Raw genomic sequence first — 520,530 nt, forward strand, 5'->3', positions numbered from 1 at the left:
GTACAGACAGCGGGTGGCAAGCACTCTGTGGGATCCAGCCCTCATTTCCAGTGCAGCTTTTTGCCTGAACACTTCTTTGTAAAGCACCTGAGTTCAGTGTGACTGAGTCATACTGAGTTGAATGCAAACTTGGCTCTGTAAGAGTTAAAAAAAAAAAAAAAAAAATCCACGTGTTTCTACAAAGGTACTAAAAGTACCCTGTTGAGTAACCCAGTGTGTTCCTTGCTGCCCTGGATATCTTGCTGCTGTGGCTGCCAGAGAGGGAAAGAATCCTGATCTGTCCCACAGCCAAACCCCAAAGAATTAAACCCTTTGTCTTGGGAGCCTTTCACCTTCTCAGGGTGCTCTGAAAAATCTGGAGACAAATCAGAAATCGCCTTAAAAGAAATTTCCTGATGGTGTGTTACCTCTCCTGAAGATGCTCCTGTAATCCTTTGCAGCTCACAAAGGGAAAACACTGGAAGACAGTACTGTGCTGAGAGCTTTTAATCTCAGTCGTGGGATGTAGGTTCGACTTGGTCTCCAACCCCAGCAATAACAACTCTCGGGAGAGAGCGCTGCTCTTCTGAAAAACGGCAATCGGTCTCACATGTTAACAATGGGTTATGCTGCCATTAAGGCTATAAAGGACATGAAATTTTGTGCTCCAGGGCATAAACCAGCCTCTCTGGCAGCCTTGGCAGCAGTGGAAACTTAGCAAACAAGATGATTATAACATGATTGTCCACTGTGGGAGTCTGTGTGTCCTTCTCTGAAGCATTTGATGCTGGCCACTGCTGGAGACAGGATATCACATTGGCTGGACTACTAATCTGATTTAGTATAACAGACCTTTTATTCCTATTAAGCATGTCTCAGTACAGAGTCAGCTTTCAACTAGTACTGATGGCCATGAAACGCTTAATCCGCAGCCCAGTCTACTTGTGGATACCTGGCACAATTCCTCTCTAAGGGAATACAGAACAGCCAAATTCTACTTGTGCCATGGCATATTTTTCAAATGAGGAATGAAATATCAGTTGTATACCTCATCAATCTCCCCCATAAATTGTTAAAGTAATGATGATGAATTATTTTGTACCCAGATGTCTAAATTCAAATGACAGTTCTGCAAAGGAAACTTAATGGAAAAAAGATTTGTGCATCTGAGTACAGGATTAGGCCCCAAAAACAAAATAGCCTTTTAAGCTTTCTATGTTGCTAGCGTTCCTCTTGAACGGCATTTCCCCTTTTTTTCCTTGATCTTTGGATGTGGAAAAGATTCGTTTTCAGATGTATATGCCTGTAGCACTTGCTTGGGATTTGTCTGCAAGCTGATCCCAGACTCAGCCTGTGGTTATGCTTTTGCAGGGTCCCTTGTTCCAGACAACTACTGCTGACCACAACTCTCATTTCCTCTCTCTGCAAATGTGAAATGAATACTATCATAACAGCATTTCTTAATACATCCCAAAGAGAAAAGATTGGTTTTCTGTTTTATATTTGACCACCCTGCATTTCAAATACATGACCTCACCTCTACAAAACTGGTAGGTTCTACCCCTGTCATCATATGTAGTGCAACTTCTACCAGGCTCATCATTCAGCACCTCTTTTTAGTTATTTGGCCATCACAAAATCACCCTGATATGTTCTCCAGCATGTGCCAGTTGTATCAGATCCTCCATTCATTTGTGTTTGGTCATCACAGAAGAAAGCCAGGGGAAAAAATAATCATTCGAATGTGATATAAATATCAGCTGTTGGGTAAACCCAGCACTATGAACCTTTCAGGACAGGACAAGATATGTACTTACACTGTGCTGTGCCTAATACTGGAGCATTCTGGCAGCAGTCATAATTGTAGATTCAAATAGATGGTAATCATAATAATCATTAAAAAGGTAATTGACATCTCTTGATCAGTACAGCTGCATATCAGAGAGGAGCCGATCCTCATTTATACAACATTTGTCAGAAAAGCTGACCAAGTCAACTGCAAACACAAAGCACCAAGAACTCAGAGTATTCAGGACTCCTGACTCCTCCTGTACCCCACTGCTTCACCAACACATGATCCTTCCTCTTAATGTACTGCTAAAAGAGAGGAAAAAAAGCAAAACCCATAGAATCATGCTGGTTTCTTTCCTGTGGTTATGTCCTATGGATGTGTTTATCACTATGTACCACAGAAGAGTTCCTCCATCTGAATATTAAAAAGGGCCATCTCCAGTGCAGTGGATGTGCCCTGCTGCTTGCCTGCTTGCCTTGCTGACCCCTTGTCCAGTTTGCCTGTGCTTGTTGCTGTCTTTACTTGCCTGACTTGCTTGGGCACATGGACTTCTTGATGTTCAGAGGAAGGGTATTTCCACATAATCGTTGGCAATCCACCCTGTGAGCTGCAAAGGATTACAAAGCCCCGCTATCTGTGTTGCCAGCTTGTAGCAGAGGAGATGGGAAGGACCATGCACCTCAGCAGTCACAGAGTGGCCAAGGACATAATTGTGCTGCCACCAATTTCAGCTTACATCGGGAGACAGCTGAGATGTGCAGTGCCTGTAAAGCAGTTGTGCTGCCTGTTCTCTTGCCCCTACTATCCGAGTGCTGGCAGGAAAGGTATGGGCAGGGCACCTCCTAAATTACCTGGATCACCTCGAAGCACCTATACAGGGCTGCTGTCTGAGAGGAGTGAAGGGCTGCAGGATGGCCTTGGAGCAGATATTAAGAGGCTGATTAAATTTAAACTGTTGTATATAAGTTTCTTGGGGTTTGTTTGTTTGTTTGTTTGATTGATTGATTGTTTTTCAGGGAAAAGCCTACATTAGTAAGGTTCTAAGTATAAACTCTACTAAGCAAGATCTTGTAATTTCTTAGTCTGTCACTGATTTAATCAGAAAATCACAGATACCTGAGAATGCATAATGTTTGAAATGGAGACCCATCTTTCAAGTCCCATCTCTTTAACTCTCCTCTTGTACTTTCTCTGTTCCTCAAGGATATCCAGTCAGAGAAAGAGTAAGCGGTGCTTCAACAATGTGCTATTACTCCCACAAACACAAGACCTTTTATCCTGTTGGTGTCTAGAAGGACTGACTGAGGTTGGGGCTGCCACTGACTCCCAAAAATGTACCATCCAAGTAAATTAGGCTGACAAGAGAGGGAGTGACGTGCCTAAAGTCACACAATGTGACAGTATAGAATCCTCACGGAGGTCACACATGTAGAGCCACATCTGTTGGCCCCCAACTTTTTTTCCCTGGCATCAAACAGGGCTGCTTGCTGTCAGATCTATCTTCTGAAGTCAGTAGTTTTGTACTATTTTGGGGCAGAGTACAAAATAAAGAATTATAACCCCTGCAAGGGACAGTGTCTTGTCAGGGGTTGCCTTTGCAGTATGAAGTCCTAAAACAGGAAAGGCAGACTCGAAGTTTTAGAATTAAAGGGAACAACTCTGTCTTAATTTCCTGTGGTTTTACATGAGATTTGTCCACAAAGGAACCATCTGTCACCATCTGCTTGATTTTCTTGATTTATTTTTTTTTCTTGGACAGTTTCACAGTACTGGTATGTGAATGTGCCTATCCACACCCCTCTTAAAAGCCCAACTCATTTCTTCATTAGACATGTGCCTTGTGTGGATTTTTTTGCGTGTATTTGAGCTGCAGTGCACTTTTCATCAGGCACTGCCTTTCTTTGTTGAATGCTGATCTCCAGGAGCCACCTGGAATAAGGGATAAAACACCCATTGCACACACAGTTTCTGATAACTTGGATCCATAACAAAATGCAGAGCTCTTCAGGAAGCAAGGTGGCTTTTGAAGTGGCATTTGACATGATGAGGGAGTGCCCTTTCTCCAGGTGCTTCGAAGGTGGCAGTCATTGTTTGCACTGTGAATCTCACAGGAGCTTTTTTTCCCTATTAAAATGACACAGTTTGGGAAACAAAGAAACAAATAATTATAAAAACCCAACAACCCTTAAGAAAAACCTAAAGAATAATGTGAGAATAAGAAATACAAAAACGTGATGTACAGGCCCAGACTTGAAGATCTGGGGTGCAAAACAATTAAAACAGTTAACATGAAAATGTAGCCTATCTACAGGGAATCTGTACAGGAACTCTTGTCAGGAACTGCAATGATAGAACAAGGGGTAATAGGACAAGGAGTAACGCATACAAATATAAAGAGGGGAAATAGAGATATTACGAAGAAACTCTACTCAGAGGGCTGTGGAGCACTGGAAAAGGTTGCTCCCAGACGTTGTGGATACCCCAATCCTGGCAGTGTTCGAGTCCAGGTTGGATAAGGCCTTGAGCAACCTGGTCTAGTGGCTGGATGGGTTAGGACTACATGATCTTTAAGGTTCATTCCAAACCCTAAACATTCTATGGCAATTACTTTTTTTTTTTTTTTTTTTTTGGAAGCCGTCCAAGGGGACAGCGCGGGCCGACACGCCAGGAACGGCACCCGCTGTGGGAGGCAGGGGCTGTGAGGGGAGCGCCCGACGCCCCTGAGGGAGCTGCAGCGCCCGTAGGGGGAAAGCGCCCATTCACGTGACGGTCCCGGCGTCTCTGCTGCCCGGAGGGGGAGCGGCACCGCCGGTGCCGCGGAGCCCCCTCGGTGCCGCCCCGGCCGAGCTGCGGGAGCGCGGAAGGGTCGAGAGGCTCCGGCCGCGGGGCGGGACGGGACGGGACGGGACGGGACGGGGGCCTGCGGAGGGCGGGTGGCCCCGCCCCGGCGGCGGTCGGCCCTGGCCGCCTACAAGCCCCATGGTGCCGCGCGGGGCGGCGGCGTGTGACGCGGCGGGAGCGGGGGTGGCGGAGGCGGCGGCGGAGGGTCCGTGTCTCCCCTGCCGCGTCCCCTCGCTCGGCTCGGCAGGCGCCATGTTGGCTTGAGCCGAAGATGACAGGGGGCGGCTGCGGGCGAGGATCGCGCTGAAGGAGCGGCACCTCCGGCTCGCAGCGCGGCTCTCGGGGGGCGGCCGGAGCCGCCGGCGGACGAGGCGGGGGAGGGAGGGAGGGAGGGCGGGCTGAGGAGGCGGCGGCGGCGATGCGAGCGGAGAGCTGAGGCTGCGGGAGGCGGCCGCCGTCGAACGCCCCCCGGCCCCCGCCGAGCGCCGCGGGGGAGGGCTCTCCCCTCCGGCCGCCCGCCCTCCCTCCCGCCCCGGCCCGCGTCCCCGCCGGGCGCTGTTGGATGCCGCACACCGCCTAGAGGGGGCCGCAGCCCGGCGTCCTCCCCAGCGGCCCCGGGCCCACCCCGGCCCTCCCGCCTCCCTGCCCCGCCGCCCGGGGCAGGAGCCAGGTCCTGCCTGCGCGCCCGGGTCGCCTGCGCCGACTGAGGAGGTGACTTGGACGCACTATTATCCCGTGTGAATCATCCCGTCGTCATTTGTCGAGGCTGGGAGAGAAGGCAGAGGGAGTAAGGGGGGAAAAAGCCCGCACGCAGCTCATGTGGCGGTGTAGTCCTGCTGCCTGGTCTACCTGGCACCGCTGGTGCTGCTGCTGCCGCCGCTGACAGAGATCTGCTGCCATCTCTGGTCTCCCGCTGGCTCCTCCGGTCCAGCCCGGCACCGCTGCCCCTGGATATTCCTGCTCCTCAGCCGGCCGCCTTCCCCGCTGCTTATCGGGCACCTCTTCTCTTTCGCGCAGGGGACGTGGAAGCTGCTGCCTCCGATATTGACACCGGTTTTGCATCTTGAAGATCTCCGGCAGGCTGCTCTTGGTGCTGCTGCTCTGTTTTTTTTTTTTTCCCTTTTTTTTCTTTTTTTTTTTTTAAAGTTGATTTTAAGCCATTTAGGGTAACATCAAAATGTCCAGCAGCGTTCCAGCTGATATGGTGAGTCTTGTACTGTTTATTTAATAGTTTTATTATACAATAACGTTTATTTCAGCCTGGTTTTGACAGAGAGCATGGAAAGAAGAGGGGCGTGGGAAGAAAAAAAAGGTCTTGGTTGCATATTTGAGGAACATAAAGTTCCCAGTTAATTACCTTCTCCCTCCCGCCCCTGATGCTGGTTCTGCTTCGCTTTTTGATGGTGGATTGGGAGATCTGCAGCGTCGCCTCCCGTGTAGCAAGGGAAGGGGGATGCCAGGCTCCCTTACCTATGGCAGTCAGTACCTGAGTGCTCACGCTTGGGTCGTGTAGCACGGCTCTTCAGCTCAGTCGAGCATTTTTTTGTGGGGGAGACAAATACGAAGCAGAGCATTCGGGATGAATTGCTCGACCCATTTCTTTTTTAATTTTTTTTCCTTTCTTTCTTTCTAAACCTCTTAAACTTGGCTTGTGTCTTGCCAACGCTTTGTCTTCCGATGTTGGTGGGAAGTTAATCTCTTCACTTGCTGCCGGCTCAACAGCGAGAGAGAAATCTTCATGCGCTTTATTTTCATGGCGAGGTCCTTTGTGCACTAGCTGCAATCTGGACATTTTTCAAGGGCACTCCTAGTACTTCTTATGGCGGACTGTACTTCAGCTTGTATTGGATACTCGGCTCGATGCATTTAAAATAGGAAGGTATAACAGAATGTGAAGAGGTAGGGTGAATCAGGTCTGCTAGGTAATCTTCCGTTCAGCACGACTTTCTCCATTTGTATGCATTTCCATAAATCAGGATATATTTTCATAAGTCACTTAATTGGAAAAAAAACACCCACGAACTTGTAGCTGCAGTTTGGTATGTTAATTCTTTATTCTCACAGCAGAATATTTTCACGTATCTCCACACAGCTGTTCACATTTAAAGGTACTTTTTTCCCTCCCCAAACGCAGAGGACTTGTCTATGCTTTTTTTTTTTAAATTTCAGGATGAAGTTCTGTTTTGCGGGTAAAACCTGCCCCGGTAGTGATAACAATGAAAACGAGTAGCCCTTGTCTAAGTGATTGATGTACAGTTAATTGGGATATGTCTGGCAAGGGGGCTATTGAAATAATGGTATCTTTTTAGTTGCTTGCTTTCAGTGTTTCCTTCACAGCTTCTGTACAGCAGTCACAATGAGTGAATTTTGACCAAAAAAAGCAGAAACAGTAAGATACAGAGGATGATCAAACAGCAGTTATAAGCTTACAGGTTTTTTTCTTTTTTTTCTTCCCCCTGCCTTTCTCAAATACTGTAAATAAATTTTACCTCCCCTGGATGAAAAGAGCGATGAAAGGATTTAAACTCAAAGGCAATAAGCTCTTTAGCTATCAGTTTTCACGTATTTCTTCTTAGTGTCTCTCAGACTGTTAGAGCTTTTTGAACCCCCTTCTCTCCTGCACGTGTCTGTCTAGCGTTATATCACAGAAATCCTCGCCTGGGCTGTGGAGGATTAGGTGCAAATCTCAGTGCTGCTTTTTAAGTTGCCTGGAGGAGTCCCTCGACTGTGACATGAAGCACACTCCTCTTTCCTGTCACCCTGGGCTGAGCTGCCACCTCCGTGCTCCTCCTAGGGCCTGCCTGCCTGGGAGTCCCGGTGCTGCCACTAGGCTTGTAATGCTTGACATTTTCTACAAAGTACACAGATTTTAAGATAGGCAAAATACAATTTTTTCCATGGAAACTATTTCCTTCTGTTGCTGCAGTGTAATGAGAATACCACTGCTCGGGATAGCTGGGCCTAGTGCTACTCTGTTTATTCAAATCAGGAAGAAGCTTGTTATGCATAGTGATGTTTAAATACTGAGTCATTACAAAAACATTTGAATGAAGATGTTACCAATGTCGGTAGAATTTAACTAAATAAATAGATATTTTCTGGCCTGTCATGGGATCATTTTTCTCTTAGTTTCTGCATTATTAGATGCAGTTTCTCTTTGAAAGTTTGAAGTGTATTGTAGAAATTCCAGTTATTAATTACAACTAATAAATATTACTTTATGAAAAGATTACTTGAAAACTCATTTTTGGTCTCCTTTTGTCACCATCCTCCATATTTGAAAGGAACTCGTTCAGGAAGGAAAATGGGATTGCCATTCGTTAGCTATTTGAAGAGGAGCTCTTACCAGGCTGTCACCATGTTTATATATGTTTTTATTTAGTGTAGGATTTTGCAGTTTGCATTTCTCTTACCCACCCACTGTGTAATTTGCATTTGCAAAAAATTGATTTCCCATTTCTGTAGGAGCTGGCATGAGTGTGATGGAGTGTCATTTTATGAAGACTCCATTTACTTAGTAAATCTGCTATGAATTACATAAGTATTATAATAATAATTTTTGAAACTGTTTATGTCAGATTCATGAATTTACCTGCTCATAATAATAATAATATTATAATTGCTGCTTCTTAAAAGTATGTTAATTTGTCTTCCTGTCCCACCTTTGAGAATGATCTGCTATACATAAATTCATAGTAAATGATCTGGTTTTCAGTAAGCTTTGTATTTCTAAGTAGACATAATTTGACTCAGTCTCCTGTTCTCTGACATTGAGTTGACTTGTTTCCAGAACTACAGCAGTTTTTAGCACCTAACCATTTCAACATCACTTCTTAAATAATTAACACAGTACTTTATAATTTGCATTCCACTAATAAATTGGATAGTGACACACCACATTCCGGGTATTGTAAGTTTGTCGTGCATTATTCCTTAGCAATGTGTGCTACTTACAGCTTAAAACTCCACTCCTGGAATGAAACCTGCTAATATTGACCTCTCTACCCGAGTAGTTTCATTAACTTCATTAGGACTAGACATGTCTGGGGCAGTTCTTGAAGACTAAACTGCATATCTAGAGCCTAATTTTGCTCAATTTTTCACATAAGCACTGATGACTGTAGTGGCAGCAGGGCACCTCTGATTATGTTCAGTAATTTAATCAGGTAATTTATCAGTTTTACCATTTGGTAGCAGTTAGAGTTTGACTGTGAATAACAGCAGGGCTGTTTGCAAGTTCTATTTCTTTTGTAGTGATAAATAGACATGCAGTGGTTTATGGACTTGTGAAATTAATCACACTGGCTTTTTGAGTGGACCAAATGAAAATGGTTTGATATTTGTTTAAACACTGTAGCTGACAATTTTAAAGCAATCTATGAAAAACTTATGCTCAGTCAAGAAGTTATTACTCAATTAAATAATCCCCTTTATTTTAGTGGAGTTATCACCAGAATCTGGGAAGCTTCCTCTCTGTATTCTGTGTGCCTGTGATATTTCTCCTTATAGTTAGAATTCTTCAGGGATTTTAGGAGTCCACAGAAAGCCGTCTGCATGACTAAAAAGTACTAACGGTGTCCACCGTTTCCTGTAGTCAGTGTGTTTTATGTAGGTATGAAAAGGCTCTGCCAGCACTTTCTTTCTGGGCAGTTCTTTGCATGACCTCTAGGAGATCCAATTCTTTTCCTGTCTGAGTAGTAACAGAGGGTGATGCTTTTGGCTCATGGTGGGGTTTTTATTGTTGGTTTGTTTTCTTGTTGGTTTGTTGGGTTTTTTCTGCATTTGGTAAACAGCAAAATGCTGGAATCTACCAAACAATTAAAGGTTTTAATTTTTAATGTGCACACCTCTTCAATCCATATGCTGTACTTAAGAGATGTAGGTGGTATGGGAGAGATTACTTTTAAGAAAACTGAATGTTTGGTGTGCGACATTTGCAGACATAAAAGAGCGTGGAGTATATGGTCTAAAATGCTTGTATGTGGCCAGTGTTAAAAGGGGGCAGTAGGTGGAAGAAGAATAACAAATAGAAACCCTGCTCAGTTCACTCCTTGTTAGTGTCAGCATCTTTAGTGGAAATATGTATGTGCATCTTCTTTTTTAAGAAATTTAATATAGAATGTTGATTAATAGTTGAACATATATAGGGACTTCCTTTTTAATACATATTAATGGCGGCTAGCAGTGGAAAAGGATGGACATGAAACTGATGCTACATCAGTAAGGGAATTTTGGCATCAAAGAATAAGGTTCAGATGCGAGAGACTTAAAGGAGTAGCTGGTTGTATGGCAGCTGAGTTTTGTTGTCCATCATTCAATCTAAACGATTTCATTTAAGAATAATAGGTGCATTAGTGTTATAATACAATCAGAACATAGAAAATAATTTGTTCACCATAGCATTTTAATGTATCAGAACAAAATATGAGAAGTCCTGCATCTCTGTTCTTCTGTTTTAAGTGCTTTTACTTTTGCCTTCAGTAGATCCTTCTCGTGGTTTTGAAAATTACTCTATTCCTAGTAGCCTTTGTCTATAATAGTCTTCAGTTCATCCCTTACATTTTTTTAGCAATAAAAGTATGATTATTTCTCTGTATTTTTGTATCCCCCACATGTTGAAAGTTCTAATTCATTACATTTTGTTATAAAAATAGCTAACTGAGTTTTTCTGTATGGATATTTTTTCCTTCCTTTTTTTCCACAATTCTTTGCTGATTGTAACAAAAATGAGTAGCTTATCTTTTGCCATTATCAGTGTTTGTTTTGGGTTTGTTTTTCTCCTCTTGAAGAAGGAATTGGTGGGATCTATGTTAGAAAGAAGAGCTTGAGGAAGTTTCTTTCTGACTCCTTATATATTGAGCCAATATATAAGCCAGTTGAGCCCTTGTAGCATATTGCAGTGCTTCTTGTAATGAAATGAAATGAACTTTCTCTGTTTTCTGAAGCAGTGGCCAGGGATAAACCTACCAAAGCTCATCTTCAGTGTGTATACATTTGGGTATATTCCAAAATGATTTGTATTTATCATTTCCCCCATCCACCTTTTTTTTTGTTTCACAGATTAAAAAATGGTTTACCTATTTGTCTAACAACCAAAAAAAACCATCTTAGCAACAACTGACATTTTTAGGTATGGCACTGTAGCAGAAACTTTGTAACTTACTAATATATCTGACATATTCTGAAACAATGTTTGCATGACCTTAATCTCATTTTCTTTGGGGATGAGTAGCTGTAGCCTGTGGGTGGATTGATCCTCACTCTGGGCCCTGGTGCAGCTCTATACTTTAGATGGAAGTGTAGGCTGATGGTATAAACTGTTTCTTCCTTCCTGCCACTCACCCTTGTTGTTGTTGTTACCTGAACTGATTTCTTTCTGCTTTTGTTGTCTAACTTCATGAAATACTGGAGGGGATGTATACTGAAGGAGATTTAACTCCTCCCATGTTGGGAATGCTGGGAAGTAGCTGCTGGCAGGTTCCAGCAGGATTGAGAGGCAAGAAACAAATGCTGAGTTTACGCAAGTGTAGGAAAACGATCATATCTACATCAGGAATGCTCAATTCTGCATGTTAAAAAATTGGCAGACATCATCTGGTAACTGGACAGGTCAGTCAGGGCTTGAAAGGGGAAAAGTTGCACCTCTCAGATGTGGAACTGGGGACAATGTCAGGTTTCACCGTGGAGCTTGTGACTGCTTTCTGCATATCTAAACCTAAATTTTCGATCAGTCGAAGCCCATATCTCACTTCCTTGATTTGGCTTAAGGCTGCAGTAGGAACTTAGCCTGTCTGAATGTGTTCCTTGCAGTGGACTTGGTAAGCAATACTTTCATGATACTGTGAACAAAATTACTACAGGCATGCTTTACTATTTTTTTTAGTTGAGAGTTCCTCCTAGGTATAACTTCTGTGAATGTTGAAAGCCATGGTCACAGTAACTGTCAGTGGGATTTACTTGTTTTATACTTCTGGTCAGTGAGCTTAGTTACTCAGTAAAACTCAGAATGTAAACTTTTGGAGATGTCTCTATATCTGCTTATGCAATAGTGGGCAGAATGGAGACCTCAGTTCTGACTGAGCCTGTGAGTCTACACCAGCTTGCAGGAATCCAGAAATATCTGGAATGTGACTAATCATTCTTGTGGTTTTATGTAAAAGAGATAATTCAGCTTATTTTCAGTCTCTTCTGAGTACAGTATTGGATCCACTTGGTTGGTTATTTCTTATTCTGAATATGGTGAAAGACGTTGCTGCTGATCAGTATTCTTTTTCACATTGTCTGTTTTTACAGCAATTAATTGAGCCTACTAAAGTAGTAAGCCTTTCCTGCCACAATTTTGCATGGGTAAACTTTAGCTCATCATAATTATTAAAGGGATATGACTGAGTGTGCTGTTTTCATTTTAGAAGCGTGGGAAAATGAGCAGCATGTCAATGAGAAATTTTAATGTCATTATGCTAATATCAAATATAAACTTCAAGACTCCTGCTCCTCACAAGTTTTCACATAATTTAGAGATCTGTCTTTTGGAATTCAATTATTGTTAAAAATTATTCTGTAAATTCTTCTAGAAGGACAGTCTTTAATTTTTGACAGCTTCAGTTATACATATGTTGCAGAACATCTTAAAGCAATGGCTGAAACATTTTCATTTGGTATACCTCCAGACAAATATAAGTCACAGATGTACTACTAAGTGTTGAAAGCGCTGATTGTAAGGAAGGACTGAGGAAAAAATGCATGAATAATCAAGACTTTCCAAGGGTTGGTAAAAGAAAGGTTTCTGAGACATCAGCTGAGGTTCTGCAAATAGCATTGTGCACTTCCATATCTAAAAAGAAATTTGAAGTAGGAGAAAAGTTGCTATAAAAGCTTTCTAACAATGAAGATAAATTATTTAGGAGGTCTGTTTGGTTTTGAGAGCAATGCTTAAAGAAAAAATTAAGACCTTCTTATTTGTAGGTCTGCTGAACCTGAAAAGTGTAGTTCTGCAGAAATACTTAAATGTTGCAGCTGACAACTCTTACATGTTTTTGGAAATTTGGTGTATTTTGTGGTCGCTAACTGGGATTGTGTTTAGCTCCTTGACAGAGGAGAAATTTATTGCTGCTTGTATACCATCCACAGTGAAGACCTGCTCTCAGTTTGTAGTAAGACTCTGCACGTATGGTAGAATGTGATTTAAAAAAATAGTGTACATTTTCCACAGATAGAAACTTTGTGTAAAATGAAGATTTGGCAGAATGCACAACTCCGACACTGCCATCAGTGTCTTGGAGTTTTTTTCTTACTTTCGGTAAAGAAATTTGAAAATAGCTTGCCAGTGACAGGATTACATTTGTGGGTTTGTTTTGGTTTGGCTGCTTACTTAAAATTATTTGGGAGATTCAGTTCAGCATTAAATGGAAGGCTTGTGGCAGAGTTTAGCTGAGAGTTTATTCCATGACACTGTCGTTATGGAGACAGAAGCGAGCAAGAAACTCCTTGAGTTTTATGTATCCCATAGAAATTAACCAAGTAAAACCAGAGATTCAGTCTAGGAGTTTGGTAGGTTTGTTTTACTACTGCTTGACAAGGAATCTGTGCCTCAGTGGGATGGAGGTATCAAAATGATACTTGATGTTCACACAAGGGATGCAAGCTGGAAGTGTTTGTGTTGGTGTCTACCTGCTGTGATGGTTTTGGTCTCTCTGAGAGCTGGTCTAATTTATGTCAAGGGCTTGGACCACTGCTGAGGAACAAAGGTGGGCTTATCCTGGGGTGCTTTTTAGCTGCAGCTGAGGATCTGGATTTTAGTCTGTGAATCTATTGACAATTTGGATGGAAAGGAAAGCTAAGCTCCCTTTTTATTTTTTTTTTTAAAGGTAGTCCTGAGCTCTTCTGTAAGCTCTTTTGTGGTCTTCATTATGCAATATTAACTGTTTCATGTTGCATAAGAAATTATCTCAAGCACTTGATAAAAGGGGGGTACCAGTTTCAAAATAAACAGAAGGAAGCTTTATGTGTTCTTCTTTGAGACCGAGAAGAACAGTGTGTTTCATCTCAAAAAGAACAGTACTTCAAAGCCATATACTGTAGCATTGGTTGGTATCTCCTCAGCAAAGTTGTGATGTTGTAATGCTTTGTGGTCTGGCCGAGATCCACATCACCATAATCTGTTTCTGATACTTCATATATACTCTAGATGGTACCACCTAATCTGACATACGTTTTTAATATAGAGAAATAATGGAATAGTGATAAAACAGTGAAGTGCAGTGCTAGTTAAAAATCTTTCATAGCTGAAGTTGTAAATTCAGGATTCTCTTATTAAAAGTACATTAGTGCCAATCTACATGTGAATATATGTGGCATATACTACTAAGTCTCAAGAAGCTTATTATTAATTACATTACTATAAAATAGTTCTTCTAAAATAGCATTTCTTTTCAGTATTTCTGTGAAGATTAAATAGTACCCAAGATTTTTTAGGCATGCTTACCTTTTATATACTATAAGAGTGTAACTAGAAGCCTTTGTGTGCTTTTAAACTCCGAAATACCTAGTTGCAGTATTTTCTTTTATTTATAGAATTTATATTTGTATGAGCAGTAACATCAAAATAAAACTAGTTCTTGGAATAGTGCTCAGTGGTTGTATTTGATGCACAACACATTACTTAGGGCATATTAAATTGAATATTTACATCATTTGGCCTGTGAATTTATATGCTTTTAATCTGTGCATCGTAACAGTTGTGTGGTGTGACAGTGAAAGCTTAGCTCTCACTTCTGAATCTGGGTTATTGATCTGTGATGCAAACAAACTTTATTGGACTTGCAAGTTTTAGTGATTTATACTTTGCATACTTATATAGGTATTTTTTTGGCAATAAACCCCAAACTTGCAAAAAGCTTTATTAAAATATTTTAGGTATGGGGAATAAATCCACATTTGCTGCATCGATATGATTCAGTGGTAATGAAGTTAACATCAAGTCCAACACAAAATGAGTAACTTCCACTACCCATATTACAACACATAAGTGGAATAATGTTTGACATGAATATTCAAAGATTTTGTACCAAAATGTGCCGTAATGTGTATTCTTCATGCTGTGGATTTCCAAGAAAAGGTGTTTTAAAGACCACCTGTATAATCTAAAGATATGTTAAGTATTTTATGTAAGCTCAGCTCTATGCTAGTTCATTTCAATCTCAAGAAAGTAGGAAGGAAAGCTTTTATGTCAAAAAAATGATTATGCTAGTGGGTATTTCTAGTTGTCTAGACATAAGACTGGGGTTTTTGGGTGCAATATGCTAGGTCTGGCACCAAGAGAACAGCTTGTTACTGAGCTATTTGACTTTGTTTTGAGGATCTCATTTTCATAACTAATGGCAAGATAGCTAGGAGCTCTTAATAAAGAGAAACTGCAACTGGGTTTGATTCCTGTCTGCTTACTGCATCTGGCCAGTATATTTCTATACAAATCAGGATTTCATGTAAGTCTGCAAATGGATTTTTTTTTTCCAAATGATATATGTTTGAAATTATTTGGAGGTTCAAAATAGCCATCGTAGTGGGTGGAATGCTTCGTAAACTGTGAGCAAAGTTGTGATGAGGGCTCTGGTGCAAGTGGCAGCAGGTATTTGCAAAATTGTTTTAATTTGGAGAGGGTCACCTTTGTATTGTTTCTTTTTATTAGGAAGGGAGAAGGTGGTTCAAGGGATAGCCAGGGAAATCCCTAGGGAGGGCTGCAGTGCAGTTGCACAATACTTCTTGTTCCAGCATTCCCATGCAGGCACTTGATGATCCCAGCATATGTGCTCCTTGCACCTAACTGCTGGAGTAAGGAGTGGAAAGTTTTTAAGGGCGAAGTTTTGGTGGGGGTGGACTCCAGAAGCGGAGCTGTAACTTTCCCTGAGTTAACTATGAAGGCTGAAATATCTCTCTACAAAGAGCCTGGCATTTTTAAGTTGAGATTGTCTTTCAGTACAGATTTTGTGGCTTTCAATTTTATCTTTTATGTTTTGCTGCTGTGAGTGTAGTATATGTACCATAGCACAGTCTGTGGCATACATGGAAAACCCATATCGAGGGAACTCCCTTGACTTGTTAAATGAAGTGCAACCGGTCCTAGATACCTGACTGTTCAACAGTATTTATCCATTCTGTGGTGTAAATGCATAATTGTCTCTTCTTCCAGAACCATTTGCTTTTACCCCTCCCCTTATTCAGCGCTTTCTCATTGTTCAGAGACTGGATTGGTGTCTTATCTTCCTGTACTGTTCAAACTCTTTTAGAAGATAAGTCTTAATCTTCAGCCTTCCTGTGATACTAGTCTTCTTAACAAGTACTTAAAAAAAAAAATCCATTTATTTTTATAAAGAAGGTTATTATTTATCAAAAATGGTGGATGTTGTAGTAATGTAGTTTCACTCAAATATGCTCTTATGCTAGATAACTCTGCAGCAGAGCTACAGGGAATAAAATCTTACAGTTTGAATTGTGGTGAGTCAAAATTCAAACAAGGCCAAGATTTTCTTGTGGTGTTTTGTGGTTTGTTTTTTTAAATGACATTTCATATTTTAGTCAAATTCTGTTGAAATTTCTCAGGCCAGCTCTGCTCTGGTGCATCTTCTGTGCCTGTCAGTCTCATTTGTTCAGAACATGACTGTACCAGCATTTCAGTTAAACCAGCATGCTCTTTGCTGATGTGAAGAGTTTATTTCAAAAGACTTATTGTGGACAGAGAATTAATTAAAATCGGGCAAAAGACAACAAAATATTTATACATTGAGAGATGCTCCCAAGAACATTTGGAGAAAGGTTGTAACTGTATTTGTTAAGGAGTTGTAAAAAGCAAGTTTTGAGGCTAATGCATATGGGGAAGCTGTTTTTTAGGGTTATGTTAGTATTTCTTTCCACTCTTATTAGTTGAGAATCACATGGTTTTGTTGATGTGGTTTTGATGATTTTTCAATAAAGCAGTAATTCTGAGCACTTTATTGTCAAATATTGACTTAATATATCTGTCAGTTTTCATCTTCATACTTTTTAAATAGCATTCCCTCAGTTTAAATCTGAAACAATCTCAGGAGAAGAAGACAAATCCAGAGTAGTTTCCAGTGTTCAAGGACATGGGGATTTAGTTTTATTTTTAAATTATCTCCTTTAAATTCTATATTAATTTTTTTTCCAGGAAATGAAATGTAGGAAAGACAGTTTGCCCTAAGCATAGAGCATAGAATGATTATCAGTCAGTGGCTTTATCTGCAAATATGCTGCTTGGTGAAATTCAAAGTCAGCTTTAAAAAAGCCCACAACCAACAGACAGGCACCAAAGTGAATAATTGAGTGTGCTGAGTAGTGCCAGATAAGGCAGAGTGTAGGTAAATAGTTTGCTGCCTTTCATACTTGATTCTGCTCCTGCATGTCAGTCCTGACTTTGATGCTTAAATAAGTGTCCTAGGTTATGAATTTTATTTATAATGAACTTGTGGTTTGGAGGTGATTTTGTTCCCCTTTATTGTTCTCTTCAGGAAAGAAAAAAAAAAAGAAACTTCTTGTTCTATCTTGTAATTCTTAGCATATAGAAATGAAGACCAGAGGGAAGGAAAATTGGTGTAGTTGGTGCAGTACAGTTTTGAAGCTGTTTTTTCTTTTCTTTGACTAGTTGTTATTTTGCAGGAAATGAAAGATAGAGAATTATACTTGAATGAACACAGCATTTTCTGCTGTCTTTTGTATCACATCATAGATTCCCTTGTAAAATTGGATTGTAACATGTTCCAAAAAATGGGATACAGTTTTTAGGAAGACCCATAGCTCTTTGTCTTGGCAATTTGAAATTTTCTATGCAAAAATCATTTATTCAAAATCCAAAAATATAGTAGTCTTGTATTTTTGTCCTATCTTTAACTTTTGGATAAAGCCAGCAGTTGTTTTGTGGTGCTCTGCTGGAAGCTGTATTGGCAAACCCCAGTCCCTGCAGCCATTGGGACAGGGAAGAGAAGTCTCTTGAATCGTTTCAAAGTAGTTCTTGCTGGGTTGCTGGATAAGATGGCATTCACTTGTCAATGCAGGCATTTTGGAGTACTGTACCAGTTTGTAGGATGGGTGGTGGTAGCAGCTGAAAGGAGTAAAAGGGAAAGACAAATTGTGATTACACAATCATGTAGTGATAAAGGTACAGACACTGAACATAACAGTGTCAAAGCCATCAGGCTTATTTATGGACAGTAATCTGCTGTACAAGCACAATGGGCTGCAAGAAACAGTCAAGGAATCATAACAAATTTCTCTTACCATGCATAGGTTGTGCTTGGAGTGATTAAATTCCATTTAATTAATCTTTTAGTCTGTCAAATGATAACAGATTTCTGATGAAGGACACCCTCACTCTTCCTCTGCCTTCCAGACACAAACATATCCATATCCATCATTTAATATTTATATTTCCAGTATTGCTGCTGAGTGGAGATAGAGAAGCAGTGTGTGTTACTTTGCTGGGTGGAAAAACTGTTGAGAAGTGTCCATGTAAACATTATCTCACCTTTTGGCAAAAGTAAATCTTACCTTACCAAATACAGGCTTTAAAGCAATAGTGCTTCAAGCACATGATTCACTTGCCTAAACATGGCATCCAGTGCCAGTGTGCACATGCCAGCATTCTCAGGATGGCCAGAAAGGGCAGGCAGCAATGACACATGAGCTGCAGGAGACCCATGCCCTGCAGGAGATGCAGCTGCTCTGTATGAAGGGAATATTTTACAACATCTGGAAATAGCACTAGATGTGTATATTTAGGTAATTCCTTTGAGCTGTTGGGGCTTTGTAAAACCTCATTTCCAATCCTTTCACACTGATTTTTTGGTAGGTTGTCTTTTCCTAGCTTAAATTCATTAAGTAGTGTTTCAAGATCATTAAATGTTTCAATTTACAGGTAATCACAGTTCTACCAGCTTTGTTATTTCCAACAGAAAACTCTCACACCTACAGATGTGAACACTGCAAAAGAAAGAAAATTTTCTGGGATTCAAAATACATTTCTGCTGTTTGAATGGAGCAGATCTGCTCCTAACTACAACTATATGGAAATAGTGTGCAGCTGCTTGTGGTGGTGAAATAGGTACGGTGTGGTTGCAGATCTTTGCTAAGTGTGATCCCATCTAAGCTGTTGCACACAGCCTGTTAAAAAGAAGAAAATGGAAATTTATACACATTAGCACAGTAAATTTAGAAGTAATGTAAGTTATCAAGCAAATGAAAATTGAACAATTTAATTTGGGGTAATTCTGAAAAATTTTAAAGTGCATTATCTATTCTCATCATAATCTGTTGTATAAAATTGGACTTGAATGAACTGTTCTAAAAATCACAGCAGAAATGTGGTGTGTATTTGCATAGGTGTGTAATCACAGCTGTGGAGCCAGGAGAGAAAGAACACTGCCTATACCAATGCTACATTGTTTTAATAACTGAATTTTTTATAATGGAATCTTGCAAAAAAAGTCAGATATGGATTAGTTTGGGGTTTTTTATATTAGATTACATGAAAGAAGCTTACTGCTTGAAGCTTGACAGGTCTCTTTTGACATTTGGCCTGAAATGTTTGCAAGATACTTCATATCCTCAGAGCAGAAATTAATATGAGTGGGTTGAAAAATTATGCTTACATAATTAAATAATGAGGATTCTTTGGCATTATATAAGATATAAATGCAGGGAAGCTTGTTATCATTGCTCTCGTAATTCAATACAATTTCTCCAGTTGGATACTGGAGTAAATTTCATACTTATATTTTGATAAATACATTTTCCATTTATATTTTGGAGGGCAGCTTTTGATACTTAAGTACTGCTGAAGGTTGAGTTACAGATTGAGTGAAGTCTTTATGCTGTGTTTCATATTAGCACTTCTGTCTGAATTTAGAAAATGTTTGAAACATTAGTTTTGTGTGTGTGGTGTTTTTTTGTTGTGTTTTTGTTGCTGGTTATGGTTTGGTTTTTTTAAGTTGAAGTAGAAATCTAATGGTCATAAATGGAACCTTTCCAGCATAAATTATCAAGAAAGTTACTTTGCTTATACACCACTTCATGTTTTGAGGAACTTACTGTAGAGGAATTTGCACATGGTAACTGTGTAAGTAGATATATATCCAAATATAGTCTTCATTCCTTTGACAAAACTAAACTTTGCAGTTTTGTTTCTAGCAGACTTCTTTTGTATGGCCAGATTCTGTTGTGGGGTCAATGAAAAATGGACAAAGAATTTGATAGATCAGGAACCCTGGAAATAACACGTGACCTGAAGATCAGATTTTTTAAAAATAATTTTGAATTTTAAAGGAGCAAAAAATTATCAGCCCACAAGTATATTTGTTCATCTTCATCCCTTTATCTGTTATGATACATGTGCTGTTATACTTTATAATACAGCCTATATTTGAGGATGAGTGTATCATAATTGTTGAATGCAGGCAGATTTGTTTAAATGACTTTTTTATTTTTCAAACTAAGCTGAAAATTACCAGCAAGATAAAGCTGTGACATAGTTCTGGATTTCCATGCTTTGGAAAGCATTATATTGCTAAATCTGTGCATTGTATGTCTTCGTTTAATTTTAATTCCTTCTCTTTGAAGATTGATGATGAATAAATTATTTTATGTTTAAGAGTTACATGTCTGTTAATAGAATGTGCACAGTGTTTTATTAAATGTTAAATTCTAGGGTTTAATTTTAATGTGAAAAGAATGTTTCACCCAATGTAATGTATTGGAGAGGTCAGCCTAGGTAATTGATGCAGGCTCTGGAGTACGTAGCTTGTCCATTTGTAGCATCAGCATACTACATATTTAGGGAGAATTGACTGCCCAACCTGTAGTGATAGATATTTGAATGTTGGAAGTCTAATAATTATAGAATCATGGAATGCATTAAGTTGAGAAAGACCTGTAAGATCAAGTCCAGCTGTTAGCCCAACACTGCCAAGTTCTTCACTAAACCATGTCCCCAAGCACCACATCTACACATCTTTTAAATACCTCCGGGGATGCTGACTCCAACACTTCTCTGGGCAGCCTGTTCCAGTGCTTGACAACCCTTTCAGTGAAGAATTTTTTCCTGAAACCCAATCTAAACCTCCCTTAGTGTGTATTCACATTTCTTTTTCAGGGATGGTCAAGTCACTGTAAATGAACAAATTTATTACTTAGACATGTTCAAACAGAGTTTTTAAACATTAGAATAAAGAATTGCAGTTAAGTAGTTATGTTCCGTGTTTTGCTTTCCTTTTAAATTGATGAAATATGGGGCTGTGCTACCTCAGCTTGAGCCCAAATTGAGCTTGTTTTTTGTGGCATTAAATTTGCTGGTTAAGAGTTCTCAGGATTGACAGACGTCAATTTGCAAGTTTAAGAAAAACGCCTAATTTAAACCAATTCTTTTTGAGAGGACACCTTCATTTTTTTCCTGTACCATGTGACAAGGTTAAGACTGATTTATGTAGGAGTAGAAGGGAATGATCTTTGTTATTGATAAAAAACAAATCTCCTTCCCCCTCCCAAATCTTGTGATATAAAACAAAGATTAACAGCATTACTATTTTCTTTGTGAAAATTGCATGTGGTTGCATGGCATTACATTCCAGAACATTTTTGTAGAAGACAACTTGGTAGCTATATGAATGAGGGGAAAATTTTAATTGTTTGTAATTCTTTTTCTTAAGCAATATGATATTTAGGTACAATAAAGTAACCCTAAAACTCCTCACTTTTGTGAGCACAGATTTTATTCTCAGATAACAGAAATGTGGAATAGGATAGAATCTATATACATACATGCACTCCAGTAAGTGCTTAGGTTTGTTTCATCTGAGAATTATTCTAAGGGTGTTTAAATATTATATCTCAATTATGTTAAAAATAATATTTGGAGACTGAGGCAAAGACCAATTTCATAACCCATGTCACCATCTGTTAAATACACCAGAAGCTTATTTTTTTTCTGGATGGGTTTAACCAGCTGTCCATTTTGTGCTGTTGCCTGGATGGAGGCGTGCATTTAAGAATAACACAGTAGGCTTTCTGTGAGTTGACAAAAAGCTTTTTTATTTTGATCTGAAACTCCAATAGCTTGTCTGACACTTCCTTATATTTAGTCTCTGGCTGAGGAATGTATTTGAAACCTTTCCCCTGTTGCACTCCTCTGGTTTGGCTTTCATCTCCTCCCACTGAGGTCTGGAGCTGCCCCACAGGACGAGCCATGTGCCTTCGCAGCGACCCCTTTGCGAGGCATGTGGAGTCTTTGCTCACGGCAACCAAAGTCCACTCTAATCCTATTGACATCCAGCCTACGTGGCGTTCACTTAATCTGTCGGGCGCTCTCCTTGCTTTATCTGACCCTGTGAGATGGTACAGCTTTTTGGAACTCTCTTTTCCTTTACATGAGTGTCTTGGGATGGTCATTAAGACCAGTAGAGTTTGCTAAAATCATTCTCTGTTTTTGAGTGTTGTCTTCACAATAAAAAAGATCTATTCTGTAATGGTGTCAGGGTGACCTGGCAGATTTTAGTGTTATGTTGTTTGTGTGCTTGATTATAATTTATATAAGGGATGATGAGACAAGGAAAGAAGTTGGTATTTACAAAAGCCTGGAAAGAAGGTTATTGCAGGTCAGGTAATCGTTCTATTCTGCTGCTCAGTTTGCAGCAAAACAATCTGTATTCAGGAAAAAAAAATGAATTGCAGAAAATGGTTTAGAATTAGAAACCAGCTCTTTGCTGACTGCAATTTAGAGCTGGCTTCAAAACAGTTTTAGAAGTTAATATTCTGACTTCCACAGGAATTCTGCTTTTTTTTTAAATTGCAAAATAATGCCTTAATAAAATTGAGCCAAAGTCAGTTGAAGAAGCTACCTGAGGCAATGCGCTGTATTTTCTGATTTGGATTTCCATGAAATACATTGTGTGCTGTGTCTGATCACTCAGAGTGGCAAAGCTCCTTTCATTGGCTCTCTCTGTTCAGTCAGGATTAGACTGTTGTGCCGGGAAAGGCAGAAGTCCTTATTTGTTTATTCTTCATCGCTGTGTTAGCTACACGTTTGCACCACTTAAAAGCATGAAACCTCTCCATTCAATGTTGTGTATGAATATTCCAATATATTCTTTCCCTGTCCAGCTTCATTTTCCGATCTTCCCAGAACAGCAGCACTGTTTTTGTACAGCTTGATACAGTAGCATCAAGAATTTTGCTTGATAGAGTAGCATTTGTTTCTCCAAAGTATAGATATGCATGTGAAATGGAAACAAGAATTTGTTGCTATTGTATGGAGTACATCTGGGCTACTAATCAAGCTGTGGTATCAAAATACTTTAAATGCTTGCTTTGCTTTTATGTGTATGTGAATTGGATAAACTGAATTTGAGAATTAATTGCATCCAGTCTCCGCTGTTTGCTTTGGCTTAACTTTATTGGCCCAGCTCATTGGAGGCTTATTCTAGGAAGATCAAGGACCTCAAATCTATGCTTTTAAAATCTCCTTTGCCCCAGTCCTTGTCTTCAAAATCTCACTGGAAGCTTTGTAGCTAAAGCCAGGGTATATAAGATGATTGCAAGACAGTCCATTTATCTGTGTTCCTGGCAAGTGGACAGTCAAACCAAGCACTTCTGGAGATCATCTAGTCCAACCCCCCAGCCAAAGCAGGGTCACCTAGTGCAGGTTATACAGGAACATATCCAGGTGGGTTTTGAACGTCTCCACACGAACCACTAGACAAAATCTATTTCTCCCTTTACCTTCCCATCTAGTTATCATGTCTGTACATGATTAACCATGTAATACTTGCCTTCCGTTGGCCATGTTTCCTCCATGTCCTTATAGCAGGATTTAGTTAGTGGTCCTTCTGCCTGCAGAGGAATTAGCCACTGAGTGATTTGAGGGAACAGTAATCTACCAGAAATTCCCCCAAAGCTTTTCCGTATGTCCAGCTTAAACCCAGTCATCTGATGATAGGAGGTCACTAGATCTGACCCCAGAAAAGGGGAGAGAGTGGGAGCATCCCTTTTATCGATAGCCTGTGTTCACACAAGTCCAGAGGTAACAGAAAATGCACGCTCCTAATGAAAAGACCAGCAGGCTGAATGTTAGAGATCCAAGCCTGCTTACATTTATGTAACCACCAATGTACTGAGACAATGCCAATCTCCAAGTCGGATCATAGCGGTGAATGTAGCTTAAAGGATTAGTTGCTTGTCAGGCAAAACAGAAGCACTCTTCTAATTTTTTTTATCTAGTGAACTGAATATATTAATAATGAAAGGCACATGAATTCCTAAATAGTCTTCATTTTAGGTAGTTATTGCTATTGTAGACTTCTGATGGAATTGAATAACCAAGAAGACAGTTTAGGAAATAAATTTCTTTCATTTTCATACCTTTCTGATACAATATATACTTTCTCTCTTCTCATATTCCTGGTGCCATATTTGTCAGACATTCATCTCCCAACAGGTTCTGTTTTGGGAGAAGGGGGAGCAAGTAAGTCAGAGAAACAGTGTTTCTGTAGCAATAAAAATCTGTTGGTCTGAGAGAGGACATGAGTTTTAATAAAACTGTAATTGCATGTGTGTGGGAGGCACTGGGGGTGTTCACCTATTCCTGTAAAATGTTTTTTTGTTTGTTTAGCCCTTCAGCTATCAGCTGTAGTAGTGAAGTAATAGTATAAAGTGCTAAGGTAGAATAAAAGATTTTTTTTCTTTTTAACTCTTGGAGTCCCATAGAAAACTTGTAAGTCAGAATTTGTTATACAGAGATACAGTTCTAGACCCATAATAAATCATTTTTCCAGAACTTACTAGCTGGGCTTAAAACTGTTGATGAGGCTGCCAAACATGAACTTTGAAGCTCTATTCAGTTTACCAGTGCTGTGATACATGCAATGCATTTAATACAAATGATAAATAAAAGTAAGAAAATCCATATTTATAGATTTTGAATCTTAAGATTAGAAGAGACCTCTGAAGGTGTGTAGCCCAAAGCAGAGCTAGCTGTGATGGTGGTTCAGAGCAGGGCTAACCTCTTGAGCCTTGTGCATTTGAGTTCTGGCCCTGTCCAAAGATGCTGATTCTGCAGCCTCTTAGGACCAGAGCTTAACCTACCTTCACTGGGAAGGTTGTATCTGCACAGGCAGCGAGAATTTCCCTTGCTGCAGCTTGCCACCATCAAAAGGCAAAAATGCTGTTAGATACTTTAGCTCTTGGAAACCAAACTACATCAGAATTCCTTGTATTTTAAAGCCCATACATGACTGATTTGGCATCTGTGGTGGATAGGGAGTTTCCCTATACATAGGAGCTTGAAGAGATACCTCTGAAGTTTTACCAAAATAGGCTATCATTCTGCATTTCTGACTTCATTTAAATGTTTGCCCTCATCTGAAGATGGAATGGTTGTGTTTGTATAGATTTGTATTGAAAATCAGGCTTACCTGAAATACCAACAAAAATGGCCATCTCAGTAACTTGGGTGGAAGTAGGAAAGTAATTTTTTTTTTGGGTTAAGAGGGACTTAAAAATAGCAAGACACTTCAACTGAAATGAGATTGCTAAATAGGAACAAAGAAAAGAATTCTTCCCAAATGCTAAACGGGCTATTGTGTGTGTGAAACTTTGGAGAGGAGCAGTTGATCAGATTTTTGTAAGGCAAAAAACAATAAACAAGGAAAGGTTTATTCTGTTTTTGCTGTTTGTAACAGGGAAAAGTGCTTTAAAAGTGTATGCGCAATGTTATGTTCTCCCATCCAACTTTCTCGGTCACAAGTTAACCTTTTGTTCCTTACATGTATAGTAACCTGTATTTTGTTCACTTAAATACTTCATTTAATGTGTTAGGTTGGGTTGTTTTTTTTTGTTTTTGTTTTTTGGTTGGTTGGCTGCTTGCTTTTGGTTTTGTTTTACACTTTATTTTAAACATTCAGGCTACTGAAAGAAACAAACAGAAAAAGGGGAAAAAGAAACCAGCAAATACCTTATTTAATCTAAACGGTGTCAGTGATACTGAAAGATGTGGAAATTGTGTTTTAAGTTGTTCTCTAAATGCTTTATTGCATGTGTTTCATAAATTTTTGAGAACAGATATTGTAAGAGAAGTTGTCATCTCTGAAATATGCATCCTGGTGGAATTTGGTACTACTACTTACTGGAAAAGAGGGAGATCTGGAGCAGAATATTGCTCTTTGCTTTTGTTATCAGCTAAGAAAGGGGCCTCAGTTAGTGATCTTGTCCCTGTCTGGTCAAACATGTGATGTGTGTTTCACTGTCTTGTGCTTCACTCGAATGTCCACACTGTTGCTGTACCTTGTTATTTGTATATAACAAACTTTTTCATTTGAGTGTCTATTCCCCTGGCTTTATTTCTGAAAAGCCCTTCCGTTTTCTGAAGTGATAAAACACAACAGTTTAATCCTGCAGGGCCACAGGATAATGTCACATTAGATTACAGTACCTTCATCTGACTGCTATCAAGCGGTGTCAGCCTTGCAGCAGGTTGTGTAGTACTTTAGGTGGTGTGACTGTATATTGGGTACTGTTTTTCACTCTCTGACTGCTCGTGTGTGTCCGTGTTGCTCTCTCATTCCAATACCAGGTGTGAACAGGCAATGGCTCAGTGAAGAAAAGCATGTTTATAGTATTTGCATATCAAGCAAGTGACTGCTTATACCTGGTGATTGTTTTGATCCTTTCACATACAGGAAAAAAAATCCATGCCTGTCACGCAAAGAAAGAATTTCAATACTGGAAATAAAATTATGATCTAAGAAAAGGCCCAAATCACCCATAAAGCTTTGTAAAGGATTTGGGTAGTATTCTAGGAAAGTGATGCTTCTGAACATCTTAATTTTAATGAAAATGACACTATGGGATTTTTTTTTCCTCTCTTCAGATATGGGCCATGATATGTTTTATGCTGTTTTAATGAATTAAAAAATGAACTTTTCATAGTCATAGTAGTTAGAGGAAGAAATCATAAAAAAGCACAAAAAATACCTTCAAATCCCAAATCACTTTTTGAACAGATATTTATTCCCTGCAATATTTTTGTCTTTCCTAAGAGATCCAAGGATTGGTATATTAAATGCACATTTAATTCTCAGTGCCAAGGAAGGATTATGACTAAAATGAGAATAATTTTTAAGTAGGTTTATATACTAACAATTGAAAATACTCTGATAAGACATGCCTTTCTTCCCTGGACTTTTGCCTGACCTGGAAGCCCTAACATCCCTGGTATGGTTGTGGGGAAAACAATGTTAATTCAGGTATTCTGTAGACAGACATATGGTAGGAGAAGAAACAGAAGGATTTTTTTTTTTTTTTTTTTAATTAGATAGTGGTGGAGATCCTGTAGACTGCAGCATCCTACAGTGAGTGCCAGCTGGAAGCTGTGCCATGCCCCTTGCCAAGCTGCTGAAGCTTCCCTTGTCTGAGCTTTCTTCATCAGGGCTTTTTACAGATTCCAGTTCCTCTAAGCACAGAGATAGTCCATCTCAGGAATGGGGAAAACGAACAGATGAGCCTGTAGGCTGGTTGGTTAAACAGGGAACTTGTGGTTGGATCATTAAACTTGAGAGGTCGTGCCTAATGGTTGGTTTCCAACTGGCAGGTTGGGTACAAGCAGACCTGCAGGGCTCTGTTGTTGGACCAGATTGTTTAATATCTTTTATCAGTGACCTGGAAGAGGAGACACTCCTGCCTTGTGAACTCTTGTGAACACCAAACTGCAGGTGCAGTTGACCTGCTTGAGGGCAGGGCTGCCATGCAGAGGTACCCAGTCAGCCAAGGGAATGAACCAGCAGGAGCTTCAGAAAATTCAGCAAGAACAGATGTCTTGCATGTGGGGTGGACTAACTTCCAGAAGTGATGTATGTTGGGTGCTGACTGTCTGGGAGCCACACATGAGCTGCCAGAGTGTCTCGGCAGGAGTGGAGGCTGACAGCACCCAGGTGATAGCAGGAGGAGCATAAACCAGGGCATTAGAGGAAGTGAATGTTCACCTCTATTTGGCATTCAGTAGACTGCATCAGGAGTACAGTGTCCAGCTTTGAACAGTGTTTCCTGTACTGCACTGAAAGAGGAAATGTGTTGACCAGCTGCAGCATGTTCAGCAGAGACCACTGAGGTGGAGCACTTCTATGAGGAGGGGCTGAGGGAACAGGACTTCAGCCTGGAGAAAAGCTGGCTTTGGGGAGACCTTACACCAGCCTCCTAGTATCTACAAGGAGATTGTCTAAAAGCTGAATCCAGGCTCTTTACTGAATTAAAAGGGTGAGAGAATGAATGACAGTTCACAGTCATAAATGGGAACAAGAGAAGTTTTGAGTTAGGGGACGGGGTGGGGAATACTGATGGCATTATGGTTTCTTTTACATTCATCTATATGAAACTTTTTTGACTCATTCATAAGCTTTCTTCATGTCCCTAGTGTTCAGGTTTACTTTGAAATTATTTTTACTTAAATCTAGGTTTAGATAAAATTTAACCCCACTACCATATTTATAATATTTCAAATAGAAAACATAAATGATGTAAAGAACACAACTACAGAAATGGAAGAGAGGGTTACAGTAAACTGATCTACATTAAGATTCAATCTGGAATACCTCCCTCTTGTATCCAGATGGTTTGCCATACTTTATTTCTTGAAACCCATCTTGACAGGAATGCTGTCTTTTTGTCTTATGTTCCCTATGTAGTTGCTTCTCCTGGAGCCTCTTTAATTTTTTTATTTTGTAATTTTTTTTAAAATCTCTGGGTTTTAAGTCCTGAAGGGCTGTGAACATTTTTAATCACTTCCTTGGAACATCTTAATATATACTTCAGAGAATGTCTTCTGTTGTGTTAATACAAGTACTGTATTACTTTCCTGAAGATTGAATTGCATTTTATGTGGTGTAATTCTCAGTTGTTTTTGTCCTACTAGGAACAACTCGAAAAGGCTCAAAACTTCTTGTTCCAACTCGAAAAGGCTCAAAACTTCTTGTTCCAACTTCTGTGCCCACTCTAGTGCCTATAAATCCTTGAGAGAAATGTTGTCTTCAGCTACATTATATGTCTGTGTCCAATATTAATTAAATAATACACTTGTTACTAACATCTAAATGAGCTGTATGTATATATCTCACTATTGCCAATAAATTACAGCCTTGGGGTTATAATGGATTTGAGGAAGTCTGTCCCTCAGGGATACTGTAACATTCTTTTCTTTTTTTTTTCTGCAGTATCTTTATTGCTTTAGATGGCTCAAACTCCTTCACTCCAGGCTTTCTTGTAGAGGTTTCAGAACACTCTGTCCTTGGTACTTTGCTCAGTTGTGTTTTGTGTACCCATCTTTGCTTTGTCTCTCCTTGCTGCGACTTTCCCAAGTGCTTCGTTGTTCACAGAGAACCATCTGCCGCTGGGTTTGTGTAAAAGCCTCTAGTCCAGGCTTGTCTTTGTCCAGGCCAAAACCTCTGCTCCTCTGACACATCTTTTATTAGCTTGAGCAGAACTGGGCCTAAAGCTGTTTGCTCTTTACCTTTGTTCTGGTTACATGAGCAGTATCAGCTTTCTGATCATCACTTGGGCCTGTAAAATCTGGGTGACATTTTTGAATGGGTGTGATTGAGAGGGCTTAATAAGATCTTCATCTAAAGCTTTCAGATTCTTCTTTCATAGGAACTCAAAGTAAATTACATTTTCTTGTCCCTATAGCTCGTACTGTCCAGGTTCTCCTCATTGTTTTTTTTTTTCAGTTGCTGCAGTATTCTTTTCTCTGACTCATTTTATGAGCTTTCAGAATGATCTGCAAAGATAATACACGTAATGTTTGCATTCTTAATATGTCCATTCACTGTCTCTTTCTTCCCTAGTTCATGAAAAATAGATTGCTTATCTTTGTATTATACACTCCTGTTTACTGCTGGATTGTTTGTCTCTCACTGGCAGCTGCACGTGCACTTACTGATCCAGTGAGTACATCTTGACCTTTATCCCATACTGGTCATTCTGTTCAGAAAGAGTATTGTATATGTTTATTGCAAAATTAATATTTTCCTTTCTTTTAACCTGTTGAATATCTTTTGCAAATTTCTGCAAGGATTTTGACAACACACAGGTGTTATTCTAAGACCACTGAGCATAATAATAGTGAGCCGTACTGTCTTTGTGGTTTGTCTGTAGGGGTTTTGTATTTTCTTGTCAACCGTGAATTATAAGGGGCAGCTTGTTTATTCTGGTAACAGTTAAGTGTGCTAGAGTTTGATTTCTAGGCAATATTGTGATACAGATAAGTAAGGAAAAGGTGGACAGTGTCTGTCCATGTTCATAAGGGGCAAATATAATATTTGAGGCAAACTGAAAATTGTGAGGTGCTCCTGAGTGAGTCCTGGCTGGCAGTTACTCACAGAAGTCAGAAAAATGGGACAACAGTAGTAAGTGCAAGTAGGAGTAGGTACATAGGAAAAAGTTTGAAAGCAAAATACAAGCTTACTTTGGCTTGTGCTGAGACTGAGCTACTTGCAGATGAAATGAATTGTCACATGTGTAAGAGACTAAATTGAGGGAAAGTGCTTCAATGTATAGTGTCAAATAAATGTGTAAACACAAATGAGTCACCTTGGACTGGGTGCAGCTAATGAGAAGAAAACAGTGCTGGAAGGGGGAAAAGTTAGGAAAATAAGTAAGAAAATTCATAGGAACCTGAAGTATAGTAAGAGGTGGAGAGAGCAAAGAGTATCCAGGATCACAGCAGATTACTAGGGATTAAACAGTCATCAGAGTGGTTTTTTGCTGGTTTTGTTCACCTTCTGGGAATAAACTGGTTTTTGGCTTCTTGACAAGTTCCAGTCAAACAGGAAAGGTGATGTAATATGTGTTTTCTAGTGATTTGTACTGTTTTTCCCAAGGAGCAAGAACTCACCCACCTAGAAAAAGTAAAGTTAATTGTATAGGATGATTCATGAGAGAAACTGAATATAATATGTAATGCTTATAGAAAGATTTCCTCAGTGTTGTATACTTACCTGTATTGTTGTGGATGGTTGGTCTCTTGAATAGTATTTACTTCTTCATCTAGTTGCATCTAGTTCACTGTGAACTAGGAAATAAACCTAAGCTACAGACAGCAATGTGGGCCAATGAATTAATTACCAGAAAGCTGTCAGCTAAAATGACTTCTGCAAAGGATGACTTGTTGCAAAGCTTCCCTTTAAAATGTATTTCTTTCAGGAAAGACTAAATGTTGTGTTCTCATACAGTTTCCAAGATAACTGTAAACAGGTTAATTTTCTTTGCTTGAGTTTGAAGGTAGCTCTGTTAGATAATCATAAACATTAAGGGCTTGGAATGGGCCTTAAAGATGATCCAGTTCCATCTCCCCTGTCATGGGCAGGGACACCTCCCACCAGACCAGGTTGCTCAAGGCCTTATCCAACCTGGCCTTGAACACTGCCAGGGTTGGGATGCTCACAGCTTCTCTGGGCAACCTGTTCCAGTGCCTCATCGCCCTCACAGTGAAAAATTTTTTCATAATCTCCAACTTAAGTTTCTGCTCTTTCAGTTTGCACCCATCACTCCTTGTTCTATCAGTTCCCGATGAAGAGTTCCTCTCCAGCTTCCCTGTAGGCCTCCTTCAAGTACTGGAAGGTTACTGTGCGATTTCTACACAGCCTCCTCTTTTCCAGGCAGAACAGCCCCAACTTTCTCAGCCTGTCTTCATAAGGGAGCTGCTCTAAGCTTCTTACCAACTTTGTGGCTCTCCTCTGGACATGCTCCAAACAGCTCCATGTCCTTCTGTTGGAGACACCAGAACTGTAGGCAGTACTCCATGTGGGGTCTCACAAGAGCAGATGGTCATCACTCAAACATTACCACTGGACCTTTAGGTTCCTTTCCATTTGTATTAATACAGTTGTTTCAAACTTTAATTTAAATTTAAAAAGTTGCTTTTTAAAAGTAAGTGGAAGTTCTTCTCCTTGTTTCTTTACTTTTTTCAGAAGCAGTTACTTCATTCCAGCCCTCCTTTTGGACATACAGAGCAAACCCTATCTTAAGTGAAAACTAGAGTTGAAAATCTCAGTGTCACAGATGTAGGTCTCAGAATATTGTGATCTGTGCAGAAGGTTTCAATGGAAAATCTCAGTCAGTGTTAACTATCTTTACAGATATCTGTATGTGTTAGTAATGCAGTGAATGTGGGTCTGTTTTTCTCTAAAAATGTTTTCTGGAAAGATTGGAGTATGTACAACGTGCAGTTTTATACAACAAAAATGTAATTGTGTTGTTTCTGAAGCAATTAAAATAATTGTGGCCATTTAAAAACCCAAACAACTCTAACCCTTTATTTTACATAGAAATATCTAATCCCTTAAAAGATATGTATTTAGAGTTCACAAGCACTTAATGCTTTTCTGGAAAGGGAAACAATCAGTGTTATTTCAAGAAATTAAATATTTGTTCTGTGTTTTGTACTGCTTTCATACTTGAACCATGTGCAAAGCGGAAAACATTTTGGTTAGTAATAGAGTTTCTATGCTAGAGCACACTTTCTAAGTGTTACAAAAAAAAGAAAAAGAAGCTACCATAAAAATATACTGAAGTTCTTGAAGTACTGTTGGAATAACTACAAATTGTTCTTCTTACTAAGCACTCTGGATCAGAAGTCATAAGGTCTTTAAAATCTGTTAATTTTGGAAGCTGGTTGTTCAGTTCGGTTCTCTGCACATTGAACCACGGCTTGTGGAAGACTGGTAAAAAATATATGTTGTTCTTTCTCTTAAGCTCAAACTAAGAGCATGTACTGAGAGTGGTACTTTTACACCCCTTTCTGGGGACATTATGTCTAACTAAAACTATTTCAAGTGTGCACAGGTACGGCACAGTTTTCAAAATTCTCAATTTGAGGCTTACACTTTTGGTCTGTTGTCATGAACTTATGCTTCCAACTGTTCATCTTGCTGCTTTGCCTATAGGATAATTTTTCCCCATATGTATTTCCTAGTGTTTCTGTCTGCACTCGTTTATATGCAGGAGACAAATCATATGACAGCCTGTGTGTGATTTTGGAGAGACAGAAGGGAATGGAAGGGGGTCCATTTAGCAGCTTGTCATCTTCAATATTTCTCTTTGGTTTTCTTCTTAATGCCTTTCTACAGAGCAGTAACAGCTCTGTAGGAGAATCTGTTTGGCTTCAGCCTGTTATTAGGAGGCAGCAGAAGCAGCAGTCTGGGGAGCTGCAAGTCAAACTTCAGATCACCCCCACCTACAAGCACATGGGAATGATGTAGAGGCCTCACTTGTAACTTCTCCTGTTGAATCAGTGGTGGACACTCAGCATCCATTCAGAGCTTAGTTTGTTGAGAGAGGGGAAAAAATAATAACTAAGAGTCATAATGACTTCGTCTCTTGTGGTTTTAATGTCAGTTACACTTCCTTCCTTGAGGAAACAAACAGTATAATAACAAGGAAGTATTATTTACCATTGTATTTTCCTCTGGAAACTTTGGAAGTCTTTAACTGATGAGTGTCTGTGAATGTAGCTTGTGAAGCAGAGTAGGGTAAAATACTATTTTGATTTATGTCCCTGTAGTAATTTAGCTTATTGCAAGTACCTTCCCTCTGTGCAAGTTCCCTCTGTTACCAAACCACAAAAGAATTAATTAGTAGGCAAGAAACATTTGGGTTTATGTTGCAATTTGCAGAGTTCTGAAGAAATGTGTTTTCTCTGTAATGTATGGTTTTTTGGTAATGATTATCGCTATTTAAAGAAAGATCAAAGTCAATGTTTTTTCAAACCTCCCAGTGTGCACCTTAGTGCACTTGTATTTGACTTCAACTTTATCTGTACGTGGAAATACCATATTATGAATCATGTTTACAATTAAACATTAACTGAGACAATAATGGAGTCTGAGTAGCTGTGAATTGTTATTAACCCTTAAATTTGAAGAGAAGTGAGAACTTCGTGTATATGCAAGGATAAAAATGCTGTTTTGGGGATGAAAGGTTACTTTTTCTTGACTAAATACAATGTTTCAAAATAGACCAAAATTGGGTATGCCGTGTGCTGAATTACTTCCTTTTCCAACATGAAAAACATGCTTAATCCTTCTTTTGAGGTAAAAGGATGGGGAAATGCTGTAGGAATTCATAACCATACAAATTGCCTTTGGACAGTGAGGCAGATTAATGGTCAGATTTCAAGAACACAGAGGATGTGTGAGGTAAGTATTCAGTGGAATTTACTACTTTGTTTTAATGAGACAAAAGATGTAATTTAGTAAGAATCTTTGTGAAAATGATTGTCATGATTTATGTCAAACAGAGCTGTTAATTTTCAAGAGCCAAAACCAGTCATTGAAGGCAGGAAAACATTCTTCAGTTATGGCACTGTGGAAATGAGACTCTCCATAAAAATTTTACTCCTTTCTCTGAGATATCCAGAATACGTTTGTGATAAAATAAGGCTCCATCTGCAAGTTTATATTCTCCATAGGTTGAATTAATACTGAGAAGTAATACTATAATTAATAATTATGGAAGTACTTGCTGGTATATGGACTGTAGTCTTTTGTTTATTTAGCAGCATTTTTAATGGGGAAAGATAGAGGTGCCTTTTGTAAAAATGCCAATAATATTTGAGTTGCAAAGGAAGTATCTCAGAAGTTTATGAGAAGTTTAAACTTGTGACCTGACAAGCATTCTAGAATGTAGGATTGAAATACTGTCTCAATTTTCTTTTATCTTTGTGAAAGCACCAATTATTAGTATTGTATGTATTACTAATATTCTCACTATTCGTGAAACTGAACTCTATGGGTAATTTGTCTTAATTTTTCACAGTGGCATTGCATATGAATTATTTTTTCTTATAATGCAACCAGATTGACTCAGTATATGTATAATGCTTAAAAAACTAGTGGTTTTTAGCAACAATAGTAACTTTTTTATTACTTAATTTATTTTCTTATGTGCACTTCTGTTTGTTCACTATTTTGAAGTTTCAGATCATATCTTTATGGAGACTTATCTCTTATGAAAACTTATTCTTGTTTTGATGCTTAGTGTGTTGAAGATTGGTTCTGTTTTGTTGATCTATTATATTTCCTGGTATAATGTACATAAATGTGTGTAGTGTAAGTAAGATCACATTTATTAATGTAAGGATTTTAGTTTATTATGGAGGAAGTCCATTTTCTTCACATTTAAAGAAAAGAAGATGAATTATGGAGAACAGGTGTGTTCTCAGTTCCAGAGTGTGGATGGGTACAAGAGTGCAAGGTCTATGCTGTATAACATAGAGCATTCATGCGATCTTTCCTACGTTGTTTTGAGAAGACGACGCCAAGGGGTTTGAGATTTGACTGTTAGCAGGTAATCATGATAATGGTCTCTTCTTCAAGAGAGCAAATAGTACCCTGATGACTTTACTGACGCACTTGGGGAGGAAGGTGAACATGATCAGCTGGTTCAGTACTTGCATAAAAAGCTAATTAAACTTTTTAATCCTACCTTTGAGGCATGTATTGGAAAGGTCTAAAATACCGTGGGTTTTGAAGAGAGGAGTTTTGCTTATGGTCTGTTACAGTTCTCTGTGCTGCAGTCATTAAAATGTGAAACATGTTTTTGCCAGGATAGAATGCAACTTTGATACTTTATTAAATAAAGTTTCTTAACATTTGCCTCAGAGGTTCTTTGGCCAAGCTTTTATTTGGGGCATATCATGTTAGGTGTATTTAACAGCTCTTTCTTGGAAAGGTTTGCAACTCAGGAGACTCAATTGATTATTACCTTGGTTTTACTTATTTTTAATTGCTTGGCCATGAATATTTGCGGCCAGTTACTTTTCATCGCTTAGAGCCTCATAGGCTTCACGTAGCTTTACAAAGTTGTAGCCGGTGGCCATCAGTCTCATTCCACATTCATCACCACTGTTCTTGATTTTCATCCTTTTGCTGCTGTTCTGTTTCCCTTGCCGATGTTATTCCTGTGTTCTTTACAGTCTGGAATTGAGTTGGGTTTGGGGTTTTGTGGGTTTTTTGTTTGTAGTTATCTTCTGTTTGTGTTTTGCTTTGGATTTGTTTGTTTGGTTTCTTCCCAAGGAAACAGTTTCCAGGTTCTACAAGTTTTTGTAGCTGTCATCTTGTTCCACTTCTACATTTCCTTTGTTCTTCCTCTTTGCACTGCCTTGTCTAGTTGCTTTATAGTGGTTTCAAGCTTTATTAAAAAATCTTGAATTAAAAAAAAATTTTTTTGAGCATCACTTACAGTACAGATTAAAAGGGAACTGAACTGTCCCACATGGTACTCACCTGTCAGACAGACTAACAAATGCGTTCCTGAGATGACAAGATTGAATGTGAATGTTTGTGTAATGTGGTGATGTTTAGCTCTTAGACAGTGTCCTGTAATGTATGCTTATCCAGCTTTTCAGATCCTTGATATGTTGTGTAAATACTGCATAGTATTCATACAACACTTATTTTGTATGATTTGATGGGCTGTTTGTTACAAGTCTTGCTTGTTGAAGTAATCAATGAAATAGTTATATGCACATGAGAATTCATTATGTTTGCTGAAAAGTAATTTCTGAATGAGAATGTGAATGTGAAAAGCAGATGATGCCATAGCTGTGTCTGGCACCAGTAAGGGACAGTATTACTTGTCACAGGTTGATGCTGATTGACTCTCTGCTGAATAGTTGCCCAAGCCATGCACAACTTAACACAATAGTTTTCTTGATAGCTGTTTTGTATGACAAATACACTTTCCTTTCTAAATGCCAGATCTTCCTTTCAGCTTTGTGTAATTATTTGTCTTCCCAAAGTGATGGGGAAGAATGGAATAGAACTGACTATGTGGACTTTCATTCTCTTCCTATAGAGCAGCTGTGTTTCTCTAGGCTGTCTTGTGTGTATGTGCTAGACCCTTTGTAAGAAGTGGTTATATCTACAATTCTACTACTGTGCTGTAATTTTGACTTGGTAATTAGCTAGGAAATCCTTGCCTGATAACTGGGAACTTTTAAACCATAACACTGTTAGCATCAGGTTGTATGCACAAAATTCACATTCAGCCAATATATATATACATACCTATTTCCCTGAAAAAAGATTAATACTAACAGATGTTGTGTCTCCTGACAGAGAGCTTGCTAAATTCTATTCTTATCTTCTTCTCTCCAAAAGCATGGTCCCATTAACTTTATTATGTCATGACAAGAAATGCAAAACTATAGCATCTTTCTTCCCTCTAATGAAATAATGTCTTTATATATATATGTATATATATATAGCTCATCGTAGCTGACATGGATGTCTGTCCACAGTTCTTGAGTTGAACGTGTTGAACCCCAATAAGAAAGACAGCCTTCTGTTCTGTTAGTTTTTGCGAGAGTTTATTCTGTTTCTTGTAACATCAAAGTAAGGCTTCAATTGAGATAATTACAAAAGTTTGGTAATTGTCTGGGGAATCATTCTCCTCTAACTATAGCTAGTTATATACCAGTTAGATTTTTCATAACGTGGTCAGTTGATGCTAGACTGTCACACCTTTTCCTTAATTAAAATAGAGGGTTAGAGGGTCTTTAAAATCTATTATAGCATTTGTGGAACTATAAATAAAATACTCTTAATTTTAAATCAGCATCTGCCCTGTATCCTGGAAGTAATATTATATGTCAAGCATAACAAATAGCTATCCTAAAAACCTTAACAGTCTGAGTACACAAGAAAGAAAAACAAGAAGAGTCAGGTCATCTCCAGTTCTTGGAGGACTTGGACATGCGGAGGTGGCGAGTACTGTGTACTAGCTGTATTGAGCACGTGTGAAAAACCTAAGGACAGGAAAATTTAGGATTTGGAATACGACTTAAGTCTAAAATTATTCTAGCAAAACTCACAACGTATGAGAAGAAAACATATTAAATTATGTATTCTCCTGTTGCCTATGTATGTAGATTGAAAGAAATAAGTTCAGGGACATATTACTAATTCTTTTTTGCTTTAAAGGTAAGAATCATAGCTACTTGGGGAGCTGTCAATGACATACCTCTGTGGTTGTCCATACGCAGCGTTTTGCAAACCATAATTAAGATGCAAGCTAGAACACATGTTGCCCCAGATTCACAGAAGCCAACCTTACTCACTGCTTTGACACAGAGCAGATGGCTTGTTATAATGTAGTTGTTGATACAGTAAGAACTGAGAGCCGTGACTGGTGTTGCTTATAATCACTACTGATTAAAAGACTGTATTGCCTTCAAGAAGGCATCACTATTCTTATAGTGCCACCACCACTATTGTGGTAAGGATTTAGTGAGAGCCTAGACCAAGAGGATATTTATGCATAGAAGATGCCTGAATATCAGTTGGGTCTTAAATTTGTGCTATTTGTATGAAGATAGATTTTCCTGAAGGGCTGGAATGAAGCATTTTTATGTAATTTGATGCTTTTTGTGTAGGCTCTGGACATATAAGACAAATGAAAATAGAAGACAGCTCTGAAAAGCTTTTCTTATAGATGATTTTTTTTCCCCATCTTCACTAAAATCTGATTTTCTTTGAAGAAAACTCTTGTGTGCATGAAAAAGGGTAAGGTACCTTGCCAGGCAGACACAGTCTGCTTTGGAAGGACTTGCCTACTGTGGTGGCAAGTTGTTGGGGCCCTCCCCCCTGCCATGTAGCCCTGGGAGAGGGGCCCTGGGGGGGAGGCACGGGGTTTCCCGAGCCCCTGGTCAGCCTCATTCCCCATTGGTTGTTTTGTGTTCCCCTGCCTGGGCAAGGATCCTCAGGTCCCGTGATTGAGAGTTCCTCGGCAGAGCCCCAGCCATGCTCTGAAACATCTATCAGGAATTGGTCCATGTATATTTCCTTTCCACGGGCCTCATTGTCTGATACAGCGTGTTGCAGTACCCAAACTGTAACAAATGGTGGAGAAAAATGCAGGCAGAACGATCCCCCATCCCTAAACGACTGATTTGTGAGAAAACTCTGGAAACTCTGGATTTCTCTTCTTGTTTTTGTTTTGCTATTCCATATCTAAACTATGGAGGAACCGTGGAAAGACTCTTGGCTCTCAGAGCCGCATATGGACATTTATCTTAAGCTTGAAAAGATTCTTGAACAATGATTTGTAAATTTTAGCTTAATTCAAGCTCAAAAGGAACTGAAACATTTCCTGGCATGGTTGTTTAAGAACTTTTTCTATGTTTCTTGGGATTTAATTCTTACCAAAGACTTTCAGAATATGTTTGGACACAGTTAATTTCTGAGTCAAAATATATGCCGATGGAAGAATATTTTCGTGAATATTATTTAATTACTGAGATTGTTGAGCAATGCCAGCTGTGTCCTGGCGAATGGAAGCCTGGCTCAGGGACTGTGCGACCCCGGCCACGTGCACCGAGCGCTCTGCGAGCAGCAGCGAGGCAGTTCCCGCGTGCAGGCGGAGTGACGCGAGCTGCAGTGTCGGCAGCAGAGCGAGGCGCAGTGGTGCCCGCCCGGCCCCATGCAGCGAGCCCCGTGAATGCCCGAGCAAGAGGGGCGGCGCGCGGGCAGCGGCTGGTGGTGGTGGCGGTGGCGGCGGTGGAGCGGAGCCGTGCCCAGCCCAAACGCGCACTGGAGCAGGGCGCAGGGGGGTCATCGCTCAGGGGCCTGGCCGAGACAGGGGCGCAGCGCCAGGCAGTGGCAGCGCAGCTGAGAGTAGAGGAGACAGCGCACAGGGAGCTGAGCAGTGCGGCCCGGCCTGGCCCGTGCAGCCCCAAATGCGACCCCGGGAAGAGCGCACAGGCATGAGCAGCCCCAACAATTCCAACACGGGAGCAAGCAAAAACGCAGTGAGACAGAAAACAGCAGCCACTCGGAAAAAGGAAAAATGACTGTAGCTACAGTTTTAGGAATATTAAAATGGTATAAGGTTAAACAAAATTATGGTTTTATAACAAGATGTGACAACCAAGAAGACATATTCGTTCATAGAACTGCTATTAAAAAGAATAACCCTGAAAAATACATCCCAAGGTTAGGAGATGGAGAAATGATAGAGTTCAAAATTGTGCAAGGTAGAAAAGGGTTACAAGCAGCAGAGGTCACTGGGCCTGATGGTGTTTCTGTAAAAGGCAGTATATATGCTAAAAATCGTAGTCAAGTAAGACAGTATCTCCATTATAAGCCCCTCCTACAGTCTCCCTTTCCTAATCCCACTTTTCCCTTTTACCCTATATCCTATTATCCCCAGTGTATTCCAAGTCCATTTTTCACCCCATGGCTTCCCTATACCATTCCCTTTCCCTACAACTCCTCTCCGATGCTGAGGGGGGGATAAAAAGGGGGAGGGAAGAAATTAAACCCTCTCCTGCCTCAGTTTCCCCACAAAGCATGCGCAGAGAGTCCTGTCTCCCTTCTGTCAGCCTTAAGATGTTCCAGAGAATCTGTTTGGACATTTAAAGACTCAGGAGGGTGGCTTGTTTTGTTTTGAAACCATTCTTCTTATGTTTATCCAGTTGTTTTCAATGGTAAATTTTAAATCTCTTTTTGTTTAAAATAAACGGGTGAAATGTTGGGGTCCCTTCCCCCCTGCTGTGGGGTCCTGGGAGAGGGGCCCTGGGGGGGAGACACAGGGTTTCCCAAGCCCCTGGTCAGCCTCGTTCCCCATTGGTTGGTTTGTGTTCCCCTGCACGGGCAAGGACCCTCGGGTCCTGACTGTAGCAGTTCCTCGGCAGAGCCCGGCCATGCGGCTGGGGAAATAAACATCTCTGAAATATCTAGCAAGAATCTGTCCATATGTATTTCTTTTCCATGGGCCTCGTTGTCTGATATGCATTCTGCAGTAATCCCCGCACTGTAACAGCAAGTACTTCACAAAGCCATGGGGTAGTCATAAAGGGATACTGCATCAGGAACTAGATCATCCAAGGAAGTTGAGTGGTAAGTTAACAGCTGGTAAATTGTATGTTTCTGACTCTAGAAGGCTTAACAATTCTGGAAAAGGATGAGACCAAAATGAAAGGGCAACTTTAACTCTTTTAGTCATTAATAGACAGTCTGGATGTGCTAGTGCTCATCATGATGGAAACAGGGTAAGAACCACTCTTAGACTGCCAGCTGGTTGGAAGAACACAAGCACTTGACTGGCTTCAGAAAGAAAGGTGAATAAGCTGTGCCTTTTAGTGTTCCAACAGCGAATGCAGAGCACAGTAAATAACTGGATCAGACCTTACTTGTGATGTTATTCCATTAACTTCAGTGAGTTAACTTCAACAAGCTTAGCTTGGGGATGCATTAGTACCATAATGTTTAAATAGAAGAAAGACATGTAAACTTTCTATAAAAATGGCTTAAATTTTTGTTGAACATTAAGGGTAAGTCATTGAGGAAGGAAAGAATGGAAAGAAAGAGTGTTCATTATTCAGTTCTGAGAAGCACAGGCAGAGGTCAAAGTCAAGTTGTTTGCTCTTGAAGCGTTGCATTCTGAATAAATTGGCATCAGCATGAAAATCCTTGGTTTTTATCACATAATTCAGTGTTTACTCTGGGCTATTTTAGGGGGAAAACAATTAGAAAAGGTTGTGTTCTCATTCATATCTGAATTGCTTGGTTTTGATAGAGTAAATGAGCTCTCTGGTCACTGAGATACCCACTTTGATTAAAATGTGAATGATATTTTGCATCAGAGACAAAAATATATAATGCCCTGTCTCTTGCCTTTAATTATCACAGCTCAGTGATTTATATAGTGCTTTGGAACGGCAAAACTTTGGCTGACTGCCATGATACACAGTAAGCCCAGAGAAGCTAGGAATTGGTAGCTATTAATAAAAATTTAATTTTATGGTATTCCCACCCAAGTGAACTGAAATACATCTGTAAGTCAAGGTGCAGCTCTTTTCCTCTTTCATGTTTTAAAAGATATTTAAGATTTCTTTCCATTTTCTTTTCAACATGGACTCTCAAGTCCTGAAAAATTTAATACTTTGGTACTGACCAAGTTAAAAGACCTGTCAGCAGAGTTCCAATGTGACTCTGAAGTGAGAAGCTGCAAACTTAACCTCCTATTGCTGGTATTTCCATTGGGATGTAGGTCCTGAAAAACCTTGGGGAAGTTGTTTTTTTTTTTTCACTCAGTGTACTTATTGCTCAGAGTTGATATGAGGGGACTTTCTGAGGACCATGTCACTATTTATCTTTATGGAGGGACTTTTTTTCCTTATATTGTTTTCAAGCTGTGTTTAGTTTAAATGGCAAATAGTATTTATTTTAGCTATAATCTCCTACTTAGTCACAGTGTGGTGTTTTCTGTACTGTACAGTAAACTGTATTAAAAAACATATAATGCAACAGTTAGTGCAAGAGAAAAGAGAAGATAAGATTGGATCCAGAAGGTTGGGTTGTTTCCCTTTTCTTGTATTATTTTTCTTCTGCTCCAAATCAGGCTATTTTTGTACTTGGTTGTCATTGTCCCTTTTTGGGGGCGTGAAGAGTAGCACATTTTAAAAATAGGCTTTGCTTTGGAGATCAATTTGCTTCTGAGGAAAAGTATAATCTCATGCTGTAATCTTCATGAGTAAGATCTCATGAATCTTTATGCTCTCATATGTAAGGAATAGACCATTCATTTCCAGGATAGTGGGGTGATTTCTTGCGGGTTTGTATGTTTTTGTTTGGTTTATGTTTGGAGTTTTTTTAGTTTTTTAAATAAATGGGGTTTTCCCCCCTTATTTAAAGATTTCCCAAGAGGTTTTCTGAATTGGCTAGTTACTTGTGTCTTTACATGTATATGTTCATGTACATGAATGTATACACTGAAGTGATCCTTAGTTGCTGTTCCTGTCTCACATGGTAGAAAGCAGAAGCAGAGGGAGAAGCAGTTGGACTTCTGCAATAAAGTCTAGATCAGGAATGCAGAGAGCCCAGTGCATCTTTATTATGTTTAGGTTATGTAATATGAAAAATCATCTTTTAAAGCTTTGTTTAAAAACAAAGAAAAAACATTAAAAAAATCCCAAAACTTTTCTCCTGAAAATTAGGATGTGGAACTAGATGATATCCATGAATATATGCTGCTTGCAATTATAGTTGTTTGGATTACTTTTTAAGTATCAGATTCCTTGAAATGTCCATTTTTGCATATATTTTTAATGTTTTCTTTATGTTCCCTTTTTTTCCCCCTCAATGAGCTTCAGTTTTGGTCAAATTGAAGCTGATGTTTGTTTTCATCCAGGCTATAACTGGATGAAAACTACTTTCACTTTTGTCTATGGTATGACCTATGTGAGTTATAAAATTGTAATACCTTCCAATCTAGATAATCTTCTAGATACATGGTTAAATCAAATTGAGCCCTACAAAGTTGGTTAAAGGTAAGAAAAAATAATTGATTGGGGATTATGAAGGGATAGAGAGTATCTGTCTGCCACTTCCACTTGGAAAAAGTACCTATGTATGGAACTGGTTCCTTGGAATCGTATGTTCTCCTTTGTTAGCAGCAGCAGTAGTGTTCACTTTCAAATTGGAGATGTTAGGCATTTCACAATGCAAGTGTTCACAGACTTGGTGATCTTGCATCAGTCTTTTAAAAGATGACATTGAACTGTCCTAAATAATATTTTAAAATAATGCATAGATATTCTCTCTACAGAGCACATTAGAACAATTATTGAGTTATATCAGAATTAAATCCAAATTTAAGTGACTAGAATTATCATTAATCATATTTGTGTGGTGGACTTCTAAGCTTAGAACATCAGCTTGATAGGAGAAGGTGAAAACAAGGTGTTGGTCTTATCCAGGGGCAGCTCTTAGGAAGAGATGGCAGAATGGTAACACAGATGGTACACGCTGATTTCACTTTTAAATTCTGAAGTCAAACACTGGGATGTGTGTCATTAAAAGATATTTTAGGGAGACAGAGATTGAAATATAGAAACAGACACCTTCTTCTCTTTTTCTCTCCTACTCACACTCTTTTCCCACTTCAGAAAGAAACCCTGGAATGACCTTCTCTGCTATTATTATATGTAGGTTGTGAAGAAGTCATACAAACGCCTGTGTTAAGAGTCTCAGCTCTAACTCCATGTACTACAGGCCAGGGACCCCCAGGATATGTCACAGCAGGATGACGTGGTTCCTGTTTTACAAGTCTCTCCTGCGAACAGAGGCTGTGAGGGCACACTAGCCAGGAAAAAAGACGCCCGGAGGTCTGGCTGCACCCTCTGGTTCCAGCGGCTTCACACACAAAAGGGGTAGAGAGTGAGCTCCTCACCCAACAGAGCTACTCCTGGGCTAGTTGTCAGGCATGCAGGCAGAGGCAAAGAAGGAGAGAGAGGACTCCTCGTATAGCTTCCACATGAAGAGACTAGGGACGAAGAGCCAAAAATATCACAGGGTCCAGGGAGTTTGTACTGAGGGATGGAAAGGCGGGGATAAGGGATACAGCCAATGGGACAAAGGGAAGGAGGTGGGGTTGAAGCTGAGGGAGCCAATGGGAACAGCACATAGGAGGGAACAAGGGAAGTAACCAATGGGATGTCGAGGAGTACAAACCATTGTAGAACTAATACATCGTTAACTAAGAGACATGAATATTTACAACTTCATACATAAAAGAGGGAGGGGAAAACATAACCAATCATTTTGAAATACACAAATCACTAAACTGGGGGATTATGGGTTCTCACCCTAACCAAGAGGTGTGTTGTGCGACATCAGTGTCTGACCACCATGTGTTGGCTTCTATGGTACTTTCAGGGGGCGAGGTAGTTATAGCTACTTACAGCACCACAAGGCTATAAACTACCATCGCTATCAAACCACCTCACTGTGGTTGTGCTGAGCAGAGCTAACTGGTTCAGCTTATAAGCACGAACTTCTCTTGTGGGCATTAACATTTAATGCAATTTTACTGGTTTTCCACTCTTGTGTGTGGAATTGACTGGTTTAGTGTGGGATACCAATTGTTGAAACGGTTTCTGCCTAAATTTGATCTTAATCTGAGTGTGTCAATTTCTCTGCTTTGTATTTTAGTCACTTTATTCCTCACTAAAAATACCCTTCTTGTAAGACTGAGTTGAAAGGATGAACTTTGAAAATAGCAAACTTGAATGCCACATGGCTTACTTTCTGCATTTTTTACTATCTATTTGTATTAAGTCTCCTGGTCTTCTGACATGTGTTAAAGACAAGTTAAAGGTCTTCTGTGTTGTGTAATTTGCACATTATAATCATGATGGACTAAGACAATTACAACATGTGCAGGGTGAAACTGCCCTGACTATGGCTAATGAATAACCAGAGTAGGTCTTTGAGTCTTCCCTGTCAGAGTGAATTCTCTTGAGGGGGCAGCAGGAGATGGTTTATGACTAAAGTATGTACTTGGGATATAGTAGCCAAAATTCTGTTTGAGCTGAGAAGACCAGGTACTTGATCACTTGCCTTATTTCAGGTAAGGGACTGCCTCAGTTTTCTTGTACTTCTGGGAGAGAAATTATTCCATGGTGTAGTCTTACTTCATTAAATCATGAAAAAATCCTTTGCTAATAGAACCAGTATGTTGTAAGAAAAAGTTATTCTTTGGGTTTTACTGTCTTATTAGACTTGATTTTCAGTGAAAATTCTTAGTTCTTAATTAGCTCCAGCAGACACATTGGTGTGTTGTGTTCACTCATCCCTCTCCACAAAAACCCAAAAAACCAAACCAACCCAGAACTGTTTCAGGAATGCAAATAGGATAGTAAAGGAAACACTATGTAAACTTGACTGAAATCCATTGTATTTTACTGGTTATTTATCACAGTGGCTGTATTAATTTATTTTGAAGGACAGTGTTTCCTAGATATTTCTTCTGAAAATGTAACCCTGGAACTCCGAGGAGGATATTGCCATTGTTTCTGTGTTACTTGAATTGAAGTGAGGAAATGGATGAAGTGTGACCAAGCACTAGGATTTTAAGTTCAAGAGTGTCATGGTTTCCATAGAAACAGCTAGTTCTATCATAGCTACTGAGTTAAATGCTTATAGGATTTTGCTTTTTTCCCCCCTTTAAATAAAATTTGTTTATGCTCTTTTTTGGTTTTCTCTTTCTTTTCACTTCAAGTTTCTGAAATCTGCTAACTAAATTTTTAGCAGTGGAAAGCTGCCTTAGCCATTCCTTGTTTGAGCAAGCATTGCACATAAAACCATATTTGTTTCACTCTGTAGTAATCTAAAGGTGAGCATGTCATAGGAACTGGTATGAAGTTCACCTTAGCCTTGAATAGAGTGACGCAGGGTGCTGTCACATTTACCTGGTGTCATGTTGGGATTGCCCTACTTTCACAAGCGGTGTGGCTCTGAATGAGTGACGCAGCTGGCAGTGACACTTCAGAGCTTTGTTCATTCACATGGACAATTTATGTTTCTTCTTATGTTCCATGTCAGTCTTTTTTTCCTGATACAAAGTAAATTTATTATAGGTACTGCAAGGTGCTGTAGCTAAATGCAGGGGTTCTGAGTGTTGCCAAGTGTAAATTTTAGGTGTTCAATTGGGGAAGTATGGTTAAGTTGCCTGTATTTTCTATGAAGTATCTGGTGAAAATAGGTGTCTAGAAGTGTGATTCATGAGAACTGTAGTTTTATTTATTTTACCAAATTACTCTTGAAGAAGAGTCCAGGATCAAGGATCTCTTCTCTCTCATTGAGAATGCTTGCACTGTTGGGCTACAGAGTTATACTTCTGCTCTATTACTTTCTTACCCTATGCACCTCAGTCCCTCTACCAGCTAGTTTCTTGGCTGAGAAGGAGCTAATATTATTATTCTGGATGTGTCTCAAATTCCCAGAACATTCTGGAAGTCTTCAGAAGGCTGCTTGGGGAAATGACTTAGATTCAATGACCATGAGCTGATACAGTTAAAATCAAATGGAAGAATAAACAAAGCAGGAGTATATGTAAAGGCTTTGGATTTCAAGGAGGCAGATGCTGATTAAACTAAATGTACTGGATTAGTAATAAGGAGTGTATCTGAGGAATTCGCATGCTTGGTATTTCTTCAGGTTGAAGATGTTAAGTTACAAAATATCTGCATGCTAGATGAGTGAAAAGATGTGAAGAGAGACTATGAACTTGACAGATGAGTAACCATCTCGAGAACGATGCTGAGAAGGAGCAGAGAAGAAATAATGGAATAAAATTCATGGTTTCTATTTATCCAGATTAGGTCATGACAGATTCATCAGCCAATTTTCTTTGGAAGGAGAGTGGTTTTCACATGAGGGAAATGCAGAAGAGGTGTAATCTGTCTGGACTTCAGTGAGTAGTTGATATTGCGTAGGAAGAGATCGGTTGTGGAAGGCAGGGTTTGATAGAGTGTGTGACTTGGGTGGAGAAAATGGTAAGGTGCAGTGTTCAGGATGTCAGTGTCAGGCTGTCAGTCATGCTCGGTGGAATTTCTTGAAGATAATTTTGGGACCAGCTGTCTTTGTAATGTTTTCATTTATGCCACTAGGACAAGGAAAATCAGTATGCTGATGAAATTTGTTGATGATGAGTAGTGTAGAAGATGATTGTGGTGTTGTGTGGAGATGGGATTATCCCAAAGACTGAATTAATAGGTACAGAATTAATTGAATTAAAATAAAAATATCCTGTACATCATGGGTGGTTAAAAGCTGTATTTTGAAATGCAAGCTTGAAAGCTTATGTCATAGAAACAGCTGGGCTAGAGAAGAGCATTGCAAGACTACTGCATTAGAAATGTAAGACAGTTGTGGTATTTGTATTGAAAATGGAGAGGCTTTTGCAGTTGATTTAAGGAGGTTCTAGTAGCATTTTATAAATTCCTGAAATACTGTGTATCATTCTAATTATGCATACTTAAGAAAGTTTAAACAAAACTAAAGCAGATACGGATTAAAGTGGGTTGTGGAATCATTCACTTTGGAAATGACCTTGAGCAATTTTCTAGCCCAAGCTCTTATTGGAAGCAGGGTCACCATTGAATTCAGATGGGATTGCTTGGGGCTTTGTTGGTTGGACCTTGAAAATCCACAAGGCCAGAGCTTCCAGAGTATCTCTGAGTGACCACTGTTTTGAGATTCTCAGGGTGAAAACTTTTTACCCTATCACAGTTCACAGTCTCTTGTTTCCATTTATGACCATTGTCCACTGGTCTTCTGTCTTGGACCTCAGTAAAGAGGTCCTCATTTTGGTAATTCAGGTGTGGGAAGGCTGCTAATAGGTCCCCTCCAGGCCTACCCAAGCCCAGTTACCTTAATCTCTATTGATATGCTTCAGAACTTTGAAGACAGTGTTCCCACCAAGGGCCAGCCCTTTAATGAGGAAAACCTTTGCTTGTTAATTTTAGCGAAGTGTGTCCTTGTCTGCAGATGCAAAAGAAAGCTGTCAAAACCCCAAGGTTTTTTTGGCTAAAGCGTGATGTAGGTGGGGCATCAGTGAATGTAACCTATTCAAGAATAAATTTAAGCTGGGAATGAGAAGAAGCCACTCAGTGAAGCAGCTCAGAGTCTACAACAGCCTTCCAGGTCATGTAAAAACTGAAGTTCTTAATTATATTCAGGTGGATGCATTTCCAGGAGTGACCTGGTGTCTAGAACCTGCAGGTCCCTGCTGACTTGGCTTGTGTGATGCTGCTGTGATGCTTAGACTGTTATTTGGGCTTAGTTCAACTTCGTATGTAAATCTGGTGGAATTCAGTCACAAAAGTGGAGCTGGGAGGTTTCTCTTTGGCCTAGAGCCATTAGGAAACCTTAATGTGTCTTTAGAGAACCAACTTATTTCTTACAATAATGAACTTCAATTAGAAAGTAAGTGTATTGGATGTTGAGGAAAAAAATGTTTTGTATATGTATTTCAATCTTAAAACAGCTAAAGAAAAGCACTTAGGGGAAGTACTTGGGGCTGCATAGCATGTGCTGATATGACACCTTTCCTTCTCTGCATTTTAATTGTAAAATGGGGAGCAATCTTAAGCTGCTACTGGATGGAGCATAGAATTGATAACAAAGTAACTTGTTTAACTGAATAGACGGAAAGTCACTGAAACATTAAGAAACGAGATTTACACCCTACACAATGTTTATTGATGTTAAAGTGACTTCCCAGTTATTTAACATTAGCTGTGAAATTAGAAGCACTTGTGGCACTGTTTTGTAGGTATGCCTTTAAGAATGAACAAACTTTGCATGCCTAGAACAAAGAAAAAACAATTTATTCTACGTCAGCATATATGTGACCCAAATTTCTCTTCCAAAAATTGTGGTCACAGTTGTTACTATAATCTTTTCATAAATATAATATTTTTTTCGGGGTGGTTTTCTGTTTGGTGGTGGGTTGTTGTTTTTTGCAGAATATAATCTACACTGAAAATTTTTATTGTGTATGCAGTGCAGCTGATGGGGTAGTTACTGGAGCTGTGATTATGAGATTGGGGTGGGAGGGAGAGGGTGAGGTTTGCATGCTCGAGATCACAAACAGAATGTGCTGTTACATAACTGTGCAGAGGGGATGTAGTCCACAAATTGTATTTAATCCTTCTTCTGATACTCTGGCTGCCCTTGACTGCTTTCAGCAGTAATGTTGCAGTTGGTACTACAATGTGGAAGTGTGAGGATGTGATCCGTATCACTTTGCTGTAGCAAAAGGCTGGAACTCCTTTTGGTACCCTGACAAAAAGAAAAACCATAATCAGGACAGTTGTTGTAACATCCCCAGTTGAAGAACGAACTTCTCAAGGCCCTGAGAATTGCAGAAGTCTTTTGAGACCAAGACACTTGACAAGAATAGGTGGAGGGATTTTAAGGTTACAATGGGTACAGATACAACCTCCTTGGTGGCTTTTAATGTAGGAAATAGGATACAGGATAGCTAATACTAAGACTCCTTTCTTAACTTGAAAAATTATAATTTGATGCTTTTGTGTCAAAATTCCTCTACCTAACCAAGACTTTTTTCTACACTTTGAGTAAATGTATATACACATATGCTCTTTTTTTTTTCTTTCTTCTTTTAGTTCTGAGCTTTCTGGAATTTTGCCAGAAATATTTTTTTCAGATACCCTATAGTTTGTTTACAAAATTAAGTAGTACAGCAGTTGCAAGTTGTTAAATTTTCCCAATATTTTTGAGGGAAATGAGATTAAATTTGAAGGCAAGTTGTGGGATTATTTGCTTCAAACTCTTTGGGGTGATGTGATGCACAACTCAAGACTAAGATTCCTTCAAGTCAAGATTAAGAAACATAAATATATATACACATACAGAGAGAGAGAGAGAAAAACATGCAAACTAAATATGTCAGTGGCATGCTGTACTATAAATAAGAAAATACTTGAACCTTTCATTAGAACAGCTGTTTCTTTGCACTTGATGTAACACCTGCTTGATTGACTTAAAAATTCATTTTGGGCTTCTGCTGATATGTGGCAATTTTTTTTTTAAATGAAAATATATATCCTGCATTTTACACATACTTTGTAATATACCCTGTAAAATTATTATCTTATCTCACTGTGCCTTGTATATTTCACAGTAAGACTATAAGAAATGCTCTTCAGCAATGAGAACCCTACCCATCTTGGAGAGGTAGGGGGAAAGAAGGATCTAACATTTTTCACTCTTTTTTCCCCCCCCACCATGTTGCTTATATTGATTTTTTTGGTGTATATTAACTGCAGAGATATGACTTAATCAAATTTTCCAGGAAGCCAAGTTAGTTTTGGTTATTTTTCAGTGATATTCATCTCCTTTTTGTATTCACTTTAGTGTGGCTGGTAATCTCAAAAGTCAGTAATGAGACTAAAAAGAAATGTGTCTCCCTAATGTTATGGTAGAAGAACTTCACTTCTATGGTAATGCAGTGCCGTAATCATGCTTTTAAGTGCTGAGCAGGGCTAATCTTTTGGGGTTTTTTTTAGTCATCTCCTTGTGGGATCCAAATCAGGTAGTTCTAGAGAGTGCATGGTTTGGTATTATGTCTCCTGCCTGGAAAGTGCTATGGTCTTCAAACCAGGCAACCCCCAACACAGGTAAACTACACACAGATGAAGCAAAATAAATCCTTAGATAAACAGTATAAATTCAGAGTTTGGGAACTGCTTAGCCAGAGGGAGCAAGCTAAGGGGGTTAGGGTATAGGAAATGGATATGGGGAATTGGAGTGAGAGGCACATGGGCTGCTGGTGAAGAGCCTACAGTAGGCACTGGTGCTGAAAATTTGAGGTTGATTTGTTTGTTCTTTTGAACAGGCAGCTCATTCCAAGTACAAGTAACAGTTAGTGCTGCAGTCTGAATTTCCTAAATTTTTGGCAGTATTTTGGTATTGTAATAAGGTGCATTAATGCTTAAAAATAATTAAAGATAATGAAGTATAGAGAGAGTGGAATCAAATGCAGTACACAGCACTTCCAAAAGCCAGATGAAAAGAACTTACTTTCTACATGCACATTTTTATAGTGTCATCTGAATATGTACTTAGTAACTGATGTGGTGCTGTTTTGCAAACTGTTGGTTAAATAGGAGAAATTAAAATGTATTAGAAAAACTGTGTGTCTGTGAGCCTACTATAAAGGACCAAGCTGAGAGGGGGGGAGGCAGCTCAGAGAGAGCTTCTTATTAGATTCATTATGAAGCAACTGTCAGATGAATTTTGATGTTTCCTGAGTCATTTAAAGACAAAGGTAAGTGTAAAGACATCTTGCTGCTAGAATTCATTGATGACATGAAGTTTGAAAAGTGCTCATAATGTAGAGAGGAAGAACTTTGGGGGGGGGGGATTTCTTAGGTCTGGTCCCCAGACATGGGGGAAATCTGAAACATCTTTATGATGCAGAATACTTCTTCACACCTAGCCTCCTTTCTCTCTGAGGAATGGAGTAATAGGAGTGGGATGAAATTTGGACCTGTGTGCTTGAGGGTGATACAGGCAAGATAAAAGCTTGGAGGCTGAATAATTGAAAGGATCAAAGTAGAAAAGGGTACAAAAAAGTACTGAGCAAACAGTGTGGTGCAGTTATGAAGAAGGTATATGTGCTCTTGGGACACAGTCACAGAAGATGTTTTCAGTAGACAGAGGAAATTACTGGTGGTGTTACAGAAGCATCTGACGAGATATCATTTAATATGCTTCAGAAATAGTAATTTGTTTGAGGAGAAAATATAAGAAATTGTGCAGAGACAGGCTCCTAGGATGAGAGGGGGAATAGGTGTCTCACTAGAGAAAGCTTGAAGAGCTTATCTAGGGTAGTCCAGCTAAAGGAACTATATATGTAAGTGTTGTCTATACATACACAAATGGAGACAGTGAAGGGAGGGGAAGTACTGAATCTGAAAATATAAGCAAAACAACACCTGAACATAGTCCAACTTTTTGTAGCTGTAGTTCATCACAGTAGTCAGGTTTTTGGAGTAAACAGGAGCTGTAGAACTTGATCTGCTTTTTCTGCTAAATATTGTTGAGATTTGAAAATAATTCCTTAATCATTGTGGAAATTTCAAAGAAAACAAAACTTTAATGTGTATAGCCAAATATATTCTGAATTTTATGAAGAATTGTCTTTGACTATACAGCATTTCTTCAGTTTCTCTCCTTCAAGTTTTTTTTGTGATTTCCTGGTATGCAGTGATACTCTTGGAGTGGCCATGGTGCTTTCTCAGAGACAGCTGCCACTTGGCTGCTTTCCTGGGCTAATGGGAGAACTTGTTTTTTCCAAAGGGTGTTAGTAGGAGGACAGGGAGGAGAACCTAGCCTTTTATGCTCACTCTTTTTATACTTGCTACACTTTGAAATAGAGACTGAAATGCTTTTAGGAGGGGTCATTTCCTTCATTGACCTTGAAGTGTGCTGGATGATAGAGATACTTCCATTAGGTGCTTAAAGATAGGTAGGATGAATCCAAGGCAAAGCATTCAAGAGGGAATAGACGAGCTGCCTAAAGACCTTCTGAAATAAGTGGAGAGTAGGTAGCTGAGGCAGAGCTGTCATGTTTGGTGGATATGATGCACTGAGATCTTTTCAAGAAGTCTAGAAAACTTGGTCATTGCTGTACATTTTTCACTTGGTATTGATGTAGAAAACAGTTTACTGAATTCCAACAAAGAAAGCTTTGTTGCAGGCTTGCCTTAAAGTGAGAGCCACAGCTTGAGAGCGTGACTTGGAAAAAAGTATCCAAGCACTTAGTCTGCTGAAGTCTCACTGCAAGTTGATGAAATGTGGGCTTGTAGGTCGAAGTACAACAGCAGCTAGACTCCTGCTTGCCATGGGCATTGCTAAGTGCTAGCTACCCAAACATATTTTGTGACCTTGCTAACAGTCGCTTGAGGAGCCAAAATTTAATCTCTTTTGCATTGTAAATAATGTCATACTGAGCTCTTTATGTGTGTTATTTTAATGCTATATGGAAAAGAAATTATATTCAGTAATTTGCAAATAGAAGAGAGGAAGATTATGGCTGGAGGTGCCGGTGGTTACATGGAGGAAATTAACCAAAGAAAAATTATGGTGGGGTGTTATTTACTGTGCTGCATGTGGACCTCACTTTGCTTGTAGTGAAAGACAAGTGGTGGGATGAAGTTTTGGATTTAGAAGACTGGCAGAGGGATTCAAACTTTGTGGCAGCAGGGAGCAAGGAAGGATGCTGTCTGACCCCCTGGTGTTTTGTAGATGCACTGGCTGAGATCAGGAGGGAGTGTTCTAGGGCTTTTATTTAGGCTCGCAGGCTATTCAGGAGCAGATTTTGATATTTTAATGCTCTCCATTTAAGTTAATTTTTCAGGTTTATATTTTTCCTCTTCATTCAGGAGTTGCTTATGTGTCCTTGCTAGAATATGTTTCTACCCTATTGAAAGCTATTTTTTACTGGCACAGTTGATTCAATCACTAACAGAATCTTCTGGTGTTTATAATCAAAAATGCCAGCTGTTAGAATTTAATCTTCCTAGATTATGGGTATGTGAACAACATTTTACTGACCTCTTTGACCCTCTTTTTAACATATATTAACACGTTAAACTGTTTTCTCAAATCATTTGGATCAGTCTTCCAAAACCAACAACAATTTTTTAGTACCTGTAAAAAAATAAATAATTTAAGTCTTCTCTGTAAACTTTCCTAATACTGATGTTTTGGGGTTTTTTTACCAGATAAATTTGCGCCTCATCTTGGTAAGCGGGAAAACAAAAGAGTTCCTGTTTTCACCGAATGACTCTGCTGCAGATATTGCAAAACATGTGTATGACAACTGGCCAATGGGTGAGTAGCTGAGTGGCTTTGGCTTTTTACCTGGTGAGCAAGGAGCTTCACTGTATATTCTGACTAAAGGGTCAATAAACTGATCTCCGTGCTCAACATTCAAATTAAGTGTGTTTATTCACTATCTGGACAAAGATTTTTGCAGAAATACAGTTGTGTTGCCTTCTTTTTCACAGTTCCTTCATTTGGGCAGATTTTTAGACGTCAGGACTGTTTCCTACTTTATTTCTAAAATTTGCTTCCCCAAATTGAAGTACTTCTTTCCCCCTATCTTTCAACACTTTTCTTGATGTTAGAGGATCTAGTAAGTGTGAGGAAATGTTGGAGATATAAAACCTCTTACGTGAGGACAGCCTAAAATAAAACACGGGAAGTCACAGGAATGCATTAGTGAAATTGAGTCTGAAGTACTTTTTCCTTACTGCCTTATCTTGGAAAGGATCTGTAATACTGATATTTTTCCAGGAAAAAAACAAATATAAAAGCCCATTTTAAGAGACATTAAAAGACTGGATGTTGTTTATGTGAATGTATTTGGTGTCGTGCAGGAATACTGGCTTTGGAAAATGGGCTTGAGAACTTAGGATGTGTATTCACATATGTGAATAGTTCCCCAAAACAAAGTGGTTCTGTTCTCCCCGACTATGATTTCATGGGAAAATAGCCAAAACACAGACATAGCATTACATACGATGAAAGAAAATGCTTCTTTTGGTACAGGACTTCATTTGGGTTACTGTTTTGATGTTAAAAAGACTACTATTTAGACAAACTAAAACATTGCACTATCTGTTTCTGTGGTGCTTTTGTCAAAGACATATGGTGGATGATCGTTTATGCCAAAAAGTTAATGTTGATAATCAGTATTTTAGGCCTTAAACTGTTCTTTGAGGTCAGGAACAGAGTTCAGTTTGCTGGGATGCAGTATTATGTATTTAGTAAAATATGTAATGAAAGAGGAGGTTTTAAGTCCTCTGAAGTATTAGATACAGATGTAAAACACTTCAAAAAATAGGTTAACATAGCATCTGTGCTGTACATTTTTTAATGTGTGCCTATAACATAGTTGTCATAACCAAATGTTCTTTGTGTACATTTATCTGGATTAGTAAAGGCAGAACTGGATTGTTTTTTTCTTACTCAAGTTTATGCCTGAGCACGTGATGTCATGTTCAGAGTCTTGTGAAGAGCTTGAAAGTTGCAGATTCTGAGTTTAGAGTTGGGAAGAAACCCAGACTTTAAAGTCTCTTCCTTAAAAAAAAAGTAGAACCAGACATGGAAACCTCGGTTCAAATACTTGCTGTCCTGAGGGAGTGCTCTAAATTTTGATGAATATTTAATTTGCAAAGAAGAATAGTCTCAATTTAAAAGACAGAAAAAAAAAAAACCCCTCACTTCAGAATAGCATATAGATTTTCACAAGCATTAGCCCATTAGCTGTTTTTAGACTGAGCATGCTCCTCTTTGCCACAGGACTGAGAAATCTTGATGAGGACTAAAGTATCCTTGAAACACAAGTGATGCAATTGTTTTTACCACCATTTTGACTTGTCATGATCTTGTGGGGGGAAAAAGGGATGAAATAACCTCAGTCACATACTGGCAGGATTAAGGCAAACTTCTCCCCACCTCTTTTGGCAATACAGTTTTTGATTAAGGATCTCTTGATTTGCAGTAGAAAACGCCAAATTTATTTTAATGCATATCATCTAGATAGTTACCTGTTCTCTTCTTCCCCTCCCCATTTTTTTCTAAATAATATTAACATCTTTCTTGCGGACCAATTATCTGAACTTAAAAAAAAAAAAAAGATTCAGTGTTTCCTTGGCCCATTTAGTCATCGGTGGAAATTAAAATTTGAATTCATGTCAGAAAGAAATGTTTCAGACTTCCAGCCAAGAAGCAGAAATTAAAAGGATGGGTAACTTGGCAGCTTAACAGTGAGAAAATACCTGTGCCAAAATCTAGTCTGTCTTCTTTTGGTTGTGGTTTTACATCATTATGGCACTGTCAATTGGCTGGATTTCTGCTCTTTACAGCCACAGTATAGTGGAGTTCAGACTGTACGGAGTAAAAAAAAAACAAATCAAAATTGTTATGGTAGCAGTGTGATAATTCAGATCCTTGATGTAGCCCACTTCACAGCATAGCAGAATGCGCATGTGCTTGAATTGCAAGACAATTGAATCAGACCCTAAGTGGAAATACTTGAAATTCAAATAGCTTTGGTTGCCTAATTTAATCTAATCTTATAAACTAGGCACGTGGGAGCACCTGGGAGTGTTGCAGCTTCTGCTGTTGGTGCCTTGCCCCCGCTGTGGTCTGGGGCTGAGATGGCTCCTGCTGCCCGCGTCTCTGCCTGCTTGCTTTTTGCACCAGATGCCTCTCTGTACACTCTGCAGCCATGGCTTTTGTTTCAAATGCTTCCCCTTCTATCCTTTTCAGTTCCTCTCCTTTTGTGGTGCCAGTTGCTGCTGCCTGTATGTTAATTGTATGTTCCCAGTGAACAGGTTGGTTTCTGTGGCTTGTCCTGATCCCTTGCTGAATATTGATTTTGCTGTATAAACACTACAAGCAGAAAGAGAGAACATTTGTGAACAACTGTTGCCAGATATTTGGTCATCTAAGAAACAGAAGACACTGTATTCCCAGAGGGACCATTTAAATTCAACATTTCAAGGCTTTATGATACTTGTTCTGAAAGCAAAGTACATATTTAGTTGTTCTTCACATTGTGACAGGGAATGGGAAAAGAGTAGGAAAAGACCATTTAAGCTTATCATTTATTTATGATGGCTTAAGCATTATAGGAAAATGCATGCTTGCTTTTTTTCAAACCATTGCTTGCCATATAAAAACATCCATGGATCAGCCTTGGGGAAGCTCCTTAAAATGTGTTGGTGGGTGTCTGCTCTGAGAGAGCCTCTGTTCTGGCTCTGTGGTGGCAGTCGGGGGCTGCTCAGGTCACTGCCCCCTCCAGCCATGGAACTGGTTGGATCTGGCCATCATCGAACGGCGCTGAGCTGCCTCCGGAGCTTTTTTCAGGGCTGTGATCTCAGAGTCCTGTTTCAAGTGACCCATCACATGTGTGCTTGCTCCGTGTGCGGCAGCTTCCCATGGCTGGAGAGCAGCTCCCGTTGGTCAGTTAGCTGGTGACGGGGAGCATGGCTTGGGAAACTTCAGAATGGCCTGGGTATCAAGAACCAGGAAGCAATTTGCATGTATGAAATATTTTCTTTAGGACTTGTGTATGTGCTAAATATATCCTGCAGTCTGTGACATCAGTAATATTTATACTTGCAGACATAAAATTACGTGTTTGAATGCCCAGTGTCAAATAATAAATTCAAGAACAGACTTCAAGAGTGCTGGCCTTGAATTATCTTCCTGTACCTTCAGCCTGTGATCCCTCTTTAGTGTTTTATGCAAAAGAGTCCTGTTCCAAATTTTCTTCCTGGGTAAAGGTGAGAGAAATAACAAAAGATGTTTTTATTACAATGTAACTGTGGAAATTCTCTCTCTCTTCAGATTGGGAAGAAGAACAAGTCAGCAGTCCAAATATCTTGCGGCTTATTTATCAAGGGAGGTTTCTTCATGGCAATGTGACATTAGGAGGTATGAAAATAATTTTTATTATACATGTTACAGTTAGGCAAAGGGGATATTTATTTACGGTTCAGTGAATACTACTTTACTGTTCAAGATCACAGTATGGCTTGCTTTATACTGTTTTTCTTGTGCATAGGGTGACATTGTACCTTATTGCATATTTTTCCATCTTGTTACCATGAGTTGTTAAACTTTGCGAGGTACCACCTGCTAAGTCAAGCCTCCTCTCACACAAAGAAACTGTAGTGCTGCTTTTATTTGTTGTCATTCTAAATGGAATATTTTGTTCCACCTCTCTTACACTGCATTTGCAGGACACACTACTTAATAAATATCTGAAGTATTTTAAAATGCTTGATAAACTTTATGAGAATTGGTCAAACAATACTTTAAATCTTAGTGCAATGCAGGAAGACACCCTATGAATGAGAATGAGGGGAAGCATTCTTGCTGTCCAGTGCTCTCCCAGGGATACAATTGCATAGTTATGTGAAAACAACAGTAAATGGCTTCACTGCGTTTGCTAAGGAAATGTAATTCAACTGTGCCCTCTCGTGGCAACTGTTTCCCCACAATTACGCATTTTGGTGGGAACCCTGGATAGAGGTGTGACACACATTTGTTAAGTCATCTTTCCTTTTGTAGGTAGCATTTGCCAATGGGAATATCAGCTGTGTCAATGACTAAACATTATGAGCCTCTCTATTCTGTGCCAGTTTAAAAACAAATTAATGTTCCTACTTTGTATGTTCAGATTATTCATGGTTTGGTACCTGGATGCAATACAGAAAGGACAATATAATATAATACAAAATCACCAATGAAATGGTTTTGAAATTAAGAGGAATCTGAAAATAGTATTTCTGGACTGCTTATGGTGATGTTCCATGAAGAATTGACTGGGGTGATACAGCTATTGATTCACTTTCTACCATTCCCAGTGTTGCCTAGTGATGTACTTATAGAATAGATTTACTCTCCACATATATAAATTTTTAATGCTTCTATATATACAAACAAGATCATTGTCAGCTCAGCTGGAAGAACTCTGAAATTTTTATTCACTCTTTAATTTGTATTTTCACCAGGTGACAGTGAGTGCAGCTAGTAGCAGTTGGAGTAGAGTTGAAAGACAAATGTTAAGTCTTGGATCATCTCTGCAATTAAAGATGCTAGTCTTACCCTACATTTCCAGGCAAGGATAGTTAAATGGGATTTACTTCGCCATTCATCTGAGTGCTGCTCTTCACCACCAGTATTTTTTCCCTTTAATGACATTTGTCTAAACCTGAGAAAATGTTGAATATTTGTTTAATATATTTAATATATTATTTAATGAGTTAAGCTGAAAAATAATAGCTGCATGCTGCTGACTCTTGCATTAACTTAGATCTATGAATTTTGAACACTTGCTTGGGTTCAGGGCATTTTAGTTCGTTCTTAATCGTTCATGCGTTGCGATTTAATCATCGTGTTTTTACCCCAGGGATCTTACATGTATATTAGTGTTTTTCAAAAATATTTTTGTTGCTGTATTGTTTTAAGAAAAAGAATCCCTAAAACATTGGCTTAACTTCAGTACTAATTAAGTTATCAGGAGTAAGATTACACAGCTGAAAGGGGAACAGGAATTCATGAAACAGCCTGAAAAGACTCTTACTTCAGTTTGTGGTGTTCATTAGAGGTAGCCCTAAGTGAACTAGTTACCTTTAAAAGGGAGGTGGAGGAGGGAGGAAATTTCTTGCTAAACACAATATTTAGTTTCTTATACTGTTATAATACACTTTCTTTAAGCTTTTCTAGCTGTAGCTCTCTTTGAGTTGTAGCACTTAGTGTTATATTTGCTTTAGGTGATTAGGAAATATTGACTGGAATTTTGACCTACTGAAAATCACTTTATCAGCCAGTGATACAAAAGTTTCCAAGGGAACAATTTGGTGTTTTCTTTTTGAACTGGAGTGCATTTTTGTTCACTTTTACCTTACATGTCTGTGTAGTGGCTTCTGAATTTGAGACTCCTATAAATTAAGATGGCTCCAAAATGAGAAATTGATAGGAGAAAGTGTTTTTGAGTGAAAAATTTTATTTTCAAGAAAGTATCCCTTTTGATAGCTTCTCTGAATGGGCTGTCACTACAAGAACAGCAGAGCTAATGGCACTGGAAGCAGGGTAGAACAGACCCCTCTGTAAAGCTGTGCTGCTCTTGCCTGCAGGGCTTGAGCCACACTGTTTTGTTGTGTCCTGCCTGTGCAAAGTGCTGGGGAGTTGCCTAGCAAGGCAGAGTCTGTTGTTCAGCTTCCAACAGGAAATTTAATCCTTTAGCTAAATATTTGTTTTGCAGTTTGCATTTCAAATAATATTAATTAGGGAAGTAATACATAATCAACAGTTCTCCATTTCTTGGTAGATAATGGTAATCAGCAGCATTTGCTTCCTCATTTATTGGTGAAGGGAAGTCAACCTGCCATGTGCCATCCACATTCCAAAAGGGGGTGAAGAGTAAGTTCTGACAATAGAAAATACAGAAAAACAATGGAATTGAGTAGTTGGGAAAGGAATTAAATACAATTTTGCTTTTAGTGAGAGAAAGGGGTGAAAGCACAAAGAGAAGAGCAAGAAAGGATTACTGAGCATAGGTTAGGCTGCTCAGATGGTGTCATGGTGCTCCAAACAAGAAGCTGGAAATTTCTAGGAAGAACTTGTGTAAACTGTGCAAACTAGTAGCTGAAAGTAGTTGATGTAAATATTAGCATAGTTCTACTTGATTACTGTAAATAGTTAATCTCCACAACTCACTAATCAAGTCTCCTGAAATGTGTTGATATTATGAAAGATGTTCTTAATGTGATTATTTTGTAATTCAAGAGTGTATGTTATGAAGACAATCCTTTTCCATGGAGTTTGCAAAGAGCATATTAACAGTCTGTTAGACTTTTCAGTTGTGTCATGGTATCAAGTACCCAAAATACATCATCTTTGTCAGACTTCAAGCTATCAATAGCTTCTAGTTGCAGGCACAGGAAGTGCTTCAAGTAAACTAAGAAACTTTCAGATTTGCCTTTCCATAGAGATCACTATTCCCAAAGTACAGCTGCTTCAAAGAATCTTGTGGAGTTCTGTATCACTTTGTGTGCTTACACCTGTGTTTGGACCTGTGTTTTAATCATAATTTGCATTTCTTCAAATAAATATGTAGGCAACAAACATCATTTTACTAGCAGTCTTGTAGCGAGGCTTGTATTGAATACACCTAATTACTAAATACTGGGTTTATGTTTTTATTAGTGAATCTTTAATCTGTGCTGTAGTGTAAAACAGAAAGACATTTTTCACTTCAGTTACCTTCAGGTTTATTGGCCATTCATTATTCATCTGTTCACTTAAAATGCCATTTCACTGTATGTGAAAACAAAAGCTGTAACTTGAGTTTGATAGGACAAATTCTACTCAAATCAGAATTATTTTTGTATTAAGGATTAAATTCTTGTTAAATTTATCACTGACTTTTTTTCCACTGTAAGGTGGGAAAGACAAAACTTAGAGCATCCTTGCCTTGTATTTCTCAGAAAAACAATCAAGGAAGATACTCTAAGTATACAATGTATTTGTATACTTAAATTGGAATGTAAAAATTATCATTTTAGTTTCAGACACAAGCAGAAGGAATTGTGGAAAGGACCATTTTTTAAAATTTTGTGTTGCTAAAGCTCACAAAGGCAGCACTGTGAGAACTACAGTATCTAATTTAAAAAGCTTTAAATTTGATATTTTTCACATGCAGCTGATGTTACAGATTAGTATTAAAAGGCAAGATGCAGACATTTTGTATTTCAAAGAATCTGTGTCATAGATCAAAATATGTTTTAGGAAAATCTGTTCTGCAGTAGAGGTTCAGTGTTTTGATATCTCAGGAATAACAATTTGGTGGCTGAACTAGCAACTTTTTTGCATCCTTATTATTAAAGAATGCTTAACACCTGAGTCTTGGCATGAATGCCCACCTCACTTTTTACTCAAAAGAGGAAGGCTAAGTTTCCTAACAGGAATATCATGTCTCTAAGAATGCAGTGTTTTAAGTGATTATTTTCATGCCCTGAGTCCCTGATTTACTGAACTTCAACCAGTAAGCAGTTCAAACCCAACAGTATGAACTTTTGAACAGGTGCTAATCCAATTACAGTTAGTTTCAATTGGGTATTTTGGAGAAAAAAAGACTGATGTAATGTGTTAATTATTCTCCCTTTCTCCTTTTGCAGCATTAAAACTCCCTTTTGGCAAAACAACAGTGATGCATTTGGTGGCTAGAGAGACACTGCCAGAACCAAACTCTCAAGGTAGGGCATTAGAGGAATTTCTTACTCAAGTACATGGCAAAGTGGTCAGGTCTCTTACAGGCTTTCTGAGTATTTCATAATAGAGAAAAGTCAAGTCCTTGTGCTCTTTTGTGAAGAAGGCAATGGAATGCTCTTGTACATGTTTATAGAAAACTAAGAAATTCACTTTCTGGTTTAGCATTTTTATGTTAGTGCAGAAACTTACTCAGACCTTAGAAGCTCTTGTTTTTATTGTGAAAATCTAGTCCTGATTTATTTTTCAGTTACGTATGCATGTGTATAACAATAAATATTTTTTACTGAAAATAGTAAAGAACAGACTTGTATTAAGTATACTCTCACACAGAACAGCCTCATTGCTTTGGAAATGGCATGTAAGTAAAACTTCCTTCTTCTTTGCAGGTCAAAGGAACCGTGAAAAAACTGGAGAAAGCAATTGCTGTGTAATCCTGTAAACCCTGTTAGCTTTACCTGCTAAGTGTGATGTAATATAGTCTTTGTCTTTCATGCTGCTGGAATAGAAGAGGCCCTACCTTGCTTCAAACACCTGTAGGAAGAGCCTGTCTGTAAATCCATGGAACTGAAATAATACACGAACACTGTCTCATTAGTCTTTTTTTTAAAAAAAAAAAAACAGTGAAAGATCTATGAACACTTTAATTGTTTATTTTTTTCAATTCCTCCTTTTTGCTTGTTGAATAATCTTAGAGTACATCACTTTTTGAAAGAATTCAATCTCCAGAAAGGTTTGTTTTCTTTTCCATAGGAGGAATCCTTTTGCTACCACAAAAATCTGCATTAACCGGATCTAACCAGTCAAGCTTTCTAGATGCAATTTGCACTAAATATGGTTGACAGTATATTTCTCATCAACAATCTCTAACAATATTTGAGACATCTAGTAATAACCCACAATGTATAATGCAACACTGGAAAATAGTATATTAATAATTAAAACAAATCTCACTTATGGCCAAATCAAAGGAAAAACTGTTAAGTCAATTCTACCTAAGTCAACCTCGGTGGCCAAACTGGCACAGAATACTAACTAAACCAAGTCTAACTATATATATTTTCACTGCAACAAAGAAAAAATACTATGTGCCTGTAATTTAAAAGCACTCTGTAGAGGGCTGATGAAACTGATTTTTTTGTTACTGTGTGCACTCCGATCTCGTGTGTTAGTTGAGTGCTTTTTCAGACAGCACAAACAAGTGCAGAGAGTGCATTTCCTAGCCTTAATATGGGAGGGGTAGTTTCCTGTAGTTCATAGGCTTTTATTATTGTGCATAAATGTTAGAAAACATCATTTACTAATCAATTTTATGTATTTGAATATTGGCAGTTGGTGTTTTTCAGTCATTTTTCTCATCTGTACCTTAGACTCCAGTGTCATGCTTACTCATTAGAGATTTCAAGAGAATTATTAAAATTTAAAAAGCAAAAATAAAAACTTCTGCCATAGTACTAGTTTTGTTTCTTTACGTAATCTGCATTTGTTATTAGTGCTTGCAATGGTATTAAAATCAGAAGCTGATTTTTGAAGGCCTACATAATTGAAAAGGATGCCATTCTTTTATTTCATATCAATAATTTAAATGTTGATATGCTAAAGAAATTTGCACAGCACTAAAGCATGAGCTAGTTTCATCTAAACCTGTAAAAAATAAAAATAAATAAAAATTAAAAAATATAAAAGATTTTATATTTTTTCACTGGGGAGGAATTCTTCCTGGGTGAAATTACAAATATGTGTAGAATATATTTAATAAAGATCTTATAAAATACATAACTATAGAGGTTAAATATAGATTGGCGTGTAGTATAATAGAACAATATTCCATATAAATAGCTTTAGCCTTTAAAAAACTGAGTCACAGGTTGACATTGTGTTCTGTACCTAAGTGTCCACAACTCTTACAGATGTTCTGTGTAATCGTTTTTCCGAATGATTGGCATCATTCAAATGTAAACAGGTTATTTTATTCATTGTTACTGCTTTGATGAAATGCTTTATATGCAGTAGATTTACAAAAATATTGTTCATACTGATCAGAATTAAATTTGTATAGAGCAGAGTTTTAAAACAAATTGTAAATAGCACTAAACATTTTCTTTCTGCAACCTGTACTGATAGACTCTTCTGTAAACTAAATAAAAGAATATTGTAGTGCATTTCAGTGGTGTTTCAAGGGTTGTAATTGGGTCTGTAACTGCTTTTAATAGTACTTCTTAATCTGGAAATTAAGTAAGGACTCCATTTTATTTATTAAAAAAAAAAAAAAAGGAGGGGCACAAAACCTGCTGAAAAATGCTAAGGGAATTTATCACTTCAATTTTTGTTTTCCTTTCACTTCATAAGTGGCCTGGAAGCCTTTTTTCTGTTGAAGAGGAATGTGAGCATGAGCAGTTGCAAATATGCAGCTGTGTCACACCCTTGTGTGCCTCACAGGAGCTGTGTGCTTGTACTGTGAGTTTTTGAACCTTCATTTACTGATAGCAAAGAGCACACACATACCCCTTGAGGTGCTGGGAACTGAGATGACACCATTACATGCTCATTACCAAAGTGAATCTGGGGGGGGCGGGGGCATTTCTGCTCTGCAGTGTGGTTGCTAAATAAGAAACTGTAGGGACACAAACCTTCTTCTTTAAAAAGAAAAAAGTCTGATAGTCTTCCCTTTTCCAAAATGCTGACCACCCAAGTAACACAGACTTAGATGGGAAATGGCTATGACAGCACAAGAAAAAGAAATGGTCTGAGACTGGACATACTTGGCTAGTTAAACAAGTCTTTCAAATTGATTTTGAAAAACGAATGCATGAGATGTAATCCTGGTTTGAAAAAATAGTCAGGTACTTAGAACAGAATAAATACGTGAAAATCCAGTAGCTTCTAGTTAAAGTATTCGGTGAGGTTCTGTAGCAAAGTATGTGGAGTTGCCTTTTGTTAAGATGAATAAGATCCATATATGCACATGTCCAGGCAAATCCTTAAATACTGCCTGGCATTTAAAGCATGCCAAAATAACTCCTGCAGAAAGTGGATAGAAGAGTTTGCCTGAATTTTCCCACCAATTGTCAGAGTTCTGCCCCGGAAGAGCATTTCTGTTGTGGTGTGAGGCGGGCAGAAAACTGGGGCAGGGGGATTGCTAAAAGATGTGTGCTTTTTTCCTTGTATGCTTTGTATTGTGGTTTGTGTATTTGCTGAAACAAAAGCAGTAGCTCTTAATCCCACATTTCCCAGCCTTGCTAAAGGTCACACATATGCTTCTCTTCTACTTAGATTGGAGTCAAGTGGATACAAGCAGCGCAAAAAGATTAAAGCTAAGTCTTTTCAGGGTCAGGCTGTTGGATGGTCTGATAATACACTGAAGAGTTTGACATTTGATTTTCACTGCTAGATAGAAATTATCTTCTCCCTATGGATGAGTTAATAGATGTCATGAAGGAAGGGAAGGAGAGGATGATCTGGAGCCCTTCTTATTCTGAAATACTGTGAAGGGAGTACATCTGTCTCCTGTACCACTGTGTGTGCATTATCAATCATAAACAATCACACGTGTGAGGAGTAATATTGTGGCCAATTGCCCAGAGTGCTGTGCAGCCCTTCAGAAGGACCTTGACGGGGTAGAGGGATGGGCAGAGAGGAACTGTCTGAAATTCTACAAAGGCATATGCAGAGTTCTTCCCCTTGCACCAGCACAGGCTGAGGGAAAAAGTTCTGTGGAGGTCCTGGTGGACAACAAGCTGTCCTTGAGCCAGCAGTGCCCTTGTAGCCAAGAAGGCCATTGGTGCCCTGGGGTGGATTAGGATTGAAGAGCAGTGCCAGCAGGTCACGGGAAGTGATCCTGCCTCTCTACTCAGTCCTAGTGAGGCACTTCTGGGGTGCTGTGTCCAGTTCTGGGCTCCTCAGGACAAGAGAGACATGGAGCTCCTGGAGCTGATCCAACAAAGAAGAACAAGGATGGCTGGATGCATCTCTCTTACGAAGAAAGGCTGAGGGAGCTGGGCCTGTTAAGTGTCAAGAAGAAATGACTGAGAGGGGACCTCATCAGTGTCTGTAAGTATCCAGAGGGAGGTGTCAGAGAATGGATCCAGGCTCTGCTCAGCAGTGCCAAGCAATAGGACAGAAGGCAACGGGCAGAAAGTGATGCACAGGCAGTTTCACCTGACCATGAGGAAGAACTTTTTCACTGTGCAGTGACCACACACTGGAACAGGCTGTCCAGAGAGGTTGTGGAGCCTCACTGACCAGAAACATTCAAGCACTACGTGGTTGCAATCCTGTGCTGTGTGCTCTGGTGACCCTGCTTGAGCAGGGAGGTTTAACCACATGACCCCCTGTGGTCCCTTCTGACCTGACCCATTCTGAGAGTCTGTAATACCTGGTACCAATGAAAGTACTCTACAACTTCTGTTCTCTTAAAGGATAGCAAAATTATGACTGTGGAAACAGTCATGGGGATTAGCTCCGCTGCTGGAGGAGGAAAGTGTGGCTACTGTAATGTTAGAGGCTTTGCTAAGGTGCTGCATCAAGATTAATTCAATGCTAATCTCTGTAGTTTCTGGATACCATTTCTTAGTACACTGCATTTGCAACAGAAGGAACAATGATTTAATTTAGTAGAGAAACATACCGCACTTCGTAAAAACTTCCTTCCTCTCTCACAGGTAAGAAGGCAGGCAGGTGTTTCTGGGCTAGCCAGAAATCAGGAGTGGCTGCTGCTGCTTTCCAGGGAAGTAAAGCTTATGTATTTTGTAGTTCTGTATGTGCTCTGATAAGATTTCTTACACAAAACTCGTTTCCAAAAGCAAATAGAGGGATGGATATACCTCTCTATCTAAAACACTCTTGCTAAATTTATGCTGAGTGGGTAAGCTTAAGCAGATTTTGAGTTGCATGTCCTGTGTAAATTGGCATTTAGACAATTAACAGCAGTTACACTATTGAAACCAAGGAGAATTCTGTGCCTAAATCAGAGAAAATGCCAAAATCTGTTAAGACTCTTAAAGGAGAGTTCCTACCCCCTTTATTTCTGCTGAAGTACTGAGGTTCTTCCTAGATACCCTGTCTTGGCCGTAGCTTCTGGGTTTCAAGCTTATTTTCAGAGCACAATGAAAGGTTTGTTGTTACTCAAGAGGCTGATGGTAATATATGGCTCATGATAATAAGCTGTTAACAATCCTCATAAAGTAAGATAATAAAGGCATATTTGTCCTTCTGTGCCACATGTACATACCTGTGAAGAGATTTAAAATGTGAGAGCCAATTTATTACACTAGACTGTATAATTGCAATGTTATGTATAAATGCAATTGTTATGCTCTGGGTTTTTCCAATAGTTTATTATTGACTTCTGCTGGGCTTTTTTTTTTTAATTGATAAGGGTCTGGGTTTGGGTATTTTAATTAATCTGGAAAAAGAATGACCAGTGAAATAGAAAATAATGAAGGTTATGAAAGTCAAGCTCACAAAAAAAATTAGACTGTAATGATACCGTATCAAGCTCACAGAGAGGATCACAGTGACAATGAAGTTGCAGTTTGGAATGTGAAGGACAGCATAGGTAGAGAAAGCAAAGTACTCTTACAACTCTTACTTTTGAAATTACCTGCGTCCGTCCACGTCTGAGTTCTGGGCATCAAGGGCAGACACTTTGTATTGCAAGTTCCTTAGGATTTTGAAAATGCTAACAAAAATAGTGAGACAGCAGAAATATTACAGAGAGATTGAAGAGAATGAGAGGTTAAAATAGCTACAGTCATGCTTAACATGGAGAAAATGGATGGAGAACTTCTATTTTTGTCTTTTAGCTTTATAGGCCCAGTTTTTACATTTTTCTGTAAAGCAGAGGTGACAAATTCAGATTTGATAGAAACATTTTTTCATTAAATGAATGGCACTCACTGCCACCAGAAGGAATTTGAGGAGAACAGCTGAACTAGATATAAAAGTAAATTGGATTATTTTATCAATGAAAATTGATAGAATTTCCAGAATTAGCAACATTAGTATGCCAAACTCTTTCCCAACAAGGTAGTATTTTTGTCCTTCAGACATTATGTTACCTTTCAGTGAAGAGCCCAGCTTTTAGGGGAAAAATACTTCTGGCATGTTACCACTTCCATTATGTACAAGCAAGTGCATAATGTGAGCCCCAGGGCCAGCATATCGTGTACTCCAGCAGGAGTTTATCTCTACAAACGTCCTGCTTCCCGAGAAGAGATTTGGTCAGACTCAGGGGGATGTTTGTGCTTTCCTGAAGCAGGCTTGAGGGAATAATTTACTGTGTTTTAGCTGGTGGAGAATGTGAACTACAGTTCCTTGGGGCAGAAGTTGATGCCTCTTGAGTGGTGCCAGATGCAGGCACCCTGCTTTTATCAATTCCAAGGATGCTGAATTTATAGGTAGTAAATGTTTTGACTCTTCTAACAGAAAATACTCTTCAACTACTATTTTGTTTGGATAGAGGCAAGGTAGTGGGATGAAACAACAATTTTCCTTTTTTACTTTCATCTACTCTTTGAACTGAAAATCAGGAAGAAACAATGGGAGAAGTTTTAGGTGCCTACCATAGGATCAACTATTAAATGTCTGGTCAAAATAAACTGACCAGCAGCTAGCCATGCAAGAAAGAGCAACTGTGGGAAAGAGGTGACCACTGCCCACAGTCAGCAAGTGACTGCCAGGGTGAAGTAGCTCAGGTTGTGAATGAGAGGCAGAAGGGGGTGACAAGTTGTCACTTCATGAGACTTTCAGCTGTTGCCTGGCAAAAAAGGGGAATAGAATCTTGCACCGATCATTGGGGAGCAGAGTAACAGAGTGGAACTGCCTGTAGGGGGTAGATTGGAAAATTAATGTTTTAAAAAATCCATGGTGCTGGAAGCCAACTCTATATTGGATGGATGATATTGGACTTCCAGAATGAGGGAAATACATACTGGTGTGTATACCTTCATCTGTCTGTTACCTGTGCTGGCTAAATTAAAGAAAGATTTGATTTCAGTTATTTAATTTGTGCAGCTCACGTGTCCCTCAATAAGGCTCATTAATCCTCAGTGCTGCCAAGATTACAGCTCTGCTGGAGTTGGCAGGGAGCTCCAGGGTGCCCTGCAGCCTCACCAGGTGAAAAGACATCACCACAACTGTGCCCACCATGTGAGAGGAAAAGCACAAAGGTCTTGAGTGGGATGAAATGTCAGTGTGGTGAGTCCAGAATGGGAGACTCCGCCAAGTCCATGGGGCTGTACCAGCTGAGTTGTGTTTCAGTGAATTTGATGGGTACTCTGGAAAGCAAATAGGCAAGAGTCTTCTCTTGCACTCTTGCATTAATTAATCAATGCCAGCCAAATCTTTTAGTTCCTGTCACCCTGATTGACAGCATCCCAAGGAAGGGTCTGCTCTCAACAAACAGATACGAAGGCTGCCTCAGGCTCTATTTTTCTTGTGCCCCGAGCAGTGACTCTCTCTGGCTTCATCACCAAGGTCTTTGAGCATCACATCATTGATTTTCTCCCAGCCTAGTGCTTCTGGCTGCAGAGGACAGGGATCACCACCGGACACCTGCTCCACTGAGCTGAGTCCACGGTAAGGACTGGAAAAAACATTGCCAGTGTGGATGCAGCATCCCGCTGCAGCCATCTCCTCTGGCCTGCAGACAGGACTCCTCCATGGCTCTGGTTGTTGATGGGTAGTCTGAACTATGCTGAGAGGAGAGGAACATGCTTTGAGCTTCCAAGCAAAGTGCAGACCTGCCATTCATGACACTGGCCACCCCCAGCTCCAGCCGCTTCTGCCTCTTTCATTTGGGTAAGGCTGTGTTGCAGCAGAGAACCTCAGTGGTGATCAAATTGGTGAGAGCTACTGGCCCTCCTGCAGCAGGGAGGCTGTAACCCCTGGAGTGCTTTTCCAGGTCTAATAATGGGAGTAGGTGTGGGTCAAGAGCACCTTAAGCTCTGCCCCTACTGCAGAGGTGAGTGCTGTGCTGGCTACCCTGGGGACTATGGCAAACAGGCAGGGGAAGAGAGCTTGGGGGGATGGTTTGGGACCTGGCTCTGTTCCTTTCTCTCTGCTGCTGGAACTCCTTGTCACAGGGGACCAGAGCTGGGATCACAGGCCCTGGCTTCAGCACCCTGAGCTGCCCTGGGAGGAGCTCGCCTGGGGGCTGCTCAGCTGCCAGTGCATTTTACCATCTCAAGGTTTGCAATGATTAGAATAATCCTGAGCTCACGGCTGGGAAGCTGGGATGTGCCTGCAGGGCTGGGACAGCCTGAGGCAGCCCTGTCCTCAGAGAGCTGCTGGGGAGGTGCAGTCAGTGTAGATCACTTCTGCCAGCTGCCTGTGGCTGCACAACTGCTCATCTGTGCTTCCAGCCCCCTTCGAGAAGTCACCTTGATTACCATGGTGCTGCATGGCTCAACCTGACTACCAGGGAACAGTCTTGCTGCCCCCTGTTATTCCCAAATCCAGCACCCATGCCTGAGCTGGTGACTCCTCAGGAATCCAATGCTCCCATGAGCTCCCTGGAGGTGTGCGGCCACCAGCGGGATGGGGGAACCTGGGTTTCCAGAAGGCCTTGCAGGGTACCAGGCCTGGGCCTGTTGGGTTCCTCTGCCTCGTTGGGCCTGCAGCTGCTGCCTCCCCCTGGGCTTCAGGGATGTGGGGATGTCATCTTCAAAGACACAGTTTCTTCTGCCTGGTGGTTAAAAGGCTGAGAAGCTTTTGTTCCAGTTAGATACTGTATGTGTGCCTGTCGGTTCTTTTTCACCTAAAAGTTAAGGGTTAACCCCTGGAGACTGCAGCCAGGCACTGAGAAGCCTCTTGTTACCTCTGCAAATTAAGGCAGCTTGAAGGTGTGGTGGTTTGTTGCCTGTGTAAGTGCCAAACTCCCACCCTGCCTTTGAGGAGGGCTGGGTTATCAGTGATGCAGGGTTGTGCATGGATGGGAGAATCCATCTGTGGCAAGGCTTGCATGCACAAGTTCATGGGCTGCTTGAAGGAGCCCGGTCTTAAATATGTTGGGTTGGTGTTGTGGTATCTAAATCTTTAACTCAGCTCCCCTTTGATTTAGTAAAGAACTTTCATTCGGTTTCCTGGAAAGGGGAACCAGTGTGCAGAAGTTAGTCAGCTCTGGTAACAGTTCTGCTGGAAATAGCTGCCTGGAGGGCAGGTGCAAGTATTCCCCTGTGCTCCAAGAGAGAAGAGTTGGCCACAGACAGCAAACACGGAGATTCCTAGCATCCTCCTTAGAGTGAAATATCGGTGCTGCCAGGGAAAGCCTGACTGGTTCCTCTGGTCCCTGCAGGCTGATTCCAAAACCTGGAGAGACACCTCTCCTTTCTCAGGAGAAAAAATGAAAAATGGAGAGAAAAGACATTTTCATGTTGGTGGATTAGGACAAACACGAGAGCCTGGAGATAATGAAGCTTCTGAGAGCATGACATAATTGGCATTCAACAACTCACCTTTTCAGACACTGAGAGGTATTTAAATGTGAGTGGTTCAGTCCCTACCCCCTGGGATGAATACTCCCTGACTCACCAGATGTTTCTTTGAAGATAGCCAATGGGATTTGCAAAATCCCAGACTGAAGCTTATTATCTGCTGAGTGAGAAGACAATGGAATTTGATAGCCCTCAAGAGCTCCTGGCCCTGTGTGGGGCCAGAGAGACTCGGGGAGCCCTAGCCCCACTGGCACCGGTGTGGGAGGAGGGAGCAGGGGCTCAGCAGCTGCGTGGTGGAGCTGCCTCAGCCCTGCTCACCTGTATAAGGAGGGTTAAATTAGGAATGTGGGCATCCCTAATTGCACTGTCAGGCCAAATAAGTCAAAAGGGTTGTGAGCCAAAGCTGAAACGAAGTATTTGTGGAACGAGAAAGAGATCATACGTTCAACTCCCCTGAAGCAGCATTGCTGTCAGGGATGCCATTTTCCAAGGTGAAAGGCAGCACGGTAATGGAAGAGGAGGAAAAAGGCTGAGTGCCACTCAGCTGGGAAAGCAAGCAGGCTACCACAGTGTCTCAGCATCAGCCATGAAAGGCTGCTTGTAAACAATGCTGCCTCCAGCACTTTGGGATTTTGCAGACTGTCATATTGAGGCTATATCGATCCCTGGATACAGGTGCTGAATTTCGACATCTGATAGCCCATTACAGCTGCAGTTCTTGAGCTTGTTTCTTTACAGAAGTACAGTTTCTACTGGTGAAAAGAGCTTTGTGTTAAGAAATGCTCCAAGGGAGATGAGCTGGTTTTATAAGGAAGCACAGAAGTGACTGGTGAGGGGAGCTGAGGCTGTGGCTTTTATTTCTGACGTTCGTCACAGGTCCTGACAAGGGACTCACAGCGCCTGCAGGTCAGGACTTTCCCTCCTGTACCTGCTGCCATTCCTGCACCAGGGTATTTGTGCTTACTGGTTATTTTCTTAAGGATGAAAATAAGGTCTCACAAATGATAATTACCAGAGCAGGCCCTTTTAGTCACCTTTACAGTACTGCAAAAGTAGCTTGACTTTTGGTCCTAGTTTTGTAATGAAAACAGCATTTTTCTACTGAAAACTGGAAAAGATTGTGTATGACACACTAAAGATGCAGAAGCTTGTAATAGATGCTATTATTCATTTCTAGACTGAAAATCCAGCCACAATGTTGGAATCTGATTCAACAAAAATTTCTTCTTTTCCTGTGTGATGTCCCTTCTTTGCACCTCTTTTGAGCACTGAATTCACTTGATCAACATGACAAATCACCTTTCTGTGTGGCGTGACATCTTGGCAACACTGGACCATCAGTCCTGCTGTGGTGAGAAGAAGTATTTCCTTCTTATGGCTACTCCATCACTGCTCCCTTTTGGGACTGTTGGCCTGAGCATGGACACAGGCAGAGGTCACCAGCTCTGGCTCTCAATCACACCCTGGATGAGGCTGCCAGGTTTTCAGGTGCTAACAAGAAACTACGAATGGGCAGGTCTTTGAATTTCTTTAGGAAAACTCTGTGATAATTCCCTCATTTTGTGTCTCTGCATAGATCCTGTACCAGTGGTCTGTGTACTTACATATTCTTTGTAATTTTTAAAGTGGCAACTACAGGATTTGGTTGGCCAAGCTGCAGCAGCAGAAATCAATCTCCTTTCCTCCTACAAGGTAGGCATCTTTATGATGCAGTTGTGTGCACAGCAATAGCTGCTCTGCTGGTGCATTACTAAGCAATTGCTGGGAAGGTTCAGCAAAACCAGCTGAGAGCTGCATCACACACATCACGCGGGGAGGGAGGAAATGAGGCTCCTGCTGTACTCTGAGATCATATATCAAAGGCTTTAGACTATAGTTGGGAAGGTGGGCTGGTGTGCAGGTGCATCACGTAATGACTGAGTTTGGGCTGGTGTAAATTACCCTACTGGTACACTGGGGACCAAACCAGAGGGCTGCCTGCTCTCACCAGAGGTGGTTTCACAGCCAGGCTCTTAGATTCCTCTTCCAGCGCATCCTCTCTTTTGGGCTTTTTGCATCTGGCTTATGCCAAGCTGCAGGATTGCATTCACCATGTGTTGAGAAGGAGGGAAGAGAGATTTTTCTGTGAGCATGTGAATACAACTCTAAGTTGACATAATATCCCTGTTAGGGAAAGGGCAGATGGGAAAGGAGCTTGTACCGACTTTACCCTATTTAGCTTTACTCCTTTGTTGGTCCCTCAGTGCTTTTATGCATCTGTCTGAAAACCTGAGGATCCACCTTATATGAATATTTGCAGCTCATGTGTTACATGATGCTGCTGTGCAAACTGGTCTGTTAAATCTGTCAAGCCTAACTGGCCTGTTGGACTGTTTGAGCGCTACAGCTGCCAGATAGATTTTGCTCAGTCCTCCTCTGCCCAGACTACCCTGGGATTTATCAGCAAACTGAAAATTGCTGCACAGTTTCTTTTCCTTCCCTTCAAAGGCTCCAAGTTGTGACTGGGCTGCCTTGGTCAACCCTTGGGAGCTGTTTGGCAATTGTGTGTTGTTTTTTCAAGCAGGCACCTGTTCTGCTGAAAACATTTTGGAAATCAGAAAAGCTGATTCTCATTTACATGAAGGACTGCATGTGCCATGAGGGAGGTTTCAGCATTAACAGATGGGAAATTTGCATGTGGATGCAGCCTTCCGTGCCTTTGTGTCAACAGTGATGCAAAGGGCTCACATCCCATTGAACCTGACACTTGTATCCTTAAAATCAAAGCAATTCCTAATGGCTGGGGAACAGAGTCCTACCTGAACACCACACAGTAGCAACTGCATAAGGACTCATGAAGAAGCCAAGATCTCTTGGAGTTTCCTCCAGAAGAAATAGTTCAAAATGGCTTACAGAGTGCTGGAGACCCAGTTGTCAACACAACTGTTTTACCATCTTTAATTAGCTGAGACTTCATTTTGTCAAGCTATCCTTGTTGCAGGAAATGATAATGCACTAACAGAAGCAGCCAGTGCAAGGCTATTGATTTTTAGGTGTATGCTGAAAAATGAGGAGCACAGGAAACAGACCTGGCTGGACTCCAAGGACTGCCAATAGAGAGGAGAAGCAAAAAGAAAAAGGTACTGAGAAATGTGGCCTTGTCTTGTTCCCATAGTAGCTCACAGAAAGCTTTCTGTTGACTCCAGCCATTACTTTTTTTGCATTTGGCCCGTGTACCAAACATGGTGAGAGCTCTGATGGAAGTTTCCCCGTGAAAAAGTTTGTCCCTTTTCTGAATGCAGAATAACTCTGTTCTTTTCAAGACCAGAGTCAAATCCCTCAGGGAGGAAGATCCCCCTGGATATCTGAGTAAGTCAGCAGGCTGGGTCAGTCTTCCCCTCCCTGAGTTTTCCTTTGAGGACTTCCTGCAAGGGGCTAGAAGGAGAGAGCAGTCTTTCTCTTGGTGGCTTGTTGTTTTCCTCTGCCATGGTGCAGATGCAGCCATGGATGGGACCTGAGGACACTTTTATCTGTCCAGATGATTATAGTAACACTTCACAGGTTCTGTTTTATTCCTCCTAAAGCTTTGTCATGTCCACTCTCTTCAGGAGCAAGCTACTGATCTCACAAAGACTACTGTTAGCATGCTTTTAAATAATTACTGAGAAGAGGACAAAAGTTGTGGAGAGGGGAAATCAGTAGTCCCAGCAGAGACCAGCTTTTCAGATTTACCATCCTCTTCCTACTCTCTGCTGTGTTAGAGTAAAAGCAAAAACCTGTCTGGATGATCAGAGGTTAATGGGTTTTTCTCTACCCACAGCCTAGTAAGTGGGGTACCAGGGGCCATCGTGGGACCTGTCCTGCTAAACATTGGCGACCAATTACCTGGAGGAGGCAACAGAAGGCACTTGCCACACTATAATGACTGATCTGTTATTATAGTGTGGCCAGCAGGACCAGGGCAGTGATTGTCCCCCTGTGTATGGCACTGGTGAGGCCACACTTTGAATCCTGTGCCCAGTTTTGGGTGCTGGAACAAGTCCAGAGAAAGGCACCAGAGCTGAGAAATGTTCTAGAGAGTGAGTCCTATGAGGAGGGGCTGAGGGAGCTGGGTGTGTTTATCCTGGAGAAAAGGAGGCTCAGGGGGACCTTATTGCTCTCTAAAACTGCCTGAAAGGAGGCTGTAGCCAGGTGGGGGTCAACCTCTTCTCCCAGGCAACTAGCAACAGGGTGAGAAGAAATGGCCTCAAACTGCACCAGGGGAAGTTCAATTTGGACATCAGGAAGAATTTTTTCACTGAAAGGATTATCAAACATTGGAACAGACTGCCCAGAGAACTGGTGGAGTAATCATCCCTGAAGGTCTTCAGGAAACGGCTGGACATGACACTCAGTGTTATGGTTGAGTTCACACAGGGGTGTTTGGTCACAGGCTGGGCTTGATGATCTTGGAGGTATTTTCCAACCTTAATGGTTCTATGATTCTAAGACTATGCTGCCATTCAGAGAGATCTAGGCATCCTGGAGGAATGGGTCAGCAGGAACATCAGGAAATTCAGTAGGGACAAAAACCTAGGAAAACCCTGTCCCTTTGCAATGACACAGACCAGGGGGCTACCTGCCTGGGGGCAGTCAGGCTGAAAATACCCTTTTGCCACAGAACTGAATGTCCAGTGTGAGAGTGGCCAGGCCTTGGAGTGGGCTGTCCAGGGAGGGTGCCCTATTTCTTTGTCCCCAGAAGTTTACAGGACACATTGGGATCCTGAGTGTCCTGGCCAGATCTCAAAGCTGACCTTGCTCTGGGCAGCAGGTTGGACTGAAGACCTCCTGAGGCCCCTGCCAGAAGTATCCAAGGGTCCTAAGATTAACAAAATGCTGAACCATTGTTGGAGCTACAAACTATAGCCTGGTGCATTACTTACCCTCTCACACATGCAGCAGCCCCAGACTTGTTTGGTGTGTATCTATCTCCAAATGGTTTCCTGACAATTACAAAAAACCCCAGGGATACTTCAATTAAAAATGGCCCCAGTGTGAGCAGTGATATCAAATGATGTGGCTGACTGCTAGGTCCAAAAGCTATTTACTCATAATTTTTTTCCAGAAACCTTCTTGCTTAAAACCAGGGAGAAGTACAAAACGGGTTGTCACTACGGAAAAGGCAGTCCTGCTCTTTGAAGTGGCCCTGGGGAGGATGGGAGGAGCAGGATAGCTGCAGCATCCTCTGGGAAGGCTCTGCTGGGACAGAGGAGGAAAACAGTGATGTGCATGCAGTGGGCAAGAGGAGGAGAAAGCCTCTTTCTGGCCCTGCCTGGAATGATGGTGGCTCTGTGCGGCAGGTGGTGAGGACCCTGCATGCTTAAAAGCTTTTGCCTTCTCGACTGGAGTGAGGCAGGCAATCCACATTAAGGTAAATGTAAGAAAGGTCAGTCTGAAAAGGGTAATTTATTTTCTCTCTTACATTTAACAGGGTCTCCAATTCAGGTGATTCTGCCAAAAAACACATGGGTAATGAGACAGAAGTAGGAGGCAGTTTGTTTCCTGTCCAGGCCATTTTTTCCTCTGGCAGATATCTCATACCTTAAAAAAAAAAAAAAAAAACCACCAAAACCTGTACAGCTTCTGCTAAACAGCCCTGGCTTTCCTGTGCATCCTCTGCATGAAAGTGGTCTCCAAGCCCCTAAATCAATACATTCCTTCCTGTCCTTCTGAGATCACTCATCTGCAGAGACTTCACTGCTCTTGCTGCAGGCTGCTGAGCTCGTTGCTTTGCCGGTTGAGCTGGGTGCACTGAAAGAAACCTTTGAATTCCCATGCTCTAGCTCAGTTTGCTGGTTCAAAGGCATTTTCCTGCTTTGTCTCAGCAAAGCCCAGTCCCTGGAAGCTGCAATTCATGCTGCCACTCCAGCCCCTGCCACATCACCATTTGCCATTGGTGGCATAACAAGAATGCAATTGCTGATGAACAAAAAAGACCTTCTTTCCATTTGACCCAAAGTGCTCCTAGCCTTCACTACAAGCCCATGCAGTGGAAATCAGTGTTTATTTTGGAAGGTACAGGTGGGAGCAGTGCTGGATCCCCCTCCTGTCCCTGGCTCTGCTGTACTCCCAGTTACTCCTGCACCATCCTGCAGTAGGCAGCAGAGGTGACTGAAGACACTCACTCCCTTTAACACGTTTTGGCTACTGCTTAGCTGGATTTTGAGGTTTTGGATTTTGGAGTCAGATGACTTTAGATTATACTTTGATATAATGTTCATGGAATGCCGGGGGAAAACCCTCCGGAGCTCCATCCAGTTCCCCCTGGGTGTGCTCCATGCCAGGGCTGCTGCCTCCCCCTCAGCTCTCTGCCCTTGCCAGTCCCTGCAGTGCTGCTCCCAGGCTCCGCAGCAGGGACACGGACTGGGGCATGTGGCACACACCACAGCTTTCACAGGGTCAAATGGTTTGCTTGTCTGCTTGTAAGGAAAGGGCAAAATAGAAATGGATCTATTTCACAGCAGTTTATGCAGCAGAGCCACACAACGGTGGAGTTCCAGGGACAGAGACAGCAGCTTCCCACCACTGCAGCCCTGAGCCTCAGTGGGCTCAGACAGACCCAGAGGCACCTCCAAACCAGGCAGCAGGGGATGAGTGGGTGATAGCTCAGCCCTGGCCCTTCCCCAGCCACAGACCATGTGTGCTCACATAGATTTGTTCTGGCACATCTCTCCTGGGGTGAATTTCATCCTTGATGCAGAAGGCTTCTCAAGCCACAGGCATTGGCTGTGTGGTGAGATGTTGGCTCCAGGAAGCTGTACTAGCACCTACAAGCTTGAAAATTTTCCCTCACCTTCATAATTGACATAATTATCCAATTACAGGAATGAGATTCATGTCAAAGGGGGAGCCAGGAGGATGGCTGCTGTCAGGTGAAATTCTGGCTGAAAAGCAAAATCCCTCAGCTGGGGCTTCTGCTTGAACACCAGGAAATCTCCCCCTGTCCCTGCCACTTAACTGAGCCACTTCCATTTTCTGATGTCCTTGATTTTCAACAGAAGCCAACTGGGACTCCTGACAGAGGACATGTGTTCTTTTGTGACTTCAGGAACACAGAAAGCCTGTTAGTGTGCCCTTGTCTGGCCCTGATAGATGGGCATACCCCTGCCATGGGAGAGCATCCTGAAGGCAGCACAGGAGTGTCAGGGTGCAGCATGTGCTTCACCTCCTATAAACCACGAAGAAGAGGGATAAAATGGGAGGAAATTCATCCTGGCAGGTATTTTGCTCATATGCAAACCTTTATTTTACTGGCTCTTTCCTGATGGCAGAGACGGCTCCAGATCAGAAAGGCAGCCTGGCTGCTGACGCTCTGCCGGCAGAGAAGGGCACGGCCGGCTGTGGTGGCTGCAGGTAATTGTTCCCTGTCTCTGTGCGCGGTGTTGCTGCCTCCTCGGCACCAGCAGGCTGCAGAGAGACACAAAGGGGTGGCCACGCACGCCCCCGGCAGCGCTGAGCACGCCGGCTGCAGTAAAGCGAAGGAGCCATGAACAGTGGCCCCTTCCCTGCCTGAGAACCGCCCCTGGGTTTTGCCCATCTATTTTTAAAGTACACTTTGTTGAGACTGATCTCTGTGCAGTGGTGCAGAGCCATGGCTGAGCTCTGAAGAAAAGAAGGCATTTGGGCTCCTGAACGGGCTTCACTGAAGTGAAGTTGCCCCGAGCAAGTTTCAGAAGGGCTTCTGGTCCCTTTCCTGCCTGCTGCCATGGCCCCAGCATCCTTCTTCCTGCACTGGACTATTGACCCTGTGTCTGGACACAGGAGATGCTGGTCTTATTCATGTCTCTTAACGGTATTTTTTAATTTACATTTCGATCTCTTTTACTGCCATAGATCTAAAAGTCTGTCATCACCTTGTAGGGCAAAGCCTCCTGTGCCTTCCTCCAAGGAAAAAAGGGAGAGTTGGCGTAATTTATCCTTGGGGTAGAGGGGATGGGTTGGGCCCCTGCTCATCATTGCTGTGTGGTGCTGTAGGTGTGCTCTTTAGGGAGCACCTTGGGTGTCCTTTCTGGCAAGGGGGATGAGAGGAGGAAAGCAGAAAGCTGCAGCTTAGGGGGAATCTGGGCTGGGGACCACCCGCATGTTGTGTTGTTTTGCTGTGACCACTGCCAGATGAAGCAGAAGGAAACACAGCAAGAGAATGATTGTTTTGCTCTTCTCCCGAAGTCAGAAACAGCCCACAGATAATGCCTGGCGTGAGCCTGGCAGGCAGCAGTGCTGTCCCTTAGAAAGGGATGGACGAGTCCTGCACCCCAGCCTTACTGCTCCAGGCCTCTTTGCCTCCTCTCCCAAATAAGATGGATAAAAATGGCAGAGCAGGCTTTGTCCTGGACTCAGATGGTGCACAGCTTTTCCTGCAAGGGAGGAGCAGCTAAACGAGGCTTAACCGACTCTTTTCAAGGGAGCTGAGCAAGCATGGGCAGTAGGTGAGCTGGGACCCAGTGCTGTAATGAGTGAAGGGCCTGCTGGCCATGAGGATGTCTCTGGAAGGCCCCCCAAGCCAGCAGAAGTGTGGAAGGAGTGTGGATGCATAGTCACTGGGCAGCAGTCAGACACCCCCACTCTGGGGCTGGGGGCAGTGGGTGCCAGCTGAGGAACACAAGGCTGAATTCATATTTAAAGGCTTTTCCATCCTTATTTTCTGTGACTCTGCTTCTGTGCTCAGGGATGGATTTCTTTGTCAGCCATAGAAAGAAGAAAGTCTGCATTAACAGGAGATCTTTATTGCTGGATATATGTATTATTTGACCTTTTGCTCTCAGTTGCCCAGGACGTGCAGTGAGGCCAGAGCAACCTTTTCACATCATCATAGAAACCACTGCTGTCACAGCACAAACACTTAGCTTAGCTTAGATTTCTGAGGAAATGAGGTCCATGAACTCACACAAGGCATCTGTCTCACCAGCCAGGCACCCAAGCTGGGTCTGCTTGCTTTCTGCTTGCAGCTTCTGATGATGCCATTGCTCAATCTGGCAGGCAGGTGTTGGTCCCAGCAGGGAGAAGATCATACAGGTGATGAGAGGAGTAATGGATGGATGGCTGGGTGAGAGGTCTGGAGAGACCCAGAGCAGGAGGGCAGGAGTGTGAACTGAGTTAATCATTACTAGTGTGATCCACTGACAGCCACACAAGGAGCTGGGGGCATGACACCAGCATGTGGAGATGGCCCGCCTCCCACTGGAGTCGCTGGGTAGATGGATGCCAGCTGGGGACAGAGGTGGGAAATAGGACATGAGTTCTGCTGTGATAAGATTTTGGACCCAGTTCTGGAGGAAATCTGTCTTTCCTTCCTCTGCCATCTGCAGCAAAACCATCGCCTGCAAAGTGGAGCTTGAGCTAGATAGCCGGGAAAGGCAGAGGTGGGGGAGAAGCTGCCTGGGGCTGGCCTGAGGGGCACCATTATTTCCCCCTATTTCCCTGTGGTCAAATCTGGGCAATGCATTTGCATTTTGTGTGAGGTCAGAGGAGCCGGGCCCTTCACCTCCCTCCCTGCCTGCCCCTGCCTCGGGGCTCTGCCTGCCTTTAGGCAGCCACATGCTCAGTATTTCAACTCCTACTGCATAGGCTGTGACCACAGCTTGGGAAATCCTGATTTATATTGCCAGTGAGTCCAAAGCATGGAAGACAGAGGCCAGGGCACCACTTGGCACAGAACAAGGAGACAAATGCTCCTTTTTCCCCCCCTGGATGTGCTCTCTGAAATCAGGGCACCCTGGGTTCATTGACTCCATGCTGCAGGAGGATGGAGTGCAGCGAGGAAGAGTTTTCCTGTTTTCAATTCAATATTTTGAACAACTAAGAGCAACTCCTGCCTCATTTATCCTCTTTTCTGTTCTTCTGACTCTTCAAACATGTATGCTTGTTTAAAAAAAAAATCTTTGTGAGATTTTACCCTGAAATAACTCCAAATCTTATAAATTCAAACACACTACTATGCTGCCAAGCATCATAAGCCTCACGGTGAGATTGCAGGGGGAAGCACACTCAGATATTACCAGGGCTTGCTTTGCCACATCACTGGTTTTATGGGAATAAAGCTGTGTTGCAGACTGAGCTCCAAGAGCTGGTGGCTTAATAACCTTAACTTTCTCTAGACTGTTATAATAACATTTTTAACACATCCCAGGTGAAAAGTAACCTATTCTGACTTATAGATGCCATTTTGCTGTATCCTAACATCTAGCCAATATTTAGAGACTTGAAAGCTATTTTCATCTGGAGAGAAAACAGCCCCAGGATGGTATTCAGCATATTTAAAGTATTTTTTTCTGCTGTTGCTTAGCATTTGTGTTTGTTCCCATTGGTCTTTTTACTTCCCTTTTTAGAGCTATGCCTGTTCCAATTTGTGAATAGCCAGGCAAACAGTTTGTTGTCTGCAATGATGTAGAAGCTGCATATAGCTTACATTTGTCTGGAGTGGTAGCTTTTGTGCCAGCCGACACTGATGGGAACTCCAGGCTCCCATGTGACAATGAAGCTTTTCCACAGTGACAGTGAAGTTTTCAAGGGCAAAAAAAGGACCAGGTTTTGACTGGTGACCTCCTGTGAACCAGATGAGGATATGCCAGAAAACACAGGTTTGAAACCCTGAAAGTCCTTTTGACCCCAGCTGATGGAGTCAACTGTGCATACATCTGTTTGCATGATGTGACTGTGCTTCCTTCAGACCCCTCAGAGGAGCAGCCTTCCTTTGCCAGGACTTGCTCTTTCAGGAGCCTTTTTCCCTTCCTGAGCTTTTCCAAATCAGTGAGCTGTGAAGCAGACCCCTGGGGTAAACCCTACCACATCCAGGGGGTTTATATTCCCAGCTGCATCCCCCTCCCAGGGCCTGCACAGCCTCTTCCAGGGGCGTTCATCACTACGATGATTTTGGAAAGTAACGTGGGGTGACTGTACGTACCCACAGTTTCAATGGAAACAATGTCATGGTATGCTGGGGCAAAAGCATGGGGCAGTGGGGATGCAAAGGTGGGGGGATCTGAACCATCCTCCACTTCCCACCTTCCCAACCAAAGTTGTTTCCAAGCTGCAGCAGCATTGCAGACCAGCTCTAGGGAAATCATCTCTCACTGGACCATGGGAGGAAGGCTGCAGAAAAATCAATGGGCAGCATCCATTTACTGTAATGGGCTTTTGTTTGGGTCAATGGGCTTCTTCCTCCTATTAATCACCGCTGCAGCCCACTGTGCAAAGGCAGCACTTGAAGCTAAAAGGGAATAAAATCCCATCCCTGCAGGGAATGAAGACAACCCATTAGCTACACATGCGACTCTCTCGCTTGCATACGTTGTCTGTCTGTCTGTCAGTCTGTTGTGACCGCGGTTACAAGGGGAGGAAGGGCTGGGCTCAGCTTATATATCCATTTTTCATTGCAAGGATTACTCAGAAAGAAGTGGCCAGCACACAGGCTTCCCTGAATAATCCTTGGCATTTCTGAGAGTCAGACACCTCCCTGTGCTATTCAGCTTCCTGACAACCTTTTCTTCTGACTTAACCGGTGATGAAATTAGATTTTAAAATTACCTGATAGCCCATGCAGCTCCTTATGGAGAAGTCTCTATCAGGAGTTTGTCCCATGATGGGAGCTGGGTGAGGCTCCCAGCTGCACGTCATGAACAGCCCCTTGGCCCCACGTTCTCTCAAAATCCCTCTGGGAGCCAGCTGCCACACATGCTTGCCCAGACCAGCCACGCTGCTGTTCATGTGTTCAGTGATGAGGAATGGCCATGCTGCCTCCACAGGTGTGTGGGAACCAGATTTTCCACCCCTAGGGGAAACTCTCAACTGTCTCTTCCAGTGGAAGGCATCAGCAGCAAGGCATCTATAGAGGGAAAATTGCTCAGCCACCAGTGCTGGACCCGGGTGCAAGACCCAGCTGCTGGTGGTACTTGGTGACAGCCAAGGCTTGGCTTTCCCCAGGCTGATGAGCCTGTGAGTGTGTAATAAAACTGTTGGTGATTAACAGACTTTTCTAAATGGGGTTAGGATTTGGAAGCAGTCCAGGGAAACACAAGCTGCTCACAGCTATGCCATGGCACACAAAGGAGCTATACCCGTCAGATAAATTATTCATTGCCCCTTTCCCAGCTCAGCTCTCTTGGTGACCTGGTACCACTGATGAAAAAAGGTCTGCAGGGAATAACTGACAAGGTGGGACCGAAAGATCAGAAAGTTTGGACAGAGGCTCAGCATGCAGGTGAAAATCATGTCAAATGAAACCAACAGGAAGAGGCAAAGATTGAATTGGGAGGTGGAAAGGGAGGACAAGCTGAAAAACCTGGTGGAGAACTATTGGAAGTGATTAGACCTGTGAAACTGGCACCAGAAGAGGAACAATTCTAGAAACTGCAAGGACTGCAGTGCACTCCCAACATTGTGCCAAAGTCAGGAATGAGTGCGTTTAAGACGGCTTTGCTGAATGGGTCAGGATGTGGAGCATGAGAACGGCAGCAACTCAGGAATGGGGACCACAGAGAGAAGCCAGCTGGGCTAGAGCTGCAGAAAATAAAAGATGATGTGATGAGGGAAACAGCTAATAGAAGCTGCCCTGTTACTGAAGTGTTGGGAAAGACAGCTGAGATGACTTGGATGCATGTCAGGAATGTCGCCCAAAAGATACCTTACATGGCAATGCACATGGGAGTGCTAGGAATAGAAGAATGCTGAGCATGGGGCAAGCAGTGAAGAGCAGAACTCAGATATATGGGTTTAAGACAAGGGAGGCTTCTTCAAGACCAACAGGGTAGAAAGAAACTTCTATTGAGCTGATGGTCTAGGAAAATAGAAAGCCATCATCATTTTCTTGGTTCAACTAATTCACAGAAGGGTTTAAAACTCGACTTGACCCATCCAAAGAGAACCTCTTGCCCAGGTGTTGGAGGTGCTGCTGGTCCCTGGGACAGCTGGTAAGGGGCTGGAAGCAGTTGTCACATCCTGGGGAGAGGATTAAGATCCAGCTCTACTCACAGCCAAGACACCAGAGTGCACTCATGGTCCCTTGTGTGTTTGGTGGACACTGTTCATGGACAGGCTTGAATATTTCACTGAAACCTGTGAAATAACAGTCTTCAGACTGTCTAGGCACCTATATCCCACTGTAATCCTTGGAGTAGGGGCTGATACTGGAAGAGCACCATTCTCCCAAAGTTTTTTTGCTACCAGGGAGGAACCATGGAGCATCACAGCTGCCTGCTGTGAGTGGGGATAGTTTAGGAATATTTTCCTTGCAGCTCTTTTATGGCTTTCTGAGATTCATCTTTGCTTTATGTTGAAATGTATATGCACCTAGCTCATGTTTTGGAGCTTTAAAGTGTACTTCAGGTAGCTGCAAAGGGGCAGTGGCTATTAAATGAATAATTAAAATGAAGAAAAGCAGTTAGTACAAACACAAAGGCACCTATACAAAGAAATTATCCCATCGCTTTTCCTATAAAGATTTAAAAAGTGCCTTATGTAGGTCAGGATATTTGGCTTTCAGGAATTCAGATGGGAATGACTTAGTTGAAGTAATAAATATGGCCAAGAAAAAAAAGCAAGAACTTTGATTTACATTGTTGAAGGAGTGCTCCTCCTCCAACAGGATGGCTCACACTGCAGTGGTTCTTGTGCCCACCAAAACCAGAGGGGGACCATGCCTTTGTGCATGCCTACCAGGGAGAACTGGGGTGGGAATCAGTGCATCAAGTGAGAACATGGTTATTTAAAATTCATTAAATGAAAGCAGCACCTCACAAGCCGACGCAGGCTGTGCATCTCAATCTACCAATTGCCTTGGGGGAGACACCCCAAAGCCATGAACTTCCTTCCTTCCCACCACTAGGTGAGGTGCACTCCATGGCATGGGCATCTGGGTTTGCAGGACCTCCTTGCTGCAGGAGGATTGTGATTTATGGAAAACTAAGGACATGGATAAAGTGTTTGTATATTTTCTTACTAAAAACATGTAGCCTAAATACATATGCAGAGCTGGCCTGGCTGATAGATCCATCAAGGCTTGCTTTTCTCCAAGATTAAGCTGTCAGCCTGTCAAAGGCAGCTGCTCAGAGCCTGAATTTTGTTTTTGCTCCCACAGCCATCAAATTTTAATTCAGTCCCTGCTTGAAGAGTTGTTGTAGTCCTTCAATAGATTGTCTGTCTGTCCCTCTTTTTCTTTGTCGAGGACCCTGGGATGGGAGGGAAGCTGGTGCTGGTCCCCTTCTGAGGTGCTACCAGGGCATAACTCCAGCCCCTCCCAGGACAGGTGGCACTCAAGAAAACTTAGGAGAAAGGAAAAGCATCTGTTTTATTTCCATAGGGCTGTTTTTCAAGATTCAGGAAGTGCCAGGGACACACTTATGGCTGCAATTGCTTAGCTTTGGTAGCAGTAATAAAACAGAAGAAAGTATCATTCCTTTTTCCAGGAGAAAGTATCATTTTAAGGGAATTTTTTAAGGGAACATCTAGAGAAAAAGACTGAATAAAATCCTGGAAGCAAGGAAGGAAGCACTGCGCTAAAGTAATAAAATTACTTTGCTTCAACCCTTGCATGGTGAAATACTTGGCTTATTCTTTTGTGAGGCAACACATTCTGAAATTAATTTAATACAAAAAAAAGCCCTGTCAGTTGTTGAATTGACAACAAACACTTTGACAGGTTTGAAAAGATCTACTTGTCTGTCCCAAGTTTAGTTTTATAGGAAATCCCAAAACTTTCTGGTTTTGATTCAGCAAAGAATAATAGCTCATTGCAAAACTGGGGAATTCCCCACAAAAATGGAAATTCCAGCTCCTGCACAGTGCTAGTTACTCTCACTAGTTTTAGTTTCTGGCTTGAACACTCCCTGTTTTCCCTCTGCTGCCCAGCCATGCCTGCCCCCTCCCCTGCCCTCTGCAGCCACAGCCTGGGAAAAGCACCAGCTCAGCAGAATGAGGAGGGACAGGGAGCCCATCCAGCATGGAAAAAGGTACCCACGTTTCTTTGTGTTTTGCCCACAAAAGCAGTCCAAGAAGAAAGGAGAACAGGGCTCGCAGCTTGGCTGAATGTGGTCATGAAGGCTGGAAGTGCTCGTGCCACTGGAGAGGACGCCTCACTGAGAGAGGATTCCAAACCTGCGGGCAAAAATGAACTCAGGTTTGGCAAATTGTTTGCAAAAATGGAAAAACAAAGTCCTACTGGAGCTGCAGCATGAGATAAGCCTGGTCCCTCCTGGGCTTGTCCCTGGCAGGAGTGTGCTCACGTGGCTCCTCTGCCTAGGCAGGAGTGGACTCTTCTTCTCTACTTGGACATCTGTGTCTATCAAATGAACAGGGTATTTCCTCCAGCAGCTGAACTCCACTCTGCAGGTATGTTAACTGTTGAGAGATGGAAAGATGGATGTTGAAACACTTCTGGGAAAACTGTTTTTCTCCCTCCCCAGCATGACTGTGCCAGTTCATCTTGAAAACTTGGCCAGAAGAGGGCTGAATGTAAATTGATTTAGCACTGGATAAAAAAATCATGAGATAGTTTTTCCCATCTCTAGTGGTTTTTTTCTCTCTCTGGTTTCCACACTTCAGCATCACAGAGAATTGCTTTCCATGGAAAAACTATACTTACCACCAGGAAAATCAACTTTCTGCTCTCATGAGCAACAGAGCTACTTGCTCAGGCCAGGAGTTTGCTGTCCCAGACATGTATTTGTGTGGGCTCACCCCATCTGGACCCAGCCACGCAACCACAAGGAGACACTTCCTTCATAGCTCACAGATCCCCAGCACAGACAGTCCTTGTGCACCTCAGTGTGATGGGGCACTTATACTTTACTCCTTTGCACATTTTAGGCCCTTTGCAGCAAAATATTCCAGCATGAAACTTCCCTTTAGGATGAGAAAGAGGTTGCACAACAGCCCCAGCTGGGATTCCACACTGCAGTTCTTAAAAGCATACTTGTATCATATTTGTATGCAAGTTTTACATACTCCTGGCAAGCATTTCTGGGCATTGCTGCAGCATTCATGAGAACCAAGAGTATGCCAGCCTTAGAGAGCCTTCCCACTGGTCCCACATGCACCCCTGAGTCCAGTGACGAGGGGAATGCACTGGCACATTGACCTGTGGCAGGATGTGCCTCCAGTCTGGGACAAAAAGCAACTTCTATTAAGAAAAAAGGAAAATAATTGGGAGAGGGAAGGGCAAAAGTAACAAACTGAAAGGATAGAGTAATTTGATATTACAGAAAAATAGTTCTTAAACAATACAGAATGGAACATGGTCTAGTTGGGTTTCTAGGTGTATCTCCTGTGACTCACAGACTGACTCACGTCAGAGCATCACCAGTCATATAAAGGGATATGTTCTTGAAGGTATGTCATGGCCTGAATTTTCACAATGGAAGAAATTTAGATAGGGGCCTCTACTCTATTATTACATGGCTGGATCATCCTGGCAGTGACATATTGCAGAAAGAAGCAAGAACAGGACAAAGTCTCAGAAACCTGTGCTTTAAAATTAGGAACTCATAAAATTTTCCCCAGAGAGGGGCTCCCCTGAAAGATGCACTCAATGTTCTTGGTCAGTGGCAGCAAGGCAACTAGTCAGACATGTATAGTTAAGGCAGGGATAATAAGCCCTACTTCTGCTTTCTAATGATAATTCCCCAGTAGACTGAGGCCTGTGGGACTGATGGGACTCCTGGCTCATCAAAACAAACCTGCTTTTGCCTCCTGTGCCACATCACCTAGTGCTGCTTATAAAGCTGCCATTCTTTGGGCCAAGGTGGAGTGGGGCCCTTTATGCTGGGTCAGGGGCTGCTCTGAGCCTGTGGGACCCTCGGTGAGCACCCAGCTGAAGCGTGCCCTTGGCAAGCTGCTATCAGCTTGCTCTGGGCCAGCACTGGTTTATAGTGCAGAAAGCTTCTTCAGCCTTCCTATGCTTGCCCTTGAGGCATGAGGAGAGTGCTCACAGCCTCTCTCAGGCCTTCTCACGAGGCTTGGAATGCCCACTCCATCAGTGTACGCTGATTCCAGGATGTTTTGTTTGCTTTGGGCATGGCTGAGCAGAGCAGGCAAAGGGCTCATCAGGTCTTCAAATGAGGCTTTCCACCTGCCATGTCAATGTAGGGCATGCAGACCTACCCCAGGCCAGCACCACAGCAGAGACACATGGAGTTCATTGTTCTGCCAGCTTCTCCCCCTGTCACCACGGGCTACTGCAGACATTGCTACTGCTCTTCCAGGGCACACCCTCCTGCTGCAGTGCAGTCTGTTTCTTCTGCTGTGGTCCTCAAGGTGAAAAAGAATCACAGAATTTTTTTGCTTGGAAAAGACCTTCAAGATCATCAAGTCCAGCCATTACCCAGCACTGCTAAGTCCACCACTGAACCATGTCCCTCAGTGCCACATCTAAACATCTTCTAAATAATTCCAGGGATGGTGACTCTACCACTTCCCTGAGCAGTCTGTTCCAGTGCTTGACAACCCTTTCCACAAAAAAATTTTTCTAGTTTTCCACCTAAATCTCCCCTGGAGCAACTTGAGGCCATTTCCTTCTGTCCTGTTCCTTGTTACCTGGGAAAAGAGACCCCAGCTGGCTACAACCTCCTTTCAGGTAGTTGTAGAGAGCAATGAGATCCCCACTGAGCCTCAGTTTCTCCAGGCTGAACAATCCCAGGTCATGAATAGGATTTTGTCAGAAAATAGCCATTTGAAAGAGCTATACCATCAAACTTTGCAAGTTGTTAGTGTCTCACTCACAGGAATGGATATTCTCCATTGGATGTGGATAGTCCCTGGTACTATAACCAGCTTCAGGTGCTATGAAGCATGGAGGCACATGGACCCTGAAAACCCTCATTTTGAGACATGGGCTTTCTCAGGGGAGATCAAGGCATACAAAAGACCAAAAGGCTTGTGAAACCGATGAAACTTTTAGTACTAAGGAAATATTTCTAACTTGTGTTTGATGTTGATGCTACAGCCACATTCTTCATGTTGTCTTACTGCTGTGATGTGGACTTAATGTTTACATCAAGTTTTCCTTTTTAAGGCTAGTTGCTTCATCTACTTTTTTTTATTTCATGTTTTCATTTATAAGACACAACTATCGTCAATCTGGAATACTTAAAGTGAGCAATTAGGATAATTATTTTTATTAAGGTAACACCAGAAAGCCTTCAGTGAGGGTGAGGTTGCTATGATTTCATGCATCATTCAAAGTACGGCACAGACTGTTTCTGCTCTGCCTTGCTGTCTCTCTCCTGCTTGTTATTTATAAAGGTAAACAAGCCCAGAAGAGAGACTGAGCAAGAGCTGAGGATTTGGCCCAGTGATGTTCCCGCACAGTTAGAGCCAATGCCACGTAGAGTTGTCCCCAGGAACACAGCTCCCTCCCAAATGAAAAGCCTGGGGGTGCTTTTGGGCTCAGAGATTGCTGGGGCACATGAATCACTGCTTTGATGGCTCTGGAAATACTGTGTCCAGCACCACTGCAGTAGGAAGTGCAAATCAAGTGGACTGAACTGCACCAGGTGTAGGATGCTGAGGACTCACAACCTCATGCCAATGCAGAGGTACTTTGGAGGCCAACAGAGAGGGTTTTCACTGTGGAGAGGGTGCTGGAATCCTGCTCTACACAGGCAGTAAAAATGAAACAATCTGCAACAAAACCAACCTGGATGGTTATTTACAAACAAACTTGTCCAGCCAACAGTGCTACTAAGGGCTAAGCATTAACATAACAGGTGGTTGAACCCTTAAGTGTCCTGCTCAGATGCTTCCTATGACATTGATACCCAGAAGAGTGGTTTAGACCTCTGACTTCCCAGTGATGGCTCCATATAGCCTGTCTGAGGTTCAAACCATAATGTACTGGCACCTCCCTAGGGTGTTTGGATGGCTTCTCTTTATTGACCATGTAAGCAGGCAGGGTCTGGGCATGCTGGAAAATTGGGCTTTGAATTGCTCATTACTCTCTCAAACGTAGACTCCACAGGAGGCAACAGTGACAATTGTTGGTATCATAGAAAATGCCCCCAGTATCATCTTAGTCACTTTTTGACATGTTTATCTAACCCAAGACAACCATTCATCTGGACATAGATTCTTAAATAATGGTTTTCCCCAAACAGAGCTCTAAAAAGTATCCATGATTAAAACTTAATTATTGCATAAACAACTTTAGCTTAATTGCAAGCTCCAGCTGAACAGACCCCCTGGGACATTAGGGAATTAAAGCTAATGCAAACAGAACCCTGATCTGTTTCTTCACAATATTGTGTTAAGTAAAATCCTTGAATTCCTCCAGTGTTATTTCAAAGAACTGTGTGTGATAAGTCAACTTGGTTATGTATGCTTGTGTGACAAATTGCCAAACATCCCACAGGGCAAATATGAAAAAACAACAGAGAAGTAGTTCTGAAGAAATGAGACTTTATTGACTTTTTTGTCCCATTTCCAAAGGCCATCAATGACATATTGTTGAAGACTGTGATTCCACAATTTTATTGCAATTGCAGAGGGTGGGCAGTAAAGCGAATCTCAGGTTGGCATATCATCGATTGTGTGATTTTTCTTTTTCAAACCAAAAAAAGAAACAAAGAAAGTGAGGGAAGAGTGATGGAGAGCAAGGAAACAATGACAGTCCTTGATTCACTTCTTTTTTATACCCATGACAGCTGATGCTGGTCTATCACAAGGATGGGATTCACAGAGAAGAGGATATGATGAGAAAGCAAAATCCATCATCAGGGAAGTGACTTTTGAGCAGATCAAGAAAATCTGGATCCTGTACTTGGGTTGGTTTTGGGTTTTTTTTAAGCAGAGAAATAATAACTAGAGACACAGGTATCTAGCTGGTCTACAGTGGCACTTTTTTGATCTTTTCTTCTTTGCAGTTGCCAAATACTGCTGTTCCAGCAGATCAAAACTGAATAAGGGCTTTTACTCTGTGCCATATCGTGTTTCTGTTTTGCAAATGGTATGCCTTGAATAGAGAAAACAGTGTATGATAAACCCATTAGTTCATGTAGGACCACCCACTGCCACGGCTGGGGTTCATCAGCAGAGCCCCAGCATTGAGCAGGTGTAGAGGAGCACAGCTGTCCTCACAGGCCTCCACTCGTGCACAGCTGCACCCACCTTCTCTGTCCACGTGACCGTGAAGATTTAGGGTCTGCTCTACCACCTTGCTTCTGCCATCTTCTCCAAATCTTTTAAAGTCCCACATCACACACTCCATTACCAGGGGTCACCTTTGATTATTCTCTTTGCCATATGTCTCATAGTTCAAGGGCCGGTTCCCTTTTCCCTCCTTGCTGTTTAGACTCCATATTGACGCTATCAGCATCTTTTTATCTACCGATACATACTTTTACTTGTTGGCAGTGTAGGCCCTATCTCAAAGAACTTACACTGTGAATTTGACAACAGCAATCCATATTCCCCAGCAGCTTCAATAGCCTTGAGCTGTTAATTGTCAAAGACTACTATGAATGACATCAGGGGAAGATCTGGTGCTGATAATTTACAAAAGCAATAATTTTTGAATGCAATCTTCTAAGTGAGTTTGTGATGTGAACAATAATGGAAGAAGAGGAACTGGGGAGAGCTGCATGCCGAGGAAGCAACAAGGGATGCGAAGAATGAGCAAAACTGCAGGTGGAAGGGTAAAACTACAGACAAGCCAGGCAAAAAGTAATGAGGTAGCTTGTGCTAAATTACAGCACCAAGCCGTGAGTGAATTGTTGCCATGAAGTGGTGTCACAGGCGAACCCAAACTGTGTGGGGGCCTTTAGAAGTTTTTCTGATATTTCTGTTTCCAGATGTTGTTTCTCAGGATTTGGGTCCTGCTGGAGATGGCACAACTTTAGTTCAAATGCTGACAGTCATTGATGCTTCTTCCTGGAAGGCTGCAAAGTGCTGTTTTTCTTAACATTTCAAATGAAATGTCCTTGAAATGTCAGTAAGTGTGACAGTGTGATGAAAAGGATTTACAGCAGACCTGCCTGGAATGCGTATGAGGGGACAATGACAAGCAAGGAAAGAAGAAAAGAAAGCAGGCAGAGCAGTAAATTAATGAAAATATTGGGTTTATTTATTACAACAGACAATCTAGTTGTTCTCAGTTTCACCAGAATATGTTATATATCAGCATCTCCTGCAAGGCTGTTTCTCTTTGCAGTGGGAGTCTTTCTTTCCTGCTAGATTTTGAATCTGATTTCCAGATTATCTTAATTACTTTCCAACTGAGTCAAGATACTGGAATGTTTCTTTTGGAATTGTGCAAAATGAGCTTTTTCTTCTTTTCTTGGAGATTCACTTCTATTTCTGTACGGAGTTCATGAAGTTCTGAGTATTTAAATTTTCTGCAGCTGACCAGTTTCAATGGCAGCTCCCCACACAAAAGGCTTTGTACAAACAGATTCTTGGCACTGTTGCAGATGAAATGCATTAAATGGCCTATGTGAAACTGCCCAAATCAACAAGCATTTTCCAGTAAACTTAGAGGAAGGAGAACAACCTGGACAACTCTGACCAATTTTGCAGCTATTCCTGCGGTGAGAGTGGCTGATGAGAAAGGAAGTGAAGGACGGGAAGAAGCATTGAGCCACTTATCTCTGTGATGTCTTGATTAATACAACTGAAAAGCAGAAGCTGTAATTGAACACGGAGTCCTGTGCCGAAGTCTCTGACAGACACATGCTTTGAGGAGAGGAGATAAGCCAGGCTGGTTCTGGTACATGAATATTGCCATATATGATGCTTACCTAAGCATTAAGGAGAACAAAAAAATGAAGAGAAAAATTATCACTAGCCCGAGCTCCACGGCTTCTGTGCCGGAGCGCAAGGTGCTGCAGTCTTCCAAGAGCATCCTGTAAGCTGCTCGGCAGGACCAGCCGCACTCTCACACACGTGCGCACGCACAAACGCACAGATAGCGCCAGTAAGGTGGGTCGGCGGCAAAGAGGCAGGAAGGGTCTCTGCTTAGAGTTCCACGGATGGAGGTTTATTGCATCCGCACCACGAAGGAATCAACAGGCGAAGACCAAGAACAATGGAGAGTCCAGGTTTAAGTACGTGAGTGAAGGGAGCATCAGAGACCAATGATCTGAGGGCACGGGGGTGGTACAAAGGCAGGACTAGGGAATGGGAGCCACTGAGGAAGCTCTGGGGGAGTGGTGAGGGGCAAGGGCCAATGGGGGGAACCTGGTGTGGAGAACTTTCTAGGACATGAAACATATAAGGTAGTAAGGGGGTGGGGCAGCCGATGGCCAACCAAGAATGCAAAACTGGGGTACATTAACAAACCAGAACAATGCATGCTGGGGGAAGTGTTTTCTGTTCACCTTGACCTGGGGAGAATCTCTGATACAAGAGAGTGTCTCACCAGCAGACTCTCTTTGTCCCTTGTACCCCTGGCTCACCGGCCCCCACAAAAAATGAGCTCTTCTCTGAGTTTAAAGTATTAAGCAGAGGCTAAACAATTGGTGCTGAGCCCTAAAAAGCCTCCTTACATGAATCATTCACGAAGTGAAGACATGAACCTTATTTAATATCTCAGTTCCTAGAATGGGACTTTGGGCTTTTTACTATGGAAAGATGTTCCCTGAAAGTAATGGCTTTATCAGTGCGATTAGCACCATCCAGAGTTTACTGCCTTCTGAAATCAGTGATGCCTTGTGAGAGGTCCAGGACAGCACCTGGCTCTTGTGAGTGGTTGTCCTTTCTCATGCAGAGGTGCTTAAAAAAGGGAGAATGTAGCTGGGTGACACAGCTATAGTTCATGGGACTGGATTTATCTCTATGCCGGGGAATGAGCTGATTGCTCTACTTTTGCATGGGCTGATTTATTTTGCGTTCTGGTTATGAATGTAATTCCTTAAGGGGAAACACTTCCTTCCTGTTATATTTGTCTTGTTATGGAGCCATTCCCCATCTCAATGCGCTTAATTTACTTTCCTAAGGTTGTCAAGTTCCTCTCAAATTTAGAATTCAAGCTTTGATGTACCAAAAATACTGGGCAGGACTCTCCAAAGTACAAGTAGTCTGAAGCTGCCCTGGAGACTAGTGAATTAGCAGAGACATTTTTTTAGAAAAGACATGGAATAATAGAGCTATATTTGGATGTTCTTTTTAAATTGGTGGCTGTCTAAGAATGGCAGCTCCTAGCACAGGCTTCATTGTAACTGGGAAATGGATCCATCCAGAGAGTTCAACCACACGTGTATCACACAGGCTGACAGCTCACATTCTATTACCTTTCTTTAATGCTTCATTTCTAAGTGATAATTATTTTAATGGGTGATTATTCTAGTTTTGAGCAGTTTAAGGAATTTCTGATATGGGTAAGCAGGTGTAACTTTTAAAAACCTTTGCTTCATATAAATTTGCCCTATAATTGATCATATAATCTCTGTGATACAATCCCTAGAAAATGATCCGACTAAAACCTATCATTTTATCTCCTTTGAGATACTTATATCCATTAGACAAGGTTCTCCATTCTCTCTTTAATTATTTGTTCTGGCAATAAAATCTTTGGTGGCTGTTTAAGAAATAAACCTGGAGCTCAAAAACTCCCAGTAGAAACTGTGGTGAATATGATTTCATTATACACAGCACAGAAAACATTCTATCTATCTGCTGAACCCTTTGTGGCCTACTGGGAGAGTCCTGGAACAGAGAGAGGGAAATGCTTCCTTCTATGGGTTGCAAACTGGATCATATCTAAGTTTTAATTTTGAGCTCTGAGACACCAGTGCCAAATGAGTCACTGGCCAGATGAAGAAAAAATACAACAGTTTTCTTTTTTGTTTGTCAGCCTTGCCCTGGCCCTTTTTTGCATGCAGGACCAAAATAAGAGTTCTAAACCTCCTTCATTCTTCAGGGAACCATGGAAAGCAACTGTCTGGGCACAGGAGCTCCTAATTCTGTGGTAAGTGAATGAGAAAGAAAGATGTTTACACCAAGTCTACCAGGAGAGAGATTCAGGACAGGTACTGTCCCTGCCAAGCAAACTGTGGCAAGTGGATACCCAAGGAAGGAGAATATCTGCTTTTCAAGGACCACCATTGCAAGGGAAGGCTCTGGGGTTACTGGTGCATCTGCTTCTCATGCTGAAGACTGGTGTGGGGGTGGATACATCTGTGTTGGGTGTTTTCCCACTTACTGCAATTATGAGGAGGGGATTACCCAAGGATTTTCCCTATTCTGAATGGTGACAAAGGCAGATGTGCCAGGCTGTGATGAACACATTGGGTAAGGGGAGGTGCTGCACACCACTGTGTTTCCTCCTTATAGTCATGAGGTAGGAGGGCAGATAGGTCAGGATCTGGTCTGGTCCTGTTTCTTATGACCCCAAGAGGGTGGCTGGAAGGAGGCAAGACAAGGCAAGGCAAGGCAAGTTGTGGTAAGGAGAAGAGGATATAGTTTTCAGGTAGAAAATAAAACATATGGATATGATAATTTCTTTGACTCCTGAATGTACATACCATCACCAAAGAATACATTCTCCCATTTGGTATTCAGCAGGCCTGTGGTGTCCAAAATATTGATAATTTTTTCCTATTCTGTCTACTCCCATTACTCTCACATTTCTGATGAATATATATATATATATATATAAACACAAATTTGTGATAAATTGGAATAAATGTGCTGGTGAGAAAAGACACAGTCACAGTAGGACACAGGAAGTCAATAATACCTTGAATGTGCTACCAGCTCCTGCTAGACAGACTCTCATACTCTGCATCACTGTTTCAATGTGGTCTGTGAACAGGAGGGTCTCCAAGTGAGGCGGCTAAAGCTGCAGTCCTGGTGAAAGTCAGCTCTCTTCTGGCAGTACAAAGATAGACTTTAAGGGATTAAAACCAGTATTAGAATAAACCCCACCAAGTGTGGCTGGCCCAGAGCCGTGTGATACTGGTCAGACATGAAACAATATTATTTGCTGGTCAGGTAAAACAAGTCAGCTCCTCTTCTTTGACAAGGACATGGGAATGTTTCAGCCTGCATGGTTCTTGGATGAGCAGAAAGTATGTCTCTGTCAGCTCTCCAGGAGGATGGGTGAACTTTTGTCTGCATTCCTAGCTGAGACTGAGTGTCCTGAAGGGCAGAGCTCCTTTGATCATGTTTCATCAGCCTGCTTTTCTGAGCAGGTTTCAGCCAACTTTTGATCTGTGGCTGGTAACACACTCTTAATTAGCCAGCAGCCAGTTCTGCAATCAGTCAGCCTCTGGCTTCAGGCAATGGGCTTCTTGAGAGGGCACCTGCCATGGCAAGAGTCTTCCCCTGGGCTGCCAGGACCACAAGGTAATTGCCTCATCACTCACATCTGTATTCACTGCACTCCCTGTATGAGCAAGTTGGGACAACCTGACAGGAAGATCTGCTTGTGGTCAGCTGTGAGAGCTACACAGAAGCCTGTGGTGATGTTTTTTCACTCTGTGGGACAGCATTCCTGAGGCATATCTCATCAGCCCAGTCTCACCATATCCTTCTTTCTCAGTAGAAGATCTCCTCTTTCAGTGTCATGGCATTGGCACATTTTGCTGGCAGAAAACAGGTGAGCTCTAAATAGAGCTAATGATCGTCTTGTAACATAATTCCTCCTATGCCCACCCCTCATCTCCTTTTCTGCACTTCAGTCAAAGTACCACAGTTCAAAAGGGATACCTTTTTTTTTTCCAATAAGTTGGTCACACCCAGATAAGCGTTCAGCTCCATTGTGATGCTCTGTAGATGTCCTCAGCTGGCTCTTGCCGGGGGAGTACTGGACATGGAAGTGAATCCTTTCTCTTGTGAATCCACATCTGCTTGTATTCAGATCAGTCTGGCTTTTTGAAACAGTCATGGCATTTTGGTCAAATGATCACAAAGCATACAAACAATAAAGCCATGCACTACAATGTGGTGAAGGTCATGCTTATGAATATTACAGTGGGTGGCCAATTGTTTTTCCAAATGTCTTAGATGCAAAAGAAATTTCCAAAATAAATATCTGAGCTTGCACCTTCAAATGTAGCTAGTGGGTGTTTAGAGAGCAGCTCAGACATGAGGGAGTGATATCCACAAATTACCATTCATTTTAGCATGTTCTTGGCACCAAGTTCACCTGGCCAAGTGCATGCCCACCTGCTAGCCTGGCTAAAGGTTGTGTTCCAGCTTTTCCTGATCTCTCAGTTGACATACCCAGAGGACTCTGCCACCAGCATGAATGCACCCACCAGCCAGGAGGCATACAACCAAGTCACCAGCTGGGACCATGCCATGGCCTATCGCATTTCCTGAGCTTTATTTTGTAGAGTTAATTTCAAGGAGTATCAGATAGACTTCCATAGGAAATAACCTACAAAGAAAGGATAATTTTCCTAATTTTTATTGAGTCCTCTGTGTGAGAAGTGGAGGCAGAAGCAGCGAGGAGAATCTGAGTGCCACTGACACTGTCTGTTTGCATTGGTGTCAGTAATTTAAGTCTTGTGACAACAAAACACCACATTTCAGCTCTGACTGGGGCTGTGTGCTGTAAGGCGGCTCTTCTGCAGGAAGTGGAGCTGTATGAGGCCTGCTGGCCAGCCATGGATTGCCTTTAGCTTCCCAGCTTGAGTGAGGATTCTCATTAAGCCTCTGTCATAGCTAGTTCTTCACTTAAATTACAGCTCAGCAGCACTATTTAAAAGGTTTTAACTCAACAGATGTCTTCCTGTGTGGACACCATCTCAAACCATGCTGGTGTCCTGAATACTGATTCTGGCTGCACGGACCTCTTTGGTACATATAATTGCCTGCCAACAGGGCAGGGTGTGTGCTGAGCCAGGAGAGATTTGTACATCTTCTCAGGAGTATCTGTTCCAATCACAGTCCTGGAACAGACTGTACTCTTTCAGTGTGAAATCTCTCTATTCCAGTGACTTACTCCCTCTTCTCCCAAGAGTCAGATGTGTGTCTAATGGCCCTTGTGTCCTTTATTACCTCAGCCATTGGAATAAGCAGCTACTGCTGCACCAAATGCATACAAAAGCTGTTGGGTTTTGCCTTCCTTCGTACAGACTGCTTTTAGCTTGTTTGGAAAAGCTGCTGCAGATGCAGGTTATTGATGATATTTCTTTAACTGTTGGCATCAAGTAATAACATGGTTGATGTTTCCTAGGAGACTACTGGACCCTGCAATGTCGCCTGCTGCTTCTTGGAGTTCTTGGTTTGTGTATCTGCTATAATTGCTTTCCCTGGCATCAAATCAGTGTCAAGCTACAGCCTCTCTGACACCCAGTGATCTCTCTCACAAAAAATAAAAATAATTCCTGTAACATTTAATAATGAAACCTGCTGGTGAATTCTCTGTGTTGTGCTGGGATGTGCAGGGCTGTGAAAGCTTTGCCAATAGAATCAATCTTGTACTGAGAAAAAAATAATCCCGTCTCTTATGAAATATTAATTCAAGTTGCCAGCTTCAGCATTCTAGGCGTTTGCATTTTTAAAGTCATCAGCTTGAAGGAAAACATATTTTCAGCTCTTGGCCCACTAAATACAGAGCAGAGTTGTTCTGGGAGTTTGTCAGCCTGTTCCTTGGCTAGACTGCTTGAATCTTATTTTCCATTTGGTCTAATCATCCCCAGCCTTGAAATAAATTGTTCTGGAACCAGTATCTGGCAGTGGGAGGACCCAGACCTCAGGGCCATTGTTAGAGCTGGATTCCTGCAGAGAACATTCAGAGAACTCTCTCATTCTCTTCCCAAGTTTTCCCCCCCTTACCCTCCCCCATCACCATAGAGCATTTTCTCATTTAAATAAAAGCTGCCCATCTGCTCTGGTCTCCACAGCGTGCTTCAACTCAGCTTTTAGCAAACTAGCCTGAGGAAGTGCTGTGCTTTCTGGGAAAAATCCCAGCAAACCCCCTTCTCCACTAGCCAATAAATCAAAGTCCATACTCCAGCACCCTCTGGCAGGAGGAAGCAAAGATGGTATTACTGCAAAGGGGGAAGGAATCCCAAGAACACACAGCAAATAATAGCCAGAGAAGACTTGTGATTTGGCATTCCTCAGCAAAACCAGTGTTTCAGAGGCTTTTGCCAGAGCTACTTAGGACATGCTGTGGAGCTGTAGTGAGGTTTCTGCTACACAGTGCTCAGAAGCCAATGATGCTGAAGGGAGCAGCCTCTATCAGCTGCCTTAGTCCTGAGTGGTAACTGCACAGTACATGGTACCACATGTGAAATAGAATGGAAAATACCCCCAGTGAAAAAGGGAAGCCATTCAGGGAAAAGACACAGCACAAAGACCTGCTCTGTGGCAGACACAAAAACCAGAGATGATGTTTGTCATTTGGAAGGAGATGCAAAACCTGCAGTGGCTCCATCATTTTGCAGCATTGACCGAGGTTGCCAGTAGGTCCAGAGCACACATGGATGATCAGCCCCAGACCAAACTGGCTATTTGTTTATTTAAAATTGGATACAAATGTCCAAACTGGTGTGGTGCTAAAAACAGTTTTATTAACACTGGAAGCAACACCATAGATAAGACAAGACATGCAGTAAACCCTAGAGACTACACAAGCTGATCTTTAAAAGGAAGGGTGTGAAATGCAAGCTCAGATAAGTACCAAAGTGAGTGTAAATTTGTTACATTCAGGAATGTGTATGTGCAGGAAACAGAGTCTCTTTGTTATTTGGGAAATCCTACATGTTAAATTTCAACAGAAGGGATAGGAACCAAAGAAAGAGGAGACTGAAAGAAGGGAGAGATCAGAACTCTCTGGTGGAGAGATTTTAAAGGATTCCTCTAAATGTGTCGGAAGGGAGTGATTTCACTACATGCAAAGACAATATTTTCTTTAAGGTATACTTGATGCCAGACATTTTTCTACACTTCATCATCAGCAGGTCTCCAGTAAGGCTGTAAAAAGACAGCACATGTTTTTCTGCATTCTGTTTGAGAGAGATTCTTGTCTCCAACCACTGCTTAATTTGCATTCAGCAGCTCAGATGGCCAACCAACCATCGTTTCTTACTGCGGGGAGGGAGAGAGACTGCCCTCACAGGTCTTTTAAAGAGCATCTCAAGCAAACAGCTATCCAGCATACTGCTGGTAAAGATGGTGCTGCATTTGGGCTATGAACTGGAGACAAGGCCCCTAAATTCTGCCTCTCATGTACTAAGACCTGGGAAAACACAGTAGCAGCGATTGTGCCAGCACACCTAGCTGGTCTGACACCAGCTAGAGCACTTGGGCTAAAGCATAGTGACAATAATGGAAGACAGCTGCAATATGCTTGTCCTGCCAGAGAGAAAGGTTTACAGAAAAACATGTCTCATCTTCCTCAAGCAACACCTGTGTCATAGGTTAGCAAGCATAGTCCCGGAAGGGATATCCTTGCTAAGGGGTGCTTACAGCTTCCTCTGGGACCTGATAGAACCTATCAGCTGGCCAGTTTGAATATGGACAATTCTTTAAGCCACTTAAAGTGGTGACCGCCTCTGTCATACACACTTAAGAATAGACAAACTCCCACCCCAGCTCTCTCTCGTTTCCGGCGCTGGGACAGGTGGCTGCAGGCCCCGTGCAGGGGCCAGCAGGCCCGGCCAGGCCCTGCTTGGGCCAGGCCGGGCCGGGCCACGGCCAGCCTGGAGCCATGGGCCTGTTCCAGCCATGGAACCCCCCCCACTGCCTTGCCGTGGGCAGCCGGAGCGGCTCGGAACCCCCCCCTCCACTGCGGCCAAGATTCAGCAAAGCGGCACCTCTGTCCGGCAGAGGTCAGGGGACCAACAGCGATAAGCCACATTCCAGCTGCAAGGCCGAGGTGAGATTAACCCTTTTATTGCTGTGAAGAGCTGAAAACCTGAGGGAAGAGAGAGAGGAGATGCTTAAAGCTGAAAGTCTGTTGTGAAGCTATGATATATCAGAGTATCCTGTTGTAAGTTCATGAAGATATGGGGGGTGGAGTGTTCAACTCATAAGCAATAGGCAGATGCTGCCGCAGCTGTAATTTCATGAGAAGTTTGGACAGAGAGAGAGATGAACCAGATGAACCAGATGAGGACTTTTGCTCCAAAGAGGAAAGGAGAAAAACCTCAATTCCTAGAGATGCTTCCAGAGGTAGTCTTAAAGATGAAGATGACCCTTTGCTCCCAGGGAAGGAGAAGGGCCTCTGTTTTTTTGTTTCTGAACAGCTCAACCTTAAAATTGTACCCCAGAAAACTTTCAAGAGTGGACCCTCGAAAGCAGTTGCGGGAAAAGCTGCAAGTCGGGGGAAGGGACTCACATCGTAAGCAGAGAGACTCCTCTTCCTGAATGGACTGAACAATATTTGGAAGTGGGTGGCTGTCTCGGTGTGATACTGTTGTCATAGCATGAGCAAAAAGAGACTTCTCTTTCTAAATGGACTGAACAAGGTTATTATGGAAGTGGTAAACAGACTGAACATCTTAAGGGTTGTCTTTCCATTGTCAGTGGGAGAAGGGAGGAAGGTGGGGGGAGGAGGAGAGTTCTAAAGGTGGTATAATTTTATTTTTTTTTTTCCTTTTCTTCTTTTAGGTCTGTTAATAAACTTCTTTATATTCATTCAAGTTGGTGCCTGCTTTGCATTTCTCCTAATTCTTATCTCACAGAAGATAAACAGTAATGAGTATTTTAGACCAAAACCACTACATAAGCTGCATAATGCAGAGACTGAAAAAATGGTAAGCAAATCTCATTCAGGGGGACAAACTGAAGGAATGGTTGAAGTCTTGCTGTAAGGGCAACACTTGGTTGGCTGAGGTAGCTGTAGGTAGAGCCAGAGGACAGATTTGTCCAGTGTGCAGATATTTCAGCACAAGTGCCAACACATACACCTCAAAAATCAATAAGACATTTTAAATCAGTGAGGTTGTTTATTTATGCTGGAAGCTATGTGTTATAACCATCTCAATTCTTACTTGCTATTACCTTTGGCTTGGGGAAGAAAAAGGCATAAGGCACTGCTCTCTTTAAGGAAGCTTGGTAGGAGCCAAGCAGAAAGAGCTGTACTTGCAGAGCTGTGTCAGGCAGCCCAGAGTGGCTGAATGTCAGGCTTTGAAAGGAGCCTGTCCCCATCAGTGTCCTTTGCTAGGACTGATTGCAGAACATATTTAGCTTTCTACCATTTAAATGTAGAAATGACTGCTCTGTGACTCAATTAATAGCTCCAGTGCTCCTGGCCTGGCTCTCTCCATTGAAGGGCAAAAGGCAGATCTCTGTGACTATTAATGTCCCTATAATGTTGCAGATTTGTTTTGATTTTCATGATGTGGCACTCCAGACCCAGAGCACTCTCAGCTGGCTCTCCCAGACTTGCTTTCCCACTGTGCTCCCTCTTCCAGGGCAGTATGTCATATATCTCATTCCTCAGGGACAAAGAGTCAAAGCATTCTTTTTGTTTTTGAGGAAAACTGCTACAATTCCTGATAACACTAAACTTACCAGGAATCAATTTCTTACCTCTGAGGAAAGGGTGTCACAGCAAACACCAATCTCTTCCCCAGGCAGTGGGACCCACTCTTGATTTCTACAAGCGATTCTCTGCTGCCCCTCACTGAGTGACTGCAGGGAAGGGTGGGAGCCTGGTGCTCCCCCTGTCTGTGCCACGCATGGTCACCAATGGGCAGGATCTGAGCTCTGTCATGAGCTTCAGCAGTCCCAGGACATCCGCAGTCATTGTGTCACTGGGCAAGAATGCAGGGGCTCCATGGTGAGAGAGACAGTAATGGTCTTGTCAGGCTCAGTGAACCCTGTGCAAGGTCAAGGCCCCGGGCCAAGTGGGGGGCATGGGTTTTCCCAGTGATGGAGACAAGTTTTCACATAACACTTCTGTGGCTTCCAAACACCAGGAGAACCAGGCTTGTTTGGGGTGAAAACATTGCATAAGGTGATTAGGTATTTTCTGTCTGAATTTAATTCTGCCAGAACCTGAGAAAGGAAACACAGTGGGGGAAGTTGGAGACAGCGAATACCACGCTGCTACATTTCAGAGACAGCAAGGGTCTTGAGAGGACAGGGCAAAGATCAGAGCTGCCTCTGGTTTTGCTACTCAGATGTTTTGCCTCAAACACATGTTTTTTTACTGGGAGACTGGAGGATGCTGTGTTGCTCTGGAGAAAGTAATAAAGGCTACCTGTGGGAGGGAAAGGCTGGGGAATTTCTAGATGGCACCACAACTGGGGTAGAACATAATTACTCCTCTGGAAAAAAAAAGCATAAACAGCAGCCAAAACCCATAAAGTCTTAGAGAATTGCACGCAAGATATGTGCATTAAAATAAAGCCATATTTCGAACGTAGGAGTGGATAGTAAAACACTAAGAATGTCCAAAGAGGAATGGGCCACATTAGGCAAGCTTAAACAGGAGTCACCGCATGCACATAATTCCATGCTGCATTTTCATTGTCATCTTCAAGTTTCCTGCAAGGGTGGCCCTTTCTCCTTGAAGATTGCTCCCAGCAACTGACGTGAGGTGGGATAGAATAACTTCCCAGCCACGTCCACACAGCTCCAGGCTTCCCCTCCTCATGGCTACTGCAAAAATTAACTCTGTCCTGGATGGAAACAGGACACTTATGTGTCAGCAAGAACAGGAGCTGTGGAGGGCAATGACCCCACTTTTCATGGAGCAATGGGGAGACCAAAAGGATACTTCCAAAGGGTGTGCAGTTTGTGGGGGAGAAGATGGACATATGTCAAAGGGAGGAGGGTCAAAGTCCAGGCATTTCCTGGTATAATTAAGCAGGCTCAAGTAAAAGCTGCAGTAATGGCTTCTTTTGCAGGCCATATTTGGGAACCTTTAAATAAGGAGGAGGATGCTTTTCCCTCAGGAGCATTTCTTCCAGGCCACATACAGGAAGGCTGCTCTCATGGCAATAAGAGCCAGCCTTGGAATAATTTGATTTGAGCCAGTGCCCCACTGTGTTGTTCCTGGTGGAGGTGTCAGGAGGGCTCAGCAGTCCCCCTGCTCAGCGTCTCACCTGGCCAAGACTTGGGAGACTGCATTACCCCCACCAGCACTTTGCAAACTGCATCCATCTTACTTAAGCCAGCCAAACTGCCCAGCATCACTAGAGCACAGTCTTTGGGTGGGAATGGTTTTCCACTTAGATGTTTATTGCTTTGTGTCGTGGGTGCAACATAATCTCTGGTGGAGAAACACAACCACCACCTCTAAGGAACACAGGTGCTCCACAGCTACACGGTTGGGGTTTTCACTTTATTTTTATGTCAGTAAAGGAGCATTTGTAGGGGGTTTCTTGGGGAGTTTCCCCATTAGCTCAGTGGGAAATTCCACATTGCCTGGGGAATGTGAAAGAAATTAAGACCTACACATATGTTTAGGTACCAACATCCTACTGAAATCGGGGGATTTAGGTGCCCAAATGTCTTTGTGGGCTGGTGTGTTCTTGGAAAGAGGAAGGTTCGGTGGTGGGAGGTCAAGCCAGGGGAGCAAAGGTCGGTCCTTAAAGCCGGCAGTAACTGCTGTTACAGGAGCCCCCCATAAACCCTGGGGACCTCAGGGGTGCGCACACCTGGGGTCTGGCCCGGCGGGTGACAGGGTGAAGCCCCAGCAACACCCACTGTTAGCTGAGGCTTGAGCCCCGGGGTCTGGGCGGGGGCTGGAGGCGGCTCCCGCCGATCCCGCCGCGGGAAGGGAACGGGAGAGGCCGCGGAGGCAGCGCGGGACGGGCGGCAAGGCCCCGGCCGCCCGCACGGGGGCGCCGCAGGACGGCGCCTGGCCCGGGGCCGCCCCCGCCGCCTCTGCCGCGGGCCCGGGATGGGCCCGGGATGGGCCCGGGATGGGCCCGGGATGGGCCCGGGATGGGCCCGGGATGGGCTCCGGGATGGGCTCCCGGCTGATCCCCGTGCGGGAGGCTGTTCCGGCCTCACCGGTTCCTGGGGATTCAAGGTGTGAACACGCCCTTGAACACAGCATGGTCCAGTCTAATCGTGTACGCTGCACTTAGTGGTGGTCACAGGCACAGCCTGCTCGCTTGCGGTGTGGCTTGCCTGGTTTTTTTCCCCCGGACCTTGCTCAGGTGCCCAGAAACCATCAACTGGACCAGTGGCAGAGCGAGAGTTAAGAATTTGGCTATCACAGGTTGCCTGGTTTATCAGGAGAGACTGGAAATGATGCAAGGCCACTAGTTCCTGCCGTACAGAGCATACACATGGAGCCCTACCATCGCAGTTTGGTCCTGCTATAGAAGAGACTGTCTCTAATTCAGGTAGGAAGGCAGAAATACCAAAAGCTCTCTATTACTGCAACGACTGAGCTGGGAAAAAAAGAGAAGCAGCAGAAAAGATATTCTCACCGGAGAATATTCAAGCACTATCTGGTTGCAGTCCTGTGCCATGTGCTCTAGGATGACCCTGCTTGAGCAGGGAGGTTGGACCAAATGACCCACTGTGGTTCCCTTCCAACCTGACCCATTCTGTGAAGAGGGTGCAAAGGGTGTATGTGAGCAATGTAAGAGAACCACAGAAACAAGATCTGAGTATGGAAGAACATGGCACATAAAACCATCATGGTGCGCTGGGTGAAGGACTGGCTGAAGGGCAGAGCTCAAAGGGTTGTAGTGAATGGGGCTACACCCAGCTGGTGACCAGTCCCCACTGGTGCTCCTCAGGGATCAGTTCTAGGGCCACTCCTGTTCCTGTACTTACCAATGATCTGGATGCAGGAGTTCAGTGCACCATTACTGTGTTTGCTGGTGATACCAAACTGGGAGGTGCTTTTGGCTTTCTTGAGGGACAGGGGCTTTGCAGAGGGATCTACATGGGTTGGAACATTGGGCTATGATTTATAGCATGACATTTAACAAGTCCAAATGCTGGATTTTGCACCCAGGACAAAGTAATGCCAGGCACAAGTATAAACAGGGAGAGGAGTGGCTGGACAGCAGCCCTGCAGAGAGGGATCTGGGGTTCATGGTGGGCAGCAGCTCAATGTGAGTCAGAGTTGCAAACTCAAGCATAAATGGATGTGGTATTACAGTTGTGTATCTCTGCAAGCAAAGGGGGCTGTATTTGGGATGTAGTTTTGGTAGTGAACATACTGCAGAAGAACTAGTTACTGTAAGAAAAATTGGATCAGAGTGTTGATAGCATTTCAACAGAATGGGGAAAAGGTTAAAAAATATCTTTCTGGGTTTTGTTTGTTTGTTTGTTTGTTTGTTTGTTTTTCCACAGGGAAAACATCAAGAAATTTAAGAAAAGTAGTGACTGGAGTTAATAAATTTGACAAGCTCTGGGGTTGCATATGAGGGTGTATGAGATTTTACATCAGAGGTAGAAAATCTTTCTGGAATTTGCATGCCAAACAAAGGGAAAATGAACAAGGACATTTTCCTGAGTTACCTGGATGAATGACTGTCCAAGGAAGGATGCTAGGTGTAAACAGTCTGTGGGAACAGATAAAGAGGTCAGTCAGTCTATGTAGCTCTGTTTTGAAGGTCAAAAACTGTAGGAATACAGCACCAAATGCCAAAAGTCAAGCTGAGTTAGGCCTTGCAAAGATCTGTGAAGATGAATGCGGAAAGGTTTGTTAACTGTATAAATAGAAACAAAATTTAAAAAGGAGGAAGTGGGGCTGCTGTGTACAGAGTAGGAGGCTGAGATCAAACACAGTATTTGGATCATACTTTGGATCATACTTTGGATCATCAAGGGCCAGACCTAGGGGGGTTCACAGGCTTGTGGTGCCAGGAAGTTAATTTAGCTCTGGGAACAAAATGTACAATGCTGAGGAAGATGTCTTATTTTTTTGCCTAGTAAGTGAGAGAAAGTCACGTTCTGGGGGCTAAAATACAACAACTTGGTGTGGTGTCTGAGCTGCTCATAAGGAAATGCCAAAGCCACCTGTCCAAAACTGTCTTGTCTGGTTCTAGGTTTACAACAAAGCTCCAGCCTCTCTGGAGCTACTCTATTTGCTGATACAGGCTACACCTGTATCAGCAAATAGAGGATGGTGAGGGGTTAGGATGGTGTACTAGTCCTCAACTGCCCATGGTGTTAAACAGTTCCTGCTACAGGTATGGTCTAGGCAAGAGAGCCCTCTCCCAGGAAATGCCTGCACACAGTTCATGGGACAGCATCAGATTATTCTTCCCAGTGAGCAGTTTGGAGGTGGCCACCCTGCTGTGGAGTTGTTTTGGAAAATAAGAAGGTTTTGCTGTATGGATGTAGGCTGTGTTGTGCAACCTGTCCTCAGAGACAAAGTCCCATCTTCTTTAGTTACGCAAGTCCAGCCTCTGAGACTGGGATGATACAAAGGACTCAGATGTTGTTGGGACATCTTGGGTGACCTCAGTCATGTACTGTGAGAGGTCATTAACCACTAGTTAACTGTTTTTTCGTTAAACTGGTAGAGAGCTACTGCATTTACCCATTTACACATTTTGTTACATCTTCACATTTGGCTTGATAAATTTTGCAGGAAATGTCGAACTGCTTAGTCAAAGCAGCTCTGGCCTCCTCACTGCCTTATCTGTCATGGTCTTGTGGTAGACAAGGCAGTGTTCATCTCACACTTAGTTTCACACATTCAGCCCACATCTGTGCTTGGTAGTTAAACATAAGGTGTGTCCCTAAGTACTGTTCCACAAACAGCTGTATTGACTGCTTTTTTGTTAGTCTACTAAGCTTGCTGAAGACAGAAAATGATTATGGAACAGAATGGTCAGTGCCCACACTATTAAATTCTCTTACCCTCCAAAATAGGGTGCTTGTTTGTAAACAGGGAATGGCCACAGGCTTGTCCTAACAGCTCTTGTGTCTAAGGATTATTTGGGATACTGTTTGTTGGTATGGATGAAAACTGTGCCAAAGGCCTTTAAAAAAAAAATTAGCAAAAGCGTGATTAAGTTCCATGAGTGTTCCTTCACCTTGTTTAAATTACAAGTATAGAAGGAGTCAGCACCACAATGTTGGTGCCACCCTGGCACAGTTTTTGCCTGTAACAACTAACACTCTCTTGGAACAACACACAGGCATGTTTGGGATGATAGTATGCCCCAGGGACCATTCCCAGTAAACAGCTGGGATGTGATCAGGTCTTTCTAGATTATGAATCATCTAGTTCACTTCAGGTATCTTACTTAGAATGAGATGGCAAAAGGTCCAGTGAGGGCACTGAGCATGACCAAAAGCATAAAATAACTTCCATGAAAGGGATGACTAAGTTGACTGGATCCTCCCACACTAGAAACGAAGATCTTGTTAAATATGTATTTCATAAAGACGTATAAAAGCCTGCAAAACACAGACATGGAAGTAGGTATGAATTGTTCACTGTCTTCTCCAGTGCAAGAAAAACAAAGCCAACAAATAGCAGGGCCAAAAGAAACAAAATGAGGCCCAGGATAGAAGAGAATAATGCTACTCCTGGGTTCCACAGATTAAAATTAACTAGGACAGGCTGACCAGCTGCTTAATTAAAGAGCAAGGAAGGATTAAGGTGCAGCAAATGATTTTTGAATACGGAGTTTAATTCTAGCAAAAAAAGGAGAAATTTCAGAAATGTTTGGTTGGGGTTTTTTTCCTATTAATTGGTACTTGGTGTTCTTGGGTACTTCAGCTTGGCATAAAAGAGGGGCTTTTTTCCAGAACAATTTTAGGAGCCATTATCTCAGACCACCACTCCCCTTATTTATGCATCTACATCTATTAATAACACAGGAGATGAACCAGGGCTCCATAGCAGTGACAGGCAGAAGCAGATGGCAACATGACAGGTATAGCTGTTGTTTTCACATGGAGAAGCTGATGAAGAAACACAGCAGTAAAACATTGTTTTAGGGGTTTTTGTGAATGCTTACCCCCAAAATGTCCTCCAGTCTCTCCAATGGATAATTGTTAATGAGCATGGTGCAGCTGTAATTGGCATTCAACAATTTCGTTCCTTACTGTTTATACTTTTGCCTCTTAATCACTGAAGGATTGTTCTATTGCTCTACTTTTGTTCTGGAAAAGAAAAACAATTCCTTACTTTTTTCTTTAATTAATGGGGTTCCTACTTATTTTTTTCAGGATTCCACCAGGTAGATGGATTTCTTTATGGTTAAATGTCAAAATAAGCGCAGTACTCCAATTTCAGCACTATTGGTTCATAATTACTTTCTACATCCTACATATGTTTCAAGTAAGGTGCTCTACTAGAAAGATACTGTTCTTTTGGGTAGTATTTTTTATTTCATTAGTACCATTAGTCCCATGCAGCAGTTTCACATGACTTTTGGGATCCACTGTGATCTCCTGATCTCTTTCTAATCAGAGTCATTTAGGTTGCAAAAGACCTCTCAGATCATCAAGCCCAACCATTAACCCAGTGCTGCCAAGTCTACCACTAAGCCATGTCCCTCAGTATCCCTACACATCTTTTAAATATCTTCAGGAATGGTGACTCCCCCACTTCCCTGGGCTGCCTGTTCCAATGCTTCACAACCCTTTTGTGAAGAAGTTTTTTTTAATATCCAATCTAAACCTCTTCAGATGCAATTTGAATTGGTTGCTCAGCCAAATGTTCTTCACTGCTTATTTGGTTTTCTTTCCCTAACTATCACTCTCCTCCTTTCTAGAATTCCACTTTATTTTTGGAGTTTCTTCAAGATTCATGTTCAGATGCTTTCTCATCCTGCAGTGCACTGGACAATTTCCCCATAGTGGTCTCTTAGGAATGGTAATGGAAATGGGATCTTGCCAAGCCTGGCACAGACCCCATGCTGTTCTCCTTCTGACATCCACAGCTCTTTTGGGCTGTTTGCCCCAGTTTTGGGAAGAGCCATGGCAGTTTCATCAGCAGTGTATTTTCCTGATTGGGAGTATTGTGCTTCATGGGAGGTTATGTCAAAAGCCTAATCCAAGTCCACCATCATTGAATCCTGGGCTGCACCAAAAGCAGCATGGCCAGCAGGCTGAGGGTGATCCTCCCCCTCTAGTCTGCTCTTGTCAGACCCCACCTGGAGTTCTGGTGTCCCCAGCATAAAAAGGACATGGAACTGTTGGAGCAAGTCCAAAGGATGCCCACAAAGTTGGTAAGAGGACTGGGATACCTCTCCTGTGAAGACAGATGGAGAGAGTTGGGGTGATACCGAAATCAGATGGCTAGAAACTTTCTAGCACGGTTCTGAGTACTAGATAGCAGGCATTCTTTATTATAGCATGCTGGTCACTTGGAGGATATTTCCTCTAATCAATGCCCCGAGTGTCAGGTGTACAGTTTTTATCATAAACACTGATTACTTATTCATTAGCTATCCCCACTTCCTGGACTTCATTTAACATAGCCACACTCCTTATCAAAGTCCTTCCATGGTTGTTTAAGGTTTGTCTTCAACATCCAGTGAGTGTCCTTTTTAGGGGACTGTTCTTCAACTCCCGCTTTTGATTAAGTGCAGTGTCATTGTTTTGCTTAACTTCTACTTTTTCAGCCTTGCAGAGCTGAGCTGCCATCCTGCTTGCGTTTTGCATGACTTCTGTTTGCCTAAGTTACATCCTTTATTTATTTCTCCAAGGCTGTGCTATTCTGTTCTACTGTCCCTGGTAAGAAGTAAAATGTTGTTCCTTATCAAGGGAGTGAAATGCTGTTCTACTGTCCTTATCAGGGGCTGTTCAGTCTGGAGAAAAGGTTGTGTGGAGACCTCACAGCAGCCTTCCAGTATCTTAGGGGGGCCTACAGGGGAGCTGGAAGGGGACTCTTTGTCAGGAACTGTAGTGATAGAAGAAGAAGTAATGGGTAAAAATTGAAAAGGGGGGAGTTTAGGTTAGATAATAGGAAGAAGTTTTTTACTGTGAGGGTGGCAAAACACTGGAAGAGGTTGCCCAGGGAGGCTGTGGATGCCCCAACCCTGGCAGTGTTCAAGGACAGATTGACTAATGCCTTGAGCAACCTGGTCAAGTGGGAGGTGTCCCTGTCCACAGCAGGAGAGTTTAGGACTGGATGATCTTTAAGGTCCATTCCAAACCCTTAACAGTCTCTTGATTGATTCTATGATTATGCACTGCATCAATTTCATGCCGGCATCTCTTGCTCAGCCGTGTTCTGCAGAAGCCAGCAGCTGTCAGAGCATGGTGTGCTCTACAGCTGAATGGATGATTCAGTACAATCCAGCCCCTCAGTTCTCACTCCCAGGGAGCATAAGGAGGAAAAGAAAAACCGAGTAGCTTTTTAGTCCACGCCAAATGAGCGGCAGGAAGCCTGCCTGGAAAGCCCCTTTCTGCCCCGTGCAGGTAACCTCCACCTGCCTTGCGAGCTCCCTTGCGCGCCCATCAGCCCCTCCCCCTCATCCCCTCGCCACTAGCCCATCCCTGCACCACGTGGGGCTGTTCCCACGTGTAACAGCACCTCCCATTCATCGGGGCGGACCCGCGTAGGAGATCTAAAGCGGCAGCGGGGAGGTGGGGGTTGTCGCTGTGCTTCCTCGCCGCTTGCCCGAGCCCCCCGGCTGGGTGAGTCTGAGGCTGAGCGGGCGGGGGCCGTACGCGGCGCGTCCATCTTGCAGCGTGCGCAGCGTGCGCAGCGTGCGCGTTCAGGGCCTGCTGTGGCCCCCGGGCGGTCCCCTCCGGGAGCTCTCCCGTCCCCTCGCCTGACCTCAGCCCGGGCTGCCGGGTCGGGTCGCAGCCGCTCTGCCGCGCCCACAATGCCGGCGGGAAGGGCCTTTCTTGGCGCTGCCGGAGCGAGTGTCCCCAGGGAGCTGCCAGGGATGGAGAGGGCCAGCGCGGAGCTGGGGAGCATGCATCCGTGTGTGCCTGCTCCCGAGCTAAGCCTTTTTTTGCGTGTCTTCTCTGCGGCGCAGGGAACGTGCTGTGCTGGAGGTGAAGGCCCAGGTGCTAAGGAGAAGCCGTCCTTGACGGCCTTTCTATGTCCAGGGTAGCTCCCGAGAGACTGCCATGCTGTGCTTTGCTTCCTTGGTCAAACTGCAAAAGAGACTGAGAATTTACCGAGAATGCCAGTATCGGCCATAGGGCTCATAGTGCTCGAGCCAGCCCCGTACCCCAGGAGTTCCTGCAGTCTGCTGCTCCCGAACCAACTCCTATGATCAGGACAGGGACTTGTCTCCATTTGGTTTGTCAGTGTTTTGCATGCAGCTGTCCTGGCTGACAGGTGCCTCTCATCTTTTTTTGCATATGTATGTATGAATGTGTGTGGCAGATGGGGTGGAGCAAGGGGAACTTACTAAAAATTATTAAGAGGAAATTTATATGCAGCTAAGGCTGGAGAGGAAGATTGAGACTACATATGGAATTGCTAGTTGGTTCTAGTGTCAGCTGCTAGAAACCTTAGTTTTGGAGCAAGGTGGTGTTTTTGTAGGTGCTGTATAGACTCAAGACAGAAAGGCAGTTGCAGCTCTACAGAGGCTGCAGATATGGGCAGGAAAGCTGAGATGATAATGGTGCTGAAGGTTCATGAGTTAGCATGTTGCCTGTGGTCATTTGCAGCTGTTACTTTGTGCTCGAGCAACAACTTCAACGCGTAGTCCAACATCAGCTGAACTAGCGGTATCCTACCCTGCCTCCCTTTTCCCACCTCTGTGGACTCTGCTAAGCCATGGGGACAAGTGGTGAAGATGTGGTCACGCATGGCAATGCCGGTGTCATGTGGGACCCGTTGCAGTGGGACAGCAATGCCTCTTGAAGCCCTTCAGCCACTCGCTGATGCTTGAGTGTCTACTGTCTCCAAGTTAGAGGCAAATACAATGAAAACTTGGAAAGAACAGGTGCAAATTTACCTGTCAGGTACTCTGTGGACTTCTGTTACCTTCAGCAGCCAACTGACATGTTTTTGGACAAGCTTTCCATCTAATGCAAAAGAGGAGGGACTGTGTAATGGCACAGGCTCCATAGCTGCAAGTGTGAACCCTGGCACAAAATAGGAGCAAGCTCATGCATTGCTACAAGTCTTGAAAGTTACTTTGCATTCAAGTATTTTGAGTATGTTGCATTTTGAGCGATTTGACAGGGACAGACCTTGACTGTGCTCCATCACATGCATGCTTTAGATGGTCATATTGGCTTCGAAATAAAGCCTTTTCTTGAGCAGGGGAACTAATGGGTGTTTAGTCCCCAACTTATGCCACTTTGGTGGCATTTGTAAAGTTTTGAGCCTTGCTGCTTGTAGGGCTGTGCTTAACAGTGAGGAGGTGTGTTCAGAAGGCACTTCTTTGTTGGAGTGGGCTGTAACAGAAGCCTGAGGCCTACTAGGCTTCTAATTCAAGCAGCTCAGTTGTGAGTGTGGGTGAGACACAATATGCTCTTGACTCCTCCTGGAGTATATTCTTGCCATATTTTTTCTAAACGGAGGCAACTGGCTCAGAGAAGAGGAAGCTAGGAACTCTTTAACCAGTTACAGGAGAAACCAGTTCCAAGGTGTACTGTTGAAAGATTTGTCACTCCCTCTTTTTTTTTTTTTTTTCCCCTTCTTTTTTTTTTTTTTCCTGTGTAATCTCTTGCCAGATGGCAGGTAATGTTCATTCTCATGGTGTTGTGCCTGAGCTCTGTGTCTCTGCTTTAAGTTGTATGACATGGTAAATGGTGGGATTTGGTGATCTTGGAGTCCTTTTCCAGCCTTAATAGCCTGAATCTGAGATGACAGGAGCAAGAGCCAATCTGCCTGGTGTTGAGCATAGTTGATGGCCTAGTGTATGTGAGAGGAAGGGAAAAAAGGAGTGGTGGGAAAAGAAGAAAAAGCAGCTGGGAAAGAAAAGAGGGAGAAATATAGCTCGAGTGAAGGAGGGCAGGGGTCTTATTGCAATTACTGCCTCTGCTACCTTTAGTTCACTCTTGCTCTAGCAAGCTCCTCAACCTTGAGGACAGGTTAATGAGTCTTTGGTAGCCTTTCAGAAATGTCACTTCCAATTGTATCCCAGCTCTAAGTGAGTAGAAAACAAAGTGGTAACTGTAATTATCTTCTATTGACCCATATCTGTGACGCCAAAAGCATCGGTGTAGAGTGGGTCAGGAGGAAAAGAGTGTGAGTTACTTTGTCTGCAGATGTGCTGGGTAGATGCTGGCTTGATCCTGGTGAGATTTATTGGCTGTGCCATCCTGGTGACAGAGCCATATGGGGATGCGACACAGCCCCTTCACCTCTCCTGAAGGATGAGCTAAGAAGTCCTGTTGACTTAACTCTGTATGTGGAGAAACTGGTGCTACTGACCATCAGCACCGTGAGGCTGTGTGGTGTGGAGAGCTACTTTAGTGCTTCGGGCAGAGCTGGTTGGGATCAGCTGTGTCAATGGTGACCCATAGTTAGTAACCCAGGGTGGGTGCTCTGCGTACATCGGTCTGTTTGGCAGTATCCTAGGGGTTTTTTCATTACCTGTTATAGCCCCATCCTTCATTATTCCAGGGTCAAAATCATTGAAAATCTGTCGTGTGCTGAATGGTGTTGAAGGTGGCATTCATCTGGGTATATGTACTCATCCGTGTCCAAGGTGTTCAGCCAGGGGAGGGATGGACATTCCTGGGGTGTGATTCACCTCAGCCCGGGACACTTAAGTAAATGAGTTGTGACCTGACGAGCTCATGTACTCATCCGCTTTCCACTGAGTATAAAAGAGGGCATGAATGGTCTAAGTGTTTATCTCACAAAACTTTTGAGGTTCTTGGAAACCCCAAGGACTTTGGGAAAAGTTATGACAGTTCTGCCATAAGGGTGGGATTGTTTTGGTACTTGGGCACTTCCTCCTTAGTGCAGTTGTTGCAATGTTACTGGCTACTAAAACCTACTGGAAACAAAAAAAAAAAAAAAGGAAAAAAAAGAAAAAGGCATAACTGAGTCTGATGGTCAAACAAAACATGAGGGCTGTCACTTGCCATATGATGGGCCCAGTTGTTGCAGGACTCTTGACTACTGCCTGTGGTTCCTGGGCAGTTTGGGGGTATCAGGAATCAGGAGCTGGGGCTCCCACCTTCCTTGTGGTTTGTAGAAATCTAATGCCTCTTGCCCTGGCAGCACTGGCTGGAGCCTCCTGCCCTCGATGGTGAGTCGGCAGCTGCTGCCGTTGCCAGGGTCCCTGATGCTGCTGGAGATCACCAAGGTGGTGGATCATAAATCTTGTGAATGGTATCAGAAGTGCCTGATTTCAGAGTTTCCAAAATAGAATACTGTGAGATGTTTGGTTCTAGGTATAATTTTTCAGTTTCTGTTTGGTTTTGGTTTTGGTCTTGTTTTTGATTTTTTCCTATTCAAGTGAAAAGCAGTTCAGAAAACTTTATTTCACAGCAACGCAGGATCCCTCCTTCTATTTTTGTATAAATCGTACCTGTTCCTTAGTGCCTCCTGTGCCATGTCTTGACCCTTTTTCTGAGAGATCCATGTGATTGCTATATTGACTGAAACATTAAATTTATTAGTCTACTTAATGGTAGTGTTTAGCATTGTATTTTCTTATATTCCTCTTTCTCCTGCCCCTTTCTGAGATGAGGAGTAACTCTTGGGTTCCTTTTCACAAGATTAGCAGTGAAATACCTCAGCAGGCTTTCCTGAGCTGTACAAATTTCCCAATTCACTTTTGCCTTATTTTCTGCATCCTTGTAATTCATTTGTATCTTTCCTTGTAGATCTTAGTGGCCCTTTTAATTTACAAGGATGAGTATTTCACTTAATATCTTGCTTTTGAGGACTTGCTTTTAATTACGACCCTTATTTACTGAGCAAGCTATGTTTTATTGAAATTTAGTGCCTTTTTGAGTCATCCACCACAAAGTTTATTATAAGCCAATGTGGAGTTTAAAAACATATAATATCAATGAGCTTTTTGTTTAACTAGGGTTTATCCCCAGTTTTGATTCAGGTAGGCAGTTTAAAATGCCCCATACCAGATAATTTACTTATTCCTGAAACACATTCTGTCAAAGAGAAAGTGTGTGCCATGATTCACGTGGATGTGTGTGGACCTGGCTGCAAGAGATTACCAGGTATTTTAATATGACTGAGAAGAATGAGCTGTAGTGTGCATGCACATCGTCTGTGGCTGCAGTTGTGCCTACTGAAGAGTTTGCTGCTGGCAGCTGCTCACTGGCATCCCAGCTGCAGAGGCAATTGCTGCTTCAGTTTTCTGCCTGATACATCTAGGAGAGCTCTCTTCAGATTTATGTCACCTCAAGTGAGGCTGGGAAGCACAGGCTGCTTCACTGGTAGGTCTTTGCTAACATGAGTTAGCAGCTAGGTTATATCATTGAAGTTTCAGCTGGCAAAGCAAATAGTATGGTGTTTCTCTAGAAAATATTTGTAACTCTGGTTAGCAGTGTTTGAGTGAAGTGATCTGTGTTGCTGCACAGAGAGCTCAGCCCACAGAGCAGTGAGGATGATGTCTGGGAGATGAAAGGCAATGGTGGTATCAGGCATGTGGGTACATTTATGGCTGCAGATGATGCACTTGGAGCTGTAAGGAAACAAGTCTGCACTGGTAACTGTGCTGCTCTGTGTTGACAGTGGACCACGTTGGTTCAGTGGCTTGATTAAACCAAAGGTGAGTTTGCCTTGAGTTTGGTGCGTATTTGTGGGTTGTGGTGTAGTGCCACTTTTTGTTGCTATAAAAGAGATGCCATGCAAAATCCCCTTTTAATGTTATGGGTAAAGCATTCTGACATCAGGGCTTGGGAGAACATGCTTCCAATGAATCTGCTGCCCCAAACTATTTACTGTGAAATCTGGAGTCAGTAAGCCAAACCAATCCTGGAAATAAGAAAGGGGAGGGGGGGGGAGTACAAGCTTTAAACCATAGCAAAATCAGTCCATTGTTAATGCTAGTCATAGCTTCATTTGCGAATGCTGTTGCAGGAGGTTTATTGGGATATCTATGCAGCAGGAGTAAATGGACTGTACAAGAAATTACTGTGATTTGATAAATGAACTGTTTCCTTAAGCTGAAGAGTAGCTTGCTTTTGTCAGGTGACAAATTCTTAAAATAAACTAGTTGGAAAAATGCATTGTTGAATTTGTAGAACTAGGTTGTTTTGTTGAAGTGACTCTTTTATAAAGCAGTTTCAGCTAACAAAGTAAATAATGTGTTGTATCTTTAGAAAATATTCCAGAGGGGATTAGTTATCTCAGGTAACCAGAATATAGTCTTTTATCATTAGGTTGCTGATGAAATTTTACTTGGGGTTGCACAGTGCCTGACAGCTGGTTGATGACCCATGTGAGATACTTCCCAAGCAAAGGATGCTGCTGCATGCCACTTTGTTCTCCTCCCTCCAAAAAGTTCACAAAACAGGGTGACCTGTAACATATGTGATTTGAAGACACTTACTCTTTGTCTCAGGTTGCAGGCACAGGCTGGTTTATGTGCTTATAGCTTCCAAAAGCTGAGAGGAGGCCATTGAGAAGAATACAGCACTTGGCTGATCTAGGTTTGAAGTGCAGAAGTGCTGTACCATTGTATGTCTGTCTGTGCTGAGCACAGGTACATTAAACACGACCTAATGTCTGGCTGTGCAGTTGGCTGGAAGAAAGGAGCAAAATGTTCTGGCACTTCAAGCAAAATGAAGGCGCTGGATAGATGGATTAGGGTGGAGGTGCTACATCTTGGAGGAGAAAAACAATCGGTGTTTGTTGGGATTTTGGAAGTGAGAACTTCTGTGAGATGGGAACAGAAATTTGGCTTCTAGCAGCTTTATAGTTCAGGAAAAGTACCAACACAAGCAATACAGTGAAAAATGTAACAGCTAAGTAACTGGAGAAGAGCAGAAGCAAAATGTTTATGCTTTGCTCTGGAAGCTCTAGGGTCAGTGCTTGGACAGTCCTGAAATCCAAGTGTTTCTCCAGAAAACACTATTATTTTTGAGGAAAGCAAGCGTAAGGAGAAGTTGTTGCTCTTGTGAGAGAAGTGCATGTCTTGAGTTGTTAAAACCCCTAAGACTATTCAGAGACTTTCACATCCTTTGATTAACTGTCCACAGAAAGACCTGTCAAAATTCATTGGGGTGTTTTTCTTTCAGCTTGGTCCAGGTGCAGTCCCTGTCCTGAGCATTAGTCTGGTGGAGTTTTTGTAGATGTTTGCTAGAGCCCTGCAAAGCAGGTAACTCTGGAGGGCCATAATTCTCATCTCTCCTCCAAGGGGTAAGTTTATGCCTGGAGGTGCCTGCTGGTTACAGAGGGGAGTGAGATGATGCTCTAAGTCCCTGTGTCCGCTCTGGAGCGGGCTGAAGCTAATCAAGAGGAATCCTGCCCCTCATAACCTGGTTGGCATGTGAAGAAACACAAGGATGACCCCCAAAGAAACTTGTATCAGTGATGAAGCCCACACTGTTGTGCTTTGGCTGCTCCAGATAAATGGTCAGAGATGTTAGAGCACTTTTGAACCTGTTTTTTCCTTCGTAGGAAATACCTGGAGAGCAGAACAGCATGGTGTAGAGCACCATCAAAAACACAACAGCAGTGCTTTGCTTTTCATGCTCCTGTTCAGACCCTTGGGGTGAAAATGGTAATTACCATTTGTTTCACTTACTTTGCTTTAAACCCACCTATTTTCTTTTGCAAGTCCCAGCTGAGTGGAGCTAAGCAGAATATTTACAGCCAGTTTGTTTCCTTCTTGCTGTCACTTAAAGCACCTTGCAGCAGCAGAACTTATATTTCAAAGTTTCTTGTTCTAGGTAAGTGACATGGGGACAGACAGCACTGTACATGTTCTGAGAGATGTTGCATTATGCATTTCACAATACTTCTCCAAGACTGTCATATCTAGGTCTCTCTGTGTATTCCCCCAGTCCCATAAACATAATTAGGAATGATTTCCTTTGATACCAGAATGATGATGGGGAAAAATATAATAATGTTCTAAAACGTTAGACTGGATGATATTAGTAATTTTTCTGCCAATAAAAAGAGCACACTTACTCAAACACTGTATTTTGTTGATAGGGACACAATTACTTTTAAGGAGAGCAGTATAACTTCTCTTGACAGGACTGCGTGCTGCGTGGCTTCACTTATCTCTGTCACTGGATTGCAGGAGCAGTTTTTGGAGCAGACCAGGCTTCTGCATGAAGAGTATGGAGGTGCAAGTGGCTATTATTTATTCTAATAAATTCAGAAAACTGAGTAATATTTTAGCCTACAGATTAGATAATTACTACGCTGATGGGGTTGAATAAAAAGTAGATGACACATCTGGTTTTTTGCTCTCAGGAGTGAATTACTTCTGTAAGTTGACTTGTGCTTCCAAGGGAGCCAGAACTAGCTCTCTTCATGGAGAGATGTGGATTGCAAGACCTGGCTTTCTGCCACACAGATGGCAAAATAAACTGTAAGAGTGGCTACAAGGTAATGCTTCTCCTTTTGCAAACCAGGGGACTGAATCTGCAGTGTGTTTTGCAGTGACCTCATGGCTAGGCTCAGGCCAAGCCTGTCAACTTTTTGCATTTCTTACCTCCTGGTATTTCTGCATTGTCCCTGCTGTCACTGCTTCTTCAGCTATTACATGCAGCAGCTTTCTGCCCAAATCCCTCTTGGGGCTGCCCAGTGTGGAGTCCTGTGTTGAGGTGGTGCAGGATCCCTCTGCATGGCATTGTCAGCAGTGAGATCTGAAATGTGTGGCTTGTGGTCTGGCTCACAGTTTGGCTGGTCAGTGTCATCTTTGCTTTTTGAGGGGAAAGAACCCCTTAAAATCCCACAAACTTCAGCAAGTCTTGCTTTCATCTGACACAGGAGTGGGAAGCCTTTTGTTATGGTTTTGATAGACATTCTGAGATAAATATGAAATGGGCTGTGTTTGGATGCCTCTTTTCCCCAGTTCTTCCCCATCAGAAGCTTTGCAGCCTTGAATGTTTGGATTAGGTGGAGGCAAAACTCTTCTTCTTAAACAACAGCTCTCCTGTCCCAGAGCAGGAGAGAGCTGAATGGTGAACTTGTGCCTAAGAAAAGAGTATTTACCCAAAGCAAAAAAATCTTCCACACCTTCCTCACTGTGAAATTTAATTCCACATCAGTGTTTTAGCTCTTTTCTGATGAGATTTATTTAAGTAGAATATATCAAAACTAGGCTCTGATATCGGTGTGTGAAAATAGGAATGCTTGGTTACCCCACTGACATACTAATCAAACATCATGCCTGTATGATTTCCCATGCTCTGTACTTACTTTGGACTTAAATTCCTAAAACAGATGCAGTTTTCTGAGGCATTTTGTTGTAAACCCATCACTTTAGGAGCGGTGAAGTCTTTGCAGTGATGGCTTGTAGGATAAGTAGGATAATTTGCAAAACACTTCTGAGACTGAATTTTTTTCCATATAGCCCCATGCTTTATCTCCTTTGCTCCACCTCCTTGCACCATCTTCCGCTTTCATTTTTCTGTGGGTGTATGTCTAGGCCACACTGATGTAGGCATATCCTGTAGTCCTGGCAGCCAGGCTCTGTGACTGACCTGCACAACCAATTCCCATCACAAAACGACAGTCCCTGGTGAGGCACATGTCATGGATTGGTGGAGAAAGGGAGTCATTTACTGCCCAATAAGTTGGAACATTGCCATATCCCAGTTACAGTGGGGATGTGGCCACACCATCGGTGCTCAGCATGGTCCTCTGCCTTGGAGTGGGCTACCCAGACTGCCTCATTTAGGGCTTCCTCGTGTGGGAGCTTCTCATGCTGTTCAAGGCAGCTGAGGCATCAGTGGCCCATCCAAGTCGTGCACTGTTGTTTCCTTCAGCACCGAGCGACCCTGGTCAGTGGGGTATGTCTAGTCAATGGGCAGTACTAGTTGGATCAGATGGTAGGATTCAGTCATTGCTGAATCATTCCAGTGTGCATCAGGGCACTGTCCCTCAGGGGAAGGCTTTTCTGAAGAACTTTACAGTGGGAATTACTTGGAAGAGTCACCCCTGAAACTGCAGACATGCAGCAGCCTCTCTGCTGCAGGAGAGGATGTGTCTGCACACACCAGCCAAGGGGTGTGAAGTGCTTGTCTGTGCCTGCAATGATGAGCATGTGGTGCTTGGAAGGAGCTGATCCCTCCCCAGCCCTTGAATCATGTCTGGAATGTGGGAATACTGAATCTAAAAGCAAACATTTTAGCTCCTTTCACAGTCCGCTTCTCTTCCGTATGGTGCAAATCATACTTGCAAAATGCTTTAGTATTAGGTCTGTAGTCATGCAAGTGCCCTCAGAAGGTCGTAATATATTTTTTAATTCAGCTTGTGTGTTCATTTAGAAATTAACTTTGGTTTCTTCAGAAAATGGAAGTTTTTCTTAATTCTTCCACTGTGTTGAGTCGCTCTCCAACAGCCACACCAGGGTGCAGGGCTGATAGGTTTCACTTGAAATTCTGCATGGGGCAAGCCCTTGAATGGCCTGCAAATCAGTGGAAAAAGTAAATTAACAAAAATTAATTCTAATTGCTTTGTTTTGATTGCAGAAGCCTAAAGGAGTGATGTAGCGTAATTTGAATTTTCAAAGAATCCTAGAATGGTTTGGATTGGAAGAAATCTTTGAAGTTCCATGCAGTCCACTCCACCTGCCATGGGGTTACTCAAAGCCCCATCCATCCTGACTCTGAATGCTTAATTTGTATACACGGTTACCCAGGGAGAGCAAAACCCTTCTCAGAAGCCTGCAATCACCTTGGCATAAGGCACAGGGAGCCCCATGACTTGACCACTTAAAATTTCTGTTCCACTTCCTCCCTGAATGAGTGTGGGTCCAGCACACGCTGTGTTCTGCCTTGTGTGAGCAGTTCCTTTGAGGTTTGTTACGGAGTGTTTCCTTTGAAAAAGCTCTTCAAACACTTCCACCTCATTCACAAAAACAACGCTCCTGCTTTCCCAGTAAAGGGACCTTTTGCTTCAATTCAGTACTCTTTTTGGTTATGGAGGAAGTTTTTATTGAGACAGTGTTTTGTTAATTGGGACAGTTTTTTAATTGGTGCAGCAGTGCTGGGAGTGTGCCTGTTCGAGAAATATCTGACCTGCAGATATGCTGATCCATAGGGGTGGCCACAGGTCCATGATCCAGCCCATCACTCAGGCAGGATGCTCATGGCTTGCTTGGCAAGGGTGACCAGGGTCTGCTGCTGCCTCATGGCCCTGCCTCCAGCTGGAGCTGCCACTGCTCACCATGACCTACCTGCTGGCCTCCACCTGCTCCCCACTGCTCAGGGATGTAGCAAAATCCAACTATTTATACCCACTTTGATCTGCTTGTTTTCTGCACCTGAAAATCTCAATTCAGCTGTGCCCTTCGTCCTGGTGAAATAACGGTGTTTGGGAAAGCCTTCTCCTTCCTTTCTTCTGTCAGTATGATTGGATGTGTCCCATGTCTGTGCAGGATACTTTTTGTTCTGCATGAAGGTTGGGGCTCTTAATGTTTTGTTTGTTTCTCCACTATTGTTTTAATAACAAACCAACTTCTGTTGCTGTCTAACTTACTTCCTTATCCCTAAGGGACATTCCCCACCTTCTTCCGAGCAGTGTTGTCCAAGGACCACAACTGGTGTATGCTGAATGACATGACCAGGAATTTTGGCTAAGCAAAGATCTGTCTTCATTTTATCTGGGTTTAAGGAAATAGAAGTTCACTTATTAAATATTGTTTCCCAGAACATTAATTTTTTTCTGCTCAATACCAAGGCTGAGTCCCTGGCAGATTATGGACGATGGGTTGTTTCAGGTGAATTCCTGCCAGTCTGTCTCAGGCTTTCATTTGGGAAGTTTAATTATGAGTGGAGATCCCCTTTGGTGTTATGATCAATTGAGGGTGTTAAATCAAGCAATTTTCTTGCAAGGTGTAATTTGAAGTCATGCTGAGGAACTATGTGACGAGACTGTACTAGAGCTGGTGGGAGACTTTTCAGTTAGATGCTTTTTCATCAGAAAATAGTGATTCATGTAATTAGAGAGGTGTGATGCCCTTTATTGGCTAGGCAGGAAGACATTTCCTTAACTTTTTATCTCTGAGGAGCTGTGAATGGCAAATGTGGTGCTGTCCTCCTCAAAACATCTGGGTGCTGTTTTGAGCTGACAGTATCCTCACCAGCTGAAATTTGAGGTATGGGCTAAAAGGGCTGAGGGCGCTGAAGACACCTTTCACTGATGGTGCTTCTCAGATGGGAATCCATCCTGGAAAGTGTCACATACCTCTCCTCTGTCCTGGCTGCTATCTGTGGTAGCTTGCCATCCGGTCAGCTCTAGTCACAGTGTTGAGTTTTTTTCAGTGGTGCTGTTTTCAGCATGATTGCCCAGGTGGTTATTCTGGTACAGCTGTGGGATGATAGGCAGTAGTCTGGGGAGAGGAAGATCTGGTTTCATGATTTAACCCTGCCAAAACAAACATGTCTGGCTGCACCTGAGTTTTCCCTGCTTTGAGGCAAGGTGCACTATATCCAGTAAATCTAAAAGGTATTTCTCTAACCTGTTTTTGCAACACTTGGGTGGTGGTGATCTTGTATTGAATCCTATCCAACCTTTCATTGTGCCTGTAGTTGGAAAGTGATTATAACATCAAATTCCCCACTGCAAATTAAGCATCGTATGGCGAGTGTTTCTGCAGTAGGGGAATTAATGCCTATCCAACCTTTTCCCTGGTGAATGGCTTACTGTGTTGCCACGTGTGTTGATAATAACAGCTAGAGCTTTGTGCAGAAGAAAGGGCATCACAATTTCCATTTTGGAGACTTTGAAGCTTGAATTCTGAGTGTTTGAAGTACTCTGCTCATGACTTCCACAGCAGGAACCTCCCTCCTTTATTTTGGTCAAAAATGACTGTTCATTTCAAAATGGATTTTGTGTATCATCACAGATAACCCAAATCGACTTTTCTGCAGATACTGAGAAAAAACACTGAAGTTTGCCTGCTTTGAAATTTTGGGGAAGTTGAGAATTCCTCTCTGAACTTGTGGAAAAGGATGGTCTTTGCCATCTTGGAAGTTGTCCTGGGATGAGAGGATTTTCTGACCTTGGTACAGCCAGAGCCGTGACAATTTGGAAAGCAGGTGGGTGAGCTGCAGCACCCTGATGTTCTCCCAAGGCAGTAATTGAGCACCTTCTTCATGTCCAATGGGACTTGGTGGTCACCTTTCAGTAATTGATTGCTGGTAAGTGGGTGGTATAGGGATTATAAAGAGCACCTCACTGCCCCTTTTCCAATGGAATAAATCCTCGAGGTTTATGAGACACCTGGAGAGGAGTGAGCAATGCTGCTTTGAAAATGTTCCTAATACTCAGGAGGAGTCTGAGGAACAGACACCTGCAGCATGCCCAGCCATCTGTGACATTGGGCTGGTCCCCCAGCACCATCTCCCTCCTGGTGTTAAAGGATCTGCTCAACAAAGGAGAGTAATATGATCCCCTTCAGACAGGCAGTGTGCCTTTAAGCAGGTGAATAAGATTGGGTTTTGTGTACAAGGCGCACCCACACCTGTGTGTGCCCGTGTCTTTGTTTAATGTGTCATTTATATTTAACTGCATGGCTCCTTTCCTTTGAGTAGTGAATGCCTTGCTAGTGGCTGATCCTGATTTTTAATGACAAAATTGGTAAAGAATATAACATTATTGTCCATATACGTATATACATATATATATATATACACACTCTGATGTGATCTAGATTAATGTATATTGAGGTATATGCATACGTTTGCACACATATGAAAAAGAAGAAAAATAAAACTATGATAATCAAGAAGGGACCAATTTAACAGCACATAGACAATACCTTCCTTTTCTGGTTAAAATACTTTAGCAGGACAACATCTTCATGCACAATGAAACAAATGCAAAGAATTGCAGCTACTCTGGTGGCCTTTGGCTTGGACTCCTTGCCATTGCTGCTGCTATAGTGAGATAACTTCCAGCTTTGCATAATGCTTGGTCATGCCTTTGCTTTCACTGCTGTCTTTGCTGCTGGCTGCATCTGCAAATGGCTACAAAGTCTCTGAGTTGGTCTTCAGCACTTGTCCCAAGCACGTCTTCTCTAAACTGCCTGCCTTCTCCAGCACAGCTGATAAGGACACAGCCAGATGAAACTTAGGGTCTAATGCCACATCCTTTGCTTCTGCTTCTGAAAGTCTAGAGATAGGTGCTCAAATATCTGTTGCAAAAGCTCAGCATCTTCTGCAGCCATCTTTTCTCTACGCTGTTGCTTGTTGCAGAGTAACATAAAACATTGGAGATTTTCACGGCAAGACATTTTGGAAGGACATATCTGACATGTTGCAAAATGATTAGAGGATCAGGGACATGGATTATTGATAAAGGGAACAAATCAATAACAGAACTGTGCAGGCAAAGGCCTGCAAGCAAAAACCTCCATGAGAAAATCCCTGTGTGAGAAACAGGCCTGAGAAACAAAAAGGGAGTTTTGAGGATGTGCAGCTGTGCAGATAAGATGTACTGACCATGAGAAGGGAGGGTGAACTCTGAATTCTTTAATCATACCATAACTAGTAGAAGCTTGCCAATGTAGTCTAATTATGTAGAAGCAGAAATGCACTTTGATAGGTTTAAGCCAATTAAGAGTTAACAAGCTGGTATACTATATAAGTGCCTCTGGATTGCTAATAAATGGAGCTTGCTTTTATCAATCATATTGGTTGTTCTGCAATGTCTTCCCCCGCCGAAGTTGTCGGACTTTTCAACGCTGACACAATTCCTGCTTTATACTGGAATGGATAACACCCAGGACTGATGTGCCTTGGTGACTTTGTTTCCTGAATGATGCTTTAGAAAACATTCAGGAGTTCTAGTTGGTCACTTACATTATGACCGTTTGCATTTAGGAGTCTGCAGTTGAATCTGACACCCTAAAAATACCTGTAATGCTAACAGCAGTAGTAGAAATTGATGTTTTCCACCTCTTTCCCTGTATAGGACTTCTGTGTGAATGATGCTGCCTTGGGGACGGAAGCAGCAAAACCAGCCTTTTGGAAAGGGTTCCCAAAGGGTTTGTTACCTATGTGTTGATCAGCTGGTTGGCATCATCACTACACACTTGTTCAGGGACCATGTTTAAACTAAAAATACAGGGTGAAAACCTTTCCACGTTGTCAAATATACCAGCATGGTGGAAGCACAAGCTCCTTGTTCCACAAGCTCTTTGTTCTGCAGACTTGTAGCAGTGATTATACAGCTGTATGGGGGATATTTTTCCTCAGCATCCTTTTGGTCTTCAACAAATGTTAGATTGTCCACAGTACATGACTTTGCTCTGAGAGAAGGGTATTGATGGCAGTAGACATTTCCACGTGTTTCAAATGGAATAAGCATATATATGTGGGACAATGTTGAATGAGGATTTCTGCTCACTCGTCTTCCAAGGAGATGTCTGGGGACTTTGCTGGACATGCAGCAAGCTTAGGCTTAGGTTTTGTTCTTTACTTAGTAGAAAACTCCTTGTTCTGTGTAATCAGCTTTTATGCTCCTCTGCAAATTGGAGAAGAAAATTCTCAGGAACAGCAATGCCTTGAAATAGGTAAGGAGTGGCGTTTCAGAAATTGAAACAACTTGTAATTGTTGAGGAAGTGATAGTATTGCTTATGTAAAATGGTGCTCTGTCAGCTTAGTTTTACACATGGTGTTCTATGTTTAGCTGGACAGATGTTTATTATAGTTTACTTTTTTCTGTCAACCACATGGCAGATTGCTTATTTTATTATGGGTTTGTTTTGAAGAATGGGGAAGGAAATCTATCAACCTGATATAATAGGTATGTTAACCATTAGATAAAAGGAGGAAGAATATCTTACTTTATTTGAAAATACAATAGAGTCAAGACACAAAAAGTTGGATAGGGAACAAAAGTAATAAACATAATTATAAATAAAACACGAGTACCAGTAGCAGTTGGACTATTGAAGTTGGTGGGAGCTTTGCCATCAACTTAGTGAGACAGGATTCACCCAAGGATGTGGCCCCTGGCCCAGGGTCCACCCTGCTAGGCCACCTAGGTGTGTCCTTGCTTCCCACCACTCTCAAAGACCTCAGCTCCAGACAAAACACGGAGATACCCAAAGCCTTGGGGTGAAGCCATTTCCTAGCTAGGGTCTGAGTGTCTGGGACTTACAGCTCAGTGTTTCTTATCAGAGAAACCAGAGCTAAAGCAGGGGTGAGAGGAGCTAGGTGTGAGCAGAGCAAAGCTAATCTATATTCATTCAGATTCAAGTTTCCTCATCTTGAAGGTGGTTAGGTATTACCAGGTAACATTTCTGGAATAATTTATATTGTTTTATGTTATTAGGACTGCATTATGCCACAGGAATACTGACCGTACATTCAAAAAAAGGCTCATCTTTTCAAGTGAGGTTGGGAGTGGAACCCAGCCCAGAACAAAGGGTCACTTCAAAGTCAAGGATGACCGCTTCAGAAAGCGAAATCACAGCTGGATGCAACTTCTAAGGAGGGGAAAAATCATAATCTCCACCAACATCACCCTTTGATACACTAGCAAAGATAACAAATGATACAGAGAAGGTTTTGGGCAGAGGTGTAATGACTCTGTACTGCTAAACATCCTTCTAAACAAAAAAATTGTTCTCCTGAAAAAAATGCCACTTGTCTTCATTGAAGGTCTCTTTGTCAAGCTACAGTGAATTTAATTGAAAGTGAAAAGTTGATTTGGTACCTGCTGTTTCAAAACCAAAGAAAACATGTAAGAGATGCTTAGGATGGTGATCAGTGGCCTGTGAGATGAATGACAGTGCTGTATGTGAGGGCCACAGAACTGTGGCACTGTGCCCTGCACGTAGCTCCCTGTTTGTTACCTGCAGGCTGTAGGAAGTATTCTATTCACAACAGAGATGCTCAGGCTTTGAGATGCTTTTTGGGAAAGAGGGAGTTGATATCTTGATCTGGAAATCAGCTAGAAGAGAACTGTCTGCTGGCATTAAGCCAATTGCAGGATGTTGGCCTTAATTTCCAGGCCTGTCATAATTAAATATCCCCTCTTCTAAGCAAATTATCCATAAAAGCAGTTCTGTTTTATTCTTGATGGCTGTAGTACAGCTGTGAACACCTGTGGAAAGGCCCAAGGGAACTTCCAAATGAAATTGCTTTGAAATATGTTTCTTCTGGTGTACTCTTGAGTGATATATAAACTTGAAATAATTCACTAGGTTATTTTTTTTAATGAATAAATTGTATGTCCCCCTGCCCCCTTGGACATTGCGAAATTCTCACCCTGATCCTCTATCTCTGTACCAAGGGCCTGTTCCTCTTCTGGGGACATTGCCCCTCGCCAGCCCTGTTTTTGCCAAGGAAGTGATTTCTCATGACATGTGTCTGTGAGAAGGCAGGGAATTGGGTACCAGTTACCCCTTCATTTTCAGTGCAGAACTAAAAGCAGTAAATCATGTTTGTTTTGCAGGATACCAGATTTTGTTAAAGTAAATGGCTGTGTAAGAAGTAAAAAGTCTACCATTATTGTTAGGTAGCATGTTTTTGAAACAGAGCCCTTGAGCCAAAACCTGAAAGTCTTAGCATCCACAGCTCCTTGGGGGTCAGTGGTGGGGGAAGGAGAAGGGAGAGTGGCTCTCACCTGCAGGGAAACTTGGTCCACCCTAGAAGCACATCCCTGGACAAAGATAATGTCAGGCTGCACAGCCTGACCTCTGCCTTTTGCTTTTATCCACCACAGAATACATCCTCCTTGGAGCTTTGTGCAGTGCATGGGGACAGTAGGTCACTTCACACTGCAAGCAAGTGTATCATTAGTGCTATCTAGCAGTTAGGGTTCAGCCCCATTGCATTGTGTGGGCATTGTAGAAACCCACACGCTGATGAACAAGTGTGCATCACAAACCTTTTCCTTTTGCACACTGCATGGTCCAACACTGCAAGATACCCTCCTCCCTCACCTTGCTTTTCCGCATGAGAAATGTTCAGCACTATGCTCAGCAAGGCTGACGTCAACTTGGAGGTGCAAATCCTGAGGAACATAGTGCATAAGTCACTGTGGTTTGGGGAGGTCTGGATCTGTAGCCTTCCCAAGGGTGAAATGTCTCAGGAGAATCTCTGAGTTTCTCTGGTGGTCCCCTGGGGTTGGTCCAGCTCAGCCTCAGGGGTCCACTGAGACCTCCCAGGGCTCTGTGCAAAGGACACGTGAGTCCAGCTGCGCTTCATCTGTGCAGACCTCCATGGCTCAACATTCAGCTTCTCCCTGATCTGAGCCATCTCTGCTTTCTTTCTTTGTTCTGTCTTTATTAATAGCCTCAGCTGGGCCTTCCCTGTAGTCTTCTATATTGCTTCTAACTCCTCTGTCTGGGCCACTGAATGTCTAAACTTTGCCATAAATATTGACTTAGGACAAAGTAAACTGTTTCACATCAGTCCTTTGGTATGTCTTGATGTTTCTGTACCTCAGAATAGATCCGTGTTTGTCCTGAAATTCAGAGTTTGGTTCTGAGTCAAACTGGTCTTGCATTTCACACTAACTTTGGAACATAAATTCATTAACATATCTCCTGTGTGTATGTTGCTCTTAGTTGGGTCTAGTTTATGGCAGGAATTTCTTTGTTTTGTTTTGGAGGGCTTTTTTTTGTACCTTCACCATTTTTTTCTTCTGCATGGCACTGGCATTCTTCCCATTTCCTGGAACTTCAGGCTGAATGTAAATCAGCACCACTGCTGGGCAGAGTGGATGAGTTAGCCCCATTGCCAGGATCTTCATAGGATGACGAAGGCAGCAGTGGGATCTCTTCTGCATTACTCTGGTGGGAGTTAAACAAAACCTAGGACTTGTGTCATCCTAGAAAGCAACAGAATTCATAGGGGATACTCCAGTGCCACAATCTTCTTGCCCATTTAACCCAGTTCAGAGTTTGTGAGTGCCCTGTCCCAGCTTTAGGGAGGTGGGTGGTTGTCCAGCCAGAAGCAATCCTGGCTGACATGGATTTGGGTAAGGTTCAGGTGGGAAGGAGATTGAGTGAACAATCTGACATACAAATGCACTTAGGTAAAGACTTATGTCTCTCTTCCTGCTGAAGGGAGAAGATAGTTTTCCCTCTCTGAATGTGTTGGGAACTCCCATGGTTAATGAAACAAGAGTTTTGTAAGATTGGCCTAAAACCTGCCTTTATTTGTTTAAATCCATGTCTGTTGAGAGCATGTTTGAGAGGTGTTGGTGGGATACAATTCCTGACACAGTGGGCCTTGTAATCCTCAGCCCTGTTCCTGCAGTTGTAATTACTTTCTCATAGCAGGGGAGTTAGTGTAAAGCCAAGAGAAAGGGATTTAAGCCGGGACTTACGACCGGTTTCTTGGAAAAGTGAAGAGGATTTTTGGTTTTGTAGTTGATGCTGTGGTGATAAAACTGAAGCATGGATTTAACAGTTGACTCAGTTAATTAAGTTTCTTAGTATGTATTTTCCCACCTTTTACGCTGGGTTTTAGCTGCAGCTGATGAAGTACCAGTCTCACTGAACTGTACTGTAAATTGCATTTAGGAGTATTTTTGCCTGCATGTTATTCTCAGCATAGTATTGTTGTTGGTGTGCAATGTGTGCTGCTGGAAAGCGTATGCCTCAGTCCAGCATTGCATCTAAATAAAATAAACTTTTTCCTTTTGCATAATTAATGAAGAAACATTTTTACAGCCCTTTTGCTGAAGCCAGGCTTAGTGGTGCAGTGTGGATACCAGGGTGGGGCTCTTGGAGCTGGAGGATGCAGTCTGAGATAGAAGATGAGGTTCATCCTTATAGGCTGTGGCCACACAGCCTGTAGATTTGTAGAGCAAAGCAGAGAAAATGTGATGTCTGCACAGCACATCTTACAGAGGAGGTTATCCTGGAGTAGCTGTTCCTTAGGCTGAGTACCCATCAGCTTGGGAGGTGTTACATACACCCCTACAACATCCTCAGGTTTAAACTCATCCCAGCAGTACAGGGTTTGTGCGTTCCACAAGCTCTCTGCAATGTGAACCACAGTGTGGTAAATGGGGCAACTGGGACATTCACTTTTAAAGTACTCTCTTGCCCAGAACAGGAAAACCCTTCTGAAATCTTAAATATGGAATTCGCATTTTTAGTTTGCCCACTTGTGTGTGGCCTGGGTGACTGTGGAGTGGGGTGGGGGCTGTATTGGAGTATTGCCTCTCTCCTGGGATTGCAGAAGGTTTGCAGCATGACTGAGAGTTGGAAGCAGAAAATGCTTTAGTTTTGTTTATTTTAATTACCCATGGTAAGTGCAGATGAAATGCTAAAGGAGACATTTTGCCCTGTAAAAAGGTGGAAGATGGGAAGTTTCATTTGCTGAAATGTAACAGGGCTGTAGCATTATAACTGTGCAGTGATGCTGATGTAGGAGGGTATTCTGGTCTGGATAATGATGGCAGCATCTTTCTTGCAGACCCAAAAAAGAAGATGGAGTGTCAGAAAATTACCAATTTTGGAAACCAGCTTCTTCGTCGGAAAAATGTGGACTGTACTCGAGAAGACAGTCGGCTCTCACGATGCCTCAACACGTTTGACTTGGTGGCTCTGGGAGTAGGCAGCACTTTGGGTGCAGGTGTCTATGTACTGGCTGGAGCTGTGGCACGGGAAAATGCAGGACCTGCCATCGTTATCTCCTTCTTGATTGCCGCCTTGGCTTCAGTGCTTGCCGGACTCTGCTACGGAGAATTCGGTGCTCGAGTTCCTAAGACAGGATCAGCTTATCTCTACAGCTACGTGACTGTGGGTGAGCTGTGGGCCTTCATCACAGGGTGGAATCTAATCCTCTCCTATGTTATCGGTAAGTATGGTGGGTGTGCTGCCAGACCCCAGCTTTAGTTCAAGGTGGCAGCCTGGTCTGTAAGGTCACCCTTGTTTGGGTGCCTATGTTACCAATAGATGCTTCACTCACGCACTCACTGAAGATTTCAGGACTCGTCTGCAAGATGCATTTTTGGTGGCTCCTGCCAGTTGGTGAGGTGAGTCGAGTCGTGTGCTGCTGGCTGAGGGTTTATCCTAATGCGGGCTTTTTGCTGCTGGGAATTCCTCTGAATCTCCACCTCATCCCTCTGGCACTCCCTGGCTGCTGCACACTTGCTAGGGTGCAAAAGAGTGTCCTCTCTGCTGAGAAAGAAGCTGCTCACAGAAAGATGCTTTGATACAGAGCATCTGTACTCACAGCTGATCAAGGATTAATTCTGGTCCCTTCGGGATCTATTTAAAGTATCTGGAGATAAGAGTTTTGTCTTCTGAATTGCTGCAGAATTAATCTTAAGATGATCTGCAGGTCCACAGTCTCTGGAAAATACAAACCAAATCCCTTCTAAGCCCTTGACTCCCACTAGGAGAGGCCCTGGATCAAACTCAGAGCATGCGCTGTGCAACTCAGCTGATGCATTAAAACTAAGCCACACTTTGCTAATTAAGGATTCCTGTCTTTTCAAGCACATTCTGGGCAGGCTGCTTGTTATCACGCCTCTAATTAAGGCTGCAACAGACTCACCAGTTGAGACTGAAAGCTTGCTAGTTAAACTGAAAACCGACTGTATGCTAAATTATTAAAGGGAGTTGTTTTTTTTTAAAATGCATTTTATGGGATCTGTAAGCATTACCTTGGAATTTAGTTTCCATGGTGCTTGGAGATCATATCAAGAACAGCATAGTGGCATAGCAGCTGCCTGTCTGAGATCATGCTGGCTTTCCTCTGTGTGTTACTTGAAATATTTTTCTCTTCTTCTCCTCCTCCTTTAAAAAAAAAAAAAAAAGAGAAGATGAAAAGCCAGATTCAATTAGACTCATGTCCTTAAGAAATCAGAGTCCTGTAGCTATTTTGTGAATAACATTCACTGCAATGAGTAGATAAAAATACTTTTTAAAAAAGTAAGTGTATAATTTTCTCCAGACTTCTAAAATGGACTCTGCTTAGGCTACACATAGATAAATTGAACAGATTTCTTGGTAATTTTTCTTCTGTTCCAGAAAAGTAATGATAAATCGTCTCCTTCATGCCCTTCATCTAGTTGGTTTTGGGGCCCTTCCTACCATGATACTGGACGACCAAAATGAGTGACATAGCGGTGGTTGCTGTCCCAAAACCTGATTCTGCAAATGCACAATGAAAACTTTTGCCTACTGAATGTTCTACTCCAAGGATCTGGGCTCAGAGTGGTATTTCTGAGATTTTTTTTTTCCCCCTCTCATAATGGATTTTGAACAACTGCCTCAGTTTTTATCTCAGAGTTGACTGCTCACTGTATTGTCACAAGGCAGAAAATACAGTAAAAAATAAGTAGATACTGTCTGTGAATGTGTTTGAATACAACTTTGTGACTTTTATTTCAGTCCTGTGTCAAGAATGTGTATTTGCAAACTGTCTTTCTCATAATTTGTGAGAAAGGGTGGCTAAGATGGAAAAACACTGGGGGAGGATATGAGGTATAGGAGGTCTCTTTATCTCTCCCAGCATTTCTCTCAGTGCTAACTGTCCCGTTTGTGAGCAAGGACAACTCCCAGCAGCTTCTGGGGCATGGAGGAGAAAGATATGTTTGGTGCCACTATAAGGCCCCAATCAACTCGCTTGATGAGACGTTTGAAAGTGTTTATAATGGTTCCTGTACTCTGGGTTAGACACATGGGAGAAATACCAACCAGATATTCTCAAGAGGTCGAAACAACACAAAAGTTTACTGGCAAAGTTCAGAAAAATCAGGAGACTTTGGCAAAAAACTTAGTACAACATCCAGTCAACATAAAACACTTCTCACAGCATTGATTTAGCCCATCCAACTTAGCAAACTTTAAACCTGTTCCATATTAAGTTACTCAAAATGTTCCAAGAAGAGGGAATTAGAATAAGGAGTGAAAGATAGAAAAGACATACAAAAGCACACATAGCTACCAGCTCCTGGGTTCCAGCAGTGTTCAGATACCAACTCCAGGAGGGTAGGGTCAAGACGTGCTGGACTTATGCTCCACCTTAAAAAACCCTGGGCCTTTGTGGGGCCTCCCCAGAGGTGGGACTTCTGGTCATTTGGCCACTCAGGAGCTGGGTTAGGCGGAGTGGAGTCATGCTCCTGGTGTGCCAGTGCAGGGCTGGAATAGAGGCTGGGGGGTGTGGGGGCAGGGCACTGCCTCACTAGGGCAAGGCTTGACCAGCTCTCTCTCACACACAGAGGCATCACTAAATGTCTTGAGACGTCAGTCCTTTCAGCCTCTGACAGGCACATGCTGCACTTCAGAGCCAAGGCTTGAGAGGGGCAGAACGCCAAGTTTTTCTTAATCTTGCTGAGAAAATGCCAAGCAGTGCATCAAAAATGAGCTTGCATCTCTAAGGGGCTCAACCAGCTTGGTGTTTTCATGCTGAGGTTCTCAGATATATGCTCAGGAAGTATTATGAGGGTGGAAAAAGAAATCCTGGGGTCCAAGGATAGGTGGGCAGTAGATTTTAATTAATTGAAGTGACTTGACTTGAGGGAAGGCTTGTGTGGAGTCTTGGAGGTGGGTGATGAGAAAAAAATGGGCATGCAACTGATCAGTTATGGTCTAGAGAAAAGGAGGAAGGTGTTCAGGATCTGATGAGAACTTTCTTCTGGGATGATGTCGATTTGGGGAACTGTGCCAGATTGTGGGATGCATTTCAGGAACTGGAAACTGGTGGGAGCTGGTAGTATGATGAATAGCAGCATCTCTGGTAAGCAGCTGCTGCTGGGGTTTCCTGGCACTTGGTGACCTCCTTATCTGTGCCTGTTCCTGCAGCGAGCCTAGCACCTGAGCTCTGCAGTTCTCCTGGGAGCTGTGTGCTGTAGGCAGGACCCAAATCCAATCTGGGGAGGCTGTGCTGACCCAGAACGAGTAAATCCTCCTGGGTACAAGCTGAATCTCTTTGCACTGTGCTCTCTAATAACAGCAAGATATTATCCAGGTGTCTGCATTGTTGAAAGAATGTCAGATTCCCCCTGTTCCCTCAAGCCTGTTGGTTACAGAAAGTTCCGGATAAATGGCTGATAGTTATGTGGAACTGGCATCCAAGCAGCTGGCATCTAATGTAACACATGCAGGAGCTGGGTGTTCCTGTCCTAGAACGTAAAATATTAAAGCTAGGACCAAAAAAAAGCACTAAAATAGTCTTTTTCCTCAAATTGTGCCAAGGCTAAGCTGAAATTTTTAATGTGGTAAATGATAACTTTTGCAATTTCTTAAGATTAAATTGGTGGCAGTGATGTCCAAACTCTTTAAAGGTGTTCACACTGTGCACTCTTCTGTCCTGGTTAACAGAAGAGTCTCCCAACAGGTCTGTTCTGCAGCTTAATTTTTATGCTGTTGCAAAGCTGGATTGGGCAGGTGAGTGTTCCCAGCTGTGCTGCAGGTGCTGCCCACCACTGCTGCAGAGGATTTGGCTGTAGGTGAGCACAGACATTGTTTGACAGGATTGCAGGTGCCGGAGTTGGGACCTGAACACCCACTCACAGGTGAGTGTGGCAGGACAGACTGTTCTGGGTGGAAAGGGGCCCCTGATGGCATCCTCTGAGGAACTGCTCTGCAAGCCAAAACCAAGCCAAGCTCTTTTTTTAACTAGGTAATTATGTACAGTAGTAATTATAACATGCAATTAGGTGCTGTTATATATAGTGTATGTACTGTATAAGACATTGGGAGTGTAACAGTAGCCACTTTAACACAGGAGAGAATGAAGGTGGCTTTTACCCAAACCTACTTATTTTACAAAATGCTGTCACTGTCTGGTGGTAGCTCTTTATTGTTACTATTTCAGTTCTCTCAAATTACTTTTATGGCCCAGACACTGTCCCAAACTTGCTTGTCCTGAGACCCCAGGTTCAGTCCTTGCCCCAGCAAGCTGCATGTAGTTGAATGCACTTGAACCACAGCAAACAGCGGCCCCAGAGGGTGAAGTCTGAGCACTTTTGGAGGCAGGAGCTATGCCACTTGCTGTGATCATCACCAGCATTCTGCAATAGGCTGACTTACGCTCAGATAACACGTAAATTGTATCTGGGTCTTTTTCCTGCTTGCGTGCTCTGGCACTGGAGGTTGGAGCAGACCTGAGTGTTGCCAGAGTGCAGAGCTGGGCAAGTGGTGTGGTCCAGGCTCTGGTGCTCCAGCATTGCACTGCTGGAGGGCAGCTGGATTCTGTAAGGTCTCTCTGCCTGGGCTGCAGCCACCTAACTGGGGCTGCCAGAGACTTGTGCCAGCATTACATTTGGACCTCTCTGGTAATAGAAATTACCAGGTTTGGGGGAAGGTCGGCCTGTTGAGGGTGTAAGGAAAAGGTCAGTCAGGGCAGTATCTAAGGCAAAGTTGAGGTTTGCAAAGAAGCCTGACTAAAAGGATTTTTCTCATCTTGTCAGCTCAGCATAAGTCTGAGGCCCACGACCTGTGTGTGTTACCATCAGAGCAGATGCCAAGCAAAAACACAGGCTGTGGGCTGGATATGGAGAGGAAAGTCTACTCCCAGCACCTGGGAGCACATGCAAGGTTGCTTTGAGGCCCTCCATATTGAAAAACCTTACAAGGTTCCCCCTGGTTTGGAACATGTGCCAGCTACAAAGGGTGATCTTTGTCCTTTCTGTCCTCTGGCAGGAACCTCGAGTGTGGCCAGAGCCTGGAGCGCTACATTTGATGAAATCATAGGGCAGCACATTGAAAAATTTTGTAAAAAATACATGACGATGGATGCTCCTGGAGTGCTAGCAAAATACCCAGACATCTTTGCTGTGGTGATAATCGTCATCCTAACAGGTGAGGCACTGGAGGGATTTGTGGGTCTTGCACCTCCTTCTGTAATCCCATTGTTTGCTTTTGGAATGAGCATGAAGTCCTGATTTATTTTGGACAACATATTAAAGGCTTTTTCTTTGCTGCAAGTGTTGGATTGACCTATATAGCTGCTGTGGAGTTAGCACAGGGCATAGCCTGTTTACAAGGTTTATAATTAGAGGGGAGCATTCCTGATATATTTGAGCCACTTTTAAAACCTTCAATCAAATTTTATATAAGGAGGAAAAGAAAAGATGACTTGTTATCCTCAGTCAGGTATGGAAATTTAATCCTTCCCTCTACAAATCCTATTACACAAGAATTTAATGCAGTTGCTCTATCAACCTTATTCCCTTTTTGATAATCTGCCAGTTTTTGATGCCTTGAGCCAGGAAAGTGAGGGGAAAAAAAGAAAGAGGACTTGGTTACAGTCTCATGTACTACTGTTTTTTTTTTCTAAAAATATATATGGGCTTCAATTTGCAAAAGTGAACACAAGACTCCAGAGAAATAAATGTGTTCTAGACAGTCTGCGCCTCTTTTTTTTTTCTAAAAATGTGCCAAGGCTTTGATCATAAATTGGAAAAGTTTTGACAACTTGGAAGATCAAAATGCTTCAGAATGTTTACCTCTGCTCCAACTGGATCTTGCAAAGCATTACCAAGTTTAGGCAAATTTTAAAAATTACGCTTCGGTACTCTGTGATTTCCAGCACGCAGAAGCTGCAGTGTCACACTAGCAAGGTTATTCTGACATTTCCCATTCTGATTGGAATGGCCTTCTCATGGTGTGAGCTGTGCTTACAGGGACAGGCCTCATAAATAAGGGATGCTTTGGCATTTGGATCTAGGATTACATTGAGGGCTGCTGAAGCCAATAGCAGCCCTCTGTTTTCAGGATTACATCTGAATGGGAGAGATTTTCCTCTTTGTTCATTTGTATGTAATATGAATTGTTCTCATTTAAAATCAGAATCTGGTCTTTCACCTCATATATAATTTACAAAATTTAGAACTCCTAACTTAAGCACTGCTGAGGTGTAAAATGAAAAAGGTTACTTTATAATAAGGTGGCATTATGCTCCTGCATGAAGCAAATTCCATGGATTTTAATAAAATAGGCAAACCATTCTTTTCTAAAAAAAAGCTGCTGAATGAGCAGCTTTAGTCCCAAATATAATCACCACAAGTTTATTTCTGCTTGCACTGTCTTGAGCTTCAGATTTCTAAATGGTACAGATTTTCATGGGCTGGTATGCAGTCTTATCAAACACTCCTGATATGGCAGTGTCAACTTATTTCCTATTTTCAAAGAAGGAAAGGTGAATACACAGGATGCTCCTCTGTCCTTCAAGTCCCTTGGAGTAGTAGTAAAAGAACACTGTTGTGCTTCTCTTCTCCTTCAGGCCCATAGGAAGTTTTTTTACTTCTCCTTCAGCCTTAGATTTGGGTTAAAGGTTTCAGTTCTTAAAAATCAGGCACCTGAAGAGGAACTTAAGGGAGCTTGTCAACCTGAGAAGCCAAGCTATGCCTCAGTGAAATTCTGTTTGCCAAGGCCTGTAGCCATGCTCTTCTCCAGATATATGATCTTAAGACCAATCTGAAATCCTGCTCTCACTGAACTCACTTGCAAAACTCTTGCTGATTTAGGTGGGAGCAGGGTTCCCAAGATGCTACCTTCTTCTTTGTCTTCAGCACTAGAAGGTAGAATCAGAGGTAGAATCCTTCTGGATTCGACTCCTTGCTCATATTTCCCTGTTTCTAAGGAAAGTTGAGTGTTGTTCATAACTTCTACATTTGGCCAAGACCTCTAAGACAATGTTCCTTCATGAAAAACTACCTGTTGTGCTTTCTCTAGGTCTCTGTATGGAGTTGGAGGCTGTGGGAGTAGTTAAGATGTGTTAGCAAAGCACTTTATCAGGGACACAGTCCACATGGGTGTGCTGGGTGGGAAGGTGTGTCACATTCCGCAGCAGTAATGTCTAGTCTGGAGTCTTCATCCTGCTTCTGGGCGAGTTAATCCTGAGCTGCCTGGATCTGTGAAGAAACAAAGTGTGATAATTTGGGTGGAGCACAGCATGAACACAGTTGAGCTACATCTGCGAGTCCCCAGTGCCTGCTGCTGCTGGTGAAATACCTGACCTATGCCATTTTTTCCCCAGGCCTTTTAGCTTTTGGAGTGAAAGAATCTGCCCTGGTGAACAAAGTGTTCACCTGCATCAACGTCCTTGTGCTTGGATTTGTCGTGATCTCCGGCTTCGTGAAAGGATCTGTTAAAAACTGGAATCTGACTGAACAGGACATTTACAACACCAGCCATAGCATTTCCAAAGACAAGTAGGTTGGATGTTTTCTTTTCATTTCAGAAGATGGTGCATTTTCAACCACAAGTTTAAATGGGGGGTTGTGGACTGAGTTAGAAAACCAGTGAATGGGATGGCTGCCTCCTTTGCCAGATACCTTGGAGGCAAAGCTTGTCCTTGGTGCGTATTTGCTGAAAGCAGGCTGTACCTATGGGCTGAAAGTGCTAGGAGTTGGCTGCATCGTGGGCTCTGTTGTAGGACTGACCATTTCTAGCCTTATGACCAGTATAGCGTCCAAAGTTGAGAGAAAAGAGCTCTTTAGACAGTGTCCTACTCAAGGCTACACCGGGCTGGCTCTCCTATCTGTATGAAGCCATGTCCAAGTATAGCTGTGTATTTTCTTTGAATACTTGGGCAACATGTTTGGAGCATTGTTACACCTTTTAGACACCTTGTCTCAAATGCTTCAACGAAGTGAAGGCAAGTTGCAGATTATTTTAATGCATTTCAGCAAGCATATCATAAATCTGTTTTTAATGACATTTTGCTGTTTGGCCAAAGTTCTGTCATCCTATACAAGATCAAAATTAAGGAGCTTACAAGGCTTACCAGTAAGACAAAGCTATTAATTTTTTCTTGAGACTGTACAACAGAATTAGGACCTTTAAATATCTCCACATGTATCATCTCAGTCCTGGATTGCTACCTAAACTCTTAATGGTGGCCTGCAAGGAAGCACAGTTGCACAAAATCTGATGAGATTCATAAATGTTGTGTGGGTCAAATTTATCTTGTGTAAAAGCCGCTTCTTGAGCCTCTTTTCAAAATTCAACCTGCTGCAAACAAATTGGTTCTATAGGACAGGTCCCCTCTCCTTCCCTGCTGCTATTCCCATGCAAGGAGCAATTAGTGCAAGAGTTTCAAAGTATAGCTGCAGCTCTTTGACCTGTAGGACTTAATATTTTTGTAAAATCTGTCTGGGGTTTATTTTATCATTATTTCCAGAGTAATCCACATTTGGGTTGCGCTATTTCTGTAGGCCAGTTTTCATCTAAGTCTCAGCAGAGCTGCAATGAGAGAGTTCAGATGCTTTTATGCAAGAAGACTTGCAGATTTGGGATTTACTTTAGTTTAACTGCCTTAATTCATCTTTACAAAGGCTTTTCACTGAAAAAGTGACCTAAATCACTTGAACTGAAGGGTATGCTTGTTATATGTCACTCAACACAAGGCACATGGATCTGGGGTCCCCATCCAAAGTGCACTGAGATCAGCCTGGGCTTGTCTCCTGACTTAAATGAGCTTTGGATAAGGCTCACCAAAGCATTTGGTGTGTCAAGGATCCAGGCTCCACTTCTCTCTCATGGTTGCAAGCATGGTTTGAGTATGAGCTTGGCATAAGGACTTTGGAAGTTGAGAATGGAAGATGGGGTGGATTTTAAACAGTCGTGGCACCTTGGATTCCTCTCATATGTCTAGTCACCTACACTTTGTCTGAGTCCATCTGATGTAAAAAGTGGATGGCTTACCTGTTTCTCAGTCTTCAGCTTTTCCAAAAGCTTTTCCTAAAGCTTCTGTTTGAATGAATGTGTATCTACACACATGCAGTAATGTTAGGAGAGGATTTTTAATATTCATGCTATTTTCTCCTTGTCTTAGCCAAGACATTTTTATCCACCTCACAAAACAGGTGGTAGGAACAAAGCGTGAACCATTTTTATTCCGTGCATTCCCCAGCCTGTTGCAGGCCAGTCCAAAGCTCAGCAGTGGGTAGGGCTTAGCATTTTGCCTGGTATTTGTATGCTAGCATGTGAAAGGGACAGCCTGATCCTTCAAACTTCAGCTTTGGATTTTGTTATGAGCTGTGTGAATAGCTTTGTGCCTCCCAGCTAGGCAGGATTACTTCTAACCCAGTGCCATGCCTTTCAGTCAAACACAGGAAGAAAAGCTCTACGGTGTTGGAGGTTTTATGCCCTATGGATGGAAAGGAGTCCTCTCAGGGGCAGCCACGTGTTTTTATGCTTTTGTGGGATTTGACTGTATTGCTACTACAGGTAAGAGGGAAGATGTCTTCATTCTGGTTATGAACCTGGCTGCTGGTAGACTGACTTTCAGTAATGTTGCAGAGCGCTGATAATAGGGAATTCACGACACCGCATTTGTCATCCCTCTGAACTTCAGCTCAAAATAGGCTTTTGGCTCAGCTTCTACTAATAGTGAAAGTGCTGAATTTGTTCAAGTCCCTGAGTGCCCAAGTGCTGACTTCTAGCTGCTGTGGCATGCAGATAGGCTGTATAACCCACAAGCTTCCTCCTTTCTTCTTTGCCTGCAGGGCCCAAGCTTGTGGATGGTCAGATACGACACTAACCAGGTCAGACTCCACAGAAAACACGTCCAGGTTTACCAGCTAGGGCAAACAGGGAAGGCCCAGGTTCGGATGCCTGGTATGAGTTTGAGCCTCTAACTCCAGATGATACTTTAAGCAACAGGTTATTCTGGAACAGAGTTCTTCAGTGCCTTCAGCTGAAGAGGCTCTGATGGCTTGGAGTATTTTAGAGATCCAAAGAAAGAGGAAGCCTCTGGGGAGTAATCTGCACCCTTAAGCTGTGCCTCAGAATCAGGAGGAGTTTTTACCTCTAAAGGTTAAGAGGTCTCATTTCGAGAGAGAAGCCATCAGCATAGTTATATTTCTTGTGGCTAAGAAGAATCCTAATTCCCTGAAGAAAGGATTATCCTTAATTTCACATTTGGCAAGAACGGTTGGAGCAGAGGGAGAAGGAAATCGTCACAGACAGATAAAGGATTACTATGTCTTGTTCTAAGCAAGGAGTTTGAGAAGTGCTCAATTATTCCAGCTAGCCCTGGAGCCTCTCCTTGTAAGAGAAACATTCATCTGCTTTTGACTTGTAGGTGTATGGATCTATGTTTATCAGTTTATCCTGCTGAAATGCTGTACCTCAGGAGCTCTTGCTTCCAGAGCAGTTTTGTAGGACTATGAATACACAAATCTGTTTTGTACTTGATCAGTGCCTGAATTTTGAGGAATTTTGGTTTTTTACACACATTTTTTCCTACTTGTTTGTTGAAAATTTTCCATAAAAACTAGAGGGGGTCCTTTTTCTAAGATGCGTTTTCAAAGATTCATATGACTTTCAGGTACTCTGCCTTTCTCCGGAACTGGACACCTATGGCGCCATGATCATGGTGTATCAGTTCTGGTGGAGATGCTACTAAAATGGGCATCCAAGGATTTTCCCTACAGCTGCACAATAATTTCTTGTTTCATCATCTGTGATCATTGAACTCTTCTTGAGTGTGCACCATCAGTAGGATAGAAGGACTATAGAAGGATGATCTATTTTGGGGAAAGGACTATTTTTAATCCAGATTGTTTCTGTGCCTGAGTTTACAAGGCTTCCATGAATGTGTGTCAGAAGAAGTGACAGGAGCAGCAGAAATGGGAGCAAACAGGCTGTGGGTATTCCCAGTGGATGGAGCAGGCCATGAGGAATATTGTGGTCAAAGAGCACGTCTGTGCCCACGAAGCCTTTGAAAGCCCCAGCCAGCACTCCTGCCCTAGGCTGGGATAAAGTTCTTGCTGGTCACTTAGCTGATATTTAAATTCCTTTCTTCTAGGCGAGGAGGTAAAAAACCCTCAGAAGGCCATTCCTATTGGCATTGTGGCATCTCTGCTCATCTGCTTTGTGGCTTATTTTGGCGTGTCAGCTGCCCTGACACTCATGATGCCTTACTACCAGCTGGATACCAATAGCCCTTTACCCAATGCCTTTAAATATGTGGGTTGGGATGGAGCCAATTATGCAGTGGCTGTCGGTTCCTTGTGTGCACTTTCTACGAGGTAAGGCACTGCTCTTCATTTTTGCATCTCTCAAGGCAAACATGTATCTCCACCTCCTCTGAAAAATGGAGCAGAGACCAGGGATGAAATTTGGAGCTACTGACTTCAAAAGGACCAGAATTTCATCCTGTGATAGATACCAGAGAAACAGGTGACCAGTATCACTTCAGAAACTCCCATCTTAGCAGAACACCCAGCAGGTGCATCTCAGGAATATAAATCTGGATTGAGTGACTAAGTCATGGAGGCAACTATGCAATGCAAGCACAGTTTGGGTGCAAGACATCCTAGCCTGCTGGATGGAGAGCAGACTTGTGTCAGGTAGTGTAGGGTGCATCTTCAGGAGTGCATGGGGCATACCATATCCAGGGCCATATGTCTGCAGGTTACCTGCAGGACAGGCATCTGGATGGGAAGCAGGGCAAGCTGGAGGCAGAACATGTCACCTTCTGAACTCAGAAGGCCTATTTCAGATCAACTTAGACGTGCTCAATTAGGTAAGCAACTTGCAGAGGCTCACAGAAGTGACAGCTCTTTTACTACCTGAAAGTCAGGCTGGTTTTATGGCCATTGGCTAAGTTTAGCTATCCAAAATCGTAGAGCTGCACCTCAGTTACCAGTTATCAGTAACATGGGTGTTCAGAGGGAGTCCTTGAAGGAGAAGCTGAAGTGAATGAAAGCCACCTGTTCTACAGTTACACTGCCATAAACTTGATTTCATTTGTGTGCCTGTGCTCAGCAGGAGGTAATATAAGTAGATTATTTCTCCTTCCTGTGTCCATAGTCTCCTTGGCTCCATGTTTCCGATGCCTCGAATAATTTATGCTATGGCAGAAGATGGACTTCTCTTTAAATTTTTGGCTAAAGTCAATGAGAAGAGAAAAACTCCCTTAATTGCAACAGTGACATCAGGAGCTACTGCAGGTAGGATCCAAAGACTTGCACAAATCTGTGGAAAGGAGACATAAGCTCATCTTCAGGGCAGATAAGTCCGCCTGACTCTAGCCCACTTACTAATTGGATATATTGCAGAACACAACATCCCAGAGGGTGTCCTGGATTTCCAGGGCATGCCCTGGAGAGTCTGGGTGAGCATTCGTAGCTTGCTGTGTGCCTGTCCCTCTCTCTCAGAGCTCATTGCTGCCATCCTATCTCATGGCAGGAACTGCCTTTATCTGCTCAGCCAGCCTTAAAAGTAATTAACTCCCTGCAAGGTGGCAGCCAGTGGTGTCCCAGCATCCTTGTGGTTGTTGGCCTGGCTTGGCTGAAGACACCACACCGCCTGTGGGTTGCAGCTCTGCAGAAGATGCCAGAGCAGCCAGAGACAGGCAGATGGCTCCTGTGGCACTGGCATTTGTTAATCAGTTAGTCACAGCTGGCAGCCATCCTGTTCTCCCATCCCTTCTCCTGGCTCCCCATAAATACGGGAATTAAACCTCCCAGACAGCAAGGATGAGCAGCTTACCCTGTTCTTGCTGCCGCCCCCTTCGTCATGATGCCTGGCAAAGAGCAGAGCCTTGCTGCTTCCTCTTTACCTTCTGCTGCAAATGCAGGATGAGCCGTGGGTACAAGAATGCCTTTGGTGGGGAGTTGCTGCCAGACTGCTGCCCTGGGCTCTTGAGTTCCTGTGAAAGGGCTCAGCTCCTGCCAGTGAGCAGAACCTCCTCACCGCTTCCTTCTCCTGCACCTTCCTCTTCAAGTATTCTTGGGTCCAGACCATGGTGGGGTAGGGAAAAGAGCAATATAAAGTAAAAAAAAAAAAAGCTTTGCAGTCTCATCCAAGTTGTGCCTGTGACCAAAACCCACACAAAGCTGCAGGGACAGCTCTTGCCAGCTGAGTTTGAAGGTTGGGTTGGTTGTTGGGCTCCAGGTTGTGCATTAAGGACAGGCTGGGCCAAGCTCAGCTCTGAGGTCCCTACACTCTTATATGACTCTTGGTGTCACCTGTCGTCTGACTGTGTGTCTTTTATCCACTTACTTGCCTTCTGAAAGCCCTATACAAAGTCCTGTACAACTGGGGTTACTTGCTGAGGGTGTGTAAGCAGGGTAATCCCTAAGGGATGGCAGCCTTTTTCTGGAAACTCCCATGATGATACCTGCTACTTCAAGATGCCCTCTTTGATGCTTGGTCCCATTGCATACACAAGCCTGGTTTCACTCCAGCTGAGCTGAGACACCAGGGCAAGGTGCTGCCCATCCTCTGTTCCCTCTAGGTACTTCCAGGAAATAACTGTGACTTCAGGAGTGCTGCAGCTACACTGGGGGACTAACAATGAGGTTGTGGCTTAAACCCCTGGTTATTATAGGTAGTTGGGTGAACATACCCCCGTGAGACAGGCTGGAATTTACTGTAGTAAGCGTTTCCTGTTGTTTCAGCTAGTGAGGCTGCGACAGCCTGTGGGGGCTTAGAGTGTTCATGCACCAAGGCCTGCCTCTCCTTGTCTTGGGACATCCTGAGCTCCCCTGCCAAGTCCTGAGCAAGAGTCACATGTGTGCTGCATCATTATTAATCCTCCTGAGATGTGCATGTTCTGCCATGTTGCTGATTTTTCTTCTCTCTCATCTTCCTCTCATCCTACAGCTGTTATGGCCTTTCTCTTTGACTTGAAAGATCTTGTGGACCTCATGTCCATCGGGACCCTCCTGGCTTACTCCTTGGTAGCAGCCTGTGTGTTGGTACTGAGGTAAGAATGTTGAAGCTTTGTCTCTTTTGTCACACAGAGAGAATTCTGCACAGCAGTCAGATGCCCTCATAGTTTCTTTGGGCACATCTCCAGCTGCAGGCATGTGAAGAGCTTGTTTCTTTAAGCTCATGGGGGATTGTGTTAGTTGGATCTACAGGGAAGTCCTCTGAACTTGGTTAACCTTTGTTCCGTGCCAGTCCTGCTGTGATCAACTCTAAATGCCCCAGGAGAGATGCCAAGGGATAGGGAGGAGAGATGTGTGATCCTGGATGCCTTCCTTGTCACCACTCTTGTCCCCAGTGGGGATACAATTTCAGGTTGTCCTCCTTTTGAAAGGGGATTCAAGATGAAGTCTAGCAGCAGGAAAAGAACTGAGCATGTGTTTGCAGGATCACTCCTTAAGTGTGTGTCTTTTAGAAGTGCTGAGCTCCCACATCTTCCCAAACCTAAGCTAAAAATCTCAGGTCTTCAGTGCTTGGCACCTTACAGAAAACAGCACTTGACTCATGAAAAAAATGTCTGAAGATGTTACTGAAAAATACCTTTGTGTGTTGAATGACTTATTCAGAATCAGATGGAGGCTTTCACAGCAATTGTACTGAACTAAGAACAGTCTTGCAGTAGGTGAAGGGCCAGTGCTGTTCTGTAGTACCATTGCTTTGTGTTTGTGCTCTCTGCCCTGCCCCTTGAAAATTCTTGCCGATTTACCTTGTCCGTCTTAAGTTTCCGATTTCCCAGCCTACTCTTTTCCTCTGAGCTAAATATGGCTTTTTAATTTGATTTTGCAAGCTGCTGTACCTACTGCATTTCCCCCATCATGGGTTGGCAGAGCCAACAGCCTGTCTTGTAGTGGCCTGGGCAGCTGATTTGTCTGCCCCTTGACTGCTTAATGATGTAGCAGCTGAATTGTTTCCAAAACTGCAAGATCCTGCCGCTAGTTTCTTGCTGTGGCTAGACCAAATTTCACAATTCTCAGTGTTTAACAAATGCCTCATTGTGAACACATCCCCATAGGAACAGTTTTAAGGTGACTTTCAGTCCTTCAGTCAGATATGTGGCTGAGTCACTGACAAAATCTTCTGTAACAGAGAGCTGAGGCTGGAAGAGAGATTTCTATTTATGGATCCACATGGTTGTGTGTCACAGCCCTGTTGAATGTGCTGTCCACACATGCACCAACTGTTCTTGCTTCACTTCTTCCTTCCCTATGGCAGCAGACAAGCTAGCAGAAGAGTCTGGGATGGAGGAGTAGAGGCACCACGAATGTTGCTGCAGGGTGCAATAGCTGCAGAGCTGTTGGCTCAGCCACCTCTGTGCCAAAATGCAGGAGCTGATTTGCCACAGATGACACAATGGCCTGGTTATGACCATCTGTCTGTCCCTCTGCTGTTTCCTTCTCCTGTCACCCAGTCATGTCTTGGTGACATGGATAACAGGATTCATGAAAGGGAGCACTGTCCACTTCAAAACACTTCCCTTACTACCAAGCTGTAGGTGATAAAAGCTGGCCATGTTTGCTTACTTCATGCTGACATCATTCCTCATATTCCCCCTTGAAGCAGAAGGGTATAGACGTGATGTAGGCCTGTCCCGGTGCTGTAGAGGTCTGGCATGCAGCCATGACTGTCTGTGGGGCTTTTCAATTTGTGGTAGCCTCATTTAAAAGCCAAACTAACAGGCTCTTTGTGTCATTTCCTTTTACTAGGTACCAACCAGAGCAGCCTAATTTGGCGTACCAGATGGCTAGGTCGACAGAGGAGACAGATAATAATGAGTCTGTGAGCACCAGTGAGTCCCAGGCTGGGTTTCTGCCAGAGGAAGAGGAGAAGTTTTCCCTCAAAGCCATACTGTGTTCTACAGATTCGGATCCTTCCAAATTCTCTGGTTTGGTGGTGAACATCTCAACTTTCGTCATTGGTAAGTGCTGGGTAGTGTGTCTCTGGGGCAATGAGTCAGCTGGTAGGGCTTTGCACTCACCATGGTGGGAAAACTCACCTCCTTGATGTGATTTTGATGAGCTTTTGTAATAGCCAAAATAACTGAAGGTCTACAGATTAAATTCCTGACTTAAAAAGAAATCCACAGATGGGGTGTGTGGGGGTGTAGAGTGGGAAAGGCATACCTGTTATGGTAAGGGTTTTTGTGAGTTGCTGTTTTGTTTGCTGAGCTTCCAGATTCTGCTTTGCCTGCTTATGATTTATTCTTAGGTTTTCCCTGTATCTAAAAAAAAATATAAATCAGTAATCTTTGGTGTCTGTTCACAGGTTTCCTTATTGTGGGTATCTGTATCCTGACTTCCCTTGAGCCAAACATTCTGATAAACACTGTACAGATTATTGCCGCCATCTTTGTTGTCACTATCATCTTCATTATACGGAAACAGCCTGAAAGCAAAACCAAACTCTCCTTTAAGGTGAATGTCCTGGGACATGTAGCTAGAAAAGAGCTGTTTGGGAGGTGGTTGGAGGAGGAAGTGTGTGTTGGCCTGTATCAGAAGGAGGGCACTGGCTAAATGGACATGCATAGAATGTAGGCATGATGTGAACTTTTCTATCCAGGAGAAGCTGAAAGGGCAGAACCTGCTACAGAGGTGTGGCTGGAAGGGAAGGGCAGGACCCTGCTTTTGAAAGCAGATGGTTATAGGATAGGGAAGAGACAGAGACTGGAGGAAAGGGGATGGTTGTGAAGGGCCACATCTGATCATGGATACGGAAGGAGAAAGAACCCAAGAAATAAAGTTGTGTGTGAAGATCCAAGGCTCTAAATCTCTAAGAAAGTGCACTTTCATGTCCTTCTTGGTCCCCATGGAGGCTAAGGGATGACCATTCTCTCTTAAGCAGCCTTAAGTATGAGGAACTCCGTTGTTTTCCTCTCCAAGCACACCATCCTTTCTGTATTAAACAAACACTGGGATGAGTTTTTTCTCCCAATATAATCCTACAAGTCATGCTTTATCATATTGATTTCAGGTAGCTCCCCAATTTATTAAATTAATTTTGGATTATAATTCCATCCTCCAAACTGCTTTCATTTCAATTGCTCTTCAGTTAAAGTTTTTCAGTAAATTCACAGATTTTAGTAACTTAATACAACCACAGTTTTCCAAGGTAGTGTTTGCAGCTCATTTTGGGGTTATGGTCCCAAAGATGGAAACAGAAATGTCCAGGAGCAGAAAACTGAGGAATCCTCATCTAGATCTTATTTTCTGAACATGCTTCTGAGGAGGTCTGCTCACCTTTCACTCAGGATATTTTACCTCCTTTTTTTCTCCTCAGCCACTACCCTGTCTGAGAAAAAAGAAAAATTATATCTGTCACAGATAAATCTGTAATCATAAAATCACAGAATCATTTAGGTTGGAAAAGATCTTTAAGATCATCAAGTCCAACCATTAGCCCAAGACTGCCAAGTCCACCACTAAGCCATGTCCCTCAGTGCCACATCAACATGTCTTTTAAACACCTCCAGGGATGGTGACTACACCACTTCCCTGGGTAGCCTGTTCCAATGCTTGACAGTCTTGTTTCTTATCTCCTTGCTGTTCTTTAGACATTTACAGCCTGACTGTGATTTTTCTCCAAAATCACTCTGGAAATCCTGGGCTGATCTGTTTGTTTCCCAGTTGTTTTTCTGTATTTTTTTAATAGGTAATTTTTCTCCCTACTCCAGTCTTTGGAGACTGTACTAGTCTACCAAGAGCTCTCAGAGTTGCTAATTTAATAGTTCAGAGATCACTTCTGCAATCTCTGGGTACATAACTCACCCACCTAGGGAAATTTTATTTGTCTCTACTGACTTGATAAAGCCAAATTTATAAATATATTCTTCTTTTCTTTTCTAATTTGTGTGCCTATCCCCTTTCTCTAATTATGTGAGCAGCTACTTAGCATATTTTTTTTTTTTGCAAAACTTAAATCAAGAAAGGCCCACATTTCAGCCTGTTTTTGTAAATCTCCTTTTCCTTTAGGAGTGAAGTTCGCTTTCCACTTAATTCCACCATATTCAGAGATCTTTCTACTGTTACAATTTGCTTTGTTTAATTTTATCTTTGCATACCAGTGCTGTTTTTTATATTCTTGTTTTTGCAGTTTGGCTTTACTGTCGCATTCTTCTTTGATTCTCAGACCACTAAGGCATTCTTGGTACAGCTGTAGTCATCTCTTGTGGTATTTTCTGGTTTTCTTTGCCTTGGGATAATTTGCTCTCTATTGCTTCATTGCCTTGGTACCTGCTGGATGAGGTTTCTCAGGTCCCTCCTCTGGTACTCCCCTTACCTTCATCTCTTGGTGTTCAATAGGTGCCTATCATGATACAGTCCTTGGTTTTTACTCTTCTTTCCTTTGCCCCACAAGTATTTAGTATTGCCACTAAAATTTGCCTCTTGCCTCCTTCTAGACCACAAAACAAGCTTTTAAAACAGGTGAACAACATCGTTCACATCCCCCTGCTATGGTGGACTGATGTCCTTCTTTTGGGTTTAACCTTGTCTTTTCTCAGATCTGGCAGCTGAAGAGTTGGTAACAGCCATCACTTCCCATTTGCAAGGGATGTGCTGTTCTTTCTTGCCTGTTAATCATGCCTGTGGATGTAACATGTCTCTTGTGCTTTCTCAGGTACCTTTTTTGCCCTTTCTTCCTGTTGGGAGTATTTTTGTGAATGTTTACCTCATGATGCAGCTAGACACAGGCACATGGATCCGGTTTGCAATCTGGATGCTCCTAGGTGAGTTAGAATGAGAAATGTTCAAAGTTACTAGATTTTGTTAACCATAAATTTATTGTAGCATTCCAGGGAGGGATTCTGCTCTCTGATCATCCTTGGGCAAGTCTAGTGACTTGACTGAAGCCATTTAGGCAGCGTGTAGCAAGCTTTGTTTCAAATTCGAGGGTCTTGAAGCCTTTGTGTGGACAAAACAACAACCCATGAACCATCTTATGGGTCTTGTCGCCAACAAGAAACCATAGAGCATTTCTTGTTGGCTGGCCTTGAGCTGCTGTCCAGGTGGTGGTGCTTGTGCTTCTGGAGCTGAAGAAGCTAAGCTGCATGCCAAGATGCTCCCAGCAGCCATGTAGATAAGGCTGAATTGCCTGAAATGCTCAAATCAGGATCCTGTTTGGGGCTGGGATAGGTTGACTTTTAAAGGCTGGTGCCTGTGTTAATGGCTTTTTTTCTCTAAGGAAGGTAGTGGCTGTGTGCTAGAAGCTGACCATGAGGATGGCTGGACTTACACTGGTGTAACTTGCGTCAGTGGGTGTGCGTAGCAGTTTCTATTTCCTTACAGAGCTAATGCTGCTCTCTCCTTTGGCTTCCACAGGCTTTATCATCTACTTTACCTATGGAATATGGCACAGTGTGGAAGCCAGCTACACAGCCTCAGCAGAAGTGGAGAGAAACACAGACACTGGCTCAGACAGCTGTAAATGACTTGTGTTTGGCTTACGGGTGACTGAAGAATGGCTGCAGTGAAAGAAACTTTGTGCTGGGGATCCTGAACCAGATTACACCTGTAATCAGTTATACAGGAAAGGAAGCAGAATGCAGGCCTCCCCAGCTCTGCTATTGCAGCTTGCAGTTTGTTTAGCACCACAGTTAAAAGGGACCACAAGATGAAAAGACAACTCTGGCATACTCCCAGCAGCACTGGCAGCTCATCTGGGGCGCTTCCCTCTCTCCCTCTCCTGTTGTTTTTTTTTTTCCCCAGTGTGTAGAAAGAGAACTGCTTCTGTGTGCAAATGCTGCTATGAAACCAGGCCTCACAAATGTCCTTTCAGTAGCCCCGAGAATTATCTCCCCACAGATATTCTATATTCTACCTGATCATACATGGAGTAGATTTTGCAGTGCTACTGTCAGGCATAGACCAGATCCATCCTTTACCCTATGTGAGCTGTACCCTCTGTACGCACAAAAAAAAAAAAAGGCTCTCACCAAACACTAGATTTTACCAGGTTAAGAAAGCACCTGCAAGATTTGCATTTTTTAAAGTATCAGGTCTTAAATTTTTTGTTTTAACTGTTTTTTTTAGCTGTGTGCTCACATACTTTAAAGCACGTCACTGCTGTGAAATATAGGGAAGGTTTGTGGCTGCTGATTGTCAGGTGAGTGATCGCTCGCCAGCACACAGGTAATGCCAGCAGGTGCTTCTCCCAACTGTACACTCTACAGAGGAATTGCCAGCTTTAGTCAGGAAACTTTGTGGTGCAAGTACTGCAAAGGCTTGAAAACAATGGGTGTCTCCAAAGAGCCATCCTACCTCTCTGCCTCAGAAATCACCAGTGGTGTGGCTGTAGTGGTGGGGTGGCCAGCAGAACTGAGCCAGCTCTGACAGCAAGTGGAGCCCTATTTTCCTTCCCCCACATCAATTTTGTGTGCTGGGTGCCTGGCGTTAGCGAAGGATTTGGCTGTGATGCTTTGGTTGGCATTGGCGGGTAGAACACATTCCTGCCCTGTGAAGGGAAGCACAGGAGGATCCTCAGAGGCATGAAGTTCATACATGAGCAGTGCCTGGTGTCTGCCCCCTGCCCAGGGGAGGCTGTGGGGGTGTGCAGGGGCTTCTCAGTCCCAGCAGAGCATGCAGCCCAGAAAACACTGCTAAGCTCTAGGGTCTGACTTGCTGAGGGGAGCTTTCCCTTTGGGGCTGGAGATCACCTCCAGAGCCTGCCTGTAGTGAAAAGCAGGAGATTTGGAGTTGAGACCAGGGTCTGTGTTTGGTTGGCAATGCCTTGGTTTTGGCTGTAAAATGATTTTTTGTTTTAATTCTCTCTAACAGCTTTCCCTTGCCACATTAATCCACTACCCTAAAAAGGCTTATTAAAGCACCATGAACGTGAGCCATGCCCAAGTAATGCCACTGATTTAAATTCACGCTTCAGCTTGTACTGAAACACAGATCATAGAATTGTGGAATGGTTCGGGTTGGAAAGGACCTTTGAAGATGATCTGGTCCAGCTTACCTGACATCAGCAGAGACATCTTTCACTAGGTCACGTTGCTCAAAATCCTGTCCAGCCTGACCTCAAACACTTCTGGGGTTGGAGCATCCCAAATAGATACTGCAGAAGTCCCCTTTCCCGATGTGAATGGATGCTTTCCTAGGTGTCCTTTGTACTACTGCCTCTGAACGCTGGACAATCTTTGTTTGTCAGCACGGCTCTTGCTGTTGAAGCAACAGGCTCTTGTACCTGTCATTGAGTTGGAGAATCAAACAGACACCTGCATGACTTGCCCAGGGTCTCACCGGGCATCTGATGCAGCAGAAGGGGGAATCAGACCATCTCCTAGATTACATGGCTGGATTGTGGACCATTTCTGACCTTTCCAAGAGAGACTTTATAGCCTTTCTGCCCACTGAAAGGTTTTAATCTTGGCTTGTTTCTAGTACACTGGGAGGCTTTTCTTGGCAGGGTTGGAATTTGAGGAAGTGAAGGCAATGTGTTCATTGCCTCCCAGGTGCACTTCAGGGTGTGTTTTGAGTGCAGCTTCCCCAGAAAATGAAGCTGGGAGTCTGCTCCAGTCACCGGGTCTTGACCATCTGTCAAGCCTTTGCTCCTCATGCATATACAAAGTCTTACCCAAGCAGGAAGAGATGAATATAGATATTAAAAGCCACTAAGTTGACATCTATTTTGTTTAAACACAGGCAAGGTCAACACACTCCACAGCCTCCAAAAAGGCACTGAAAATACGGTGGGAGGGCAATAAGCTGAAAACTCAGGATCAAAGTTTCCTATTGTACTAAAAATATAAGGCTGTTTTTCCCTACCTGGTTACCAGCTTCTGTTCAATGAAAACATGAAGCTTGTGTCCTTGCCACAGCTCCATCTGCACTGAACAAGCCAGGGGCCTGGTGGCTCTCAGCAGGAGGGCAGGGTGAAGGGGACAGGGGCTGGGGTGTTGAAACTGAGTCAACTGGAACACTGGGGAGTTCAGGTGCTTGCTGAGGAGCCTGAACCACTGGCAGAAATGTTCCTGTTGCCACATGCTGCAGCACAACACCTTCACGGAAACATTGCAGACCACAATCGCTGTTCTGGGAGCCCCAGTCATATTGGAAGCATCCTAGAAAATGAGTCCATGGAAACTCACAGCATGTGAGCCAGTGTCAGGTAGCCCAGCTGATCCGCCCTGGTGCTCAGAAGCTAATGACTGTGTAGCTTCAGTCTTTACCTTAATGGGGTAACCCTCTGATGGGGTTTTGCTTTGTTTCCCATTCATCCCAGTTTCTGTGTGCACAGAAAACACAGCAGGACGTGCTGATCTGTATGCGTCAGCCCACAGGTGCACTGACGCACGGATTTATTATCAGGAATATATTACACTTATCTGTACATCATACTTGAAATAATACAAACTCTTCTTGTAATCATTAGCCACATAATAATCGGGACCACAGAACTCCTGCTGCATGGGAAGCTGTACAGAGGCTCCTCAGAGTGTCCATGGGACACAACCACCATCAGTGCAGAGATGTAAAATACCTGATTTTGCACTTGATAGTTTTCCTTTTCTCCCCCTGCATGTCACCACCATAAGCTTTTGCTGCTGTGCTTCAACTGAGCCAACCCATCTGTGCCGACAGTCCTGGAACTGCCATCCCAGCAGGCCCAAATGGTACTTTCCCACAACAGAAAGGAGCTTTCTGTGTTCCCCGCTTGCTGCTGGCTCTCCTGCCATCCCACAGCTGATACCTGCTCCCAGGGTCCATCTCTGGAACCCCCTGGGAGCAGCTGTAGGCTGGTTTTATTGCCGCCGCACCCTTCTGCATTGAGTTAACATTAACGAAATCAAACAACTTCCTTAAAGACAGGTGATAAAACCCTTTCTGCTTAGCTCTGGCCACATTCCCTCTCCTGCCAAAGGTCATCCTATTTCCAAATGGGAAGGTCCCCACAGTGGCCATGGTGTTCAGGAAGTCTCCAGCCCTGAGAAAGCAAAAGATGCTTCCCCTTGCTTGTCTTTGAACAGAGATGGGCAAGGAGCATGGACTAGAGCCCTTACCCTGCTGGGAATGCCAAGCTCACCTTGCCTGGTTGCACCTCCCTGGCAAGAGCAGGGCTTACCAGCTTGACCATGCAACCAGGGGTCTTCATTCCCTGGGAATGGCTGCCCCATTCAGGGCTGCTCCCTTCCTCCCACTGTCCAAGTGACCTGGGCTTTTCTTTTGCTCCTACTTCAGCATGCAGAGGCAAAGAAAGACAGGACAGAGGAAAAGTATAAAAAAGGAATAATCTTTTATGGGGAAAAAAAGTCTGTATTTCTGGGCTTGCACCAGAAGGAGCCACTCTTCACACCCCCCACAGGGACAGATTGCTGGGTCCATCTAGTTAGGCAAAACTTCCTGCAGCTTTGCTAGTGACTGGGCAGGCCCCAGAGGCTGTGCCAAGGAAGAAACAAGTGAAAGGCAGGATTGGGAGGCAAAAATTAGATCGGAAAGGGATTGGCAGTGATACCAAATAATGATGGTTCTGGGTTCAGTCCCAGTTTTCCCACCATAAAAGCCCCCACTCCCAATTCACTGCTGGAAGCATCTCTTGAATATGACTTTAAACCAACAAAGTGATAAGGAAAGCACCAGATATAATGGGGAAAGATGGATAAATTATACCAGGTTCAGCCAGCCTGTCCTGGGGCAATAATATGCTTTTAGTGCATTTAAAATTTAGAGTAGCATCTTGGTAACAACTCCAGTTGTATCATCTTAACCATTTTTACAAAGGGTAAAAAGGAGAATCCTAGAAAATACCAACAAGCCACTCTGACTGATCTGATGGCCTTCTGCAATGGTGTGACTGTGTTGGTGAATGAAGGATGAGTAACTGCTGTCACCTACCTGGACTCTGCAAGGTCTCTGACATAGTCCCACACAGCGTCCTTGTCGCTAAACTGGGGAGATAGGGCTTTGATGGATGGAAGCTGGATATGGAATTGGCTGGATGGCTGCATCCAGAACAGCTCAATGTCCAAATGGCAACCAGCAAGAAGTGGTGTCCCTCAGGGGTCAGTATTGGAACCAGTACTTTGTAATATCTTAAATGACACAAACAGTGGGATCAGGTGCATCCACAGCAAGTTTGTGGATGACACCAAGGTGAGTGGTTCAGCTGGTACACTGAAGGGAAGGGATGCCATCCAGAGGGATCTGGACAGGCTTAAGAGGTGGGTTCATGTGAACACCATGAGATTCAACAAGACCAAGTGCAAGGTCCTGTATGTAGGTCAGGGCAACCTTTGGTAAGAACACAGGCTGGGGGAGGAAGAGACTGAGAACAGCCCTACTGAGAAGGACTTGGAAATAGTGGTGGATGAGAGGCTGGACATGAACCAACAATGGGTACTCAAAGCCCAGAAAGTCAATTGTATCCTGGGCTGCATCCAAAGCAGTGTGGCCAGCAGGGCAAGGGACAGGATTCTACCCTTCTACTCCACTCTTGTGAGACCCAGCTTGGAGTGCTGCATCCAGCTCTGGGGGCCCCTGACACAAGAAGGACATGGGCATCTTGGAGTGGGTCTAGAGGAGGGCCACAAAGACCTTAGAGGCCTGGAGCACCTCTTCTATAAATACAGGCTGAGACAGTTGGAGTTGTTCAGCCTGGAGAAGAGAAGGCTCAGGGGAGACCTTTTAGCAGCCTTCCAGAACCTCAAGGGTGCCTGTAAGAAAAATGGAGAGAGACTTTCTACTAGGGCCTGTAGTGATAGGACAAGGGACAAGTTTTAAACTGAAAGAGGATAGGTTTAGATTGGACATAAGGAAGAGAAGTTTTACAATGAGAGTGGTAGGATACTGGAACAGCTTGCCTGGAGAAGTTGTGGATACCTCATTCCTGGAAGTGTTCAAGGCCAGGTTGGATGAAGCTCTGAGCAATCTGGTCTAGTGGAAAGTGTCCCTGCCCATGGCAGTGGGGGCTGGACTAGATGGTCTTAAGAGTTCCTGTCTAACCCAAATCACCCTATGAGTCTGTGATCTCACCATATCAGAATTATATTGGTGGGATGAAAGATGACAGTGCTGTAGGTATTGCAAATAGCTGTGCAGTTAGCAAGTATCAAAGTGATTAAAGTCGTACTTGGCAAGAAGGGGCTTCGTGTGCATGTGTGTGCTAGGTATCTATCTTACTTTCAGGTTGTACTTGCTGGACACACTAAAATCTAGCAATGCATTTCAACAGTAGTAGCTGCTGTGGCATGATCTATTCTAACAAGATGCTCAGTTTACTCAGTATCACAGTACCATGCAAAAGCTGCTACAAAAATAAATTTCTCTAAAACGGAGAAAAAAAATCATCTTTCTTTTTAACACTGGAACAGGCCACAGGTGCTTTGACGGTGGTTGAAGCTGTATCTAAGCTGCAGTTTGTGAATCCTGAGTACTTCCCAGGAAAGCTGAAGCACAGCTCCCACTTGAGCAGGATGGCAGGGCTGTGCAATGCCACCCCTGTGGGTGCAGGGCCTGCCGGTGCCACCACACACACGGGTGGGAAAGCCACTGTCCCTGCAGCACTCCTGCACCCCAGGGATTTCCTCCAGATACTGTCTCCCTGCTAACTTTGACCCAGTGCAGGCCTGCATGCAGGCTTTTTGCCCTAAGCTTGGTAGAAGAGCATCACACAGGTCTTTTTGTTTTTGAAATTGTGCTCAGGGATATTTTTATCTTGTTAGCAATGCCCATGAGGGCCCTGCAGACAGTCTCACTCCAACTACTCCTTGGCCTCACCATCCGCTCAGGTGGGAGGTCACCCCAAGCCTGGGTGAACATTTTTGCTTCTAAATGGGAAAGTTAAAGGTAGTTTAGCCACTCATTTCATCTTCAAAGTGCTCTGTAACTTTGGGTAAGATGTAGCAATGTGAAATAATGCAGATACGTGGAAGGAAAGAAATTCTGACCTCATTTGCACCTATGTAGTTGACTATGCTCTATTTGGCATTTGAGGTGGAAGGAAGCTACAGCCTTAGCAGGTGCCCAGTATCTCATCTTAGTATTGGAAACCTCTCATCCAGCAAAGGTCAAGGATGAAAAACGTATTTTCTCCTTGCTTCTGGGACTTGAAATAAAACAAAATGGACAGAAACATACAGCCAGAGATTTTGATTGCATCCTAACCACAACAAGGTAAAACAAAATAAGATCTGACTAGGATTTAAAGACACTAAAATTGAACCATGTTAACCAGTAACCTCTACCAAATTTGCTAAAACCCTCAGTTTTCTCATCTCTAGCCTATCTCCACTTACAATACCAATGCTAAGAGTTAAAAAGCAGTGGATGGTATGCATATCTTTTCTGGTGTTCAATGCAAAGGTGATGGTTTCGAAGGCAGTACTGTCTTAGAATTTCAAATTCGCTGGTGTTCATAGAGTACCACTTGGTGGTCACTTGGAAGGCGCTTCTACTTCTGTGTAACTTTCTTCTAGGTTGGGTATAAATATTCCTGGGAGGCTTAACAGAAATGCATTTTGTTTAGATACAAGTCTTAGGCACGAGTTAGAAAACTGCTGACTGTAATGAAAATATATCAGCACTTAGTAGTATCCAATAATATAAAAAATGCAATTCAGAACATCTGCAACTACATATATATGTGTGTGCGTCTATATATAAGTATAAAGGTACAAGACGTACATGTATATAAACACAGACACATATACAGAAATATTCACAACTTGAACTATATTTGTAACTAACCTGAAATACTGCAGCAAAAGTTCATTCTGATGAACCATTAATAGAGCATTTCCCAACTTTTGGCTCTAACCATAGTTAAAATGTTCACACATCAAACTAAACCTTTTGCTATCCTAACTTTCTGCTGTTGTAGCTCTTGGCTGTCTTTTTTGCTACCCTAATCAACATGTCAGAACCAAGAGTTTCTACATGGGGACTGTAAGAGTACCCTGCCTAGTGTAAAGCTATGCAGCTACTGAACATGCTTGCAGCCATGAACCCTAGGTGCCTGTTGATGGTAGTACTTCCTTGGATGGTAACAATTTGCAGATTGAAAATGCATAAAAGGCAGGGAACCTTCGGCACGCAGCTGCCAATTCATCGCCGCAAGGTTCTGACTTTTGCTGGAGAGGAGTTCCCTGATGAGCAGCGATAAAAAGGAGTGGATGGTGCAGGTGGGAGTTTGACAGGGCTCACGGCATCTCCCTCCTGCAGTTTCCAGAGGAGCTCTTCGTTAGTCCTGCTGAGCTTCTTCTTCTCCTCCACTTCTTTCTCAACGTATTCTTGAAGATTTGCATTCTCCTCTGACAATTGCCTGGAGAGAGAAGCAGGGCAGCATGTAAGGCACTCCAGGGCAAAGACAGCATTCATGCAGCCAGGGCCAGGCAGGGCACTGAGCACCCCATCCCATCCCATCCCATCCCATCCCATCCCATCCCATCCCATCCCATCCCATCCCATCCCATCCCATCCCATCCCATCCCATCCCATCCCATCCCATCCCATCCCCCTGCCCATAGGGCTGCAGATGAGCTGCTGAAGCTGGGGCACAGCTGTCCCCAGATCTCTTTACTGCTGGGTGAGAAAGGCATCTCCACAAGTCACAGCTTCCCCATAGTGTCCGATTCTGCTTCCAGATGCACCTGTGTCTTTGCTCTACACCTCTTTGAGGCATCTCAGCTGCCAAAGCTCAGATGGGATGAGCCCCAGCCCTTCTCCCTGGCCTTGTGGAGTGTCAGAGTAAGCACAAAGAGGAGTGACAGCAGTTGCATCCATGATTTTTTCAACTTGCTGCTTCGGCATGCAAAGGAAAAGGAGCCTGCCCTTTACATGCTCCTAGTTTTAGCTGATGTCCTGATGCAGGACACAGCTCAGCTTTAAGGCTTTCCCTCCACTCTGTAAAAGGACATGAAGGCTATGGGCCCTTCTCCAGCTCCTTCCTCCTTGGTCCCAAAATAGCCTCTATTCCTGACTGCAACACTAGGGAAACTTCAACAGTAATGACCAGAGAGGTGTTTTCCCCAGAATGCCCAGTTTTGGGAGCTGGGGCATGGAAATCTCCTAGGGGCACCACAGCCTTGGTGAGTCTGCACTCATCTAACCAGGTGACTGGTTTTGAAACAAATGGGGCAGGGCAGGTAGACTGGGACTTGATCAAGACATGTTTTGGGCATGTGCTGACAGCACTGATGTCCAAAAGGATGCATGCAGGAGCACCAGGCTTCTGCAGCCCCACTATGCTTGGACAAGAGCCAGTTCCTGATGTGATCAGCTTGCAGCAGCTCTGGGCAGGCACCTCACCTGGTTTACTGGCAAATTAGGATTTTATAGAAATGAACAGGGAGGAACCTAACCTTCCCCTAGGTGTTTTCAGTGTTCAGCAGCAGCTGGGTGTGGCTTTTGGATGCATACAAAAAAATTCTGTACAACTCCTTTTCTGGGTGTAGCCTGAAGGCTGTAGCAGATGTCATGGACTGCTGCTCCACTCACCAAAAGCCCATCAGAGAGTGGGGTTGGCATTTCTGGTTTTGTTTAAAAGAAATTTTTTAAGAATTTCTGCTTTTTTTAGCCTTGATTCCTACAGAAATGTAGCTCATGTAATCAAGAATGTGTTTCTTCTCCCAGTCCCTGAAAGTTCTGAACTGTGGAGCAGTGGCTAGCAGAGTCACCTTGATCTCTTGGGTATTGGAAACTGTCATTCTTCAGACATTCTCAGTCCAAACGACCAAAAAAATACTGGTTTATTTGGAGGGAGGATCTGAAATGCTGGGAGATCAGATTATTCATTCAAGTGCATGGAGAAATCCCAGCAGGTGCTCTGTGGAGCTCCCACATCCAAAACTGGGTCATGGTCTACCCTGCAAGGCTCTTGTCCTTCCCTTTGTCCCTGCCCTTGGCTGTAATTGGAAGTATCTCTCTGGTGCACCCCTCAGTGCCTCTGGGACCCCCTCCTGGCTGTGCTGCAGAGTCTGGCTTTGCTCTGGCTCCCCTCCCTCCTCTCACTGCTGCTGGGCTGCCACAGCCGCTTGGGCACCCAAACTGCAAGCTGGCAGAAATAGCTCTAATCCAGGGCAGCTCCCTGAGCTCATTCACACTGCATTTCACAGGCAGTGCCAGTACAACAGAAATCAGCAGTCAGGATGCTTACTGCTGCCAGAAAAATACAGGCTTTAATAACTCCAACTCTATAGCCCTGTCTGTCCCTATAGCTACCCCACAGCTGTCCCCAAAGAATTACTGTTGAAAATTATTCTCCTCGAAGTTGACTTTCCAGGCTGACCTTGAATTCAGAGTTTCTCCTAAAAGGTGTTTTTGAAAGCAGTACCTACATAGTTGCAGGCAACAAGCAAAGTGCTGCAGCTGGATGCCAGCAGGGAGTGGAGGGAGGGTGCTGTTTGCCCAGCCAGAGACAGGGAGCTGCAATGCAGAGATGCCAAGCACTGAACCAGGCACCCTGGCTGCTGTCAGGCATGGAGAGAGACTGCCACTTCCAGGCCACAATTCATCCAGCCCAAAAGCAGGTGTCTCAAAGTGGTCTGGTGAACCAGCCTTAGAAATACCCAGTTTTCCTCCCCCAGCACAGAAATGCTGTAGGCATCCACCTCAGACAGAGAGATATGCATTACAGGTATTTACAATCAGGTGAGAGAAAACATAATCCTCACCCCGATCTGAATGTTAGCACAAGCAATGCTGCCTTTTAAGAATATCAGCATGCTGGAGACAACTTCAAAAGGCTGAGTCATTAAGAAACAAGGCATGAGAAAGACAAAAACTAAAATCACAGATGAGACACTTGACAGTTTAAAAAAACAGCTAAAAATTAAATTTCATTTTTGGCCAGCGGCATCATTTCTGGATGCAATGACAGCTAGGTAGCTGCAGTGCTGGGATAAGACCAGCTCCAATTTCTCCCTCTGGCACCCCTTCTCCCTGGCTCCACCTGCGGTCCCCAGCCTTACAGCATAATATAAACTCTCTGGGACAGGGACTGTCCTTCCCTTCTCTTTATATGTCACCTAACACAAGGAGGCTTGTCACCCTTGTCACGTTGTGACAAGGTTTCAAAAAGGCAGTGCTGATGAAAAAACCTGCCAAAGGTTAATCCCACCTGGGTGACAGTGCCGTTGTTAGGATGTCTTTCCCAAGATCTTCCCATTTCCCATCCTCATTACCCACTGGCTAACGGGTCTCAGGCACTGATACTGAGACCACAACCACTGGCAAGCTTGTTCTCAGCAGTCTGTCAAAATCATGGAAATACACAGACAGTACACACCCTTCCTTGTGTTAAAGGAAGCAAATCCTAATATAAAAATATTTTTTAATAAAAAAAGCAGAGCAGAACACCAATACACTTTCAGGAGGAAATAAGGTTTTCCCCTTCTGAAGTAAGTGTCAGCCTTGGACAATTAAGACCTGGAGCCTCCTTTCAAGCTCATATAGATTGCAAACACCAGCACAAACCTTGTTATGACAGTATTTTGCTCAATCCGGGCTCTGAGTTCTTCGTTCTGATGTTGCAGCATGGTGATTTTTTCCTCCAGTTTTAAATTTTTTTCAACCTGCAGCAAAAGAAGGTTTGTTAAGTCTGAAGAACACTCAGCACCTGATCCAAGATAATTTGTTCCATATTAGTGTGTAGAGCAACTTCTAAAATTTGAGGATAGGTGGAGGTGGTTATATTGACTGCAGCTGAGACTTACTAGATCTGACTCACACCACCACATCATACTGGTGAAATAAGTGGGGCCATCAGCAAAGCATTAAGCAGGGGCAGAGCTGAACCAGCCCTTCCTTCTAATAGAGGAGGAGGAGGGCCTTAGTTGTGTTCAGTGCAAACAGATGTTTTCTCCAGAGGTGCCCCCACAACTTTTGTCCCCCAGGGAGCCAGCATTACCAGATGTTGGAGAAAGTGCTGGTGACACTTCAGGAGCATAAGGATACCCAGCATGGAAAGTTGCCCAGCACTGTGGCATGAGTGATCAGTCTAGTGATGAAGGAGAAGTGCAAGATGATGCAATGTACATCTTCCAGACATTACAGTCTGACATCCAGCCTCCAGGATTATGATTCCTCAGTTATGGAGAGGAAAGGAGTCACCCACCAGGGCAGATGCCCAGCAGCAGCCTTAGAGTGCTGCTGCATTCTCATGAGGTTGGCTGGCCTCTGGAGACTCTTCTCACTACTGCTGACAATGCTGGCTTAAATGACAGGCTTAAAGCAGACATTTAACTTTAAGCTGTAATTAATTGAAATTAATCCTACCCCAAGCACAGGCAGCTTTTATTCAGCACAGTTCAAGGGCAGAGTTTAGGGATATCAGCAGCAATGTAATCAAACATCAGTAAGATGTTTACAGGCATGTTCCACAGCCTCAGGTGCCCTGTTTTCCCCAAGCTTTGAATTTGACATACTTCATCCCCTTTGTTCTTGTTTTTCCAGCAGTTTAAATTTTGCTGAACTCAACACTTTTGAAAGAAAACAAGATAGGACAGGGTAAGTTTATCTCTGTGTGAGCTTGGTTATTGTATTTCCCAACCTTTTATAAAGAACCCAGATACTGTACACTGGGGATAGCAATAACTCACACTTAATGGTGGAGACATCAGTTTTAGGTTGTGTTTTCTGCTCTATGCAGGTAATTGTAAAGGATACTCCTGTTTCTCAGATATTCTGGTCTGTCCCAGTTTATTTTGTTAGAGCACAACATGGATTCTGGCCCTGTTTTGAAATGCTCTGAGAGAGGAATCACCATCACGGGCTCTCTCTCTCTGCTTCTTCAATAGTTTTCACAAGTAATAGCTGTTCCACCTTCATTTCCAGCCCCCCTTTCAGCTGCCAAGGAACCAAGGCTGACCCTGAGTTAAAAATGCCCTCTTGCTCCCTTGTGAGGCACCCCAACTTCCAGAGCATTTGGAGATGTCCTGTAGGTGTTCTGACACTTACAAAGGTATAACTTGAAATGGAAAGCAGTTGTGCCTTTCGACCACAGCAAACCCAGTGTTTTACTGTGATAAAGGGCAAGAACAGGACTGTGTGCTTGTATGCAGTTAATGAGCAAAAGCAGCTAAATGACCAGGAATTATATAGGGTGTTGTTTGGGTTCTTTTTTCCTGGTGTTTCCAAATTCTGGCTTAGCTCCAAGAGCAGCACGTTGGAAGGAGCACAGATAATAAGCCTCAGTTGCGAAGTGGCACTTTTCTCTACCTCCACTTACTAAAGCATCTGTTCAGCAAAATAATCATCAGAGTTCTCAAATTTCCCTGTAAATGCAAACAAATCTTGCTGAATGCTGTGCTGAACCAGCTGCCACAGCTCCCAGCTGAGGTATTCCCTCATCCTGTCACCACACTGTATTTTACTGTCACTGCAGGTTATGCTGTACAAAATTAATCCCCTTTCCCACAAAAAATGTAATTGATGGTGAACTGGGGAGTTCTTCATTAGGGAATCCCACAAGCAAAGGATGAGAAAACAGCATAGCCTGCAGAAAAGCATTATTGGAGGGCTGGGGAGACCTTTTCTGGAGTAAGCCTTGCTAGGAACTGCTTGCTGAGTATTGCTAATTCATACATGGCTCCCTAAATGCCTGCAGGAGCAGCAGGAAGACACACCATGGTTCAACCTTCCCCCCCCTTGCCCTCTGCAGCCCTAAAAGGCTACCTGACTCCTGTAGGGGCATGTGATGCAGGCTGGAGTATCACAGATTAACACAAATTTCCCCTTCCTCCTTTCTTCCTACACGCTCACCTCACTGTCTGACCTAACATGCTGAGCAGGTATTGAATGAAGAAGCAATCCAGATCAATGGATGTGAACCTCTTTGACCGAGTCTTGCCCCAACCTCATGTGTTTACTCACCCCTCTTAAGTTCATCTGCTGTAACCAAACTATTCCTTTATTAGCTCTGCGATGTCTCCTCTGTAGGAAAAATGACAACTCACCTGTTTTTCTAGCTCCATAATCATCTTCTCCTGTTGGTGAATCTGGAGGTTCTTCATTTCCAGAACATGTTTTAAGCTCTTCAAATCTTTTTCTAAGTGCAGATACGGAGCTTGCACAATCTAGGAAATGTATCAGTGATTTGGATATGTCAGCCATAAATACATCTTAAGCCAGAAGAGGGAGATTCCTTAATGGAACCCTGTGGTTTAGGAGAGTAAGTGGTGTGAAAACTACCTGGACCTGGTCCTCTGCAGCCCATCTGACCCCTGATATTTTCTCCTTGACACCCCTTTGGCTAAGAGTTGTGACTCTTCCTCAGAGCTCAGTATTTGGGGTCTCAGCTGGGACCTGCCCCCCTGTCCCTGGAGTGAGGATCCCATTGCTCTTCATTGAATCAGGTGATGTGTAATACTTAGAAACGTGTCTCGATGCCTGTATAGTTAGAGTTGTCATCTACCTTCAGCTGTTCCTCAGTGTTTTTCTTCAGAGCCTCTTCAAACCGGTCTGCTTTGGCCTTAAGAGATTGATTCTGGAAGGTGAGGGTGTCTATCTGGTCCTGGGGGGGAAACACACCAATTAACACATCAACTGTGTTACCAATCCTCTTACATTCATACTGGTCAGTCTGCACTGTGAAACTACCAGGCAAGCTAAACAAAGATTAGAAACCCCTGTAAGGGGATATTTTTTATGTAAGGCCACTTGAACATAGAGTGGAGTATTTGATAAGCCTTAGGGAATCACAAAATCCCTAAAACACCTGCAGCTGATGACAAATCACCCCATCACCTTGTGCTGGGTGAGAATAGACAGGTCCTTATTGGGAGAGCTGGCATTTGTATCACATGCATGATTGTGTGGTCCTTAAGAGTCCAAATGAGGCAGGAGATACCTGCTTCCTTCCCCTTTCTAGGCTTCTAACAGGGTAACAAGAAGTGATGAGTTAGTGGTGTGGGCTTTAAAATGATCATCATTTCATCTCAGAGCTATACGTGGGAACAACATGTTATTTTAAGCAATCATATTTCTGTTACTATCAAAGGCATTTCTGTCTATACAACACCTGTAAAATCCACAGTTGCTGTGAAAATGGTAATTTTATCTTTCACAGTTGTGATTTCTTGTCTGGAACATTACATCAGCCCTTATTGCAAAACTGCTGACGTGCCTGGAGCTGTTGCAGCAGTGCAACAGTATGTGCTAGTCAGGGCGTTGAAAAATTGTAATTCATGACTGCCTGTGAAATCAAACAGGGCTTGCATTATTTGCTGTGGCATCTTTACTTGTTCACACAACATTTCCAAACCTAACTTGTGTCACAGGGGCACAGTTCTGCCCTCCACTCCTTGTGATTTCTTCATCTAGGGAGTGAGAACAGCATGGGAGTTTTTAGAAGGGTTAGACAATCTCGACCTTGGTGTTAAACAGTGGGATGTGGCAGCTGTGATGTGCAGGGCTGACCCGGGCCATCCACAGCCTGGCTGCACATCGGGGCCAGTCCTGGGGCAACCCACATCAGGGACTGCACTGCCCTCCGGTGGGACTGGAGATGTGTCTACAGCACGGGACTGGCTTTCCCACATTCAGGCAGCAGGGAGGAGTTTATAAATCACAGACATAGGCACAGGGCCAGGCAAGGAGATGTCACCGTTTCTGAGCCCTGGGGGTGCCTGTTGGCGGGTACCATGTAGACAAGGTGATGCTCATAGCCACTTTAGGTGCCAGAGTCCTCCCCACCATGCCGGAGAGAGCTCAAATTTGCCAGCAGGGTAAAAAAAGACATTTCTTGCTTTATCCAGATGCCTTTTTGTCCCTTTACGTTTTCTCTCTTTTGTGAACCAGCCAAGGGGGAGGAAAAATCCTGAGGGTTTGCTGCTAGATCCCAGTTTGGACAGGCAGAGCACAAGAGGTACCACAGCTGGTAAGAGGCAACAGGCTGGTGTGCTGGCAGCAGGCAACGTATCTGGGGCTGCCCCGTCAGCTGCTCCACAGCACCATTCCAGGGTGGGAAATAAAGGAACTGCTAACCTGGAGTGACAGACGCAGCTTTTCAAAAGTCTCTTCTAGTTGTGCCTTTTCCAGTTTGTGAGCAGTGTTCAGTTCTGGAGAAGTTACACAGACATGACATTACAGAGTGAAGTCCAGCAAAGCAGGGTCTGAGAGCACACGTCATGAGCCGAGCGCAACTTGGGATGCAGTTTCAGGACACGGAAATGGAGCAGGAAATTGGTAGCAATATGCCCTGTGACCTTAGGTAAATTGTTCTGAAAATCAGAATTTCCTGATCTTTCACTGTTTGCAGATACCTCTGTTCCTGTGTGACCACATTCTGATTTTTCAGAACTGCTCAGAATTCTCAACTCCCAGGCATTCTGATCTGAAAAGGGTCAGTCTGGCAATGGGCTATTTGCCAGTTCAGAGTTAGTATCCCTAAATCAAAGAATTTAAAATTGGATACATTTAAAAGCTTGGGTTGCAATTTCTTTGGAGAGAGAGAAAAGAGAGCCACCACCTCAGATGCAAAAATACAAATGACAGTGCTTCTCCCCAAGCTGTGATAGGTGAATTAGGAGGTTTATTCCAGTAGTGAGACAGAGAAGACAAAAAACATGATTAAAGGTTTTTCTGTTAGAGTAACTCACCCTGGACATACTAATAACCAGAAGTTTAATAAACAAAATGAATTAAAGCTTAATCTCTAATGCAATGGCATCAAACTGTCATTCAGTGCAGTAGCACCTGCCTTTTTAGTATATGGACACTATGGACACTGTATCTTTTGTGTTTTTTTCCCCAAAGCCATGGGTTGTGCCCTCTAACCCCTGCTCAGCAGCCACAGTCCCGGCAGCGATGATTCCATCGCTCCAGTGCCGTGCTCAGCGCACTCTCCCGCAGCGGCTGCTGCAGTGCCTTTTCCAGGCACAGGAGGGCATTTCAGACCTGCAGCAGGAGCAGGGAGCACAAACTTTGGCCACCAGACCCCTGATGAACCACAACTGAATTTTATCATCAGAAAATACAAACAAAAATGGAGAGAGAAGAATATCCTCAAGCAAGAAACAGCTTTTTACTTATGTATTTTCAAAATCGCATATGTTAATTTATAAATGCTATGCTAGATACCTCCTCTGCCCGTGAGAGAGGGGAATAGACTGTTCTCAGTTCATACTATGCTCTGGACTGTGTCTCTAACTGACACAATGCAGAGCTAAGCAATATGGCTTGGTTTGGGAGACGTGGGAAAACCTACCAGAGATATTTAAATCGTAGAAAAAAAATAGAGAGATTGTACAGATAACTGTTAAATGTCAGCTAAAGCATGCACAAAGGCATGTGTTCAGACACTGAACTGGTAGGGAAGAAAGAGATCCGTCTGCAGCATCAATCCCGTGGCCAAACTGTAACACAAAATAAAGATAAGAGTGCTGAGGTGCAGATTTGCACCAGTGAGTGGCTTTGGTCTGCTCAGCATGGCCAGACATTTGCTACTGAAAATAATGAGTCTTGTTTTTAGAAGCAGTGTGGGCATTTAAGCACCTACATTCAGAGATATCCCAAGAGCTCTATCCTCCTGAGCACCCGAGGATTAGGCTCTTGAAAAAGTATGTGTGCAAAGTGATGTGGAATTTGGATTCTATTTTCAGCAACCCATAGAGAAAGCCTTATCTTTGACCCAGAGACCTCCCTCAGATAATTTCAGGTCAAAGTTGGATGCTATACAGACTGCAAACATCTCTCCCTCTGCCCTAGCATGAACCTGGTAGTCCACCCCATGTGAAAGCACTAGACCAACACAAATTTTCTGTGTAATCTGCTCTGGAGGAAGAAACACAGTGTCACACTCCTGCTCTGGAGCAGCTGTGTAGCTGTTGGGTTGTCTTTGGCTTACCTTGAATCTTGCAGTCGTTTTCATCCTTCAGTACTGTAATGGCCACAATGTGGTTGTTTTCCAACTGGGACATTGCAGCTTCATGTACAGCTGTGATATCTTCCACCTGTTCCAACAACAGTGAGCGCAGACATGGACACATGGTTAGACAGGCTGTGGCACACTGACAAGCCACTGCTGGAGAGCTCCAGTGATCTGGAAACAGCAAAGGGATCTACTAAATGTGTCACTTCCAGCACCTGAGCCAGTTTTGCCATGTTGATGCCTTGAGTGGTAGCGTGTAGTCACTGCTGATGGTATTTTTGTTCTTTTAACTTAATGGTGATGAAGAGGTACATAAGAAAGCAAAAGAGCAAAAGCCCTTAGGTGGAGATGCTGTTTATTAAATGTTCAGAAGTCTTGACATTCCATTAATCTAAATTATAATAATGACCACACAGCCCACGGCCATCATGGGAGTGAGGAGTGCAGCTGGAAGAGGGCTGTGGGCAGCCTGTGTTCCAGTGCACCCTGTGCACTTGGGACTCCTTCAGTGCATTGTTTTGTTACTAGACTTGGCTAAAGGCGAAGTGAGATCCCCAGTGATGGTCTTTTAATATGCATCATTAAAGGAACTACAATGAGAAGTGGTAATCAAGTTTAAGTCAGTGGTCCAGAGTACATTCTGAATGCAATGCATCGATTTGCTTTTCTGGGGTTTGTAACCACACTGATCTTATTCAATACATTTAACACAATACTATCTGCGGTATCTGCCAAGGCAGAGGATCAAACTATTTCACATTTACAGTGAAACAGCTGTTCATGGCTAAGTGACTTGATTCGAAACACCTTTATTTGCTCACAGTTATGTAAATAATGGTAGAAAGTTACTGCAGCTGAGTTTGCTTTGACTGGAATAAATGTTATTTCACCGCTTTTAACTGTCAAACATACGTATTAAGTAACCCACCAGAAGCAAAATTTCCAATCATATTGGAGAAAACATGCTCTTAGAATGAAAGTTGGGCATTTAACATGGAATTTAAAATTCTCCAAACTAATTTTCATAATAATGTGGGAGGTAACTCAGTGGCAAAGAACAGTTTCCAAAATAATGGGGAGTCAGTCTGCTGATAATATTGCATGACACAGCTGAGAAAGGTGGAGGGCAGATGACTCAAAGGGCTACTGATGGGGCAAGGACTATCACCCAACTTTTTCCAGAGCACAGCGTCCTCGTATATGATGACTGTAAGCTGAAGCCTCATGAGTATTGCCATGTTCTTCACCTCGCCCTTGCTGAAGCCTTTATTCCTACTCTAATTGCTTCTCAACTGAACAGCACCCCATAGGAATTATTATGCTCAACACCAACTCCCTCACGAGGTGAAGGGGTCTCCTCTCCCTGCCACCATCCTTGGCAAGTTATTTATCTATAAAGCCAATTAAATATGTCCCAAATGATCTATAGGGATTTTTCTGTCTTCTGTGTGTTTCACATCCACATCCCAAATGACTCATTTTAATCTTCCAGTGTGACATCCTGTCTGCAGTTTTTCATGGCAGATAGTCAACTTGGCATTGGGAAGCAGCTGCCTTGGATGCTAATTCCAACTTCACCTCTAATTTACTCTGTAGGCTTGATCACCTCACTTAACACAAGTCATGTTTATTTCTGGCTATGGAAAGTACCTCAGGTGGGATTTTTAAGGTTTAATAAAGTAAAATCAAGAGGAGGCTCTAGTGGGAGAAGTTCAGTAAGCTGCTGCACAAAACAGCTTGAGCTGAGCACCTCAAGTGAGAAACACTGGCAGGACAGATCACGGCCTTTACTTTGCAATTCTGCCTTTAGCTGCAAGGAGATGTGAGAGTGCACTGGCACACAAGATCAGTTTGTGAGGAGTTTGGCTCTCATGCTCTCCTACGTCCTCACAGACAGCTGAACCTCCAAAACCTGACACAGGAACCGTGTCTCCAAAGAAATAGCAGCTATCTGGCAGTGAACTAAGTGGTGACTGAAGCAACACAGCATGGAAGATTAGGTTGTGACGGGAAACCAAACCATGAAAGCAGGATGACTATCTTCCAAACTAGATGTATGGATACAGAAATACATGCAGATCCATGGTCAGAAGGATTCTGCTGTTGTTACTGCCTTTGTGAATGCAAATTCAAATCCCCCCCCCAGGGATGGGCAGCTCAAGGACAAGGCTTTTCTCATGTACAGTATAAGAGCTCCATTTCCTTAGCCAAGAAACACTGTGGGTGAGCAGCTTTCCAGCATGGCCTGTCAGCCTCCCCTGATCCAAGAGTGCTCAACACAGGATGGGTATACAGCAGAGTAGGGATTCAAAGGGAAAACCTGCTAAAACTCATCATGCTAACCAAACTATGAATTGCAAATGTGGGCTAAAACTCTGAGATACTACGGTCACAGCAGCACAGAGGAATGTTCGTGTTACCTTCAGCAATCAGGGAACATGGAGCTCTGGAGCAAACCCAGAACCATTTGCCCCACAGAGGGAAAGATGTGTTTCCACTGTGATGATGAATAGAGTCACAGCAGATGAAAACATGAGAAAAATAAGCATACTTCTAGTCAAGTCCTACAATGACCTGTATCACCCTTTCTTGCACTGATCAGCTTGAGAGGAGAAGAACCAACATCTGTTTTTGTGGTCCTGAGAGCTTGCAGAAATACTTCAAAGAGTAGCAGAGCTAAGCTATAAGCTATTTCAGAAAAAAATTAACAAAACCCTTCACAAATGCTGATGTCGGGTGATCCAGGAGAGGTAAGCCTTACAGCTAGAGCCAACATCTTCTACCAGGCAGACTGACACACTGATACAGTGAAAGGAAAAAAATTGTCAAGGCTTTTAGGAACACGACCTCTCCTTCATATCAGAAAGAAAAGCAGAAATTTTGAGGGGCATTGCAAGAAAACCAACTTGTATAAACTGAAAGGAGAACCAAAAGACATGGCTCAGCACAGGTTCTAACCATTTAGAGAGAAATATTTTGAAAAATCTGATGTAGAACATGAAAATCTATTTGATAGCACCTTCTAATACATCTTTGGAAATCAATTCATTAACAGAAATAGGTAGTTTGTCCAGGACAAAACAGCCCACTTGCATAAAGCCTTTGGCATGTTACAAGCCTGCAAATCAGTAACAACTATCAGGCTCAGCAATTAAAACAGGTAGAATCCAGTGGAAGTCCTTCACACCCCTGCCCTGAAGAATCAAACTGAATTGCACAGAGGTAGCCAGGGCAGCAGGCATTCTGAGGCAAAGGCTGGGATGCCCTGTGTCTGTCTGGCATGGCTGGCTGATTCAAGTGCCAGCAAGGACAGCTCCCAGCCCAGGAGGGTTTTGCTGCATCAGGAGCCTGGGTAGCAGCCCCATGACAGCAGGGGCTGCAGCATGACAAAGCCTGAAGGCACAGATTACACACCACACCTGGGTGCAGCAGGTTCACATGTGAGAAAAGCTCTTGTGATCTGTGGTATTGGGTAGTGGGTAAGAGTTGAAGCTGGAAAAATCAGGACAGAATCCACTGCTCACTGAAGGAAAAGTGGGAAAAGGCCAGGTAAAGGCATTACTGCCATAACCTGATGCCCGATGTTCTGTCAGCATGTGAGAGGTGCCCAAAGGTGAGTTAGTGTGTTTCTTCTGGCAAAACCAGACAAAAGTAGCTGCTTGTGAGGGTAGTCCTATCCTGTACAGAGAGCAAAGCAAGGAGAAACTCTTGGGATGTACAGTCCAAGAGATTAGACTGAATGGTGGGGCAGCAATCAGGGGACCCAGAGAGTATCATGCGCACGATGTTTAGGTACTATTCCTTCACTGTACTGCCCTTTAACTAGCATTGCAAATAACAATGGGCATGGCTCTGCTGGCCTCACCAGTGTGGAAGAGGTTCTTGTTCACCCTTGGTTTTAGTCATAAATTGACTAAAATAGGTGGGTTGAGGAGCAAGTATGTGTGGGCAGCAGAGATAATGTGAATATTTTTATTGTAAAACATCAGGAAGCATGTGAAGACAAGACATGGCAATGTAGTAGACTACTGTGTAGAAAAAACAGTAGAACTAATACGGAGAAACAGCAGTAAAGATATTCAGGATTACATTTTTCTACTTGTAACTCATTACCAGTGTCCTCACGTTGGAGTGTTCAATACATTTCATTACCTGAACACTATCAGTAGTAGCATCAACTATTCTTCAAAGGCAGCAGGTGGAGACTGACCTGATCCTGATGTTCCAATTTGGCTTGTTCCAGCTGCAGCCTGTGTTGCTCCTGCAGACTCTCCTTCTTGGTGTTGTACTCCTCCTGCAGCCGCTGCTCCAACGCCTGCATCTCCTCCTGTTGCTGCCTGCGGAGCTGCTTCCCCTCCTCCTCGAAGCGCCTCTCCAGCTCCTCCTTCTCGCTCAGTAGTTTCTTCCATCTCGCCGTGTTGAGGTCTGTGGAGGAGACAGGACCACACAGTCCTCACACTGTCCAGGACCAAGCAGAGGCATTGGTCTACTGGTTTGTAGAGCAATGAGCTTGGCGGTTCTCACCCACGCTGTTGTACAAGGGGTATGACTGATCACTTGACCAGAAGGATATGTATCTCATACATCCCATTTTCGAGCTGTTCAAAGCTGCTCATCCCATAAACCTGTCTCCAGCTCCAGCAAGAACCATTCAAATCCATTAATGCACACTTGCTTAAAATAATTTTGTATTCAAAACACTATCTTGTGTGCTTCATGGTGTCAGAGAGCACAAATGAAAGGCTGATACTGAAGGCAATCAGAACATGTGAAATTTTTACTTTAGTGAACTAACCAGTGACTGTATCTCAGAATTCACACTACTGTTTTCCAGCAGTTCTATCAAGTCAAAGATAATCAGTCCATTTCCCCCTTTGGTTCCTCACCTTTATTGTTCCCCAGGTCCCAGGAAAGCAGTGTCACAAACATTGTGTCCTCGGCTTTTTGCTTTGCTAAAAAACAGTTGCAATAAATCCAGATACTGAAGACTTGATGCAAGTTGGACAAGATCAGACAGACTACATTTAAAGAGCAAGTTTGCTCACTTGTAAAGATCTAACAGGTAAGAAGTGATTAAAATCATCATGACCATAACATTCAGAATACTTGAGAAGAAGGGATGGGTTTCTAATGGCACTGCTGCATCTTCTTTCTGATTTAGACCCACAGCTGATTTAGAAAGATGATCAGGTTTTTGAACAAACTGACTGCATATTTATCCTTCCTTTGCCTTTCAAAATGCACGTGCCATGAACAGACCTGTATGGCATTATAAGTCAGAGGATTTGGAGTAGCTGTCTCCATGTTGAATGCTTCATACCCATATTTATCCTATGGCCACATACTTATTCAATACCTGTATTTTTCTGCCTCCTACTGTAGTGCCAGACTGCCCTCATTTTTCCCAGGGTAGCAACAATTTGTCCAAGTTACCAGGGCTGTGCCCACAGCTGATGTTAGGTGCACCATGCAAGGTAGTTTGGGCACCCAAGCTAACCATTCCCTTCCCCACATAGTTATTTTTCACCCTATTTAGAGCTCTGCTTCTACACTTACTGGACACCAATATCCAGAATTGCTCAATAAGTCCAGACAGATAAACACTACTGGGCTCCTGTTGTGATCCTGGTATTTTCTGGAGCACTGTGAGGGACTCTGTCCCTGTCAAGCTCTCTGCTCCTTACAGAAAGCAAGTGAACCAGTGAGTTTAGCACCTCAGTGGGAGCACATAGAAAGCTTTCCCACTTGCTTTATATCCAGAATGGAATGGTACATTAGCTGGAATGTCTTGTCTTCTGGCAGTCTGGACTACAGCTCTAAACCCTCTCTCTTGCTTTTTGCTTTTTTGTTATCTTTGGCATGTAAAGTGATCCCAGAGCAGAGGGGTTATGCTTGCAGCTCTGCCTTCAGTAGAATTCAAACTTACTCAAGCTTTAAATAGGAGCTCCAGCCTCTCTAATGAGATTACCCAGCACACAGGGAGGGCTGGGCAATGAAACAACGTGCTCTAACCAAAAGAGAGTCCATCTGAAACACATCCTGTAACCTGAAATACAAGACTATTCACAAATCAGGCCCTAATGCAGGTGCAAAATGGAGGGAAGAGGGAAGCAGGGAAAGTGCACTTGCATGCCATGGTCCCCATATACCCAACAATGCTACTGGAGGCAGAAAATGAGGAAATCTGCCCTATAAAGAATATGAAACACCTCTAATGAGAAGGAGTGATCCCTACCATAAGTCTCAGACTAAGACAAATGAGGCTGAGGACTGAAGTGTTGAGTAAAAACTGAATCTCTTCTTAGTAGGGAGATGGCTTTGGGCCTGGCTCTCCTGGGACAGGCGTAGCAGAAGGCAACACCCATGGAGCCCAAGGGTCTGTGGCTCTCCTTCCCGGGGAGCAGGAACCAGTGTGGGAGAGCCTGCCTGCTGGAGCTGTGGCTTCAGCGTGTGCTCCTGGTGAAACAGCTGTGACACCTCCAGCAGGGACCCTGTAACAGATGCCTGAACAGAAGACCTGCTGATGCTGCTGCAAAACAGTGAATTGAGCTTTCAGGCATCAAGACAGGGATACTGTTAAAGTGAGCTACTCTTAGGAGATAAAAGAAAAAATCACTCAGAAAAGTTATATGAATGTGTTACTGACACGGAACAAGACAAGCAGAGCACAACCACTATTGGTCTGTTGTGAAGAGTTACACCCTGGTTTTCTTTTTCCTTCTCTGTAGGTATCTTCATTGCTGCTTACAGGCTGGAAATGACTCTGACACAACGTGGCATTTCCTGGGATGGCAGCATGCTGGGTTAAATGAGACCAGCTACTGCAGCTTCCCTACTCCCTGAGCACTGAGTGCACAACAGATGAGCAAAACCCACTTCAGGCCAGGCTGGGAAGGTGAGGGAAAGGTAGATGTCACTACTGGACTGACCTCCCCCCACCACACACAGTCGGAGCCACAGTGCAGCCTCCCAGCCCTGGCACTTTGCATTCAGGAGGACAACTCCTGGGGGAACTGGGGGCTGGTGTCTTGTGGCCTCACAGAGGGACTGTTTCCTTCTGACACAACAAATGGGCTCTTCTTCCTGAGCCTCGGCCCCAAAATCACAGACAAATCACAGCCACTGCACTCAGGTTAAGGGTCCTCTGACTGGGCGGCATATCCAGGAGGAGATGGCACACAGGCTTTGGCTTCCAAACTCTCATGAACCCAGGCAATATGAATTTTAAACCTGACATCTGATTGCCTTTCCTTCATCTAGGTTTTTTATGCATCTCCATACCTCCTCTCAACTCACTTCACGTCATTGGTCTGACAGCAAAGGAGCAGGTAATTCTGACATTTAATTTCCATTAATTTGAAGAGAAACAGCTGGTATTCAAAACCTCTTTATTTCAAGAGACTCAGCGTTGCAGCTGAAAAGTGCTTATATTTATAATTTATAAGGATTGGTGTCTTGAGTGTAGAACGACTGCTTGTCATGTTTTCCTAGCCTTGCTATTTCTAGCAAAATACATGAGCAAATCTTATTGCTTAAAATAACAAGTCCCTCAGCGTTTATAGAGGCCAAGATTCCTCCCCAGACCTGGTAAGGGAGAATCACTTTCCTAGTTCACCCATGCTGGTTTCAGATGTGGTGTGATACTTTCCCAGCAGTGCTGGGGGGAAAAGTGCACAGTGTTGTCTGAACCTCAACATTTTGCCTGGCTCCGGAAGGACGCATGTGTCCCGACGCTATTTTTACACATGGTCCATTGCTGCTATTGCTTCAGCAATGGTTTTATTTACCACAAGAACTTTCCTTAAACATAGATTCTTACTTTTCTGAACAGCAGGTTTTCTGTTGCAGTTTCATTGCTTTGCATAGCAGAATCGTGTAGTTTCTGCTGAAGTTAAAGACTGCATGCTACGAAAACCAAGCACATTCAGCACCCAAATTGTAACTCTGAATTACAGCTATTGCCTAAACAACCAAATGTTGGATGCACTGCCTCTATCAACCCTGGCTAGTCCAGCCTTGTTTTACTGATTCATACAGGCATTTGCATCAGTGAGTCTGGCATGGTGAATTTATACATGAGAAACCAGGAATTTCTGACCAACACCCATGGTGTTTAACTGGACTGGTTATTTTTTAAATTAATGAGAAACTACTTATTAAAGTGATGGAGGCAAGTCAGAACTACAGCTTGGTTGTAGTCAAAACACGCTCTGATTTTCCTTGAATTTCTTCACAGAATCACCCAAGATTGCTGTTGTCAAATAAAGGACTGTTTCATTCTTTATTTGCGTAAATCTTGTACAATATTGTGCAACACATAGATTCATCTGATAATGAGACCAAAATAATCCTCCTATAGCACAGGTGGGCTGCATGTCTCCAGTAGCACCCTCATGTCTCCTGTAACAACCTCAGCTTGAACTGCTTTAGAGAAGAAAGCCCATACACCTCTACAGCTTCTCTCCCTTCTGAAGCAGTACAGCTCAGGCTGCTTTTCTGGGGTGTCTGTGGTTCTTAGCAAAACGGTCCCCACATGTGCCATCAGGACTCAGCTTTGTGCAGAGGAGGTGTCTGTTGCTGCATGTGCAAGGGCGGGCAATGGCAAGGGCAGGCAGTGCAGCAATCTCCTGTTACTGAACGTGCTGCTCTGTGACCCCCAAACAGACAGGCTGTTATATCCTTGGCAAAGCTCTCTTCTCCAGCAAAACCACCAGGGATTTGTATTCACTTCAGCTGTATAAACATGGTGTCAATGGAAGCAGAGCTCTTTATCTCCAGCACTGAACCTCTCTTTCCTTCCCATGTCACTGCCACTTAAAAAAGCACTCACAAAAATGAGCAAACCCAACCTGCTAGATTGAGGTAGGGCTTTCAAATGAGAAGTGGCTATTGAACCAAGAGCTTCAGATGTGCCCAGCCTAAAGAAAGCATCAGTGGCAACAACTCCTCTGTAAGAGCTGTAGAGATGCAGAGAATGGGGAAGGCAGGCATCAGGGAATAACTCGAAACCTGTTTTGCTATTGCTGCAGTATACACTGGCAGTGGGGACAATAAAGCTCTCCATGAAATGACAATCAGCCTAAGAATTTCAGAGGGGCAAAGCAGGGAGCACAAGCTGGGAAGCATCTGAAAAGGGCTGTGCTCAGCTTTTCTGAAGTGGGTTGTCGTGGGCAAGGTGAAGGCAAAGCACAGGGAGGATCTGCAGCTCTGCCCATCCCACAGGGGTTTGGCCTGAGCCTCCCTTTGCTGGGCACTTAATCCTCCGGCCACATGGCATGATCTGTGCTTAATGGGTGACCCAGGAACTGGGCTCCCACATGCAGGGAAAGCTGAGAGGTCCCCCCTATTCACAGCTCCAGTCATCAGTGGTTCCAACACCTTTTGGTACTCAGGGTGTCCCCTGATCCAGTGGGCCTCCTCTCCATTTACCCTGGGGTAGATGAACCCAACATCACACTCGTTCTGGGGAGATTTAAGTCCAGAAGAACTCAGCCTGTTGACTGAAGCCAGAGCAAAAGCCCATCTTCTCTCCCAGGAGTGGCAATATCTTTACACTCTCTCTCCTGTCTAGATCAAAAACCAAAAAGGAAAAGAGGGGCATGCAGATATACAGGGAATACACAGACAAATGGGATGCATTGCTCTTTCTGCCTTTCAACCAGGAAGAGACCTTAGAGATATTAACAAGCAAATTCTGGGCTTGGTGTACTTGGGTTTGTAGCTGAACTGCAAAACACAGCAACGTTACTAAGTTAGCAGTGCATCCCCAGTCACTGTGCACTGCAATGGTCCCAGGTTCCCACTCCTCATCACACTGTGCTTTCTCCTCAGCAGTGCTGGTGTTTGAGGGCAGAAGCCATGGGTTCATGAAAAACAATTTGTCTAGTAAAGATGATGCACAACTGGCTTCAGCATGTGTGGTAATGAGCCCATCTGCACAGCAGACAGGTGAAATCAAGGTTCCCTCCGAAGTCACAAAACCCTTTGCCAGTGGGCTTCAGGAGACACTTCATCACATGTATGCAGGTTCCCCAGGATCAGGTCACAGGGAATCATAATAACTGCTTTCATGTAAAGTGAGAAAATCACTTTGTTGTTACTTTTCTTGTACTACTTACCAACTTCCTCCCTGATCTTTGCAAGCTCGACTCCTAACTCCTTTATTTTCACAAGGGCATTTTCATTCTGTTTAAGGAGAAAGAGAGAGAAATATGTATAGTACCCAAGTTTATCCCAGATAAGCAGTTTCACATGTTCATTTAGTAAAGCAGATTAGATTGATTCCTCATACTACTTTTTTTTTTTTTTAGGGGAGGGGAGTGGGATTATAATGAACTCATTCAGTTTTTAACTCAAGCTTAGGAGCCACAACTCACTGGCTACAAGTACCTTGCATGCCTACGAGTACATGTGCACACACTCATGTGCACACAACAGCACAGAATACTCTATTTACTCCTGTGTGTCTAAAAAGACATTTGTATTTTTTATGAATTTGTGGTCAATCTGCATACCATTTATGGCTGGACTGCATGTACAAGATGGATTTATTAATTCTGCTAAAATTCTTTCATCTATTTAAGCCTGCATTTAACCACCTCCAACCATATCAATATGCTCACAGAGTCAAATTTACAGAGCAGATTGCTGTACTCCCACCATTCTAGGCATGGGGAGCATTCCCATACAGACACCACAAATAACCTGATGTTCATGCCTAACTCCACATTTATTTCTGTGATTTTATTTATTAGGGCTCCTTTCCTTGTCTAGTCTCAGAAGAAATCTGAATATTAAGGAAGTAAAACAGATGAATTGGCTAAAGGAAACTTAAAAACTTAAAACATATTTACATGAGCAAGGCGGTGTTATTACCAAAATGCAAGGACTTTGACAGCAGATATCTGATGAGTGCTGTGCAAACTGACAAACAAAATTCTTATCTCCATGCACTGGAGTTTGATTTAGTACAATACATCCCAGCACAGTGGTTCAATCATACGGGCACTTTAAATTGGGATGTATCATGAATCACATTAGAAAGAAGACAAACGAATGTATCCTGCTGGGAAGATCACTAATGATTAATAAAACTAGATCAGGTTACTATAAATATGTCCCAGGTTAGAAAAGGTCAAGAATCCTTAAAGGACACTACAGAAAAATCATATTCAAGAGAAAAAGCAGTACAGTAGTAAATTGAATTAAAAGGAGTCCTAGAAACCAAATCTTTCTGTATTAAGCAAGCAAGGCTAATAAAAATCTAGGGCACAGACAGGAGTAGTTTGGCTGCAGGATACATAGTAGATAGGATAGCAAGTCAATTCTATATTAAAAACATGAAAGTGGAAAAAAACCATTTCAGAACTTAATGTTTCTGTATATTTTTCCTGCATCTAACTTTTAACTCTGTTAAGAGAAGCAATGCAACTTTATTTCTGGTAATACCTTCTGGTAATAGAATCTGGAATTTGAATTAATCCTTTACATATTGCCCTTTTGGGATGACTTCCACCAGATTCAAAGGACACACTTTCTGGAAAGTTTGCTGTAAATGGAGTGATAAACTGAACTGATCTGAGAGCCTTGAAAGCTTGAGGAGACCCAGATGATGTGGGCATCTTTCTTATTCAGTTATGGGAAGAAGCCAGGAACGCAAGACCTGGCTCCTCCAGTCAGCTCCATACTCTGCTGAGTAATGCACAGGGGGCTGTGTGCCAGGACTGCAGAGTGTCCAGTCCTGACCAACTGCATTAGGCTCAGAATAAAATTATGTGACTTCTTATGGATTTCTTTTTCCTAATCAGTCAAAAAGTTATGGAAAAAAAAAAGTTCCAGATAAATACAGCCTGATATGTTAAAAAAACAGATCCCTTCACAGAGATTCCCAAACCAGCAGCCTTACAGGGACAAGGTTTCCCCTTTTGGAGAATACCATTGGATCTGCCCATATCATCTGTTTAACTCACTGGAGTAATATTAAGAGGTGCTCTTGACAGACTGCCAGGCCTGGTGCCCTTGAAGGTGTGTGCACAGGGATGTACTGGATGCAGGACTTGCAGATAGGAAGCGCCCACTCAAATTACCAGCTCTCATTGTTTGAAACAAAAGCCTCTCAAAGCAAGGGAGCTCTGCACAAATCATTACCAGCACCTACAGATAAGCAGAATTCGGTGGGATTGTTACTATTCTATTTACATGACAAAAATTAAAAGCAAGTAAAACCCCTACATTTTAGGGGGAAAAAGTGCTTACAGTTTTGATGCCCCGTAAGAAATATTACAGGCTCCACATTTTACATGATGTTTTATCTTAGATAAGGTTTTTCCTACCCTTGAGGGCACTTGGTGGTGGAATTCTCTCTGAAAGTGTGGAGAATTGCCATGGTGCCAGTTTAAAAATTCTATCCCGTAACTCCAGCTCCAGCATGGGCACCAACCCACCAGGGCAGTGGGGGTCACATCTGCCTCCCACCATGCTGGGGCTGTGGTTTCCAGAGCAGAGCAGCCCCTGGGACTACCTCGAGCAGACAGATCAGCACAGCTCAGTTGCCTTTGCTGTCATTTGACTGCCCTGCTAATACTTCTTGCATTTGCATTTAATTTTGGTCAGAGCTTCCTATCTGCTCTTTGGGACCTCATATTTATGCTTCCTGGGAGGTCAGATGTGCAAGGGTTGTCCTCAGCGCCTAGGCCTCAAGTAGTCCCCATTTCTCAGAGGGTTCTTCTAGAGAGCAATAGCACATGAGTCCTTATCTTCCTCTTGTGCAAGAGAAGTGAGGTGCAGTTTTGGCTGATCATCAAATCAGCCTCATGGTTTCCTGGATGTGCAGTGAACTCAGAAACCCCCGACATCTTCTGTAACTGCAACCTGCTGCATCAGTGTGACATGATAGGTTTGGACTGCATGTGTTCCTGTGACACTGTAAACACGACAGCAATGCAAAACAAAAAAGCCCCTGCTTGTCATCATCAGCCTGGCTTCGCTGATAACCAGCACCTCCCTGTCAGGGTAGCCAGGGAACTGGAAATGCCAGCACTGAGGAAACCAAACATTACAGTAGAGCAAATCTAGGTCTGACTTTGGAATGTAAAGCTATCATATTCAGTGCTGAGATTCCTATATATCCACTGCCAAAACATCAAAGCAATTCAAAAATTCACAAGCACACAAGGAAAACTTCCCCAAAACGAATGGATAAGAAACCAAGTCAAGAGGATGTCTGTTGGGGAGGATGAAAGTTTGGTAAGAAAGTTTCACAGGTATGTAGGCTTGGCAGAAAGATCTCCAAATGTAGAAACTGGGGATGAGATAGAAATGAAAGCAAGTTTTGATATAGAGTAAAAGATGTTTTGCTGAAACACTGATCGCTGAGTAACTGAGAAGGCAAAGGTTGGAGATGAGTTGGAAGGAGATTTTTATGAATAGCACAAAGGTATGTGACTACAAACAAAGACATGTTTTTCACCAAGTAAATAAGTCTCAAGAAGAGCATAAGTAAATAGAAAACATGTCTTTACCAAAAAGAGAGATATGGCAGGCAAACAAGAAATGTCGATGTAGGAAGAAAAAGAGAGGTCTGAGAATTTTCCATTGTAAGCTTAAATTGTAAATTACTTACTCTTGTGATTGGATAATAATGACTATAATATGGTGATCGTAGTAGTTATGATAAGCTATAGGCAAATGTAAAGGTATGGTGTATGGTGCTTATTGGTTGTTATGTATTAAGATACTCTGCAAAGAAAAGTATATAATGCTTTGTAACTTGAACAGCAAGCGGCTTCAGGGATGCCTACAGCTGGAGCTGGCAGCTGTAGGGCTGGCTCTGGATACCCACTCCCTGAAATGCTGTAACTTTGCCTATGCAATAAACAGCTTTCAAGAGAGCTGCCTGAAGTCCAGACATCCTTCGTGAAACTTTCTCCTATAGATGTCCCATTGGGTTAATCAGTCTTCATTAACATTTATCTCAACAAAGTATTTGAAAGAGAAGACAGAGTAAGCAGCTGCCCTCCCAAGAGTTTTGTGTCCACCAAGGCTCAGGATACCAAAGGAGCTTTGTAGGGATTCTCTACTAGGCCACCACTTGGAGTTGAGCCATTGAAGGTGAGCATCTAAGGGCCAAATCCAACTTAGGTTTCAGCAACTGTACACACCTGTTTTCAGTAGGTGAAAAGATGAGAGACCCTGTAAGGAGATCGTGCAAATATCCACCATTTCCAGTGCAGCAGTTAAATGATAAGGAAGAAAAAAAATTCCTTTGATGTGATCTGGAATTCATTTCTTATGCCCAAAAATGTGAAACCAAAACAACAGGTTTTGTACAAATTAAAATGTTGCATTTTCTTTTCATGTGCTTTTAATGATTGATGGACTGCATTTCTTTTTAGAAAAATTATGACAAAGGATTTCTGTTGGCTGCATCCCAGGAAATTACTCTGAAAGTGAAGTAATTTTCATAAAATAAGATTATGCTCATGATGGAGATGAAAAAAAACTTATTCCTCATTCCTGAACTCTGCAACAAAACAATTAAGTCTTGTGCCTGGAATATGTCCCATCTCCTCAGACAGAAAGATAAGTAGAATAAAACAGGTAAAATGTTATGTTTTCCCTACTGCTCTGTTGAATAGAAGACACAGTAGCAACTCTTTCTCCTCTCATCATCTTTATAGCATACAGGCCTCCCAATATTTCTCCTGTGAAAGGCTGGATGTTGGACAGCATTTCAGCAAGTGAAACAGGCACTGAAAATGGCACATGTGAATTCTCCATTCAGCTCAAAACAGCCTGGATGGACTGAGGAATGACTTACATTGGTGCAACAGCTCCAGAAAACAAGGCAGGTAGGCAAGCAGGTAGGCAGAGGTGTAGGAAGAAAACAGGAATTCATACAATTAATAAGTGTCCAAACCTAGCAGTGTAACTCAGAAAAAAAATCAGCTGAATTTAGATATAACCCCATGGGAAGAGGTGGAAAAATAACTTGGTAGAAGGTGTCATAATATGGACCTGAGGATGGGCAAGATGCTGGTGCTGTCCAAACAGATTAAGAATGGAAGTAGTGATGAAAGCTTGTGGGCAGAGGCTGAATGGGGCACTGAGCCACCGGATCTCATTGAAGATGTCCCTGCTCATTGTAATGGTCTCGGACTTGATGGTCTTTAAAGGTCCCTTCCAACCCAAACTGTTCTATGATTCTGTGATTCTATGAAAGGCTCTGCTTTAGTTGCATGGAGCTTCAGATGACAGGTAGACATCCTCAAGGAGACATTATCAGGGAGACAAGTCATGATTTTACCTTGGACCAGGAATAATTGTGGGATGGTGAAGCAGATTTCAGGTTTGTCTTAGAGTCTCTGTCCTCTGAGAACTACAACCTACCCAAGAGATCCTAATGAATTAAAAATACTAATTAATTAAACCTCCAGGTACTTTTTATCAATAGGCAAGTAATAGCAGATCCATCATAGAAACAGAAATGGGTCAGATCAGGCAAGGAACATCAGAAAATTGCTCAGAACCATATCGGATTTCAGCAGCAGCTAGGAAGTAAACAGGGGAGCCTGGAGTTACCTTCCCAAATTGACATGACTCTCCACCCTGCCAACTTACATGTTTGCTTATATTCTAAGATCCAAATGTATGTACAGTGTACTGTACAAATACTTCTCAGTTCTCTACAGTATCTCCTAAAAACTTTCTGCACACAGATGTTCTGTGGCACTTGTTATTAAAACTGTTCCTCCAGAACAGCTTTTCTGTATGCAGAGCTTTCAAAATATTAAAAGAAACCAAATCCCTGACTTGAAAATGGTGCTTAGTCACTGTTGTGCTGTATTCAGACTTCCCTGTGGCAAGGTGTTACATTATAATTGGAAAGACAATCATACATACTGGGAATTCTCTTGTACCAATAAATATTTCAGATGATACAATAACTGAATAGTCAGAAGCAATAAGTGAATCCCACTGAAGGTGATATTCAAAATTACCTACAGTCTTCCTTCAAAAAGAGGTGTTTTAACACTGCTGTTCAATCATGCTGGTTGTCAGGTAATCCTTCCTCATAACACCCTTTAGGTTGAAGTTGACAAGCACTTAGATATTCCACAGGGGCTGCACTTTGACAAGTTTTATATTAACCCACACATTTTTTCGTAACCTGGTTAGTAGCATATCTAAAGCTGTATCTGAACTTATTATTAGGTAAATGGGAGATGCTATCAGTTTCTCATTTAACAGAGTTATATGAATATATCACAAAGCTGAACTCTAAAAGAATACACTGCACAAACATGTTTCTGCCAAGATATTTTCTACTAAGCAAATTAAATGCACACATTCATTCTCTCACTCTTCTCTACATAAAATCCAGGCAAATTTTCAGAAGAATAATGGGAAAACCTATGTGATCAAAATGTCCCACAACTTCTCTTCCACATCCCATTTTCCTGCTGCCTGTAGCTATGTAGTTACTTCTGCACTGACATTTCTTACATAACCCATTTTGGTGCCTAGGAATGTGTTTGATTTAGATTCACACAAACATAAGAAAACAGGTAGTTTTGTCTTGTTTCACTTCTCCTAGATTGGAGGATCAATCCTCTGCTGGAGATGTAAAACTTTAGGACAGCTAGAGGCTGAATAATCTCTCTTCAAACTTTAAAACTCTCTGCAAGTTTCCTTTATAACTTGTTCTCCACATGGCTATTAAAAATGTATGAAAAGCAGAGCAAAATATCAAACCGACTGTTGCTACAGAGGATGCCAGCGGTCCCTCCTTGTTTCATGAGCATACAACCCTTACATTCAGACTGCAGGATAAACTTATGTAAGGCACTGCAGTGCATGAGAAAGCGACACTTAGACTTGTCCCTGGTGAAGGGGAGATCGGCACACTGCAAACAAGCCGAGCATCGCTCCCCTCTCCGCCACCCGGGAAGCGCATCCGCCACCGACCCCAGCGAGAAGCAGCAGCACAGGCTCTATCACGGCTACCTTCCTTCCCTTTCCCTAAAGGATAAAAAACAAAAAAAAAAAAAACCAAACCAAGCAAAAGTACCGTCTCGTCCTCGCACAGAGAGGGGGGAAAACACGTGGAGCAGCATTTGCCCATCCTGGCAGGACAGCCACCCACCGGACCGACACCCGCCGGACTGCCGCCAGCCTGGCCCGGAGCCGGACGATGAGCCCCGGGCGGTGACACTGTCAGAAAGGGATGTCACGTCCCCGCGCGCCGAGACCGGCCAAGGGGACTCGTCAACCTGATGCCTCCCGGGGCCCCGGGGGCTGCCGGGGCCGGGACGGTGCCGCGGTGCCGGGGCAGCGGAGCCCGGCGGGTGCGGAGCGGCGGCAGGCTCGCCCCCCGCCAAGCGCTGCCCGCTCCCCGCTCTGCCGCCGCACCGCTGCTCGCCCGCTGAGTCCGGCCTCTCCCGAGAAAGGTCGTCGCTCCGGCTGGCAAAGGCTTGCCCACAGCAGGGCACGTCCAGCAGCGCCATCGCAGGGAAGTGCCGGTGCGGGCGGCTGCCGGGACGGGGTTGGAAACTTCGCAGCGACAGCCCCAAACGCGCTGAAATCCGAGAGTGAGCCTGGGCTCTCAGCCAGGGCGCCGCTGCGTTCTCATCTTCGTGCCGCATCCAGAGTCACTGATCACCGCAGTCCCCGTGCTCCGCAGCCGCCCGGACGGTGCCTTTAAGCTGAGCGTGCCCCGGCCGGCTGCCGCTGTCCCGCAGCGCTCCCAAATCCACTCCGGCCGTGACTCGGGCAGCGCGGCTGCGGTGCCTCTGCACGGCGGCTCTGCCGCACTGGGCCCCCCCGGCCGCCGTGCGCGCTCTGCGGCTGCCCCGCGGCTCCGCGCGCTCCTGCGCGGCTCTGCCGCCGCCTGCCCGGGCCGAGCGCAGCGCTGCGCGGCTCCGCGGGGACCGGGCGCTGCCGGCCAGCGGCTCACTCCGGACTGCGACAGCGGGTGTCCCCCAGCCTCCCGAGACGCTCTAATCTCCCTGAAAGGACTTTCCCAGAAGTCGTTTATTTAAGTCGCGAGGACGATGAACACCCTATGGATCTCTGTGGCTCCTTTTAATGGCAAAAACAGATCTCTGCAGCGTACCCAGAGACTTTTGTAATCCTCGACGGCTGGCGTAATTTTTTTGGCCATGTATATATGTACTTGCACCACATAACCTAACCCTGACCGTGACCTGAATATACACACAGGTGTGTTATGTATGTCCGGTCTGTATCCACTTGCCCACTGGGCACACATTTCCTTGGCAGGACCCAGGACATGGAGCTGCAGCAACCTCACTTCTCCTGGGCTGTTGCCTTTGGCACGACATATTTTCCTCTAACAATTTACACTCAAGACAATGCTGGGAAAAGGCAGAAGAGTTCAGTGACTCACACACAAGGTGGTATTTGTTCACTGTTCACAACCTGAAAATGACTATTTTCCTGAAAGCCAAATCACTACCAAAATACAGAAAAGTGACATTGCCCTTAATGCTGAACAGCTCTGCCTTCTGCTGGGAAAGATGCTCAGGTCTGTGCTTCTCTGGACAGGTGCTTTTGTTTTTATTTTAATGTATGTTCAACAGTGATTGGTGATGCATAAAAGTGATTTTGAAAATAGGAACCAACAAGAATGTCCACCAAAACTGTATTAAATTACATTTAAATGTTCAGGTAACTCCAGCTTGTGTCAGCTTCTTATTCTCTGCTCTTCCTCAGCCCTGCCAGGACTTCAGCTAAAGTTTTGGAATATCACAATCAAGTAATTAAAAACAAACAAACCAACCCAACAACATGGAAACCCCACCTAACAAACAAATAAACAAAAAACCAAACCCAAACACCAAACCAAATTAAAAATTTCACTCCAAATACATGTCTTTTAACACTTGTGTTCAAGACCTAATTTTCTTTACAGCATCTGAAAATTACTTTGGTTGGCTACTGAACAGCTACAGAGTAGAGGTAAAAAGAGACTTCCTTGTACGGTGAAATCATTTCATCCTCACTGTAGGAGCTTCTTTTTTTGCCATACAACCTGAAGTCTGTAGTTCAGATCTTTTACAGTCCAAATCCCGACAGGAAACTTCATAACTGCCATATTAAAAAACCCATATAACCACCTGTAGACAAATTACCACAGCCATTTCTCTGAGCTGGCTATTAGAACTACAGTATTTAGATCCACAGGTCTGACTAACAGGGAGGGAATATAAAACCCAGTCATTATTCCTTTTGTTATGCTTTTAAAATGAAGTACTCATCTTCTTCAATTACTTTGCTAATAAGAGGGGATTTGCTGTTTGCACGTGATTATAAATCTGAGGTAAAGATTAGCTAGCAAGGTCTATGCACCACTTTAGTACCACTTAAGCCCTAAACTGGAAGAGAAAATATTTAAGTGAAACTTAAATTAAGCAGAAATCACGTGTTGTTCTTCTGGTAAGGGTCAATTGAGGCCCCAGAGGCCAATTTAGGATTGATAAGGGATAAGGATGTGCTTGGGAGAGCTGCTGGGCTCTTTGGTCAGCTTAGATCCTTTTGGAGAAAGTGAGACCAAACTCAGTTTGAATTAAACCTCATCTTTCAGGTCAAGGTGTGTAGCCTTAAGGTGAGAAAAGACCCCAACATGAGAAAGCAAATGGAAAATGGAAACTATTTTAAAGAGCAATTCCTCAGTCAAACACAGGAACAAGGAGCATGAAGAAGGAATTTAGGAGAGGTCTCTGTGGTGGCAGCATGCTGACAGGTGGGTTACCATGTGGAGGACTTTGAACACACACCTGAAGGCAGCAATGCCTCAGGAATGAAGGATATAGAAAGGGAAATGAACATAAGTAAGACAGGAGCAAAACACTCAGCAGAGCAGGCACATCAGAGGAGAGGACAGCCCCTACACCCAAATTCTATGAGAACTGGCACTTTAAACAACAGGTTCAAAACAAGGTTTTTAAATTACTGATTCTTAATTTTAAAATGCTAGCATCATCTGCCTGATTTCAGTGGCCATGTGGCACTTGGATCAAATATTGAGAGGAATAATACTTTAAAAAATCTTTGTTAAGCACAACAGAGCACCAAAGGCGTAGATCCACACCAGTGCAGACTGCTGCCTCTGTACACCAGAAGAATTGATACTTTTAGATAAGAGTAATATGTAACTCCCACCTACTGGGGACCAAGTGACCATGTGGTGCCAATGACAACAATGATCATCAGGCCAGGAAAGACTGGGAGCTGCGGAAAAAGCGTTAAGCAGGGAGGAGGCCTTTGGGGGAGAGGAGAAGGAGTGGCAGTAAATGGAACTGTTGGGTTGAGCGGAGATAATGAATGGAGCTGTTCAAAGATCAATCCTTGGGGCAAGTTATGTCATTCACTTTTGACCCTGGTCAAATATTAGTGAGTGCTAATGAGATGATGGATGCACTGTCCATCCAGGGGCGAGTCAAAACACCATGCTTGTCAAGGTGGATGCTATTTAAGGCTATAGGAGTGGTCATAATAAGAAATACAGAATACTGAGCAGTCCAAGGTCCCAATCACAGGGACAAATAACAGGAAATTAAAGTAGAAGATGGAAACTCATCAGCTGGAAATAAGAGCAAAAAAAAGTGTTGCTTATCCAGTCATGGGATGACTAAGAACTGTGTCTATGGTACACCTCTGAACAAAGGAAATACAGCCCTAGGCTCTAGGAAAGACTAAGAGGGAAGTTTAAATGCCTTAAGAAAAGCCACAGCAAGATCTCAGCTGAAACCTCACACAGTTGTGGTCCCCTGAGTTTTGGGGATACCAGTTCTGAGGCAGGGATATAGCCCACACCACTGGAGGGGTGCCGTGTAAATACACATCTGCTTCTTCTAAGAAAACAACAGTAAAGTTGGCAATGACAGCTTTCTATCTAGGGAGGACAACACTAAGAGAGGCAGAAGTACTTCAAGGTCAAAAAATGTATTTACGTAAGAGTAAAAGGGTATGAACTTGGGCATACCTAAGTCACAAGAGATTCTGAAACAGTCCTCTGGTAGAAACAGAGGAAAATATAATGACTTTCAAGCTGAAATTTGATCATTTTAGGGAAGAAGTTATGGGATTTGGCAACAGGGAGGGATGGGATTTGATGACCCAGAATGAACTTTGCTAGCCTTTCCTATCCATGCAATACTGCTTGTCTATGCATTGTCACCAGTATATTGCTACGCATTTTGCTGATGGTCCACGCCCAGAATGTGAATGTACCTCTGCAAAATGCTTTGCGTGGAGCTCTGTCCCAACAGATCTGGCTCACATTGCCCTTCAAAGCAGAATGAAGAAGTCTGTGGATAAGACACAGATCAACATGGGCTGGAAAACGTGCACTGTTAGTTAAAAAAACACTTTTCATAAAAGTTGTAGTTTTGTTTCATTACTGGGAAGAGAAAATAAGGTAAGTTCCCCAAAGAAAGGTGTTCCTTATGTGCAGGATTAGCAACAAATATAAGAAGAAAGAAGTCTGATAAAATTAGATTTTAAAACATAAATATAAGTGCACAAAACAAGTGACTTAACAGGGTATGTTTTACAGTATTTATTGACTTCAGTGGAAACACAATGTAGTTAGCACCTCACAGGGTAAGACTCCTAGGTAATTAAAGGCCAAGGAGGATATCTACATGTTTCTAAATGTCCCAGGGGAGTTGCTTAGTCTATAAACAATCTATTCTAATGGTAAAGAGGCACCATGGGCAGCAAGTTTTCCATACAGTGACAGAATCAGTGCTTTCCTCCATGATGCACATAATACAATTCCTATTTACTGTCCAAGCAATTTTAATATTTTACAGCTATCTGAACTAAATTGGAAGAGGTAGGGATAAATTAGCCATATTTTATAATTTACTACAGTCCCCAAATGGGACACATTATTTTCTTTAGCTCCATAATGGTCTTTATGTATCAGTATCACTCTGCTCAAACCATCTAATCAGGGTTCTATACTTATATTCTTATATACTTATATTCTAACATATATAAGAAGATTTGCATTCCTAACCGTTAGTATCTGATGCTTCCCTGTTTTATGGAGGCTGGCTAACTTTCCTGGGAGAAATACAGTGCTTTGCCTGGATTTTCACAGTGCAAAGATATGGCAAAGTGTGAAGATGGAGATCCATGGAGAGGGAAAAACCAAATGGAAGTCTTGGGAAAGCTCTGGGAAATAAAGGTAGCAACACAGTGCTATGTGTGTCACTGAGCAGGAGAATCCTCAAGTGAACTGAACATTATTCATCCTTTATGAAGCACTGGAAAGGTTTGCTGAGGGGCATAGCATGCGAAGTATGTCAAACAAATATTTAATTTGAATAGATAACACTCTGAGGGCATGAGCAGCAGAAGACAGTACAAGAAACAGGAAGGGATGCAAATTTGTTTGCAAGAGGACTGTCAGCTCTAGGAGTAAGTTGATAGGGCAGTATCCAGTGCTTATGGAAATAAACATAGGGAACAAGGAGAAAGCTGAAGGAGACAGTGGTTAGAGGGGAGGACCAAGCAGAGTGAAGACAGCACAATGGGGATACAGAGAGACATAATGGGGAGAGAAGGCTGAGGTGGGGCATACCAGAAGTTTAAAAACTGCTTGCCGTGCTAAAGAAACAGAAGTACAGGTTCAAAAAAGGAGATGAAACTAAGAAAGGAAAGATTATTCTGCAGATGGCATTTCAGAGGACAAAGGGATATGCAGTGGTGGAGGGAGACAAGGAACAGGAGACTGCAGGAATGAGGAGAGACGGGACGGTCAGATTCAGATGGCCTGGTGCATAACTGAGACACCGCAACTGCTGTAATGTCTCAGCTCTGGAGAGTGATGGATAAGTCAGGCTATCGGCAGCTGCCGCCTCCTGGCATTCTCTGCAGTCAACAGCGGGAGGCGACCGTGACACCGATATTAAGCACCTCCAAAGGACGGCGTGTGGAAAAGTCCGGTTGGCAGCATTCAGTGGGGGCAGGATTTTGTCTAAGGCAGTGCAGAGGTAGGGTAGGAGAATGCTATTCCAGTAATACATTTTGAACAGGAGGCTCAGAAATCACTGAGCGGCATGCCAAAGATGGGAGAGCAAGGCAAGGAGAAGGGACATCCAGCACAGCTTATGAGATTATCACAACCTATTTCTCTGCATGCACTCTCTTCAAACACCGCTAGAGTTTGTGTGACAGAACACGCAGGTGGACTTTGTCAGGATTTTGATATCTACAGATATCAAAAGAAGAAGAGAGAAGCTGAGGATACTGATGGAGCTGCAGACAAGTGGGGAGACTGAATTTGTTTTTGCAATAAGCCAAACATTGGCCTCAAAGACTGAAATTGATTTATTGTCAGTATTGTTAATTCTTCAATTCTGCAAGGAGTATAACTTGGAAACAGTCTCAACTAGTCCGAAATTCTCTTTCCAATTTCACTTATTGAAACTTCCAGTCACATTGTATTTCTGTGAGTGCTTGAAACCAATGAAGATGAGTGCTGCTGTCAAAGGGGTTTTAATCTTCCCCTCTCCTGGTCACCTGTTTTATTCCAGCTTCCTTCCTTATAGTCACACAAGTGTTTGGGCACTGAATCAGATGGGGGTTAAACTAAAGCAGAGAGAAAGTGGTGAATTTGGGGAGAGTCAACTTTGCTAGCACAGGGCCAACTTCCCCAGAACATGGAATGGAGTCCACACTCTGCTGTCAGCCAGGAAGAGAATCCTATCACAAGGCCCTGAACCCTGATTTTGTCAGACTGAAAACTACAGTGGCCCAAGGAAATAAGAAAAGCAAATATATTCACTATTACATTTCACTTTCCTTGTTGGAGGTGCATTACAAGTTTTCTGTGACGCAGCTCTCTCGTTAGCAACACAGTTCTCCACATTGCTCTTCAGACATACTCATGTGGTTCATTATTTTCCAGGTTGGGGCTGTTATTTTTGTTCTTGCCTAACTTAAAATAAAAAAAATTCAGAAAATGTAACACAGTGATTTGGGGATTCCTGAAGACATGAGCAGTCAGTAATGAGTTTCAGTGAGATGATTCAGCCAGAGCTGGAAGTCATGCCAGATGGCCCCAGAATGGCCATTTCTCTTGGATTTATGGTGAGGTTTCACATTTTGTGCATTACTCAGTACCATGAGCTTTTAATGATCCTCAGGCAACTTATTTGGAAGCAAACATTTTTTAATACAGTTTTTCAACTATACAATTATGCTATAGCCTATTTGGATGAATAGAATGTTTACTCTAGAATTTAAGAAATTAACACGGACTACATGCCCTCTGTTTCTCAAGTGAGAGAGCTCAGCCAGATGAGCCAGATTCAGTTCTCATATAAAAAGAATGTGAGGATCTAAACAGAATTCCTTCAGACTTTTGTTATTTCTGGTGGTGTAGCCTTACATTTATTTTAGTGGCAGTAGTTTGCAAGGCCATGGATGAAAAATTCATGAGAGAACAATGCTTTATTTCTACGTTTTCTAGTTCTTGATGTCTGGAAAAGTACAAAGTAAGCATTCCAAATGAACTAGCTCTCGCTGTCAGGGAATTCACGTTTCCTCATATAAAATATCATTTATGCATCAAGATCACAAGGAAAAATGCATGTTTTCACTGAACTCCTCACCTGCCTTCTAGCCAGGAATACATCGCCTGCAAGGCTATATCTAAATTCCAAACCTCTGAGTAGCTGGAAGCAGATGGCTTTTCTTAAATCAACTTTGCAGAGAAATGTTCCCTTCTCCCAACAAACAGGTAATCTCCTCTCTACCCCTTCTTAGTTACTCTGGGCCAAAGCCAATGACAACTTCAAGCTGCTGTATTTTGAAGCCAAGCAGAGCAAGGGACAAGTGCTGACATCCTGTGACAGCAATTTCAGCGGCAAAAAATTCCAACGGCTTTACATGGACCAAGTTTCTCCTATAGAAAGGATTCTCAGTGCTCTGCTGAGAAGAACAGTACTTACTACCATTAATGAGAATTCAAACTATCAGTTGTGGGCTTGGAATGTATTTATACAAAAAAACCCTATCTCAGATGATTTTTAGAACTCCTTGCCAGAAGGCCTCATTTATACTATCTCCTCTGTAGTTAGAGCTGGTTTTAAGAAGGAACCATAATAAACAGTTCTCAAATCATTATAATAACCACACCACCACCTTCTGAAGTTACGACGTGTGAGAAGTGATTGTAGGAAGCAGCATGTGAATCAGACCTCAGGGGTGAGAGCAAGGCCCAGGAATTTTGGGAGGATTGCAGCCGAAACCTGTTAGAGTTTGTTTCTGGAACCAGATAGCTCAGACCTGAAAGGGGAGGGCTAAGCGAGACACACGTTGTACTTTGGGTATATGACTCAAAAGTGCAGCTACATACTCTTGGATGGCTGTGAGGACATAGAAAGAGTACCAAGGAGATACACTTTCCACTTGAAATGTGGAAATGTCCTTGGAACACAATAATTACCATTTATATATAACTTTGAGTCATGGTCAATCTAATTTAGATCCTGCATCTAGCCATGATTATTGCCAGAAAATTCAGAAGAAGGTGCAAATAACCCTGCATTAGAGAGTGTGATGAAATGATGTTCTGCATGGAAAACTCATCCTGACATCTATTTGAAAAAGGCTTCCAACCTCAAAGTAGGCATCTCCCCTCTAACACGTATTGCACCACCAAATATTAAAGGTCCAGATATTCTTGCTACCTACCGATCTTAGTAGACTTTAAGGGCAAAGGACAAAGGGAGGGTTCGATCAAATAACACAATTTTTGGACCACAGGACATGATATTTTACACAGTTGCTGTTCTATAACTACATTTGATGAAAACATCCCCTCTACAAAGGCATCCATTGACAAACTGCTGACAAGGTATGTGGATCTGCTTTCTCTTCTCACAGTGGTTTCTTCTAATAACTGATCATCTCTAGTCCTAAAAGTCTGTGCTTCTGTTGCTTCTCTGTTTCCCACATGCTTCCTTCACGTTGAAGCTGCAAAGCTTCTGCTTCTGGACAGTGTTTTCTGCTAAATTTTCCCCTGCTTGAAGTAAGTGCTTTCTGGTACACAGCACTACCTTCTTATGAGGACTCTTCTGCTCTGGACTCAAGCCATTTTGCCCTTTTTCACAAAGGAAATCAATTGTTTTCTACTGTCTCTCACAAAGAGACATTTTTCCAGATCTGAGAGTTGCTTATTGCTCTTCTCTGTTTCCTCTCTATTGTTTTGTTGTTTTCTGAACATGTCTGAGCACCAGTGCTAAATGTCATATAATCACTATCAGTCTCCCCAGTGCTGAATGTGCAGGTGGTACCACCCTCTTATTTCTTGCTGCATCTCCGCTTACTCACCTGAAGATCTTGACAGTTTTTCATAACACATGTTCACAGTAGGAGCTCACGTTGATTTGTGCTGACACCAGAAACTCTAATTGCTCCCGGGGTTACTCCCTTCCAGCTGATGGCCAGACCACAGTTCCAGGCAGAGCTGGTTTCAGCCTGGCTTTGCTGCATCCACCACTCAAAGCCAGTGCAGTGGGATTGTGAGTGTGTTGGTTTTACATGCTCAAAAGTGCAGGCAGCTTGCCATCCACTAATCAAATATGTGGCTCTCCAGCTGCTAAAATCTGTAACCACAACCCACACGGACTGCAATGGGGATATGAAGTTGTACCTAAGAAACTGAAGCTCAAATCAGAACTTCACTTAGAAAGGAAGTGCTGCGTTTCTGTCAGCATGTCTATATGTCTATATGAGAGGTTTTTGCAGATGTGGCACACAGTCTTGAAACACATGAGGTGAAATAGTAATCATAGTCTATCTGTATTTTCAAGCCTTGCTTTCCTCTGGAACAACCTCACATCTGCCAGGAAACTCGGTCAACAGGGAAAGTTCCACTACATTGCTGCAAAATCCCTCTTGTGCGTCAGCTCAGAATGCATCTGCTGATGGATCTACATAAGAGGTCTTGTGATATTTACACTCTCACCCTGTGGGATTGCAACAGTAATTTTGGAGAGACAGGGAATTATATCAGCAGACTGTTCTAGCTTAGGAGTATGCAGTGGTGAGGGAACACAGTAAATAATCTGAAGTCTTTCTACAAATGACATTTAAAAATGCCTTTGGGACTGGGGAAATGTAAGAGACGGTCCGAAGATCCCTCATCTGCCTCACGATCCTCTCCAAGGACAGAGACTGAACACAGGAGTCCTGGCCTGGCTGAGGTGGGATGTCTGCCAAGTGTTGCCTGCAGGTGAGCCCACTGGGAACTGGTATGCATTCCTGAAACTAGTGCAGGTCACAATGGACTGCGCCGTTCTTGCTGCCCAGGCGGGAAGGACTGCGCTGGTGCGGAAAGGAACGACCTGTCCTGTACACCTGTCCTGTACCTGTTTCCCAAAGCAACGAGCCTCATAACACTGCCTGTAGATCTCCCCTTTCACCTCTTGGGGAAAGGAGGGAGATGTGGAGATACGGCTAGAAAGCAGAAGAGAGAGCACGGCTAAACTCATGTCAGCTAACGCTGCTAGGCTGCAAACCATGGCAGGCAGTACTGCCTATGAAAGGCATGCTTGGTATGTACCTGTGATAGTCAGTGCTAGCTTCTAGTTTTGCAGTGTTATTATGAAACATACATATGGTCTTGGCCAGTTGCCCCTCACTTCTGAAAAGGACTATAAAGGGACTTTCTAAATTAACCAAGATGAGATCTCCCCATGGAAAAAAGACGAATCTACTGGCAGAAGGCCACGAGGACTTCGTCTCATCTGTTGGTAGCTATTACCCCCCTTTTCTTCCTCTCTACCCTTTTACTTCGTTTTCTTTATCTCTCTCTCTTTCTCTCCTCTATTGCATTACTGTGTTGTGGGCACTTAATAAAGGTGCACTGTTCTAATTAAAATTGAAATCCCTTGTGTCCTTTTACACTCTGAGATCAATAAACGAACCATCACGACGCTCGCTTGTTTTAGCGGACTGTGACAGGAAAGAAGACGGAACATTTATTTAAGTGCATCTAACACTCAGTAACTTCTAGTACTTCATTTTAACTAAAGATTGGTGAAATTAAGTTTTACATGAAACAGAAGATATTCCAAAACTATAGGAAAGAAGTTCAAGCATTATAGTCATATGTGTGGCACCTACACAAATATATGGCATATATCCAACTGTTCCATGTTTATTTCTGAATTAATCATTTTCATGTTTTTAGCCATTGCTTTGAGTGTGTTATGTTCCTTTGTAGTGTGTTTAAGAATACCAGTTAGCAAGAGGTGAAAGCAAAAAAATCAGGCCAAATATCTGAAAACTACCAAATCAGGAGGTGATCTCTGTTTTTTATAGTCAAAGCAGAAAGAAATCCCAAAACCTTTTGTTTTGCAACATGGATCCTACTGGAAATGCAGAGATACCTGGACAACATCCAGTCCCTCCTAAACATTTTCCTTCTACTTTCCAGGGCAGAATAACTCTGCAGACACTTAAACCTATCAAGCATATCCTTCCCTAACCTGCAAGTTATCTGTGGGTTGTCATTGCCTCTCCAGAGGGCTGGGGAGCTTTGCCTATCAGAGACCTGACTTGGTGCTTACCTCCTGCCTGGCAGGAGGTGTGAGGCAGCTTAAAACAGACAGCTCAACATTACACAAGTTTTTCCAAGAAGCTTCAAAAGCCATTTCCAGAAATGCAGCCAACTTCAGCTGCTGAAGGGATAACTGCTTACCTAACCATCTTGTGGTCAGACCAACCCCCCAGGCTCAGGTTCAGCCTGAGCAAGGTGCCTATGCCAGGCATGGGAAGAATGTCCCATGTTGCAGGTGATGCAATACTCCAGATGAAGGGGGAAAATAGCTTTCTCTACTCTTGGGGAAGCCAAGACCCTGCACAGAACTGAAGAGTCATGGGACCAAAAGGGTCCTCTTGCAGTGATGCCATGCACATTTTTGCCTTTTCTTTTATACCCCTGTTATACCTTTTTACAACTTCTGTATTCCTAGTGCTTTTTGCCTACATTCTTGGACTTGTTTGTTCAGCTAAGAGACTAAACATTTTAGAAGCTTCGTAGCTAGAGATCAGTGTGCCCCAGAGCCCAAGGTCCTCTCCAGAACACATTCTGTAAACCAAGATAGAATCATCCAGGGGAAGGTTCCTTGGGGAGGGGGGCTCCCTTGAGCCTCTCATTGGGGAATCTTTGATAGATATGCTAATTAGTAAAACCTATAATGTTATACCCAATGTTGAGGGGGGGGAGGAACAGACAGACAGAGAGAGACTCGGCAGGGTGCATCTCGATGCATATGACCTGGACGTGTACACCTAAGGATCCTTAAAATAAATACCAAGGTAAAATCCTTTTCCCCCTTCTAACCGTGTGTGACTCTTGATTTTAAGACCAAGAAAAGGCATCAGCAGCATGCAGCCAACTGCCTGGGGCACCAAAGCTCAGATGTATAAAGGCATCTCCAGCCCTAAATAAGGTCCAAATTCAGGCACCTCTCTGGTAAGTGGTGGTGAACCCCAGCACTCCCCAGCCAGCACACCAAAGGTGCCAGGGCTTCTTGTACAATCCATGGGCAGACACACTCAATATGTCCCCCTGAGGGGAAGCATCCCTCTTGGTCTATTCACTGACTGTAGTGTACTGAGCAATGAAAAAAAAAAAAGCCAACAAAACAAAGCAAGGAAGAAACACAGCTAATAATCCCTCACAGCTGAAACCAGAATGTGGTAGTAAGAATAGCTGTGGAGCCTGTTTGCCTCAGAAGCAGCCATCAGCCCAGAAGTGCTGCTGAGGACACGTCCTGCTGCTCATTTCTGCAGCTGCCTGGAGAAATGTGCTGCACCACAGGAAACACCGACAAGGGCAGATGGGACGAACCTGTGTGGGATGTAAAATATTCATCACACCCATTTGGTGTAAATAAACACGAACAGTGGGAGTATTCCTGTCTGCAGAAAGGAAACTACTTGCTGGGCTCTCTTCTGCAGCTCACAGAGCTGCATACACACAACCCTTGCTGCCTCTGCACCTCCTGGTGTATGTGGGTTTGCTTTGACTTCTTGGCTGCCCTCACTGTTGCACTTGGGTGATGCACTGGCAGGACATCTCACTGTCCAGTCATCCAGTGGTGCCTGTCACTGTGGCCCTGTCAGCAATCCCAGGACCTCTGGTGCTCCAGCCCTATCCCCTGTACAGTCACTGGAAACGCAGATCCTCTTCAGTTGAAAGCAGAACACATGGCACAGTGTGCTCACATGCATGCAGGTGTGTGTATCCATGCACACACACAAACACATGCCTGTCTTCCCACATAAATCCCCTAAGAAACTAAATATATGGTAATCTCCAGACTCAGTCCCTTTGACTCCCCAGTTTTAATCAGGCTTTTGCCTATTTAGATGCTAAACACTCCAGGACTGGAACATCATCTTTATGTCATCCTCAAAATGTCTAGCACTCGTTGGGATAATTGTGGAATAACAAAAATATTAATGTCTTCATTTCTACTGAGAATGCTATTTGAAGCTCAAATATTAACAAAGAGGAATACATTAAGTCAGCCAAGTGCTTTCTGTTTTCAACAAACCCAGTTCAATCCCATCATCTTTTTGTTCCTTGTTCTGTGTAATTTGATTAAACACAAGCTAATGTTAACTTAAACAGATTGTATTCCACTGGAAAATAAGAAGATAAAAATTGATTTTTTAAGTGAGGCTAGCCTTTATGTTTTGTGATGGCTAAAACCAGAGCATTCCTGCAATTAATAAGCTGCCACATGGTTGGTTTGATGGACATATAGCACTGCCAGACCTTTGTTATGGATAATAAATTGTTCCACTTTTTAGACTTTAGGCACTAAGATCACTTGAAAAAATTTAAGTTCTATTGCACTGATCATTGTTGCCAATATTATTACAATGCCTATATAGATCTTTATTAGACATGTCTCTATCAATGGAGCCATGCCACTTTGCCCAGAGGGGAATGTAAAGCCACCAAACAAAATTATTGCTGCCAGAGGTGTGAAAATCCAAGCAGGCAGAAGGTAGGGAAGGCCACGGGTGTGTATCTGAGGGTAGGAGAGCTCCTGGGATGCTATGATGGGCATCTCCAGGTGAGGCTTCAGCCACAGAATGAGCGATCATGTGATGCCTGAGGCTGGCCACATGGGAGAGAGGGACATGGATCTGCCAGAGGGACAGGTTACTGAAAAGTAACCACCAGCATGTAAATATATGTCAAGTTACTCAGTGGTCACTGCTTCTTCTGGGAGGGGAACTCAGTATTTGCCCTCTCTCTAGGCTGATTCTAACCATCTTTAGACTTATGTTCAAAAATTTCATTTTGAAATTACTTCTGAAGATTATCTGTGAATTGAGGCATGGCCTCCCCCTTTACAGCAACTTTAAAGAGTGACATTTGGTCTTGTCATAAATATTTTATGCACATAATTGTGTGCGTAAAACAAGAGATGTGCTGAAAGGTTTGCCTCTGAAGGGAGGCTCCGCTTTTTGACTCCCGAAGAGAGGACGGGATCCCTCTGACCTGGACAGGCCAGGTCTTGTCCACCCCACTGCTAATGAGAGTTACAGTTTCCTTATTTACTTCCTGAAAGGTATCTATAAATTTTCATTTGTTAAATATTTCTGTTCTCTCATGGAAACAGAAAAATTCTTCAGTTCCTGATGTGATTAATACTTTCATATATGAACCTTGCACCCATTGATCTACACTGGATTGTAAAGCCTTTGTTCTGTTACATTCTTACTAGAAATCTCGGTAGAGTGTCTCTGGGAAGTAATCAATGAATCAATCAAAGAAAAAACCTCCAAAAAACAAAACACGAGAAAACAAACAATGATTGATCTGAGGATATTGCCTCTTTGCGCCAAGAGAGGAATTTAAAATGCATGGAATTTAGAAGAGGTGCACATTCCCACTGACTCCTTCACTGAACTGAAAGAACAGCATGAAAACACTGTGATTTGGGTTTTCCCTGTCCTGTCCCTGTCCGTGATGAGAGGCCACAACAGCACTGGACCCTATTACTCATCACTGCTTTTCACACCACTTCCAATGTGTTGCCAAATCCCTCAAGCCCAGACGCCTACCCAGCTTGGAGGCTGCCAACATTACAAGAACCACTTCTGACTCTTACGTGTTTTTTCCTCTGAATGCAGTATAAAATCAAGGCTGTCAAAGTCAGCTGCTTACAGAAGAGATGGATAATACAAACAAAAGGAGAAAATAAATTCACTTTTACCTGATGCTTGGCACACATCCTAAATATATTTCTCTTCAAGGACAACATGTAAATAAAGAGGTCTTTAATTTTTAATGGCCATTTAAAACCTCTTCAAGAGGAGCATTAGAATGCCTGGAGCTATTTCTTTTTTATCTCAAAATTTAAAATATTTATGTATAACTAACAAAACCCTTCTCCAGCCAAGACGAACATAGTCTAATTTGGTTTTTTTTTCAAAACAAGGCCATGTAACTACTCCAGCAATTCCCAGGGAAGCATATTCTTCCACCGCCTGAAACTAAAATTTGCACTTTTTGTCACAGCAGTGTCTCTAAGAAGGCCACTGAGGACACAGGGAGAAGCCAAGAGATTCCCTGCACCTTTTTCCTTCTGTTTTGCAGGGCCTGAAGCAGAGCTGGCCATGCTGTCTGGAAGCAGTGTAACATCCAAAGGTACCCAAAGGATGAGGAAGGGAAAGATACTAAGCTCCTTTAAGGTTTCTATTCCTGTAGCATCATACCTAACTCACTGCCTGACTTTTAGCATAGACAGAAAATAAGCAGGGGCCTGCAGAAGGTGATTTCCTTCATTTCACAAACCCCAATCCATTCCTTGGGTAGACTGACCACGTGTGAGTGGCCTGCAGGCCCCACAGCATCTGCACTGTAGAGCCTTCAATGTAATGCTTGCGAGTAAAGGAGTACACCTCTGGATTCTTACTGCTCCATTTTACTGATGCCATGATGATTTTTTGCCTTTTCTTTTATACCCCTGTTATACCTTTTTACAACTTCTGTATTTCTAGTGCTTTTTGCCTACATTCTTGGACTTGTTTGTCAAGCTAAAAGACTAAACATTTTAGAAGCTTCGTAGCTAGGGATCAGTGTGCCCCAGACCCCAAGGTCCTCTCCAGAACACATTCTGTAAACTAAGATAGAATCATCCAGGGGAAGGTTCCTTGGGGAGGGGGGCTCCCTTGAGCCTCTCATTGGGGAATCTTTGATAGATATGCTAATTAGTAACACCTATAATGTTATACCTTTTCTTTTGGGGGGGGCATAATTCAGCGGGGTGCATTTTGATGCATATGACCTGGACGTGTGCACCTAAGGATCCTTAAAATAAATACCAAGGTAAAATCCCTTTTCCCCTTCTAACCGTGTTTGACTCTTGATTTGAAGACCAGGAAAAGGCATCATTACCATAACTAATAGCCCCATGTACCAAGTCTTGTGCATTTCTCCTTAAAAAGCAGTTGAGAAAGCTCTAAATGATGACAAAGCTTCTTTCTATTTTTTTTCCTCCCAAGTAAACAGTGTTTTGTTTTCCGTGAAATAAGGTTTTTTTTATTCATAACCCTAAACTGTCAGTGTTTGATGAGTCCAAAGTGTATTTTTTTTCAGGATACAGAATGGAAATATTGAGCTGCTCTGACTGCTCTGGTCTCCTTCAGGAGCAATGAAAAGAATGAACTTGCTCAATACAGGACATGTAGACTAACTGTACTCGTGAGGAGGGAGGAATGGCACTCTTCTAAGGACTATTCTTGGGCCAGATTAAAACATATTTTGCAAATGCTGGGAAAGCATTACCCCTGAAAGCCAGAAGGTCAATCTTGCTGATGAGTGCCGGCTTCTCACCACTCTGCCAGCACCAGGCATGAACAAATAGATATATTTCTCCTGAACTTCTTCTCTGAGACAGTTGTGAAAAGAAACCATTTTCAGCTTAGCCAAAGATAATCCCTTGAAATGTTAGCACAAATTAATGTTTTGGAGGCAATGGTGGGAAGTGCCAAGCAACTTATAAATAGCATGGCCAATTTTGCCTCTAGCACAAGCGCTCATTGGCCAAAGATGTTACATGACACTGGGTGGCATGTTGTTCATTCACAGGACAGGAACATTACTCTCAAGAAGACACACAAGCGCACACTTATTTGTTATTTAAACGAGGGAAAGGTCTTCCTTGCCCACCCTAGATTTTGCAGGATATTGCTGTGTGTTTACTCTTCTGGAAGACATGTACTGCATACCCACGGTTAGATGTGCAGGCAAACACACTCTGGTTACTGGTGACATGCCTTTCCCAGTCTTGGTAGACACAAAGTTCTGGGATGCCATCAAATACAGTGTTGTCCCAACTCTTGCTCAGGACATCTGTGTAGTTCCTCCATTCCCAGCTGATCCAGCTGCACTTGTGCTGGGACCTGTCCTGAGCAGTTTTTCCCCCACGATGAAAATCACACCAAGAGACAGTGCTGCAGGTCTGGAAACTCCTCCAGGCCCAAGCAGAGTATGGGACACACTACCCCAGCATAACCCTTTTCCTTCCCTGATCCCACCCTTGGGGTCTGCAGCCCAGAAAGGATCCCTTCTCCTCACATGCACTGTAGCTCTAGAATCCTCTGAAGTCTCAGAGGCAGAACTAGGACTCCACTTTCCTGCTGGGGCAGGCTGGATTGCAGAGAGCCATTAGCCCAGTTTCCAGGACCTCGGTGCAGTTTGGCCACAGCAGCCCCCAACACAAACACTTCTCTGAGTGGACTAGGGACCTGAAAGTGGATTTTTTGTTTTTCTCCCCATTTATGTCCGGAAAGATTTTTCTCTCCAGAATTTGTCACTTCGGGTTACTCTCCTTTAGATGGCACTGTTACCACTTCCAAGAGGGATCACTGCTGGCCACTTCGCTGAACAGGGCTGAAACTGGGCCAGGACTGCCATTATCACTGGGCTAACAAGCCAGAGCAGTTCAGGAGTCATCCAGATCAGGGGTCTAGAGATATTTGCTCTAAAAACTCTTCCTGGTGTCACTCCAGCTCCCGTCAGTCAGCTGTTCACTTTGGAGTACCAGCACAGCACAAGGGTTGTATCGGCAAGATGAGCATCTGACATTAAGGACAAACTTAATCTCCTCTTCAGAATTAATTTGAAGCAGTTCCAAAAGTCAACAAGAGTCATGTGCATATATGAGGGTCTTAAGTTAATACATCTGCTAATTAAATAATAATTAAAAGCCATGCTCTGCACAGGCACTGCAATCATTACTTTTCATGCTTATGTCAGAACCACTGCTTTAATATTTTTTCTGTCTACTGCCTCAGTTATCACCTGCTTCGATTGCCTAGGCTTTTCCCAAGGATAGAAATTTGGTTTATCTGGCATTTAATGGGTCTGTAATAAATACTGTTACATACTGTGCACTTCTAGATGCCAATTAAAAGAACCATGCCAATTATGTGCATTTTCAACTGAGAAAGAGAGATGATTCCAGGATACCATTCAGCAGTGGTCTGAAACAGACAGAAAACAAATCCAAGAAACTAAAAGAAAATGGTTATGTAATCTTAAAGCACTCAGAGCAACTGCTGGTGTGGTCCAACACTCTTTATTACATACAGCACTCTCTTTCTACAGCTAAATATGTCTGCTGGACCACTTGCATTGGCGCTTTCCCCAGCTTTGGAGAAGGAAGAGAAACAGTGTGAGAAAGACAAGAGAGCCATGGGCATGGGCAGACTCCTACCTGCATGCAAAACACTGGTCCTTGGGTTGTCATTAGGACTCATTCCTGTCCTCACTGTGTAGGAGCATGTTTTCCAACAGAATTCAGGTCCAAATCTGAGAAAAATCTATGTTTTGAACATTATTTTGTTGTGATTTAAGGAGAGAGAGACATTGGACCCAAGTGATTATCAGCCCAAAAGTGGCTCCCGAGTACCAAGATAGGGTTGGGCCCTCTGCTAAACAGAGTGGAACTGCCAGCGGGTCAAAACAACCCCAAATTTCTCTGGAATATGGCCACACCTTTTTGTTGAATGAGTGTTTTTCCTTTGCCACACTGCAGTTCCACTCAGACCTCAACCATTTTGCCTGCAGGGTTCTCAGAAACAAACACACACAACTCTTATTATTTTTATAATGTGAAAAGTTTTTTTTCCCCATACTGCCCTAACTCAAAGCCAGCCAACTCAATTTTGCTCAAGCTTTCAGACAATAAAGCCATCTCAGAAGATGTCTACAGACTGTATTTTTGAATGACACTCAAAAACTTGTCTGTGTCTGTGTTGCAAGACAACTGACTGCCCAGTTACACAACTGCTTGAGTAGTCCCAGGCTGTCCCACTGTATGCAAGCTCTTGACTTAAGCATTGAATTTAGGAGTGCAGCAGCCTTACTGCTCCCTGGAAGTCTCAGATGGGACAGGCAAGTAACTCAAGCAGAAATTCAGGACTTTGGTGCTTTAAATAATCTTCATGAAGTGTTCACCTGCCTGCATGCACTAAAAATGGAGCCTAAAGCAACCATACTCCTAAAGAAGGTACCACAGCTGGGTGGATCTGAAAAAAATCGACACCTAATCCTGCCCAAACCTGAAGGTGCCTAAAGTCTACAGGTGTATTATTTTTCACCTTCAGGCACTCAGAGGGGCATTACTGCAATCCCCAGCTGGCCTGATAATACAGAGGAGCTGAGTACATGAGGTGCAGCTATGCTTGGCCAGGACTTGGAGAGGATGCTGTTAAATAAAGACACCTGAGTTGTTCAATTTAGGAGGCATTTTCAGGACAGATCCAACATGAGACAAAAGAATGACAGTCATCTCAAAGCTCAGTTGCAGCAGCTGTTCTCATTTAAAACATATCCAGAGGAGATGAAGGAGATAAGCCCAAGTTTCCAGGGCTCCTTCAGCAAATTGTGAATGAGGCATGTGATGAAAAATCTCTCCCCAGTGGAAAATGCATAGACAAAGCTGAGCTGACAGTGCTCTGCCCTTTTTTATTTCCCTCTGATTTAAACAAGAATACTCCAAAGTCAGCTCAAAAAAAACCCCAAACCCAAAACAAAAAAAAACCCAACCAAAAAACCTAAAAAAACCTCCCCCCCCCAAAAAAAAAAAAAAAAACAAACCAAAACCCAACCAAAAGTGTTTAGAAATGCTCAGCAAGTCCTGAAATACAGAAATGTCAAGTCTAAAGAAAAATAGAGGGGGGAGATCTCCTGGGAATGTATTTAAAATATTTAGGACATTTTAAAAATTCCCTGTTTTTTCAGTTCAGTGAATCTCCCCTGGCAAGATCAGCTCCTACTTAGGGAACAGTGTGAACTGTGGTTATTTATTCAAAGGTAACCTTTCCCACTAATATTAAATACCCCAAAACGAAATAAAGTATTTCAGAATTTTTGAGATTGATTGAATTTAGGTTTTGTTTTCTTGTTTTTCTTTCTCTCATTTAACACAGAAGATTTATTCTTGTCTCTTCCAAAAGCAGAGAAGGGGGCAATCAAGGGTATTATCCAAACCTTAGGTCCTACTGCTGGTGATTGTCTGCCTGCTGTACAAAGTAGCCGGGACACCAGCTTAGCCTGGGATGTTATAAAATATGTGGGATCATGTGAACCAGGCCTAGACCTGAGTGCCCAGCTACATTTCCTAGATCACTAAACAGCTTTTGAAACAAGCAACACTTTCAAGTCTTTCATGGTTATTTTGGTTATCTTAGAATTTATTCATTTTGACTTGAGTGAATAAACAAGGTTCTCTAATTACCAGCACCATTTTCTTTATGTTCCCTATACCTGCTGTGCGTAATCTTCTACATGCTGAGAAAATGTTATCCTAACATCTTCAGCAACTGGCAACCCTGTAACAGGGACACTCTGCTTGATTCATGGTGAACAGGAAGAGTAGATAATGACTGAGGGAAATCAAATAGTTTCCTTCATCTAACAATTTTGGTTGCTCACAAGTATTAATATCTCAGTTACACTTTCCATACCAGTGCTAGCAATCAAAGACTGGGAATTCTAAGTTTCTGCATCTCCTTTACTCCTAAAAACACCTGCTTATGACAAATACTTCACACAAAATTCTTCCTTTTCCAAGTTCCTGAACTTTTATTTTCAAATATATGGCATCAAATTATTCAACTTATCAGATTGGATGGCATCTATACTTTACACATGATTCTTTGACCACCCAAACCCCAAGCTTGGTGACTTGTCAGATTTCCTTTGTTATTGCAGATTTTCTTTCTATGATTCTATGAAATTAAAATTCCCTTCTCATAATAAACATTGTAAAGAAATTACATGCTTTGGTCCCAAGAATAAATTTTCAGTGACTGTGGAATAAATTTTGGCAAGTGACAGCTGTAAAGACAAAGAATCTTTTCAATGGTAAGAAGCACCCATTGCACTTACCTGCCTGAAAAAGTACTGGGTTGTTATAGCAAAGACATCAAAGCCACAGCTGGCCCTCTTAAGTTCATCTTGGATACTGATCAATTGCCGGGACTGCTCATCACACTTTTCCTTCAGTCTCTGAATGAACTGCTTTTCAGTGTCTCGACCCTCTCCTGGTTTGGGGGAGAATCCATTCCTTGGGGTGGTTGGCCTTTGCTTGGGATGTCCTACAAAGGAGAGAAGAAAAGACCATTCAGGAGACTCACTTTATATGTATAGACACGACCTTTAGGTGTTTCTATGGCCTTTGAGACTCATCCCTTCAAAAGAAAAAATCTTTCAGTCTTTCAAAAAAAAAAAGCAAGAGCCCAGGGAAATATGTTTTTTTAGGGACAAAGCTCAAAGCTTTTTATCAGTCATGTCACCTCAGGCTCTGAGCCGGAAAGTCTTCTACAAGTTGAGGAGAGCTGTCCTAAGAGTGTATCACTGAGAACTGAGGTTGTTGGAGGAAGGAATCACCTCACCTCTGCTAGACATCTAGAAGAACAGAGGTCTGCATCTTGATGTGTGATGCTGGACTCTCTTGAATGGCAGTGAGAGAAATGGGCACTTCCAGGTCAGGATTCACCTTATCTTATTGTGGATGTGGAAAACAGCTAGATGACATTTATACTCTACACATGGTTTCTTTGTCTATATGAACCCCCAGCTTGGTGACTCAACGGAGGTGCCAGTTTTCCTTTGCCTTTGCAGATTTCATTTGGCCTCAGAACAGAACAGAACAATGTGGGGCTGGAGTTGTCCCTCTCTGAATGCAAACACCCCATGGATATCAGGATATCACTATTACTTTCTACCTACAATACTGCAGTCTACCTTGAGAGCTCCCCTTGCTCTCACCTTTACAACATGTCTAAAATTGCAGCACTTAGCAGGTTTGTACTGAAGTGCCACCAAATGCCACACAATGCACGAGTGACATCACTGGCTCTGCATGGCTGCTCTCTCAGCATCATTGACCACACCAGAATCACTACACGGTTTGCTTGTCCAGGCCCAGACAGACTCTGGCTCCTCTGGTGTGCTCCAAGTTGGCTTAAAGCAAGCCTGATGCTGTACAAAGATGTGAAAGCACTAGTGTAGCTTGAGTTTAGGGTATCAGCACAAATACTGTGTCATATTCATATCAATGGCACAAGAACTAAAGCTTACTCATGATAAGCCACTTCAGGGCAGTGAGGGTTTTCCTCAGTTCACATCCTGCTTGAGTCAACTATCCATTTCTGTGGATATACCCAGTTATGAGGACAAAGCAAGAAGGGCCATGGTCCTGGTATCAGCGGGCTGCTCAAGCCACTGCTCGGAAAATCTGTTTTGTCTTTACCTTCTCTGCTTTCTGAGAACTCTCCTCTGCAAACATTTATGGCCAGCTGGGCATCACCTTTGCCCAGCTTACTGATTTTTTTTGCTACCCTCAGTCTTTTTTGCTACCTTTTTGCTACCCCTCGGCTGATGCTCTTTAGCTCATTCCTGAATACTGGCCAGGGACCTCTGGTCTTCCGCAGATCCTCTCATTATTCTCCAGCTTTTAGCCTAGAAGCTAAAGTCAGTAAGAAAGAGGGAGAAAATATGAGTCAGACACCTTTGTCCCACGTGTTACTAGAGATGGTGGACGTGCATCTGAAACATTTCTGTGTCAGTAGAAAAGGTTGTGTATGCAAGAATATGAAAAAAATAGAGTTTGTAATTTTATCGTCTTGTAGTATACAGTCCCTGAGAAACAACACAGAAGCCATGTCTACAATCAGTCTCCAGCAACCATGTAATAGGGGACAGTCTTCTGCTGTGAATGGTACCTATCCCTTCCCTAAAAAGCCAAAGAATCCTTCCACAGAGACGTCTCTGAAGGTACGAATCTGAGCCAATTTGTAAAGTAGAGCATTACAAATTCCAGAGGTAATTTTGTCAGATGTGCTTCAGATCTTTTAGATCTTTAAGACTCTGGTCTGGGTGTGCAAATAGATCCTTTAGGGCAATTTTACTAGATCAGGCAGGGAAACAGTATGGCTTCCCCAGAGCAATACCCCAGGAGTGTATTCCTACTTTTTCAGATCCCCAGCTTGTGTGCAGCCATTGGGTGCACATCTTCTATCTCACTGAGCTATGTCCTGGCTCCAGGCTAAGCTTACAGGGAGCCAGCTCCAGCAGAGATGCTCCCTCAGGTCTCCAGGCATCTCATGGTGCAGCTGCAAAGAGCCATGAGTGCAAAATCCCTTTGAAACTCTTTGTGTCCATGACTTGCATTTGTGAAAAAGAATACCACGTTCTGCAGCATCAAAACTAATGCCATGTTGTTGGAAGACCTAAATAATACAACACAAGGAGTTTTTTTCATTAACAGAGTTCAACCAGCATAGCTATTGCCCTCTATCCATTTTTATGTCACTTAAAGCCTGGCAACCTTTTTGTGAAGTAATGGTATTTCCTTACCAATTTTTCCATTCATGTCAAGGGGCTCTTAACTGTACAGTAGGTAATACCACAAAATAAGAAATTCATAAAAGCAACAGCCATAAATATCTGTCTTTTTAGTATAAAAAAATCTTGGGTTGTTTAAGAAGGACAGTGATGTTACAACAGAAGGCTCAGGGAGAAGTGTAGGGGAAAGCCCTTGAAATCAGTTCGGTTTTAATTAAAACAGAAACCCATCAGGTTGCTTGTATCTTTCTAGCCTTCCTGTTCGCTGGAAGATTTGAAGTGCACATCTCTGTGTTGTCCTTGTCAGTATTATAAGCTGTCCTTGTAAATTAAACGGTGCTATTCTCCTCAGGGATAAATCTGAATTTCTCGGTTCATTTGGGTCTGAAAGGCAGCTTACTAAGCTTACTCTGCCATTGATGTCTCTCTTCTGTTGCTCTGCACAAAACAGGGTATATATTAATGATGCTGGCCCTGATCCTCAATGTCCTTTTTGCTGATGGTGGGACCAGAGGGGCAGACCCAGTGTGTGCTGAAATCACTGAACCCCTTTGATCCGCTTCAAAACTCCCAAGTCTTTTTTATCTAAGTGAATGTTTGAACTAAGGAGACATGACAAGTATATACTCATAATTAACACTGTCCAGGAGGATTTAGATAGGGAATGCAATTTTTTCGCCTTTTAACTGTCCAATTTCCAACATTTTGGTAAGGAAAGGGAGCAAATTACTTTGAGACAATTGATATCAAGCATTCTGGAGAGTGACAGATGCCAGAAACAGTTGGCACCATTCTAAAATGAAGTGGAAGGAGAGCACTTGCATCTGTGGACACCTGCTCCTATACACAGATCTCAGAAATAGTATTGCATCAAAGGATAAAACTGAGATCCCTGCAAGACTCTGCATCTCAAAACTCCATTGCAAGTTTTCAGATTCAAGGCTCAAAAAATTTGTGTACAACAGTCAAAAACCAGCACTGATCAAAAGAAACAAGGCCAGCAACAGAGGCAAATACAACCTAGAAAGAGCACTCAGAAATTTTAGAACCTGTTTCATGGCCAGATGTAGCTGTGGTGGAGTTACCTGTGAGACACATTCTCTCCCACTGAAAAGTGTAAATGATGCAGGAGTTTGTGATTCTGACAGAGGAAAGGCTGTTACTGCCCCTTAGCACCAGCTACACTCTGTGTCCCCTTCAAAGGCTGCTTTGACTATTTTTTGAAATAGTTAAGTAGGTGAAAAAATTGTCATTATTGCTTTGTTATTGCTGTAGTTATTTCAAAGAATGCCAAAGGCTACTCTAAAAAAATAAATTAAGATGAGGTTTATTTTCCTACTTGATTCTTACAGTGATAAACAAATTTAGATTGCCTTAATTGCACACAACCAAGCTGAACAAATTCTAAATCAGTCTGATGGATGGAGGTCAGTACTCAGCCTCTCACTAGAATGAAGAAAACTTTGAGGCCTCATGAATTGGATATGCCAAAACTTTAAGCCCTGAAAATTATTAAGTCACCTTTGGAAATGCAGACCTCCTTAAGACAATACAAATACCCTTTACAAACATTCCTGTGTTCCATTTTGCTTTATGTAATCCTAGTGGAAGCAAATCAGCTGTGCTGTAACATGCTGCTACAGCCACAATCAGTGCTGACGCTTAAAACTGGACTCCCACTGTTATAAACACTGGTGAGCTTCTGGTCTGGCAGTCTCTGCAACAAATTCTTTGGACCTCTCTGTGATCTCACCAGGTGCAAAATAGCCTGTAAATTATATGACTCAGAGGACAGTGTTAAGTTCATCTTTTTACTCTAATATCTTTGTAAGGAGAAGAATTTTGTGTCCTGTTGGTGCCTGGGAAGATTAAATTTAACCTTCAGTTTTCTTGATTTTGTTGGTTGAGAAGGAGAAGAGTAGGGATTGAGTCTAGTAATAATGGAGAGACTCTTGGTGCAAATTACAGGAGCTGGAGAGCCGATCTACATGCTTTATGTTTTGCAACCAAATGAAGCAACATGGGGTTCTATCCCCCACACCTGTAACTCAAGTATGACACAGCTGTAGAGATGATGTTTTAGGCATTCAAGCAGTGTCTGAAAAACGAGGCAAGAGAGGATAAACTGCAAGCACAATGAAATCGGTGAGACCATGCATGCTCATTTCAGAAGCGTTTAGATCAACCAAAGGCCAGCCTCACAAAAGCCTTTAGGCACCTTATCCATTTGTTAATGTACACTTAGTAGACATAAATAGACACAAGTCCTCTTCATTTCAGTAAACAAAAAAAGGTATTCTTCAGAAATGTTAAAACCATGTGTTTGTGCCCAATATTGAGGGATAAGTTGACAACATCCCAATAGCACTTTGAAGGCTATTTCTATAGATAATCCCCTTTCCAGTTATGCATAGAAATAGCCCAGGAAATTTAGTCCCTCTGCATAAAAGTAAGAATAGATTCTGAGCAACACACTATCACTCCAGGCAACTGTCTGAGGTGCATTTTATTTTGCTATATCTGTCTGTTCTCTTTTTATGTAATAAAATTGGAATGATTAAAAAAATGTTCCTGTGCCCTTAAACATGTAATAGCAACAACTCTTTGTTTTGAGGGAGAGGTGATTGCATGGTTATAACAAAGAGAACAAAAGTCTATTCAGCTCATGCATTGGTATGATAAAGCCTGCTGTAGCCAGCTTAATGAACCTTGGACACAATCAATCCTCACTTAACAATAGCAGGTCTCAGATTTGAGTGTGTTAACAAGAGATGCAAAGTCAACAAGTTTAAATCGTTCCTGAAGCAGTGCTTTCAGGTTCATAAATACCTGGTGAGTGGAGTTTTGTGGCTGTTACTGCTGATTTCTTAGGGGATGAGACAGCTGGTCTGCTAGCATCCTGATCTTTTTGTACTTCTTTCTTCACACCTGTTTTAGAAAAAATCAAAGGTAGAAAGACACTGGTTTATAATTCTGTTCATAACTGTGCAGAACTATGTCACTAAGATACATACCAAAATGGCAAAATATAAGTATTTCACCAGTTCACATCCTGGGCTCTGCACAGAATGATGCTACACAGCACTTCTGGGTTGGATGCCAACCTGCCACGTCTGCAACCACAACACTGTACACGTGGCTGAGCTGACACTCACGGCACTAACAAAGGACAAAAGAAGGCCTTACACACTGTATTGGCTTTCCAGTCATCTGCCCCATGACAAATGTCATTAAGGCATGAATAGCTACACAGGTAACCCATCCTATCTGTTTTGAGTGCTGTGTTCTGTCTCTTTACCTTGCTGCGCAACCTCATTCTGGGCTGGAGAAGTGGAATAGGTGGAACAGTGCAAAGCTGACTGAAGTTACCTGCAAGTCCCTGCCCTGTCACCTTTTCCACAGGTAAGGAAGCTGCCTTTTCTGGAGACCAGCTTTCCCAAGATGGTCTCATGTAGGCAAGAGAGAGGCTTGAGCCAGAAGCAGGCAGGACGTGTCGGAGCTGTGCTGGACGTGGCTGCCCAGACACGAGAGTGGGTCTCTGCCTGTGCAGTACGTCAGGCAGGGACAGAGGTGGGCAAGCACAGTCAGTGCACAAACCTGCAAGACACTATGCCAGTGTGGGATGAAACAGGGCATGGAATATTTCAGAGAGAGGTAACTCAGTGTCTGTTATTATTCATCCCACCACTGGAGCTCTCCTGGTTAAGGCCTCGGGATGGTCTGCCAGCTGTCAAAGTTCTCCAGTCAGAGACTGCCTCTTGTAGCAGGGAGTTACAACTTCCCTGGAAAGCCAGAGTGGCCACCCAAGCTCAGCTCCTCCTACCCACCCACAGCTCCCATCAAAATAGCTCTGGGGACCATGCTGAGTGCAGTAACATGAGGTCCTGCCCTGCTTGTTTGACCATGGTGTGACAGTCACAGACACACGACTTCAAGCAGAAAACATTCATCAAAGAAGTAAAGAGAAGGAGCAATAAAAAGCAAAACCCTGAGACAATAATGTATTTTCCTGCTTGCTTTCCTTTTTTAAACCATTAGTGCTTGTTGAGGGCTGCATTTTAGCCTGAAGAACTGTGTCACAGCCTTGGATACACTGGAAAAACAGAGAGATTTAAGGCAAATGACTTGTTCTAGAGGGAAAACAAAGTTTGCCTTATTAACTTTCCCCTCTCTCATGAGTGTGTTCACAGACATCTTATAGGAGAATGTCCCACAGAATCTGAACTATCTGAAGCAGAAAAACAAAATCAGATTTTCTTGGTGGTGCCTAATGACTGGTAGTCCAAAAGCTAACACTATCTTGCATTTTGCTTAATGCAAATGTGACCCGGCTTTTTCAACAGTGTAGAAAAATGACAATTTTATATGGGGATCATAATCTTCAGGGACACTTACTGGTTTACTAGTTTCTCTCCAAAGCCACACCTAGTCACAGCTGCAGTATTAGGTTTATTTCTGATGCCTCATTCACCCTTCCACTTCTGCCTGCATCAGGACTTGCATGCAGAGAGCTGCAGATACAGCATTTGCCACGCACCAGAAGCTGAGCTGCATAATTTCTAGCACCATCTCTCAGCATTTGCTTGCAGAGTGCTTCTGGAAAGAGCACATGCACCTGCATGTCCAACTGTTTATGGGAGGGAAGCACAGCACAAGTTCTAAAACCTTCTTAGACTCTCTTCCACTGTTCATAGGCAAATCACACCATCAGTTGTCAGGGGGTGGTAAAGACTGAACACTTCCTCATACCTTTACTTTTGTCCAACTCCATTTTCTCTGTTCATAAATATAAAATATTGAAGCTATGATTCTCACTTGTGATTAATACTTTTCACAGTGAAGTGACTGAAGATGGAAATTGCCTGTGCCTGCCCCCTATTACACTGTACTGCAGAGTAGGACATAAAATAAGTTTATGGTGCCTTTTCATTACTAAGGACCAACCTGAGATGCCAGCTGGGAGACAAAACCAGGGCTTTTTTATAAGATGTAGGTTATATAGTTACAGATTCAAGCATTACTTTTTCACGGTAATAAGGCTTTGGCTTTTCTGGGACTTTCAAAATAAAAATATAATGCACAAATGGGCCATACACTGAGCTCCTCCATAAATTTTGCTATGCCAGATGCCAAACACAGGCAATGGTAGAGAAAAGTGTGTGCTTTCCTTAGGCATGTAAATAATTAACTACTTTTGGTTTTGAGACATTTTCAGTGAGGACCCCTGGGGAGTTCATTCAGCCCCTTGACCTTAAGCACAAAATGAGAAACAATTCCCCAGTTAGAGCTTGGTTGAAAGAGAACAGAGCAAAGAAGCCCAGAATTTTGCAGAGGGCAAGTCAGGGTCTGTGGAGTGCACTGGGAGTTGTGCATGGGTGCTGGCCAGCAGGGGCAGCCGCATGGGGGACATTGGCTCCAGAAGGTGGGAGACCAGCAGATAGAAGGTGAAAACAGATACCTGGGCAAGGAAAGGTAAGTAGGACTAATAACAAGGAAGATTAGTGCCCTTGTTCAGTTTACAAGACCAGGAGAGCTCCTAAGGTCTGGTGGAGCAGCAGGGCAGCAAGCGGGCAGGTGAGGAGGGGTTGTGCCGCAAGGGAAGAGCCAGTACCCAGCACAGCCTTGCTGGGAAGGAGCCAGGGACAGGGACACATGGAGCTAGCAATTATTCTACTTCTCCTTCCTAAGTAGAAGGGCCCTGGTGGCCTCTCTGTGGCCCTCCTTAGAGGAGAGGGATTTAGAAAACACACAGCAGGCAAAAGGAAGGACAGTCTGCGGGAACAAACTGTTAGCGTTTTGTTAAGCTCATCACCCACAGGGAAATTTTAGGGGAAGAGCCATCCCTGGCATCAGACCTCATATCAGAGCTTGAGCTGAATGCTTTTCTAAAAATGGGGCTTGTTCTTGTCTTTTGAAACAACAGCTGTTAGTTGGTTAGGAAAACATGTTGATTTCCTGCAGGGAAAATAAATTTTTAGATTACAAGTGTTTGGGCTCAGAATTTGTCATTTCACAGAAATATAGAATTTCAGGTTTAAAAAAATCTGAGGGAGAGCACTGGTGTAGTAATTAGCATAATATGCAGTACCACAGGGTATGGTGCAGCAGGAGGTTATATAGTTTGATCTTTTCTAGCTCGAAGTGCACTAGAAGTAACTCAAAGACTAAAATGCACATAGAAAGTCTGATGCTCCAGGGTAACTCAGGAAAAAAGACAAACATTTTCCAGTTGTTATTACAGGCCCGAACACATGTAAAACCTCAAATCATACTCTGTCATATAGATTTTGAAATGTCAAAAGGTGTTATACGTGCAATCATGAAATAATAAAAAATACACAAAATTAAATTACAAAAGGAAATTAAGCACCATAAGTGTATATTTCCTGAACATGCACACTGTTTTAATTTTCTTCTAAATTTGTCTTTCATAATGTGTATTAAATCTTATCTGGAACAAAATTTACTTCAAATCCTTAGTGTCATTGCCCACAGACTGGAAATATGGAATTCTAGTTAGCTCTGTGTTAAATGCCTGTACATTAGCTTTATTCCTGCTGGCTGCATAATCAGGGCTCTTAGCACTGAGCTTCCCAGCAAAAAGCTCCTGGCATAGCAGGAACCACCATTAACTTCCAGGCTTCCTGGAACAGTTTCCAAGGCTCTGCCAACTCCTACCACTGGCAGAGCTCATGCAATGAGAAGCTGTCTTTCTGGTAGCCAGTAATCAAAGCCACAAACTACTAATTTTTATGTGAATCTACATCTCATTTAAGGTTAGACATCTCCCAATGTTTCCCCTCTTTTAAAAGCTATACTTGCATAAAGAAATGGATATTTCAGGCCATAAGATAACAATGAGCAGAAATACTTGTTTGTCTTTTCTATTAGTGTGCTTACAACACTTGCTTTTGAAAAAGGCCTCTAAACACACAGTTCTGTAAAGGTATTTACATTTCCTAATTAACATACACAGCCTGCTCCAAATGAAACAGAAGGAGCAAATGCAAAATAATTAGAAACACAAGGCAAAGCATTCCAGAAATCACCTAGAAAAATAGCAGATGAACAAAGCCACTGCTCCATTCCCCCAGGAGAGCTGAATTCTAGCCTAGGAACCAGAGCAAAAGACACCTTATCCAAGACATCTTCTCAAGCACTGCAGAATCAGCACTTGTACTTGTCTGTACCTTTTTGAGTCTTCAAAAGCCAGTACAGTGGGATAGGCTTCAATTTGCTTTCATACTTGAGACTGAAAGCACGCTAACAAATTGTACATTGAGTATTTATTCCAAAACAAATCCTACCATGCTGTAGACACCATTAACAATTCAATGGGACTGACTGCATTCAGACAGATTCCAGCTGTTCTCAGGAGTATTTTATAAGTTAACTAATGCAGTCTGCAAGTTAAAAAAAAAACCCAGAAACCCAAGGAAATGTCTTCAGTCACTCACAGACACAGAGAGCCCCTTTGAGCTTTCTTCTGCCTTTCCCCCTGACACCCACGACTAGTCATGTCCTTAGTGAGTAATGACACATCCCTGCATGCATTGTTTGAGACAAAATGAGCAAAGCTGGAAATATGATGGATTCTTTGAATGAGAGCAGCCTAATTCTCTCTAGAGACTCTCTACTTCCTGTGATCTATGAGACACTGAAAGACTGAATAAATAAGTAGATGTGGAAGAAAGACTATGTATTTGTTGAAGTAGAAACTGCTAATGCTTGTGCTTTTCCCTTTGTGTTTGTTTCAAATTTAAAGTAAATGTGATAAGAATAAAAGGACAGTGACTATTTCATTGTCTTGTCTGAAAGCAATTGCCTTGTTGTTGTATTGAAAAAGAAAAGTCTCTTTAGCTGGTGTTTAAAAAAATAAAGGAAAAAATAAACCTGATAAAACTAATCATTCTTTGGACTGAATAGAAAATCTCAGGGTAATTCAGAACATCCAATGCTAGTTGAAGAGTTAAAACAACTACTCCTTCTCTTTCTGCCATTTTGCAAGGATCCTATGGCATTTTATTGTCTCTTCCTCACACAGTTGTGCTTTGGCATGTTTTAGAGTGGTATCCAGAAGAGAGGTAGGAAAACCTGCAGTTGAACATCCCACTTTCACCTGCAAGGCAGTGCTGCATATCCCTATGTTCATACAGGAACAACATGAATGTAACCCACTGCTGTTCAGCTTTGAAGGGAAAGTGTTTGCAAGGGGGAACAAAGCAGCAGCAGACTCTTCTCCCTTCATCCTTGCAAGAGCTCTGGTGCTCACTCTTCCCCCCTCAGCTGACCTCAGCTCATCCCTCTCCCTCCTGCTGATGTTGTGCTGTCTGGATTTTGCAGAATCTGATCAAAAGAAGCGCATTTTACACTACAAGATTGCTGGTGAGAGCTGAGATAACACTGACCTCCTATTTTTCATCTTGACTGACTGCATTTAACAGCCTGTCCTGTTACATATGATTTACTGGTACTTGTAAAAGCACAGGAATTGACTGGGTGAGTTTTTTGAACAATGCTTTTGATTGCCTTTAATTTAGTGGGCCAAGTAGAAACAAGCTGCTCAAATTAATTCCTTATTTCCACTGTCATTGCACTCAAATTAGGGTATTTCTTCTGGGTGATAACAGTCACTTGTCTGTGACATAAATATTAAATAATAAGCAAGTAGAAATAGGAATCCCATAACACACACAACCCCAAAATCCGTAACAGGCCATAGAAAATATAAAATCCCTCAGCTCTCTGATTTCATAGACTGTTGGGTGGCAGGTCCAGCCTTGTGGACAGAACTGAGTCTCTGAACATTGCCTTCTGCTGATATTCCCCCATTTTAAGGGCAATTTAGACCAGAAAATTCCTATATGTATGCTTCGAGTACTATTTATTTTCATCAACATCTGTGGAAAGAGTAGGCTTATATGAATTTCAGAGCTAGTTTACAGTTGCAAAGTTCCTGATGGAGAGCTGCTTTCACCTATTGTTAAACAAAATACGAAGCAATATAGCAATGCCATGTTTTAGGTTATCACTGTACTTCCCAAAGTAGCTAATATATTTAAGTGAAATTAAAAGGCCTCTTTTTTCTAGTCAAGTATGTGCTTTCTTTTCCCTTTTCTACAAATGGACAGACATGTAGGTATAGGAAGGACTGTGCAATACACTGAAACCTAATTAAGTGCACTCTTCTCACAGACCAGTCGAAAGGCCGTCAGTTTATGCCTGCACAACAATTTGCATGACAACGATCTTCCACTCCTATTGTCCCAAGCCAGAATTATTTTTCGATCATCCAAAGCACAGCATCATCTTCTGTCCAGCAGCAGATGGAGTCAATTTTCATTAATTAATTTTTTTTTTATTCCCCTCATTCCAATTTATTTCACGAGTGCTTTTAGTGAAATATCAGGAGTATGATCTCTCTTGAGCAGTTGTGTCTTTATTCTTTTTTTTAAGTGAAAGTTTACAGTTCAGGTGGTCTTCTCAAGTAAGATCTAATACATGAAGCTTTTGTGTGATTTTTGATGGTTATTTTTGATTCATTAATATAGGTAGATATTTTCATGTGTGAATTAATTTACTATTCTCACATAGATAAAATTATGTATGTCTCTGAAATACAGTTGTAATTTTTTACATTACCTGATATTGCACTCTTTCAGAAATACTATTTATATTTAAATTACTGCCGTCCTCTTTGTGAAACACTTTCCTTCTTCCTTTCATAAAATGAGCTGTGTGCAATACACATAGTGCCTGTGCTCCTCAGCTGCAACTGTGGAGTGCTCCAAGCACTTCAGTTTAGTAACTGCAATGTCTTGCACAGGAGGTTGGTCAGATGCTAAATATATATGCAACATCAAGCCTATAGAAATTACTGTCCACAGGATACCTAAACAGAAAAATTTACATCCTGTAGGTGTCTCTATCACATTGGGATCTACACCCAGTGTTCATTTGCTATTGCAAGAGAGGCAAGATTAGAATTGCTAAAAACCCTTGTCTTCATCATTTCTTGACTTATTTCAACCTTTGCTCCTATCAGATACTTGCATTGTGAGGAACCGTGACACTGCTATAATAAAAAAAAAGAAAAAGAAGCAATGAATTGGTCACAGATACATGCTGCTAACTTGGCTCATAAAAAATTAAACCACAGCATTGGACTAACACAGTTTCTTTTGTTTCTGTCTGTTGTGTATAGTAACAACTTCCTAAACTTGTCAGCTGCCCCTGTTCAGGAACTGTGTCTGACTGTTTGCGTAACACAGATAGGTAACCCTACTTCCATGTTTACCTTCCTTCCAGAATAAACCAGCCAAGTTTATGACACAGTAATTACTGAGTTATCCTTTCGTCCTTATCTTGACCCATGAGCCTTTTATTGTATTTATCTCCCTCTGTCTGGTTGGTTTGGTGGGTATCTGGTGTCCAGCCAAGGTCAAACCACTGCAACAGGTTAATCTATCTTGAAAGCAGGTGACAAGAACTAGCCATTCATAAGGTGTTTGTCTCATATTTTACACTGATTTTTCCTTCCCAGCTCCATTTGCAGTGTGTTATTAAGCCCAATGGAACTTACATAGAAATGAAACACTGTTGAGTAAGAGCCAGCCTGGATAAAATTATTTATTTTGGAATCTAAACTGTTAGGTCTAATCTGAACTTGATGGAACTGGTCATTTGAGATATAAGTGAATTGAACAGAAGGAGAGTTTAGGCAAGGAAACAAATTGAAAACAAGTCATGGGGTTTTTTTGCTTTATTTGCTTGCCTCCTTCTGCCTCTCTGAGTGAAAAAAAAAGATTGCTTAAACCTAGAGGCCAATATTCTCATCACTGCAAGCATACCTAGCAATGAATTATCTGCTCAGTGGAATGCTTTGGTCTCTAAAGCAATGCAATGTTTTTAAAAAGCTGCTTGGTGAGAACCAACAATATATACACTAAATCTCTGATATGTGCAGTTAGAGACAGCAAATGCCTTTAAATCCACATATAGCTCACAAAATGAGATTATAGCCGTGTTGTTGACTGTGTTTAAAAGAGACTCCAGTAAATGGAGTCCAAATCAGCACACTGGCAATGGGCCCAGGGATGGCATGAAAATTAATTAAAAGCAAGCAGTAAAACAGCATCACAGCAAGATTTTTGCATTTCTTGGCTTAACACAGGTGGTGTTTTAAGTTTGGAGCACTTACCAGCAGGTGCTGTGGCAGTTTTTGGTGCTGGCAGCAAGCTCCTGCGTGGAGTCGCTGTGCTGCTCGATACCTGCGTCGTGCTCTTGCTGCTCCCCTTGGGAACATCTTTGGAAGGTGCAGACACCCTAGGGGTGGTCTGCTCTTCATTTCCGAAGCTGGAACCTGCAGGAGACCAGAATTACACTAATTATAAGTCCATAAAAAATGTATGTGAACTGTGGCATACAGACCGAACTTCTATCAGCAATTACGATCTACAAAGACACGTTCTCACTGCACCTTGGGCTAAGTTACATGGACTTTCTCCAATACAAACCCTTAGGTAGAAATAAAGAGCTCCCAACAACTTACTTAAATGCCAAGTCTTGGCAGCTGTTAGAGTCTGATTCCAAGAGGAACTTAAGACCTTCTCTTGGTCTAGCTCTATAAAGGTATGTGGAAACAATGCTCACAAAGAAACAAAGGAATTCCTAAATATCTGGGTGGACAAGTTGTTTATGGTTTTGTAGCTGCTACAGGAGCCACACCACACATTCACCCTATCACTTGGAAGCTGCTGGTGTTTGAAATAAAGCGGAATACCAAGGCTCAGTGGTGCAAAGTTCCAAATTCTCTTGCTCGGGTGGGATTTCCCACAGAGTCTCTCATCCCACTGAGACATTTGAATAATAAGATAAAAAACAAAGGAAAAATTCTGCCTTACTCTCACATCCACTTCAATCATATTCTCATAACAAATATTAGGTTGCTAAGTTTTCCACCTTATATTGACCTCTTTCAAAACTTTTAATGGGTCTGGTTTCCTCCTGAATTTGCCACCTAGGGAATAATGACATCCTAGATTCCTTGTAGACATAAGGAAAAGAGTATTTTCTTAACATTTGAGAAAGGCAAAGTTGGAGTATTGTTTTTACCTATCTGTCTACAAGGCCTAAGAGGAGCAAAAGATTACAGCAGATCTGGACTTGGACATTTGCAAAAGAATGAACATTTTGTTTGAAGAAACAAGAGGAGATAGTGGCAAGAAATACAAAGGATGTCAGAAAAGGCCTATAATTTTTACTTCAATTGTTTTACAAAGATACAATATTATATTGGTTAGGTACTGCCTGCCGGAAAATGACAGCGTTATCTGAATAATTGGCATGTCCAAGTCTCCAGTATTTTTAAGACATAGGCTTCTTGAAAGTGTGCAAGTAAAGGAGAGATTTCATTTTTGCCTTTTTACTGAAAATCTACTAGAAAAAAAAAAAAGCAGGTTGGAAAAGAAAATCCTCTTTTCGGATACAGGAAGAATACACCTTTTGGCTCTGAGAAAACAGCTTTAAGTTTTGCTGTGCCTTTGAAGCTGCTTGCACATAAGTCTTAATTTGAAGTGTGTATCTGCAGTACAAATGGACTTCTACAAACATATTTGACCTTTCTCAAGCCACATTAAAAATTCAAACAAAACAGTGTAGTGTTCCTCTATGCAGGAACAGAAAGACCTGAAGCATTGGTCACCTTTACACAGCTGTGCACATAACAACCCCTCAGCACATCAGGTCAGTGTTGAATAGCCAAAATACATGGATTTTCCACCTGTGTAACAAACATTTATGTGCTGAAATATCTGCTGACAAACACTGCTGACTTCTGTAAAGTCACAACAGCAGACAACCTGGCCCAGCCTAGCCCCGTCTCCTCTGCAGCTGTGCACGAGGACATCTCTTCTGGCAGGTGCCAGGGGATGCTGCAGCATGTGTGTCCACCTCAGGCTGTCTGCATCACACTCCTGAAGCTATTCCTGAAGTGGTCTGATATATATGCTTACCCAGGCAGTTTGGGCAGCACCACTTGTAGAAAGTTTTTTCTCTTTCTTCAGCTATTTTTTTTGTAAGTTTCAGTTGCAGAAGCACTAACCTTGAAGATTAAAGTATTATTATTTGCAGAGAAATGCTGTTCAAGTGTTCTTTAATGGAAACCCATTATTATCAGTTGTAAAATGTATTATACGAGAACATTTCACCTCTCAAATCTGACCAAATGGAAGCAATTCCCGCATTGAAGTACAAGGTGCCCAGGGGAGTTACATAACCTCTTATTAAAAAACAAATTAAAAAGTTTTTCTAGGTATTGAAGATGAAGTGCTGCCAGCTACAAACAGTTTTTCTACCTAAAACACAGCATAAGAGATCTCCTAATTCCTTAAATGAGTGGGTGAGAAAGCCGACAAACATGGCCTCATAGGATCCCTGGATCAGAAATGCCAGAGCCTGGAGAGAACCGGCCACACACCTTGTGCTGTGGCTGGACAAGCCCTTCCAATGAAAAAACACAAGGAAAAAAAGCAATACAGCTTTTGATCTTTTATTAAGAAATGGACTCAGGGAGCTGAGCTGCATCACTGAGCTGGGTGTCTTGAGGCCCCAGGGCCAGCCTGCACCAGGGGGGCCAGGGCTGCTCTGTATCAGGCACAGATGCTTCCCTGTCCTGTCAGCCAAGAGGGAATGTGTTTAAGAAAGGGCAAAACAGTGCCCTGCAGTGAGCAGTCAGAGAAAAAAACTGTGAGGCTGAGAGGGAGCAGGTGTTCCCTAAGGAGCCTGGAGAAGACCATGGGGAAGCAGGTATTTCCCTGCAGCTTGTGGAGAGGACCATGGTGGAGCAGATATTCACACTGCAGCCCACGGAGAACTCCACACTGGCACAGGTGGACATGGCCCAAAGGAAGCTGCATCCATGGAGAGCCCTCACAGGAACAGGGCTCTGGAAGAAGCTGTGGTCCTTGGACATGAGAACCATGCTGGAGCAGGTTTGTCCTGAGGGACAGCAGCCCTGGGTAAAGACCCATGCAGGAGCAGGAAGAAGTGTGAGATGGAAGAAATGGCAGAGAGGAACTGTAATGAACTGACTGATACCCCCATTCTCCTCCCACTGCGCTGCTCAATGGGGATATGGGATGGAGGTGGTAGAGGACGTGGGAAGGGAGAAGCGGAGACTGGAAAAAGGGGGTGGAGGAAAGCTGTTTTAGTTTTTTGTTTTGTCTTTGTTTCACACCTTTCAACTCTAAGGGTTAATATACTAAAATTTTTTCCAAGTCAAGTTTTTTTTGCCTGTGACAGCAGCTGGTAAGTGATCTCCATGTCTTTATCTCTACCTGTGGTCTTATTCACCTTATTTTCTTTATTGTCCTGTAGAGGAGGTGAGATAGTGAGACAGCAGCAGGGTGGGTGCCTGGCAGCCAGCCAAGGTCAACTCACCAAAGCAATATCAATACACCCAGGATTTGAGATAAGGTCAATGTTTAACTTAAGAGACATTATGTCCCACTTTGCTCTTCACTCATAGATGGAGATCTGAAAGAGACAGTGGGATACAGCAACACATGCGTGTATAACATGCCCCAAAAAGCAAATGTTTGCCGCTTCCACAGATATCACTAGGGCAGCATCTAGTTCCCCAGGAGCAGAGGTAGGTGAGTTTCACCTTGCTATACATAGTGCTGGATTCCAGAGTTCAGATAGCATTCAAAGAAGAAATTAATTGAAGATTAAGAGAATGCATATTCCTCATGACCTAGGAGGAAAATAAAGGTTTTAATTTACTGCAAGGAATCAACTTATAGGAGAATCAGAAAGATTATTCATCAGATGATACCTGTTGGTCCATCATGAAATAATGCCTCCCACTATTATCTGCAGCAGGTGAATCAGTAGCATGGGTCCTTCCATGATACCACGTCTTATTTTTCAGTAAAAGCCTGTACAGAAACACCAGATGTGCAGTGGGTGAACAGTTTCCAGGTGACCACATCCTTTGTTGTATTGTACCTCTTCCCTCCTACTCCTCTACTTTGGCATTCTAAACCAGGAGAGACTGCTTGCCTTTGAAGCACCTGGTGAGTCGTTCGGGGGCTGCCACATAAAAGGCCCTGTATTTTTGCAGACTCTGTGCTCTGTGAGGAGCAGCACTGCTGACTTTGCAGTAGAGTGTTTAACAGGCTATTAACGATCTGCTGGGGCTAAAGGCCCTCATCCTCACTTTTATCACCTCCTCACTGTGAGCCCCAAGGAATCCTACTCTTATGTTTCTGAAAAAAAACTTATACAGAAAAGAAGAATATTCCTTTGAAGACTTGCAGTTACTTTGGAGAGTCCCAGCTGCAGCCACTCTTCCCCTACACTTGTTTGCCAGTAGACATGGAGAAATTAGGGCTGGGAACATACTTTGAACATGTATGTTCAAAGAAAACCATGACCAAAATCCCACAGGCTCCTAGATTCTTTGAACCACTCTCCCTCCATATCTGTCACCTTCTTTTCACCATCTGGCCCTGCCCTGCAGCAGCTCATTTCAGGGGCTCCTCACCCTCAGAAAACAAAGACTCTCTTGTATGTGTCACTAGGAGTTTGTGCCTCCTATAAGTGTTCTTTTTCTGAAATTATTTACAAATATTTATAAAAAAGGATGGAAATATCATATGATAATATAGATAACTGTAAAACTAGCAGGAACATGTATGGGGAGAATTCTGCATTTGATGAGAAATAAATTAGGCCATGTTTTGTGGCAGGTCTTGATCTGAGAGGAGACAACGATAGGAAGGGCTGTGTTCTGGAGCCCCACAGCTACAGATTTCCCTGTCTGCAACCAAGGGCAATAAAGTCTCCTTTTGTTGGAGAATTTGCATCCTCTCTAGAAAAGCAGCTTGTTTGACAATGCCTACGGGTCTGTGTCTTGCTGACAAACAAACTGCAGAGGAGTGTTACAGCATGAGTGCAGCTGCGTCTGCAGCTCCCTGTCCCATGGGCAGCTGCTATGTGCAGCCTGTGACACGGAGTGAGTTTCCAGCTCTTCACAGCAGGTCAAGCATTCCATGTGCTGGCAGGAGGCTTGGAGCTGATAGCTCCTGCCACAGCTGTAATCACACTCAAGACACTGGGAACATGCTGGCATCGTGCATGTTCACTGAAGGACAAACATTTACCCAGGGTTATAGGAAGGCCCTTCCAGCATCGAGATCCTTGGACACTACTTGATGCCAAGTTAATGACAATCAAGTTACATCTAGTTGTTGCATCAGTGATGCCACTTAGCAATTCTAAATCACTTCCCAGTCACAGAATTGAAGAAGCCTTAAAATAGGAGTTGAGCCACTTTCCAAATTCACACAGCAAGGAAACAGCACAGACAGAGAAGTGTGCAGGAAAACCTGATGATGAATGAGGTTGCAAAGACTTTTTTTCACCTGCAAAACACTGGGTTTTACTAGGCTGCACTTTTGTGCCCCAGTTTTCAAGCACAAGTACAAGCACAAAGTGAAATTTAAAATCACTGCCCTGGGGAATGATCAGATAAGAAAAATGCCTTAAACTACTGGAAATAATCAAGTGATTTTTAAAACTAAAACCTGCAAGACACTTTTCACTGACTTGGAACTTTTGCCCATCCTTCAATTAATGCCCATTCTTTATTCCTGATTGTTACTTGTAAATTGGTAAGTAAACACTGTAGAATGATTACCAGACATGCAACCTGTCAGCCAAGATTTTTATTTCACTACTTTAAGGGGGGCTGTTTTGAAGTCCAACATGGTATATTTCAATATGAGGTTTCACAGTGTAATTTTCAAGAGACACAACTGAGCATACAGCTCTGTAGCTCAAGCTGAAACAAAGCTATTGACCAAGAGGTACAGTGTGATCACTGGCCCCAAGGGCTAACCATGTTATTAAGATGTTATGATAGTAGATAAGACTACCAGCTGACTAATTGGGTTTTTTTGTCTTTCAGACAGCTAGTGCCTGGTATTTCCTAACAGGCCAAACATGCAAGAGATCAGAGACCAGCTCATGACAGGTTTCTTTTCCATCCAGAACAAGAAGATGCTTAAGAACTAATATCCACACAATGCTTAAGCCTAACTTACTTAGCTCAAAGTCTTTTTCCCCCGTTGCATTTTTCTTTGGCTCAGACAAAGATGTTTGAGCAATAATTCTCTGTAAAATACTTATTTTAGAGGAGGTTCGTGCCTGACCACATGCCTTTATAAAAGCTGATTTTTCAGAAGTCTTTACATTCAAAAATGAAACCTGAATTTTGAGTTCAGGTTAATAACTCAGGTTGATAATTTCCACCAAAATAAGGAGCCAAATCTGCAGTGCCTGTCAGTACAGCTTTAGATAGCTTTGGGTCTCTGCACTGCCAGAGGCACTACCTCTGAGGCAGCCCCCTCACTGCTAGGGAGGGAGTTTGGTGCCATCATTGATGATTAAAGACAGCTGTGATCAGCCATGGCTTTTGTACACTAACACAGCACTAAGGGATTGCTGCATATCCATCCTTCTCCACGTGCCCTCCTGTTACAGTGGGGATACTGCAACACGCATATATCAAACCAGGAGTCCCGTGGAAAAGAAATATATACACGGACGGATTCTTGCTAGATGTTTCAGAGATGTTTATTTCCCCAGCCGCATGGCCGGGCTCTGCTGAGGGACTCTTACAGTCGGGGCCCGAGCTGCTTTGCCCGCGCAGGGGAACACAAACCAACCCATGGGGAACGAGGCTGAGCAGGGGCAGGGAAACCCCGTGCCTCCCTCAGGGCTACATGGTGGGGGGAGGGACCCCAACATCTCACCCGTTTTATTTTAATAAAAGGAGAATGAAGACAATTGGATAAACATAACAAGAACAGTTTCAAAACAAAACAAGCCACCCTCCCGAGTCTTTAAATGTCCAAACAAATTCTGTGGAACATCTCAGGGCTGACAGAAGGGAGACAGAACTCTCTGGACATGCCTGTGGGGAAACTGAGGCAGGAGAGGGTTCAATCTCTTCCCTCCCCCTTTTCATCCCCCCATCGGCATCGGAGAGGAATTGTAGGGGAAACAATTGGCAAAGGCAGGGTTTTGTGAGGGAAACCATGGATGAAAAAACGGATTGGGAATAAACTGGGGATAGGGTAAACTTAGGAAAGGGTTCATATTGGGTATAGGGTAGAAGGGGAAATTAGGCTGTGGGTAGGGAAATTGCTGGAATGGATATTGTTTATAATTTTGTGCATAACGGCTGCCTTTGACGGGAATACCTCCAGGCCCAGTAACATTCGCTGCTTGTAAACCCTTCTTTCCTTGCACTATATCAAATTGAACAACTTCCCCATCTCCTACACTTTGCAGGTAATTTTTAGGGTTATTCCTTTTAATGGCAGTTCTATGGATGAATAAATCTTCCCCTGTATCATCTCGTGTTATAAATCCATAGTTGTTTTTTACATTGTACCATTTCACAGTTCCTGTGACTTTCGTTGCTAGAACGTCTCCTATCACGTGCTTGCGTGTCTGTCGTGGGTGCCGGTCCCGCGTGGCCGCCGCCTCGCCGACTCCGACGTCTCGGTCAGGCCCCCGCGCCGCGGCCGCTCTGCGCTCTCTGCACGACGCTGCTCCGGTGCGTGTCTGGGCTCTGCACAGCCCCGCGCTGCCATCGCCGCTGGCTCCGTGGCCTGTGAGCGGTTCCGCTCCGCAAACTCCACGCTGCTTCGAGAGCGGCCCCGTTCCGGCTCGGCGCTGCACTGCGCGGCTTCTCGTGTCGCTGTGGAAACCGCCGCTTCTCCCTGCATAGGGCTCTCCGAGCCGTATGCACAGAGCGGGCTTCCACGCTGACCTCCGGTTCCTGGCTGCTCGTGGCCCACGGCACCCATGGCGCCTGCGGCGTCGCTCCCTCACTCGCGGCCGCGTGGCCGGGGACCCCGAGACAGGGATGGGGTCCGCAGTAAGGCGCACGCTCCCGAGGGGGCCGGGCACATCCAGCGCAGGCACCTCCGCTGGCACAGCTGCAGTCATACACTCCTGGGGTGGCCGCCACGCGGTCTCGGCCACGGGAGAAGTATGATCTTCTGCTTTAGGGGTAATGGGATCATACAGATGCTCCTGAAGAGCGTCACTGATTATAAAGGATCCACGGAGAGCTTCTATCGCTAGTCCATCCCTTAGCTTATCACAGATCTCGTTCCAGAAACACTCCTGAGAATATCCAGGAGGTTTGATATCAAAAAGTAAGTCTCGAGAAATATAGGGGAACTCTTTGAAAAGCCAGATAAAAAAGTGTTCAAGATCTCCCGGTTCCAATACTTTTTTGTTTTGTTGTTCAAGGATCCCTTTTACTTCTAGATACATTTTTTTCTGTGGCTCAGAGAGCCCCATTTCCCACGATTCTTCCATAGTCCAGATATGCAATAGCAAAACAAAACCAAGAAGAGGAATCCAAAGTTTCCAGGGTTTACTCACACAAATCAGTCACGGGGATCGTTCTGCTCGCAATCTTCCACCATATGTTACAGTGGGGATACTGCAACACGCATATATCAAACCAGGAGTCCCGTGGAAAAGAAATATATACACGGACGGATTCTTGCTAGATGTTTCAGAGATGTTTATTTCCCCAGCCGCATGGCCGGGCTCTGCTGAGGGACTCTTACAGTCGGGGCCCGAGCTGCTTTGCCCGCGCAGGGAACACAAACCAACCAATGGGGAACGAGGCTGAGCAGGGGCAGGGAAACCCCGTGCCTCCCTCAGGGCTACATGGTGGGGGGAGCGACCCCAACACCCTCCAGTCCTAAGGCCAAGCACCTTTCTTCTGTGTCATCTGCTGTCAGATGGTTTTGGGCCCCTGGATCTGGCTGTGCAGAAAGCTGTTGGGCATCTGAAGGGTGGGAACCCTGCAAGGTTGACTACCACCAGAAGAGCTGCAAAGCAGCTCTGTGCAGATGCACTGGCAGGCTCTACCTTTGCCTCCAGCTGCCCTGACTGCTTCTGCAGTCAGAGGCTGTATCCTGCACTTGCAGCTGATCCAGGCAAGCAAAAGACAGAGGTGCTGTTTCTGGCAGGGCAGAGGGAAGCATCACCTCTTCAGGCTGTGCTTTCCTAACTCCAGTGGCAGTTGAGCTGCCAGGGCAGCACTGGCAACCCTACTTCCAGCAGGATGCCCTTGCACACATGGCCTTTGTTTGAGGCTTGGTCCATCAGACTGTATTTACACTGCTAAACAAAAGCTGGCCAGGTGTTGTAGGCTGGCTCATGCTGACACCACCCAGGCTGATCATAGCAGCTTTTCCTGAGAGGGTTAGAGCAGACAAACCCACAGTCACAGTGTGAAGAACAGGGTGAGGGATCAGGAGACTGGGCTTAACCTGGCTTCCAGGCTTTCCCTTGCTTACCAGCACAGCTGGACTTGCAGCCAAGAAGAATCCACTGAGCTGGGCCATGTAGGCTCCATGTCACTGCATGCACTCATTCAGCTTAGCTTCACTTACATCAAAGTGGGTTTAAGAAAAGTGGAGATGTTTTGCCTCTGCCAAGTGGAATTGAAGCTCCTTCCTTTACACGACTTACTGTTTTTGATGACACTGAGTTTTTGAAATCTAGATTAATTTTTGTGGCACAAACTCATCTTCAGTGTCCTTCATACATAATAGATAGCAGAAATACAGCCTTCTGCTGATACACCTCCTTGTATCAATGCTAACTAATTCATTTCACATCACCAAATAAAATACATATTTAGGATCTGGCTATATGCATTTCTTACTTGAGTGGAGCTATGTGCTGTTCCCTCCTGGAGTGTTACAAGCCTCACTGGGCAAGGTGAAAACTTCACCAGAAAGTAAAATTTCTCTGTGTGTTACTGGGAGTTGCAGACAACTTGCTGACTGTGCCAGACCTTGGAATCACATAACCCATTTTATTTGATTTCTGGTGAAATGTTACATCTCTATCAGGAAAGACGAGCATTTTATTATGTAATAAAGTTGCACCGTATGTTGGCGGTAGCTTTGCCTACCACTGGCAGGTTGTACAGCTGCTTGGCTGGCTGAGAGCTTTTGCATAGCTGGCTAATTAAAAACCCCAGGACATGGAGCAAAGACACCATAGTATTTGCTGATCAGTTGTAATGTTTGTCAGAAAGGATAACATAAGGTTTTTGGAATCCTTCCAAAGATACCTGGGCTGCACAGGCATTTTAAAATGGATTTCAGACATCACTGTGTATCTACCTTCTGAAAGGAGAATCTCCTGGCACTACCTGCGACTGAATCATCAAAGGTCATTCATGACCAAACCTTCCCTGCAAACCTTCCTCATTCAGCGAGGATCACAGTGACAAGAAACATCCCACATCATAAGTCCTCCACTGAAGTGTCTCTTGCAGTACTCAGAGGAGCTGAAGCAGTATAATTATATAGTGGGGAAATATTTGTTTGTCTAACTGAGAAGAGAGAAACATACCTGCTGTAAGCTTCTCCTAGACATATGGATTAAGATTCCTAACAGATCAGATCTGCGTAACCTGATCTTACTCTGTAATTACTGAAGCCCATCAATTAATTGTAGCAAGAGCTGGTTTTTAAAACCTGAGATACACTTGAAAGCAAGCATGTACTCATGGTGTTTTGAGAGATTAACAGCTCTTCTTGCTGACACAAGTTAAGAACATATTACATATCAGTTAAACATTTAAATTCCTCTAAGATTCATTTTGGGAGAGTAAATAAGTAGCTATATCCAAGCACCAGATTTTCTGGGATCCTGCATTCAGTAAATTTACTGAAATTAATTGTTATTGAAGGCTGAATTTGTGAGAAAAATGGTATTTGGTCCCAGTGAGGGCAACTGAGGCACTGTCTTCAGTGCAACAAAATTCTGACCTAGGCTGAATGTTTTAGGCAAAATGCTACTCTCTATACCAAGCAAAAAGCAGGTGAAGTGAAACAGGAGCACAGATTTACTTCAGGTATTGTCTGCCACAGTCATGCCCTGTCTTACAGAGGAATTGGATTAATACAGGTTGAAGGGCCACTTCTCCCCCTTGTTGCCCAGCAGGGTAGTCCTCCACACTACAACAATTCCCAGGTGCTGTAGAGCTCTCAAAGTAGCAGTGAGCATTGACAGCATTTTTGCCAAAGACACGTATATTATCCAATGCCTTCAGCTGCCAGAATGACCCCTGGGATCACCAGAGGCTGGCCAAAAGTTAAAATAACCAGAAAGAAGATACAGATAACATCCATTTTCTACTACCACTAAAGCACTAATGGCATGTATCAGCCTACTTAGCGGGAATTTTCCTGCACAGCACAGGAAGATTTTGATGTTCCTGGGTAGTCCTTCAGTCTCAGCACCCACACTTCTAGAAGTACTGGTTTTGTAGCATGACTTGTGCTCATGACCATCTGCTTTCATGGCACTGAGCCTGCTTCTGAACTGGCATACCAATTCCAACAGGGCACAGGCACCCATGGAAGACAGGATTAGAAGCGACATCTGCTCTGCAAGAGGTTCCTCCTGATGGCAAGAAGTGCCAAATTAGAGCCACATGCCTTATTATGAGGAATGACATCTGTTGGCCCTCACAGCATTTTATCATCAATAAATGCCTCTTCCCTGGAATTGCTGCTTTTAATTTGCTTGAACACTGGCTTGGAGTATTTTGACACCTAAAAGTGTATGTAATCCTTGGGAAAAGTGTTAATGACATTCCAGTAGTGATAATGAATTTCCACCAGCTTTAGCAATCCATGCTTGTTGCCACAGCTCAGCAGACTAGGAGAGGTTGAGCAGTGCCCTAACAATTGTCAGTGCTTAAGGCCTGGTAGTGTTCAGTCCTGCTCCTTCCCTGCCACAAACCATAGCACACAATGACGTGTGTGTGCTACGGTTTACATGGAATTGTGCTAGATCAAAGGGCTTGTAAATGTGTCTGACTCCTTACATGGCAAAATGATGACTTTAGAGCACGTGTGTCATAGGTTAGGAAGCATAGTCCCGGAAGGGATATCCTTGCTAAGGGGTGCTTACAGCTTCCTCTGGGACCTGATAGAACCTATCAGCTGGCCAGTTTGAATATGGACAATTCTTTAAGCCACTTAAAGTTGTGACCACCTCTGTGATCCACACTTAAGAATAGACAAACTCCCACCCCAGCTCTCTCTCGTTTCCGGCGCTGGGACAGGTGGCTGCGGGCCCCGTGCGGGGGCCAGCAGGCCCGGCCAGGCCCTGCTTGGGCCAGGCCGGGCCGGGCCACGGCCAGCCTGGAGCCATGGGCCTGTTCCAGCCATGGAACCCCCCCCCACTGCCTTGCCGTGGGCAGCCGGAGCGGCTCGGAACCCCCCCCTCCACTGCGGCCAAGATTCAGCAAAGCGGCACCTCTGTCCGGCAGAGGTCAGGGGACCAACTGCGATAAGCCACATTCCAGCTGTAAGGCTGAGGTGAGATTAACCCTTTTATTGCTGTGAAGAGCTGAAAACCTGAGGGAAGAGAGAGAGGAGATGCTTAAAGCTGAAAGTCTGTTGTGAAGCTATGATATATCAGAGTATCCTGTTGTAAGTTCATGAAGGCATGGGGGGTGGAGTGTTCAACTCATAAGCAATAGGCAGATGCTGCCGCAGCTGTAATTTCATGAGAAGTTTGGACAGAGAGAGAGATGAACCAGATGAACCAGATGAGGACTTTTGCTCCAAAGAGGAAAGGAGAAAAACCTCAATTCCTAGAGATGCTTCCAGAGATAGTCTTAAAGATGAAGATGACCCTTTGCTCCCAGGGAAGGAGAAGGGCCTCTGTTTTTTTGTTTCTGAACAGCTCAACCTTAAAATTGTACCCCAGAAAACTTTCAAGAGTGGACCCTCGAAAGCAGTTGTGGGAAAAGCTGCAAGTCGGGGGAAGGGACTCACATCGTAAGCAGAGAGACTCCTCTTCCTGAATGGACTGAACAATATTTGGAAGTGGGTGGCTGTCTCGGTGTGATACTGTTTTCATAGCATGAGCAAAAAGAGACTTCTCTTTCTAAATGGACTGAACAAGGTTATTATGGAAGTGGTAAACAGACTGAACATCTTAAGGGTTGTCTTTACATTGTCAGTGGGAGAAGGGAGGAAGGTGGGGGGAGGAGGAGAGTTCTGAAGGTGGTATAATTTTTATTTTTTTTTTCCTTTTCTTCTTTTAGGTCTGTTAATAAACTTCTTTATATTCATTCAAGTTGGTGCCTGCTTTGCATTTCTCCTAATTCTTATCTCACAGAAGATAAACAGTAATGAGTATTTTAGACCAAACCACTACAACGTGACAGGCTAAGGAGGGGAGATGTCATACTGAAACCTCAAGGATGGAAGAGCCTTAGAGAGTCCCCAGTTAGTAACTAATTAATTGCATTTTATGAGCTCAGGCACAGATCCTCAAAGCTGCTTAGGAACTTAACTCCTATTTCATTTCACATTCATATTTAACTCACTGTGCTTATTCTTAATCACCATCTCAGCCCTGAAGGAGTTTCAAACCCACAGATGTCTCCATTTCAGAGTATGAAGGATGGAAGCAGCTAAGCAGAACCTCCCATGAGTGCTGAACACTGCTTTGGTTGGAGGAGAAAGGTGGTGACAGGCACCAAAGCTGTGCTTTGTAAACTGGCAGGGAGTTTTCTAAGCTGTTCAGAGCAGCCATTTGCTGTGCTCACATCATGTTCATCCTCTTGGACAACATACTGTTCAAAAAAACAGGAGTTCAAAAACAGGAGAACCTTCTTTTCCCAGTTAATTTTCACAAACTCCCATGTAAGTAATGCACAACATGTACAGTGCTGCTCTGGGCTGAACTCCTGTCTAGATCTGTGTTTTGTGGCTATTTTGAATGTCATACAGAAAAAAAAGAAATCTGTAGCAAAATAAAAACCAGAATTTTTTTTTTTTGTGTAGTCCAGGGTTTCAATAGTCATGAAACATTTTTCAGTGGAAAGCTTTATTTTTAACACATGCACTGTCTACACTGTGTATTTTAAGACTCCAAAATAAGTTGGACTTGTAGAATTCTGCTCATTAAATGCTTTCCTCACAAAACATCTTAACCTGTTCAATCAAACTAAGGTGTTTTTTTTTAATTAATATTGTCAGTTATGAGGCAATTCAAAACCACCAGAAGAGAGAAACACAAGCAAAACAGGCTTCTATTATAAATGACATCTTCCATGGAGAGTAAGCATGAATTTTTAATGATGTGACTGTTAAGATTTTTCCTTATCTCATGTTTACTAAAACCAATGCCTTTAGTAGATGATTTTGGGGAAAATGCAATTATTTTACAATAAGCTAATCCTACAACTAGCAATACTAAATGCTGTGACCTAGTGATCCAGCTAAATAAGTTTTGCAAAGTGTTTTAGCTATGATTATATTTCTATAAAGTAATCTAAACCAGATGACCCATAATATTTTGCAGAGAACAGATATTTAATTGCATTTATCTCAAGAAATGAAAGCTCTTAAAAGTACATAAAATTAAAATTTCATTGAAACCCACAAAGGTTAAATAGAGGAGGTAGTTTCTTAAAAAATGTCAGTGCCTTTATAGAACAAGTCATTTAACTTTTCTACTTGATATCAAGTTTCAGAACTTTTGTTCATTTGATCCTTTTACAGGTTTTTTCCCCTTCGTACTTGAATGCATCTGACTGGCAGTAGCAGAATCAAACAGAGTGGCTTCTCTGCATTACAATAAATGCTGCTGATAAATAAAATGCGAGACCATTTCACTGGAGCATGCACAAGTGATTTTCACAGGGTTGTAATGACACAGCCAGAGCACCTACCAGAACAGTGTGGAATACTCCCCAAGTCTTTCCAAAGGCAAATACACACATGGTCTGTGCAACAAACAGGAGGAACTGGAACTCTGTGACCACTCTGAGATTTATGATGTGATAGGAATTACAGAAAGCTGGTGGGAAAATTCTCAGGACTAGAAAACCACAGTGGATGGCTACAAACATTTTCAGAAGGATATAAAGGGAAGAAAAAGAAATGGAGCTGCATTTTATCCAAAAGAAAATGGAAGCCATGGAGTACTGTCTCCAGCTCTGGTCCCCTAGTTCAAAAGCAAAATGGACAGAATGGAGAAGTTTCACAGGAGGTCCATGAAGATGATCAAAGGGCTCTAGAACCTGACCTATGAGGAAAGACTGAAGAAGCTAGCTCCTATATGCTTTAGAAGGGAAGGCTCAGGGAGGACCCAATCACAGTATTCCAGTACTTGAAGGGCTCCTACAGAGGACAGAGACTCTCCCTTCACAAGGAGCCACATGCAGAAGACAAGAAGGTACAAGCTGCACTGGGAGAGATTTCATCTCAACAGAAGGAGGAATTATTTTACAGTAAGAACCATCAGTCACTAGAACAACCTCCCCAGGGATGTGGAAGAGTCCCCATCACTAAAGTTTTTCAAGATGTGATTGGGCAGGGTGCTAGGTAATCTCATCTAGGATGCCTTTTCCACAGAATGTTGGACCAGATGATCTACAGATTTCCTTCCAACATGGACTATTCTGTGATTCTGTGAAAAGGGAATAATCAACAAAGACCCCCAAATTCCAGTGCCAGGATTAAGGTAAGGACTATACACCATTTGGTCAGACAGTTTAAATATAAATTACGGTATTATAATACCATTTATGCTCTGGATACGTATTTCTTGCTGGGTTTGTAGATGTCAAGGGTGAAGGATACCAGTCTGATTACTCAGAAAATCTGCTGTTCAGAGTGCAAACATAGCCTGGGCAGCCAGGCATGAAATTCCCTGACTGCAGCACCCCAGTGGTCTTGCCAAATGCTCTGGCATCAGGGAGCCTTCTCTGAGTGACTTTTGTGGGCACGTGTTGTGTTATGCCATGTCAGCACACTACATCATGGTATCATTGAAATTAAACAAGTTATAAAAAAAGTAATAAATCTGTTCCTGCTCTTCTGCATCAGTGGGCAAGTTGCTGCCAGGCTGGACCCCTGACTGCAACATCCATTTTGGCATGATATAATACTATGTGGATTGCACCTGGCCTAGCTGGGACACCTGATAACACTGCTTTACTGGACAAGATCATTCCTCTAAATCCACTGCTTTTAAAAAGAAAGGTCCTGATGTTACAAAGAGGCATAATTACCTGTATCCTTGACATTGCTCTTTTTCTTAAACAGCGCTCTAATGCTGTACAGACACTTTGAAGATAAATTTATTTGCCCATCTCTGGCATGTGAAAATGGAACTGCAGGATTAATGAGAAATATCCTATTAACTTCACCTCTGTATGAATTGTTCTGTAGTTAAGACTTGTAAGGGACTACTTAAACAAAAGCTTTTTAATCATACATGTAGTATAAGGGTTATTGAGTAAAGCACAGTTTCTCATTTTGTACCATTTTAAATCCTTGTATTTTTTCAAGACACCTAACAGGATTGAGTTTGTGTATGTGGGGAGTGGGTAGGGACATACTACAGTTAGGAGTATGATCTGTAGAGTTTTACACCAACACAAATAATGTCCTTTGGTATATCAGGCACATTTAATTAACTGTGCATATATAGTACAAGTGCAGAAATATTAAACCAAAGTGTCGTCTAATGGAAGATTGTAATTCAAGTGATTTCCATAATACTCCAGTTTTAGGAAAAGGTGTCCAAAGATCCGTACTCTGGAGGAGAAGTTGGATAGCTCTTAGCCCTGCTAACAAATGGCAGAGGCCTCAGGAGAAGCTAAGCAGTAGATCTGCCTTTGAGTTGTTTTGCTGGTTCTGCAGAGTTTCCTTCTCATCCATGGTGCTTCTCTTATATTCCTGAATCCTGAAGGCAAGTGGTAATGTAAAAATTTCGTTGCTATTAGTGTAAAAGAAACTTCTATTCTCTTTTTTTTTTTTTTTTTAACCTCCTTCTTCAGCACTTATATGTAGCCTGAGAGCATCTCCAAGAACTTCCTTTTAAAGAAATATGCTGGGGTTTTTTGAAATGGAATGAGCAGTGATATCACACCACACTACTGTGATAACAGGTTAAAGGTGCATTTGCTCTAAGGAGTGCTTAAAAAGCTCCTCCATCTCTCAGTTAAACATGAACACATACCTCAGGACACTTGAGTCCTAGTCCCTGACATTTCAACATGTGGGTGGTAGTACAGCTTTAGAGCACTGATACTGAAGACAAAGAAGGACACTCTTAGAGGAGACAACACTTTTACTGTTCTGCAGAAAGGCCAATTTTGGTTAAAGCTGCATGTGTATTACTTGTAAACTCCTTAGGTCTCCTTGGGAGACAAGACCATGCACCAAGCCCATCTCTCTCCTTCCAAATTTCCAAAGTCCCACGGATGAAGGAGGGAGTGGAAGATACTGCTGAGGCTCTTTGCAAAAAGGATATTATTCTTTTCTACATCAAAATTAGAAAATAGGGCAAGAACTCATGGAGAACAGCCCTGAGGCTGGGGGTTCTGGTGGACAAAAATTATTGTCTGAGAGCAAGAAACACTATTAGCCCCAGAAGACACACATGGAGATAATATTTTATATTATAGACCATACCCCTCCTAAGTGAAGCATAGCCATTATTAGAAATTAAGATCCATTCCACCAGAACCCCAACCTCAAAAATAGTCAGTGGCTTCTCAGTAGCTGGCGAAAAAGCAAACAGCTTCATCTTTTATGAGTGGTAACAAATTTTTCTTCTGGTTTTACATGGCACAGTTTCATGAAATTCCTTTGGAGCTTGTTTTGGTTTTGTTTTCTTGTTTATACAATGAAAACACAATAGAAAGCCTGAAAAACATATGGAATTTTTCTGATTAGTCAACACACCAGATATCACTGGTTTCTCTGGAAGGTTTGTGATTTTGTTCAAACTCATAATGGAATTTTAACTGCTACGCCTCAGACAGAGTTCTTATCCTCTTTGTATTCTCTGAAATTTAGAAAAAAAAAAAGAAAAAGCTTAACAAAGGGTTCCTGTGAGTTTGGAAATGTAACATATTTTGCTGAAAAACCTCTAAATCAGATAAATTGGGAGTGGTGCTGGTGGTTTTTCAACAGTATTTCACCTTCTTGTTCTCGTTAGCAGAATGCAGGGAGTTGCAACAAATCAAAAAAGTCTTTGCTCTTTGAGTGATCTGGAAGACCATCTCTATTTAACAATGCCAGTACCATCGCCAGCTTCTGCCCATCTACTTATTTTTTCAACAATCTGCTCTGCGAATAGGAGGACTAATGTAATCTGGTCTCCTTTGGATTTGTGTGCAGTGTGCTTTATACATCTCCACTGCACTGATGATGACGGCACACCTGAGTGCCAGTTACTCCCAGAACAATGCTCCCATCTCCCCATCAGATGCAGCATGAGCCCCTACCTGTAGATCCTCCTTGTGTCTGCAGCTTCAGTGTTTCCCCCCTGAAAAGGCCTCATAAATGACACAGAGAACCCTCACTGCCCTGCTAAAGCCTCTAGCTGCTATTCAGGCTCTGTTGCGGCAGGTTTTGTTCCAGAAGGTTAGACAGGCCCTGCACCACTGAGACCACGAGATAGGAATTTTCTTAGTGGAAAGCACTAGTTTGGATCTTTGGTCTTTAGCAAGCTGCTAGTTCTATGAAACCTGTAGAATCTGGAGTGCCTCCTTCCCTCAGAGCAGTTCAAAATGCAAGAGAGATGGAGAATTAATACAGGACTAATCCCACTGAATTACACAGATTTTGTTTACTTGGGAAATAATGAAAAAAATAAATTGAGAGAGAAACTCCAAACATTTGAGTCATTACAATCACATTTAAAAGTGAAACATCAGGGATGGCTTTTGGGACCCAAGGAAAGGAGGAAAAGCTCTTCCTTGTGTCTGTCAAAATGACTGCACTGGTACTGGAAAGGAAGCATGGATCTGGGCTTTCCAACTGGTAAGCTGTGGGAAGCCTCTCTAATGCTAAACAGACGCTCCAATTTAAGCAGGACTACAGTCCCAAATTAGAAGGCTCAACAATAAATTCATCTGTCATACATTTGCTACTAAAAGAACTATTTTAAAGAAATACATTATTAACTTAAACACTACATGATTCCTTCAAAAGCTATGACTCGGAGTGGATTAGTGAAGTGGGAGTGCTTTCAGGCTATGCTTAATACATGTCTTATTAATTTAAAGCCTTATGATTGCCTTCAATATGATTATGACCCAAAGTCAACCTCCATTGTATCTGTCAAAGTTGTTGTAAGACTCTTTATGTGGTGGAACAATCACTTCTAAAAGCCTGACTGTTTTTCAGAAGGTAAATACAAGTCTCTCAGTCAGATTACTTAAGCCTCAAGGCCTGGACTCCCTAGGGGCTCCCTTCACAAAACTGGGACCACCCAGTGTCCCACATTACACATAAACAAACACACATTTGCATACAAGGAACTCGTTCAGGGTTATGTTTTCCATTTGCTCCCCAGAAGCAGAAGAAAGTGCAGTAAGGGCTGAGGAAGATCTGCTGACAGGTTCTCCTTCCTGGGCCTTTCCAAAGCGCCAAGTGGATGGAGAGCAGCTGGGTCCCTTGGTGTTGGGAAATCACCACTGGTATTACAGCGGAGCAAGCCAATATCCCTGCAGCCGGGATGGCTGCAGGTGGATCCCTACAGCATACAGTGTTTCTGGGCTGCCCAGGGGGTAGGTAACCCCATAAGGACCCTTGTCAGCTGGCCAGGGTTACAGGCACAAGCTGGTTACTGTGGGGTGCAACGTGGCCATGGCTTAGCCAAGCAGCAACTCCCTGGTTCACAGTCACTGTTCTTCCCACCACCCAGCTCAGAAGACAGTATGTCACCTATTAATTATATAAGTAAGTACTACCGGACTATATTTAATACAAACTCAGCATCTGACAGCTGCTACTAACCTTCAAGATGAAAGTTCTCTTTATTTATTGCTTCCCTTTATGTAAACATATCGACTGCTTACGTTTCAAGTGGTTTTGCAAGTGCAATAGTCTATATAAGCTCTTTTATGTACCTAGAAAGGGCCTCCCTAGCAGGGCTTGAAAATAATTCAGGTTGCCTCTAAACAATTCAGAGGCACAGCATGAAACAGAGATAGAAAAGAGTCACAATTACAGAGATATCTGATATCTAGCAACAACTATGACAACAACAATTCTTTGAAAACTGTGTGTAGGTGTATCTATGTCATAGTTTTAAATAGGAGCACTCAAAGGTAGCAAACACCTCAGTAAGAAACAAAGCCGAACTGTGAGAGCTCTTGAATTTGTACAGCCCTCAGCACAATGAGGCTGAAACTGGTTGTGCTTCTTTTTCACCCCTGCAGTATGGGTGCAGAGCAACAATGGATAATTGAATCTCTTTAGAACATCAACCCCCGGCTTTGGGGAGGTCACTTAAGAACAAAACATCAGCCCTGCTGGCAGACAACAAACCCAGTTAACCCAGTTTTGTGTTTTCACTGGTGATCAGAGACTGAGAAAAAAAGAAACAACACAGAAAGAGAGCAAAAGAGAGTGAACCTCCTATCCTCCCTTTCTGTGCATAAAGAAGCCCTCTGTGGCTTTCACTTCTTTGGGCTTGTCCAGTCTTTGCTTGTGCCCACAGGACCTTTTAGCTCTCACCACAGCAGTGCCACACTTCAGCCCCTCCTTTTTTTGCTGTGTACCCACAGTTTTGCATTTCTGAACCTCTTGCTGCTTCAGTGTACAATCAGTATGCCTCTAATGAGGCAGACACAGGCAACTGTGTTCAACAGAATGTGCTGAAAATGGAGGCAGGCTGGCACCTACACAAGCCCATCCAGACAGCTCAGCTGCATGAGGAGCACGGTGCTGCTCCGCCTGCCACCCTGCCCACTGCTGCCCAGCCCCGGAGCTCTCCCTTCCCCGGCCCTGCTGCCTCCCCATCTTCCCCCTGCCCACCTTTCAGCAGGGGATGTGTTTTCCGGACACTGAACTCAGCACAAATGCCTCAGTTTGGAGCACGTGCTGGCGCTGGTTCCTCAGAAAGTGAAAAGCCCCCTTAGGAAAGCCTTTGGATCACCAGTGAAATCACTGAGGAATATCCCAAAGGAGTAGCTAAATGGCATATAGGCATTTCCTAAGATCTCTGCCAAAGTGTACAGTCAGTTCACACATCATGCAGAAGTACTTGATTTATACGGTCAGCCTCTACTTACAGTTTGATCCCCATGCACTCTTTCTTCTCTGAGAAAGATGCTTGGCTCCCAGGCAGTTGGAGCAAGTCCAATATAAAGACCAAGCCTTAATGACCAGGAAAGCCTTTTGATTGAGAGAGGGTGGGTGGTCTCCCCTGACTTTCTTGTATGCTTTCTCTTCTTCAGCTCTCTTGGTGTGAAGGCATATGTGTGTCGTGGAGGGGTGCTGAGTGTATGGGATGAGTCATTTGCCTTCCTCACTGAGCCCTGTTACATACTGACTTCAGTCACCGAGAAGAAAAATAGACCTTTGCATTGGAAATGGCCTGGGAACCAACCAGCCTAAGCAAAACCACACAAATCATCTGGATACACAGAGCCCAGTTGCAGAGGAACGTGTTTCTTGAGGTCTGAGTTCCTTATTGACTCACACACATCGATGCTCATCAGGAATTAACTCCGGAGTTACATTGCAAGCCTTTGCCTCGGGAAAAAAAAAAAAAAAATGTTTGTAAAGGCAGTTGAATTCAGGCTCAGCTTCGTACTCCTTTTGAATCCATTTTGCCATCGATTTTCCCTTTCCTAGGCACAGCGAGCTTTTGCGAACCGCGGGTGCCCAGGCGGACCCGGGGAGCCCCGAGAGCGATTCACGGCTGCGGCCACGAGAGGGCAGCGCCGATCCTGACAACCCAGCCCGAGCCAAACCCGCCGCGCATCCTCCGGGATCGCGGCTTCCCACGCGCCGCACCAAGCACAAGGCAAGGCTTGACATCTTAAGTTTACCTGAGGTGAAGGAACAAACAAAGGACTACTTGTTTTCCCGCTGGGTACTCAAATCCTGGTTTTACTACTTTCTTCTGCCTGTGTAGTTGTAATTTTGTCAAATTACTTATTCATAACACTGGGAAAATATTTATATGAAAATTCTTCCCTCTGCTTACCTAGATAACGGACTAAGAAAATAATAAACACGGCAAAAATGCTAGAGGATAAACTGTCTTCGGTGAAACTGAATCCAAAATTTGATGGAGTGGGAGAGTTCTACAAATATGTTGAAAATGGTTCTTTACTTACATGGTACACTGTAAAATTCATAATTTTGCAAAGAAAACAGGAGTCATTAATTGAACTGATATCAGCTGCCAGATATGAACAATGGGGTTAAAAGAAAATAATTTTTCTGGAAATAAAACAAAACACATTCATCTGTTCAATCTCTCTGATCCAGCGATCCAGGAAATAATCAGCCTGACTGTGCTGGTTTTGGCTGGGGTAATTTTCTTCATAATAGCTAGTGTGGGGCTGTGTTTTGGATTTGTGCTGGAAATGGCGTTGATAACACGGGGATGCTTCAGTTGTTGCTGAGCAGTGCTTGCACAGCATCAAGGCTTTTCTGCTTCCTGCACTGCCCTGCCCTGAGGGGGCTGGGGGTGCACAAGGAGTTGGGAGGGGACACAGGACAGGTGACCTCGACTGAGCAAGGGGATATGCCAGACCACACGACATCATGCTGAGTACATAAAGCCTCTGAAGGAGGAAGAGGGAGAGATTGGAGAGATTAACTTCCTAAATCACCACTATGTTGTGATGGGGCCTGGGGATGTGATGCTCTCCTGGGGATGGCTGGACACCTGCCTGCCCATGGGACACGGTGAATTAATTCCTTGTTTTGCTTTGCTTGCATGTGTGGCTTTTTCTTTCCCTATTAGACTGTCTTTATCTCAACCCATGAGTTTTCTCACTTTTAACCCTTCTGATTCTCTCCCCCATCCTGCTGGTGGGAGTGAGTGAGCAGCTGTGTGGGGCTGAGTTTCTGACTAGGTTCAACCATGCCACTGTTGCAGCTTTGCTCATTTACTCAGAGCTATTTCTCTGTATTCCAGCATGAAATGGTCCTGCAAGAACCGAGACCATGGCCCAGTGCAGCACACTGCAGTGAAGGAAAAAGCACGCTGCCACGGGTCAGTGACTGGCTTTTATTTTTGGAAATCAATACTGTCAAAAAGCTACATGTTTCATTCTGCTGCTGCACAATCATCAAAGCCTCAGACTAGAACAACAGCATGTGTAGCGACACCATAAAATACAAATGTGACCTCTAATGTAGTTTGTGGGAAGGGCAGCAGCGCTTGGAGGGAGGTTGTGATGAGGATGCTGGACTTTTCTTGCCTCACACATCTGTAACTGCTTCAGTGCTGCCCTTGTCCCTGCACAGATCAATTGCCAGATGACATTTCCCTTGACTTGTCCCACATCTCAGGAGGATCTGAGCCAAATTCGTAACTGACTGAAAGGAGGACGTAGTGAGGTGGGGTCAGTCACTTCTGACGGGTCTCAAGTGAAAGGATGAGAGGAAAGGACCTTAAATTGTTCCACAGGAGGTTCAGATTAGGTATTAGAAAAGATTTTACACTGAAAGAGTAGATAGGCATTGGAATAAGTTACTCAGGAGGCTGATGGAGCCACCATCTCAGGAATTGCTCAAGAAGCATTTGATGTGGCACTTGGGAATGTGTTTTAAGGGTGATGATGATGGGTTGACGGTTGGACTAGATGATCTTCAAGGTCTCTTCCAACCTTGATGAGTGTGTGATTCCATGAAAATGCACAGACCTCCTTTGCTTTTAACATTGCATCTAAAGGGACCATTTCCCTCTGATCCTGGAAACAGGAGAGAGAAGAAGAAAAGGAGACAGAAGAGGTGACCTTAACTGCTTTCCCCACATTCAGCTCTTCCTGGACTAATGAAAAAGTGCTGAAATAAAAACCATGCTCAGAGAGGAGCCAAGAGTCAGGAGACACATGCAAGATTTTGGTAATGGCATGATGGGACTCCATACTAAGGCACAAGTGACTAGCTGTAAATATGACTCAAACTGTTAGGATCAACTGTTTTAAACATCACAAGTAATGATATAAAGGGTCCTTGGGGAACAGTAGTTGGCTCCCAGTCCAGTAGGAGAAACCTCTAACCCCAGATTCAGCTTCTTCACCATCATTTTGCCACATAGGAAAACCCATTTTGGCTACTCCACCATGCCCTTCCCTAGGGATAGGGAGGCAGTAGAAGATTGCTTCCTGGTTCTATACACCAGAAAAATGAACCTTAACAAAGAGGAAACACATAAATAAAGGCAAAACAAAGCACCAGAGCACCAAGCCTCATCTCATACTAGTTTGCAGAATCAAGATTTGAGTAAGGATTACAAAATTCACAAATATTTGATACTGATAAATCCAACTGTAGTCACCTGGAGCACATGTGCACCAAACAGCAGAAGATTCCCCAACATTTATGTTCAGGCATCTCTAAAGCTGCTGACAGAAAGTACCACTCACTGACACCTTGTAACAGTTTGTGGGTTTTTGTGGCATTGGACATTCATGTCCAATCACCAAATCAGGGTCCTGAAATGAAATACCCTGAAACTCAGGAACCAGTGGCATAGGTCAGAAGAAAGACAAACTTGAATTCAGTTTTCACATTTGCCACTGACACTTTTGTGACCACGATGAATTCAGCAAAAATGTTTCCCTATAAAAGATTGACTACCTGAATTTGAATGAGTGACTTCACAATCTCTTCATGGTCAGGAGAGGAGACATCAGCAAAGCCTTTCTTCCAGGAAGACCTGAGTTACTTTCAAGAGGTGCTGCTCCTCTTTGCTGATTAGAAAAGAAGCCTGTGGTGAGTACTGCACACTGAGGCAGTCTAACTTTGAGATACCTAATTAGGACAGATGAATCTCAAACCTAATTTACTTGGGCCTTTAATATCTAATTTGCAAAATAATACAATGGACAATAATAATAAAAACAATTATAATGATGCTATTAATGCAGAGATGACAAAACTTAGCTCTCTATTCATCTGTAAAATACCATTTGCTCCAGCAATGCATGAAGTATTATAATGTTCAATTTCATTGAATTGCTAAGCAACAAAGAAACTAGAAGGCAGCCAAGTGCCAATAAAACAGAATAAATTTGTGCTGCTGATACCACTATTTGAAGCTAAGCTGACTAACACTAAGTACCATCTACCATCAGAAGGCCCTCCTCCAACTCAGGACATACTTGGGTCTTTAGCACATGCTAAAACAAGGGACAATTAAGTGCTGCCTTACATGTTCTGCTGGAACCTAACCTGAGACTGGACCTTCAAATTACTACATTTCCAAGAGAATACAGGATCTGTTGCAGTGGGTCAGACGGATGCTCCATCTGGGTTTGTAGGCAACTATAATAATGCAACTGTAATAAGTGCCTTTCAGGGTAAGAAAAATTAGGACAATTGTGCTGTGACAGTACCTAGAGAACCCAATTATTCTGGATGTTTTTTGACAAGTTAGCATTGTAGATTTATTAACTTTTATTCATACATGTGTACTATAGATTCAGAGAAAATGTCACATCTTCAGAGCATATCAGCATATTGTAACTTGATGTACAAAATTTACAGGAATTTATTCTCTGTAAAAATAAAAATCTTTCATCACTTATTCTGTCTGACAAAACAAGGTCTGCTTGTTCCATGTCAGAAAGCTTCTGAAGCAGAATGTCCCTGATGTTATCAAATGCAATTTGCAAGAGTTGAGCTTTACCCTAAGGAGACACTCTTCCCTAAATCTAAGATATTTCATGGATTAATTCTTTTAAAGCATGAAGCCATTAGGTGAAATCACAGCAAGCAATTTCATTTAACAAGTCTGTTCTCTTAACTATAAATATTTAATAACCAAAATGAAGCTATGAAAGAAGCTATGAATCAAAAACTATGAAAGTAGGCACAATGTACAGAACAGGTCTCTTGTGACTGACCAGTCCGTGGTATCTCAACTGGGAGGTATAAAATTGTTGACCAATAGCACCAGATATGCTTTAGAACAAAAAAGGGTAGAATGAAATGACCGGCCACTTATCTTCATGTTTTGGTAAGGCACAAATTACTTTCCACCCATGAGGAAGATACATTGTATGATTAGATGCAAGAGATTAAACTAAATTAATTGGATGTTACGGAATCAAAAAAATAAACAAAAAAGCATGCATTTGCAACCATCTGATTGACTGAGGGGATCTAATCTTTGAAAGATAAAATAAGCAATTTTCCCTCTTACAGTAGTCTCAATGAATATGTATTTTCTGCTCCCAAACTGAGAAACGCATAAAGTATTAACAAAAAATAAAGCAGCTTATCAGAAGAAAGCTTCTATGTGTAAGGTGAAACTACAGCTATCACAACTGTGATTATAGTTACAACAGATGCTATTTCATGAGCAAAGGAGAGGATGACTGGGGTTTTTCTGCAATGCTGGAGTAAAGCGCAACATTTTCTCACAGCTGGGATATTTATTAAGGGCCCTGTCCCACGCAGATCCTCTGGTGCCGAACAGTATGTGAGCTCATACTTTTGCCTTTCTCTCTATCCAAACACTTACAGGGTAGCTCTCCCGCTACACAGATGTTTACTTTCAGGAAATTTGCAGGGATTTAAAAGTTCTTAACCCCGTGTCAAATTCGGAGTTCAAAGGAACTACAACAACTGCCGACACACATGACGGCCTGAGATGCATTTCCATAGGAAGCCAGGCCAAGGGGAATGTATGTGGCCTCAGGTATTCCTTCTGTCCTCAGCACCCTGCCATCTCGGGTGGATGTGCCCTTCCTACCCACAGAAACGTCCCCTTACTCTAGCTGCATGGAGAACTTACACAAATGAGAAAAAACCCAAACCATTAATTACATAAAAAGAACTATGGAATGAACTATGAACAAAGACACTGTCAGCGACACACAAAAACCTGAGCCAACAATTAACTAGTTTGCTTTACATCTCATTGAGGCTGACGTACTCTAATAAACTATGTATTATTTTTTAATGTAAGTAATTCAAGGTCATCTAAGATCTATGTACTCATGATTAAGCACTGATTAAGAATATGATATTAAAAATATAAATTGCTGGAAGGCCCAGGACATCTGGTATGACCCTTTGTGTTTGTTTGATGGCATAGGCTTATGCTTATATTGTACAAAATGTACTGTTCAAGTAGCTAATGCTGCAGTGAAAATGTGACACGGGAAAGAATATTTCAGGTGACTGTATGCTGAACTCATTAATTGTATAACATTTTCCCAAGCACAGGAATCTAAACAAGTCTTTAAAAACTTACAGTGAAAGTCTGTGGAAAGGAAAAAAAGTTTCATTTAATAAACTGGGTCATCTAGTAAACAAAATAAGGTTTCCAAAGGGAATCATTCTTTGCAAAGTGATAATATTAATGATGGTATTCTCACTAGCATGAATCTCAGGCTGCATATTTTAAATTTAACCAAAAAATCATTAACCTCTCTGTTTTCAGCAAAAAAGGCTTCACATTAGAAAACTGCAAGTGGAGTGTGGATTATTCTAAAATAAGGACCATTCAAAGACAATATGCAAACCATGATCTGAAAAGAACTACTATATGAGGAAACCAAATTTGATTTAAAAGGTTAGTTGGGGCAAACGATTGGTTTTCACTTTTCATGCAATCAGAAATCAATTTTTCGGAAAAATTGCCTTAATATGCTTTTGTGAACTAGAACTGAAGAAAGTAGAGACTCTTTCAAATTTGTAGTTAAATGTAAGACCTTAAAATGTCTCTGATGAAGGTTGAGACTGACATCTCAACTCAAAACTCAGAAAGTCCAGCCAGACAAGCAATAGAAGTCCATGTCTTCCAGTTTTAAAACCTAAAGATGACAGAATGACAAACAGAATAAAAATGAACAGGAGATGCTGCTTTGCAGTTCAGTTCTGTGGCCTTTAACACACCATTTTTCTTAAACCTAATTTGCTGAGCAAATGTTTAAGACCAGAAGGGACCTCTGGCCCATCTCATTTGATCCCATCCATGTTAGAGATCCTATATATGCCCCCCTGATACCTTAACACTGAGCCCAAATACTTGAGGCAGGCACCCACATTTCTTCATTCAGCTGAAGGACTGCTTGCCATAACTGGAGAGCAGGAAACACCATGGTGCCACCAAATGTCTGCAGCCATGACAAGGAGCTGCAATCTGCCTCTAGTTCCCAGAGGCTTTTCCAATTGAATCTCGAGGAAAATCCTCACAACGAATTATCACTTGGACCTGGAGCACTGATCAGTCACCTGTGGCAGGACTGTTGTGCCACTTCAGGCCACCATCCACAGTGAATTAAGCTGCACTGACACCTTTAACACTTCAGAGGGAGGAGGTTTGGGTACGTGCCTGGAAAGCAAGCACACAGCCAGCTGTGTGGTGAAGGCAGTGACGGCTGGCAGGGTGCATGGGGGAATCCTTGCTGACTGCTTGACTGCTGCAGGCAATGAGCCAAACCCTTGTGTCTCATGGGCCTAATGCAGGGTGGGGTTATTTGGGGCTTAATTAGTTAATTAACAAATTATTGGAACTCCCTTTGACCTCTGAATGCCTTCCTATACCTATAGTGTCATTTCCTCCTACATCTCCTCACAGTCTCCTTGGCCTAACTGGTACAACTTTGTTTCTTCTTCACACTCAGGTGGATATGCCTCATGCTTGCCTGTGGTCCTGCCACAATCTGCCAAGTCATAAGCATTTAACTCCCTCATCCTCCTTTCCAAAAGTAGCAAAAGCTGGGAGATTAAATCCTATGCTAGAAAATTCAACACCAACTTCTGCAGAAACAGGGATTCACTCTGGCACAACATTTGGGTTCCTATGCACATAGTTACATGTGTATTTTATTTGTATATATTAGCTTAGATTGGTATCTATTTTACCTTTACCAAACATTTTACTGCCTTTGCTTTCCTCAATTGCCCCAAACAATTCTCAGAGCTAAGACTTTCGTTGTTACCAGTCCTCCTCTTCTGGCATGTACAGTATCTAATTTGTTTGTTGGTTTGAATAATTTACACGTCTGTGCAGCCAGGATCTAAGAGCAAGGCGTTTATGTGAGGTTATAGGCAGGAAAGTCGATGAGACATTCTCTTTGATCCAACTACCTTTGTGTCTAGTGACTTGTTGCCATGACTCTTTCACTCTTGTTTGATTTCCTAAATGCTGTGCAAGGTTCAAAGCAGTGACAATCCTTCCAGAGCAGGGAGTCAGGAGCTCAGATGCTTCGAAACACCATAAATGTCTGTGTAGACATCATCAATATTTAACAACCTAAAACCTCGGAACAAGCAGGTTTCTGACAAAAGCTAATGTTGTGACAACGGAGAAACAAAGGAAGCAAATCTTCTCGGGAGTTTCTGCCAGCCCTCCTGAACCCAGCACCCGTTCACTGCCTGCCACAGGACCTCAGCATCATTCAAACAGCAGGAGGAGAACGCAAAACTAGCATCCATTTCTTTTTCAAGGAAGCTGGAAAGCTCATAGCAAATACAAGGTAAGAGCAAGACTTCCGAAAGTGTCTCAGGATATAATCTCATCTCAGTCACCATCTGGCAGTGTAACCTTGTACCGACTCAGCCCCACAGTTCCCTCACAGCCCAGTAGGCTGTGGGGCTGTATGTGCACATGAACTGGTGAATCCAACACATTCCTACAGAAACTGGTGCAACAGCTGCTTAGACAAACACCCCTAAAATCCCATTCTGTCTCCTGACCCCTGAGGTTAAAGTGCAAGGTCGCAGACTTAAATGCAGCCACTTTTTCCAACACCTGGTATGTCTTGCTGAAGCAGCAGGTGCTGGGGTAAGGAGGGCAGCCAAGGGCCTCACCGCAATGCCCGGTACTGTGGTGACCTGAGAGCACCAGCACTGCTGCACTGACACCCAGGCTGCCCTGGAGCTGCAAGCCTGTGCAGTCATCTGCTCCTTGCAGGGGTGTTTGAGCTCCACAGCTGCCTGTAGGGAACAGGGAGGGTGGCTATGGAAGAATCTACACCTCCTCTGCAGGGTAGCATGCTGCCACCTGCTCAAGCTGGACTTTCAGCATTTCCCTGTCTGTTCCCCCTCCTGTCCTGCTGGGTACACCCCAGGCAGCCACCGCTGTGACAGCACTGCCTGTCCCACTGCTGCTGCCCATGACACTAGTGGGGTGCTTCCCTTGGCCCCTCTGAGCACTTGGCTGTGATTCCTTTCTCACGCTGAGAAGTGCCAGTGGAGTCAATGGATGGGTAAGTGTGGAGAGCAGCACTGGGAGGGAACCATGAACAAATCCCTAGTTTGCTGTGGATCCTGTCAAAACAAGATTGCTGCCCTGCACCTTCAATATGTTAATAGGTTGGATTGACCTTTGCAGTAGAATAGTGCTTCTCCAGAAAGTGATTAAACCTTCAGACATTGCACTTGATTCACACCAGCACTGTACTCCTCAGTGTGCCTGTTATACGTTTGTAATTAAAGCATGGGTGTTATTAGGAGGATGGTCTGTCTGTGAAAAAGAATCTTATAAAGAGACAGTAAAGAAGACAGAGCCAAGAAAGTATATTTATCTATGAGCCAAGTCTTTTGAATTAAATGAGGATCAAGTCATAATCCTTCATCAAGTCGGGCACCTGTTCAATAAGCACAGGGAAGGTATGCAGTCCCAAACCAAGGTGTATTCCTCTTAAGGATGTAACATCAAAAATTTGACTGCACTCTAGTCCTAAAATTATAAGACAATGAGTAATTTTCTGCTGGGGAAAGTAGTCTAAGGCTTAGAAAGTCTGTTTTCTGTTCAATTAGTCTAGAACAGGTTAAAAAGTCATTGCTTTGATGACAGTGAGTGAACCAGAGTTTACTCTGAGCTGGCAGATACCCACACCTCAAGGCTGAAACTCCACCTTCCAGTAGTCTCCCTTCAGACAGCATTTGTGCTCGAGGCACATGCAATGCAAAGCTTGTCTGTGGAAGTGGCGTTCTGGGGACAATAGATAGCCACCAGGCCTGCACCACGGCTAGGGAGAGGGCACAAGCGATGCTGAGCAGGGCAGAAAGAGCTGCTTGTCCCTCCTGCTTCCCCCAGCCAGGTCCAACAAGGCTCCTCCCTGACTCTGTGCCTAGCCTGGTCTACTTCCACTGTCTGTCTCTCCCTGCAGCAGGTCCTGGTCCTGGCCCTTGGGGCAACAAAACTCCCTTGCTGCTGCAATACCTCGGGGTGGCTCTTTCCCCAGTTTTTCTGCCTTAGACAGGACACACTGAACACTGCCCAAATTGTGCAGCCAGATGACAAATAAAACCTCCCAGATGTGAGGTTAAATGCTCAAGCCTCACATCCTGCTAGGGCTTTTCTTCAAAGGCAGTGCTGCTCCAAGGCTGAGGGGTGCTGCTGCTCCCCTGGGACCAGGTTATTCCTGTTTATAGCTTGCAATGAAACCTGGCAGCAGCCTCCCTTCACTGGGCTCAGTCCTTGCTTCCTTCAGGAAACATTTGCAGCCATAGGTATAACACAATCTACAACTGCATTAGCAAAATACAGAATTCAAATGTTCCAAAATACAGTGCATTATTTTTCCTGACATTGCAGCTTTTATCTGAAGTTGTTTCCTCCTCTTGGGCTACACACTGCAATTATAACATGGAAATCCCCGAGGACTCTCATCCCAGGCTGCAGCACTTCTTCAGCCTCTCTATGACTAATCAAGTACACAAGCATGAAGGAAACCTGTACTAGTGCCCGGTCTCATCTTTTTCTGTCTTAGGCTATACTGAGAATAAACAACTCTTTCACTTGACCACAGCACACCCCTTGTTTAACCAATCCATTCCCTTCCTCCTGCATTACTACCAACAAAATACAACCACTCTTTACAGAGTGGTGTCTTAGAAAACATCAACATATATGCACACCATGATTTTCTCCACAGTCACTCTCTTAGGAGAATGATTTTAACTCCTTTGGTAAACTGTGAAAGGCCTCCGAAAATTTATTTAAATTCACATGCTTCAGAAAAAATTATCACAACCCTTGCAGAGGTGGAAAGAAAAATTAAACAGAAGTTCATGGACTGAACTGGACCCATATGAGCCACATGGATCTCATGTGGTTTTTGAACATATTTTTTAAAATAATATATAGTGAACACCGCATCTACACAAAAACAGGGACTCCATGAGGTGCAATAAGCTGGGTATAATGCAAAAGGGAGCATTTTACAGAGTAAAACAAATTATTTGCAAAATACATATTTTTTTTAAATACACAATTTTTAGCACTATGACTGCTGTTAGTTCCTCCCATATATATCATGCAATCTGTAACCAGTAACACAGCTTTAGCCAGCAGCAATAGTCCAGGGTGTGATTAGCTTCTGGATTTTTATTGTTCTTTCCATAATTTATAGTAAATCTGTAAGACTGAATAGGTAAATTTAAAAAATGGGGAAAATACGGCCTATTACTGAAGTGGAACTGACACTGAATTTAAATTGCATCCAAAGTGTTTCATCAAATAATAGGCAATTCATCATATCAAAATTCCCTCAACTGAAAATATTAATAATTAGACAAAGGCTGTTAGCCCACGATAGCAGAAAGGATATTGGTTTTATAAATACTAGCTCTGCTTACACTAACAGTAATGCCAGTAGCTATACTGAGTATTGCTGCTGACATGTATTTAAATTTCAGGGCATGCTTTACAGGCAGTTGGCTCATTTCAGTCAGAAGTTTTCCTCAATAATAAATCTTTCCCAATTGTGTTGTGTTTAAGTTGTCCTCAAATGGCATACCACAGGCCTACTGAGAGACCATCAATTGATACTTAAAGTAATATCATGTCTTATTTTTCAGTTATAACCTCTAGGTTTAAATGAATCATTGTTAGGAGAAATTTTGATTAGGAGACCTCTGTTTTTGGGAAGCCTCCACACAGAAGCAGGACCTGTGGTTCCTCTTGTGAGCTGTTGATGGCTGGGGAAAGCAAGAAGCAAATGTCTTCCAAAAAAAATACAATGGAAATGTTTCTGGGAGAGCTGAAACTGTGCTCCAACTAAGGGGGTAGGCAGATACCGTGGGATAAATCACTGAAGAGCCACTGTAGTGTTTGATGGCACAGCACCAGTGGAAGGTCTGGTCCCGTATGACAGCAGAGGAGAAATTGCTGAACTTCAGGACACTCTCTCTCTTCAGCATTTATCCTTAAATGTGACCCTGACAAAACAGGTCCTTCAATTCCATCTTCAAACACTTTTAACGTCCATTTTTTATTCTTTGTAGAACCTTACAGGCAGAGCTGAAATTTGTAATCTCAAGTGACACCTACGTTGATCTTAACTTTATCCGCTTCACTTCTGGTTTTCACTCAACAAAGGGACGCCCAGACAAAACAGCTCTCATGGGCTATAAAATCGTCCTCAAGATGAAAAAAAAAAAAAAAAGGTGACTGAACTATAAGGATGGGTTAAAAAACAAACATAGCTTTTTATAAAGGTGGGGGATTTAAGAAATAAGGTTCTTTCCCAGCTCTTTCTCAGACTTTCTTACACTGTCATTTACAAATACTGTAGGTGAGGTGTAGGTGAGCTGTTCCAAATTCTCTGTCTGCTCCTTTCTAATCCAACTATGGATATGGTTTTGCATCTGGGTCAGTTCTACCACAACATCAAATGTTTAAACATTTTCAGCCATGACAGAGCGCAGTCCAGCCTCCACAAATCCAACAGGTATTGCAAATACACCAAACCAGTCATGGTTATATCAAGCTTGATGTGCCCTGAGGACACTGACAACATGCACCTCATCAATGTAAATTTTCTGAGGAGAACTGCTCCTACTCTCATCAAGGACTCGTGTTTAGGGGCCGGGACAGTGTACATATGTAACAAAATACAAAATGTAAACCCCAATGGTTATGTACTTCTATTCATCACAAAGCATCCTGGAAAGGAAGGAGGGGTGAAATCAACAAACAGTTGGGACAATCATAAATTAAATTAACTTTTCCTACTACTGCCTTTCTTGGCAATCAGGCAACCCCCTCAACTTGTTAATCTTAACATCGGAAACAAACGCCTTGCGGGTCAAAATGCAGCACCATGTAAGAGACCCCCTAAACCTCAAATCTGTCAGTGTCCTCAGCATGATGCAAACCCTTTCAGTGACTGCTTCTCACATGAGAAACCTAACAGTCTGGGCATCCTACAGCCCTGTATTTGCTTCCTTCTATCCAATGCACTGTACACACTCCCAAAAAATGAGCCATTCTAGACTAAAATGAGGATGCTCTAGATAATTGACAGAGGACAGAAATAGTAAGTTTTCAGTGGGAAATCTGTTTTCACAGAATAGCCAGTCCATCTCTGACTTCTCAGTCCTTGGCCCCACAAATGTCTTAAAAAATATCTTCAAAAGCTGAGTCTGGGAACTGAAATTTGTAACTCAAGTGGACACCTAAAATCATGGACTCAGAGAAGAAGGGGATTTTATGGTACATAACAATTTTGCTCACTCCCAGCTAGACCCTTGCTGTTTCACAGCTGGTTATTACTTTTCCTTCATTGTGCTAGATGAACTAATGCCTTTCTCAACATTCACTTATCTAAGAGACACCTCTAGTCTTCTAGTACCAAGGACTTTTTCCTTTACATCCAACTATTAACGTAATCAACTTAAGCTCAAAGTAGTTTAAATATAGTTCAAAGCTTATGACATCTGTATCAGCCCTGAGGAAGAGCTCATGTGTCTGAAACCTTGCTTATTTCTTCCCCCAATTCTGTCATATATTCTAATAAATAATATTACTTTTCCCTGTAAATATTTTGCCTCTTATATCCTTGTACCATCCCTGGCTATAACAACACAACTACACAAATATACCAGCTTATGAAACACCGAATCATGCATTTCCAAAGAAAATTCACCTGGATTTTAAGAAACACCAATGCTTTATAGCACCTGCATTTATAAAACATAGAATCATGCAAATGAGAATGAGTTTACATCTGCTCCCATCTGATAAAACCTGGGGAATACATGCTATGGCTATTTAAATTTGAGATCCTATAAAACCTCTGTGCATGCTGGATTCAAAGAAGGATTTCTTTTACAACAGTCTACTTAAATGTAGCAAAACGCATAATTCCCAGGTGGAGTTAAAAGTAAGAGCACTTTGTTTCCATGCAAACACTAGGGAAGTCTTAGAGGCAACTGGACTACAAGGTCTGAGACTTTCCAAGCCTGTCCTTATCTGCCCCATGCAAACTGGGACCTGCCACGTGTTGTTCCCCTTTCAGTTTCATCTTGGGGGGCCTCTCACGCTCCTGACATGGGATCTGTGTTTGAAGGTGCTGCATGTGAGCATTTCAGTGACAACTCAGACACTGGGCACACTTTGTATGTTTCAGAAAACAACGTGTCTGGTGGCTTCTTAAATCCCCAAACGCCGGCAGTGTAACCTGTCCTGTGCAGGGAGTCCAACACGCCCTCCTGGCTTGCTGGGACAGGCCCTCATTACCATCAGCTTGGTGACACACATGGTTTCATGGGTCCTGGCACCTGCACAGTTCTTCATCCTCCCCCGAAATCTCCAGGGATTATTTTTGCTTTTGGACAGCTGTCATCACTGCCAGGGGCTCAGCGCACCCTGCTCAGGAGCAGCTGTGTGGAGCAGGTACTGCCAAGGATGTCCCAAAAAACTTGCGCTCTTTCACAATATAACCGGGATTGTATAGCCAGGAGATGTTTCCTGGATTTTTGCTTTTGTCTGTAAATCACATTTCTTGGCTCAGCCTGCCAGACCTCTGACTAAATAGCATTTGATAGCTTTCAGGACACAATGTGAGAACTTGTCATTCCCAAGTTTCGAGAGCAGAGAAAGGAGGGAGAGGAAGCTGTCCGCAGAGCCCCAAGGAGCACTGAGGACATGGGGAAGCTCTGGCAGTAGCTGAAACCAGGTAATAACATTGGTAAAAAACCCAGCAATGTAGCTAGGGCAGCAAATAAATAAATAAATAAAGTTATTTTTGTTTCTAGGTTGAATCAGGGATGTTTGTGATCGGACGGTGGATTCTTACTCCATCATTTTTCATGCTGCATCATTTTGCACACCAAGTGAAAACAGACAGTGGAGAATGAAAATGGTTTTACAAATTGATGTTGGCAGGGGCATTACAGCCTATGAGCTAATAATTAACTGTTGCTAGTTTTGTTAAAGATCATGTTATTTTTTGTCTTAGCTTTGACAATTATTTTTCCTCATTTTAACACAATTCCTTCTATTTAATGTCTTTGCCACCTTGTGTGAGAAGACTCCATTTCCACTGCTTTTCCTGTATGTTTAAATATGCTAGTTATTTTTTGAAAAATTATTAAATCCCCCTTGAACAACCATAGTGATTGAACAGATTTTTCTGATTTCCTGTGGTATTGTGCACACTGGCTGTCTTCAGCGGAGGTCCCTGCCAGTAGCTGCCTCGGGATTCTCTCAAGAATATATAATATGAATTAAACATTCTTCTCATACAAGCAAAGCAATTAGAAAAAATTACACAATTAATTCTGATATCGGTATATTGCTGAGAAAACCTCATTTAGTTTTCTGAATTTAATGCAATTCAAGAAAATAGCATGATTTATCCACAGCAAATCCCTAGCTCTGACCCTTCAATATTTAAAGAGCAAATTCAGTCTTCTCAGTCTCTGCCAGGCTCTGAAAACCTTTGGAAAACTCACCATCCATGACTAGCTGTGCTCTGTGGGCATAGGTCTGGCATGCCATAATATTATTCAGAAATCTTTCCACCTCACACAGCCACCCTTGTACATTTTATGCATAGGAATGAAAAGGACTGTGTGCCACACTGCCACCGTTCTTCCAGTTATCCTTTCAATTTTTTTACAGTTTTGCTAAAAAGCCCCAAAACCAAACCAACCACTGCAGCGATCTGGGGACGCCAGCAGTGAGGTCACCTAGCCTCACCTGCATCAGTCATGGGCATCAAATTAATCTCATAGAGGTTTGGAAACCTAGGAAGTACACAACAATTTAAGCTGCATATATTGCCAATGCTTAATGTCATAGGTACCAGTTGTTGGAGTGGTGCAGCCTGTCCCACCAGACAAGTCTACCCCAAGGTTATAAAACATTCCCTTAACTATCAATTCCAAATGAATCTCTTCTTGCATCTAAGTGGACATGCACTAGTGAATCCAAAGCCATGAACAAGAGAGGGAATAATTTCTTAGATCAGATCGCCATTGATTCAACGATTTGGTTATTTTTTAGCCAAATCCTGTTACAGAGTGGAGGAAAAAGAATGTACACTAGGTTCAATAAAATTCTCTGAAACTGAAATACATTTCAGTCCTTCAGAAAATAGTATTCAATTTGTTCAGGCTTTTGATCACTTACAGGGAAATTCAATGTAGGACCCATTACACCACTACGCTTTTAAGAAACGTTACCTGCTTATCTAAACCAAAACAGCACAATCATTTTAAGTCTGTTTTACTAAGATTCCAGAAAGTAAAAACAATTTATTTTCAATATAAATAAATCCTATCAGTGATGTCTATGGCTCATATAAACTATTCAAGATCCTTCTTTCCTAATCGTCTTTCCTGAAATAATCTTTCATCTGGTGGCTCATGATATGATTCAGGGGAAGAATGTCCATGGCAATTTCATCAACACATGATGACAAAGAAGGTAAGACTGAAAGATCACACTGTGACAGAGGACTGTCATTATCCAAAAGTTAATAAAGCACATATGCCACTTCACTTAATATCAACAACAGTCTGTGAATATTATAAGGGATTTTGAGCCCTTACTTTTCAATAACTTCATATAACCCCTCTGATTTTCACAGCACAGTCTATAGTCCAGAACCTAATTTGGAGATTATATGTTGTCCTTATGGATTTTTGACATAGAAGTCACCACTTTTGTGTTGACATGCAGTACTTGCTTCAAACTAGGTTAACATGAAAAGCAGTCAGGAAGCATTAGAAATACAGCAAGCACAGATGATGCACTCATGCATTCCCTGAGGATGCACACAGCCTGGCTGCAAGCTGGGAGATGCACATAAGGCTGGTGAAGGCACACAAACAAGACACGATGCCAGCTATGCAGATGGATGGATTACAGAAATACCCAACAGTGTAGGACATTCCCAACCAGTGACAAGGGGTACCACTGAGTATGTACACTGCACAGCTCTGAAAGAAATAAACTGTGACCACTGGAATGAAAGGGAGATGTCAGGAGTCATCACGAAACTTTAGAAAAAGTTGGAGTTCAGTAAATCTCTTTCAAAGTGACAGAGACTTTGGATGCAGATATCCCAGGCCACTCCTAGCAGCTCTTTCCAAAGGCATGCAAAAGTGGGAGAGGGGAGGGACAGTAAGACCAGAGTACAGGAATCCATCATACTTGCATGTAGCTATCATCACAGTGCTAGAGAATAATGGTTATTATGGGCTGAAATGTCTCATTCTCAACTTGGTGCATTGGAGGAGTTCATTTTTTGCATACCTCCAGTGAATGTATGTCTGGCAGTGACATGGCCTTCCAGACCAGTGTGCCCTCCAATCGTGGATTGAACAGGATGCGAGTGTCCATGCAGAATTAACCTTAAGAAAACACCTTTGTGATTCAGGTTTCTATCTCACACCTCTTACCTGTGTTCCCCTTTTCCCTGCAGCCATGGTATTTTCCCTCCACAATTTTTCTGATTCCTGTTTTTTCTGTTTCTAAGGAAGGTGGGTACTGCTCTATGGGTGGGTACCACCTAGATGAGTGGTATTGGAGATATGCATGGAACATATAAATTACAAACTGCTGATATTTAAGAAGTCAGTCTTATTTTTTACGGATGTTGAGTTTTTGTTTCTTTCCTCTCTCAAACTGAAGAGATGAAACTCAGTTTTCTTAAAAAGTAGCCATGGGATCTAAAAGAACTACAATTTTTACTAGTTGTCCTTTGAATTTATATCAGAACGTTGCGTCATTTCAGGTCTGATCTTTGCATTTCCAAAATGCCACAGTAATTTTGTTTCTATGACTATTAATGACTTGGACACGGGTCATGCTGCTACCGTACAAAGAATTACATACCAGAAGTCACAGTCTTGCATCCTTGGAACTGTGAAAAATATTTCAGTTGAGCCCTGTTGTTGAGAAACTATAGACCTGCTTGATTTACAAAACAGTTTCTGAAAACTGTAACCAATATAAAATAGATGACAGGCAAAATTCTCTAGATTTTCACTGTTGGCACCCCAACAGGTTATGAGTCATAATTTCCAAAGACAATATGCACATCCCTAAGGGATGGCATCAACCTGAAGGAAATCCATGGGTGTCCACCTAGTTATGAAAATACATTGAGTTACCAACATGTAGCCCTTCAAAAAATCAAAGGTAAATAGGTACAGAGGTCACCTTCTGTAGTTTGTCTTCAATTGTTATCCCCAAATGCATGAAACCCTTACTCAGAATTAGATTCCTACAATGTCTACTGAACTGTTCAAACACTGCAAAAGAAAAGTCTTCATATAAATAACTAACTACACTTTGAAAAATTAATGCCATTTTAAAGATGGAAATCTTAACCAGCAAACTATCCACTGAAGTCAAAATTAAGGTTTCCACAGCAACCTGAGCTACCTTTGCATTTCATACCACCAAGGAAGGGAAGTACTTCTGGAAGAAGGATGCAGCAAAGCAGAGCCTGAAACTCAAGACCAGAGGGACATGAGAGCTGTGTCCTGTGCTTGAGCCCCCAACACACTGTCATAGCTCACAATTCCTCTGGCATACAGACATGTAAAGATTATAAACTTCACATAAATAGTATGGCATACTAAATAATTAAAGATGAGGGATTTAACTGGTCATGGGGTTTTTCCCTACTCCCTTTGATTCAGTTCAGAGCAACAATTTTCCTGGTTAAAAGATTAACTGCTTTAGTAGTTCAATTAAAGCAAAGATAGGTCTATAATTTTAGTATTACGTGAAGTCCGATAGGATCTCCATGTATTATACCATTGGGTCCACTTTCCTTTCTCTGTCTGAAACAGAAAAATATTCTTATGTAAAAAGAGCAGGCAAAAGTTAGGTTTGGTTTTTTGGTTTTTTTTTAATAGCAGGCTTTTTCTTCTTCCTCCTCACAGTTTCTTTAAAAGGGTATCATCAATAAAGTCTCATTCCCTCTCTGGTTACCAGTAAAGGATCTGTGGAGTATCCCCTGACAAAAAGGGAAAGCCAAGCCTCAGAGAGCAGAAGAGAAATATAAAAGGTCTGTAGGCAGTGAGAGTGACTGGATGTATCATTCCCAGTCTTTGGGATGAAATACTGGTTTCTGTTGTCCTTGACTTTATCTTCTGAAATACCTCACAGGAGACTGGTCATTATTGGAATATAACACTTTGTTGTCTTGAAGATAGTGAAAATACAGTTCACAAAAATCTGAGATTCATTCTGCTTTCAGCAGTAGGCTAAAAAGATTGCTGCTTTTTCAAAATGTATATTCTGTTTGCTCCAAACACAGCTAGATGAAAAATACAGTACCAGGGACAAATCAATTATTTATTATATAATTTTGAACAAATCTCTTAAAAAATTTTGAGCATGAAAATAACTCATGTGTGACAAAACCAAACCTCTAAGATGTACAGATAGGGAATGTATGACAAGAGAAATTATACTTCCTGAACAGGGATTTCAAACTTGTCAATACTCACAGTTCAGGGACTACTAGGAAAAGGTGTTCCTTAAACAGATGTGTTTTTTTCAGCTTTCAGATGTTTCATTATGCTCTGAAAACCCTTTTCTATCTTCCTTGTGGAGAAAAACAGCCCAGTTCAACACACGGGACTCTTGGTAGGGTACCCACTACACCGCGCTTGTTCTGCAACAGCCGGGCTTTAAAAGCCTGCTTGTCCCAGATGCCACATGCAAACAGTACCCAGGAATCAAACCAGGCTCCCTGTGGGCTGTTCTTCTGAGCTTAACACCACAGAAACAGAAACAGAGAAAAGCAATCAAGGTTGAATTTTGTGTGTTTTGTGAATCACAAAGCAGTGTGTGTCTGCGTTCTCAAGGCAGCAGATACAGTGGATTACAAAGCGGGCAGACCCTCTTTGATCCCTGAAAGGAGAGAGGGAAGCTGTCCTGCTCAAAGCTCAGCTCAGTCTGGGGAGAAAGCACATTTTCTAAACAGTTATTTTCTTTTTATCACTGAAGTCATTTGCAGCTCTCCAGAGGATGTGATGCTAACTCCCATGATTGATGGGCGAGAGGTTATGAGACACTGCCATAGCCTAATTGCGTGTGTCTAGGCATGGCTACATCCACTCTGGGGGGCAGCCTCTCAGAGGAACAGAGGGACATCTCCACCCCAACTGCACCTCGACTAGAAAAGTGTGTATATAGGCCAAAATGGCACTGCTGCTGAGGGTGAGCAGATGCTTTCTATTGAAAATCCTATTTTCAAAAATCTATCACTTAAATACACTTTAATAACTTGGAATATTTCCCCCCACCACCACTTTATTAGACTTCTTTTTTTACTTTTATCTTTCAGTGCAGGTTCAGTGTTTTTCTTTACTTCAGCAACACTGTCTCCCTCTCCCCACAGGCTGGATTATGCTCAGCAAATAAACCCAGGCTGAGCAGTGACAAACAACTCTCTGCAGCATATTGTTCTTGCACAGAACTCCAAGGTTTGGCTGAAGGTGCTGGAAAACACATTTCTACTGGCACTCAACTGGATGAGGGGCTGACCAATGCTACTGGGAGGCTGTCAGTCAGTGGAGCAGGAGATTAAAGGATGAGAAAGGACAACGATTTTATGGTTAAGGCAACAGACTGACACAATGGAGGGTGACCTGGACTACAAAACCTAATCCCTATGGCAGAGCGATACATCACCCAAACCAAATGTTTTACAGGTGGTTGCAATTTGCATGTTCCTCCTCCTCTGAGCATCCCACACAAGGGTGTCTCTGTGAATGAGTCAGTGAGAAATGTTCTTCCAGCAAATAATGAAAAGATCAGTGATAAAGAGAAGTTCTTCTCCATTTGTGTTTGGAGCTGGCTACAGCTATTTGTTACAAATTCGTTACAGAGGTGGAGAGCAGACAGTGGATAGGGATTGAAGCCACACTTTACACAAGGCAACTACCAAAAAGTGATGAAGAATTCTTTGGCCTTTGAAGCTTAAACCCATTTTTTCCTGATGGGCTGGGTTTTTTGCACAGCTACAAGTATTCTTGTCTCTATAACTGGTGTGCTCATATACAGTCACACATCTAAACAAGCAGACCTATAGTCTGCATAAAAACTGAAGAAGGATATGCATCTTTTAAAAATGGCCTCTACTTCAAACTGTTTCCATCCCTTGAAATAAGATTTTCATTAATAGATGGTGGCTGGATTAAAAGCTGTGTGCTCAGCTTTTCTTCTAGGGTACCAAATATGAAGAATATTTAATATGACAAAAACCTCACGTTTATCAATATTTTATTAGTAGTGGAATGTGTCTTCCTCAATGCCTTTTGGCAATATTAATTTACTGTACTCTTCATAGTTAAAGGAAATCACCTGCTGTTTCATATCAGTACAAAAAGGGAAAAAATAAGTCTTCAGGTACTCATTATCAGCTTCTCTTCATAAAGGACATCTCTCATTTGTTTGATTCCCTTATTAGATTGCTCTTTTCTTTGTTATCCAGAAAAAAAGCACACAACAACAACAATAAATCTAGTTAATTGTGTGAAAAGCGTTCATGTAGTTTTGGTGTGCACAGGAACAGACAGATTTGGTACCTCTCAGTGTTTTTCTCATTTAAATACATTAATATTTTCAAAGGCAACAAATAAAATCTTGATTTCAAAGCCCCATAGTTAAAATACTACTTTAATTTGGAAGATTAAAAAAACATTTGAGAGGGAGATGCAGAGCTAAAAATGTAGAATGCAAAATGTGTCTGGTGCTGGAGCTCCTTTTAACGTGGCAGCAAGAACACAACAAATTTTCTGTGACCTTGCTTTGTGACCAGCTCATATAATTTGGTAGAGGATGTCATTGTAGTAATTACATATTGGGTTCCCTGCTGCCATAGTTATCCATGGTGTTGCAGAGCTCAGAGGAGCAGTGCTTCACTGTGATGGATTGCTATGGAAAATTGACCATGCTAGAAAGCAAGCTGTCTGATACAAAGAGGCTATCATACAATTGCTTCCTTGACCACCACCCCAGGGATGGGTTTCATGCATTAAAAAAATGTGTTTCAGTGATTGGAAAATTATGTTTTGCACAATATTGTTTCATTCTTGATTCTCATTGGCACATTTGTTTTATTTGAATGCCAAGTTCCCCAAAACTGAAGATATAAATAAATAACAGTATTTTACACAGCCAGGGCATCTTTCTCCAGTCTATTGAGAATATCAGATATGACCTTGGAGGTCAGCTAATCTCTGCTGCCTGCAGCAGAATGGGATACTAAATATGAGCCGTCCTCTGCAGTCACCCCAGAACTTCTCATGCTTCTCACATACAGAAAGAGAGCTTCCTAACAGCGAGAAGACAGATAATTCCCTCCTATTTGCCGCTTATTACAGGCTGATGTGCTGCTAAATCACTATATTAAGTATATTTTAATTGTAAAACATAAATTTCCTTAGAAAGACTGTGATTATTCTTTCACAACAATGGACTGCAAGTAGTGAGCAAAATTTTTTTTCCTCATTATTTAATTTTTATCTGTGAGCATGGCTTCTTCCTACCTCACAAAGACACAGCCCATTCACAGCCAGGTTTCCAAAATCTCAACTTGTATCTTTACTGAATTCTTTCTGAGAAAAAAACCACTTTTCTGTTTTTCACTAGAATTATTTTGTTGCAGACAAGTATTTATTTTCCTTCCTACTCCAATTGTTTGCAAATGTCATGGAAGTCTTGTTCAAAATCCCATTTTTGGGCCAAGATATATTAAAGGAAGTTTCATTCTAAATTAAAACATTTAATTTATACATTTTTTTAACAACAAAAAAAGGCCCTTATAAAAAGGAACATATTTGCACCAAGTAGTTGGAACATGAGAGCCAACAAACTGTTTAGATTTGCAAAATGAAGAACATTGCAGAAAACTTAGCCAAGGAAATATTAACTCTATCCTCCTGTGCAAACAGATTATGATTACAATCTTTAATTACAGAGCCATATCTTGGTTTTCCACTGCTCCTTTCAGATCCCAGTTTCAACAGTGTGCCAGGAACAATCCTGGAGAGGTGCTCACTGAGCAGTGAGGGCTCAGTATCAATTCACCTCCTGCCTCCTGTGCTGGTCATCAAGCAGGCTGTCCACTAAGTGATAACAGGCACAAAGCATTACAGAGATAACCTTTTTCTTTTTTGTTTAATTTTTTTTTATTTATTTTCACTGAATATTCTGAGTTGGAAGGGACCCACAAGGATCACCAAATCCAGCTCCTAAGAGAATGGCCCATATGGGGATTCAACACACAAGCATGGCTTTATTAGCACCATGCTCTAATCTCAGTGCCATTTATATGATGATTGAGCTAATCTCATTGCTACTTACACAATTATTACTTAAAAATACTCTGCCTTGTTACACTTGCGCTCTTCCCACTCATAGAACCACCTGTAGGCCACCAACCACATGACCAGGAACACCTATAAAGATTTCTGGAACAGCCTATTGGTTCATACTGGCAGGCACTCGTGCTGGGGAGCTCATGATTTAATGTTTGAACTCTTAAAGTTGAGCCTGAAGGACATACCCAAAGCTGGTGAAGAAAAAAACCCGGAGTGTCCAAAGCTTATGTAGAAATCTCAGAAATCTGCCTTCCAGTTTTTCTCAGATTGATCAGAAATAGCTTATCCAAAGTACTGTGTAGAAAGACAAGTTGGGAACACTTAATCCAGCAATTCACAGAGAATTAAGAAAATACACACATGGATATGGCAAATTGTTAATTTATAGGAGTGTTTGTACAAGAAGAAGGCAGTATCTCATTAGGGACTGGGAATCTGCACAAGAAAGACTAGGAATAGCTAGAAGGGACAAGTTTAATATGTAATTTCTTTGGGAACTAACTAGAGTTGGTTCAACAGAAATAATTACACTGAAGATCAATGGCAAGGATAAACAAGGAAATACCCTGAGTAGATATCAGATAATTTATTTGTTTTATGAATGAAGCCAGTCAGTGCTTTCCCTAGGCACTCTACAAGCACAGCCAGTGATTGTCCAACATGTAAGTACTCATCTAAGAAAGACATTAGCAGGAAGGTAGCAGGAAGAGGCTCTCTCTGCCAAGGCTCTCAGCCAAACAAGTCATTAATCATTGAGGGGCAGAGACATGTATCTGATGCAGATAATAGAATTTTAAACAATTACCAATATAGAACTACAGACAGAATTGCAGACAACTAGCATGTTTTGTCAGTTCCTTTTAACATGTCTCTTCAGGATGCAAGTTTCTGCAGAATAATATCTGCTTTTCTATATATGTGCAGGCATGTGGGTTTGTGTGCACATGCGTGTGCACCCAATATTTACCAGATCAGAGACGTGGGTAGGTTAATGAGCACCATGAGGTGAATGCTACTAGAAGACAAGTTATAACTAAGAGCCAATAGGGGAAATTACTTTGAAAAAAAGAAGTAGAGAAAAAAAGAGAAAAATCTTCAAGCAAATAGAGATTCACAGAACTGTGAAAACTGCTGAAATCAAGGAAATTTGTAATACAATATGTCATGGCCAATTAGACATAGCAGAAAAATCTCCAGCCAGTAAAAGTATTCATGTGCAATGCATTTTTGTTGAATGGATTCACTCATTGTTTTGTGCATTTACTTCTCTCCTACAGCCAATGAAAATTACACTCAGGAGAAATTAGACACTAGTATTGCTGTATTATGCTGGTGCAGGCCAAAACATGTTCTCTGTAAATCAGGATTATGACTACTTAAAAGATGTACAGCAAGAGTTTCCTAACCATTCTACAGAATTATTTGTCATATAAAACTAACTGCCTTACTAAAACAGGACACTAAAAACCATAAACACCAGCTTGGGGCAGCTCAAAGAGCGGTCATATGGATGTGTTTTGGTTTTTTTTTTTTCTTTTTTTCTGTTTAAGATAACCTTTCATGTGTCCGTGACTCCATGCAGGCACACATGTGCCTTAGCTGGTGGCTGTGTACTTCAAATCCATGTGCACATAAGAGAATGCAATATATGTTCTTTATAGCTCTGTATCAGATCCATATTATGATCCAAATGATGTGCCACACCTTCTCAGTAGTTCTGCATGCAGGTATTGAAACTTATTTGCTAATAACAATCACAAATACAGCAAGCAGAAGAACTATTTCCACAGAATAGTAGAATGGCTTTGGGTTGGAAGGGGCCTTAAAGACCATCTAGTTCCAATCCCCCTGCCATGAGCAGGGACACCTTTCACTGGACCAGCTTGCTGAAAGGCCCATCCAACCTGGCCTTGAACACTGTTAGGGTTGGGAAATCCACAGCTTCTCTGGGCACCCTGTTCCAGTGCCTCACCACCTGCACAGCGAAGAGTTCTTCCTCATGTCCAATCTAAATCTGCTCTCTTTCTGTTTAAAGCCATTAACCACTGCTGCTGTTGCTACAACTGACAGAGCTTTTTGATAAGACTGGCCAGAAGAAGACCCCTTCACAATGAACCAACAAAATGAAATATTAAAACATCTAACAGAAATTAGTAATTATGATTTGAAGTAAAACCACTTGGGAAGCATTAGGAAGTCCAATACTGCTTTCTGCCTTTTTTATAGAGTGTGACTCATAAAGAAACAGGATGAATATGAGTGGTGTGACCAGCTACCGTATTTATGAATGAGAAAGAAAGAGTGAGGAAATACGTGCTGAGGTTGTGGGAAAGATTGATGTCTCTGTTGTTTTAAAAGGTACCAGAGCTAAGTGAGACCGCTGTTTGCGTGCTTCGTGAAGGCTTCTCAGTGTGTGCAGGGGAACCCATTCAAGCGTGAAAGAGCAGCCAGGAAATGCTGGCCTTGAAGGAATAACTTGCTACTTCAATATTAACCATGTCTAAATTATTTAGCCTGCTCTTTACACAGATTTTCAGTTGAGGAGAAAGCAATGAAAACTCACCAGCAACTATCAAGTCCGGAGTCTTTGCCTCAGAAGATGTGAATGTGTTGAACTCCACCAGTCTCCCTCCTTACATCACTCCTTATCAACCTCTTTATACTTCCATTTGCACTTTTTTGAATTGTACCACACTTAGCTTTTAATAGAGAGACACACACTAAAGAACAGTAACTATTACCAAAGTGGATCTCAGAATCACATGATCTGCTTTGTACATTGCTTCAAAGGGGTAGTTAAAAAGGGGATGGTTGTTTCCCTCCTTGTGTTCTGTAGTGATAAACTGCTCTTCAGTTGTAAAGAGGAGCATTCCTTTCTTTTTCAAAGATCCTAACAGCCTCAGTTTATGCCTAATGTGCTGCTGACAATAACATTATAACATCTACCAGGTTGTTTACAGGCCAATATGACCAGAAGACAATGTTTATTATAAATTACTTCTAAAAAGTATCTCCATAAACATTAACCTCTGCAGAAATCAATGCATTTCTCTGCATTAAATAAAAAAAAAAAAAAAAAAAAAGGTGCTTATTATTTGTGCTGCTTTCAGCCAGAGTTCTTGTGGAGAGTTTGGTTGCCCAAGTAGTAAAGGAATTGTTAAACATCTCTGCCCATAAAATAGCACAAGTTCATAACTTCACATCTCCCTTTAAACTTCTGAGCTGTACAACTAGAGAACTTGGCCAAGAGATGCTTCTGGGGTGCTCAAAATAAATTGCACACCAACTTGTGGATGTCATAAAACAAATAAGCGATAAATAGAAAAAAATCTTTCGTTACAAGGAAGTGACCAAAGTATATGCAATAGACTAAATCAGAAAAAGAAGGACATTGAAGTGTGATTTTCTTTTTTGTTTTGTTTTGTTTGTTTTGGGTTTTTTTTCTGTTGGCTGTGTGTGTGTGTTCATATCTCTCCAATTAAATAGTATTTATTGAGGAGAGACATTTCAGCAGTGAACAGTGCTGGTCCCTTCCTCCAGCCACCCTGGGAGCCAGCAGGAGCCTTCAAGAAATGCTCAGTGCTGCTGTGCAATGCAGTGGTGCAGGTGGAATAAACATCACTTGTCAGGATCTCCTTTGGATGACAGCACTTCTGCAACCTCCCACGTGACTTTCCCTGCCTACAGCATCCGTTATTTAAAAAGGGGTTTTATAATGTCCCACTTGAGTGCTTCTGCAATTTTCACCCATTAGCTACTTGTTTTATCGACTTTGGGCATTGAGAATAGACTATTACTTCTTGCAACACCTTTTCATAACTTGAAGACTTACTTTATCTAGCCAGACTTTTCTTCCTTAGGCTGAAGAGCCCTGTTCACGTCAAATTGACAACAATATTTCATTATAAGGAACAGATTTTTTCTGCCTCCCCATTTTTTTGCAGAATACAATTTGTGCTATTCTAGCTATTGCACCAATCTTTTGAGTGTTTCTTCCCTCCTTCTGCCTATCTCCTTTTTCCTTTTATCTTCTCTTTCAGTGAAAATAATACTAACAAAAAAACCCAATTCAAAGGTTAAAAGCCTAAAAGGAAGAGGCCGAAAATTTCTGCCAAAGAGAATTATTTTTTTCCCCATTTGAAAATATGAATATGCAATTCTTTTCACATTTTTCTGGAAAAAACAGCAATAGTTTTCTGCCACCTTAATACACAGTTGGACATATAAGGCAGTATCTTAAAAAATTGTTATGAATGTGCTATTATTTCTACTCAGTGCAAAAATAAGAAAAGGAATGCAGTTACAATTATGATGACATCTGTGATTCTGAAAAGGAGACTTTCTAAATGCATGCAGGCCATTATACTTGAGTAAGTTAAGATGAATGAAAGCACTGATGAAATCATCTTGACTATAAAATACGTGTAAATATCAAAGCAGCAGAGCCTCAGTTCATACAATGCTGCTGATATGTTCCTATAATGCTTAAAAATGTTCTGGCCTGACTCTGTGTCTCGTACCTTGGTAGGAACAAACAGCAAAATACAGAGACAGACTGGAGGATCTGTGTACTGAAATTCACTGTCCTGGTAACGGTGAGGAACTGTGTCACAGAGTGCTGTTCACAGGCTTAAAAGGTGTGGGGCTTTTTTAGCTATTTCTACATAGAAGTTCTTCCCAAGTCCCTTTCCTCCTATATGAAGGAGCTTCTGATTTCTAAATTTATTAAAATTTCAGGTCTAAGTTTCTACATAGCCCTATGTACCCAGATGTTTTCAAGCCAACATGGTCCTTTAATTTAGTATTTTCTTTATCCTCACCTGTATGCCCCCATCACAATATTTATATACATGACTTTGTAATACTAAACAAGACAAATATTTAATGTTTTATCCTATGTATCAGGCTGTTCATCCTTCTGATCACTTTAGTAGCCCTTTTTCTGCATCTCTGGGATTAAGGACGCATTTCTGCTGGAAACTGGGGGAAAGAAAAGCAAACCCAGAGAAAATTGGTGGACACTTCTCTCCAGACACCAGCCTACATGTTCAGCTGTAACCGCAGGGTTCCCTTACAGTATTTGCTAGCAGTCGCAAAAAGTGAAATGAAACAGAATAACAAAGCAACCAACATGGGTCACTACATGGCCACCCACATGGACTTAGAGGCTATACCTCCTCTGGACTTTCACTTTGCCAAACTATCAGAGACATGGGAATTTCCACTCACTTGTGGCTATGGGCAGTTTCCTGCCACTGGCAGGCCTTCCTCCCTTTGTCTCAGCTGGAGTTACTCTCTTTGGATTAAGATGGAATTCTAAAGGAGGTCTCAACAAAGTCTTACGAGGTGGAGTTCGTATTCCTGTGCTGAAACAATCCTTTCTATTAATCTCTGGGATTGTTTCTGGTATTTTTGGAGTCATGTGCCATTGATTGTATTAATGGTTACAAGGATAGGAAATACAACCAGATCTTCCCACTGAGGCTTTTCCAGCTGATCCTCTTAGCTTATAGTAAAAATTCCTGTTATTAGTTTTTAAGGGCAGGAACTTGTATTTTTGTACAATTGAATTTCATCCCACTTCTATTACTAGAGACTTCAAGGTCATCTGACTCTTTGTATGATAAACAAATCTCTTCTTTATTGATGCAGCTTTCACACCCGAGATAGTCAGCAAATTTCATTAACAAACCCCCACCAAGGTCAGAAATTAAAATGCTAAATAAGATTAGTCCCCAAATCAGTTTTGGAAGGACTCTATTAATAATCTTCACCTCAGCCTAACAATTCCCGTTTCAGTGGCACCTGAGCTTGTCTTTTCTCTGGCCAGTTCCTCACCAATAATGCAATTTGTATACTAATCCTGTTTTCTCCAGATGAACAGCACTTTTCTTAGGTATATTGTATCAGCAATTTAGGGAGCTGGCATCTTCTGTGCCTGTAGATACTGTTGTCTTATCAAAGAGCCAAATGACCCCTTTAAAAGGACGTACCAGGAACCAGAACCTGACTCTCATGAATATCCAACTGTGCTCCTGTCCCAGAAACACATGGAAAAATATTACCCCATTTTAGTTAGTGTGGAAGCAAGAGGAATAACTTTTCCCAGATGACAAAGGAAGCAATCAGCACAGTGCCCCTCACTACTCCTCATCCTGCTCCTACCACAAAGACCAGTGCAGAAATGGAGGTCAGAGCTGCTCCTCGCTTGGGAGAGAGGGCCTTGAGAAGGAGATGGGAATATAACTCCTACCCTTCTCCTGCTGTACCTAAATGACTCCCTCAGGGATGTTTCTCTGCCCACCCTTGTTAAATACCCTGATCCCTTGATCCTTCTCTTTTTTTCTTGCCAGTAAAACAGAGTACTCTGTCACCACACACACGCTCACTCATCCTGGCTCTTTCATCTTTAATTCATGATTATTTTTTTTCTGACAGAGAAGATTTATTCAAACAAGAATCACTTGAGTACTAGCTGATAGCCTTCTTTACACAAGCAACCAGGCTAGAGTTTCACAACAATCCCTACATGCTAGCATTAGCTTAACCCTAAATGATGCTTCCTCAGAAAACCCAGAGTGCCTTCACCTTTCATATTACACACTAAAGACCATATGGAAACTCATTTAAAAAGAATGAAGTGCACTGACCTTCTGTCTTATTGCAACGCTTCCAAAGATCATCAAAAGCCAGTACAAAGCTATCCTGACAGATATATGGAGCATGGTGTATTCTTTCATTGTTACCAACTGAAAGCAATTTTTATCAATTACACACATATCAAGCACAGATTACACACTGGCTATGAGTTATTGCTGTCCTTATAGTTATTGTCAGTATTCTGCTGTGTTGGAGCTGACAACATTTTTGAACAGAAATAAACGTTTTCATTTAAGCAGTGAGGGATAACAACTGCAGTTAGTCCATACAACCAACTAAATTAATTGAGTCTGCATTCTGTAGAGCTGCTATTTCACGTATTTTATTTAAAATGTACTTCTTTCCATTTGAAAGAAGTAGGCAGACTCCAACCCTGACGACACTGTACAGCGACTACAATGTGAAGGAACAGCACAAAGGGGTGAACAGTTTGCACTGTGATAGCTAATAACCAGAGTGTGGGCTAAGAAAAACACAGACGAGGACAAACATCAACAAGAATCAACTTTAATGGACATTTTTGAGGACCACGGGAAGGTAGCATGAAGCCCCCATGATATATTTTTTTTTAAATAATATCTTTTAAGAGATTAACTTAGTTTCACAGAATGTTCGAAGTTTATTTACTTCAAAAGAAAACAGAAGCTGCTCTCTAACATGTAACATTTTACTGATGTGAGAGAGGGGGAAACAGAACAGGAACAGGTTTGCGAGTGATCTGGATCGTGTACTGGAAATTTTAGAGTATTTTGGATTCTCTGCTTGAAGCAGCTATTAAAAGTATTTCCTCCAGGCTGAGCTAATTTAATGGCAAGGAAATTCAAAACAATGTCAAATTATGCATTTTTAAACAACACTGAGTATTTATGCATCATAAAATAGTATACAAGTTTGTTCTATCTTTTTCTAGTATAGTCAGGATTTAGCATCAATGCCAGAATTCATCTTTTCCCTCCTCATTTTAAAATATTTAATGTTTCCTAATCCAACATGGAGAGCTGGGAGACAAAAATAAACGGAGCGCACGACTTGATGCTCTATTTTTGATAGCTCGCTGATTTTTTTGAACACTACTGCTTACAGCATGTGAAAGATTTCTCAAGGATAGAAATATTCAAAGTACAGGCAGGCCCTTTTTTGTTGTCAGTAAATTGGTTTCCAGTAATCTCAGAGGTAAAAAGAAAATGGAAGAGAAGCATGCATCCCAACATGCAGTACGGGAAACCCAGAGCACATTATGCCAAGTAAATGGTGCACGCCTCTTGAGTAATTAAAAGGATGCAGGAAAACATCTGGACTCTTAAAAAAGGAGTCAAGGGAGTAAGTAGTGGGGAACTAAACAAAGAAAAGAAAGATATGTGTGCCCAGATTTCCCTCAAAATTAACAAACGCTACACCAACAGCAAGTGCAGTGACAGAGGCAGTGACAGCTCCCCAGAGCAGACCTGCGCCAGCAGACCAGTGCCTGAGAACAAAGCCCTGACACTAAGCATGAAAGTGCCTTGATGGAGGAGAGCTCATTTCAATAATACCCCAGTTATCCCCCATGTTCTACCTCCAGGCTCTTGTGGATGGATGGATGTCTGTGCTGCAGCTGGGAGATGCAGCTGATGTGCATGTCCAAGACAGATAAAATCTAATAGCAGGGCTGGTGTGATGATCAACCAGCCAGCCTGAGCCTATCAATCTGCGTGACTGCCACACGTCCAACGGCAGCACTGCTGGAATCACAAGCAAGATACATGACCTTCTTAAAATAAAATCCCAGTGTCCTTGACCTGCAATTGGAAGTGAACAGAAAAATAGGCATGATCTGATCTTCGAAGATTTACTCTGCAAGAGAGGGAAGGATGGAATTCAGCTCCGGGTGAGGCACATGCACATAGGTATGGCAAAGCAGGTATGTCTCTATGAGCTGGGTATGCTACCAGCACCTCATAAGCAACCTATAAAACACAGGTCGAGGTGTATAGTGGTTTGTCCATCTCAAGGAGACACCAACACACGATCAGCTGAACAGGTTTCTGTATTGTCCCCAGACTGCAGTTTGTGCCATCTATTTTAACCGGTCAGAGGAGACATTTTCTGATGACAGTGCATCCTGGTATTTTCTATATCAGGATTTACTTCTGTACTAATCTTCTGAGTGTTGTTGTCTTACACCAGGATTTGAGAGTGCAATATGTGCAGATGGAGGTGCCCCAAAGAAGGGCAGATGTTGCCCTGAGCTGTTACATAGAGAGGCCATTTTGCCCAAGTCTGAACTGAATCACTTTCCTGACTGTGTGAGGGACATCCCAGAATTTCTGGGTGGATGAGACCTCATACTTCAAAGAAGCAGGAAGAGAGAGAGCTCCAGGAATAATACAGATACAGGAGGCAGTGGTGTTTTCCTAAAGGTCTTTTTGCTTCCCCATGGGATAGACCTGGCCTTGGGGCTATACTTGGATTTTAGGTAATGTCTTTAAAGAGCAAAATAAAAAGAGTACCAAGGACCAAACTCAAGCACTGGGTTCTTGATTGCCCTTCATGATTACTTCAATTTACTAATTCTATTTTTTGGCTATTCCAATGACTTTTCTCCAACACAGTTCTGCTACAAAGGGAGCTAGTCCCCAGTGACATATTGCCAGTCCACAGTCCTTGACTTCTGAGACAGGAATCAGTCCTTGACTCCATTCTACTCATAAGTGTGTCAAATTCCCAGACCCATGCAGCTCATTAGATCTCCAGACACAGATGCCAATTGTCCAGTGACCAACCACCAGGGCTTTGGCCACAAGAATCACCTGTGAACAGCACATGAGTCTTTAAAAGCTAGTGGTAAGCCATGGTCTACATGAGGCTGATTCCATGGAAAGATTTGCTTTTAAGATGAAATAAATACTGCTTAAGTACGTTCGAATGCTACCTCATCCCTTCATTCACTGTAGTATATTATCAGCATTTTCTTCCTCCACTGTAAAAAGCACGGACTGTCACTTTGAATCGTAAATTCTCCTATGAAAAGGGAAAGAAATGCATTACATATACAGTGATATATCACCCAGACTGCTTGTCCTTCTCAGTTGCAGAGCCATTTTAAACAATTGCTATGACAAAGTAAAAATTATGTATCTGTCAATGACATTCTGAGTTAAATCACGAAGGACCTAGAGAATGATAAAGGATGAAAAAACATTGAAAGCTTTCAGGGTTAATTTTTTTCTATTTCACTTTACCTTACAAGTTCACAACCATGAAGTCTCAGCAAGGAGGTAGATGGAAATTTTCCTAACTATGATTTTATACAGGAATACCTACTACTTAGCTTACTCATTTGCACAGAAAATAAAAGGTGCAGAAGCAAAATACACAGTAGGGGCAAAGTGACAAGACAGATGCCTAAAGTAATTTACAGAAAATCTCTGCAAGTATGAGTACATAGTTGCCTAATGTCATCTCCAGTGTTGTCTCTGAAAGGAAAGAGACCTTTCAAAACAATCCCCGTAGGTTTCCACTGGAATTTACATTTGTGTAAATATAAGTATCCTGGACCAACAGTGTCAGCTATGTCAGACAGATGTAAAATGGTCATCACAGACACTTCATTTTTCACTATCAAGACATCACCAGCCAGTGCCATCAGTACAGTTTCATTTCTTTGAGCTAACTTTGAACCACATAGCTCCAATGCTTGGGCCTTTACACAGAAACTGGAGTTCAAGATGGGAAAACTCAATATTTGAGATAGTGTTTTGTCTCCACCACAGCAGAAAGATTGGTCAGATGTGGGGGATTTTTATCCCCAAAGGAGCAAAGCAATTATTCACAGTCGGAAGCTAGTGTAAGCAGTGAGGACAGGCTCCCTGGACAATACTGTGAGAATAAGTGAAGAATCCTTCCTCTTCTTTCTGCCCAGTGATAGTTCAAGACCTTTTTGCCAGAACACTCATATTTTCTGATTGAAAGCATTCTCAACAGAGAAAATATACACCACTAATTACACTCTCCAGATGAGAAATGGGAGCAGAGAAGATTTATTTTTACCTTCTTAATAAAATGATCCACCAGGTGCTTTGATCCCAACATATTTGCTACTCAGTGCACCTCTGTGTTGCTACCTTATCACAGGAAGTGTCATCAGGCAATAAAGAGCCCTTCTGTATCAGTAGGAAGAAGGCAGCAATATCTATTTGATTGCTGGTCACTTGGTCTGTTCAGCCTGGAGGAGACTGAGGGGAGACCTCACTGCAGTCCAAAACTTCCTCATGAGGGGAAGAGGAGCGGCAGGCACTGATCTCTTCCCTGTGGTGACCAGTGACAGGACCTGAGGGAATGGCATCAAGCTGCGTCAGAGGAGGTTTAGGTTGAATATCAGGAAAATCTTCTTCACCCAGAGCACGCTTGGGCACTGGCACAGGCTCCCCAGGCAAGTGCTCACAGCACCAACTTGACAGAGTTCAAGAAGCATTTGGACAGTGCTGAAGCACATGGTGTGACTTTTGGGGATGGTGCTGTGCAGGGCCAGGAACTGGACTTTGATGACCCTTGTTGGTCCCTTCCAACTCAGGATACTCTTTCACTCAATAAAGTTTAAAATCAGCTAATACTGATGTTGGCAGTGAGAAAGGAAAAACATTGACAGGTTGAACAAACATAGTATTTGTCCTAGCAGCACACTGCCACCAGACTACACCATTTACTAAGACAGAGTTATACAAAACCTAGTGCTTAATCATGCACCAATACAGGCCTTTGAGATTTGGGAGTAGTAATAATAATAATAATAATAGATGCTAATTAGCTTCACTCAGCAACTCTTTTACACAAGTTTCTACACAGGTTTCAAGACTCAGTTGCAGGATCTCTTCATACCAATGAGAAACTTATCAAGAGTACTCAACCATATGCCTGTAGGCTCATTTAACTAAGTAAGGCTTCCTATTGTCACTGTCTTATCTTTGGAATTTATGGCTGTATATATAACAAAATACAAGAAATTGTGTTACTATATTTGTTATAGCTGGAAGAAGAAGAAGGGATAAAAATATCTATTCACAGATGTTCTCAAATAGCAGATATAAGAACAATTCCTGCTTTCAGTTAGCATCCATTAGTTACTGACTCTAGAACTTAATAGGAGGCCATACACAGCAGAAACATTTTTCAAACCCCAGCAATATTTCATAAAGACTCTTCTCACAGTGCTTCAATTCTAAAAATGCTTTAATTTGTCTGACAGAAAATCAGAAATCACTGTCCAGATCTCTAACAAAGGAGCAAATGGTGAGAGGCTACAGTCAATCCTTAGAAGAGGTAGAAAGCTTCAGTGAGGCCATGTAAAAAATGTTCTGAGCCCCAGACTTTGACCACCCTCTTCATAGATAGCTTGTGGCTGTACATATGTGATTCTTGGGTTTTTAATCTCCTTCTGATTTCCATATTTATTTTTCTTTCTATAATGTTTCTTACATCCCTTAGGGAAGTTACATATGTTTTTGTACTGTCCTGACAAAATGCTTTGTTCTTTTTTTCATACTCGTGGACAGTGATTAGTGTCCTCCTCTCCTTTTGACTGTTATCACATCACCTAATTACAAACATTTAGTTTAATCCACTGATATACTGCAAATTCATCACTGCAGTTCTAATATTTTTCTGTTAGCTCCTCTGGTTTTACATCTGGAGGAAAGGACTGGAGGAAGCCTGCACAAAGGCTGCCCTCCTCCTCTTGGAGCTGTCTTAATGACGAGGCATTTGCCCTGGGTCCCCACCGGAGCTACCTCACAACGACATCACAGCCATGCCCAGCCCTGACCATGGACCAGCTGGTACAGAGCAGAACTCCAGCCAACAGGTATCCCGACGCTTGACCAGACCTTCCTCATCACTGTGGGCTTGCCTAAAGATCACTGAGCTGAGCCTGTCTCTGATTATGGTGTCCAAACCTGATCCTGACCCTGATGCACTGATTTGTGTTCCTGCCTTAAGTGCAGACCTGCCTCATCCCCACAGACTGAACTTCCCTAATTACATACACTGCAAATTAACGAGGGATGGTTGGAAAGACAGATGAATGTTACATTTCAGAATTTTATGAAGTTCTGCTTAACATTTTTACCTATATCTAGACTGAGTACTTTAAAAGCAAACTACTGGCATTGTTCCTGCATATCTATGAGCTGCTCAACTTTTTCGGCTCTGAAATTAAACTAAAGGTTGTAGTACTCCTGTGGTTTCCTACAATCACTACAGGAAATCCGAAAGAACTATAACTTTTTTTGGAAATTAATCCCTTCAGGAAAAGAATGTAAATTAAAATAATTGCAGAGACATGGCAGGCTTTCAGAAACAATGCATTAATTATTAATCCCCTGAGCTACGACATGCAGAGCTCTTTAATGGGTGCAAACTGTATGTAGGAGGAGGTGGGTGAAAAGGATCCAGCTTGGACTTAATTTTGTTTCTCTGTTTCTTTTTTACTCATCTTGAGCTGTTGGACATCTTGCAAAGAACAATCTTTGATTGCTTGGCAGGTTGGAGAATGCTTCATCTTCTGGTCTTTAAAGCAATGGTCCAGACATAAGAGTTTTGCAACCTCAACCTGCTCTATCTTTAGGACGACAAACATATCCAGGTCTAAATGCTCTAGCTAGACCATTATGTGTACAAACCACAGCGTCTTTTTCCTTCCCATAATACAAAAGTTACTCCATTCGGTTCCAATAGTGGGTGTAATTCAAGTCACCTAAATAAACCGGGACATACAAATTGTTCACATTAAGATTACATCATTTCCAGTGGTTTCCCACTGTGACAACTACAAGGAAATTAAACCTCTTCTAGTTTCCTTTCAACAGCTGATGTCAGGAAGGAAAGGATTCTTTTTGCCATACCTTGCTTTATTGAGAATTTATCTACAATCACTTTTGAAGAGAATCTGTTCATACTTTCATATTAATTTTTGTAGATAAACATAAAGAGTACCAGATCATTCTCATAACAATAATGCTGATTTATAATTGAGAGCATACAAGATACAGACTAATCAGATAATGTTCTACAGTACCAGGAATACTTAAAACTGTAACAGTAGAACAGCTCCTCCAAGAGAACGCACAAAGAAGGCATGGAAGAGCAGAGGAGATGTCCAGACACCAAGAGAAAAATTAGTGGAAAATACCTTGCAGAATTGCTTTACTTCTATTTATCAATAGATTAAAAAAATAATAAATTAAAGACAGGAGGGTAATTAGCTGCTTGCCTCACAAGACATTAAAGAAATTGAAGTAATCCTTGCCTTCACATTATTAAAGTTAGAACATGATCTTGCTGACATGTAAAGTAAGTTTGCTAAGATTTACAGCTTCCAAGCATAGAGACCTCAGGGATATCTGTTTGCTCCTTTCTTTTGTACACATCTATGTACTATAGGGGCCTCCACTTGTCTGGTTACTGTTCTGTGCTGAGAAATTAAACTGCAGGGAGAGCTCTATGCCTGGAGGATGGAAGGCACATTTCTCCAACTTCCCCTTCCACAGCACTTATCAAACATGCCTGTGATGCCCATCTTCTTGCTGCAGAAGGTCTTCACCTGCCTGACTTCCAAAAGACAGGGCCTTCTTTTTGGGGCACAACTGATAGGAAAACATGTTGAGCTGGATTTGTCTGGTAAGGATGATGGGCCTTAACTCCTTTCTCTGCAATTTCTCTACTCCTAATGACAAACAAATATCACTCGTTTTTAAAAAAGTTTTTCTGAGTGTAGCTTCCAAGCAAAAGCCTATAGATATACAGAATCATAATGACTAAAAGATCAGTAGAGTAATGCTGAGGACTGACACGAATGAACATGCCAGGAAGAAGGACAATCCAAAAACGAAACCAAATAAATCACCAGATGCCCCAGAAGGACCAAGGATTAGGTACTAATGGTATGTGGGGCAAAGACAACGATGTAGCACCAGGAGGGCAGCCCCAGCAGACCTGAAGAATACATCAGCTTTCAGACCTTACTTATACAAACAGACCAAGACACTGCTCTTCCCCAGCACACACTGTAGAATCCATGGGACAACATTATGCTTCTATTGTTTCTACTTGCCAGTATGCTGGAGGAGTTATTGGGAAGCTTTTTTTTCATAATAATTGCTTGGAAGCTGTGAGATGCTCTGCTGGGAGCTGCTGACTAGGAAACAACACTTAGATAACAGCTGAGCCATTCAAAAACAACACATGCCTCAGTCTTGGGATCAGAAATCCTAACATAAAGCAATACTTTCAAAACCCAGCTTTTTCAAGGACTGTGAATATCATCATGGATGTCCATATATGTCTCCCATTCCTTTTTCTACTGCTTGATCTTATTGGCATTACAAGCATGGCTTGGTAAGTGTTTAAATTGGTTTATTCACTTACTGTGATTTCTAAGACACATTCAGTTCCTGGTGTGGGAACAGGTAGAAATGCTGCAGATTAATTTTAAACAAATATTGACAGCACTGATAAACCATTCCAAATGATGCCATAATTTATTGTAATCAGTTAGTCAATTTGAACTTGCTCCAGTCAGAAATGAAAAATTATTTTTAATCTCTTAAGACATTAGGGCAATGTCAAACCTTGTTGCAATCTACCCCACAAAACACTGCACAGAGAAGGCTGGGAGAGCAATACCAACTCAGAACAATTTTACAGCTTTTTTTTTCTTAAGAAGTGTGAGGCCTATCACATTCAAATGTTACGAACAAGCACCGATCAATAAACACAAACCCTTTATTAGCTATTACAGACAGGATATTACAGGTACATACTAGGACAGGCTTTCTTCTGCAGGTGCAAAATGCTTAGTCTACAAGCAGAGCAGGTAGCAATATTTCAGACTGTGATTATTTTTTGCATGACTGTTAAGAAGTTATTTGCCATTGCATTTAAATGGTAGCTACTTGAAGCGCTGAGCGCATGAATGGCGCTGAAGCGGCATATTTCTGAGCCAGCACGGAATCACTTGTGGCTACATCTCAAAAACAACCCAGTGAACAAATTGAGTTAACTTCCTCAGAGATGACCATACAGATGAAAAAAAATATTGTATGTGCTCACTTGCACAGGTAACAAGAAAAAAATGTGTTCCGGTTTGGCCAAATTTAGAAATATATCCTCTGAGAGAAGGCACAACCACCCCTCCCCCACCAGGTTCGGGAAAAATAAATTTTCCTCAAAGGAAAGGGAAAGAGATAAAAGCTATTTATTTAACAAACACATGGGAAAAGGATAATAATGTTAAATAATAAAATCTCTCGCTGTGGAGGAAAAACCTGGGAAAGTGTTAAGAGTCCTCCCTTTGGTCTCCTCGGAGCTGGGGCTTGGGCCAGGGCCAGGCCCTCTGTGGCCGGTGCAAAGTCCTCCTGATGTGCTCTGATGTTAAAGCAATCAAGCAGTCCGGTAGAAAAGGGAGAAATTCCAGGGAAGGAAAAATTCAACTCTCAGTCTCTCTCTGGAGAAACAGCAGCTGAACCACTGGCCAAAAAAACTGTCCTCGGGGAACAGCAAGCCGGGTGCTTCCTCCCTCCCCTGACACAGCTGGGAAACCAATTGCTATCTCTGTGTGATCTTGAACAAGCTGCAAACTGCTTTGAAGAAGTTTTGCTCAGTTTTTCCTTCCCCCTCTCAGGCTCAGTTTAGAGGCATAGAAAGGCACAGAAATTAATTTCTGGGCATAGGCAGCGATACGGGATACACATCATAAGGTCACCCCAAGACAAAACCCAACAAAAAAAACCCTAAAAAAGTAGTTAGAACCGTCTAAAGTATTGGTATTCCTATGGCTTTTGACTGAGAGGCTGGTAGGCAGTGCTTTCTCAAAATTAATCCTTCTGAGTTGTGAAATTTTTAAAGATTGCCAGGGACAAGATGTTTTCTTCTGGTTGAACATTTCACTCACAAACAACATACACCCTCAGTAGCAGGGTGACTCAGTTCACCAGCCATTTATTTCTGACAGCTAAGATGTACAGAACTAAGAAAATAAAGCATCTCATCCTACCATGGCTTTCTGAACTCTCTCAAGTTTGGGTTTGAAGATTTCTCTCTGCTGTGGAACGGCTGGATCACCACTGCTCTGACAGCTCCATCTTTAGGAGCCTAAGATTATTTTCTCTTCCATTTTGCACACCAAAGACCTGCCTTTGATAACTTTCATGAGACAATACAAATGCACCCAACAGCACAACAGGTCACACCAACAGCTTTGAAAGCCAGCACAGGACAAACCCATCTGTGTTAATCTGCCCTCTGTGCAACTGGCAATTAGCCCATCCATGTTTCTGCACCTCTTTCCCCTAAAATGATGTCTATTCTCTACTGCTATAGAAGAAGGAAAATAATTTGACTTTTTAATTCTTAAGTACTTGTACACCATCTAAAATAACAATAAATGTGAAAGGAAACTCATATCTAGCCCATGTTAGGTATCCTCAGACAGTTTTGGTCCAGTTTCATTTCATAGCACATCAGCTAAACTTGCACTTTCCTAATACTCATTAATCACAAAACAGCTAAATGCATGATAGGTGGCAAACTACAAATACTACAGATACTCTTTGAAAAGAGCAAAGAAACAAAGACATCATTAAAAATGAGAGTATCTGGGACTTCTGCTAACTGGATTTTCAGCAATGCATGGATATGTCCCATTCATTTACATAAATGGTGAGGGCCTTCAACACTGTGGTTTTGTCTTTTTCAGTATTTCTATTGCAAGGGATAAATAGGAATCTGTTCTTTGTTTTGCAATACACCTTTTCTCACTCTACACTGTAAAATACAGTCATCTAAACATAAAAAAGATCATTGAAGACATAAATAACTCAGATGGGTAAACACAGAGAAATAAAAGAAAAATTTCTGTCAAAATACATTGTCTGCAATAAGGCTGGTAGAGCTCTATGAGGGCACAAAATTACTAGGCCATACATTTGCTTAGTTTTACTGAAGTCTATTACTGAAATATAAGTTTGCAATCATATGTAGAAATGCAAGAGGTTTTGAAAAAGAGAAAAGAAGTCATATGGAGAGTAAATAGTTTTCTTGCCAAGATGAAGATGTAGGTGCTCTCAATATCTCTGCAACTCAACAACTTTTGTTATATTCTTGAGAAGGAAGCAGTATGCAAGGTGGTGAATCTGCTGAGAAACAGAATTATTTAAGTCACACAAAATGACTGAGAATGGAGAGGAATTCCAGGAGGATCTAATCCAAGTGGATGACTGGGCAACATGATGGTAGATAAATTTTAATGAAGGTAGGCACAAGGCAATGCTTACTAAGTAAAACTGCTCACTTCAACTTTATATTTACTGGTTAGCCAGCATATTTGGGGGAAATATGCTGGCAATGATGATAATATTGTCTACCTTCTTCTCAGTGTGATAACAAAAGGTCATTGAGAAAAAGGGTTTTCTGTGTGAGTATTGTTTATTTTTCTCTCCTCTCAGTATCCACTGTCAGTCTGTTCACTGTTTCCGATACACGTGAAACAGTAGTTCACTTTTCAGAAGGAGAGCAGGGAAGAGTAAAACTCTTGAGATTGTAAAAAGTTTAAGGGATGTCCCTTTTTTCCCCAGCTTTCTAAAACATGTGAAAAGAACAAGATTGTGGAGAACAGAGCATTAGCTGGTGGCAATTAGGTGATTCCACATGCAAGTGAAAGGGAAAAAATCTTATCGGCATTGGAGCTAACACAGTCTGGTGCCTTGTGTCTTCTGGCTGGACCCTCTGGTGTCTAAGAGAGAGAGTGCTTTTAATGAAGGTTTCTGCAGATTTGGACACTTCCTCTGCCATTCTCCTGTGAGGATTTCCTGCTATTAAAGATGATGAGTTTGTTTTGCAGGCTGTTGCTGCCTGTTCCGAGCTTCCCTTCCCCCTCCCCAGGACAAGCCAGGACTTGCCTCTGCCATGTGCTTGGAACTCCTTTGTTCCAAGTTCGGGCAAAACCAAATGTAACTCAAACTCTTTAGCAGTGTCTGATTGGCCGGTCACCCTGGGTCTGCCCCCAGTCCTCCCCTTTCCCCTTCTCCGAATAAAAGAAGGGCCCGAGAGGGGGCCTGCTCTCTTTGGCTTTGCAATCCTTCTGCGAACATCTGTACGTCTCTGTCTCTGTTTGAAAGCTTCTAATTGCAGGAATTAGGCAAACTGAAGGCCATATTTCTCCCTCTTTGCTTCTGCTGGTGGTATCAGCTTTGCAGCTACCATTTGCCACTTTTAGAGCTACTGAAATGCTGGATTGCCCGTGCTACCTCTCTAGGCTGCCCGAGGCTTTCTAAGGCATTGAACTACGAGCCTAGCCGGTAAAAAGCTGTGAGTATTTTCACAGCAGGCTTTCCCTCAGTAAGGGCATCAGTAAGATCTCACCTCTTATTAGTAGCTGAAATTTCTGTCTCTGCTGAATTTGGTTGGATCTGGCCAACAGTAGTGCCACCAGTTTTGGAAATAAGACACACAGGCAAGATGAGACTGCTTAGTCAGAGCTGACCCTTCCCAGACCTGAGCAATTCAGGTTCCTCAAGACTGGTCCAGAATATGTTACCTACCAAAACACTGGGCAGATTCATCAGCAAGCAATAGGCCCTTTATTTGGGGAAACTGGCCAAACTACAAGCAAACTCGGTGTTGCTTGTAATGCCAAGACTGACTAATTTACCTGAACAGCAATAGCCAACAATGTCACCACTGCTGGGGCCAGACATGGGCAGCAGTAAATCAGGGAATGCATGAGGAATTGCCATGGAGTAGGTAGTCCCACAGAAAGTCCTGCAGGTGGAGGTAACAGATACTGGAAAACTTACTGGAGTTCATCCTGCTTTCCCTCTCCAAGCCCAACAACTTAGTCCCTGGTACAAACTGATTTCAGCTGTACAGAGCACATGCTCCTTATTCAGCTGGATGCACTGCAGTTCATATATGGCAGAGAAATCCCCACTTGAGGAAACTGGAAGTGGCCTTCGGGTATGCATCATTAACTGTGCCAAAGGCAAAGCACCAAGAGCTGTGCTCTGCAGAGGAGAGGAGCTGCAGCAAGTGACAGCCCCTGAGCACCTATGAGCTTGGTGTAAAGAGCAGGGCATGTGGTAAGGCCATCACTTACTCTATGGAGAAGTGGAAGGAAGCTGCCCACAGGGAACATCCCAAAATCCCAATGTATCATCATCCTAAAGAAAGCAAGGAGGAAACTGCTGTGGCTCTGTCTGCTCCACAAGTGCCCGTTTGCTGGGCTGGGATTCAGAGAGAATGATGAGAGGTCCTGATATGAATTCAGGCTGTCTGGTACCCGTCCCAGCAGATTCTCCTCTGACAATGAAGCTATTATCAGGCCCTATATACAAGGGGCTTTGCTGGGGTCCAGCATGTTCAGTGAGAAGCTCCTCGTTTTCAGAAGTGTAATTTGAAAATGTGTGCTTACTCTGAACTTGTCTAGTGATTTACATGGCTCTGTGGGTGCTAGGCTGGAGCTCCCAGTGTGCTGTAAGAACTTTCTGTCCTTGACATCTTGTAGCATCAAAGAAAAGATCCAGAAACAAAATAAGAAAAAAATCAAGAAAAGATAGATTATCAATTACTAAGTGTTTGCATTGACCAGAGCTTAGGCACACTAAAAAGCCAAAAAAACCCAAACCCAAAGTACTCAAAATGATGGGGTCTACATGTAACATTCTTCCTCAAACCAACTTCAACAGCAAGATTAGCCTGAGGATACTGTTTTCCTGATTTCCTCCTGCCCCACGATATGCATCTTAGAGGAGCTCTGTGGAGTAGGAAGCTGCAATCAGTATAATCACATTTTTATACAGAAATAGTATGAATGGGAAATGAGAGGATCAGGAATCACGTTGCTTAGAGAACACGGTAACTCCTCAGCAGAGGAAGCTATACTTGAAGGCATTCATATAGAAAGGGTTACACAAAGAGGGGAAATACAATGGCACAGGTGCCAATAGGATTTTGCCTAAAAGATATTTTAAGATAAGGATATTAAAAAAGATATTAAATATAAGGAGGGAAATAGTAAAGCTTTAAGAAACATATATTTCATAACAAATTTTACATTACTTACATTTCCTCAGATGACCTTTCTTGCTGCCCGTGCAAACATTTTTGGCCATTAACAGATATAAAGACACCGCATGAAATACAGCAAGTATCAGACTCTCAAGGACTTCATGCATAAAAAATCCATCCTGGGAAGCAGCAGCTATCATTATTTTAGTCCCTTATTTACTGTTTCCTAATGCAAAAAACCCCATGCTGCTCTCCAGCACCTCCAAACTCTGTGTTACCATTCTCACTCTTGTTAAATATGCAGCTGAGAAGTAATCTGCTTAGCAACCAGCACAAACATATTGCACCAGAAGAAAAGGAAGGTTCCTTGACAAGCAAACTTGGCTAGAAGCCAGCTAAAGACCCAAAGGCACCTCAGTCAAATGTCTGCATTTTCTGAATAAACTATAAATTAATAAGAGGACAGACTCTTATAGTAAGTGAGGACAGACTAAGTCAACAGTGATTTCAGGGCATACCCAAGCAGGTGAGCCACTGCTCATGCACACTGTTACTACGGCAGATAGACAGAAGTAGTTGGTTCTTAGTGCAGATTCTTTAAAGGAGAAGTAGTTGGTTCTTAGTGCAGATTTTCCACTGTGTAAAACTGAAACAAGTAGTTTGGCCTCCTGGTGCCCCAAAGTCACTGCAGCACTGCCCCTGCCGCAGCAGGGGTGGACCCTCACCAAGAAGGTCCCAGGTTGCCCTGGTAAGGCCAGAGGTATGTGGCACATGCTAAATGAGATGAATAATTTTGGGCTTTAAAAAACATTTCCACAGCTGTGTGAGCAATCAAAATGGCACTGCACTTGGGGCATTCTTATTAAAAGCACCACAACATAAGTGAAGGACCAAATTTAGGCATCTCTTACAGAGTCAGACAGGAAAAGGAGGAGCAGGGACTGGTGCTACTGATAGACACTCAGACTTTGAGGATGTGGCTTCAAACTCTTCCAAAGCCATCCATTGCTACCTCTGCATGTGCTTGCAGCCTGTGCACAGAGTCACATTGTGAAATAGGCAAAAACATCTCCCCAGTAACTAGCTGAGCCTCTAGCTCAAGCATGAGCATAAAGTCAAGCATGTCCCTCTAGCCCACCAGAGCATGTTGTTGAATTCAGCAAGAAAACACAACCCTGTGCATGTTTTCCCACTAGATCCATGCCCAGGACCTGTGAAGGCTTGGGGATGTCTAATAGGAGAGGAGGCAGAAAAAGAAGACACGCAAGGACCCTTCTCTGCAGCAGGGAGGTCTGTAAGAATATCCTCAGCTGCTCTTCAGGCTAGTCACTGACAACATGCTCTCAGAATTTTATTCACACCATGTCAGAAGACCCAAGAGCTTCAGTGGCACAATTTGGGGGCAAAAATGCATCAAAACTCTCCTGAGAACTGACAGGATTCACACTCACTCTGCAGCATATGGCTGAAAATTTAAGAGAGGCTGGGACACCTCTGATTCAAAAATAATTGTCAAGGATGCAGCATACCAAGAATGTAAAAAAATAAATTTTTTTGACTCCATTCTGACAAAAGACCAAAATAATAATGACTCTAATGAGGCAGAAAACATCTAGGAATGAGGCTTGGCTGCTTCAAATAGTATGTAAGGCAGACCAACGCAGACCATATGTTCTGCTAGAATAAAACATATGCTTTAAAGAACAAATGATTCATGAAGTGTTGGTTAAGTGGGATACATCATGTGCAGGTACAGAAGTTCAGTTGCTTCTACAAGCAATTGTCTGGGGCGAGAGCACAGTCCAGTACATTATCTGTACATGGGGGTAAAAGAGAGGACAAAAAAATACCAGTGTTGAGGGTGGCAATATTGCAATCCAATTTCTGAATATATTAACATGGAAAATACCGCATTACAGGAACTCTTGATATTCACAGAAATAATCTTCCATTAATCTTCACTTGATTACAGTGACTGTTTTCATAACAAGAAAAGCTCTATCTCTGATGTGCCATGTAGAAATAATAGATTCAGCCTTAAAGTATATACAGCTAAAGATGAATAACAAATTTTGGAGAGAACTGTGCATCATCCATGATGACAAACAGAAAGCTAACAGAGTGGAAAGCAGGCAGATCAAAAGTAAGCAATGTCCATAGCTCATCTTTAAAGATAAGCCATGGCATTGGAATTTAAGGTATGAATGGATCAGAGCTGACTCAATAGAGAGTAACAGTTTAGTAAATATACCTGTACTACTCGCTTGCTTGCTTTGTACAAGATAAACCAAATAAGTGCCCTGGGAGGTAAGGGAGGCTGGGAGGCCTAAAATCAGCAGTGACTTCAGGAGGAGGCACATAGCTCTGCAGGCCTCTCTGACCATACTGAGCCAGGTCTCGTGTTGCTAGAGCCACGAGCAGCTCGCACACAGGGAGCATTCCAAGTTCCAGGGTCTGCATATCTGAATTTCTCTCCTTGAGATGAGATTCATCCGTCCAATCACAGGTGTCTAAATGCCCCTGAGACATCTGCATGGCATTGAAGACATCATATGGTCAAACAAGGCAGAGGGGAATCTCCTGGGTTTTCCAAGTCAGCATAAGAAACCTACGGTCACACAACTGAATCCCCCTCAGAGCATTTTCCTTGTGCATTTTACCCAGGCACTATTCTTCATTATGTCTGCAATACAGCTCATCTATCTCATTTGTGATAGGAATCTTTCTTTTGGACAAAGAACCCTCCAAAACCCTGTAAAATCTTCCACAATGAAAATATGTTTCTTCTCAGAGGATAATAAACTGTCCCTCAGTCAACGCCACCCTATCCAAAAATGTCCTTTCCCAACCAGGCTGTCTCATACTTAACCAGACCTGAGCAGGTGGCTGGAGAGCTGAACCTTTCAAGTTCATTTTATAGGATAAACATGTCATTCTAATGCCTCTGACATGGCAGTGTTTTGTCCAGTGCATAAGCAGCATCCTGTCTCTGGCACTCACAGGCAGAGCTCCAAGGCACCACAGGTCCTGATTTTTGTTTATAGTACTTTTAAGGACAGAGCTTTGTGGCACAGAAGCCCTGTTTATATTTCAGCTGTTTTTCAAGCCAAGATGTGACACAGAGGTTTTTAATGCCCTTGTGCTGTAACGAGATCCCCAAGGCTCTTGCAAGGGAAGGGGCTGCATTTGTATTTATTCTGACCACACTGTGACTAACTTCAGAGAGTGCTGAAGGAGGTGACTTTCTCTGAGAGAAGAAAAGCTCATGAGAAAACTGACCTGGTCCAATTAATACAGAGTTCCCTGCCCTACCTGTGGTTTCTGAATTAGACCCCAGGAAATACAGATAGTATATGTGTATGTAAATATGCTCACAGTTTGACTCCCCTTTTTCTCTGTAAGGATTCTCTATCCTATAGTGCAGTTAATTTGCTAACTAGCTTAAAGGGTTCATTCACTGCCAAAGCCTACTTATGGGAGAAGAAAGCAGGTTTATTTGCCCTTGACAAAAGAAGTACATTTAAGTCTGAATGACAATGCGTGACTGCTGTGCTATGCAAGGTGAGGCAGTGCCCTCTGAGGAGGCTTTCAGCTCCAGATGGTGCAAGACCTACATGACAGGGAGGACTACTGGTCTGACCTGTAGACAAGGAGGAACCTCAAATGATGTTGTTGCAGTGGGATAGGAGGAGGAGGAGGATGTGAGGTGTCTTCAGAAGAGGAAGTACCTGAGGGCAACATTCAGGGCAGGTGTACCTTATTACAGGTGTACCCAACAGCAGCTCACAACAGGCAAGCACAGATCATGGTGGGCTTTACCTGTGGTGACACTACCCAGTCCAGCACGGTCAGCTGCATTGGGGACCTGGAAAAAAACCATTTTGCTTCTCTAGAAGTAATTTGTGTTCACCATGCAAAGTCTTCACTATATGATTAGCAGCTGTCACCTGCTTTGCAGCTCCTAGAAAGGCCCACCTTCCATCTGCTGATGTGGATGGGTTGATAAGGTGAGCCCAAAATGCCTATCACCTTGAAAATTCAGTGCTCCTTCAGCTGTCTGTGCAAACAGTATCACACTACTGCCAAGGCTGCTCCTTTCATCTCTCCCAGCAGCAGCTTGGGATACTTGTTTGGCATGAAAACATCAGTGCTAACAGGACTCAGGGACGGAGTGAGTGACATGTTTGGTCGCAAAGTGTGTGTGGAGCAGGTAAATGGGGTAGTGGTGTAGGAAAGAGAAGAGCTTTTTAAGCAGACAGCAATGGGTTTGAGGATGGACAGAAACCAGCAGGGCTGCTGCTGTGCAGGGCACGTCAGAAATGCCCTGATAGGATGTTTGAAATTAAATTGCTTAGATGGCAACTAATCAATCCACATGGCCAGACTACTGTAAGAAAAACCAAACAGTAATTTCAACTTCTTTTCTTATTGCGTTCTTTCATTTTAACTACCAAATGTACCATTTGGAACATAGAGAAGCAACATTTAACTTGACAGTATCTCTCTAAGCACAGCTAGTTATGAGGCTAGACATTAAAATATTGACAACTGCTAATAAATATATACATATTAATATGAGTAACAAATAGTTTTTAGCAGCTTCATACAGTGGGGTTTATGATGACTAAGATTGGTGCGTTCATACCGATAAACACACCTCTATTGCTTCAGGAGAGATATATGTTAGACATTATATTATTTCATACATAATAATTTTTTTCTCCTTCTCTGGAACGGAAATAATTCATAGGTAAGGGGCATAAAAAGGGGCTGTAGCTAGTGATACAAATAGAGCATTCAGAGGCTGCAACTACCCTGAAATGCAGTGTAAGTCACGTTAAGACCACCACTGTACTTCAAAGGAAGAAAAAGCATTTACTTCTCTTCTGTACTATAGAGAAGATTTACATTGTAAAAAAACCTGTTGTTTGAGTTCAAAACTTTCAGGCAATCTCCAGTCAGTTTCCTTGCCATAGTATCTGATACCACTGCAAGTTTCAGCACATGCATTTCCCAGTAACTACACTACATTTAAAAGATCTGTTAAGGGCAGAGCTCACCACCACAGTGTGCATCGCAGGGCTGTGCACCCATCACAGAGCTTCTGGCTGGAGAACACCATTTGCTCAGCTTGTGAGCAATGCTCATTAGCACTTGCTAAGTCCTGAGTATGTTCACAGGGTTGAAAAATTATTTGGATTAATAAACCCCAAATCACCTCCCACACACGGCAGTGCAGAGCACAACTGGGTCACTAGATCTCCACTGTGTGGATTCTTAAGTAATTAGAAGTGCATGTTTAAGAGATTAAGTAGCACTATCCAAGGATTCAGAAGGATTTTAAATGCTGAGATATTTATCAGGTCAAATATATATATAACTCTCGATTGTTTTCAGTGATGGATTAAATGCATGCAAAATCTTTCTCTAATGTAGTTTCAGCTACAGTTCAAAATGAGGTAGTCTAACAAATGTATTTAGGACAATGAAAAAAAAAATCAATCCACGTGTGAAAACAGGACCAAAGGCTTTATTAAGAATCCTTTGAAGAAAAGTCTCCTGTGTTTTTTAATCAGCAGTGTGCTGGTGCAAGTGCTGCATGTTCATAAAGCATTAGTACACCCTTTCTTGTACGGGGGTCCCTCTGGCATTGGGCAGGTTAAGAAATTGCTGGTATCAAATTAATTCATTGATTTCCACTGGTAACAAAGTTACTGCATCTTAAATTACACATAAACTATTCCAATAGAGCAGAGAAGAAAATTAATAAATGTATCTTATTTAAAAAAAAGAAAACCACCAAACCACAAAAAAATCCCCAAACAATAAAAAGTAAACATGCATGAGAAATTCCAATAGTAAGATGTATAGATAAGCTGAATAACAATTAGAATATTTTAATATTTTTAAACCAGATAGATAAGTATGTGTTTACTCAATGTGGCTGAGATGTGCTGTGCTTCAGCAAACATCATATAGCTAAGGAGAAGGCTGAACATCTTAATGTACTCACTACTACACGATAATTAAGAAGAAATAATTTGCTGCAATTGCAGCTCATGCTGGGCAACCTCCCCTACCACCTCATTTTAGAGGTACTTGTAGTTATACTTTATGGAGCTGGTGAAGTGCGCTCTGGTTGGAGCAAACAGAATATACCAGCTCTTCTTTTTTAAAACACTCTGGTTTTCTTCTCTAATCCATCAATAAAAGGCACAAATTTGCTCTGAATAGAACTTAAACTTGGATGCCCATCTCCATTTACAGAAGGTTTTGAAGGTGATAGGGAAGAGGATAAAGCCCATTTTAAATTGTCATACCTTCAACCTGCAAGAGACCAGAGCTGTAGGAGTTCAGCTGGGTAAATGCCATACCAAGAGCAGTCAGCACATAAAGAAGAGGCACTGCTACATCTCACACTTTGCAAGAAAAAGGACCACTTTCTGGGGGCAGTCCAGATCTTTTAGTGATTCCACATGGTACATTTCTCCAAGGAAAGGATTGCAAGTAGTGTGTTTGCCAGTCTTTGCAAGGACTGGCCAGGGAGTTGGGGTCTTGGGTCATCTTCCTGCCTCTGCCTGTTCTCTGACTGGTATCCTTAGGCAAGTTCATTTCAACTCTGAAAGATTCAATTTCCCTGGCCTTGATGGGTGATTGACTTCCATTATGAAAAGTTTTATGAAGTGGGATTTATATTAGCTTTCTATAACTAGTCTAGGTCAGGGAATTGCACTCAGACGAAGTAGAAGTCCAAAGGTAAGGAACAGAAAATTACCAGAGGTCTTTGAAAGTATGGCATAGGAAAAAGTTGAAGCCCTTGGATTGATTCATTTCTACGGAAGGGAAATGAGATAAGACATGACAGGAGTCTTCAAATATGTATTAGGCAGAAACAATTCTCCACGTGTGTATTGGGCAGAAGCAATTCTCTGCATCCTCTGCAGATAGAACAAGACAAGCAGGTATAAACTCTTGCAAGAGAAATATAGGTTAGACATCATAAATTATTTTCAAAAAATATAAAAGAAACAAGCTTCCTAGTCAAGGTCCATCCTTTACGCTTGTGATAAACAACAGTGGAGAAAATCTGCCCCAAATCATGCTTAGTATTACTAATCATCTGTCAAGAGCAAGGATTTGATTTCTCACCCTGCTGCCCTGTTTTCAGTGACTCTACATCTCTGATCTCCCTGAGAAATGTTTGTGAAATGCCTTACATATATTCATTACCATTTCTTAATGGAAAAAGTATCTATTATCAAATATGGTCTTTTCTGGCTTCATTCTGGCTATATTTTTAGTTGTGCACTAGACTGTAATACACATTAGGACTACATTTCTAGACTCGTGTCTTGTGGTCTGTATGAAAGTACCTTTAATGTCTAACTTCCCTCTTTGCTTTTTTTGATTAGCTTGTTCTAATTTCCCTGCAGCTCACACGACACAGTTCTCTCTTTTCCCTGCACAGTTTTAACAGAGAGGAGCTCGGCTGCTGGTTCTGTAAAAAAAGTCACCCATGGGACTAACTGAGCTCCAAGAAACTGTTTCATAAATTTGAATACTTTGATATGATAAATGCCAAAGCCAGCTTTACAGAGATGAAGGACTGTATCTACTTCACTGCTGAAACACACCCATGGAAGTTCTCCCTCAGCTCAGGAAGTCTGGAGGGGACGTCATTGCATCATATAAAAGCATAAATGTTCCTAAAACTTTCCCCAAGGAAGCAGAGCTTTGTTCCACTGGAGCTGAGAACAAGGAGCTAAGTGTGACATTTGTGTCAGAACACTTCAAACACAGTCTTGAAGCATTACCATGCTCCCCCTGACATGGCTTTGGTGAACTTCTCTTCCAGTGCATTGTTCCTACAGCTGGTGGTCATTTTCCCTGTTGTGGTCCCAGAAAGCCCATCTCTGGGTCTAAGACCAATTATCCTGGGACACAGCAGGCTCAGAGAGCTGGAGGCACCTGGGCTTCAAATATCCCACATAAACCCTCCAATACACTCCAAGATGGCTCATGTGAGAGCTCAGCCTTTTCACAAGCCAGTGTTAACAACACTTGCCTGCCTCCCAACAGTTTTCTAAAAGAAAACAAATTGTCATTTACCAACAGCTTTCAACAGAAATTTCTTTAGAAGTATCAAGGTAATAAACTGCACTTAAGAGCCAAAAAATTGACTGAAGAGGTTTGTCCACCAAAAATAAAGGTTTCTGTGTCTAGCCGTATCATGCAGCACAGAAATGTTAAAATCTGTCCCCACACTGCATCCCTTCAGCCAGCAGGAAAGTGCAGGCAATTTGTACAGAATTGGTGGAGCTGGCACTAACACTACCATGTGGAAAGGCTCTCCATATTTCAGCTAACTGGAGCTCTTTATGCAGCTGTAAATAGATTAACCTTCAAGTGTTGAATAATCTGTTGTGGGGGCTTTTTTAAACAAAAGTGAGATATTTGAAAATGTAGGTTATTATCTGCTGTTGATGGAGTTCCCACTTGCAGTCACAGTGGAAACACCTTGTTCCCAAGTTCCCTGGATGATATGAATTCCCAGCTGGTGCTGCAGCAGACTGCTGGAGACCTCTCCTTCCAAGGTATATGGCACTGACTAGACCTTATGAAGCCAATGAAAACAATTATTCAAGTTAGTATGAGTGCAAGTGATCCCTAAGCCATTAATTACTCCCTCTACTCGTACTGTTTAATTTCCATGCATCACTCTGAGTTCTTGGAGAGTTTGTCTTGAAGTCCTGTGCTGAAAACCCCCATGACTCATGGACAGTTTAGAACTCCTGATGCAGGGTGGGTGCCAGGGCCGCCCCCAGCTAAGCCAACCCTTTCCATCTCTCAGCACTTGCAGATTGCTCTGAAAATTTTTTTACCATGTACCCATTTCCTTTGAATCACTATCAGAAAAATTACTTCATCTCCAGGACAATACTGCAAAAGAAGAAGGGAGGTATAAAACCTAAAGCCCCCCAGCCCATACCGGATGAACAGTAATTTTTATGATGTGATTTGTTCCCGTATCTTTGCGAAAATGTTGCCAGAACGGAATAGTCAAAAATCTGGTAAGCAGGATAGAATGCAACGAAAGTCCAAGGTCAACTGGCTTATTTATCTCCAGATCTGCAAGCTAATGCTGAAGAGAAGCTAACTTTAAATAAAATTATTCTAAGTGTAACCAAAATGCCATAAATAAAATACCACTTGATATGCAGGAATATGCACTACATATGGGGGGGACATAAAACATACTAAGTGCTGTACCGACCTAGTTTATTTTACTGCAATTGGCTCCTACATCTTGTGTCCCACTCTCAAGGCAAAATTGTATTAATATTCTCGGGTCCAATGCCAAGCCAAGGACAGGGATCAAGAAGGTTGAGAGTTTTTGGTTCTTGGCTGTGCTCTTGGTGCAGCGGGACCCCCAGATTCCGAGTGCTGCAGCTGCGTGAGGTGAAATGTCCAAGGGTACCAGCAGCCGGCTCCTGGCCCCCACAATCACAGGCAGAGGCAGCAGCATCTTGTTAGCCACAGGCAGAATTTGTGCACGCTCACAGGGCTAATGTGACTGAGCGCATTATCCACCACAATTGGTTCATCCAGCCCTAGCTGCCATTGTGAGATGCCAGCACACCCAGCCTGACTCCAAGTGACAGGACATTATGTCAAGCAGTGGGAGGAGGTTACAAAAAATGCAGAAATCCAAGTCTGGGGAAAACCCTGACTTCTTTACAACCCACCCAGTGAAAAACATCTAAAAACTCGAGCAGACCTTCCTTTCCCAAAACAACTTCCCTCTAAAAAACCTATACAGTGAGGTAAACTTTCAAACAAGCATGCAGTATTTTCCTGGAAGCATTATCAAAACTAATTACATATACATTTCATTAGTTAATTAAAAACTGCAAAAAAAAGCAGGGTGAAGCTTTGTGTCTGCTGTAGTAGAGGCAAATGTTACCACAATTCTTATTTAACACCAGTCTTCCGAATCATCACTGGGTGCCATGCGAGTGACGGGCAGCACCAGTAAGAGAGGGAGTCCCTTGTCTAAAGCCATGGGAGAACACAGCAAAACAGAGTGCACAGACATGCTGGAATCAAACACTAACAGAATGACCACATTTTAAGGACAATTAATAGGCATTATAATTTATATTAACAGGATAATCACTCCAAATATCTGGCTGTATGGGCAGGGGAGAAGTCATAAATGGACCTTGCTGCTTTGCTTCAACCCTGCCAAGATGCTTTCCGGCACCCTGGCTAAGGGCAGAAACCATCTTATGACAGCTGCCAAGATATCACTTAGGGAAACGTTTGCCATGAACCCAGTTGAAAAGAAAAACAAAATCAAAAATTACAGTTATGAAACCGTGGGCTCCATGAAAAAGCCAGTGTGATTTAAAATATACCAATCTTTGATGGTTTAGATTAGTTTTACTAGTTGGGCTTTTTTTTCCAACATGATAGCTGCCATGCTTCAAACTGGGGAACCAAATGAATCATAGCTGCAAATTGTTTACCATGATGGTCCACAGTTTAATCTTCCAGCTGTGACTGATAGCAAGCTTCTATCACTTAGAGAGCTGCTTGGAAGCTTTTTTCAATTAATCTGAATTTTTTATCTGCAGGTACTTTTGATTCACACAATGGGTAGAGAGATGACAGTTCAGGAGTGCACACATTCCCTGAAGCCACCACGACTGCACTCCAGAGCAGGACTGCTGGTAAGCCATGCATAATTCAGTACATTTCTTAGAGCAGCTATCGCTTTGCCAAAGAAGTGGGACTGACTTGTGTGCACAAGAGACAGTTTCTTAGCATCAGCTTTTTTCTTTTGAGTTTTCTTGCACCTTTTTTTCAGGTTTAAGCTTTTTCAAACGACACCTTTTTAAACTACATCTTAGACATTTTTAGAACATGCTTCCAAACTATTCTTTGGAAGGCATACAGAGACCATGACGCTACCTCTTATTCTTCTTTCCCACACAGCTTGACAGTGTACAGGCCTGTTCTGTATCTAAATTTACAAGCTGTGACAAGTGATAAATATCCTAATTCCAAAACACTATTGTGTACCTCAGAGACAATTAAAATTCCTTAGATACCTAGATGCAGTACATAATACATTTAGTCAACATTACAACATGTCAGAGAAAGAATGTTTTATCCCAGGACACATCCAAGCATCTAAAAATAGGCCTTCAGTTTAAATAGAAGTATCATAATAACATTCATTGGGAAATCCCCTTTCCTCAGATTACAAAAGTAGTATTAATTTGTAGATTGTCTCATGTGCAGTGAGCAGAAGAGTTTATAAAAAGCGTCAAACAAACTGTATATTCTTTTTTAAGGAGAAAAATTATGGTTAAAACGGATGCATTTTTAATTCTCTTGTTTAAACACAAAAAATCACACCATACACTTGAGGGCACAGACTGAACTCCAGCCCACACTATTCCACACAGTTTAGCAGCAGGGGAAGACAATACAAGGGTTTCGCAGGTTTGGCCGTAAGATGTTTTGATTGAGACATACCATTTTACTCAAAACTCATCATTCCTCACTCAGTTTTGTTTAGTTTCTCTGGAGGTTATGCACACCTTTCCAGGAATGGCTGACAGGAGCACAGTATAACTGCAATGTGTGATGGATGGGAACTTAACCACTGACTAGACTTCAGCATTACGCTATCAGGGCACCAGAAATGCACACTATTTCTGAGGTGCATGGCACTGGTAGGAGACAACTCACTCCTTCATTCACTGTATTGCATCTCTGCTTTTAGTGGTGAGGTAGAAGGGTGTCTCCTGACTCTGCCAATTAGAAGCTATATTCTTTCTTCGTGATTGTTGAATTAAGGATTATAATGGAATTTGTCATCTTTGGGAGGCTTGCTTTAAATAAGAAAACAAATAGAAAAGACTGGTGTCATGTTCAGCTGGAGAAAGGTTTGTGACATGCAAAAACTAACTGGTCTGGCCTTGTTTTGTGTCACCAAGGTCCACTGTGCAGCATTAGTGCTGCTACAAGTGGCTGCTGCCATCAGTCCACCAACTGGTCAGTGGAGGCATCATCTCCAATGCATTCTGGTTAAAAGTTTTTACCTTTTTACATAGAAACACACACTGATCAACGCCTAATGGTCCAGTCCAGATAGTGTGCACTAAAATAACAGAGGACCCTTATGACTGCTTGGTGAATCAGCACACAGCGAGTGACATGCCCCATTCTGAGACAAACCCCGCCGATGCACGATCCGGTGTCGAGGTTTATATGGGAACACTGTCAGCTCTTCCGAGGAAGTCCAGTTCCCACCTCTGAAGCAGAGCACTTTATTCTCTCATCCTAAGTGTTCATATTTCTGCAGAAGTATTTCTGACTGTGTAGCCTTCTATGGAAGTAGTGATGGCAACTTGCACTGGGTCAAAAGAGATGAGCAGATCATGAAGTTGGGAAGAACATAAATTGAAGATTTACACCATGTAGCCCAGATTGACTCCTTGCTATAGGGAACAGAGAGTCAAAGGCTTGTTTGTAAACTACAGAAATGCCAGCAGCTTTCTCCTCCAGCCACACTAATGCCACAGGTAGACCCCTAAAGCTGCCACATGGGAAGCCTTGGGCTCATCTCCAAGGGACTGAACGTCTGCTACTGCTGATGGTGGCATCACTGATGTCTCATGTGCCAACAGCTCACAGTTTCTGATAACTCCCACCCTGGAGGAAAATACTGTGCAATTGTTCCTGTTTTATTGAGCTTAGTGTTCTTGGTTGGAGGGTCTAAGGCTGTCATTTTTCTGCCAGTGGTGGTTTTACTTATTTCAGACCTCAGTCAGCTTTCTTCTAGCATTTAAATTAGCTTTGGAAATCCTAAGTTGAAAGCCTGTGGTCTTACACCTGTCACAAGATGAAGAACCATAACATTCTGAGCTGTTTACATCCTTGTGTAATCTTGTCCAGGCCTCTAGAGATTGTCAAGCAGCAAGCCGGAAGGAAAGGCTGTTTAAACTGCAATTTTCAAGTTCTTGGATCACAATTAACAGACCCGTGGCAATAATGAAAGCTGCAAAAGATGCTGTTCCTTCTTTTATTTCAGATATTCTTAAGAGCATCTGGAAGACTTACATCAATGACCTCAATTTTAACCTGTTTGGACTAGTCTAGTGTGACGGAAAAAACGTTACAAGTGATATTCCAGCCCAAAATCTACATGGAAAAAGTTTTTCTTCTTAAAATAGTGCTGCACTCTTTTGGCTGTAACACTTCTCACGCTACTAAATTAGAATTCGCAAGTCTTCTGCAGGATTCCTAATGGGATCAAAGATTAGAAACATCTTTGAAGTTTGTCTTCCTTTGCTCCATTGTTAATACATACCTGCACTAATCCACCATGGATCTCCTCAACTAATCAGTCACTCTGCCTCCCAAAACGGACAGTGTACAGGCTTTTTCCAAATTCCCATTTGTTTGTGTTCATTATCCACACTTCATTTTGCAAGAGCATACCATTTTGTCAATTGATTTTTCACGTTCTATAACAAGGACAGTTTTGTTTTCTGAAAGCTTTTGGTCTAAATGTGATTTGCCAGTAATATTTACAGTACTTATTGGTCCTGTTTATTGCTGGTAAGGCAACTGGATTGAACTCTGTGTGTGACAAATTCACAACATTTTATTTTTGACTACAGCTATTAATAATACGATTGCAAGGAGATCATCTCAGTCTCACTTTTTAAATTTGGTCCTTGTTGAAAGAGATCAAAGAAACACTGAACCTCAAGCTTATTTGCTTCTTGTTTAGGAAAACAAGCTAACAGCCTCGCTGACACTAAGTTAAGATCACACAAGGGAAAACATAATTTAAAAAAATCCTTTCAAAATTTACATAACGCAAAACTGTGACACAAGTATTTTTCTTTGTCTCACTGTGACTCAAAGTTGGCTCCTAACTACCATATCAAACTTCTTGTATCTTTAAATTAATACTTATTTTTGAAAAAAAAGTTATATTTGGAAGAAAGCCTATTACTATAGAGTCTGTAATGATTTTTGTCACTGACAGTAATTGGTTCAGTCAGGCAACTGTTTGATTTACTTAAAGATTTCAAAGCCAGAATGCCTCACTGTGCTCACTGGCTTCAACCTCACAGACAATACAAAACGCAGAACTGAACCAGAAGCAATATGTGGTGCTTTTTGAAGATGTATCTTTGTGGAGTTGAGTGCGTCTAGATTACCACAGGCTTGAATTTCAGAAAGCCCAAAATCTGCAGATGAAGTCAATGGAATACTCCAGTGATAAGCCCCATGGCTAGACATCCAGAATTAACCCTTTTAAAATATTGATTTATAAACTGAAATGAAATGCATGAGAGGGACATGGTGAAGCAGAAAGTTTCTCAAAAGTCCTGCAAGGTCGTACTTCATTAGTGGCAGACTATGAAGATTTTAACTGTGATTCCATTAGAAGGCAAGGGGGAAAAAAAGAAAAAAAAATAGAAAAAGAAAAGAAAAAAGAAAAAGAGAAACAGATGAGCTCTCATTTCTTCAAAGCTTTATTCCTTAATTTTTCTCTGGGCTAAATTAAAAGATTAATCCATTTCAATGAATACCCACAGGGTTCACTTCTAAACGAGTATTTCCCCCCTCAACAGATAGAATAGGAAGATTAGAGTATGAAAAGGAGACGATTTATAGAGAGTTTTCTGGTCTTCAGAGGGGTTTTAATTTGGATGTGACAGACATGTTCCAGCTGCTGCTTGTCTTCATATTTTCAAAAGGACATTTTAAGTGCCACCGTTCCAAGTGCTGAGTGTCCCCAGAAAGATGAGAGTTGTGCTTGTGCCTGTTACTGGCTCTGGACTGACTGAGGGTTTTCCCCAGACTGTAAAATTCACACTCCACCATCAGCTCTCTCTCACGCCTCTCTCACATCGCTATCAGTGGGGATACCCTTCAGGATCACTGAAGACTAGACTTTTTAGAAAATGTGATATAAAGATTGAAAAAGAAAAGTAGTTATTTTAGAAATGGCTTCACTGCTTTCTTTGTATCCTTCTAACAACTTAATGAAGTTCATCAAAATGCAATAAATAAAGTAGTCATGATCTCCTATTGACCAGGGAAGCACAAAATCAGCCATAGGACATATTTAAAATAAAAAAGGCATTGATGAAACCTCCCAGTGTAGAGGCACCAAGCAGGCTGCCACAGTTCACGAGACTGATCACTGAACCAACATCTTCCCACAGAGTTAAAGAACAGAGAAACCTTGGGTGTCTGTAATGGGAATAATCTAATCCTGGGGCAGTGCACTGCCTTCTCCAGTGAAACTGGTGTCTGGCAGCCTGGTGTGCAAGTGGTTTGAACTACTTTTTAGTCTCTGCAGATTAAACACTAAGAGTTGCCGTGACTAAATTAGGTGCACATAATCAGTCAAATAATCCTGTGTGGAAATGGGCCAGGAAAGAGGATTTGTCACTATCTGTTTCTTCCTTGTCCCCGTTACCCAATACATGCGCAAACATTTGTACTCTCCCACCCCATTTTACGGAGAGGAAAGTGAGGTGGATATTCAAGCCACTTTTAAAAAACCAGACAGAGATAAGTGCCAAAAACTGGAACTAGAGCTGCCAGGTCTGAGCCAGGACAATTTTAGAACACAGACACAGAATCTCCCAGACCGGACTTCTTACACTAAAACCGCAGATTGTATATGGCACTTTATAACAATAACAAACATGATGATTAAGCACTCGAGTTGAGCTGGCATGAGAGCTTGGCAAAATTCTTTCAACAGTTCTTTGCTCATAAAAAGCAAGCTTTGCAGAATTCAGAGTTTCATGGATTTCTTCAGTTTTGACAAAATTAACCTCAGCAAATCTGAAACCCCTTTAAATATTTCAGGTTGGCATCTTCATATAAAAGTAATTCTGCATTTCCAAACCAGCTTGATCTTCCTGCCTTTACTTATTCACTACAAGGGGTGGTGAAGATCCTCCCAGTGTGGAACTGCTCCCCTCTGCTGTGTGTTCTGATGGGCAGGGGAAGAGGTAACAATGGAGATAGCAAAAACATTATCTAAACTTGTAAAATATTATCACATTTAAAATATTACTGCAAGCACCATATCTAAAACCCCCTGAAATTAATAGACAACTTATACAACTTATACTTCAGTACTGTTGTTGTAATCTCTGCCATCAGAGAAACCTCTCAGCCTACACCCCCAAGCCATTCTTTGAATGTTTTTTCCCCCATCATTAGGAACTAGAGTATGAAAAGTAAATGCTGCTTAGTAAAGGCAGCTAAAATGTCTTATAGCCCTTGCTCTTCCTGGCTGGCATACTGCACTTTTCCAGATGCTTCACCCCACAAAGCTGAGAATGTTAATACTGTTCTATTTCAGTCCTATTCACAGTGAAAAGGTGGCATAAAGTGATTCTTCTGTCAAGGCATTAATATCAGAACAAGGTCAGAAGGGAAAAAACCCCTGAATTTATCATGTAGAAAACGGAAAAGAAAATCAGTCATAGAAATATGATTGGAATTAATTTTCATGCAGTGAATTCTTTGTATTTACATAACATGTATTTAAGAACAACTGTTATACCTGTCTACCATGAGACAATTTTGAACGTTCTACCCATTTTGGAGAAAATTAGGCATCTATTCAAGGCTCCTGTGCTCACTTTAATTTCCTCATTTCTCCACCCACCTGAATCTGACACTTTGACATTTTTGCTTGTTAGAATGGAAATTCAACATTTAGCAAGGCCAGGCAATACAAGGTTAAAAACCAGTGGGAAATATATATATTGAAGAAAGGATCATGGAGGCTTACATCAATAAAGCATGCAGTTTCATTTTTCTATAATTTTTAACAAAACAATAGCTGTCGTGAGATACTAAGACAAGTTTTGAAATATTCATCACCATTTTCTTGTTCAGTCTCAAAATAAATTGCTTCAGCATTCAGAGCTGTGGGTAGGTACTGAATAGCATTATGTCTTTTAGTCTAGCACGTCAACGGAGAAGAATTGCCTCTAACACCGTGCTATTGTTCTATTTAAAGAATCTTAAGCAACAGGGATTTCATCACTTCACTTGGAAGATTATTTAAGAGACGAGTAGACCTTATGAATATGAAGTATTTCCCCATATTACACCGACATTCTTCCATTTCCTGAACTCATAGCAATTAGCATACCTTAACTCATTCTAAACAATCCACCCTTCTTCCAGTCCTCCACACATCAAATTCTTCCACAGTGCCTGACAAACTCTTTCCCACATGGTACTTACAGCATGTTGGAGTCTATTCTGATGACGTACATGAAGCTAATTATGTGAGCAGGACATTCAGCTGATCACTCAGATACAAGCAATTGAGAGAACTCTAAGCCCCTCAAACCAGTAAAACACAAGGTACAATCCGAGCATCATGTTACCTCACTGCAGAATCACAAGATAATACTGGGAACCACATCCCACAACTGTGGGCCTTTGGTGGATGCTGTGAACCTCGCATGCAAATTTTATTGGGGCAAACACAGGGAAAGCTTCCACACAGGGCATTTAAAATTCCAAGGGAAAATACACAGTTAGGTACTCTGTTATAAGTTGTTTAGATTGGAAGTTTTTCTTTATGTTTACACAATTGTTTCTCTCCCCTCCAAATCATAGTGGCTTCAACCTTAACACGACTTTCTGGTCATTCACTTTTTCTCATATTTTACAGAATACATTCACACTCCTTAGACTAAATATCTCAATTTTCAATTCTAGTCAATTTAGACCGTAAACAAGAAAAAAGTTTCTAGACATACAAAACCCCCTTTTTCTAAATAAAGAATAATGGTTTAAAATATCAGACATTTTTGAAAACCTCAAAAGTACACCAGAGATGGGGCTAAGTTTACCTCGCTGCACTGTGGTATAGAGCTGCCCTGATGTGGGAAACCATGGGATGGGAGGTGTGGAAGTGGCAGGGGGAGCTGCAGGCTCCACACTTAGTGCAGAGGAACATTAGTAGCAACAAGGAATGGACACACCACAGCTCTTCACCTCCATTGCTACAACGACCTCTCACTGCCTCCACTTTTCTGAGTCGTTTGATTCAACCACAACTGCCCTTGTCATCCATATTGAATGAAGAGATCACCACCTTGAACTGTTTAACAATTTTATCTTGAGCAGGGCAGCACAGACAGTAGTGATCCATGGTGAGCTCCCTTGATCCACCCTAGAACCCAGCTTTGAAATGGAGTGGTCTTTGGCTCCTGACATTGCACCCCACCTTCTTCAGCAAGGTGAGAAGCTGCCTCATGTGCCACCATCATCATGAATGAGCTTTGCAGACCCCGGCTTCCCTGTGAGCAAACCACAAATTACATCTAGGCACCAAGAAGTGGATTTTTAATGGCCAAAACAGACTAGTGACCCTGAATTGCAGGTCAGTTCCCTACCACAGGAGCTGGTGAGATGTTGAGAAGTTTGGTTACCAGAGCTGCCCCTTCAGTCTCAACACAAAATTGGGCAGGACTTCATAGGAGCAGAGCCCCATTATGACTGATCCTGAGTAGCAGCTGGTGGCAAGACTGTCACAGTTGGCGTGTTATTGGTAAACAGCAGCCTGGCTTATACCCATCCTGGGATGCAACTCCAGGAAAGACCTGAGGACAAGCAGACAAGTGCTGAGCAGTCTGTCCTGTCTCACCATGAGAAAAGAGTACAGTCCCACTGCTTCAAATCCATTTAATCGAATCAATCTGAATATACACAGTATCTCCAGAAAGTCAACCACGAAGCACAGCACAGGCTCTGTGCGCATCCAGGCTTACTGCTTTCAGAGGGGTCACAGGAAGGGGGGAAGTCTGGTGAAGAACAAAGCTGCCACATCACAGCTCCATTAACAAACTTCCCCTCAACACAAACATCACGTCTCCTTACTCTAAACAAGTGGGGTTTTACTCCCTAGGCAGAGACACTCATTGGGACTTCTGAAAAGAAATCTGTTTGGGAAGGACTAGCACCACAAGTCATCTGGCAGAGGAGAGAAAAGCAAGAACAGGGTCTCACCAGGGCCCCTTAAAGAATCACTGTTTATCCTAAAACACTCTGTCCCTAAAATAAACCAGTGTTTTCCTCTCACCTAGCCATAGTCATTGGCTTTCTAGTAACCTACAATATGTCATGATTTTGAAATGAGCCCCTCAATTTACAACAGTAGCAGCTCCTCTATTTATAACAAATGCACACTTGTAAGATGTTATCAACTACTTCTGTCTCCCTTACACACAGAGAAGCTGCTTAAATACAAAATTGTGTTATGTGTGTTTGAAGACTTCTAAAGCCAGATAATTTTGTATTTTCTACCCTACCGAGCTAGGAAATTAACAGTAAAACTTTTTCCTGCCCTCTAGGAAACCTGATTTAGTCAAAGACATGATCGCAGGTAGTAGCTACAGAATCAGCTATTTATTTAATTTAAATAAACCATTCTTCCAGCAGGTAGTGAAGGGAAGAAATAATATGTCATGCTAAGATTCCTGAGCCAGTACTTCTCCCCTAAATCCCTTCTGTGCATGTTGAAGTGCACTGCTGCTCTGTGTTAAATAAGCTGCAGTAGAATGGAAAGCAACTAATTTGTGCTCCCTGGGTGCTGGGCAACTAATTTAACTCTTGCTGGCACACAGACAATAAATAGAAAAAGATGGTACAGTTTCATACAGATAACATTTCCGTGAAAGTTAATAAAAAACAAGTAAGGAAACATTTTTTCTTCCTGCCTATCTGCCCCATGAACAGTTGTGTTGCCTTTAATCCAAAGGAAGCTGGTGACGTTAGGTGTCACCTTGTGTGATGACTTACCAAGACCTGGCACCCTAAACACCAGATGTGCCCTCACCTGCTTGGCAACACACCTTCTCCTTCTGTCACCCTTATCCAAGAGGAAGCACTATCCTTTTGGAACTAAAGAAAAGTAAAAAACTTCTGGGCTGGACAGCTGTGCGTGTCACAGGAGCCACATGAGAGAGGTGACCCTTGGGAGGGGCTCATTCTTTTGCTCTCACATGGAGGTGGAGAGAAACTAGACAACATCTTAGATGAGTTACCTAACTTGACAGCAAGAGCAAAGTTATAGGTGCTGTTTTTCATCAGGTGATGGGCTGAGCTCATCTCTAGATGAATTCGTACAAGCAGAACACTTCCCCTGGGTAATTTTCATACCCATCAAAACTGATCTTGTAATATGCACAAGCTGGTCACAACATCCTGATCCCAACATTAAAGAGCACTACCATCTTTAGCTGAGTCAGATGAAACCAAATGCTTCCACGTCCTGCCAGTGATTGGAATATGGTTTCAGTTTTTATGGGCCTAATGTACAAAGATAATATAAAAGTACACCAGAATATATAAATGAAATCAACTTCTTTTAAGAAGACTGAAGAATCAGATGTAACTTCCTGTGCCTGAGATTACTAAAGTTTCTTCCACAGTTTTTTTAATAGAAATTAATTGACTTAAATTCGACAGCTTGGAGCACATTGCTTTTTTATTTGTATGAACCTGCATACACCCAGTGTGTTCAAGGATAGTGCTGTACCTACAGATGTCATTTCATTCAGATTCCCACCTGAAACTGCTAAACAACAATATTATTTGCAGAAATGTAGTTTAGATCTAATCAGGTATCAGGTAATTCTGTCCCTACCACAGGTTTTATGTAACTAAAGACTAAAAGATTATAACGCCAGATAAGAGAAAAAGTTTTCCAAAGGCGTAAATATAGGGTAAAAGCACAAAGCAAAAGAGGTTGACTAACCATAAAGTAAAGCTTATTAGGAAATAACCAAAAATGAGTGATCAGTCCCACAGTAAAACAAGCTACAAGCATGTTTGGGGTGGGGGCATTGGAAAAGTTAAAAGCCCCTGCTGACATTAGTCTTTTGCATTTCAATCACCCCATGTAAAGGGGAAAATCTTTAGGGTTTTGAACAATATTAATTGTATTTATTTTAATTAATTTCAAATTAGTATTAACAGTGAAAGACTTAGGAGCCTGCAGCATCTTGTCTCCTCTGCTGCCTCATATCACCTGGTGGCCCTGTCTGCACCCCTCCTGGGCTGATACCACTTGCTTTGATATTGACACAGTTCAGGCTCAATCCAGTCTTCAGAGAAAAATGGGCATCAAAATCCCTCAAACCCCCTTTCTGCTCTGAGCCCAGGGCGTGCACACATTTCCCAAGGACTGCACAATCCAGTGGACATTATATTGTACTTAATAAAATTAACAGCCTTTACAGAAAATAGGATTTGGAATGAAATTTCTGCCATGGGATCATTCAAAGTCTGGTAGATGTACTACCATATCAGCCCTGATCCCTTTCATGTCACTGGCATTATTTGCTCTATTTTCTAAACTAAGTTTATTATACTGAATATTAAGAAGCAGAAGAAAAGTAGATGAGAAAAACTGTTATCTCCTATTTTTGATAATATTTTTCCCATTCTGCATTGGCTGCCATTTACTTACCAAACATAGTTCACTCTGTTTATTTACTATTTCAGCTTGTAAGAAGAGATGTTCCAGGTAAAAACAAAATACAACAAAGAATGCCTCAGGTTCACTCTTAATGGGATTTTCTCTGTAGCAGGGGAAAAATCCCCTTCACATTCAGCCCCTATTCATCTGTTATAATTAATACTTTAAATAGTTGATAGAATTTAGTAATTGTTTATTAATATTTAATAAATATTAATTTTTTTAAAAAAATTCACTGGGAAATCAAGATACCAAACCAAAGTCAGTGGCACAAAACAGATTAGTGAGTACTGAACAGGTTTCATTAGTCCTAAATTAGATAGAAACTCCAGTTTGGACAATCCTGGAACACACCTGTTTAATATCCCTCCAGAAAGAAGGGCACTTGGGACTTACGGTTAGTTGTCCTGCTCTGGTCACTCTGAGCACTGTCGTTTGACTGGTTGCTGGAGACAGAGGACACACTTGAGCTCCTGACAAAACCAAATGCGGCCAGCTTAGCTGCTGGCAGCCGTGAATAGCCTGGGGGACGAAGTCCAGATGGGCAGGGCTTTGGGAGATTTGATTTTGCAGCACTTGGACATGATCCTTTCTTAAGATCAACTGAAAGAAGGAAAAAGAAATAAATTTTTGTTAAACGAACTAAACTGGAAGACACTGACCATTACCTCTATCTCCCAGCTATATAAAGGCAGTATTAAGCAATACTTGAAGTGTTAAGAAATACTTGAATACAAGTTTTAATGGCTGATCAAACTGCAGTGATGTCGTATTGTTTGCTGCACTGAAAAGACAAAGCTTAGTGGAAAAACTGCAGGTCACAATCGTTTTTAAAAGGTGAAATATGCCAAGTACCCATGAGGCATAACTCAAACTTCCAGCAAAGTAACATTGTTCAACGCTGCTAAGAATTTCTTTTAATGTTATCATCTTCAATGCTGTATCACTTTCTAATTTTACATTTATTATGTGCCAATTAAAAAAAAAAAATTCACGGAGACAAACACGCCACGCATAACCTCCAATTTTGGAAGCTATTGTAGACCAGCAACAATCTTCTTCAAGGACACAGGACTTCTTTGTATTTCATCAAAGAAAACACCTTTGAAGTTTTTCTTTCAAATTCCACTAAAAGAAAATGCCCTTTTCTTGCACCAAGCCTGGGAATAGGGACATGACCTGTAAAGTCCTACTTTTTTAACATACCACTGGCCATTTCCACCGGTGGACTTCTCCTTGCTAAGCCATCAGCCCGTGTGAGTGAGATGAACCAAGCCTCAGACAACTGCCAGTAGTAGGTGTGTAGCACCTGAAGTTAGGCCACAAGAGCGGCTCAGCTGTGCTGTCTGCCTGCGGTTACTAACCCCCCGTCTGTCTTCAGCTTCTGCCCTAACCTGTATTCTGCTGCTCTTGCTCAGGCAAACTTTTCCAGGCAAATACACAACATAGTTTCACAAATGTTCCTCTTTTTCTTCTCAGGCCAAAGGTCCGTGATCATGGCAGTCTTGCTTTCAGGGCCAAGGATTAAAGATTAGAGTTTGCTTTTGGTTGAAAGGTCTGGATACCAATTGACTCCAGACCTCAAGTATACATACATTTGGACAGAGCTTTTCTTCCTAGATTTGAGAATACCAGATTCCTGTTCCTTGTGGAATCCTGAGCAGCAAAAATACATATATTTTTAAAAAATATTAACAACAGCCTCCAAAAAAAGTAATGCTAGAGTGTTCAATCAGGACCAGTGGGACAGGAGACAAGAAAGCATTAAAAACTATCGACATATTCTGCCAGAAAAGGCCACAAAGTCACCCTTTTTCCATTTTTATTCAGTGACCAGTATTTGTACACTAGCCTGACACAAACTTCAAAGAAAGAAGTGAACATTTGTAATATAAAGAAAAATACAAATTAACTGCACAGTAAGAATATGGTCATATTATTACAGTATTTAATTCTTTTGTAAACTATGTAGGTCACAGCCTTATTAATTTTAATGAAGCATTTCACTTTGAGAAGACTTTAGAAAAAACAAGGCTAACTCCTTTGAGCAGAAAAACGTTATGGGGATTTTGAAAGATACTTGTGTACCTCATCACAATACTAATGCTAAGCTTTGTTTAACATATCTAAGCCTTTCCTTTTGAAATAGAAATATGTGTAACACCAAGCTAAAAAGAGTTTTATGTTCTCCTATAAAACACATTCCTGTAAAGACATTAAAAAATGCTCCTGGTAAAATGAATAAAACAATTTACGTACTCTAGGCTCTTAAAAATTTTTTGTACCCGTTTTTCCCAGGTTGAGCCCTTTATTAAGACTCAAGGAGATGGAAGTCTGCAGCACCTTTGCCAGCCCAGAGGAATACATGCTGGGCAGAGTAACCCAAATTAAAGTAACGAATACCTACAGCAAGTAATAAAAGATGCTAAAATCCTCATTCACTTTTCTGTCACCACAGAGGCAATTTTGGACTATGATCCTGAATTTGGCTTCATTTGGATACCGTGAAGAGGGGCTCCAAGGTAGCCACGGGTTCCAGGTGCAGGTGAAGGGCAGAGCAGGCACATTAGCACAGAGAAGAGATAAGCAGTGGTGCTCACCATCAGTTTATTGCCAGGTTTGTGCAGCATTGCTTTGACAGTGGTCTACTACAGCTGATTTATCGCTGTCTGCAAAGCACCCAGACTCCTTCCAAAGCCAGGACTGCCTCCCTACTCACTGCAAAATATTCCAGGTGCTGAATCAGTGACTGCACCAAGTCCAGGCACCCTTCAAATCTGAAGCTGAGACAAGTATTCATGGTAAGCAGCTGCAGTGCAAGGAAACTGCCCAGGTCAGCGGCAGCAGGGAGAAGGTATGGGGCTGTCTCTCGTGGGTTTTACAGGTTTCCAAAAAATGCACTTGGATTACATAAGATGAGATTTCTTTTTCTTAAGAATCTCTGAAAATTGAGGGGGCGGGAGAGATATTTCCATTTTACAGCAACAAACTATAAATATCACACACAGACTTCCTGCAACAAAATAGGGGAAATTCCAGTGGGGCAGTGGGATAAAGTTAGAAATGGCTTTATTTAAAAAACATTTCAGATGTGCTTGCCCTAGGGCAGTGTGCTTCACCTGAGACTCCCAGATCCCCAGCTCAGCCACAGGGATGCCCACAGCAAGTCCCCAGACTGACTTTTCTCTGCAGTCCATGACCCACCAAGCTGTCACTGAAGAAGAAGAATTTCCTTAAAACCAAAACAGTTTTGGTGACAAACTGCCCAGCCATCTTCACCTTTTCTTCAAAGTCATTCTTCCAGACTTGAGCAGGGGATTTAGTGTTTTTTTCTCACACTTCTGTGTGTGTTTCTAGTTTATTACTTCTATTCAAATTCCCCCTGAACTAACAATATTTTGCATCTTGAACTCATCATCATCCTTAAATTATTTTTCACCTTCTTTGTAATCCAGTTCTTCTGTACCATGAGGACCTGGGGGCAGGACATTATCCTCATTAGGGATGCATTCAAATCCTTAAAGCGAAGTAATTTTGTGCCTTCTTTCTCATTAAAATACATGAGACATGAGTCTATTGTATATACTTTCTGTTCTAAACACCATCAAGTTTTCTTGTGCATATTTTTTGCTTTATTTTGGTTCTTAAAAGTATAGAAGTACTCCTTCAAGCAAGGTCTGGGAGTTCAATACAAAAGTTATTTTAATGAGCAGCTTTTATTTTAATAAAAATCTGCCAAAATAAGCTTAAAAATCTTTCCAGTTTTCTAACTGCCTGAAGCTAATTATAGAATTAAGTATTGTTGTCTGTATGCACTCAAGTGATTTTCTATGACACTTCAAGCTGTTCCCATCCAGAAACATAAAAACATTTTGAGGTAGGGACTGATTGACACAAACTAGATGTGCCTGAGGAGACTTAATAGAAGTCTGAACTTCACTTCTTATGCATCCCCACTGCACAAGAATTGCATCTTCATGCATGGGTAAGAAGCAACTTTCATGTAACTTCTCTGTGAAATCTGAAATATGTTTTAACTGAAATGAATAAAAAATTAAAGAAATGAGTTATACAGATGTGTTCTTATGAAAAAGAGTAGCAGTTCAAGACTTCAAAACTCCCTAATTCAGGGATCCTTGGCAAGTCTTTGTTATCTGGCAATAGGGTTTTCGGGTTATCTTTGATCTCCCTTTTAAAAATTTTTTTTACCAGCATTTCTGTAAAAACTTTCATCATTAAATGTCATTTTCTCTCACATTCTGATGCTCTGAACATCTCTATTCTCATTTCATGTTGGGGAATCCGGGGTAAAGAACTTGCCTCCAGTGTCACTGCATCAGTCAGAGACAATACAAGACTGCTGAGTTAACCCAGCTCATAGTTAACCCAAACACTGGTATCTTTGCAGATTAAAAACAAATCACACAAGTGAGAAACCTGTTCTGTTGCCTCTACTTTTGTGGTTTCCCTCTATAGACGTAACAACTTCTCTCTGAACAAGAACTGAGGAAAGGGGCTTTAAAAGAGAGGCTTTAACGATTACACCTAAACAGCAGTGAGCAGGTTGTGCCCAGCTGCTCCGAAGGTCTCTCATCCAAATACTGTCAAGCCTGGGACAGTTCAGTTCCAAAGGCCAAACAGTTGTCACTGCTGAACAGTGATTAATTTCTGATGGGTCAGTCCACCATCATATGGTAGTAAATGCTCATCTCCTCATGATTCAGATTTAAAAGCACCAAAAAACTGCTCTGTGCCTTCCCAGCTCCCAGGCAAAACAAGGCTGCTTAGCACATTCTCAACACCCCAAGAACTCATCATCTCACAATTCATTCAAGCTGCAAATGTCCACGTTCACTTGGCAGCTAATGTGAAAAGCAGCAGCATCCCTCAAAAACTTGCAGTACAGGAATCATCCGTGCGTGAGTCTCACTCATTTCATTTTCCACTGACAGCCCAGAGCAGCCAGAACAATTCTCTGCACTGAAGCGTCATCTCATCTGCCCAGCTGCTGCTCACTGGCTGCTCAGAAGGGCTGTGGATGTCCAGCCAGAGACAACACTTGGCTCTCACAGGAAGGAGGCAGAGTAGGAAGTATTTGCCTGCTCCTACACCCAGGTTGTTCTGCATACTGTTCATATGAATGACAGCTTGGTACAACTGTCATATAGACAACACTTCTTTTATGATGGGCTTTAGTTCCTTGAAGATGCAGTAACTGGAGCAGAGAGGTGGCAGATGGCTGTGTCCCAAGTATGATGACAATACCCTTAAGAAAAACTCATGAGGAAGTGTGTGCGTCCCTTTGAAAACTAATTTTTTTTTTTTTTTTATGAAATACAGTCAGATTGCTCTCTCAAAGAAAACAGAGTGCCAACTGGAAACTCAGCAGATTAGGAGAACAGAGAATATTTTCCTCTCTGAACTATTCCCTTGTACCCTCTTCCCTTAAACAGTTAAGAACCTTGCCAGTTCAAATCCAAGTACCTCAGACTGCAAGTACAGACAGAGCTGGGGTAGCAGTAAGGCAACATTTCAGCAAGTGACCTCAAAACCTCTTTTCTATCATCAAATCTCATTTACATGTTCAATTAATATGTCATTGTTAGGTTGTTTATTCTCAGGAATAATAAAGCTTTCCTACTGGGAGAAAGCTGTAGACATATTGTGGCATTCAAGATGAAATACATTATACATATGCAAAGACTCAAATGTATATATCTGTGTCTGTCTGTGTAATGAGAAATATTGCTGTCCTGGTTTATGGGTAAATTCTATCTTTAATGAAAGCTGACTTGCTTAGAAATGAGAGAAATGAGAAGAGCAGCTAGACCCTTGGGACTGACAAGTTTAATACAGAGAGTTGATAAGGAAGTAACATTTCATTAACTCACTCTTTGAGAAAAAAATACCCTAAACACTACTGAAAAATGTAGAATTAAGTTAAATTAATGAGCACAATTAAAGTTTTAATGATGAGATCTCTGTTATACTTTTCAAAATCAGACATTAATTCCATCAAAATAATCAGCTACCAAACGCAAATCCTAACACATTTGCTTCAAGAAGTCTTTATAACCAAGGAAAACATATTAATATTTTACATGTTATAGACACAGTATATGTCAATGCTTGTTTTGAATTACAAGTTTCCCATAGAAAAAGCAGAGTCTATTTACATAAAATAAACAAACATTAAGCTTTCAGAGACTGTATGGCACCTATATCATCATTCAAAGACTTCCTATTTTACCTGCTTTGCAGAACCCTTTTTCTTACAGTCAGGCTGCTTGTTTGACCCATCTGAGGCAAAGCACCACCGAAGGAGCAGCACTGCTTAATAAGGAATTTGCAGCCCATGCCACCACATGTCCTATATCCTACTGATGAAGAAGGATCACTGGTCCAACCACGCTTTAAGCATCACACCTAGAGATCACACTTGAGGGAACACCCATCATTATTTTACTTTCTACCTAGCATGACTTAAAACTAACAAAGCCCCTAATGTTCTTGTACTACTTGCAGTCCATCACAGCAGTTCAGGGATTTAATTATCAATTACTTCAGAGTCAGTTTTATGAGGATTAGTATTATACATGGGCCAAGCCACTCAGTTTATCAGTGCTGCTTAACCAGACTGCTGTATTATGAATGGTATGGCAAAGGGGAATAAAATCCTCATTATGAGGCACTGCTGCTGTCCTCGATACCACGGCGACTTCAGTCTAAAAGCCTCCACAGTACCTCACACTTTGTCACAGGGTAGCAACTGGCTGGATCCTTCTGTTCCCATTACCTCAGGGCAGGACTGGTATCACTAGGATTGGAAACTGGATTAAAAGCTCAGGATCAAGCTGCAAGAGATGCCGATTAGCAACCCTGAAGGCAGGCCTGGTATCTTTGAGAGAAATATACCCCTTACTCCCTAGCTTCTTTTGCTGCTGTTACCCAAGCTCTCACACCCCACAACACCCGTGAGCAAGTCTTACTGGCTCTGCATTCAGGATGCTGACCATATGTTCATGCATGTCATCTGCTCGTGTTTGCAAATATGACTTTATCAAAGCTGTGCTTAATCCTGTTTTTCAAACAGTGCAGCAAAGCAATGATGCAGATCAAATATACTGCAAATAATAGTACAGCTAACAGCCAAATTAAGGGAAAGTGGTTGAAAATGGTGTTGGGTACTTTAACACAGATGGCTTAAAGGTGCCTGACCCTACTATGAGCCCCTCTAATTAACACCCCAACAGCTCTGGCATGCCAGGGGTTGCTGTCGCATCCATCCCCTCCATGGCAACCAGCAACCCATCTCTGGTCTGCATGTGTGCTCTGCTGTGGATACAGCAGGAGCAGGAGTCAGTTCTCTGATGCCTCTGCACTCCTGTACCAGTCTTATCCTATCTCCTGTAACATCAGCCTCTTTCATGAGCAATTCATTCTTCTTAAAAGGAAGTTTTAAAGACAAGAAGTCTGGTAAGCTGACCTATGAAGTTATACATTGCTGAGAGAAAGATTAGGTCATTTGAGACATGCAAGAAAAAAGGCTTTGGTCAAGGAAAAGGTGATTATAGACAATCTTGGATGGATAATTGGGAAATAAAATACCAAAAAAAATGAATGTAAAGAAATGAACATAAGATATCAGAAGTACACGAAAGATAAGTAAGGGGAGGTATTGAACCAAAAGAGAGCAATGAAAATCACTTTGCAACAGAGTAAGGTGTTGCAGAAAAATTAAACACATTCTTCATCTTGCAAGGAAAATGGAAGGTGATATGCCAGAAGTGAAAACAATGTGTCCTGGGGTGGGCAGTGAAAAACTAGAGACATTAGCAACCTCTCCAGAACAAGTCTCGTGTAATGTAAAATCCATAAAAACAGTTCAGAGCCCAAAGACCAGATGAGATACACTTTGGGGCCCTGAAAGAGATGACAGATTATTGGACTACCATGAGTTATCTTTAATACCCTTTTTGAAACAGCAAGGAAGGAACAGACTAGAGAGAAACATGCAAAATAACAGCTGTAGGAAGGAAACTATGGAGAGCTGAAAAATTTTATGAATTAAATTTGACCTCCAAAGCAGACAAGGTCCAAAAAATAATCAGTGATTTAAAAAATATATAATTTTTAAAAAATTTTAAAATAACAAAAAAACCCCTGAGAAATATGAAAACTTTAAGAAATACAGCTTTAGTGGAATAGAATCACAGTAACAGCTGGTGCAATTTACTTATGTACACTTCTCATGCACTAGCATTTTTAAAGGCAGTATTACAGACAAAAAATGGGACTGATAAGCTGATCCTGTTTAGATTTTAGAATGTCACATAACATAGGAAGACGAGGTCCTATATGGATTAGAAGTGGCTAAGGAGAAGTCATGTCTGCTAGCATCAGTAGTGCAGGATAATGTGGGCAATGGATGGGTGATGGATGAATATAAATGGAGGCAATGTTCATTTCTGAGGATCAGAAAAGACCATTTATTGGGTAATAGGTCCTGTTTGCATTTTCTCTCGTACCTATCTCCCAAACTGGTTGCTGTTACACAAGGGCTTACCCTACTCATATCCTGAACTCACAGGCTCTTACAGTTTTATTTAACTGGAAATCATGATCCAATTACGCTCTGTGCCTGTATTCCCATGCTCAATGCTGACTGAACTCAAGTCACAGGGCTGAAATGGTATTTACTACCCAGGCTGCAATCTTGGGGTGTCTCAGAAGCCACATACAGCTTCGTCAGCTTCTGCTAATGGCATCAGCACAGATAAACTCCAGATGCAGGGTCAGATAGCAAAGGATACTGGCAAGAGGCACTGTGTTACAGAGAAGCTTGATTTTCTGATAAACCCCAAATCCTGTCAACCTGTATTACTGACTGAGACTGTCCTCTCACGGTAAAGTCAAGATGCACTGGTGCATTTCCATTCTAAATTTTTCTAAATTTCTCCTGCTTCTTAGTACAGATAAATGGATGCTGGGGAGACACAGTAATAGTTTTCAAATACCTGCACAGAGGAAAACACCCCACAACCACTCCAGATGAAAGAGGAAACAAATTGTAACAAAGGCGATTAGGCAAAAGGCTTGGGAACACTTTTAACCGGAAAAAAGGTAATGCATTGGAGCAGTCCTGCTTTCAGAGGCTCCAAGATCTCATACTGAAGATTTTTATAAATAGTTTTTCATGAACAGGTTAAATAAGCATACACCAGAAGAAATCCCATCCTGGGGCAAGAGGAGGCATCATATGACCTTAAGTCATTCATTAACTTTAGCTCTTACGACTATTTTTAAAAATCTCTGCAGACTTCTAGTCTGTTAAACAGCTGCTACATTTCACTCTGGCAATGACTGATTTTCAGTTTTCTCTGAACTTGCCGGTTTAAATGTGCATTGTTAAAACCTCCATGCTTTTCCAGGCTACCAAGGAGTGTCCTGTAGAAGTAATTATTGTCTCTTTCTTGTGGCACCATACACTTCTCCTTCCAGCTCTTCTTGTGCTTTTCCATCCCCTGTAATTCTGCCCAGGGTCATGCTGAGCTGGGCAATAGCTGGAAGAAAGAGGTATTAGAAGTGTTGTCTCCAAAGAGGTGTATATCAGGCCTTTAGAGAATCAAGATCTCTGTTGGCACATTTGAACACTGCCCAGGTTTTCAGAGCACAACATGGTGGGGAATGTCAAATCCAGACTGAAGGGTGGGGTCTTTGTGATGGAAGAAAATGTCCCATTATCTTCCCAGAACAAAACCAGAGAATTTCAGGCATTTACAAGGCAGAGGAAGATAAAAAGGTGAAAAATGAGAATTATTATTGAAAACTATTCTCTTTCTTTGGCAATGACCTGCTAAACAACCTTTGCACAAGTCCCAGACTCCCTAGTCAGCCTTGCTGCAGGATAAAAAGACACACCTCAAAGAGTGCTGTTGGAGCTTTGTGGTATCAGGTCAAAATGTTGCTCATTTTGTGATTTTTCTGTCTCAAAAAAAGGTATCTTATTGGTGACTACAGTAAAGGGAAAGGAAAGAAAGTTCATACTTTACCTGAAGCATCAGGATGGTAGAGGCTGGGAGCACTTGTTATTTCTCCTTGCTGATGGAGACAACTACCTGAGGCCCTTTGACTCGCAATGAGAATCCTGCTCTTGGCAGATGGTAACCTGGACACTGCACCCAGTCCTAACTGTGGCTTCAGTATCATGGCAGATCGATAAAAGCTTGGTGGGACCTCATAGTGAGTGTATGGTGGAGGGCAAAATTCCTCTTTCGCAGGCCTTTCCGCAACCTACAGAAAAATCATCAACACCGACATTATGCAATAAATCAATAAACCCGGACAATAATGGAGCTCCAAATTATGTATAAAGGCTAAATTTCCCTCCTTGTGAATCTGGTCTTCAGAGCACTGCAAACTTTCAGAAAGTTATGGTCTTACTGTATGAATCGCTCTTCAAGAATATGTATATTACACTCTCAATATGCAACTACATCCAAATAAAAAATTGATGCCTTCCCCATCAGAAAACAGACAAATAGAAGACCTTCAATTAGTGAAAATGAAGGTACTGTTAAGTTACGAAAGGTTATATTATTTACAGAGGTAGATACACCAAGAGAGTGTGTAAGTGGAATTTTTATTATAAGATATTTAAAATACTCTTACCAGAACACAATTCTGGGAGAAGGTGGTTTTAACTTAGATAGCTAAAAATAAAGCTGGAGATGTTTTAAGTACATTTTATCAGAGAAGTTGTACTGCCAAATAATTTCTGTGAGAAAAAAAACAACCCCCAGTATGTTCTCACTGCAAAATGTTCACTGCAATCTGTGCCCCTCTAGTTCCTGGAAAGAGACCTGGTTGTGGAGGTGAGCACACTTCTCTAACTTATATTTTCAGAGGCCTGCTGAATATTCCAAATCAGAGCTATAAAATCCATCTGGCCACGTGAATTGGAGAAAAAAACCTATCAGATCTGCAAATGTAAAACATTTACTATTTGTCACAAATAGATGCTGCTTTGTGAAAATCAGTGACAAATCTCTCAGTATTTTAATGGGTGTTTACTGTAAGGACAGCAGAATAAGTCCCAAGCTGGAAGTGTTTCCAGAAAACTGGCTCACAGCGCTGAACTTGCAGTTGAGGAATGACCTGGTTCTGTGATTCAGCCCTTGCATCTTTGTACACTCAAGCTGGGCTCTGACTCCCACTTTCCTGTGCTGCTTTGTGACTCAGGACAAGAGTGCAGAGTTTTCATCTCTCACATTTGCAAAGAACTGTTTGCTCTTCTGAGTAGAGTCTAACTTCTTCACCATTTTCTTATAAAATGCAGTATCATCACAATGTAGAAAGGACCTATGAATATTTTTTCAGTCACCCCATTTAGGCCATGGGAAAAGGAAAAAAAGCATAGGAAATAGAAAATCTGAACTAAATTTGTTTAAAAATTAATCAAAAAGTGCCACAGGCTACCTAGGAAGAAATGTAACTGCCAATTAATTAACTCTGCTGTAAGTTATGATGCATATAATATGCCAAATCAATTTCTATTTAGCAATTATAAGCATTAGAATATGCACTTCAACATTGGCTATAAAAGCTTTGATCCTAGCTCCTTCAAGAGCTTTAATCCTAATTTAGCAAATCTTTAATATGCTAAGAGACAAGATTGGCCTTAAACTATGAAATATAGAATCTTTGAGGCCTTTGCACAGGAACTAGTGCAACAAACACAGAGCTTTATAATTTTGCCCTATATTTTTTCCTCTGCAGTCCTATTTCCTGCCATTAGATCTTTATGTTTCCTTTTTTATTATACTCCTATGACCTATTTTTACAAGTTAGGATACAGTTTTTTTCTGTATATGTGACTCTCTGCGCATGGACTGCACACGTCCGGCTTCTTACTTTCAACTGCTGGATCTGAGATTGTTTTTTCGGATAAGCCTCAGTTATCTTCTCTTTCCCTGATAAATTTATTTCTATCACATTACACTATGCATACTATTATTTTGTATTTAAATGAAACACCAATGCCACATATTTCAGTACAAGGAAAAGAGAAAATCTTTAAATATAGAAAATATGCATTTTTTTATAAACTGGCTTAGTTTATTCAGATCTTGTTTCACCCCATCTTTTTTTCTTTATTGATACTATGCTAGGACTAGCAGAGAAGGGGAACAAACATGGACACAAAAGCAATCAATCACAAGCATAAAACATCTTCTCAAGCTGAGAAAAGTGAGAAGGACTTAGAATAGAATCTTTTAGATTTTAAAAGACCCCTAAGATAATCAAGTCCAACTGAATTTGCCCAAATATCTCTCAAGAATTAGACACTATTTTTTGAAGATCCCAGTATTAGGGGACATAAACTTGCTATGAAGAGATACTATTTTTTCCTTTCTATTTCCTTGTGAATTTGTGAAGCGTGAAATTCAACTGGTCTCAATAGAATTGTATAAAATTACTGCTATTTTAAAGCTCTTCAGAAAGATATGGATTAATATGATCCCTGTTAGTACCCTGTACTAGATTTTTGTATGGACTATTAGGGAAATGATCTGTTGCAGCCTGTCCACTAAGAAGGTCAGCCCAGAGTTTTTTTCTGTGGGGCTGTCTGCTCATTCCCCACACACCCATTAATGAATTTGTCAGAATGAGCTAGAAAGTCTGCAACAAATACCTTGAGCATACAGAAATTTCCACAGGCTGGGTATTCCCATGCAGAGCTGGCAGCATGGCCAGCAGGTACAGATGCTCAACGCTTTCCTTCGTGTTACTTTGTTTATAACATCATCAAACATCAATGCCTCGAGGAAGAATTTGCTTGTCAAGTGCCTGCTTCAGGCAACTCTTTGGGAAAAGAGTTGGCAACATCAGTTCAGGCAATTCAAATAAGGATTAAGGGGGGAAATTTTTGGTTTGACTATATATAAAACAATTCCCCTACTCCTTTTAACCTCAGCAGGCTTTTTGTTTCAACAGACTTTAGTCCATCCTCTCTGGAGCACAAAGATGTCTGTGCTGGGGGACAGACCCAAAGAGGTGGTTGAATGGGGCAGGCAGAGTCTTGGTGGGGCAGGCAGGAGAGCTGGTTATCAGCAGACCTCCATACAGACCCTCACCAGATCAGGGCTCTTGGCAACAGCCATAAAATAGTGAAAAAGTGGCCAGTGACCACTCTCTGACAGGACACAGACTGTACCTGTACAAGTAAACTCTCACTCTGCAGACCAGGTTGATCCACGCTGGTCCTTGGGAGCAGCCTCTGGGTGAGCATGCTCTGGCAGAGCTGGACCCTGAGCTGGGGAGTGTGCTCCCAGTCCAGCAGTACAGACAACCTTGGCTGAGCCATGTCATTCCACTGTTCAGTTCCCTAGGACAGCTACAGTCTTTGGGTTCCACGATTTGCCCTGTAAGTTCCCACTGAGGCAACTGGGAGCACAAAGTGCCCACAAACACCCACTGGTGCTGACTAGAAGAGGGTGAGGTCCACAATGAGATGGGGAGCCCATGTGGACAGCAGTGACCTGCACTGGACAAGGACTGGTTTTCTTAAGCATTTTGAATGAACCTTGAGAGGTTTTCTTTTCTTTTTTTTTTTTTCTTTTTTTGGTGAAGATGGGCATGAAATATCTGTCTACACACTCTGCCAATGTTCTAAAGAAAAGCACTGGGGGAGCTGCCAATTCCACAGGCAAGGCTGCCCATTCAGCCTTAGCTCAAGTCCGCTATGGACCCAGCCCCTCAGCACAGCAGAACTGCCTTCGTGCTGGAGTTGGGATTTTTGTCTGAGCTGCCTTAAGTGGGCTTTTGCACAGGCAGCTCAAGGAGCCCAGCAGGCTTCTCACTGCACTGAGGCAGCCCTTGAGTCTTTCTCATCAAGTTCTCCAGGCCTTCTCTTGGAGTCTCCTGTCCGAGATGGCACCTTCCTATTTCTTCTAACTCCTGGCACCCAGAGGGAGATTTAATTGTTCCTACCACTTGGCTGAACGATGCTTAGAGATGACAGGTTAGACTCTTAACAGCTATTAACACTGTCACAGCTATATAAGGAGCTACAAAATGCTAATCAAAGCTGTCCAAAGACCATACTGGATGTGTGAAATGGGTCAGTCTGGGACTTTTTTCTCCAACCAAGACAGTGGCCATCATACCAGCGTGTCCTTGTCTCCAAAACCTCTGAGTCTTCAACACTTTCCCTTCAGCACACTGATTTTGATCTATCTCAATGCATCCTAATTGATTTCTTTCAGATTACACACCACTCATCTGCTATGAACCCATACTGTGTACAGCTGCTGTTCTAAGCATCTGTTCACCTCCATGGATTGATCATTTTCCTTTCTCTTGACCCCTATGCAGACAAATCAGGCCCCTTTTTATTCCTCCAGCTGGCAGGACAGCCAGGTTATTTCTTTTAGGGTGGCAGTCCAAGAAAGAAAATTCCACTTTCTGCTATCAGCTCCTGACTCCTGGGCTAATGCAAACTCACAATGCAAACTGCAGTTTGACTTTTTCTTCTCAGCCTCTTCTCCAGTCAATCCAGCTTCTCTGAAGAAGCAGCTTGCTTGCATTCAGATTTTGCCTCACTGAAATACCCATCAAAAGTCATATTTCTTGAAGGAACAGGGGAAGATGCTTTGGATCCTCTCCAGCCCATAGGTGTCCTACTTCTAACCCTAGTCTAGAGAAAACCATGCTGCAGACTTGCCACAACCTGAGTCCTTCTCGTGCTAAAAACAGTCCTCAGCAGAGCACAGAAATCTGTCCTTTGTTCACAGAGATGTGTCTGCTGATCCTGCCTGATTATCTGAACCCCAACTGTCATAGTCACCTGTGGTCTTCAGAGGGTCATGCCACCCTGTAAACAGTCAAACAGCCAGTGCACAGTCTGAGTCATTTTGGCTTTCATTTCCATTGCCATGCATTAAACACTAATGTCCTAGTAGTTTCCCCTCACAAGGCAATTGTGAAGATATACTAATGATGGCTGGAATAGACAAGCTTTCAAAGACTTTAGTAATTCATTCTCTGGACATAAAATATAAGAGACAGAGCTGGAAACTGGAGTTAGAGGGAAAAGGACAGCAGGCACTGTTCTTTCTGTGTTTGTGATGAGAAATAACTATAATCCTTGCTCACTTCAGTAAGTTTTTGGTTAATATGCCCTAAGGGTCAATCTACACTGACACACAGTATCTTAATTTGTATTTGGTATTTGCCAGATTTTGACTGCCAACACTGTCACTAAATTTGTTGTTTTAATGCTGTTCCTTGGATCAATACTGTATGTAGAATGAGGAAGGCAATAAAATAATACCACAAAACAGAGAGCAAAAAAACATATCCTTTTTTTAAAAGACTCATTCAAATAAAACTATTTGTGTTATTTTCAGTGTTTATATGAAAAGCTTGGTTGTTGAACTACCACAGGTCCCAAGCAGTGGATGCAAGAGCACATGACAGACACGAATGTAGCTTGCTCTTCCCTGTCCTTTCTCCACCTACCAAGCAAGCTCATGTTCCTCCACTGTGCTGACCTGCCAGCAGGGATTTCAGGAAACCAAGGCTCCTGCCCAGCTTAGCAAGGCAGAAACATGATATATCCAGAGCCAGAGGCGTCCAGAGGGATTTCCATCACATTTTGGCTGCTCAGGATGGCTTTCCGGGGGAAAGAAGAAATCTTATTTGAGGTGCAAGTCAGTGTAAGAAACAGCATTAAAATTAGTCAAAAGTAAATCTTCTTTTCTGAGATACGTATAATCCAAAAAGAGCTCTGATAGTCCCTGGGTTTCAATGCAGCTAAACAGAATGGAATTAGTTTAGATCTCTAGTGCTCTGTTTACAAAAACCTGCCAACTTTCCCATTAGGAAGGAAAAGTCCCTGTGGACAAATTACAATCATTTACCAAGGCTATTCTTTGGGAAGAAAAAAAAAAGAATTCATTTATTCAATTCAGTATGTCTTTTTCTTTCTAAACATTCCTATTTGTAATACTAGCAGGTGACCAATTTTCTGGAAAATACTGGAAGAACACAGTGACAACTTCCAGTCACAGCTATCACAACAGGGTCGAATGCCAGAAACAGCTGGGTAAGTTTACTTCTAATGATCAGACACTGTTCTAGGATTTATTTCTTATTTGAGGTTTGAGAACTAACTTCTGGCAGCAGCAAATAAGCAAATGATCACCACCTGGCACACAAAAGCAGCTGTCTAAGCTGCAGAAACTTACCTCCTGCAGAAACTTCTCGCTCATCGGACTGAAGTGATGACCTGGGGGCCTAATTCCTGACACTACTAGTCCAGAACCAAAGAGCCTTGGCTTCTGGAGGTCGGGTTTAAATTTGTCATATAGGATGCTGGCGGGCTTCGCCTCCCCTCCGCTGGACGCCTTCTGTTCCGCAGAGATGGGGACGCTGCACGCGGGGCCGTCGAAGGGCAGCCCTGCCGGCGCGAACAAAGGGTCGAGCTGCTCTAGCGAGCGAGGGTTTCTCCTAATGTATGTGATGATTTTAGGTCTCACAGGTTTGGGCCGGGGTATGGCAGGTTTCATCTCAATGCCTTCTTCCAGCTTTTCACTGCCGTCACTGTCCACACTGGCCTTATCTGTGAGGGAGCCCTTGGGGTGGACCAGGATAGGTTTTGGGATAGCACTGCTGCAAGCAGTCTTGATAGGCACTTTAGGGGATATGTTTAACAACTGTGTGCTGTCAGTGGGAGGTAGGACTGAGGAGGGTGACAGTTTGTCATCATGAAGTGCATAAAGGTCCTTTGAATTACTGTTTGATAGTGTGGGCTGACCATTAACATCCAGCGTTGCCAACGGGCGCACAGGTGTTGGGACACATAAAAAGACATCAGCCTTTGCTGGAATGTTACAGATCTCTGGTGCTTCCTCTGGAGGATGTTTCTGTACATTAGCTGTTTCTTTATTTGAAACTGAAACACTTGAGGTTTCCACATCACTGCTGGGACTGTCAGGTTGTTGGTTTGACACTGTCTCTGCACTGCGCGCTCTGTGATGATCTGAGGGATCAGAAGCAGGCACGACAGCAGCCTCAGTGCTTTCTTTGACTAGCATCAGTTTATTCTCATTAACTTTCAAGGGTTTGCTGTCAGGTGGATTAATATTAGGTATAGGAGATATTTGTTCACCAACTGTTTCAGCACAAGCTGTGTCAACTTCATGCAAATTTTTGTTTTTCCTAGGTGTCACTTTGATGCTGGATTTACCACTGCAGGTGAGTGGAAATATTGTTTCCATTTCTTCATCAGTAAAATATTCCTCACCAGCCTGGCTGGTTGCCCTGTTGTCACTGTCATTGCTTCCTCTCCCTTCCCCGCTGATGGTGATGTTATCACTTTGCAATTTATCATCAGGATGAGTTACCACCTGGCTTGGCAATGGGTCCTCTACTTTATTACAGGTGTCTTGAAAATGAGATACTTGAAATTTTGGCGTGTCAGACCCAGAGCTTTTCTGTTCCTGCACTGCTGCATTTTCAGCTCTTGGACACCCCAGGAACTCTACCAGCATAATTCTCTCTATTTTTTGTGGACACGTATTTTTATATTGTAGAGATGGTGCAGTCCTAAGTTCCAGTCTTTTACTTTTATCACCCTGACCTAATTGTGCTTCTGATTTACTAGCAATCTCATTGAGTTTAACAGCTGAATTTTGAGAATGAGAAGTTTGGAGTGTGCTTTCAATGCTAACATTTGGTACATTTTCTGGTTTACTTGTTTTCTTGTTCCCTGAGGTAGATGGTTTGGAATAAAATACAGTATTTTCCTCTGAGGTATTGTTGAGTGGACGAAACACCATCCCAAGAAAATGTTCCGTGGATGTTTTTTGTGATTTCTCTGTACTTCCTACCAAGTGGTGAGACCTGTCGATGGAGTCCAATGATGCAGAGAGCAGACGTTTACACGACACGCGGCCAACGCAGTCTTTTGCAAATGTTTCAGGCTGAGGAGAGAATTTACTTGGTCTTCCCAAAGAAAGCCTTTTTATTCTCTCCACCTCCACAGTCCTGGACATCCTTCCCTTAGAGAAGTTCTGGGTGAAGTCAACATCACCTTTGGAGACAACCTCTAGGTTGGCGTCATTTGTGCTACTTTTTAAATTGGACAGGCTTTGTCCTCGGCTAATCCTGATGTGCCTTGATACATCCTTAGCTTCGCTGGTCCTACAGTCTTTCCCCATTTCCCTGCTTGTGGTGGAGGGCAGCTTACTTTCCTGTACACTGGTGTGACAGGTCCGAGAGTCTTTGAAGGTCAGAAGTTTATTCTGCTCTGTAGGCAGATGAGTAACTTTCTCTGTTCCTCCAGAGTATATATTCCCACTCTCATCTGTCAAATCATGTTTCTTAACATCCCCGTCAGCAGTTCTAACTTTTGTTACAATTTGGTTGGCATTGGTATCCCCAACATTCACTATGCTTTCATTATTGTTTCTTATTTCACTGCGGTTGTCCTGAAGCTGGGAATAACATGACTTGTTTGGAATTAGTGGAGCACTCATTTTGAAGCTTCAGGTGACTGCTTTTTTTTTTTTTTTTGGCAGTTCTAATTAATGAGAAGGTGTTTTTCCCTATCAGGTTAACTTTTATGCATGCTTCAGTTATATATTTAAATTAGAACTGATCAATTGAAAAATTCATCATCAGAAGGCTTGAAGTCTCTTCTCAGAGTCACATTTTTCTGCTGCTCAGTTGTTTTTCTGCAGCTTCTGGACCTAGGAAGTCTTTATGACGTGCTGTAGAGAGGTTCAACAAAAGCAAAACAGTTCTGCCAAGTTCCCTCTGAATGCGAGCCAGTTAATCCAGCCAACCTATGGGGAAAAAACCCAAACACAAATAAAACAAAAAACATAAACAGACAACATTACACTCATGTCAGGAATCATGCTAACTAAATCAAAGTCAAAATCAACAGCAGTCCCAGGTATAACCCCAGGACAGAGTGTTTTCAAACACTTTAAATGCTGTTTCAATCACAGCTTTGCTCCCAGCAAAGATTCTTAGTCTAGCACAGATCTCTGACTTGAGAAGTTACACTGCAAAAACTGTCCTGATTAGAAGAGTGGTTGCTACTCTTTTTAAGACACACAGGTTTACAACTGGAAATAGGCAAAAATAGCCAGGTGAGGGGGGGATCCAGTCCCGAGGGTCTAAACATCTGTGTATTTCTTCAACAATTTTTACACCAAGAGTGGCTACTGAAGCATTTAAAGCATCACTGTATAGATTAGCCATAAATAATAAAATTCCAGGTCCATATAAGTTGTTTATGGGTTTCTCTCCTTGCCTTGTAGAAATCAATGCCATTCTTGCGCTGACACCCCATACCCTTTGACATTTCTTAGCCAGATCTATAGATTCCAAGAAAGCAAAAGCTATGGCTGGAGGCCTTGCAAAGAAAAAACCTATTTTTTCTGAGACAGATGAATGTGCGTATTTTTAAATATAGAAGATTATACACCAGTCCCAATACAGCACATTTCCTTTTGGCTCTGTCACACGTGTGGCTTTAGGAGCCCAGATTTTGTCCTCTATCACCTCCAACAAGATGAAGGTGAGATTTCTGTCTATTCCATGCCTAAATTCACTGTCCAAGATATTTCTTGTACCCTGTGTGTTCCTACCCTTCATCATAAAGAAATGTGGACACTGGAAATTGGAACATGCTCCACAGTTCCCAGAAGGAGGAATTCAAAGCACTTGTGGTACTCCCAGCTGTGCTGGGTTTCTAGCTGGGGGCTCACAGGGGCACTAACTAGGAGTGCTGATTAAGTCCAGTGCTCTGTCTACAGTATCTGGGTGCAAGTCTGGGTGTTCACTGAAAGCGTCTTCACACACAGAGTATAGACAGGCTGTGCTGGTGTGCTTCAGAGACCAGACCAAGCACTTTGGTGTAATGTTGCTAGTACAAATTTATTAACATGAGGGTCAGGAAAGACCTGTCCCCTCTCAAACACAGGGCCCTGCTCAACCTCAGTATGCTGCCAGTTGAGACTCACCCCTTAGAGCTGCTAATGCTGGCCAGAGACACGGAATTTAAGACAAGGAACAATAACACACTGCAGAAGCAGAGATTAATCTCAGGCAGTTAACATTGCTCCTGTGCTTCCTCCACAGCCAGTGAGAAGGGACAGGCACTCTGGAAAGGTGGTTCGTGCTAACACCTTCCATGATGGACTCTGTGCACTCAACATTCCAATTTCATCCCTTCTTGTGACATCCACTCTCAGATTAGGGAGAACCCACTACATTCTTACAATTAACATCCATACAATTACCCAAAGATATTTTCTTTTTTTGCAGAATATTGCCTGCTTAACTTTGTAATGTGTTCTACAGCTGCCATTACAATGACTACACAGTATAATGATTCTGTGATTGTAAATAATACAAGGCTCTGTTCTGCTGCAGAACATACTGATAGCACAGAACTCCTACTAAATTAATATAAAAAAATAATCAATCATCTATGCCAATGAATACCTTATTAATCCACTTTTCCTGTTAAGGAATACAAACTTTGGAGCTTGGTTCAGTCAACGTGTTTAACATTTACATATTGTGACAGGCCCATTTGGAAGTAAGATACACAGTTTTGTGGTACACTTGGGACCTTAGATTTGATCATTCTTCTGTAAATAGCTGCTATTTAAGAACCTTTGGCTTGGATTTTCTGCAGGATAGTTTATTTTAAATGGCACTGTCCAGGCTCCACTTCACTATGCTCTTTGGAGTCAGGGAGATGAAAAGACTCAGCTGTGTCTGGGTTCTGCTGGCTCTTCCTCTATTTTTCATTACTCACCTCTCTTGACTGATGTTGGCTGACATACACTCATCTGAAGTCACTCCCTGCTGTGCAGAAATGCTCTGAGATGAGAGGGATATGAACCTCCTAACTCTTCAGATGCCCTCCTCAGCACAGGAGAAGCGAGTAAGAGGAGACTCAAGCCCAGCAAAGACAACACTACATCACTTAGCAGAATATCACTGGGGACTCTGGACAAGAAACATGCCTGCAATCTTAAAGACTGGACTTGGTATATGTAAGGATTTATATGGATAGAATTTTCTTGATACCATATAATGTAAAAATATCCCTTCTGAATCACTGAGAGTAGAAAATGAAGTCATATTTCTCCATGTCACAGCATCTTGGCAGGATGCAATAACTTTATTTGTGGGAAAAAAAAAATCTTTACAAAGTGATGTGAACATGCTAGACAGTAGAACAAAATTATATCCACCAGACTATGGTTAGCTATGAATCCCACAGGGAGAAGAAAAGTTCAAGGAGCCAGAAACAGAATTAAATACTTCTGTTTGACTCCAGCAGTATCACTTTCCTTCTAAGATGTCTATCTCTTATGAGACTCTATTTTAAACCTGAGCCCATTTAATGATGATCTAGGAAAGAAGCCTACAAGAATTTCTTCCCATCTGATATTGCAGTTCCTCCACTACATTCCAAGTTACATTTGGCCAGCAGGTCTCACCCTAACCTCTGGAGACATCAGAAAGAAGGGGAAGCTGAGGTGGATGATTTTTGCCCCAGGACCTGCAGCAGGGACTGCATCAGCAGAGCTCAATTTTATAAAATAAAACTAGCCAGAAAAAGAAAGCAGCAGCCTGCTTCTGAATAGTAACAGCAGTGCTTTTTTTGGTTAAACAAGCAGTGTAGAAATCTTGTTATCCTCAACAGGCATCAAAAAAAGAAAAATGGTGAAGAATTCCACACTATTGGTTGTTCTATTTTCAATTTGCCACAAAAATAGAACAGCAATAATTATGAGATATGCAAAGGAATTATCAAAACACATGGACAAATAAAAATGGATATAAAGAAATAAAACCTGAAATATGTTGAGTATTTTGCTTCTTCTATAAACATTTCCTAATGCAGGTTGTTACAGCTGCTTACCCATCCCAGTACTGAAAGTCTAAAACCAGAATATTTACAGCCAGATCCACTAAAAACATCTGGGTGTTCTGGAAACACTGTGCATGGCTTAGGCTGATTGCTCTTTCAGCACAGTGTGTATGAGAAGCACCTGAACACTTCATTAACCATCTGCCACTGAACTGATGCCTCTTGTTACTATCATTAAAAAAACCCAGAACAAAACAAAACAAAACAATGGGTTTGTAAATTGCTGGGGCAGAGCCATGGGCCAGCATCCCCCATCGGCCACCCCCTGCTGCAAGGTAAACACTCTCAACCCAACAGGTTGTGCTGCCCAAGAAATAGGGTTACATAGGCAGGTTGTTCACCTGGAGAAAAAAGGCAGACCTCATTGCAGCCTTTCAGTACTTAAAGGGAGCTTATAAAAAGGAGGGAGAATGACTTCTTACATGAGCAGAAAGACATAGAACAAGGGGAAATGGTTTTAAGCTAAAAGAAGAGAGATTTAGACCAGATATTAGGAAGAAATTTTTTACTGTGAGAGTGGTGAGGTAGTGGAACAGGCTGCCCAGAGAAGCTGTGGATGCTTCATCCCTGGAAGTGTGCAAGGCCAGGTTGGACAGGCTTTGAACAACCTGGTTTAGTGGAAAGTGTTCCTGTCCATGGCAGGGGATTGGAACTAGAAAACCTTTAGGGCCCCCTTCAACCCAAACCACTCCACGATTCTGTGGTACATGTGGGGTACCTGTGCACCAGCCCACCTGGCAATGACTCAGAGAGGAGTCAGGAGGTGTGATGGGGTGTTTGTCCTCAGAAGGCAGCTACAACTGCTCGATCACACTCAGTTCAAAGCACAAAGTGAGAAGCCTCCAGCCATTTTCCTCAGAGGCTATCATGATCAAGAGCTCCAAGCTCTTAAACTGCTGGAGCATCCTGAACAAGGGCTGAGCACAAACTCCAGCTCTGCTGCCCTCTGCACAAGCAGAGCACATCCAAAGGATGAGAGTCTTGGATGCATTACAACACCTACAGATAAACTCCTGCAGAAAAAGACCCTCAGGAAGAAATCTTGGCCCATGAGAAAGACACTCCTGTTGTCTGATCAGTGCAGCGATGCAGGAAGACGGGTGAAAGCAGATGAAGGATATATTTGTATGAGGTGGGAAACAGATGCTCTTTTTACAGTTACTACAGAAAACTGGCATGAACAGACACCTCCTGATAGGCAGTCGTCCCAAGAAATGCCACTGGGGAGAACTGGCAAAGCAGGCAGAGCCTCACTGAGGCCTTTTCTGGGAGACAAGATACCACCGCATCCAATGCCAGGGCTGCACGCTGCCAAGAGCTGAGCCCACAGATGAAACAAATACAGTGCTGGATGGAAAGGAGGTGGGAATATCTCCTTGGGAAGCCCAAATCTTCATGAAGAGCTATTTCTAATGATGACAGAAGCTGACAGCTGATACTAGGATATTAAAAATAAAGCCAATAAACCTTTTGGAGTGGATAACGTACAATTGGAATTAATTAAAAGTGGTGGAAAAGTGCTCACCCAGGCATGTGATAATTTTGTTAATGTGATTTGGAAGGGTGAGAACTAAGATTTGGATACAGTCCCCAACAGCTTCTATTCATAACGAAGCAGACACAGCTGTTTGGAGAAATTACAGCATAACCTCGTCTTTGGCAGATCCTATGGAAATGTCGCTGTCTGTCATGAAGAGGACAGTACTTCAGAGAGACAACTTTCTGCCTGACAAGCAATTAGGACATAGGCAGAGAAGATATGATAGAGCAAATATTAAATTTTTACACACTGAAAAGTGGCAGGAAGGCAGTCCTGATTCAAAAGTAAAACTGAAATTATTTGAAGACATTAAAAGCTTTTGTAGAGTGTGGCTCTGTAGCATTTCCAGAATTTCAGTGTTTTAGTGGTTTTAATGTCTCTATAGTCGATAAATCTATTTCATTATTTACATGATTACCTATTTTATACCTTTATAAGTGTAATTATGAAAACTGAGGATAGAACAGCTTATGGTTTCATAGGCCAAGGCAATTTTTTCTGTTATATTTTAATTTTTATTCAATAATAAAACAAATTTTATTTTTATCCAAATCATTAATGAATTTATGCCTGTTTATCAAGTTGATTTTATAATAATTATTATGAACAAAACAGACTTTAAACATTTGCCATATTTAGCTTCAAAATTTTCTAAATCAAACATTTTCATTTTCAATTCCAAATAATAATTCAAGATCAAATTTACTTCTTGACAAGGTTTTTAAATGGCAAATCAGGTGACACAGAAAGGTTACTTCTTCTACCCAAATTAGTGTTTTTATTTTCCTAAGTAATGGGGTGAGAACAAGTCCAGTGGAGAACTCTTTAGTTCTTGCTTTCACTAGATTTAGGATGAGATGTTTCTTTTTGGCTCTCTTCACCGGATTTCCAGAGGAATTTTTGGGTTAAGCCTGCAATAATGCTATATCCTTACACAACACACCTGAGAGATCCCTTGGAAGCAGTACAACTTCCAGTTTGCTGGGAATCACCACCACAGGCCACACTCCTGAAAGCACAGCCAAAGGTAAAGGTGCTAAAGCAAGGCTGTCCCCTGATCTTCCCAAGGGAGGGGAGGTGGCAGCACCTGAAACAACAGGACTGAAAAATAAGCTGCCAGCATGAGACCCCAGCCCTGGAAATCACTGTAGCAGCTGGCAGTATCATGATGTGTAACTGGCTTGCAAGTGCAACTTCCCTTTCTGAATAAACTGAAAAAAACCCCTGAAAAAGATGCTCCGTGTTAGCAGTGTTTCTATATATCCTGAACTGCCCATGTACGGCAACTGGAAGACATCAACAGAGCGGGCAGAGCAAAGGGAATGCACTGCTTTTCCTGGGCTGAACACCCCTCTTCAGCACTGGAGTGTTTCATCTCACAAGCCCTTCTGAGGATGGGAAACAACCATGACCACGGGCTGTTAGCTAAAGAAACCTGTGTCTGCATGGTCTCCCTGGGGAACAGACCCACAGTTTTTCCTGCCATGGCAGTAGCAGTGGCAATGCAAGAGCAGAAATCTTTGTACAGCTTCGTAATTTATCTCCAGTTACACTGTGGGGATCGATATGTCTTGAATGCAAACACATCAAAAAGCTTCCCAAATAATGTATATAATTTTCTTTTCATAAGAAGCTTGTAAATGTATGAGTTCAGTGTGGTTTTTTTGTCAAAACTGCATTTTGTAATGTAATACCCTAATAATTTATTACCTGTGAGGGCTGAATTCCCAAAGTACATTATATAGAAAATATCCTGCTGACTGCTATTTCAAAGGAGTACAAGATTTGGGATTAAAGATTCTCATTATCAAAACTGACAGATTATTTTAATTATTAATATCAATCAAGTCTCTACCAGGCATAAGCCTGAATAGTTGTTTTTCAAGACTTCTTTACTTTTACATTTCTACTTGCTTTCAAATATTCACTGTTGGATAAGACAACATACTCTGATATAAGCAATCCCATTAATTAGTTATTCCCCAAAAGGCAGAAGTCTCTGATTGTCTTAGCAATGGCAACCAGGAGGCTGACTGATAATCATAGCAACTAACCTTTGAACAAATGTCTGGTTTTATTTAAATTCCAGATTAGCACGCCTGGCTAAAGGTATAGGAACAGCTCATACTTTCTGGGGCACAATGTTGTTCAATTTGAGGACTTGAAAGCAAAACAAACAGCAGAACCTCAGGGAAAGCCGTTGTGAAGAAAGATGGTATTAGATAAGGGCATCCTGGCTATTTAAGTAGTAAGAGCTGGTAAATCGAGCAAGGCGGGACCTCAGCCCAAGCCATGTATATCTTTATTGCCACAGCCATGAGCAAAACACAGGCAGTACAAGAAAAGCTCGAATCAAAAGCCCAAAGGAGAGAAAATTATCACTTATCACCCCAAGGCATCAGAGAGCAAAAGAAATGGCAAGAAAAGAAAGCAGTAAAGAAGTTTTCTTGGAGAATAACAATAGTAAGACAAAAACTGATTCCTCCCAAACAAGTGCAAACAAATGGAAGAAAAATTATGTATCAAATCAAGCCTGTGCTGCCACAGCGCAGCCCATCTGTTACACATTGAGAGATTACCCTGGTGTCGACCCCAAACACAAGGCATGGGGACAGCCCTCTGCACTTTTTCTTTTGCCCAGATGCCAGCACGGGCACCACATGCCCTGCTGCACCACTGAGCACTCCTGGGCACAGTGCCACTGATGTAAACAGGAGATGGCAGGGAAGGTGTGAGTGGCACCATCAGCTCCTACTGTTCTCTTTCAGAAGGGAGCAAGCAGCAAAGGGATTCTGCCCATCCTTTCTGAGCGCCTTCACCTCACAGAGCCCAGCCAGCAACTTACAATGACAATGTCCCTCTCTATCCAAAAACATGAACCACAGTTCATCATAAAATCTGCAACAGCTGGACGATGGATGCGTGGGGCCCCAAAACACTGCTTAATTTATTTCTGTGCAGCACAAAGTCTTGACGCAGAAAGGGGATTGTGAAATGTTTCCAAAATGATCATTGTTTTTTTTGCTAAGACTGCTAAATCTTTCCTGGCTTCCAAAAAACATCTGGGAGACAGAAATAAATAGATTTAGTTATAACACTCAAACATGGAAAAAAGTTCATAAATTTGCTTCCTATTGAGCAAAAAACCCAGAAACTCAGAAGCTTTGTCTACTCCAGCAAATTTACCCACTGCTGATAAAGCAGTTACAGCTGGTGCTGAACTCAGTTTAACTTCCAAGTGTAGCCAAGGGTAAGCTGTCTTTCCACATAATTTTTTGAATTCTACTGAATTCAACGGCAGGTAAATGTGTCAGTTCTTAACTGAATACCTAAATATTAATTTAGAACCCTAAGTTTAGATTGCTAGGTTTGCACATTTCAGTTTGCACCACGACCAGTTCTGTAATGCTGTCAAATTTCAGAAACACTACTGCAGTCAAACTTTCTAAACATTACTGCAATCCATCAGTAACAACTGAAACAAATGTGAAGCATTATCAGCAATTCTGCTCATTTGATTTAACCTCAGTAAAAAACATCTTCCATAATTTGATCTGTATTTCTAAAATGCCACTGCATTTCCAAAATGTAGATCAAACATTGGAGATTTGGAAATCTACATTTTCAAAATGTAGAACAAATTATGGCTTGCGACTACAGACCTAAGGGAGGAAAAAACACTGTTAATTTGTTTAAAAAGCAGTGTCAGGATGAAAACTGGGTTAAAATCCAGACTGGGCTCTGGACTAGAGGAGTCTGGTTACAAAAGTTACTACGACCAACTGAAGGGCATAAATCTTGGTGTGGTTTTAGCCACACTTTTACTTTCCTATCAGGCTCAGTGAAGTACATGAAGTAGGCTTCCAGGTGTAAATCCAACTATTAGTAAGGTAGAAAGAACATAAACAATTATTCCACTCAGGCCACTCTGACTGAGAAGCGGGAACTTCGGATACCACGCTGCCCACCTGCACCACAGGTGTCTGTGGAGACACAGGGCTCAGCAAGGGAGAGCTGGCAAGGGAGTTCTCACTTAAGAGCACAGAAGACAGAATGCAATTCAGAAAGGTGAAGCACAACTAATGCATTACCTGCCTGCTGCCATTGATCCTGAAAGTGTACTACAAGTACTCCACAGCCAACACTTACATTTGTTCCACTTTAAAAAATTTGTGTATGTTGCTCAAAAACACTTGGAACAACTTGTCTGTCAAAAGATTGCATCCCCATTTTCATAAACAAACAGAAATTTGATTCAGCTACAGCACTGTATCACCATGCATTCCTTACATGTGTAAATAAAATCAGAAAGAGTCGTGAACTTAGGGACTATTCTCCCTATTGTGTTTTTCAACATCAAATTTAAATACAATAAAATGACAGGATTTAATAGCTTTTTGCTTATGTTTATTTTTTTAATGCTGTTAATTAGCACCCACAGTTGTGCCTTAGGCACATCCTGCACCTATCAGATACAGATCAGCTGAAAACTAGCAACCTCCTCAGCCCAAAGAGAAAGGAATGTTTTGAGTTCAGTGTTTCAAGTTGTGGTAGTCCCACTCTCCACTTACCCCAACCACACAATTGTTTTCCCTTCCTCCTTCTGAAGCTGGGAAGAGGTTCAGGCTTTGAAGCATGTGCCAAAGAGCTGGGCTTTCAAGGCAAAACACTGAAATGAAGTAAAAGAAAAAAAAGGGAGCATCTGCAAATCCCCTTCCTTCTTCCTCCAGTTTGACTGCATCTACAAACTGAAGGAAGAAGGATGTAGTCTCCTAAGGAACTTCTCAAGACTTTCCAGCTTTGCTGGTGGAGCTGGTTGGGGGATGAGTGCTGGTGGAGGACAAGCTGAATGTGAGTCAGCAGCGTGTCCTTGCAGCAGCAGAGGTTAACCATGTACTGGGCTGCTTTAGCCAGAGAGTGGCCAGCAGGTCAAGGAAGTGACCCTTCCCTCTGCTGCTTGGCGTGCATGAGGCATCTGGAGCACCGTGTCCAAGTGTGGGGCCTCAGGCTGCTGATACTGCAGAGGATCCAGAGAAAGGCCACCAAGAGAGTTACAGATCTGGGGCACAAAAAGTATGAATATAGGCCAAGGAGTCAGGGTTGTGTTAGCCTGAAAGACTAGAGCACAGGGGTGACCTAACAGGTGTTCTCAACTACCTAAAAAGGGGAATAATAGAAGAGATGGAGCAGACTCACCTCCTAGGTGTCCAGGCAAAGGAAAAGAGGCAAAAAGAAAATCAAGCTGCAATAAGGAACATAAGAGGAATGTAGGAATGTAAGAGGGGAAAATATGTCATAATGACAGAGGTGAGGCACTGGTACAGATCACCCAGAGGGGTTATACAGTCTTCATCCTTGGAGAACTCGAAAGGGTTCTGAGCAACCTGACCTAAAATTGGTCCAGTTGTGAGCATGGCTTGGAGTAGGTGAAGTCAGACAGATGTCTTTTTTTTTTAATCCATTTTGTCCATGATTCTAACAGCAGCAACTTCAAAGGGAGAGAAATTCCTTTGGCAAGGACACACTGCTGGAAATCCCTCTCAACAAGACATGGTGTAGCCAAAAATTATTATTTTTATCTGCAACAAAGTGAATTTTGCCCAAAAAGAGTACCTAGAAAATGTAGCAGTCATTATTTGCTCAGCACTCCAGAAATGGAGAAGAATCACTTGTAGTGTAAAGCTACTTTGCAGTTAAAATCCCTGGTTTTGGTTTAGAAGAAGCAATAATGCTGTGGAGCCACCAAGGATGTGGCAGAGACAGGGTACCTAACATTTACCAGTGAGCTACAGTAGCTCAGGTAAAACTGGCAGGCACAAGTCCTCAGCAAACAGGAGAATACAAGCCTTCTTCATGCCACAATATTTATTTTTAAATCAATGAGTTTTAGGCTGCCTCTTTCTCTCCTGGCCAAGGCCATAGTGTTAGATGATTAGATGACATAAAGTAAGGAGAAAAAATGAATGTGACCCCTATAGGAATCTACTTAGTGCAGGTAAATCAGTGCTACTCTGTTAGTGAGCGCATTTGCTAAAACTCAGAAGATCATTCAAAACACAAGTTTTATATATCTAAACACTAAACTATCAATTGTAAAAGCACTTAGCAATGTCTAGCTGTCCCAGGATTCTGTTAACTCCTGTGGGGAAAAAACTGAAGGTAAAAATGGCTCCTTACTCTAAATACCCTCTCTGCTGAACGTGGTATGTGAGTGCTACACTGAGATCCTTTTTCACTCAAAAGTGTCAGAGACACAGGACAAGAAATTCCCTCTGTTTGACATCTGTGACATTTTTGTCAGTGAATTACTACTGCCAGAAAATGATGGTGCCTATTTCCCTCATTATGTTAAATTAATCATTCTCCCAGTGACATACAGACAAGAATAGACTCAGTTGCTCAAATTCACCTTTGTGGAGCATGTGAAAGTTTTAGACTACTCGCTGGCATGATGGTGTGAGAGAGAGAAAAGCCTTGACTCTGTGCAAGTGCTGTTCAGCAATAAAGAAAACATCTCTGAATTATGAACGCTGTTTCCAGCACAAATCTGAAACACAGGCCCATATTAGCTGCGGTAAAGAAAAATAACTCTATTCAAGCCAAAAGCAGCACACAAAATTATGTTAAAACTTCTTTAATTCTACCTGAATCAGCAACATATTCCTTCAATTAAACCCTACATTCTATTAGAGCAACAAATTCCAAGTTACAAGGGTAATTACACACATTACTGAAACAGAAGTCTCTCCTATCAGGAAAATATGCAGAAAATCAAAAAGAACTGAAGAAATAAGGCAGACCATTTCAATCTGTAAGAAGGAGAAAAAATTACAACCGACTCTACCACTTGCAAAAGGTGTTTCTTAATCTGAATAAACATGTAAAGATGACTAATGACTAATACTGCAAGAATGCATAGCTGGACATGGCCAAGCTTTGGTCTAACCTGCAGCAGGGCAGTCATCCCACCTGCCCTTATCCCCTTCACTTGTATCGATGCCATTAAAACTACAGGACTGATCTTCAGAACAGAGAACTTTCCTATGATGCCAATACAGCATGATCTGCTTTCAGGAAGTCTGTGGGACTGTGCCTTTCATTTTCCCAAAGTAAAGAAGTCTCAATGAATCAAAGTTGCAATTTTTTTTCTTCCTTAGTTGCTTCAGCAACTAGAAAAAAAATTCTAAATAAAGTGTCTATTGTTAGTTGGCTTCCTTCAACCTCATAATCCACAGTGCACCAGTAGCCAAGAAGTCAGTGATATCCACTTATTGTGTCCTTAATTGGAAAGATACTGTAGATGTTTGGAAGGAGTTATAAAAGAAGACAGCAGTGGAAAACAGCAGACATCAATTTACCTACGTGCTCTCAAAGAACTACAGAAGAAATGTATATGGATTAACTACTGTATTTTCAAATTCATTCTGAGTACTTTTAATACTTAAATAAAGATGTTTGGAGTGTTAGGCAGATCACAATACAATTCTCAGAAGTAGAAATGTTACACTAATGGGGAAACTAAAGATTGCTTTTCCTTGAAACTGGAGAGATCTGCACCTCATGTACAGCTCTGAGCATGTCAATGTTTCAGTAAGAAACTGGAGGTCATCAGGAAAAATGCAAGATAAATGCTTAATAGTATAGCAGTATGCCATAATTAACCTCTGCATACCAGTAAGGTAGTTCATCACTGTACTTAAATTTCATAAGAGACATGGAACTATCATTAGATGTTTTTAAGAACATTTTAGACAAATCTTAGAAATTATGCGATTCTAGATTATCTTGCCTTGAAGAAGAGGAATGAATAATGTGACCCCCTCCCAGTCTTATTCTGTAACTTATCTGTGAAACTTTGGGAAAAAGCAATAAAAGAAACTAATATATGCAACATGGATAAATAATGACTATGGGAACTATAAACTCCTGTCCAGCAAATGCTTCAATACATGCTGAACTTTATTATCTTAAGTCACCTCACAGATGTCAAGGGGATGACTCAGAGCAGTAAAATTATGGACACGCCAAAATGTTTGCACTGTGAGTAAAATAACTCTCACTTCTGTACAGCATGAGGAAAGACGACTGTTCGCACTTCTATGCTGCCTGTATAAGAGCTTCCAAATAAAAATAATTAATGTCTGGAAACGTCTGGCTAGAGAAGAGCTCTGGTAGTTTGTACAAGAAACAGTTGTAGGATCCTGGACAGAGAAAAAGTGATGGGGCAATGAATCAGTAAGTTTGTAATGCGTTCGTACATTTGCTTGGAGGGTATGGAGATGGAATAAGAATGATCTAGTGTCAGAAGCTCCCACTTTTGAAGTCAGGATGTCTTGACACCAAATGTTTTAGGATACTGGCACATTCAACCATGATCTATAAAGAGACCTTAATGTTGTCAGTCTCAAAGTGAAGTAAGGTGTTTTTGTTCAGTATTACAGGATACATTCATATCGCTAACAAGTAGATGAGTCAATGATGATTTGGGGATATAAATCCAATCATAAACCAGTTTTGTGGGAGAGTATTTCTCAGGATGGGATCTCTGATAGTTGTTATGGCTCTGGCCAAAGCACAGATAGTAGGCACGATCCCTAGACAGAGTGCTAGGGATCTTCTTGGAATGCTTACACAAAAGGAGTGATAAAGGCTGTTAAGTCACACCCGGTTTGTCTTTACTGGACTAATATGTGTTATGTCAGGTAAACACTTTAATAACTTTGATGTAATTGCTTAGAGGGCTGGATCTGAAAAAGAAATAGCAGTTAAGATGGTCTGTCTAACATACTCCTAAAGTAACACTATTAGTGGTAACAGAAAGAAAATGAGAAAAGGAAAATTGAAGTGAAATGAACATTTCTCCTGCTGTGACTCCATTCTGCACCATGAGCTTTACTAGGGGCATTTTTTACTGCCTTGGATGGTGCAGGACCAAGCTTATTGCTATAGTCATTAAAAACTGATTAAAAGAGAGCACTGAAAAATAAACATCATTAAATTATTGCCCTCATGCTACAGAATGGATTATATATGGAGCTTGTTCATTTAGTCTCATTGTTTACTTACAGTAACTTACACGAGGCAATAAGGGAATATAAATATCCAAAAGCACAATGGAGGAATGAAAATATCCCCTTGCCAGGAGTAGCACTAAAGAAGCACGGTGCCTCTTGGGTATTCCACCCTTCTGAAAGTGAATTAACTTTCAAGAAAGTTTCCACTGGTTAACTGACAATGATGGCAGTAAATACAATGCAGAAAACTGCAAGAGCGCCTTTTGAGTAACTCTGTGGTTTGTCTTCTTTTATTTAGCAAAGTGTCTAAATACCCCTGCGGCATTATATTAAATATCTCACAAAAGACTCAGTCAGCTAATGTACCATTGCTGGGCTTGAAAAAACGTAAGGAAGACCTATTTATAAATAGCTTCTCTGTGTTCAGTGTTTTGGGTTTTTATTCTTTCAAGGAAGGAAGGCTGTTGCCAAAAACTACATGCCAGTTATCATTTGGCAAACTTTCTGTAGCGTTATCTGATCTGCAGAGACATGAAATCTGTACTGCAAATACATATTCAACAACTTATTAGAAGGTGGAATTTGTGGCCTATTACAGAAATACATATACAGTTGATAAGACATAATAGAACAGCTGTTGTGGAGATATTTCCCCACAATTCACTCAATGCAACCAACATATATGCAGCTGATATCTTATTGAAAAATCTTGGAAAGCCTGCTGACAGAAGTGAGAGCACACAAACATTAGCTATGCTGCCATTCTCATATACCTTTGTCCCTCTTTGCCTTTTTTGCACTCAAAAGCTGCATCTTACACTAAATGTAGGCTGCATTTTGAAAAGGGACTGCTTATGTAGGAACTTTAGCATCTGAATCACCATACACCAGGTAATTTTAGAAGTAGAGAACAGCCATGTGAAAGGTTTTCTTCCCTTGTTTGCACATAAAGTTAAGTTTAAATAACTAAAATACATTTTCAAGAATGACACACAAGATGGTAAATTTCAGCCTAGACTTAGATTTTTTTAATGAATGAAAGAAACCATTTACAGAAGAGTTTTTTTTAAGACAGAAAGTTTCTTTGAAAAACAAACAGTGATAGACTCTTCACTGTACAACAGCAGTGGGAATTGCCATAATGCAAAAGCAGGATGTTACAAGATGTGGGGACACTTCTGCAGATCTTAAATCCATGCAAAACCTATCCAAGACCTTAATTACTTCCTCTGTAATACATGTATACCTAATCATGTTTCAACTTTCATCTTCTCTCCTTCCTCTCCCACAGTCTTGACATCTAATGTTCTGTTCAAAGTACAAGCATGCACAAAATTCTTTTATCTTATCCTTGGGGAAAGTACAAAGCATCAACCAGAGGTAACAAAGTCTCTGCAATATCTATCCTCTTTATTAACCAAAAAGTGCCAGCCAGTTTCATATGTTGAGTGAGTAGGCAAAAAATCTAGTGGTGTGAGTGCATAAGGATGGTGTCCTGATCCAATTTCTGCTACATGATATGAAGTCTGTGCCCCTATCATAGACATGAAAGCAAAGACATAAAATTGCAGTGGCAGCAACTGAAATGCAATAAAATTTTTCTGCACTTTGGTCTTACTGCACATACTTACATTTTTAGGGTGTTCTTTAAAGTTACATGATTTAGCAAGGACTTTTTCTGCTAAAACACAAGGCTCGCAAAAACAATGACAAGCCACAAGAAACAGATTTCAGAATTGACAGGTTACATGTGTTAGGGCATTATTGATTTTGATTCTCTGAATTGATTTTTAGGATGAAGAGAATATTAGATCACAGAGACCACAGTATTTGATCATACTGCTGAATCTCGGGTATTCAAAGGCATTGTGTATTGACACCAAGAATGTGGTTAAATTAAAGGATTTCAGTCCCTGAGAAACCAGGCACAGACAAGCAAGATGAAGGTATAAGAAGGCCTGAGATCCATGCACAGCAGGGAGCTTACATGCTGCCTGCACTGACAATGGTCCAGGCCAGCAAGGATGCCCCCAGACACAGTGAAAGAATTATTAATTCTCTTGTCTTTGCTAATTTCATTCCAGTCTAAAATCTGTTCAGGATTTGGAAGCTGAGCATCTTAACCAAGGCTCATCATCCAAGTAATTAAGAAATGATTGTTTGTACCTCTTATCTCTGTTACTCAGAGACATCTCCACCAGTGTTTCATCTCCAGTTGTTTAGAGAATGCAAAAAACCCCACAAGCTAAAGTGAGCCCGCATTACTCCCTCCTCATCCCCCATCAAATATAAATAAATCCAGGAAACATTTGGTAAATTGCATGTTAGAAAAAAAATACCACCAGATTAATGAAGGCCACTAGCAGAAGTCCTATCTCATAATTGTATCAAGAGATTTTAAATTCTAAGCTCTTACTCACATACTTGTATATTGCTACTTAGGAACGGCTCAACATCTCAGTGTTCAGAGAACACTTGGAAATTACCTAATTCTATCTTGCTCTTACTTTAAATATTGTAGTGAGGATGGTGGTAGAAGCCACATGTGAGCAGCCTTGACTTAAACCCAGCAGCTAAAGCCCTGGGTAAGACAGGACTCACATGAAGTTCAAATTTGCCTTTTTCAAACCCTGTGTACTGAAGAGAATTTAATGAGTAGTTCAGTAAGGATCTGCAGACAAAAATGCACCCAAATCAAGCACCACAATAATTTCCAGATGAATTCATACAGAGTGAAATTTCTTAAGAGGACCTTTGGGAATAAAATATCCACATTTAGTAACAAGATTAATTGTTAGATATAAACTGTCCTGGCTTTAGCTGAAAGACTACAATGTGGGAAGCATATGTGATTTCTTCTGCAGAACAGCTCTTATCACCAAAAAGAGTATCTTTGCATCAGGTTTTGCATATAAAAAGAAATTATCAATGGAAATCAACCTGTGTGAACTCTGTTACCTTGTTTACACAGAATGTTCCCTTTAATTTTTTTTATAATGAATAGTATTTCAAATGTATCATGTCAGATGAAGATACAATTACACCTTTCAGTTGCAATTAGTGCTATTTGTGCAAGCCCATTTGGTTTAGCTCTATTCTTGTGTAACCTTCATTGGCAAGAATTTTTCCAAACAACAAAAATGTCCCTTCGATACCTAACTTTTTTCATAAAATACAATCATTTATGTTCTTATAGCACAGCTCCCTTGGTGAAATGACATACTTACAATCACAAAGGATATTAAGCCTTTAACAGAAAAAAAAAAAAGGAAAGAAAGTGGTATGATAGCATTTCCAGACAACACCTAGACTAAAAGTGCACGTGGCTAGAAATGCTCCTGGGCAGCGGGGATAGCTGGTCTGAAATGGCCCATCAGCCCATCTTTATCCTTCCAAAAACTATTATCCCCCAAAAGAGGATGGATACTCCCAACTGCAACCTTGAATGTTCAAACTTTGGAGATATTCTAAGGAAATGTTTGGGAGAGTATCAACTTTCATGGACCAAAGTTACACTGGCTGCCACTCCAACAGTTTAACTGGGAGGAGATCAGTGAGCGTTCAGGAACGCTCCCTGTCTAGTTTACCTGCATAGATGTGGCTGGGGGAATACAAGAAAATGTAGCTGATAAAACTGTAACTTTTTGGGATCCTGTGGATCAGGCTCCAAATCCCAATGGAATAAGCCTGAAAGGTAGGAATCAACCACTGAATAGTAATGGCCTAGTACTTCTGAAATCTGAAATGCTTTTTCTCTGTTTTTTGGACTTTTGACTCTGGAAAAGAGCTTATGTACGAAATACCCCAGCAAAAATACAAACATGCAAAAATACAAAAATACCTCATTCACATGGTATTTGTGGCTTCAGATTTTAAAACAACCAGAAATGGTCAGTGGAATCCCCCAGACTGCAACTGAGTATCTTCTGCCCCATTTCTCGCATGGTACCAAAGCCAGAGTCAAACCCTGTGGGGAGAGGATGCAGTGCCTAGAGCACCCCATTACTTTCTGCATCAAAATGTCTTTTTCTGCCCAGCTGCCTAGAGCACCGTACAAGACAGGCTTTCATCCTCCAGATGCACCTGAACCTTGCATAAGTTCTTGGCAAGAAATCATAGAATATCCGGAATTGGAAGGGACTCACAAGGATCACTGAGTCCAACTCCCGGCCCTGCACAGGACAGCCCAAGAGTTGCACCACATTCTTGAGAGCATTTTCAAAAGATTCTTGAACTTCTACAAGGTTGGTGCCATGACCATTTCCTTGGGGAGCCTTTTCCAGTGCCCAGCTACCCTCGGGGTGAAGAACCTTTTCATAATTATCCAAGCTAAACCTCCCCTGAAACAGCTTCATGCCACTACCTCAGGTTCTGTCACTGGTCACTGGAGAGAAGAGATCAGTGCCTGAATGTTCACAGCAAAACATCTGCTGTCTTCAAGAGACCAGGGGTTACTAATGCAGGTTAACTTTTTCAATCAAAATAGCCCTGTCACCCCATTAAAATTCTATACATTTTTGGCAGGAAAGTTTCTATCTTGTTTTTTTCTTAAGTAGAGATGAGAAGAAGGGAGTTATGACAATGATAACTAAACATATTTTTAAAAAGTTAATTCTGAAAAAGCACTTTTAAAATAGATTTTAAATTTTTTTTTTTAACATTTTTCCCATAATCCAGTCAATGGTTTTTGACCAGCTTTTTATTTGACATTGCAGGACAAAGGGTCCAAGTCAGCTGGCATGAAGCCACACCATGACCAACAAAGAAAGTCCAAACCCTGTATTAGTAAGCCTCGTCCCACAAAAGATGCAAGGACAACATCAGAGTGCTGAAGAATATTTGCAGAGACAGCAGAAGGAAAGCTGAGAGAAGGCAGGAAGGCAGGAAACAGTTCATCAATCTCAATGGATAATGAGATTATTTGAAAAAAATAAAAAAGAAGAAGTCTTGAGAAATCCATTATTTGCAATGAAAGGACAAATAAAAGTAAAAGAAACTGGAATAGGCTGATAACCAGGAAAATGACAGGGAAGTACAATCATAGAAGAGAAGAAAATCACACCCACTTGCAAATAACAATTCTTGCCTTTCTAAAGCACAACTGTAACTCACAGAAAACCCTTTGGACCTTGGAGAACTTGAAAAAAATTAAAGAAAACCAGAGTGTATACAACCAAGACTTAAGAAGTGAACGAAGCCAGGCTAAATAACTCCCTGATACAGCTTGTTTCCCAGTGTTTTGCTGAAAAGGACACTCTGGAGCAACCATATCCCTTTTTCATCTGATCCTAGATACTGAGAAGTTCTTCCCTCTCTTTACTCTCTTGCAGACCTCTCTTGCTCTAATTTTCTTTCCAATGAGATCCAGACTTTGACCCTTGCACCTACCTGGAAACCTAAGGAGAGAGCTCCTCAGCTCAGAGAGGTCCTAAGTGGGTTGGGGAGCATCTGTCTGCCCTGATGCACAATCAACCACCCTCAGCCATTTTCTCCACCAGCTCCCAGCCAGCCTGGCCTAGCCCTGACCTCCTTGGCAAGAGGAGTATTACAGTCAGCCAAGTCCTGGTTTAGCCCAATCCCTGTTTGATCACTGGAAGATTATGTTAGGAGCTAGGAGATTTGCTATCTGAATACAGCATGTGAGCATTCAGGCTGGCTTCTGCCTTCCTGTTCTAATTACTCGATAATCACCATCAGCACACACACCTTCCACAGGCACCTCCCCTGCAAACGGTCCAAAGCTCTCCTGTCATCAGCCCTTGCCCTGTCCTTGGAAAAGGGATCACTGGGTGAGAAACTGTGGCATGAAGCCATTACCCTTATCATATACTGTGGGATGTTTTTTGAGAAAGACAAATGCAAGCAAAGTGATTAGCTGTGGCTGTGGCCTACAGAAATAAAACTGCTTCCTTCTGATAAGCAAAGTAACTGTTTTGAATGTGACTTCACCTTATTCTGAGCTGCTACACCAATCAGGGATGTTATCTCAGAGACAAGGACAATAACGAAAATAATGTATTTCCATTACTTCCACGGAATCAATGTTATCTTGCTTAAAACCAGAAAGTTTTGCAAGAAAAGTCTGATGTCACATCTGGCACTGGTGGCATCAGGCCATGTCTAGGTCTGTCCTTGTTCCAGCACTTGCTTTCTGTGGCAGTCAGTAAGCTCATAACACTTTTGTCTTGCCCTCGTGGAGTCATAACACCAGTAACAACTAAAACCTGAACACCTAACAGCTGGAATTGCTGGAATCAACTGATCATAGAGTAATTCCAAGTTTCTAATGTGATGCAGCCAAAACAAAAGCAAATGCAGTATTATGGAAGCCTTTTCAACACACTTACAAATTTAGATGTCTCTGTACAAAGCATTGGTGAGATACCAAGTGACCCAACTGGCAAGCCACGTTCAATGCAATATGCAGATAACGACATTTAAGGTAACTGAGGGAAACAAAAACCTGGTTTGGGAGAGGAGTAAAGAAAATGTGGCTTGTGTAGTCTAGTCAAACAAAAGCAGAGACAGACTGATCTCTCTCTCTCTAGGGGAGCATAAGGGGGTTAATCTAAGAAAAAACAGTATGAGAATGAGAAACATGAGAGAAGGTATTTAAATTTGGGTCACAAAAACAAGTAAGTACAACATAGCAGTCAATGCATCTAGGTAGAAAATAAAAGACAATTCTCAGCCTTTAGAGCAGTGAGTTTTTGCTATCCAGGTATTTCAAAAACAGAAGATGGGAAAATTCAGAAGGGATTAGATGATGTGAAGCTTGTGGCAGGTGGTGTGGGACTCATGGACTAGAAAGTTCCCTCCAGGTAGGTGTCATAGTGAAGCTCTACTAAGAAAAAGAAGACACAATTTGACTGTGCTGTTGGGAGTCCTTGGCTATCAACAATCACAAACCTGCACACACAGCTCTGATGGGAGCAGGGCTCTTGGCATAGCTGCATCCATTTCGGAACTCTTGTACAGCCAGTACACAGATCCCTTAAACATCTTAGCAAGGCTCAGAATTGGAGTCCCTGTCCACACAGAGTCAATCTGCAGCTAAGCAAACATATTATAATGATCCTTCTCCATTATCAGAAACAATTATTTGCTGCAAGAAGTCATTCCATTTTCTTTTTGGTCCTGTTTGGCACACAAAAAGATCAAAGTAACGTATTTAAGCAGAGAAAATTTGTAAAGAAGTCTAATCTCATTAAATTGGAGAGACCTCAGAGATCAACTATGACATAACCAATCCGAGGCAGAAGAATGTAATAAAATATATTACAGATATTTCACTTAGAACTATAGATTAGTGAAGAGGTATTATTTGAAATGTTGCAGCACAATGTTAGGGTTGGGGGAAACAGGGAGAGATTTGCTTAATCTTTAGTGTTACAGGCCTTGCTCATTCCTGGCTCCACCTCAGTCTTTGTTAAAAGCAGTAAATTGAAGGTGTACCAAGTAATTTGTAAGACTGAATCTTTTATTGCTTTAGCACCTTTATATTCATTGCTGGGGATGGATTCACACACTGTAGATGTCTTTCACCTGCTTGATTAGCATGGGCCACTAAGGATATCCAAGAAAAAACTGAATGAAGCGTAAGATCAAATTACAAAAAAACATAGAGGTGTATACTCCACTTCTTTTTGATTCGTGGTGAGCACCCTACAGACTTCTCTCTCCTATTTCACCCCTCACTTACCCTGTGTGTTTAACTCACTTTTTTTTAGTCACAGGCTGTTCAAGACTCGCCAAAAGACTGTGGTATTTGGTCAAAGACTGTACAAAACCATTTGTGCACTCCTTGTACTTCACACAGCAAGGTGCTGTTCTCAGCTGGATGCTCTGTGAGGTAATGTAATATAAATAGCAGCTGGAAAGTTAAGACAGAGCACTCAAACATCACATCCAGCCTACTCCCTTTGCACAGACGTAGCTCAGGCATACAGGGCACCATCATGCTGTGAGGGAGCAACAGATTTAAATCATCTGTGATGCTCAGGCTTATCCTGTCTAAAGCTCTGTCATTCAGCTATTCAGTGGGAAGACATTTCACACTACACATCTCGGGATCATGTCAATTTTTCTACCCTTACATGTTGCTTAAGTCAACCCAAGCTGCTGTGACAACAGGCTGGTCCTGTACTAAAAGGAAAAAAGCTTAGAGAATCTGAAGCAAGGAACATATGTGAAAAAGAGCCCAAGTCCTGTAATCCAGAGAAGGGGCACCAGGCAGATGTTTGTGTGAGAAAAGGGGTCTCCAGAGCACTGAGCAAGAAGATGACAAAAAATACTGTTGAAAACTCTGTGGATGGGGACCTTAAATTTAAAACACCATTGGTACTAAAGCAGTTTATTAGTGGCTCATGTCCTATCTGCAATAACCTGTAACAACCTATCCTTTGTTTTTATATTGGCAAAAGTGACTAGAATCAAGATTTAGGATTTGATTTACTTGTGATTCATCACTCACAACACAACAATAGCAGCAGATTATCTTAGTTGTGTTTAAGACTAAAATCTCAATTGGCAATCTCCCAACCAGTCCAGTCTATTCCCTGTACCAGTGCACAGATCCAACAGGAGCTGCAATTCACTGCAGTCTGTTGTTATTAAAGGCCAGCATTTGTAAAGGCTATGATGAGAGGCTGGACTCATCTCACCTTTCTGCAAGCATCTACAGCTGAACTAGTCACCTAGAGTTCCTTTTACAAACAATAGAGAAAATTAAGTATTTTCAGGGCATGACTCATTCATATGTACCTAGCTCAGAATGAGATGAGTTGATTTTCAGTGCTGAGCTAAATGCTGCCTGAGGGGTGGTTCAGACCTAGACACCCGGCCAGAGTCTCAGGCTTGAAGGTCTAAACTCCAGTCTCTGGACTCCAGCCAATGTTAGTGAAGGGCAAATCACTTCATCTCTGTAGAGCAGAGTTTCTTTTCAACAAACTTTTGCTGCCCAAGAAGTAAGCATTGAATTTAAGCAAGTCATGCAGGCATATTCTGCAACCTACTGAGAGAAGAGGGCTCTTCTCGATGGAAATTCAAGTTAAACTTGTGGCCTGAATCATCATGACTCTTTAATACGGTAAAACTCAGGTAAATCTTGACTCCCTGATTTGCAACAGTATTTCCTACAGTTAGAATGTTGGATCCTATGGGCAGGGCTCTGGAAAAGGCTTTGAAAAACAGGTTTGACTCCTTCAAGGAAAACCACCACCCAGGCTTCTGGTAGCTGAATGTAAATTAGGCAGTCAAATAGTCTGTTTTGCAAAAGCACTTCTCTTCTTGCAGTTCAAGAGTTTGTCTTCTGTTGCAGAGCTGACTCAGTTTGTACCTTCCCTACTCTGGACTTAAAACCACACAGAGGAACAGATTCTCTGGGAAGCCACGCACTGGGAGCAGAGAGTTGCTGCACAAGGAACAGCTCTAATTCTCTGGGTCATCACTAATCGTGTCAGCATCATTCTGGCTCTACAGCACAGCTGCCCTCACTGGGGTAGGAAGCACCTCTTCAGTCAGTCAGGGTTAAGCAGACATTGCATTAAGAGCAAATTTTTGAGTTATGCTGTGCTAGAGCTCTAAGAGACTCATGCAAATAAGGAAAACCTTTGCAAAATGCAAAGGTAACAAAAGAGGAAGAATACAGGTTTTATTTGGCCATTCATAAGAGGTTTCTAGGTTGACAGCAGTAGTCATTGTGATAAAAAACAGTGACTGTAGCCCTGAAGCAATTTAATAATCTAAGGTACTGAGTTGTGTAGTCTCATCTTACCTGTTCCTTTCTCAATTATGAGCAATGATTTTTTTTTTTTTCCTGAAAAGTTATGTAGTAGCTTTGGGGTTTCAGTTGGGTGATATTTCTGAGCACAGTGTGCAAAATTCAGAGGTTTCTCCCAAGCAAGAACACCCTTCTCCCTCAGGACAGCAACCCTGCTTCAATTACAAGGTGCTTCTTGCTACTCCATAAATCTTACTTTTTCCATTTTATCCCACCCCAACTTTCACAAATTCCCCTACTTTCCTCTGTTTCCACTCTTAGAGTCTTAAAAGACCTATTTTTCCACACAGTCATCCACTCCAAAACCATTTTTATCTTATATAAACTCCCCAGTGTTCTGTAAACTCTTTCTTTTTTTTTCTCTCTGAAGGGATAACACGATGCTTCTTCCCTCTCTGAGGTTCCACCAGAGATTTTCTTTTTATCAATGAATATAGGTCAGTGAATTTAGACCATATGTGTTGCTCCACTGGGTGATTGTTCCATTTTTCAGTAAATAAAGCAGGACATCTGTCTTAACAACACAAAAACCTAGAGGAGTTTTTTATATCAGACTGGTTTTGTACACCTTAAGTGTTAGAAGACCTTGAAGACTCAGCAAGTAACACAAAAGGTCAAAGAGAACCTATGGGCATTTTAATCTGAAATTATTCTTAATAAGAGCTCTGTAGATAAATCAATTTAAAAGGAACTGTTCTTTGATTAGATGTGGAATTGCATCAGAATTCTGTGTTGGGAAGAAAATCATCATCAAGTAGAATCTAGTGAAGTCATGAAAGAAAAAACAGTTTAAACTTTAGTATTTCTAATATTTTGAAACCACGACTATTTCTATTATTATTATTTTTACATTTCTGATGGCTGCATAGATTATGTTGGTATCTTTGATCAAATTCTTGATGTGTCTCCATGTGCAGCATAAATATTTTTAACAGAGATAACCAATGCTGTATTTTTCATATGCTCATTACAACATAGTAAGTCTTTTATCTTAGTTACAAGTTACAAAGAAGTAACTATGTCACAGTGACTTCTCTTAAGAAGAAAACATGGAGAAGTTAATCAATGTGTAAGAGTATTCACTCCATTTAAACTGCAGTGCCTGAGAGCAGTTACACCCAGAGTACAACCCACAGAGCATATTGTTAGTAAGCAGACTTCAACAAGCTTTGAGAGGAAAATTGTGTTAAAAAAAAGTTAGATTGTTTTAACGCCTTCTATTAACCTTCACTTAATCCAGGCTCTTAAATCTGAAAATGGAAAAATCTCCAGAAAGTTCTGAAATAAATACTACAGTATACACAGATGGTGATGTTGGGGCAGAATGCCAGCACACAGAATCGCAGTGTTCGGCGAATCACAGGCAAAATAATTAATGGCATTTCTAGCAGCATAACACCCTGCAAACATACACACTGCCTCGTGGAGTACTTGTCAGCAGTATTAATCCGGGAAATAATTAGTCCCTGTAAAGTTCTTTCACACTCTTTCACCAGATGGCCAGGCAAGATCGTCAGCTAAAATCCTGCTGTTTCAGCACTGGAGAAAATGCCAAGGAGTGATGCTTTATGCTACCCTGTGTAAGGTCTGGGCACACTACACTGTGCTCACGGTTTCGTTCTCCCAGGTACTGCATAGCAGCACAACATGCTTCAGAGATCCCACCAGATCATTTTCTGAGCATCACTGCCAAGTGTGCTTCACACCCCAACATTTGCAAGCCACTCTGCAGAAAAGTTCTGCCATCTGCCAAAACACAGAACCTCTCTAAATGGAATTAGATCAGAATTTGTATATTTAGAAACAAGATTAATTCCAGAAGAGACAGCATAAAAAAAGATGTTAATAGTAGCTCACAATTAGAGTGGCCATCCAACTGTGTAGAAGCTCCAGCTTCACAATGAACTAACCTTCACTTTATCACTTCACTTTGTTATTGACCAAACATTTAAGGAACTTCCCAGTGACACATTAACTGTTTCCACAAATAACCAATAGTGGTTTACTCTAAACAGGCTGTATGATCAGCTACTGATTTAATGGCAGCCTGGTCACACAGAAGCATACAGCTGGGGTAGGGCTATCCAGCAGAAATGCATGCGCTGACCCAGAATCACGGGCAAGCACAGCAATATGAAACATACCTTCTATTTTGTTTGGGGTCCCTGTATCCTAGAGCTAGCTCCAATACTGTGGAAGTCAGAGAAGAATAGTCTCTTCTTAGAAACTCAAGACCTGCTGAAAGACATAGATTACTGGATACAACATTTGACAATGTGTGTAAGACTCATAAGCAGCCGCACAGGGAATTCTGGAAAGTTAACACTTCTCCTTTGAACAAGGAGCGGTGAGCCTGATTTGGCTGACTATGGGAAAAAGAAAACAAAACAGGGCTCTGAGCAGCACTGCTGTGGCTGTAGCTGAGCCAGAATTTCCATTTCAAAGCCTGGTTTTCCATGTCCTACTTCTCCCTTATAAATACAAGCAGCAAGTTAAAACTTGGCCCAGAGAGTTCATCTGTCACGTTTAGGAATTAAAGATGGAATTAACTTGCTAAAAAAATTTGAAAAGGAAAAAAGATACTATTGTTAGTACAAATATATTTACAAAAAAATCTGCTGTTCTTTTGGGAAGGCTGTGGGGAAAGAGAAAGCCTTGGCTGCTTGGTTTTCAAGAGGTCAACAGCATGCCACAGCTGCACACTACTGCAAAGACAGTGACTACAAAGCCCAAGATGGCTCTTCAGAGGTGTTTGTCTTTAGTACAAAGTCATCTCAGGTCTGGACATGAGAAAGGAACTTCAACTTTGCAGGTTCAGTGCTGACAGTCACCAAGTACGTGTTACAGGAAAAAAATTGTTCTCAGCTGTGCATCAGTCTAGCCTCAGTCAGAGTTAGCCTCAGCTGTTTGATATGTCAGAGGTTGGCCTGAAGGACACAGTTCAGTCAGCCAGTGACTGACTGACTGATACATCCAACCCTGCCTGGTAACATCCAAACGCTGGCTGGCTTTCCAGGGGAGGAGGAGTAAGCCTTCACAGAGGTTTCAGCTATCTAGCCCCCAGTGCAAGCACAGAACGTATTGATTCACCAGGATGTTCTATCGAAATCCCACAGAGCCCAACACAGTACTTCAGTCACTTAGGGTGAGCCTGAACTGCAGCACTCCTCCAGGAGCAGTGAACAAAGCAGATGGGCTTTTCCACGCAACTGCCTCCCGTCTGTTTGCTGGTCAGAGATGCAGAAGCTTTCAAGAACAAATACCACCATGCTACTTATCTGTGAAAACAGGGAAGTAAACAGAAGGGCACACGGTGCAGGATTAAAGCTACTTTACTCTTCTGTGCAGCTGCTTGTATCAGGTTACTCTTAACAGCATCCAGGCACCTTCCAATAGTCCATTAAGAGACGTGGCTAACGTCTGTTATCTATGGTTCACTCACTCCTCCACCCTGTTTGGTTATCCTATCAATGTGTGGCAAGTTTCCCACTTTATATGTAGCCACAACCTTAGCTGTCTTTGGCACATTAATCAGTAGGCAGCTGGCATTTTTCAATGGTACAAAGCTTTTCCCGTGGATAACAAAATCTAGCAATCAGCACTGCCCCCCACCTCACAGTCACTACTAAAACATGCCAAAGTAATCACTGGTGAGCTTTGGGGAGCACTGGAGATTAGGCCATGGGAGTGATCCTTTGAAGAGTCTGAACACTACAGCTGACATCTACAGTAACCATCAGGGAAATCCAGGGGCTCGTTTTCTCTGCAAGAGCAATGAACAATTCAGGCAACAAAGCAGTCAAAGAGGAGATAATTAAAGAAGACTTACTGAATAATTTATTTTGTGAAAATGAAGTTTAGTGTTTGGTGTTTCTTATTTAAGGAAAATGTCAGCACTTCAATGGAAGAAGTTGTTTTCTGAAGATACAGAGACGTGAGAAACACTAAAATATTAAGAAGTGCATTAGAAAACAGTGATTACATTTTAGGATTGTTTAAAAAAGTCATGACAACTCTGCTGTATTTTATAGCCATCCTGCCCAAGACAAATATTTGTTAATACATTAGCCTGGCTTGCAACATTTTCTACAACATGCAGAAATTTTAACAGGCTAATTCTAAAATCAGAATTGATTTCTCTAGAAAGCTCCATTTTTAGACTTTTCTATTGTTCTCCTACCATATAAAACCAGCATGGCTCTCAGCAAATATTTAGATTATATTTGACCAAGGCTAAATTGTCAAACACCATTATGGTCACCTCACAAACAGGGACACAGGTAAGGCAGAGATGCTTAATGTTTTCTTTGCTTCTGTCTTCATCAGTGATCACAAGCTAAGAGGGTCCCAGTGCCCTGAGCTGAATGACCATGGCTGTGAGAACAATAAACTCCCAGTCAACCCTGAACTTGTGCAGGATCTGCTGCTCCAGCTCAGGCCGTGGTGTGTGGGGGAAAACCAATGGGTGTGAGGGTCTGAAGCAGAGAGCAGTCCCCAGCAAAGTGTTTCTCCTCCCAGTTTAGTTCCATTACTAGAGACAGTGGATGCTGGAGCAGTTGACATTTACGCCCTTTACCTGAATAAGGGAGATCATTGTAAAATACATCAGCAGAGAGATCAATCTCACCTAACTTTCCATGCCTACACTGTAGACACTACACCTAAATTTTTTACAATTTGGCCTTTCATATTAGCATTTACACTTATGTCACAGACTTTGGGCAGAAATAATCACAGTAAAAGCCTAAAATAATCCTTGTGTGGATCTCACTCTAGAAATACCAGTGTCTGTGTGCTGACTGAATGGAAATGCAAACAACTGCTTCCAACAGGAACCTCAATATGTGCCTGCAATTAAGCATGATGAATGTCAGCCAGGGTGTGATGGGGTTTATAGCCAGCCTCACTAGGAACAGATTTAATGCTCACTGTAGCTGGAGCCCAGGAGAAAAGGAGTCTTGGCTACACGAGCCCTCAACATTTGCCATGACACTAGGTAGGCAGCAACCCTATGCCCAGTACCATGAGGTCAGGAACACAGGACCCTTTCAGTCCTTCACTGCTCCTTCAGGCAGAGGACCAAGACAGACCAGTGCTATACATCAGTTTTCAAAATGAGTTACCCTACCTTCGAGGGAAAAGGAGAGCACCTTTCACAGCACAACAGCTGCAGACAGGAATTTACATTAAATGATACTTTCAAGAATGGGGAGTGGGAGGAAAGGTTAGCTCAAGATTATGAGCAGCAGATAAACACCTTTTTTGTCAGATGAGAAACTGATTTTTTCCCCTTTATATCCATAAATATCATGGTAATAGTCACAGAAGTGTGATGCCATGGAATAAGGCATCTTCTCATCATGTCTAATTATGCATCCCTAAAATGAAGTTTCCTAGTTTGTTTGGGGCTTTTTTTTGTTGGGTGTTTTTTTTATTTTTTTGGCTGGGATAATTATCACATGAATTATCACTGCTTTTCACTCTGAAAATAGGAACTTATCAACTTCAATAAAAATCTGATAAAACATGTGGCTCTTGTAAGGTACACTGATTCCTTTACTTGAATTTTTTTTTTTTCTGGAACATGTAATCGTAGTATCTGTATTTATTGTGGAATAAACTCAGCAATGAATGGCATAAAATGAACAGAAGAGTGTAGTCACAAAGCATTCAGTCACACATTTTACTCATTTGTACACTGTTTATCTTCTGGTATATGTCACAAGAAGTAATCATTTAAATAAACAACTTCTTTAGTAGGTAATAAAACGTTACTGAGTTTCCAGTCTCACAACATTTGCTACAGCTATAAATCAGATTATTCTAAGCTTGTACTGATTTGCAGCACTGGGAGGCATTTTAGAAATGCCACAGTTGAAAGGGAGGCACTGGATTTTTGTTTCTCTATAGTGTCTGTCTCTGCAGCAATCCCAAGAAGGCCATGGGTGTTTGGAAACGTGCCTGTGCCTTTTCAGCTACATCAGCTGTTATAATATGCAATGTTACCTCTCCTGCAAACCTTGCCTAACTTTTATATTGCCCAATCTTTTAAATGAGCATAAACCACTTTCAGATGTCAGTTACGGTTATTGCTGGAAGTGTTCTGCTGTAAATTACCAAACACAGAGCACTGGGAAAATCTGCCAAGAGGTGACACAAAAATGACTGATCAACACTGGCATCCCAGACGCAGAAGAACAAAGCAACAAAAGGAGCATCTCTTATTATACTAACCTCTCCAGTTTTGAGGTGCATTTGGTGCATCTCTCTAATTAGAGATGACAGCCTACAACTGGCCCTGCCACCTTCTGCTTCTAGGCTCCAAGAGGAAGGAAAGGCAGAAGCTTGTCACCCCTTTTGACTGATCTCTCTACTAGAGTCTTCTCTTTTGAGGAAGATGATGACATCCGTGAGGAAGATAGGGGTGCTCCTGATCCTGAAGGACTAAGCTGGCCACTAACTTCCTTTGGTGAATCTCTGTCTCCAGCTCATGTGCTCCACCCCACAGACTGTGTGCTGTCCCAGGAATGTGAGGAGGACTGGATGCTCACCAGTCCCTTGGGAAAGGGATTTCACCGTGCTCTAGGATGCGTGACACCTGACAGCTCAGCGGATGCCTCAGGGTGATTAATGTTGCATGCTGCCAGCTGAGAACATCTGCAGAGGGACAGGGAGATGCATCATCTGTCCCTTTCAGACAAATATCATCTAGACAAAAAAAAGGTTAGTGTGTTTTGGAGAACTCCTTATGTCAGGGTGGTCCCACACTGATCCTATATGGACCTCTCCAGAAAAAGTTTTGCATTAAAAAGAGTATATTTACCTCCCTGTGACTGCAGCTCACAGCACATCTCAGAATCTTACATAGCAGCAAGTGATGCAATCACGGAGCACCAGTTCAGAGTAAAGTTGGACAAAACAGTTATGCACAAAATTAACTTCTCAGATCTGTACTGGGTAAATGATGATGAAATTCCTGCTCATCTCCTCATATTTTCTGCTCCTTATATTTGAAACAAAGCACAGTTACACGGTATTTTATCAAATCCTAATTCTTTCTGTGCAACAAACAAGGAATTTTAGAAGCGTTTCAAAATCTGAAATAGCACCTGGACACTCCCCAAAACATAAGGATTCCAGATTTTGGCATGAGACCATATGCTCTACTTTTAGCCCCACTTGAAACAAATGAGAAACGCTACTTGGAAGCTGTTAATTCACAATACTAACCTCTCTCATCTCCGTGTTTATGAGGTTTGAGAAATCATGGTTTGGAGGCACCTATGCTGAGCTGGCCCTGTGCAAACACACTCAGTCCAAAGTACCTGGGGGTAAAATCTCTTACAGGGTCTTGGCACAGATTTTTCCATTAGTTTCTCAACAAAGAGGACCAGAAGACTGGATCACCTCTCCTATGAACACAGGCTGAGAGAGCTGGGGTTGTTCAATCTGGGGAAGAGAAGGATCTGGCGAGACCTTACAGCATCCTTTCAGTACCTAAAGGGGGCCTACAAGAACGCTAACGAGGGTCTTTTTACAAGGGCACTGTTGATAGGACAAGAGGGAATAGCTTTAAACTGAAAGCCATTATACATGATGGGGCCCTGCTCTCCTGGAGATGGCTGAACACCTCCCTGCCCATGGGGAGCAGCAAATTAATTCCTTGTTCCCAGCTTTTACTGTTCTTTCCCTGATCCCACTGGTGAGAGACTGAGTGACTGCCTGGGGTTAAACCACCACAGTGCTCCAAGTGATTAACAGCTAACAATGTTCTGCTTTCTACATTATGGGCCTTGGTCAAGTTCAATAAAGACTGGATCAAAGGCTTCTTGTAAATCAGGGTTGCTCCAGGAAGAGAAACAACAGAGATCATAGAGCGAAAGACAATTTCAGAAAGAAAGAAGAATGTTCCAGGCAAATAAGACAAGTGAGTGAATGACACGTGGCAGATGATGGCCATGTAGCATACTCTCAGGTATGCTGGAGGTGCCAGCAGAAGGTCTACAGCAAAACCATCAAATATTAGCTCTATTAACCTAGATGAAGCCCCAAGACTCTCCTGTGAGGTCACTAATCTTCGGAAACTGTGCATACCGAAGTTGGAAAGAGAAGATATCAACACCAGACAAATAGGACTCACTGCCTTGAAGACTATGAGTACTGGTTTGGGGACTTGTAAAAGTTTTATCATAATCTCTGGGAAAATCCCTGCCTTAAACACAATTTAGATTAAAGCTTTAGTACCTGGGAAATTGCTTCTCCCCCTCAGACCAAGATTTTTTCTTAATGCCTTTTTATTGCTGTGTTGCTGACACAGAAACTTGGTGCTTTTTTTTTTAAATTCCCATTTTATGTTATAATCCTTCTTTGCAATTGTATTATTATTATTACTTATTATTATTACTTATCTATGTCATTATTGTTAAAGTAGAAAATGAAAAACTTTATGAAGAAAATTACAGCAATTAAACTTGGACATGAAATGGAAGACTTTTAACAATTCACTGCACTTCCATGTGCAATCTGTAGCCACAGTTTATATGAGCAGGGAATAGCAACAGGCACCCAATTCTCCTGGGAACATTATCCATGAACTATAAGCTGCTAAAAGTTTTTGGAGACTAGAAAGGGAAAGGACATCTTTTCTTGTACCTCACAGCCATTTCTTGTAACTGAAGTTCAACTCGATCAGGGCCAGACTGTAACTTTTTTTCAGTCTAGGCAGAGCCTCATTCTTCAGGCAGTCCCATTACATTTATTTATGGAGCAACATCTTGTTGAGTGCACTGTTGGCAGGATCTGACTCTGCACAGATAAATAAATTGCCCCATACAGCTTCAAATGTCACTGTCACACAATGGAAAATATCCCAGGTTAGATAGATGTGCTGTGACCAACACACTGAGAACTTTTTTTCCCTTCTGCTGATTGATTGAAGAATTATACCCATGAAATGGGATGATTTACACAACTGCACTGCCTCTTGGCTAGAATAAGCTTTTGCCAGTCAGATGCTCCTGAAGGATGTCTGCTTGTGGCATAAATCTGATGTAATTTGATACACAGCATGGCATGCAATCAAGATGAAATGATCCTTAGATAATTTTTCCATGTGCAATCATCTCAGGAAGACAATTTTAATGATGATATTTTCTTTTTTATTAAGTTCTTTGGACTATTTTTTCAGATAATGAAAAATTGCATCCAGGAGAAGCAGTTATTGTCAAGGTAATATTTCGTTAATCTTTTACCTGGGGTCAATATCCTAAAAAAAGAGAGGACATAGCTCTCACTGAAATACTCAATAATGAAGGCCTTTTCCAGACTAGACTTCCACAGTGCTTCCTCATTATCACAAATGCTTATCTCCCACTTTTAACAGTCCCAGCTTGGTTATGCCAGTGTTTCACTTGTTTGTTTCTCCCTTTTTCTTCCGCACTCATATTCCTGTATTTTTGCTTCCCTCTAAAAAAACAATAGGAATGGGAAGGCTTAGGATTGGCAAGCATGAATATAAACAGATAACAGCATTTTAAAAATATGTGACTCTTTCCAGTCTCAGTCAAAGCACCATGCCTGCTCAACAATAGGGATAATCCACATCCAGGACTGAGCTGATGAGCTAGCAGTGGAACCTACTCCAGCCTGATCAATCACCATGTTCCACTTCCCCAGTAGTGATTAGGAGGAAAAACCTAATCTAATGAAATTTCTTTTTTACTAAGAAAAAGCCTAGCTCCTGTGCTGCTAATGTTTCAAGCTCCAAGAAGGCACAGGTTTTTGCTACATGTCTAGACTTTTTTTCTGAAGTAAAGGCACATTGATATCAGTGTTACCAAGAGTGAAAACTTCCATGTGACATTCAGAAACTGGTTCCAGAACAATTTAATTTCATCTTTTATGGCTTGCTTCTCCCAGAACAGCTCTTCATGGAGGTGGGATTAGCGATTAAGAGATGTGGAGGGTGGAACACATATGTCTGTGAAAACTGGAATTAATGTGATTATGCTAAACAGAACATATTCTGGGCATCAGTGGTTTGCAAAGATTTAATGGAATGTGCCCCAAGCATAGAATATCTTCTCTGGAAAATAAAGCATGGTATTCAGAGAAGGCTGGGATAAAGAGGTATTTTACGGGCAAGCAGAGGAAAATCAACTGTCACTTTATATGAAACACCTTCCCTTTGTTCTGCTCTTTTAATTTCCACCATAATAAAGCAATGATAAGAAATTTATGATTCTGAAGTATTGTTAGTGCCGTATTTTTCCTCACTGAAAAAAAAAAAAAGAAAGGAAACAAACAAAAAAAATACAACACAAGCAGATAATAAACTGATCAATGCATAAGAAGTATATTGGGCATTAATGTTATCAGCTGCTACTCATTCTAATACTCCACCATTGGGTCTTGTTCTGCGAAGAGACTGTTCCTTAGATGATATAAGAAACTCTGAAATATTTCCCCAAGTCCAGGAAATGTCACTGTTTTGATGTTACAATTTGACCGGTTTCATGAACCATGAACTCATCCAGAAGGGCAAACAGTCCATGATGCCAGTAATTCTGATTGCTTCAGAAAATACATACACCCAGACCTGTGCACAAGGGTTTCTCCAGCCAAAGAGCATATCTTTTTTATTATTACACACGTGATCACAAAAGAATTCTGGCTTGTGCTCATGCCTGTTGCTCACCTTGTTCTCAACCATCCCACATATTCTGCAAGCATATTTTATATATCCTGTGCAGTGACAGATGACTGCAGTTTCATGTTGTAGCATGGTGGTCTGTTGTGACACACCAGCAGAGTGAAAAGTAGGACAGGCCATTTGCAAGGTAACATGGCTTTTTAGAAACCAAGATGTTGCAATTGTTTCACTTCATGGTGTCCCTAAATGCCACATCTACTTTTCATGGCTTAGACAAGCAATTCCTCTCACAGTGCTCCAAGGCATTTCTGCATAGTGGAGACTACTCCAAGCACAAAGCAAATGTTCAGTGATTCAGAGTGTTGTGTCTACAGAAAATAGACAAGAATACCTCTTCACCTTGGCCACAGGCATACACATGAACGAACTCTTGTCTACTGGTTTGGCTTCGGAGCCAGAGTCAAAGCAACTACAAGATACAAGATACTCTCAAATGACAGAAATCTGCACCTAGGTAACTCTAACAGGAAACAGCTGCATGTAAGTGTGCTTATTTGCATTGTTTTATCCCACTACAGAATTTATAGTATTCAAAACTGTGTTCCAGATGTGTTTGGTTCTGAACAGAACATACATACCCTTTCTGTGCACAGCAGCACTTGTAGAACTATAGCCCAGTAACGCCTAAATTTCACATGCAGAATCCCACATATGCAGCAGCAGAAATACCCTGCACCGTCTGCACTGGCAAGAGGTTGCCTTCAGAAAAAAAAGACAACTTACCCAAGCATTTGTGCACAAAGTATAGCAAACTACAAGGTGTATGCTAAGACAGTGTGCTTACTAGTGATTAGTTATTCTGAGTTGTATATTCAAAACTTCTTTGACCAAATACTGAGAATTACAAATATGGGTGTCCACTGGAGACGTGGTACAATAGAGAATTCTGAATATTTTCTTTATTGAGAAGGTAAAATTAGGCAATTAGACCAGACTACACTAGCAAAACTGAAGAGCGGAGTAATTTTCATAACACAATTGATTTCATACCACATGGTGCCATTTAAGGGATTATAACAACTCACCAGGGTAATATCAAACTTGATTAGAAGCCAAGGGGCCTGATTGTTATCTCTGTTAAGCCAGACAAAATGTAATTGACACCAGCAACTCTCAATTTGCACCAGTGTAACTAAAAGGAAAGTCAAGCACTGTATCTTTCACCTGGCTAAGTCATTTTCGTATCTTTGAGTGATTACCAGTGATTGTTTCAACCCTCTTGAAAATATCTAAAGACAGTGTCTCTGGTATTTTCACAGCTAGTATGCTGATATTACACGGGTTTGAGTGCCTTTATATAAAGAACAATTCACACAGCAAACACAAGGAATATCTTATGTAAACTTGGATAAAACTTTTAACATGCTCTGCATGCCAAGACCTTTGCCCCACCACAAGTAAATTTCTAAAGATAATGGGATGAATTTTTCCAGATATTGAGGTACACAGGGAAGGAAGTCAGATCTGGGAAGCTTTTCAGGATCTCCCAAGATAGGTATCACAGATCACAGTCAACAGATATTTCAGAGCTGGATTCATCTGAACTCAGATATTTACAATGCAGGTAAATATGCACAAGATTGTCCACAGTGGTTAAAACAGTAACTTAGTAACAGAAGGATTTATCTCATCTTAGATAAAAACTGTCATATATGTAAATGTGTCCCCAAAACTGAATATTTCTCCTGTTGGGAACAGAAGGCACAGTTAAGGGTGACCAGCTCCAATATATGTGTCTATATTACACACAGTTTTAGTGCATGGAAAGGAATCCCATGTTTTGTATCCTCAATCCTGACTATGTAGATTAAGTTCTATTTTGCTTCCATTTTGGCCTGCTCCAACCGTGAATCTTCCTCACTGGTTTGCTAATGGGAGCACCAGTGCTGCTGGACACAGATGAGGGACCATCAACTCCCAAGACTTTGGCCCAAGGAGATGGCCCCTGGTACTTTTTGTACTGTTACACAAGTAATCCACTGAGGCAGCATCAATGCAGGGGTAAAGTACAACAGTTTTTACATAAATTAAACATTTTCTGGGACCATCTTCTGTCATTGAAGCTGCCCTGGAATAGCCCCTGTCCACTACTGAACACTTACCATTCAAAAGGTGCTCAGTGGTGCCATTCCTAAGTGTTAGTAGTGATCTTTCTTTAATAAGGTTACCTTTCTCATACACATAGCTGCATGTTGTGTTCATTACCGCTGGGTACAGCTGAGGCCCCAACATCCCCTTTCTGCAGCAGATCAAAACTGTGGCACCACCAGGCTGAATGTCCTTCATGGGGCCAAGGCTGCACCAAGCAGATTCCTATGTCCTGGTCCCATCACGCACAAGCATCCCATTGGTTTTATGGCACATTCTGTCCACGGAGGAGAGGGACTTCAACCAGCAACCCCAGAATTGTATTTAAACTTGAAAACAGAAGGAGCCAGAATCAATTGAGATGTGGATGAGGTATAATATGCATTGAAGATGAAGTAATCTGGGGTTATTCACCTCTGCTGGTGAGCTGCTAGAAAGAACCCTTGCAGAGCAGATGTTCCCTGCAGAAATAATGACTGTCCATAAAAAAACAAACAGCATGTCATTACTTCTCAGCCTGAGTTCCAATTTTCTCTGCTCACCACTAACATACCTGCCAGCTTACCTTCTCCATTTTCTATAAATTTACTTTCATTTTTATTCTAGTTTTATTTTATCATCTACTGAGTATCACAAGTGTCAGGTAGATAACACATTCATTTACCTATATGAACACACCTTTATAACTTCAAACACTGACAGGTGATTTGGTTAGAAGACAACCTCTCATGAAAAACTTTGTCTAAATTTACACTCTAAGAGCAATACAAAAGTTTATACAATTTTAATTCTGTTTCAGTCAAGGCTTTCTCTAAACAAATAAACATCTATAATTCACACCTTGGAGAGGTTGAATACCACTTGAGAGGACGGCTGTAAACTAAAGCAAAACTGATTAGCCAATTTTCCTCCTCTGTGCTGAGTGAGCCCCCAGAAGGAAAACCACCTGCACATGAAACTCAGAATGATTCAGTTCTTGCAATGGGAAGCGTGGTGAGAAAGAGCTCTGCTGTGCCAGGCAGTTTGAGGCCAGCAGCATCCACGGGCTCAGCTGAGGAAAGTCCCAGGGCCTTCCTTGAAAGCAGAGAGGCTGGCAAACTGGACACCCTTCCCAAAGAGGGGCCCGAAAGCCATTGCACAACCAAAATCCCCAGCTTTGGTCCTGCCCTGAGCACAGACCTGGCCCCTTTGACTGCTGAAGCCAAATTTCTCTGCAGCAGGTGACATGTCCAGGCAGAATCCTTCTAGGAAATATTAATGGTAAAAGGGTAAGTATTTCAGGCATCAGCGTATGGAAAATGGACCTAAGGGACACCTGTGTGACATTTTCATTAGTGTCCTTATCCTCTGCAGCTTATGGCTTGGCAGAGGGGGTTGGTGTCTTGCATGTAATTTTCGTCCTTCTTTGATCAAAATATGCCCAATGTATGAGTGCTATATAGAAAAAAAAAGAAGAAAGAAAATCATATTTCAATCAAGATATTAGCAGCTAAAAAAGCTATCATAGCAACTGGAAACCATAAAGATTTAATCTGCTCTGACCATGCTCTGTCCTTCCACTCCTGCTGCTGATTAGGCATCACAGGCACCATCTTCACAGAATAACAGAAAGAAATCCCTCAGGAAGTCATATTGTTTCTCCTGTAGGAGCAGGCAGAAAATTTCTCCAGACCCATGACTCCCCACTGGCTAATTACATCTCACTAGTGAGGCACAATAGCAGAACTTCTAACTTCTTTTATCATATTTCTCCTGGCCAAACTGTCTGCAAACCACGCCCCGAAAGTCAGCAGTGCCAGAAAGCAGGAGGAACAGACACTTTGGTGATCCTGGTCTGAATGAGTCATCCCAAATTTCCACATGTGCTATGAGGCCAAGCGAGAAACCTCCATGCTGGCAAATTCAGGAGCAAAACTCCCTATTTTCTCAGCTGGTTTTCATTTCTGATGCCACAGTGATGACTGCACTTGGTACACGCAGTGGCACTTGTGCTGTCACATGCTGCTGTCACTAGCATAGCAACCCACAATCAGTGTGAGGCTAGCAAATCTACTGAACTGTGCTGTTCAACGAAACAGCAGGTCCTTTGTACACCATCTATAACTGTAAGTGAACAATTTCCGTAATGGTTTTGTCAGTCCTTTCTAGAAGCAGTACTAATGAACAACAAATAAAATGAAATTCAGCTGCTAAAAGAAGAACAGGACAATCTGTTGAAGGAAGGGAAGGGAAATTATTGTCATAAAACATTTGCATGGCCATGTCAATTCTGCACAACACAGAACAGAGATCACATCCTTCCCTTAACTTCTTGTTGCTGCTAAGACAACTCCATCAATGTAAAACACGCAATGCAGAGTCCAGTGCCGAGACCTGCAAAGGAGATGAGTTGGCTAGTAGGCTTTGCTAGAAGAGAGAAAGCGTGTTGGTGCAAAGGGCAGGATGGCTGTGGTGGCTGTGGAAGACTGTCTGACACAGGAACCCAACCAAGCACAGAGACAATGGGGATATAGTGAGAATATCCCAACAATTAGCAGGGGCTTTTTGTTCCCAGAACTGCCACTGTTTTCTTGACTGATTCAGGCTCTAGGGAACATCACTGGGAGATCCTAGGAGTACCATCAGGAAGTCCAACAACAACATCTCCTCCCCACCCCTTCTCACTTCTGCCTCGTATATTCCAGCAGCAATATATCTGCCTAAGCTGGGAGTTACTGAGCCTTCAGGAAAAGCTATTCCCTCCAGCACTGAGTTTGAGGTCTTGTCCCAGGGTAAGACAAAAATGACATGTAGCAAGCATATGCAGATAAAGGAGATCACAAAGCACTTCACAGTATCAGTTCATGAAGCCTATGTGGAAAGCCCTTTGCAGGAGCAAAATCCTATTCTAGGAAAGGATCCGCATCCTTGCTCCCCCCATCAGTTTATTCCAGGTGTTTCATACCACATTTGAATAGAGGATCTCCTTTACTTGGTGCTTCTTAGACTATTTGCAGACCATCTTTCACAGAATATTACTTGGGTTATCTATCTGAAAGTCAAAATGTGGATCCTACAGTGTATCACAGGAAATTGCATCAGTGAAGTTAATTAATGTTTTCTGGAGCAAAAGATCATTATCCTTGAGGGAAGCACAGAGAAGTGCATACCTGACACAGCTCATCTTGACTCCCTTAGGATGCTTCACTGCTCAACATAACAGTGCTGGCTATAGACTGGCCTTCCTATACCAAATTTATGATTTTAGATATAGAAGAAAAAGCAGATTTGAGATTGGCAAACAGAACACGTTACAAGAAGGCGAACCTCTATAACTTATCCTCTCAGGTGTTCACGGCCTAAAGCAATGCACTGCAAGTACTAACGGAGTGAAATCTGACAGCCTGTTTACATTATGAGGTTCTTATGCATCCATATCTTTGCACAGATAAAGAAATACTCTGGCTCTTAAAAAAACTCTTCCCAACAAAGAAATCCAAATCAAGAAATTGTCTCTTCTCTACCACCACTTTGAAAAACACTTAGGAAAGGTTTTCATTTCAGTTCCAGAGATCTCTGTTGATGCACCTTTGTGGGAAGAGAATTCCAGCAGCACATACATCTGTAGGTCCTAACACTGGTTTGCCAGGATGGGGGCTTAGTCATGTTCACTGAGGTGACTGGTAGGTATCTACTGTGCTTGCTTGCATTGCACCACCTCCCTCACAGTGCTAGTCATTCCTCCTTGGAATTTCTCCTATTTTACTACTGCACCTCTAATAGAGCATCAGAAAACATTTGCACTAATACCAGGATTGGGACGTGACAGACACATGTCTAATTCATATGCTCTGGGGTTTAAGAATTTCTATTCTTCTCCCTGCTCACATATTTAACATGGCTCCATTAAATGGCAGAATGGGATAGTGCCAAATGTTTCTTTCTCACTGAAAAAGAGACAGCTATTTAAAGAATGTTGTTACACTAGCCACATTTCATCACCAAAAAATGAATACCTGTAATTACAATATCTGTGATTATATAATGTCAAACACAGGAAAAATAAGCAGTCCAACATTTTGAGGAAAAAATTGTAACCTGTACTATCCACATTCAGGCTAAAAGTACTGGATCTTGTCCCAGCCTCAGTAATAAAATATACCCAGCAGTAATTGAAAGACAAATGAATCTGATTATAATCTTACCATACTCTAGCTTTTGCATTCCTCAGCTATGTAGCAAACAGATGGATAAATCCCATTACATGCACCAGGAGACAAATTTTTAAGGTATCTCTGCAAACATCAGTTCTCTTCACACTTAAATATTTCTGGCCTTGGAGCTTGAGTCCTATTGCATTACATCTGTGAAATATTTGGCCATTCATTCATAATGCATTTTGACACTGGCAGTGGACCCACTGATCAAAAATACTGCTGGGTTTGTGGGTTTGCCTTCATATTCAGATGGTGGCAGCCCTGGCTTCCTTTTCACCTCAGCCCTGATGTCATTCATGAGGGTTTGAAAGCTTGTCCCCAAGGAGCTGAGCAGCCCTTTTGGAGGCTGTGGTGGGGAGACACACCTGGAGTGAACCAGAGTCTAGTGGGAGGCTATACACAATGCCAAAATCCCCTCCAACACCTGAGAGGGGGCAGAGGCCTTCCTAGTTCACAATGGCTCCCTAACACCAGACTTTGACAGATACATCCCTCCTGTAAGAAGCCATGCAGAATTGAGAAGGGATAGTTGGTCTAGGGAGGAGATGTTGCTGCTGGACCTCCTGATGGTGTCCCTGGGAGCTCCCTAGGGCATGAGTCAGCCAAGAAAACAGTGGCATTTCTGGGAACTAGGAGCTCCCGTTATTTGCTGGGATATTCACACTGTTTTCTCCAGATCATGCTCTGTCTTCTTGTAGCTTGCTGGGCTGTGGCTACTCTTGATGGGCAGGTGTGTAACACAGAGTGTGAGGGAATTGTACTATCCTCTGCCCTCAACCAGAAACCCCAGGTTTCCCTTTCACTGAGTGACATGAAACTGTGTCAATTGGCTCTTTCTCTCTAAGTTACCAAGGTGCCTTTGCATTACTTGTATATAGCCCTATTGATTTTTTCAGTACTTAAATGCTTTAAGAAAATCAATGCTTCAACAAATAGAGTGGAGCAGGAGTATCATAGAAACCCATTTGCCATTTCAGCATCAGAGATCATGGTTAAATTAAAGGAAATAACATGTATGATGTGGGATGATGGATTTAGAGAAAAACTGTAGAAGACACGGAAAATGGGTGAGTGGAGAGACACAAAATTAAAAACAAAATAGAAAAAGGTAAGCTGAATATAAATATAGTGGCTGTGGGTATGACTTAGTTAATTTCAGCAATCCGAAACTGTTGTCTAGTCCAAGATAGTCATTTTAGCTCTCTCCATGTAATGAATAGAGAGCAGGGGCCCTCTCCACAGAGGATTCAGCCTAAGGCAGGACAATGCATCACGCTTTCCTTCAACTATCCCAAAGTCTATGCTTAGAGGAGATGCACAACTTTTGTGCTTTAACAGCACTGGAATTGAGATAGGATCACGCATCATTTTGAGTGTTGTACCTGTTTAATAGAAGGCCTTCCAACTCAACATTTTCAGTTTTGAAGAATCACTTGGTTTTCTTGAAAAAAATTGACATTTCTTGTGTTAGAGGAAAGATGTCCTTATAATTGCTTGTCAGTAAGTCCTGGTCTGAATATCTAAATAATTTACAAGCACAAAACTTATTTGTTGTACTTTATTAAAAATGGGCCAAACTTATCACTAGCAGAATCCCATGTAGTGCCGTTCACTTCAAAGTTGCTACATATGCTTACACAGAGGGAATTAGGCCAGCTACTGTCAAAATGCTTCATTAATAGTCAGGTCAGACAATAAATCAGATCTTCTGTTTGTGAAGTACTGCAATTTGTGTCTAATGACTGGAAGAATTGGTATATAAAGTATTTATCAAAACTGGAAAGCAATCATCTCCTAGACATGAAAAACCTCATCTAGAATTTAAATTTCAAAAGAGAAAAAAGGATGACAGGTGTAAAAAAAGAAATCTTGCTCCTTCCCTTTTCTGAAAGGATCCTATCATCAGCATCTTTTTTGCATTTAAAGGCCCGTTGTCATAGACCTATTGACCCTTTCAGGCTGGAGGGGATCTCAAGAAGTCTCTAGTCCAGAGTTAACACTGTATTCAGGACCAGGTTCCTCAGACTTTTGTCCTGAAAACCTCCAAGGAAAGGGAGACTGCACAAGTTTCACTGTTCTCACTGAACAGTCTCCTGTTTTTGTTATATTCAGTCTGAAATTCTCTTTCTTCATTTGATGCCCACTGCCCCCTGTCCACCTGCCCTGAAAAGCTCAGCTCCGTCACCTCAGTGACCCTGTAGAAACTGGGGGCTGCAGCCAAGTCCCCCTGCAAAGCCCTCTGTGCTCTAAGCTGAACAAACTCGGTCCTGTCAGTCTCTCCTCACATGGGAAATGCTCCAGCTGCCACCATCTCAGGGGGATCCCATTAACTCCCTTAGATATCACAAACCTGCTGATGTGTTTGCTCCATCAGAAGGCAACTGGATGCAGTCTAACAAGTGCTGAGTAAAGTGGATAATCCCTTCCCTCTACCTACTGGCTGTGCTCCTCACAATACTGCCCAGGATGCTGTTGCCCATCTTTGCTGTCAGGGCACTCTGCTGGCCCATACCCAATTCACTGCCCACTAGACCTGATGCTGACCATTACTCCACCACCAGCACTGGAGTTTACATTTGTCCTCATCATGAGGTTTCGATTCTGTGAGTTTGACCCATTCTTCCAGACTATCTGGGTTCCTCTGAAGGACACCACTGGCCTCCAGTATATCCCGAGTCCCTCTAGTTTTGTGTCATCCACTGTGTTGATGGGGGCACATTACGGCCTGCAGGTAGAGTGTGAACCATTAACTACCAGTCTGTGGGCCCAAAAAACCAGCCAGTTTTCCACTCTTGCAGTTGTCCATCCATCTAGAGTGTATCCCAAGCAGGATACAAGGATTATGCTGCATCAAGCAGCTCTGGTATATTATACCCACCCTCAAACTGAACCTTTATATGCTGCTTCTGTAGTGAAGCTGCTGATGTACCAGGCATCATCTCTTCACTGGTCTCCATGTCTGCTCATAGTTGGAAACCAGCAGCCAGGCAGGAAAAGCGAGATGTGCCTCAGTAAACTACAACTCTTACTCCTACCAGAAGTAAGGAATAGGCTTCATGCCTACTACGTCCTTTTCACACATACCAGGAGTTTCGGCATATTTTATAAATGAGGACATTCCTTTCCACCAAGACCCTGAACATTTCTGACGCCTACCAACCACTCTGAATTTCCTTAGTGACCTTGCTGACTTTTAGAACACAACCAATTTGCTAAGTTACCACCCTTTTTGCATTGCTCATAACACATGTTGTCAAAAAGATAAGAAATACAATAATATATACAGCTTCTGATTAATAAACAAGTGTTCTAAATAATTTGCCTAAAGTGTCAGTCACAAAGAAGGACAAACCTTTACAGCCAACTTTCAAAAAAAACTAATTAATCATTTCCCCTCTGCATTTTAGGTGATGAGTCTACTGTACATATCTGCAAGTGACCTATTATTTCCCACAAAACAATCACAGCCAAAGGAAGTCCCATTGGACAAAGCACACATGGGATGTGTAGTCCAGTTCTTTCAGAAGGAGAACAAACACCCCAGACTGAGATTTTCTGACTACGAAATAGGTGAGCTTTCACAATTTTACCCAAGTTTGTTTCCCTTAAATTCCCCAAAATCCCTTATTCACTGCGGAGATGTAGCACATGAACTCCCAGAAAGATGACCCTTCCCTCATGGGAAGTTACGTATGGGATCAGAAGTTGGTTTATAACAGACACCTAGTTTCAGTTTCAATACAGCTGTTTGTTTCTTGTGAAATTACTAATATTAGCCAGCTAAAACCAGGTTGACTGATGGGTGATAAGAACACTTGGATCAGATGTTTAGAAAGTACTTTTATTTTACAATCTCTTCTTTAGTTTGTACATCTGACAAAGAGTGGAGGACACAGAAAGCTTGCTGGAAAATATGGATTACGGCCCTACCAGTGCAAGTCCAAAAACAAAGCACGGGGCTGCAGATGAACTGGGTACCATATGCTACCTTACAGTTAAAAGGCAGTGTAATTTCTGGAGGCCCCCATTAGACTATGTGGAATCCAGTAGCTGCCTGCAAGATGTACCTTGCATGCCTACTGTATTACTTACTATTGGTTTCTGCTGAAGATGCTCCTTGGGGAAGACTCTTGCTCTGTTCATCAGAAGCCTTCAAAAGATATCAAAATGGGAAAACAAATAACAATTCACTCTAGGTCAATAGGAAAGTTCTCTGAATTACAGAATATCTATTAAAATGGCAGTATGGGTTTTTCACACAAGGACCAGTCTACATTATATCTGAACTACCTTTTCTAAGAATTTCTATTTTCTAGAACAGATTTTCTATTAATTACATTGCCTGAGTTGCAGCTTGCACTTCAGCACAAGCTTTGGGCCAGTGTAGTGCTGGGACAACTGAACACACTGAGCATCTTTCAAAGGTGGATGCAGTTCTTCTGTGGCATGATGAAGTTCTGGGTTTTAAAAGCCAGAGAAAACAAAATTTTCAGCTCAGAGGATTAGTGACTCCAAAACACTAAAGGATGCAATCTTTAGGACAGTGACCTGTTGACAGCTTAAGTGCTGTGTGCCACAGAGGGTGTAGGTAAATAACACTTTCTAATTTCTCAGAATTGTTTTGATGAGGGAATTATACATGCTTTGGAAATTCTAGTGGCCATGGAAATTACTGTACAACCTCTCCTAGGGCAGTACAGAGAAAAAGCAATTTTAGATTAAATACTCATAAAATATTCTGAGAGCACAGTAAATGAAGTAACCTCTTACACTGCTATCTATTGGGTACACTTTTCTTTACTCATTTGTTTAGAGTAGAAGTAGTGATGAAAACTGACTATTTATTCAAAAGAACATTCTGAAAACTTAATGAATAGAAAGTTATATTTTAGTATGCAGTTAAATGTTTTCTCTCTTTGCTTTATTTTACTATTTGCAGTTAGATTTCTTTACTACATACTGCTCTTGAATCTTGCTATATAGCTATTGATGCTCAAGACATAGGTGAGAGGAGGCACTTATGTGACTGATAGCCCAGAAGAATGAGATTTTGGCTGTGAAAATGTGATTAGACTGATCTCTCCCCATACGGAAAAAAAATGCATTTATAAATCAAAGGTACTATATAATTTGGTTACAGGTATTCAATGGAAAAACAATCCTCATTCTCAGTTATATATTTCCATTTATATTTAAAAAACTATTGATTCTGAGGGATGAGGAGGGTATCTCTCTATGCTTCATTATTCCAAGTGACACATGACGAATTATGTTTTCTGTGGACTTTCATAGAGCCTCTTGCAGAGAAGACTCTTTTCCCTCACTGCTCAGCTGTTAATCCATTTTTTTACTGGAAGAGATGCTATAACAGAAGATGAAAAAATTGCCTGTGAGCATGTTAATCATGGAGTGATTGATGCTGCCATTACAAGAAAAGGTTAGACATCCTCCTCAGCAGTTTTCACCGCTATTTACAACACAGTGCCAGTCATCCAAACTAAGGACTGATCAATGCACAGACTTCAAATTAATTCAATATGAGTCCTCTGAACGTAATGGCAAGTCTGATAGCATTCACCTATTTTTATTTCCCCTCCCTCTTTCAGCACATTGCTGAAGTCTGAAGACATCTGAAATTTTTGAGACTTTAGAAAGATATTAAGCTATTAGAGAGCATCCAAAGGAGGCAATGAAGATGGGAAGGGTCTGGAGGGGAAGCAGAATGAGGAGTGGCTGAGGTCACTTGATCTGTTCAGCCTGGAGAAGAGGAGACTGAGAGGAGACCCCACTGCAGTCTACAGCTGCCTCATGAAGGGAAGAGGGGGGGCAGGCACTGATCTCTTCTCTGTGGTGAACAGTAACAGGACCCAAGGGAATGGTCTGAAGTTGTGTCAGGGGAGGTTTAGGTTGGGTGTTAGAAAAAAGTTCTTCTCCCAGAGGGTGGTCGGGCATTGGAACAGCTCCCCAAGGAAGTGGTCACAGCATCAGCCTGACAGAGCTCAAGAAGCATTTGGACACTGCTCTCAGGCACATGGTGTGGCTCTTGGAGATGATGCTGTGCAGTGCCAGGAACTGGACTCAATGATCCTGATGGGTCCCATCAAACTTGACATATTCTGTGATTCATGGTCAGACTACCAAAGATAACTTCTTGCTCTGGTTCCCTGCACACATCTGTTCCCATACTGGCATCAGCCGCTACAAAACCCACTTGAGAAAGCAGACAAGAAGGCAGTAGCCAAAATAACAAACCAGGAAAAAAGTTAAATTATCACCTCTACAATTTCTTCTGTGAAATAGTTTCACAGAATTCTTGCATGCTGCATTGTGAACATGACTTCATGTATTTTTTACTGGAAAAGATGTGAATTCCGGAATGTATGTGCACTACTAATGCAAACACTGTTATGATGCGCATCTGCAAAGGCAAACTTTTTAAAACTTCTGTGAATGCACTTGTCTCCATAAATTATTTGAAAGTAAATATATCTTTTGAATCAAAGAGCAAGCAACTATACTTTCTTTATATATATATATATACTTTCTTTAATATATACTTTCTTTAATAATTAGTTTGATTTCTATGTATCTTTTTTATTGTCAGCTGTAAAAAAAATATCACACCTGAATACTAAGAAAAAAACAATTTAAGAAATTATCATTCTAATAAAATTACCTTCTTGTAATTCCAGGAATGCATCATTTATTTCCTTTATGCTAATTTATTCAATAATTAGAAGGATCAGTATTAATTTATCAGTATTTTAATTCCTCTGATTTAACTGATTTTACTAAGCACTGTTGCTTTTTTATGAGAAAGTATAATAAAACTGTTCTGCAGCAATGTAGCTCTTACTTAAGTATACCTGGGCAGTAGATGTTCAGTTCCATCTCCATTACTGATTTAATTAATATCAGTGTAATTGCTCTGAAGCAATAACCATAGCAATGATCAGAGTTTTAACTGTTACATTTGTCTCCAATATTGAACACATAATTTTCTAATTAGCTGAAGACAAAACTCTTTGGTCTCTAGTCCGTCTTTTCCAGGTTAGTACATCTACTTTCTTGAATAATACTTTTAAAACTAAACCAGTCAAACTGCTACCTGACCAGACATCTTTTGTGGTTATTCGAATGACCATAACTGAGTATTACCGTGGCTTGAAAATGCTTCCCTTTGCTTTTCAAACATGTTGTGAGAAGCTCTCCTTCCATAAACAAACACTAACAGAATTACCAATGTACTGCTTCACTAAAGGCTTCCCAGGATTGCAAACGCATTAGGTGTTTTTCATTTGTAGTCTCAACCCAGCCCATCATTACAAAATTGCTCAGTGTACATATTTCAGTGGTGTCTGAAGTGGGTCATGGTCATGTCAAGCATTCAGAGATCATGTAGGGTGAAAAGCACAGAGACAATACTGCAGTTTATCTCCCTTTCACTTTATCGTGGACAATGACACAACAATACAGCAACCAATTGTAAAGAAAGAGCTGCCAAATAGTCTTGTATACAAGATATTAAAAACTAAAATAAACAGAATCAGGTACATTCTCAACAACAATATGCAACAACACACTCAATTCAGATACTTAATTTGGGTGACCAGAAGGACAGTAACATAGCTCCCATGTGCTATGAAGTTTAAATGTTATCAGACCACACCCCCATCTTTAGCAGGTACCCTAACTTTAGCAAGTTTCCCACTATCACTCTTCAAGCAGATCCCAACGAGTTTCGCTTTCTTCCAGTCATGGAACCAACACACAGTGTTTATGCCTCCAACCTCTTCTGAGACAGAAGCTGACATTTGCAAACTCTCCTCCCTTCTGTGTGGCTACATGTGAGCAGACTTGGTTGTGTCTTGTGGTATGTTCCCTTGCAACAGTGCAGGACAGCCTTGCAAAATGAAAGGATTTACCCAAGAATGTGGGGGCAAGAGAACTAAAGCTTTCATGTGCATCCATGGCTGCCAGTCCAAGTGCTCCCAAGTTTGGGGCCTCCTGGGTAGTTTTTCTTTCTAGCTGACAGCCTCCTCTTCCATTTCAACTCAGATCCAGGGTTCACCATCCTGTTCCTGGCACCATAAGGAAATGCCAGTCACTAATATTCCATTAAATCTTCAAAGAAATTCTCTTCATGGTTCCCAGTAATTCCTCAGTTTCAGGCCAGATACGCTTACTATCCTTAACGTTTCACCTTTCCCATTTAACAGGAGAACTTAACTCCTCAGTCCACTCGATCACAGTGCAGAGAGAATAGAAAAAATGTCTCCCAAACATATTTAGCAAAAGTAATCCCCACATTCTGCACCAGTTAATAGGAATCTTTCTTGGAGAAAGACCTTATTTGATTTTGCATTGTAGATTACGATGTCCTGCATATGAAGTTTGAAGCAAAGAAACACTGCTAACTGTTCTTTTTCTTATTTACTACTATGCACTATCCATGAAGTCAAAGGTACTCCACTTACCTTTTGCAGCAGGCCATACAAATCCATTTATCGGACAAAATATGATAGGCCACTTTGGCTTTCCAGTTCTCACTACTCCTTGCAATAAATCCCACAACATACTGCAGCCTTAAAAAACCCTTTCACAATTCTATTTTTCATGCATGAGGTGTAATAATCACACAGAGAGAGGCCAAAGACATGCTTCTGCGTAGGGGCCTCCTCATTTGTATGCAGCAGACCAGATTCCCACCAGTTTGTACCTAAATGTCAGTCCTAATATGTAGTTATCACAGTAAGACAGCCAAGGTGATTTATCTTAATCACAAAGGCAAAATATTACAATGTTTTATGGAAAAAAAGGCACATTTTGACCCACTTCTTTTGAAACAGCTGAAACTATAAACATATATAATTTTTCAGTTGTTCCTTCATTTCGACAAGTTACGTGTTGCTGCTAAGGGCACTAGCATTTGAAAGAAAGGTTCTTTGGATACAGTCTCCTAGGAAAGCAGAATTTTTAGAACAGCAATTTCTTGTTTGCTGTCAATCAGGAAATGTCCATAAATGGTTCATAAAATCTTTTTGAAATTGAGGGTTGCAAATTATGCTTATGAGCACTGATAAACACACTTCTAAATCTCAAGTTTTCCCTGAAGAGAGGGCCAAACAAATCCATAAAATTAATTTGCCATATCCCCATAAATAATTACCTGGTCATCACCTTACCAAAATTTTGAGGTCAGTGTGGAAGAAATCCCCGTATTCTCTGCACTGACCCCCTTCCTGGAGCCAAGAGACATGGAAACACACCTCAAATATATCTGCAACTATTAAGTCAACCATTGTCTTCAAAACCCAAAGTATTTTAATAAAAACCTCAAAGGAATAAAAAAAAAATAAATTAAAAGACCTCCCTATCAGCTACAAAAACTGTGAATAATTAGGAACTTTGAATAACATTTTTCAGTCTCACAGGAGCTGTAGATCAATGCAGTATTCAGGAACACATATGTCCAAAAGCCCAAAGTGAATTTTAAAGAAAGGTCGTAGTTTGTCCGACAGCAAGAGGCTTCAAAACCTCCCTCAAGAGTGTGACTCCCAGCCAGGAGGAAAACTTTCCCAAGTGAAGACAGCTTGGTTGAATTGACCAGAGAGCTGCTGCATCCTCAAACTTACTAACAACAGAATAGGCAACTTATCACCCACCACCATGACCTTCATCTGTCCACTTCCCCTCTTAGAGCCAAAAGTGCCTTATTTGAGCAAATCAAAGGGATCATAGGATGGTGTGGGTTGGAAAAGGCCTTTAAGATCATCGAGTCCAACCATTAAACCAGTACTGCCAAATCCATCACTAAATCATGTCCCCAAATACCACTTTACACATCTTTTAAATACCTCCAGGGATGGTGACTCCACCACTTCCCCAGGTCGTCTGCTCCAATTCTTGACAATTCTTTATGGGAAGCAACTTCTAATTTTCAGTCTAAACCTCTCCTGATACAACTTGAGGCCATTTCCTCTTGTCCTGTCATTTGTTACCTGGGAGAAGAGACCAACTCCCACCTGGCTACAGCCTCCTTTCTGGCAGCTGTAGAGAGCAATAAGGTCCCCCCTAAGCCTCCTTTTCTCCAGGCTAAACACACCCAGGTACCTCAGCTGCTCCTCAGACTTGAGTTCCAGACGCTTCCCCAGCTCCACCGCCCTTCTCTGGACACACCCCAGTGATTTTACTCTTATGGAGCATAAGCAGTGCTACTTCACTGTATGCAGAAAGGTTGCATCAATACTCAGACTCTGGAATAGGTCTTGATTACAGCAACGCATTGCTCACACCTTCATTTTACCTTTATAAAAACAGCTCAACTGGGAACAAAGGCAATTCCTTTGAATCCAGTCTATAAGCTGTCCCCTTTGCCATTGCCTTTTGTTGAGCAGCCATCCTGATTTTTACTGCAATCTTACAAAAAAGCATTTTCACAGATTTTTTTCATACTTTTAACAGTAGTTCAGTCATTTAAATCCATGGTAAAAGAAATCAGTGTTCCAGACTCCCAAAGGCCACCATGATTCACGTGCAAAGTATGTCTGTCTATTTCACTAGTATTTCCTAAGAATAGTTACTATCTGCCAATTTACACACAAATCCATCACCGACAGGGAGGTCATATGCCAACAGTGTATTTCTCTGCTGTCTCTAATTTAGATTTATAATAGTATTTTTTTCACAGATAAATACAAGTTGGCAAAATACAGGTCATACTGCAAGGAGTTTCATTTTCCTTAGGGGAAAGTAGATGCCAAATTGTGATGGAGTGCCAGGAGGCCATAAAAACAGAATTATAAGTCCACAGATATTCTATGGTAAGTTGACTAAATAATTTTTTTCCCCTGCCAGGGGGATTATAGCTGAATTGCTGCATCTGCAAAATCCAAAGTACTTTGCCGCTACAAAATTATTTTCTACTTGGGTCCAAGCTTTATGGTAGTTGGCTTCCCAGTCACAGAAAGTCATACATTATTTACAAATCTTTGACTATAAGTCTGTTATGAATACATTAACTGTTCTCTTACCTTCAGAACTCATTAGCAACAGGAACAAGACTTCTAATGCCATTTTCCACTATATACCCCCTGCATATGCTGAACCTGCTGTGCCACTCAGAAGTGGTGTATTTCCAATGTTAGCCTTATTTTAAAGAGTGAATTGAAAAAACAAATTGAATATAAGGAAAAAAAAAATCATTAAAAAACCCCAAAGCACGTTGACCTAGCAGGTAGGTATCTAATGGGTCTTCGTGAATTCTGCCTAGATACAGGGATTTATTGTCAAAACACTGCAGACTTTTTAGCCTTGCTTCTAAGGAAATTGATGATTACACAATCACATTGTATAGGCTTTCATCAATCCTTCCTTAGCCACCCTTGAACCTCTTGGCCAGTTGTAAGCAACTTTGGCAGCTGGGTTCAGGGAAGAAAGAGGTCTCAGAGGCAGGAGTCCTGACAGGTCTTGTGAAAATTAGAGGCTGGGTAGGTACAGAAGACAGAGAGGAGTATTTTGCCCACCCTGGGAGGCAACAGCCTGTTGTCTGTTCCCACACACCTAACTCCCATGAGCCACAGCCTGGGCTGACATTTACTCACCAGGCTGGGAAAATAGAGCAAACATGCCATGCTGCAGGAGCTGAGAGGGATTAAAGGATGGAGGACACAAACCCACACAAATCCAAGTTCTCCCACTCAGGCTGCTTGGTTTTTTGTAACTCTTTTCACAGACAAAACCAGTGAGTAGAAAAACTCATGTTTTAATTTTTAATGTGAACGTATGTATAATTATGAAATAATATACTCTGCCAGGCTGGTAATAAGAAATAAGCAGAGTCTGGTCATATGGAGCTAAATGGTATAAACTGGAGTTATTCCACCAAATTCAGTGGAAAAATGGCAGTCCACCCTGGAAAAGATCACAGACCTCATGGAACCCAAGGAACACAGGTGAGAAGTGAGACCATGATGGGATGGGGGCCTCCCTTCCCTGCAGATCCCAACCGCATGACACCATGGCTTGTTTGTGAGTCGGCAGGATACTCTCCCCTCCTGGGCTCAGCAGCAACATTCAAGTCCCTCATCAGAGAGAGGGGCCACTGCCATGTCATATTGGAGCAATTTAGATGAGAACTGTATGGGCATTCTTAATTGCTGTACTTCGGCTCTGCCTTTGTGTTTTGCTAAGGACTGCACAGATAGGCAAGCTTTTATAACTGTAAGCACATTTTACATATATATAGATATATATACATTTCTCCTCAATGGTAAATTCAGTCTAAGGCACTAAGAAAGCAGGCTGCAGTGATTTGCTTTTAGCTGGTTAAGCAGTCTGAAGTGATTCAAAAAAGAGAAATCAAGGAAAATAGAACATTATTTCACTCTTCAATCAGTTTGCCTAGTTACAAGGCTCTTGCCAAACAAAAATGTAATATCTCTGCTAAAATTAGGGTATTAGTTCTAATTACCAGGCACACAAAAATCTTAAAATTCTGGAGCTGATCTGATAATGTTGCTATGGAAATAAGCTTAATTACTAGAGACCAGCTAACAAACTTCTCAGTGTTGCTATCTTTACAAGCTACCTCCGCTCCTGAAAATTTGTCGTTTTTTCCCTCCCTCAAATGGGACTAAATATCTCTAGTGTTAACAGTAATTAAATTCAGACATTCTCAGTCTGAGGCTATTCTGAGAATTGCTTGACAGAGGCTAAGGCAAGAGAAACACAAAGCGCAGTGCTTCGGTGTAACCATTCCAAACAGTTAAAACCACATTTTTATCAATGTACTAATTCAAACACACCAGGCAACGCAAATTCCCCCTGTACATAACAATGAATGCATGCATGCTCATCCCACACATTTTTTCCCCCTCAAACAGGAAGAAAATTTGTGAGAGGGAGAGCCACACAGCAGAGGTTTTTCCTGCACTCCCCAGACTTTGGTTAGCAATTACTCCTTATGAATACGCAAGAGTGCGTATGGAGACACATGTGCATATGAATATATGCATGTGAATGTATGCACACAAGAAAAAGATCATTCATGAGGAGACTCTGGCATTTTGCTTTCCCACAGCAGGAAGCCCCACGCTTGAGCTCAGGCGCTGAGGAACGGGCAGCTCGCAGGGCAGAGGAAAGGCAGCAGGGCTCGTGCTCCAGTGTGACCATGACTCCACATGCGGGACACCGCAGGGTGAGGGCTCCAGAGGGGATAAGCTGGTTTTGCTGGGGACAGAGGGGGCAGAAGACAGGCAGGAGGCCCTGGTCCAATCCAAGAATTGCCCAGCTGCAGCGGCTGAGACAGAGTTGGCCCTACAGGTCTCGCGTACCCCAACAAGAAGGACCATACTCCCTGCCCCTTCCTGAAGGGACTTCCATTCACTGGGCGTGCCTATTCATCCTGCTTGAAACATGGCCATGCCTAAGCCCAGCTGGGGCAGAAACACATGATGAACACAACCCACTGGCTACCAGCCCACAGGCAGCAAAATGCAGGTAAGTCAAAGCAAACTCCACAAACACTCAGTGTCTGCTTTCCTTTCCAGCACTTGGAGGTAGTCTGCCGGAATTTTTTACAGATAGAAAATGAACTCAAATTTATCAGATAATTTATACACCATGAATAATTTAAGCAGTCTTAATAAACAGCTGAAATCAGAAAACCTACAAGGAGAACATTTTACAATACTCCTTGTTGGTGGCCTGCAATACAAACTTGCTTACATCCAATCTGACAAATGTCACTCTGCTGACTTTAATTACTCCTAATTTATACCAGTCTGAAAGCAAAATAATTTGTTTAATTTCCCAAAGGATAAAAATACTGCTCAGTTCAGAAACATGAGCTTTTTAAAGGATTCTTCATTCATATTATTTTCCCAAGATTTTCTTAAATCTATTTAAAATCAATGCATGCTTGCCAAATTCTACACGGTAATAATTCAGAGATAATTGCTCTCAGAATAACTTTACCAAAAATTGAAACAAAAATGACTCTAAAATTCTGACACTCTGAAACCGCATTTAGATTGCAGAAAACATTTTCAAATTGGTTCAGACTTGAGAAAACACGTATGCTAGTTACTACATATTTTTTCCTTGGTGAAACCGCAAAAGGTACATCAGTTCTTGGATTCACAGAACTTAAGCCCAGAGGAATGAACCAATTATCTGGTCTGACCTCTGTATATGAGGAGTTATTAGATTTCATTCATTAGCTCCTTTATTGAGCCGTAGAAGTGGTGACTTACTTCCAGTTGGAATTTCAATGGTATCAGCTTGCAACTGTTAGTCCTTGACAGTCCTCGCTTCACCAGTCTTTTACTGTCACTATCCCTTTGTGGCTGAGTTTATATATGACATCCAGTCACCTCTCAGGCTTTCTTTGAGGTGTTCAGTGCCTGTGTTTTCTTATTTCCATGGTTCCTTTCTGCACCTTCTTCAGTTTTTGATGTTCTTTCTAAAACAAGGATATAAATTCTTCAAAGAAAGGCAAAAAAACCATCTATTTTTTCTGCCTTGTGGTTTATACACCCAGAGACTAAAATCAGCATCTGGCTATAACCTCACTCAAATGCTTCAGCTTCCCACCAAATATTTGAGGATAGCAAAAGTAGCATCACACAGAACTTGTTTCTGTAGCCAGGTGGATTGCTTCAGGCTAATTGGCCTCACTAAACATAAGCAATGCCTCTTCCTCTAGTTTAGGCTTCCTAAAGGAAACTTGGTGTCTATCTGATGCAGAGGATAAGTTCTGCTGGAGCCAGTACTGAGTATCCCACACAGACGTGGGATCTGTGTGATACGAAACAGACTCTGAAAATACACCTGCAGAGTTTAACTTCCTATTGTTTTTAGCAGCACAATTGTTGACATCAGTGCAAAAAGCAGGTGCTGCTTGAAGAGTCCAGCAGTGTCAGCAGCCACTTGCACTTGCTTCTAGCAGCAAATCCCCTCATTTGGCCCAGGGTGGCAGCATGCCCTCCATGTGAAAGGAAGAAACACAGCTGATGTGATCTTCATTACTTCAGCTGCTGCTCCTGGAGCAAGTGCTCAGGTCACACACAGCACCCTGCAGATTGCGGCCTCAGGATAAATGGTCAGGAGAACGATGGATGCACCAGCACATCAAGTGCCAGAAGAGGCAGAAGGCAGGCTTAAACCACACCAGGTGCAATGCAGAAATCTTCAGGTTAACTGTTCATAAGCTACTTCTGGACTCTCCTGAGACACTTAGTAGCTTATTACTTATTAGATTGTTTCTTATTAGCACGCTAATGCAGCTCTACAGCCTGGGGGACTTGCTGTGGTGGGGACATCCAGTACATCTGTGGCAGCAGCTAAGGGAAGGCCCAGCCCTCTCACAGGTCTCACAGGAAATGTGCCCCAGTAAATAAGGGGCAGGAAAACCCACCCCTGAAGGAAGTAAATACCACCTGATCTCACCATCATGGCCAGCCCAGAGAAAGTCTGTAATGAGCTCTCCAAATGTTTCCACTCACATGGCTGTAAGGAAAAGAGGAGCGAGACACTTTCCTCTTCTCAGCAGTCACTAATACACTGAGACAGTGTGTCCTCCATGCCAGCTTCCGAGACAGATGTAAAGCTATATCCACAGTCTGCAGGTGCATGACATGCACACCAGCTCTGGAGACAGGGCAAAAGTGACAAGGCTGCAGCTGGTCAGGAAGTGACATGCTGGTCATGCTCCATCCCCACCAGCAGCCATCCTGCCCCACGCCACAGTCCCCAGACCTTTGCAGAATAAACTCTGCCAGCACAGGTAAGGGCACCCCAACCCAAAAATGAATTCTGAGTAACCTCCTCCAGCAAGAAGCATGTGATGTGACTTCCCAGAAAGGTATCAGTCAGGTTTGAGTCCTGTGTTCCTCTTTCAGGTTTGTTTCTGCTAACACTGCCAGCCAGCCCTCAACTGCTCACACAGACCTCCTTTCAGCTTGTTCCCACAAGAGCAGCACTGACCCAGGCTCTGCACTCAAGCTGGGAGTCCTTGCCCTCTCTGGAGGTGCAGCAGCTCCACCTGCTCCCTCCTCCTTAACTCTCAGCTCCCCACCACGCTGCTCAATGAGAAATGGCACTACTCCCCGTGCATCCCAAAGGCAGTCCCTAGGGACAGCACAGCTTCTTGTGCAGTGCCTACTTGCACAAGTGGCGTCTCTGCTTTCCCTGGGCGCTCTCCTCCAGCCTAATTGTGCTTTCCCAGGGAAAAAAAAGTGCTGCAGTGAGGCAACTGCAAAGTAACAGAATGAATACAGGGTGGGAAGGGGATGGGGGGAGTAAAATTGTGTCTTTAACCTTATTCTTGACTTGTATTTGGCTTTAAGTGCTCCACTATGCAACTTTAATAGAGTTTCCCTGCAGTGGGGTTACATGGACCCGTGCAAGCACCTGCAGCGTCAGCAGACTTGGAGAGGAGGATGGAGCATGCCTGCTTGGAGACTTTTCCACAGAAAAGTTTCCAGGGCTCTGATATCCCCACTGAGATGACAGGGCACCAATCTTCAAAGGCTCTTCTGAACTCCCCATATGGAGCTGAGTTTATTTACTTTAAGGACATTCATCCCCTACAGCCAACAGGGAGCACAAGAGCTCAAGCTGCTACAAGAAAAAAGGTCTGCTTGCCATGACCTTGCATTCCCTGAAATTGTTGGAAATCTTTCTGAGACAGCTTGGAGCAGTGCACTGGATCAGGCAGCTAATTATAAAACTTGACTTACTTTGCAAGCGTACCTGACTCCCACGGAGAGTGACAGCAGGGCTCATAGGATTTGTGTTGTGTACAAACATCAGCTGGTTTTCAAATGATCATTAATATCATTTCCCCAAAATTTGTAGCACACTGAACTCCCTGCTATGCAAACATGATCAAGCCATCAGGTTCAAAGTTCCATATGCTTCCCACCTTCCCAGGGAAGCATCTTAAAAATCACTTTAAATGTTAACATTTCCTTTTCCACTTTCCTCTCTCAAAAATATTGTTTAGTGAATCTGTAAAACCTCTAAAATCAGGCTGTCATCTTTGGACATAGGCCATGTTTGGAATTTCTCATCTAGAAAGGCAAATGTTTCACTAAGTTCTGGCCTTCTAAATCCAGGAAACTGTGTAATGAAAACTATTTTACAATCGTATCTGTGGTTGTTGCCTCCTATATACTTTATAGTTGACATATTTATAATACAAGGGGATGTAAAATATATTCACCTAGATAGTAGTCAGTCAGTCAAAAAAGGACCAGCACAGCATAAGTCCACAGCAGATGCCTGTTCCAGAGAATAATAGCTGGCTGTCTGGCTCTGCAAGTAATAGATTACACATGCACACACACAAAACACAGACACCTGTCCAAAACTAGTGGTCTGATTCTCTTAAGAAAATGTGGGCATTCGCTTAGGCTAATTTTTCCCCCTCTATCTACTTGCAAAGTACTAAGCAGAATATGTGATATTGGAAACTATTACATTCTGAATGACTGATGTAATTGCATTTGAGTCTTACCACGACCTCTAGATATCCCCAAACCCAAGGCCAATTTAACCAAATGCTCTGCTATTTCATTCACCTGCGAAGATGCTTCCCAGATGAATTTGCAAGTCCTTTAAAGTGAGCATCATTTCATGAATTCCCTTGTTGCCACCCACTTCAGACTCATTACAGCACTTCCATTAGTGCCCAGTCAAACAGCAGATAGTATTTGCAAATGTTGTTAATGGTAGTGCAATACCCTATACGAAGACGAGTCAAATGTAATATGCCAGAAGTTATCCCAGCCCGACAAGTAACACTAGCTAACTACAGCAAAAGTGACATGTCATCTAAGTGCAAAGTACTTTCAAAAATGTCTTATTAAGGCACACAGTGCAGTAGCTCAGAAGTAGCAATCAGTGGTAGGATACTTGCCAGCTCAGACTCTGGCAGGTGAGTTGGGAGCTACGGACTTGGCTGAGGAGCCTGTGTGAGCAGCACAGAGCACTGCTGCTCAGGGATGGAGCAGCTGCCTTGGAAAGGGAAGACACAGAGCTTAGATAGAGATGGAAGCATGCCCTAACTGGCCTGGGCTCACAGCCCCTGGAGGCAGTGGATTTTGGAGCAGGGAGAATGGGCACTTGATCAATTTTGACTAATGATGACACAGAATCTGAAGAGTTATGGGATGAAATTAAGGGGTCCCCACACAGCCACTCAAAAATCCAGGATGGACCCACAGGCACCTGTGCCCACAGCACATGTGCAGCCACTCCTGAGTGCTGTGGTGGCAACAGCCTTCTGGGAGCTGAGGCCACATAAGACCAGCTGTGAGCACTCATAGTGCCCTGAACAACAAAGCAGGAGAGGATATACCTGGGCAAACCAAGACACAGGAAGTACTTGGTTAAGTCTAGCCCCTAGATCTCTTTCCTTCTTTATAATGCACAGAGACAGTCTCAAAGAGCAGGCTGCTGCATTTTCTTTAATTTCAGTGCTTGTCTGCAGTTATTTCTTTGAAAGACCCTCTTGATGAGTGAAGAACAAGGAGAAGGATGGAACCATAAAAGTGACCTCTGCTTGAGGGAAAGAAATAATTTTTATCAAATGGGTCAGAACTGTTTTTCAGCAATGTTAGCCTCTATCTTGTATGGATGTCATATAAATAGCTAGAAGAAACAAGATGCTTATTAATGATCAAAACTTTCCAGGCTTTCAATTAAGGAACGAAAGAAAATGCTAGCTAGTCACATCTACGTCCTCTGAAAGATTCCAAAGAGGGGAGAAATGATAGGACATTTCCAACCTCTTTTGGATAAAGAAATTGAGCACAAGAAAACTAAAAATCTTTCAAGTGACTTTGAATACTCCTGATGAAACAAAAGCAAGTGCAAGTCAAGCCTGAAGGATTTACTTTCTATCTTGCTTCTGGAGTTGCCTCAAACCGTTTATTTTTTTTGCAGAGATCAGAAATACAAATAAAGAAATTAGGAAGAAATCTAGCAAATGTTGTCAAGTTGTTTTCAAAACCAGATCACAAACTGTATCACTGGATCACTGCTTTCATTACAAATGCTTCATTCCAGGAGCTCACACCTTTCCATTATTCAAATGAGACCTAAGTTGCTAGAAGAGGACGGATATCCATCACACATTTTTTATTCACACATTTTCTTTCCAAGAGGCTGCTCTGAAACAGCAGATATGGACCCCAGAGTTACCAGGGAAGAGATGTGCCTCCATTCCTCCTCTCTGCCTTGCAAGGTCTCCTGAGACCCTCAGCACAGGGACATTTGGACACTGTGCTTTGCACAGAGCCCCTCCTTCAGGCCTCTCAAGGACCACGATGGCACATGAGCAGAACAGTTGCTGTCACCCATTCATTTACTCAGGATGAGACCTTTTACCCTTCCAGGATGTATATTACCAGCTGTCAAGTGGCCACAACAGCACTCAGCTCCACGTTAGGAAGAAGCATCATAGAAATGTTAATCAATTCTAATCAATATCAGGTCCTGTGTCTGAAATGAGCTGCTGGCAGAAAAACGGCAGCAGCAGAGCCGAGGTTGTTCAGCAAACACTTAGGGTACAAAGGGAAAAGCACTGGCCCCAAAATATCCTTCACATTTAAAAGGACGCTGGCAGGAGTGACGCTGAGGAGCTCTGGCACAGCGGGTCCCAACCTGACCAGCTGGCAAGGAGAATGGGTTTTGGTTTCCAGTGCTCTCCACACAATCACTTTCATCAAACAGGATCCCATGTCAAGTTTTCCAACCTGTGCTCTCCCTGTACTGCTGGAACCCTCAGCACTGGCCCCAGGGAAGCACCTCCTATGGCAACCCATTCCAAACCCATGGAAAACAGACCACGTGGTACACAGGTGGATTTGAACCCCTGAAAACACTAATGGCTGTTTCATTTCAAGAAGGGGAGAAGACAGGCTGAGAAGAAAGGTTTACTATTCAGTGGAGGAAATGTGGCATGGCCCAAAACTGAATGACAGAAATACAGAGCCAGTAAGATATGTATTTTAAAAATAAGCTATTGCTAGCAGAACAGGTCCAAACATGATTCCGGGAAGGAACACAGAGCACCCAGACACTCACAATACACTTCACACAGTACACTGATGGACAATAAACCTCTCTGAACCAAAACAACAAATTGGATGGGGCTTCCTATGTCTTTCAAGGACCACCAGCTGCCATCTGTATGTTTCCATATTCATCTGGCATCACCTCATACTTATTGTAATTGTCACAAGCTTCATGAGAACACCCCTCACAGTGATCCCAGTCTGTCTTCCACATAAAAATCAATGTCAAAATTGGAGTCCCAATGGACTGAGCCTTTGTTATTTCTAATTCTGGGGACAGAATCCTTCTGTTTTTCCACACAGATTAAGAAGCAAATGACTTTGATACTAACATGCTCAAGAAAGAACATTATACTGTAGTATTTGGGAGAATAAAATATTTTTAATAGTACCAAAATATTGCTTGATTTTGCCTTTTATTTGTACTTTTTGGTATAATAATGACTTCATTTTAACCTCCCTAAAATCGTAAACAAAACTATATTCTTTTATTTTGAACATGCAGGGGTATCCTTGTCCAGTTCCAAAATATTTTTGAATGTTCTATAAAATTAAAAGTTCATCCAAACTTGAATTTTGAGTTTGGCCCATCAACGTTTTCTGAGAAAAAAAAAAAGAAGAGGAAGAAGAAGAAGAAGAAGAAGAAAAAATAAACCAAGCCTACACCAGAAACATGTTGGTCAGCTCCTGAAAAGATGTGCTTTTAAAGAGTCCCAGCTGGGCTGGCAGGAGGCATGAAATATTAAATGCTTTTAAAAGAAAATAAACTATCTTTCTATGCATTCATATCAAAAGATCCTCACTTTTTTGCCCTTCTTACCTTAAAACCAGAGATATACAGATAGACAAATTGGGATTACTTACAAGTTGACACTGAAATTTCAGTTCATAGTTATGTCATGCAGTAGGATGCCTTAACATCAGAATTCTTTAACAAGTCATATTAGCTGTGAAGTGTTACTAATTCTGAATTCCTGGTGGTTTGCCACTTTAAAGTAGGTACCAGATGAGATTAGATGAGGGGCGGCTTTGTTTCATTGTTTGCTCATTCTTGTGCATTTATAAAAACAATTCTCTAGTTCTCAAAAAGAGCCCAGGTAAAACACTGTAGAAATTGAACACACAAAATATTACAATAAAATACGAAGAGACACAGCATTATATCTTCTGATAAATAACTCTTATTAATTGTGCATCCCAAACAGAAATTAATGCAAATCAACTTTCTTCTGTAAGATATAATTTCATTCATTCCAATGACCTGAACCACAGAAATAATCATCAATATTTTATCCTGACACCCAGACATCCATTACAGGATCCCATCCAGGCACTCTTCTTCCAAGAAAGGAGCTCAGTTCTCCTGAATCAATTAATCTTTGTTTACTTACGTGTTTCCTCATCTATAACAGCACTGATTTAGTAAATCCCTTCTGAAGCTAAATTTCAACATTAAACATAGAACTCTGACATGTGAGCTGGCAGAATTCATCAGTGACATATGGATATTCCCTAGCTACAGGAAACAGGAATTTATTCAGCTCAGGTTTATTGCTGGAAGTGTTTCCCAAGCACACAGGCTGCTTAGCTCTGCTGAAGTATGTGGTGTGCACCTTACGTCTCAATAATAAAATGTACTCCTAAAACCAAAGAGGGCCAGTTCCTGGCTCTGGCTGGAACTACACACCTCACACAGACCAGTGAGGCTGGTCACTTTCTGAACAAAACATCTACAGCAAAAACCTCAAGACATGCTGATTTGAAAACAATCTTTCCAAACTGCAGCTTGTGTATAAAACACATTAAACTAATAAGAAGGGGTCTAACACAGACATCAAACTACTTTTGTTGCCCTTATCCCAGGGCAAAAGGACTCAGCACTCTGCTGACCTGGGGTAGGAGGTGAGTACTCAGCTGATTTGCTGTAATAAGTGCATCTCACTAAGTTTGCCTGAACAAAAAGAAGATGGGCAAGACCAATTTTGGGGGGGGGTGGAATCCCCAAGGAACAACAGCAAATTGCTGAATGTTATGTTAGTTTTCTCTTAGTTAGTGTTTTTCTGTGTTAGTGTTTTTCTTAAAGGACTTTTCTCCAGGAGGCATGAGAGTAAATAAGAGTGAAAGCTTTTACTTAAAAGAAGCAATAATAAAAATTGCTATAATCACAGCCTAGCTTAAAAAAATTAGATTTCACTCATTTTTAATACCACACTTTGCATCAGGATTGGATTCACTCTCTCTTTGGGTGTCTGTAATCATATTTTTGATTTCTTCACCATGAGGACTTTGGCTTCTGTCTTCCATGCAAGTCATGACATTGGTACTCGTGTCTTTCTGTGGGAGGCACCACACCAAAATCTGCAGGACTTGCAGAAAACTGCAAGATCTGCTCAAGTTACCACTGCCTTGGCAGAAAAAGGCAAAGGTTTGTAGCCATTCACTTACACAAGTAAGCTCTCAGCTGGCTTTTCTCATTTATTTAAGAAAGCAGATTAGGTCAAAATTTGTGAATGTCAAGAAATTGTGGACTGCTTCTTTAGCTCACCCAACATGAACACCCATCCAAAATCTGAAAGGAAATGCTAAACTCTCACTACCCATAGAATCAGGTTTCCATTTAGTTAGAATTTGTGTTATCCTTTTCAAATATACACACAGCAGCTTGATTTGATACTACCCAGTCACAAACCCCAACTTCACATTTAAATATCTCATCAGGAACTCTTCAGAAAGGCTAATATATTGAGCCACTCCAATTATCATTCGTAAAATTCTTGTGCTTTATTTTGAAGCGAAAGTTGAAGTTTTCCACTCTGGCAAAAGAATCGGAAACATTGCAAGACAACTGCCTGTAATTTTGTGGAGAAAGAGGTTTGAGAGCAGTTTACTTGCTTTAGAAACCCATGGTATGACCTGGAATAGCAAGTACAGACATCCAAGCGCTGCCTAAAAAGAATTAGCACCACTGTTCAAGAGGACTATGATCCAAGAAGTCCTGACCAGCCCAGGTGTGAGCAACAGCACACCATGCAACACTCCTGTTCCTGCTAAACATGCTTGAGTGCTCATAATCTTGTCCTCCTGAGCACCGAGAAACAGGGCTGTTTATGTATACCTGACCAGGTATTGTACCCCCCACCCTATAACAGGAATTCCCTACAGAGGAAAGTTCTGGAGCAGACCGGGCAGGTCCAAGCACTGCAGCAGCCTCTTCTTTCGAGGGTGGCAAAGGCTACAGTCCACATGCAACTTTTCCTTTTGCTTTATCATAGGAGAGGTTTTACTGTCTTATGTTTCAGCCATCTCTCTTCAGCACAAGCAGACACAAAAAAAACATAATGGGGTATTTCTAATTCCTCCACTTGCATTTCTTTGTTAATGCTCTACTCTGAGTCCAGGAGACTGCTACTGAAAATCCTCCTGGCAAACAATGCAGGATTCAAAGAGAAGAACAGAATTATGTGTGACTTACTGCTAAAAAATGAATGGTGAGGCTAAACAACAGCTTAGGAAATTATGTAAGGAGTAAGTATACATTCAAAACAAACCCTTTTACACAAACCCAAGAACGCTCCACATAACAGCTTTTAAATAGAATAACTGCTATGCTAGTCAATTGTCTTGATATAAGCTCATCAAAAAAAGTAAGATAAACCTTACCATTCTTTTCAGCCCAACACAGTCAAAGAAAATAAGTCTTAAACAGCAATCATTTTAAACTACATGCCCAAAAATGCCAAAACAAACAAAAATAAACAAACAAACAAGCCCCAAAAAAATCCACAAAAATATAAACACATCTTAGAAGATCTGAGATGTTTTCTGCTGTAGGTCTACAAGCCAATAGCCAAAAATTATTAGGACCAAACCCCTCACCACTGAGGAATACATGGAAGAACCAAAATCAAGCCTGCCCTTTGTTTACACCACACAAACACAGCACTCCTCTCTAGGAAGCGATGCTTACCAGTTTCCACACAGGACTACACACCTCCTTCAACAGTGTCCTCACAAAACATACTTTCTTTTGCAGCTGTGTGGGCTACAAGAGAAAATTGAGCAGGTCTTTCTTCAAGCACCAATAGTACTAAGAGACTGTCAGTGCAGCCAGCAGCAACCACCACCGATCCCACTCAGCTCAGCTGCTTAACTGAACCAAGATGCAGAGTGCACATGTGTCCTGTGCAGGCAGAAAACATTTCCTTGGTAATTAGCACCAGAGCCTCCTACCTGGGGAGGCACTAAACTGCACTCATCATGAAAAATTAAACATCACTACTTGAAACAGAAGCATTTGTTCTCAGTGTCAAGTTTTGGCACCATAACAGGAGATGAGAGACTCAATATCAAATAGTGACGACAAAGGCAAACTAATCAGAAACCCTAGCTTAGCATGCAGAGTATTACACTGGTGACAAGTCAAGGATTTTTGTTCTCAGATCTGTTTGTGAGAAGCAGTTTTGTGCATTCAGCAAAGGAATCAGAAGGGACTAGCAATTACAGAGAGCTGCCACAGCTGAGCTTTTTACACCATCACACCAGTGCAGCCCATTTCCCAGCAGGATGCTCCTATTGGGAAAACCTGATATCTGCTCAACATTACTGTTCGTCCCACAGCAGTTCAAGCAGTAGGATGTTTCTGAGCAAAACTGTAATGATTCAACAGAGAAATGTTCCGCCCATAGAGGGACAAGACATTACCTCACCAGAGCCAGCAGCTTTAGTGGATTTATTGCATGTTATCCCACTGTGGTTATTTTTCCTCCCAGTTTTAATTTTGTAGCACATAGTGGTTCCTCGGTACAAGAACAATTTGCATAACCAAGCAGAGACTCATTCTGAAGCACACTTACAACAGCATCCAAATGCCATGCTGTAAACAGGGCTGGGAATGGCACATCAGGTTTCAGTTTGCTATTAAATCTTAATACTTCCTGAGGGCTATGTAGTCTTAATTGTATCTTGTGTCTTTGCCACAGCACTGCACAGTGTCATTTCAGTACAAATCAGATGAAAACCCACACAGATTTATCTAATCTGTTCCCCTATGAAAAGTTTTGATTCCCATTTTCTCTGGAAACCTAGGAGAAGATAAGGTGCAATACAGAGTAGTGGAAGATTAGAAACACATTGCTGTGATTTTGTATTGGTATAAAAAGTGAAACACCAAGGAAGAAAAGAGTGTAAAGTGCTTGCTGCTCTCCCAAAGACACCAAACGATGGTTTTTGGCAACTAACCCTTAAATTTCAGTTTGCTTCCTCACAGTCCCTCAAAATGCATTGCCTTTTTTTTCCTTTTTCCTTCGTTATTCTTTAACTTCCATATGGAGATAGGGTAGGGCACCACTGCATGCTTTATCTGTTTAAATGGTGTTTTAAAAAATCATTTTGGGAGTACACCCATATTTATTCAATCTTACAGTGGAAATCAGGTTAATGATGCTGCTTTACTTTGTCAGCCTGTAACTCCAAGTTCTGTATTTACAAGTACCAAACAAGAATTTGGTGAGGGTATTGCAGCATTCACTTAAAAACACTGTATGTGCCTAATTGGAGATAGAGCTTCTGGACTGCTTTGGCTTTTATGTAGCTCTTTGTTTATGTTTGCAGTCCACCCTATGGTCTGCATCCTTTTGTATATACACAGCTTCTGTGACGATTATCTATGAGATGTTTTCCTCGTGCTTCTTTCTCGTTTTTAATTATTCAGTGTCGGAATTAATAAACAGCTTAGAAAATGAAAATGTCACAGCTTAGTGCAGAATGCATCAATTAATAAAGTAGGATGCAGGACAATTTAAAGGTACATTCCCCAGTGGCAAGAGAGCTGATCCTCTTCCATCTGGAACACAAAGCAAAAATATCCCATTGACTGCAACAAGAGCCAGTGGGCTTAAAAGATTCTCATGATCTTACAAATTAAGACAACCTACTTTTCATGAACAGTGACAGAACTTGTAGTCTAAGCATCATTTAAGAGCTCTAAAGTGCACAGTACGCTTAAAGGGACCAAATTTACTTTAAAAAAGCAATTTGCAGATCTCATGAAAAATTTTATAACAGTTTGATCCAAACATGTGTGCAATCAAAACCACAAAAACTTGCTAATCTCTCCCGTTCACTCAACTTGTCCAATAGTGAAATACCTTGGGGAAGGAAACAGGCCATAGGCTGTAACTTGTAGATTTTTTAAATTCTTTTAAGTACTTGGTCTGGGCATAAGCAGAGGTTGATAGGTGCTTCAGAGATCAAAGGGTAGTTTGGGCTTAGCTTTATCACCTGGATTTGAGGAAATCGCTGAGATCTGATTGAAGAAAGATACACTTACTCACTGGCTTCTACCATAGATTCTGCCTATGTGCAAGAATGCAATAATAATGCTTACAGAAGCATCCATGGGGCTCTGAAAACACCTAACACAACCCAACAAATCCTGATACACCATTTGTAGAGGCAGAGAGAAACAAAAGAACGTAAAAATTGTGACATGGCTCCTCACAACCTCTCTAGTCTGGATGCAGCGGTGTCCCTGTTTCCTTCTTGCACTCCTAAAATTTCTTTTCACTGCAACTGCTTTCAGCCATCTATCAGAGAAGCACATTGGGGGAGATTTTCAAAAGAAGCATCCTAGTCTCAGCTTGGGGACATGGACCTGCTCAAGGCAGGCAAAGCCCAGACAGTGTTGATCCAAAACTACATTTTCTTCCCAGGGACATCTGAAGCAACACACATTAACTATGCATGTTAGAAAACCACTTTTTCTGAGGGATCAATGGCAAATTATGTATTAAATTCACATGAAGAACAACAGCTCAGCAAAACAGGTATTTCTTAACAACAGTAATCCTCTCCAGCTGATTTCCTGTCAACTACGTCCAGTGTACTCCTGCTAGTAGAAACCAACGTTTCCTTCTTGAAACAGGCCAGGAATTTTAGGCCCAACTGAAAAAAATAAAAATTCTCATCTCAACTACTTACTATGTTTAACCCCTTGAGACATGTGTCTTCTACTCCCTTATCATCCCCAAACAGGTCCTCACTTTCAGTTGCTCATAGGCAGGCAGTCAAGTGCTGTAGGCTTTATACAAACGCAGTAAGAAATGGATACCATCTCAAAAAGTTAAAGCAGGATGAGTTAAAAAGCAAGTGTGGGGCAAATCCAAAGTCATGTGGAAGAAACACAGAAGTAAAAAGCTTTGTCCCAGATCAGTGGACAGGTAAGTAAAAGAGAGAAGCACTGATGACCTCCTGATGTTCAGTTTAGTGCTCTGTTAATAGAAACTCTTCACTTTAAGCACTTCATCCTTCTACTACAAAAAACAAGCACCTGATATGGCTGAGGAGAGGAGAGAAGGCTGTATTTTCACTTCAGGAAATCTGGAATTTCAAACACAATGAAACTCTACAATTTAATTCTCCAGGGCATCTATGAAAACCTGTGCTCTCTGTGGCTGGGAAAGGGTTCTCAGAAAGACATACATTAGAGGTGTGTGCAAAAGCATTTCCTGGGACAACGAAACATATATCACATCTTAACTGAGAAAACACAGAATCACAGTTAAAATGGAAATTATTTTAATCTATCCTGTGGCAGACCAATTAAATACAGAAGTGTTAATCCTTGAAGCCATATAGACATTTGATTAGGCAAAGTGTATTGATTGGTAAAAATTAATTCCAGCATCAAAACCTGTATTGATTGCTGCCAATCTGCTTACCCAGTTTAACTAACATGGCCTAAGAGACTCATGTTTAGTGAGGGTGGCTCTGTGGAGGGGCAGTTCCCCTTTCCCTTTCTGCTCTTCCCTTCCCATTTAACAGGACTCCACGGTGGTAGCCTTCTGGCCCCACACACAGTGGCTGCCCACCCACTTTGCTTATGCTTAATTCCATTTCTATCTCCATTTTCCACCAGCAGGAGCTAAGACTGAACACTGGGATGGGTGTTAGATGCAGAACAAGGTGAGTTGCTGCAGGTAGAGGTATGTGTGGCAGCTCAGTGTGGTGACAGGCCATCCACTGCCCTTCACTGGGCTTTCAGTGCCAGCACAGGGCTTCAGGGACACTTGTGCCCTGTGCTGCTCCCTTCCCAAGGGTCTTGAATGAACACTGCCATAAGCTTGTGTCATGCTCAGCCTGGCACAGTCAAGGACTTACTTAATCCTTATCCACTATTAAGAGACACCGCATTACAAGATGACAACTTGAGCCTCTTCTCCTTCCTAGCACTACTGTTTACGTATTTCAAATCATTTCCACAGATCTGTGTGTTTACATTTGTATTATTTGAGCCTTACAGATAGAAAATCTACCATTGCCAGTTCCCCAGCTAAAAACTTCTCTCTGTTCTCAGCAGAGCTTGCAATGCCTCCCAGTCCAGTACTACCCTCAAATTCAATTGACTTTTGTATTCACAAACCAGACTTAATGGGAATTCCTGTGGGAACACAATGGATGCATCCCAATTAAAAGTACGACCATCTATCATTGATGCCACATCAGTGTGTCTGATACTACCTGGGCCCAAGAAAATTTGGTGTGGTAGGCAAGAGTAGGAGGCAATGGCGGAAGGTGTTCCTGCCTGTGGTAGGGAAGTTGGAACTAGCTGATCTTTAGGGTTCCTTCCAACACAAACCATTTTATGATTCTGCAAACTCTATCAATACAAGGTCAAAATTAATGATGTCATCCTTAAAAGTCACTTTTATATTCTGTGATTTTCCTTTATTGAACCACATGTATATTCCTCATGAATCCATTACCTTCATGATAACTTATGATTTTTCTCTTAAGAGAGTTTAACTATTACTTTACTTCAGTCAGGATTTAACATACCTAATGACATATGCCATAATAATTCTTCTAAATCATTGCAATATTTGCCTTCTCAAATGGAAGATAATTCCAAAATTCTCATCACTGCTAAACAAATTTGCAATGTTGTAGTAAAGGTATAGGTAATTCCCTATTTCATAGATGCTGTCCCTCATACCTGCAGGGCATCTCTAACTTCCTCTTGCTCTCTGATGAGTGCAGCTGTTTATTTAGTGTTTCATTTATCAGCTATCCATGCACATTAGGTGATACCTTGTTGGGGGGTTTTTCCAGCATCAAATGCATAAATGAACAAGGAAGTGTGGGAGAGGAAAGTCAGCTACAATGAAAGGGTTGAAATGCAAAATATTTTGAAGTCTTACTGCATTCTTTTCTGGGCTACTCAGAATAAATGTGAATGACCTACATACTGTGCATACACACGAACTTATCAATTGGGTTAGAAAGGTTACATATACAGTGGCCCAGTTCCAAAGCAGCTCAAACAGAGCCCTCACAAAAAGAACCTCAGCCCTGCCTATTCATGTTAAAACAGAGCAATTTCTCTTTACAATTTTCTGTTCCATAGTTCACTATTCTCACCTCTCTTGGTATTCACTTCAGCGATGGACTCAGTGCTTGTCATTCAAGTAAGGAAGGATCTCTGCAGATATGAAATGCAATGCAAATACAAAGCTTCACAACTCTTTTTTTTCTGACCAGCATTTTCATTTTAATTTGTCGGCTCAGTTAATGAGTGGTTTAACTCCAAAATTATAGCAACCCTGAAAAGAGTCTATAAAGTTTTATTCTGTCCATTAAGATTAAACTCGTATTTTTTTCTACTGGCCTTCAGTGTTGCACCAAAATAAAACTGATCTGGTGTTGCCACTACAGTTACCACAAACACATAAAAAATAATGCAAAGACTAAGCACTGAGCAACATAAATCAGGATGCATAATTACACAGCAGCTGCTCACTGGTAGGAAGGAACCCTGTAAGCAAAATTTGGCCTAGTGATTTGGAAAAGGATTCGAACAAATGCCTACGACTTAGTTTAATGTTAGCAACACCCAAATCATCGTAACTCTTTACAATTTATTTTGTCTAGGATGTGCAGTCATAAAAAATACTGCTCAAGTGTCAACTCTCTTTTATTTCAAGCCTGCTTTTGTTGTTACCTCCACTCTTGGAATCAAAAACAAAAGGTGTGTAGATCCCCAGAAGATGCTCTGGGAATGCAGGCACTTTTTGTATATACATGCATCCAGCGTACAGGGGTGTCAAAGGGTTTTGGCACTGCCCAAAAATTCCTGAATCACTTTTCTGAATTTAAGTGACTGCTTCCCCCCTGAATGCCAAACATGCTCCTCTACCTCTTCTCCTGGTATCTAGCACTGGGTTCTGAGGCATAGTACTGCAAGAGGCCACAAGCCTGAAAACAAGCAAAAATTAGCACCTAGCTTTAAATAAGGCTTTTTAGCCCTTTATAGGATTTAGCCCTTGCTTTCCTAAAGCTCACTCATCAAAAGTAGTTTTTGAAAATGGGATGTGGGTGTTTGAAAATCTTAGACACTACTAAGGTCAGGGAGACTGCTGCTCTAAGGGAGCTGAAAGCTTTACAGGGAAACCACAGGAGCACAGGGGAAAAGCACTTTCAATACACAGCCCTGTTTTCAGTTACCAGCACGAGCATCCTTTTGGGGAGAAAAAGTAATTTCCTTTGCAAGAGGTGTCCCAAACAGCCCACAGCCTGCTCCAGCACTGACCCTCCCATGGGGAAGAGGGGACCTGCAGGATGTTTCCATCTGGCTCACAACCATCTCCTGCACCAAACAATGTAGAGGGCTCTGCTTTGATGGGCAGCTGGACTAGGTGACCTTCTGCACTCCCTCCCAGCCAACACTATATCCTGGATCCTAAAAGGAGCTGGAAATAAGCTTGTTGATTTACATTTCTATATACAGATATGTTCAACACATGCACCAACGGCCTGCCACCCCACTGAGCAGGGAGGACGGGGGAAGGGAGTGCTGATCTCAGTATCAGAACCTGGGATCCATCAGATCCCAGGATGCAGACACATGGGTAAGCAGGGTAGCACACTGTTCCAGATAATGACAACAATCTTTTCAATGTATTAAAAACTCAGCCAGAAAGGTGATAAAGGAGATTTTGGGGCGAAAGGAAAGATCAAAATAATAATAGTTTCAAAGCACTGTACTTATTTTAGATGTTCTTACAGCATGTTTCCATAGGAACTGGAACGCAAAGGAGCACACTGCAGCAGTGTTCACAAATGTTGTGTGGTTTAGTGGCTTGTAAAGCATCAGTTAAGGGCACCATGACCACTCTGAGAGTGCCAGGCACCTGCTGCCTTTGCTGCACAACAGGATCTTAGTTATGATGTTTTGCAAAACCTAGGAAAATAACATTTTTTCCTGTATTTTTTTCCTGTCATCCTGCAGGCATGGATGCTTTCACATCCATGTGTAACCACTCCCCACCCAGACCCACTTCATGTGGGGCATGAAGACAGCAGCGTTTAACCCAGCTTGCTTGGTTGCTGTGGAGGTGGTGCATCCTAAGGAGTAGCACATGGGCCTGGTTTTTGTATTCATCTTTAGTACCCACCTGCTGAGTGACCTTGTGCAAGGCACGTCAGGTAAGGTCTGCTCCATCTGTCAGCTGCCCGAAACGCATCTCACCCTGCTCAGCACGTGAGCAATTCTCTGGCCAACAGGAGCGCATCTATCCTGCCTGAGACACCCACACCATGGACAGGTCTCTTGCTCCCAAAGCATACACCTAGTCACATCCATACACTTAGCCCTTTGCCCACATGCCAACGGGCCAGGTGGCAATTGATTATTTTCTCCATTCAGAATTGGCTGCTACAAAGTGAGGTCTGTGCTGCAGCTCACCAAAACAGCATTTAACTGCATGAAGTGGTGTTGCATGTCTTGGAGCAAGGCATGGGCATGGGGGTGCTTTTGGTAACCTTGCTAGTGGGACAGCACTGGAGGATGTTTATGATGTAGAGAGCCAGACCTGGTGTAGTGTCACCCTTTAACTCATCCTGTGTCAGCCCCCTCCATAAGCTGTCCTCAAAACTGAAATGGGTTCTTTGTCAGAGGGAAATAATTGGTTGTCTCCAAAAGACAGCACTGAAAGCAAAGAAACCCAGCCTATCAGATCCAGGCAACAAGGACCTGGGACTAAACTGGAGAATTAAGCTATTTAACTGTGTTACTCAAAGAGAACAAGGCTGCTCCAGAGTGGGATGAACTGTGCACCTCAGCCTGTGGCGGTGACCTAATTGACCAGTTTAACTTTAGATGGTAAAAACAAGACAAAATTACTCCCACCTCCTGTGCTGTCATTCCTCAGTGCACGCAACGGTGCAGTGGCAGCAATCCCATCTGTAAAGGACTTTCTTACCAGCTCATGACAAGGGCTGTGCAAGCATTGGTTACCTGTACTTCTGGATTGAGAAATAAACAGAACTTTGTTACTTATGGATTTGACAACCCCCTAATATTAATATTTACTGAGACCTGCCTGACTCATACAAGTTAAGGTGGATAATTTTTAACAATCAGGGTAAAACACCCTCTTCCTTGGACTTGCCAGGTTTAACTTCACATGCCAGTAAGAAACTAAGCCAAAATGTTGGCTAAAGACCTGTGTCCAGAAGTATCATCCAGACCACAGCCAGCAGAATCACAGAGAATCACAGAAGTTGGAAGGGACCCACAAGGATCATTGAGTCCAACTCTTAGCCCTTCACAGGACATCTCAGCCCAAAGCTCCATCACTTGTAACCACCTACAAATATATTTATGCTGTTGTGGAAATGAAAAAAAACTGGGTTTTTTTTAAGTTGCATTTTGTAAAGGAATTCAGTTGTTGCCTACAGCACAGAGGTATTTTATAAATGCTATAACAAAAACATATCAATTTAGATATTTAGATACTCCACATACTGCAACATTTTTCTCAGCAAAACAACTTCCACTGTACATATTGCCATAAAAATTCATATTTAATTACAGATTTAACAAAGAAATATAGATGTAGGATGTCTGAATCCAGCTCTCATTTCAAATGTTACAATGACAGCTTCAGTCAGTGTAAAGATAGAAGTATCTGGGAAGCCCTGACAGCCTCACACTGAAATTCTGTGTTTAAAACCTGATTATTTAAAAGAAGAAAATTCTGATTATTCAATCTCTTTCCACACCTCTCCAACAAAGCAGCTTTGGGAAGGTGCATTAAAACTGTATTCCACTATGCCTACACCTTGTATTTTAAGGATCAGAAGCAGTATGTTACAAATACACATATTATCTATGCTTTTGTGCCTCTGAAGTCATACACTGAGGTGGCAGAAGACACGCTTTAATGTCAATTTTCAAATATGAGTGAAATTTAATGACTTAAACCAGTGCTGTAACAAAGACACTAAAGCAGGATGTAAATTTTGCTCACCTGCATGTTACTTGCACAACTCCAGATGCAAACACTGACTTTCCCAGTGGGGAGTAAAGTCACAAGCCACAGTGAGATGTACTGAACACCAGTCTACTTCACAGCCCAAACTAAACAAAACAACACATATAGCAGCATTTAGTATATAGATAGTGTAGAAGTATTAGAATTTCTAGTTTTACTGCTGTTTTTACCTTGGATAACTCAGTCTCTAATAAAGAAGAATACAGTGTTCTGCACTGGACAAGCCAGCTGCTGTGAACTCACCCAAGCATTCAGCTTTCTGTTCTGGGTTCCCTTGTGGGCAAGTCAGATCCAGATCTTCTCTCTCGCATCCGAACTTGGTCTGTTTTTACCCAAGACCACATCTCACTCCAAGAAACCATTGCTTTTATAAAGAGCACCAATGCCCAGAGTGAGCCCAGCAAGGACCAGGCTGCAGGACTTCTCTAGGGGCTAAGAACAAGAAGGAATCTGCCAACCTGGCCAACCACTCCTGAAAGCATTTCTCCAGCTTAGCTTTCCCACCACAAATTCTTGATGCAGAGAAACAATTGAAAATAAAAAGAAATCCAGTCATTTATCCTCCGGGCTGGAGAGAAAGAAGGAGACTGCCACAGCAGCGCCTGTTTTGAATGCTTGGCAGGTACACAAACACAAGGGGGATGATGCTATAGATAAGCATAGACAGAAATAGCTAGAAGGATGAGCTGGCTCAGGGTAGCAGTGGTGAAAGGCAGCAATCTCCCTTCTCCTGTGATTGCACCAAAACTAGCAGCTGACCCGCAGACTCACCGAGAGTGTTGGCAGGAGAGGGTCCCCCCAAGCTCTGAGCATCACACTGGAAATATCCTCCTCGCACAGATCCCCTTCCCCATCCTGGATACATTTGAAGGCTGCAGCTTCTCAGCCTGCTTCTGACTCAGAGTATAAAACCTGCTTGCTGCCTGTCAGGGGTTTTGGTGCTGTTCCCAGAATCCTACCAGGAAGCTGCAGCTCACAGATCCCCCTGCGCCAGCAGGAAAATCCAGTAACTGTGGCTCATAAAATAGTGCCAAAGCACCAAACTGAAGTATCTGGGCAGGCACCTCATCTCTCCCCCATGAGCAGCCTCACACAGCTCTCCCTGCCGCTTGTACCAGCCCACAAAGAGACAAGCACAGAGACGTCACCTGGCACTTATGCAACTCAGCTGCAAAAACACGAAACAGTTAAAAGCAAGAGTTTCACCTACCTGTCACCATTTAATAACCCTTTGTTTCCCACTCCCTTTCTGTATGGCAACGAACTCTGATTTTCTTCTAAAATTGGAAAAGAGTCTCACCTGAATGTGCCTGCACTGGGAAAGAAGAAGGATTTAAAATCCTGCTTTTTAAAGCTGCTTGAGGAGGAAAAGATTCATCAGTGCTTCCTTTACTCTGTGCAGTATCAATATCCAGGAACCCAGATCTTTGGCTGTCGGTATGATGGGACAACCTGAGAAATTTCACGGCTTGATACGGGTTGAGATGGGCAAGGACACTGGGCTCAGCTAGAGGTGGCAGTCTGGGAAGAGAGACAATCCTACTCAATCTGAGAAAAAAGAGAAGGAGGGAAGTAAAGAAAGGGGAGAGTCACAAGCATCACTGCTGTGGTTTAACTGGTGGGGAGCAAGGATGGTGAGGGCAGGACCAGGCGTGTATCAGAGCAGAGACAACTACAGAAGACTAGGACTGGGTCACAGACACACGAAACTGTGCAATACAACAGAATGCATGAGTGGGGCAGGCAGCCAGGAATGTGAGAACACGACAGAAGGAGGGAACAGGCATGGGAACAAAGTGATGTCATGAGAAATGGAAGAAGAATGATCTGAGACACAAAACTCAGCGCTTAGGAAAAAAAAAACAAGGAAAAATAAAACTCAAACTAACATCAACCTCATTTTAAATCATTTTATTAACCTGTTGAGCCTGAAGACATCACATTCTGATACATGTTCCAATTCCCTTGTTTACTCCCTTGTAACCACTGCAGAGCTGCACCTGGGGGTACACTCCTTGACCCACTGAACCATGCTCCTGTCTCCAGCATGAGGTGAGGGACAGTCCTGAAAGCAAAGGGACTCAGGACCACTAGCACAGCGTTGGTGGCAGGGCAGACAGGAGCCACACCACCACAGAGCTCTTCACCTCCCATGGCACCACTACATCGACCCAGTGGAGGGGCTCATAGAGATGTGGGACCAACCACTGCTGTTCTGGGAGAGCTGCTGTCATACTCACCAGCTGCCAGCACTGCCAGCTCAGGTTGCTTGAAGAAACCTCTTAGGCTATAGCTATCCATTAAATTAGTCATTCCCAAGTAGTTTCCCAAGGACAAGGTCACCTTCCAAGATAGGACTGAAATGGGTGACTGCATGCACACTGCCTGATGGGGGCATGTCCTGACCCTCTACCTCCTGAAAATACGCCTGGGAACCCACTGGTTCAGAAAGCTGCCTGGCAGGGGTCAAGTTCAGGCCAGGAACTGCTCCAGCAGCTAGGCTCTCCTTGGGGCCTGGCAGTGCTCCTTGCTAATAGAGACAAACCTGCAGCTTAACATAATATTACAGTTGGTCAGAGAAAACCTATTATTTTCTTATCCCCCTTCGTTTGTCATGACTACTCCAGAAAATCAGAAAAAAATAGCATGTTTTTCATAGTAGGGAAGCTCAAGAACCTCAAATAAATGGCTTTTGAGATAGGGCTGATAAAGAAAAACCTTAGGTTCAGAAATACTAAACCTAAAAGGGACAGCAGAGATACAAAGGAAAACTTAAATTTGATGGGAAAAAAAGAAACAGCAAAGGATAGCTTTAAACAATTTGTGCCCAGAGTCTTCAGACACATTTATTTGCTTTTTTCTCTGAAGGAAACCCATTATTGTTTTAAAAATTACTGCACATTTTTCTGATTATGTTGTTTTGTTAGATAAGAACCAATGTTGTGTGACAGTGCTTCAGTAGTAGCACTAGACCACTCACTGTAGATTAAATTACAGATTTTCAAACTCATTAAACAAATATGTGGACCATTAAAATAAAAAGTGTGTTTGAAAAATTTGTGGGGCATAAACTGTTCCTTTTTAAAACATTCCTACCAGCCAGGGTTACCTCCTTTCAAATTAATGGAGAAGTAAGTTTGAAAAGCAAGCAACTGCGACCTAAAGAAACTAAGCGGGAAATTTTTTGGCAGTTGATTGGGATAAGTACTTTGCATCAAGCAGCTGATGACTGCAGACCTGCCTTGTGTTTTTTGCACTACTTTCACAATAAGGTGAACAGTTACCACGTTTTCTTTGTCAAAGGGGAGAATACAGTTGAAGTATTTACAGTTTGATGTTTACCATTCAAATGATGGGTAAGAAAACAAGAACAGTAACAGATGGGCTTCTTTTAACTGAATTCAAGTTATTTAGAGCTATTTCTGGTTAAAAAAAAACAACACACACCAAAAAACAAACACAATATGCCTTCCTGCTTCAAAATACTCATCTGAGATTTAACATCTACATTTGCTGAAATAAAAGTGAACTGGACTCCAGTTTTTAAAGTATATGATTAATACAATTTAGTGCCCCATTTTTAACTTGCAAAGCTGTTGAAGGAACTGTTTTATTTGCCAAGAGTCCTTAAATATTTCTTTATCCTTTCACTGGGATTTGCTTGCTGACTACTTTCACAGCTAAATACCTGCCTTGTATGTTTGATCTTCCTCACCAGCACCCCAAGTGAAAAAGCTGTCTTAACCTCTTTATTCCACCAGGAATAAACACTTTTGAAAACTAAGTGGGAATCTCCTTATAGGCAACAATATACATACAGCTTATTTTCCCAGTATAGTTTTAGGAGGACACTCTTCCACCTGAATTAACATTATATAAGGCCTTGCAAAAAAAAAGACCAGAGAGTCAGTTTGCCTCTAGGAAATAAACCAGCGATAGATACCACCACTCCTGCTCAGTCAAGCCAGTAACAGCCAAAAAAACCTATACAAACCCTGTCATAACCAAAAAGGGATATCCCCAAAAATCAGATACAAAAACACCATGAACCCAAGCAGCTCCCAAGAGCACATGCAACAGCACTAGAAATAAAAAACTAAAATATTTTCTTTCTCTACAAAGAACTTGTGTGTCATGATGTGCTGGTTGTGGCTGGGATAGAGTTAATTTTCTTCATAGTAGCTACCACTGGACTCTTTTGGATTTGCGCAGGAAAAAATAGTGTTGGTAATTCAGGGATGATTTGGTTACTGCTGAGCAGGGCTTACACAGGGTCAAGGCGTTTTCCACCTCTCACCCCACATTGCCAGCGATGGACTGGGGGTGCACATGGAGTTGGGAGGGGACAGAGCTGGGACAGCTGACCAAAGGGATATCCCAGACCATGTGGTGTCATACTCAGCATATGAAGCTGGGAGAAGAAGGAGGAAGAAATGGGGGGATGATTGGAGTGATGGGGGTCATCTCCCAAAGTCACCATCAAGTGTGATGGAGCCCTGCTCTCCTGGGGATGGCTGAACACTTGCCTGCTCATGGGAAGTGGTGACTTAATTCCTTGTTTTTCTTTGCTTGCATCATATGCTCTTGCTTTCCCTATCAAACTGTTTTTATCTCAAGCCACCACTTTTCTCAATTTTACTCTTTAAATTCTCTCCCCCCTCATGCTGGTGGGGAATGCATGAGGGGCTGACTTGGGGCTAAACCATGACAAAAAAATTACAAAATATTTCTACAGTTTATATGCATGACCTGTCTTCTTTTTAACTTCCTGGCCAGTTTCAAGCAACTGTGATGGAAGTGTTGAATTGCCACAAGCTCTGTGAAAGTTGGTGATCAGGGAGTAGAGCTGAGGAAAGCCTAGAAAGTAGCTTTAACTTCATGTGACAACAAAGTCTTCATGGGAAAATTTTTCCTTAATGATGAGAAAGCTGCAACTGGAATAAGTATTTCATGATACACCAAGGAATTAATCTCATCACAGTTTCTCTCCCATGGTGACTGTCTATTGTCTAATGAGGTGCTACTGCAACTGATGTTTCCATGGCAATTCCAGCATCACTAAGGACTCTCCCCTGTGTGGCTTCTCTGTACAAAAGGGCTTGGTACAACTCAGTCAAAAAGTGAACTAATCATGAGAGACAAATCCAATAGAAACCAAGTTCAGTAGTTCTGCTAGTTTTGTGACCGCTAGCATAATTCTGTGGTCTTGAAACCCAAGAAATTGTCATTTTTTAAAATTGTACTGATTTTTGGAGTACAGTGTTTCACGGACATGTTAATTGATAAATGCAGCAGTTCTTTATGTGAAAAGGATTTACTCTTTTTCCTGAGCCAACATTTGATTTTAAAGACTGTCCCACTGCTTTCATGGTAGAATGTACGGTGATTGGAGCTCCAAGTGCTCATAAGAAAACTCTCTGAAATTGATTGAACACAGTGGAAGTATACCAGATAGTTGAGAAACAGCTTCTTCCTACCCTTATTTTTGCTGATACTCTTATTTGGACATGATAACATGTGCTGTATACAAGAAAAACTCTATAAATACTCATAACACTGCATGAGAACCCATATTTACGTGCATGAGACTTGTTTGTTCTAGCTCCTGTTTTAGTGGCCAATAATTCAAACATGAGGCAAGTATGGAAACAGAAGCATGGGGATGTCCATCAACCTGGCAAAATATCATAAATCACACCAGTCACAGATCCCTGGTAAGAACCAAAACTACAAAACACTGAATAAGAGGTTCTAATCACTAATGTCCTTTTCTCTAGCTACCTTCCTCTGCCAATTCTGTGGATGCTAAAAACCGAAGTGTCCTTCAACAAGAACAAACTTCAATTCTATTGCTCTTGAAGTTTAAATTATTCCCAGTGCCACAGATAGACTTTCTCCTGGAGGATTGGTTTTACCATTCTAATACTAATAATAATATGATGTACATACATGGTTACTTTTCAAGCTACTTTTACTGAGGGGACTATCCTAGTACCTGGACTCAACCTCCAGTTATGCTTGATATCAATTAAATATTTCCAGATGCCTGAACAGAGTCTAAAAGAGTACCCGTGCAATTAATGAGTGCCATGGATTCTCATCAGAGCATGTGAAAATGGGTCAGCAACATTTCAGAGTGCGCACATGTAAAAAATGATGTCTCAGGATGCCCTCCAGCTCTCCTCTTCTAAGTCTCCAATGTACACCATTGAGATAAAGTCTGTGTTGAGCAGTATCTGTTTCTAACGTACTGCAGACCATTTCCCCACCTTCTTTGAAAGCTTTTGTTGGGTTCCTGAAGTTTACTACTTCATCATCCCTCCAAGCTTTGTTTCTGTCCACCCACCCCTTAGACTTCTTTCAGTCTTCTCACTTAATTATCCTCTTCAGTATGTTTTGTCTAACCTCAGTTTCCTGCCTTCTCTTCTGTATTTCCACTTAACTTTAAACCACACTTGCTGTCATACTGTACTGATTGTTTCCCTAAATTATGTATGAAAACAAGTGGAAAGTACCATCCTAAGACACCACTGAAGCTGACAAGAATTCTCTTGAATTCATTTAGCTGTGAGAGACCTTCAACTTTGCTAAGAGATTTCATTTTATTCACTACATCTACTGCTCAAAGACACTCTGAACACTAACAGTTAACCACTGCAAGTGACTCAGTTCTATGTTTTTCCGCCTTAGTGTGGCAGATATTTTTTATGTTGTTCCTACACAATTCCCAGCAGCCAGGGCCAGAGCCTGTGTAATAATTTGTGTCACTGAGAGCACTCTCCTTCAATCTACAGTGCCCAGCCACGCCAGCAGCCAGTCTGCTAAATGATCAGTTAGTAGCAAGAATAAAGAGTTTAAGCTGTGTAAATAAGAAGAATTCATGTAGCTGGGAAGGGAGTCATTGTGCTAACAGAATATCCTGACTACAGGAAGCACTATAGCACACACAGATCAAGGATCCGCTTATCACTGATATCAAATAAGAGGATTATGTATTGCATTAACAAGAGATGTTTTCATATTCCCTGCTCTCCATATCCCAGGCAATTTTCTCTGGCCTCTCAGAAGAGAGCACTCAAAGTGACCACTTAGAGTATAAAAGTTAATAAGCAGCGGGGATGGCTGAGATTCACTAGATCAGTGGGAAGCCAACTTCTCAGCAGAATAATAAAGATTTCTCTGTTCTTTAAAGATATTTCAGAGAGCACATATTCTTTTATTACACCAACAACATGAGGTGGCATAGACTCTTCCACCTTACTTGATCTCACAAGAAAGACAGGCTGTTCCCTTATGGAGTGGGGAGCAGGATAAAGGAAATGGTGCCCACAAGAGGGCTTGTAGACTAATCAGCATGGCCCAACTTTACTGCAAATGGAGACCAACCATGTTCTCTAGTGAAGAGTGGCTATTTACAGTTTTGGGCAATTCAAGGCAAAGAGGAACCTCTGCATTGCTCTACGTCATGTGGGTATAGCCACTCTCCTGGATTAAAAGTGATGTGTCAACTCAGAAGGGTGACTAGTGCACTTGAGGAGGTGCCTAGTGATGTCTCCTCCTAGTAATGCCCTCAAGTCATGTGTAAACAACCATTCTGCAAAGGGAAGATCCAGCTCTGACACAGATCTCCACAGCTAATAAATCAGATTCCAGCAGTATCAGTTCCACTATGTGCTGTGGAACTTTCCTCAGGATATTGCCCTACCAAGGGTTTGCAGGTGCAGTTTTTCAGAACTAGTGCTATTAATTCTTCCCTTGGATCAAGTAGTGATGACAGTTTTTGTAATTCCAGCAGGTAAGAAACCTCTACTCCAAGAACATGACATAAGCCAGCTGGATTTTTACAGTAGCAGAACCCTTTACTTCTAGAAATCTAGAAGCTAGAAATTTAAGGTAAAATCCAAACTCCTTTAAGTAACATTTTTAAAAATGAAATAAAATTCAGTATATTATGAGATACAGCCTGGAGGTTTTCATAAAAAAAGTGAGTCTTGAGGACATAGACTGTGTTCTTAATACAATAAACCAATGAAGACCCAATGGGTTCAATCAATGGAAATTTTAATGGAACTTGTAAGCATGTGAAAACTGCATTCCCAGTCAAGTCACACTACCTTTTGAAGGCAGTAAGAAAATGCAGATTAAAAAAAAAAAAAAAAAAAGAAAGAAAGGAAAAAGAAATCATAGAATGTTAAGGGGTTGGAATGGACCTTAAAGATCACCTAGGCCAAACATCTGCCACCATGGGCAGGGACACCTCCTACAGGTAGAACACAAAATGCCTCTGAAACAGTGCCTGCAAGACCCAAGAAGAATTTCTGTTCTCACTGATGAGGACAGGATGACCTGATGGAGACGTGACACCCATGCCAACACCTTTCAGAGGGCTCAGAAGAGAAGGATAGTTATTGGATTCCCAAAAACCTACTCTAAACATGAAAGTTGAGCAAGAGCCATTAGACCCTGGCAGAACCAGATCCGTGGTCTGAGTCATCCAAAAGGCTAGTGAAGCCAACAAGACTCTTGACAAGCCTCACTTCTCAGAGTAGTGTCATTGTGCATTATTATTTTGTGATTTAACGCACCTCTTCAGCTAGTGCATATTAAAACAGACAATTCTGAAACGTCACATAGAAGACCTCGCCCCAGTAAATTGGGTGTCCATAACTGGCCATTCATTTAAGAGCTGGACTTGATGGTTCTTGTGGTTCCCTTCCAACTCAGAAGATTCTCCGAGTGTGCACACTGTGTAACTCAGGTGTTACTCTGTGGTAGAGGTGCCAGAGCTGACTCAGTGCTAAGCTAGATCAGATATTCAAGCCACAAGTAGTTTTCTTGCTTATTCTTGAGCAATATTCTGTTGTGATACACTTAACCATGAAAGTCCAAAATGCTGAAGTGAACCCATGGAGTTCACTTTATAAATTGTCCATCATTGAGAAGAGATTCTTCATTTCCAGGAAAGGCTCGAGTCAAAGGGCAGAAAACCGAAATCTTTAATGTTCTTGCTGGCGATTTTCTTGATAATTAGAAGGAAAAAAAACCCAAAACCCCACACAAGATTAGAACTGACCCACCACTATTGACTAAGCACAAAACTCACTACACCACATTACAACAAAACTATTTTTACCAGCATCCCCATTCAGCTTCACCAGTTCCCAGTGTGTGGAGATAAAATCAGTGAAATATAACAAACATAACAATGCTGTTAGAGGCACTGACAAGTGGTTCATGAGTGAGGCATCAAACCAGCCAAAGATCAGGTAAAGATGTGAAGGGCACTCAGGGCTAAGGATAAGAACTTTACTGGGTCGTCTGTGGATGAGAGGCAGCAAAGGGAAGGTCAGCCAGGACAGTGGCTGATGTACACAGCTGTGATGGCAAAAGCACTTGCCTAAGAAGTGGGGCATTGAATATCTAAGGGGTGTTACAGGATCTCAAATAAAATGTGTAGGTAACTCCCTGCTGTGAGAGTGGGCAGCAAGTAGTCAACTGTGCTCTCTGCACAGAAAAATGTGCAGGGAAAAAAAAAAAATAAAGGAGAATATCTCTTTTAGCTACATGCCTGAAATACTGATGAGTCATTCACAGAGAGAAAACAGAGATGCAATAAGGTGCAGAGCGGCATGGCAGGACATCAGGCAGATAGTCTTGGAAAGAGCTGACCTAGCAGTGGTAACTGCAACTGTGAAAGGTGGTAAAACCAGGTCACTCCCATCCAGGAGCTAAAAGAAAATCCCCTCTCAGGGATGGGTATGAGAGGATGAATCTATAAAGTAATGACTGGGCAAAAACATCAGCATGTTTCCAAATAAAATGTTTTTTCATGATAAGTGCAGTGTCAACAGCAGGAACATAAATCCCAGAACATTTAATTTTTTCCAGAAAAAAAAGCTGAAAAAGTTGAAAAAGTTGAGGAAGAAAATGTGTTAGGTGTGGCAAAGTTCGAAGAGACCCATCAATAGTGGCAATGAGTGCAGCAGAGTAACTTTTCTGAGAGCTGTTTCCTTCTTCATTTCTTTATCAATGGTAAGCATGCCCTCTTTATCCAGAGTTGCATGGCTATGATACCATCTCACTTAATTGCAGGCCAGTGGAGTAGTAACAAAATTTTCTCCTAACTGAACCAAAACATTCTTTTCAGAACATCTTGGTATGAATCTATACATGGCCCATCATAATTTGTGCTGTGTTCTCCTCTAGTTAGGAGATGAGTCTTTTGGGAACATGGTATTTCCTAACCCTCACCCTACTCTTCTTGCCTTTTGCCCAGGTGAAGGAAGGTGGGAAATCAAAAAATCAACAGACCCAACATTTTTACTGATGGTAAAAGTCACTGAGTAGGGGAGTCAATCCAGGGATTTATAGCATGGATTAATTGAGGGAGACCAGAAGAGAGAGACTTAGGAAAGAAAAATCTGGCTGCTGACCTTGGGGATGTGGAAGGTGGTGACAGTCAACAGCTACTTTCTCTCATTGTCACAGGAAGTTTAATCTCAAGCATTTATAAAATACGGGGTGCAAACAACAATTTCTTCCCATTTGGGACCCGGTTTGGTATTGGAAGAGCTCAAGCTCCTTCATCTACTCCTCTAAACTTTCTTCTACCTCTTCACCATCACTTGCAGTATAAGCAAAGCAATCTTTTTCATATCCTTTAGAGTTTCATCTTCACTGAACATTATCACTTGTCCCCAGAGTTCTAATTTATATCCTATTACAGTACTACACGGGAATAAAATTAGCAGATGCCAAGCCAATTGCCCAGGGAATTTTAGCAACGTAGTCTTTGAAATTTACTAAGAGTGGAACACATATTCACTGCAAAAATAGAATGATGTGGGTTTCTCTAAAAACTGCGGCAAGTTCACAATTTTGTATGTTCTAGTCTAAGCTAGAAGTAGCATAAACCCCTAAATATGTGAAATATTTATATTACCTTTTGTGAGTGAAAACTGAGAAAAATACACAGTCCAAAGCCAGCTATATGCCTAAATTCAGGCCTCCTCTTTTCACAAAATTCCTGAGAGACAAATATCTAACAAATATGTTCTTCAGGAGAATTTAGGAGAAAGATCGTACTTTTTTCCTTTGTTTATAAACAAAGGCTTTTGGCATATTCTTGATCTTTTCTCATATTAAAAAGTGGAGCAATTATTTACTTTTTTCTGCTTTTTATGGCCCCAGCATGCAAAGCATGCTTTTGACTCCATAGAAACAGCATTTTAATGTCAGTCAAATTAATAAAGCCCCAAAACTTACAGGAACCAATTTTAAATAGCATCAGGAGCAGACAGAAAAAGAATGCTCCTACAAACCAGAAAATAGAGGACAGGCTCCAAGCTTCCTACATTTATTTTTTGAATGGTTTATTATGTCAGCAAAGACCTCCTCTTCCTTAAGAGTTAAACTCACTTGAGCCAAGAAGCAGCCTCAATCTCTCCTTTAGAGACACCTTCATACGTGGTAACTGTTCATACCCTGAGTAATATTTGGGCAGACAAAAGGCTTAGTATAAGTTTCTGGCAAGTTTTTCTTTTTCAAAAAGTCAAAACGAATACGAAGGATTGTATTCCAGTATTCAGCAGTGTAATAAGAACAAAGCATTATAGGAAAAAAAAAAATTAAACCCTTGCCTTACAAGAGGAAAAGTAAGATCATTGCTGATGTTTCTGGGAAACCTCCTAGCTACTGCTGTGATAGATCCCAACAGAGGAACACAGAAGAGATGACATCTGACAGGAATTATGTGAATTCTAGAAAAATATAAATGCCAGGCTACCATCCTATGTACTTCCACCAGGAAAAATAACTGAGTCTACATTTATTTACCTGTAAGAGTAAGTAAAATAAATAAGAGTAGAAGAAATTTTGCATTAAAACCCCTGCAATTAAAAATTAGTCACTCCTCCAAACCTTCATCATTGAAAATAAATTACAACACATTTATTTGCCAATTTTTAATTCAGACTTCAAGGAGAGCTGCACTGCTTTTCCTAGCTTTTTCCCCTCAAACTGTAGGTATTAGAAAACGATTATACACATACGTATAAATAACATGCATGTAAATCAGGCATTAAAAAAATAATGAAATATCAGGAGACCTGCAAGAAAAATTAGTAGCACTGTAATGAATATCATTATAATCTACTAGAAAAAAAAAAAAAAAAACAAACAAAAAAAACGAACAGAAAGCAAGGAAGACCGTTTCAGTCTCGGTCCTTATAGGATGCACAAGCTATAACAAGCTCTCCATGAGCACAGACTAGATAACAATGTCCACTTCAGGGAAGAATTGAATCCATAGGCCCAAAAAGTACACTTTAACAAGATCCCAAACCCACAGAGCAACACAGCTCCGTGTGACACTGTCTCCATCTTTCTCACTGATACAGAAACCCAGATGCTGTGCTAGCAAAGGACACTTTTGGATCCCAAAGTCCTTGAACTGGATGAGGAAGGGTCACCCTCCATCCTACACCTCACATCCAATGAAGCAGCCACAGGCACAGTATGCAGAGAACAGGGATGCATGCAGAGAAAACTCTGAGAAAGTCTGCAGAGTCCTACAGACAGCAATACTGAATTTTGAATGGCTGAAGTGCTACCAGTGTTCAGGCCAGTTAAATGTAGGGATGCTCACGTCTTCGTGTTAGCAACTCACCGGTGTTCCAAATGAGATACAGCACTGCCTCAAAAATGCACACCCTAGCATGTACCACACCATTGATTCATTCACTGATGTATTTCCAGATAGTGCTTTGAACTTGTATCTGCAAGATCAATAGTGCTGCCTTTTATAGCTCTGAACACTCCAGCCTCACAGTTACTGCTTCAGCATATATAAAAGACTAGCAGGATAGAAAAGGATCATGTTCAGCTCGATGTGTTATGACATCAGAAAAATCAAACAGGCAGGTCTTTGGTCCAAATTGCTTCAAAGGTCAAGATGAAAACAGAGCAAGTTACCTGCCATAACATCTTCTGAGCAGTGTTACGATTTTCTTAGCAGTCTTGATGCCAAACACAAACACAGCTGCAACAAAGTTGACAGTATTACCAGTAGATCTTCTGACTTTCTGGAGTGACCTGTTGGTTTACTCATCAGCTGATTATTTTTCCTTATCTAATATTAAATTGGGATTTGCACTTACCAAAATATTTAAGCTTCAAAGGAGCAGAATATGGTTATGGTAGAGAATGCCTACTGCAGCCTACCTCTCTTGTTCTCTGGCTGCCACAGCAGCTTCACAAAGCAGTGGCTCCTACCTCTCCACCTGAGAAGCTTTAGGACTAGAGAAGAGGAGGTTTGTTTCTAGATAGAAAATCTGACATTCATTTGCAGCCAGCCTCTACCTTGCATTGAGGCTGTACGTGGAATAATTCAAAAGTCAGTACCACTGACCCTGTGCGCCCAAATACTCTGGTGAGCACCATATTTCACATATTTTTACTGGAAAAAAATGCACACAGAGCAGTAACTGTGTTGTACAGAGCACTGTGGGTCCCTGAGGAGACCCTGAGCTGAGTCCTGGGTAGTGCAGAACAACTCTCCACATAGATGAGGGCACACGAAGGAGTAAATGCCTCCCTGCCACACACCCACCTCTTGTTCAGCACTCTGGGCACAGTCTAAGGAGCCTCCCCACATTTTCAGGAGGCAACATAATTGTGAGATTCCAAAAGGTTTTTTTGGTTCATCTCAAAAGCCTTTGGGAGCCTATAGATGTGATGGTAAAGGAACAGAACTAGGATGAAACTTAGAGGGAAACAGAAACTTCACCATTGCAGCTTGTATGGGACAAGAGCAGACTATAGGCAAGTCATGGAGGAATCAACATAAATGCCACCTTCTCCTTGCCACATTTGAGTCACAATTTCATTAAAACCACCAAGCTATTTCTGGAAGAATTCAGAAAAATTCTCCTCAAAAACTAAACTTGATGGGAATCTCAAATACATTTCTCTGTGGCTCAACGTGATCATAAGAAACGCAGATCAATCACCTTCTGGATAAGTGAAATCAAAAATCAACAAAAATATGAGTGTTTCATTTTTATGGTAGCTGCCTTTGGACTGCTTTGGGGATGCATATGGCCTCAGTTGAGGACATCTTCCCAAATGTGTACTTTTGTCTAGTAGGCATCCAATCTCGGAAGACCTGAAGTATTGTGGATATTCTAGTATCTATATATGTGTACAACAGACATTGTATGGATGGTATCCTGGAATACATGATTAGTTTTAGTGTATTTTGTCCCTCTTTGAGACAGTAAGTTATACAAGCAGCAGTTTCAATGATTCAGGCAAGCAGCTAGAAACAACAGATCTCAATTGCTTTCTTTTTAAAATGTAAACTTGAAAATTAAGAAGCATTTCAAGATTAGGCATCTGTCCAATTCTTTTTATCATTTAGTGTATTATGCTAATGAGGATGCTGTTACTTTAATTACATCATTTGAAGAAAAAATTGCATTCAGTCCCTTGATCTTCTTTAAAACCATTCCCATGCTTGATTCCCCTATAGGCTTTTAATCACTCTGCCTCAGTGTGAAACACTGCATTTGAGCAAAACTCTTCTCAAAACTGGTTCACTGAGAAAGTTTAAATTCTTTTCTCTCATTGGAGCTATAGCCTTTACCACTTGGCAGCCTCAGGAGGAAGAGCTGTAAGATTCAAACTAGCACTAGCTAGAATGAGGAGAAATGCTGAAACTCAATATACTGTATAAGTAACACACTAAATGACTGGACTTGTTAGACAGGGGTAGAGGGACAACTGAAGAGAGCTATAAAATAACACCTTTCCATGACACACCATAGCAGAATTCAGTAAATCCTATTTTTAAAAAGCACATATCAGCTGTTAAACTCCACTATGCAGAATTACCCATATATGATGTTCACAGGCATTTGTTATTAGTCAAATGCTTCACCATGGCTTTTTTGTCTGTTTTAGCACACATACAACAGTAACTAAAGCAAAAGTATGATCCAGTTATGGTGTATCCATTTAGAGTTTAAGTGCAGTATTTGTTAACGTGTTGTGCTTTCATCCTACACTGAAAGATGGGAATCCAGTCTAAGAACCCAACTGCACTAACATCTTGAAGCAAAGTATTTACAAACAAATACTCTGACACCTCATTTATCTGTTTTGCCATAAAATTGGCTTATACATGATTAATTATGAAAAATAAGCTCAGCATGCTTTCATGCACTTTTACTTTGAAATCCAGGTCACACTGTGCTTCAAAATTCAGAAAAACAATATGAATAACAATTAACATATCAGAAGATTCTCTGCAAGTAATTTTATTTAAGTAGGCTAAACCAGGAGCTTATGAAGTTGTTGCTATTATGTCATTGCAGACAAATCATTTCTTAACCCTTGTTTATATACTTCACTTTATTTGACTAATCCTTTGTACTGAAAGGATGCTTGGAGTAGGTATCCTCATACTAAGCAACACAATGCTGAATGAAAACAGTGTTTTTGTCCCAAAACATCTACAGGCTGATTCCTGCTCTGTGGACTTGTCTCTAGCTGGGATGCTGCTCCTCAGAAACAAATAAGTAATGGTGTGGTTATAGTTGGGAAACCAGAAACTTGAAATACAGAATCATAGATTAATTTAGGTTGGCAAACACCCTTAAGATCATTAAGTCCAACCCTTAACCCAGCACTGCCAAGTCCACCACTAAACCAGGTCCCCCAAGTGCCACACCTGCACATCTTTTAAATAACCTCCAGGAATGGTGACTCCACCACTTCCCTGAGCAGCCTGTTTCAGTGCTTGACAACTCTTTCTGGGAAGCAGCTTTTCCTAATATCCAATCTAAACCTCCCCTGGTGCAACTTGAGGGCATTTCCTCTTGTCCTATTGCTTGTTACCTGGGAGAACTTGCACTTTGCTACACCCTCCTTTCAGGCAGCTGTAGAGAACTATAAGGTTTCCCCTGAGCCTCCTTTTCTCCAGGCTAAGAAACCCCAGACCTCTTAGCTGCTCCTCATAGGACTTGTACTCAGCCCCTTCCCCAGCTCCATTGCCCTTCTTCTGGACATGCTCCAGCTCCTCAATGTTCTTCTTGTAGTGAGGGGCCCAGAACTGAACACAGGATTGGAGGTGCTGCCTCACCAGTGCTGAGTAAGGCTTTCATAACCCACCTGAATACATACAGTGAGTCATTCTACAGGTTCCCCACTCATGGCACTTAGTTGTCAAAATACCTTTGTGATGACATTTCAGTATTATACTGTGCTTTTCTCAAGCATTTGCATGTGATCACCTCATGTGAACTCTCCTCTATCTGTACAGCTCCTTACAGACCCTCCCCAAGTCTAGATGTGTGAGTCATTTCTGGCAACAGAGCAAAATCACATGATGACCAGCCACTTGCTTCATTTAGTGAGAATTTAACTTCTAGGAGCATGCTGCTTTCACTAAAAAATTTACCTGGTTATCTCAGTAAAACAGCCATTTCTCATGACTTTACTTTTAAGACTTTCACAAAGAAAGAGAAAAGAGAACGTTTATCAGCTTTTGACCTCAGCTGCTTCCTAGAGCCAGCCCCAAAGCCAGCTGCAGCACCAACTCCAGCTCAGGAAGTTTGCCTTGTCAGCAGCCAAGCAGCAACCACTGGCTTGCAAAAGGCCACATGGATTGGGAGCTGCCAACTGGAGAGATCTGACCAGCAAACAAGAGCCTCCCCATGTCAAAATGAATGGCCAAAATACTTGTGATTGGTGTAGTGCAGAGCTAGAAATAGAAAGCAATGCTTTTGCCGTAGTGCTGGTATTTGAATAGCTTCTTTTTTAAAAGGGCAAACAGTTCATTCCCCTGAAAGCTTGCTTACAACGGCAGTGGCCGAGCTCCATTTCAGTAAATATTAGAATTGCCTTTTTCAAAGAGGAAGCTCAATTCTTTTAAAGGTTAAGAAGGTAACAGACAAACATGATTTTAGAAAAACACTAAAAGGCACTGTACTTATTTATGAGAAACGGGGTGGGAAGATAAAGCCATGGATACCACATGTGCAAGATGAAAAGGAGAATGTGGAATACTGGCAAATGACAAGCTGAGAGAGAAGAGGGTGAGGTCTGCTAGAAATCCATCAAGTGATGTATTCCTCAAGCATGTATCCTCAAAGGTATGAAAAATATTGTCACATGGAATTTTATTCTAGCAGAGGATCTGTTCTGGAAGGACCACTTTAAAAGTGTGGCTTTGGAAAAGGTTACAAATTCTAGTTATGGCTTAATACAAGAGAGCAGTGAAATCAACTCCAGCTGATGTTATATTGGACTCCTACTGGATACAGGTAAACCATTTAACTAGAAAATAATGATTCACTGCAGGCAAAGGGCAATGTTCTAATTTCTTTTGCAACTGGAAAACAATATGTAATCTTACCCGGAAAACAATGTGTAATCTTAACCAATATCTAATTCACTTGTTTGGATATTTTAGAAAGACCATTTCTCAAAATTAAAAACAAATCATGTGCAAAACTGAGCAGGAGAAAATAGTCACACACAAAAAATATAAAAAGGACCTGCTAAGGGATATTTTATTATATTCCAAAAATAAAAAGGAAAGTCACTGTACTACAGCCATGAAAGGAAGCTTTTACAGTTGAAGAGTCCTGGCTACAGAGAGTGAAAGCAGCAGCAGAGAAACCTGTAAAACAAATGCATAGTAGGTAACAGATGGGGGAAAGACACTGATAGCAATGAATACAAATTAACATTGCAGAAATGCAAGCAAACAACGGAAGCAAAAAACCAGTGAAAAAGCTATGATGAGGTCTATGGCAATAGGAGCTCCTTGCTAAATGGAACAATCAATAATAAGAGAATTCCAAACAATGACTTCAATAGCTGGTCATTCCAGACAAAAATTATCAAAAAATTCAGAAAAAGACTGATTTATTTGACAACTACTTCTCTGCATTCAGAAAGATGCAAGATGCCCTATTCACTTGTTACAGTGATAATGACATCACTATAACTTGAGAGCTTTAAATAGGTTTAAACCCTACATTCAAGAGCAGAGGGTAGATGAATCACTAACTTTTAATTCAATGACACTCTTAAAAGCCATAGGTGCACTAAAGGTTCCTGGTGACTGGAAAGACTTGTTATCAAAGCATCATTTACAAGGGTTAAGTGGGATAAGCAAAGCACCTATTGAACAGACTGGCATCAGTAGTAAGCAACAGCAGAGAAAGATTAGCATGGGACACAATCAATAAGGCATTGAAAGACAGTCACATAATTAACACCAATCAACACAGCTGTATGGAAAACAGGCCTGGTCATGTAAATCCGATCATTTGTATGCAGTGACATCATCATTTGATAATGGTATGTGCTGACAGGACATCTTTCTAGCCCTAATTTCACGCTATGCAGAAATTTAAAGTCATGCTATACATAAAATCCTGAATCAAAAGATTCACTATGCTAAATCAACACTGCTCATAGCAAGTAAATTTCAAAAGTGACTAGCTAAATGAGTAACTAAAGGGAGAATCAACATCCTGATAATAGAATCCTTGTCAGGCCATCATGAAAAAAATGAAGTACACCACTAGGAAGCTCAAAGAGCTACAGACTGTCTTGGAAGGCAGGGCTCATTATTTACTGAAAAAATTTAATTGTGACATGGTAGATTGATTACTGTTGGCATCCTTTAAATCAAGGCCTGGTCTCTTTCAGAAATATATGCTAAATAAAGAAAAATTAAAGGACTGCTACTGAAATACTGTGAATTCCTCTGACCTCCACATAGTAGGCAAGAATAGATATTCATGTGGTCCCCTTTGGTCTTTAAATTCATAAGCCTAGGAAACAATGACCCAAACATTATTAATCCCTCAGGAATTTAATGCAATAAGTGAATCATGCTTAATCCATCTGATACAGTGTACAGTGTCTTGAGTATTTCTATGGGATTTCAACTGTAATCCAGTGTTAAATCACTGGATGACTATTAAAATATTATCAAGTCACTTTCCTGAGTTTCTGATTTTTTGGCTGAAAGCAGCAAAAATCTATCCCTATGCACAAATAGGGAGGGGCGGTATCAAACTCTTGATCCACACCTTCCCATGTAGATCATTTTGACCTGTTCCTGGGAAGTGTTATTTACAGTAACACTGCCAGAACAGTATTTCCATGGCATGTCAGAAAGCCTCCTATCAGGCACAGCTGTGACTAGAACTAATTTCATGCAATTAGGGTTATGCTCTTATATACCCATCATCCTCCTAAGCTGTGCTCCAAGATCAGTACAGAGGTGAAAGTCCCATTGCCTCTGCCAAACATTATTTGATTCTGTTTAAAACAAAACACAGGGTTTTGGAAATGCCATTCCTGTAAACAACTCTGGAATGGGCCAGGAGACTTTATTTGTCCAGTTTTGCAGCAGGCACCTAATTGCTGCAAGACTTACAACCCCAGTGATGAGAAGGCACAGTTACAACTGCTTTTAAACCAGAAATCATTTGTAACAATGGAAATGCATTAAAAAATATTTCTGTGCAATCTTCGCATCACTCAGTGTCCTGCAATGTTGGCCTCAAAGAGAAGGTGTGCACTGCACTGTGCATTCTCTTCTTTCATGTGAAAGAACACACAGAACTGGAACATCACAAGCTACCCATGAGCCCATAAACACAAGATTGCTGTTCTTTGGTGTTCAGCCACCTGAGTGCTGCAGAATTATGACCAGGATGCACGTGCCACCCAGAAGACAGCAACACACCAGTTCGACCACTTATTTCACAGCCATAATCACATTATTTGTGACTGAGTGCAACTGTCACCAGAGAAACAGCTTCTGACTTTGGGTCTCCCCAGTGGAAAGAGCAATGCTTATGCTATGTTGATGTCTGAACTTCTCCAGCCAAGCTGTTTTATCACTTGAGGGACAGGATCATGCCTGGCTATGGGAGATGTTTACACAGAGGCTTCAGCAGGCACTGTTATTGCTCACAATGAACACAGCCTCACACCACTACAGCACAGTTTTACCATGAGCTATGTCACTGTCATCTCCCCACTAACAAAGTTATGGCTTCCCAAGCATGAAAGATTATCTTCAAATATTGTTATAATACCTCAAAAAGTAGCAGGATTTAGTTTAGGTATATATAGTACACTGGCTTAAATAGTCATATTTTCAGTATATACTACACCTAGCAAACAAAGCAAAAACATAAGGAAAGCAAAGGTCTGTTTTTGTTTGATAATTCCCCACAGTAAAAAAGCCTCATGGTCTGCTTTGCAGTCACTTTTATCTCTACTGTTTATGCAATCATTGAATGGAATGTTCATTAGATAAAATAGCCCTATTAAAAAAGAATCAAAGACTTCTTTAAAGAGTTCTTTGGTGGCAAATACATTTAAAAGATGAAATTAGACATTAATAATACAGAAGACAAGCTTACCCCAAACGCTGGAAAAACAAGTTTTTCTTCCATTGGTGATAGTTTGCTTTAGAAGACAGTCCCAAGGTAGAAACCTTAAAAAAAAAAAAAAACAAAAACAAAAACAAACAAAAAAAACCCCAAAACAAAAGATTCATTAGAGTAGGTAACAAGGGCATACACCATCAAATCTTCTGTAAACACAGTGCTCAAGATTAAACATCCTGCTCTTCTGATTAGGATCCTGTCCAAGTTTCCTGGCATTAACTCACAATAGGCTGATCTGCATTAGCACTGAGTAAAGTGAAGCAATGCACCTACTCTCAAAAGGGGAAGAGGATACAAAACCTTTGTAAAACCAACTCCACATTTTCTGTTCCTCTTCCTCTGGAGTATCTTTAGAGTAAGTCAACACTCAAGTCAAATTTAGATACAGAAACTGAAGGGGAAACACAGATTAAACCTAGTCAGGTTTTAACATATTTACAGAGATCGTTGTTTTAAAGACACTCTGTGCTACTTGACACCTTGCCCCCTTGCCACATTTTGATGTGATATTGGTGATGTAGTGTTTCTTGGGGAGATTTAGCTGCATTTGCTTGTGATGAGATCATCCAGAAAAAGTATGGAGGGAAAGAATGAAAACAAGAAAGGGTGAGGAAGATCATCCAGAAAGCACACAGAAGGAGCTTCTCACAGAAGTCAGGAAAAGATTGCAATCACAAAACCTAAACACTGTGAATCAGAGAATGTGAGTTGTGTCAAAATACAACAGGTCAAGGCAGAGAAGGAAAGAAAGACAGTCCTGAGATTTGATGTCATGAGCTGTGCTTTTACCAATAAAAAAAGGTCAAACTGCTGAGATTCAGAGATGAAACAAGAACAGACTCTCTCAAGTAGCACTGACCAGATTAAAAAAGATAACAGAAAGAGATTAAAAAGGTTTTGGGTTGGGATTTTTAGAGGAAAAAACTTCATGAGTCTGGGGGTTGTTCGTTGTTATGTCAGTGATGTGCGTGTAGTGGTATTACGATGGGAAACAGACAGGAGATATTAGAACGAAGAGTTAAGACATATGAGTGCATGGAAGACCAGGATGAGGAATCTGACTCTGGGACAAGCAGAGCAGGTGGAGTTTAGATGAGACCTGAGAGTATGACAGAGAAAAAGCAAGAGAGAAAGAATGGGGAAGGACAGGTGAGGGAAGACAGGGAGATCATGACAGTCTTTTTTTCTTGGTGGTAAAAGACCAAGTACAGAAAAGTTAACTAAAAATCTTAGAAAATATTAAAAGATGGAAGATATAAATAGCATTTTAGGAAAGAGATTTAATCAAATAGTCTTTCAAAATGTTTGTTCACATGCAGCTGATGGTAACCACTTATGATACATTTCACATAAATGTGTTAAAATACCAAATCCAAAGTAACTCTCAACAGAACATGCATCAGTGGCAACTAAATCTCTATCTTAATAATAAATTCCAGGTACATTTTATTTCCCTCTCCCCACCATCTCCCACTCCCCAGCAAGGCAGGTTGCTCCTTTTCAAACAACTCAGTTAAATTAAGTTGTATTTTCAGCCTCATTAGCCACCATCTCCGTTCCTCTGCAGTTTTAATTAGACAGGTCTCTTTGTGCACACCTACTTCAATCCTTCCCCCCAAACAATCCCACAATGTTGCTTCTTTTATGTCAACATTCTTCAAATGCTCTCAATTACACCAAAGGCAGCCCAGGTGATCAGGGCAGTGCAGAGCACTCCCATGGAGATGGCAAGGCAGGATCTGCACCCAGCAACACAAACACACACTCCTTGGGCAGGGCTGAGTTGCCCTTCCACACTGTTCCACCCATTTTAATTAGAAAAATTTAATTAATGACAATTTATGACAGACTCAAGTGAAGGGTCAGACCCTCTGCATAGACATCAAGCCCCAAATTTTTCACAGTAGCCTCCTTCCTGCTCCATGAGCCATCCATCACCTCCACACCCAGAACATGAAGTCACAGGGCAGGAACAAGGCCCCTACACCCCATCAAAGCTGGGGATCACAGGAGTCCCCTGAACTCAGAATGATACCTAGCTGCAGCTCTTCCCACACAGCACCCACCCTGGCAAGCCCAGCACATCCCTCAAGGCATCAGGACATGGCATCATCCCACACATAGAAGAAAGGCTGACAAGGACCAGCTCCAAAGGTCTGTTCTCAGCTGGAAAGGGAAGAAAATGCTAATGTTTCAGAAAAAAAAAAAAAAATGGAAGTGGGAAAGGATCAGCTCTACTCATAAGGAGCAAGACAGGACTTTTTAAGGGCAAGGGTTCTGCTTCAACCACTGTTTGCAATCTATTAGAAGACAGACTGTAAATCCAGCAAGCATGGTTGGCAGAAAACCCCTCAGAGCAAAGGACCTCTGCTCCAAGGCTACCCTGCAGCCCCAGAGGAGAGCCTGGGGAGCTCAGCACCACTCCCAGGCTATTCTTGGCTGCCCAGGCTCAGCAGCAGCACAGCAGGGATTAAAGCAACTTAGATTTGTTACGTAAGGGACATGTTGCTCATGGCTTCTCTCAAATCCCAAAGTCGTTGCTATTATGTAATAGGAACAATCAAACAGGGCAGCTTTTCTGTCATTTGATTTTTTTGAAAGTGCTGAGCAGCTAAAAATGAACAGTGTGATTCTGTCAGACTAAATGTTATGTTTTCCACTCTAAATCCAAGTCTAACCTTAAAGATGCTGTAGCTTATAGGGACAATGACTCAGCTCTCACTTCACTCAAGATACAGAAAAGTAAAATAAAGCAAATTTTGTCCACCTTCCCACCAGTTGAAGGGCACAGCTTTTATCTTCTGAACCCATCCTGATGGCTTTCATTGCTTCAGCATCAGTATCTTGTTGGTTCTACTGACATTAAAGGATTACTCATATGAATAAAGGCTGTGGACCTGGCCCTGGACTTTGCTGCTTGGATTGGATGGTGTCTGTGAACCACTCTGACACTTGGGCTTTCATCAATGAAAAATGCAAGCTCATTTGGCAGTCTCAAGAGTTTGTCTTCTTAAATTATTAATGTAAATAATTCTGATGGTAATGCACACAGTTTTGCATGATACAACCATGCATACATACGTTACTTAAAAAAACATGCACATTAATGCAACAAGTTCCATTGTTTCTGTAAGCCACTCAACTCATACTTGGGGCACGTTCCACCAAAATCAACAATGGATAGATGCAGATGTTTCAGGAAGTCCTGGTTGATAATTTGATCAAGCTGCTGTCATACCAAGATTAGCACTTCGCCCAGTCTGGTTTTGTTTTAGAAACTTACTAATTTATTTCCAGCTTACAAACCATGCTCAAAGAATTTCTCCTTTTTTTCCTAATGTTTTCTTAGTTTGAGATCTGAAAAGGTGAAAAGCACTCCTTTGATGTAGATCTGATTTCCTATCTATTCTCTTAGCCTCTCAAGCTTTTAGCACATCGAAGAAAAAGTCCAGTTTCAGTGCTCATGCTAAATATTTGCTGCGATCCTTTTAGCATTAAACTTCAAACGACATATCCAGATTGTGATGGTGATACAGAAAACCTGTCCTAAGCACTTGCACATGGTCTCTCTAACATTTCTAGCCTTGTTCATGCAGCTGTTGGATTCCACCAAAGCTCACACAAATTGCTTCTAGAGGTTGTGTTACTGTTCTTTCCTTTTTAAAGCCACACCAGGAGCAAAACAACTTATCATCATCAGCAAGAGAAGGACTTAAAATCCCCACAGTCTGATAGACCAGAAGGAACAAATCCATCCTTAGAGCATGACTCTGCTGAGCACAGTCCAGTGTAATTTACTTTTAAATGTCTTATCTGTGCCCAGCATCCTCCCAGCTTTCCCTGTGCATAGCTCATCACAATTCCTCCCACCATTCTGGCATGAGCAAACTGCATCAAGCTCAGAAATGCTTAATACAAAGCTTTCTATTTTTCTCCCATCACAATCTAATTCTTGTTCAGTAACACTAACATACTCTGGAGCACAGAAACACATTACTTGGCTAATGGTCCCTCTGAATTTTTCTGGCAGTACAAATTTGAGAATTGTTGTGAGACCTGCCTCAGACTGAAATCACAGGTGGCTTAAAAGGTTGTTGTTCCATGTGCCCCATGCAAAACTTGGCAGAGAACACAGGCCAGAGGGCAAAAGCACTATCAGAGCATCTCTATTTGAGCTACCCTTGCCTGCCAGACTGGCTCTTGGACAGCCCTAGTATTCTGCCATAACTTAGAGCACCCCATGAGGATAATACACACGGAAGCCAACTCATTTAGGATAAGCTATCAAATAGTTAAAATTCAAAAAGTAAAATTTAATAGAGAAACAAATTTGCCCAGTATGTGTTTTAGAGGCTTGTTTACTTTTTAGCTATGATTTCAAAGGGAAGTCATTCTCTTGTAAGTGCTTGGTGATTATGCCCATGAAGTGAGACTCACAGCTGCGCAAAGAACAAGTTAAACCTTTCTTCCAGCTTTGCATCCCATGCAGCAGCTGTTTTAAAGCAGTTTATAACCCTCAGGCTCACATAAGGAGCAGCAACCTGTATTACACCAACATCTAAATTAAGAGTCACAATTGCAGGCTGGGAGGGGAATATAAGAAAATTTTGATGCTTTTTCCTAGTTTTATGGATTGCATAAAATCACTGATCTGCAAGTTATGTCACTAACAGCAAAAGCCTGGTAACTGCTGCTACACCAGATGCTTCTGAAGATTAAGCCATTTTCAGAGACTTTTGATGTTGAGACCTCTGCTGGAACAAAACAGACTTCACCATCCACAGTCCCCAAATGCTCTGCAAGAGTAAGCCAGCACACTCCTCCCAGATTTTGGAGAAGAAGCTAAGGCATGGTCTTAAACCAGCACTATCACATTTACACAGGAACAGAAGTTGTATTTCCTCACCTTCCAGTCAATACACCACTGGTGCAAACTTTCTCTGCAGCACTGTGTGCTATGCCACACTACATCACAAAAGTGACAATAACTTTTCCTTCAGCAGACAACAGTTCCTGCCCTAAAACGTGACCATTCACTATCCCAGGAGTTTAGAAACTGTTCGCCTGACTGCCAGCTTTGTAGCCTCTTAATTTAAAAAGAAAATACAAACCCATAAAGAAATTACTAAGGTAACTGCTTAAATGAAGTCTTTTAAACAGCAGGTCTAGCACACAAGTCTTATGAGGAACAGCTGAGGGAGCTGGGGTTTTTTAGCCTGGGGAAAAAAAGACTCGGGGGGCCTTATCACTTTCTAAAACTAGCTGAAAAAAAGGTTGAAATGAGGTGGGATGGGCCTCTCCTCACAGGTAATAAGCAACAGAACAAGAGGAAATGGTCTCAGTTTTTGCCAAAGTAGGTTTACGTTGGATATTAGAAAAAAATCTCTTCACTGAAAGGGTTGTCAAGCACTGGAAAAGGCTGGCCAGGAGAGTGGAGTCACCATACATGGAGATATTTAAAGGATATGTAGATGGGGCACTTGGTAGACATGGTAGACTTGGCAGTGCTGGGTTAATAGTTGGACTACTTTTCAGATGTTTTCAATATTTTACATATATGTCTTTTGGCTGCAAAATACTGACCTGGCTCTCTGTCATAACAGAGTAACATGGGGAAGAGATTTAATTAGTATAAATCACTTGGTTGTGAAGTTACAGCAATTTATAACAGCTAATCATTTCTCCATTTGCTTTACCCTAAGAAGGTATTTCTTATGAAATCATTGTCAGAGGCCAGTCAGGTGGTTTCAGCATTTGGTTGTATTCTGGAGATCCTTCAGGTCACCTTGGACCTTATCCTTTTTCCAGTTCCCTACTGAAAAACCCAGAATAGCAAGACAATACCATATAATAGCAATTTGGTTGGGCAGAACAACCAAATCAGGTTTTCAGAGAGTACAGCATCAAAGGTATATCCAGCAACAGAAAATGACAGCATTCCCAGGCTCATAAGGATGCTAGTTATATTAGGGTAGTGCCAGAATAGGTTATACAAAAATCCATCAGAATTATTTTCCTAAAGAAAGATTATTTAGACAGGTTTGAGTTTGCAGTAACAAGTTCAGGTACAAAAAAAGCCACCATGCACTTAAGTTTTGCTCCTCTTTACTAATTTCTTTCCAATTTCAGCTGCTTACGACTTTTTTAACAAAACTGACCACAGCAGGTTTAGTAATAGTTGCATTTAAACAATGTCAGTATAATTATAAATAACTCAAGATAAAATGCAATACTTGTCTAGGGAAAGCATTTGCTAAATCAGCTGTGTCTCAACAGTCTTTTTAGCAAACCTCAGCATCCAGACAGGGCAGGAGGGAAAGAGATCCTCTTGCACTGTTTGCTGCTGGCATTTCAGCAAATATCTTCACCCAGATGTCCATTATTATGCCTAGATCTTTTCTCCTCCAGAGCCTTCATTGAAATATTAAACCAACCACTGTGTATGAGTCTCTACTCACTGTGCTTCACTTTATCTACCATTGTATGACTCTCCAGAGAGCACACATTTAACTGGAGCTCTCAGTAGGCTCCAGTTCTGTCCTACGTTGATTTCAGGTGCTTCCTGCATGAACTTAAGAAACAGAGAACACACACTGCAAGCTGAAAATCTTGGTTTTCCTAACTTGGGAGAGGACTAATTCTCACTGGTTACCAAGTTCCTTGCACAGGCTCTGATGTGCTTTACAGCTGTGGAGAGCTGCACTTCTGCTGCTAGCTCTCCTCTCCTATCTTCCTAAATAGCTAGCATTGCTTACTATTACATAAATGTATTTTGCATAAAAATACACATTGCAGAAATAAGACCCGAAGTTTAAAGCTGCTTTCTTGCTTGTTACAGTTCCTATCACTAAGGCAAGAAGTAACACCCGGGAAAACTTTACCATAGAAAAAGCTTTGCTGTAAAGAAATGAAAAACTACTCATCTGACCCAACTCCACACTTGCCATTTGTTAGATCAATAGCCAAATACCTACCTCTGTCCTTAAAGAGACAAATAGAAGGAAAAACATGGTACCATATGAAAAGCTACTTCAAATAAACCACATGGGCACAGCCTTGCAAAGATTTTTCTCAGTGTCAGTGTCCCATCCCATCATCCGTCCCCCCACCCCACCCATTCTCAGGTAGCAATTTCCAAACTCACAGTGCAGCACTCGAAGAATTACTTACAGAATCCCCCTTCTGTACCTTAAAATAGGACCGTATTCTCCAGAAATTAAGGCAATGCTAAACGCCGTAGAACGAGAAGTTAACCCTCATTTGCACACACGTAGCTCGCTCCTACCGCTCTCTGGCAGCACAGGCTGCGCTGCTCTCCACAACAGATTGCAAAGATAGGACACAAGTAGCTGGGTATATTTAATTGCATTGGAAACAGGCAGACTGGTAAAGGGTTTACGTAGCATGGGATACAGAAAAGCCCACAACCCTGCTTGAAATTGGGGACAAGAAATGATAAAACCCACAAACGCTACATCCCTGCATGAAATCACACACAAACCAAAACAAAGCATTTATGCATCACATTACACCCAGCTCGTCGGCTGCCAAGTGCCTCCTTAATGCAGTCACCCGTTGCAAAGTTAACCTGCATGCAAACACTTGACATGCAAATGATTTTGCTACCGATGCCTTAGTATAAGTAAATATTTCTAATGTTTGACCCGCAGAGAGATGCCTTTTTTTGTTGTTTTTTTTTTTAATCTTTGCAGTTTTTAATGCAATGATAAATGTCAAGGCTCCTGCTAGCTTACTCTTTTCATGTTTAGAGCAATCAGGCATCATTGGCTCCCTAGCAGAGGTACCTGTAGGGAGCCGGTACAGGCTGGTGCGAAGGCACAGGAGCCTCCTCTGCACCTTCGGGAGGCAGGGATGGGGACCGGACAGAAAGGGAGATAAAGCAAAGAGGAAAAAGGTACCCGTATTCATTTAAACAGAGTTGGAAACGACCGACCTAGATGAACAGCTCTTCACGCAAAGGCATTTTACTCGAGTAGGAAGACCTGGATTCGCTGCCCTATCTTCCACATGTTTAGCTTTCCCTTCCTAGAAAAACGCTGCTTTTTATTCATAGTAGCTGCTTTACCTTCCATCATTTTTCGGAAAAACAATGGGATGCTGTTATATGCCATGGAAAGGGCTGAGAGGAATAGCAGTTTCAGCCCTGCGCGCCCGCGGGTTGCCGAGAAGCTCGGCACTTGCCCTGAGCCCTCCGCTCGCCCATGCCGAAGGTTCGGCCGTGTCCGGGGATCCCCAGCCCTCCCGGGACCCTGCTCCCCGAGGCTCTGTCGCCCCGCTGACAGGCTGCTGGCGTGCAGCTGGCAATTCCGATTCGCGCACAGACGCCGCACGGAGAGCGAAGCCCGCTCAAGCCAGTCCGGTTATTGGCATCCCCAGAACTTTGGTCTCAATAGATTTCACCACATATATTATCCACCCCGATAGCCTGGGCTCACTCCCCCACCTCGTGCCAGCACCAGGAGTACAGGAGCAGCCGCCAGCCTGGCCGCGCCCCTCGCACGCGGGAGCCCCCCCGCTCCTGCAGCTTTTGCCCATATCCCGTTCCCAGCACCCCGGGGGCGCAGCCGGGACCGCCCGGGTACGGCGAGCATGGAGCAACCCCAGCCCCGGGGCGATGCGGGGCACGGAGGGGGGGGGGGGGGGGGGGGGGCAGACCCACGAGGCGGGAGCGGAGCCAGCGGGGGATGCGCGGCGCTCACCTGCCTCCGCGCCGGTGCTGGTGCCGCCTGCTGCCGCTGCCGCCGCCGCCGCTGCCGCTGCCGGGCCGGGCGGACGACGCGGGGCGTGCGCGGGCCGTGCTTTTATAGCGGGCGCAGCCGCCCAGCAGCGCCCGCCGCCGCCCGCGCCGCGGCGCCCCCTGCGGGCCAACGCGCACCGCGCACCGCGCTCCGCCCGCTGCGCGCTCCGCCCGCACCGCGGCCGCGGCGACCCGCGGGGACCCGCCGGGCAGCGCACCGGCACCGCCGCACGGCACCGAGACGCGCCACAGAGACAGCGCCCGCGAGCACGGTTGTGGGGCTCCCCGGTTGGTTTTTTCCCAGGCTCCTGGCGCTCCCCGGTTGGTTTTTTCCCAGGTTAGCGCCCTGGGAAGCACGTAGGTCGGTGTTAGTAGGTTATCGAATGGGGTTTCTTTATGAGAGGGAAAAAAACACGTTTAGGGTCAGCGTCTGCGTAGCAGTGCCTCAAATGGCATCAGACAGAAACGGGACCTGCTCGTGGCACGGCTTTTCTGCTCCTTGCCTGGCTGCCCTCCAGTTCTCCCTCGCTCCGAGTTCATTTCTCTTTCACTTTAAAATGAGCAGGAAAATAGAAAAATAAATAACTAAATACGCGAGCAGAGACACAAATTTGCTTTTCAGCAAAACTTGTAACTCGAAGGGTAATCTCCATCACTTTTGCTATGCTTAAACTGCAGCCCAGGGGTCTTACTCTCATAGCAAAGAGAGCTCTGTGGTACAGGCAGAAGATCTTTATTGTGCATTTAAAACCTTATCTACACCTACAGCCCGTGCTACATCTCTCTCCGTGGGCATTGTTACATTCCCGGTGAGCTAGCGCTCATTGTTTCAATCAGCTGTTAAAATCGGCAGCAGGCACGAGATCAGATGGGAATTTTATGATCTGTGTCTAATGCTGGGCAACTCAATTAATTTTTATTAAGTCCTCTGGGCAAATGCATGAAGATCTATCTGTTCAGGAGGGGGTGATGAAGGGATTCCCAGTTTTTGAGGCCAGCCAGATGATACACAGCATCCTCCTCTCTGGGAGCCCCTGCAGTGATGCCTGGAGACACCGGGAGAACAGCCAGGAGCTCACACAGAGGTATGAGACAGCAAGTGCCTAGGAGTCTAGGGGGACATAGAAGAAATGTCCATTGCCTGCATCCCAGTGCCAGTCTGGCCCTTTGGCAGCTAGGATTCAGTACAGTATTGAGGAAAGGCTTCACTTTTCCAGTGCCTCCCTGGTCAGGCTGGTGTTACAGCCTCGTACGGCAGGACAGTCACTGTCACAGGATATATGCTTATTTCCCAGGCACACAATAACTTCCTTATTCCTGCCTGTGCTCAAACACACTGTGCTTGCATCTGTCTGCAATCTGAAGAGCCAAGTACCATCCCTGTGGCACCATAAGGGTGTCTCTTATCCTTAAAGGACCTTCCTTTAAGGTTTGTCTTCCTGCTGAATAAAGCTGTGTTACTCCCCCCCAGCCACACCACGCTGGACTAAATGCTACGCTTCAGTTACAAAGACAATGAAGATAAAGGATCTTAGCTGGTAAAGTCACTGAGAGCATCTCTCTGGCTGGCACAAAGGAGAACCCTGACAAACCAGGCACTGGCTGGTTTATCTGTGGTGGTTTAGGACATGAACCCTCTTGCCTGCCCGCAAAGCAGGCAGGACAGGAGATGTGGCTGCACCTCAGCTCACAATTCAGAATATTATTTATGTTCAAGCCCTGTGCTTATCTATGAGTAAAATAAGGAGAGGGGATTCTCTTCGCTGAAGAAGCGAACAAAACCATCCTGCACCTCAGCCACTGATTTTCAAAAAGCAGCTTGCTGTTTGTCTTGTCCAAAGGCATTACCATGAAGCCGTTGATGAGGACTTTCACTGCCCTCTTTTACATCAGTATTTGAAAGGACCCACTGGCTCTATTAAAACAGGAACAATAACAGAGAAAGTCCAAATTTACCCAAAATATTAATCACCCTGGAAAGATCTATCAGATGGAAAAAACCCCAAATACATGCCAGCATCAAGTTTCTTCCCTCAATCATTTTTGCAAATAATCATTGCTCCCTTCACTTGACTTCTGATCATGGAACTATTGCACTCTAAAAGATAATTCATGCTGTTATCACGCTTAATTAAAAGCTACTTAGCTGTAGAACGTGGGCCTCACTTTATTTTTAGACCCTGTGCAGAACTGAAATTATCTGCTGTAGATAATTCACATAAACTTGTTTTTCTTCAACATTTGAAGGAGAGATCTCTAGCCTATACAAATGTTCAACAAAAGATTTCTTATGCGATTCCAGCAAGCAGAAGGCATAACAAAAGAATTGTTGTTTGTGCTGCGAAGAGTAAAAGAAAATGATGAGAAACTGAAGAGTGGATGGCTTTTATAAAAGTAGGCAGAGCAGTTTCAAGCTGAACCCACTTTGTTGATGTGTTTAGGAACAAGCTGCTGCAGCTACAGAGAGGCAGCAGAATAGCCTCACACACAGACCTGGAAATAGAGGGCAGTGAGGAGGCCCTGGCCCAGGGCAGGGACAGCCTGCCTTGGACCACCCTGGACTGGATAGGGCCCTGATGGAATTGGGGAGTGGAGTAACCACATGCCCTGGCCACGGCTGACCTGACAAGCCCCGCAGGTCTTCTTCCCTCCCTGTCCTTAAGAGCATGGATGATCAGCACAGTGGAGGCACATTTTGCTGCACATGCAAGCTTCATCCCTGGTGTTTAAACAAGCACCAGGTTCCCTCAGTGGCTCTAATTGTACTGACAGTCAGGGTGGGACCAGGGAACCAGCTGGAGTGGTTATCATCCACTCTGATTAATGGTAAGTGGGCTGCAAGGCCAATGCCATGTAGCCTGGCACGGCAAGACAGTGCCTGGGCACAGCCTGTGGGCTGGCATACAGGAGAGACTCTCCCCAGCAAGAAGCAGAGATGGGACTGCAGTGATTCCCATTTCCTTCACCCTACGCAGTCTGCCAGCTCTTGTCATAGGAGGCTTCTCAGCCACAAACTTCACTCCAATTCATGCAATACACACCATTTCATGCAATAAAACAACAATTCTTGTGGGCTGCTGCACAGCTTTACATTTTCTCAGACAGTATAGGTTGGGAAGAAAAAAAAATAGGAAACATCTCTGCATTAATACCAATGTCTTAGGGCCACAGGGGCACCAGATGGGAGACCAGGATCAAGCACTATGCAGCATGGATATAGCCAGTCTGCCCGTGGCAGTTCCTGGCTCTGTTTACTTAGTGATAAATACAAAGCCAGTGATGCCAGAAAGCTGCATAAGGCTCATTTCTCTGCAGAAATAAGCAAGAGACACAATCGGTGTTCAGCTTTGCAGATTATCTGGGAATGATGAAAGTCAGGGGAAAAAATAGCCTTCCCTCCTATGCTTAGATAAAGCTACAAAAGCTGCAACATCATATTAAGGCTATTAGCTCCAGAAGATTTTTAAAACGTTTTTATAGCAGGGAGGGTGCAGCTTGGGTCTGCATGAGGAAGGGTCCACAGAAAAGCTCCTGGGCTGCAAGCGCTGCTGAGGGCACAGGAGAAGGAATGGAGCTGCTGCCTGGGGGCACAGACATGCAGTTGCCTGGTGCCCAGCTGTGACCAGGTAAGATGCATAAACTGCTGTCTCCAAAGGGAACTTCTCCTTAGCCTTCAACATCTGGCCCACGCACACTTTATGAGCAAAATTATTGGAGCTGAAAGTATGATTTTTTATATATATATTCTTTTGTTGGTTTGGTTTTGTTGTTTTGGTTTTTTATTTATTTAAGTAATTACTGTAATCCTAGCAGCTATTTTTGTTTAAGTGCCGTCTTAAACTTCAGTTACACCAGGTAAAACTGGAGTGCTGACATACTTGTCCCAGTATGAAGCTATCTGATACTAACTTAGGTATCTTCTGGTCTTGAATAGCTGTAAGAACACAGGCACTTTTCCATTAACACAGGCGGTGACTGGGTCACTCAAACTGCTCTCGGTGTAGTTAAAGTGGGACAACTCTTGTGTCTCAACAAACACTGAGAAGCTGGCTCTGTCTGTGACTGCTGCTCTTCTCATCAGCGGAGAGACTGGCTTGACACAGCCTCCCAAAAAAACCTGTACTGTAAAGATGTAGGGGAGCTCTATGTAAATTACAGCTAAACCAACTTATTCTCTCATCTGTGGATGCTGGCTGGCTAATTTAACAAGAAATAAATGGCTGCAGTCAGGGTAAATCTATCTTGTAAAGCAAACAGTCTTGCCTAGGAAAAGATCAAGTTAAATCTACAAAGTTATTTCTCCTTCATTTAAATTATGAGGGCTGTCTTCTACACTCAAGTTACTAGCGACTGAAAATCCTGAAAAAACATTGCATTAGGCATGCTAACAGCAATAACCTGCTCATTTTTGAGTAGAGTACAACCAAGTGGTTAGGATGACTTCAAATACTCTTCAAATGGCTGGATTATTTTAAGCCATAAATTCAAAATCTTCTGGGATCACAATAGTTGCGTCTCTGAGCTGTGTTACTGCTTGATAGCAGCAGTGAAACACTGCAGACAGATGATAAAGCAGTTTGATTTGAGCTCTTGTGAATGACACCGTGGAAGAAATCTGTCCCGTGAGACCTGACAAATCCCAACCATGAGGATGAGTAATTGCGGCCAGATAAAAATGGCAGCTTGCATAGCACATCAGCTTGCTATCTGAATAAATATAATTGAGCACATTTACTTGGACCAAGGGGGCTTTCCGTGTGCATAATTTCTAATCATCATGAGAAAAAATTGCACAATTTAAGTAATATATATACAGTCCTTTTTTTTAATCCAATTTGTATTGAAGAAACATTACAGTTGAGGGGAACTCAGCTGTTGAGGTAGCCTAAGCAGTGGACTCTCTGTATATTACAGATTTTCACGGATTTATGAAGCTGTATATATATATATGCATACATATACCTATATGTAACTGCACATACATAGTCAGCAGTCTATTTTCAGACTGCCTGCATCTACTACCTTTTGAGCCACAAAAATCCAGAGTTCCTAGATCCAAACTGTTCCTGTTCAAAGAGCAGCGCTCAAAGACAACAGAATGGTCACACGGCAGAAGAACCGCCTCCCTCCAATTCCTCTGCCAAAAGGTGGGATTTAGAGACTGTCACAGTTCGGAACAGGAAAACGAGAAGCTCTGATGTTCAGCCTTGAATGGGCTTTGGTGGCTGCTTGCACACCCTGGGCTGCTGCCATCAGGTGACACACTGCGCCCAAGTTGCACCTGAATGACCACGGTTGGGGAGGTCTGATTCTCCAGTCCTTTCCCCCCATCTCCAGTCCCATCCTGCTCCCTCATTTCCCCAGCCCTGCTGGTTGCTGAACCCACACCAGAGCCAATTCATTTCACTAACCCTGCTCAAACCACTCCAGCTGTCATCACACAGCAGGGCTGCATTCCTGCTCTCCTCATAATGGCCCCAGCACTTGTTGGAGCTGCTCTGAGCCACCCCAGCATTGCAAAAAACGAACAGAACAACAAAGGTCTTCTCCTGAGTTTGCACATTGGACTGCAGCAGCAGCAGAGCTGCAGCACAGCACTGGGAATGGAGGGCAGGAGGCAAGACCCTTGGAGTCAGCAGCTGGCTGGGCTGAGGGCTGATTTGGCTACACAGCCAGTCTGGTTTTAGGTGGTTCATTTTCTGGCAGGTTGATGACTGACTGGCAGAAAATGGGGGGAAAAAAATTAAGAAAACTGATCTGCTTCACAGAGGAACATAGTGAGTGTCAGCAGTGCAACCTGGGGTAGAGTGGGAAGACCAGGAAAGGAAAAGAGGGAAAGAAGAACATGGAGTGAAGAGAAGGATTTCAGCTTTTGTCAGAGCTGGTTAGATTGACTCATTGCATCATGCAGCTCTGCTCATTAAAACACAGCTGGTCACCCAGAAAACCTTCCCTACCCAAGGGAGGCCAGACTCCTGTTCTTCCCTGTGTGCACAACTGGAGAGCTGCCCAAGGAGTGGTATGGAAAGGAGCAGGTGGAGGGAAGGATGGCTAGTGGGAGTCCCTCTTGTGAAACCTCAGCCTGAGTGTTAAAACCCACAGCCCTCACACTATAGGCTGGCTTAGGGAACTGAGATGCAATTTTTTTAATTTCCAGAAAATTGTTTTGGGAAAACAGTCCCTGTGCAATGTAATAAGTGGTTGCACTTCCACAAATAGGCAGCAGAATGGACTGCAGGCTGTGGGGTGTAATAGTCTTGACTTATGGTAAGATTGCACTCCAGCCACGCTGCCCCTTCAGCCCCCCAGGAACACACAGAAACAAAGGGCAGAAAGAAAGGACATATAACAGAGTCATCCTGTATGATCCTCAGAGGAACAGGATCTGTGCAGGAAGCAGAGATACACCCTGTCCAGAAAGCATGGGTAGGAAGAAGGACCTAGATCTATTAAGTTAAGTTATTGATATGCATGCACCCAGCTCTCCTGTGGCAGCCCAGAAGCACACCTTTGTCCGTGTAACTTACATCACATCTGTATCCATCCCTTCGGAGATCCACACTGATCATTCAAGCCCCGGCTCTACCAACCATCCTCATTACTGTGTTCTCCATGCTTTACCTTAATTGACTCTCGATTCATCTGAGGAGGAGGGAGAGGAGGAGGAAGATGTGACTATTAAAAAAGCACCAGCAAGAATCCTCTCAAAAATTTTACATCAAATGTTCAGCTTGGCTGGTAAAGTGACTGAATTCACTGGATAACGAACCAGTTTTTCCCTTAGAATTAATGAAACAGAGGAGGACGTGTCAGGGACTTAAGAACTATACCTTACATACACAAGAACAAAGTAATATTATATAGAGGATGAAAACACAGGAGCAGGATTGTCCAGATCATCACCTGCGGAGGACACAGGCAGTCCACTGTCCTGGCTGCTTTGTCCATGAGAATGAACACCCAGCACACATCTTTTACTGTGAGTGTTCTCAATGCCTCTTTCTGAACAGCCACATTCAGCATCATCTTCCTCAGATCAGTCAAGTCAATGCAGCGTGAAGGGCAGAAATGGAGGATAATGCTTGAGTGCTCTGTCTCTAAACAAAGCAGCCAAGATAATTTCCAACACTTATCTGCTCATTAATTCTGAGGAGAAAAACTGCTTCCCTATCCCTTGCCTGGCTAGTGCTCATGCTTTTCAGGAACATATTCTCAGTGGGAAGGAGAGTATGGCTGTGTATTTCTTCTGACTAGCCAAAATAAAGCCTGAAGGTGCTTCACAGCTCTCTCAAGGCCCATGATTTCAGTTCACCAAATGTTGCTGTATGAAGAACAGGAAAACCCAAATGCACTCCAAACTGGAGCTTCATATTTGAAAGTGTCTATGTTGTGGGGGAGCAAGGCCTGTTCAGGGGACTTAGGCAGGTTGGATACAAGACAACATTGCAGTCAGACATTTTTACAGAGGGTTATGGACCTTCCCAGACCTGCTGGACACTCCCATTTTAAAGGTTGCTAGCAATGCAATGGTCAGAGTAGGCTGTTGTAAAATCATACCCAAAGATACCCTCCTCAGCTGCCTGCTGGTCTGATTTACACCGCAGATTTGCAAATCAGCAGTAGAGAACTACACCCTGTTCTCACCAAAGATCACTGTTTGGACCTGAGATAAATCAGAGAGAGAAGAAGAAGAGAACAGTTTTTTAACAGAACATTAGTTTCTGTTTGGATTGCTTCTTTTGCAAACTCACAGCTTAGGATGCACTGTAAAGAGTGACCAGGGAACACAGAACATGGCCTGTTCTGTCTCTGGCTGAACCAAGCCAGCATTGCTGGAGCAATGGTAGATGTATATGCCTTTCTCTGCATCTCCTCCTGGGAGAGCTGGGAACTGTCAAAATCAAGAATAAATTGAAAACAGGGATGGCTTCAGCTTTATCATGGTATCAGCTAGATCTCTCAGAGTATGTTTAGATAATAGCACTAAAGAAAATAGAAGCTGGTTTAGAGTAGAGCTGCTGTTACCTGTGTCATTCAACTGCTGGAAAAGCAGCACTAGGTAATTTTCAGGGAAAACTCATTGCATATAACTATGTGAGGGAGGAAAACAGCCACAAATGAGGACCAGGAGGAAAACAACAGCAATACAGACACAGCCCGGAAAGCAAAGGGAACTGACACTCGTGCAGATGCAGAATAATGAGCTTTGTGGAGCTATGACTGACAGTGGGGCTTATCAGCAGCCCGAAATGGCAGGGATGCTCCTCCAGAAAATGATATTGCAAATGAAGTGGAAGAATGAAAAATTATGACAGTGACTCTGACAAGCTCCAAGGAAAGCAAATTCTTCAGCAAGTGCATCAGCAGGCCCGTAAGCAGCAGTGACACTGGCTGCAGATTCTCTCCTGAGGGCAGCTCAGTCCAGCAGCCACAGAGAGAAGGAGCAGTGAGAACAGAGCTCAGCCCTGACAGAGATTTCTGCATACTGCAGAAAACTGAAAAGCTTCAAAGAAGGACCATTATTTATACACAGCACTTACATTAAAACCTGTGAAACCTGTGCCCTCTTATGTGCCATACTCTTTTTTATCTGTCAATCTTCTCTGGCTTTATGGCACTATCCAGTAACACCCCAGTTAAACTGTCAAACTTTTGTTTGACTCAGGCTGTTTGTCAGACTCTCACACCTCTTTAAAACCCAGGGTTCAACAACTGGGACCAACAGCCAAGTGCCCTGTGACGTCTGGGGAGTGCTTGAGGTATTTTCCCACTTTGCTTTCCTCTGGGACAAGGTTTCACTGGACATCCCTGAGCCTGAGTTCACCTGCAGAGACATCACGGAGTTTGGGATTTTCTTGCTGAAGGTAACTCCTTGCCAATGGGGAGTGCAGTTTAAAGAAGGGGTGAGTGGGGGAGGAGGAGGCCAGCTGAGCCCACAGCCCATCTGCCTGTGCAGGGCTGATGGTTTGTCAGAGTGTATCACAGCCCCAGACATCATTAGCCTCCATAGGATTTGTATGCAACAGAGAAGAGAGACAGTCAAGAAATAAGGACCCTCTTCTGTCTTCCCTAAGAGCAGAGGGAAAAGGCTGCTCCAGGGCTCCCTGCTAGCATTTGTTACACAGGCTCCCCCAGGGCAGCCACCTGTCAGCTTCCTTCGCCATGGACATTTCCATTTGGACACTGCCCTTTGCGCTTGGCTTTGCTTTGTAATGAGACTATATGAACTCTGAAGCAATTGAAAGGAAAAAAAAACAAACTATGATGTATCTGCTCTTCTGTGAAGAACACATTTATAATTGAGTCCTACAGACACGGTTGGAGGACTGAAATGGGATTTTCTCCCACTCCTGTTTCTTTCCTTTCTTTTCCCCTCCGCACATACTTGTTTCACAACACTTTCCTGCACTAACCTCAGAGATGGACATGTTTTCATTTCAGGCACTTGACCTATTGTCCTTGGGTATTGTATTTAACTCAGCTCTAAGCCCCTAAGAATGAATGGATTACTATCTCTCTATGAATTTTGTAAAAATGCTGTAGGAAATGTCAGCTTCACGGTTTCCAGGGTTTGTGTTTAAGGAAAAAGGATTACTCTGCCAAGCAGTGAATTACCAGCTCCTAGCTCCTGCAAATGAGACTGATGCAAATCTTTCTCAAACATCTGAGAAAAACTGGGATTAAAACTGTACTGCTGCAGTCCAAACACTGCCCGATTTGCCCCGATATCCTCTGCCTCCCTGTCCCAGGAGAGGCCGTGCCCATGCAGTCACCCTCACTTGGGGCTCATCGTCACAGCTGGGGACACCCAGGGGTGCTCCCCACACTGGCAGTGTCCTCCCTCAAAGGGAGACAAAGGTGTCACTGCCATCAGCTGGAACACTCACAGCCTGCATCAGGAGACCCCCCTTGTATTTCCCCTGGTGAGCCCTAGAAAGGCTTTTACTGAACAGCACAAGCCTCTGGCTCCAGAGCTGCTGGAGCTTGTTTTCCCCAGGCTTGGCACCACCTGCTTGGGTTACCTGTGACAAGATGAGGCAGCTGCAATTAGGGCAGCTGTAAGAGCAAGACCCCCATGGGCTGTGTGGGGATCAGCCAGGCTGCTGAGATACCCTGTGCCCCTGTGGCTTCTCTGATATCTAATAATGCAAGTCAGCTCACCTACCTGTGCTTCTGGGAGGAGCACATGGGGTGCACAGCTGCTGCTTTGATGACACAGGTGAGTACTTGAGCTATTTAAGATTTTTATTTCCATATCAAACTTGGCTGAAACCAGCCAAAAGGAGTTAAGAATCCAAGAGACTCGAAAGACAAGTAATATTTTACAGTGTGACTCTTGGGGATGGTGCTGTGCAGGGCCAGGAGCTGGACTCAGTGAACCTTGTGGGTCCCTTCCAACTCAGCCTATTCTGTGATTCTGATTCACTTTCATCTGCAAAGCAAGCCTCAGCCCAAGCTCCCTTCACTCTATCTCACCTGGTAGGCCTGATCCTTTGCCACACTGAGTGCTGCCTCCTCATTTACACCCAAAAGTATGTGTAGATGAATGTTATCACAGCTTCTCACACGTTCTCTTCTCACTGACCACATCTCCACTTCAGACACCTGGAAAGGGTGCTGGTACCTGGTGGAGTTAATGGCCAATCTTCCTGGGAAGAAAGAAGGTGGAATAGAACCAGGAGAGTGTGCTGATACAACAACAGCATGGGAAAATATAGTATGGATGGGAAAGAAAAAAAAAAAGAATAAGAAAATATTAAACAAAACTAGAAGGAAATTCTAGGATGAGGTAAAATAAATCCACTATTAATTTGATGCATAAATTTACTTGCATCATTCAGTTAGAGACCACAGTGCATAGGCCAGGAAAAAAAGGTGTGTATGTAATGTTCAGGTATTCCTTCCCAAGGATTAACCATTTGCTGAGAGGAATACTGTTCATTTCATTTCCAATAAGGAGAGCATTTGTACTTATAAAAAGAATCTCAGGGCAGGAGATGAGAGGACATCTGGCAGTGGTCCTTATCCCTTAAGTGGTCTCCAGGCTAGAAATCAGATTTGAAGTAAATAAACAAACCTGAGCAGGAGCATGCTCATCTAAATGCTCTTAAAAATGAGCAGTATGTATAGCTCCTAATTACAGTGACTGACATCTGCTTTGTCCTTAGTGAGTGACAACTGAGAAAGTCTCTTCCCAAAAACACTTTTGACATTATCGACATAATCAGAAGTCATCCCAATATATGCAGGCAATTAGTGATAACCACATTTCAAGTAAGAAGGAAATCTACCACAAGTGTCAATATTCATCTGGAGAGTACGAATCTTTGAGTCATATTTAAATGAGTTTCCTTAATTAAACTGACAATGAAGTCAGTTCATGTTTATGAAAGTGCACCTCTTCCTCTATCATCACAGGTTAAAGATTCTCTGGAACATTCTCTCCTTTCTTTATTAACAGCTTGTAAAATTGAACCAAGTTTGCTTTTCTGCAGGCTTGTGCCTATCATCATATGTGGGCTCACCCACATGTTTTGGATGCTCACAAAAAGAGAACTCATGCTTTGAAAAGCTGCAGCACTGCTGAGTCTGATGTAAGTAGGGGCAGGTATGAGTCTTGCCCTGCACTGATGGGCTACTGCCTGTCAGGGTATGATATAACATTGCCTGCAACTGCACAGATCTACACTTAGATTCACTTCTACATTTCAAAATCACATATAAAATTATATATAAAAAGATTAAGCCATGTATGAAAAGATAATATTACTGTTAGGGTAGAACTTTATAGCATTCATAAAAAAGGGCAACTCTGGTATCAAATGGCTGTGCAGCTGCACTTGCTTTCAGTTTTCAAAATATGGTGCTTATTAGCAAGAAACTATCTGATAACCAAATAAAAATGCAGAAACAGTTGCCTAAATCTGTAAATGCAGGACTTTCCTGCACAGATTTATTAAATTGAAAGTATGAATAAGGCTATCTGACCTAATAGTTGTTTCTGCAGGGATCTGGGGAATTTTTAATATGTCCGAGATATTAGCTCTCTGGCTCAACTGGTCTTACATACTCAGCTCAGCCTGCCTTGAGCCTGGATGATTTAAAAAGAACTATAACCTAGGATGGAATTGCAAGTCAGATCTAGGGCATCTGTGCCTGGGGTATTGTTACATTGTCTACAAGCATCATTCAATCTCCCTCTTCTGTCTGCATTCGGTCCTTGTAAATAAAGTAAATAGTGCCTCCAGCTTAGGCTCCGCTTTTTCAATCTTGAGTCTCAAAGCTGACAACAAATAGGAGGTATGCATTATCAACAACAGTCTGCTGAAATCTTGATGGAGCTATTCAAAGCAATTTTTATGTGAGAGACTGCGTTTGAGATAGGAACCTGCCAGGCCAAAGGGCAGGCTACTCTTTCTCCACCTGACACAAATCTCTCCGTTAACATTTCAATAAATGCTGCTCCTCAGTCGCCGCCTGGGAAAGGATCAGGGTCCAGGACAACAGCTCTTTTTAGGGATTGTAGGAAAGAGCACATTTTAACTAAGTAATAGTTTTCTTTCAATTCTGAAGATGAGTCTGGAGTGGTTCATGCCCTGAGTATGTAATCATCTCTAGCTTTACATTTCCTGATGGATTTCTCTCTTTGCACAGACTTGCATCTATTTTCAAATAATTGCCATCTCCTTTTCCTGTCCTTGAAAACTAGCTCTTGTGTAAGCTACAGTCAAATTCTATCTTCCCTCCATACAGTGTGTCATGTTGTGATTTTTTTAAACCAGATGATGAGAGGCATTAAGACACCGTTCACAGGTGATAAAGAGCCTGTTTCAAAGGTTTGTCAATTTAATTTTTACTTGTTAATTAGAATCAAAACTTTAATAAAATGTCAGCTAAGCTACGTTGATGGAGGGGGATATTCAGTTTGCTAAGTTGCTGGGGAATTCCTAACTATGGCTACACGGCTAACCGTAGATAGGAGGGCATGGTTGATACCCCAGGTCTAAAATACATCCCGGTATAAGCTGCAGAATGCCTGCAGGTACCTGAGCTGCTCTGCGGGAACTTTCGGGATCTTCCAAACCGTTACCAGTCAGCAGAGGGCAACACAGTCACAAAAACAGGGAAAAGCTTCGCAGGCTCTTCACAAATGTGTAATTCAAACTCTCGGCTCCCTCTGCTAACGTGAGCAGGATCAGGTTCCAGCCTACTGCAGCCAAGGATGAAACATTTTGTACAAAACCCTCTTTACCCCAAATAGAGCTGATAAGCAAATGAAAGGACACATAATGAGTAAACTAACTACAGTTGTCAAAATCCCAGTAGAATAATTCAGAATTTCTGTGTGATAACCAAGGAATAACTGATTACAGCAAAACCTGTGAGCTGGCTACGCACGTTTTAAATGTAAATTCAGCACGGGGATAGGATACGGGACAGACTGTAAGCTGGAGAGCTAAACAAATGGAAATTCTGGTGTGACCTTAAAAAGAAAGTTGTCAGAAAGCACTTTTCACTCTTGTTGGCAATGGTACAAATACTGCACCAGACCCTGAGGTTCCAAAGTTTAGCACAATATGCTCTACACCTATGTGGTACCAGTAGTATGGAGGGGTTTAGTCCCACTCTGCACCTGGGTTTTCCTTTATGGAGGGTGGAATTTGTGTCAGACTGGGGTCGAGGTGAAACGGACACACACAAAATGAAGGTCAGCAGAGCTGCAACAGAAACAACAGATAGGAAACATGGCAGGACAGAGGCATCCACTGGAGATTTCTGACCATCTATTTAAAATAGTTACTGCCTGTATGCCAAGTCTCTGGGAATATGAAAACTGTATCAGCTTGGATCAAGTATCAGTTATGCTCTTCTGACAATGACCAGAAGTAGATACCAAGAGAAATATTTAAGCAAGGAAATGCCTGTAGAGATACTGCCCAGAACATCCTGCCAACCAGTCACAACCTGCAAGGCAGGGACTGGCTGGACCATATGGGCTGTGTTTGTGTTTACCAGGCCTTCACTGATTTCTCTGATGAGTCTTTAAATGCATGAAGACCTTTATCACTCTCTAATTCCTGTGGCAAGGAGTTCACAGAGCCCATAGACTGTTGAAGTATCACTTTGGGTTGTGCCCTGAAACTGCTTACCCACTGGTTTCCCTCATGTGCTTGCACTGGAAGGAGTGCTGAAAACTGCCTCCTGTTCCCCATTGTCCCAGCACTTAGAGGCTGCCTTCCTCTCTCCAAGGTCACCTCTTTTCCAGCTAGAAGAGCTGTACTGTTTATTTCTTGTAGAGAAGAAGCTCCATTCCTTTGACCACTTTTGACATCCTGCTCTGAACATTTTCCAGTCCTAATCGAACTCTTTTGAGACACAGTTGAACTTTCCACTTCTGTATTGCAGGGAATGACTGTGAACTGTACTAAAATAACAACTGTAATTGAAGATTACTAAGATACAACAGTATTCAGCTGCCTATCTGCCTTGTCACGATGCAGCAGAGATGTACAATAAATACTGCTATAACTTAAACAAATGACAATCAGAAGTCAAATGAAACTATTGAAAATCAGGAGATGATGAAAATCATTCCTTCTTCTTTACTCCCCACCCTGGAGAGGAAAACCCTCACAAATGATTGCCTCCTTCCAATTCTGCAATACAGCATGCCGTATCTTATTCTAATGGCTTATCTTCTGAACTCCCATAGTCAGAGTGGCAGTTTCAGGTTTCCAAGCCACGCACAGCTTTCTTTTCTCATCATGAATTCTGCCTTTCCAGCATAACAGACATAATGTGGTTGCTATGGAATTGAGTTTGCCTTTTGCTGTGTAAAGATGATGGGCTTTCTCATTTAGCAGCATTGCTGTTCCATGGTCAGGGCCTGGAAGGGCCTCCAGCACCTGGCACACCAGAGGTAGCTGATGTTCCTCTTTCAGGTCTTTATGATCCAATTTGCATTTTCCATACATATTCTTTCCAAACAACCACTCGCTCTTTTATGATTTTAATTTCTCTTCATGAAACACAGTCGGCCACTATGGATTCTTGAACAGACTTTTCCATTTCTGGAATGGGGAAAAGCACAAATGTAAAATCTGTAGCTTTGGTAGTTAGGCATCTGCTCCTTCTGACTGCAAGCACTTATGCAAACCCCGTGGCAGCCTTCAGGTTTGCTACACCTCCCCTACATCCCGGGACAGAGCAAGTCTGCTGCAATACGGCGACAACCTTTTGCAGTGGAGTAGGAGGGATTCATGTTGCCGCAGGGGGGTGGATATTCCACAGGTTGCTCTCTTAGATCAATACTAGCGGCCAGGATTATTTGGTATCCAGGAATAATGTCTCCCTGTGGCTGAATGTATTGCCAACACACGCAGCATGCGAGGGGCTCACATGGTTTGCCTGAGCCGGAGCCGTGCTGCGGAGCACAGACACACGGGTCCAGCCCCGGAGCGCCTGGAGGAAGTGAAAGCCTCTCCTCCAGGCACGGAAGGTGTCCATTCTTGTCCCAGATAAGGAGCGGGCTGGAGAGGCGCTGCGGCCCGGCGGGGATGCGGGCAGGCCGTGTCTGCAGGCAGGCAGCTGCGCGCCGCTCCACACGTACCGGGAGACCGGAGGAAGGATTTCCTCTGCTTGCTCCCAGCCCCTGCACGCAGCCCGAGGATGAATCACGAGCCTACAACTGCAAGATACCAGCGAGTTTTTTCAGCTTCCTGGATGCCTCAGCCCCAAAAGAATGCACTGAGCTGGTGGTGCTCTGCACTCTCAAGCTCTGTAAAAAATATACATCAACTGTTTCATTTTGCTGTCCCCTATGGCAGGAGAAGTGAAGGCAGAAAAAAGCAGCAATTCCATAGATGAGTTATGAGGAGGCTGAAAAAAACACTGCAACTCACAAATCTAATTTTCCCAACTGTTTGGCTTTTGAAACCCCTTTCAGAGATGACACTGGACAGTTTCAAAACTGATTAATGAGTGTTACATTGTTGACTGCCAGGAATAGCATCCCACTGGATCAAAAGAACAGGCAGCCTCATCAAAGAAAGACCAGACACAAGGGATTACACCTCACATGTCTCTGGAAACCCACCTATGAAATCAAAAGAAAACTAAAGGTTGTCGGGGGGCCTATGCTCAAATTTTATGGTCTTCCAGGACTGAAATATCAGGTTCCAACCTAAACTGTGTAAAAGCACCACAATTTTCAGCTAGAAAAAGCTGTCAGCTGATATGCAGCTGCTTGACTAGAAAACACTGATTTTTGTCATAGAAGGGGTAGCAAACAGTTAAAGTAACTCTGGGTGGTTATTTCTTTAAAAAATTAAATAATCTTTATCCTACAAAACAAGTTAAACCTGCTTGAGTGATTAACAAGTACAGAATCCAGGGTCAGGTTTTGTAAGGCTTGTTCTGCAGCCAGCTGCCCACGGACTGGGTGGGCTTGGGAGAGCAGAGCTGAAGTGTGTCCCCTGAGGCAGCATATCTGGAGAGCATGATGGTGCAGGAGACTGATACACGGGGTAACACAGTCTCTGAAAGGTGATCTTACATTAATAGTCTTGAATCAGCAATCTTAAAGCCAAAATCTCCTTAGATATCAACAACCATGAGAATTCAAGACACCTGGCAGAACATTTTAGGATTTGATCATTGCAGCCTAGGTAGGTCAGAAGAAAGTTGTGAAATGTCAGAGTGAGATATCTCCCAACTCCTTACGTGAAACCCACAACAGAATCCCTGTTTAGACAAGCTCTGGCCAATACTGGAGTCAAAAGTACCTTCAGTGCTTTTTTCATTTCTGGAAAGATCTGTGGGGGAGGAAAAGGCTGTCCTGGGAAGTAGAAGCAAGCGGCTACACAACTGTACTTGCCACAGTGAATTAGGCAGCCACCCATATGGCCAGTTCAGAAAATCAAGTATCCCCTACTGAGCCACAGTGCTGCTACACGACAAGGACAACCTTTCCAGCTATCAGCTGGTACAGGAGAGGGCTTCCTCTCAGTCTCCGCTTTGCTCTCAGCCTCAGGCTTTGGTGGGATGGTGACAAAGATACATTTTAAAATGTATGTATACATTCTTTCACATGGAAGTATATGAAATACTTACTTATATTTAAGGTGAATTTAAGGCTATTTTAGGTGAAAAACAAATATACTATGTGTGACCTAACAGATTTTTATTTATATGTGAAAACTCTTGGCAGCAGTGTGGAGGCTGCTCTGTGCATGTGCTCCCCACAGAGAGGGAATGGTCCTTTGATTAAAGGGAAAAAATTAAGAAAGACTGTCTTGTACTGTCCTTTGGAGATTTTTAACTTGAATATCTTCATTGTAACTCCCTCTCCACGAAGGGAGATGGCAGACTGCCAGCAGTGTTTAGACTTATGCCCAGCACAAGGACCTAGATATGTCCGTGTGGGCATGTAGAATCAACAGCAAGGAAAACAAAATGAGAAAGGTCCCAGCATTTACCTGTGGTACCCCATTGCCTTCCCACTGAGGCAGCAGTGGGCTTGTGCTGGCAGAAGCATGGCTGAGGCATCAGAGGGACAGGATGCAGCAGTGGGAGGCAGTGTTGCATCATCCACATTTAAAGTCGCTCTGTTTTTCCTTCATAAACCAGGGGAAAGCACAGCTCTTAAAAGCAATTCAGAGCAGAAGACTGTGTTCAACTGTCTTTATTTTACCAGTGGGAACTTTCAGCTTTCCTACCCTATTTGAAACTACATGCTTTAGCGCTCCAAAGTCATTTTGGAAAGGGGAAAGTGTGCATCAAGCTGCTTAACTCCTGCGGCAGAGAGGTCAGGAGTTGGTTTTGCATAAAGATTGTGTTATCCAGTTCACAGGGACCTGTTACTGCCAGGCAGCTTCAGGGATAGAAATGGAATGGATTAGACAGATCTTATTGCTCCTGATCACATCAGTGCTGATGAACAGAAAAATTGTTTTACACTTGCACAACCAATTAATCTAACTCCAGCCCCCTAGAAACAGGACTCTGCTGTAAATCAATCATCAGCACTCCCTTCATGACCAGTGGCAAATGGCAGGTGCTGTCTGGCAGGGTTTCACTCCCCATGGTAGCAGCCCCTGTCCTGAGATGCCACACAGCCACTGTCAGAGCAGCACCCAAAATCTGGTATTGCTCAGCTGAAGAGCCTGCAGCCAAAGAAGCTGAACACAGTGAACTCCCCAGCAGCACTTCCTGAAGTTCAAATAATTCCATTTATTTTTCATTTATAGTTGATAATCCCAAGTGCAGCTTTAAGAATGCTAGGGTCATGCAGCTCACTGTGACACATTTGCTATATTTTGTTTTCCTGGAATTATATAGCCTTCACTTCTCTCGCAGTATCTGTCCTGCGTATCCAGGATTGATGCATCAGATAGAAGAACCCCAGAACCACAGTAAGGCTTTTTGTCCTTCTTTGGGATTCAGGGCAGAGAACAAAGCTACTGAGATGAGAATTGAGCCTTAGATCCATTAAATATTAATTACTTGTGAGGTTTTTTTTTTTTATTGCAGTTTGGTTAATTTGTACCCAGCTGATGAAAAATCACTCTTCCCAAAAATAAATCACTTTAATAACTTAATGCCAGACCATGAAATAGGATGTATTATAATCTACCTCATCCTTTATTCAGCTGGAGGATAAAATAACCACAAAACAAAAACCCAAAACACCACAAACTGCTTTGTTTTTCTGCTCCATCCATGTCACTGTTTGCTGGGGCTCATTTGCCTGCAGGCTCTAGAGACACTGTTTCAACTTTCTTGCCTAAACAAGCTTCAGTCCTTGGGAGCAGGCAAACACTGCTCTTCCAGACAGTGAGCACTCCACATTGATTCTGAGCTGGGCTCTGCCCGTGATGCTGAGGAGGTTACTGGGTCTCCAAAACACCTCCTTCCAGGTTCTGGTCCTTTGTGTGCACTACTCAGAGCCATTGGGCTAGAGCTGCTGGTTCAGCTGAACTGCCTTTCCAAGTCAATGCTACAGAGCCACAGGCCCATCAAGGGAGGCAGAAGCTCAGGCAGCAAACAGAGACCATGAGTGACTGGATGTGTCTGCTGGCAACAATTTTTGAATGTTCAGTTCTGTCACAGCTGCTAGAAGTCAGGGGGGTGTTGATTCTAGAGCGGACAGAGAGAAGGAATGATAGCAGTGTAACCTATAACTAGGTATACCTTATAAAAGGATCAGCTCTCTGAATCTATGGACAAATTACTTCTCTAGCTTTTCAGATAAGTATTTTGCACAGCTGAGAAATCCCTGACTCCTAAATTCCTCCCTTTCCCCTGTCACACGACCACAGTTGCTTTGTATTTGGAAGCCCATCTGAATTTCATAACCAATAATTTTGTCACTTATTAGCATAATGGTTCACATAAATAGACTGCTTGCATATGAATGCAACCATCATCATCACCCTTCACCTTAAGCAGGCAAGATGAGTGCAGTGGGTCTGCACTGATCATCCTGCAGATTGTTTTTCAGCCTTGAAAAACTCTTTTCTTTGAGAAAGGATCCTGCTGTAATTAGCAGTGTACTGATATATGGCAGCTGCTGTCTCAAAGAAGTTGCCATGCCAAAAAGATCTGACATGTATTTTTAGACGACACTTCAGGGTAAATCAACAGCCAGGTACCTTCCAAGTACCTATGATACCACTGCTTCCCTATTGAAAATGAAAGTCTGAACAGTAGAAGAACAGCTGATTCACTTTCATAACTTTTGTGTCAGATCACTAGTGATACACAGCATGGAAAGTGGGATTCTTATGCATTACTTCTCCTTCTGCTCCAAAGCATGTATGACTCCAGCTCCAGCCTTCAAATGCACATTTTCACAGACTTATTGTCTCAAACGTGCCTGTGCCCCATTAAATTCCCAGCTGTAGTACTGAAACGTGTGCTCCAGAGAGTCTGCCTGGCACTGGTCTCGCATCCTTTCAATATGTATATGAAGGAGACAACAAGAATAGTGCCAGATGGCAATGGCAATGGAAATGATATGACGTACATATGTGATGAAATTTTCTTTCTTTTTTTTTTTTCTTGTGAATAAAGCATCTTGTGAAAAGAGGAATTAGATGCAGTATTTATAAGTCCTTCACAAACATCCCCAAATTCCAAGCAGAAGACAAAAGGCATGAATCATATCACAGCAGGCGCTATAGCTGGGGAAGTGGCCTTTATGAAGATTGCTTCCGTAATTTGGGCTCCAGAATGAAAGAGAGCTGCTCTTAGGAGATCTGTAGGAAGTTGATAATGGCTTATTTAATTGTAGTATCACTAATAAAATCTCTGTTTTCATCAGGAACATTTCCTTAGCTAAAAATGCCATGATTCTTCAACTGTAGTTTGATCCTGTTCATTTTGTCTATAAATGATATAATGCCAAAAAAATAGATTAGGGCATTATAGTTTCCTTTAAAAGGAAACTTTTAGACTGCGGCTGCAATCCACACCATACAAGATGATAATCCCATAATAACTGACTTGGTATGCAGAAATAAAACAATTACTCATAAACCAGAGATCATAAAGCAAGGAAATTTGTTCTCTATCAATTATAGAGGAAATGAGACCATAATTTGCTCTTTATGACTTGACAGCTAAAAATCTCCCATTAATTGACTCTTGTCATTAAAGGAATTCTCCCCCTGCATAATTCTCCATCAGTTTTGGTGGCAGTTTTATGCTCTTAACCTATTTGGTGACGTTGAACTTGCATTGTATTCCTTGTACCAGAAGAATATCACCCCATTTATATTAGTCATGGGAAAATCCCGAAATAGAAAGGATGTGGTCTGAAGCAACTCCTGATGTCTACATTGAAAAGTGTAAGACCGTCTAGATTCACAGGACTGATGGACACCAGCTATCAATCAGAGGGATCTACACATACCAGTCATTTTCAGATGCATCTGACTTCAGACAACCACAGTGGAAAATAGCAGCTATCGATATAATTTAAAAATAAAATATAAACTGCTAACCTACCTGTTTTCCCCACTATTAAACAGCAAAAGTTTGGCAAAGCTGACAGCAGATCTCAGATCATTCAGCAATGCCAGCCCTAATTTGTAGTTAGACTTTTTTCCTACTGAAAGTAGGCAGGGATTTTTTGGGAAGCATATAGTTAGTGGCATTAATGAGCAGTATGTATTGCTGCACTCAGACATCTGTGAGTACATTCCCTGTACACCTACAAGAGAAGAACACAGGCCCCTGTAAATCACAGGGAGGTGTAACGCAGTGATGGCCAACAAATACCCAATGACTAGGTGCTGATAATAGCATCATCATCAGCCCTGACGCTGGCTTTGTGCCTTCTTTTGTGGGCCCTCCAAGGCCTAGTTTGTCATTTCCTCACCTTTGTATCATTAACCTCCAGTGCAGAGGCTGCAGCTGGATCCAGAAGATGAACAGAGGGCACAAAAGATGTGTGGATCAAAAGGTGAAGAAACTCTTCTTCCTGAACACAGACATTTTGGCACAATCCACCTTACCCTGTTTAAGGTGCTCAGCAACTGGGCATCACTTCATAGCATTTTTCACTAGAGAAGTGCTCAAGGTCAGGGCAGAAAGACAGGCAGAGTTCAGTGAGGAATCCTGCACAGTACCACTGCCTTGGTGGCTAAGCATCAGGAAAGCCAGGCAGAAGAGGATACAATGAGATTTTAATGGGAATATATCACTTCCAGCTTGTTAGGACTGCAGTCCAGCCAAGGGAAGATAAGGCTGGAGCATTCCTTTGCATTTCACCATCAAATCAAAGAACTGCAAATGACAGCTGACAACAGCTTTAAGGGGGAAAATGGATGAAAGCAGAGCTTTCTCAAGCAAAGCTTCAAAGCATGAAAGGCAAAAAAATTCCCAGAGCTGTCTAGTTACAAGCAGTATCAGACTGCCTGCAGATGACTCCAGACAATAACAGTAGCCTCAAGGGAACAGGCAAGACAGGATATCATGATAGCTGAAAAATCAAATATTGCCAGATACTACCATCCCAGTCCCACACAGGGAATGGCTGGAATGATAACCAGGGCTCCCTCATAGCCATTTTACGTATTGTGTGATATTGCATAGCATTCAGGAAATTGGAGCAAATTTGATCACATTCAACATTGTACATATTTTCATCAGTAGAGAAAAAAATTCTAAAGACAATATTTTGAAAAATGAGAAATTCCAAGTACAATCAGAAAATAAAGACTGTCAGTTTTTGCTGGCTGAAGGAATGGTTGATAGGAAAAAAAAATTACTTTAGGGAATAATTATTACCTTGATTTCAGTTTTGTTGTCTAGCTGGTAAGACACAGCAACTGAGACAGGCTTGCTGTGATAATGCTGGCAGGGTCACAACACTGAGGATGACAGCTTATTTTCTCATGACTTCTTAACATACAAAGGATTGTCTTACTGATAGACATTAATATGACAATGCTGCAGCTGCCTCTGTCAGATGTGTTCCCCAGGGATGTTGAAGCATCTGTTACTTTTCACCTTTCTGAAGTAACTGCAATTGTCTTCTACCTGCAGGCTCATCATTCTGCTGAGATATTTCTATACTATGTCCATTACTGAAGGGCAATGTATAAACATATCATCAACAAGCAACAGCCACTCGCTTTGTCTTTCTAAATTCCTTTATCATTACAGAACACATTAATGTATTATAATAGCTACACTTGTGACCTAATCAGCATCCATTGCATTCCTTCTATTATGTGCAGTGATGATACAGTTGTTGCACAGGTATTATTGCTAATACCCATGAAATATCACAAAGTCTCTCTTTTTTTTTTTTTCTTTTTTTTAATATAAGACCAATAGATCTAGAAATCCCACCTTGCTCAGATTTTTTTTCCATCACAAATTCATCTTTGGAAAGAATTTTCATTACATTTTAACAATCTTTTTCCTCATATGCTGCTCAAAAATAGTGTTATTATTCAACAGCCTTTCATCATTCATTAGAAGATTGGTGGCAGAGGGTGGGGAGGGGAGGGGAGGGGAGGGGAGGGGAGGGGAGGCAGAAGAGGAACCTCTATCTCACATGCTTCTCCTTAAAGTTCCTGGAGTTATCCTCAGTCTTCTGACCTTCCCTGCATCCTCTTAAAACTTGCTTCTTGCAAGAAATCTGGCCACTGAAATGGATGTAATCAAAGAAGAATTTTCAGAACTTCAGTCTCCTATATGGTACTAGGCATGATTCTTTACATTTTATTATAAATTCTGACCATTTACTATGGGATTTCACATTACCCAGTTCTGAAATTGGGCTGAATTTTCTACTCACTTAGAAACAAAATCCACTCTTGAAATTCTAGGAATAGTATCATTCTCTCTCTCATACAGTGTTCCCTGAACCCTGTAAGTACACCCATTTCTTCAGTTGTGCTCATTAAATAGGTAATTAGTATGAGGGGTTTGTAAGAGTCTGAGGTGATTCCACAAAAAAAAGTATAACATATTTTATGTTGAGTACAGTATGAATGAACTGTGAAATTGTATTTGACTTTGAAGAATTGCACTAGGATAGAGAATTAAATCAGTCTTTAATCAGTAATTTCAGGACGCTTACTTATTAAAAATATGTATTTTGCTACCTTCAATTAAAGAATGCTTGAGGTTACATTCATTTCAGCAGCTTTTCAAAGACAGGTAAATAGTACCAATCTTACTAAGAAAGAAGAATCAGATATAGTGCAAATTAGTTAAAATACTGGTACCAAAGTTTCTTCAGAAAATGTAAGAATGAGGATGAAGTCAATCTCACCTCACCCCAATCATCCCAAAATTGAGGTATCTAGTCTATACCACATGCCCAGGGAACAGCCTGGGGAGAAGAGAGATGGGAATCCCCAGGAAACCCAGCTCCACCTCAACCACTTTTTACCTCTCTTCATCCAAGATCTGACAAGCAGTCAACAAACAGCACACAGCACATTGCCTGTGCTTTGCATATGACCAAAAGAAATGAAAAGTGCAAATGACACTGCAACAGCAATCATGTCAGATCTCCTGCAACCATGAGCTGAATTTGCTCACAGCAACAAGGAACAATTTCCAGAGAGGGCCTCAGTGTAACAGCCAGTGAAGGTGCAGTTTAATGAAAAGTTTCAGGACCTTTAACCACAAGCCTTGCTGTCACATAATGAAAAAAAGTGGTATTTAACTTACAGGGCAAAGGAAGATAGCCTGTGGCTGTCATATAGGCAAAGCATTGGAGTGGTTTGGTCAGACACTATCTGATCTGCCATAAATCATTATGAGGGTAAAGTAGCATTAGTGGTTTGGATTGGGATGAGGCATGCTAAAATTGGATTTCCTCTTTTATTAAACCAAGGCCTGAGGACAATAACAGTGACAGTCAGAAGGGATACTCTTATTCAGACATTAAAAAGAAATAGCTGAGCATGGAGATGAGATATCACAAATCAATCCCTACTCAATTCACACAGTAAATAAGCAAAGATCTTTTAAATAGTTACATTTGTTGTCAATATCTTCTAAACATGCCAAAAAGCCAGGCCAAAGAAACACAACTCACCTGTCACCATCTCGTGAACCCAAGCTTACAGGTGGGTTGGTTGTAGACATGAGCAAGGCTGGTACCTCCTGTGCTGACAGAGCTCTTCTGGAGCCCCAGAGGAGTGCCAGCCCCTCAAGAAACACAAAGACAAGCAACAAAGGGGGGGGGAGCTCTCTACCAGATCAGTCTTGTAAAAACTAAACAAAAGCCACTGTCAGGAAATTTGAAATAGAAAGGACAAACTTCAAACTGTGATATTTCTGAGCATGTATCCATTCCTCTCTTAAAATATTTTCAGGGGGTTTTATAAAACAACAGTATTATGATGTCAGTCCAGTCTTCAGAAAGTTTAAAACAAATCCAGTCTTCAGAAAGTTTGAAAGGAAAGATGAGGGGAAAAAGAGGGTATTTCAAGTACTCACTGCTTCACATGACTGGCTTTTCTGAGGTAAACATTATTTACACTTGAATACAGTATGTATATTTGAGTACACATATATCTATAGTATTGTAAATCTGTTTTATGAATCTATTTGAATCACTGAAGATATTTAGTGATGTCTTGGCTAATGTGTTTTTGTTTCAAAAATAATAGAAACATTCAGTTTTGAAAGAGGAACTTTTCCCATGCTGCCCTGGAGAATACATGCAAATTCAGGCTCAAAATATTATACCTGCAAAGGGTTTTCTTGCCAGTGTAGAATAAACAGAGCTTATTCAAGTTCAAAAAGAAAAGATGTGAGAAGGCATAATCACTTCAACACAGAGACTGGATTGCCAGTGTTGAAATGGGTGTGGATGGAGCAGGACAGGCAGAGAGCGAAACCAGCATAAAACAATAGGGAAGCTAAAGACACTGGCTGGTTTCATGGAGAGCAGCTTGATCTGCATGGCTTTTTGGTTTCCATCTCTTTTTCATGCTTCCAAGCTTCACTCACCTGACATCTGCAAAGAGCTGGAAACAATTATGGAGGGAGGCCCAGCTGCTTCTTTGAGGTGTCAATGTTGCGGAATAAGGCAAGGAAATAACAGTAAGTATTCCCAGGCTTCAGGCATGCCAGGGAGACAAGAGCTCCCAAGGCCATCACAAGGCCTCAGCTAAAGACAAGTGGTCAGAGGAGAGGGGATGTAGGAAGCTGGGCATAAAATGCACCAAAGGAGGGTACGGGGTAGCAGGGAGTTTGGAGTGGCAAAGAGGAAAACCATCACAACACAGTCAACGAGAACTGGCAGCAGAGAAGAAAAGAAAAAGAAAGATCTCCAAGAGTCAGGCAGTACTTTTTCTGTTTGCCAAATTAATTTTGCAATTAAATCCCTAAGTGCATTATTAGCTGTTCTTTTTCCTATTAAGCAGTTTTAGCAGCCATGGGCATGCCATACAAATCCAGTCAAGGAAAGCAGACAGCACAGTTATGAACAGGAGTTTCAGTGTCTGTAAGGCACACTGTCACTATCAACTCCGTTATGCAAAAACACTTGATAACTGGTTTCCAGTTGCCCCACCACAAACCTAATTTTTGAAAGAGAAAGAAGGTGAAACTTGCTGCTCACAGTGAGACAAGCTCAAAGCTCAGCAAGTTCTGATCAGGCTAAGAAAGTCCATTTCAAAGCTATCTAAAAAATAACTTGTACCTTCTCATAGAAAAAACAACCACCCCCAGGCTCATGCAAAAAAATAATAATTTTTTCCAGGATATTATGCAAAGTCATATATCTATACAGCTGAATAATACAGGACAAAACTGCCTGTAAGTAAATGTTATAGCCCAAAGTGTGCATCTTCATGGAAATTTATCTGAGCAGCTTCTCTTTTTTGTTAATTCATAAAGCCTTTGCCTTGTATGCTCCCATTTTTATGCTCCTGGTTTTTATGAAATCTTTCCAAAATGCTAGCTCTATTCTTCTATCAGCACTGCAGTCCTACTGAAATAAGTATGGCCATATTGAGTAAACAAAAGTTCACCTAGTTCAAATTCCCTTCTCTAGCAGTGGCAAAAAACAGATGCTCAGAAAACAGGTTAAAGAACATTTGCTGACTGTTCTCAGGATACCTTCCCTGCTTCCAGGAATCAGCAGTTCAGGAACTTCTTGAACCAGGTTATTGGGTTTAATAGGTCCCTGAAGGACCTGTTTAAGGTGCTTAACCTGAGCCTTCACACTTATCATTCAATTGGCTAAACTCAACACCTCCCCTTTATGAGCTCCAATTTCCAAAGGAATGGAGCCGTGTTATTATTTACTTTCCCTGTGGGAGCAATAAATAGCCTTTAACAGTATTCTAGAAGAAATTAATTTATGATGATGCCTGAAGCTGGATCCAAGTGCCGTAATATTTTCAGCAATATTGGCCCATCTTCCTGTATAAGAAATCTTGCAAGGAACTTGTCTGAAAACAATACATGACAAATCTGCTTCAGGAATTGTGATAATCGGAAAGAACCCAGGGAATTTTCTGGTGCTGTTCTGTGATACCTAAGAGACCACCAGGAGATGTACTGTTCCTGCCAACTATTTAAAAAAAAAAAAAAAAAAAAAGAGTGTAATTGGGATAAATACCCATTGATGTTTACACGCAGAAATATACAGCAGAACCATACCAGGAAATTAATTATTTCAATTAAAGTAACAGGACATATTGAACATCACTTTGCAGATCTTTCTGAACAGATCTGGGCAGATGTTTGGAAAATCTGAGAAATGGTATATTTAGGTATTTCTGATGTATAGAAATAAGGACTGATAATTGTGTCCCCTGCTGCTTTGAATGTCAAGAATAGTTTTGGTGGTCAATTGGTGGAGGAAAAATGCCATTACCACCTAAACCACAGCAAAGCAGACTGAAGTCCTGCTTCCTCTAAAACCTTTCACAGGTTCACCTTTGAGACCATTTTCTTTTTCCCCAAGAATCTAGAACTGGAAAGAGCACATTAAATCCCTGTCTGGGACTCAGACACAGCCTCACTCACCCTAATTCAAACTCCTTCAAGTGATGAAGCCTTTGTCACTGATCTCAGGAGCTCGAGCTCGACTGCACAGGTTCAAGCCTGATGCACATGTGGGAGAACAGCAGCAAATCTCTCACTGACTTTGAAAGATGAGAACAGCTCAGCATCTGTCACCACCTTCCTGGTGATACTCAGCTTAAATACTTGTACCCTAAACACACTGCATCCTGCTTTGTATCCTAAACACACTGCATTCTGCTTATTGGTCGTTGTGAAGCTCCTCAAAAAGCTGCTGCTTTTCTTGAGGGCAACAGTACATGACGAGTCCTGATCTCTGAAAAGGGAATGAAGATGGCCAGTCCCAACAACTTACTAGGAATTAAAAGCACTTTCATTTAGCAAAGGGGGAAAGTACTTTGCTTTAGCAAAATTTTAGGACTAGATGAAATTTAATAGCCTCCTGCAACAGAACACCATGTGACTCAGAGGCAGCCACTCCAGCTCCGCCTCAGCTGCTTACTTTCAGTTCCTCGTTAAGGAGCTGTTTACTTTAAATAAATGGAAATTTTAGAAAGTAAAGAAACCTGCTGTTTCAGATTAAAATATGCGTCTAGGCAGAAGGATGCCTCTGTCCACTTCTGCAAAGGGGTGAAGTGAAATAGAGACGGAAGAGACGAGCACTTTGCTGAGTCACGCTAACCAGGGCTATCTCCAGCGCGCTGCTGCTCATCATCGCCACGCAACACACGGCTCCGAAGGGAGGGGACAGGGAGTGGCAGGCAGCACAGCACTACCAGTACCACGAGTTATTTTTCAAAGCACGACCAAGGTGCTGAACTGGAGCTGTTAAATGGCTCACTAGAAATTCTGTATTAAGCAATGCAGTCAGACGCAAACAACTTAGATCAGCTATCTACAGTGAAGAGCTATCACATGACCAGTACATAAATGTGGTTGAAAGCAAAACAGGAAGGAAAACAAAAGCCCAAATCACCTCAAACAGAACCAAGCAGCTGCATAAAATAAATTTCAAATCCTCAAGTAGTCTGAAAGCCAGTCACAGCAGATCTAGTAGCTCTTGTAGTTTTGTTTAGGACTGGGCAAAATCACAATGGGCTGTCTGCACAAACTGCACCTGAACACAGCATGAAGGAAGCCGCTAAATTCTCCACTGAGTCATCTAAACAGAAAAGCCACCAGTGGTAAGGGCTTTCAATGGAAATATCTAAATCTGAGATATGAAATAATCAGAGATGAGCAAGGAGGACTTGCAAATACATGAGTATGAGAGGAAAATAACTGAAATGCAAAACCACTAAATAAACCACACCATTTAGAAATAGTTGCTGTTATGTGGTGTGTGAGATGAGAGACCACCAAGAACACCAGTTCAGTTAAAACTGTCTTATTCAGAAAAAAAAAATATATATCCTGATGCCTTACATATGCTTGAGGATTCAAACAAGCACAAATTTTCAACAAAATACTTTAGAAGAGTAAGAAGTGCCATATGGCATGGAGACTACAGATAGCAGTAGGGCTGGTGCTGTGACAGAGGTGTTCAGAACACCCCATTTTCAGGAACACAAAGTCAGTGGGATGTCATTGCCCACACCTTTGCAGTTACATCTAAACTTAGGTATGTTGCTGCAAAATTACATTACTTACTCTCTTCTCCTTTCTCCCAGCGGCAAGATTTGGAGAACTTCCTTCATTTATCTTTGTTTGCCCTGCTCATGGGCATGACACACAATATGAAAGGTTTCTGCAGAACTGCATTTTGTATAAAACAGACTCTCTGCCAAAAATGTGCTTCTCTTCCCTTTTCAGGTTCCTTTTTTTAATTCGTGTTAGCCATCGTTATTAAGATAGCCTTGAAAACATGAGTTGAACATTAGTAGAAACAGTACAGTAATGTTAGTCTGTAATCCATAAATAACATGTAGAGGGCTAAGGTTCTCAGTAGATTATTAACACAGTAAATTAAAGCAAACTCAATTTTAAAAAGTACTTAACTTCTTAGAAGGCAATTAAAATCACATTTTACATGGCAATATTACTTATTAAAGCACTACTGATGTCTTCAGTATATCAAAATGTTTCAGCAAAGCATTTCTCCAAAATGTCTTCATCTTCATCAAAAGAATCTCCTAGGAAAAAAATGTTTACAGTATCAATGATTTGTGTGAACATAATTCCTTAAAGTGCAGCAGGCTTTATCTGAACATTTATGTCACTGAAGGTAACAATATCTTTGACTAGTGCTGTTGGGATCTCTCAAAAGTCCCCTAATGTTCTGAACTTTGAACTTCATTGCATGCCTCCCTTTTTGCATGCCTTGACAGATAAGCAACATACCACCTTCAAAGATCAATAATTTGTTTGGGCTTTAAATTTTTTTTATTGGAAGCTTAGAAAGTGCTCCCTGAAAGTCTGACCTCTACAATGAATGCATGTGCTCCTTTAGTTCTTCACACATTGAGGATGTCAAAAACAGAATGCAAACCAGTGCAAACTGCAGAGCTGCAGCCACCACGTGCCCATGACCTTTGTGAAGCCTGTTCATAGGCATGTCACTCAAATTTGGGCCAGTGTGAATACTGGTGGCAGGGGAGAGAGAAAGCTAGCTTGCCATGTATTGTGTTATTTGGAAATGCTCAACTTCAAAGAATAAGCATCACTCAGCTAAGTCTGATCTAAAAAGTCCAATCATATCTATTGCTTTTAGTTCCCCTTGCAGGGGGGGACTGGAAACAAATGAGGGCCAAGTCTGTTCCAATGTACATGCCCGAGGGGAATGTGTTGTGTCAGCACTGGAAGATATTCATGAACAGGCTTAAAGCTGTTGCACAAAGGTAAAAAGGTGCTTTGAGGTGACCAGCTCAGGCTGCAGCTTTGCCTTCAGCACTGGTGAGATCGCAACTTTGCTGGAGCCACTTGGCTCTGCAAACCCAAGTCCAAACTTAAACACAGTTACTAGGAAGGAGAGAAGCAGAGGACCTCTCCAGAACACAGATCCAGAACTCCACTCTTTGGCACTGGAAAGGCTGTCCTGAAAGGAACTGTGCTTTAAAACAAGTTTGGCCAGCAACCTGGACTGCACTCAAGACACTTCTGTTCCTTCGTGACACGCTCTTCAACACAGCTGGATCTGGCAAGAAACTTAATGGGGCTCTGGACAATATCCCTCTGTGGAACAACAGAAAGTTCCAACAGGCTTAAAATTCCTTCTTCACCCTGCTCAAGTGTTAACAGCTGGATGAGTGACCTGAACAGCCCCTCTCACCTAGCAGCCTCACATTATTGTTTTGGCTTTACCTTATGACAAACAAAATGCTGTCACAGGATGAGTCAGACTTTGGACTTGGACAGGTTGAGGCGAAGGACACCACCCTCTACAAGCTGATCTCATGCCAGAGTAGCACTTTTTTCGAATCAGTCTGCCTGTGCGCCTCTGTGAGCAAGTCTATATGCTACTCCAAAGAAGCTCAAGTAAAGGCCACTGAGACTGTACATTGGGTCGATCCTATGTTAAGAGGTACTTGACAAGCCAGTGTTGTCCCTAAATTTGGGACTGAATGATGTGTCACATGGCAGTGAACAAGTTAGAGCATTACTCAAGATCATATGACCCATGTTACAGATAATGTCTTCAAATCACTTTATCAAGGAACTCAATTTTTATGAGGTTTCATGCCCTTATTTTAAGAGAGCAAATACATCAGAGAAACTTTAAAGTTCTGATGTGCTTTTAGCAAAAGGGACTTTTTGCAGTACTTGTAATGGAGAACCAGTATTTAAGACTGAAAGGAGGTCCTTTGGGAATCCCCAGCTATGGCACCTCTCCTTGGTGTACCACACCTGTGACAAGGCCAGAGTCATTACGCGGTGTTGTCTTGGGAGGACAGTGCAGCAGCTGCCAGGGCGTGCTCCCTGTGCTGTGTACAGCAGGGTGGGCAGAGGCTGCATCTAAACCGCACAACTGCAGGTCCGCAGCAGCACAGCCCTTCACGTGGAGCTGCAGTACGTGCCCCAGCAGCTGTTCCTAAAGGGACACAGGCCACGAGGCCTTTCCCTTGACACTCGGCACCAGCTATGCCAGACCTGGAGAGAACGAGATCTATCTCTTCCTGGCAGTGCTGGGTTAATGGTTACACTTCATTATATTAGAGGTCTTTTCCAGTCTAAACGATTCTGTAATTTTAATAATGAGAGACCAGATGGTGGCTAACAGATGTTGCTTTTACACACGCTGACAAGCCGAGAGCACACGGAAGGGGAGCAGCTAAAATAAAACCTCTGTGCTGTTAATAAAACCTCTATGCTGTATCAGCTGAGAGCGGAGCGCACGGCAGCACGGAGGAGCAGCACGCCGCGGGCTCCTCTTCGGGCAGGGACGGCCGCTTCGGCCCTGTGCAGGGTGAGCTCCAGGCCAGGGTCGCGGTGCTAAACGAGGCCGGGGATGCCGCTGATCACGCAGATCCTCGTTGTGTAAGCGGCCCAACACGCCGCGGGCCCGGGGAGCGCTGAGCGGCGGCGTGCGGCGCGGTGCTGAAATGGCCACGGTGCGGATGTGTCCCGACCCCTGGCAGCGGCCCCGGCGGGGGACAAACGCCGCGGCGGGTGGCACCCGCGGGCACAGGGACCCCACGGGCCGAGACAGGGACACCGGGCAGAGATGGCGGCACCCAGCCTCGTCCTCTCGGCGGCCGCGGCCGGGGGGGCGGTGACGGTGGGGCGGGGACACTCCTCCGCTGAGGGACGCGGCCACCCCCGTCCCGCCTCCCGGTGTCACGGCACTGCGGGACGGGCCGGTGCGCAGGGCGGGCGGCGGGGCCACCCCGGCGGGGCACGGCGGGGCGGGGGCGCTGCCGGGGCGGGGGCGCTCCGGGACAGCGGGGCTGGTGGAGGATCCCTCCCCGTGCATGGGGCTGCCAGCGTGCCCGCGGCCGCTCAGGTGTTTCGCTTTCACCTCGTGAGCACTTGCGGTTTGTTTTCTGGTGCAGGGTTTGAAGCCCAGACCCAGAAATGAAGAAGGTTCTGTGCGTGGAGCCCGTCATTTCCATCTACGTTTTTGCGTCTTTCCTGACCATCCCGCTGGTGGAGCAGTTCATCTACCGGCGGCTGTGGGAGCAGGAGTACAACTCCACTTTCGTGAGCGACAGCAATGTCAGTCACTGCGAGCAGAATAAGAGCAGCCCGGCTTATATCAAACAGAAGGCAAGTGGCGGGGGAGGAATAATAATTGTAAATAAACTTGCAGCCAGGAGGTGCTGCCTCAGTATAACCTCCTGTTTTATAACCTTAACCTTTAATGCTCCGGAAAGCCGTGGTTTTGTAACCTGCTCTCACTTCACTGTCTCCTCGCTCTAGTGTCATGCTGTAGGTAGTGAGAGTGCTTTAAAGACAAAGATTTGTCTGCAGGAAGATGCTGAGATAAACTCGTATTTTAGCGGGAGTTGAAAATCGCCTGAGAGAATGGGGACCAAATTAGCATTGGGCTGACATTACAGCGGGTACAACTGGAGGCTCCTCCTCCCACGACTATTGTGCATGTTGTGTTTGTGAGTCATCCGTTGTCTCTGTGGCTCCTACTATGCTTTGTAACCATGTGAAGTTTAGCACATGCCCTGTCGTTTTGAGGAATAATATCTAGCTTAAAATATATGTGTTTCAGAGGAATTACAAGAATGAAGAATGGGGGAAATTAAAATAAAGATTATTGCGGTTTTAAAACGTGGAAAAAAAATTAACTGATCTCTGCATAATCAAATACAGTTGATGGTTTGCCATTCAGAATACTAGTCTGCCTTGTTAGAATACAAAGACGTCAAGATGTCAGGATCCCATGGTCAGTTACATGCTTCCAGTGGTGATCAAAGGTGATCAAAGAAATAAATCAGGACTTGTAGTGTGGTGTAGGTTCTTTGTCATGTGACAGAAGCTGGTCTTAGTAGAAAGAATGTGAAAGTAAAAAGGTCAATAAATTGCAGTCCAACACTGGCTGGACTGACCCATGGACGTAATTACCAATTACTATCTGAGTAAAGCTTGTATGTTACTCCCACAAAGTGTTTTTTAGTATTAGCCGTTTAGCATTACCATTTGGTGCCGTGTCTGGCCATTTTCTCCAAGAACATCATACATGGTGCATATAGTTCTAATTGCAGAGCCCATCAAGCAATCTATGTTACAAATACATCTTTGCATTTTGCAACCCCCTCAGATTCAACCTGATTTTCAAACTGCCATCACCTACAGTTTAGGATATAAGACTTAGTATTTCTTTTTGCAAAACACTAAAGCAGAGTGCTTAATTTCTCTAATTTCTTTTATTAGATAGCATCTCTGGTGTGATGGCAAATTCACACTTTACAGGTCTTTTGGTTACAAAGTATAGCTAATTTAAGAACATGAGTCCTTCGAGACAGCGGTTGAATAATGGCCAACAGAACTTCTTCGTTTCCCTGTCCTGCCAAATTTCCATTCCCTGCATTTCAGTGATTGCCAGTAGGGCATGAGCTTTTGAACAATTACGCTCTTGTCTGGATGCCTTGCTGCATTTTTATACCACATTAGTTACCATAGCGTAAGAATTTAAATGCTCAAAACACGCATTAATTCAAGTGCAAATGGGCCTCTGTGCTGAGTAATAGTCCTGTGTATGGGCCAAAGAGTAGATCCAGTGACTTCACTCCAAACCCTTTCACGAGGAAGTGTGAAGTAGGTGTTCTGGATCTTCCAAGACCTTCCTAACTGAATTAGGTTTATAAGTGGTGTAGCTTCTGCTGTAAGGCCCTGTTTGGCATTAATGTATAAAGAACATCTCTCTTAACAGTTAATTTAGTGTAAGTCCTTATATTCTGAGAATGAAAAAGCTTTATATTAGTCTCACCTATTTCAAAGCAAAATGTAAAAGGAAATTGAAGACAAAAATCACTTGGAGCCTGCAAAAAAGGTAGAATATAATTCAAAGTGGTTAGTCTTTGCAGAATTTAGATTAATTCTTTCCTACAATTTGAAAAAAAATAGTCATCTTGTATTAAAGTGAGTTCAAAGTAATCTGAATACAAGATCAAGCATTCTGATCACTGACTTGGATAATCCTTTTTTAGTACCTCAGAAAGAGCTATATTATTAATCATTAAACATTATTTATCATTCCATTTATTTATTATCCAATCCATGCATTTCCCCTTGCTACTCAGTAATATTTTATCTTACGAGCCTGTCAATTTATCATGTCCTGTATATTGTTCAATCTCAGGTGCTGCACTTCTCTCTTAATTTATATCCCTGTATAAATTACTTGCTTCTTCATTTTCATTCTTTTAATTTTGAAATAGGTGATTTTATTATCCATTTCTGTCCACCATGAGTAATCTTTCAGAGTAGAGTGAATTTGCAGATTAAAGCACTAGACCTTTCTCTTCAAATATATGTAGTTCCATTGATTATTTAATGGAGTTATGTGATTTTAAAGCAGCTGAAGGTGTGACCTGTCATTTTCTATATTCTTTTCCTTTGGCTTTATAAAACCATAGAGTGGGCAGTTGCATGCCTTACACTCTAAATGGATTTTTCCTGTACTTAAGTCTTTAGTCTTCTTGTCAGTAGACATCAAGTTATTTTATGCCAGCAAGTTCATGGTCACGTGTGGTATCTGGATGTGTAGCCATGTTTTTTATGTTGCACAACTTCTTCCAAAATAAGGACACCCAAGTATTTTTTTTAAATTTATTCGTTCAGTTTTACACTTCATTATGGTTTGGCAATAATATTTGTATTATGTGGTTAATGTAGGTTGAGATGATACATATTAACTTTTATTTTTAATGTAGTAGCATTTGTTTGATGGTCATGTCTTTGAACATGATGATCCTAGTAAAGTGATGTCTGCAACTGTATAGAGTTCTCTTTGTCAGCAGCAGAGGAATTAAAGATCAGAACATTTTCCATCTCAGTTTGTTCAGTCTTCATGGTTTTCACCCTTCAAGGGTGACAACAATGCTGGCCAGTGGACAGGACGTCTTGAATCCTAAGGCAGTCAGACACCTTAAGGGAAGAGAGCACTTCAGAGTGCTGAGGATCTTGAAGGCTTTCTTTGAGAACCTCAGGATCAGTTGAATTTTCCTCTTGCAATAAAACCTGGTATCTTGTAAGCAAATGAAGACATTGAATTAGAAACTCATGGTCTCTGTCTGTAAATAAAAATATGAATTTATAAAGCATTCAGCAGCTATTAAAATTGCCCAAAGTACATTCCCATACGTTTTAGGGGTTTTTGATCATTTTGGATGCTGCTCAGTCAGGATTATGTTAGCTACAGAGGAGATGCTTGAAACGTGGAGTAGAGATGGCTTTGAATACAGGTTGAGAATGGCGTGGGCAGACTTGCACAGCTGTTGCTGACTGTTGCTTGCACCTGTTGCTGACTGAAGAGCATAATGCCTGCCCAAGTCAGTGTTATGCCTCAGAAAACTCCAGGAAAACTTTCAGCATGACTTTACTCTCTGCATCTGAAAGTTTAACTTAGAGAGTATAAAGGGCTTGTGTGAATAAAGTTGCTTCCTTTTTCCCTGCTGCTCTTCTGTCTGATCAGGTGGTTGTCTTTAAAGGGCTGTTGTGGCTACTCTCTTGTCAGGTCTGCATCTGTGCATTAAAAACAAGATCTGAATTAGCTTGCTGAGTGTCCTTTAGCAGCTGGCTTCATAACAATTTTTTTTAATGAAACTTTCTTGAGTTCTTTTTTTCTGCAGCCATTCATGCTCTGTTAAATGGTTGGTTTTCAGCTACATTTTATTTTTATGCTTCTGTTAAAACGAACTCTGAAATTTTTCCCATAATGGGTGTTTACAGTTTATTTTTTATAGTGTTAGCTGCTGTTCCTTTTGTGAATACCTGCTGTGGTGTATCTGTAGAGAAATCAATGATTTGGACAGTTTCTGAAGCCAGAGCTTTACAGTGTTTGCAAAATCAATTAATTCACATATCTCTGAGTCAGTATAATATTTAAAGTGGTATTTCACATTTTTCACTGTTATTACTGTTTGTAGAAGTAGTAGTAGTAACATTATACAGTGGGATGTCAGAGCAAATCCGGATCTGTTTACTTGCATAATATGCTTTAGTCCATGAATTGTTTCTTGTAACCCCCTCAGTAGAATTATTTGGGAGGAAAAATTATCTCCTGTGAGGAGGAAGCATGGGGTGTGTTCCTTAATCAAAGACTGGTTTACTGCTGATTTCTGGGCAGTATTAAAATTGCCCAGTGCCCTTCTGCCATACCCTGTATTGAAGGAGATACTTGCAGTTTAAGATACTTACAGTTCTTTTAAGTGCATGTTCAGAAGAATTGTCCTCTTGTCTGCATTGAAACTTCTCTGTCAACACACTAGCGTGTCTTAAACACTAAGTTCTGGTTTAAAAGGTAACAAGGAATGTTTGAGGAATATTGAAGATCAAATTACAAAAGCAGCAATCTGAATATGCAATTCCTTTTTATTAGTGATCACTGTAATATAATGCATTCTTATAAAGATATAGTAATGCACTGTATTTCATTATAGCCTAATATAATGTCATATAATCTTATAAAATTACATTGTATGTATTCTGTTTTATAATAGTATAATTTATAATCTATAAACATGCACAGTGATATTAATTATATTGCATACTAATAATTATGTATGTAATATTGTTACAGAATTTTTTTCCCACTGTATTATAGTATTTACACTTATTTTTATTTTCTCTTTGCAGGAAGTTCAAGAAAAAGCCTCTGTTTTTAATATGCAGTTGGGCTTAACTACGGCCATTCCCAGCCTTTTAGTTGCCTTTGTCATTGTAGCTAATGGGGATCGCCAGGGACACAAAAGGTCTTTATTTTTACCATCAGTGGGAGCTTTGATTTCTGGTATAAGCTTCACTGCAATATCATATTTTTCCTTGTCACTCTCTGTCCTGTTTGCAGTCGCATTTATTACTGGACTGTTTGGGAGTATGGCAACTTTCCTTGGAGGAGGCTTTGCTTACATAGCAGAGGAGTGTCATGATGAGAAGCAGAAAACAACACGAATAGCTGTAGTGGACATGATTTTTGGAGTTGTATCTGGATTGGCAGGACTGTCGTCTGGCTACTTTATAAGAGGAATAGGCTTTTCATGGACATTTGTGATAGCATCTCTGCTCCATGTCATTAATATCATCTATATTGTATTTTTTCTGGAAGATACTGTAGGCATGTCTCAATTCCAGCATGAGGCACCAGTATCCTGGAAAGAACTTTTTAGGGCGACATTTTCTGGAGTGTACATGCTTTTTAAAACTGCTCCTTACAAAAAGAGAATTTTAATAATTGTGTTACTTTTTACATTTATGACTTATTTTTTTACTCTGCTGGGTGGGAGTTCACTTTTTACACTGTATGAACTGAATGAGCCGCTCTGCTGGAATGAAGTATACATTGGATATGGAGCAGCTGCATTCACTTCTGTCTCTCTGACCAGCTTTATAGGAGTTTACTTACTTTCCAAATGTCTCAAAGACATTTATATTGTCTTTATTGGGATATTTTCTTACATTGGAGGAATGATCATGGCTGCCTTTGCCAAAACTACCCTGCTCATGTTCTTAGGTGAGTTCAGAATCAGTTGTTCTGTGGTCAACAATATATATGAAAATACTGCTGTGTTATTTGTAGCGAATGCAGGTGTTGGATATTGAACATAACACCTTGAAAGGGTCATAGAGAGGTAAAATATACATGGTTGATCAGACTGATCTAGGATTTGATTAAAAGATGAACTGTGTGGAGAAATGATGGAATTACTTGCTCATGATTTGGTTTTAATGCGATAGAAATATATTTGATTTATTAATTTCCCTGTGCTTGGATAATTGTGTCTCAGTGCATATCCAGTCTGACTTTTCTGTTGCCTTTTAGTATTTGGGGAACTAAGCGTTCAAAAGTATATGACTAATACATTTGCAATATATTTGTAAAATCCTGGATTTTAATTACTTCAATGTCTCATGACTGCTTTACAGTGAGAGTGCCATCTTTGTTCTGCTTTATGCCTATTCCTGTTCTCCGATCCATGCTGTCAAAAGTGGTTCTCCCTGGTGAACAGGGTAAGTAGAATTTGGTTTTGAACAATAAAATAATATGGTGCTTCAGAACAGAGATGTATGAAGATTACCTTCAAACAAACAGATCTGTATTGGTATTTTGAGACTGCTTTTCTTTCAAGTTCCATATAATATGACCCTGTGTCTTGACATGAATGGCTTCTGGTTCTGAATTTAATATAAACAACATTGTGTTAAAAACTACTGCAAGTTTCAACCTTCAAACGAAATACTGCTCTTAAAGACCATAGGGAACTTGAAGCAGAAGAATGCTCAAGAATCATACAAGTCTGATTTCACAAGGGCTTCTGCATTTACAAGATTTTGACACGCAGCAAAAGATACATTTCTGTTACTTAGTCAATGTCACACCTACTAATTTAGAAAGGTAAGCAGTAGGTGGTCAATCTTCAAAGCACTTGGAAACAATTGGACTTACATCCTCAGCTATGGAGGAACCCAGCTTCATGCCTGTGGCTTCTAAACATGTCCCAAGAAATGTAACATATTACTTCTCAAAGTCCTTTCCTTATGGAACACATAAAAAAGCATGTCAGGCCTCAAAATATGGCTCTAATATCCTGTATTTTGCTTTTGGGGAGCATCTATTTTCTAGATTTTGAGAAATACCCACTTTCTATAAACATTTTCCTGAGTTGTTTTGTTTAATTTTTTAAAATATTAACCTTTGTACACTAAAACAAAGATCTCCTTGTACTAGCTGTGCTAACATACATGTTTGGTGTTGCAGTTTCTTGGCATTCTTCCTGGCTTTGGCTACTTGAGTAGTTTGATGCAGGAATCAGGTTCCATCCTTTTCTGCTTACCTAGTATGATTTTGGTTATGGTCCTGTGATGACTGTGAATGCAGCTTGGGAATATGCATTCAATGAGACACTCATGGGATAGACTGCCACCCCAAAGGGTAGTTCAGTCCAAAAAATGTTGTTTGTTTCTTTTCAAAAATGAGAAGGCGATGGTTTATAAGCTGAACCAGCAGTCCTGGTTGAATCAGTCTTTTCCACATATAAGAGTGAAGATTAGAGAAGGAAGAAACAAGAAAAGAAAAAGAAGAATGAAGAAGAAAACTGGAGGGGGTAAAGGGTGGAGATATGCACAACATGGTTAGTGAGGATGAACAGGTTAAACTTCATGTGATAAGCAAATCCAAGAAAGTAGGCATGGTAACACAATAACAGTAAAGAAAAAATAGTTTCCGTCAGCAAAATGTGTTGTTTATTTGGTTTTTTTTTTAATTTAAAAAAACTAGCATTTTGTAAGAGTTGCCACAGAAGACACTTTCATAGCAAAATATGATCCTCTAGTGCTTCTAACTTGCATACTTGGAAAAATACTGTCAACAGATGTATCTTTTGAACCATATTTAAAACCTTTAGTACTTTGAAGAGTTTTTGTTTTATTTTGTTTTGTTTGTAATTCACTCATTTACTTTTGGCAGGTGCTGTGTTTGCTTGTATTGCCTGTTTAGAAGCTGTGACCGGCACTATCTCACTTTCAGTTTTTAATATTCTCTATGCAACTACTGTTGCATGGTTTTCAGGCTTTAGCTTCCTCCTATCTGCAGGCCTTTGTCTAATTCCACTGTCTGTCCTGTGGTAAGTATGGATCAGGAGGGTTCTTCGACTGCCTTTGCCAGTGATTTCTATTTTGATGTGAATTGAAGCTGAATGGTTTAGTGTGGTAGTTCTCAAACTTTCCTATCTGCTAGTGTGCTGTAGTGGCTCTAGTTTCACACCTTTTCCCTGATCCAGCCACCTTCCAACAGCTCTGTGCTGTGAATTTCCCCCAAATTGAAGTCCATCCTGAATGTACTGCCAGTGGGATACACCACAGCCTTGACTGCACGTGTGCCTTTCCTTGGTTTGAGACCTTTACATGGTCTTTCTTACAGGAAAGCCTTTCCCACAGATCACATGAAAGGCATGAGCTTAAGTTTGCAATCTGAGCTCTTCTAGATGCTAATGAGGGTTATAAACATGACCAGTCACCCACTGGGTTTAATTGAAAGCTATATATCCTGGTCTTTGGTCATGGGTACCTTGTGATCCAGTGCCATTAAAATCTGTCAAAGATTTTAAGGCCCAAAAGAATAAACCTCTAAACATGTTTAAAAAATAAGCCTCGATAGCAGTTGTGTCTAATCATAATCTAGTGACTCCCTAGTAATACTGACAGGGAAGTATCATTCACGAGTATTCATAAAGCAAAGGTCACTTTACATTATTTCTAGTATAAATACTACATTTTAGGATGCTGAAAAAAAATCAAAATGACAGAAGAATCGCTTTTCATTAGCTAGATTTACAGGTGGGGGAAAGATGTTTCTTAAGAGGGTGGCATTCTGGCTGGAGACTTGTATATTTTTTCCTAATACTTCACCTCAGCTGCCTTTTATCTCTGCATCAGCTGCATTTTAAGATTTAAATAGGCAGTGAAAATGCTGTAGATTTAGAACATTTCACATAATTTCAAATCTATTCCTGCTTCATTATAATGCTTTACACAGTCTTTACAGAGAAGCTACACTAATGGTAATGATGGTATCAGGTAGTGATGGGTCTTAGACTTGAGGGAATTGAAGAAAAAGGGTCTTGTGTGTGTGAGTAGAGTACTTTCCAGTAAAGTAATAAAATAATTGAGAAATTCAGTTACATTAACAAAGGCACAGTAAGTACTTGTTCTATTAAATATCATCTTTAGTTTAGTTCCGTGTTGTAAGGTAGAGAAAGTTTCTGTTAAGAAAGCAAACTACTGCAGAAAAGGTAACAGATATTTACCATCAATTAGTCCATCTTGCAATCAGTACTGTAGTACATCATCACCATAAATATTTGAAAGTTATTTTTCTTTACCTTCTGTCATTAGTTCCAGATATCTGACCCTTTGAATACCCTCTCTTTGCACCTTTCTTTTTAGCACGTCATGTGGTGTTACAGATGGAGAGCAGAAAGGGTAGTTGTTCCAGTCTGTAAGAGGCAGAGTGGTTTAGTACTGTTCTCAAAGGAAGCAGTAATGATATTGTCTGATTTGTGTAATTAGGGCAAGTAGTGTCATTGCTTTTGTTTACTAAGACACATCAATAGCTTGGTGCCACAGAGCGTGGCTGTAGAGTGCTATCCAATGTGTTTGTTGGTGCTGAATCAGCATGCTATACTGAACTATCTCAGCTAAAGATACCTGTCCTATCTTTGTCTTACAGCTGGCTCCTGTGCACAAGCTGGAATGGGGAGGACTTGGCTCTGCTGGTACCTGAAGAAGTATCCAGCATAGAGAGTGCTGATAGTTGAACAAAGGATCCACACACCTGGGATTTCTAATCTGACACGCAGTGGCAGAGATTGTTATGTCACACAGAAACCATAGAGATAACACAACACAATCTCCAAGTGGCCCTGCAGCAATAAGCACTAAATTGGTACCACTCAATACCCAGACTCTTTTTAGCACTTGACTAAAGCTAGCTCTTAACTATGCAAATAGGCTGGCAATTGAGATTAATGCTGCTTCAGCATGAAGGAAAAAATAAGGTAGGATGATACTCTTTCCACTTACCCTTTCTCAACTTTGAGAATGTCAGCTGTGGGTTGTGATACACCTTGTATCACTCTAAGCTGGGTGACAGAGATAAGCTTATCAACTCAGAGGACGCTAGCAGTTCTGCTGGAGTCATTGGAGCTTGTGCCAGCTGAGGATGTGGTCCACTGTGTACATCTTGAAAGGCCTGTCTTAACAGTGAAACCCCCAAACTGTCTAAAATAAGTAAACTAAAAAATAGGTTTTTTTCAGAAAGCAAGCAAACTGGAGGCAGTACTTACACCTGCTGTAAGTACACTTACTGTTCTGCAGCTAGCAGAGGTTTGTGTAAGTTTAACATATGATGTGTGGACCTTGCCTGTGACTTAGTTCTTGAAATGGATTTTCACACAGAACTGTCAGAAACACACTGCACACTTGCAGAGTGTGAAGTTCATCCTAAACCTACATTTTGCAGAGGCCATATTGCACATATATCATTTTCCGTATATTAAGGACTGCTTACAGACATCTCCTTGTCCCAGAGATATTTCTTGTTTTCTAGTGAAGTTGGTACTTGGCTTAAATGTTTCTTTTAGTGAAAAGCTGTGATAGCATTTCTTACCAATAGATCTTTATTTTTTAACAACCCTGAAATGAGGTGACAAAATCAGAATCATGAATCTAATCATCTTGCAATGAATGCAGCATAATTTATGAGCACTTCAAAAGCACTTCTAATCTTCAAAGCACTTTACAAATGCTATTCAAAACGTTCTTCCATAATAGATACTATCCTCCCTGTTGCACAGAGAAATTAACAGAGAGGACCAGTGACATGCCCAGAGCCCCAGTGCAAACTGGTGAGACTGGCAAACCTAGGAATCAGCTTCAGCACTGACTCCTCACATTTTCCCTTAAGATCTTTAAGTAGAAATTATCCTGAGTATTAGGTTTTGGAATGCACAGCACAGCAGGAGTGTGAATATAACACCATGCTAAGGACCACTCCCATCTGTTGATTTTGTTAGGAGTTTGACAGCCAATACTGTTCTGATCTCTCAAAGCTGTGTGTGACTCTTGTCCCCCAAAACAGATTAGGTAGAGAAAGCAAAACAATGTAAACTGGTTGCCATTTAGAGAATGAAAACTCTACAAAAGCAACTATAATGACTTCACATGCACACAGCATAGGATAAAAATGCAGCACATAGCATGTGCTGTATAACTGATGAGCTGTTTACAGCCACTGATATCCCATCCTATTAATGGAGTACTCCTGCAGAACTCCTCAGTGGTACTCCACCATGAAGAGTAATACCAAATCATGGTGATACTATTGTAGATCGCTTGTAATGGAATGATTGCATTGTTTCCAAGTTATGTATCATGATCACAGAGAAGCCTGGAAGAAGGTTCAAATAAATTAAAGGAGAGCTTACTCTATTCAGGAGACCACTGTCTACTCATCACAGGTGAAAACAGGGCCATTTATCCAGGCCAGAGGGAACATGCTAACACCTCCAGCTGGCTCTTACACTCCAGAGCCAGAAAATAAAACTGCTTACTGCCTTTGAGGTGGCCAAGTTACTGCCAACTTGTTGGAAACATGAGTTGAATTCTACAGTAACCAGTGGGTCCAAAACATAATGAGTACTTGTAAAGAGATTAAGAAAACACTGATGTAAAGGATTTCAGCACAAACATGACATTGTCTTCCTTGCCTCTTCATTATGCAGTTACGTAAGGCTTTATGAAATTAACTATTTCATGCAAAACTGCCTGGAAATAAAAACACAAATGCAGAAGGGGTGTGTACCTTCACTTTCTCCTTCAGTGCACACTTCTTCTAGCACTCAGAAGCTCACATCAAAGCAAGCCAGTGCCACAGTGGTGGTGTGTCAGTCCAACTGAGGACAAGCATGTACAGTTCAGGAATGGCTTTGTTATGATTTGATTTTACTGTACAAAGTACATGCTGTTTGAAAAGTTTCTGGTAGATGGAGCATTTAGAACTGGCTATAAATTTAGGTCAAAACACATGGAGGATATGGACTGTATTTTTAAAATGTCTAGCACAGTGCAAGCTGAGCAACCAATTACTAATATGCTTCAGACTATTAAAGCAAAATCTTCTAAGTTTACAATAATTTCTTTATTTGTGTATAAATACAAACTATTTTGACATAATAATAAAATTTGGTTTTTTAAACTGTTGCATGTGTAGTTCTTGCACTTTTAAATTTTGTTTTGACAAATGACCCAATGGCAGGACTGGTAGAGGATTGCTGGTGTAAACAATCAGGAGCAGCACTATGGTATATCATCTATTTTTTATGGTCATAACAAATGAACAGCAGAGCAGGAAGATGTGCTTTGGCTTCCCTCCTGCACCTGGGGAGAGGAAAGAATACTGCCCATAACATCAGCACCAAGAGGAGGTGAGGAGTCGCAGAGTAGGGATAGCACTGCCACCTGCAAGAAGTCATGGTAGGGGCTTGTGTTGCACCTGCCAGACCACCAGAGCTGGAAGTGCCTTCCTCCCCCTTACCCTGGCCAGATCTGTCCTGGCTCCACTGCCCATCACACCCCACTTGGCTGCCTCTGTGGGTTGCTATGTGCAGCACCTGCTTTACAGAATGAGGCTTGTACAAACCGGGAAGAATAGGCTGGGCCAGGAGGGCTGGTCCACAGCCCAACCACCTGCAGCACTGAGAAAGTGTAACCCTTCCTTTTTACCTCAAAAGCTTTTTGCCTCAGTCCTGCTTGACTCACATTTCTCTACTAGCAGCAATTCTTGCATGGGCCTCTTACACATACTATTTGCTTTCCAGCCTGGCTAACCCCTAGGATTAGCTTCCTTACAGACACAATGAACAATGCAACTTCCTGGCTCTGAATAGGGCTTGATCTTACCCATGATTATTAAAAAGTATACTAACCATTGAACAAAACCACCTAGAAATTGCATGCAGCCTCCTAATCTGCTTTTGGTTTTACACTGCACTAATGAGAAACTCTAGTAAATTACTTGTCTTGATGTAGTTTTGCTCAGATAGAACAGCATCCAACTTTGAACCAACACTAGAAAAGGCCAACCAACTCAGTACACTGAAGTGGGGAGCTCTAAGGTACCAGTAACTGTGTACAATTGTTGGATGGCTCCCTGTTTTCTTGAACAGTGCTGGTAAGATGCCAGCGCCTTTAGCTTGTCCTAGACCTGGCAATGTAATCCCTCAGCTTTTCTGGCCTGAGCCTTGAGCAATACAAAGCCTACTGAACCCCAAGCTTGCTTTATAACAACAGTTTAGTTTTGCTTTACACAAAACTGCAGAGGAACTTGTCAATTATAAAACAGCAGCCAACTCTGATACTTAATATTAAGACTATTAGCTCACAGAAGGACAAGGACAGCTGTAGAAAACAAAAATGTGAGTAGGTCTACGCTTACATGTTCAATTTATTGGTCCTATGTTTAACCTCCCTAAGGAAAAAAACCCCAACAAATTAAACAGCTTGTACTGCATAGCACAAGCCTCTAATCTCTACAAGTCTCAAGTGAAAGACAATTTCAGAAGCTTGACTTATTAAATGAAACAAGTTTATATATAAAACCAAATAAAACCACCACTAAAGTAAGTCGTACTATCATCTTAATGTTTCCAAAATGCTGCAACATTTTGCACATAAAAGCACTATAAAATTTACAGGACAGAAACTAGAGGCTTTGGCCCACATGGATAGGGGATTTGTAGTAGCTATTAGCCCACTGAAAAGCACAAGAGATGTTTGCAGCTCTGGTAAGAGGTTTATAGCAACATTCCTGCTAAAATTATCTACAGCAGAACACTAATTACATTTAACCAAGTCATTAAAACCTGCTGAATTAAGATAGTTCCTGTTTTAGAAATACTGTTTCAAGTTCTTCATATCTGACAACATAACATTTTTTGAACCACAGACTTTTTTTCCTAATAAACCACATTGTATTAGCTGCCTTGTAGGATTGATATAACGTATACAAATGTATGACACCAGAAATAGTTGTTACAACCCTGAATTTAAAAAATAAAACCACTTAAGCACACAAAAACCCTTCCAGTGGTCTGCTCCTTTAAAATGTGTATTTAAGTATAAATCTGTCATTCTTCCTTAATTAAGATCTGATTTTTGTAAACCCACAAATAATTATTTCTGTATGTGAACCACTGTATCTTCATGTTTTTACTGCAGCAGCTTTATGAGGTACTTTCATAATTCTGCATTCTTTCTGAATACTAAAATACCTAGACCTGGGAGCGCTCTTTTGGATTATGTTCACAAACAGATTTTAAAACATCTCTTTAAACCCCAAGTGGAACTTGCTTCCACTTTCAGAAACCAAAATACCCTCTCAGAGACACATTAACCCCATTCTTACAGCAGTATTTCCAATGCTACACAAAAGCTTAAGGGCTCACTCATAAACAGCTGTCAACAGAGGGATACAATGTATGTAGCAGGACACCACTGGTAATGCCAAAGCTGAAGACCTTTAAAGACATAGCAATAAAAAGGGACAACACTGTGTCATGGATAAGAGATTCTTGATTTAGGATTAAACATATTTTGGAACGCAACAGCATTTATAGCAAACTTTTATTCAATAGTTTAAAAAGTGTATGGAAATTTTCATGAACAAAGAGTTACGCAACGGAAAATACCTTCCTCTTCCTCCATTAAATGCATTTACCACAGCAGTCAGTTTTAAAATGCGTGGGTATTTTTGAATTTCTTGTATACGTACTTAGAATTTCCATATTTAAGAAGCTATTGTCCTGAGCAGTTCATGAAAAGGCATTATTTAAACTACCTAGTTACAGGACATTTGTATGATTGATAACAAGCACAGAACAATTTATAGACTTTAAACATTTAATGTGCCTTTTCATTAAGGAAGGCAAGTGATAACTAGGCCTGCTTAACACTGTGAGTGTCAGTTTAGTACCATGTACTTCAATCTGCACTAGAAAGACACACACAAAACATTTTTGTGAAGTGTATTTTGTTACAATAAACCGAGCTTGTGCTCCATCATCATGTGTGGTTCTCCCATAACCTCACTCTGGGAAGGATCTGGAAAAAGAAAAGTTGACAGCATGAGGCCTTTACCAAGCTACAAAGACCAAGAACAATTAATGACAGTGAACATTTTCTTTCATTATAATGCTTAGTGCAACAGTTACTTGATTGATTTTTGACAGTGTTGCAGTGTAGATCTGTAACTCAGACGTCTCTATCCAAAGCATTGATCAGAGAACAGACACATACATTGTGGAACAGCTTGTCATAAGGACACACACATTTCAAGTAAAACCAACCAGTTTTATGTAAGCACAGACTCCTACTGCCTGAATCTCAAAGGGATTACACTACAAGTTTAGTGTTTGAAAAAACTCAAGTCTGACTGAAGGTTTTCTCCATTGTTGGCCTACACCTCTTTCCAATACAACTTCCCTGCACAATAGGAGCTCACAGTCCTCCCTTCTGTTAGCTGGGACATACTTCTGGTTTCTCTTCTCCACCCAACTGCCTAGTTTCACAGAAATTCTACATCTGTAAGTATCTCTGAGATTTCCTCCATTCTGTAAAGTATAGTTGACATTAGCCGCTGTACTCAAAGGCCACCAAGGAATGTGCAAGACACAAGAGACACCAACACTGACAGTATGACCTTTTTTCCATACAAAAAATTTAAAAAACAAACAAAAAAAAGAAAACGAAGAAACAAACCCAGGGCCAGAACACAGGTTGTGACTGGGAGAAATACTTCTTTATGGGTATATCAATCATGTTTTCCTTCCATAAATAAGACATATTAATGCCTCAGATTCCTCCAGAGACAACAAAAATATCTAATCCACTTCTACCTGATAAATATAGCCTTATCAAAAACACTTGTGACCCACTCACTCCTCAGCACTCCATAAAAATCTAACAGCTTGTTGTGAGCAACGGTAAATAAACAAATTTCTACAACTTATGTTCAGCATTGCTCTACCCCCATGGAACCACAAAAGCCCAAGATTCCTTCCCTTGGTCCCTGCATACCCATCTCAGAAAATAACCCCAGATTTACCCCGTGTCTCTAGATTCAGATTTGTTCCTCCATTATTTCCAGCTTCGTATCTCCCCATCTATTTCCATTCTCCAATCCCACTTCCATGATACTCTCTGCCTCCTTCCAAGTCCTAACTACAGCTAGAAATAATTTGCTCAAAAGCCGTTTTTCCAGGTTTATTCTATTCCACCCATACTAATAGTCAGCAGACCACTGCACAACTGCAGCCTGTTCAGCTCATTTGAGGGAGCCTTTCCCTTGCTGAGTGTCTGTTTAATTAGTTCTGTATCTCTTCTCTAACACCTCTTCTTAATTACAGAACTTAAAAAACTTTGCAACCTCTGCTTGTCAAAATCTGCACAAGTACTTCAAAAGTTTCTGAGGAAAGAGCATGTAGAATCTACTCCTTTAGAAATCCAGCCTACAAGCAAATACTGTCTTGCTCAGTATTTCAGAGAAAATTGCCATATAACTTACAGCTGAACCACATTTATTTCTCCTTCCCCAGTGCTTCTCTGCTTTTAGGATTTAATTTTGTTCTATGTATTTTGGGAGTTTAATTCTCTTGTTCAGTAGAGGCAAAGAACTTCACAGCTCCCAAATTTTACCTTTAATTTTTTCCATAACACTAAAGCCAGAATGTATTTACCATTAAGGATATCCTCAAAACCAATGCATTCATCATTTCCCCTCAAAATATCCATTGCCATGTTTGAGCTGTGAAGAAATGGGAGACGCTGGACCTGTAAAAAGAGTTCAAGCAAGAGTTCAAGTTTCTGCGAGTCTGAAATTGAAAGGGTTCATATTTGGATTTCTCAGTCTGAAATGACTGGGAAAAGTCAACAGGCAGAAAAAAACAATGCTGAAATAAGAGAACTACTGGCAAAGACACACAAATACCATCTTTCTTTGGTTATCTGTTTGAAAAGAATACCATTCAAATAGGTTTTTAGCTTTCACTGTGGTGTAGCTACTACAGCAAATACTACGCTTCAAAAAAAATAAAGAAGTACTTTCTTTCTCCTCTGTAAAGCTCCTCTCACATAAAGCTGAGGAGCTTCACTGCAAACCTCCACCCCCTGAGGTCAGTACTGGGCGATTGATGTATACTGCAGAGTTTGGAAACTACATTCTAAGCCTCCTAAATCTCTGACACAAGTCAGGAATGCAAGTGAAAGAGCTATATTGACTTTCACATTCAAACATAATCCCCCTTTTAACTAATCTAAATCATACTTATGTCTCTGATTTCAACCAATTCTTAAGCTTCAAGTCCAGTCCCAGTTACTTCCAACACTCTTCTGTACCCTTCACCCACAGTATTTCCAAAAAATTTTCAAGTGGCCCACACAGAATTCAGAGCATAAATATTCTGAGAATGCATTCACCGCTACAAGAGATACTTCTGTTAAACCACAAGAAAACTTGTATATCCAACACAAATCTGGTAGTGAAAAACCTTCTGATCACCATATTTCTCCCACCCATCTCCCAAAACCACTTCTGGAAGACCCACTAACATGATATGCTCACCTCCCTCCCTCTCTGCAATGTGCTAATGTACATTAGGAAGAAGATTCCTCAAGACAGCACAGCTGAGACCAAGGGATGTTTTCCTAAGTCACATCCTGACTTTTACATCTTCAGGACCAGTAACTTCTGCGAAGCTTAATGCAGCTCACTATGGTTTAGTAGCACCTGATCACTCAAAGGGAGTACAAAATTGCTCTAACTCACTTGAAAAACCTACTCTTAGTAGCCTGACTACTTTCAAGAAGACAAAAAAGTTTACTAGGACCAATGAGTTTTCTATGTTTCCCTTTCTCCAGCTACCCTCAATCCTAAGAGAAAAGAAGAAAAAGGAGACAAACTCAGCTTCTCAATTAAGAGTTAAAACCTTTGAACTTAACTCCCTGTAGACCTCCCTTGATCTTACAACAAAGGCTGCGGAACAATAAGCACATAGCAAATTCTGTTTCAGGTTTCACATTACCTCTATATCTACTCCCAAATCACTACCTGCTTCAGACCCCTAAGTCTCTTTTCCCTACAGGTGCAGAGATTCCTTCCCACGAAGGTCATACATTCTGCAGAGGAAAGTATTAATTTTAGGAATCGAGACTCAATTCCTCCTGCCTTTCTGTGAAGGCTTACAAGAAGCTACTTCACAGAAAAGCTACAGCAGTTACCACTTCACCAAATAACTAATAAAACAACAGCAGCTAAAAGGCTTTAGCATACTGACTGTTCTAAAAATTAATAACTGCACTGTTTGGTTCACTGTTTTTAACAGCAGTTTCTTAACAGTGAATTAACTTCTTTTGGAAATATAAGTTTTCTCAACATCTCAACAAATAAAGATGTGCCTCTGAAAGCATGTTCCAAGATAAACATTTTTTCAAATGGCTTAAGTTACACCAGTTGGGTAAAAATACCTACCTGTTTCACTGCTCTGAATTCCATCTGCAGCTTTAAAGGTGCATGGATTCCTTGAACATTTCTCAGTCTGGCAAAGTTTGTTTTATCTTGATTTAACTGGAACTGCCATAAACAATATTGGTTTTTATTTTAGAAAAAGTTACTTTCAAGTACAGCCATAGAAGAAATTTGTAATATTCTACTTAAAATAACCTACTTACTAAATTTGTATGTAAAAATTCAGTAATACTATCAAAAATGTCTCAAGTGTAGAGGAAAGAGAGTGCTCCAGTAAGATTTGTTCTATGAAGCTGTAATTGTTTTTTGCTGGATTTTATTCCAAATTAATAGCAGCAATTTTATTTTGTTATTTTTTATAATCAGGACATGTAACACCACCAAGTGGTATAGTTTTGCACTACTTTACTACAATATTGTCTGGATGAACAGGAAGCTGAGTCCAGTTTAAAGATCACAAAAGCCAATTTGATGTCATTGTTAGCCATCAAAAACTATTTGAAAACACTTGATATACTTCTTTTCTGATCAAGCAGGAAAACAGAGCACCACTTACACTCCTTATGATTGTGAAAAGCAAATGAAAACTCATTTTTACCAAGTGCTCTCAAAGTGATCAGTAAGTCAAAGAAAATCTATTTAGTGAGGCTTTTTAAAGAATAAGTGGTCACTCATATACTGGAGTACAAAGAAGTAAGTTATACTTAATATCAAACCTATGCATAAATAATCAAAAAAATACAAACCTCTAATTTTAAAATCTGTACTCCACCACCATGACAAAAGACTCTTAGTATGAGAACATCAACCCATTTATGAGAAGGGATCTCAAAAACCAACAGGAAAATACAAGTCAAAGGCATAACAAGCACTTTCTTCGTAACAATCTGTACTGAAAGCTCTTCAAAAGTTAGCAGAAAATACTATTTATATGCCTCATCCTAACTGTGTAATTCTGGTTACATTATTTTTCCATTTCTTTTATTTTATAGAGATAAGGATTTTTGGATAGCAGAAACATTTGGTTTCTACCAATGGTACTTGAATAACCTTTTTAACATTTTTAGCAGTAAAAACAACCATAACTGTCTCAGGCTAAGCTACATCTTTTCCCATTAAAATACACATGAAAATAATTCTTAAACTGGCCTTAAACTTACAGAAAATTTAACCACATGTGGGAGAAACAATTTAGAAGATTCACATACTTCTTTAGGGGATAATGTGGCCTGTTTTATTTCTGTGCCTTTTTGTCTCTTTAGCATGTGATCTTTTAATTATGCAGGTTTTGTATAGCAAAAGAGACTTATCAGAGTTTATAAAGAGTTAAAACTAAATTACAGCAATCAGTTAAAAAAATCAATTGACAAATAGCTCTGAAACATTTATAGTATTTATAAATAAGCTCATGAAGTTGGTGTCACAATAACATCATCCTTTTAATGCAAGGCCACACTAACACTGGCTAAAATTAAAACACATTAGACATTACAGTCAGACCTTGCCACGATGCTTAACCTAGCACTTTGGAACATTCTATCAAAATAATGTCTTTGTTTCAGGATAGTTTGATACATCATATCTTCTGTGCTGACAAAACAGGCACCACAGACATTCAGTTCAACCAGCAAGTCCAGTCTCCTTCTACCTTTGACAGACCACTTCAGAATGTCCACAAGTGATGACTGAGCCAGACCAGATTGCAAACACTTAATGGCAAACTGCAGGTGTAAAATGTCTAGATGGGATCAAGCAATTTATTGAAAAATAAATTTTCACAGGCTGTGTTCACAGGCTGAAAGTCTGAGAATGAAGATACATGGTAAATCTACAGACAAAATTGGAGGATCCACCTTCCAGAGGTGACAGGTATGCCCCTGGCCTACCTATGGAGGCTGCACACACTTCTAGATGACTACACCTGACCACACACAAGTCCCTACTTGGAAGGCTGCTTATGCACTTGAAGTGGAGAGATATAAAGTAAGAGATTAACAACAGAGAGATTTGTCAACTATTGTTGAACATCTTCATTCTCTTAAGACCCTGCTCATTAGTTGTTACTGCACAAAGCAGTCCAGATAACCACATTGTTAATTTACACTTTGTAATTAGTTAAGTGTGAAGATGGCTACATTTGATGTTAAACTTACATTCTTTTCTGTCAGCTCCAGTGGGTGGCTGGGCAACAATTCATTTTTCACACTTGTAAAGCTAGAAGAATAAGTAGAAAAGACATTAACTTCAAATTAATTGGGATATAGTTTTTTAAATTGCATTCCAAAAGCAATCTCAGATACAAACACCAGCCCACAGAGACACACAAGTAGCAAAGTCTGAACCACAGAAAAACAAAGATTAACAGTGAAGCAGCAAGTAAAACCTCCAACTACAGCACCACCAGAAGAAAAAGTTTCAGACATCCTTTATTCTTGACAAAATAGAATGTGTTTTTCTTTTGTGATTCCTTTCAGAAAGAGATGAAAATATTAATAAATGAAAACATTACATGTTTAATTATGCCCAAGCTACACTGTATCTTATTTTGAAGTCTCCAAGCTTTTGCAATGGAATATTGTACATACCTTCCCCCTAATGCCAGTTGTATGGCATTTTAAATTCCATGAACTTATTTTGGATTCATTACCCAAGACAGAGACCTAAGTTTTGAACTCACATAAAAATGGCAAACTCCAAACTATTTTTATTATATTACTTTTGGGTTTTGTCCCAATACTGAAATTAACCATTTCCCACACTGTTATGACACACATAAATGTATATTAAAACTATCAGATGTGTCACAATTATCAATACTTTGCTGTTTCTTTTCTGAAGAACAGTAAAAGAGGTAAAAGACTGTAACACACCCTCCAAGAAACTTCTGTAAAAAGCCAACCTTTAGCATCTACCGATGTTCAACACTGTCTGTGACACAATTCAGCAAGCAAAAGTAAAGCGTACCCTCTGCGCAGAACATCATGACCTTCAAATAGCCCTGAGGCTGCAATGTCTGTAAATGAGATACTATCCTTCAACAGAGAAGCAGTGCCTCTGGAATTCTGGAACAAAAAGAAAAAAAGACGGGAGGATTACTTCAACAGAACCAGACCACTTTTGTATGGGCCACTAGGCCAGGCAAACGAAAGGAAGTGCTCAAAGTCTCCTTAAAGTACTCCTGGACAAGCCCTAGACTTTAGGAGTTTCTTTAAAATAGAGACACAACAAAACCACAAACAAACACCCCAAAACATAAACCTCACACTAATACAGAATTCTTTCAGAGTCTGACAAAAACTAAAGGTACTGACAACATTTTTGGATCTCGTTGACCCAGATCAAGTTAAACTCACACTATACCCCCTGTTTGTTCCCACCCCAGTCTGCAGGGATGGAAAGGAAAGAGGCAAGTCCTGACAGCTGACAGGACAGAAAGGACCATTCTTTAATTTATTGCAATACTGACACAATTAAGATGAAATCGAATTTAGCTGCGGTTTGAGGCTGCCATAAGGAGGACAAGGTGTATTCAAGCAGTCTAGTATGTCAGTTAACTGAAAGAACAAAGGAAAATAGTAACTTGCAGTGGATCACCAGAAGTCCACAGACTTACTAAGTACTATTTACTAGTAAACTAGGCCACTAATTTCACTCTAACCTAACCGATTTTACTGAAGTGATTTTAGGATTGTTCATAAAAATTGCTCCACCTATAGGGCAATGGCTAATAAACAGCAGAAGGTGACAGGAATAATCTCTGGAAGGTGACAGTGACGAGCATTTCAGTGCAAGGGTTTCCTCCAGCAGCACTGTCAGATCCAAAAGAAAACTTATGCTTACAGTTAAGATCTTTTGTACCAACATGTGAGCTTTCAGTAACATGAGACCTATAAGACAGCCCTCCTGTTGTTACATGCGTATAAAGCATCTACCAGTTTACACACTCAGAACTGACCAGACCTTTGTGAGACTGCTGTAAATGAAAGGATTAAAGAGATACGATACCTGGGGGACGTGACAAAAGGGAAGATCAAAGTTAAAGTCACGGAGAAAACCACGGAACACTCCTCAAAAGCAACACCCTCGAGTCACACCAGTGCCCGGCCCGTCTGAGGCGGTCCCAGCACCGCTGCCCACCGCGGAGGGCTGAGGCGTGACCTCGCTCCCGGAGAGCTGCGCCGCACGAAGCCGCAGGCTGCGGGAGGCTGGGCTCCCTGTCCCGCCCGGCTCCCAGGGAAGGGCTTTAACCACAGCCGCCACGCACCCTTCGCACCCTCCCGGCCCGCTGCGCCCATGAGGAAGCCCGCCGTGGCCGCACCGGACCCCCGTGACTCAGCACGGTCCCGCCACCCCCGGGGACACCGAGAGGGTGAGGGGAGGGGGGACTAGCAGAGGTGGCGGGGTGGGAGGCCTAGTCCGATCCAGTCCGGCGCAAGGACACCCCAACCCGCCCGCCCGCCCAGCACCACCGCCGCCCGCACTCACCATCTTGAGCCCCCACCGCGCGCAGCCACTTCCGCCGCCGCCGCCCGCTCACTTCCGCCTCGCGTCAGCCGTGAGGGGGCGGGGCCGCGCGGGGGGCGGGAGCGGGTGCGCTGAGGGGCGGGGGCTGATGGCGGCTGCTCCTCCCCGCGCTGTCAGGGCGGTGTGAGAGGTGAGGGGTTCGTGTCCCGGCCTGTGCGTTCCTTGGCCGTGGCTTCCGTGCTCGTAGGGCTGTTTCTTGTAGACCGAACGCACTGTTGACAGAAGCACAGAATCGGTTAGGTTGGAAAAGACCTATGAGACCAGCGAGTCCAACCTATGACCCAACACTGCCGTGCCAACGGCATCATGGTACTGAGTGCCACATCCAGTCCTTCCTTAGGCACCTCCAGAGACGGTGACTCCACCACCTCCCTGGGGAGCCCATTCCAATGTTAAATCACCCTTTCTGTGAAGAAATGCTTCCTCATGTCCAACCTGAACCTCTCCTGACAAAACTTGAGACGATTTCCTCTTGTCCTGTCTCTTGTTACCTGGGAGAAGAGGCCAACCTTGCCTGGCTGCATCCTCCTTTAAGGCAGTTACAGAGAGCAGTAAGGTCACCCCTGAACCTCCTCTTCTCCAGGCTAAAACTCCAGGCCGTTCTCACATGCCAGCAAAGCCCAGCTGTCTCAGTGCCACCGTGGCCCCAAGCAGGAGCTGGAGTTGACTAACACCTTCCCATAGCGGACCAAGGCAGCCATGTCTGTGGTGTCTGGTGTGGGGAGCTTTTTTTGGTCAAACCCATCCTGTCCTGCTCGGCTACAGGCAGCAAAAGCTGCTCAGGTGACACCAACAGCATCACAGTGCTGACAGCCTGAGGTGGTGAAACCAGGCAGTGATGCTTCCAGAGGTAAACATGGCCTCAAGCTCTGGGCTGGCCATGGAACCCTCCTGGGCATCGCTCTGCAAACAGGAGGTGTCAGCATGAACTGTCCTGGCAGGGACCTCAGGCAGACCTCAGGCCCTGTCCTCAGTGACCAACAGGCCACAGCAGGTTAATCTTCCTAACTGAGTTTTGAGAATGGTGGATAAACGCTGCTGTGTTAGTAGGCAGGTACTAACAGCCACAGTACCTGCATGATAACAGAATTAGTATTAGCTTGCACTTAAAGAACTTTGAAAGATTTTCTGTGAATCACAAGAGAGTTTTCCACATATTTCGATGCATAGCTCCACATGTGTATCTGGGATATCTATTTTATATGTTTCTTCTGAGACCTGTAGCTCATTCAAACCTTTAACATTTTAATTTGGGTTACCCTTAGTAACCTAAATTGAGCTGCTGTTGCAAATTTTATATGGGGCAATTAAACACTATCTCTCTCTCACACACACACATGCACATACACACACACACAGAGGCAGTATTTAAGTAGGAATTTTATATATGTTTTAATGGCACTCAGATTTTGGAAAAAAAAAAGACTGAAAAATTAATACACTTTATAATCCATTTTCCTCTTTCTTGTGCAAAATCTATACACCTCTTAAACCGCTCCCTACCCCCGCATTCTCAACCCAAGTTCTGGCCCTTTGTATTCAGGTCTTAGGTTTAAAGCAAAAACTTCAAAAGATTGAGAATGGAGGACTGGAGTTTTTAAAAGAATTTTTAGGAAAATGAGTACCACAAAGGTTTCTCTGATCTTATAATTATAATGGGTACTTGGTTATTGTGGTGCTGGATTCATTATTATAGAATAGATGTGAATACAAAAAACAAATCAAGTTCCTGTTTAACTGCAGCTTACAGAAAGCTAGGTTTTGTCACTAAATGTATTTATTTATTGACTGAGTTTGTTGATCAGGATATGACTGTAGAGATGAAACATCTAACTTTCAAAGTCATTCTTGCAGGACGCAGACAGGATGCAATCACTCCATGTACATTTTTGACATCACTGTGATCCAGTCTAGGCTGCATAACATAAAAGGACATACATTGCAAGAAAGAACTGGTTTTCCTTTAGAGGCTTTCACACTAGGGAAAACTTCCAGACATAAACACAAACCACACACTTATTTTTCTCATCAGATTACCAGGTATTTCAAATTGGAGTGAGGCTTGATTTCTTTCACAACCAACTTTGCTTTAATGATCTTACAGTGAGCATCTCAACAGTGGGTGATTGGGTGCCTCTCTGCAGCCCTGCAGAGAGGGGCTGCAAGCAAATAGGAGTTACATGAGCAATTGTCAGGCTGGCCAAACGTGTGATCAGAAGTGAGAGCCCATGGTGAGCGATGAGCACTTTGACTGCTCAGAAGCAGCGGGTATGGCTGCTCAGCGTGTTTCAGGTGATTTCAAGGCTGCCACCAGCACCAGGGTCACCAAAGTGCAGACAGGAGCCCACAGGCACTGCACCAGGCACAGCAGCCCCGGCACACAGTGCCCTGTGTGCTGAAGCCTCCCTGCTTGGGAGCGGTGCTGGCTGCAGGGCTGGATGCTCTGCCTCGAGGCATCTCCCTGGCAGATGGTAACGTGATAGAAAGTGAGATGCAGTGACTGCAATTGCTAAAGGGGCCTTCTTGTCTGGGGACACTCTTTTAAGAGGATGTGGACATGTTAAAATTAGTGTGAAATTACCGATGGCTTCTCAAAATTGGTTACTTCCATAAAGTTAGGATGATGAATTTCACGTTGCCTTTAAAGATAAAGTCCAAATTTTTTTTTTTTTTTAGAGATTTTTTTTTTCATCACTTTGTGTAGAAGAGGTCTGAAATGTATGACTGTTTCAAGTATTTTCTGGATATTTTTTACCACAGCATTTTTGGAATGTCAAATCTGATCTTTTTGATTTAGCTACAGGACTTCACTGAAGATTCGAGCTATTCTTAGACTATGGATACTTTTCTCTTTTAGAAATGAGGGAAGTGTTTACTCTTTTTTAAAAAAAATGATAGTGTTCAAATGATCTTTTATCAGTTAAATTGGTATTAAAAACCAAAAAAACTCAGTAAACAAGGTTTAGACAGCCTGACCTAAAGCAAATTCTGGTTCCAGCTACTTAGCTTTCTTTTGCCAGGATCCCAGCATGGCATAATTTTGTGGAAGGTCTGTACATTTCGCACTGAAGCCTCCGGAAGAAAGGTGGATTCAAAAATTGTCACACAGAGGCACAACATTAGCTCAAAACTTGCTTTAACATAGCAGTAGAGTTCCCAGAAGAGAGCTACCTAACCCTAACCCTAACCCTAAAGATTTTTGTGGGTGGGGCAAAGGCTGCCACATACCAGCCTCCTCTACCTGTGGAAGAGGGGACCTGCAGAAGCCAGCTCTCTTCTGGGAACTCTACTGCTATATTAAAGCCTATTTTGAGCTCATATGTCCTGATTTTCCGCTAAATTAGGTTGTACTTTTTACCTCTCCCATTCCCAGAGCTTTGTTGTGTGTAAGGGTTGAAAGATGGAAATAACTATTGATTTACATCATCACTCCTACTTAATAGTAGCAAAAGGAGTATGTTCTCCAAGGCATTTGTCTTTATATCCATGTTTTTTAATATTGATGCAGCTTTGTCACTTTTCAAAATATAATTCTTTTGACATATCAGTGTCAGCAATCTGTTCTGACTACGTGAACCTCTATCAGAAGAAAACCTTTATCCTGTGGGGCTGGGAAACTCTTTCACTGGTTTCTGTCAACAGCCAGTTATAACTTGTTAAAGTGAAAGTACTTTTTATTTGTTTTTAATCAAATCAAATAAACACATTTTCTTTGATCTTTAAGAACTCCTTTCTTGTTAACTTGCTTTATACTTTTATGTTTTGGATTCATTGTAAATCTAATTATTTAAAAAGTTATTTTGTTTTACATTATTAAACCTTTTCTGAATTTAAGATAAACAGGAGCATGTTTTGTTAAAGATTAAAAATAAATTTCACACAAAACTGCAAAACGTAGCAAAGATAATAATGTGTAGGCGTCAGAGTGTTCCAAAACAAGACTCTCTAGGGGCTCTTATGAACACAGGCTTCGTTAAAACCATGTTCTGAAAGGGCTCAGGAAACCCCTGTCTCTAACCCACCCTTTCCTGAAGCTGGTGAAAGTATTTAGAAAAAAGTTACTGTTGCAGGGAGACAAAAAAAAAAAAAAAAAAAAAAAAAAAAAAAAAAAAAAAAATCCCACGTATTGCTGAAGGAGATTGTTTTTTCCTGTTTGTTTACCAGCAAAATCTACAATTTGTAGGATCTTCTTTAGTCAAAACTTTCCCATCCTCATGGTTCAAAAGAAGCAGGCAGTCCAATAGGTGACCAGAAAGAGAACATTGGGATCTCTATATGAATGTAGATTTTTTAACATGCTGTAGCGTCTAGGCATCTAGTGGGGAAATAATGCTAACAATCCCTCGTTTCATTATTTGATTTATAAGTCCTCAGTGAAATTTAAGTGAAAAGATAATATATCTGTATAAGTGTCTTCAGTTCCTTGTTTGGTAAGTCAGACAAGGGAAGCCAGTTGTTTTTTTAATCCAAGTAATGTGCTTGGATTAAAAAAGGAGTCCTTGTTCTGTAGAAGTGATGACTTATTTTGTAGCTTGTCAGTGCTTTTGTAAGTCTAGGAGTACTTTATTTGTACTAATCCGTTGTTTGTACTCTGCGAATCTGGGCTTCCCTGCGCTCTTTGTGCAGACTCAGAAAAGCAGGATGCTGCACTGGGAGAGCCGGTCACTAGGGGATGCTCAGTACCCAAACACCCCACTCCTGCCTCCCTCAGCGCTTGCCAGCCGCCTCTGCTCAGACTCGCTCAGATGCTCCTGGCTGGGTTTGAGTACTCTTTCACTCGCAGTGCTGTGAGAATTATGAGAAAACAAGGTCAAAAGATAAAAAGCAAGTATGTGCAACAGCTGAAGCTATATGAGCAGTACTTGACAGAATGCTGGTAGGCTTATTTCCCAGTTAATGGATTGATAACTATTTTCCGTACGCTCTGTTACCTCCTTGTGACAATATTAAACCCTTCAGCCTGAGTCCAGCGTTTAACCAAGCCAGTGTTCACATAGTCAGGACCTCACTGCTGAGGTCTGAAACCAGGTCCCTCATGAGAATTCAAAGGAAAATATTTTTGTCTTTCCCCTTAATCTGGAGTGATTTGTCTCCCAGAAGCACAGCCGCTCTGAACATATAGGTGAGACTGAGAGCACATTTCCTGTGAGAGTGTCTTCCTACGGGAAACCTTGAATTTAATTAATGGTAGTCACAGCTGAAAGAATTGAATGGAACATCACTTCCTAGTCCTGCTACTGTGCAGGAAAAAAAAATCACACAAGAGTTTGCCAAAATGCCTAGCAGCAAAAGGGGACTCTGAGACTGCTCTGACTCATAGCTGTATCCATTAAGCAGCTAAATAATCAGAAGTCACCTTAATTTCCTCCTCTGGCTGAATACAGTAAATGAATCCATAATCACCAAACTGAAAATTGGGCATTCTGCACAGAAAACAGGCATTTTCAGCAAAAATATTTGCATCAGTAAGAATATTTTTTCTTTTGCCTCTAAGAAACTGTCAATCAAAAATTTTCTCCATGTGCATTTTCTGTTATTTTAAAAATGAAATTGTTACAAAGCTTCTGATCCAACCACAATGTGCTACTTAAGAATTAGGCACATGGATATCATGGTGGCGTCTGGCTTAAAAATAGTTAAGGCTTGAATCTTCAAAAATAGTTAAGGCTTGAACTCCTCAGGATGTGAGCCAGCCAGTGCCTAGGTTTAGCCAGCAAAATCAGAAATAGGTCTAGAGCCTCTCAAACATTGGCCAGGCTTGGGTTTAGGTTCAAATCTGATGACTCATTTCTGAGAAAATTACAGTTTGCTTGCTTGTAGGGAGACAAAGGTCATAGCTTACAGTAAACTCACATGCAAGCCCTGACACCCATAGAGGGCTTGCTCGACTTACAGAGGGTTCCACACAAGTGCAGTGATCCCACAGACTGGAGATTGGAGTTCACTGAGGGAGCAAAATACATTGTTTTTGTAATGGAAAGCTATTGCACTGTTTCTGCAGGAAAAGCTCTTATTACATTTAACAATATTATATTGTAAAGGGTGTTGGTTGGTAGTTAATTGTTTCTAAGGAGAAAATAATGTATTGCAAATTTTTCTGTTGTTCCTACTTTTTTTTTGGGGGGGGGGGGGGGGAGGGGGGACTATTAGTATACATTTTCCATGGATGATTTTATTTGTACTTCCTTACTGCAGGTTTTCCACATAATGGGCCTAACTTGTTTTGCTCTTTGTATTGCATCTCTTAATTCTGAGTCTTTACAGCTACCTGTTCTATGGCATTAATTACTTTTTTGTTATATGTGTCATAATAAAACCTTAAGCCATGTTCCTGTGCTCCAGTTTATTGCTGTGAGATGCTGATCATGTGTTGCTGGAACTTTGTCACAATAAGATTTCCTATTGAGTTTATTCCACATCATGCTTGTGACAGAAACTGTCAGTGAATTCAAAGAGTGGCAGCTTTATACTTATTAAGTACAGAATATTGCAGCAAAGAGCCAATACAAGTTTTTTTGCACAAAGTTATTGAAGCACATACCATTACAAAGTTGTTAAGAAAGTTTTGTATTTAACATATTGAACTGAAACTAAAGAGAAAGGAAACAAATTAAGATAATGCCACTGGGTAAACTCCCCATTTTTAGCTCTGTTATTGCGAACAAAGATTGTGGATCAGCTTCAGAGTGGCCTTCAATGGAAAGAAAGAAAGAGAGAAAGAGAGAAAGAGAGAAAGAGAGAAAGAGAGAAAGAGAGAAAGAGAGAAAGAGAGAAAGAGAGAAAGAGAGAAAGAAAGAAAGAAAGAAAGAAAGAAAGAAAGAAAGAAAGAAAGAAAGAAAGAAAGAAAGAAAGAAAGAAAGAAAGAAAGAAAGAAAGAAAGAAAGAAAGAAAGAAAGAAAGAAAGAAAGAAAGAAAGAAAGAAAGAAAGAAAGAAAGAAAGAAAGAAAAAGAAAGAAAGAAAAAGAGAGAGAAAGAGCGAAAGAGAGAAAGAGAAAAAAAAAAAAAATTAGATTTAGGCTGGAACAAAGAAGATGCAAATTACTGTGTGGTTTCTTCTTCTTCTGAAGGACTTTTTTAAGTTGAGAAAGATTACCGGAAAAACAAACCCCAAGCCATTTATTCAAAGAAGCAAACAGTCCTGAAAGGGTTTGGGAAATATATACAGTGGACTTTTCAAGACAGACTGTCATATCCTCCTCTGAGGGTAAATTTGCGTGAATACCTTTGTGGTGAAGGATCAGAGTGGGCAGATCAAAGCAATATACAAGCTCAAGGGAGATGAGGAGGGGGAAGGAGGTCGACATTTGGATTCAAGGGCTCCTCTTGGCTTACTGAGTCCAGTCCACTGATGTTACAAAGAGCCATGCTATATAATTATTTTCATAACATCTTAATAAACTTGAATATTAAGTTAACTTGATCCCATTCCTCTTCCTTCTTGCCTGACTGTCCTTATTATGAGAAGTTGTGCTTGAACCTCATTGTTCTGGTCATGAAAATTTCATGTCTGGACAGAAATCATTCAGAGCCAGTTTATACCTATTTGTTCTGGTGGCTTTTAGTTCACATGGTACTTCCTCCATGAAGAGAACATGAAAACTCTGCATCATCTGTTCCTTTGATAATCCCAACAACCCTTCCCAGACCACGCTCCAATTTCACATTCTTGAACGTGAGTAGTCTAACACAGATCAGGTCACATCAGCGCATACACAGCTACAGTAATACAATTCTTCTCATACAGTTTAGGATCACATTTGGGTTTTTTTATAATTGCTTCGCACTGGTGCTTCATAGGATACTCTCAGGCTTTCTCTTCACCCCAGGTGTTTAATTGACAAGCACTTAGTTTGCTGTGGGAAGTCTTGTTTTTAATCTTTAGTCAAAAATCTTGTTTTATTCTGTTGCATTTCTATTATTCTCATGTAGTTCATGTGTGATTAGTCTGATGTTCCTCTGGTTTGAGACTTCATAACTTTCTGGGCTGACATTAACTTTAATTACCATATTTCTATTTCTTGAGGGACCATCAGCTATGGAAATATGAAAAAAGACTGATCCTAAAAATAGATCCCAAGGAACTCCAGTATATGCCGAATCATCGCATTTCAAGGCACTTCATTGTAGTCTTCTGAGTAAAGTTCTATTCAAATTTCAATTCTACCATTAACACCTTTCTTCTCAATCTTAAACATTTTTCCTTATGATGTTGTATCAAGTGCTAAGCTAAAATTACACTAGATGAGAGCTGTACTTTACTATTTTCAAAACTTCCTTTTCATAGTCAAGGAAGGATATCTTATTGCAATGACGCAGCCTCCTCTTGAAAGTTGACATTTTTTTCAGTCTGTGTTATTTTCCAATCACTCAATGCCTAATTACACTCTCCTTCAAAGTTTATTATAAAATTATGCATATTGTTTGAATCAGATTATTGACTCTACTGTTGTCTAAAATACTCCTTCCCTCTCTTTCCTAAATAAAGCTCCTAAGTGTACAACAAACTAACAGATAAAACCAATATTTGTAAGATTTATTGAAAACCCTTATTGTAAGATTTGTGATTGCTATGCTGATTCTTTGAGAACTGAAGATGAAAATCACCTAAGCTATGACATTTTGGCTATTTGGCTCTTAAAATTTTTCTGCCATCTTGGAAATAGATATTTCCAGTTCTACAGATTTCTTCAAAACTACCACTCAGTCTTGCTGCAATGTCATACCTTCTCATTCTGTTTGAAAACTGAGGAAGAATACTCTTTTTGGTGGCTCTTCCCTGGCTAGAAATTGGATCTACACCAAATTTTAAGAATGGCTATATCTGCACTAAAATGATGGTTATTATCTTTTCCAGATTTGATTTTCCCTCTAGATTCCTACTAAAGCTGATTGCAGTAAGAGCTATAGATTTTGTCTTTTCTTTGGGAATAACACCCTGACCATCCTGAAAAGATAAAAAAACTCCTTTGAAAAAAGAGAGGAAGGAAGAGTGTCTGGAGCCTTCTCCTCTGGGATATTTATGTCTAAAGAGCAAAAATAAGGATCATACCCTAAATGATGTGCTGGATTGTATCCTCTCAGTGCACAAAATTTAGCTAAATGAGGCCAGATTTTTCTTTTTGTAGTACAGAGGGGATATGTGGGTCCACTCTGTGTCCAAAAGAAACAACCTACTTTTCATTACATGTTGAAAATTAGTACTGGGATTGGGTGATAAGGTGTTTCAACTATTCTCTCTCTCTCTCTCTGAATGGTAGATGTTTTTGAATATGCTTCTATTCTGTCTTATTTCATACCCATTTTCATGAACACAAGACTAAAGCACCAGGCCTCACCATATAGATGCAATAACTACACTATGGTAGTGTTGGTCACAAGGATTCTTAAAACAAAGTATATCCAGTGTGCTTCCAAAACTCTGAAGATCAGAATTTTTCCAATCTTTAAATAAAGAGACAATTGTAAGCATCAGGTGTACTTAGCATTTTGCATTACTCTTATTTAGGTCAGCCTGCCGACATGTTTTGTTTATTCCCTGAAGCAGTGCTCAGATCCAGCCTAAAATATGTGCTTCTCCACATTCCTGGGTGGTTTTCAAAGACAGACTGAAAACAACTCTCATTCTTTGGTACACATTCCTGAAGGTCTACTAACTGGACCCCACCAATTCATCCATTAATAATGAGAGGGTGACTGGGCATTGGAATGGGCTGCCCAGGGAGGTGGTGGAGTCACCATCCCTGGAGGTGTTTAAGGGAAGGCTGGCTGTGGCACTCAGTGCCATGGTCTGGTTGAGAAGGTGGTGTTCGGTCACAGGTTGGACTTGGTGATCTCAAAGGTCTTTTCTAACCTACTTGATTCTGTGATTCTGTGATCTTAACTAGCTTCTTACTAGTCTGGTAGTGAGAAGCTAATGCAGTAATCTACTATTCTGTTTCAATGCCACACTTCCCAACACTTTTTCTGGCAGGTTTCCTTAAAGCCTGTGAAATTATTCATCCATCATTTCATACCTAATATGCCATGAGCTCATACTTTCTTTAGTCTAATGTCAGATATTATGGAAAAAAATCTGCTGTTAGTTGATATCTTCATCTGCTCTGCTTCCAGTGGCAACTCACACATGTAAGGACTGATAACTTACTGAGTTTGGTATCACTGTGGTTTCCCGAAAAGTTGCCCCAGATTCCAGAAGAAGAAGAGAATTCCTCTGAAGGAAGATTACAGAGATAAGGAGCATGAAGTGATGTGTTTGGCCCTCATTCTAGATACACTTATCTATTATTAACTACTGTCTGGCATATTTGAACATAATAAGATGTGAATGTTAGGCGATAAGAAGGAGAAGAGTGGATTTCAGGATTATTTCTCTGTTCAAATGCTTTGACATCTGTCCTACCCCCCACTTCCCTTCCTAGCATTTGAAACCACAAGATACTGAGTTATGATAATACATTAGCCTTTCTAATACTGCTAAAATAATTCTATTATTGGAAGATAATGAAGAAAGAAACTCAACCCAATACATTTATTCAGCAGTTAAAAGCCACAGCAATAATTATGGAAGCGAACTCCTTGAACCTCCATCTGTGTTTATTCACAATGAAATATTAAGAAAACATAGCTGTCTTGTAGCCAAAGGAAGGATGTCATGTGCTTACTTACTGAAACAAGAAAGCTAAAAAACAGTTTTCCATTGTCTCCCACTCACATATTTCTCTTGCTTTTCTTAATTTTCCTGTAGTAAAACATAACTTGCTGACTTTGCAAAATATGTTATTAAAATTTAGGAAAACATTTCCTATTTTCTGCAAGAATTCTGTGAACACAAGCATGCCAGATTTTCCTCGAAGCTTTGAGAGTCCAGGGAGTCAGTGTCTAAGTATGGAGTCATGGCATGCATTATCAGGTTATCTCTATATTCTCTTACTTTCTTTATCTTTTCCGGAGCATGGAGCCTTTTTCTTCTCTTGGAATGCATACTCCACTTTGGCTTTCTTCCTTACCAGCAGTGAAATCCATATTACAGGTGCACTTTAAAAGCTCTTTAAAGAGTTTTTCAAGCACGAGAGAAGCAGAAGAGAAAAAAATAAAGACACAAAGTATTTGCTTCTTGATGACAAGAATACAATCTTCTAGGTGAAGATTGTACAAGAAGTCATTTATAACAGGCTATGAGCCTTAATTACAGAGTTTGTAGGTAGGTAATGTTTAGTTCTCACACCGTAGCCTCTTCCTTCCTCTCCAGATCACTGTTCCTTGGAGCTCACAATGTGTCTGCATTTTCCTAAAAAATCATTGTATCTTCCTCTCCAGGAAGTGGCTTGTTCTTTTATAGCAAAGCCAATCTTTGTCCTCTTTAAAGGCCATATATCCTCTGCTGTCTAGGGACAACACCCCTGGACACATCTGTCTAGACATGCTAGAGTATGCCTTCCCTCTTCCTATACTGAAGGACTGACATTCCCTTAAAACAGACTTTAGAGCTAACTTCTTGTGCCCATGCAGATGCAGAACTGATTTTGAGGGGTATTTGTCCTTACAACAGTTGTTTTCATAAACATGCCTGTAAGATGAACCACAATTTTTCATAAGTAAGCCTGTATGGGTCACTGCTCATCCATTCTTTCCCATGCTATAAAGCACAAGAAAACAAAATAAAATACATCATGGTTTTGTTTTTTTTTTTTTTGAGTAAGCTGGACCCTAAGATTTCAAGAATAAAGGACAGCCTATTCATTCCCTGTTGATTCTTTGTGGTCCACTAGTAGGGAATGTGGGGTGTCCTATAAATGTTATTTGATAAAAGCTGAGGCTAGGCACCCTGCTGTTTTTAAGGATCATGCTGAGACGAACTGCTGGTAGGATATGCAAGAGAGCAGATTTGTTTATCCTTATTTCTCCGCTCACATCCCTGAGCACACATGGTTGCTGTTTTTGTTTTGACTAATTTTGACTTTTTTAAATGTGAGAAAAGTGGTTAAAATGAAGTCATCCCTGTCTGAAGCTGGGACTCGTGTGAAACAGTGGAAATGCTGACAGGCCTCTGGAGCAGAGTGAATAGCTGTCCTCCAGGGCTGGATGCTCTCCTGCCCTCCCAGTCCCATTCATAGAATTGTTCTCAAGGAAGAGGAAACCAGGCAATGGCATAAGAAAGCCCACATGCTTCACACACTCCAGCTCATTGGGATTGCCCAAGACTTTGTAGCAACCGAGAATCTGGTGAAAAGTTGCAGTGATGTATTTGCTTTTCTTATGCACTTGAATCTACCTTATGATTTTCCCAAGAGCCAATCACTATGGGTTTAAGCATTTTGAATCACATCTGGTCATTAAGGTCTGCAAGGAATGACAGTGGATTGTGATCATTTTGTGTCCCTGATGTTACTTATCTGTGAATACATAGATTTTTCTGGTTTCTTAAGCTAGAAGTCATTTTCTTCCCATTCAGGTTTTCTGTTATTTAAAAAAAAAGGAAAAAAATGTTGTTCATCGATAATAGCTATTTCTATTTGTGTGAAATATGCAGGCATCACAATATAAGACAAGGGTCACAGTCTACTAGGTAATGTGCATAGAGAGAATGAAAAGATCATTTTTACTGTAAGATGTTTATACTTCAAGCTTAAGAAAAGTCAAGAGATGGAGCTTGTAGACTAGCCTTTAATTTAATTTTTTGTGTCATAGCTGAGTGAAGTGGATTTAAAGTGCCCTTAGGGATACAGACGCATGCTTATAAGAATGTAAGTCAGTCTGTGGTATAAGATATTCACATCATGGGTAGGAAGGCTCTGCAGAGGGATCTGGACAGGCCAGATTGATGAGCCAATGCCACTTGTATGAGGTTCACCAAGACCAAGCACTTGGTCCTGCCCTTGGGTCACAACAACCTCATGCAGTACTACAGACTGGGGGCAGTGGCTGGAAAGCTGCCTGGCAGAAAAGGACCTGGGAGTGCTGGTCAACAGCAGCTGAACATGATCCAGCTGTGCTCAGGAGGCCAAGAAGGCCATTGGCATCCTGGCCTGTATCGGCAATGGTGTGGCCAGCAGGACCAGGGCAGTGATGGTCCCGTCTTTGGCACTGGTAAGGCCACACCTCCAATCCGGTGTTCAGTTCTGGGCCCCTCACTACAAGGACATGGAGGTGCTGGAGCATGTCCAGAGAAGGGCAATGGAGCTGGGGAAGGGTCTGGAGCACAAGTCTGATGAGGAGCAGCTGAGGGAGCTGCGGTTGTTTAGCCTGGAGAAAAGGAGGCACAGGGGAGACCTTATTGCTCTCTACAACAGCCTGAAAGGAGGGTGCAGCCAGGTGGGAGTCAGCCTCTTCTCCAAGGTAACAAGTGACAGGACAAGAGGAAATGGCGTCAAGTTGGCCAAGGAGGTTTAGACTGAATATTAGGAAAAACGTCTTCTCTGAAAGGATTGTCAGACACTGAAAGAGGCTACCCCAGGGAAGTGGTTGAGTCATAATCCCTGGAAGTATTAGAAAAATGTTTTGATGTGGCACTTGGATATGTGATACAGTGGTGGAGTTGGCAGTGCTGGGTTAATGGTTGGACTCAATGATCTTAAAGGTCCTTTCAAGCCTAATGATTCTATAATCATCTTTAGCTAACTAAATTAAGTCAGGCTAACTGTAATTCCAGGAAGAATGTCAAAGTGGAAGATATCAGCAGAGAAAGCTGTGATGGGACACTCTAGAAGCATGGTTAGGAAACTAATCTTGGCAGCAGATAAATTGGTAAATTAATTTTCTTTTTGAGACAACTCCTTACATTTATATCAATAATAAAGTTGTTGGGAGAAGAGTTTCACTCCAAGATAGATTTTTTTCTTTTACTGAATTCAGGCTTGTGGGTAGAGTTTCACTTTTGCTTCTCTTATATATTGCTTCACCTACTGACTCACCTGGGGAATAATCTCATTGGGATTTGTGGAAAATGCAGGCAGACAGACCACCACTTAGAAATACAGGGCATAGCGTCTACTAAGCGTTATATGGAAGAAGTCATGTCTCATTTTTTGTGGTGATCATGGCATTCAAAGAGTGCAGCACAAAGAGATTTCTGCTGTTTAAAAAACTTGCAAAGATCTCTGTATTTGTAAGCAGTCAATGTAGTTGTCAGGACAGTTCTAGAGGTATTTTTTCCCAAGAATCATTCATGTTTAGCCCAAGTTTAATTGGAACCATTTGTTTCTCATCCAGAATCTTATTTCTTGGGAGTCATTGGGACAGCTGTATGATTTTAATGATCTAGGTTTTTAATACAGAGATTACAATGTGGTTTTGTCAATTTATTATTGGCAACAATGCCAAAAAAACCCATCACCAAGTGCAATTATTAAGACCCTGAGGAAAAGAAAGATCCATCCTATTTATTTATTCTCTTCTGATTAATGCTACTTCTGAAGGCTTGAGGAAGAAGTTTTGCATCATATCTTCCTAGGTGAGACTCTAATAACCAAATCCAGATGTCTACATAATAGATTACTGGAGCTAAACCTCCGAGCTTTCCTGTCCGTGACGCTCTTATGGCACAGCTTGTCTTACAGTAATACAAATGATTCAGAACTTAAGGAGATGCATCTTCTCCTTTGCCCCATTGGAATCCACTTGTGCACTTTCTTTAAGTATTGTTGAAGGATTCACAAATATCTAAGTATTCACAGATTTATCCTTTTACTTAATAAATCAGCAGCTGACTTACAGTAAGATTAAGATATTTGCCCCATATCAAAAAAGCCTATGAAAAATGTTGTAAATGACAAATGATCTCCTTGGTTCCAATCTGGCAGGCTAGACAGAACATCCTTCCCATTTTCAGACAATTTGGAACCTGTATATAGTCACTCTCTATGTCCTGCAGCTATATTTTTCTCTTGATTCTGCTTCAGCAATAACTCAAACACATACTTCAAGGCCACTAAAACTAAACTGGATTTCAACATGTCTTCCTGCATTGTGTTTCTCTCATGATCCTGTAAATCATATCATCATATAATAATTTCAGTTCAAGGGATCTTAGGACCTCATTTGGCCTAAGCCCCCTCCCCCACTCCAAATGGAGTCAGCTTTGAAATTACACCACGTAGCTCAGGGCCTTGACTACCTTTGAGGATGAGGTTTCTGCAGCAGCCTCTTCTCCCACCTGGCACCTCATTAGGAAGACATTTTCCTTATATCTAATAATATCTAATAATTGCTCCCCAGCTTCAACTTGCCTCTCTGAGAAGAATCTATTTTCCATAACCACCCATAAATTAGTTGTAGACAACAATCAGATCTCTCCTTTGGCTTCTGTTCTCCAGGCTGAGTGAACCCAGTTCTCTCATTCTCACTTCCTATGTCATGTACTCACCCCTTTAAACATTTTGGTAGCCTTTCTACTGTTCTTGCTCTAGTTTGCCCTTCTTGTACTGAAGATCCCCATACTGGACACAACAGATCAGATTTCTCTCATATACATGGAACAGAGGAGGACACCACTCTGCTCAGTCTGCTGGCTGTGACTGATGCAGCGCATGGCTCTTGTTCAGTGCTGCACAGCAATACTGATGCAGAGCAAGAAACATGGAAGAGTGGGCACAAATCACAAGCACTAAGCAGGTCCTGCATTTATTTATAACCATGTGAGATTTCTGGTTTTTGCCTGAGGGCCGACTCCTGCCATAAGCAATGAGAAAATCAGAATGGGAAAGATCCACAAATTCAGCAAACACTGACTGCCTTTGAACTTCAGTTCAAAACCCTTTTTAGTTTCAATATTGCATTTGATGATTTATTCATTAGTTTGTCACTGCTTAATGCAACATATTACTTTAATGTGTGCCTTCCAGGTGCCTCCACTGAGCCGCAGATTTTTCTCACTAACATTTGTGAAAAGTGCTGAATGCTTTGGGTAAAGGATGTGCTCAGTTGAATTTGGCAAACTCAAGTATCTCAGACAAAAATCAATTTGTGGTGCACTTGTTTTACATTTGGGGATTCACACCAGCAAAAAAGTATGTCTTCATGGTGTAGGTTCAATTGTGAGTGATACAGCTTCATTTTATCAGATTATAAGTCCTGTGTAGGAGACTAAACCATGAAATCAATCAGAAATTATGCTATTAGTCTCTTTATATAGTTGCTGGTTAATGATTGCTTTGACCTCTCTGACATTTAAAGCTAGAGAAAAATGGGATAAAAGAGAAGGAGAACACTAGAAGATGTTAAAGCTAACAGAAAAATATTAATAGTGTTCTTAAAAAACTAATCCAATGGATGGACAAATTCAACACTAGCAGTAGCTAGGATCCAGTTTTTCATCCCTGACCACTACCAAGTGGAGTTTCCTGGCCTGGAGTTCAGACATACTCTTTGATTCACCTGCAATCCTGCAGCCAGACAAAGCCAAAACATATTCGAGTGAGCTCTATGCTCCAAACTCTCACTGAATTCCTGTCCAGTATGTACAAGATTTTCCTAAATCAAACTCTGAAGAAGTGCACAGACTGGAGTGACACATGCCCTACTCCAGTGAGTTTCTAGCGCCAACTGTTGCGTTCACTGTTTAAATAAAGTTCCTTCTCTTTTGGTTGACTTGGCAAACATTTAAGGCTCTTTTAGATGCTTAGTATTTGCCTGTAAACACACGTGTCAATTTTTAGGGGGTGGGTTTAGTTATTGTTCATAGCCTTTTGTGGCCTCTGACTGACATTTCCTATTATTTAAACAGCTAATTAGTCCCTTTTTTATTAGGTGTAAATGTGTTTCCATGCTTTGACTGGCAAACACTAATCTCTGAACTTCAGTAGCATGTAGGAATTTATTGCCTGTTAATTGTGCCCTAGGGCATAGTGACTTTTAAAAGTGAAATAACAATCATTACTTCTCCATATATATTACTGCAGTGCCTGAATTGTTGTAACATATGTCCAGTTGGATTATCAGTCATACACAGGGCAGCCATTCAAAACTATACTGATTTTTCAAACAAGATGGAGTTTCAGATATTAATACTAAAAAAATACAATATCTGGTTGTTACACTTCAGTTCACAAGTTATTTCTTTCAAATGTCTTTACCTTTTTTAAATTTCTGTCTATCCTAGTGACCGTATGAGTGCCAGATTGTGTGGGTGTTACCTGATTTTACCCTTTACATGTAATGATTTTAAATCCTTTTACATTCTGCTGCTTCTGTAAGGGCTTACTTTTCATTATACAATATACTTGAGATATTTTCTATGTTCTGTGTCAGCAAATGTGCTTCTCAATGTGTGATTCAGTGATAACACACTGAGTTTTCATTTCACTTATCAACACATCTGCCTTTTCGTCATAAAGGCTGAATGCTTTGTGGGATCTTATTCAGCCACCCACTCTTCCTTCTACAGGCCTTTTCTCAGAAACAATAAAATTAGTCAAGATTCCTCTTATTTGTCTTGAAATATGTACCTTAATGTGACAATGAAGTCATGCAAAGGTTCATTATCAGTTTAGGGCTAATTTAATATTTATTCTCTTTATTTTCTAAGCTAATGTGCATCCTTGAAAAACATACCAGGTGGAAAACTCTGAAGGGACTGAAAGAATGGCACTGTACTCGTAGTGCTGAATGTTTTGGTCAAGGACTTCCGATGCAAGATACTGTAGTATCAAATTAATACATTGCTTACACATTTTGGAATCCAAACGTGATTCCCTTAGAACTCCTAAGGAAATGACTCCATAACTGTGAGTGATTAGATACAATATAGAGACTGTGTGTGTGATTGGAAGGGGAAGCAGTGTCCTTGATTGCTCAGTTTTATTCTTTTTGGGCTCCATTCCCAAGCATCTAAAAATATTCTGTCCTGATCCCTTTTATTCTGAGGCTATATCCTACTTGTTACTTCAGCTCCCACTTCCTTTTGGCTTACCTTCTTTTCATTCTGACCCCAAAAGATATACTGGGTAAAATTGCTTCAAACACAGATATCTAAAACCAGACCACCCAGTGGGTAACTGTGTCCTGTTGTTCCAAAGGAGAAACATTTGTACCTTCCATTAGCTTCATTTAACAATGTCAATTCTTAGCACCTTTAAATGAAGGAAATGTATATTGATGCTAAGACAAGAACCTCAGTACAAACTTTTTTATCCTGTGTCACACTTACAAGTCTTTGTCAGAAGACTTGAAGAGTCCACAAGCAGAAAGAGTAATGTATACTCCATATTAATCCCTCAGTCGGGCTAAAGTAGACTGTGCCTCTGCTTTCTGTTCAGAAAAAAACACCAATATTTTGATGGTAAATTTTTTTTCCAAATAATTCTATATTACTACTTACCTATTGCAATGCTGCTCTGGAAAGCTTTGGAAGGATGAGTTTCAATGGGAAAAAGAATGTTGTTTGAAAAATGAACTTGCTAAAGTTTTGCCTATGTGTTCACAGAGACGCCACACAATTTTACATGTACTACAGAGTGTACAGAAGGATGAAATCATCATAAGCAGACAGATCTTGAACAGTAAGTTACATTATCTGTGTGAAAGGGAATAGGGAATGAAGTCATACTGAATAGTTAAAAATAGAGTCAATATAATCACAAAAATGATCAGCAGGAGATACTGTAAATTTTTAATAATACTTTTCAAGAATACTTGTCCCAGTTTCCTTTCACAAACGTACTTTTTGCACCTAATAGAAGTGTGCTTGCCCTTAGATCAGCAGTACAGGAGGAAAAAAAATGAAAATTGAAAAAGTTTCAGGAGGGTTAGAGAAACATTGTTCTTTTGCAGCCATGTTACAGGACAGAAGAGCACATCTTGCCAGTCCTGAGGGACAGCTGCAGATGGAGCTTGGTGCAAGGTACTTCTGCACTCAGTGGGCTGGATTGTATCTCATAGTGGTATTGGCCAGGGCTGGAGACTGACTCTGAGATCAGTGGCTGGGTGCGGTGAGGCTGCGTACAGTGTATCCAAGAGTTGGTCAGGGAAACAAAGCCCTCTAAGCTCCTTGATAAACTTGTAAACTCCATTTTCATTCCTGGATCATTTTGTTTTAACTTATTCTGTTAATGGTCCGAAAGTCTGAGATCAAGCAATTACTACTTTCAGTAGCAGGAATGTTAGGGCAATTCTATTGTTACTGCGTGGGCTGGGACAGAATTGTTACACTTCTCCTCAAGTTTCTTCCTCCTTAGTGTAACAGCTTCCATGCTATCACCAGTATCTCTGTGGTTTACAGCCTTTCCCACTATTGCAGTCCTATCTCCTGATATTACTGTCATCTCTGGCTTCCCTGTCACTCCTACTCAAGAAATGATGAAGTAACTACTATATTTACCAATTGTCAGAGATGACTTTGTTGCCTAATTTTGCGGGCAGCTTACATGCCAGTCTCCAAAAGCCTTGAATTTCAGACCCTGCTGATTTCTGAAAACCAGATTCACTTAATAAATTTTTGTTGGGCATTTATAATTAGGATGCCCAACACCACTACTTCAGTGGTGGAAATTCTGGCTGTGATAAGTGTGTTTCTTTCCTGAATAAGCACTTTGACATAGGACAGCTGATTGACAAGGTTAATTGACAAGGCTGACAGGTTATTGATAAGATCCTTCAAGGATACAGAAGGCCATGTTATGATTGTTTTCTTCTCTATATGGCTACTTCTTGTGCTCTGTGAAGATTTTCCCAGCTCCTCCACCAAAGTCCATGGACCCAGAGGAATATCCACCATTACTTTATGATCCACTGCTTTAGAGATCCACTGCTTTAGTCAGCCTTTGAGTCATTGTGATAGAGAGGGTGAGATAAGTTTGTTATCAATTTTTGTATTTACTCAAGTCTGGGCTTGCCATAACCTTGTTTCGATTATAAGACAGAGGAGTCGTGTTTTGTCTTTCAATAATGGCTTTGATTCTGGAAGGTTGCATAAAACCCTGTTGAATAAGAAAGTCAGGTTAAGTTAAGGGAGGTAATTTGACAGCAACCTGGGTCTGTGAATTACTCCAGTCTTTCTTGGCTAGAAAGGTGTATATAGCTTTTGCTCTTGAGCTTTTCCTAAAAAAAAAAAAAAAAAAAAAGAAAGAAAAAAAAATTAATTAATTTTTAAAAAGAAAGAAAAGATAAATGATTGAAGGTAAGTAGGTATTAAAATAAAACACATTAGTATAAATTGTGATAATTTTCTAAATTTTCTCTTGTTCTATGTTGGTTACCTGTTCTGCAAGTTCTCTTTGTGGTGCTCAGGAGTGTGTCACTAACTGCAATGGGTTCAATGAAATTCTGGGGTTGGAATAGAAAAATATGACTACTTTCTTAGTTGTTTCCAGCAACTTCCAGTAGCCTGAGCAGAAGAAAAATATTTTAAGGTATTCTCCATCATTCTTCTTAGAAAAACATAGTGACAAAGGATTGGTTCATCTGCCTGCTATTAACTGTCATATCACCAAACCAATTGATTTTTATGTGACTATTTTTTAAAACTTTCCTGCTTCTACAGCATTAACTCCTGTTACATCCTTTGATTCTGGTGCTAGTGTTATTTTTCTTTCCCTGTGATTAGTTAATGACTACTTCCATTTCTGTAGCAATCATGTTACTATTGTTTCTCTGTCATTGTGCCCAGGCCCAATGCTATCTGTCAACACATTTCATGTTTTGTTTTTTTAATTAGTAGCTGGAAACACATAGTAGAAAAGCACAAAGTGATGTATTGGTACGTTCTGGAAAATGGTCTGTGTGATAGCTTTGAGGAACTACTCTATAAAGCTGTTAAAAACAATTTTAAAGGCTTAAATATTTAAAACATTAACATTTAAAAGAGTGAAGTGAATTATGACCTGGACATTTTTCCTCTGAAATTGCAGAAACTAGAGAGATTGAAAAAAAAGATAAATGTATGGTTATGATACTTAAGCCAGATGGCAAGGGCTCTATTTTCTGTTCCATGACAGATTTTTTTTTTAATGATACAATTATATTTCAATTTTCTTGTTCTTCTATTTCTTTCAAAAAGACAGAAAGATGTCAGGTCCCTTTCAGCTGCTTCAACAAGAATTATTGATTTCCCAGCAAGTATAACTTAAGTCCAGATATATAAGGATAATGTGAAAGGAGAGAAAAATAAAAGGAAGTAATACCCCTTCTAGATAAAGTTAAAAGTTTCTATTAGATAAAAAACCAAAGCACTAGCAAGAAGAGAGCAGAAATATACGGAAAATGTCACCAAAGAAGTAAAGGAAAGAAAAGTGAAAAGGACTTTCAGATCAGCAGCCTTTTGACTTGCAAATTCATACCAAATAAGATGAGACCTTGGAAATGGTTAAAAATAAAACTCAACAGAATGAAACTATAGACAAAACACTCTTAAAGAGTGCCAACTGAAAATGAAACAGTGTACTATACACTGTCACGTTTCCCAGCACAATAGAAGTGAAAGATGCCAAAAAGAAAAAAAAAAAATAGAAAGGTGCAGGTGAGGATTAACTTATGGGGAAACACTTAAATGTCCTGATGGTTGCGATGAGGAAACATCATTAAGCCTCTGTTCTCTGAAATAAAAGGAAGTTGTAAACACAATGACAAAGAAATGTGAGCGAAGTGACTGTGGCATCTGACTGTGTGCTACACACTGCTCAGAGGCAGACAAGCCTTCGACATTACTACCCAAAGCAGAATAAAGGAAACAACTGCTGACAAATAAGGGAAGCAGAGATTCAATTTCTCAAAGGAATATCAGTTCTTCCTCCACAATTCCTCAAGCTACTGCTTGTGGGTTAATTTTAATCCTGGAAACAGTAAAGTACAGAGTAATTTTAATTTCCGTTTCTATGCCAGAAGAACACATGCGTTCTCCACTCAAGCAGGCAAGTCAAATGAATCAGGGGAAAACAAACATAAAAGCAATTTAGCCAACTTTTCACTGAATTAAGTGAAAAGCTCTGTAACAACACCTCTAGTGATTGTCTTTTTTGCCTAAAAGTTTAGGTATTCTCTGCATTAGAAAACACTGACAAGCCCTGAAACAGAGTGCTAAATGGAGGGGGAGAAAAAAAGCAGCAGCAGATGTTCCTCATACAGTTTATAGGTTTAAAGACAGCATTTAAGCAACCACCACCCTAATAAATTTGGGAATACCTTAGGTGTTATGATAAGGCCTTTTAACAAGGAACATCATCAAAGTTTTATGTACGGAAGTACAAGTTGTGTTCAGTTTAGATTTCAGCAGGAATAGAAATCAATATCAGTTACTTACTACTACTTCTGGTTTGAATTGTTGCTGACTTCACTGTGAAAAAGCATAAGTGGGCACAGAATGGATACTTCTAGAAAGTATTGATTGTGCTGACAACACAGCATAATAAACTGACAGAAGAAGGTTTTCAGCAGAAGAAAAAAGAAAGGAGAACCAGTAGCAGAGATTTTAAACTCATTTTCTGAGAAAGGAAAAAGATTCAGGAAGCCTTTCAGTTTTCTTGCCTTCTGGTAAGTATGTTTCTAGTTGACAATAAAGCAACTGCATTCACCATCTTCAACAAGACTTGGTTGCTGAAATAGGCAGGCTAAAGGCCTTCCAACTTAACTGTTAGTCCACCTTTTCTTAGGAGAACATCCTAAGGAAAAAAAATTATGTCTCAAGACAAAAGCACCAAGAAGGTAGATCCTCGTAGAAACCAGGCCAAGTCCATGGAGCACTTTGCAGTAGAGTGTTTAAGTTCAGAAATAACATCAACCAAACATGACTGTACTGTTTCCAGATCTATGCTGGCTCTATTCAGTCAGCTCAACCCATTCATCTCCTTAGTATTTCCAGTTCAAAAGTTAGCAGTACTACCAGGATGAATTGAGGTCTGTCTGCATCCTTTGGTGCAGTTGTGGTTGGGTGCCTACTTTGGTCCATGTGGCCTGTGATTTCTGTTGGCTCACTCCAGGCCTTCAAAGGTGTGCAGACAGTAGAAAACATCAATTACAAGGATTTAGTCTAAATCTAGGCCTAAATGCCTTTGCAAGTAAATTCCTTAGAAAATGCCAGGTATTAAGTGGCATTGAATCACAACACATTTCAAAAACATTCAACAATGTCTTGGCTAGAAAAGAAGATAGAAGTATCTGAAGCATGCTAAGAAAGAAGCCTGAGGGACAACTCAGTTGTCCAAACATTGGCATCTGGTCATTGTACACAGCTCAGGGAATCCCTTCTGAATTCTGGCCATTGCTTCTGAGAGGCGTGGGCTCTCTGGACCCATGCATCTCTGGATGGACAGCTCACATGCCACAGGTTTTTACAAGTAGGATTAGACACCTGTGTTTGGCCCTGTGTGGGGGCCAAAATGGTAGGGTTGCTTAAGGAACATGAAGAAGTATCTGAAGATTTGTCTCCTCAGCAGGGCTGAAGGAAGAAATAATTCACATTATGAGTCTTCAAGGAGCACTCTGTCCTGGTCAGACAGGGCTGGCAAAGACTTTTCACGCCCTCAGTACATGTGGTCACTGAGAAGTAGGCTGGCTCAGAAATGAGTACGTTGCTCATTTTCAAAATGTTGCAGAAGTTCATCTGTTGCCAAAGCATTCACTTTCAGAACCTCCTATTTGTTTTTGAATAGACTGGATTTTTGCAAGCACCTTGCATTTTGTTTCTCTTGTGCAGCCATCTTTTGAAAAAGTAGGCAATTTTGGGGGTTGAAAAACTATTTCAGTTTCGTTTTTAGAGGTTTGTCTCCTGGAACGACAGTATATTTTGTTTTGGTTTGTCTTGCAATATTCTCTTCTGCAGAAAGTGCTTCTCTCTTTCCTTGGCCAGATCTAGATTTTATTCCCTGTAGTTGCAAGTGTCACATTACAAAGCTATCTGTATATATATATATATGAGAGACCAGAAAATCCCCAATAAAACCAACTTTCAAAATTTAATATTTTTGTACATAAGGCTTAAAATAACTTATGACAACCTGTGAGTCAACCTGTGAGTCAATCACAACTTAATGGAACCAGGAAGCAGAAAAGTACAGCAACTTACGTTCTGAGCAAATTCCTCAGAAATATCTGCTGTAAGTTTGGCAATCATACATTGGCCATGACTTAGGGGGAAAAAAAAAAAAAAAGAGAAGATGCATTCAGAATCTCAGAATTGTCGTGACCCATCAGTGTGAAACTGCCATGAAAAGGCGTAGTGTTTTTGCATGTTTGGCAATTGAGTTTAAACTGGGATAGCTGTAGGGAATGTCTGTGGAGGTACTTCTGTCCTGTGAAAAGAGGCAATTATAGTAAAAATAAAGTTGATTCTCTATCTGACTTAAGTATTTATCAAGGAATAAATACCTGTAAATACGATTAAGCTTGAAGGGAAAGTCAGCATGAAACCAGGAAAATGTAATCTCAGCAGGAATTAACTTGGGCTGGAAATCGGAAGAAATTCTCTAAAGTAGGGGAATAAGTTTCTGTGACAGCAAACAATCTAAGCAATTAGCATTGTTTTTTAAAGAAATGAGAGTTGTATGAGCAACATGAATACCTACATGGTTCCTACCTCAACCAAAAGGTTCCTCCTCCCTTTGGAATCTGTTGACCAGTTTGAACTGAAACTGATACAAAGGAATAGGCTTTAAAAGTAATTATATTCCTAAAATTTTCATGAAAATAAGGGCTAGGTAAAGAGAACCTGTATGAGAAGCAATAGAGGGAAAGTCTTTAGTGTGAATTCATGGTCTTATTCGTCACCAGCATGTCCCTGAGCTCACTGGGGCATTTAAAAGCCATGGGAAAGGCATTGAGCAGAATCCACACTTTCTCAAATACAGGATCCTCACACTACACTGGAAAACAATTCTTAGTAGTTCCTCTGATCACATGTAGTGCATTTCTAACACTGGAGCTTGGTACTCACTGAAAGGGTTTGAACAATGTGTTTCTCTGCAGAGGGTCTGGTTTTGATGACTTCACCAAGAGAACATATTTTCTGGCCCAGTCACTCATGCTGTGTGAAATTAGACACATAATTTCATTTTGACTTCTTATATTTACCCTTCACAAAGCAGTCAAACTGACACCTTCAGCTGAATCGTACTTTAAAGTGTTTGAATTAGATGTGTTACTAACAGCAGCTTTTTTTTTGAGTCATATTAATGATGAACAGTTATGGATTTCCCCCCATCTGGATGCAACAATAATTTCAAGCACTCTGAATTTTTTTAAAAGGTTTCTACTGTTCTGAGAAATTACAGGTAGAGGGGAGATTACCTTTTGGGTGTTTTTCTGATTCACAATAATGAGATATTTCTGTGGCAACTTCAACAATAGCTTTCATGGAACAGGAAATACAAAGTGTTTATTTTTAGGTGTTCATTTGGTATGTCCTATCCCTTAGGGCTGTGCCTATTTCCTCTCTTAATAAGCCTCATCCATCTCTCAAAAATTATGGACATCATAACTTCATTGCTGGCTGAGTCCAATGTAAAGCGGATGACTAGCCATTTCCCAAGGTTCGGAAGTCACAAGCATGCTTTGTGTTTTGCCATGAGGAGGTCCTACGCATACAGACATGGATGAGTGCAAGGAAAGGATCCCTCCCATTTCCAACCTGTTCCCAACAGAGACCCAAGCAGCCGGCTAAAGTGTTTTTCCATGGCTTGGTGACAGATGTTACCGTAGGCATTGTCTGATACTCAGTGACCAGCCACCACCAAAGGGGCAGGAGTGACAAACTTTTAACGTTACAAATTTACTTCTTTGGTCAAGCCTGAAAACCCCTTGAAAGCAGAAGGTGGCTGGTGTAGTAGCGTGGTCTTGTGCTCATGGCAATCTCCCCGTTGTTCCCACTCCTGTGTCAGACGTACTTGCTGTTTCTTCAGCTGTTTCTTGGCTGTGAAATCTTGTAAACAGAAACTTTTCTCCTTGTGGTCCTTCTCCCAGTGGACTCCTAACTCCCGGCTTGGACTTGTGAGTATGCAGATGTTGAATAACAGCAGTAGCTACAGCAGCAGCAATAATAAAGGAAAGTTTAGCGCTTTGCCTGTGTCAGACTGTGGGTACTTACGTGATCTCTGTTACACAAATCGTGAGCAACTTTGTAGATTATCAGCGGTATTTAGACAACTACATCCCTCATTCTGATGGGAGTTAGGCACTTCAATGCCTTTAAGGATTTGTGCCTCTGGGGCTTTTTCCAGATAACAGAAGTCTATGGCAGAGTTGGTGGGAGATAAACTTGAATTGCCCACATCTAAGGGCTGGGGGAAGGGCAGGCACTACCGCCGACAGAACGAGCGCAGCTTTTCCTGCCTGCGGCATTCCTGGCCTTTATAGAAAGCCTGAAAGGAGCATGGAGAGCAGGCATGCTGACTACCTTAAAAATGACTGACTGAGGTTAGACGGGAGCTAAGGACCACGGACGAGAGTTGGGCACGGTGTTGCAAATTGTAACAAAACCCAAACCTGTGTCTCTGGGAAGGGGTGCAAGGAGTGCGTGAGTACAGCCGTAGGGTTGCAAGGCCGACAGTGACATTCAGCACCTTTCATAACCAGCTGTACTCAGCAATGAGCACCCTGCAAGCTACTGGAAACCCGGATGATCTGTTTTACATTGGGTTGGTTTTTTTTTTCTGTTATGCTTTCACAACGAAGGAGACACAAAAAAATGGGCAACATTTAGGGTTTTTGGTGGTTTTTTTTGTTTGGTTGGTTTTTTTGTTTTGGTTTGGTTTTTTTGTTTTGGTTTTTTTTTTTTTTTTTAAAAGGACTCTGCTCTTTGGAATAGGAAATCCCATTCTGTTTTTGTATAGAAAAGTTTCTAAATCTTTCTTGAAGGTTCCTCATATTCTCTTTCCCTAAATTTCCTTTAACTCAGCCTATCGACGTGTAAAGAGGAACATTATGTTTTCTTTTTTATTGTGAGCAGGCAGATTTAAAGAAAATGATTTGCATTTTCTCATAATGAGCCACTGTCAGTCATTAGTCGGCCAAAGTGTTTCCATCCTGCAGGCAGCCAGATGCCAGAAAACACTCAAAGCAAGAGACTGACCCTGCTGCTCTTACTGGACATAGACTTCCCTTGGAAATGGGTTTTGTATCCTATTAAGAAAGGCAGGAACTAGCCTTTAATAAGAGCTAATAAGAAAGTTTATAAGAACTATTTTAAGAATAAGAATTGTTCTTTCAAATCCTCTCTTAAGGAAAGATTCACTCTAAAAATTGTTTAACAAGCGATAGCATCAGCAACACTGAATCTATCCGTATATCCAAAAGAATCTATGTACCCACTCTTTTGGATTGACATGATCCTTCTAGAGTAGGAATAAAATGTCTTTATTACTTATTTAAGGGAAAGCAAGCCACGATATTTTTAAAGCCTGTGACAGGAAAGCATGTGTCCCAAACTGCTTTTGGAAACGCTGCGGCTCTTCCTCAGATGTTACTTATCTTTTCCTGCTAAGAAACTGCTGGGACTTGCAGCTGGCGTGAGCACCGTGTACCCTGTGTCCAGGTCGGTGCGGAGATGGAGCCCGTCCGCGGAGGGGATTCGGGGCATCCACACCCCAGGAGCCGGGCGGGCTGGCCGCCCCCGGCTCCCCGGGCGCCCGTAACGGGAGGCGCCGGCAGCGCCCGGCTCCCAGCCGGGAGCGCCGGTATCGCCGTGCAGCCGCGTCCCCGAGGCCAGGGCCGGCCGCCGGAGCCAGGGCAGCCCCAGCACTGACGGGGAAGGCATTAGCTCCTTCCCGGTGACCGAGCCTTTGTAATCTTTTTACATTAGACGGGGGTTAAGTGAGAGGGAGGAGGAGGAGGAAGAGCCTCCTAATCCCTGGTGTCTTTGTTCCGGCTTGCACACATCGGAATCGGGGCCGAAGCCGTGTGATCGCTTTGCATGTAAGAGTAAAGACATTTGCAGGCACTTTTACGCATCCTGGCCTCCTGAGCGGAGCTAGAGGAACGGCGAGGGACACCCCGGTACCTTGCTCCGCCGCCTCATCCCTCCCAGCTCCCAGCCCGCACCCGCTTTTCTCTCCACAACCCTCTCACCCCCACCCACCCCCCCAAGATCAAAAGCTCCTTGCTGTTGCAAGAGGACTATTTTCTCAGGCGCCCTTCCCTACCACGCTTTGTGAAAAGGACAATAGACTCCTGTGTCAGTGTTGTTGGCACCAGCCTTGCATAATACAGGAAGCAGCATTTCCTTTCGGGGGTGGAAAATTAACTTGGACCGTGCGTTTCTCTTTTTATTGCTGACCGTACACACCCCGGGAAATTCGGCTCGCAGGCTCTCGGGAAGGGAAGCGGCAGCAGCCTCTTCTCCGCATCCTCCCCGGCGCAGGAGGAGACCCGAGCGCGGCTCCGCTGCCGCGGAGGGAGCGCGCCCCGCCCCGCCCCGCCGCCCCCGCTCCGCCCGCCGCGCCGGGGAGTGCCCGGGCGGTGCCTCTGCCCCACGCCCGCCGCCGCTCCCGCCCCGCGCAGCGCCCCGGAGCTCCCTCTGTCCCGGCGTCTGCCTTGGGCTGAAGGTGGCACGGCGACGCACAGCCTCTCCTTTTCTGCGAGTGACAACGCAGCCTGCTTAGCTCCTTAGGGAAGAAAAAAAAAAAAAAAACAACAAAAAAAACCCCACCAAAAATAAGGGTCTGTTTCCAGTTGTGAGAGGTAAAAAAGCCAAACTGAGAGCTCTGCCCTTTGGCAGCTCATGGTACCCGTAGTCTGATTCCACAAAATAGGCTTTAATCGGTTTCTTCTAAGGATGTTCGCCCTTGCACAATGGCTGTCCCAGGAAAGCCACACACTTGTTAATAGAACATTTGAATGCCTTTCTAATCCAGTTCTCCCCAGGAGAGATTATAGGGTTAAAAAAGACATAGCCCTGTAAAGACATAGATCTTTGGGGCAAATTTGACTGCAAAAAGACTGTGTGTGTGTAAAATATAATACACATTCCAAAACTGTCCCTCAAATGATGTTATAGTCTTCACTGCCTTGTGGTGCTCAGGCAAAAGTTGGTTTGGATTCCGTGAGTGCAGCCCAGTTCTGGCTTCTCCATCTTCCCTCTGCCCACTATTGGGACTGAGGAAAAGTCAGTGCAAACTCTGACGATCTCAAGAGAACTCCTGTCACCAAAATCTTCTGGTCTGCTCTTCTTGTCTTTCCCCTTTTTTTTGCCAGCAACAACCTAAACCTTAGTTTCAGGGGATGACTTGGTATCTTTGCAAGGTAAGGACATACATGAACCATATCAGCAGGTCCTGGTGTTTGTGAGGTTAGTTTGTGCACAGATCATTCTCCCTCCAAGACCTGTAATGGATTCTGTGTGCTGGACCTAGTGACAAGAGATCACTCCCAGATGACATTTGTAAGCACCAGTTGGGCAGCTCTGAGGCTTGTCGAGTCAGCAGACAACCCTTTTCTGATCCCCCATTCATGCTGATCTGCCAGTTAAGGTTTTCCTGCACCGAAGGAAGCAAAGATACTCATTTCATAGCATGGAAATGACACTGTTGCATCACTGATGTAATGACTGCCCACATCACCACGAGTATCCCGTGTAACTAGAAGTGAAACAATCTTTTAACTATTCCTGTCAGCTAGTTTAATTTTTTAACACTTCTATGTTTTTTTAATGGGTTTTTTTTTCCAAGGAAGTGTTCTGTGGAAAAGAGTTATCTTAAGACTGTTGTCTTGAAAATCTCAGTTATGACTAGGGAATGAAAGAAAAGAATTTTAGTGCATTTTGGAGGAAGTTTTTACTCCCACTGGACCAGTGGAGCTCGCCTTAGTCTTACTCTGTACAATATCATCCTTGCCACTTGCAGATGGAGCCAGGGATATCTCTTGATGTGGTTTTGGGCAAACAGTGCAGCTAGAGATAGCTATGTGAGGTTCTGAGCAAACATTGTAGTGGATCTTTTTTCTTTCCACCTGTCCAGTAGACTTGCATTGCTACTGATTTAGCCCAGTTTAGCCCTGGACCCAGAGCTCCAAACTTGTGTCCTGAATCCTGTCTCCTGAAGTGCCTTTCCTTGAGGTTGTGTTAGTGAACCAGCGCGTGGAGCATGGAGTACACTGATCCTGTTATTTGGGGCACAAGTGGTGCAACCATATGCATTACTCTGGTGCTGCAGGACCTTGACAGTGCTGTATACATCCCACATTTCCCAGTACAGCTCCCAAGACACTCCTGTGAACACCACTTCTGTGGCCAGATAATGGTTTGCTTTTGTTCACATTTTGTATGTGATTTGTTCCAAAACAATCAGGCCATAGGCATGTGTGCACATCACTGAGTCACCAGCTTCTCTGTGAGCAGCAGCTGTGTGGGCTCCCAGCATGGAGGCCTGGTTTGTGTTACGGTGAGGGAAACACTAAACCTCTGTGGGTTGGTGCTTGGAGTGGTAAGAGGAAAAGAGCTCTCCGTTGTAAGTTTGGTTTTCTTTTCATGGCCCAATATTTTCTTGGGTTGTTTTCCCTTTTTGGTTTGGTTTCGTGGTTCTTTTGCTGACCTTCTGGTTGTCTTTCCCACTGAAAGGCAGTGACCTTGGCCCCGTTCCACAGGGAAGATCTGCAGTCAATCCTTTCATGTGGTCTTAACTCTTTCTAAACACTTATCCTGGTACATTCATGTACTTATGGCTCCAGGAAAGGCATATGTATTTCCTCTTGGATAAAGAGAAGAAGAAGTGGTTGGGAACTAAATTTCAGATGCCTGGGAGATGAAGCCAAGAGCTACGTCACCACCACACCAACCCTGCTCTGCTGAAAGTAGCTCATTCCCATAATGATGCAGTTGTGAGTGTCAGTGCATGTGAGTGGGGTCCAGCATACGGTGGAAATGCTTACTAGTATTCTTCTATTGTACTTGTGTTTTTCAGGGGCAAAAAAAATCTTGTTCCACTCTTTTTTTTCCTGTTCAGTAAAATATTGCTGAATGCACATATAAAACCAATTGTGTAGTGTTTTGTAAGAAAATGTGCATTGTAGTAGATTTTGCTTTTAGTAAGGGGTTGAAATCACTGGCATTCTGCTGTATGGTCCTGACCGAAAGAGGAGATGTGGGCAGAGCCAAAATCATGTTGGATGTGCCAGAGACCAGTGAGGGCCAACTGACTCTTAAGTGAGCCAAGGTCAGTAAAACAGGAGGTGAGAGCAGTTGCCACAACAGGAAGGAGCCAGAATGTGGAATGACGTGTTTGGGTCAGGATCAGGTCCAGAGACAGTGGTCAGGGTCAGACCCTGTCTGGTGATTGCCCAGTAGGGCCCCAGTGGTGGTACAAGTCTGGGCACAGATGTACCTGTGTGAGCTGTGGTGCAGCACAAGCAGGGATCAGCGGTATGGCTTCAGGTTCAAAGCAGCTCCCAAGAGCAGCAGGGGCAGACTCCCTCCTCTGGCTGTCTCCACATCACCTACTGCCGGTGAAGGCAGTGACCTTGTACTGGACCAGCTGAGCTCCATCTACTGCAAATCCTGGAAGGGGATACTCTCCATGCCCAAGTATTCCAAACTTCCCAATAAAATACCAGGTAACCTAATTAATTGCTTATGCCAGTTAACTAATTACAACGAAAAATGAGCAGCATCAAATTACGTGCTCTCATTGCCTCTACTTTCTTGTTATGGTTAGACAGCTGCCTGCTTTGCCTGCCCTCAGAAATGAACCTAAGTTTGATGCAGGTGAACACTGACTGGATACAGTCAAGAGTCTATACAACGTAAGGTAAAGCTCAGCCTTGCTGAGGGAAAGCACCACTACAGCTGTAGTTTATGTTTCTGCATACATTTACCTGTGCATGTGCTCAGGGAGCAGGTGTAAGTAGCTGTCCCAGTAAACACCATAGTACAGAGAAGAAGTCTCAGCTTCTGCTTCTCACAGTCCGTGAGAAAACTAAGGATGATGACGGTAAATGAGATTTACTTGATAGTGTGCTTCTTGAACTCTGTTCCTGCCAGAGGATGTCAAAATAATGGTGATTGGAAACACCTCATTGAAAAGAGAGAGGAAAAGAGTCAAAAGGAAGGTCTTGGGTAGAGCAGACCCAGTCCATCTCACCTCACATCTTGATCCAGGTTACAGTCTCCCCAGTAGCTGGATCAGTACAGAAAGCACCAATACTCTTCTAGTCCTCACAGCTCACTGCATCTCCCATTGTATGGATGTGCTTGCTGTAAGCTGTGCCTGTAAAATGATCCGGGTTATGTGACTCTCCATAGAAAGCATGCAAGTTACATCCTGGATTATTTCATCAAAGTGTTTTAAATTGAACCCCAGAAACTGTCCTAAGCCTCAAAAATAGCTATGCCAGTGGAATTGACAAAGGACGATGGGGATGGAGGATGATAGACAGGGAGCATTGGAACCTTTCACACTGGTTCTGCAAAAATTTTAATGTTTTCAGGTGATCAACTGAAATATTGCTTTGATTAAATTTTCAATCCTGGAAGCACCCAGTCATCTTAAATGAAGTTGGCAGATGCAGATTCTGCAGAAGATCTGCAGAGGGAGATCCAGTCTGCTCTGCTTTGATATCTTTCCTTCTCTCCTGACAGCAAGAGCTTGGGACCACCTCAAAGACAGTCCAGTCTGTTCCTGTGAGGTGTCTACCTCTCTGCTGTGAGTACAACAGACACCATGCAGTCCCTCAGCTGTAACTCCGACCCACACAGTCTTCTTCTATGGGCAGGCACCTGCTGTTGGAGGTGCTGGTGGTGTCTTTTGTATAATGCTCTGAACATTGGAAGCAGTGCCACAGGGAACTATTCTGAGCATTGGTGCAAAGACGGAATTGTTTCCATGACCAGAAAGAGTCAGGTCATGTTGGGAGGGTATCAGCTTCTGGTATGAATGAGATTTTCCAGGCTCTTTTTTTTTGCCAGGTCCACAGGAACTGTCCAAGCAATTCCTCCCAGAAGACTTGGCTAAAGCCTTAACCAAGGAAGTTCAAGTACCCTATTTCCATTCAGGAGTAGAAACCACAACCTCAGAATGTGTCCCAGTGACTTGACTAAGTCACATCCATAGGGGAGTTGCCACTCCATCTAACTCCTGAAGCTAGACATGCAAGAGAGAGAGAGCAGACAAGAAGCAATGCCCTGGCTGAGTATTCAGCTATGGAAAGTCCGATGTGCTCAGGGTGATGTCTCAGTTCCTTTGTCGTGGTAGTCTGCTGCTCAATGTGGACCTAAGGTCTGAGTGCCTTGATTACCCATCTTCTCAATCAGCTTTCCTCTTGCTCATTTTCTATGTTGTTCCAGTGAGTTTGTTGGCCAGGAAGGGGCAAGGGATGCAAATTGAAGGGTTGGTGCTTTTGCTGCCTGACAATTTGATGATTTTAGTGTCAAATGTGTGGGTTGTTCAAGCAAAAGCCTTACTAATCTTCCTTCAGAGCAGAGTTAAAATTCAACAATGCAAGGTACTGCTGGGCTGCAAGTGAACACTGAAAACAAGTGTTGTCTACTGTGAAGGCTGTTTCCTCTCTCTCTTTTTCAGCTTCTCTAGTGCTGGAGATTGAGCAGATGATCAGTCTTGCAAAATGTTTGCCTGATATGTTTCAGAGGGCTTACTCTCAGCTGCTAAATTTGGCTGATTTCCTTTCTAGTATTTAGTAATAGTATTTTTAACAAATGCTAGAAAAATGTAAATTTCCACATTTCAGAGCTGAAGGGAACATAACAACTGTTATGTATTTGTTATTCACAGAAACATAAAATCATTGAATATTCTGAATTGGAAGGGACCCACAAGAATCATCAAGTCTAACTCCTGGCTCTGCACAGGACATCCTAAGAATCACACCACGTGCCTGAGAGCATTGTCCAAACACTTCTTGAACTCTGGCAGGCTTGGTGTGGTGGGGAAGCTGTTTCAGTGCCCAGTCACCCTCTGGGTGAAGAACCTTTTCTGAATATCCAGCCTAAACCTCCCATGACATTCCCATAGGGCCTATTACTGATCACCAGAAAGATCTAAGCTCCTGCCCCTCCTCTTCATCTTGTAAGCTACAGACCACTATGAATTCTCTCCTCATTCTTCTCTTCTCTAGGCTGAACAAACAAGTCACTTGAGCTGCTCTTCCTAAGTCTTGCTCTTGAGGCCATTCACCATTTTTGTCCCATTCTACTGGACATACTCTAATAGTTTGATGTCCTTCTTACATTGTATCACCCAAAACTGCCCCAAGGACTTGAGGTGAGACCACACCAGTGCATAGCAGGTCGGGACAATCCCCTCCCTTGCCGGGCTGGCAATGCTGCGCCTGACACCCGCCCAGGATATGTTTGGCCTCCTAGCTGCCAGGACTCACTGATACAAGTCACTAATATGAGTCACACTGCAGACCAGTCTTATATTCAACTTGCCATTGACCTTTCCTGTGGCACTGATCTCCAGCAGAACCTGACAGACCTGTAGTTATCAGGGTCATCTTTCTTGCCCTTCTTGAAGCCTAGGACATTTGCCAGCTTCCAGTTGAGTGGGACTTCTTCAGATACATGCTCGTGCTCCCCAAGGGCTCTCTGCGAGAGAGTGGGGGCAGCGCTGTCACTCCTGGCTCTGTCCTGTGCTGAGTCAGCCTCTCTTGTGCAAGCTGCTGGTTCCATGTGGGCCTGTCTTGGGTTTCCCCTGGCTCTAGAAACTTGCCCTATTCTCAACAATCCCCTGCTCCGCTGTGAGATATGCTTGTACCAGAGCTGTTTGCCTCAGTGAGTAATGGTTGAATTCCAATAATAAATTTGTCCTCACATAGGCCACCCACTACTTAGGATCAAACCAAGGTCTAAGATTCTGGTACGAAGAGATCGTATTGCCTGCAGGATAGACCTTTGCCTGGGATGGATCTATGATTCTCTCCTTAGTGTTTGTCCAGCCACAGCACACAAACTACTCTTCAAAGGTAGTTTGCACCTTACTAGGTGTTGCAAATTGCATGGTAGTAGTACACAAAAAAAAAATCAAGTGCATTCCACGCAGCCCTCCCTTTCACACAGACATTGCCCATCTGTCCAGATGTTTCAAGCTAGGCGTTCAGACTGTTTCATCCACTTTCGGGCACAAGCTTCCTACTGTACCTTCATTCTGCTTTATGAGAATATCTGCTTCTTCTTTCTTCCCCATACCTCACTACTAGGGTCTTTTCAGTCTACAAGCTCTGCGTCTCACCTCTCCCTGACCTTAACATATTGAAGAGTGAAAAGAGATTAGGAGTAGATCTTCAGGTTTGGCCTCCCTGGTCCTCAGCTACTTGAGTGGATCAGGAGCTGATGACATCTGTTGGAGAAGGAAGAAGCTATGTCTTGCCAAAGAAATGTGGTCTTTGGAGGGCCATGACTGAATGCAGCTGTGATGTAGGAGGTGTGAAGAGGATGGGGAGGAACTGGTGTGGCACGGCTGCTGAGCTTGTGATGGGGCCTGCATCATCTCAGACTCAGCATGTACTCAGCACTGGGTTCACCAAAGGCAGGCACAAACTGTTCCCTGAGGTCCTTCCATAGGGGGCCCTTGCTCCTAGGGGGTCTAAGCTGTCAGGATGCCCAGTGTCCTAGTTCTTGTTGGTCTGTCCTCCCTGGCTGACTGTTTTCCCAGCTGCTGTCCTCTCCAGTGGAGGAGGCAACTTTGTGTGAGTCATCCTCTTCGGGAAAGAAACCTCTTGGTTCTTCCCCCCATGGTGTGAGCAGATGAGGGGGAAGGTATCCATGACTATTTTATTTTCAAGGTCTCAGCTGGGGGCAGGAAGATAGGAAAATGCAGACTTAAATTTGTAGCTTAGGGTGTAATTTATGAATAGGAGTCGAACAGACGCGTGCAGGAAATATTCTCACAGACTTTAAACTTTAAAGCTAAACAGTTCTTAAGTTAAAAACAACATCAACTTCTTATTTTTTTTCTTGCACAGGATGGTCTGGTGGGACACAGGAGGTCTGAGTTCTATTTGTGTCTCCTGTCACCAGCTTCCTATGACCTTGGACTAGCTGCCTAACCTCTCTCTGCGCCTCCGTTTCCTTCTCTGTAAAAGGGGGATGATCACATTTACCTGTCTCATGCCGACACTCTTGTGACTTATTT

General features: G+C 42.1%; 5 protein-coding genes and 1 long non-coding RNA gene across 12 annotated transcripts; 4 read left to right on the forward strand and 2 right to left on the reverse strand.

Annotated features, from left to right (window-relative positions):
* The first annotated feature begins 5,117 nt into the window (after positions 1-5,117).
* On the forward strand, positions 5,118-63,983 carry UBL3 (ubiquitin like 3). Of its 2 annotated transcripts, XM_069012596.1 has the most exons (6): positions 5,118-5,323; positions 5,630-5,816; positions 53,757-53,865; positions 57,394-57,480; positions 61,731-61,808; positions 62,211-63,983. In XM_069012596.1, exons 2-6 carry the CDS (start codon positions 5,790-5,792, stop codon positions 62,261-62,263), a joined length of 354 nt encoding a protein of 117 aa, XP_068868697.1. In that variant the 5' UTR covers positions 5,118-5,323; positions 5,630-5,789; the 3' UTR covers positions 62,264-63,983. The 2 variants fall into 2 exon arrangements, with proteins under 2 accessions (XP_068868697.1, XP_068868690.1); XM_069012589.1 differs by having other exon boundaries at positions 5,118-5,816.
* A 47,566-nt stretch (positions 63,984-111,549) lies between these two features.
* Positions 111,550-152,531, forward strand: SLC7A1 (solute carrier family 7 member 1). 4 transcript variants are annotated; one of them, XM_069012637.1, is made up of 14 exons: positions 111,616-111,674; positions 118,552-118,654; positions 123,987-124,154; positions 131,500-131,883; positions 136,680-136,838; positions 139,018-139,192; positions 141,088-141,212; positions 142,795-143,017; positions 143,802-143,941; positions 145,599-145,701; positions 147,407-147,618; positions 147,966-148,114; positions 150,315-150,423; positions 151,016-152,531. In XM_069012637.1, the coding sequence occupies exons 3-14, from the start codon at positions 124,100-124,102 to the stop codon at positions 151,123-151,125; spliced, it is 1,944 nt and encodes a 647-aa protein (XP_068868738.1). In that variant the 5' UTR covers positions 111,616-111,674; positions 118,552-118,654; positions 123,987-124,099; the 3' UTR covers positions 151,126-152,531. The 4 variants fall into 4 exon arrangements, with proteins under 4 accessions (XP_068868740.1, XP_068868732.1, XP_068868738.1 ...); XM_069012631.1 differs by lacking the exon at positions 118,552-118,654 and having other exon boundaries at positions 111,593-111,674; XM_069012639.1 differs by lacking the exons at positions 118,552-118,654; positions 123,987-124,154 and having other exon boundaries at positions 111,550-111,674.
* LOC138109369 (uncharacterized) lies at positions 126,479-128,317 on the forward strand. Its single transcript, XR_011150434.1, has 2 exons — positions 126,479-126,631; positions 127,397-128,317. It is a non-coding gene; the product is annotated as an uncharacterized lncRNA (long non-coding RNA).
* An 89-nt stretch (positions 152,532-152,620) lies between the features above and the next one.
* Positions 152,621-429,352, reverse strand: MTUS2 (microtubule associated scaffold protein 2). Of its 2 annotated transcripts, XM_069012610.1 has the most exons (18): positions 429,278-429,352; positions 420,531-420,604; positions 400,051-400,160; positions 370,752-370,809; positions 323,613-326,213; positions 317,415-317,655; positions 307,759-307,965; positions 220,631-220,792; positions 212,260-212,358; positions 206,971-207,179; positions 178,619-178,685; positions 172,711-172,925; positions 168,477-168,582; positions 166,616-166,689; positions 165,045-165,143; positions 164,587-164,706; positions 162,107-162,204; positions 152,621-158,954 (listed from the first exon to the last, which is right to left on the reverse strand). In XM_069012610.1, the coding sequence occupies exons 5-18, from the start codon at positions 325,902-325,904 to the stop codon at positions 158,738-158,740; spliced, it is 4,206 nt and encodes a 1,401-aa protein (XP_068868711.1). In that variant the 5' UTR covers positions 325,905-326,213; positions 370,752-370,809; positions 400,051-400,160; positions 420,531-420,604; positions 429,278-429,352; the 3' UTR covers positions 152,621-158,737. The 2 variants fall into 2 exon arrangements, with proteins under 2 accessions (XP_068868711.1, XP_068868721.1); XM_069012620.1 differs by lacking the exons at positions 370,752-370,809; positions 400,051-400,160.
* A 32,348-nt stretch (positions 429,353-461,700) lies between these two features.
* SLC46A3 (solute carrier family 46 member 3) lies at positions 461,701-473,690 on the forward strand. The gene is made up of 5 exons (XM_069012669.1): positions 461,701-462,027; positions 466,573-467,446; positions 467,860-467,943; positions 469,400-469,556; positions 471,161-473,690. Exons 1-5 carry the CDS (start codon positions 461,836-461,838, stop codon positions 471,246-471,248), a joined length of 1,395 nt encoding a protein of 464 aa, XP_068868770.1. The 5' UTR covers positions 461,701-461,835; the 3' UTR covers positions 471,249-473,690.
* On the reverse strand, positions 464,558-484,581 carry POMP (proteasome maturation protein). 2 transcript variants are annotated; one of them, XM_069012645.1, is made up of 6 exons: positions 484,496-484,581; positions 482,975-483,072; positions 482,164-482,224; positions 480,014-480,115; positions 478,183-478,317; positions 464,558-464,962 (listed from the first exon to the last, which is right to left on the reverse strand). In XM_069012645.1, the coding sequence occupies exons 1-6, from the start codon at positions 484,496-484,498 to the stop codon at positions 464,927-464,929; spliced, it is 435 nt and encodes a 144-aa protein (XP_068868746.1). In that variant the 5' UTR covers positions 484,499-484,581; the 3' UTR covers positions 464,558-464,926. The 2 variants fall into 2 exon arrangements, with proteins under 2 accessions (XP_068868746.1, XP_068868756.1); XM_069012655.1 differs by lacking the exon at positions 464,558-464,962 and adding an exon at positions 476,095-476,589 and having other exon boundaries at positions 478,224-478,317.
* Positions 484,582-520,530: the final 35,949 nt, after the last annotated feature.

This window comes from Aphelocoma coerulescens, chromosome 1, assembly GCF_041296385.1.
Source record: "Aphelocoma coerulescens isolate FSJ_1873_10779 chromosome 1, UR_Acoe_1.0, whole genome shotgun sequence".
NCBI classification, from domain to species: Eukaryota; Metazoa; Chordata; class Aves; order Passeriformes; family Corvidae; genus Aphelocoma; species Aphelocoma coerulescens.

What these genes read in the sequence shown, in the direction of transcription:
- MTUS2 (XM_069012620.1), bottom strand. Translation starts at nt 325,904, where the DNA reads ATGAGTGCTCCACTAATTCCAAACAAGTCATGTTATTCCCAGCTTCAG. An exon ending in ACACTGAGGAACAGCTGAAG is followed by an intron (nt 164,707 to 165,044) that starts GTAGATGACAAC and finishes TACATTTCCTAG; the next exon opens with ATTGTGCAAGCTCCGTATCT. An exon ending in TTATGGAGCTAGAAAAACAG is followed by an intron (nt 162,205 to 164,586) that starts GTGAGTTGTCAT and finishes CTTTTGCTGCAG; the next exon opens with GTTGAAAAAAATTTAAAACT.
- SLC7A1 (XM_069012631.1), top strand. Translation starts at nt 124,100, where the DNA reads ATGAGAGGATTTTCTGACCTTGGTACAGCCAGAGCCGTGACAATTTGG. An exon ending in CATCTCAACTTTCGTCATTG is followed by an intron (nt 147,619 to 147,965) that starts GTAAGTGCTGGG and finishes GTCTGTTCACAG; the next exon opens with GTTTCCTTATTGTGGGTATC. An exon ending in AAACCAAACTCTCCTTTAAG is followed by an intron (nt 148,115 to 150,314) that starts GTGAATGTCCTG and finishes GTGCTTTCTCAG; the next exon opens with GTACCTTTTTTGCCCTTTCT.
- UBL3 (XM_069012589.1), top strand. Translation starts at nt 5,790, where the DNA reads ATGTCCAGCAGCGTTCCAGCTGATATG. An exon ending in GCAGCGTTCCAGCTGATATG is followed by an intron (nt 5,817 to 53,756) that starts GTGAGTCTTGTA and finishes TTTTTTTACCAG; the next exon opens with ATAAATTTGCGCCTCATCTT. An exon ending in GTATGACAACTGGCCAATGG is followed by an intron (nt 53,866 to 57,393) that starts GTGAGTAGCTGA and finishes CTCTCTCTTCAG; the next exon opens with ATTGGGAAGAAGAACAAGTC.
- POMP (XM_069012645.1), bottom strand. An exon ending in CATGATGTTCTGCGCAGAGG is followed by an intron (nt 482,225 to 482,974) that starts GTACGCTTTACT and finishes TTATTCTTCTAG; the next exon opens with CTTTACAAGTGTGAAAAATG. An exon ending in TGGAGCTGACAGAAAAGAAT is followed by an intron (nt 480,116 to 482,163) that starts GTAAGTTTAACA and finishes TGTTTATGGCAG; the next exon opens with TTCCAGTTAAATCAAGATAA.
- SLC46A3 (XM_069012669.1), top strand. Translation starts at nt 461,836, where the DNA reads ATGAAGAAGGTTCTGTGCGTGGAGCCCGTCATTTCCATCTACGTTTTT. An exon ending in CGGCTTATATCAAACAGAAG is followed by an intron (nt 462,028 to 466,572) that starts GCAAGTGGCGGG and finishes TTCTCTTTGCAG; the next exon opens with GAAGTTCAAGAAAAAGCCTC. An exon ending in ATTCCACTGTCTGTCCTGTG is followed by an intron (nt 469,557 to 471,160) that starts GTAAGTATGGAT and finishes TTTGTCTTACAG; the next exon opens with CTGGCTCCTGTGCACAAGCT.